The sequence below is a fragment of the Pseudorca crassidens genome, chromosome 5 (genome assembly GCF_039906515.1).
Source record: "Pseudorca crassidens isolate mPseCra1 chromosome 5, mPseCra1.hap1, whole genome shotgun sequence".
NCBI lineage: Eukaryota > Metazoa > Chordata > Mammalia > Artiodactyla > Delphinidae > Pseudorca > Pseudorca crassidens.
Window position 1 is genome coordinate 140,699,367 of NC_090300.1, and position 576,716 is coordinate 141,276,082.

At 44.0% G+C, this 576,716-nt stretch overlaps 5 protein-coding genes and 3 long non-coding RNA genes across 23 annotated transcripts; 4 read left to right on the forward strand and 4 right to left on the reverse strand.

Moving 5' to 3' along the window:
- Nucleotides 1–62,034: 62,034 nt before the first annotated feature.
- On the reverse strand, nt 62,035–82,766 carry LOC137225441 (uncharacterized). The gene is made up of 3 exons (XR_010943845.1): nt 82,618–82,766; nt 63,518–63,626; nt 62,035–62,462 (listed from the first exon to the last, which is right to left on the reverse strand). It is a non-coding gene; the product is annotated as an uncharacterized lncRNA (long non-coding RNA).
- Nucleotides 82,767–82,848: 82 nt separating this feature from the next.
- On the forward strand, nt 82,849–131,115 carry SIM2 (SIM bHLH transcription factor 2). 2 transcript variants are annotated; one of them, XM_067739459.1, is made up of 11 exons: nt 82,849–83,640; nt 92,036–92,118; nt 95,077–95,166; nt 102,160–102,268; nt 105,590–105,675; nt 107,701–107,900; nt 112,407–112,513; nt 122,697–122,844; nt 124,177–124,345; nt 124,883–125,291; nt 127,312–131,115. In XM_067739459.1, exons 1-11 carry the CDS (start codon nt 83,466–83,468, stop codon nt 127,953–127,955), a joined length of 2,220 nt encoding a protein of 739 aa, XP_067595560.1. In that variant the 5' UTR covers nt 82,849–83,465; the 3' UTR covers nt 127,956–131,115. The 2 variants fall into 2 exon arrangements, with proteins under 2 accessions (XP_067595560.1, XP_067595561.1); XM_067739460.1 differs by having other exon boundaries at nt 127,519–131,114.
- Nucleotides 131,116–131,325: 210 nt separating this feature from the next.
- HLCS (holocarboxylase synthetase) lies at nt 131,326–329,493 on the reverse strand. The gene is made up of 11 exons (XM_067739458.1): nt 329,221–329,493; nt 324,858–324,995; nt 310,313–310,475; nt 307,783–308,729; nt 302,398–302,580; nt 272,103–272,374; nt 146,434–146,501; nt 144,797–144,957; nt 138,982–139,096; nt 136,609–136,822; nt 131,326–134,510 (listed from the first exon to the last, which is right to left on the reverse strand). The coding sequence occupies exons 1-11, from the start codon at nt 329,413–329,415 to the stop codon at nt 134,339–134,341; spliced, it is 2,628 nt and encodes an 875-aa protein (XP_067595559.1). The 5' UTR covers nt 329,416–329,493; the 3' UTR covers nt 131,326–134,338.
- On the forward strand, nt 214,942–236,925 carry LOC137225444 (uncharacterized). 2 transcript variants are annotated; one of them, XR_010943847.1, is made up of 3 exons: nt 214,942–215,068; nt 215,269–215,459; nt 235,479–236,925. It is a non-coding gene; the product is annotated as an uncharacterized lncRNA (long non-coding RNA). The 2 variants fall into 2 exon arrangements; XR_010943846.1 differs by lacking the exon at nt 235,479–236,925 and adding an exon at nt 216,325–218,479.
- A 41,267-nt stretch (nt 329,494–370,760) lies between the features above and the next one.
- On the reverse strand, nt 370,761–372,260 carry LOC137224588 (uncharacterized). Its single transcript, XR_010943390.1, has 2 exons — nt 371,667–372,260; nt 370,761–371,292 (listed from the first exon to the last, which is right to left on the reverse strand). It is a non-coding gene; the product is annotated as an uncharacterized lncRNA (long non-coding RNA).
- Nucleotides 372,261–372,382: 122 nt separating this feature from the next.
- RIPPLY3 (ripply transcriptional repressor 3) lies at nt 372,383–382,645 on the forward strand. The gene is made up of 4 exons (XM_067737305.1): nt 372,383–372,552; nt 373,381–373,447; nt 378,044–378,111; nt 381,541–382,645. The coding sequence occupies exons 1-4, from the start codon at nt 372,449–372,451 to the stop codon at nt 381,848–381,850; spliced, it is 549 nt and encodes a 182-aa protein (XP_067593406.1). The 5' UTR covers nt 372,383–372,448; the 3' UTR covers nt 381,851–382,645.
- A 28,331-nt stretch (nt 382,646–410,976) lies between these two features.
- On the reverse strand, nt 410,977–424,890 carry PIGP (phosphatidylinositol glycan anchor biosynthesis class P). Of its 3 annotated transcripts, none has more exons than XM_067739477.1 (5): nt 424,644–424,890; nt 424,119–424,222; nt 418,304–418,376; nt 416,208–416,326; nt 410,977–414,051 (listed from the first exon to the last, which is right to left on the reverse strand). In XM_067739477.1, the coding sequence occupies exons 2-5, from the start codon at nt 424,198–424,200 to the stop codon at nt 413,921–413,923; spliced, it is 405 nt and encodes a 134-aa protein (XP_067595578.1). In that variant the 5' UTR covers nt 424,201–424,222; nt 424,644–424,890; the 3' UTR covers nt 410,977–413,920. The 3 variants fall into 3 exon arrangements, with proteins under 3 accessions (XP_067595578.1, XP_067595576.1, XP_067595577.1); XM_067739475.1 differs by having other exon boundaries at nt 424,703–424,860; XM_067739476.1 differs by having other exon boundaries at nt 424,752–424,775.
- Nucleotides 424,891–424,974: 84 nt separating this feature from the next.
- On the forward strand, nt 424,975–566,051 carry TTC3 (tetratricopeptide repeat domain 3). 12 transcript variants are annotated; one of them, XM_067739463.1, is made up of 47 exons: nt 424,995–425,100; nt 428,073–428,198; nt 436,392–436,546; nt 437,294–437,336; nt 437,660–437,810; nt 438,281–438,368; nt 439,610–439,663; nt 440,775–440,895; nt 442,922–443,007; nt 444,064–444,158; nt 445,275–445,337; nt 457,736–457,790; nt 466,842–467,004; nt 467,954–467,999; nt 468,813–468,933; nt 469,703–469,766; nt 471,949–472,009; nt 475,018–475,102; nt 489,247–489,381; nt 490,025–490,105; nt 492,763–492,875; nt 495,295–495,415; nt 497,591–497,713; nt 498,477–498,578; nt 500,436–500,528; nt 501,188–501,252; nt 502,242–502,378; nt 503,927–504,253; nt 506,392–506,643; nt 509,364–509,410; nt 510,392–510,448; nt 511,458–511,531; nt 519,051–519,215; nt 524,367–525,414; nt 526,332–526,397; nt 531,379–531,528; nt 544,432–544,571; nt 546,076–546,144; nt 547,112–547,208; nt 548,910–549,010; nt 553,371–553,461; nt 553,869–553,970; nt 556,329–556,666; nt 559,095–559,221; nt 559,400–559,534; nt 563,290–563,382; nt 564,530–566,051. In XM_067739463.1, exons 2-47 carry the CDS (start codon nt 428,153–428,155, stop codon nt 564,602–564,604), a joined length of 6,021 nt encoding a protein of 2,006 aa, XP_067595564.1. In that variant the 5' UTR covers nt 424,995–425,100; nt 428,073–428,152; the 3' UTR covers nt 564,605–566,051. The 12 variants fall into 12 exon arrangements, with proteins under 12 accessions (XP_067595573.1, XP_067595564.1, XP_067595569.1 ...); XM_067739465.1 differs by lacking the exon at nt 424,995–425,100 and adding an exon at nt 425,109–425,209; XM_067739468.1 differs by lacking the exon at nt 428,073–428,198.
- Nucleotides 566,052–576,716: the final 10,665 nt, after the last annotated feature.

Consider the following 576,716-nt stretch of genomic DNA (forward strand, 5'->3'; position numbering starts at 1 on the left):
TAGCTCTGGTACCCAGACCCTCCCCCCACCAAAAAAAAAGTTAATTTTAAAATAGAATAAGAATGATGCTGTTTATTGCATCTCTGGTCCACTTGGGTTCCTTGGCCACCTCCTCTACCCTGGCCAGGGGGCCTTGCCAGGTGTGGTGGTGAAGAGCAGCGCCCCCTGGCTCGTAGGGTGTGTCGTATCTCTGGTTTTAAGACACTGCCTGGGCCCCAACACAGTTCCCGTAAAAAGGGTATTGTAAAAATTTTGGAAACATTTGAGTTTACTGATTTATTGCTAAATGAGTTAAATAGCCCATCTAGAAGAGCAGCCAGTAGTCTCAGCAGGGATGTGTAGGTGTCAAGGGGATCTCAGAGCCATGAGGACTGAGGGAAGGAACTTGGAGACTCCAGGCCTGGGTTCCATCATAAAGTGAGGAAAGATCTCTGGCCTCGTGGAACTGTGAAGAGTCACCAGGCAGTGCATTAAAGCCCCTTAGTAAATCGGCTTGTTCTCAGTAAAAGAAGCTAACGCCAGCACGTCCTGTGAAGACCCCAGGGGAAGAGCCAGGCCATGCCCCTGCCTCCACCCCACCACTGTCTCCTGCCTCCTTGGTACCCTGGCTCTCCTGCTGGTATGGCCAACGGGCTGCCCACTCTTCACGTCTCGTCCCTCCCCAGGCCTGGGGGACAAACGCCCTGCTCCTCTGTTCCCCCATAACCAACACTCCACCTTCCACCCACCCCCCTTGCCAATAGCACCCAGGATTGTTTCTCTTGGGGAATCACCCTCACCTTTGCAGTGACCCTGACTGCTGATCAAAGTGCCCTCCCTAGACCGAGAGCTGGGCACAGGATGGGTGGGAGCTGGCCCGTGGGAGTCTCTCTCTGGGAACCTGAATTGTGAGCAGCGGGGCTCCAAGGTGGAAATGGTTCCCTTCCTCTGTCCCTCCCCTTCCACCCCACAAGGTTCTGGGCCCTTTCCGACCTACGTGCGTCCGACCTTTCCTCCGACGATGCCCCCCTTCCTAGTGAGGAAGGCCCCCATAGCCGTCCTGAGGTAGCCCACAGGTTGCCTTCTTGGGGTGCCCGCTCTAACCCTGCAGGTAGAGGCACCGCTGCCCACGAAGCCCTCGCCAACCTGCACTGCATCCTGTTCGAGTGCACGTCTGCTTCCCACCTCGTTCCCCGCGCTGGGAGGCCTGAGACTGCGTTTCAGTGACCTTCGCACCCAGCCTCTAGGACATTGTCTGGCCTGTGGGCCCTAAAAACTGCTTTGAATGTGGAGGATTTACTGAGGTGGCCCATCCTCTCTGCTCAATATTCTGTAACAACCTAACTGGGAAAAGAATTTGAAAAAGAATAGATACACATCTATGCATAATTGAATCACTTTGTCGTACACCGGAAACTAACACAACAATGTTAATCAACTCCACTCCAATATAAAGTAGAAAGTGAAAAAAAAATTAAAAGAAGAAAAAGAAAAGAAACAATAATGAGGTGGTGTATCCGCTCACAGGAGGGTTACAGAGAAACCCCACCGAGACCCCAAAGCCGGGCAAGCGTGGCTTCCACAGCCGGGAGGAAACCCTCTCTGTGTGGTTATGACAGAGACAGCTGATCCCACGGAGTGGACACCCTGCTCTTGCTGCATCTGGAAGCTGGTAGGGATGAGCGCTAGGGACCCAACATCCCTGGAAAGAAGCATCTCCTGGGGGTGTGCAGGGACCAGCTGCTCACAGCACAGAGCCAGGCCTTAGAGGAAGCGGTGATCCTGGGTGTCTGTCCCACAGACGTGTGCCGTCACCCTAGCACCATGGGGTCCAGGGACTTGACCCCTAGACGCAGAGCTGCCTCCCAGCCCACTGCCCTGCAGAATACCTGCCCTTGGGGTCCCACCTTGGCCTCCCCAGAGGTGGGAGGAGCCGCTGCCAGGCCCTCCCACACCCCACATCCAGGGGCCTGCAGAGCCCAGGCCCATCTCCAGATGATTTCGGCAGAAACAGTCCCAACCAAGTGGTGCTTAAGAGGCAGCGGGGCTTTTTAACCTAATTACTCCGGATCCCTCGTGTCTGCCTCGATCACATTGTCCTGATAAATGCCCGACTCCCCACTTCTCTCATGGGATAAATGTGGTGTGACGCTGAGGACGGGCGGCCCCAACTTTCCACACGCTGGGCCTTTGTGGAGGAGGGTTTTGTTCACGGCCATTAAAGTGAACAGAACACAGGCAGGAGGTACGAGGGCGCCGGTGGACAGCAGGAGGCTCCTAGGGGTGGGAAGCCGGCGGGTGTAAGCTGAGCGCGGCCTGGCCCCCTGTGGGACCCCTGCCATCCGGCCCAAACCCCACTCGCTTGGTCACTGGTGTTTGCAAACCTGGATGCTGTGCAGAAGCCCTTCGGCGGTCCCCTGCCTGAGGCCACGTCGGGACCTCGGCCTCCTCCACACTCCCTCCCCCTACCTCTCCATTTCGTCTCCCACCAGCCCCCCAGATGGACGGGGTGCCCCGTCCCAACTCAGGACACTGAACTACCACCTCAGCCCCTTTGCCTAGGCCAGTGTGTCCGCATCCCCGCCCTGACCCCTCTTGTCCTAGGGTCCTCACACGCCCTCGCCAGCTCCATGCGGGCCCCTCTGGGGATGCTTGCCTGGCCCCCTCCAGACCCCCATAGCATCACCTCCAGCCCACTGGGCTGCCCTGTGTTGCCCTCTTTTCTGTCTCCTGGCCCCAGCCAGCCTGGGAGCCCCAAGCCTTCCTGGTCCCGGCACCCAGAGAGCTCATAATGGGGCAACAGATGCCTTCCCATGCTGTTCACCCCACTGATTGGCTCCCTTTAGAGAGCAGGCTCAGGCCTTCCACACTCCCCTCTCTAACCTGCGACACTGCTGCGCCTCTGACGTGTGCGGGGCTCCCAAAGCCAGCCTAGCAGAGGCTTCAGCAATGAACTTGAGCCCCAGCCTGACCATGTCTGATTCCTGTGTACCAACAGTCCCATGGACACTTACCTCAGGAGATCATTCCCAAAATCAAACGCAAACAAAATGGGTTGGGACTTACGGGGACGTTCTTCATCAAACACGTTGGAGGACTTGCAAAATGACCTCTCCTTTTCCCCCCAGTCACCCAAAACTGAGCTGATTGGGCATCCTGACCAATCACTTACCTTAACCTCTCCCAAATGTGCATCCCCAGCCCTAGTATGGGAGCAGTGAGCTTCGATGAACCTTGTAACTTCTGGGTTATAACTTCTATGTTCCCCTAAATCTGTGGTTCTCAACCGAGCACGGGTGATCTCTCCCCTCAGGGGACCATATCTGGAAATATCTGTGGTTGTCACAATCCGGGGGGAGGAGTGCTACTGGCTTTTAGCGGGTGGAGGCCAGGGGCGCTGCTAAGCCCCCTACAGTGCACAGGACAGCCTCCCACTAAGAATGATCGAGTCCCAAATGCCAAGAGTGCCGAGGGTGGACGCCCTGCGAGGGTTCCATGACGCATGTAGGCGTGGATCACGGCGTGCCTCTTTGAGCTGATCCATCCGTTTGATTTGAGCTCCAGGGTGACAACTTCTGCTCTTCCTTTTTGTCCAGGGAAGCTCCCAAGATCATCCGAGGCATGAGGAATGGAGAACGAGAGGAAACTTCTAACCTGGAGAGGAAACAAAAGGTGCACGACACCATAATTGCAAACGCATTGGGGTGCAGGAGGCCCAGAGCGTCTCTGGGAGCCTCCCTTTGAAATTCAGAGCACGCATTCAAGCCAGCTCACAGGAAGGCTCTGGACGAGAGGTCGATGAGAGAGATGTAAAGAGAGCACTTTTGTTTCGAAGCTTACAGGGAAGGGTGGGGAATTCTTTTAACGGAGCCAAACCACACACACCTCTATTGGGCCGTGAAGATGTGCACATCAACAAGACAAAATAATGCACGTGATTCAGCTTTTCATGTGCACGGCACACATGGCTTACCAAACGAAATGTGAAGGCTTATTTGTTTAGTGGAAATTCTCAAAGAACGGCTCTGCCTGTTGCAGCAAGTAAAATGCAAAGTTTAATTGTGCAGGAGTTTTTCAACACAGGATTTCTCTGTTGGACAATATTTGAACAGAGGGCATGTAGGGCGGCACCTATGACAGCAAGAGGCCTGAGCGGTTTCCAGCCTGAGAGCCGGATCCCGAGGTCTCCCAGTGTTGGCCAATGCGTTTGTACGACTTGGAGAACTCAGAGGTCCTTCCTGCCTTGTGCATCGCTGAGACTCCACTGGCCTTATTTTTGCTGACGCTTTCCCCTGCACTCCACTGATTGTATCAGTTAGGATTGTTTTAGTTGCAAGTAATGGCCAACCCACCTGAGAGTGGCCCAAGCAATAAAGACAATTGATTATGTCACATCACAAGAAGCGAGAAGTAGAAAATGCCACGGTTGTTCTCACGTGGCTCAGGCATGTCATTGAGGACTCTTTTTCTGCTTAGTTTTTCTCAGTAAGTTAGTTTTTCATCCTTAAATGCAACACCTCGTGGTCCTAAGATGCCTCTGCAGCTGCAGGCACAACATTTCGAACAAGGAAGAAAAGGTGGTCGACTGCCAGGGTGACCAGCCATCCCCCTTTGTCCAGGACTAAAGGGGAGTTTCCCTGGTAGTTCCCAAGCAGACTGGGACAAGTTGGTCAAGACCTGGACCTCTTTCATCACGGAAGGACATCTCCTCCAGAAGCCCCAGCACACTGCCCTTGTGTCTTAGGTCACACACTCACCGCTAGGTCAATGACTGGAAAGAGGCCTGGGATCCCTGTCACGATTCACCCCCTTCCTCTGGGCTTGCCCGTCACTTGGACAGAGTTGGTATTCTGTTGGCCAGGAAGAAAGCAAGGGCCAAACACCTGCCAGAGTTCTCCTGAAAAAATGAAAATTTCCAATTAACTGTATCTTACCATCTGAGCAAATTCTGACAGACTACTCATTCATTCATTGATTCATTCACTGAACAAGTGTGGGTTGGGCCCTACGACCTGCAAGCCCAAGCTGGGGTGGGTTCGGGTGGGGAGGAGGGAGCCTACATCTATCTGATAGGATTGTTGTTTGTTTGTTTTTTAATAAGTTTATTTATTTTATTTATTTATTTTGGGCTGTGTTGGGTCTTTGTTGCTGCGTGTGGGCTTTCTCTAGTTGTAGCCAGCGGGGGCTACTCTTCGTTATGGTGCACGGGCTTCTCATTGCAGTGGCTTTTCTTGTTGCAGAGCACGGGCTCTAGGCAGGTGAGCTTCAGTAGCTTTGGCACACGGGCTCAGTAGTTGTGGCTTGCGGGCTCAGTAGTTGTGGCTAGCAGGCTTAGTTGCTCCACAGCATGTGGGATCTTCCCGGACCAGGGATCGAACTTGTGTCCCCTGCATTGGCAGGTGGATTCTTAACCACTGAGCCACCAGGGAAGTCCCAGGATTGTTGTAAGGATTAAATTACTTAACACAAATAAAGTTCATAGAGATAGGTTGGCACATAAGAAGTACTCAATAAATGTTAGCTATTACTGCTTGTGGTAGTTTTAAAACAGGGCTGCAAAACTTTTTCACTCCTCCCTTTGCAGGGGCAGGGCGGGCAGAGGAGAGAAAGTCCACATCCCCCATGCTCGAATCTGGGCAGGCTCTCTGACTGCCTTGACCACTAGGAGACAGGAAGAGTGTGACTTCCAAGGCTGAGTCATGAAAGGCCGTGCCCGTTCCTTGTTCACCGGGAACACTCACTCTTGGAAGCCTGAGCCACCAAATAAGATGACCCACCCTGAGACAGGCCTTGTGGAGGCACTCTGGTCCACAGTCCAGCTGAGTGAAGCCTTCCAGTTCTCCCTGCCAAGGTGCCAGACATCACAGTTCCTCCAGACCAGCCCATCTGCCAGCTGAGTGCCACTAAGCACCTCCCTCCCTCAACACCACGTGCAACAGAAGAATCGCCCAGCCAAGCCCCGCCTGAATTCATGACTAACAAAATTGGGCGCTAAAATACAACAGTGATCTTTTTTTTTTTTTCGTTTGCGGTATGCAGGCCTCTCACTGTTGTGGCCTCTCCCGCTGCGGAGCACAGGCTCCGGATGCGCAGGCTCAGCGGCCATGGCTCACGGGCCCAGCCGCTCTGTGGCATGTGGGATCTTCCCGGACCAGGGCACGAACCCGTGTCCCCTGCATCGGCAGGTGGACTCTCAACCACTGCGCCACCAGGGAAGCCCAACAGTGATCATTTTAAGCCTCCTGGGGTTGGGGTAGTTTGTTACACAGCAGTAGACACTGGAATGTGACTAGAATAATTACTTCTATTATTAGTTACTATTACTACTGTTATCAGTGTCAATATTAAAAGACTGATAAGGCAGGTATGACTGTGCTTTCCTAGCAGAGGAGGAAATAAAAGGACAGAGTTAAAAGGGTTTGACCAGGTGAGTTGTGAACACAACTAGTCTTCTGGGTTGGTCATCCCTCCCAATGTCCGGCCTGGGACTCTCTGATGAGTCTTACACTAACTGTTTCCGGCTGGTAAACTGCCCTGTAGGAAGCTACAGAAACATTCCTATTACCTGGTTCTTCAGGACTCAACCCCCAGGAAAATTACTCATCCTGTGTGATCTGACCCCGAAGAATGAATTAAACTCTGTACATAGTAAACACTACCACACCAATGGTCATCATCAAACGACCATTTGCTTTTGCTGCAAAAATGCAAGACAAACGAACGAGCACAACCCCCCACACACGCTTTTTGAATTAAAATTATATAAAATCTAAACTCCTATTCCCCCTGAATATAGCAGAGGAGCCTTGGTGAATCCAATGTCTGTAGTGTACCAGCCAAGGAGGAAAAACTCTGATGACCCGATAAGTCTTTCTAACTGTCAAAGTGAAGGAAAGGACGCAGAGCTTTTAATCAATATTTATGTAACACTCACCAAAAGCTGTACTTGCTGAGGTAAAATATAACCTTTCTCTCTTTAAACACCTTTTACTTGTTATTTGAATAGGAAGTTATTCTTTCAGAATTAGCTACATCTGTCAACCCAGCATTCCTGGCTGCCACACGTAAAGTTCTTACCATATCCCACCTTCTCAATAACTTTCTCTTTAGCTTAGATTTTATTTATTTTTGACAACTCCCTGGGGTTTCCTGACAGGAGAAATCTTTAAGACTGGGGTAATATGGTTTTTACATTCAGAGCTACGTTATTTTTTTATTAGTGTTTTCAAGTCAGAATAAGAGAGTGGGACAAATCCACCGCAAATGCAGTGAGTTTATTATTAATGGTCCCACCGACCAACATTTATTTTAAACCTTAATGTTTCAACTTTCTTGTCTCCTTTGTCAGTTTAAGAGGTGCCCGGCATGTTCTCAAATGTGTTTTTGTTCAATCGGCATAGGTTATAGCTCTTTGGCAGGAAAGCACGGGTTAAGTAGATGAAAATTCATCAGAGTCTATCTGTGCAAAACTCCATGCCCTTACTCCCACCGTTTCGTTATGTTGCCATCAATTGATCAGAATGAAACTGTCTTCTTTCTGCCATTGATCATGGTTTATAATCCCTTATCAAAGATGGGTTTTTGAGCTTTAGTCCTTGGCTGAAAAACACAAAGATTATCTCCTTCTGCCTTTTGTCTTGTGTCTAATCCAATCCCTGTGGCTCTCCCGTCTGCCACGGATGCCCCTCCCTGTTATATTTTAACCCCATCATTCAAGTGCCACAGAATTATTAGTTAGGTTAGCCTTGGAGACTCTCCAATTTTTCCCCTAAAGCAATGGCAGGGTGGAGATTTTCCTTCCTCTCCTGGGGCAAACCTTACAGAGAGGGTCACCTTCTTTCTCTGGGGGAAGGTGGTCCTAAAAGAGGAGAATACTTTGTTTACAAGAGAAAGGGTTTACCAAGTCTGGCCTCAGAAGCTCTGATGTCTACATACCTCTGGCATTCCCCTTGGGGTCTTCTGGATGTCAGCTGGTCTAAGCAGAAACCAGAGAGGTAGAAGCAGAGCTCTTGAAAGACTGAAAGCAAATGGATTGGGTGAGGTCTTAAACCTGCTTTATTTTTTTTTTGGCTGCACTGTGCCACATGCAGGATCTTAGTTCCCCAACCAGGATCGAACCCATGCCCCCTGCATGGGGAGTGCTGTGTCTTAACCACTGGACCACCAGGGAAGTCTCTGCTTTTTCTTTAAAAAAAAAAAAAAATGCAAACCACTCTTTGCCTGAAAAAAGCTGCAACCATTTCTAGGTTCTCGGTTGAACACCTATGGCAGCCCGGGTCCTAACTAGCAGGCTCACTGTGATATATTCCAGACTTAACTTTAAAATATATATTATTTATTGTGCCCTGCCTTGTTCCAGAAAGGGTTTAAGGCAGCTAACTGAAATATATAATCATGAAAAGCCGATTCAACTTCTTATTTGGCTAAAGACATTATGATGTAAACGGAAAAAAGTTTTGAAATCCTCTTTTTCATTTTAAAGAGAGTTATTCAAGATGATTACCTTATTTTACAACACACAGACGTTTCTAGTAATTGAATACAGTTAAGTATCTGTCCAAAAATTTCCTTTGGACCTTGTAAATTACAGCTAATATATAGTGTTTTCATTTCTTGTGAACCACCAGGAAATCCGATGTCATCGTATAGATCATGCAGAAGAAATGTTTTGCACAGGCAAAGTTGGACAATCAGCAAGTTTGGATCACCTCTGAGGTCAGTGCCTTTGCCTGTAGCGCGGAGGGTCTTCTGCCTTGACCCCTCCCAGGGGCCTTCCACTTTTTATTGGAACACGAGGGAAGGGGGCAGGGCACAACCTCTGAAAGAATGACATAGCCCGAGGACATGACATAAACCGATTAAAACCAAATGGGTCCAAGATGGCGGACAAGTCGACTTCCCCTAGACCTTGAGCCTCAGTATATGCTCACTGTAACACATCAGCAAGCTAAATGACACACCCACAGGCACCACGACAGTTCCAAGGATCCGTAAGGATCAAAAAGTGGGCGGTGGCCCAATTCCTGGACATCCCCGCCCCTTCCCGAAATAGCTGGAATACTCCTCCCCCTCATTAGCCTATGAAATTACCCGCTCCTATAAAAACTGACCACCCCCCCATCCGCTGGTGCCTATCTCACTTTCTGCAATGGCCCACACTCTCTCTGTGTTTCTCTCTAAATAGATCCACTTCTTACCTATTACTTTGTCTCTCACTGAATTCTTTCTGCAATGAGACATCAAGAACCTGAGTTTCATTTACGTCCTGAAACCAGGTGTGTGATCTCAGTTGGAAGACTGTGGGTTTTGGCCGGGTTCGAGTTCCAGCCTTGTGGGGTCAAGTCCCAACCTGGGTTTTGGCTGGGTTCGAGTTCTGGCACTTGGGGTCAAGTCCCAGTCTGAGGTGCCGGTTTCATTATTTCACTTCCTTCAACATTGAGGCACATCGCTTTCAATTTTTTCCTTCCACAAGCCACTTAAAAACGATGTTCCTGTGATTTACTCAATATTCAAGTGTCATTCTTTTATATCAGTTTTATAAATAAACTCTTGCCTGTATCCATAGCAGAGCTGAGTTTGCATATTCTCTGGCCAGGCTTTGGTGGGGCTCCATGGCCTTCGGTGGCCATGAGGTCAATTCCCCTCTACTGGCTATTGCCGCCATTTCCTGAATGGATGGACAGATTCTGGAGAAAGAAGGAGAGGAGAAATGCTATGGCATCGGGGTGGAAACAGGCACCCGCATGGCCCCTCCATCCTGCCTGTGTTCAGGTGTGGGCGGGGACAACATCTGGATTACATGGTCCCCTTTAACTGCCTCATGGTTGAGAAGATACACTGCCAACCAGCCCTCTGGCTGACTTATTCCTGAACTGGCAACACCAGGTAGACCAGGTTTAGGGAAGCGGCGACTTGGGGGAGAGGAAGCTCATTCCCTGGGTGGGTGTCAGGCCCATTGGTGCTAAGAGTGGAAGGGGGCCTTAGAAGCTGGTTTCCACTGGGAGCTGAGGGGTGGAGTTAGGGCTGAGGAGGGAGTGGGCGTGTCCACCTGCACCTACACCCGGGCCATCCCAATGCTGCTGGAGCCTGGACTCTGGCGACTATAGCATCTGAGGTTGAGGGGCTTTTATTATTATTTTTGTTTGTTTAATAACAGGGCGGTCGAGTGGTTAAGACTCTGCGCTTCCACTGCAGGGGGCACAGGTTCAATCCCTGGTCAGGGAACTAAGGTCCCACATGTTGCACGGTGTGGCCAAAAAATTAAAAAAAAAAAAGACATAACAGTAAAACAAGGAACCAAACAGAAAGAGGGAATGAAATCACAGGGGACACCTTCTTTTTAAAAGTCCCTCCCCATGTTTTGAGCTCTGCGGGGCAGGACAGGTGCTGAGGGACTTTCACACACAGGATCTCCCTGTGGAGGGGACTCTGTCACCCATGGTTTACAGATGAGGAAGTCAAGACCCAGAGAAGCCGGGATATTCCAAAGATGTGTTTGTTTTAATCAGGTGTGGTAAGACACGAAAACGCAGAAATGATGATCACGGAGGAAGGAGTTTATACTCACAGCTCCCCAGAAACAGGAAGCACGGAGTGCCTTGCCGGGCCACCCGGGGAAGCAGGGGGGTCGGTCAGGGGCAGAGGGCAGGGGAAGGAGAGCTCGGTCCACAGCCTTTACTGGCGTTTTCGTGAGAAGGAAAGGCTGGGCAGAGGAAACAGTTTAGGACTGGTAAGTTTGAATAATTACCGCAGGCTCTGGGCCATAGGGTTGTCTGGTTGTCTGTCCTTGGTTGTCTGGTTCCTGGCCCCGGGGTGATTTAGGGCAGGGAGAATATTGACGTGACATGTGACAGTTAAACACAGGAGATTGCCGAGATGTGGGCTCTGGATTGGTTGGCTTGTATATCAAAGGCACATTTGCAGGGGAGCCTTGCTATCTAAGAATTAGCCACCCCTGGGAGGGGCGGTCTCTCCAGGTTCAAGATCCCAAATGCCAGAGCATTAAGAATACAGAAAATAAGAAAATATAGTCAATATATAGGATTTAAGTTAAAACACAGGTGCAGCTAATAAGGGACAGAGGCAGGGTTCAGACCCAGGCTGCCCAAGTCCAAGTCCTTCATACGATTCAACCCTGTGAGAGGTTTCTCACCTCCTCCCGCCCTCAGCCGGTTAATGGGAGTCATTTAATGCACGTGTCCTGCTCTTAGGAGCCTGTTTTTGTTCAGGAGTCAAAGACAGAGAGAAAACTCAAATATAAGACTAGAAAACCTCCCCCCCTCCCCGGCCCCCCTGTGCCGGGAAAGTCGCCCCAGCGGATCAAATGGTATTTTAAATGCTTTAGGACAATTTACGTTTTTAAGGAGGCTTATGATTCGTTTTTTTCTATAAATTAACAACACTTTTCCTGCTTTCCTTCCTTCTTGAGACCCTCCTTTTTCATGCATCTTTGGGCTGGGGAGTCACGTTTGCTCAGAAGAACATGTCTATTGGCCAATATTTCTGTGCATACCTGGGGAGTTTCTGTGGCAGCAGTGGCTGTCGGAGCTTGAGTTTCCAGAGGGTTCCTGCTCGTTGGAGAACCACCACGCTGGGTGTCCTCTGTGCCACCGTCCACGTGCAGGCCCACTGTCTCCACGATTGACACACAGGTGCACAGAGGTCTGTGGAAGAAGCAGGGAACAAATGAGACGTGAATTGAGAGAAAGAAATTAATGTGGTAGATTTAGAACGGCCCCGCCCGATAGAAGTGTCAGTCACACCACAGATGTAATTTAAAATTTTCCCGGGCTTCCCTGGTGGCGCAGTGGTTGAGAGTCTGCCTGCCAATGCAGGGGACACGGGTTCAAGCCCTGGTCCGGGAAGATCCCACATGCCGCGGAGCAACTGGGCCCGTGAGCCACAACTACTGAGCCTGCGCGTCTGGAGCCTGTGCTCCGCAGCAAGAGAGGCCGCAACAGTGAGAGGCCCGCGCACCGCGATGAAGAGCGGCCCCTGCTTGCCACAACTAGAGAAAGCCCTCGCACAGAAACGAAGACCCAACACAGCCATAAATAAATAAATAAATTTATAAAAAAAAAAAAAATTTCCAGTAGCCACATTAAAAAGATAAAAGGAAACAGGTGGAAAAAATTTAGAACTCTGTTCTATTTAAACCTGATATATCTGAAGCATTATCATTTCAACTTGTAATCATATTAATATTATACAACAATTATTGAGATATTTGACATTACTTTTTTTCTTTTTAAGTCTTTAAATCGGTGTGTATTTTATACTTAGAGCACCTCTCAGTTCACACTAGCCACATTTCACATGCTAAGATTTCACATGTCATGTGGCTGATGGCTGCTACCCTGGATGTAGAACAACAAATACCAGGACATTTGGTCTCTTGGTTACTATGAGCAGGAAAGGGAAGGGTTGTCGTCCATCTGGGTACAAAGAACTTACGGGAGAAAGTTGGCCTGAGTCTGAGCAGTTGAACAAAAATGAGACACAAGAGCAAAATGTCTTAAAAAGGAAAAAAGAACAGGATGAGAAGCACAGAGAAGACATAAGATGCAGAAGCGCTTCGATCATTACGTTTGTCCGCTGCATGAGCACATGCCAAGCTCCTAGGATGGTCACACGTGAAGTTCTCACAGCCACCCTGGGGGAACTGTGATGGTCTCTTTGTCATCCGAGGAAACTGAGGCCCACAGCCCAGGTACTGCTCACAGCCTGGGAGTCGCGATCCCAGAAATCAAACCCGTATTTGTGTGACTGCGATGCTGCTCCCAAACTTTCAGTAACATGCCCTGGGGACCCATTGTGTTTGCACCAAGGTGGAAAATTTTCTACTGAAAAGATTTATGAGTAAGTTACCATGGATCCAAAAGTAACTCCCCCTGTAGGGTTTTCACCCCAATATCGACTGGAAAAATGAGGCGGGATAACCTCATAGTAACAAGAGGCCAGGAAGCCAAGATGTCACTCCTAGGTAACCGTGGCCAATTCTTTAGGAAAAAGGCTTTTTTTTTTTTTTTTTCAGAATGGAACTATCTTATTGTTTTATTTTTAAGGAAGTGCATGTTCATTATAAAATGACAAAAGAGCCTCAGTAAATCCTCTCCCTGCTCTGTCGGTACTTGTGCACAGTTGGAACCGAGAATCCACACAATGTGCACTGTTGGGTACCTGCCTTTTCACTTGGCTTTGGCCCTCAGGTGTCTTTCCATGGCGACGCCTTCCCAGGTAGCTCATCCTTTTTTAGGGCTGTAGCGTGCTCCACCAACACATGGACCCTGATTCAACACTTCCTGCGACAAGTTTGCAGGTTGTTTCCAATGTCGTGACACGCAGACAACCCCGTTTGGGAAATGGTCATGTATCGTCCCGTGTCTTGAAGTATTTCCTCAGGATGGGTTTACAGGGCAGGGTTTAAAAGAAGGGTGTCATTGCGCAGGTCATTCTGGGCCACGCCCTTTGCGAGTAAAGCGTCCACATCACAGTAACAATACAACCTGCATTCTTGGCTTATCCAGGCCCACCATGTGGGACCCCCAAACCTCCTTGAAGTGTCCCCCCTAAATTCTAAGGAGCAGGACACGGGCCTCTAGGCCACCCTACAGCTTTCTTCTGCTCACTTTCCCCGCACCCATCTTGTGAGATGTCAGCAACCCAGTTCTCCGCGCTGAGGGCCCGCCTCCCACCTCTGGCGCTGCAGGTCTCCAAGCTGATGGGGGAAGAGCAAAGTCCTTCCCCAGCTCTGCCACCTACAGGCCAAGCTCGGCACTGCCTTGGCTCCTGCTGTCTCTGTCCACAGACCCCAGAGCTAGGCAGGCCTGGAAGATTCCAGAACCCACATGCAGGGACAGTATTAGTATGCTCAGCCAGACTGGAAGATCTGCTGGCGCTTACCTGTGGATGGGTTCTTTCCAAGGGAGCGCTCAGGCCTCCAGACCACTAGACTCCTGACTCAGGCACTGACAGGCTTCAGAAATGCCCAAAGCCAGCAACATCCTAGACTCAGCAGGCCCGGGTTCTTGCTGCGTCCCCACCACAGACTGTTGACCCTCTGTCCCTTGGGAGCGACAAAAGACCACATGGAGATTTTGTGGGGAGGAGTAACATGGGCATCGCCATGTGTCCGAGGCTGACAAGGATGGGGAGAATTGAGAGTACAACTCAGGGCTAGGGTCAGATGCATTTAAGAACGTTGGAGTGTCAGGGCTGGAGGGGACCTGAGCTGGTGTATCGGTCAGCATTACTGCAGTAACAAACATCTCTAAATTCTCTGTGGCTACAACAGCAAAGACGTCTTTCTCACTACATTATCGGGTCCACTGCTGTGGCCCTGGTCTGCCCATCTTCTCATCCCAGGACACAGGCTCAAGAAACAGCCTCTTCTGGCTCTCAAGGCAGAGGAAGAGAGCAGGAGAGTGGGCAGACACTCCCACAGTGCCTCCTAGAAAGAGGGTGTGCTCACACGTGGCTTAAGTCCATGGATTCACGTTCCATTGGCCAAAAGATACCCCATGGCTAAGCCCAAAGTAACGGGGCAGGGACGTCTAATCCTTTAACAAGGGAGGGGAGAGTGATTCACTGTGAACGCCAACTCTAAGTACGGCAGACAGCACATCCCTAACTCTGTTACACACCTGAGGAAACTGAGGCACCGGAGGGGAAAGTGGCTTGCCCAAGTCCACACACCAGGTAGCAGCAGAGCCAGGGCTAGCACCGAATCTCTGGCAATCACCCAGTGGTCTTAATCCTACCCTCAGAGTTTCCCAAAATATGTTCCAAGAGATATTAACGAGGGTCTTTATTGTAAGACATCTCAGAGCCTTTAACACGCCATTGAGATTTATGACTCTGCCAATTAGGGAAGTGGATTCTAGCTTTTTCTGACTTTTTTGACCCCAGAACCCACAGAACCAGCTGAGGAGCAGTTTGGAGAGGTGGCCCTACTGGGGACACATTGCGAAACACAGCAGCACCGCGCCAGCTAATCAAATGGACCCTAATTCACCATCAGGAACTTGAAACTTAAAGTTTTGCATTGCTATAAGGAACGTTTTGAAAACACATAACCTTCCTATAAATTCTTCACAGCTTAGAAACAGACACAGCTTTCACTTTTAGAAAGTTCACATAACTTTGTGAGGCCATCATTAATTTTGATGATTTTTTTCCACTTTCCTTTCTTTTTTCAGTTGTAGCCAAAAATGTAATAAATGTAATGAAACTGATCTTCATAAAGTCTTTGGTGGATGAATCATAGGTCTCTGGAAAATGTGTTTGTCTATCTACTACAAGTCTTCTTTTTTTTTTCTTTGATAAAGACAACAAATGTTATGTATCATTTCTCAACCATAAAAATATGTTTTAACAAAATGAAAACGTGTGCTTTGGTGTGATAATGGCAACACATGTCATTCTCAAGACATCCCAAGTGGTCATAAAGGGCCTCCAGTTGGGACCATGGAGCTATTCTGAAAAAGGCACAGCAATTAGATCATCTCAGATCATTAGGGTATTTTTTTTCCGTGATGAATCTTTTGATCAGCAACATATGTGAAATTAAAATCAGCTTTATACGGTTTTGTCAAAGCCTTCACAAAGTAAAATCCTATTCAAATAGCTCAAAAATAAAACTGTGAAATACACTGCAGTCACCCTTTGAAAGAGTTCTCTGACATACTCAAATAGATGGTAACCCAGGCTGGGAGGGTCAGCTCCTTTTTCCAAGACTCTCAGGCAGGCAGCCCCACAGATCACAAACTCCTGGTTTCGAAGAGGCCTGAAAGCCACCAACCAGCTCACCCAGGGCCTGGGTCCTCTCTGATATGTCCCTCCAGGTCACAGCACAGGACCCAGGACAGACTCCTTCCTTGGGATAGATTGGGAGGTATAGAACTGTTCTTTATGTGCAACCACAACACACTTCCCTACAATTTCCATCCCTTGGGGAAGGAGAAAATGAGTCTCATTCCTCTGTTCCATGACCATCCCTTCAAATATGTCAAGACGATCATCTTCCTCCCAATCTTCTCTTCTCCGTGTCAAACACCTGCAGTTCCCTGGCTGCTCCTGGTGCAAATATCTCTAAGGGCCTTCAGCTGCTGGAGATGGACATTGGCCTAAAGGAGCCCCATGCTTCTAGGACACCAGACAGGGCAGAGACAACCTGGGCTGCTGTACCCCAGGAAGTGGGGATAAGGGGGGACAGGTGGCATCAGAGCCACATGGGACTGGAGGACCACGTCATCTTCATCTCAATGTCTCACTGTGACTGTGACCCCACACTGCCACGATGTGGCCTTTCTACCCAGGACCAAACATTGACTATGTAGGGATGTTTGTTCCTGCAGCAACACTGACTAATACACCACCAGCATATGTATGTATGTATGTGTATATATATATATATATATATATATACACATACACATATATACCACTTAGATAACATTCATAGATTTGCAGAATATTTCTATTACCATTCCAGGATGAAGTCATTTGTCATTTTTATTTGTGGCCTGCACCAAATCTAAGATTTCAGGTTGTTTTCCGATAGTATTGAAAATATATTTTAAATAATCTAAATCTTTTAGGTGTGGTGTCAAAAGAAAAGTCCAGCCAAATTTTTTGTTCTATCAGATCACGGTCTTCTTCAAATAATACAGGGGTTTCTTTTCTCCTCAGTGCTCCCTTCACATCCCAGACACACTGCTTCTATGACAGTTGTGAGAAAAAGTAAAAATCGTTTGGAGAAGAGAGTTCAGTCAGGCCTCCATCTCTGTCTGGGCCTGCTTGGGGAACCTGTGGGTTTCATTCTGTGAGCCCAGAGGCCTGGCATCCCCACGTCCACACCTGAGCGAGCTGGAGGCCTCCGCTAACCGCTGGGGTCCATCCACCTTCTGGCCTCACTGCGGACAGTGAGCCATTGTTTTTCTGAAGGAGAAAATGACATTTAATGAGGGCACACAGCCCCTCAGCCCTCTGTGCCAGCAGTCTCATCCTGGAGAACACAGGGTGACAAAATGCAACTGTGCCGGGCAGGCCCCTGGAGCCCACACGCCTCATGCCACGGCTCCCCCACCGTCCCCACTCCTGCAGGCGTCACCTCGGGTCCCTGGGTGCACCGTCCTCCTGAAACTGGACTCCGTGGGACAGGACTGCAGGGTGAATTGCGGCAACAAGCGTAAGCCCCCTGCTTTTCCTCCCTGCTGGGGGGGAAGCAGCCAGAGTCAATCAGCTACTTAACTGACAAAACGATGAAATGCCTTACGGGTGATTATCAGGGTCTCAGCAACTGCTTTGTCAGAGGAACCCTGAACGCGCCAAGGTGACGCCCAGGGAGCCATCGTCACCGCCCCTGCTCAGCACATCCATTCTGCTTCCATAACAGTAAGTGTAACAGGGAAAAACCCTTTGTGTTGTATTACAAGGTAATCTTGTAATAGAATTACAAGATTAAAGGGATGTTGCCTATAAACCTAAATTATACATAGTGGCCCATTTCTGGGAACCCTGCCTCCCAGGTAATGAGCATCAAGCTAAAATAACTGTGTTCAGCTCACAGGAAACACCCTGACCAGGCCCACCTGTGAATGACTGCAGGGAGGAAGAAATTAACACATCCCTTCCAGAGGTTGATGGGAACCAGGAAGTGTTTGACTTTACTCCCCGCCTTTTAGTATAAAAGGAGCCTGGATTCTAACTCAGGCAAGATGGTTCTTTGGGGCGTGAGTCCACCGTCTTCTCGGTCTGCTGGCTTTCCGAATAGAGTCATTATGCCTTGCCCCGGCAAGTCATCTCTCGATTATTGGCCTGTTGTGCGGTGAGCAGAAGCTTAGACTCCGTGACACAAGGGGTTCATAAACCACCAACCTGGGCTCAGTGCTGATCTTTCTGAAGGGCAGTAAGAAAATACTTGCTACCTGAGATCTTTCTGCAGGTCAGTGAAGGCAGCAGGTTCGCATGTGGGTTGCATCAGCCTCAGAGGTGAGCCTGGCTTTCTGACACAGGCGTATGCAGAAGGGTGAGTTTCATCACAACTACAACTCTCACTGGTGCTTATAGGCAATGAAGACTCAGCACCTCCAGCGCATAAGAACAGGCTAGTTGCTGTGTTCCTATGTCCCTAAGTGAAGGTTGCCCCAAAGACAACGCGGGGAGGCGATCACCCTGCCAGCATCCACTTGGACCAGCTGTGAGGAAGACTTTGAAGCGTCAACACACGTGTGTGTGGGGAGGGGCTGAAGCTGTGCTCCCCAGGAACGCTTTGTGCAACTCAGGACTTCTGCCATCTGCTAGGCCTCGCCCGGCGATGGTCTCCAGTCCTAAACGGACTTACGTCCCATCGCTTCATGACAGTTGCATACGAGGAGAGCGCCTATCTGGACTCCATAACTTTGGCCCTTGACGAATTGCTTCAGTATGTTCGTGTTTATGGTTATGCCCTTAGATTTCATTGAGGTCATTACAATAAGCAGCTGGATGAGAATTGCTTCTCCATTGGGGCTGAAATCATTGTCAAGGGTGGGGCTCATTTTGTCACCCAGTGAACCCGACAGAAGGTCCATGGAAAGATTTAAAATTTTTTAGAATATAATGCCATAGGGGAAAAACCTCTTAAAAGATTGCTGACTCCCCTTTTTCTAAAATGAATATTATGCAACCTAGTGGCTGCTAGGAAGTTCAGAGCCAAACTCAAGGATAAGTCTCAGAATTATCTGGGCTCTGCCTACTGTATCTGCTTCCTTCTCCTTTGCAAGGTCTTGGGTTTGTTGCTGTTGTTACATTAACATTGCCATATATATTATTTGGCTTTGTGTATAGCAGCTTCCAAGGTTTTTGGAAGGAGATAGAGTATAAATAAATAACGCCCCTAATTAAACTCAAAAGCTTTTGCGCAGCAAAGGAAACCATAGACAAAATGAAAAGACAAGCCATAGATTGGGAGAAAATATTTGCAGATGATGCAATCGACAAGGGCATAATTTCCAAAATATACAAACAGCTCATGTGGCTCAATATCCAAAAAACAAACAATCCAATCAAATAATGGGCAGAAGACCTAAATGGACATTTTTCCAAAGAAGATACACAGATGGCCAAGAGGCACATGAAAAGATGCTCAACATTTCTAATCATTAGAGAAATGCAAATCAAAACTACAATGAGATATCACCTCACACCAGTCAGAATGGCCATCATCAAAAAATTTACAAACAAAAAATGCTGGAGAGGGTGTGGAGAAAAGGGAACCCTGCTAGACTGTTGGTGGGAATGTAAATTCGTATAGCCACTATGGAGAACAGTATGGAGGGTCCTTAAGAAACTAAAAATAGGGGTTTCCCTGGTGGCGCAGTGGTTGGGAGTCCGCCTGCCGATGCAGGGGACTCGGGTTCGTGCCCTAGTCCAGGAGGATCCCACGTGCCGTGAAGCAGCTGGGCCTGTGAGCCGTGGCCGCTGAGCCTGCGCGTCCGGAGCCTGTGCTCTGCAATGGGAGAGGCCACAACAGTGAGAGGCCCGTGTACTGCAAAAAAAAAAAAAGAAAAAAAAAGAAAACAAAAATAACCTTAAAATAGAGCTACCATATGATCCAGCAATCCCACTCCTGGGCATATACCAGGAGAAAACCGTAATTCAAAAATATACATACACCCCAATGTTCATTGCAGCACTATTTGCAATAGCCAGAACATGGAAACAACCTAAATGTCCATCAACAGAAGAATGGATGAAGAAGATGTGGCATTTATATATACAATGGAATATTACTCAGCCATAAAAAGGAACGAAATAGTGCAATTCACAGAGACGTGGATAGACCTAGAGACTGTCATACAGAGTGAAGTAAGTCAAAAAGAGAAAAACAAATATCATAAAATATCGCTTATATGCAGAATCTTTAAAAAATGATACAAATGAACTTATTTACAAGGCAGAAACAGACTCAGACTTAGAGAATGGACTTATGGTTACCAGGGGGGAAGCAGGGGGAGGGATAGGTTGGGAGTTTGGGATTGACATGTACACACTGCTATATTTAAAATAGATAACCAACAAGGACCTACTGTATAGCACAGGGAACTCTGCTCATTATTCTGTAATAACCTAAATGGAAAAAGAATTTGAAAAAGAACAGATACATGTATATGTATAACTGAATCACTTTGCTGTACACCTGAAACTGACACAACATTGTTAATCAACTATGCTCTGATATAAAATAAAAATCTTTTAAAAAGGAAAAAAATAATGGTAGATATTGCTAGCTCCGTAAACAAGTTTAGCTCTGTTCGTGTGCAGGAATCACCTGCATTTTCAGGTCTGGAGACACTTCCACAGCACCGTGGGCAGACCCCACTGATTAAAGTCTCTAAGACATTTGCAAATCCTAGAAGTGTGGGGAAAAGGAATCCCTGTTAGCTTAATGCAGAAACTGATTCTGTGACTGGAGGGCAAACACCAACAAGTCTTTTGAAAATGGCATTTCCCCACCCAATCCTGGGAAATGATGGGACAGGCTGCCGTACTTTCTATAAGCGACATTTTCTGTAAGAGAGTACCCTCACTTCACCCCTCACCAGAATATTCCTTTTTAAAAAATTCCTAGTTAGAAACTCTACGTTGTCACTGATTGAAGAAAAACAGTTTTTCAAAAAAAGGAAGTAGACTCACTGATACAGAGAACAAATTAGTAGTTACCAGTGGGGAGAGGGAAGGGAGGAGGGGGAATAGAGGGGTAAGGGGAAAAAGTGTTATTATGTGTGTGGAACTTTTGAAAATTGTAAAGAGTCTTTCATTCAATTAAAAAAAACTATAAAAAATGACTAAATAAACAAACAAAAAAAACCCGTTTCTAGACGATAACTAGCACACTAAAGCATAAGACTTAAAAAGGTGATTAAAGCATTATGGTTTGGGCTTCCCTGGTGGCGCAGTGGTTAAGAATCCGCCTGCCAATGCAGGGGACACGGGTTCAAGCCCTGGTCTGGGAAGATCCCACATGCTGCGGAGCAGCTGAGCCCGTACGCCACAACTACTGATCCTGTGCTCTAGAGCCCGTGTGCTACAGCTACTGAAGCCCATGTGCCTAGAGCCCGTGCTCTGCAACAAGAGAAGCCATCGCAATGAGAAGCCTGTGCACTGCAATGAAGAGTGGCCCCTGCTCACCGCAACTAGAGAAAGCCCGTATACAGCAACAAAAGACCCAACACAGCCTAAATAAATAAATAATAAGATAAATAAATTAAAAAAAAAAACATTATGGTTTTCCCTATTTTCCATGACACCACCTAATAACTAACCTATTGTCAATCACACACAGGATCTGGGGAGGAGCTTTACCCCACCCCCAACTGAACATTCTTCCACTTAAAGACATGAAGAGGCAGAAATGACCCAGTTCTGCATGGTGTTAAATTACCCTTGGTGTCCTGTTAGATAACCAAGGGCTCTAAGCTGCTCTGCCTTTTTCTTTTTCTTTTTGAGACTGCAACAGCACAAGCTTTCTTCAGTGGTTAAAGAATGGAGAAGTCTGCTCTGCCTTTAATAGCTCTAAGACAGTGGAAATGTTACCTTTCTTCTCGGCCTCCATTTTCTTATCTTTGAAACCAGAGACATGTCTTGGACAATGTTAATGTCTTCTCTTACTCTGAGCCTTTTTTTTTTTTTTTTCTTTTTGACTGCGCCAGGCGGCATGTGGGATCTTTTCTCCCCAGCCAGAGATCGAACCCGTGTCCCTTGAAGTGGAAGCGCGGAGACCGAACCAGTGGGCAGCCAAGGAAGCGTCCTGGGGGAACCAACCATTCCTCCAACGGCCAGCTCGCGCCTTTCTAAGGGGAGTCTTCAAAATGTCCACCAGGGGGCGCCTGATTCACTGCAAACAGTGGCCCGGGGGTCAGGACAAACTGTGGGCAGGTGGGGTGACCCCAGTTTTCCCATCCAGTCCTGGAAGGATTCCTGGCATCCAAGGATGGGAGGTCCTCCTAGGGGTTAGGATAGAATGGCACCATCTCCTCTACCAACCTGTTTTGCAATTTATCCCCACCTCTGAGCAGCTGGTCTGGACGATGCTATGTTTCTGAAATGTCTGGCATTTGGTAGTTTGGGGCCAGCTGCCTATGTGGGAAACCTTTCAGTTCATTCACTTATGCTCCACCAGAAGCCAAGAATCTGGAAGCTGGTTGAAGTTGAAAAAAAGGTCTGTCTCTTGCCCTCAACCCCTGGTTGCTGAGAAGTGGGCTCAAGGCCAGCATGACAGCTGTGATTTAGAGGCGGTGGTCAAGGAGGGTCCTGGGTGATGGGAAGGGGGCCAGGGGCCAGAGGAGTGGGGAGAGGTGTGCCCATGCTATTCTTCCAAGATGTCCTGAATGCATCTCCTCTCATGGGGGCCATAGTCAACCATGGAAAAAATATGCTGTTTCGGCCACTCTATTTGTGGCTGGAATCTCACACCACATGGGAATTCTCTGGGTATAATTACACTCAGACACCAGATTCCACGTGCTTCCACCGAAGTTTCTTGGATTCCTGGGGGTGCTATTTCTAAGGCTTTTGAAGAACTTCCCCAGCTCTGTAGAATATGTTTGTTATGGATTGTTTTTCCCTCAAAAACATATGTTAAAATTTTAACCATCAGTACCCGTGAATGTGAAGTTATTTGGAAATCATTGGAGTCATTGCAGGTATAATTGGTTATGTTCAGAGGAGGTCATTAGGGTGGGCCCTTAATCCAATACGACTGGTGTCCTTATAAGAAGAGGATATTAGGACATAGACACAGACACAGAGAGAAGGCCATGTGATGACAGAGGCAGAGGTTGGAGTGATGCTCTACAAGCCAAGGACCACCCAGGAGTGCCGGCGACACCAGCAGCTGGAAGAGGCAGGAAGGATTCTCCTCTACAGGTTTCAGGTGCTGACACTGTGATTTTCAACTTCTGGCCTCCAAACTGTAAGAGAATAAATTCTGTTGTTCGAGTCCCCCAGTTGGCGGCACATTGTGACAGCAACCCCGGGGAAACTAGTCCAATATTGAAAGTGAAATGAGGGTGGAAGTGTTTGCATACAACATGATGGAACACCCAGGTCACCACAATTTTGGAAAACAATTCAGTCAATGTTTTGTTTTCCTTCCTCAATCAGTGTTGCTTTGCTCTTGCTAACACTGAACATGAGGCAGCCTTGCCAATTATCTCCAAATTTGCTCCATGGAATAACTGTTTCTCAGTCACCTCCTGCCCTTCTAACATCTCCAAACTTTTTTCTCCGCTCTTTCTCTGGTACTTCCAAACAAAGACTGAAACCGATTGTTAACTTTTATATATTTTTTTCTCTTCTTTCACTCTCAGAAATGTCAGTCTATGGTCACTGTGGGTTGAGTGGTGGCCCTACCAAAATTCACATCCACTTGGAACCTCAGACTGTGACCTTATTTTGAATAAGGGTCTTGGCAGATGTCATTAAGGTAAGGATCTCAAGATGAAATCATCCTGGATGATGGTGAGCCCTAAATCCAATGACACGTGTCCCTGGAAGAGTCAGAAAGGGAAAAGACACAAGGAGAGACCCAGAGAAGGCCGTGTGTAGATGGAGGTGAAATTTGGAGTGACGCTGCCACTAGCCAAGGAGTGCCAGGGGCCACCAAGAGCTGGAACTGGCAAGGAAGTCTTCTCCCCTGGAGCCTTTAGAAGGAGTGTGGCTTGCCGACACCTTAATTTCAGACCTCTGGTCTCCACAGCTGTGAGGGAATAAATTTCTGTTGTTTTAAGGCACGCAGTTTGTGGCCAACGGTGCAGCTGCCCCAGGAAACTGATACGATGTAAAAGGTCTACATGTGCTGCTCCAAGGTTGACCGCTGTCCCTTCCTAAAATACTCTTCAGACTTGGCTGCTGAGGCTCTATCCCAGCTTTCTTCCTTCACTCACTAAACAAGTATTTGCTAAGCACCTACTCTGTGCCGGGGACACTGCTAGGCCCAGGGCTTTGGCTGCAGTGACAGACAGTCCCTGCCCCAGGGAGCTTATGATCTTCTACTAGCTTGTCTCTCCTCCTTCCTTCCTCGTCCCACTAAATAGCTGTGGGCTCTCCCACTGCTCCCTCTGCCCCTTGAAGCTTCTGTCACAGGAGCAACCCCCAAGTCCACAACTCTGTCCTTTTCCTGTCTCCTCTCTTTCAGACCTGCCTTCTCTGGTTGCTCCATGATTCCTCCTGGGGCCTCCTGCCGAGGCAAAGGCCTTCCTCCCTCCAAGCACCTCTATTCCCATCAATATAACCCTGTTCCCCCTAGAGCGCCCCCATGTGGCACATAGGTGCCTTGATGATTCCCTCTGACTGGGCCACGCCCAGGTCCAGCCCCAGGCCTCTTCCACCTTCTTCCCTCTCCCTTCTGGCTGCCCCAGCCCACCTCTCATCACCCAGATCCGTGTCACTCACGCAGACTAGTGGTCTGAAAACCTCACTTTCACAGGCACGCCTCATGTCAGAAACCCCTGACGGCACTGGACTGACCCCAGAATAATGTCTGGCTCCTTGGCAGGGCAGCTGTCCTTATGGGGAGCCCAGCACACGCGCCCCTGCAGGCATCCTGTGCTTCTGCCAGCCTGGACCACTCACATCCTTCAACACACCCAGCCCTGTCCTTCTCCTTCCCTCCTTCCCCAGTGCCCTCAAGCTTCCCTAATCCAACCCTTCCAATCACTGGCCCAGCGTCAAGCTCACCTCCACAGAGAACGTGTTCTCCCCTTCTCTGGAATGCTGACGGGTCCTGGAGCAGGCTATGACCTGTCATCTGTGCAGCATCCTGTCTCCCGCCTCCCTGTTCTTGGAACCTGAACCTGGTGGGAGCCACCCTAGGGCACCATGGCAGCACCACTGCCCACCCCTCCCAACCGCCACTACAGGAGTGGGCCCAGCAACCAGCTTCATGGTGGACCAGAGTCCCACCAAGAACATGGAAGTAGGATGGTAGATTTCAGCTCTTGGGGCACATTTTTTCCTCCTTCAAGTGAAACATGAATCTCTTTAAGAAATATTGAATAGAAGGAAATAAGGTGACAAGTTCACTGTGATGATGAGTACTGTCCCCAGAACACACATGCCCCTCCCCCATCACCTCTGCTGTCAAAGACCCCCACGTCCCCTGCTATGAGTTGAATTTCATATGTTGAAGTCCTAACCCCCTGGACCTCAGAATGTGACCATATTTGGCCAATAGAGTCATTGCAGATGTAATTAATTAAGATGAGGTCAGACTGGAGTAGGGTGGCCCTTAATCCAAAATGACTGGTGTCTTTATAAAAAGGGGAAATTGGACACAGACATGCAGAGAGGGAAGCTGATATGAAGACATAGGGAGAGGACCACCGTCTACAAGCCAAGGAGAGAGGCCTCAGAAGACACCAACCCTGCCGACACCTTGACTTCAGACTTCTAGTCTCCAGAACTGCAAGACGTTTCTGTTATTGAAGCCACACCCAGTTCATGACACTGTGTAACGGAGGGACACTTACCAAGTGCCCTCAGACATCTCCCAATCCTCTGTCCTAAAGAACTGCATTTGCCCCCAGTACCCTCAACTAGAGACATGCTTAATTCCTAAAGGGCAGTTACACAGCTCCACTGGTGGCTAATGACTCTGCTTTTCATGGTGGGTTGGGGGAGGCGGGTGTGGAAGAGCCCTGTACCCCCTTCCTTCCCCTCCCCCTTTTCTTCTTGGATCCCTTGGGGGTTTCTCCATTCAGCCAACGCTAAGGGAAGGCCTGCCATACGCAGCCACAGTGCTGGCAACTGGACCACATGTCGCACCCTGATGCGAAGGGGACGTCAGGGCACCTTCTGAAGCTCACCATGGCGTCTACATGTCTGCTGGTCAGTGAGCGAGGGCCCTTTGGACCCTGAGTTCAGCCCTGGAGTAGCAGTTGTCCATGAGAACACGGATCTTCTTAGATGCACAGCATTCTGTACAAATATTCTAATTTTATTCTGTTCTTCAAAGGAAAAGAGGAGACCCCTTCTCTTGGGAAATTCTAACCCACTGAGGCAAAAAATGAGAACCATTTTCCCCAAAGGGCTGGTGGGAGGCTCCTGGGCCCCAGCAGCAGTGGGCAGCTCTTGGTCTTGATATGTGAGACCAAGCAGGGCATGCAGCTGGGCAGGGCAGGCTGGGACGGCTGAGCCCTGTGCCCCGGGAAGGGCAGGGGGTGAGGGGCAGGCGAGACTCAGGGTGGGAGAGAGTGCCAGCCTGGGAGCAGAGCCAGGGAGGGAGGGAGTCCAGACCAGCAGGAAGAGGCCAGCCCACCACTGTGCAGGACTGGGGAGTCTGGCAGGGACCCAGGAGGAGAATAGGGTCCGGGATCTAGAGAGGTAGGCAGGTGGGCTGGGAGACGGCCATGGCTGGCCACAGGCCGACAGTTCAGGCAGGAAACGTCAGGCCCAGGCAGAGGGGGCGTGATGGTGCGCAAGGCCGGGTCTCCCACGGATAGACTGGGAAGCTCACCAGCCTAGGGGCAGCTGCCCTGAGAGCAAGACCTCAACTAGCATCCTGGCCCAGATGGTGGAAAGGAACTGTGTCTCTGAAGGAAAAGGAAGGCGCAAGTTTTCAGAAGGGGACTGGCGGAGGAGCAACTTGAGAAGTCAGGCTCCTGAACGTAGGGCAAGCGCTCCCGCCTGAAGTCAGGACCCAAATAGGATGGGGGGGAGGGGCGGGGGATTGGGGGTGGGGGAGGGGAGGTACACAGAGCAGGGAGAAAGGAGGGCTGGGGATGACGCCAGTCCGAGAGCCACGCTTTTGGAAACCAAGGATCCTGATGGTCTTTGCATTGTCCCCAAAGCCACGGACCTGCCCCAGACACTTCCATGACTTAACACCAGCTCTCTGACTGCCTTTTCTACCTGGACAATAAACTTTTGAGAGCCACTGGGTTTAGAAAACACTCTTACTGCCTACGGATCTCAGGCTGGAGGCTTGGTCAGCAGCCAACCCCCAGCCAATACAGGGCCCGCCTGGAGGGTAGGCGGCCCAGATCAGGAAAAAGTCTTATTTGGTCTGCACCAGAGCTCCTGGGAGAGATGAAAAGGCGTGGTGGTGGAGCAGGGGACGTTGCAAGCTGACCTGCGTTGATGTTTGAGTTGAGAAAACTCATTAACCGGAAGACTAACGTTTAGCTTTCTGCTGCTGTTGATAAGAGCAAGGTGCTTAGGAATGTTGTCCCTTTTACCATTTCCTGACCTGGAATAAGAATAGCTTCTTTTTTCCATCAATAGATAGACAAATATGGGGTTTTATCCTTTAGTGAGTTTGATCAACCTACAAAGAGTTCATCTTGCCCTGTAATCCAAAAAAAAAAAAAAGCCGTGTTGTGACATTTAAAAGGAAAAGGCATTGGCAGGAATCATCTGCTGTTTTGCAACGTCTCCCTTCTCTTTCCCCTCCCCACCACCCACTATTCCATTTTGGAGAAGCGCCGGCAGGGGTGACGTCTCTGGATTAGAAATTCCGCGGCTCCGTAGTCTCAAAAGACAGAGCTAACATGGGTGAGTACGAATGACTGATGCTTAGTGAGTCTGAGAACCAGAAACTTACAAGAGAAATGACCTCTTCTCTTGGAACTGATCGTCTGAGGAATCGGGCAGCCAGGCCGACGGCAGTCGTGCTGCACCTCTCCCCGCGACGTGAAGGCTGCCCCTCCACGATGACAAACACGCAGAGAATCCAAGACCCCTGACGCGCCCCTGTCCGCCAGCTTACCCAAGACGAGGGGTCCACGTTGGTGCAGTCACCTGGTCCTGCAGGCAAGGAGACAGACAAAGGCAATGAGAGCGTTCTGGTAGGAATTATCTGAATAGGAACGGCATGGGTGCTCGGGGTGGCTGGTGTTGTTTTCTCCCCAAGAAGGGCGGAAGCTGATGCGTGGGAGAGAAGATCCAGGGACCTGAAATCTTTGTCCCAGAAGCTAACCCCGGCCTGAGCCTGTGAGGGAAGCACTGCATCGTAATCTCAGGCTATTCTTGGCCCTTCATCTCTGGGACCCCTGAACCCCACCTGTGTGGATGGAAGGGGCTGACTTCCTGGCCCAGTTTAGGGGCCCCAACTCTCGGCAGAAATTTCCAGGTGGCGTCCTGGAAGGAGCAAGCCAGGCTGCTGGGCCTGAGTGGTTGCCGGTCTCAGCAGGGGTGCCTGATGGCCGAGAGTGCTGTGTGACCCTGCCCTGCACCTGCTGGAACACAGCCTGTGGGGAGGTGGGCGTGGGGAAGAAGGGAAGGGGAAGCAGGTCTTCCTGGTGCCACTCCCGGAGCCGGTAGAGATGTCAGCCACGTGGCCTCTGAGTGCCGGGGCGCCGGCCCGCCGCGAGCACCCCGTCAGGAGAACAAGGTCCCCACCAGCCGTTGGCTCATCGACCCGCACCCCAAGCCTCCGTGGAGCCGCAGGGGGCCCGTCTCGCCCCACCTTACACCCTCACATCCCACCTGCCCTCCCTGGCCCAGGTTGGCCCAGGGGAGAATCGAGGAACCGGTGTTGGACACATAGCGGCCCCCAGGCTACTTCCTGGGAAGGAGGCCTGGGACAGGTGACTGAATCTCTCCAACTTCATCTTCTCCTGCACAGCAAAGAATACCAGAGCCGCTTCTGTTACCGTAAAGATCAAACAACTGAAGCCTGTGACAGCCCTTCTCAGAGCGGGGAACAAATAGGCTTCCCTCTTCGAAGGCAGAAGGGGTGTCTTGGCTTCACTGCTTCTCAAATCTGGGTCCTCCAGGCTTGCCCTCGGAATAGGAAAGAGGGCAGTGATTAAGGAATTAGGAACGTCCACTGTAAGGTCAATTCCCCTTTTATCGTTGTAGCTTCTGTAACAAATCTGAGTGTCCCCACCGGCAGGTGGGTGTTTTGGGCAGGCCAGAGCAAAGGTAACCGACAGGGTTTGTTACCAATTAGAACCAAGTAAAATCAATTTTAATGTAATTTTAAATTAAAATTTTAAATTTTAAAATAAGTTTCAAATGTAGGGCTTCCCTGGTGGCGCAGTGGTTGAGAGGCCGCCTGCCGATGCAGGGGACACGGGTTCGTGCCCCGGTCCGGGAAGATCCCACATGCCGCGGAGCGGCTGGGCCCGTGAGCCATGGCCGCTGAGCCTGCGCATCCGGAGCCTGTGCTCCGCAATGGGAGAGGCCGTAACAGTGAGAGGCCCGCGTACCACAAAAATAATAATAATAAGTTTCAAATGTTAAAACTCACCAGCCCAAGGCTACCTGGGGCATACTTGTAGTCACAGTTAGGTGTATTAGCTTGGAAAGGAGAACAGTGCGGAAACCGCAGAGCATCTCAAATGGGGGTGATCAGGAACTAACGCAGACCCTTCCATAGGCTCATCATAGGGTGATTTGTAATCAAGGCAAGTGGCCGGAACGACGTCTTATCTTTAGAACAGGTGAAGAACACATGAGTCCCAGCAGAGTTACCTGAGGTCAGCTTGTCTGTAGTCTTGTTGAGAACATAGGTCTGAACAAGCTTGGTTTGTCTCCCGTGTCATGGTTTAATAGGTTTATTGTTTGGGGATATAGCGCAGTTTTGTAAGCGGTGGCTTCTGTTTCCATTCTGTTTTCTCTCACAGCCTAACTACCAGTAGGTTCATTTTTTAGTTTATCATACATAATTTTCAGAATGCTGTCACATCAAAATGATAGTGCTTTATCTTGATTTACCAACTTTAGATCACAATCTTATAACATAGCTATGAGAGATGAGTGATTTAGCTTACTATACTAATCCCCAACACCTCCACCTTCTCCACATTTTTGTTAATTTTATTTTACTCTTAGTTCTTCCACTGGTTATATTCATAACTCTCAACTAGTAGTCCTCACCAGGGGCAATCCCCTTAGGTGTGTGTTGGGGGGTGCGTGTATTTGGCGATGCCTGGAAACAGTGTTAGGCTGTTACAACTTGGGGGTGAGGTTGACATCTAGGTAGAGGCTAACGATGTTGCTAAACATCTTACAATGCACAGGACAAACCCCAAAACAGATTTCTCCAGCCCAAACCATAACAGTGCCGAGGTTGAGAAACCCTGCTTTAAACAATACATTCAAACCTCTGGTCCATCAACCCTAGACACTACTGGACTTTGCTTCATCCTCTGTGATGAAGACATGTGGCCTGTCTCCTCCATTCCATCTCTTCCCTCTCTTTCAGCCATGCCAAGGTTTGATCATCCACATTCTACTTAGAGTGAAAACTGAGAATTTGGTCCAAAGGTTGGTTCTTAAATACAAAACCCAACAAACAGTGTTTACAACACCATGACTATGTAAATATTGATCTCTGAACCATGTGATGTGATTCAACCTGTGAAGCAGGAAATACCGTGCTTTGCCCCCAGCTTGGGCCCCTCCAAGGAGACAGAGCCAGGTGTCAGAGTCAACTGGTTTCTTTCTTCTTACACCTCGTCACCAGCTCCAGTCATGCCCCACTTTAGTTTCCTTCATGTTTGGACCATGACATCCTTGTGCAGTTTCTTGGGTTTGATGGAGTTTAAACATTTGTTCACAAAAGAAGCATATTCTTTCAGCCCATCATAAGATCACCCAGCTTTCTTTTTTTTTTTTTTTTTGTGGTACGCGGGCCTCCCACTGTTGTGGCCTCTCCCGTTGCGGAGCACAGGCTCCGGACGCGCAGGCTCAGTGGCCATGGCTCACGGGCCCAGCCACTCCGCGGCATGTGGGCTCTTCCCGGACCGGGGCACGAACCCGTGTCCCCCGCATCGGCAGGCGGACTCTCAACTGCGCCACCAGGGAAGCCCTCACCCAGCTTTCTTAATCACACTCTTTGTTCAGAGAATCTAGTTCCACCTTAAAGCTGTGCTCCCTGAAGTCTGTTCTTCTCTTCCTAATTTGGAATGCCTGCTTCCTACATGCACTGAGTGGCTCGCATCCTGACACCTATTTTCTGTTTTCTCCTGGGTTAGGTTCACTTGTGCCTGCAGCCTTCCCTTCCCTTCACTGGATTCTTTCTAGCTCCAAGAGGTGGTACATTCTGTTGGTGAAGTGCTGGACTCTCGGTTCAACTTCAGGCCCACCACATAGTAACTGCACGACCCTGGATCAGTTCCCTCATCCTCCTATACTTCAGTTTCCAGTGTATAAAATGGGATTATAATGATAAATATAGTGACTTAACTCCAGGTAACTGTGAGGATAAAATTAGTTCCTGCATATCAAGTGTTTAAAACCATGCTTGGTATTTTGTAAGCCCTTGATAACTGCTGGCTGTTATTGTCATTATTTTACTAGAGTATATCCTTAAGTAATTTTTCCAGACAGATTACATGGAAGGTAAAACTTTCTGAGTCTTTTCATGTATGAAATGTCTTTATTTTGCCTTCTCAGTTGATTGACAAGTTGCTAGATATAAAGTTCTATGTTTGAAATCACTTTCCTTCAGAACTTTGAAGGCATTGTCTTACTGTTTTCTAATATTCAGTGTTGTTGATGAGAAATTCAATGAAAATGTGATTCTTGACCCTTTGTATATAACCCTTCTTTGCATCTGTGAGTTTTTAAGGTCTTCTCTTTATGTTTGGTGTTCGGAAATTTTACAAGGACCTGTCTAGGTATGAAATTTGACCTATTCAACGTGCCCAATATTTGTTGAACACTTTAGTTGAGCTTTTGTTTCTCTTCAGCTCTGATAGGTTTATTTTAAGCTCTGGTAATTTCCTTCTATTATTTTTTCTGAATATTTCCTCCTTTCAATTTTCTTCTTCTGTATTTTTGGAACTGCTGTCTGATAAAATACTGGACTTACTGAATTGATCCTTTATGTCATCTACATTTTCTTTCTTATTTCCATTTTTTTATTCTGGAAGATTGCCTTTACTCTTTCTTCTAAGTCTTTTATTACAGGTTTTATTTTGATAATAATATTTTTAATTTTCAAGAACTCTTCTTTATTCTCTAAGTGCTCCTTTTCAAAGCAACTATTCTCATTTTATAAATGCAATATCTTCTCAAACTTCTCCAAGATTCTTATTGCAGGTTGGATAGAAATTTTGTTTTGAGTTCTTACCTGTGGACTAGTTTATTGATTCTTTCTCTGGCATCAGTTATTTTGTTTATCATTTTGGTCCTCCTGCTCGGGGTTAGTTTTCCTTTGAATGTATGGTTGCCATTCATATTTATACATCAAAAGACAGGGTTGGTTAGTACAGGTCGCTATTTTCTGTTATCGTGTAGGCCGGACCAACTGCCTGGATGGGCTAGCTGGGAATTGTGGAGAATTTGTCCTCAATCCTCTCATATCCATCACCTCTCCCTCTCCCCTTCTCCCCACATAGACCACTCACTCTTTCCCTCTACTGGATTCTTCTCTCCCTGGTCCCCAACCCCCAGCCACTAGTCCATCCAACGACTGCAACAAGTCAACACCTACAGTGTGAGCCAGCCTAAAATAGCTCTGCAAAGCCTTTGGCAGCATTGGATCACTTCCCAAGGACACCGCCTTAGTGCCAGGTTATCTCATTTCCCAGGTGCCCAGTAGATACATGTTGCTCGTCCAAAGTTAGTACCAGCATTTTGTGGACAAGGTGTTAGAAGCCCTGAAGTTAATGCACCCAAGCAGCTCAAAGTAGCCTGTACAGTCTGCTGGTGTCTGCACATCCCATATCTGGATGTGGCATAACCTAACTGTCCAGTATAAGGAGTCCATTTGGTACAGTGGTCCCTGGAGAACCTTTAGGGCACTGCCGGGCTGCCCACAGAGATCGAAGTGGATCCTGGGTATTGAGATTTAAGGCATTAGTATGGAAGACTCATAGTCCTAGATTCATGCCTGAAGCAGAAATGCTATTTTCATTTCTTTCTGCCTTTGTATATAACGGGATCAAAACAAACTGAGGGCTGGAGATAGACAGAACTATTCCTAGGAACAAGAAAGCTATTTCCAGCAGCCAACACATTCCTGTGATTAACATGAAAGATAGTTGGACACATTTTCCACTCTGAGGGGGCTGCAGTGGGGACAGAGTACAGGTCAGTTACTATCAACGAACTAATTTACTGTCAACTTGACTGTAGAATTATATTCAAGCTAAACTATAAGAAGCAAAAGAAAGAATGCTGTTCAAGAAGGATTTTCCAAAGAAAGAGTAAAAAAAAAAAAATCCATTGGTTTCAATGGCAGTGGTAAAACGAGAACGTTTTGAACTCTGTGTAACCAAGGAATTCAAAGTTGATCTGCATGTCTTGTCCCGGTTGACTAGTTCTCCAGCTAAACTAGCAAACACCAGAGAAAGAGCCATAGCTGTGCCTTCCTTAGTTCTTTGCTCTGAGTAAAAATACAAACACCTGTATTCAACTCCCAACCCCCTTTACTGACTAATTCATGGGATCCAGTTGACCACCACTGATAAGTTTTCCCGTTCATTTTTTTAAAAATAGGTTCAATTTAATTATTCTGGATTAAATATGTTTGGCTCTCAGTTTCTCCTAGAAATTCAAAGTTGAAGAATCCTTTTGTTTCTCTTAATGAGCTACTATAATAGTAATAATAAACTAACACTACCGTATTACTTTCCTAGGGCTTCTATAACAAAGTACCGCAAACTGGGTGGCTTAAAACAACAGAAATTCATTCTCTCCCAGTTCTATGGGCCAGAAATCCAAAATTAAAGTGTAGGCGGGATTGGCTCTTTCTTGGGGGCTCAGAAAGAAAACGTCTGCTCCATGCCTCTGTCCTAATTTGCGGTGGTTGCTGGCAATCCTTGGAGTTCCTTGCTTGTAGCTGCATAATTCTCATCTCGGCCTCAGTTGTCACATGACTGTCTTCCCTCCGTACGTCTGTGCCTTCACATGGTGGTGTCTGCTGTATGTATCTCTGTGTTCATTCTTCTCTTCTTATAACTTACATCTTAATTACATCTGCAAAGACCCTATTTTCTTTTCTTTTTAAAAAAATATTTATTTACTTATTATTTATTTGTTTTTGGCTGTGCCGCGTCTTAGTTGCGGCACATGGGCTCTTCATTACGGCATGTGGGATCTTTTTAGTTGTGGCATGTGGGATCTTTAGCTGTGGCATGTGGACTCTTAGTTGCTGCATGCGTGTGGAATCTAGTTCCCGACCAGGGATCAAACCCGGGCCCCCTACACTGGGAGCACAGAGTCTTACCCACTGGACCACCAGGGAAGTCCCAAGACCCTATTTTCAAATAAGGTCACATTCCCAGGTACTTGAACATATCTTTTGAAGGGGACCCAACCCACAACAACTGCCTACCTAGTCCCACAAACATTGGTCTGGTTACATCACAGAAGGTGGGGATCCAGGGCTATCAGACAAAACGTCCTAGATCCTGATCCCAAGTTCTCAGCCTGTGACTATGCACACTGTTTCTAACAATGACATTAAAGGATCCTAAAGGTTGGTTATGTTGAAATCTGCCAAAGACCTCTAACCTTGAGACCCAGAAAACCCCAAGAATCTAAGCTCTTAGTCCTGGTCCCCAAATCAGCCCATCTTCTGCGTCACAAGGGTGTGTGGAGACTGCCCTGATGGTCTCCTGGCCACGGGTCCAGCCGGTGCAACCTTCCTCTGCAGCCTACAGAGCCGTCAGGGCATATCGCGCTGCTCTAAGCATCTAACACACGGCAGGATGTGGCTTTGCATGGTAGTTTGAAATGATCAAGAAAATATATATTTACCAAAATATGAGCTGAACTAGGATGCCCAGATGCTGAGTGTCAACATACCGTGGATCAGTGCTTAACAGCTGGGGCCGTCGGTTTCACAGGGCTGATTCAAATAACGTTTCCAACTGTACAGGCCATGCAGGAAAAAGTGGCACACGGATTGGCTTATAGGAAAACATATAAATGGAGGGGGAAAGAAAAAAACAACCCCAGGGGGGACAAAAAAGAAAAAGGCTAAAAGGAAAAATAAATGTACACGTGTACCTCTTAAGTCTCACAACTCAGCAGGGATTTGTAACTCAGGAAAACCCTAAAGTGAAACACAAATTAAAAAGTGACTAAGAGCCATAATCCACATTTCTAAATAGGTTGTCGTTTCCAGTAATGAAAAAAGAATAAGACTGTAAATATACACTATCTCTCTCCATCGTTATAGCTTCTTTCATTTCTTTCTTAAAATATTACAAAGCAAACAAATCCTGCATTCTAATCCATTATAAACCAGTTCCATGTCTAATCAACTTGAAGCCAAAGCCATATGGGTTGTGCAAACATTAAAAAAAAAAGAAAAAAAGTAATTCTAAGATAGGCAAAACAGGAAATTGGAGGTTGATGATGATGAAACTGATATCCAAATGGTAATCTGAGCGCTCAAGTCACTAAACCCTTCCTGCACCATAAACAGAGTTTCTTGGGGTGTGTTTCACTTTCTTTCCCTTGAGATTTGGTGGTAGGTTACACCAGTTAGTGCAAATCATCATCTTTCTCTTTATTACCCTCATCTCGGCAGAATGTGCCGGGGCTGCAGGATTCGAGCGCACCAGGCGTTTGCATCTGCTCTGCCGAATGCTGTGTGGTCCACCCTTCAGCCAAAGAAAGTGCAGACAGATCCGCCACGGTTTCCCGGTGTCTACGAAAGCCAGTCGGCCTGTCTAGACCAGGCTTCTCAACCTCAGAGCTCGTCACACTTTGGGCCCAATTCTTTGTCATGGGTGGACTGTCCTGGGCCTTGTCTGGCCTCTACCCACTAGATACCAGTAGCAACCCCTTCAGTTGTGATGATCAAAAATATCTCCATATAGGGCTTCCCTGGTGGTGCAGTGGTTGAGAGTCTGCCTGCCGTTGCAGGGGACACGGGTTCGTGCCCCCATCCGGGAAGATCCCACATGCCGCGGGGCGGCTGGGCCCGTGAGCCATGGCTGCTGAGCCTGCGCGTCCGGAGCCTGTGCTCCGCAACGGGAGAGGCCGCAGCCGTGAGAGGCCCACAGAACACACACAAAAAATCTCCCTATATTGCCAGGTGTCCCTGGGAGGGAGGGGCAAACCGCCTGCCCCTGAGAACCACTTATTTAAAGGAACCTTTGCTGGAAAGAGCTTGAATCATGCATTTCAGAAAGTGTTACTTCATTAGACTTCACAGAGGGAATTAATCGTGATGCTTTGGACTTGAACGTCACCTTCTCCATAAGACCTCCCCTGACCGCCCTATTTACACTCACCTACTATTTCTGTTACTTACTTACCATGTTGTTTGTTTAACCGTCTTTCTCCCTGCTATAATACATGCAATTCCGGGCACATAATGGGTTCTCAAAAAACAATCGTTCAATAAATGAAGAATGAAGGCCAAATGCCACACGGTGTAAACAGTGAAGAGACGCATTCTCCACGTAACCAAAGTGCTGGGTGAGGCATAACCAGGGTTCGCTGGGTCAGTAGGCCCAGCCACAGACCCCGGGGTCTGCCTTTCCTGCTCTGCGTCTCACGAAACACATGAATGCCTGGCGGGAACTCAGTCTGTGAGGCACCCATGGCATCCCCGCCAGGAGCATCATTCGTCACTCTGGGACAAGCTACGTTTGTTTTTCCACTTTGGCTTTGGCACTGCAGAGAGTGGGGCTTATCACAGGACACCTTGATGGGCTCACTGTTGCCCTTACAGGGAAGGGCCTGTCAGGGGTCCCAGAGGGCAACGTGGGGCTCCTCGTGCCCCAGCGAGGCTGCTGAATGCATCCCATCAGGATGTCCCTTCCCCGCCCCAGCTAGTCAGGCGGACAGTGCTCACCTCTCGCCATCCCCACGCGCGAGCCGACGTGAAGGGCTTACAGAAAACCCCCATCCTGCCAGAACCACGAAAATACTGATACAGCCAAGGAGTGAATGTCAGCATTTACTGAGCACCTACTGTGTGCCAGCCCCCGTGCTAGGAGCCAAGCAAACACAGCCCTGCCCTCCCGACAGGAGGCAGGTGGGAATCAGATTTATTTGGGGGGTTTTGATAGCTTCAGAGTCCTGGTCACAGAGAAAAACTCAAGCAAGGTTTTAAACTGCATACGTGTGAGTGAGAACAAGAGAGAAAAAGAGGGAACACGCGTGAGAGAATTGCTCCTGACACGCCCAGTAGGAACATTTAAAAAACAAACCTCCTTCACTGATTTCCCCAACAATCATCCCAAACACTTCATCAGGGAGAGAGAACAACTCCTTTTCCTCGTGAGAGTCGGTACAGTATTGTTTCTCAATGTTTCAAACCCATAAACAAACACCCCCATTTATAAAATCCCATTTCACTCAAGAATCATCTATCTTCATCTCAAACGCACATTTATGCTTCTTGGTCAAAAAAAGAAAAAACGCTAAAGAGACTTTAGTGACCATTCCATGAAATCTGAGAGGACAGGGAAGCCTCAACTTTCATACTTTATCTGATTGGAAGGGGTTCAGGCGTGGGTATTATCTGAGAGCGTTTACAAAGCACGGGAGTGAGGGTGCCTGGGAGGAGGGGGGTTCTGCAGGAAATTCTGAGCAGGACACTGAAAAGTTGAGGGAAATCCTGCATTGTCACAGCGACATAGGTTTAAGAACAGCCTTACAAGTAGCCCAAAGTGAGGGACCTTCCTTTCCAATGAGAGAGACTCCATTTTAAAAAAATTTTTATTTTATATTGGAGTATAGTTGATTAACAATGTTGTGTTAGGGAAGCAACCTAAGTGTCCATCGACAGATGAGTGGATAAAGAAGATGTGGCACATATGTACAATGGCATATTAGCCATAAAAAGAAACGAAATTGAGTTATTTGTAGTGAGGTGGATGGACCTAGAGTCTGTCATACAGAGTGAAGTAAGTCAGAAAGAAAAAAGCAAATACTGAATGCTAACACGAATATATGGAATCTAAAAAAAAAAATGGTTATGAAGAACCTAGGGGCAGGACAGGAATAAAGACGCAGGCATAGAGAATGGCCTTGAGGACACGGGGATGGATAAGGGGAAGCTGCGATGAAGTGAGAGAGTGGCATGGACATATATACACTACCAAACGTAAAATAGACAGCTAGTGGGAAGCATCCGCATAGCACAAGGAGATCAGCTCAGTGCTTTGTGACCACCTAGAGGGGTGGGAGGGAGACGCAAGAGGGAAGAGATATGGGGATATGTGTGTATGTATAGCTGATTCACTTTGTTATACAGCAGAAACTAACACACCATTGTAAAGCAATTATACTCCAATAAAGACATTTAAAAAAAGAAAGAAAGAAAAGGACACTGATACTTTCAGAAATTAAAAAAGCAAAATAGAACAAGAAATCAATGTTGTATTAGTTTCAGGTGTACAGCTAAGTGATTCAGTTATACATATACATGTATCTGTTCTTTTTCAAATTCTTTTCCCATTTAGATTATAAGAGAATATTGAGCAGTTCTCTGGGCTATACAGTATTTCCTTGTTGGTTATCTATTTTAAATACAGCAGTGTGTACATGTCAATCCCAAACTCACAATCTATCCCTCCCCATCATCCTTCCCCCCTGGTAACCATAATTTCATTCTCTAAGCCTGTGAGTCTGTTTCTGTTTTGTAAATAAGTTCATTTGTATCATTGCTTTTAGATTCTGCATATAAGAGATATATGGTATTTGTCTTTCTCTTTCTGACTTACTTCATTTAGTATGGTAATGTCCAGGTCCATCCACATTGCTGCAAATGGCATCATTTCATTCTCTTTAATGGCTGAGTAATATTCCATTGTAGATATGAGAGACTCCATTTATGTAATGCCACACCAGCGAGAGAGTTCCCCAAATCATTTCGTTTAGGACCCCACCTCAAGAACACTAACTGAATTACCTTTGCCCTAACCTGCCAAGACCCCAGCCTCCAATTTATTTCTCTGCTCACTATTTGCGTAACTTTGAGGGGTCAAAACTCCATTTCCAGCAGTGATGCAGGTTCCAAACACCTGCAGCCCAAGCCTCACCTGAGCACAGCTTTTCGCTTGTTCCTGACCCGCCCTTCGTGTGCCGCTGCAGACGTTTCTTGGCGATCTTACTCTGCCCTGTTGCGGTTGCAGGGAGGAGGTGGCAGGGAATTTCACAGTGCCATTGCATTTCTTCTCTGCCAGGGAGCCACCTTTTGCCGTGTGCATAAAATCGGGCTTAAGCCAGTGCCAACAAGACTTACCTGGTCACAGATAACCAAGGGAAAAGACTCAAAGTGACTTCTTAAAAAAAGAACCCCCAGGCTTCCCTGGTGGCGCAAGTGGTTGAGAGTCCGCCTGCCGATGCAGGGGACACGGGTTCGTGCCCTGGTCTGGGAAGATCCCACGTGCCGCGGAGCGGCTGGGCCCGTGAGCCATGGCCGCTGAGCCTGCGCGTCCGGAGCCTGTGCTCCGCAACGGGAGAGGCCACAGCGGTGAGAGGCCCGCGTACCGCAAAAAAAAAAAAAAAAAAAAAAAAGAACCCCCACATGCTCAGTGAACGTCCAGTGGAATATTACCCAGCCATGGAAAGGAATGGTGCATGCTGGTACCCGCTGCCGCGCCATGAACCTTGAAGATATGCTGAGTCAGAGAAGCCAGATGCAGAAGACCACATATGGTATGATGGCGTTTATACGAATTATCCAGAGCAGGCCAATCTATAGAGACAGAAAGCGGGTCAGGGGAGCTGGGGAGAGAGCAGGAACGGGATGCAAGTGCTTCATCAGTGTCCTTTCGGGGTAAGGAAACTGTTTCGGAACTAGATACGGGTGTGGTTGCACAACACTGTCTATATGCTAAATGCCACTGAGTTTTTCATTTTAAAATGGTTAATTTTCTGTTATGTGCATTTTCCCTCAATAAACATACATACACTCATTACCGCCGACCTGAAAAGAGGCTATGATTTTAACCTTTTGATGTCACCTGGATGTCTTCTGTAAGTCGTACATGTGTCTTAATAATGAAACTCCTTCCGTTATATACACAAGACACATTCTTGGATTTTGATAATATTTTTTAAAAAAGAGGAGTAACATCTGGTGTAGGGGCTGAGAGCTGGTGTACCTGCAATGGAGTCATACACTGACAAGTCTTGATAAGAATAATTTGCTCGAGGGGATAAAGGAGCACAATTCCGGAACATGTGGATCTCTCCTCTCTAGGAGAAGCATCAGCTCAGAAATGGGGGTTTTTAGGAAGGAACATATATTTTGGGGAGCTCCCGCCCAGCCTGTGGTCCCAATGCACTGATGTCTCTTTAGTAGCATGTGGTCGTAATGACAGACTTTGCCGATTGCTTTCCACATCTGCGTTAGGGGTTGGGTGACATGAGTTTCTTGTTTTGGTGCTTGACGAGTGACATGGGGTGTCAGATGTCACAAAGCATTAAATAAAACCTCAAAGAGATGGATATTGGTACCATGTTTATTTGGAAGTGCCAGTGGCTGCTTAATTGCAATTTTGTAGAAACAAACTATAGGCTGAGAGTTATTTTATCAGTCAGGTTTTTTGTTTCTGCCATTTCCAGGGTGAGCCTCGAGTACCAAGGCCAGTCCTCTGAGGCTGGAGTCATTTCCCATGCAGCCTGGGGGCTGATGGCATTTGAGGAGCTAATCACAGGTCCTGCCTGGGGACCTTGCCTTGTCTCACTGCTGTCGCAGGGCTCCTGCCCTAACTCATGCCAAAGAAGCTCACGGCTCACACCCCTGTGTCCAATGAGGGTCCACCACCCTCATCTACCGTCAATTATTCCAAAGTTGACTTACCCAGTTTGGGACTAATTCTGGGCTCTTTTTTTTTTTTTGCGGTACGCGGGCCTCTCACTGTTGTGGCCTCTCCCGTTGCGGAGCACAGGCTCCGGACGCGCAGGCTCAGCGGCCATGGCTCACGGGCCCAGCCGCTCCGCGGCATGTGGGATCTTCCCAGACAGGGCCACGAACCTGCGTCCCCTGCATCGGCAGGCAGCCTCTCAACCACTGCACCACCAGGGAAGCCCTAATTCTGGGCTCTTGATTCCTTCCCCTCCCCTTCCTCTACTCCTGTCTGGCTGATAGCACCTCTGCCAGAGAACTCAGGCAAGTCAGCCAAAGGGAGAGAAAATCAAAAGCCCTTTCTGCTGCTTTCCCTCCAGGAACAGGAGAACATTTGAATGGGGAGGGAGGCTACCTAATTGGCAGGGCCCAGTGCAAAATGAAAATGCAGGGACCCTTATTAAAAACTTGTCGAGGGACTTCCCTGGTGGTCCAGTGGTTAAGAATCCGCCTTCCACTGCAGGGGATGCAGGTTTGATCCCTGGTCAGGGAACTAAGATCCCACATGCTGCGGGGCAACTAAGCCCGTGCGCTCTAGAGTCCATATGCCACAACTAGAGAGAAGCCTATGAGCCGCAACTAAGACCCAGCGCAGCCAAATAAATAAAAAAATTTAAAAATAAATATTGTTTAAAAAATCGTTGAGAATTTCAAGATGGCGCTAGAAGAGCTTTAAAGCAAGCACAGGCCCTTCTAAGCACGGGGGCCCTTGGGATTGCACAGGTCTAGGCCTCTGATGCTGATGAGGCAGTGCGGGTGGCAGGAAGGTTGATATACAAGAAACTCTAAATATCCAATCTTCATCCTGAGTTAAGGGGTCCCAAGTTCTAGGAACAGTACCTAAAACTGGGTGGATTCATCTTCTGTGTTCCAAGCCCAGACTTCCATCCCCCCAAATGGTGAGAGAAGGCAGGTTAGGGGAGGAGCTGGTGAGCTGAGATTGGAATATACTGAGCATGAGGGGATGGTGGGACATCCCAGTGGAGAAGTCAGCTGTGGGAAACAGAACAGCCCCTAACCTGGAGTCACCCAGCAGCCCCACTGCCCATCCTCCTGGCACAGCAAGTCCAACAGAGATCATCTCCCCCATTCTCTGCTGAATAAAATTCCCAAGGGACACCAATGGACCCAGCTTCTGACACATGCCCATCCCTGAACCAATCACTGTGGCCAGGGGACCGGGTACTCTGACTGGTCAGGTCTGGGTCATGTGCTCCACCCATGTGGCCAGGAGAGGGTGAGACAGCTTGATTGACAGCTCCATCAGAAACTGCAGGGAATAGGGGATGGTTCCCAAAGGCAAAGTATATGCTGCAACCAGAAGGGCAGTGGAAAAGCGTGTTGCATGCACAGAAAGTAAATCAAAGTGATCTGCAGCAACTCAAACTAAGTCATGCAAAAAAGGAAACATAACTGCATGAAAAACTGGGAATCGTAGACTAGAGCTAGGTTCAGAGAGTCCAGAAACCCGCACGTATCACCAGATCTCCCATCTATCTATTTGGTTAGCTACTGATCCAGCCAGCCAGCCAGCCAGCTACCCACCCGTACATCTGTCTTTCTCACGGTCCGGCTTCTATCTATTCATTTTTAAGGCCCAAGTCTCTAAAGCCAGACTATTGAGGTTCAAGTCCAGATTTCATAACCTATAGTTATGTGGCCTTGGGGCAATTTACTTAAACTCTCTGTGCCTCAGTTTCTCCATCTGCAAAATGGGGATAATAAACTATCTCATAAGACTGATGTGAAGATTGAGTTATTCTTGTAAAGCACTCAGAACAGCACCTGGCCCATAGTAATTGTTCCATAAATGTCAGTTCTCACTATTATCACTGTAGGTGGGCTCTTTGTATGTGGCCGGGGTGGGTGGGGTGGGGAACACCATAGGCAGCTCCAGCCCTATGCTATTGCACCTGAGCAAACCTAAAGGACGGAGAGTCATTCTTCCCAGCATCCATGCATAAAACCTCAGGAAAGGACACTCAGGTGCCCTGGCCTGAGTCACATGCCCATGTCTGGGGTACTCACTGTGGCCAGGGGTGGGATACTAGGATTGACCAAGCAGGCATCACGTGTCCACAGCTGTGCCTAGGAGGAGGGTATGTGATTGGCAGTCTACCCAGAACCCAGACAAGGGGCTGGATTTTACCAGGAGGCAGGGAGAAAGCATGCTGTGTAGACTAAAGCCACAGATGTTCTCTACACTCGTAAACTTTCTGGGGGGACTTCAGCACCTCTTATAAAATTTGTATCTTGAAAGAGTTATATATGACTATCATCTTTTCTGGTCAGAAAGAACATTCAGAAACATCTACAGGGTGGACTGTGGTGGGCTATTATTTGAGGTCTGCCCTCCAGGTTCCAGAACCTTCTGTGTACCCTGCACAGATTGCATGATCCCCAGCTCCTGGTACGACACTTGGCACACGATGAGCCCGTCTTGCTGACTCTGCTGCCAGCCCACGCTCACGATGGCTCCTCTCGTGTCCCAGAGTTCTTATGAGCTTGTCTTCATCTGGGATTTCTTCTGAGGGGATTCTTTGTTGCCTGGTTTGTGGAAGCAATTTTAGGTAAGTTCTCAGATTAAGAATCACTCACCAGGGACTTCCCTGGCAGTCCAGTGGTTAAGCCTCCTCCTTTCCACTGCAGGGGGCGTGGGTTCGATCCCTGGTCGGGGAACTAAGATCCCGCATGCTGCATGGCGTAACCAAAAAAAGAATAACTTTTTTTCCCCACTTAGAACCTTGGATGTGAAAAAAAAAAAAAAAAAAAAACCTCTTGGCTTCTGGGTCCTCCATTCACAGAGGGTGTTGTTGCCTTTGGAGGGTCTTAATGCAGGGGGTCTGAGACGCAGGTCCCCGGCCCTTAAGTGGGCGTTAAAACCAAGTGCTAAGACCTAATTGTGGTGAGACTCCACCCTGGAAGCTCCAGTTGCATGACAGATGGCTCCATTTCCTCTGGCTTCTAGTTTCCTCTGTGTTTCTAGCACTGGGATTTCCCCTTTCTATCACCTATGACTTTTTAATTGATTTAGTTATCCAGCTTTTACAGGCATTTGTATCCAGATCTGTTCCATGTCAACTTGGTCCACCGTGTAGCCAAAGCCAGAAGTGCATCCTAGACACTCAGTAGGACCATTGTCAAAATTCTGAATAACAGAGAAATTCACCAATGACCTGTCATCTCAGAGGAAGCGAAGAGCCATGGTTAGGTTGCCTACCAGCCCTATTGTTCTCCAACTAGTTGAAAGATAATATGGAAAACATTACAGGTGCCGCCCATCTTTTCCTTTCCTATTTGGCTTATGAGTTGGCCCTCATCAACTAAGAGAGAAAACAGCCCAGTATCACTGTCGTTAGCAACAATACAGATTGCCATCCTAGACAGCATTTATTCACCACGCACCAGACTGTAGTAAGTGCTTATACACATTATCTCATTGGATGTTCATTATAATTCTGTAAGGTAGCAGCAGTATTATCGGTCACGCTTGACAAATGCTGAACCTGTGTGATCCAGAGAAGTAAATTCACAGCTAATGAACAGGCGCGCTGGGATTGAACTCAGGTCATTCACGCTTCAAAGTCTGCCTGTTTTCAGGGAAGAGAAATTAAAGCAAAATGGCAAAGTGGATAGAAAATGCTGGATCTCTTTTGATTTAAATGTCCTTGGTGTTCACAGGCACCGTGTCGTGAGATCACAGCACTCTGGCTCATTTACTTCAGTCCTTCCCCATCGTACCTCTACCTCCTCCTTCTAGGAGGACACGTGAAAAAATCAGGTTGGCAAAGAACAAGGATGACCTAAAGTCATTACAGTTTTTGGGTGCTTTTCCTGGCTTACCCTCATCCCTACCTTACCCCCACTTACCAACTGCTTTTCCCTGCTCTAGATTCGAGTTGCGGAAGCTCACAACTTCCCGTGCTCTGGTTCAGGAGTCACATGGCTCATCACTGGAACGATCACAGGGTGATGAATATCAGAAGTGCCCTCTCATTTCTTCTAGTCTCCCACCCCTCCCCCAAGCCCGAGTCTAGCACAAGAGCAAACCCTGGGGTCCGTGTCTGTACCAGGAGGTAAGCTGCATCTTGTGATGTGCCTTCACTCCAAGTTCACACACGAGGGGGCCTCTTCCTCTTAGCACAAACACAGAACTATCAATAAGTTTGCCTTCCTGAGACCACAGTCCCAGGGAGAGGCCAGTGTCAGAATCGGATTCCACTACCCACCAGCAGTAGTATAAAGCCAGCAGTCTAGAGCCCAATCAGATCAAGGGAGACCTCAAGAGCACCTGTCCAAGAAATTTTAGGGAATCGGATGAATGAGGGGAGAGGGTACTCGAAAGAGTCTTCATACCAAAGCATTCAGCACACCAGACGGGAACCATCTGCGCACACATCCTTCTGCTGGCCTCTGTCACCCCCTCCTTCCTCCTCAGAGCTGCCCAGGCTTCTCTTTTCCAATAACTTGCCCCTTTCCTAGGTTTGTTTTCCCCTCCAAAGCTTTATCCCTCCCTTATTCGATGTCCCAGATCTGGATCTACAAGAAAGATGTGCAGACATTTCTTCTCTACCTTACCCTCAGCATCACCATTCCACATTGCACCTCCCCTCCGTCCCCGCCAACACACAGACACCTGACAGTTGACAAAGGCAGACATCTTTGTGTGTCATCTAGTGGAGGCCAATGGCACTTGAAAAGGTTATTGCTCTTGCAGTAAACTGTGTAACCCTGGGACAGTCACCTTGTGAGCTTCTTTATTCATGAGTCCTCACTCTTCTTCCCAGGATTGATGGGTGACACTTCCTCATTCTGAGCCTTTCTTATATATATTTACAGTAGTTTCTGAAGTACATCCTTAATCAAAGGGGCCATGACTTGTTGACACATCTTTGGAATATTACTGAGTAACTCATTAAAATGTTAATAGCTTCTGTCCGGATGTATTGATCGTGATGTCAACTATTCTTGGAATAATAAATAAAGATGAGTCTTTAAATTTTATCCTTCAACCATGCTGAGCAATAAGTGAGCCAAGGACTACCTGAGGGGAAGTCAGTCACCTTGCAGGCCTCCAGGTGACCCGGGATCAAATAAAGAGGGATCTTCAATAGCTAGTGGGAAGCAGCCGCATAGCACAGGGAGATCAGCTTGGAGCTTTGTGACCACCCGGAGGGATGGGATACGCGGATATAAGTATACGTATAGCTGATTCACTGTGTTATACAGCAGAAACTAACACAACAATGTAAAGCAATTATACTCCAATAAAGATGTTTTAAAAAATAAATAAAAAGGCTCAAACCCAAATACAGCGTAGGGGAAAATACCCAAAATCTGTGGACGACGGTTTTTCCCCAGGAAAAACCAGGACGATTTTGGACCAACAACCTGACAAATACCTCCCGGCTTCCCCAAGTGTTCTTAGCGATGGAGGCGTGAGCAGCTCCAGATTGAGAGGAGCCCATGTTCCAAGAGCCATTTTCAGTTTCCCAAGACTGAAGTCCAGGGTGGGCATCCTCTGGTGCCCTGGCCAACTGCCCATTGCTCTCTGGCTTCTGCCTCACTAACCTTTCTACATTTCTGATCCTTGAACACGCCATATTCATACCGCATCGGCCTTCCGCCCTTGCTGTTCCTTCTGCCCGGGAAGGCGCTTCTGGCCTCAGATGTTCATGAGGCTGTGGGAAGCTGGATCCTTCCTGCCAGTCAGTTCTCACCCCACCCAACTGAAACCCTCCCTAACGTGACCCTGCTTGATTTTAAATGCCACATCCCTCTCTGAAGTCATCCTTGTTCTTTGTCAACTTGATTTTTTCATGTCTCCTCCCAGGAGGATGGGTAGGGACCGTGTCTCTCTTATCCCTCACTGCAGCCCCAGCATTTGGTCCAGGCTGGGCACACAGTAAGCACTCAGTAAATATTGGCTGAATAAATGAAGAGACCGCTAAAACATGGAAGGGATCCTGGGATGCCCAGAGGGCATGAAGCTGAAAGCGGCTCAACTAAAAAAAGCAGGAGAGAGACTGGAAAGGGGCCGACATGGAAAAATCCGCAGGAAATGCTCTACTCAGAGCATGGGGAGGAGTAAGGGATTTGGTTGGGATGCACATCAAAAACTCGAATTACTACTTGGAACTCAATTCAAGAGGGAAAATCGTTCACATGGCTCCATGACTCAAGGCCTGAGCGCCATGGTTTAAGGACCTGCTTGAGCCTTAAGTCAATGTTTCCAGAACAAACACCCACAACCAGAAGTGGCCAGGGCCGCTGACACATCACACCCCTCTCTCGGGCCGGGGCAAGTTCTGTTAGGGACATTATTATCATTCCTGACAATCCGCCATCCCAGCCCTGGCCTCTCTGATACCCAATCAATGGGCCCATTCAGATGGAGCCCCGTTTTGCATATTATTCTTAATAAACATTCATGGTGCGAGCTAGAATGGCCCTTTCAAGGCTGCTGCTTTGAATGCGTGTTAGCAACAGAGTGCCTTTGTGTACTTACATGTAAAAATACACTGGCCACCCTGTTGATATGCGGCATATATATTTATAAATATTTATCAGCGAGCCATGGCTGACATTTTCAAAATGCTGCATTTGAACTAGACCTCGGTTTTTTTCTGTCTCCCAAGCTGAGAGGCCAGACGAGGTTAATTAATCCAATTTTGCCTAATAATGTGCGTCGTAATGATCTCCATGCCCTGGTTTTATTTGTCAAGGGGGAGCGGGCTGCAAGGAAGGGGCTCTGTGATTCTGGAAGGAGGGGTGTCCCGACTCCAGGCTTGAACTCCAGCCAACCTGGGGCGATGGGGACGTGCCCAGATCACCTTCTGGGGAAGCGGGAAAGAGAAGAAGCAAGTCGCAAATAAAATCCAGGGCTCTGGACGCGGGTTATCCTCAGGGCAAGGGATAAAATGGCGTCATGAGTTTCTCTTCCGATTCTATCCCCCTCTCCTGCCCAAGTCCCCGGGAAATTCCAACGATTCAGAAACGACATTCCAAATGCGCTCGGATGGACTGGAGTTCCTTGCTGTTCGTCATGTGGTTGATATGAGAACACTTGCGCCCCTGTCTAGGACAAAACAAGTATTGGATTTGATAAGGATTGACCAAGAGAAATACCTGTTTTTAAGAAGGGAGGGTGGGGGATGGGGTGCATGCTGCGAACGCTTTGACCTCCTGCCCTGGGTTGGTTCACAAAGCACCGTGCAACCGAAGACCCCTCTGCAAACCTGATATCTCTCCATTAGCCCCCAAAGGGCCTCCTGCTCTGTGCATTTCGATCCCTATTCAGATTCGTCTTCTAACTCTTGAAGCTGGGAGGCATCTAGGGCAGGACAATATTTCGAAAGGAGGTCTTCAAAGCATATCTAAACTCCCTGAACCCCTGCTCACCTCTGCTCCACTCCAGTTTGGGGCTCAGCTTTGTCTGGCCTTATGGGTGCCTCTGTCTTCCCTGCAATGACTCTTGTTGTCTTAGGAAACCCTGTTTGTCTGCCCCCGCTCTCCATCCCCGTGTGGCCTCCCAGGTCGCAGAACAGACCTCACAGACGACAGCTCCAAGTTCACCCTGTGCCATCAGCTCTGGTTTGTCCCTGTCCAGCTCTGTTCCGCCAGCAGGCTAACACCACACCACACCACCCTCCACCCCGTACTCACCTCCATCAAGCAAAGCTGGGCTACCAGATCTCAACACGACAGTCCCATTTAATGCTGATTCAACGAAACCTAAGAACAGTGATCTACTTTAAAAAAACAAAACGTCAAGCACAGGCCAGCACCAATTTAGATGTTAAACCATCTATTCTTTGGATCCCCTGTGTGCCACGGAGGTTCACTGCTCGTGGGGCTTGAGTCCCAGACGCCTTACTCAACACACCCTCGCAAATGGCTTAACTGTCCACTGGGCGTTTACTGCACCCATGTTCTCTTCCTTACACCACACAGCCAACAAAACGGCAATGGACTTGAAGTCAGAAACTTGGAAAACATTCCCAGCTTTGCTACCTGAAAGCTGTGTGACCATGACCTTGGGCATGTTACCTAACTTGTGTGAAATAGAGGTTATAACCTTATTCCACAGGACCATGGTGAGTTCAGAATAAGACAATTCAAGAAAGCACCCAGCATGTGGCCACGCCACAGTAAGTAAGTTCAACAGCAAATCTCTGTTGAATCAGTGACAGAGGAAGCGACGTCTAGAAATGCGTTTATTTCTGCTACTTAAAATCAGGTTCAGTAACACCTGGAGAGCGCTAGCCGCTAAACCTTCAAACTCATAAAGCTCATAAGCATTTGTAAACTTGTGAATGTCACCGGCATTTTTGAAACAAAGGTCCCCTCTCCCCTGGGTACCATGAATCTTTATTTGTGGCCTTAGGTGTATATCTTATGCCAGGGTGGAATCCCCCTGATGGCGTGTGTAGTTATGCCCCTGGTGTGATCCATCCTGGTGGGCCCTGAGCCGAGGAGGCATTAATAACTGTTTATTAAGCAGCATGTGGATGGGCATGTGTGTTAGACGCACCTAATGTACCCGTCGGGCTCTCTCAGCTCACCGTTCTCTTCCTCTCCCACACCTCCCATACCCCACCAGCCCACCCCCTCACCCCGCCTGCTCGCTCAGCCCCAGAGGCGGACCAGCTTCCTCGGGCCCTCGAGGTTCTACTGCCTGAGGCCAACCAGCTCCACGCCCCCCGGAGTCTCTGGCTCCTCCTGACTCTTATGGACTCAGCAAAAAAGGATGAAATGCACACCCCAGGGCCTGGGCTCTGACTTCTGTCTGGCTGGGAAGGAGCTGATGTGCCAGTTGATCGTACAGGGGAGTTAACTCCCCAAAGGAGTTAACACGGACCAAGCCGAAGCAGGAGATTGGAAGACGCCAGATCGATGGTAGATGCCTTCTCTCTCTCTCTCCCTGTGGTGGACTACTCTTAGACACAGTGACAGCCCACAGAGCTGAAAGGCACATCTGCTGACCAGCTAGTTCTGTCTTCACGGTTCGAGGCCTTGCTTCTCACCCTCCTTGCCTTGGAGTCCCCTTCCCTCACTCACTGCCCTGAGATTGTACCTCCCAAATAAAGAGTTAGTACTGAATCTCTGTTTTAGGCTGGGTTTTCTAGGGAACCTGGACCAAGACTGGTTATTTTAAAGATGCACAAGTTGAAGAACAGGGGAAACGTCTCCTGAATTGAGGCTGTGAAAGAGAGGCCAAGATTGTTCATTAGTCCATTCAGCTGATTTCATTCAACTGCCTGGTTAACATGGTACTATGGACTGAATGTCTGTGTCCCGCCCGCCCCCCCCCCCCCCCCGTCCCAAACTCATATGCTGAAAGTCTAACCCCCAACGTGATGGTATTTGGAAGTAGGACTTCAGGGAGGTAATCAGGTCATGTGGGTGGAGCTATCCTGAATAGGATTAGTGCCTTTTTTTTTTTTTTGGCCGCATTGGGTCTTTCTTGCTGCGCATGGGCTTTCTCTAGTTGCGGCAAGAGGGGGCTACTCTTCATTGTGCTGCACGGGCTTCTCATTTCGGTGGCTTCTCCTGTTGCGGAGCCAGGGTTCTAGGTGCACAGGCTTCAGTAGTTGTGGTTCACGGGCTCTAGAGTGCAGGCTCAGTAGTTGTGGCGCACGGGCTTAGTTGCTCCATGGCATGTGGGATCCTCCCAGACCAGGGCTCGAACCCGTGTCCCCTGCATTGGCAGGCGGATTCTTAACCACTGCGCCACCAGGGAAGCCCTATAACACTATTAGTTTTTATTAGGTTGTTTCTTAAAGTCTGGCGGTGCTTCTTCAGCACTGTCTCCTGCTGGATCCCTCCTGCAGTGCAGATACTAAGTGAGGCCAGTGACAGAGCAAGATTTTGGAGAAGTACCTGATTTTTTTAGTGCCCTTTTAAGAAGAGTCACAAGAGAGCTTGCTTTCGCTCTCTTTCTGCCTCATGAGGACGCAGCCAGGAGGGAGCATTCTACAGTCCAGGAAATGGGCTCTCACCAGGAACCCAACCGGCCAGCACTTCTGGCCTCCAGAACTGTGAGAGATAAATTGCTGTTGTTTAAGCCACCCAGTCTCTGGCATTTTGTCATAACAGCCCAAGCTGATTAAGACACGTGGTCACGCCAGTTACACCTGGGAGTCCAGGTCCTCAGAAAAGCAGGGGCACCAGGCTGCGGGCCCCACACACCAGCTCACCTCTCTGGGCTCTGTGCAGTCCCAGTGGGAGAGTCCAGAAAGCCCTGCTCCCAGCTGCCCCTTTGTCCAGGGCTGAATCTTCTTTAGCTGCCCAGACCCAGCCAAGAACCTCAATCAAGGGCAAAGCATTCGAACATTTTCTCTTCCTTGCCTTGTGCTGTTTTAAAATAATTCATACAGATGTGGTCACATGGAAAAGAGTTTTGCTCTCATGCAATGATGAAAATATGGTCAAAACAAGGTAGGTGAGTCAGATGGACAGGCAGAAGGCCTGCCCTCTGGGCACACCTGCTCTCTCTCTGAAGTAGGCTGATCCGCAGTAGGGGTTTCATCTTACTTCTGTCCCTGGAAGAATTCATGAGGGCACAAGCCCGGCTGTGCTCCCTCTTGGCCAGGCCCCGCTCATCGTCCCACAAAAAGAGGGAAGAGCGTGGCTCCTTTTAGAAGATCCCAGTTGAGGGCTCTCATAAGTAAATTATCAATTAAATCCAGGAGCCAAGAGATCCTTCCTTTAATAATAAAAACAGAACCATATACCTTAGATGTAGCATGACGCCATTTTCAAAATTCCTTTCCAGGTATTGTGCAGTTTGATTGTAACTGCAAAAGCCACAAACCTGTGTAGCAGCCTTGCACTGGGTTGGATCATATGACCGGTTTTGTAAGCCAAAAATGATTGAATATCAGTTTCATACAGTTCAATGTATTTGACAGCCAAGGTCCAAATTCTGAAAGAGAAAGCAACAGAAGTAAGCAAGAGGCCTTGAGAAGGTAAGTGCTAGAAGAAGAGATGCAGGAAGAGAGGAAAAGGAAGAGAAATGGGCATTAAGTTAAATGGTACCAACAATGACCTCTTTTCTTAGTAATAAGAGTTCAGTGTGGTTTTGAGGTTTGAAATTTGATCTGTATTCTTTCAACCAAAGAATCTTATTCCTACAATTAACACATTTAAAAGTAGGTATTTAACAAGTACTTGATGACTGATGAATGGACACAAAGGTCAACATAGGGAAGAGGGCTACCAGCACCCCAAAATGAAAGGACTGAGAGTAAAAACATGGATTGTTTGTCTAAGCACTCGTGGAGCTTAAGCAATCGTGGTTTCTAATGTGGAATAATTTGTCAGGTGACCTTGAATGAGACTGTTAACCCTCTTTTTGTTGCAATGAGAAAGGGGGATAATACTTATTCCATACAGGGCAGTGCTGAAGGGGGTAAACATGATTGATCACTGCGAGTTTGGGGAAGGAAGACGGTGTAATAAATACTAATTATGATGACCATTCCTGGCTTCTAAGAAAAATGCCTTTTAAAAAAAGGAAGGAAGGAAAGAAAAATTCCACCCAAAGAGGGTCTCATGGGGCAGTCATAGGGTGTCATGGCCTTACGCTCTTCTGAATAAATCCAAAGGGGAAAAGGCTTGGTTACAGGTCACAACAGCCACAGCAGGCAAAGGAAGTATTCTTTAAAAATAAATTCTTTTTACATAAATTAATTTCGTGTTTTGATTGTCAAATTAGCACAGTTTTAGATGAATATATCGGAGCCAAAACTTTCTCGTAAGCACACGTCTTCATTTTCGTAAATGCTAAATACAAACATTTAAAATGTAAAGGTCATGAATTAGCCTCCTACAGTAACTCAGCTTTACATGGTGGTGGATATTTCCTCAGCATCCCTGGGCCCCTCATAGATGGCTGTGTTCTGGAGTGAATTTCTCCATGCAGCCGTGGCTTCCGATCCTATGTCCTGCAACATCCCATAGTGCACTCTCGAAACAAATGGGAACAATGCCTGTATTTTCAAGACGAATTTTGCAGCCCTTTAGCCTTTCCCCTCTCAGTTCTCTGTTTCCTCCCTGTTTCTCCCCAACACGCACAGGGTTTACAGTGCTTCCAGCCCAAACAACACGCTCCACAGGGAAGGGGGCTGATTGGTTTAGTTTGCGGGCAGCCCCGTAAGGGGTGGTAATTGACACTTTAACGTATGACATGTTGCATTCCTTCATCTCGAAGCCGTAATTGAATACACATGAACCCCCCCTGCACTGGTGACCCCGGAGTGTGCCACACACCTGGAAGTAGTGAGGTTCAATTAATGTGTCACCGTCACTAACAGCGGCTACCAGTGAGAGCCGCCAGCAGCCGGGGAACAAAGCCGGGAGCAACGCGGGGTAAACCCTAGGGGCGCGGGTCCCCAGCAGAGCTGCCCTGGACCCGCTCTTAAAATCTAGTTTTCCCAGGAAAACGATTTGCTTTTAATTACTCCAATTAATTTTACCTAATGGCTTTGCTCATCGCTCACTCAAGGAGTTATTTTTGTGCCAAAATACCCCAACAGTCAACTGAAAGGAAATGACAATAGCCCAAATAAATTTCCATGATAACACTTTTTAATAAAGAAACAGATGAGAAATTGAATATGATCTGAAAGGCGGGACTCGAGCTGCGGAAATGCAGAATTAGTATGACGAATTCCACCCCCTCATTCTTTGAGTATTCGCGCAGCGCTTACGGTGGCCCAGGGACCCTGCAGACACTAGTGCAAAAGGGTCCCTGCCTTCCCGGAGCCCATGGACTCGGGGGGAGTCAGAACGGTTATGTGGACCAGGGCCAGGAGGCAGAGGAGGGGCGATTCCGGGCGAGCCGAGCCTTAGCGGCGACCGCCCCGCACCCCGCCTGGCTTCCCCGGCTGCAGACTCGGGAGCTGCCTCTGAGCTCCAGGAGGAGCCCGAGTTCACCGGGGAGGGGGGAAGGGAGAGAAGAGTTTTTCGGGCAGAGACCCGCGTGTGCAGACGCGGGGAGGCCAGAGAGAAAGTGAAAGAACCTGGGGTGGGTAGGAAAGAAGGGGGCCAAGCTGGGGGCGCGGGTGGAGGGCTTTGGAGGAAGAAGATGAAAGGGAGAACCCAGCAGAGAACAGCCACCTCCCAGTCTTCCGGAGGACGGGAGTTTGGGCTTCGGTGTCAGTCTAGTTACTTTTTCCAGAGCCAATAGCCTTTCTCTTCCTTAAATACACACACACACACACACAAACACACACACGCACGCAGAGTGGGGGAAGCACTTGCATATTAGAATTTTAAAAAGGGGCAGGACTACAATTTTGGTATATTGTTGGAGGAAAGAAAGGAAAAGTATATTGCATTTTATATTTGAGAAATTTCATTTCATTTACGTTAATTAAATTAATTGTTAATTAATTGCAGCGATTTCTAAGAGTGGAAGTAACACCAAGGCTGGAGGGCAACCCTGTTCCACAGAAGGCGCTGACTGGTTCTCCCTGACCACGCCCAGTCCTCGTGGGCCCTGGCCACGCCCCCGCCTCATTCTTTCCCACCAAGTATGCAGCTCTGTCACTTTGCCGACTGGCTGTGGGCTGCAGAGATTGCTTTGGTTCTCCGGGCCCCTGTGAAGCTACAGGGGTGTGACCTAGGTAAGTGTGCACCTTAGCACTTTGATTGGCCTCCAGGACCCCCACTGCTCCCTCCGTGACCCACTCCTGGCCCTTAAGCCCCTTAGGAAGAAAGCCTCCTCCATCTAGGAGCCAGCCTGGGTTTTCCTAGACATGGAGGTATTGTAGATGGGCTTCTGGGTGAACCCCAGGGCTGGAACGCACACGTGATTATCTCTGCATTCTCCTCACATCCCACTAAAATGGCAGATAAGGCAGAAAAACTAAGGAATGTCTCCCAAGGACAGAAAGGTCAGGAGAAGAAGCATTAGAAGAGAAGAAGAGTTTTGTGAGGTGCAAAGTGAGTGGGCAAATGGTATCTGACTTAGCAGCAGGGAGAAAGATGCACCCTACCTGCTGGAGGGAGGTGGCGGGAGGGCCCTCATAAGAAACAAAGCGATTCCTGCAGAGCCATGGACAGGCTCCAGAATCGGGAGCAGCAGTTATTTCTGAAGGCGAGGGTAACACGTCATGCTGAAAACCCGAGGACTGGTTGGAAGACCGCGCAGGAGTGGGGGGATCCACAAGTCCCTTCCTCCAGTGCACGTTTGGGGTTCTGCACCTGAATGGCGTGCTATGCACCCTCTCTCAGAATCTCTGCTCCCTGCCCACCCCTTCAGGAGACTAGAAGTTTCCTCTCTGACCCATCAAACCAGAGAGACTCAGAGCACTGGACCCAGCTGAGGCCTAGGCAAGTGGGAAACACGATCCCTGAACGGGGGCGTAGGGGTTATCCCACCCCACCTACTGGCATTTGCAAAGTGTGGTGTAGCCTTGGAGGGGAAGGCGTTCCTAAACTCGCAGTGTGGAATTCATAGTTTGGTCCCTTTCAAAACTGGCGAGCCCTGGTTTTCTCACCGGATCCCCATGTGTTAACATGCACGAGCACTTTCTAGCCTCTGGGGGCGGGAGGAGTTTTGTGCAGGGGTTTGCAGGAGAGAAGAACAGGAGAAGGGTGAGGAGAGTGGAGGACCCAGCAGAGAACTACCTCTCCCAGTCTTCTGAGCTGGTTTGCGTCCCAGTGGAGAGGCGTGTTGACACTGTGAGATTCTGAGCCTGGGTTGTGTGCCTTCAACGCCCCACTGTGTTGTTAGTTGAGGTATTTGCTGCCCTCGCTGAGGAAGGATTACACCTCCTCACCCCATGGTCACTGGGCGTGACCAGTGAAATGTGAGTGATGGGTGACGCTTCTGAGCTGAAGCTTTAAGAGCCATTGCTCTGTGAGGCCATTTGCTTCTCCCCTTCTGCCACAGAACCAGCTTGTCCTGGAGGAAGCTGGGCCCTGGATCTTCAGCCTGGGTCCCAGGATGAGGGCGACATGGGGCAGAGTGAAAACAGTGTGCACAAGCAGTAAACCTTTATTGTTGGAAGCATCTACCATTTTAGGGGGTGTCTGTTACCACAACATACCAGTAGCAAAAGCTGATGGCTACAGCCCCGGTGACGCTGCAGCTACGCTTAGCAGAGGAGGCATCTTCTGTCACCTGCAGGAAATGAGCACCCTCGCTGGTTCCTTGGAGACAGCGGTTGGGGCCACACAAAGAGGGCACCCTTGGCCCAGACACGCACCTTCACAGAAGGCACCAGCAGGGGCGACGTGAAGAAGCACCTCCATCTGGTGGACTGTGGGCTGCAGACGGCACGGGGAGGCCGGGGTGCGGGGGACACAGAATGGTACCTCCTTCGGGGAAACCCAGCCATAGCCCGGGACTCTGCATGGCCTGGGCATCCTGTGTAGGGAGGTGGGCGCCATGAATGACCCGGTAGGAATTGGGTCTCTGTGCCAGGTATTAAGCTTTTCCTCTCAGCTCTACTCCTCCCTTTACGCTGTGCTTTTTGATGCGAGCACAGGGCTCTGTGGATTCCGTTTCTGCTTCACTGTGGGGCTCTATCAGGCTCTGCCAATGGGCGACCCCAAGGCTGCTAGAAGGACTGGGGACTCGCTCCTTCCTGCTGGCTGTTCCTGATGGTGCTACGTCAGCACACGCCCTTCAGTCCTGCTGAAGCAGTTGGTTCCTGCCTCTTCCATGCTCCCAGGACCAGGTTCGTCGTACCCAGTCCCGGGGTCAGCACGAACAAACGAGGACCCTCCTCAGGGCTCTGAGCCCTTAATCCATTGTCCTTCCTCCCAGCTTCTATTCTGATAACCCTCCCTGTCCTGTTTTCCTGACTGGATTCTGCCTGGTACGGTAATGCTGCCCCCACCTGTGGCATCACTGGGGGAGAAAACAAATACCTGGGAAGCAAGGATAACCAACCCGAAGGAGAGTCTTTGGTCTCTATGAGCCAGAGGACTGACCCAGTGTGTAGTGGTTGGACACCTGCTGAGTGCCCTAGTTGTACTGGGTGCTGCGCAAGACACAGGCTGTCTAAACTATGGTCCTGCCACCAAAGAGTATAGCTGGGAAGAAGGGCTCTCTAAGGCCACACACAGATCCAGAGAAGGGACAGGTTCTGAAGGCTAGAACGGTCAAAAGGTCACCAAGGCTTCTAGTCAGCAACTTCTAATCAGCAACTCCTACTTAAATCAGCAACTCCAGGGGCTTCCCTGGTGGCGCAGTGGTTAAGAATCCGCCTGCCAATGCAGGGGACATGGGTTCAATCCCTGGGCTGGGAAGGTCCCACATGCTGGGGAGCAACTAAGCCCGTGCGCCACAACTACTGAGCCTGTGCTCTAGAGCCTGTGAGCCACAACTACTGAGCCCTCATGCCACAACTACTGAAGCCCGCGCGCCTAGAGCCCATGCTCCGCAACAAGAGAAGCCACAGCAGTGAGAGGCCGGCGCACTGCAGTGAGGAGTGGGCCCCGCTCACCGCATCTAGAGAGGGCCCACGTGCAGTGGCAAAGACCCAACGCAGCCAAAAATAAAAACAAAAAAAACCCCCCAGCAACTCCAGGCATCTTCAGGGTAGACAGAGGTGCCAAGTGTAATCTACTCAATTTCCTGATGGAGAGATAGAGTTTACAGGGAGTTTATCCCTTTTCCAAGATCACAGAGCAAATGACAGATGGCCAGGGATTGTGTCATATCTCCAGGAATGGCCACATTTTTTTGCACAGGGCTACCAGAAAGGCTAAAATTTAAAGGACTGACAGTATCAAGTGTTGCCAAAGATCGGAGAAACTAGGACCCTCACATCACTAGTGGGAAACGTAAAGTGTTACAACCACGTTAGAAAATGTGTGGCGGCATCTACCCAAGCTAAACCTGCACGGTCTGTGTCCCGGCAATTCCCCTCCTGGACATACACCCAGAGGAAGCAAGTGCTTGGGTGCAGCAACCTACGTGCACAAGAAGGTTCACGGCAGCTTTATTCACAATAGCCTGAGGCAGAAAACCACCAAATGTCCACGAGTTGAAATGAATTTTTAAATTATCTGATAGTCATACAATGGAATATAACAGTAGTAAAAAACAGCAAAGTATATCTACAGGCAGAAAGATTTCACAGACATAATGTCGGACAAAAGAAGCCACGCCCCAGAAAGTACATACTGTGGGATTCCATTTATATGAAGTTCAAAGACAGGCAAAGCGGGTCTACAGCAAGAAAAGAAGTTACTTTTTAGCTTGCTGTTGATAGTGGGGTGGGTGGGCGAGCCTGCTGGGGCGTGAGAAATGCTCAGCAGTTGGATCTGAGTGGTATTTACAGAGGGATATACAACTAGAGACGGTTGGCGAGTCGTTTGCTTAGTGTTTGCGTACTCGACTGTATGCAATTTAAACCTCAGTAAAAAGGGTGGTGGGGGGGAGATTTGCTCAGATATCTCCTGTCTGGTTTGGGCTCTTCTGAGGCAGATCCTGAGACTAGGTTTGGAGGCACATGGTTTATTATTCTGGAGGTCAAAGAGCACTTGTGAGATCATGGAAAATATGTATACTGGTCCCTGACCCCCATTCCTGGCTCAGAGCTCCTGAAACCCTTGTCATTTCCTGGGTGACAGGACGGTCGTTTGTTCTGACGGGTGATTCTGGGTGGGCTCCTGGATGGGGGCTGGTCACAGAAAGAACAAACCATGGTTAGAAGCTTGGGATTTTCAGCCCCTCCCCCCAGTCTCTTGAGAAGGGAGAAGGGCTGTACATGGGGTTAGCGATCGATCATGCCCATGTGATGAAGCCTCCATAAAAATCCCCAAATCCCAAAAGCACAGGCTTCGAGAGCTTCCGGGTTGGTGAACGCATGGAGGTTGTCGCAGAGCGCATGGCAACCCTCCACCCTTCCCACCTACCCTCCTCGCTTCACCTGGCTGGTCATCTGTATCCTTTATCATACTCTTTAACAAACTGGTAAATGTAAGTAAGTGTTTCCCTGAGTTCTGTGAGCCACTCTAGCAAATTAATCAGACGTGAGGAGGGGGGTTGTGGGAACTCTGATCTGTAGCCAAATCAGACAGAGGTTGTAGGTAACCTGGGGACCTACCCCTGGCAATTGGCCTCTGAAGTAACATGGGAGCAGTCTTGTGGGACTAAGCCCTCGGCCTGTGGAATGTGATGTTATCTCTGGGCAGAGAGTGTTAGAATTAAGTTGTAGACACCCAGCTGGTACAGCAGAGAATTGCTTGGTGGTGTGGAAACTACCCCTCCCCACACACACACACACACACACACACACACACACACACACACACTTTGTAATTGGGTCTTAAAATCATTTTAGCACTGGTAGGAAGTGAAAGAGTTACAAGGAAAGATAAAAGGTGAACTGTGGAACCAGCTCTCATGGTTGGTAACTGGGCTTAATTCCTCAAGGAAACTTGGGGAAACTTGCAGAACACACACCTCAGAATTATCCCACCTAAGGGGTGAGGGAGCTGGGGTATTTATACACCTACTCTGGAGAGTCAGAGGATGTGGGCAACCAGGAACAGGTGCAAATGTCCTGGCACTTCTGACCAGAAGGCTGGTGGGGCCGGTGAGCCCTCAGGCAACTGAAAGTCAGCCAGAGCACAGAGAGGGACACAGATGGGGGACTGACGGCATCTATCACACACTCATGTGATAACAAGTCACGGTGATAGTGCCCATTGGTTAAGAGAATTTACCATGACAAAAAAAATGACCTGTGAATTCCCGAAAGGTCTTGAAATAGATGTGTATTTAATTCCACATCTGCACACATTTGAAAGCCAGAGGTACTAATGTGTTTGTGAGAAGCATCATTCATGTCGATTCTCAGCGTCTCTGGCCCCCGGAAGTCAGTGTATCAACCACTAGTGCTCTTTCTGTTGTGAAATGAGCCAGCTGCCCCCCCCCAGGCCAAAGCTGTTAGGGCCGGGGGTGGGGGGCATTTTGATGGCTTGATCACCTGAAGATCAAGTGACGTTTTGGTATTATCAAAGTCTGAATTAAATGGGTACCCAATACAATTAACGATAGATTGAGGAGGAGGAAAGGGGCCCATTATACATTCACTGTCATCCTCTTTGGTACAGAACTGCTGACCACAGGTCCTGACAGAGCCATCTCTGCAAAGACCGTGGCCATCAACCTTGCCCACAGCTGCCATCATGCAGGGCTTTTCATGTGGCCACGTGGATTACCCCACGCTCCCTGCCACTGTGCTGTCTCTAAGGCACTGTGAAAACCCGAATCTTCAGCCTGTGGGATTTCCTCTGGCCTCCCTGGTCCTCAGACCCAGCCAACAACCTGCCTGCAGTCGGGACAGAGCTGCTCCAAGGGGCTGTGATGCAGGCTTGTGCAGTGAGTATAGATCCCCACTGACACTGGCTTGGTTTGTGTTTGCAGATGCAGGGCAGGGCACAGATTTTCCTTTTACTGTAACTTCACTTAGCTCTCACGCCCTCAGTTCTGTTAGTGGCAGGATATATTAATCTTGCCAAGTCAAGTTGAAGTCCAGGTAGTCGCCATTTAAAATGAAGTCACTTTGAAGTACTTCTTCAGATAATTCAGGTTCTCAGGTCAATTCCACACTTAAGTCTTAGGTGATTCCAGGAGCTTCTGCTCCCTGTCTGTCCACTCTGGTCATTCCTTTTCCTGGTGTTTTGATGACCCAGCAACAACTCCACCCCTGTCTGTCTGGGTCTGGTTTCCAATCCATCCAATCTGGTTTCCAATCCTGTGGCCTCTGTCTACAAGGCCGCCTCCCCTCAGGGACCTGGTGCCCGGCACTGTGCAAACCTCCTTCCCAGGCACCGAAATACTCACTCCTCACCCATTCCCCACTGGGCTGCAGAGGGGGACGTCCAGGGCTCCGTCCAGGGCTGGGGACACGGTCATCTTCTCCCTTGCCCACCTCCACATCCTAGAGGCTTCAGTGTTTTGTCTTCACAAAGAGGCCATTCCTCATGTCTGGTTTTGTGGACCAAACATGAGACCACAGGAGGGGTCCCACAGCTTGACTGTATGCACGAGGGTTACCTACATGCATGACCTCGATCCACCCCTCATCCAGCAAAATTCAATTTGACAACCGCCTAAGGTCTCTTCTCCCTAATGAGTCTTTTCTTCCACTTGTCATGCCTAAAGAGAACAGCGTCCCTGGTGCCTGTTTTGTCTGTTAAAGACTCTTTTTCTCCTTCCCGACTCTGTATCCCTGTGCTGTAAACCTAAAGGGAATTTCTCTTGACGATGTCTAATCAAATGCCGAAATAGGAGAGATTAGCTTGAACCCCCGGGGAGAGCGGGGCTGGATGTGCATTTAGACAGGATGGGAGAGGATATCTATGCAGACAAAGGGATGAGAGGAACACACAAAAGGCCAAGCAGTCACGGTGACAAGCAGGGGAGCAGAAGAAACAATGAACCGAGTGGGAGATTGATGGCAAACGGAATCACAGGCACTGGGGACCTAGGCAGGGTGTGTGTAAGCCTTTAGGTCCCCCCCATTTCTGGAAGTCCATAAAGCAAGAAGACACTGGTGCTGGCCACCAGCCCAGAGCCTCCGTGATACCTGACTCAGTTTACGTGGTCCCCTGATCGACCCATCCCTGCCAGCCTCCTGTCCACAGTCCTAGCTGGAATGGCTCCAGAGTGGTCTCGTGCCACTCCCACCGTCACCAAGCTCCTCTTAGCCTCCCCCAGGGGTGAGACCCTATCACAGCCTCCATTGTGCCTCCCAAGGTAGGAATTGCCATAGCTCCGGGACCCAGGTCTGGCCTGACCCAACCCACGAAGGTTCTAGCAAGTGCTAGGAGCTACAGTCTAGAAGGATAGGGCGATCTTTGCCAGGAGAGAACAGCAGATAATTGCTTGCCCTTCCTGGCCCCTCCCACCACCACCACCCCCCCACCCAGCCCGTTCCAAGTAGAATGGTTACATACGGCCTCTCCTGAGGTGTCTCCCAGGGCCACGCAGCCGTATCCCCTAAGAAACTGTGACCGTTTGCCTGTGTTTCCTTCCCTCCCTTTCGGCTTCACTCCCCTTTCTCCCTCACTCTTCCTTGGGATTGCACTACCACTCCCCACCCCAAAAAAGTATTAGCACACAAGCTTTGCTGCAGGCCCCGTTTTCTAGGGCTCCCAGACAAGCCTTGCCCCAGCAGGTGGGCACCCCGCAGCAGAGCAGTGAGGGGCTGCACACGGGGGTGTAAACTACAGTCTTATCCATTTCCTGGAATGGGTGTTTGAGGCATAGTCAGTTATATCTGTTTCCTAGGACTGCTGTAACAAATTACCACAAACTGGATGGCTTAAAATAACCAAAATTTATTCTCTCACAGTTCTGGAGGCCAGAGTCTGAGATCAAGGTACTGGCAGGGCTGCACTCCGTCCCCAGGCTCTGGGGGAGAAGCCTTCCTTTCCTCTTCTAGCTTCTGGTAGCTGCTGGCACTCCTCCGCGCTCCTTGGCTTGTGGCTGCATCCCTCCATCTTTGCATCACGTCTCCTCTGTGCATCTGCCGAATCTCCATCTGCATCCCTGCTGTAAAGGACACGTGTGATGGTGTTCAGGGCCTGCCTGGATAATCCAGGATGATCGCCTCATCTCAGGATCCCCAACTTATCACATCCGCAAAGTCCTTTTTCCAAACAAGGTCTCATTCACAGGTTCCAGGGATTAGGCTGTTGACATATCTTGAGGGGGCGGGCACTTTCCAATCGACATACCATCCTCACTTTCCTGGTTGGAATATGCAAGAGAGAATATGTAGAGAATACGTAGAGAGAAAGAAAAAAAAATCAAGTGAAATGCTAACTTTACCACCAAACAGTTCTAGGGAGAGAGAAGCATAAGCAGGAAAAAAGTGCTAATGTTTCCATTTCTGGTGCCGACTGGGGCACAGGAGAGATCCCACTTTCAATCTTCATGTCAACACGTGTTATTTCTTCCTCGAGAGAAACAAAGCTGAATAACCCAGCATCGCCGAGTGGAACAGCTCACAAGTGGAAGAGCCGGGGTTGGCTGCGTGCCCCTGGCCCGTGGCAATGGGACGCGCCCACCCAGCCCCTCTCTGGTCTCTCGCCAGCTCTTTTTGGCTCCTTTGAGCCCCAAAGCCCCCAGCCCAGCCATAGCTGGAGTGGAACTGTCAGTGGCCCCATTTAAAACCCATCTGTGAAAGGCTCATAAATCACACCCTCGGAAAACTCACTCCTCATTATAACTCAGCAGAGCACAACTCTGCTCAGAGACTGAAATAAATGTGAGTGTGTAGTAGGTCGGCTGTTTTTTCAGTTGGTTGTTTTTTCTGTGTAGGAGGATTTTGCATCATATTCTTTCAGCTGTTCATGTTAATAAGGCCAGGAATAATTACAGGCCTTTCTCCAAATGTAGCAGTCTCTATTGTCAGATTAAGCAAGTGGCCAATGAACACTTTTAGCGTGATTTCAGGGGAGCCAGCAAGGCTTAGAACCCCAATACCTCTTCCCTCTGACCTTGCAGAACAACTAGGTCAATGTCGCAAATGCTACAATTAGAGCTTCCTTCCTTTGGACCTGCCCATGGTCAAAACACGAATATCGCTGGAAGGGGCCACACTTTTAAGCAGTGTTCACGTATACATTTATCCTAGCATTCTCTCAGAGCAAGGGTTATGGTGGGAATGCAGGATAATCCATTGGAGGGGACAGGGAGACACGATTAAGGGGAAGGTGAATAATCACATGCAGGGTTGAATCCTGGAGAAGGTCCCTTGTGCTTGTCATTTTACAGTTGAACTGAATGTATTAAGTGCCTACCTTGTGTCCAGGGATGCGATCTTCCTTATAGGTGATCTCATTTAATCCTCACATCCACCTGTGGGGTAGGCACCAAAGCTCCTCCATTTATAAGTCAGTTTGTTCCCACCTAGAGTGACACCAAACAAGTTCCCAAAGTGTATATGTCTGTGTCAAGTTAAGTTTCACAAAAGAACTGTCTCCAGACCCTGAGAAACTAGTGCTTTGGGGCTGGCTTGCTTCACAACAAGATCTCAGACACGACGTATTTCTGGAGACGGAAGAGATCTCCAGAGCTGCCACAAAACAGACAGACAGGCTTCCCTGGTGGCGCAGCGGTTGAGAGTCCGCCTGCCGATGCAGGGGACGCGGGGTCGTGCCCCGGTCCGGGAAGATCCCACATGCCGCGGAGCGGCTGGGCCCGTGAGCCATGGCCGCTGAGCCTGCGCGTCCGGAGCCTGTGCTCCGCGACGGGAGAGGCCATAACAGTGAGAGGCCCGCGTACCGCAAAAAAAAAAAAAAAAAAAAATAGACAGACAGACATGTAGACAAAGGAAAACTGAGTCTGAGAGCGGGCAGGGAGGAAAGGAAGGGGGTGGGGTTCTCCGGGTTTCTTTGACCAGAGGCTGAGCAGGAATCACCAAGAACTAGGACAGGAGTGGTCAGGAGCTGGCTGAGAGGCCAGGAGGGAGACAGGGCTGCAGTAACCAGGTATCTGCATGGCAGGAATTGGCCTGAACCTATGGCAACAGGGAGGCGGTAGGGCTGTCCTGAGGTAGAATCCCGTAGGGGGACCGAAATCTGAGATACTTACTCTAAGAAAAAATCTTTGAAGGATTCTGGGGTGAACTGTATGGAAAAGAGGGGCTTTAGCATCTATGGGTAAAAGGAGGTGTAGACCCTCTTCGGAGGAGAGGCTTCTCAAGTTAGTTTGCAGGAATCCCACAAATTAAAATCAAGCACTACCTCACGAACAAAAATCAACAAATACTTGGGAAGGCAAGTCACTATGAACAAAAGCCAAAAGAAACAAGAAACAGCAGCTGTAGACCCCCAAGGACTACAGATGTTTCTACTGTAGCAATAGCCTGCAGAACTGTGAAGTGTAAAACATCTAAAGAATGGATACACTTATAATGTATGAACAAACAACAGGAAAACATTAGGCATCAATTGGTAGAATCAGGGAGAAAAACAAATCGAACTTTTAAAAATTAATAACAAAACTGTTGGGGGAAAACGCAATGGATATAAATACTGAAGAGGTCACCCTTTTATGTATTATTCACCAGTGGAGGGAGTTCTCATTTAAATTTGCATCTAGTACTTTGTCAGTCACTTTTTTATATTCTTTGCAAAATTCACACAGATTATTGATTTTTTTTTTGCGGTACGTGGGCCTCTCACTGTTGTGGCCTCTCCCATCGCGGAGCGCAGGCTCAGCGGCCATGGGTCACGGGCCCAGCCGCTCCGCGGCATGTGGGATCCTCCCAGACTGGGGCACGAACCCGTGTCCCCTGCATCAGCAGGTGGACTCCTAACCACTGCGCCACCAGGGAAGCCCTATTGATTATTTTTAACAAAACAAATGTTTCTGTACCAATGGAAAAAAAACCTCAATGTTTAAGTTAAACAGTAGATTACACTGTTAAAGAGAGAATTCATGAACTGGAAAATATATCTGAATAACTTATCCAGAATACAGCAGAGAGAAAAAGAGAAAGATATGAAAAAGTATAAAAGTTACAGAAAAAGAACAAGAAGATCTAGCAAAGTGCTTGGCAAACTATGGCCTGTGTGTCAAATTCATCCAGCCACCTGTTTTTGTAAATAAAGTTTTATTGGAACCACCACATTCATTTGATTGTGTATTGCCTATGGCTTTTTTTACAATACGATAGAGCTGAGTAGTTGTGACAGAGACTAAATGGCCTCCAAAGCCTAAAATATTTACTCACTGGCTTTTTACAGACAAAAAAAAATTACCCCTGGACTAGTACATACATGACTGGGAACCCAGGAGGAAAATTTGGAGAGAAAGGAAGAAAGGTAATATTTTAAAAGAGAATGACTAAATTTTCCAGAACTATTTAAAACATGTAGCCACATCGCCAGAGAGTACAACATATTCCAAGCAGGATAAATAAAAAGAGTCGTGCTTGCATTACAGGTTGAATTTTGTCCCTCAAAGAGATACATCCAAGTCCTAACCCCAGTACCTGTGAATATGACCTTATTTGGAAATAGGGTCTTTGCAAACGTAATCAAGTTAAGAATTTTTTCTTAAGGCCATGCCACACAGCATGTGGGATCTTCGTTTCCCGACCAGGGATTGAACCTTAGCTCCCTGCATAGGAAACGTGGAGTCTTAACCACTGAGTGCCAGGGAAGTCCCAAGGTAAGGATCTTGAGTGAGATCATCCTGAATTTGAGATGGACCCTAACTTCAATTGTTAGTGTCTTACAAAGAAAAAGGAGAAAGAGAGAGAGAGAAAGGGGAAAGATATTAGTGGTACAGACACAGGGAAGAAGGCCATGTCAAGACAGAGGCAGAGATTGGAGGGATGCAGCCACAAGCCAAGGAATGCCTGGAGCCACCTGAAGCTGGAAGGGGCAAGGAAGGATCCTTCTCTAGAGCCTTTGGAGGGAGTGCAGCCCTGCTGACACCTTTATTTTGGATTCTGTCCTCCAGACCTGTGAGAGAATACATTTCTGTTGTTTCAAGCCACCAAGTTTGTGGTAATTTGTTACAGCAGTCCCAGGCAAGTAACACAGATTTTGTTTCGTGTGGTGGAATAAAGATGATTCCAAATTTTTCTGCATTCTCCATTCTCCATACTAAGTGATGTTATTTATCTCCCCTCCTCTGGAATCTGGGTTGGCCCGTGGTTGTTTTAACCAATAGAATATGGCAGGAGTGATGCTGTGCCAGGTCCAGGCTAAGACTTCAGAAGCCCTGGCAGATTCTGCTTTTATGCTTTTGGGAGCCTTGATCTGCCTCGTGAGATATGCAGCTACCTGCTGAAAAGAGCCCATGGAGAAACCAGAGCAGAGAGAGGGGAGCCCTGGGACTCGATGGAGAAAGAAAGAAAGGCCCCGCTATCCAGCATTCCAGCCAGCCCAGCTGTCTAGATGTCCCTGCCATCCAACACTCTGGAGCTGGCTTCCGGCTTTGCCTCCCTCCTGTCCCCTTCCAGAGCCTGGTTCTCAGGACGAGAGCCCTTCGTGCCTTCTCAATCCCGAGGCACTCCACCAGAGGTAGTCTTGCCCAGGGCTTCTTGTCACAGGTGGATGAGCTATCTTGGATGTCCCAGCCCAGTTGAGCCCCAAGAGGACTGCAGCCCCAGGCAGCAGAAGAACCACCCAGCCGATCCCAGTCAACTCACAGAATCACGGGCCAACGAGGCATTGACAAATTTGAGTAAGAGATGTCCTTACAGATACAGGCGTTGCAGGCAAAACCTGGTAAAGATGAATGGTCGGTTCTTGGTTCCTATTCTCAGTAGATGAGCTGATAATAATAAACTATTCAGACATGAATGAGTAGGAAGTTCACAGGCAAAGTTAACTCTTGGGTCTTAGTAGCATATGACTCTAGTTTTGTTAACCATACACAAGGAGTGTATTATTATTATTATTCACCTCTTTTTATACCTATGTAGATAAAACTACTAATTAAATAAAGCAAAACATCAAATGAATAAATATTGAATTAAAAAATCATTAAAACAAACTCATGTGGTTAAATATGTGCCTCAGGACCAGAAATGTGACCACCAGGTGGAACTGGAGAAGCCAAGTGGCATCTCATTTTGGGTAATCACGCACATCTCATCCCATAGAGAGGAAAAAACACATCGTACCTGAGACAAACAGACAAAACAGGGTCAGAAAAATGAGGGAAACCTTGAGCCCTTCCTGTAAGTCACTAGCTCCCTAGCAAAAACAACTTTATCCCGGACTTTGGCAATGCTGCTGTTTGGAGATTTATCAGGACCTTGGTGGATATGACAATCGTGTGATGAATTTGCTGTTTCCTGCCATGCACAGACTAACTGTAATCTCAGTAACCTTGGTCATTTTGTGGATTTTTTTTTCCTTTAGATACCTTTTGTATTTTTATTTGATGATCTAGTCCTTCTAGCCCCTGGAGGCTCTTTACAGATCTTTTTAAAGTATGCTTCTTTTCGAAATGCTTTTGTCTCCAAATCTTCCATTTATAGAGGCCCTGAACTCAGAGACAACAGGCAGAGTAGAAGGTGGGAGCAGGACCCTGGATGGAAAGTAGGAGAATTAAGTGAACCTCTATATGCTGAGCAGCCAAGTTCTCCCACTCAGTTCCCAGAACACTGGAATGAGGGGTTTTTTCCCCAGGAAAGAAATGGGAGGATTTAACCAAAAAGAAACTAAATGGCTCCAGTTAAAAACCTTATAGATACTCATAGTTGGGGACCCCAGTGAAAAAACCAGAGAGCCTCTCAATCACCCCACAGGGAAGCCCAGATGCCCACATGTCCTTCCAAACTGCTTAGAGCTTCCAATCAGACCCATTCTCTGACCTGTGGACAGACCGAGATCTTTCCCTTGTCTTTGTTTGCTTGTTTGCTTTGCTTTCTGTTCTTGTTCCATGATCTGTTTCATATTAGACACCACCCTCTAACATCATGTTACAGACTTTTTTTCCCTAGCATTCTAACATGACCTGGCCTCTAACATGATAGGTAGAAAACAAACAACTGAAAAAAAAGACATATGTGGGCAGTAGAACCAGAGCAGCAAATAGTATAGCCCCCAATTCCGAGAACTTCAGCAAGTGACCTTATTTGGATATGTAATTAGTTGTTATCTTGAGATAAAATTATCCTGACTCAGAGTGGGCCCTCAATTCAATGACTGGCACCCTTATAGGAAGAGACAAGGACACAGAGACACACGGGAAGACCATATGACAACAGAGCCAGAGATTGGAGTGATGCAGCCACAAATCCAGGAATGCTTGGGGTCACCAGAAGATAGAAGAGGCATGGAAGGGTCCTTCCCTAGAGACTTCCAAGGGAGCATGGCCCTGATGACACCTTGATTCCTGACCTCCAGAACGATGGGAGAATAAGTTTCTGTTGTTTTTAAGCCACCAAGTTTGCGGTAATTTGTTATGGCAATGCTAGGAAACTAATACAAGCCATGCTGCTAGAGATGCAAAAGTTAGAATCCAAGGCCTGCCAGAGAGGAGGAGCCTTGAGGATTCAAATGCATTTGACTGGGATCTCAGGACTATACCCTTAGAGAAAGGGAAATCAGATTGAGTCTGAACACCAGACTAAATCTCAAGGGTGAACAACGCAGAAACATGCATATGAAGCATGTGGAACTTAGTGTAAAAATCTAACACAGGTATAACTGGAATGCAGACAAGATGATGGAGGGGACAAAAAGAAGTGATATCTGAAGATTTACTAGCTGAGAATTTTCCAAAATGACAAAAGATATTAAACCACAGAGTCAAGCAGGATAAATACAAAGAAAATTGTTTCTAGGCAAATCAGTAAAACTAATGGAAACCAAAGACAAAAAAAAATCTTAAAAGCAGTTACAGAAAAGAAAAAATACATGACATTCAAAGGAGTAACAATGAGACCAACAACTGACTTTTCAACAGGAACAATAGAAGCTAGAAGACAATGAAATAGGAAGGAAACTGCTCAATCTGCAGGAACAGGAGTATCTATTAAAAACCTGCAGCAGGGCTTCCCTGGTGGCGCAGTGGTTGAGAGTCCGCCTGCCGATGCAGGGGACGCAGGTTCGTGCCCCGGTCCGGGAAGATCCCACATGCTGCGGAGTGGCTGGGCCCGTGAGCCATGGCCGCAGAGCCTGCGCGTCCGGAGCCTGTGCTCCGCAACAGGAGAGGCCACAACAGTGAGAAGCCCATGTACCGCAAAAAAAAAAAAAAAAAAAAAAAAACCTGCAGCAAACATGATATTTAATGCTGAAATCAAGTTTTCCTCTTGAGACCAGAAATGAGGAAAGGATGTCTGTTCTAACGACTTCTCCAAATTGCATTGAAGGTCTAGTCCGAACCATAAGGCAATAAACAAATAAACTAAAAGATACGGTGATTGTGAAGCAAGAAATAAAACTGTGATTATTTGCAGACAACACGGCATGTTCTTCGGACAACCTGGTAGAAAAGCCCTCTCATCCATCCCTGTTGCAGGTGTAGAGTGTGTCCTGGAGCAGAGATTATAATTCTTTGGGGCTGCCCACAGGCTGTGGGAAGGAGATATCCCTGGCTTGACTTAGCTGCCTCTGGCCAGGTCAGACTGTATCAGTGTTGGGGCAGGCGGGAGGGAGAACCAGCAGCTGGTGGGCTGCATGCAGGCGCACTAAGCCCCACAATGGGGCCCTTGGACACCTGTGAAGGTCTGTGCTCACCTTGAAAGCATCCTCACGACTGGGGTGCGGGGAGTGACATTAAATAGCAATACAAAAACATGATGACAGGTTGAGAGAGAGACCACAGAAAAAAGAAAAGTTTTCTATGTTAATACCTTCAATGTCACTTTTTTTTCTGTTTTTGAAGAAACCTCACATTTTCATTTTACCTTGTGCCCTGCAAATTATGTAGATGGCCTCGCTTCCCTTTATACCTCAAGGCACAGCTTAGACCAGGTAAAGTCTCAGTGATAACAGAGGAGGAGGGGAGAGGAGGTGCTGAGGGAAACACATGTGAGACTGTCTTCTTGAGGAGGTCAGAAGATCACAGAACTGGCTGACTCCCCTTTGTAGCTCCTGGCTTTCGTCTATAATGAACTCCTGAGACCATGCACTGAGGTCAAACCTGAGAGGTTGGAATAGCAGATGTACCCTTGGAGAAAAATTCTTATAACATCCTAACTTACACTTTCTCCTTTAGATATATTTTAAAATTTGTAAATAGTTTGGTATTGGGGTGGGATGAACTGGGAAATTGGGATTGACATATATACACTACTATGTATAAAACAGATAACTAATGAGAACCTACTGTATAGCACAGGGAACTCTACTCAGTGCTCTGACCTAAATGGGAAGAAAATCCAAAAAAGAGGGGATATATGTATAAGTATGGCTGATTCACTTTGCTGTACAGCAGAAACTAACACAACAGTGTAAAGCAACTATACTCTAATTTTAAAAATATTTTAATAATTAAATAAATAAAAATAGTTTGGTATTTGTAAATAATTTGGTCTCTTTCTAAAAGATAAGAACCTTTTTTTAAAAAGGTTATCTACAATATCATTATCATACCCTAAAAAAAGAACACAACCTTCTGAAGCTGTACTATGGGCCAGCAGGGACCACCACCAGGCAACAGTTCAGAAAGGTCCTTCATCAGCTAATGCACCTGAGGCCAGTGTGATGGGTTATGTACAGTATGTGAGCAGACAATACACAAAATCAAATGCATGCATCTGTGCTCAGCTAGAGAGTCCTTCTGTCCCCAGTGACCTCAGGGCAGCTGCAAATGGCGGCTGAGATATTATCCCTCCGGAAGCACAGGCGTCGCCTCTCTACATAGAACGTCCTCATTTCCTACCGGGACTCAAGGAGGAAAATTGGGTAGACATGGAGACCCCTGCAGATATTCACTTCCTTAGTCCAAGTAATTGACATTCAACCTATGTATCTTTCAACTCAGTATATCTAGGGACATGCAAGCATTTTGTTTGTTTTATGGTCATTGCTATAGCCTTTTGGCATTTGACACTGTGAGTTGAACTCATGTTTAATGCATGAACTCGGGGAAAATTGATAGATAGGATAGATTGCTAATATGTTTAAGGAATCGCTTACACTCGCTTACACTCAAAATCGGCTACACTCAAAACAGCAGAAACTCTCTCCAAATAAATGTGCAAGTAGCAAGTCTTCTACAAACTGAATAACTCAGCAAGTACTCGACCTGAAAGGAAAGCTCTCGGAGCAACTACTCTTGGCTTTAGCTCATGTTCCTACTGACCCATTAAGTTATACAAGGGCATCGGTCACTGAAAGCTAAAATTAACACTTACGGGTCTTGCCAGAGAGCTCTGATACCTCCAGTGGGAACTTTCCATGTGCTTGTGACAGACCAGCATCCACTGGTGTTGCCATGGGGAAAAAATAAGAATTGAATTTCCTGCCTTGGTTTTTCCAGCAACTGCCAGGTGGGCAGTCTGCTTGGCCTTTGGTGATAACTCTGCTTGGTAACACTGACTCAACAAATATTTATTGGCCATCCACTACATGCCCAGTATGATGCTGGGTGCTGGGGGTAAAGAGGTACACAGGACGGACAAAGCATGCACCCCAGATCCAGAAGATCTGGGCCCCTAGACCAGCCTCAGTACTCATTAGCCATGTGGTTTGGGGCCAAGTCTCAAAAATCAAGTCGATTCTAGGCACTGGAAGAGTTCCTAGTGAAAGCAACACTCCACACCAAGTGAGTAAGAGCTGGATTAAATCCCAGCTCTGTCCCTTACCAGCTGTGTGGCATGAGCCTGTGGTCATTTAGAAATGGCCAGAAAGGAAGAAGCAGCAGTTGGGAGTGGGTGAGTGAAAGGGAGATCTGAGGGAAACTGCTTGGTTACCATTTCTTCTTTTCTTTAATCGGAGTGTAACTTTCACATAGTTAAATATTATAACTTACACAAGTCTTAAGTATGGGGCTTGATGAATTTTCCCCATGAATCTCATGTAACCACAACCCAGATCAAGATACAGAACGTTTCCAACACCCAGTAGAAGTGAAAATACCAAAACCCAAATCTCAGGACCTCTGATACGTTACCACAATCAGTGCTACCAGCCACAGAGCTGATTTCTGACTAGTGGGGATGAGCTCATAGTCTCATTTTTCTGGTGACCAAGAACATTACTTATAAACTAGTCTGCTGGACGTGGGCGTACAGATGAAGCCCGTAAATATGACTTAGAAGAGAGTTTTAACGTGTACTAAGCTAACTGGCTGATCCAAGGATGAAATCTACACTCTTGCCCTCTCCTTACTGTCAAACTCAAATGTACTAGTTACCCAGGCCAGATTTTCCTTGTTATAAAATGTATTAAATGTGTATCATAAACTTGTTGCAAGGCAAAAATAAAAGTTGGAGGCATATTATTCACTACAGCCAAAAGGTGGAAACAACTCAAATGACCATCAACGAATGAATGGATAAAGAAACTGCGGTATATCCATACAATGGAATATTATTCAGCCGTAAAAAGGAATGAAGTCCCAATACATCCCACACCATGGATGAGCTGTGAGAACGTCATGCTAAGTGAAAGAAGCCGGACACATAAGACCACATACCATATGATTCTACTCATATGAACGTCCAGAGTAGGGAAATCCAGAGACAAAGTATATTAGTGACTGCTTAGGACTGGTGATAGGAGTTGGAGGACAGGGAGTTAACAGCTAATGGGGCTCCTTTTTGAGGTGATGAAAATGTTCTAAAACTGACTGTGAGGATGATTGCACATATCTCTGGACACACTAAAGACCACTGAATTGTACACTTCAAATGGGTGAATTGTATGGTACATGATTATAGTTAAAATTCACAACCTCCTTAGGAGGTAGCTTCTATCCCCAATGTACAGATCACAGAACTCAGGGTTAAAGAGAAGCCAAACTAGATTTGACACCACATCTTGCCCTCTTAACCACTGTGCAAATACTCATTTAAAAAAGGCATTTTTCACATTAGAAATGATTTCCATAGGACAGCGTTTCTCATCTCTCAGTTGATGAGAAATAGAATTACTAGCTCAAAAGCTGTGAACATTTCTAAGAACCTTGATGCACATTAGAAGGCCAGATTCTCAGTCAACGTCATCATCAGGATGGAGAATGCCTCCATGGCAGGGACTCACTTTTATCATGCGAATGCCTGGCTCTGCGCCTGGCGCACTGTGGCCACCCAGGGATATCTCCTGAATGAGTAACAGCATGTGTGCGAGCAGGAGAGTGGGAGGGCTCCCCAGCGCAAAGAACTGCACTCCTTTTGATACATGATGTACAAGCTCCTAAGTGAGGCCAGCTCTAGACTACACATGAATAATGAGCGCCTGGAACACGCAGCCCTCCATCTGTCTGCTTTAGCCACCTGCACACGCCAGGTGACTCACCACACAGTCCCCTGATTTAGTTGACTGCGAGGAGGTCAAAAATGACTTAATAAGTTACACCACGGCGCATCTGGGTGACCACACACGGGGTTGGAAATTGCATCTATTCTTTTAGGTAGTAGTTCAGTGGGAGCATTTTTTAGCAAGTGCAACTGTTTCTGTTTGGATTAGTTAATAACTTCCCTAGTAAATACTGATTCTCCATGTAAATATTAGCAACTGACATACATAGTCACAGTTCACCAATGCCCAAAATAAGTTAGACTGTAAACCCAATGCCTCTGGAAGCTGCGTTAACCAGTGCAGGCCACTAAGTTGCCTTGACAAGCCCGGCCCTGCTTCTCCACCAGGAAACAGTTGTACCTATATCACAACCAGCTAAAGAGGTTTGCACTGCAAAAACCTTGGGATCTCAATGAACTGCTTTTTCCTGCAGAGCAGTTTGGTGGCAAGAGGGTCTGTCTTGAGAATTTCACCACTCAGGTGCCAAACAACCTCATCTGACCTGTAATCAGGTGGGTCTATGTTCCAATGGGTTCATTCTTTCAGACTCTATCACATGGGGTTTTCCCCAGTCTTTACTGCCCCTTAAAAAAAACCCAAACCCTTCGGTTATAAAAGATACTCCTTTTAGTGTTACCTTACCCACCTCTTGTACTATACTATTCAGGGGTCTTTAAACGGATGGAATTATAACTTGTATTATCAATATAGGAAATACCTGGAGGAAATGCAGATGCCCTTTGTCCCACATTCCACAGGCTGCTCTCCTGTCTATGAAACTATATCAGGTCCTCCTGGCACAGTCAGAGGAAGGCTGAGAGGCGGTCTTACCCAACCAGACCTTAATGATTTTATTTATTCCACATGGCCTAAAAACATGTTTGAACATAACTTGCCATAATTTTTCTGGTGATTTCTATGAGTCACTTTTTAATTATGAATTATGGTTTTTAGAGACACTCCTGAGAAATTTTACCCTGGGTTCCCTTGACAACCATCTCATAAAGTATCTAAAGTGAAGCTGCTTCCACAACCAATGCAGAAAATCAACTTTAAAGCATAGATTCCTAAAAGATCCATTAGTCATCTTTGCTGAGAGTGAATCAGATTCACACATGCAGAGGGTCGCTGAGAAATTCAGATCCACCCACATAACTAGCAAAATACATTTACTGTCAAATCAGGTTCAAAGGATTTTTGTACAAATATAAATCTTCTAACTTCACTTGGAGCATTTTTTCTTTTCTCCTAGCTGGGCATTTTCTCTGTGTGTCTAAATTATTGCCTTTCTACCCTCGGCTGAAAGTTTCCAGCTTTTACAGGATCTGCTATGTCCACCGCAGGAAGGATCTTTGCCTGCTGGATCAATTCAGGCCACTCAGAGATTCAAGTGTTTGTGCACGATAATGAGCACAAATTTCCATTTCTGGGATTTACTTAGGAAAATCCAACTGCTGGATCTCAAACAATCAGGTAAGGTCCAAGTACTCTTAAATGACAGTTGGGCGGGGTAAGCCTGGAAATTCTAGCACTTTCTACAGGTGCAGCTTCCCCGGCTTCCACCTTCCTTTCTTTGGCAGAGTTGACAGCTTCTGCAAAAATAACGATGTAGACATCAAGCTAAACAGAAATATAAATAGGTCAATTAGCTTTCAAAGGAGCACGCTTTATGTTGCTTAAACAGGGAGGTATTTTCTGGTCAATTACTTTAAGTAGACATCAATAAACACTAAAACTATTTGTGCTTGGGGAGCCATGGAGCTGGGCTTTTCCCTCCCTGGCCCCCAACGGTCCAGGGAGTAAAACAGACTCACACAGGCGCTTTCCAGTGCTCACTACCGTGTTTAAAGTGTTCAACAAGTGTTTGAGGCTCTCGCTTTCCGTCCAGACCGTGCTGAGAGCCCCAAAAGACGTGGCACCTGGCGCCTGTTGCCTCGCCAGGTCACCGGGCCACTCCCCTCCGACGGCGTTCACCACCGCCCATTTCTTTCCCCTCGCCGTCTTGCTATTTATTCAAAAGTTAGATTTCGCAATAAACTCTTCCAAGTATCCACCTTCCCCCGCCCCCCACGCCCTGCTCAGGGCCCGGCAATCGGTAGGAACGCTTCAAAATGAAATGCAAGATTCAAACTAAGTCTCACAACACCATAATAAAGCGGTTTAATGAGCTTTGATCTTGGGAACGGCGTAGCATTTGCACAACTCCATGAAGCCACGCGCACACTCACACCCTGACCACCCCTCCCGTAAAACGGAAAGCGAAGACAAAGTGCCCCTGAACGTGAAAATCTGCCCGGCCCCCGAAGGCTCACCCCGCCTGGTTCAAAAGCGTCTGGGAGAGAAGTACAGAGAATTCCGTAGTCAGATTAAATAATGTCTTTGTCTACACCCGCTGGGCGAAAAGAACGTTGGTGCTATAACCAAGATTATTTTGTTTCCGCTCTCTAAAAAATGAAGACGGTGCTGGAGTTGGGGCCAAAAATATTCATAAGCCACACGGTTTGAATCCACCCTGTAGTTTATCAGCTAACCGATACTTTTGCCAGGGAAAATATTCTTGAATTGAGGAAAAGTGTTAAATTTAAAATTCTCCTTTTATACGAAAACGTGCTCTACCCCGTACCTCCTCTTCCAGGGTATTTGCTCTGGCACCTAAAAGGAATTTTGTCTTGGGGCAGTTAAGAGGGGGAGAAGAACGGCGGAGGGGAGCTGGACCTTCTTCCTCGATCTGGGAACCGCGCCGGATCTCCCTCCAAGAAAGCTGAGCCGCCAGCGTGAGAACTCGACTCCAGATTCGGTCTAAGAGCGCGCGAGCTGGGGACGGCTCAGGGATCTTTGGCGACGCCAAGATGAAAGTACGGGCCTCTTAATTTCCACCAGACTTCCCTTCATCCACATACACCAGCTCTCACCCACTCCCCAGACCTCACGCGGACCCCGGGTCCCTCTGGTCCCTACTTCCCACGTGGAAAAAATCTGGGGGGAGGAGCGGAGACGAGGCCGAGCGTGTACAGGGAGCACGGGAGACCGGCTAGCACCAGACGAGGTCCGCACGGCCCCACTCACGCAAGTGAGCGTGCCGCACACCTCCCAGCGCGCACACCCGCGTCCGCTCCAGCTCCCCGCCCGCCTGGCTACGTGAGGACCGAGGCCCTCTCCAGTGTACACTGCGCCCCACCCGTGAACGCTGCGCGCACGCGTGCTCTCGAGTTCCCCACTCCCTCGTGCACTGCGCCGGCTCCGTGCGCACCGAGGCCCCTGACCCCTCCGTGTTTACTGAGCCTCTCCAGTGGCCGTGCGCGTTGCGCCCCCTTCCGCCAACCTGCCCAGGCCGCGTTTCTAACCACGCGGGCGATCCCGAGACTCTGAGAGCGCAAAAGGCGGGAACCACACCGCGAAGTCTGTCGGAAACAATCTCCTTCTGGGCCCTCACCCAGCGCGGGGAGTAGGAGTCCCGAGTCTCTTCTGCGGAATTGAGAAGACCTCTGGCGACGGGGAAGCCTGAAGCTTGGCCCGTGTCCCCGAGTGGGACCCGCAGGTTCCAAAGCGGGATTTCGTCCCAGGACAGGGAGAGCCGGCGAGGGGGCCCCGCCACCGCCTGCGTGCCATGCCGGATGGGGTGCGGTCCCCCTACCGGCGTGGCCCCCTGCCGCTCTGAAATCTGGCTTTGGCGCGCCCGAAACCTCTGACGCGGGACGGCCCTCTGCTGTGGGCGTCTCCTCCTTCTCCACGGATGGAAGAGGATACACACCTCTCAGGAAACCCGCCTTCCATGCCAGCCCTTAAAACTAAAGAGAAAAATAAAACTGCGCGAAGCAGGAAGATGCTCACGCCCCGGGTTGGGACGGCTGCGCGCGCTCAGGCCAGGCTGGAGGGAGCCAATCCAGCCGGCCCGCCTGCCCGCTGGCCTTTCTGTAACTTTCTCTACTAAACCGCGAATGAATTAGCGTACCTCTTCCTACAGATTTGTTTAGATTAGGGAGGTTTCCCTCAATGTTCGCTTTGCTTTGCGAACATTATATTAATAATTATATTAATTAAATAAAACGAGTTTGTGTCTTTAAAGCATTGTAACAGCCCTATATTATAGTCAGCCTTACATGAAGGGTTGGCTATTACTATTATTACCTGCTAGAAAAAGAAAATTAAGCCTATCATGTTTGTGCTTTCTTTGATGTGCAGAAATATGTGTCTCTGGTGGGTAGTTTTTTTTTTAAGGAAAAGTTTTGGTTGATGTTTTTTGAAAGGCGGTTTCAGCGCCGTCGTTAATGAACTAATTAGTTTTCGGATTTCAAGGCGGTATGTCATTGATATAACCACTGAGGAATTTCAGCGCACACCAGACTGCAAAGACTCCTCCAGCTCAAGGGTTTCCAGACATGACCGCGGGCTCGCTGGAGGCGAAAAGCGAGGTTTTGCCGGGGAGCGGATGGGCTGCCTCTCCCCGAACCAGGACTTTGAGGCGACGTTTCTGTTAAGCCGGAGCGAGAGCACTCTGGGAGCGGGCTGCGGAGGCTTCGTGCCGCCGGGTCGTAGAAAGGGCGCAGGAGGTCGGCGCAGGACACTCGGCTCCCCTCTCCTACGGCCCGGATCCCTGGCTGGTCCCTGAGCGCCGCCCCTGGGCGCCGGGCGCTGCGTGCGCTCCAACAGAATAGAATCCTCGCTCTCTCCGGAGGACGCCGGATGTGTGTGCAACGGGGAGGGGTGCCAAAGTCCCGGGCACCTTCTCAGAGACGGGGGAGAAAGCGGGGCTGGGGCTGGGAGACAGCGAAGGAGTGCAGAGGAAAGGGCTGCCCTCTCACCACCGCCCCCCCGCCCCCCAGGTAAAATTAGAAGAAACGTGTGGCCGTTTCCCCAAACCTGGCGCGGCTTCAGTGGCTCCCTGTGGCCCTCGCTGGGGACTGTGCTAATCACTATAATTAATTACCAGTGACACTGATTTTGATCCGTAAATGCATCGCCTTGAGTGAGGGAGAGAAGTACGCAGTAGCTACTCTGTCCCTCGGATAGGAGGCACTGCCCCGGCGGGCCCCCTCAAGCCCGCAATCCCAGAACCCGAAGTCGTCCCGGACAACCAAGTCCGAGAAGGACTGCGCTCTTTCCGGAATCCCAGGGAGCAGAGTCAGCCTCGAGCAGGCCGGGATAGGCGACTGGGAGGTGGGAATGATCCCCCACTGGATGGTGCCTCCTTCCCTCCCCTCCCTGCCCCCCCCCCCCGCAGAGCCACTTGGGGCACCCTGCCGAGGACTGAACACACAAGCACCAAGGGACCCCAGGACCCTGTGCAGGAGGGCGGATCTGCCCTAGTTACTGTGATGTAATCAAATAATCAGAGAGAAGCCGACCAACCTAAAAGCGAACACTTTCTCCTAAGGGGTAACTTCCAGTGAAACAACTTATTAAAAGCAAAACAAAACAAAAAGAAATAAACTTCTCTCCCTCTACTACTTAGGAACGTGTGAGCAGAGCGAGTTACTGTCTCGACCTCTCAAGGAACGAATCATTGCGAAATGGCTCTGGATATCTGTAATTACTTTTATACAATGGGTAGTAATGTTGTAACTGTTGTCCGAGCCTTTCTGGGAGTAGCAATGACCCCAGAAAAAGTTGATGATATCTCCACGGGTCTTACACAAGGAAAGGAGTGAAAAATCGAAGTAACTTTTCAGATAGCTCAGACCAAACGCGCCTCCCAGCCTTGAAATAGTCACATTTGTGATACTGAACCCAAGCGGGATTTTCTGAAGTAACCACATCATGCTAATTGCCTGTGTAGACAAGAGTTTATAAATCGAATAGGTTCACATGTCCATAGTCCTGGGTTTCCTGCTGTCTCGGCTTGTTTGGGCGGTTGAAGTTCTCCTTAAACAGCACTTCAGAGTTTCCAACCCCTTCCCCCAAATCTAGTGCTAGGCCTGGGAGAAGTCTTCCCCTCCCCACCTCCTTAGGGACAAAGTCTCTGATCCCCTTCTGCCACCGCAGCAGCCCATCCCTAGTGGAACATCTGCGCGTTTTCCCCTTGATCTCACGCGAAAGTCGGTTTCCGCGGAGGATGGGCCTCAGGTAGGCGCCGGGTGCGGCCCCGGGGAAAAACAGTTGCGGAGCATCTGAAGCGGAAAATCCAAGCAGATGTGGGGCGGCCGGGCCCCGCCCCTTTCCTCTTAGCGCCTCAATTTCTTCCAGATCAGCTTCCTAATGGAAAATTTCTAAGAGGTGGGGGGTATGCGGAGGCGTGCTCGTGCGCCTCGGGGTGCGCCTAGGCGCTGGGAAGCAGGACAGACTGGGGCTGGTGGCGTCCCGCAAGCGCTGCAAAAGCTTATTGGACTCATGGTCCGACCCCTCTTTCCACCTGCCCTCTTCCTGCCCCCGGCCTCTCGTCATTATAGATTCTGCCAACTCCTTCCGGGCCAGTAGGAGAACCGCCGTTTCTGGGTGATGCCCGGGACTGAGGGGTCTTTCGTTGCCCTATGCTTCTCCCCTGCGGGCCCGTCTCCGTGCTCTGCGCGAAGCGCTCGACTTTCGACTCAAAGTATAGACTAGGAGGTACTCGCTGCACCAGGAGCCTGGAGCAAGGACTACGCAGTAGGTGTCCCAACCGGCGGCCACCGGCTTCTGATCACTCCAATTAGCACGCGTTTAGTGCTTTTTCCAATTTACACAGAGCTTCTATCCTGTGGGTGTCCTAAGGGCCTCAGGCTTTCCCTTCGGCAGGGAGAGCCCTAGGATGACCCCATCCAAGCTCAGGGGTTCTTCCTTCGCCATTCCACGCAGACATCACTATTCTTCCCAACTGGGGAAACCTCGAAGTTCGCGCCGAAGTACTTTGTGTTCTTTCGGTGGTGCTGTGCGGGAGCCCAGGCCCATCTCCGCGCGCTGTGTGTGTGTGTTGAATGAATGTGTTGGGGGGAAGGTGATAAAAGGCCCGCTTGGGCATTTGCTGGAGCACACTGTGGGCCCTAAAGTGCCCCACAGCCAAACATCTGTGAATCTTCCAACGCTCCGTTATGCTACGTCTCACACCACGCGATTCGAACATGTCTCGCAGATGCAACAGCGGCTGCCACTGCTGAAAAGCGGGTATCGAGATCTCAAGTACAATTTCCCGTGAAATCCGGGAACTTTGGTTTAAGGAACGTTTCTGTTCCTGTTACTTGTCGAGTTTCTCCCACTTGCACTTAACCATGTTTCTGCGATCTGGGTAATCCCTTTCAAGCCCAGGAGGAATTCTCCCGGGTCCATAATTGAGGATCGGAAATCGTGGGGGTGAGGGAAGCCTTAAATCCTCCCGAAGCCAGGAAGGTGCCGGAGCGCACACGGGGGCGGCCTGAGCAAGCGGCGGCGGGGCCCAGCCGGCAATCCCTTCCCCCCTGGAGCTCCTTCTCCCGGAAGCCGGGAGACCACGGCTGTCCCCGCAGCGGGGTGCAGGACTCCGGGCGGGGAAGCGGGCCGGGAGCCTTGCGTTTGGCCACTACGTACCCGAGCCGCTCGCGTGCCCCACCCCCGACCCTCTGCGCTCACGGCTGGAAAAAGGAAAGCGCTCCTGGATCCGAAACCCCAAGGAAAAGCGCTGGTTCCTACATGCGCCCGGCATTTGGTGGGGAGGCACCAACTCCGAAGCTCGCGCGGCTCGGTGGTTTCGAGCAAGGCCACGGCTGTGGGTTCCGCAGGGCGCCGGGGCAGGTGAGGCCGAGCCCGGGTCTGCGCACGATGTCCTGCCCACCGAGGGAACTACGACGCCTCCAACGCCATCGAACTTCTGACCTTCAAAGAGGTCCCTGGAAAGGGGTCAGGAGCGCCTGCTGCCGACGAGGTCGCTGTAGGCCCTGCCCTCCAGACGCGGGGGAGGGAGGCGAGCACCAAGTCATTGTAACGGCAGTGAGCGCGCGGAGCCGCAGGCTCCTCCCGGGCCGGGGGAGAGAGAAGGCACCTAGAACGGAGATCCTAGCGCTGGGCCCCAAGGCTCCGGCGTCTCCCCTCCCGAGCTGACCTCCAGATCAGGCCCCCACAGCCTACAGCCTCGGCACACGTCCGAGGGACCCCAGGACCCCGCGCCCTGCGTCCACTGCGGCTGCCCTCTGACCCCGCCTCCAGGAAGCTGGGGTCCTCCCAGTGCATGCGTCCACACTGCGTCCGGAGGGTTCGGGCTTCTAGAAGGGAAGGGATGGGGGCTACCTCGTGGCCGGGGTAGCTAGGAGGATCCTCCGGGGTTGCAGGCACCGACAGTGAGGTGGGGTATACAAGAGGACTCGAGGTCCAGTGTGGCCCTGAGGGAAGGCGCCGGGACGCCCCACGGACGGCCGCAGTCTCCGACTGCGCCTCCCTGCGCCAGCTGCCTCCTGCCCCCATCACCCTGGCCACCACGAACGCTTGTCCGATGACCCTCGCTCGGTGCTCCTCGCCCTGAAGCACCCGCCCCAGCCGGCTTCCCTGAAATTCCTGCCGCACTGGATCGGGCTGCAGGGACGGGTACTATTGGGCCCTGTTCCCGCCGCTGCCCAGGGCAAGGCCTCACCGGTAGGTTCGGCTCCCCCGCCCCTCTCTCCGTCCGATCCGCGCGTCCCCGCGGCCTCCAACCCCTCCGGGGAAGGCGCCAATCTCCTTTCGCTCTCCTGTTTACAGGAGAGAAAGGGCATAAGGGTCACTTCCGAGCCCTACTCGCGCCGCTTCCTGGGGAGGGGGGTGGTCCTTCCCCTCTGGCCTCCCCACCGCCACCACTTTCGGCTCTCGGACCTGCAAACTGGGGAGAGCGAGGGCTCGGGGCCCGCGCGGGCTCGGAGGACTCAGTCCTCCGCAGGGCACTCAGGCAGCGCCCGCGCAGTACCTGCGCCGGAGCCACAGACGAGGTCTCCGTACCGCTTCCTCCCTAGCTTCCTCCTCAGCCCCACCCCGCCGCTCCTCCTAGCGCCCAGGTCCCGCGACCCGCCCGCCAGAGCCGGTCCCCGCCGCGCGCCCTGTGCACTCACCGCGATTTCCTCCAGGCCGGGAGCGCGCGGGTCTCGCCCGGGAGAGTCCCTGGAGGCAGCGACAGGGAGGCGCGCCTGTGACTCCGGGGCCGCGGTGGGGTCGGTAGGCGAGGTTGGCCGCCCCCGCCCCCGCCGCGGTCCCTCCCCCCCTTCCTGCCCCCCCTCCTCCCCGGGACGCGGCGGCCGAGTGCTCCGCCCGAAGGCGGGTCCGCCATAAACAAACGCGGCTCGGTTGCACGTGGACCGCTGAGCTTCTGCGCCTCGCGACAGATCGCGGGCTCCGGGCGCCGCATCACCAGGCACAGGGAACCGCCAGGGAGGGCAGGAGAGCGCACCCGGGCCGGCCCCAGCCGCGTCCGCTCCCCTCCCGCTCCATGGCTCCGCAGCCGCAGCCGCCCGTGCCGTCCTCCAGCCTGGAGGGGCCTCACGGCAGCGGGTACGAACACCCGGCCAAGGACTAAACAGCACCGCCGCCTCCTCGCCGGCCACTCTCCACCCCTAAGGAAAGCCGAGGCAGGGGAGACAAGAGGGAGGAAGGAAGAGCGAGCCAAAGCGAGCGGGAAGCCAGGGCTCGGGTCGCCGCGGGACAGTCCGGCCCGGAGGAGGCTGCGCCCGGGGCGGTGGCGGGAGGAGCGCGGGGCGGCGTCCCCGGGTTGCGCCGAGCTCCCGGCCCACGGCTGCAGAAAGGCGTCTTGGTGCCCCTGGTCGGCCTCACGCACCTGCCCGCGGCCGGCGCCCCACTCACCTGGTCTGCGGGGCCCCCTTCCCCGTCGCCGCCGCTGCAGCCAGAGCGGAGCTCCGCGGGCCTGGAGCACGGCCGGGTCTAATATGCCCGGAGCCGAGGCGCGATGAAGGAGAAGTCGAAGAATGCGGCCAAGACCAGGAGGGAGAAGGAAAATGGCGAGTTTTATGAGCTGGCCAAGCTGCTCCCGCTGCCATCGGCCATCACCTCGCAGCTGGACAAGGCGTCCATCATCCGACTCACCACGAGCTACCTGAAGATGCGCGCTGTCTTTCCCGAAGGTGAGGCCGCAGGTGGGCGGCCGGGAGCGCTAGGGGGCCCAAGCGGGGGGCCAGAGCTGGCCCGGAGGGGCTGCCTGAGCCTTCCGGCTGGTGCCAAAACATCTTGGGGAGGTCGCTCCGGGAACTTCGTCTCCTCCTGGAGAGAGGGGCCAGGGCCCTGGTGCCAGAGACACCAGGCCATCTTCTGGCCCAGGGCTGGGGGGTAGGGGGGGCGAACCAGGGATCGTTCCATGAGCGTACTAGTCCAATCTGGTCTTTCTTCTTTCCTTCCTTCCTTTCTTCCTTTCTTTAACTCCCCCTTTTATTTTTTTCCTTCTTACTTTCTTTCCGTGGAGGGGAAGCACAGTGCACCCGGGCCGGAGGTGAAGGGTGCTTGCTGGTCCCTGGGAGAGAGTGGAGTACACCAGGAGGCCCAGGCCCTGCAGGCCCCAGCTCCCAGCAGAACACTTGCAGGGACTTGGGCCTCAGACTCAGGCCTCTCAGGTGGTCTCTTCTCTGCTCGCCGTTCTTGGGGCTGGGACTCTGGAGGTCCAGGTGGGAGAGACTCACCTCGAACAGGTGAGCCGAGATGGGGCAGGAGAGAAAGGGAGGCGGTTAATTCGGAAATGGCAGGCGGGCCTGAGCATAGTCTTCTTTTCTAGATTGGATTATAAGCCCGGAGGGGCAGGAGCCATGGTGGGCAAGGGTCGCCAGGACCCACGGGCCCAGCAGGCTCTCAGCGGTCAGAAGTGGTGGCGCACTGGGTGGGCATTCCCTGCCAGCACACGGCCCGTGGGTGACAGTAGCTGCCAGGCGGGCACCTCTGAGCAGCAGGGCTGGAGGAGGCCCGATCACCACAGCATCCCTTTTGGTGTCCCGGTGGTTCTGAACCGACCACCTTCCAATGTCTCTGTCCCCAGCCATGTTGGCCGCGGCCTGGCGGAAGGGATTAGGGTGCTTGTCTGAGACCCTCTGCTCCAGCACCTGATGGGTACCCCCCAACCTGAAGGCCGAGGAGCCACTAGAGCTGTGGCAGCCTCTGGAGCATCAGAAGCCGGTGCATGCCTAGGGAGACCACTTTAGCCACAGGGCACGGGGAGGGTCGCTGCAGAGCCGCGACAGGTGTCTCTCCAGCGCAGGGCGCCTCCATTAAGGCAGCTCCAGGCCCGGCAATCGACCTAAAGTCAGTAAACTCGCCCTCTTTGCGGTGGGCGCCCCTAAGCCTGTTATTTGTAATCGTCTCTGGGTCATAAACTGCCCTGTACACCACCTCCCGGCTGGAGCTCCTGGGGCCCGGCCCCCAGCGTGACCTCCAGCTCGGCAGCGTGCTGGCTGGGGAGCTGAGCGCCACTGGCCAGGGAGCTGAGGGGGCCAGAAGCGGTGGCCTGTCCTCGCCGGAGCCTTCCAGCTGCGCTGTGCGGCCAGGCGGGCACTTTCCTCCCTGGAGCAGGAGCCTGTGACCCGGCTGCCACAGCCCAGAGCTCTTAAAAGGGAAAGTTCTTTTCCTTTCCCAGCCCGATCAACCGAGGGGCCCCCCTCCCCGCTCCTGCCCGTCCCGCTGGGAGCCGCGGCCCAGCGGACGCTATTTGTCGGCCCTCCAGCGACGTAGAGATGATTCCTCCCCTGCTGAAGTTTTCAGTGAAAATTAAAGGAGAATTGGGTTTCCCAAGAGCCGAGTCTCCTTCCAACCCTGGGAGGAGGGATGGTAACGGGTTTGCTCGGGTGAACCGTTTCTTAATCCACATACTGCAAAGCAGGTGTGGAGCCCAGACAGGACATAAGCCTTCTCTCCTGTCCCCCTCCCACCCCACTGGAAATACAAATTACAAAGACATGATCAGAAGATTAAATGATTTCAAGTGAGCCAGAAATTGAGGCCTGGAGAAAGGGGCTGATTGCTAGCCACTTGTTGTTTGGGGCTTTCCAGGAAAGCGGCTAAAAACTGGAAAGCGGTGTGTATCTGCTCCTGCAAACATTAAACTGGGTCTGTAGGTTCCAGTGCTGCGAAGCAAGGCTGCAGGCCTTGGGACCCCGAATTGCTTGGCCCTGAGCAGGTTGCAGGGGTGCGCTGGCTGTGGTCTGGCCCTTGAGCACCGGGCCCCTGTGCTTTGTTCCTAGTGGTCTAGTTGAGGGGCGGCCTGGGCGTCTCCTGGGCGTGACCATCGAGACTGGAACTCCAGGAGGGGTCGGGGAGAGCTATGTGGCCCTAGAGTTTTGGAAATAGTCCCGAACCTAAGGGGGTCCCGATTCCTCCAAAATGGGGAGCAGGCGGTGATCTAGACCGCAGCGCTTCCTGCAGCGCTGAAGCTGGGAGCAGGGGCGCTCGCCTGCACGGTGGGCCAGCAGCCTCCGGACGCCTCCCTGCGCTCGGAGGCCTGGGGCCTGCAGACCTTCCCCCTCCAGTCAGTCTGCGACTGGAGAGAAGAGGAGCTGGGTGCCTGGGGCAGAGGAAAAGAAGCGTTTAGAAAGACCTCAATTACGCAAAACGACTCGTGCGCCCCTCCCGTGGCTCTGAAAGACGAAGGGTGGGAGCGCGGAAGCAGCATCCGAAACTGATTTAAGCTGTTCTCGGGAGACTGCGCCAGGGAGGCGGTGCGGGAGGCGGTGCGGGAGGCGGACGGGGCCTGGCGGAGCCGCGAGGGTCCGGACGCGGGCGTCAGGGAGGCTTTAGCGGCCAGCCCGGTCCTGCGCCGCGGCGGGAACTCCTGGACCTGCTCCGGCTCCCGGCAACGAACGGAAAGATACCGAGCGGACCCGATGTGCCCAGCGCGGCCTCGCTGTGTGATAGCCAAGCCGGATCCCTGGGTGAAGAAGAATCTAGAAGCCAAGTTAGGACTTTGGGAGTTAGAAAACGAAGAGCACAGTCCGAGGGACCACAGAAATCGCCAGACTAACCCTCAGTATTTGAGGAAATTGAGACCTGAGAGGGGCGGGCCTTTCCCAAGGTCCCTGCGAGGGCAGGGCTGGCGGGAAGGCCGCTGTGTCGCCTGTGCTTCTGTGCGCAGGAGAGGCCGCTGGCCTCGGCTCCTTTCATCCCGAGACCCCCAGGCAGGAGGAGAGAAAGAGGAGCTCGGAGAAGCCCCAGGGCAGGGGCAGAGAGGCGACTGGAGCCAGGTGGACACTCCGCGGAGAGGCCAGTCCGCAAGCTTGGGGGTGCTGGCAAGCCAGACAGCCGGTTCAAGGCTCAGCTCTGTCAAGCTGCCCCGCTGGGCCTCGGTCTCCTTGTCTGTAAAATGGGCCCATTAGCAACTCCATCGCTGCGCAGGGTTCCCGGGATAGGGTATGAGGAAGCAGGCGGGCGCAGGTGGAAATCTACCGTGTTCTTACTCCAGTCAGTCATTCCTGTGAAGCTCGCTGCCTTCCTTGGGCCAGATGCGACCTTAACGGTGGCGCGCCCCACTCGGTGGACCTCCGGGACTCACTGCCTGGAGTTGGAAGCTGAGCTGTTTTCCGGGTTCCCACCGTTTTCTCCCCTTTAACTGCGAACTGAGAAGTGGAAGGTAGAAGGGCAGGGAAGAGGGCAGGAGAGCAAGGCTGGCTCCGGCAGTGGACTCGGAATTGAAAGCTTAGTGAGTTAATGTGGTTGGGAAGGCCTGCTACTCACAGGGCTCAGGGAAACGCTGGGGCCCAGGGTCTCCCTGCCCTCTTTGCAGCGTGGCCTTCACTTCTGGAGAGGGGGCACTGTGGAAACACAGAAGCACGCGGGGTGGGAGAAGTCTGCTGCTCTCTGGCCGTAGCTGCATGGTGAGCACGCTGGGCAGGATGCAGGGCAAGCTCCCCATCTGGTGATCCACGCCGGGCCCCAGGAGGTGCGAGTCAGAGCTGCGGGAGCTCCCCGGCCAATCACCAGGGTCAGGCCTCTTCCTAGGAGCTGGGGTTCCTGTGCCCAGCTGTGGGGCAGAGGGTGGCCTCCCCTCCGGGCACTTGTACCGAAAGGGCTCGAGGAGGGACTGGCTGCAGGTCCCAGCTCAGGAGTGGAGCTGGAAGCTGAGGCCAATCGTGGGAAGAGAACAGAGCCCCTCTTCCCGCTTCCCACCAAGATCCCAGACAGGTGTGGGCGAGAGAGAGGCAGGAACTGCAACACTCACCACAACTTTTTACTGCAAAGAAGTGAACATGTCACACGCACAGTAAATGGGGTTGGAGGCCTGAATTATTCCAGTGGCTGGATTTGTCTGGGTTTACATTCAGGCAGAGTCCTTCCCACTCAATGCGCGTGCGCGCGCGCGCGCGCACACACACACACACACACACACACACACACACACACACACACACACACACACACACACACACACACACACACACACACACACACACACACACACACACACACACACACACACACACACACCCCTGAGTGCCACGGGGAGGTGCGGGGGTCAGGGCGGTCCTAGAAATTGTTGTCGGGAATGGAAACGCTTTGATTTAGAGGGTTTGGTGAGGAGAAACTCGCCCTAACCCGACATGGAGTCACAGATCCGAGGCCTTTCCCTGCCGCAGCCCGAAATAATGTAGTTTGTTTTTTTTAAGTAGACTTATTTTTTAGAATAAAGTGGGTTTTTACAACCTTCTCCCCGTCTCTACTTGGAAGCCTGCCAGGCTGTGCGCCGGGTCCGGGAGGGAAAGTTCACAGAGGCGGAGCGGGAAGCTCGGCAGTGGCGATGGGAACTCCAGAACTGCGGGGGCCCTGGAGGTGGGAGCGAGGATGTAGAGAGCGGCCGCCGCAGATTCAGCTCCCGGAGGCCAGCGCCCAAGACCGGCTCGGGGCGCTCCGGGGCGCGGACTGAAGCCTGGCCGGCGCGGCGCTGGCCACGCGCGCTCCTGAGCGCGGACTTGGCCGAGGCACCCTCCCATCCTGCAAGGTCTAAGCATCAGGCGACCAAGTCTCCGGGCGCTTGCGTCGTCCGTGGTCTGTGCATGTACGACACTGGCCCGTGGCCAGGCAGGCCGGGCTGGAATCCCCTCCCTTCCCCCACCCAGAGCCAAACCCTGTCGGGGCATCTCTACCTACCACCCCCTTCACACACCCTCTGGGCCGCTGTGCAGCTGTGGGTTTCTAAAAGGGTGCAAGGGCCGGACTTTTCAGGGACCCAGTGACCGCGAACCATTCCAAAAGCCAGAAGAGGACTGAATTGCCACCATTTTAGATACCCGAGGTTGCCCTCGGGGAAGTGTGAGAACCGCTGTCCATCCTGGAAGTTCTTAGCCGAGTCTAGACCCTTCTCTGGGGCAGGACCCATTGGTCACTGGCCACAGTAAGTCCTGCTCACGGGTCCAGAGGAAGGAGCGAACCTAACTGCCTCCTTCAGGTCTCAACTCATGTGTCACCCTCACCTGAGAGGGTGACCTTATCTCACAGTGAGGGAACCCCTGCACACTGTCCCCTTTACTGGGAAATCAGATCGTTTGTGTGATTTGGTTTATGGTCTGTGACCTGCACCTGGCTGAGGACCTGGTACAGCAGGCACCCAAGAGCTGTTTGTTGATTGACTGACTGAGCACCCAGAGAGGAGGGACCATATTTAGATAGCTTCTGTGGTGGGCAGGGCCTGACGGGGTTTAAACCAAACAGCCCGCTCGCTGAGTGTGGGTACAAGTGCAAGCACCCACGAACCCTTGGAGGCAGAGGGGAAAAGGGGACACTTGGCTCCCTTTCCCTCTGACCTAGTGGCTGACCCCCCTCCCCAGTGACCTGGCCAGCTGGATTCCCAGTAGCAGGGAGTGCCCATCTGATTCCCCTATTGACACATGTAGGGCAAGCAGGACCCCAAACCCTGGCCGGAAACTACAGGCCAGGGTTGGAACCTCCCCTGTCTTGCTCCCCTGCAGTCACTGGGATGGGGTGGGGTGGGGATTTCCCAGAATCAGGCCAAACAGACCACCAATGGCTGATAACCTTGGAGGAGCTTAGCGCAGTCTCTTCTTACACTCCTGCCCTCATTTTTCTAACAAATAAAGCCCTTTGTGAGGTCCAGATACGGGCCACAGGCCTAGTGCCTCACTTTTTCAGGAGTATGTATGGCTTTATAGTAACAAGATGATTTTTTTGTTACAAACCTTCCCTTATTTAGTCTCTGCATTCAGCCCAAAGTAGATTTTTATGGGCCCAGGGGAAAAGTCTCGCCCATAGAGGTTTCTAATGGAAGAGCTGGCAGCACTATCACCCTGTGAGGTGGCGTGGGGCTAGGGATGCTTAAGGAGAGCCTCCCCACCATCTGCTCCCCCTTGTGTCAGGTCCAAATCCCCGCTGGCAAAGCGGAGGCATCAAGAAATAAAACGAAAAATTATAATGATGTAAGAGAACAGGCTTTGAATCATACGGAAAAATTGTCCTGTGCGGCCAATGCACTTTTTGCATGTGAGGCCAGAGCTTTCGACAAGGCTTTTGGGAGATCCAGGCAGGGGAGTTTGGTTTGGGGGTCATTCCCGAAGAAGGTGCAGATTGCCCCAGGCCCTGTCAGGAGCCAAGGCTGGAGGCGGCGCTCACTGTCAACAGGGAGCCTGGCAAAGATGGCTTGGCCCAAAGCAGGGGACGGGCCCAGGAGCAGGGTAACGGGCAGTTACAGGGGCGCCTTTGTCCCTTTTCGGACACCAGAATTCCTGGGCCCTTATTATGTTTTTTCTTCATTCAGGGCCCGGAGGCTTCTAACTTTTGGTTCTTTCCATTTCTGGTTAAATGGAGTCAACGCCACCACCAGTAGGCCGGCCTCTTGGGCTGGGGAGGAAGGACCTACCGTGAGAGCCAGTGGCCCTATAATATGGTCACTGTGGTCATCCTTGGGAGTGAGAGTGAGGTGGGCAGTGATTTCCTGGGGTTAAAGAGACACCTCCGTTCCCGTGCTGGAATCTGGGGGGTGCGGGGCTGCGATCATATTTGGGAGATCAGAATATGTGGAAATTAGCCACTTCCTCATGGGGAGACCAGGATAAACCTCTAATTCTAGAGCCCAGGAGAAGAATGAAAGGCCATCCCTTTCTTAGTTGCGTAATAGAAATTGCCGAAAGAAGGGTCTCCAATGTCTCTGCGGGGGCCCTGGGCCTGGAGGTGCATTTTCCGCCTGCTAGGATCGAGGGTTCCAGAAGCCGCGATGCCCCGGGCGCCCCAAGGACAGTGGGGAGACCCAGTGTGCCTGCGCGACCCTCTCCGGAAACCCACTCGCTGCCGCCTGCTTGGAGGGGCTTTTCGGTCTTGGGAATGGGCCTCGGATTCGCTCTGGTCCCTGGTCGCAAACTCCCGGAGCAGCGGGCAGGGGGCCGGTCAGACCTGCAATTCTGGTGGGAGGGGAGACGGACGCGCCCGCGCGACCCACAGCTCACCCGCAGGGTCGCAGCCCTGGTGGGAGGCGCGCGAGGGGCCTAGAGCCTGGGGGGCGTTCTTCGCAGGGGATGGGGGGCGCGTTGCTAGCACAGCGGTCCCCGGTCTTTGCAGCCTCGCGCCCGGCCCGCGGCGCTCGCTGGAGGGTTTCGGGCCAGGCCGCCAGCAGGACGCCTGGGAGCGGCTGGGGTTCTCCCAGCAGGCGTTTAGCGCCGCAAACTCACCCGGGCGTGCAGGCAAAGCCTGGGTTCTCCGGGGACACAGCAGCTGAGCCGAGGGCGCAGGAGAGAGATGTTCTGTCGAGCTGGGCTGCCTTGGCCCTGGTGCGCCTTCTGTAACACCTGTGGCCTTCGGGGAGGTGGTGGGGGAGCAACGGAGGCCTTGGAGGGACAGTTAAGCGGAGGGGCTGCGAGACCCCAATTATGTGCCAACAAACACCTCCCAGTTACCGTCTAGTATACACACGGCTCTCCCCGCCTTCGGCCCGTACCCCACCCGCCGCTGGCGACTTAGGAGTTCGCCTTCTGGAAGCCCCCAGGTAACCCCTTCCCAGGCTGTAGCTCTTGGATTAGAAGAGTGTGGGCGCTCCTGGGGCCCCTGTGAGGGCTGGAGAGTCCGGGGCGGGGGAGGGGAGAGATTACAGGGGGTTGAAAAAGTTTGGGTTTTTTGGTTTGTTTTGTCGTTTTAATGCCGGAAAAGCTGCCTCCAGGACGGCGAGGGCTTTACGTTCGGGCCTCTCTGTCTGGGAAAGTGCATGGCTGCCGGCGGCGCAGGAAAGGGAGAGAGGAAGGACCCTTGGGGGAATATTTACTGGTCAAATCGATATCCCCGTTTGGCTACTAGGATGGCGGATTTCACAGCAGATTAGATTACTTTGTGGCATTTCAAATAAAACGGCAATTTCAGAGCCGTGAGCACGTGGGCGACCCACGAGAGCTGTGGGCCTGGCCGGCTTGGACCCAAGGCCTCGGCGGGAATTTCTCCTCTGGCCTTTTACTTTTTAATCAAAGGCAAAGGGGCGACGGCTGGCGGGGCGCCGGGTGCCCAGGCATCTGGCTGAGCGCTGCTGTTTACCGGTTTGCCTTATTCCCCGTCCAGGTTTAGGAGACGCGTGGGGACAGACGAGCCGCGCGGGGCCCCTGGACAGCGTCGCCAAGGAGCTGGGATCGCACCTGCTGCAGGTAGTAGGACCGCCGCGGGGTGAAAAGCGCCGCCGCCACCAACGGCCCTGGCCCGCCCGGGTAGGGGCTCCCTTCCGACCCCACCGTCCCAGTCTCCAGGGGTCCCTCCTCAAGGAGCCCCGGGCGGATCCACAGGCCGCCCCCAGGCTGCAGAGGTCTCCCGAGGCAGCGATCGGACTTCGGGCCAATTCCCCCCAACTCCCCTCGGAGGGCCAGGACTGCGGGTGGATTCCGCTCAACCAGCCCCCCATCAACCCCACACCTGGCACCCTCTTCCCCGCCCCAGCCCCAGGACTCTCTAGCCCCCGAGACCTAGGCCGAAGCGCGCCCCTGGGTGTGGTTCAGTCCTCTCCAACCTTACTTCCTTCGGCAAACTTTTATGGAGCTCTTGCTCTGTGCCAGACGCTGTGCCAGGCGCCGGAGCCAGAGAAGGAGGGATCCGGCTGCTCTGAGCCAGAGGGAGGCAGAGCCTAAAGCGTCTGACAATTGTGTGTGTCTGGAGAGGTTGCAATAGAGAGACAGCATCAACAATTATTAGCAGTTGACATTTACTGAGAGTTTGCTACCGGCCAGCTGTTCTAAATCTTACTATATCATCTCTCTTCACCAGCCACCTGGAGTGTGTCCTATTTTTAACTGCATTTTTTTCAGAGCAAGAAGTTGAGGCACAGAAAGGTTAAGCAACATGCCTGAGGTTCCACAGCCAGTGGTGGAGCCTTGTTCAACTCAAGTGGTCCAGCTCACAACATGGTGCGACCTCCGGGGTCACCTGGCTCACGGAGGAAGTCCTTGCTTGGTTGTGTCAGCCGCTTAGCGCCCCAGCCCGGAGCCATTCAGTCCGCGGTTACTAAACCGCCCCTGACCTCGGATTTCCTTCGCGGTGTCTGGGGCTCGGGTGGGGTAACCGTAAGCACGACCGGCCACTTCCAAGTCCGCGGCTGGCGCTAGGTGGGCACAGAAACGCCTCGTGTCTCGGAATCTTTCAAATGCCCTTTACAGAGCCTCATCAACGACCCGATTCATTCCCCCTCCCGTCATTTGTCTCTGCCACCGAAAAATGCCTACCGAGAGCTATTTTGCATTTCCTCCTTCTATTTTGTGTTTTCTTTATAAGGGGGGAAAAAAAAGTTGGCTACGGAACTCTGTGTCTTGGGTCAGCGAGTCGGCTCCGCGCTTCGCAAAAGCAGATCTTTTCAAAACTCTTTTGCGTGATTTATTTTTTTAAATGCATGAGCTGGGGAAGAGAAGATCCCGGGATGTATTTGAAACCCGAGGCTTTTACAACATAAAGCTAGTGGTGTGGGAGCCGGCCGGGAAATGGTGCTCTTGGAGCCCTTCCCGCGCGCCCTTTGCTCTGCCCGCAAGCTCGGGTCCAGCTCCGTGCGCAGTATTTTAAGTGTTTGATGTTCCTACATATTATAAGTGACACTAATATCAGAGACAACTAAGTGCCAGGGAGTTCCAGTGAAAACCTGGCGGCAAAGTCAACGCCCCCAAGTTTCTCCACTGTACGTTTATTTAATTCCGGAGTGTGTCTGTGGAGGGGCGGCTTTGCAGTTAATACACTCGCAAGCGCATTAGGTCGTTTGCAGCTATGAAAGCATAACCAACATTTTCCATTATGAGTATTATTTTTTAAGCTACCGCTGGCAACCTTCAGAATTCAGTTTTGATAACTTTTTCTCTCTTACTCATATGGCTGGCTGGCTGATACTATTTCATTAACTGTATCTCTTTAATTATTTCGGAGTTAAGCAAGAATGCAAAATGTGCCAAAACGTGGATAACTTCAGAAATTGCTGAATAGTTTATATCTTTGAGAAGGAGTTGAGTTGGGGAAATATTTTGTAGCCGAGTTGGAAACATGAAAGTCGGGCTTATAATCAAGATGTTGATTCCAACCTCAGCCCAGGGAAAGCTAATGATAGCTTAGTTGGCAAAGAAGATTTTGCAGCAAAACTGTATTTGAGACGCAGAATGTAAGGCTATCTTTCAGGTTTCACTTCTACATTCTTTTTAGGCCCCCCTCCAAAGAGGGGGCGGATTTAGAAAAACCAAAGGTAATCTGGTTTCAATTACATGCTGTAAAAATAGAATTTGTGGCCAGAAATTAATTTGGAATATTTTTTTATGGGGGCAATGTTGTGGGTTGTATGGGCCTTTCACCAACTTTATTGCTTTTCTTTGGTTCTGGATCTAAAATACGAATGAGTAAATAAAATGCAGTTTCCTTTTTTCAAAAATAATTTAGTCTTTTTATCCTTGCCACACATAAATATGATCATTACCCTTTATTTGACTTAATTACCTCTTATAATTTTACTTTTTTTTTTGAGGGCTAGCCAAGTTAGGCAAAATCAGAATATCATTTAGGTAGCTTTAATTTTTCAGAAATTGATACTTTTTCTCCTGGAATTTTGCAAAGGTTGTTTGATCTCTTATAATTAATTTTGTAGACATAGTCTGTTAAAAATAACGAGGTATTTTATTTTCTGGGGAGTGGTAGTGTTCGGAATTTATTATTCACATGGTACTTAGGGATAACTAGAAAATTGTGGCGAATAAAGCCTATGTTCTAGTGGTATGACATGAAATGGTCTATACAGTGGTAGATTTTCCGCTAAGTACCATAGAACTCCGGATTTGTGCTAAGTGCTAAAATAACCCCAACAATAAAGCTACTACGTTTAAACTGAGCATGATAGGACTTCTCGAATGTTTTGCGTGATTTTTGTGATGTAGATGTAAGACTGTTTTTAAAGTCCTTTAAAAGCATTTGAGAGCCTGGCTGGGGAACTAAACCTATAGTCCTTCTCTTGGCCCCGGGGCGCCGTTTCTGCATTTGGCAATATGCGTTGATTGAATACTTTATACATTTCTCCATCCCAGTGCCCGTACGATGATCAGATTGAACTCTGCCGTCTGCTGTCTCTCACCCTGGTGCTCTTTCTTTTGCAGACTTTGGATGGCTTTGTGTTCGTGGTGGCGTCTGACGGCAAAATCATGTATATTTCGGAAACAGCTTCTGTACATTTAGGCTTGTCCCAGGTGCGTATTGACTAATTTTATGTGCAACCAAAGTAATAAGTTAAGCGTTGGCGGATCTTGACAGCCTTACCCAACTTGAAAATGAGTCCGTCCTAGTGTCTACTTTTGTGCCTGAACGTAATCCAAAATCGTCTTTTTCGGCCGGCCCGCGGGGCTTTTCTTCTCCGTGTTATGTTTCACTTTTCTACTTTCTTTTTCCTTTGGGGCTAATGCCTCGTAATGTCTTTGCAACAGTCAGCCTTGTCCAATAGCCTGGACTCCGCTTATACAGTAAAGTTCTCTGCTGCTAACAAGAGCTTCACAAAGGGAGGTTTTTCAGTCCACGCTTGACGGTCTGCACGTGGTATTGTGAGTTGCTATGAAAGAGAGGCAAGCTGATGTAGAACATGGATTTTATGCGGAATGTGCTTTGGGGAGAGAGAAAAGGGTGGGGGCAGATTTATGAGTGTTCACATGGAATTCAGGGTAATTTTTCCTGAGTTTTTCCAGTTCAGTGGTCGTTTCAGTAAAGCATTTTATATGCTTGTGATAGAAACTCATAAAACTCAGTTTACTACTGTTTTGCACAGCAAGGTCCTGGTTTCTTCAGAACATTTAAATATTACCTATTTTTCTGAAACTGTCTTCTAAAAGGGGTTCATTCCCTAGAGGAGAGAGGTGCACTGTTTTCTCTATCCTGTCAAGCCAAGGGTTTGGTAGAGGACTTGGCTCCTTGTCTGGGCTGTGGCCAGTCCGGATGGTGGGAGAGTCTACTGATGGTTGCCATTCACGTTTCGGATTTCACAAGCATGGATCATGATTCTAAGAGTCACATTGTTTTATACATATAGGGGCTAAATGTTTCTTTACATTGTGAATTATCAGAGTGCTTTTTTTCATTACAACTGAAGACACACTAGAATTAATTAGATCCAGGAAATGGGCTCCCAGGAGGCACATGAATAATCTGTGCTGCACCAGCCTCCCCCTGTAGTTAAGCCAAAATAAAACATGCCAATTAAAGTGGCTTGGGCTTTCTCATTGAGAAACAAAATTATCAGTTTGGAAACCTGCATCTGGTGTATTCCTCTTCTTTTTCTGCCAAGATGTTTTTAAACTTTCCATTTGTTTACAACCTTCTTTTCCGATGGATGTATATCCTTATTCATGTCCAAGTGGGTTTCCGCGCCTGTGTGTTTTCTTCTGCAAAGTCTTCTAAAACGAATCACATATTAAAATTGTTTGGCGTTTTCTGTTCTCTTCCTCTTCTCTTCTTTTATGATACCGGGTCTCCCAGATGAGATTTATTAAGGCTTGTCTCTTTCACCTATGTGACTCATGGGATTAGTGTACTTGTAGAATGGGACATACTATTGGAAATATGAAACTTTCTCTTTTTATATTTTCCAAAATTATTATTCTCTGAATTTCCACCTCATTATTCCCTGAATATTTAGAATTATTTAAGGCCCTTTACTTAGACCCAGCCTGGTTTCTACTCCTGACTTGATTTGTGGCTGAGTGCCCTTGATCAGATTCCTTAACTTTTTAAATTGTAACTTACAAAACCTTTGATAAGTCTTATAATAATGTCACAAACAAGACAAAACATTTCACATACTTTAAAAATGGCTGGTCAAAAAAGAAAATGACTGGTCAAACATACTTTAAAATTGATAGAGCCACCTTTATTGAATATTAAATTTAGATCTGAGCTCCCTAGCAGTCAAAGCAAAAAGGGAAATGCATTTTGTTGTATGGTTTTCATTGTCTGATACGGGCAGGCAATTGACCTCTCTGCACCATAACTTAAATAAGAAAATAATGCCCGCTCTACTACTCTTTTAGCATCATAGTGAGAAACATACCAAGGGCCCATGTGATTTATAAACTATAGGGAGCTCCACAAAACCAGGCATTGTAAGTTTCATTAGAACTGTACTTCAAATAGCACAAAAGTCGCTTCAAATAGCATCCTTTGGTGGGCACATATTAGGGATAATTAGTCATGGGGAATGTTCTGGCACATCATAAGGCACTGTGCACATATCAGGACCTTCCAGTTCATTCTGTCAGGCTGCTCAGTCTGGCATTCTACGTCTCTCTTTCGCTCTCTGTCATTTTTCTCTTTTCACATGGGAAATAAAAATGATTGTTTTTGAACACAATAATTAAGAATGACCAAAACATTGGATAGGTAACAAATATATCTCCTGTTCATGATAAACACCACGAAAGGAAATTTTTTTCTTTGGATTTTTGAATTTTATTTAATTTATTTTTTTATACAGCAGGTTCTTATTAGTTACCTATTTTATACATATTAGTGTATACATGTCAATCCCAATCTCCCAATTCATCCCACCACCACCACCACAGCTTTCCCCCCTTGGTGTCCATACATTTGTCCTCTACATCTGTGTCTCACTTTCTGCCCTGCAAACCGGTTCATCTGTACCATTTTTCTAGGTTCCACATATATGCATTAATATACGATATTTGTTTTTCTCTTTCTGACTTATTTCACTCTGTGTGACAGTCTCTAGATCCATCCACGTCTCTACAAATGACCAAGAAAGGAAATTTAAGCAGAATTGGAATTTAAATTATATTTCCTTTTGGTCCTAATGCAGACGTAAAACTTTGTATATCATAATTTTGTATTTTCCAAAAAAATTGTAAAGATGCTTTTTGTCTGTATGTTGCCAGGAGAAGTGTCAATTTAAAATAAGTCAAACTGCCTGTCCGTGTAGGACGGCTAATTTTTTTCCGATCTCCTGGCGGGACTATCTCACTATCAGTCTTCAGCTACAAAAACGCTTTCACGCTGATGTCTGGGGAGTGTTTCATGGTGAACTGTTTAAATAAGCAACAACAAACTTTCCCCTCAAATCTGCCTCCTCTTCCCAGTTAACTCTGCAGAAGGAAACCTAGGCAGAATCACAATGTGTATTTTTTTCTGTCTTCTTAAATAGTAAAATAAGGTATTGAAAAGAATGTCAAATACCCAACTTCTGTTTAAAAAAATTTTTTTGCACCTTTTAGATTATTTTTACTAGTAGTAGTATAAGTCAGACAAACATATCAAACATGAAAACTTTAATTAAAATAGGCTTCAAGATTTTTTTTAATCACCGGAGATAAAAGTGTTAATAAAATTTTACCCACTAGTCAGAGTAACCTTTTAAACAGGTTTTCTGATGAATAAGGGCAGTAATAGCTTATATTTACGTAAGGCCCTTCTGTGTTCCAAGAACTTGCAATTATTCTCTATAACAATATCTCTAGGTAACGACATTTTTCACATTAATTCGGGGTTAAACTCTATGTTAGCAGCTCCTAGGGAACATAAGCTCCTAGATTTGCCATAATTGTGTGATAATTCATAGCAAACTGGTGGTTTTTTTTTTTTAATCTGCACTATCTAAATAACTTTCTGAACTATTTCAGAATATAAAAACGATTCTTTATGTGTTATAAGCCCATCCCAATTCAGGGCCTTTTATTGAACTTTTTTAAAAGCATGTATTGGAATAAGAAGTCTACTTCATATGGCAGAGTTTATTAATTCATTTTTGCTTTTAAATTAGTAAATGCAGCAATCCTGGCTGTGAGACTTTGGTACCAAAAAATGACAGGGAGAACCACAAAATGCTAATTGTCTCCTCAGCCCATAGTGCAAGTTGGGAAAAGAGTCAGCCATCTGCTTGAAAATTCTATTTGGTGTGTGCGCACATTCATAATACAAAATAATCCGTATAGACACACATCTACTTGGAAGACGTAGAGTTGGGGAAGCACTTTTTATCCACCAAGTTTATTAAATGATTTAGTTTCATGGTTTTTTGGTTAACGTCATTAACTTATATTTGAAGAAGGAAAAAAGTCCTGCATACCTGTTGTGTGTTTCTTCAAACATTTTAAAGTATCCTTGTGGTTTAAATTTCCTTACGGAAGTCGCATATGGTATGTAACATCTAGGTAACTAGTATACATTCTCACATAATATAGATATGTATGAAATAGCTGTTCGCGAGATACATAAAGGAAAATGTAATATTTGAGAGTGTGGCCGGAAGCACAACTGTAAAAATAACCACGGTATTGTTTGGGGCCATAAGACCTAATCCTTTCACTTTTGAAATAAAGAGAAAGAACCGGCGTTTAATGTTTGTTGACATAACTTGAACCCTGAAACCCAAACCATCTTTTTTTAAAATGGTTAATTTACCATAGTCAGCAAAACACCCAAAGCAGAGGAATGTGTGTTTCCAGAGTACTGGGTGAGTTTCCCCTTCTGACCCAGAATATATCCATTTAGTGCTGTATTTATCATATGTAGTTTTCTTGGCAGGAAGAAAAGCTATTCAGCAAAACATAAAAAAGCTCTTAGTAGGAAAGCAATTCATTTTGTAGTTAGCTGGGTTTTACAGATACTAAAATATCACATTGAAGGTCTCTTTTAATAAGGTTGTTGTATGAGAGCTGGGGAGTTTTATAGCAACAACCATAATTTTTTTTTTTTTTTTTGGTGAGGTAGTCACATTTCTTTCAACATTCAAAAGCACGAATAGATATGTCAATACAGGAAACACCATGTCAACCGTAATTTTAAGTCAAGGTCAGTGCTGTTTTATCATTCCAAAATTTGTCTTTAAAAACGTTTCCGTTACTTGAAGACTACTTTACTTGCTAGACAGCCTTAGAGGTTTATCACTAACCCGAGTATTCAGAAAATCAAGCCTTTTAATTCATGGACCTTCACTCTTCTCACTCTCCAAAGGCATGTGATGAGAATGGGATCTTTGGAAACAGATAAAGCTACTTCGGGATTAAAAGGCAAATCGGATCCCTGTGAGCCCAGATGCAAGTCTTTTCGCGAATGTACGAAGGTGTTTCTCTAAAAAGACATCAATTACTTTTTTCTCAAAGAGAACTTGGAGCAAACCAGAATTGTCATTTTTCTCTAAAAACCTGGGTAAGGGAGAAATGATAGGCCAACACGCACAAAAATTCTATTTTTTATTTTTTCGTTTTTAAAGTAAACCATTGAAATTGTGAATCAACTTAAACAATAGCTCCCTTATTTATTAGCCTCTATTCTCCCCACCGGACAGCATCTCTAGGGCTGCCCTCAGGAAAAAGGAGATTGTCCGGTCCCCAATGGCTGACATAAGTGTTGCTGATTGATTTAAACTTTTTAAGGATTAACAGGACTGACTTGAAAGAAGGATATTTCGTTTTTATTCTTTTATTTTTAATGAAATCCTGTAGTAACTTTTTCCGTAGACAGATATCCATTTGGGTCCTTAGCAAAGCGGCAGGCTGGGGAGGTAGAGAGGGAACGTTTCTGCAAGAGGATTCTCTCTGTTGCTCTGTATAATATTGGGAAAAACATTCCATGAATAATGCAGAAAATAGAACGGTGAAACCTGTTTTAGGGACAAGATTACTTAGCAGGCCAGAAACATAACTTGTTCTGAATTGAAAGGCAACTCACACATCTTAACACATTGGGAGAAGTGGCTGGGCAGAGTGGGACTAACTTCACCTCTCTGCGGCCCCCTGGTCCCGAGTAAAGAGATTATGGCCTTGACGCTGATTTGGAACGGTGGCTCCTGGGAGAACCTCGCCATTAAACGGCCTGGCTGGGGCTGCCCTGCTGTGTGAGATGGCACCGTCGGGGCTGCCCCTTTACCGAGGATTGAGTCTCTGTTCCGATTGAGAGCAGCCAAAAAAACAGGCGACAAGACACACTTAAAAATAACGAGGGGGTGATTGGGACAAGCCTGGCTTTGCTCTCTGATCTCGCCCTGTCCCCTGGGGGCAGGGCTGAGAAAGTCCCCAGACCCACCCAAGGCTCTGTGCTACGCCAAGGCAGTTCCTCACGCTCTCAGCATCTTCCTGAACTGGGCTGTGGGGCTCCCACTGGCTGCAGTAGGAGTACCATCACTGCCCCCACCTCCAGTACTCTAGGTGCGCTGACGCTGACTCACTGCCATTGTCTGCACTGTTGATCTCTGAAAAAGGATTCCCCCCCCCCCCCACTGCTCAGAAGACTGCACCGTTGGTGGTAGTTTCTGGAACATTCTATGCCACTGCCCATCTTCCGATGGGTGAGGGGCCCAGGTCCTAAGAATCTCTGTCATCCCCTATCATGACACTTGTGTTTGGGAGAACAATCAAAAATTCTCAAGGTTAGGACCTGAGTCTCCGGGGACCTCTGTGGAACGATCGTTAACTATGGTGCTTTCCTGGAAACGCCCATGCCTGCAAAGCAGGGTCCAGTCCAACAAGGACATGGCCTCTAGGCCTGCGTGCTGTCCTCTGTGGGGTGTGTCTGGAAGTAGGTGGTGTCCGAATGTCGGGGGAGCAGCCCCAAGGTCACGTGGCTCTCTGGAGTGACCCACAGCCTCCCAGAGGTCACTCAGCCACCCAGCCGCACCCAGGGGCGCGAGCCGTGGGGTTAGCACAGGCACCCTGGACCAGGAAGGCCACAGACAGGTTTCTGCCCACGTGAAAGGCCCAGCAGGGTCCGAAGGAAAGGACCTTGCTGGGGGCGGGTCTTCCTCGAGCACAGGGTGCCCCCGAGGCTCCCGTGCTCAGCCTCCGTGGGCACGAGCTGTCGCAGGGACCCTGCTCTGGACATGGCCACTGGCCTCCTGGCCACCAGTCCCCACAGGCAGCAGGTGAAGGATGGGGCTGGCTCCGGTCTGATTTAAGCCGCCTCCCGTGTGAAGGATGCTCCCCAGGCCAGGAGGGTCCCCCGGTCCACAGTGCACCTTTTCCATACTTCACTCCTGCTCAGGACGCCCCCCTGGCCTTGTTGGGAGACAGCTGGGCGCTGACTGAGAAAAGGCAAACATTTCTGTGTGAGGGTAAGGTGTGGGTTGTGCACAGAGATCAAGGTCCTGTCTCTCCCTGGCAGGTGCGTACCTATAATACACCTTCACCTCTCCGCCTCCCCGAAGTCCTAGAGAAGATTCCTGACCCCTCCCTTCCTTTCCGCGGCAGGTGGAGCTCACGGGCAACAGCATTTATGAGTACATCCATCCTTCCGACCACGATGAGATGACTGCTGTCCTGACAGCCCACCAGCCTCTTCACCATCACCTGCTCCAAGGTATTTCCTCCAGACGAAAAGAAACCAGAATGAACGCCGGACGATGCTCTTTGCTGTGACCCTAGGGCTTAGTTTCCCATGATGCCCAGCCAGGTCTCTCCAGCAAACATGCAGGGTCCACCAAGTGGGGATTTGTTTTTCTGCTTCTGTCCTTTAAAGCAACTACTGATACCCTTTCACGTGCCAGAGACTGTGAGAGGCGCACGGTAGGAGACAGAGAAAAGTGGTCCAAGGCTTCCACCCCAAGGTGCTCTTGGTTTAGAATGCCAGTGACACAGGTCTAGACCTGGGCCTCTTAACCAGAGCGTCCGAGGATAAAACTCAGGGCGGGGGGCATGAAATTGCACGGGGAAAATGACATCTTTCTTCCCTCTAGGTGAAATCTAGCACTTCCTTTGCTTGTAGATTGTAGACAGTAAGCCATCTTCCTATCACAAGTACCTGTGGCTTTGCCTACAACAAGATTCACAGATATTTTCATGTCACCTTATGGTTGTTTCAGGTATTTAAACATATCGGTTACGCTCACCACTACTTTGAAATTTCAGGAGCTGAGAGTCTGCCAGGATCTTGTTATTTAATGTGTTAATGAGGTAGCACATGTATAACCACAGCACCGCTTGTTGGAATATTTTGATGTTTTTCAATACAGCTGATCCCCTTTGTAATCTCATATACTTTATGCTCTCAGAAACGTTACTCTGGGAGGGGATCTGCAGGTTTTGTGCCACAGCACGAGTCAGTTAAGAAGCCTTGGTCTAGACGGACGAGGCAGGTCTGTCTTGCTGACCTGGCTGCATTTGGCGACAGGAGTTTTCTCTTGACAGTCTCAACATTTAGCGCGTATTAGCGTGGTCTCCACTGTTTTAAGCACCTGTTAGAACAGTTGTGGCATGGCTGTTTAGTAAGGGTGTGGAACATGTCTCCACACAAATGACTTCTTAATTTACAATTGCCATGTGTGCTAGGAAGACACAGAAGAACTTATTCCAGGGGCCCTGGCCTTGTGACTCCCTCTGATGGCCCAGTGAGACCAACCAGTATGCTGACCAAAGGGTCTCTTGTATGCTTTGGACTATGGTATCCCAACTCGGCCAAAATCCCCTAGTGAGACAAAAATGCCAAAGAAGAAGTGTCAAAAGTGATGAGACTGGGGTAGCCAGCCACAGAAAACAAAAAATGGGTTCCATTCTTATTGCCTCCTCCTGAGGTGGGTCATTCTGAGGCTAGGAGGAGAGAACACATATAGCACACTCAGTTTTAAAACCCCTTGCAGGGCTTCCTTGGTGGTGCTGTGGTTGAGAGTCCGCCTGCCGATGCAGGGGACACGGGTTCGTGCCCTAGTTCAGGAAGATCCCACATGCCGCAAAAAAAAAAAAAAAAAAACCTTGCAGATCCAGCTCTGTGGCCCCCGTGTTCTAGCCCCAGGAATAGTCACCATGTGTCTACCAAGGAGGGAGACTGGTATGTTGCTTTCTGAAATGAGATGGGGGCTTAGTTGTAGCTATGGCCTGTGGTGCTTAAGTCCTTGGAAATGGTCCGGCTGCGTAAATGAACAGGAATACGACTCGGAAGAAATAATTTCCAACAAAATAAGGGCTAGGAGAGCACATGGCTTCCGAATCTAATGCTTTCACTTTGGGGTTGTTTAAAGTCGGACAAAGACAGCTGGAATCTTAGAGAATTCCTCAGAACATTGCGTGCGTGCGTGTGTGTGTGTGTGTGTGTGTGTGTGTGTAATTGAAGTATAGTTGATTCACAATGTTCTATTAGTTTCAGGTGTTCAGCAAAGTGATTCGGTTTTATATATATTCTTTGTCAGATTTTTTTCCACTATAGGCTTTTACAAGATACTGAATGTGTTGTTATTGTTTTGAAAAGTTACAGTGTGTTAATTGCACGGGAGTGGGCTTTCTGCCAGTGGCTCCGGTTTCATTTTACCCTTCCGCGTCGTAGCCTTTAAAAAGTGTCTAGAAAATGACAGCAAATGGGAGTATCGGGAGACCCGTCCAGTTTCCTGCAGGGTCCACGTCTAAGGTGGGCCAACAGTACAGGAGGAGAAGGTCTGGGAGACGTGGGGTCTCCCACTGACTCATTTCCACAGCCAACCGAGCGTTCAGGCTCTGAGGGTCACAGCACCTGGTTTTCACCTCATCTGCAGAGTTGGTTTTCTGTGTCTGAACTGGCCTCCTTGTTGTATGGTAATTGTGTGAGAAGTGGGCCCTCCCCAGAACTGGGCAGTTAATTACTGGGTGATGGATTTTACACCTGAGTGTGCTCTTCTGGAAATGGGGTAGACAGGCCACCACGTTAGAGGGAAGCCTTCTGCCTCCAGACCCCAGCTGTGCAGAGAAATTGTGGGTAAATATGGCAGCCCCTCCAACTAGGAGAGGGGGGCCTCTGAGGTGATGCCCTTATCTACACTGGGCAGTGCCCTCGGGGAGGGGCGGAGGGCCTTGCTTCCATTCCTAGCGGTAACCTTTCTTTAAAAATTAATTTATTAACCACCACCAAAGAGCTGTTTATTTAGAGTGGAATGACCTCGCTCTCACCCTGGGGCGAGGACAGTCTGCCATCCGTGCCCAGAGAGCTGGTGTCCGCTCACTAAAGCAGAGGGTGTTTCCTTGGGGGACGTTTGCGCTTGCAGTAGTGAGGTCGGAGATTCGTGTGTGAGGCCTGCAACAGGAATGAAGGAAAGGCTTTGGGCCAGAGAAAGGGGCGGAGGGGGTGGGCGTCCATCCAGGGCTGTAACTGAGGGTGAAAGCTTTTATCTGGCCCAGTGGGTCTGCTGGGTCCTTTGCCCCATCCCACGATGCGGGGCAGTCTCGGTGCCCATGGCCGTGGGCGCACTGGCACAAGGGGCCCTGGGGCCGGCTCCCTCTGCCGGGGAAAGGCCTGCACTTCTGACTCTCAGTCAGTCAGAGGGGGGACATCAGATGCTTCTGGGCTTCCCAGCAGGCTCGGCACCCGCCCAGGGCTGGCCAAGGCGATGCTCCTGGCACCAGGCCTCTCTGTGGCCACCATCAGGGGACCACGGCAGGTTGAGCAGGGCTGGGTTGCTGGGCACGGATCCTCACCTTGGCCCCAGGTTGGCGTTTAGCAAGGTCTTGCTGTGGCCATGTTTCGGGCTACCCCTTTCTGGAGCACGTGGAAGCTGCGCCGGGTCCTGGCCACCGGCCTCTCTGGGTGCGGTTCTGGGTGGACTGGGCCAAGGCCTCTGGCTGCCTGATCTGGTCCAGAGGGTTTATTGGGAGTGTTGGGATAAAGTCAGGGGAAGCATCGTGGGACAGTTTGCCAATCTAACCTCATGCCTGCTTTCAGAGTATGAGATCGAGAGGTCGTTCTTTCTTCGAATGAAGTGTGTCTTGGCGAAGAGAAACGCCGGCCTGACCTGCAGCGGATACAAGGTACCGGGAGCCAAGGGCTTGCAGGCGGGAAGGGGCAGCGGTGGGTCGGTGGGTCTTCGCTGTGCTTTGCTTCACGTTCAGGAACGTCTGCAGACAGGAAGGCACCACTGCCTAATGTAGAACTTTCTAGGGACGCTACTCACGGCAAGTGTGAGAGCTGGAATCTTACAGGGATATTCCAGGCAGGCTGGATTTCGTTGTCCGGGGCCAGGAATCAATGGGGCTAAGGGTAGAATTTGACCTTGGCACCTTCAGGTTCTACATTGCACGCAGGGCAGTACTGCTGGAGCAACTGCGCCTCGACTTCCTCCTGCCTCAGAAGAGAGAGGGTCACCAGCCCACCACTCTGGGGCTAGAGGTGGACGGGAGCCTTTTTGCAGGAGAATTTGCATAAAAGGAGGGAGAGGTGGGGTGAAGAGAGAGGGGAGGGTCCTGTGCCTTCGCCCTTTGTCCTGTCTTTCTGGAATGCCCCTCCCCCCTCCTACCCATCTCAGGGTCCGCCTTCCCTCAGCCTCTCATCAGCCCTGCTCCTTTGAGCCTCAATGCCAGCTCTTCCCTTTGACCATTACCTCACTCTGTTTCATAGATTGGGAGATACTTTTCTTATTTGCTGTCCCAGACCCTAAACCTCAGAGGTGGAAGCCTCCAGCACCACCCTGCACCCTGTAGATATTCTTCTGGAGACTTGGGTCCTGAGATGTTTCTGACACTTACTAACCATCCAACTGTCTGATCTTAAGTAAAACACATCACCTACCTTGTCCTCAGTTTCCTCATCAGTAAAATGGGAGAACAGACTCCAAAGATTCTAAGATTTGTTCCAGCCCTAAAGACTGTGAGTGTATTCAGGAATCCTGAGGAAAGTTTTTGAAAAGAGGATTTAAGATGTTAGCTGTTCATCACTGCTGTTATGATGATCATGATTCTTTCAAAGATTTTACTGGGCTTCCCTGGTGGCGCAGTGGTTGGGAGTCCGCCTGCCTATGCAGGGGACACAGGTTCGTGCCCCGGTCCGGGAAGATCCCACATGCCGCGGAGCGGCTGGGCCCGTGAGCCATGGCCGCTGAGCCTGCACGTCCGGAGCCTGTGCTCCGCAACGGGAGAGGCCACAACAGTGAGAGGCCCGCGTACTGCAAAAAAAAAAAAAAAAAAAAAAATTTACTGACTGTAACTGGTGTAAATGCTTCAATATTGAAGCTTAGGGCTGTACAAATGTTTCCATTTGATATTTGGAACACTATACATTTTCTCCTATATGGTTCTTGGCTATAACAATTAGAAGTGTTTCTATATAGCCACGCTGGATTTTTGTTTATTACAAGTGGATAAAATCTTGAATTATAAATAAAGTAAATAAAATAAGCATATGTTCAAAATGAGGACTTTTTTTTAAGGGACTTCCCTGGCGGTCCAGTGGTTAGGACTCCACACTCCCACTGCAGGGGGCACGGGTTCGATCCCTGGTCGGGGAACTAAGATCCCGCATGCCTCACAGCCGGGGAAAAAAAAAAAAAATGAGGACTTTTTTGATTGTACTGAAAGAACTCTTCATTTACTGGAGTGATACAGCTTGTCAAACTATTTAAATGTCAAGTTAGCAATTGCGAAATTCAATCTCATTGGGAGATGAGCTTTATAGTTACTGAAGTGAACATTATGGAACAAGTGCTCAGCTCCCCAAAATGCCATTGTTGTGCCCTCTAATTGCAATGGCCGTGAGTTAATTACGCATAAATGCATCACACAGCAGAGAGTCTTCACTTGTGGAGTTACTGGGATAGTCAGTTGCATAAGATAACTCTTATATTTTATGATGATATTGTTTCCTAAGAAAGAAGCATAGTTCATTTCTTCCGAGCAGTGAATCAGATGTCTGTCAGCATGTTCGCTGCACGGCTCAGTAGAGGCTGGGCTGGGGGAATATTCCAACCTGTTCCAGAAAAGAAGCAGGCCCAGAGCCAGGAGCGGTGGGTACCAGTCTGACCTCTGGGGCACCACCCGCTGACCCTGCCTGTGCTTTCCCAGGTCATACACTGCAGCGGCTACTTGAAGATCAGGCAGTATATGCTGGACATGTCCCTGTACGACTCATGCTACCAGATCGTGGGGCTGGTGGCCGTGGGCCAGTCACTGCCGCCCAGCGCCATCACTGAGATCAAGCTGCACAGCAACATGTTCATGTTCAGGGCCAGCCTCGACCTGAAGCTGATATTCCTGGATTCCAGGTGAGTTTGGCACCTGCTGCTGCAGAGTTCCGGAAGATTCTGATGGTGGAAACTGGCCCCTGAAAGCTACACTATTAAACCAACATGTAGCAAGCAATAAGCTGTACTAAGAATATGAATTAGAAAGAGATTTAGTGAAAGAATTAGTATCGACCTTAATCATCCAGGAGTGGCTGGCCTCTCCAGCTTATAGGTACTTGTTTTATTTGTTTATATTTTCATCGTCTCACTGGAGTTTGAACTGGAAATATGTGTTGTGGGCAAAAGTTAGCCTTTTGAAGATCCATGAGGTCAGGATTCTGCCTTGTGTCTCCGTCAAGTTGGTAGGACTTTAAAACAAACAGAAAGTCTCCACTCTGAGCGGTGTGTGTTACTGCGAGGGCTTCCAGCTCCAGCTGGCGGGAAGCCGAGCTCTGCGGTCCCTGCAGGGCTGAGGCAGCGAGCAGAGAGGGGGCCTTCTCTGGGGGGAAGGCTGGACCCACAGGTGCCCGTCGGCAGCTGGGCTGGGAGGGCACCTCCGGCTGACGGGGAGGGCGAGGCTGCAGCGTCCCCAGAACTGTCTCCCACTTGGCGAGGCCCAGCAATTTGAGAATCTCCTCTCAGAGAGAGGAGGGAGGGTGGACGAGGCAGAGGCACTGACCTGTTGTTTCACTGGGCCTGGGGAGGCGTCTGTGCGTCCCCCGAGGCAGGCTGCGGGCCTGCGGGGCCTCCCTGGGCTTCCATTTCCTTTGCCCGTTTGGCTACTCACAAGGATGTTAGGAAAGATGAAGCTACGTAGTAGATGGGAAGCATTTGTAAAAGTGAAAAGCCTGATATACCTGCAAGGTGAGTCGTTGTGCCTCTTGGCCTTTAAGATTCCTCAACTGTACAGACAGAAACGAGTGTTCAGAGACCCAACTCCTGACTTTTGGTGTGTGTAGCTGAGCTTTCTGGGAGACAAGTTTTACACACACACACACACACACACACACACATTTTCCTGTATATCCTGAAGCTAGGATGTATTGATTTTTTTTCACTTTTTTAAAATTGTGGTAAAATATACATGACGTAAAATTGATCCTTTTACCCATTTATGGAATAAAAATAAACTTACCTGGTTACGGATAAGAGGTGAAGACACTAGCCTAGCTCATCGTGAATGCATCTCAGAACCATTCAGAGGTAGAGAAATGACAAGGGTTGGCCTTACAGGGTCATCATCACGCTCCCAGAAACTCCAAGCAGAGAGAAAATACAACCCCTTGGGGGAAAGATGCCGGCAGCTCTTGGGAGGGCCAGACGCTGGCAAGGGCTGTTTTCTTGCAGTAAAGACAGAGGCACCTGCAGGGAGGAGCTGGGAGGCTGGGAGCTGCTCCAGAGCCGGGCGTGGGGTAGGCCTTGCAGCACGCAGGGACAGAGAAGCTCTCTCCAGACTTAGGAGCCACTTCGAAAAGTGGACGGCAAGGGCTTCTTCCCTGGTGGCGCAGTGGTTGAGAGTCCGCCTGCCGATGCAGGGGACACCGTTTCGTGCCCCGGTCCGGGAAGATCCCACATGCCGCGGAGCGGCTGGGCCCATGCGCCATGGCCGCTGAGCCTGCGCGTCCGGAGCCTGTGCACCGCAGCGTGAGGGGTCGCAGCGGTGAGAGGCCCGCGTACCGCAAAAAAAAAAAAAAAAAAAGGTGGACTGCAAGAAAATCTGCCTGTCCATGTTCATTATTTTAGAAATTTGGGAGGATACGATGGGTTTCTCCCTTGTTTTATCTCCCAGTTTTTCTTTGACCATCCTGGGAAAAGCCTCTGAGGCTTGGTGAATCCTCTAGAAGAGGAAAGAGGGGCGTCTCCCCAGAGGAGAGATTTCAGGTCTCCTCGAGTTGTTTAATCCACACAGCTTTGAAACGTGAGGGGCAAATCTGGGAGCTTTATGGAGGAGGTTATGTGAGTTTAGCTCAGAGGCCAGCTTGCTCCTGAAGGGAGCCTCTGCTTCTGGGTGTAAGGGCTGTACCCCCGAGGTGAGTAGTAAAGCAAGGTGGCCGTCTCGAGGAGGACTTCCTGTCTCTACAGAAGCCCGTGAAGTTCTACTAAGTACCAGGAAGCTTTTAGCAAAGCCTTGAGGTCTTTTCTGAACCCCCATCGTCTAGGAGGCCCTGAAGAATTCTTCACACTCTGGTCTGCAGTCGGTTGCAACTCGATGGTCTTTGAAAGGCCACTGGGCTGGGGGACAGAACTGGCCCAGTGCCAGAGGGTCAGTAGAAAGGCCTGGCAGGGTGATGTCAACTCCCACATCCAAACCCCAGAAGCCACAGCAAGGGGTTGGCCTGAAGCCCAGCAGCCCCGAAGTCACAGGGGCCAGGGTGGGCGTCCTGGCAGGAGGGCCCAGCTGGTGCCCCCCCGCCAGCATAATCCCAGACAAAACTGAACTCGGCGTAACCTGAAATCTGGTTCATGGGGGTTTTGTGGTATTTCACTTTGAAACTGTAGCTGGTGCTTTTGCTAAGGATGGGTGAACCCGGCGATGTTTGGGGTTTGGCAAATCCCTCTGACAGGTCTTCAGACACTAGAAGGTTGGAAAAAAACAAGAGGGCAGCCTGCCAAACCCTTCCCTTCCCCTTTAATTTTTAAAGCCAGTGTGTACTTTGATGAGAAACTTAATACATGTGTTTCTGATTCATTTACACATTCGGGGCCGTTGTTCTGAAACTTTACGTCCAAAGGGTCTGGGAAGCCTCTTTCATCCCCACACCGTAGAGATGCCTGGTTTTCTTTTGGGGGGAAGCCAGACGTCTCAATTTTCCTGCCACACGGAGTTAGACTCCAGTGGGGCCTGAAGTTCTAGGTGGCCCTTGGACAGGTCCCCCGAGCCCTGAGAGGCTCTGGCCTGTGCAAATTCCCTTTCTACCCACCTCCAGCCCCAGCTCCTTCCTGCCCTGGAGGAACACCATGGAAATGTGTACACCAAATAGTGAGTGATTCCATGGAAATATGAGGCTCACAGAGATTTACGACCCAAAGCCTGTGCAGAGCTCCCCAGAAAGGGGAGCGGGTTAGGGAATGAAAGTGAGGTCAAGTTTCCCCATTTAATTTACAGCTAACATTTCAGATCTGGGCCAGCAGGGCCCCTAGGCCCTGTCACCCTCAGTCCCCACTGACTTCTCACCATGGCCTCACCTCCTTTGGAATCCCGTCTTGTCTCCACTTTCATCTGTTCTTGAATGTCTGTCACCAAGATGTTAGGGCCGCCTCCTCTGGGGGCGTGGCTCCCAGCACCGTTATCCGTGGCCTGGGAATAGGTACCACGGCCACATGCAATTTTCACCTACGGGTGGAGGGATCCAAATGCTAGCGATGATGGGTGCTGAGAGCCACTCTTCTTCAAAGAACTGAAGTGGGAAATGAATATGCCTGGGGCTTGATGAGAATAAAAAATGGGCAATGGTGAGTAAGCACAGGGAGAATGCTTCCATTTCCACAGCGAGCTCGATAAGCCTTGCCTTCAGTCACGACAGTTTGGGGTGTCATTATACTATTTTCTGGGGGAAAACAGTTCTCCACCGATAGGAGTCTTAAACGTCTCCAGCTACTCCCTAAATCTCATCTGCAGGAATCCCCCAATCATCATAGCATCATCCTGAGACCCACTGTGCCAGGGAACAGTGTCCAGTGTGGATGGAGGGTTACAGGTTCGCACACACAACAGGCAGGATGTGGAACCAACCCAAGTTTTCCTCATCAGGTGAAAGGATGAAAAAAATGCGGTATCTACATGAAACAGAATATTATGCAGCCATAAAAAAGGAATGCCATTCTGGTAGATGCCACAACATGGATGAACCTTGAAAACATGTTAAGTGAAAGAAGCCAGGCACAAAAGGTCAAATATTGCATCCCTCCACTCAGAGGAAATATCTAGAGGAGACAAATTACTAGAGATAGAACGTAGAAGAGAGGTTGCCAGGGACTTGGGGAGGGGGAAGTGGGGGGTTATTGTTTAATGGGTGCAGAGTTTCTGTTCGGGGTGATGAAAATGTTCTGGAAATGGAAGTGGTGATGGTCATACAAGTGAATTGTACACTTTAAAATGGTTAAAATGGTAAATTTTATGTCATGTATATTTTACCAGAATAATTTTTAAAACTTTCACACCGGACTTTCCCCCCCAAAAACCCCAAAGAGTGAGCTCTGTCTCACCTTGGTAGCTCCTCCCAGTATCAGTATCAAGTCCACTCTTAAGCATCCTCTGATAGGCTTCACCTTGAAAAGGTATTGACCGTTTTGAGCCATCCCAAAGCTTCCAGCCAGTGGCTTCAGAAGGACATTCCTGCTCATGACGAGTGCTGTGTCGTGCACTGGGCTGGAGCTCATAGACTTTCTTGTAAAAAAAAGATCATTCTCAGTTTCCAAAATCAACACTCTCTCCACCCACCCCCAAGCCTTTTAGCACTTGATTAGTTGGAAAAACCAATGTTAGTTTAAATGAAACGCAATCTGCAGGGCATTGTAATTCACGGAGCCACTGCCCTCCCCCAGGGTGACCGAGCTGACTGGGTACGAGCCACAGGACCTGATCGAGAAGACCCTGTACCATCACGTGCACGGCTGCGATGTCTTCCACCTGCGATATGCGCACCACCTCTGTGAGTACTGTGCTCACCCTGGCCAGGAGCCCTGGCAGCCTGGGAGGGAGCGCCGAGGACAGAGTGGGGGCAGCGTCCCTTGTGTGATGCCATGACTACCCATCATGTACCCACGAATCTTAAACATCAAGTCTGTCTCCAGGTAGCCCTTGCTTTCAGCACAGGCACTCACTGTCACTTCTCAACTGTCCAGTGAAACCCTGGCAGGTGTGGGATGATGTGGAAGTTGCTGGATTCTATTCAATAGATTATGGATTTGGAACCTAAATTTCTCTATGACGTCTGGATAGCAGTTGTGGATAACGACAACAGCAGTAGAAGAACTGATACTTACAGGGCCCTTACTAATGTCCGGCACTTGTTTGTTTAAGTGATTAAATCCATTACCAACCAAGTAAGGGAGGTTCTCATGTTCACGATCCTCCCTTTGTTGTTGAGGATGCCGAGGTTCAGGGAGGTTAAGCCACGTGCCTATGGTCACACAGCAAGGAGGTGACATAGCTGGGAGCTGAATCCAGTGAATTCGGCCTCCAACCGCTGTGCATCATTGGTTGGGAAGCTCAGGGAGACCACAGGTTTCTAGGATGGGAGAAGTCCACGTAGAAAGAGAAAACCAACAGTATTCCATTTGTCAACAGAGGAAGTTTGGGGAACATCTGGATGGGAGGGTGGAGGCGCTCGTCACTGAAATGGTGAAAGAAGTAACACTTTTCTTGTAGAACCAAATCGAGGCAGCAAATAACTGGGATGCAGTAGAATAGCTCATCTTCCCGCCGCCCAGCCCCACCATGCTAATGGCCAGTCCAGGGGTGCTTGTTAACGGGGTACGGGGGGCTGGGGGAGCCAGATCTTCTGCAATGTGGCCCGGGTGGCACGTCCTCCTCGCTGTGTGTTGACTAAGAGGCATCAGAGGACAAGATGCTGGTGTTGGTTGCAGCTGGGCGACGGGTCCCGGGGCTGCTCGCTTCTCGGCCACGCCATCTGCCTGGCCGTTTGGTGACAACTGGGACCCAGTTAGCCCGGCAGTTACTAGGGTATCGCTCTCCTCGCGAGTCACTAAGGGCAGAAACCTGTGACAACCAGGAGGTTGGCTGGGCAGACGCCATCAGGTTTTTTCTGCTCCTTGTAATTCACAACAGCATGGAAAAGCCCCCGTGCATGCAAATACGTGGAGTTGTGAGCAGCTTTTTATGTCTTTTTTAAAAAAATGGCCAAATCACGATCTCATGTAAACATCCCTGACCTTCTCGAAGCCCAGCTTGGTAGGAAGCGGCTGCCTATTGTTTACAAGGGCTCCATAGGGCACGTCGCTGATATGGGAGCTAGAAGTCTTCCTTGTGTAAACGGAACGGGGCAGGAAGTGTCAATTACAGAATTAGGTCTTCGGGAGACCTGAAAGGCAGGGCGGGCGGTAGAGGGGAGCCGCTGGGAACGTGTGCTCTGGAGTAAGGGGGGTGGAAGAGGCACCTGCTGGAGGCTGTGCACCACGGAACAGTCTAGAGGGAAGGACAGGCATGGGGGGGGGGGGGCGCGGGCAGGGGAGCAAATGGGAGGGTTCACAGCTCCACACCTCCCTGCCACTGTCAGGGTGTCCGAGGAAAAGCCCCAGCCCTGGGGGTCCCAGCCCCGTCCCCTGAAGCAGGAGCACGGTGAGCCTCTCTCTCCAGCACAGGAGTTGAAAGCAAACCCTTGAATTACACGAAGGGAGAGTTATTTTTCAAAGCAGGGCTGCACTGTGGGAAAATAGCCTGTAAACGCAGAGAAAGGAAGCTCACGGAACTAGTCTTTGTTTCAAATACCTTTGTTTCAAATACTTTTCATCTCTCGCATTGCATGGCTAACAGAGGAGCACAGGGTTTTTCAGGGGGAACAAATTCAACTTGTGTTTTGGAAATGTAATGAAGCCCATGGTGGTGGCCAGTGGGAGGCTGCCGTGTCCCCGACATGGACCAGATGCTTTTCGCATAGGAACCAGAGGGGCGCTGGGCCAGGTGGGCCAGGTGAGGCTGGGAGGAGGAGAGGCCTGTCTGTGGGTGGGACAGGCCATTGGGTGCTCAGGCCTTCAGTGGTCCTGACCACATGATGGGTCTTCAACTTGTCCACCAGGGGCCCCCGTCTTCCTGAGCTCATCCGACTTCCTAAACCTACCAGGGGGGTTTATTCGAGAGGTCTCCTGTGATTTACGTGATGAATTCGCCTCACTTCCTTTGGAATTGGGGCTTTCCAGACTTTGCGATTATCGCAAGGTCCCTGAGAGGGAAGGCGTACACGGGCTTCCAAGGGACACGCAGAAAAGGCAGAGGGTTTACACGCCAGAGGGAGCACGGCTTTGCCAGATGAGCTAGAACTGGTGAATCAAAGAAAACAGAAAACAGCAGTCTAGGCAATGATTGCTACTGTGCTGTGACTCTGACCTTCACCGTGGCCGAGAAACCACCGCGGGGGCAGCAGGTGCAGAGCACAGGGCAGCGAGGCCGGGGGATGGCGGCCGTGGCCTCGGATCCCACCCGTCTCCCCTCCACCAGCTTCCCTGCCCCGCCCCATGTCCATGAAAGCCGAGTGACAGCCGGAAACAGCTGGGGCCTCTACCCACGCGTCGGGTGGGAGTGGGTCTCCTGGAGCTCAGCCTCGGCTCCAGCCTTGGAACCGTCTCCAGACGTCCCTCAGGGCAGCCGACACGCTTCCCAGAACGTTACTTCGCCTCCAGAGCTGGATGAGGAAAGGGAAGACAGTCTGCAACCAGGGCAGGTGTTTGGAGGCGGGTCTTCAGGGCGTGCTGTTCGGGAGACTTTGAAATCTCTCTGTCCGGTGGTCCCTGCGGCCTCGCTCTCCTTCCCGGGCTTCCCGTTCCTGCCTCTCCCCGCCCAGGGCTGCTTGGCATATCTTTAATTTCCTTGAAACACAGGAGCTGAGTCTGAGGTTCAAGGGCAGTGGTTTATTTGGACAGTGGCTGAAGCAGGGGCAGCGAATGGGAAGAGGTGCGGAAGAGAGGGAGCCATCGAACGGGCGTGTCCGGCGGCTGCTGCCACAGGCCACCGGCCCCCAATCCGCCGGGGACCCTCGCAGGCCAGGCAGGACACCTGCCTCAGCTGTGGCACTGAGGAGAGAGGGAGTGGGGGTATTTATACACTCCAGGCATTGGCTGAGGCTGCTCTTCGGGTGTTGTACCCCTTATCTGCCAGGGGCTCGGCCAAAGAGCAGCCTCGGGGGGAAGTGGGGCCTCAGGGTGGAGGTGGGGCCTCAGGGTGGAGGTGGGGCCTCAGGGTGGAGATGGGGACTCAGGGTGGAGATGGGGACTCAGGGTGGAGGTGGGGACTCAGGGTGGAGGTGGGGACTCAGGGTGGAGATGGGGCCTCAGGATGGAGATGGGGCCTCAGGGTGGATGTGAGGCCTCAGGGTGGATGTGGGGACTCAGCGTGGAGATGGGGCCTCAGCGGGGAGGGGGGCCTGAAGCCAGGTTGGGGGGCCTGAGGCCAGGTGGGGGGAGCCTGGGCGGGAGGTGGGGCCTCTGGAAGTTTCTGGGGCGTCCATGGTGGGGGGAGGGGTGTGAGGTGGCCAGTCCCGAGTGAAGGTCCACCTCTTCACTGCGTGTCCTCAGCTTCGTCCCCTCCCTGGCTCTGTGAGGCACCGTCCCTCCACAGGCTGCCCCTCGCCTGTCCTTGCACACGCGGCTGTCCCCTCTCTGGGGGCCTGTTGCTCCCACTGTGCAGGGCCCCTGCTGGCTGGCCGGAGTGTCGTCCACACTGAAGCTCCCGCCCCGTGAGGGCTGAGGCGAGCCCCGCACCCTGTCCGGTTCTGTTTCCACCCCCGGCTCGGTGCCCAGGCGGGGCCGGCCTCTTGGTTGCGGGCAGTGCTTTCCCTCATGCTGCCCACGTGCTGTGCGGTCTGCCAGTCAGCGCAGGCTGCGGAACGAAACGCTGCAGACGGGGCTTAAGGTCAAGAGGTCAGCAGGGCTGGTTTCTTTGCTCTCCTTGCCGTGTAGACGCCCGGCCTGTGTCCTCACGTGCTCTCCCTTCCGTGTGTGTCTGGGTCGCATTCTCCTCTTCTTCTAAGGACACAGTCATACTGGGTCAGGGCCCACCCATGTGGCTGCATTTCACCTGATCACCTCTTTGAAGGCCCCGTCTCCAGACGCAGCCGTTTCCTGAGGTCCTGGGGTTGGGATGCGAACATGTGAATTTGAGGAGAGGACATAATTCAGCCTCGCCTGAGTGGTGGGCACGGTCCCGTCCCCACAGCTTAGCTGGACATCTCGGCTTGGGGAGGGCAGGTGAGGGGACCGAGAAGGTGGGACGCGTCCCTTCACAAGGTGACTTTTCGGTCCTGTCGCCGGCTGCTCTGGTGGCTCAGGGGCCCGGCCGAGCCTCCCGCCCTGCAGGCTCCCCTCGGGTCCCCACAGCGGCCCCTGGCGACTGGACCTCGAGTCCTTCAATCCTACCACAGCTGGAGCTGGCCTGGGGGCTGCCCCCGGGGCCTGGGCACCCACTCGGCGTCACTGCTTCCCCTCCATGTACCACAGCCTAAGGCGGCCACGGTGACCCACCCGCTGGGCCCCTCAGGTCTCCAAGGCCCCCAGGGAGCCTCCTGGTCCTGTGAAACGTACAGACCGACTGTCTTGGCAATTGATCAGGTAACTCGGCTCAGGAAGAAAACGAACAGTTGCCGACACCCAGGACCCCAGGAAGCTCACTGTCCGGTTTGCCCGGGCCACGCTTTCTCCACACCGGTGTCCGAAACCCAGGAGCCAGGCGAAGGGCTCTGCTAGAGGCCTTATTGGACGTAACAAGTGATGGTTCTGCAGGACCGTGGTCAGCCATATGGTTTCCACACATTCTTCAAAACATTATCTTAAGCGGCAGCCCGCGTCCACGAGGTCTGAAGAAATCTCAGCCCCGCAAGACAGGAAATCAACGCCTTCCAGAAAGTCAGCCGCGTGAACAGGAGCGGGGCTGGCCCTTGTGGTCTGGGGGAGCACAGGCTTCCAGGGCCCAGCTAGATGGGGGCTGGGATGGCCCCGGCACCTCCGCCTCTGGTCAGTGTGGTCCTGGGCATTCCCAGCTGAGCTCTCCAAGTGAGTCTGTGCCAGGGCTTTCCCCAGAACCTTCTGTGCGGAGATCCTCTAGGGGATCCTCTAGGGAATGTCTTGGACCCTCCCAGCTCGTTCCCGGCTCACTGCCTCCTGGTGGCTGAGGGGAGGCCCTAGCAGCCCTGTCCCGTGGCCTTGGGAAGGTCCTCCCAGCAGGGGCCTGCCTCCCTGCCTCCCTGCTCCCTTTGCAAAGCATTTGGGAGACTCTTGTATATGGGGGGCTTGACGTGCAGGTCCTCAGGGTGGGCAGGGGGCAGCCTGGTGCACAGGCGGGGCGGGGATCAATATCTGTAAACTTGAAGATGTGTCAGGGACACCAGGCAGGATTCTTGTGGACAACAGTGTTTTAGAAGAACCATGATGTCTGCATGGCTGTTCATCCGAAGTAGTTATGAATTTCACCTAGTTCTCTAGGTAGGACCCTGTCCAGAGTGGGCCAAGCCCAAATGCCAAAGAGAACACAGGCTGTGTCCAACTATGAAAACATTTCAATGTCACAGAAAGGCTTTGGAGCCTGAATATGTGGTCCACATATTTCAAGCAATAACTGTTACAACAAAATTATAGGATGGCTGGTGTAGACCCATGGAAAACGCACTTTAAATGACGTACAGGGGCCACAAACCCAAATGTTTATGGGGCCGGACATGTAACATGAATGTATGAGTGGGTGCAGATGGGGCAATATGGAGTGGTGGAGCTTGTGGCAAACTGGAGAACACATGACCCAGCCAAAGGCATTCTGGGTAACAGCAACACTATGCCACCAACAAAGCACATCTGTGGACACATGCAGTCCATGGGATGTCAGCTTGCAACCACTCTGTAGCACAACTGTGGAACAGGGACAAAGGTCTTCAAATAGAAAATACAGTTGAAAGAAGTTTCCAATCTACCGTGAGGAGTTTTGATTGACATCACAGGGAGGCTGGCTTCCGCCACTGGCCTCTCTTGCCTCTGGACTGGAAATGGATGATGGAGTTTAATTCATATGCAGATCCTTTCTAGATGCTCCCCTCTAAAAGAGTCTGGAGGTAGAAGCAGCTTTGTCTTCCTGACGAAGGTGCAGGGAGCCTGTGCATTAAGGGGGAGCCATGAGCAATGAAATGGGAAATAATCGATAATAGAAAGCACAGTGCGATCCACACGCTGTCCTGCTCCCTGGGAGCAGTTTGGACATTTATAGGTGTGGCTTGATGGGTCTGGCTGAACCCATCTTCTGTGGTCAGTGTCACTTTGCAGATGTTGCACAGTGCAGCCCCCTGGAAGTTCTTCCCCCCCGGGCTTTCCAGGTCTCAGTGACCAAACTCCCTCCAGCCCCAGGTGTAGAGCAGGGGCATGGGGGGCCAAGGACACCGAGACCCGCTCCCCAAAGGACCACGTGGCTTGTCTCCAGTCTCGCTGACTGTGCTCTCCCTGAGGCTCTGCTGGCAGAGACGAGAGCCAGGAAGAGCACGGGGACTGCACTTACATCTTCCCCACAGGGGTGGTTAGTTTCCTGTGGCGGCCGTAACCGAATACCACAAGCTGAGTGGCGTGAAACAGCAGCGGTGTACTGTCTCACAGTCCCGGAGGTCAGCGTGTCGGCAGGGTCATGCCTCCTATGGGGCTTCTGGGAGACGAGCCTTCCTGATTCCTCCAGCTTCTGGTGACTGCCAGTGGTCCTTGGCTTGTGGCCACAAACCCCGGTCTCTGCCTCCATCTCCTTCTGTGTGTCTGTGTCTTCTCCTTTTCTGTCTCTTATAGGGACACTTGTTATTAGAATGATAGCAACTTGAGATCCTTAATTACATCTACAAAGACCGTTTTCCCAAATATGGTCACATTTGCATGTTCTAGGGGTTAGAATCTAGAACATGTCTTTTGGGGGGACACCATTCAACCCACGACAGGCATTTTTGGTGTCCTTTTCAGCTCTTAAAATTCAAAACAGAAATGGATATTATGCTTGAGGCCAAAGTTTACTTTCCTTCCAGAGGCCAGCTCGTTGACGTGGCTATGCCTCCAGGAAAGATTCTGGAACCAGGAGGAATTCTGGAAGAACCAGGAAGGCCATCTATTTTTAGGATAGTGTATTTGTGGAAGTAGACGTTCCATTCCAGAGTGGCCTCGGTAAACTGTGACCACTGGCTCTCATCTGGATGTCCGAGATGCTGCATCCCAGAGGAGGTGCAAGGGCAGGGCCTCTGCATGCAGGAGCTGACAGCTTAGGGGACATCTCCTCCCTGCCCCCATGCACCGCTAACTACCGTAAGCAGGGCCTTGCTTCTTAGCACTCTGGCCTGGGATCCTTCAGACAGATTATTAAATACAACAGATGGGATGAGGAGCTAGAGCAAACCGAAGCATGTTGTGACTAAGTGTCTAGGATTTCACCTTGAATTGATATGCTCATTATTGCCATGGGTCACAGAGAAGCAAAAAGAAAAACCAAAAAATTAAAAAAAAACTACATCGGGCTTCCCTGGTGGCGCAGTGGTTGAGAGTCCGCCTGCCGATGCAGGGGACACGGGTTTGTGTCCCAGTCCGGGAAGATCCCACATGCCGCGGAGCAGCAGGGCCCGTGAGCCATGGCCGCTGAGCCTGCGCGTCCGGAGCCTGTGCTCCGCAACGGGAGAGGCCGCAACGGTGAGAGGCCCGCGTACCGCAAAACAAACAAACAAACAAAAAACTACATCTATGTTTGTTTGGGCTCTGTATCTAAAGCTTCATCGTAGAAGACTCAGGGAGGGTCAGCGCTAATAAAATCTCTGCAAATCCTGCCATTCGAATCCTCATATAAAATACTTGGGATAACTATTCCAATAGTCATTGCATTCAGCTTAAGATGACTATGGAGAGATTTTAGGAATATTGTAAGAAATAAGGGGAAGTATAAGAAAAAGGAAAAGTATAATGTCATAGTCCCAGGGGCCTTACAAACACTGCAAGGAATAGAGGTCCTTGAGATCAAAGCCAAAGAGATTAACAGGTGTTTCTGTTGAAGAAAGAATGACATCTCGGGAAAGCCACAGATGGGAACCTCAGTTTGATCATGTTGCCTCTCTTTGCGGGGCCATAAGCAAATTGGTTAACCGAGTCTCCCCTAAACATTGGCCCACACCCACCCCCATAAGTAGCTACACAGAAACTTCGAGAGGCCGCTGCCCCCTCCTCACACAATGGCCCCTGAGAAATGGGAGTCAGAGGACGTGGCTTGGGCCCCAGCCATGTCCTCGAGCTCTGTTTTCCTGGTGATGCCCGCCTGCCACGGGTGTGTGCAGGGGAGTAAATGAGGCAGTGTATGCGAAAATGGGCTGGAAATAGGAACCTTGTATTTCGTTGTTAAAAAAGCAGTCCTCACAAGGAAAAGAAGCACTGCAGAGGCGCTTTCCTACCAGCATGGGCTACACTCTTCAGCATGACCTTACTTCTGCCAGCTGAGTCCAGGGACATGCCGATGGTAAGCCTGGGAAGAAAACAGCAGGTCCTGCGCTGTTCCAGAGCCCGGCCTCGGCGTCTGGGCTGGACGGTGGTTACACGTTTGACCCTGGCTTCATCCCTAGGGGGTGTGGGGCCTCATAGACGTTGTATTTCCACTTCCCACCCCCAGACAGACTGCTTACCCATGTGAAAATTAACTAAAATTTCATTCTGATTATAAAACGAATACCCCCTCCTTGTTGGAAATTCAGAAAATCAAGAAAAGAAAATGAAAACTACCTGTAATTTCATCAGTCTGATAAACGAGAGCTAGTATGTCGAGTCCTTCGCGCAAGTCTGCCACTGTTCTAAATCTTCACACGAACGCTCTAACCCTCACAGCAACCGATGGTGTAGGGACTGTGATTATCTTCCTGTTATAGTTGGGGAAACCGAGGCACAGGGAGTTAGCAACTTGTCCAAGATCACATAGTTAGTTGGGCGTGTATATGTGTGTGTGTGTGTGCGCGCGCGCACACGCGCACACGTTTTCATATTAGGATTATACGTTATGCAGTTGAGTCTTGTCTTTCCTTCATTTAACGTTGTGTCATATGTATTCCCCGTCATATTACAAATTCTTATCAGTCATCGTGTTAGTGACTGCTTGGTATCCCATCACTTATATACCCTCTTCCTTATTATTAGACAGGTAAGTCTCTCCTTCCTTTTCTCCTGAATTAGAAGCAGGACTTCAGGGAATCTCTTTGCCCTTGAGTCTTTCTTTGCATTACTCATAGTTCCCATAGGAGTAACTCCTAGATATGAAATCGGTGTGTCAATGGGTATGAGCTGTGGATCCAGAAGGACCTCACCAATTCACCTTCCTCCCCACAGCACGCCCCCTGCTCTCCCGAAGGCCCTGAGGGGAATCAGTGCAGTTTAGGTGCCCCTGGAGGCTTTGGAAGTGGGCTGCCTAGAGGTCCAGAGTTTGTAGCCCTGCATAGAAGATGGGCCTACAGGTCCAGCTTTCAGAAATTACACAGCCAGGTAGAGGTCTCTCCTACGTGAGCATCATAGGAAATTCGTGGGCCCAGGGAGAACTAGGGTTAATGGGAAGAAGTATAAATGGCAATAGAGTAACAAACAGTTTCACTGTGAGTACACACATGTTCTGGGGAACAGCAAAAATCAGCAACAATGTGACACTCCGTTGAATGCACTTAACTTACTATTGGGTTTAAATAACTACATCACACACACACACCCTTCCTTCCACCTATTATGAGTTTGGGGGATTATAACGTAATTATGGCATTTTGGAAACTAAAAAACAAAACCAGTATTATCACTCTGCCAGGTGCCAATGTTGTCTGGGGACTAATTGCTTCTCCCAGTGAAAGCAGTGACAATTAAATTCGAGTTCTTCACAGGGGAGGGGAGAAGTTGCTCCGTGGACCCCGTGAAATCGTAGGCAAAAATCTTGCGTGTGTGCCCGTGCGTGTGAGCACGCACACGCACGTGTGCATCTTCCTGTGGAGAAATCCCACTCCCTTAGTCAAGTTCTCAAAGGTGTCCTTGACCCCAGAAAGGTCCAGAACCTGGGCTGTAGGTCAGCTGCGGGGCAGCCTCCTCCAAGGCGGGTGAAGGGCCGCCTAATCATTCCCCAGGGCTCATGTCACCTTGTGCTTGCAGTGCTGGTGAAGGGCCAGGTCACCACCAAGTACTACCGGTTGCTGTCCAAGCTTGGCGGCTGGGTGTGGGTGCAGAGCTGCGCCACCGTCGTGCACAACAGCCGCTCGTCCCGGCCCCACTGCATCGTGAGTGTCAATTATGTCCTCACGTAAGTCAGATGCATTTGTTTCTCTCCTTGCTCTCTCCTTCTCCCCCGGCCCTCATCAGATCGCTCCCAGAAGCACCATCTCTCTCTCCCTCTGTCTTTCTGGAACTGTTCATTTGTCTCCTGTTTTGTTTTACTGAACAATCTGGTTGTCTGGGAAGGGCTGAAGGATTCCTGTATCAGCACTGAGGGCCGGGTGTGCCCCGAGGCTGAGGATGGGATCGGACGGCCCCGGGTGAGGGGGGTGAGTGGGCAGAGGGCGGGCGGGCGATGCCCCCCATCTTGAACAGGATGGAAAGGGGGTGCATATCCTGGACCAGGAATACAAATTTATACTCTTTGGGGCCACAGACGTTTAGGTCGTCCTGCTGCTTCTGCCATTTGAGACAGGGGCTATCTCCCATTTTTTCCTTGTCTTCCTACGTAGCCTGTTGTAAATGATAGTGAATATTTAGCGCCTTTAAAACTCCAGAACGTTAAGTTAGGTCGCAGTTAAGACCAGTAGAAGCAACAGGACCTAAGTCTACCTGGGACCATATGTTCCTCTCCGCCCAACGTGGCTATTACGTGTTAAATCACTTTGCACCCAGCCCCACCCTGAACAGGGTCCTCTCTAATGCAGTGAGGTTTTAGGCTCTCCGTGCTTTCACAGAGTGAGTGCCAGGTTCCTGGGGGTTTGGGGCGGGGTGAGAGGTAGGTGGTGTTGTTTTTTAGGGCTAGAGTGATTTTAGCAAAACTGTACGGGAGAAAGCATTTTAGTCCCTTAATGATTCTACCTGAGCAAACAGGCCCACGTGGGCTAGGGCTAGGGCAACTTCCCCTCCTGAGAATCTGACGGTGCCGAGTTGGCTCTTTAGGGCAGGAATGGGCCCCTGGTATGGAAGTGGACAAGGCTGGAAGCCAGGCTCCTGGACCGCCAAGGGTCGCCACTCACACCTCCCTGGTGCTAAACAGGGAAGCAGCTGGGCCACAGACACTTACACTGATCAGTAGCATTTCTGTCCTTTCCTTTGTGCCCTGACACCCTGCCTAGTGGCGAATGGTGTCCGCAGGAAACGTGCGTGGGGCTCACGCGGTGGGAGAGAGCCATGCTGCGCTCCCTCTCTTCCTGCCGAAGAACACTGACATCACTCGGCATCTCCCGGGGGCTCTGAGCTCGAGGCTGTGGGGTGGCTTTTATAACGAGGGTGGGCCGTCCCTCGAACCCCAGCCCCATCCACTTAGTGGAAACGACACAGTGGAGCTTCTCGAATGAACTCGCCCTGGGGACAGTCCCGGAGCCCACCCTTCCTCACAGCCCGTGGACATGACCTGTCCCCCTCTTTTGTTCCTCAGGGACATCGAATACAAGGAACTGCAGTTGTCCCTGGACCAGGTGTCCACGTCCAAGTCCCAGGACTCCTGGAGGACCGCCTTGTCTACCTCACAAGAAACTAGGAAATTAGCTAAACCCAAAAACATGAAGATGAAGACAAAGCTGAGAACAAACCCTTACCCCCCACAGGTAACACACACCACCTGCAGGGGCTCGGGGCACCTGGGCACTCTGATCGCACTCAGGGCTCTCCCAGCCCGGGAGTTTCCCTGGGATGTCCCGCCCACAGGGTGGAGACGCGGCCTGGGGAAGGCAGGCAGAGCTACCATCCAGGGGGATGAGTCAGGTCTAGGAAACAGACTCCACTGGGGAGGCTGATCAGCTGCTAGAATCCATGTAAACGTGGCTCAGAACACTGGTGCCTCGTGTTTCCATAGCACTTGATTTTAATGGAAACCTTACCTGTCTCTTAAAGTCTTCTGCAAGCTCTCAAAAGGCGCGAGTGGCTGCATGTATCTGGTGTGTTGTCACTTGGGGTGAGGAGATCTCTTTCCACCCAGAGGGTGGGTCCCCGGGGTGCTGTCTCCTGGGCACCTGTCCCCGGTGGGACCGCGTGCTGGTGGCCGGGGTGGGCCCAGCCCTGGGATGGGGCGGGCACTGTAGGATTGGAGAGCGGTTGCCGCCGGCCCCTCGGTGAGCCCTTCATCCGTCTTCTTCGCTCGGCAGCAATACAGCTCGTTCCAAATGGACAAACTGGAATGCGGCCAGCTCGGAAGCTGGAGAGCCAGCCCCCCCATCCACACCCCAGTTCCCCCAGAACAGCAGCTCCATTCAGAAGGCGGCGACCTTCTGTACGCCCCGTCCTACAGCCTGCCCTTCTCCTACCATTACGGACACTTCCCTCTGGACTCTCACGTCTTCAGCAGCAAAAAGCCAATGTTGCCGGCCAAGTTCGGGCAGCCCCAAGGATCCCCGTGCGAGGTGGCACGCTTTCTGCTGAGCACGCTGCCGGCCAGCGGCGAGTGCCAGTGGCACTATGCCAACCCCCTAGTGCCGGGCAGCCAGTCTCCAGCTAAAAGCCTTTCCGAGCCGCCGGTGAACCCTGCTCGGCACAGCCTCGTGCCAAACTACGAAGGTGGGTCATGTTTGCACGAGGGAAGGGGGCAGGGCTGTGCACAGCGCTGTCGGTGGGTGGCAGATGGAAAAAGAACCCTCACACTGTGGGCAAACTTTCCCTTTTTTTCTGCTTCTAAGTGGGAATGGCTGTGCTTTCCTGCCCTCACTGAGAGCGCTTCACGAGGGTGGCCGAAAGCTGGGCAACTGAGCCGGTGTGCCTCGTGGGCACCAGGGACAGTATAAAGGGCAGAGGAAACTGGGTGTTCGGCCACCCTCCATAAAAATCCTGGCCCCGTTTGCTCCCCAAAAGGGAAGCAAACTGATTTTCCTATGTACTGAGAACCCCCAGCTATATTTATTTTATAAGATTACTTTCTACTCCACCCAGAAATGAACATGGAACACTATTGGTTTTCTTCCCATGCCAGTTTTCGAAGTGTGGGAAGCGGTGGTGGAAAATCACAGGCTCAGGGACAGAAACGCCACTCACCACCCCAGGGCAAATAGCAAAAACCGTCCAGGACTCAGTTTCTTCATCTGTAAGACAGGAACATAGGCCATGGCAATTGCCTACCGCAGGGCTCGGCACACAGCCAGCTCCTCTTGGCGGCAGGCAAGCAGAGGTCCTCTGTGGGGGTGCCACCAGCTGCCGCGGGCCCAGCAGACTCCTGCCTGCTCCTTGGGACAATCCCAGGCAGAGGGTAGAAGGTGGGGATTGAGGGTTAGCTCAGCGGGGTGTGTTCCTGTTTCACCCAGACCTAACTACTGCTCAGACTGTAGACGAGGTTTGTGCAAATGTCCTGCGGGGACCACTAAATCCCAGAGAAGAGTCACCTGCGTAAGGAGAGCTCCCTGGAGTCCCCCTCCCACCTTTCTCTCTTTGCAGGCAGCTGGGGCTCTCTGCTGCTCCTAGGGCTGCTTTGTGAACCTCTTGCTCTGTGCTGTGACCCAGTCTTTACAAGCCTGTGAGATAAATTTGGTCTCCATAGACAAGAAGAGGGCTAGATCCCGGGAGAAATCTAACCTTCTTGGAGATTAACAGGACATGTTTCTCAAAAGTAGCCAGTTTACAAAAGAACATACCAGCGGCAAGGGCAGTGCAGCTCTGCCTTTTGGCCTCAGGCAGTCCAGAGATTTGACTCCCCAGCACCCATCAGCACATAGGATCCCTCAGATAACCAAGGAAGGGCCAAGGGGAAAAAACAAAGCAAAGGGTTTTCATAACAGCTGAAAATACTATCCACTTGAGACTGAGTTGAAAAGATTGTTTGTGTGTGTGTGCGGGAGTTGACCAATGAGATAACACAGTATTTGATTTTTAAATTGCTATTTTGAAAGTGAAAGAGCTTAATAACGACTTCATTTGTCAGTCACTTGGTAAAAAACGGACCAAAGATGCCAACTGGGGGCAGTTGTGATCGACTTCCTAGACTTTTTGATATTAAAGGAACAGGAAGGATGTCTTAAGGTTAAAAAAAAAAAAAAAAGACTTCCCTGGTGGTCCAGAGGTTCAGACTCCACGGTCCCAATGCAGGGGACCTGGGTTCGATCCGAGGTCAGGGAACTAGATCCTGCATGCCACAACTAAGACCCCGTGCAACCAAATAAGTAAATAAATAAATATTTTTAAAAAAAAGAGAGGTGGGGGGAGCCAATTGATTGCAGACGTCTAATTAGTGACGATGGTCATTACTTTAATTATGACTAAAGGGAGCAGGGTGATAAGCGCTCCACCCTCCCCACTGAGGTGAAAGCAAGAAAGCGCACGGCAGCCTGGGGTCACCTAACACTAGGGCCGAGGAAGCCTCTGGACCAACGCTGTCCAATATGGTAGCCACCAGCCCCGTTCGGCCAGTGCAATGAGATGTGTTCGGAGTGTCTGCAGTGCATTTCAAAGACAGAAACAAAGAATACAATTTCTCCCCGATTTTTATATTAATTACACACTGAAATAATAGTCTAGCTATGCTGCATTAAATTAAGTATCTTACTAACACTAATTCCATCTGTCTCTCTTCACTTTTTCCTGTGGCTGCTAGAACACTGCAACTGGCATCCTGTGATTGGACCTCGCGGGCCCGGCACGCACGCGGGAAGGGGCGAGGGCGGCTCCGGGGCTCGAGCGCGCGGGCGGCAGGGGTGGCCCAGGGGTGGTGGCGGCCCCAGGGCCCCCCGGCTTGGTGTCGCTCTGGGCATGTCCCCCTCCTCCCCCGCGCGGGCGTCTAACGTGTCGCCTGTCCCCGCAGCGCCCGCCGCCGCCGCGCGCAGGTTCGGCGAGGATACCGCGCCACCGCTGCCGAGCTTCCCGAGCTGCGGGCACTACCGCGAGGAGCCGGCGCTGCGCCCGGCCAAGGCCGCCCGCCAGGCCGCCCGCGACGGGGCGCGGCTGGCGCTGGGCCGCGCGGCCCCCGAGTGCTGCGCGCCGCCGGCCCCCGAGCCGCCGGGCACGCCGGCGCAGCTGCCCTTCGTGCTGCTCAACTACCACCGCGTGCTGGCCCGCCGCGGGCCGCTGGGGGGCGCTGCGCCCGCCGCCCCCGCCCTCGCCGGCGGCCCCGGCGCCCCCGATGCGGGGGCCGGCGCGCTGCGACCCCGGGCCCCCGACCCCGCCACCGCCGCCTCGCCGCCCGGCGCGCCCCTGCCGCACTACCTGGGCGCCTCGGTCATCATTACGAACGGCAGGTGACCCGCCCCGGCCGGACCGCAGAGTCCTGGGGCCGCCCCGCCTCGCGCGGGGCTGCCCGCGGGGAGAAGCCATAGGCCAGCCTCTTTGGCTCCCATTTTACCAAGTCCAGCCGAGTCAAGAGGGACGAGATGTATATGCACGACTTAAATTAATTTATACAGAGACAACTATTTTACTAGAACTCCACCGCCGACTTTTGGATTTTTACCGTAGATGCCATAACCGTCCGTGTAGAGAGAACAGAGACACGGCGACGTTGGGGAGACGTGACCGCCCGACCTTTGTTCCGCAAGAGCCGGGTTTTCTGAAAGGGCGTAGCTGAGCGTCCCCGACCGCCCACGTGTGGCCTCAACTACTCCGTCTTTGGGGGGACTTGGTTTCCTCACCTTGAAATAAGGCTTGCGCGCCTTGCGTGTCCCCGATGTTCAGGAACAGTCCCTCTGGGGGCTTGGAGGAGGCGCCGCTCCTCAGATGCCTCCACTTTGCGGAGGAAACCCCACCCTGATGCAGTCAGGGGTGCCGGTGGGTGGCCGACCTGGAAGCTTCCTGTATCCAGAGTCCTTTTAGATTAAGTCAAGGCAGAATGCGATGATTTAAGTCCCATGAACGGACAACTCCGTTGTCTTTAAAAGTCATTCATGAGTCTAATTAAAAGCTGTTGTTTTAATTTAACCCTTTCCTTAATACAAACATCAAGCCCAGACAAGGGGGTGAACGTGGGTGCGCTTCATGAGTACGTTCACAAGCTCTTATTCCCTCCTACCCCATTAACTCTTGAGAACAGCACCTTCAGAAATATATGGAATAGGCATTAAATGCAAATATATATATATAGCCAGATATTTTATGAGAATGACATGTGGATGATTTCGGTGCCCAGTGGATTGGCTACCCCTGTCAAGTTTGATGACAAGGCAAAATCCCTCTGGCCCACACAGACCTGTAATTCCCTAGGCTCGTGTTTGCTACAAGTAGTGCTAATAAAGTTAGTTACATTGCATGTGCAATATGGAAGATTGTCAATGGACTGCGCCTTGTGGAAGAAAACATGCTAAAGGGATGTAATGAAAATGATGTACATGTTGTCTTCAGCGTTTTCTGCATTTTATACAGAGCAAGAAAACTCCATATGAACATGTCATGTGTATAACAGGTAAACAGAAATCTTTTTATAAAGAACCAGCAGGGACTTCCCTGGTGGCGCAGTGGCTAAGACTCCGTGCTCCCAATGCAGGGGGCCCGGGGTTCAATCTCTGGACAGGGAACTAGATCCCACATGCCACAACTAAGGAGCCCACATGCAGCAACTAAGACCCGGCACAAGCAAATAAATAAATGTTTTTTAGAAAAAAGCACCAGCAGTGTTTTTAAAATAAACTTCCATTAATTTTTGTTTTATTTTTATACTTTTGCTTCAAGATTTCACCATTTAAAAATTCTATCACGGTTCTGCAGTGGATCAACGCGTTGAACCACCCTTTTTTCAATCTGCTCCACACGATAAATGCTCCCTCGTTTTGCTTTTTCAAAAATGGTTTACTTTTAGGAAACTATGTCCACCTTTCTCAGTGGAAAGGTTGTTCACAAATGTCTTTAACTCACTGTTCTAGAATCAAAGTGCACCTACGTCAACTGTTCTTAAAATGTGAAAGGACCTGTTGCCCACCCAGCGTCACTATGAGGACCTGCCTCATTCCGTAGGTGTCAGTTGCCTTACGGTACAATTTGCAAATTTAGGAACATGTGTCTTGCAGTGAAGAGACAGGTTCAGAAGAATTATAGGCATACACCCCTACACAGCACTTAGCCATACCTCATGAGCAGCTTGTTGTGAGTGTGAGCACACATAAAATAAGCCTGGGGTATTATTTTTGTGCTGTCGAGACCCGTAATTAAACCATGATTCCAGGAAGGTGCAGGTTTGATGAGCAGGAGATTCACCTGACATTTTTCAATAAAGTACTGTAAAATGCTTTTGTGTCTACCTTGTCATTAACCATTGGGGGCTGTATAAATAAATACAAACCACGAAGGCTTTTGGAGCAGTTTAAGATCAAAGGTTACTGTTAGGAAAGAAGAGCGTTATAGATTTATAAATGAGAACATAAACAGGCTTAACGATGAGTGTATATGTACTTGAAAGATAAAATGTGTACTAGGAAAAACTTCCTTGCCTAAACAAACATCACAGTTTTCATAGCCTAGAACACGAAGGAAGATTCCTCTGCAAGCCGGCTTCCAGGCGGCCAGCAGCTCGGAGAAAAGTTAACAGAGCAGTTACTATGGCAACCTGATATGATTACCTCCATCTTTTAGTCTGCACATTTAAGCTGGGGATATCGTTTCCTGACTTCTGTGAGGCTCTGGAGAAGAGGAAGCATTTTAATAAATATGCATCTCTTTCACAAAAAAAGAAGAAAAAAATTGTAGTGGGTCCTAACATGTTGACAAAAATGCCAGATCAAATGGATTTGAGGAATCAGCCCAGTTCAAGACTGACTCGGCCCTCCCTCCACTGGGCCTCCCAGAGAAAGGAATTCCTTTATGTTCATTGAAGCCCTTTCTAGAAAAGCCATTCCACTCATACCTTTGTAGAGAAGTGAACAGGGTGTGAAGGGCTGCTCGGAGGAAATCTGCAAGAGCCTGTATTTTCTGCTCCCTTACCCCGACCCCTTTTGTCATTTTAAAGTCCGATGGGCCAGGCCTTCCTCCTTTGGATCCTAAGGGTGGGGGAGGTGTAATCCTTCAACGAATCCTGTTTCGAGTCTACTGTAATTTATTGTAACTGTGAGACAGTTAAGGTAGACTTTGGGGGCTGGTACAGATGAAAGAACACTTTAAAATAAATTCCATAAAATTACAGTAGCTTAAAATCTTAGTGAATAGTAGTCCTTGGGTTATCTAAGGTGCGTTACTCAAGTTCTTCCTAAACTTAAGTATGATAAATACGGTTAAAATCTTGGGGAAAAACTGTCGAGACAAAAGTCAAGCAGTTTCCACAAAAGAGAACAATTCGACAACAACAGAATCTGTTCTTATATTAAATTTGTTGTTATACTCAATTAATTTTCAAATTAAAAATTGACATTAGTAAATTTATTTCTCACCTCAGTTTTGTTTTCTTTTTTTAACTTTTCAGTTTGCTGACTTTCATTCTTTGGAGTAATATGATCTCTCTTTTGTATGATACATAATACATTTTTCAAAAATACATTTAAAAAGCCACCAGCTTCTTAATACGTAGAAATACATACATATTCCTATGTTAAACTATTTTTTAAATGTTTAAATATGAATAAAAACACTGTAACCAAAAGTAGTTGCTTAGTTTTACAAATGAAATGTGGTAAAAATAACAATGAGCCTGAACTATATAGAAAGTCTTAAAGTTTATTTTGATAGACTTACTTTTTACAGGAATTGGTTTAAATTAATTCCTTTTCAGAGATGATTCTTTGAAAAGCTAAAAATGCAGAGGTTTCACACTTTCTTTTATTTCAAATACGCATAGTAGTTACCCAGGAATACCGACTCTCCATTCTTTGTCTGTTACGAGCAAACAGATCTATGGACTGTAAGCCTAAAATGTCTCCTTTATGCACTCTGAAATGGTTGGGTGAGTCTGCTTCTCTCCTGGCTCCCAGACTCTCGGGTGAGAGGCGGCCATGCAGCCCCCGTGTGTGTGTAGGGGTAGGGGTGCGGTTGCACGCTACGCGGGTCTGGGCCTGCGCACCCACCCACAGCAGTCAGGGGGCTGCAGCAGCGAGCCCCACACCGGACACAAATCCTTTCGGCTTTGCCTCCACGCTGTAAACGCTGCCAGGATGAACAGCGCCGAGGAGCACTGCCGGGGGGGGGGGTGGGGGGGGGGGAGGCGGTGGTGTGCGTGTGTGCATGCGTGCGTGCGTGCCCCGGAAGCCCAAGTACTGCTGTGTCCTATTTTAGGGGGCACTTCCTCAAGAGTTCTTCTGAAATTTGCTACCAGCCCAGAAGGGATGACATCTTGCCCTTTACATAACCTGGTAGAGATGCTCAGCCTCTGAACTGGGGCACAATTCGATATCCTAAGAGCACACGCCAATCCTGAGTTTAGGTGCCGTGTTTTAAAGATTAAGAAGAAAATGCAAAGTTCCTGTTAAGACTTTAAAGCTCCTTGAGGTCATCGATTGCCGGGTGCATAAACGGCCCAAATTGATGAGTGCAGTACAGCAAGTTTCCCTAATGCTAACAGCTGTAAGGGAAATGCCTTTATTCAGCTGTTCTAGATGAAGCAGAATTTCAAAAGTCTTTGGTTCCTCTGAGGCAAAATCAGGTTTATGAAAAACGCAGCATCTGCTCCAAGTCTATGTTGTCTCCCTCAAGACAACTGGGTGTCGGCACAAGTAAGAACAGTCTTAAAAGCACAGAGGCAAAGTGATATGCCCGGAACATCTCCATCTGCTTTGACATGGCCACACTTCATTAGTTTTAATTTACCAAAAGGAAATTAAATGATAACATTTTTTTTTCCCCAAAGCAGACTGTCTAGAATAGGACTTCAGCTTAAAACAAATCATAGCATGTTTCTCATTAAATAACCCCCCAAAGAAATTCAAAAAGTAATGATGGCAGCTCTGAGAGATGACTTGCCTTATATTACAGAGTTTGAGAAATGAAACTTGCAACATTAGCCTGAGATCTTTCTTCTTGATGATATTTTGCAGATGCCCTCTCAAGGGTGAGACCATTTTGTAATTTTGGGGTGCTGTGGACTTTAAACTTTTATGTAGACTTGGGCATTTAGGAGAGAGTGGGTTTTTTTGTTTTTGTTTTTTTTAAAAGAATAATTCTAATTGAAGCCTTATTTGCAAAAATTACTTCTGAAGTTCTTTTCAAGTTACATTTCCAAAACACACATATTGGGTTAGTGGACTTAACTAAACGTGTTATTTGTTTCCTTCCTATGTGGCTGCCTGTGCCTGGCTACAGGTAGGCAGATTTTATACTGAAACCACAAGCTTCTGGAGTTAGCCTGATTGAGTAAAGCTGGATGAAGAGGGTGCTAGTGCACAATAAGGGGATTCTGTTCAAAGCTGAGAGCCTCATCAAGTTTTCTTGTCACTAATTTCAGTTGGGAATGGCAGGAAGAGAGAAAAGTGGACAAAAATTGGCCTTTTCAGGCTGCAAAGTAATGTGTATGATTCTCAAGTTCAACAGAGATAGGAGTTACATGGAAAAAGCATGGAATACATCTGGAAATAGCAAATGTATATCAAAAGGCTTCCTTTCTTTTGTTCTTCCATGCAGACTCTTAGGGCATCATATTTGGAACATCTTCTTTTAAAGTTTCTCTCTCTCTCTCTCACACACACACCCATCCTCTTAACTGATGGCATTCAGTAGCAATAACATTTTCTTTTTTGGCAATATGAAAAGGGGGCCAAAAAATGTGACTTGCAAATAAAATGCCACGTACTTCTATAGTGTGTGCACTGCACAGTTCCGCAGGATTTCGAAGCGAGCCTGAAGCTGGCTTACAAGCGCCACATCCTCCTTTGCGTGTGGAATGAGACTTCAAACCCAGCTGTTAGGCCCAAATCATCCACCTCGCATCCGCGCAATGCCTGATCAACGCTTTCAGGACCCTGAACTTGATCCCATCACTTCAGAATATGCAGTAAATTTAAACTTATGAAAGGAGAGCTCATTAGTTAATGTCAAAGTAATTAACTGATTTCCTCTACAAGGTCATCGCAAGCATACCAGCCTCTGTTCCGTTTAGACATTGTTATTGGACCACAAACCACAGGATGAGAGTAACACTAGAAATCTACCTTCTCTTTTCTTCACTAACAAAAAAATAAAATGATAACTAAGTGCCAATATATGTTCCTGTAGGAAAACACCTCCCTGGATGCTTGTAAACAGGGTTACCCTACCTCTAACTCACCAATGGTCTGGGCCCGAAAACCTTTTCAAAATCTGTTTTTAATAGTCTAGGGGTAGAGACCTCCACTACTGGGAAAACATTTGAATTATGCCATTGCTGTTTCCATGTAAAAACTACCCCCCTCCCCAATTAAGATGCATCCAATTCCAAGAGGGGAGAAGAATTTCACACCCTATGCCAGGGCTTATACCTGAATTAAATCTTCCACTTGTCAACCCTCCACCCCCAGCATCTTCAAACACCAAATAAAATGACAACAGAACAAAATTAAAGAATTAACAGGTTAAGTGGAGGGAGAAAACATTTGCCTACAACTCCGAATTCGTTTTCCAGATCATGGGCTAGGAAAGGTGGCAGAAATCGACGTGCAATGCTCCTGCGGCGGTTCTGCCCTTCCGCCCGTCCCAGCTCATCTCAGCTGTGGCCCGGGGCCCAGCAGACGCTCCAGACAGGACTACGGCTGTTTGGGGATTATGAGGTTTCCCAGCATGTCGAAGGAGTTGCCGTCTGGATGCACAGTCACCACTTCGCCGTTCTCCTGGTGAACCAGAAGGAACCCGGAATCATCTAGGCCCACTATCCACACCTTTGGTCCCTCAGCACTTCCCAGGCGGACCTGCTGAGCACTGAAAATGAAGAACAGCCCCCAGTCACCAGGGAAATGTAATGCTGCTGCTTGAGACAATTGTTCAGCAATTATCCATTATGCGAAAGGATTCGGGGGTGGGCTGGGATGGATATAGTTAAAATGAATCTGAGCCCGAGCTCTGACTTCCACTGGTCTCCCCTGAATTGTCCTGAAAACTACCTGCATAACCAGGGCGAAGGAAAGTCCACTAGGGAGTTAGGAATTGCTTCCCTTATAAACGACGTCACTCCTCATTCTGATCATCTGGAATGATTATTTGCACCACTTCCTCACCCTCTAGCTACTTTAGTTTTTATTTATTTATTGCTGCATTGGGTCTTTGTTGCTGTACACAGGCTTTCTCTGGTTGTGGCGAGCGGGGGCTACTCTTTGTTGCGGTGCGCAGGCTTTTCATAGTTGTGGCTTCTCTTGTTGCGGAGCACAGGCTCTAGGCGTGCGGGCTTCAGTAGTTGTGGCACACGGGCTCAGTAGTTGTGGCTCGCGGGCTCTAGAGTGCAGGCTCAGTAATTGTGGCACACGGGCTTAGCTGCTCTGCGGCATGTGGGATCTTCCCAGACCAGGGCTCGAACCCACGTCCCCTGCATTGGCAGGCGGATTCTTAACCACTGCACCACCAGGGAAGTCCCTCTAGCTACTTTAAAGAAACACTGTGCAACCCTCTAGGTTTTTTGGCTGAGACTGGCCACTTTCTGGCTGTGTTCAAAACTCTTTATCAAGTTGGGTAGCATCAATTATAAGTTAAACTCATTCTAATTTTACTTCTTTAGAACAGTTTCCAAATGCAACTGTTGAGTTACATCCTTGTTAGCAGTTTTAAAAGTACGGACTCTGTACCTCCCCAATTTTTATTTTGAAGAATTTCAAACCTACAGAAAAGGTGAAAAATAGTACAATGAACCTCATATTCCCCTTTCACTTATATTCACACCAACTGGTAACATTTCCCATGTTTGCTCTCTTTACACACACACACACTTACAGTTTTGTGGGGGTGGTTTTTGCTGATATTTACAAATAAGTTGCAGGCATTGTGACACTTTATACTTAAATACTTCAGCATGTATCTCCAAAGAATAAGAAGTATCTCCTACAAAACCAGAATATCATTATCACTCTCAAGAAATTTGATCTTGGGCTTCCCTGGTGGCGCAGTGGTTGAGGGTCCGCCTGCCGATGCAGGGGACACGGGTTCGTGCCCCGGTCCGGGAAGATCCCACATGCCGCGGAGCAGCTGGGCCCGTGAGCCATGGCCGCTGAGCCTGCGCGTCTGGAGCCTGTGCTCCACAACGGGAGAGACCACAACAGTGAGAGGCCCGCGTACCGCAAAAAAAAAAAAAAAAAAAAAAGAAAAAGAAATTTGGTCTTGATACAATAACATTATTTAATACACACTGCCTGTTCAAATGTCCCCATCGTCTCATTAATATTCTTTGTGGCTATTTCCTCCCTTCCAGGATCTGATTATGAATCACATATTGCATTTAACTGTCATGCCTCCTTAGTCTTCTCTAATCACAAAACTCCCACCTTCTCTGCGTTTTTAAGACACTGCCATTGTTGAAGGGTAGAGGCCTATTGGTATACATCAGTGCTTCTCAAATTGAAGTGCCTGAGAATCCCCTGGAGCCTTTGTTAAAACACAATGCTGGGCCCCAGCCTCAGTTTCTGATTTAGGAAGTCCAGGGTGGAAGTCAAGAATCTGCGTTTCTAACAAGTTCCCAGGTAAGGCTGCCACTGCTGCTGGGAGATCTCACTTTGAAGATGACTGTTATCAAGAATGTCCCACATTTTAGATCTGCCTGTTTCCTCACAATTAGATTCAGCTTAAACACGCTGGGCAGGAAAATCTCCAGTGATGTTGTGTCTTTCCCAGGGCATCCCACCAGGAGGCACAGGATGCCCGTTTGTCCCAATGACTGGAGATGCTAACTTGCTCAAGGTGGTATCCACCAGGTTTATCCATCAGTAAAGTAAAAGATAATGATCTAGACCAGTGTTTAGTTTCTCGTTTTAAGATATTAAACTACTGATTTAATAAAGGAATTTTAAAAGAATGAAGACAAGCCAGCACTGACCTGTGTAGCCAATATTTATAATAGAGAGGAAGAACGCCATTGGGCCCTTCGTCCTGAAATGTGTCGATCAGCTTCTCCAGCACAGTCACGCTTCTGGCGATGAGATAATCAGCTCTTAAGGGCTTTAGTTCGGCCCCGTGTTGCTTATTGTATTCTGTGATGAGATCGTTGATGCATATGGTAGGGTTGCTGTTAGTCACGTTAAATCCACAGCCTGGACAAAAACAAACAATTGAAAACACGAGTAGCTCAACCTACTGACGACATCACACGTTTCTCTGAACCACCTGGAAAAAGTTACAGTTTTTACTGTCAACTTCCTGCTTCCTTGTCCTCATTTTGAGTTTATTGTCTCTGGCCACTTAGAGAAAGACTTACGTCTTTAAGCCCATCTTCCTTTCTCACCCTTCCCTCACTATCCCCATCAAACCAGAACCATTCCAGATTACAAATTAGTTGGGCAAAAAAAGCAAGCCAGATTTGATTCAATTAAGCAGAAGCTACGAATGGGACAAAACAGAGTTGCTTCTGAAACGACCACCTCCTGTGGTCTAGCCAAGAACTGGAGCTCTGCACTGAGCCGGATGTAAAACAAAATCTCTTGTTTCTTTTTCTATTTAAATAATGGAACACATGCTTACACATAAAGAATTTTATTCAGGTCTTAAGAAGTAACCTCTGGATTCAGAGATTTCCAACCTTGGTCATGACTTAACCCTAAAACACATCTTTTAATGCTTTATCCTTGGAAGTCTTTGGTGCTAGGGTTACACTGTTGGCAAAAGGCCAACCCATGTTTAGTGGCTCTTTCACAAGCCCCTAAACCAAGGCTTCAGGAGAGTGAGTTTCTGGCTTATCTCTGCTGTTACTTAACACCACTGTTCTCTGCAGGAGAGGGGAGACTTTAGAAAAGCCGAACCTTGGTTTTCAGCAGGGCCCTGAACCAACCTCAAAGAGGTCTTCAATAAGGAATAAAATACTGCAAGAACTAGGCAGGAAGACTATCGTTTTTTTCAGGGCCTCTGGGAAAAAAATTCCCAAAATACTTGCCTCAGATAGAACAACGATATTTACAATAACTACTTTTTGGTAAATGTTCTGCGCCACTTTCAGTGTTAAGGGAAGGACTGACTGGCCTCAGATTTATTATTTTTTTAAATATACTGGCTATTAAAATACAAAGCAACGTAAAAAACAAGTAACTAGAGCAACAGGGGCAGAATCTGCAGTTGTTCATTTGTTCTTTCATTGGACAACATGCACAATAGCTGAAGCACCTGTGGCATATAAAGCATTCAATTACGTGTATATAGCGCTGAAAAAGCTCCCCTGTATTCAGAAATCCAAAGTGCTGGGAAAATAGCTACATGAACTACTGTCAACTTAGGCTGCGTCTTTCTAAAGACCAGCAAGCACCCCTGACGGCGACCTTGAATCTTTCTCCAAAAATGCCCCCCGTCCCCCTCCCCCACGTCCCAACGCCTTAAGAAAGCTATGGATTCTCCCCGCAGGAAAATGTTTCATTCCCCCCACACTGACAAAATCCCCTAGCTCCCTGAAGGAAACCCAGCACTGGGCCTCCTCAATATCTGTGGGCCCTATTAGGAATCTCTGCACCTAGCCCAGTTACTCATTTATAGATGGCAAACGGAGCTCGGAGGGTATGAAGAAGCTTGCCTAGAATAATATTGCCTGTTGGTAGCAGAGCTGGAAGCATACACCTTGTATTCTTTGGCTGGCGCTTCTAACACACAATCACATGTTTTCTCTCCATCACTGATTTCTGAACACCAATCAAACTCTCCTGGGCATTAGGGAGAAGCTGATGCTTGGATGACCAGGGGCCGAGGAACTTCTGAAGCCACTTCAGATCCATCTCCTTGCCTGATACGGACGTGCTGATGGGAAACAGGGATTCTTTACCCCACCCTGACCAGCCTGGAGTTTCTTCTGAGGTCAAAAAGAAGGCAACTTTTCCAGGGACTGGGAAGGTCAGATTAAGAATACAAGAAAGACTGCCAGGACACCCATCCTTGAAATTAGCTTTCTTTTCTTATTACCAAATAATACAGTAAATGTTTACTTTCACTGTTTCTAATTCATTGAGAAGCAGGAGTGTGGAGAGGTATAAGAAAACGCCTGTTTGATGAGATGCCAATTCGGTGGTTTCCATGGCCATAGATAGGAACACTAAACCCTTTGAAGGGCTTTCTACCAATCTGGCCTGTTGTGCACACATATTGTGTTCTATAACTCAAGACTCAAAGAAAAAGTAATCCCATATGATAATCCACTCCCCCCAATACAGCCATGTGTGAACCACTTTTATTTTTATTAATCTAAAAATTCTGGTTTAAGGCTTTAAAAACTTACCAATAAGTATATGAAATGTTTCTCCCATAAGTGTTGAGTTAACCAGAACTCCACCAAGCTTCATGAGGTCACTGTAATAAATATCGTTGGGCCACTTCACTCGTAAGTTGATATCCTAAAGGAAAATCTACATATTAATCAAGCAGTCAGAAGACACAAAGGGACCAGAAGAGGTCATCCAGCTAAAATAAAACAAAAGAAAAAAGATGAACAGAATACTCTTGAAACAAATGGAACAGGGAGTCTCATCCTCTCTTCTTTTTGAGACAGCTAATCACCGCTTTGGAACAATCCAGTATTAAAGTACCTGGTGGGGCTAGAGGGAAGGAGACCTAAAGAACACACTCAACAGGAATCCCAGCATTCTCCCCACCCCCATCACTGTTCATCAACAAAAACACTCTCCGAAGACGCCTACCTTGGGAGTTAAGTTCATTATCCCAATATCAACAACCACACCACAGAGTACCACTGTGTGCTGGGGACAGGGGGCAGGGAGAGAATAATACTCTCAGGGCTCTTTTCCCTTAAGGAGCTTCTGCTCAAGAGAGAGACGAATGGCCCTGGATTAACCAATGTCCTAAAAGTCAGGGAGAAATGTGCCAGCAGAATGCTCTGGAGATAGAGAGGAACACCTCGTTTTACTGAGTTATTAGAGAAGGTCTCCATGAACAGCCACCAGTCAACTCGGGAAAGAGAAATAGACTTGTCCAGTGGCCTGCTGCCTCTCCATCCTGAAGGATGTGGCCTGGGCAACCCTGCCTGTGCCTGGTCTCAGTGGAACGGGCCAAGGGCGGACACTGCCTTGAACTGGGCCACCCAGACCCCCACCTCCTGCCATGACTGTGAAGTTGGGGCACACAGACTGGGTGAGACCCAGTGGGCACCAGAACTGCCAGGGCTCCTGGGTCTGGGACTGGCAGGCAGGTGTGGGTAGAAGGAAGCCCATCTGGACACATGAGGCTGGAAGAGAGACACTCAGCAAAATAAAACCAAGAGACCAGAGAGTAGATAATGGCCTCAGTCCCAGAGGGCTGGCTCTTTCTTCACTGGGGGCAGGCACGGCACCAAGCCCCAACTTGGTGTTAGCCTGCACATCACTTATACCAAGCCCATGTGTTGCTACTAGTATCATCTCTATTTAACAAAGGGAGGGCTGAAGCTTAGAGACACTGCCTGGCTTGCCTGAGTCTGCGCCACCTGCAAGTGGCAGAGCTGGGATACAAACCCAGGGCTTTCTGACACCAACCCCTGGGAGCTTAACCCTATGCTATGCAGCCTGCCGCTTCCTAGCAATCCTCTTCCCTCCCTCCAGCAGGACTTCTTTTCACCTTGGCCAGTTAGAACATGTTTCTGTCCTTTAAAAGCTCATCTGCTCTATGATAGGGAAACCTCATATTACTTTTCTGACTGAAATAAGGTTCGGGGGGATGGGTGGAGGTGGGGTGGGAAGTCTGTCCCCCAGGGGACATCTGGCAATACTGGGAGGCATTTGTGCTTGTCACAGCTTGAAGGAATCCTACTTGCGTCTAGTGGGGAAAGGCTACTGATGCTGCGCCACCGCCCATAATGCCCAGGATGGGCCCACAACTGAGATGGAGGGGCCCAAACGTCAACAGTGCTGAGAGTGAGAAACGCTGGTCTAGAAAATCTGCACCTTGGAGACCATGGTCCTGGTCACTCTCCCAATTCCCCTTCTTTCTCCTCTCTTGCCTACCCACGTCCCACGGTGGCCAGCACAGTCCCAGCCGGAGCTCAGAAACAGCTCCTCCACTACAGGGGCCGCTGCTTACTTCTGTGCTGCCCCTGCTTTCGGGCTCCTGTTTCACTTCACATTTTCAGGTCTAGTTAGTTAATGATGCAACCTGTGAAATTCTGGGTTCTCAACCAGGTGAACAGGACATCTATTCCAAGATGAAGAGAAAGTTCAGGTGTTTATTTTTCATTGTCTCAACCTTTTATTCAGACAGCTACTACAGGCCTTCCAGGTATAAAGCACTACGCTAGGCTCTTTGAGGACCAAAATAAAACCAATCCTGTGTTCCAAGAGCTGGTTACTTTGTAGGAGTTAGAACCGGAGCACAAATAACCCTGCTTCAAGCAATCCAAGGGAGGTGCCCTAAAAGTGGCCTAGACATTTGAAAGCGCTGCATGGCATTGGAGGAGGGAGAGTTTGTAGCTAGCAGTTTCCAGGAAAGGCATTTGAGCCAGGACGCTCAGGGCAAATAGGACCTGGAGGTGCAGAGAAGAGAACAGGAGCAGGATACACGGGTGGGGGGAGGCTGCAGAAGTCCAGCAGGACCTCGAGGACAGAAGAGCAGCAGGAGCAAGGGCGGGCAACCCAGCACGGGCTCCGGAAGGGACGGCACACAGGCCACCGCACTGCCCCCGGTCCGACCAGGCTGGGTATGGTTCGTGTGCAGATGGTGACATCTGGCCGGGGACAAGAAGGGCAGGATGTAAGAGAGGCCAACCCAGCACAACGGGGGGCCTATTTCAACCACCCTGTAGCTGTAGTGTGTAAGCTAATTAGACTCGGTGAAAAATGAATATTCAGGACCTCCCTGGTGGCGCAGTGGTTCAGAATCTGCCTGCCAATGCAGGGGACATGCTTCGAGCCCTGGTCCGGGAAGATCCCACATACCACAGAGCAACTAAGCCCGTGCTCCACGGCCACTGAGCCTGCGCTCTAGAGCCCACGAGCCACAACTACCGAAGCCTGCGCACCTAGAGCCCGTGCTCCACAACAAGAGAAGCCACCGCAATGAGAAGCCCACGCACTGCAAGGAAGAGTAGCCCCCGCTTGCTGCAACTAGAGAAAGCCCACACGCAGCAATGAAGACCCAACGCAGCCCAAAATAAATAAATAGGGCTTCCCTGGTGGCGCAGTGGTTGAGAGTCCGCCTGCCGATGCAGGGGACATGGGTTCGTGCCCCGGTCCGGGAAGATCCCACATGCCGCGGAGCAGCTAGGCCCGTGAGCCATGGCCGCTGAGCCTGCGCGTCTGGAGCCTGTGCTCCGCAACGGGAGAGGCTGCAACAGTGAGAGGCCCATGTACCGCAATCAATCAATCAATCAATCAATAAATATTTGGTTAGCCAAAAAGTTCGTTCGTGTTTTTCTGTAAGCTGTTACAAACGAACTTTTTGGCCAACCCAATACTAAGAGAGTAGATCCTAAAAGTTCTCATCACAGGGGAAAAAAAATTTTTTTAATAACTATATGAGGTGATATATGTTAATAAAACCTCCTGTGGAGATCATCTTACAATATACGCATGTCAAGTCATTATGCTGCATACCTTCAACTTACACACTGCAGTATGTCATTTATATCTCAATAAGACTGAAAATAAAATAAGAACGAAGCCAATCCAAAACCATACAGATAAGAAGGTAGGGCTTCCCTGGTGGCGCAGTGGTTGAGAGTCTGCCTGCCGATGCAGGGGACACGGGTTCGTGCCCCGGTCCGGGAAGATCCCACATGCTGCAGAGTGGCTGGGCCCGTGAGCCATGGCCGCTGAGCCTGCGCGTCTGGAGCCTGTGCTCCGCAACGGGAGAGGCCACAACAGTGAGAGGCCCGCATACCGCAAAAAAAAAAAAAAAAAGAAGATAAGGCTGAGCTGGACAGCTGCAGAAATGGGATAGGAACTTTGGTGGGAGCTTCTTAAGGAGAATGGGGACACACCCCCGGGTCCATTGTTGAGGGCAAGCTTTCCACCTCCCCACCCGCTACCCCAGCACCTGGCAGAGCCTTCGCGCACAGTGGGCACTCAGAAAGTGCTTGCTAAGTTAACAAGTGAGGCTACGAGGTCAAAGTTAAAGCCATGAAAAAGCTAAACAGACTAATTTAAATTTTTACTTTATTTTCCTAAGACTAATTAACCTGTTGCTAGGGTTAAAAATATTTTCCCCACAACAGAATTTTATCTTCTCAACTGCTTAGTGCAAGGTGAAGTGTCCAGTTCAGGGGCTGCACGCTGGGCCTGTGAAGGCTGGTGACAATCTGAGGAGCCTAAGCCCATGAGACACAGCAAGGATGCTGAGCGCCCGGTAACAAATCTCACGCTTCGGCATAAGTGCCAATGACTTGACGTAATACGGGAAACATGTACCCTGGTCCCACATACCATGACTATGAGGACATGGCCACATCGGAGGAGCTTAGGGGGCAGTGGAGAGGACTGCTTCTCCATTGAAGCACTCATGACAGACCCCCTTTCAAAGTCATGATCTTAGCATCTTGCTTCATGAATTAATACAATAATTGTTTTTAGCCTGACGTTAAGAGCTGTATGTGGGGAGGGAGGCTGGGAAGGAACCCCCTTATTTTTATTTTATATGTTTAATTTTTTTTAGATGAATGAATCTTTTTTTTAAAAAATATTTATTTATTTTTGGCTGCGTTGGGTCTTCATTGCTGCGTGCAGGCTTTCTCTAGTTGCTGCGAGCGGGGGCTGCTCTTCCTTGCGGTGTGCAGTCTTCTCATTGCTGTGGCTTCTCTTGTTGTGGAGCACGGGCTTCAGCAGTTGTGGCTCACGGGCTCTAGAGCGCAGGCTCAGAAGTTGTGGCACATGGGCTTAGTTGCTCTGCGGCATGTGGGATCTTCCCCGACCAGGGCTCGAACCCACGTCCTCTGCATTGGCAGGTGGATTCTTAACCACTGTGCCACCAGGGAAGTCCCAAGAACACCCTTTTTATATCCATAAGAAATTCTTCCAGGAAAAGGAGGAGGAGGATACAGCAAGTCGAGGCTGGGGAATGGGAGAAAGGTTTCATGACTGTGTTAACTGCTCTCTTTTCCTTGTCTTCTTAATAACTGACACCAAAGCATTCAAAAGTACTGATGTAGCAGGTACATCTGTCCCTACAGCTGGGTGCAAATGGCCCTAAACGAACATGCACATTGAACTTGGGCAGCCACAGACAAGGGATAGCTTTGCTGAGCACAGGCTGTGGTAAATGAAGGTAGGAAATGAGAAGGTTTGTTTAGGCCTATAAAATAATCCTTTTCACCAGAAAGCACCACAGATAAATAGACCTATCCAGTCCAATGTGCTTCAATAAGAAAGAAAGAAAGGAAGGAAGGAAGGGAGGGAGGGAGGGAGGGAGGGAGGGAGGGAGGGAGGAAGGGAGGAGGGAAGGAAGGAGGGAGGGAAGGAAGGAAAGAGAGAAAGAGATAGGGAGGGAGGGAGGGAGGCAGAAAGGAATAAGAGGCTTGCCCTTACTAGGACATTTGACAAATCTGACAAAAGGACAGAAAGGGAATTCTGGAAAATAATCACAGCAAGCCTGAAGCAGCTATAAACCTTGCAGCAAGCCTGAAGCAGCTATAAACCTTGCAGCAAGCCTCAAGCAGCTATAAACCTTGCAGCAAGCCTGAAGCAGCTACAAACCTTGCAGCAAGCCTGAAGCAGCTATAAACCTTGCAGCAAGCCTGAAGCAGTTATAAACCTTGCAGCAAGCCTGAAGCAGCTACAAACCTTGCAGCAAGCCTGAAGCAGCTACAAACCTTGCAGCAAGCCTGAAGCAGCTATAAACCTTGCAGCAAGCCTGAAGCAGCTATAAACCTTGCAGCAAGCCTGAGGCAGCTATAAACCTTGCAGCAAGCCTGAGGCAGCTATAAACCTTGCAGCAAGCCTGAGGCAGCTATAAACCTGATGGTGCTTTTAAACCTCCAAGAGTACCCTGCTGCCAGCTTTGCAAAAGCAGGCTGAGGCTCCACATGAAGGAATCATTCAGACGCATACTACAAACACAGCTGAACTGAGATGTGCATGCATGGTGGGGATGTGACGGTGATGAACTGCACGTACCTGGTACCCAGGAATGGACCTTACCGCCTCCACGACAGCCAGAGACATCAGATGCTGGACAAACGGAATCCTCTGTCCCAGCTGGGATCTCAGCGGGATGGAGACGAGCAGGGTAGAAAGAGCGCACCCCACGGGGCTCAGCCAAGCATTCCTTCCCCGCCCTGGAACACAAGCGCCATCAGGAAACCGGCCATTCTGCACCATGAACAGACTCAGATGCACATAACGCCAGAAAAACTGCCGAGGCCTCAGGGCCACACACTAAAGGCCTGTCCCACCTGAATGACTGATGAACATGCTTGGTTATTCCGGGGTTAACTCAACACAGAGAAGCTTCTTAAAATCCGAAGCTCTGTTGCTGAACAAGTTTCCAATAATTAGCATAATGTCCTCCCTCTGTGAGCATATCATTTATACTTTGATGATAAAGTCTTACACAGTGTCTGAACATCACTCTCAGTTTAATTCCCACCATACGGCAATGCGCAGGTGAAAACAGAGACAGTGGGGAAACCGGACCGAATCTATACTGGTCCAGGAGAGGTCCTGGAAGCCATTTGCTAGAAGTGATCCCTACTGCGATGGTCCCATAACGCTGTGAATACATTAAAAACCACAGAATAGTACACTTTAAAGTAGGGGACTGTATGGTATGTGAATTATATCTTGCTGTTTTTTTTTTTTAAAGGAAGCTGAATTTGAAAAATGATCCCTGATATTAACTCTCTGAGTTATTTTTCTTAAAAACTACAAGTCAAGAAAATAACATAATCAAAACGAGAGGTATAATCAAACTTCTTCCATGTCTTTTTTTAAACCACCTTATTGAGCACCACAGCCTTGAATAAAATAAATTTTTTTCCTCTCTTTGAGTTATGTTCAAAAGACATGCTCAAGAGAAAGAAGTGAAAACAGTGGATTTCTTATTTCATTGCTTCTTCTGAGAAAGACATAAGAGCCTCTGAGAGTTAAAAGGACGTTTGGGTCGGCCTGCTGCCAGCTGGGGGTGGGGAGAGACAGGGGCCAATCGCTCCCCGTATGACCACTGAGCACGAATCTGCTTGCGGCTGGACCCCAGATGGATTCTGGGAGGATGTGGGCTCTTGCCTCCGAGAGTCAGCAGGTGTTGGAAGCTCTGGGCAGCCCTTGGCTTCTTTGTGGTCATTCTGTGAATATGCATTGATCGTTGATCGAGTGTCCACTCCGTGCAAATTCCAGTGCCAGCTGGCAGACGAAAGACCCCTCCATGTGACCCTTGGTATAGACACAGAAGGCACCTCACAGAGAACCTTCAGGAAAATAAACGTCTCTATAACATAGTTATTATTCACACACTGCAATGCCTAGAATGTGTCAGAGAGAAGAATTTACAAGACGTAGGTAAATGAACATTAAAACCATCACAAGCGGACGTCAATTAATTAAACATCTCAGTTTAAGAGAATGCTTTAATTCTTCTAAGGTTCAATCTTCTAATTGATTTTCCTCCCTCTTCTCCATTTTAGGGGTGTGTGAAAACAACTTCTGACTCGAGTCATGTCGATGATCAGCACATGCAATCAATTGGCTCTCTGGCCAGGAGAATCACAGATTTTAGAAAACAAAAACCACAGAAACAGTAACAAAAGATGACTGACCTTTGCCCTGCGTTTGGTGGACTGCGATGGCGATTAAACCCATTTCCTGTGGCATCTCAAACATCAACCTGCAAATGGTGGGAAAGACCAGTCAGCCAGAACAGTGACACGACATGAGAACCGAGAGCTGAAAGTGGGGGACACTGTTTGCACTCATTTGTGAATGTGTTAGTAAGGAAGAGCCATCTTACGGGTTTCAAGGGATACTGACCCCATTCCCAGCCTCTGTAGTGAGAATGATGGAAAAGGGACAAAGAAAACGCCATTTAATGTAAAAAAAGATGGTTGGGGGGGGCAGTGTGTGTGCACGTGTACCTGCCCAAGCTGTCATTAGGTTTATTCAAGACATTGTTAGATTACATTTCCTTGGAATATCCTATCAAATTCTTTCTTCCCCTGCTGATGTGGTGTCCCTTCTTCGAATGACAACTAGCAATTCCTGACATTTGTTTCTACTTACAGTGCGTTTCTGTCTGAACACTAGAACATAATCATAACAGAAGTTTCTGATTATTCAGAAAACTAATATGGTGGCAATAAAGCTGTTTAAAATACACACTATCCCCTGAGAACTAATTATGTTTTAACTATAGTAAATAAATCTACACCTTCTGAGAACTCAGGAGAACCTTGGATCCTTTTAGGCTTCAGTTCTGCTTTTAAAATGGTTTTATTTAAAAGAATACAAACTTCCCTTTGGGGGATAGTTAGAAAAGCGCACTATATCTCCACCAAAGGAGTTGACATTAACTTTTTTTTCTTTTCTCTTTTTCCCCAGAAAAGGAAAGGGGAAACAATCCCTCACTCTGAGAATTTCCTCCCAGGTCCATTCTACACATTTAACTCCACGTTAGGAAGGTTTTCCTGTGCCTTCCCAGGAGTTGCTGACCAGGTATTGAGCAGGCATAGTTCACCGTCGGGTTTATCAGACAAAGCGAAACATCAGGTTTGTCCACGGTCAGTGCCGCTGCAGAGGCCTCTTTGAAATACTTTTCTGGGGGAGTGAAGTGGCAAGGGCAGGAATGACAGCGAGGTGGTATTTTGCACAAACAAAGTTTCCACGAACGATTCCAGGGTTTCCACAGCACCCCCGTGCTGAGGAGAGGGACCACGCTCTGATAGCCCTTCATCCTCTCCTCCCGGCTTAGGGAATGGGGTGGAACTTTACACATGGTAAGAGACAGAAAATACTTAAAGGCCAAAACAACCAGGGGGTCTCTGCGCACGCACGCGGGCTGGCAGAGCCTCGCAGGGCGCAGGCAGGCCCGGTGGGGAGGAGCCAGAAGCCCCCTTGACTTGCTAAGAGCCTGGCCGCATCAGGCAGGGGCTGGGCTGGTCTGACAGCCACGGGGCATTCCCAGCGAGCAGCCAGCCCCCCTCTCTGGGTGCCAAGCCCACTTCCATCTCACATGAAATACAGCTCCAGAAGTATTTCTCTTGGACACCATGAATAACCCATTGAGATCGACTCTGCCTATACACCGTTGGGCTCCAAGAATAAAGCGTCCTTTTCTTGCGTTGGAGCGGCCGAAAACCCTAAGAAGGAATCTTTATCTGCGCAGGGAGGTAACATTGTCTCCCAGGAGCCTCTTGCTTCCCAGAGAGACCCAGCAGCCCTTCATCTGGGCTCCTACGGCGCGAGCTCTGGGGTGAGGACGTCTAACACATTTTTCTGTGGGACGGGGCGCGGGGGATGATTCTGCACGTGTGAGCAGATTGTGAAGGCTCTCTCCATGGCAGAAATCTAGGATGTTCTGTAAATGAACATGTAGACAGTAGAAGGTCATGTCTCTAGGAAGCGGTGGTGATGGTGGAATTAGGCGAGGGGAGGCGGGGAGGTTCAGAAACCAAGCACAGCCTTTTCTAGAACAAAGAGAAATGATGAAGGGAACATATGCACTAAACTGCTGGAGCGCTGGCAGCAGTTAACAGGGCAATTGATGAGAAGACTGAGCTTGTGCTGCTGAAGGCCAAGAGGAAATTCTGCGAGGAGGGAGACAATGCGGGGGGCGGGGGACTGGGGGTGGTGTAATGCTTAGTTTGAGGCCAGTGGAGGCCGCCAGATTTATTTGTGCTATCTAAGATAACTCTGGGGGCCAAACCACACGGCTCACGGTCAACAAAGAAGTATTTATGAACGTTTGCAAAATCTCAATTTTGCATCTCTGCAGATGAAGTCTCTAGGTTACTTCAGCAGAAAGGAGACACCATAAATGCATTTCCATCCCGAGTTGATGTCATTCTCACAAAAGGAAATAGAAAAAGGAGGGGGAAAAAAGAATAAAAAAAAAAAAGGAGGGGGTTACATAATGACTACCTCCCTGCCTCTGTGCTTTTTTTCCTTGTTGGCAAAGGCTGCTTAATAAATGGTTTCTGTGAGTGGCAGCAGAGGGCATGCACTGTATACCAACAGGGCACGCGAGGAAAGTGCTCTGTTTTTGTACACTTCCCTTTGGTCTGAAACATCCAGAGCTCCCAAGGCTCACCTGGCAAACAGAACAGCGTCCTGACCACTTTGTTACTAAGGACATCACAGTTCCTACTGGGTTCCCTGCCAACCGGAACGTCCTGAATTTCACGTTGTTGTTGGAATTAAGATTCAATAATTAAAACTAACCAAGGGACTTCCCTGGAGGTGCAGTGGTTAAGAATCTGCCTTCCAATGCAGGGCACACAGGTTCAAGCCCTGGTCTGGGTAGATCCCACATGCCGTGGAGCAACTAAGCCTGTGCGCCACAACCACTGAGCCTGCGCTCTAGAGCCCGCGAGCCACAACTACTGAGCCCATGTGCCACAACTACTGAAGCCCGTGCGCCTAGAGCCCGTGCTCCGCAACAAGAGAAGCCACCACAATAAGAAGCCCGTGCACTGTAAGGAAGAGTAGCCCCTGCTCGCCGCAACTAGAGAAAGCCCGCGCACAGCAAGAAAGACTCAGTGCAGCCCAAAAATAAATAAATAAATAAAGTTATTTTTTAAAAAAAACTAACCAAGAAGACAGGCCACTATGAGTTAGTAAAAATTCTGAATGAACAAAAGTTTAAATTCAGACCCAGTCAATCCACTTTGAGGATTCAAACCTAAGGAAATAGCCCACATTCACCACTGTGTTATAAAAGTAAAAAACTGGAAATTACATAAGAGTTCAGTAGGGAAATGGTTACGTAAATTACATTACATGAGGTCAGTGGAATAATTTGTAACCATTAAAAATGATAGTTATGAAGACTACGTAGCAACACGGAAGAAATGCTTTCAATAGAATGTTCAATTTAAAAAGGAGGATACGAAAACTACATATACTTTTATCCCAAATGTGTAAAATTCACAGAAAAAGGGAGGAAGGAAATTTGACAAAACAATAACTGTGGCTACATTAGGATGACTTTTTTCTTTATTTTTTTAAACTTTCTTTAAGATGACTGCTTACCTTTAATTTTAAAATACTTTTGAAAAATTTGGGGGAAAGAAGCATGGTTTTTATGTTTAAATATAATATTTGTAAACATTTCAATGAATAGGACTGAAAGATCTGCTTTAAAAATAAGATAATAACAGTCACCTTCAGCACACATTTTATTATAACCAATGAGCAAGACCTTATTTGACAAGTAATTAATGAGCAGAAACTCTTAAAGCCAGTCTGTTCATATGCAATGGGAGCCTTAAACGTTTTACACCTTCTGACTCAGTGACTATACTCCTAAGATTGAATTCTAAGGAGTATTCAGACAGGGAAACAAAATAATTCAGGGACACAACTATTCATCACAGCATTACACAGTGAAAAAAATCATAAATAGTACAAACTGTGCAAGACAGAGGAAAGAAAAAAAAATCATAGTATCCCCACATGAAAAAACATCATATAGCCATCAGTGATACAGGCAAATGTCCATTGAACACCACTAGATGACTTCAAGAGGGTAGAAAATCCTATATACAGCATGATTCCAATGATGCTTTAAAATATACTTTTAAAAATTGTTAGGAAATATACCAAAATATTAGCTGTGGTTACTTTAAGGAGTGTAATTATTGGAAAAATACAGCAAACTACAAAGCAGAAAAGTCATCCAAAGAAGTCCTTCTTCTCCTTAGACATGGATGTTCTTCTATACTTTTTCCCCTTAAAAAATACTACACACACACACGATATATTTTACAAAAAAAGTTCCTGATGACTGGAAAAATTGCTTAATTTGGAACTCTTAAAATAATGTAGATATTTAGTTATGGACACATTTTTATTATGTTGATAATAAAAAAGGCTTAAAAATAGCATCATGGTATGATCCCATCTATGTAAACTATGTATTCCTACGTGCATACATAGAAGAACACAGGACACCTATTAACAGTGGTTATCTCCAGAAAGTGGAAGCAGAATTATATGATGATTTAAATTTCTTCATTATGCTATTCTAAGGAATCTCTGGGTGGTAAGATTTCAAGTGTTTATTTTCTTTACACTTTTCTGAATTTTCCACTATTTCTATATTTGGAGTGCATTCATTTTAAAATCAGGAAAAATGCTATTAAAGAAAAGATTTATTAAAATCCAACTTTTCTTTAACCTACAGCTCACTAGCTGGTGAACAACCTCCTCCTTTCTGAGAGATCGCAGATCTGCAACGCAAGAGCAGCCCACTGTCTGAGCGTTACCAGGCTCACTGTACGAATCCTCCTGTAATGCACGAATGGCGATGCCTGTCCCTCACACTCATTCCCTGGTGGAGCATGTGGCTTGTGTGAGGTGGCAGGCTGAGTCCAGTTACCGTCCATGCACAGGCTCCCTCAGAGCTGGGGAGATGGCATGCAGAAGGCTGCCAGCATCCTTGGGGGTCTCCACCCTGGGAGCCCTGAGGAGCTTCATCAACTCACACTGGTGCCTGTGCTGTGCCCTGTCTTCTGCCCCCAGTCTTCTCAGTTGAGACTCTCCCTCTCCCACGCCTTCAGAAAGACATTCTCAGAGAATCCCCCACCCCTCCATGTTTTCTATGTGAAAAAAAGACCCAATACGGGGGGTAGGGATGAGGTGGAAGGAGAACAGGACCCAGGCAGTCACACACTGATGGCTAACAACTTATTTCTGATTTTGAAACCCTTTACTGGAAGATGAACTCTCACTATTCATAACTGTATTTACTTCTGTGTAGTTCAAAGGAAACTGTGTTAAACTTCATTTCAAAAACGATTTCTTTCAAATGTATTAGATTGTGAACACCAACTATTATATGTGGGCATCAGTTTTTAAAAAGTTAACAAGCTAAAATATAAAGATATTTTATTTTTTAAAGAGTCTTACTCTAACAGTACAATCAATTTTTTAAACAGTTGCCTTCTATTCAAGAATGCACAGGATTGTTTTTTGAAAGTAAATGAGTAGTGTTTTCTGCTCCCAAGAACACGCAGACTGGAGCAAGGAGGGTGGGAGGGCTCCGCCATGCATGGGGGTGTGGTCTAGGGTGGAAGGTGCTGGACCCCGACCAGTGACTTCTGAACGGAGAGCTAGCCATGTGGGGGGGCAAAGCTGAGATTGCTCCTGGCAGGAAAGGAAAGGTTCCAGAGGAACTTGAGAAACATTGCGGTGGAGATGACTCAGACAGGAAATGGGACAGATCTGAATTCAAACCCCGTTGTTGATATGAGCTAACACTGAGTAAGGGGCATGTCTCTCCCCCTCTTCAGTCACCTAGGAAATGGTCTCGCTCTCCGAAAGATTGAGCGTGAAGGAATACACAAGATGCTTTGACACAGGGTAGGGGCTTAAATGTATCACTTGCTCTTTGTTGTGTAGATCCCAGAAGGCCTTCAATTTCCTCTTCTTGGAGATAAAAAGGATGGTCAGAGAGAAGATGGGGAGAACAGTGGTGGAAAGTGTATGTTTCGGGACCCTTCACAAATTCTAGAGGAAACGCCTCTTCTCTGTACCTCTCGCCCGCCTCCCCCATCTCTCTTACCTACACACACACTAACGTGATCGGAACCTGGACTAAAAAGCTCTTAGATGAACACAACTGGGTTGCAGAATCCTCACTTCCAGTTCTAGGGTCTCTGAACCCACTCAGCAAAGCTATAAAGCGATGGTTGAACTAGCTATCTGGCTTTTTAAAAATAACACATTATTTAGGTTGTTGCTTACAAATACCTTTGGTCACTTATACACAGCAGCACAACAGTTTCACTAAATATATTCTTCCATTATCTTCTGGATGGGACACTTAGAACTACAGTGACCTGTCATCAATCCACCTTTTTGGAATGCTGTCAGATAAGTAAGCTTTAGATCACATTCCTTTGTGTTTTCTGTATAAGAGGATGTGCATTTCAGTCAGAGGCAAAGTGGGAATTTGGACTGCTCCAGAGTAGAACCATCACGCCCTTCCCCTGGGTGTTCCCCAGAAGCAGAGGCCCCACCCGTATTTCTGCTGAAGGATGTCTGTGGGTCAGATGCTCTGTTAGATTTCCATATCTCCTAGCATACCAATCATTCATAGATTTTCATCTAATCTTCCCCATTTCCAACATCATACAGAACAGCATCTACACCACTGCTAAATCATTTAACTGCTCACAGGGAGGGAGTCCTGTGGGTTCAGCTTCCAGAATGAGGCACCTTGCTAGTACATCAAGCATTTGTTGATGTTGGTCTGTATTATTCAAGATGAACACAAACCATTGTTTCTTACCCCTGACGCTGCACCATAAGTACTGGATGTCTGAGCGTCTCCTCCTACCTTAGGCCAGTGCTGTTGGCAGGACTCACAGCTAAACTTGTGTAGACTGAACTATGGCACCCACAGCTACCTCTGAGGCCAAGCCTGCAAGACAGTCCTGACCCTAGATCCTCGGCATAGTTAAACTTGCCACCAAAAATGGGAACTCAGGTCATGTCTAACCCCTCCACCAGGAGTCCCCAGATCACAGGATCTTCTCAACCCACTTCTCAGAGTCCATCATCTTCAACGGGGTGTGGAGGGGCTCCACCATGGAGCCATCACCATGGCTCATTTACCCCAACAGAGGGCCTTCTGTTTTGAAATGCAGCTGCCACTTCAGAAGATGGACACTGGCTCATCTTGACCATGTCTGTCTCCAAGCAGACATCTGGGAATCATTTTCCTGAAGGCACTGTAGATGTTTCAACTCGGTCACCTGGAATCAATGCCGATTTTCTGCACTTTACATGCATTATCTCATCTAAGCTTTACAAGTCAGATGAGGACACAGGCTTGGAAAGGCAAAACCACTTCTATAAATAGGCCACTGAGTCAGCAAATCAGGAATTCAAGTCCAGGTCTGGTTGGGTCTAAGACTGATGATATTTTGTTTTTCATTTTGTTTTTAACCTTTTACTTTGAAATAATATCAGACTTACAGAAAATTTGCAGGGATATAGTACAAAGAATTCCTACATGCCCTTCACCCAGCACCCAGATTCCCCAACTGTTAACTTTTTACCAAATGGGCTTCTCCGTATCTGTCTGCCTGTCCATAATTCTTTTTTCTGAACCATGTGAGAGTAAGCTGCAGTCATAATGTCTCTTTATCCCTATATACTTCAGTGTGTCTTTCCTAAAACTTAAGGGTATTATTTTACATAATCAGAGTACAATTATCAAAATCAGGAACTTACCATTGATACAACACGGCTATCTAATCTGGGGGTCAGCAAACTTTTTCCGTAAAGGCCAGATAGTAAATATTTTAGTCTTTTGTGAGCCCTATGGTTTCTGTTGCAACTATTCAACCCTGCTGTCTGAGCAAAAAAGCAACTGTAGACAATATGTAAATAAATAAATCTGGCTGCATTTCAACAAAACTTTATAGACACAGAAATTTGAATTTCATGTAATGCTCATGTGTCACAATACAGAATTTATTTTAATTAACAGACTTTCTTTTTTGAGTGGCTTTAGGTTTATAGAAAAACTGAGCAGGGAATTCCCTGGCAGTCCAGTGGTTAGGACTCCATGCTTCCACTGCAGGGGGCCATGGTTCGAGTCCTGTCGGGGAACTAAGTTCGCCCATGCCGTGCAGCGTGGCCAAAACAAACAAACAGCCCCCCCAAAAAAACCAGAAAAGGGGGCTTCCCTGGTGGTGCAGTGGTTGGGAGTCTGTCTGCCGATGCGAGGGACACGGGTTCGTGCCCCGGTCCGGGAGGATCCCGCGTGCCGCGGAGCGGCTGGGCCCGTGAGCCATGGCCGCTGAGCCTGCTCGTTCGGAGTCTGTGCTCCGCGATGGGAGAGGCCACGGCGGTGATAGGCCCGCGTACAGCAAAAAAAAAAAAAAAAAAAAAACCAGAAAAGGAAAACCCGAGCAGAATGTACAGGGTTCCCATATACTCCCTCAACGCCCACCCCATCCCAGTTTCTCTATAATTAACATCTTATATTAGTGTGGTACATTTGCTGTAACTGATATAATTGTATATTAATACATTGTTATTAACTAAAGTCCATAGTTTAATAGTAGGATTCACTCTTTGTATTGTACAGTTTCATGGTTTTTTGGACAAATGTATAATGACATCTATTCACCACTACAGTATCATATAAAATAGTTTCACTGCCGTAAAAAATCCCCTGTGCTCTACCTATTCATCCTTCTTTTCCTCCCCTCACCCCTGGCAGCCACTGATCTTTTTACTGTCTCTATAGTTTTGCCTTTCCCAAGATGTCATAGACATTTTACTTTAAAAAAACTTTTTCCGGGCTTCCCTGGTGGCACAGTGGTTGGGAGTCCGCCTGCCGATGCAGGGGACATGGGTTCGTGCCCCGGTCTGGGAGGATCCCACATGCCGCGGAGCGGCTGGGCCCGTGGGCCATGGCCGCTGAGCCTGCGTGTCTGGAGCCTGTGCTCCACAACGGGAGAGGCCACAGCGGTGAGAGGCCCGCATACCGCAAAAAAAAAAAAAAAAAAAAAAAACTTTTTCCAACCATTTAAAAATGTAAAAACAAAATTCTGCGTGCTTAGGTGGTACGAAAACTGGTAGCAGGCCATAGTTTGCCAGCGCATGATCTAATCCACGGAATTTGGTCAAGTTTCATCCATTGTCCCAACAAGGCCCTTCACAGTAACACACAATCTGCCTTCTGGTTGAGGATCTAATCCAGGACCATGTGTTGCATTTAGTTGCCATGTCTCCTTAGTCTCTTTAATCTGGTTCTGTTCTTCATTTTGTCTTTCATGACCTAGACATTTATTGAAGAGTGGAGGCAGTTATTTTATGAAATGTCCTTCAATTTATTTATGTATTTATTTATTGTTTAATATTTATGTATTTATTTATTTTGGCTGTGCCGGGTCTTAGTTGCGGCACGTGGGATCTTTTTTTTTAGTTGCAGCATGCGGACTTCTTAGCTGTGGCATGGGGGATCTAGTTCCCCAACCAGGGATTGAACCCGTGCCCACTGCATTGGGAGCGTGGAGTCTTGGCCACTGGACCACCAGGGAAGTCCCTGTCCTTCAATTTAGATGATCTGAAATCTCATGATTAGACTCAAATTAGCATTTTGGCAGAAACACACATTAGTGAGAGTGTATCCTTCTCAGTGCATGGTATCAGGAAGCACACAGTGTTGCCTTGTCCCAGTATTGGTGAGTTAACTTTGAGCCACTTGGGTAGGGTGGTGTGTGCTAGCTTTTCCACTGTAAAGTTATTGTTTTTCCACTGTAGTTAATTAAGTACTTCTGGGGAGATAAAATATATATCATGTTCCTCATGAAATTTCATCTACTAGTGTTAGCATCTGTGGAGGATTTTACTTGAATCAATTATTTATTTGATGGTTGCTGAAGAGTGGTTTTTCTGATTCCACCATTTCTTCCATGTGTACTTGTTGGGATGCTACTATAAGGGAGAGCCTTTTCTTCTCCCCACACTTACTTTTCTTTCTTCCTTTCTTTACAGCAGAATGGACTTGTGGAGCCTTATCTACCCAAGAGAATATTTAATTTCCTATCGTTATTTATTCTGATGCTCATATTATGCCAGATTTGGCAAGTAGAAGCTCCTTCAAGCTGGTGTCTGTCTCCTACTGACAAGTGCCTGTCATCTTTCAGCACTTCCTTACTTTTTTGGCCTAAGAAGAGGTTCCACAACCATCTTGAACTTTCTCAGAACCAGCCCCTGGAATTGGCCTTTTCTCCAAGGAGCTCTGGTTCCTTTTACTGGAGAATGGTATTTAAAAAACAAATCTGGGTGTTAGGAAAGAACAATAAAGTATGTGTGTTTCCTTCCTTCTTTCCATCTATCCATCCATCCATCCATCCATCTTAAAAACCATGAATTCACTGAAAACTCCCAGTTCCAATCCAACAGCACTAGGTCCACTTTATTCTCCCCCATTTTATATTTGTAACTTCCTTCTCCAATAATGAGGTCTGGCTCTCATTATCTCAAACATATTGACTTATTTGCTCAATACTCTGACATGCAAAAAGTGGTTTCACATTGCTGACCCATGCTACTGTGAAAAACAAACTTACTAACTAGGGTTCAATATTTATCTATAGTTTTTTTGTGTCTTTAGCCTAAGGCTATATAGTCAAATATTGTGTTTTAAAGTTTTTAGGGTTTGTTCTTTCTCTCTTACCTGAGTGTGGTTATGTTAGTCTTCTGAAATAAGGTGAGGTTTAACTGTACTTCCGTATTCCATTATAGGGTCGTGCTCCCCTCCCTCCTTGTTTCTTTAATCTTTAACTTGGTTCCAAGAGTCAAAACTGTACAGAGGGACTTCCCAATGACAGAGTGGTTAAGAATCTGCCTGCCAGGACTTCCCTGGCAGTCTAGTGGTTAAGTCTTCGCCTTCCAATGCAGGCAGTGCAGGTTCAATCCCTGGCCGGGTAGCTAAGATCCCACATGCCTCATGGCCAAAAAATAAAACAGAAGCAATATTGTAATAAATTCAATGAAGACTTTGAAAATCTTTAAAAGAAAAAGAATCCGCCTGCCAATGCAGGGACACGGGTTCAATCCCTGGTCCGCAAAGATCCCACATGCCGTGGAACAACTAAGCCTGTGCACCACAACTACTGAGCCTGCACTCTAGAGCCTGCGAGCCACAGCTACTGAGTCCACGCGCCACAACTACTGAAGCCCATGTGCCTAGAGCCAGGGCTCCACAATAAGAGAAGCCACCACAATGAGATGACCACGCACCGCAACAAAAAGTATCCCCTGCTCGCCGCAACTAGAGAAAAGCCCACACGCAGCAAGGAAGACCCAACGCAGCCAAAAATAAATAAATTTATTAAAAACAAAACTGTACAGAAAAGTAAACTCTGAGAAGTGTCACATTTCCCCCCACTTATCCCTTCTATCTAAGTCTCCCCATCAAACTCTTTTCTATAATTAACAACTGAACTAATCTCACTACTTTCTGGTTTATTCTTCCTGTGTTTCTTTCTGAACAAATGCATAGATACTTGCATATTTTCTCGTTTCTCTTGCTTCTTTACAGAAAGTTACCATTTTGTATTCTACTGTCTTCTGGGTTTTTTCATTTCATATAACCTGAAAACACTGTTTAGACATTCACAGAGCTGTTCCTTGTTCTTCTCTAAAGCTGCTGCATAGTGTCGCATTGATGGGTGGAGCATAGTTTATTCAACCACTCTCCTATGTGCATTTAGGTGGTTTCCAAAAATGACAGTATGTATAATGTATACCCTTGTTCACACGTATTTTTGTACTGTTGGCAATGTATCTTCATGGTAAATTCCTAGAAGTGCGATTCTGGGTCAGAGGATAAGTAACTGCATATTTAACTTCATGAGATACTACCATAGAGTGTAATATCACACTTTTTAGTTTTTGCCAATCTGATATGTAAGAGTGGTATTTCACTGTAGTTGTAATCTGCATTTCTCTTGTATGTGCAGTTTTCATTACACTTACACACACACACACACACACACGTATAGTGAATTACCTGTTTGTGTCTTTTGCCTATTTTTAAGAGTTTCTAATATATTAGGAAATATTAATGCTTTATCTGTGCCAATATTTTCTCCAAGTTAACTGTCTTTTGACTTTATTGATGGTGGTTTTTATCATACCACAATTTACTTTTTCTTTTTAAATAGTCAAATGTATTGATTTTTTTCTTTTACTGCCTCTTGTTTTTGTGTCTTCAGAGCCTTTCCCTATACCCAAGTTATGCAGGAACTCATTCACTTATTTCTAGTACTTAAAGGGCTTCACTTTTTAAATTTAGAACTCTGATCCGTTTGGAGCTTATTTTTGTATATGGTGAAAGGTATGGAACTGATGTTATCTTTTTTTCCCAAATGTCTCTCAAACTGTCCCAGGACCATTTGTTAAAAATTATACCTTTGCCCTAGGAACCTGAGATGCCACCTTTATTATATACTAAATTTCTGTACGTACTTGGGTCTATTTCTGTACTTCCTATTCCTTTCTGCTGCTCTCTCCATTTATTCATGTGCCAGTAAAGCACCGTTTTAATTACAGAGGCTTTGTAGTGTGTTTAAAATCTATCAAGCCTAGGGCCCCCTCATGGCTTTTCTTTTTCATTGTTTCCTGGATATTTTTTTTCATTGTTTTCTTGCATATATATTTTTTTTCCAAATGAATTTTAGCATCTACTTGTCTGCCTGCATTTAAAAGAAACAAACCAAAAAAAAAAAAACCCAAAAACATAAAGTATTTTTAGTAAAAGTGCATAATTTATAAATTATGTTGGAGAGAACTGACATCTTTGTGGTGTTGAGTTGTCCTATCTATGAGCAAGGAGTGTCTTACATTTGTTCAAGTATACTTTTTTCTGAAAACTTATGAAAATTTATATTCAGAGTAAGACGAAATGGGGTCCTTACTTTTATAAGAATGGAAATAGAGTTGACCAAAACTTTTAAAAATTAAATACCACCACACTTGTCCCAAAGTTTATTAATTACCTCTGCCTTGCATGTCTGAAGAGGTATTTTCCCTGCTCTACACACATTCAGTTTCAAATATGCTGGTCGTCCCTAACCAATTTTACATAAAATATCAATACTATAATAAGCAGTTTCCCTACCTACAGAGCCAAGTGGCTGCTGAAACATCTGGGCAGACAAAGCATTGTGAAGGTAATGAATTTCTTCCTCTAGAAAGGGAAGCTCCACCCTGCCACTCACTGGGCCCTGTTTTTCCACCCCGATACCATTGCCATTTCAAGGGTAATTATGAGGAATAATTCCCTACCCCTACCAGCTGGCCCCCAAACCATTGCTTCTTTCACCACCTTGCTACCCTAGATATCAGCCTTCCTCTTTCCCTCTCAGGCTCAGACGTCTCTCCAGTGGCTTCCCTGCGCCCCACCCGGCAGAGATCAAGCAACATGCCCGAGCTTGCTCTACCAGGAAGCTTAGCACCAGCTGAAATCGTCACTCAGTGGGACAAGGGGCCTCTTTCTTTAATGCGGGGCTTTGCTCCATGACATGCTGGGTTTACGGCCCTCATGAACTAAACCTGTTCAGAATCCAATTCTAGAACAGATTTTCCTTCAGATGGTTGTTTTCCAATCCTCCCTCCCCAATCCCATTTTCTGCCCAACTCTGTTGACCCCCTGAGGCCGGCTTCTGGTTGGGCTCCCTGCGAGCAGAACATTTTATACCCAGCTCCCTTATTGAATTCCACTATTGTTTCAGTTAGTTTTACCTTTGATTCTCTAAGATTTCCCAGGTGTGCCATCACATCAACTGCAAATAGAGATAGTTTTACTTCTTTCTCAATTTGTATGCCTCTAATGGACTTTTCTTATCTATCTGAATGGGCTAATAGTTCTAGGATGGTGTTAAACAGAAGCTGAGTATCCTGCCCTTGCTCCCAGCCTTCGGGAAATGCTCTTAGGATTTCCCCAATTAAGTAGGACACTAGCTCTGGGTCTCAGAGAATCACTCTCTCTCTCCCAACATTGGGCCTTGTTTTCTGCTCTCACAGATCCTCCAGGGGGCTCTGGGAAATACTATTTCCTCCCTTGCCCCTTCAGAACCAGGAGTGGCAAAGGATTCCCTCTGTGGCCAGTCTCTGGAGACACCCCACATGTAGGGTCTGTCGCCCTGCCCTCGCCTCCATAAGCTTTCCCTTCACCTCAGTTGGATGACCTCAGGCACCCACCATGTGCCCAGTGCAGTGGAAGTACAGTATTCTCAACCCTATTTCAACAGGACACTTGTGAGTGGAGAGGAGAATGAGCACAGAGGAAAAGGCAGCTTTTCCTGGGGTTTCCTGAAACATTTCTCTCCTCGTAGCTTTGTCTTCGTCCTGCCTCTTTAAAAAGAAAGTGCTTCCCATTTGTTAATTTTTGAGAGTTTTTACTGCCCTTTTATTTTGCTGGATGTTTTAGAATCAATCTTCTTTATATGTTTATATATTCTTTTCTATTTAAACTTTTTTTTTTTTTTTTTAATCTAAAAAACATAGGACCATACCGCTGAAGGTGTCAGGAAACATGCTCAAATAAGGACGGGCTGCAAAGCCTGCTCTGCCAACAAAATGCCAGTAAAATCTGAAACCCAGGCTCAGACCCACTGGTAAGGTTCCAAAATCTGAAACTTAAAGAACTTCTTTATTCCAGTAAATGAGCTTCCCTGTGAATACCATCAAAATCCTGTGCTTTAATGAGTGAGGGAATATCAGAGGAAGGGGTGGAGAAGGAAAGAATTTGGACGAGTATGAAATTTAATTTAAAAACTATTATGAGAAGTTTAATTTCCCCCTCCCCCAAGTAAATACATAAATCTTTCCCATGCATTTTGTTTCATTTTCCTTCAAAAAACCCCAAATGTTTTAAGGTATCCTGAACCATCAGAAACAAGGACAGAGTAAGTCCAGGGGGGTGGAGTTTTTAATAATAAATATATATATTTACTGTAATATACATATACATTTCCTATTTATTAAAATGCCATGTTAGATATATGGGAGATATATGCAAAGAAATCTTAAGTAAAGGTGCATTCTCACTGAAGGTTTGATCAAGCCGGGGAAAGGACAGTACGGATAATCAGCAATACAAGGCCACGTGTGCCACCTAAGTCGTAAGGACAGTAAGAGGTGTCAGGGTTAAGGGGGAAACAGCGCACTTCATGCAGGGAAGAGTGGCGGGGGAGGGGGAGAGGTCAAGGCAGAGCAAACCCGAATCGCATTTAAAGATGTGAACACGTGTGGAAAATAAGCTCGCCTTGGTTTGCCTAGGGCACTGTCACTTCCACTCCAAGTCCTGGTGTAGCTCAGCTTTGGATGCTCTTCTAAGAGCATCCCCCAGGGCCAGGTGGGATGAGGCACCACTCTAATCTTAACAGGAAACTGGCAATTAAGTGTGTATCTTTGGGGGAGTCCTGGGCCATTCCAACTCCAGCACAGCCACCATTCAGCGGGCACTTGGTCTGACCAGACTGAGGGACTGCTGGAGCAGGGATCCTCTGCCACAGCAGCGGGTCAGAGAAAACCCAATGGACATGCTTTGCTGGGGGCATCTCTGGGGGTCACCTACCTATGCCAAGCCCGCATCTCTTCGTAGATAAAACTGGACTCTACCCCTTAACCTCACAGGGCCTCGTGAGGAAGAAACAGGTCGCCCTGCACGGGCACCCTGAGCAGAGTGCCTGGCACACTGCCGGCGTCTAGTTAACTGACCCGGTGGAAGGGATGAATGGTTCCTGGGCGGTATCTCCTCTAGGACAGGAGGTAACTCTGGCACTCCAGATTAACACAGGGCACACTTCACCCTAGCTGGAGATGCTCTATCACAAGGACATTCTGGAAAAAGAGGAACCGTCTTGTGTCTGTCTCCATTCTACCTCCCGTGACGGTAAGGAAGATTAAAAGACCTGTGAAAACACCTGATAAAGCTATCAAGTGCTGAGTAATGCTGGTGGTTGTTATTGTCTCCTGGCTGATAAAGATCCGGACCACCTGTGCTGATGACCAGGCCAGAAGATGCCTCTGCTGTTGGCCCATCAACCAAATGGTTGTCAGGGCTCCTGATGCAACGTAGCGGCCTCGCGCTTGTTTCTTTTACTTGTTATTTCTCGGGTTGGCTGGAGTTTGGTCATAGGTTTATTTTCTGTTTCCATTCTGCTGGATTCACTCAACTCCCTCTAGTAAACATTTGGTGACCATTCCCCATAAAACCATGGCATATCCTAGAGATAGCAGTTTGTGTTCCAGAAGCTGTACTGTGAACGCATCCCCTTTGCACCCATACTAAACGCCCCATGGAGCGCCCAGCAGAATGCCTCTGAGGAACACACGCAGCCAGCAAATCTGAGGGGCACAGCTGATTACCCACCGTACCCGTGTGCTGGGTCCACGATGCAGCTGGGCCGGGCATGCGCGTGCGCAGAGCAAAGCAGCGCAGTACAGGGGACCAGAGTGAATTCTCCTGCGGAACGTGGGTACTGACACACCTTTCGACCCACTGCTCACGCGGTCCCAGTGAATGACCCTCAGCAAGCCAAGAACAGTGAACAGAACTTAACATTCTAATGAAATCGCGATTGCTGGCTGTGCTTTCACATAGTGAAACTACCTGGAACTTCTCTTACCGCTTTTTACGAGAAGCATTAAAACGCAAATGCAAAGAGGAAGATGAAAGTTCCTCCTGCAGACCCCGTCTGTAATGAGGCAGAGGAAGACTTGAGGGCGGGGTCTGGAAGAGAAGTTTATGCACTGCGTTACAGCCGGAGATCATTATAGAAAATGAGTGTGTTATTAAAGGTATCCTGAAGTTATAAAAACTCAGAGGATTTTTAGTGAGGATGAATAAGTTCTTTCGTAAAGATGAAGAATTCATAATACTCTGGAGCAAGGGGGAGCTCCGAGTGCAGTCACCCCATATCCTATAGCGTGGGGTGCAGTCATACGCAGGAGTTCTTTAATTGCTAGTAGTTAGATTTTGTTGTTTTCGTAGGGCACTGTGTGTGTGTGTGTGTGTGTAAGACGAGGAATATATTCTTTGATTAAGAAAGTTCTAGTGGGTATGAGAAAGTCCCTCCAGTTAGCAAATGAGTGCACTGATTATCCTATTAGAAAAAGGCAACAAAATAAACCATCTCCTGCAGCCACACAAGCCACCTGACATAATTTGTTTATGCTTCTTAAACAGTACACACCACCTCCTCAATTAGTTGTCACAAAGAGAATGAAATCTTTGAGTCTGACAACTGTAGTCTGGTGTGGTGGGAAAAAAGTTCTCTAATGCAGTTCTACTTTTTTCAAATGCATTCAATTAATTAAAGTATGCTAAAGAATGACTTTGGGCTTGAACTACTAAAGTAATTTAAATATTTTGCCTATAATTTTGCTTGTGCCCATCAACAAAGGAAATTCCAATTTTATCTCTGTTCAGATAATCATAAATTCTAAATTCAAGGAGGTTAAATTGTTTTCCTTTACCACGGTTAGAAGTATGTAGGATATTTAATTTATGAAAGCAATAATCAACTATATAGGTAGTTTGAAAACCAGAAATGAAAGCTTTAATCATTCATCCTAACACCTATTATCACTTTTCCATATTTTCTACTCCCTTCTCAGATGTATGTTTTTTTGTTTATTTTTTTGTAGTACGTGGGCCTCTCACTGCTGTGGCCTCTCCCGTTGCGGAGCACAGGCTCCGGACGCACAGGCTCAGCGGCCATGGCCCACGGGCCCAGCCGCTCCACTGCATGTGGGATCTTCCCGGACAGGGGCACAAACCTGCGTCCCCTGCATCGGCAGGCGGACTCTCAACCACTGCGCCACCAGGGAAGCCCTAGATGTATGTTTTAAAAGGTTTTAATCTACTAACTATAATTTATTTTAACCTGCTTTTTTAATTGATCTGGCCATTTCTCTATATTGTTAGTCTTTCTGTTGATGGATAGTATTCCAAGTGATTGTATACAACGTATTGAATTATAAATCTTCCAGAGTATAGATTTTCCCATATATCTGATTATTTCTAAGGGTAGATTACTGGAAGTAGGATTGTTGGGTCAAAGGATATGAACTTATGATTCCTGATAACTACTTCCAAATTGCTTTTCAAAAGGGTTTTCCAGTTTACACTCCCACCAAGATTTAAACAAGGTGTAGGAGTATCTGTACCTGTTTTATTATATCCTTCCCCATCTTGGAGATCATTTAAAAACATGTTTTTGGGGGCTTCCCTGGTGGCACAGTGGTTAAAGATTCTGCCTGCCAATGCAGGGGTCATGGGTTCGAGCCCTGGTCCGGGAAGATCCCACATGCCTCGGAGCAACTAAGCCTGTGCACCACAACTACTGAGCCTGCACTCTAGAAGAGCCCGTGAGCCACAACTACTGAAGCCCGCACGCCTAGAGCTCGTGCTGCGCACAAGAGAAGCCACCGCAATGAGAAGCCCACGTACCGCAAAAAGGAGTAGCCCCCGCTCGCCACAACTAGAGAAAGCCCGTGCGCAGCAACAAAGACCCAATGCAGCCATAAACAAACAAACCAACAAATAAAATAAAATGCAGTTAAAATAACATGTTTTGGTTTGGTTTTTGGCTAATTTAGTGGGTGAAAATGATACTCAATGAATTGTGAATTCATTCATCATTGTCCTATGATGTCCTCTTGGCTCCTATATTCTGAGTAAAGACAAAAATAATCACAGGGCTTCCCTGGTGGCACAGTGGTTGGGAATCCGCCTGCCGATGCAGGGGACACGGGTTCGTGCCCCGTTCTGGGAAGATCCCACATGCCGCGGAGCGGCTGGGCCCGTGAGCCATGGCCGCTGAGCCTGTGCCTCTGGAGCCTGTGCTCCGCAACGGTAGAGGCCACAACGGTGAGAGGCCCCCGTACCGCAAAAAAAAAAAAAAAAAAATCACAAAGACGTATTCTGTGTTTGGCTGCTTTTCTTCGAGTCTTATGTTTCTGTTCATCCACGGAGAAAGATCCAGAAGGCAGCAGGAATGCTCCGATCTGGTCTGTCAAGACTCAGACAAGCAAGGGGGGCTGTCTGCCCTGGAAGGAGGGTCAGGCGACGCTATATAACCCTTCTGGCAAACCATCAATTCAGTCTGCCTGCAGAGCCCTTGAGTTTCCAGAAGCACGAGATGGCAAATTCTGGTGTTCTCTCCATTAAAAAAAAAAAATCATGGAGGCAGCAGAATTTTAAGTCATTCCGTTTACCAGCGCTGCCGATCTGTGTTGATCTGGCACTGGTGTGGCTTCTGATTTTTTTAAAGGAAAGAATTCAGGTGTTGGATACTGTGCTTTGTAAACAGAATGAAATGAAGTAATAAATTAAGGTGTGCCTTAGTTCGAGCTTGCTTATGTTTACAGTGGGTTAAATATAACATCGAAAATCTTCTGGAACATGAATCATCATAGAAAAGATTTCACATTGGGAAAAAAGCAAGGTATGGGCTTGTCCAAAACAAAATCCATACACACCTTGCTGTGCCTTGGGTAACCCTAAAAAACACTTTTGATTATAAAAACTTCCAAACACACTTACAGCCGGCAAGGACGGTGTAAGGAGCCCACACTCCGCGCTATCAGCGTCAACAGTGCATTAAGCCTTTTAATTTTTACAAACGGGAACGCCACTCCCACTGTTCACCCAGCTCTCCTTGCCAGGAGTCCAGTCTTCCCAGCAGCCAGTGACTCTCAGCAAGGCAGCTTTTAGCCCCTGCAAGAAGCAGCACGTTCAGCTGCCAAATTCCTGCTGGGTCGGCCAAGAGGTAGGAACCAAAAATGAAAAAACATGAAGGATTTGTTTTCTAAAAGCAATACATCAAACATAAAAAGAGCTCCTTTGTATGAATTTTCAGTACGGGGAGCCACAGAGGAGAAAATCATTCTCCCTCACGGGAGGAAGCAGCTTGACCTCACCTGTGACTTTGCTCTTACAGTGTGGATTTTTCTCACCCCATTAAATGTAACCTATTCTACGTGGGTTTGTACCGTATGAAACAAATAGAGAGTGACGGGGAAACCGCCAATGGGCAGGCTGGGGCTGAGCCCCGCACCAGCGCCCTGGAAGGCGGGGCCCTCACTGTGCCACATAAGCAGGGGGCCACAGGGCCATGTGGAATGTGTCTGTTTCAGAGGGGCCTGTTTGCTAGAAGCACGAGGATTATGTTTCATGGCTTTAGAAACCTTGTGGGGAGGCCCCCCAAAAAACAATCTTTGCAAAGGGAAGAGGAAAAGGGAAAGAAAAGAGGGGGAAAGATAAGAAAAAAGAAAACCCAGGTTAGAATGTGGTGTCCTCTCACCACTTACAAAGGGCCAGTTAGGATGGATGGAGGAACAGGATATCTATGTAACCTCAAAGTATGTTCCCACAAATTCCCTATTGATTACTAGAGGGAGGACTTCCCTGGTGGTGCAGTGGTTAAGAATCCGCCTGCCCATGCAGGGGACACGGGTTCGAGCCCTGGTCCGGGAAGATCCCACATGCCGCGGAGCAACTAAGCCTGTGTGCCACAGCTACTGAGCCTGCGCTCTAGAGCTCGCAAGTCACAACTACTGAGCCTGTGTGCCAAACTACTGAAGCCCGCACGCCTAGAGCCCGTGCTCCGCAAAAAAAGAAGCCACCGCAGTGAGAAGCCCGCGCACCGCAACGAAGAGTAGCCCCTGCTGGCCGCAACTAGAGAAAGCCTGCACGCGGCAACAAAGACCCAACACAGCCAAAAAAAAAAAAGAAGCATCCCTCTAGTTATCTTTAAAAAAAAAGAAAGAAAGAAAGGGCCGGTTAGTATGGATGGAGCAGGTTTCTGCTGTGACCCCCGGAGGAAAAGCAGCAAGATAACACCAGTGTCCAGCCATGGAAAGGGCCAGCCATGGAAAGGAGTGCGCGCCTTAAAACCCAGGGGGCAGATGTGCTGCCTGTCGTCAAGGCACTCAGGACACTGCTGCACAGAACAGGAAAAGACAATCTCAGTACCAGGTCCCTAAATCCCTATCCCATTAACCAGGTGCCAGTAGTGAAACCTATAAAAGGATCCTGGTTAAATCACCTGGCAGCCACTCTGAAGGCTGCCAGTGCCAATCCCTGGGGACAGGCAGCCTTTTCTTTTGTTACACAGCAGGAGAACGAGCTCACTTTGGGGCCAGCTGCCACCTGCTCACAAACTGCTCATTGTAGTAGGGTCTGAGCAGAAGTACCAGGTGGAACCACAGGAAATCGCAAACATTCCACTGTTTTAGACCTGCAAAAATGGCACCTTCCTGTGATTCCAACGAAGGAGGAGGAGAATCATCACCAGCTGATTTCATTAGGTCAGCCCAGGTGAGCTCCTCCTGCTTTTGATTTTCTCAAGCCTCAGGACAGTGCTCCAATGTGGAGAACAGTACAACCCCACTTGCAGATGAGGCAACTGAAGTTACTCATCCAGAGTCACACAGCTAGTGAGAGGCTTGTCTGGTACCCACAACAAACAACTGCTCCCGAATAATGAAACCAACAGCCAATGTCTCATCTCAAAACCACAGAGCTATGAAGACCCGTGGTGCCTCTTGGAACTGCAGCCAAGGGCAGGAAAAGGAACATGGCAGAAGTGCTCTGGGAAGAGAAGCCTTCTCACAATGACTCAGACTGAAAATCCTATCTACACCCTAACTATAATGGTTATCCTTTTATTTCCTGTGAAGTCACATGCTGAACGACCCTGTAGTAACTGCATCTAAGACGATCCAGGACCTGCGTCCGCTTACCAATACTGGAAGCGGAGGGAAATGTGAAGTAATTCCTCTTCATTCCATCACTATTGAACTTTGCACTCACATATCTTTGTAGAAATATTCACAGTCGAACTTGAATCCCTAATATATTTTTATCTCTAATTAAATGACCTGTTCACAGGTTCAGTTGGTTTCTACAAAGAGAACCCTTGACTTTATTTGGGTAAATAAAAAGTTAAAAGTGTTGAGATCTTTAGTTTAAATTGCCCTTTTCCCCTAATTAAAAGCTATTGAACAGCAAAGGAAAACTATCAGCAAAAGAAAAAGACAACCTACTGAATGGGAGAAAATATTTGCAAGTGGTATGACGGGTAAGGGGGTAATATCCAAAATATATAAACAGCTCATACAACTCAACATCAACGAAATTTAAAAAAATTTTTTTTTAATTATCCTTTCTAATGTTCCATTCACTTCTGGATATTACCTTAGGAACAATTACCTCCTCTACGGCCCCTGCTTCTCACAAGCTGTAAGAACATCCAGAGGCTTACGCCCATCAGAGGGCTCACAAAAACACAGAATAACAGGGTGCACCCTCACTAGTGCAACAGTTTTACTCTGAGAAGCAAAAACGCTGAATAAGCAAATAGATAGGTTATTATTTCTATATTGAAACAAATACACACCAGAATTATGGAGTAGAAATCATGGAAAATTTGCAAAAATGTTAAAGATTAATTGGACTCCAAAGAAATATGCCCGTACTGAGAAAAGATACTGCTAGAACAAGATGGTCAGTTTCTGTCTTGTGTCCAACGTTTCCAGCCAAGAACCATGGGCAATTACTTAACTTCACTGAGCCTCAGGTACTTCGGCTATCAAATGGGGCTAATTGCTGCCTCATGCATAGGGTTGTTATGAGCGTCCACTAAGTCAGGATCTGCATGGACAGCTGCCTAGAAGCCCGTGACACCCTGGTATAAAAAGCGGCATGCGTCTCCACAGAACGTATTTTCAGACTCACCCTGGAGTCTGAGCTTCTGCTAAGGATGAGCTGGCGATGCAAACTCGGCCACACACCCCGGACTCCCTGGAGCAAGTTTCCCCAAGGGGTGATCTCCTTCAGCTCCTTGGATCGCATCATCCAGGATACATATAATTCAGTGAACACGTGCCATGTGCCAGGCCCTCATCTAGGCTCTAGGGTTGTTACAGGGAAAATGCTCTGTATTTGCTCCCAGGGAGCATTCTGGGGTGGGGAAGCAGGGCGCGGGGGCAAATTAACGGGTAAGTACAGAAACTGGCAATGTGGCAAAAAGAAAATGAAACAGAGTAACAGGGAAAGGAAGGGACAAGGATGGGGTGTTGGTTTTGTGCTGAATGGTCAAGGAAGATCCCTCTGGTCAGACGTTTGATCAGAGAGCAGAAGGAAGTAAGAGAGTATGCCACGGAGGTATCTAAGAGAGGAGTGTTCCAGGCAGGGGGGACAGTAAGGCCAAAGGTGCAGAGTGGGTTTGAGGAAAAACAGAGTGACCAAGGTGGCTAGGTACATTGGGGGGAGGGGGGGTTTGGGGGAGGAGGGTGAACAGGAATGTGAGCTGGAGGCAGATTTAGGGCTTTGTAGGTCTGGATTCTGGATTTTATACTGAATAAAAGAAGCAATTCTGAGGCATCCTAAGCAGAGGGATGATACGACCAGACTTCGCATTTTTAAAGGTGGTTCCATGGTGTTATATGGAAAACAGCCTGGGGGCAGTGGTCGGGTGAAACCAGCTAGGAGGCCCTGCAGTGATGCAGACGAGACTCCATGGTGCATGCACTGCGGGGGGGCAGTGGGGGTGGCAGTGTCAGAAGCTGGAGGAATGCATGCAGTCTAGATATTCTGAAAGCGGAACCAACAGGGTTCAGTGATGGACTGGGTTCCTGAAAGAAAGACAGGGGTCAAGGATGAGAAGATTTCTGGCCTGCACAACTAGAAAAAAAGAAATGTGCCATTTGCTAAAAGGAGGAAGCCAGGATCTGAACCGGTGGAGGGAGGAATCAGGTGCTGGGTTTGGATGTGGCGAGTGTGAGCTGCCTACCAGACAGCCCAGTGAATTGCAACAATAGGAAGAGGAAGAGGAAGGTCTGGGCGAGGTCCTCATTTGGAAACCATTATCATGGAGATGGTACTTAGAGCCATGGAAGGTCAGCTGGGGAAAGAGTCAGTCTAGGGAAGGGAAGACATCCAATTAAATTGACTTTGCTTCTCTGGCAAAGGCATCAGGTTAAGGATTTAGACACCCCTGATTTCTTTTTGAAAAACACAAAGCATGGTGACCATGGCATGTCATCACACCTGAGCTGCAAACAGGGGAAAAAAGATAGAATGCATCTCCTTCTATGCTAAGAGGCATGGACGGTGCTCAATGACAAACATCTGTATGCTCCTGAGCAGAGCGGGGGTGAAGGGACAAGGGAACACAGGGGTGCCCTCCTGAGCAGCTGATACCTTCAAACACACTTTTGACATATTCAAAATGGGAATAAATGATGACAATATGCACCTTCTAAAGTACTGACAACCTTTGACACAAACTACTGAAGTCGATTTCAGTTTCTATACCACACACATTCCCAAGCATACTGCAGGTACTTTCTAAACATCTGATGAATGAATGATATGTATATTTCTAACTGAAACTAGAAAATTTGGGACCATGGCTCCTTTACAGTTCAATAAATATCCAAAATTACTATTTCATGAGACACAGATATCCCAAGTGGTTCAAGCCCCTCCTTTCACAGAATGAGGTGCGCTGCCTGGGGTAGCAATAACTTGTGAGTGAGCCCTGGTTCCCTTCTGGAAGGAATGAGGGCATGGCACTGGCCATTCATTTCTCCCCCAGTGCCTGGGGTAATGCCCTGTGCAGAGCAAATACCTAATAAATCTAAATGAATGTCGAATGAATGAGTGAAATAAATATTCATTAAAAATTAACTGGACAGTTAATTCAGGTCACTCACTGGAAAAAAGAAAAACAGTGAAACTAGAGAAGTATCTTTTTAATTTAAAAGGTTAATTAAGGACAAGGTTTTAAAAAATATTTTGGTGGCTTAAGTAAACCAAGCACAACTGGGGTTCAAAACAGCTGCAATTCGTAACTCTGAAAACATTCCATTATGTTCCACAAATTAGAAGAAGAGGAAAAGCTGCCTGATTCGTTTCATGATTCTAGTATAATCTCAATTCTAAGTAAGTAAGAAAACAAAATAATAGGCCCTCTTCATTTATAAACATAGATGTGAAAATCCTAAATGAAATGCTGGCTAACTGAATTCAATGGTGCATCTTATGTATAATACATTACAATCAAGTAGTGTTCATCCCAGAAATGCAAGGATGGTTTAATGTCAGAAAAAATGTGTCAATGCAATGCATCACAAGTGGGCAAATGAGTAAAATAATGTGACTGTCTCAATAGATACAGAAGAGATAGATGATAAATGTCAGTAGATCTAGGTCAGTTCTCCAAATGACCTATTAGTCAGATGATCAATTTCCTGAATTTATAAAATTTTCTGATTCGCAAAGGCATGTTTCTTTTTACTATTTAAGATATTACCACAGCAATTTGATCACAATCTCTCTTAACACTATCCCTACATAATTTATGGCTGTGCCACTCAAAGGCAGTATTTTGTGCTATGTCTAAAATCTAATCTGGCATTAAAACAAACTAACAAACAAATCTTCTGCAACAGAATGGAGTAATAATGCCAGTAAACAGTATTGGTTCTATATACACAGTTCTTTTAATAGCATTTAAATCCATTTTATAAATATTAGTAGAATTATTTTCTCCTAGTTTTGCCTTACATTTTTATTTGTATAAACGGGGCAGGGGCATGAGGAAGACTAACTAATAATCAGTACGCTATATATTATCTAAGTTGTTTCTTGTGTAAAAAGCTCTATCTTAATACCTTTGCAAAAATGTAAGGATTTCCCATTTTAACACATTAAATGAGGTCTTAAATGCACCTGCACTCATTCCTGGCGTGCATTTCATCAGTTTTTCAAACCTAAACAGAGCCAGGGCCTGTCCACCACATGGACGAATGAAAAAGCAAAGGGAAAGCTGCTAACACAATGCAGTGGCATAGATCTTTGACAGGGCACACAAAATCTGAAGTCTCATCATATCCTTGTGCCTGCATTCTGAATTGTGTACGTTTACATTGTTTACTTAGCAATTCTTTATTGAGAATTTATAAACTTAACACTAGTTTCTAGGGACCAAGAAATACAACAGTAAATACAACAGGCTTAATTCTGGAAGGAGGCAGATACTAAACAAATATGCAAATAAATACATTATATATTAGGTAAGGGGGTTAGAGAAGGAGTAGTGGATGCGGTTTTATATTTTATAAAGGATGGCTAGGGAAGGCCTCTCTCAAAAGTTCATATGTGAGCAGAGACCCGAAGGAAGTGAGAGCAGGAAAGATATCTGGGAGAGGAACTGTCTAGACAGGGGAGGACCTGAAGTAGGGAATGTGCTTGCCATTTCGGAGGCCTGACACCCACATGTGCATGTATGTGTGGAAGAAAGGGGCAGGGGGGACACACAATCATGCAGGACTTCCAGGCAGGTAAGAACCATGACTTTTCATTTAGCATAATATTTCTGAGGGTCACTCATGTTGTTGCATGTACTAATATTCTGCACCTTTAACTTGCTGAGCAGTATTCCAGCAATTTGTTTATCAACTGACAAATTCATGAATATCTGGGTTGTTTCCCATTTGGAGCTATTATGAATAAAGCTTCTATGAACATCTGGATACAAGTCTTTGTGGGGACATATGTTTTCATTTGTCTGGGACAAATCCTCAGGAGTAATGTTGCTGGGTCGTATAGTGAGTGTATATTTAATTTCATAAGATATTGCCAGAATGTTTTCAGAAGTGGCTATATCATTTTGCATTCCCGCCAGCAATATACGAGAGTTCCAGTTTCTCTGCATCCCTGCCAACACGTGGTATCATGCGTAGCTAGGTTAGCCCTACTAATGGATGCGTAATGGTATATTTCATTGTAATTTAACTTGAATTTTCCTGAAGACTACTGATATTGGGCATCTTCTCATGTGCTTCCTGGCATTCATATATTTTCTTTGGCGAAGTGGCTTTTCAGATCTTCTGCCTTTAAAAAAGAAAAACTGGGTTGTCTTCTTAATACTGAGTTGTAAGGTTCCTTACATATTCTGGCTGCAAGTCCCTTGTCAGATATATGTTTTGTAAATATTTTCTCCCCGTCTGCGGCTTCCCTGTTTTCTCAACTGTGTCTTATAAAGAACAAAAGTTTTTTTTGATGAAACTAAGTCCATTTTAATCACATTTTTTCTTTTACAATTCATGCTTTTTATGAATTATTTAAGAAATCTTTCCCTACTCCAAAGTCATAAACTTTTTCTCCTACGGTTTCTTCTACAAGTTTAAGAGTTTTAGCTCTCATATTTAGGTCTATGATCCATTTTGAGTTAATTCTTCTGTACGGTATCAGGAAAAAGTTGAGATTTGTTTCTTTTTTCCATACAGATATCCAGTTGTTCAAGCATCACTTATTAAAATGATTACCTTTTCCCCACTGAATGACCTTGGCACCTTTATTAAAAATCAGTTGGCCAGGGCTTCCCTGGTGGCGCAGTGGTTGAGAGTCCGCCTGCCGATTCAGGACACACGGGTTCGTGCCCCGGTCCGGGAAGATCCCACATGCTGTGGAGTGGCTAGGCCCGAGAGCTGTGGCCACTGAGCCTGCGCGTCCGGAGCCCGTGCTCCGCAGTGGGAGAGGCCACAGCGGCGAGAGGCCCACGTACCGCAAAGGAAAAAAAAAAAATCAATTGGCCATATAAATGTGAGTCTATTTCTGGACTGTTCCATTAATCTATACCTCTACCCTTATACCACCAGACACTATCTCGATTACTGGGGCAAAGTAATTTTAAGATGTCTCTTGGAAATGTAAAAATTAGATATCTAAGTCTAATTTTAGTTTATTCATATATCCAGTCAGCAAATAAATGTGAGAATCTGAAGATCAGGGGAGGGATTGGAGATACAAATTTGCATCTGTTTAGAGATGATATTTAAAGCAGGGGACTGGGGGACATTCCTCAAGGTTTGTCTCCATTATCACACTTTGTACAGTCTCCCCAACCTCTCTGAGCTGTAAGCAGTTAGGTTCCTATCCCTAGCAGTGCCAACAGGGTCCAATACAACTCTAATTTGGAGCTGCCAGATTTCCAAGGACCAAAAAACTGAACCCTATGAATCAGAGTCCCAGATTCAGCCCAGAAGCTCAGGAAGTCACTCCAGTTTCCAAAGTCTCAGCTCTCAAATTTGGAAACATGGCAGTACAAGTAACTAGCTCAAATCACAGCGTTGCTTGTGAACAACTAATTACAATAAAATGAAAACATTTAGAAATAGCCTCATGAGGAAAGTACAGCCATCTTTCCTCCTACTGAAGGGTGTCTGAGTTTCATACAATTCATTTCCATACTTACTGATTGTGCTTAGTATCAGCTGCAGAGAACACATGCTAACAATTTCTGGACAGGTCATCTTGAGCCCAAATGACCCCACAGACTCTGAGGCCAGACTGACCCCATGACTACATCAACCGAGGATCACGGTGAGTGCCTAAAGGGCGAGCAAGACTCCATGCTGACGTGACAGAGGTCACCAGAGCAGAGGACTTCCTACTGGAAATAGATAACACAGACATGGAAATACTTGGAATACACTCCTGGCACATATAGCAGGTATATACATACCTAGCATAGAGCAGGTACTGCATAAATACTTGGTGAACAAACAGACACACACAAAACAATAGATATTTGTATAATAAACCGAGAAAATAGAGAATCTGTATCAAGTTTTCTGATAAAGTGAAAATTGACACTGCATATGGAACAGATGCAGTCGTAGAAAAACGATTACACGAGCGGCAGAATGCTCACTCCCTGCACGTACCATTCTCAGCGGTTCACAGAAATGACTCATTAATCTTAGGAGGTAGTATGATTATTAATACCGTTTTTACTGGAGAGCAAAGAGACAGAAAGGCACTACAATTATTTCCACTCTACAGATACGGAAACAAAGATCCACGTAAGTGGCAGGGCTGGGACCTGAACCCAAGGGATCTGGCTATGGGGTTCCCAGCCACAATGTCTGTCTTCAGAAAGCTTCCCTCACCTCAAGTATGAGACGGTACTCTGAAATTTCCTTTTCCATCATTTGTCATCTTAATACCACATAACTCACACAAATTCAGAACACAGCCCAGTTATAATGGAAGCCACCAAGAATGCTAAGTTCAGTGTTGGCTGCAATTTCTTTACTTTGGGGTGTGAATTCTGTCCATTACTTTTGGGAGTAGAGAATGGTGCTGAAGGAAAGAGTTAAGATTCAAAACTTGAAGTCAATTCATCATAAAGCATTTGTAGCTGCTGTGGCCATATCATCACTGGCAGCATTTGCCTCAGTGGAAATTTATATTATGGCTATTGTGCTTGGATGCTTCATTCAGATGGATGAGACAGGCAGGAAACGATATTTGGCTGGACATATTTACACAAGAAAATTTAGGAACACACTGGTAAGTCACTGCCAAACCATGAATGCCCCCTGAATACTTATTCTTGTTATGCACACCAGCCAAAACACACCCAGTTCACAGCAGAGATACATGTAATTTTTCAACCTGCAACAATCTTCTAGAAACTGATTTTAGTAGTGGCCTGCCCTATGACATCTTAGAAATCAGATTTCTGGTATGTAATTAGCTCCCAGCTCAATTCATCTGAGCCACATTCTATTATAACAGTGGGGAAGGGGGTATGACAATCTCGAAAAGGAAAAAACAAGCTTTACTCTCATAATTCAATCTTAAGTATGAAAATAATTTGAAAAAAAAAGCCTCATTTCAAGGCACATTTCTATCATGTCTGCATATGGTAAGTGCTTAATCAATGGCAGTTAATATTATTTTATTATCATTAATGTTTCTAGCAGGAATTCACCTCTCACTGAGTCTATTAACTTCCCTTGTTGGTCAAGATATGTACAAAAATTGGACTTCCCTGGTGGCACAGTGGTTAAGAATCCGCCTGCCAATGCAGGGGACACGGGTTTGAGTGCTGGTCCAGGAAGATCCCACAGGCCGCGGAGCAACTAAGCCCGTGCGCCACAACTACTGAGCCTGCGCTTTAGAGCCAGAGAGCCGCAACTACTGAGCCCACGTGCCACAACTACCGAAGCCTGCGCGCCTAGAGCCTGTGCTCTGCAAGAACAGAAGCCACCGCAATGAGAAACCCGTGCAATGAAGAGGAGTCCCCGCTTGCTGCAACTAGAGAGAGCCCGCGCACAGAGACGAAGACCCAATGTGCCGAAAATAAATAAATAAATAAATTTATATTTAAAAAAAAGATACATACAAAAATTTAGTAAAACTTAAGATATGGACTTGCTTCACTGTGAGCAATTATGTCCTATATTAAAAATAGCAAATAGGTTTTCATTTGTACTTTTCATACTAATATCATATATGATATAAATAGCCTTAAACAACAGAATGTTATATTTATAATACATATAACACAAGGTACATAAAAATACAATTATACGTTAACGGTAGCAAATAATATTCTCTTCCAAAATCGTGATTAATCCGGGTAGGCTAATATTAGCTTAAACAACTCCAAGTGCAATGGCACTAGTCAGACGGCTCTCCTCCAAGTGGGGACTCAGGGACAGGCCTCTTCCAACTTCTGACACCACCATTTTCCCACATGACGTCCAAAATCACAGTAGAAAGGGAGAATGGGAGATTCTTCTGGGCCAGGCCTGGAGGGAACATGCATACTTCATGTCCATCCCATCCACTGGCCACCCACACACCACCAACCAAGCTGCTAAAGAAGGTCTGTGTGCCCAAGAGGAAAATGAAACAGGGTTAGGAATCATGTAATATTTTCTCTGCCACAAATATTCTCTACATATGCAATTAACACTTGCCTTGTATTTTACTAATGTTTACATTACACTTGTGATGATGTCTTATTTACTCATCACTAGAAAAAAGCTGAAAAGTTGCCATTGTTATTGCCATTTTACAGATGAAGAAACTGAGGCTTGCAGAAGTCATTTAGTCTCCAAGCAGGTGAGGGATGCAGCTAACACACACATTCCTGCCCTGTGGATGCAAATGCACAAGTGCAAATCAAGCCCTTGCCACTATTCTTTGCATCATACTAAACTTTAAGAACAATGGAGTAGTGGTGGCCTCGAAGAATGAGTTTGGGAGTGTTCCTTTCATGCAAAAGAATTAAATTAGAACACTCCCTAACACCATACACAAAAACAAACCCAAAATGGATTAAAGACCTAAATGTAAGACCGGACACTATAAAACTCTTAGAGGAAAACATAGAAAGAACACTCTTTGACATAAATCACAGCAAGATCTTTTTTGACCCACCTCTTGGAGTAATTGAAATAAAAACAAATATAAACAAATGGGACCTAATGAAACTTAAAAGCTTTGCATAGCAAAGGAAACTATAAACAAGACGGAAAGACAACCCTCAGAATGGGAGAAAATATTTGCAAATGGATCAATGGACAAAGGATTAATCTCCAAAATATATAAACAGCTCATGCAGCTCAATATTTAAAATACAAACACCCCAATCAAAAAATGGGCAGAAGACCTAAATAGACATTTCTCCAAAGAGGACATACAGATGGCCAAGAAGCACATGAAAAGCTGCTCAACATCACTAATTATTAGAGAAATGCAAATCAAACTACAATGAGGTATCACCTCACAACAGTTAGAATGGGCATCATCAGAAAATCTACAAACAACAAATGCTGGAGAGGGTGTGGAGAAAAGGGAACCCTCTTGCACTGTTGGTGGGAATGTAAATTGATACAGCCACTATGGAGAACAGAATGGAGGTTCCTTAAAAAACTAAAAATAGAACTACCATATGATCCAGCAATCCCACTACTGGGCATACACCCAGAGAAGACCATAATTCAAAAAGACACATGCACCCCAATGTTCACTGCAGCACTATTTACAATAGCCAGGTCATGGAAGCAACCTAAGTGTCCATCAACAGATGAATGGATAAAGAAGATGTGGTATATATATATACAACGGAATATTAGCCATAAAAAGGAACAAAACTGGGTCATTTGTAGAGATGTGGATGGACCTAGAGTCTGTCATACAGAGTGCAGTAAGTCAGAAAGAGAAAAACAAATATCGTATATTAACGCATATATGTGTAATGTAGAAAAATGGTACAGATGAACCGGTTTGCAAGGCAGAAATAGAGACACAGGGGCTTCCCTGGTGGCGCAGTGGTTGAGAGTCCGCCTGCCGATGCAGGGGACACGGGTTTGTGCCCGGCTCCGGGAAGATCCCACATGCCGCGGAGTGGCTGGGCCCGTGAGCCATGGCCGCTGAGCCTGCGCATCCGGAGCCTGTGCTCCGCAACGGGAGAGGCCACAACAGCGAGAGGCCCGTGTACCGCAATAACAACAACAAAAAAAGAAATAGAGACACAGATGTAGAGAACAAACGTATGGACACCAAGCAGGGAAAGCAGGGGTAGGGGTGGTGGTGGTGGGATGAATTGCGGGATTGGGATTGATGTGTATACACTAATATGTATAAAACAGATAACCAATGAGAACCTGCTATATAAAAATAAAATTCAAAAAAACAAAAACAAAACAATGGAGTAACCGTGATAGAACAGATTTACAACAGAACTCGGTTACGTTTTCATTTTCACCTCACTGTAATTCAATATAATATAATCTCATGAAAGAGGTACCATCACTATACAATTCTTTTTTTCTTTTTTTGGGGGGGGGGTACACGGGCCTCTCACTGTTGTGGCCTCTCCCGTTGCGGAGCACAGGCTCCGGACGCGCAGGCTCAGCAGCCATGACTCACGGGCCCAGCCGCCCCGCGGCATGTGGGATCTTCCCGGACCGGGGCACGAACCCGTGTCCCCTGCATCGGCAGGCGGACTCTCAACCACTGCGCCACCAGGGAAGCCCTACAATTCTTAAAGGTGGAATCAGTAGAACAGTTTGAGCAGCAAACCACATTTGACTAGTAAGCAGTCATGTATTAGTTATTTCAGGGAGTGTTTGAAAAATAAAATGGGAATTAACATGGCAAAGAACCCAAAATGTGACCTCTAATTCTTATTTTGGAGATCCAGACACAGGTACAGATATGGGTAAGTATGATTAAATTGAAAATGAATGATGTGGAAAAAGAACAGAGTCAAGTTCCTAACACTATACCTTTAACTAACAGTGAATCCCGCACCTAACATTGGTTGCCATGGCGACAGCGAGCTGGATGGCACTTGAAGACAGGTCAGAACACACTGCTAGGCACTCAGCCCAAGGCACCCAGAGCTTGCCATAGGGGTAGCTATTTGGCACACCGTCTTCCAATGACAAGAGAGCCTTCTTGATGTAAGAGTTCAAAGCACAACCTTAGAGAACTAGATTCATACTTGTTGGCCAGAAGCCAGGCAGATGAACTGCCCACAGCTTCCTGTTCCATATTTTGTGTCTAGGATCAGTATTTCCATGTTCAGGATGGAACAGATTTTCCAAGCATTTAAAGTAATGCCTTCTCCTTTCACAACAAGGAAGAATGTGCAGTATTAAATCTGGATTCCAGAAACCCTGGCAAAGGGTGACCTTGTGTCCAGAAGTTTATTGCCAAGGTTCCAGTTTATGCCCACCAGGCCCAGAGCACGGTTCCAGATGCTGCAGCAGCTTTCAGCTCCAATGGGTTTTGGCTGCAGTAACTATCTGGTGACTGATCTACTCCACAATTTCTTTTCTCTTCATCAAAATAATTCGACACAAATCATTTCCACGTTTCCAAAGCAAAAGTAGGGAAAAAACAAAACAAAAACCCACAAGTTAAAAAAAAAAAAATCCGAGGTTAAAAAAAAAAAGCCCACAAACAGGGAAGGATCTGCTATTCAACATTCATTTCAGGAAAACATCAGGTGGAATTAGGCAATGTAATGGGCAATTTGGTCTCGACTTCCCCATCAGGAACAACGCCTGCACACACACATACACACACATCCACTCCCAGGCGATCCCCCGCACCAGACCATGGGCTTCTAGTGAGACTGAATTCCTGTCAGGAGGGCAGTTTCATTTTCGCTATACCAACATAATGCTTCATTACACCAAGACACAGCACTCTCCAATCTGCCAGGTAAATAAAGAACGCAGCTTAAAATGTACAGTAACATTTAAAATGCGAAGCATTTCCACCTTAAATGAATGTGTGTTCTACCAACCCCTTCCGGTGGCTGAGACTCCACTGGCCTTCCACGAGGCCCATTAGTTCCTCCTGGGCGGTCCCCCAGCTCAGTGCAATGCTCCCAGCAGGTGCTCTAACTGCCACTCATTTAAACACCCCGCAATACACTCTGCATCGCCAACAAGAGCACGGGGAGCTGCCTCCACTTTTGTTTTGTGGGCTATTTTATTTGATCACCAGAAAGAATTCCAAGCCGCTTGAGGTAAGTAAATCCAGTTACTCATTTGAGTCAGCAAAGACGCTAGGCTTGTCATAAGCCAACAGAAGCAAGGCTCGCTCGCCCACAAGTAATCAAGGGATCTACTCGAGGACTCGGAGGACCATCCCAAAATTACTGGCCATGAGCCACTGAAGTGATGAAATGAAACAGCCCACCTTCAGTTTCTTAAACCCTGACTGCAGGGTCTCATGACTAAATGAGAACTCACACTGAGCTAAGAAATCCTCCCCTGCTACACCTCCTCCCACACGGACCCCCTCTGTCTGAGATGGTCCTTAATGTGCATTAGAGTCTCTTGGCCAGATTTTAAAGAAGTACTTATGTTTATTTGCTACCAATTAAATGTGGCAATATTAAATAGAATTTTTAGGAAAATATATGCATCTACCAACATCACCAGGTTTTGGTATTCTCTATGTGACCATTAAAATAAATACCTACCTTGGTTAGAATGAAAGAGTCAACTAAAAGCAACCCAACCCTGACATTCAATAATATCACCTAAGATTTGAATAATATTTGACAGTTTACAAACTGTTTCTATATTTGATCTTCCTAAAAGCTTGGCCTGGGAGGTGGGTAGAACCACCTCCATTTCGCAGCTGACCAAACTACAATGAGGAGAGATGAAAACAGGCCTCAGAGCTAGTGAGGTATTCTGACTTTAACCACACCGATCTACCGCGACATCCACTGTGAGCCCTCAGCCATGCCAGAAACAGGGCAACAAGAGGTTGCTTTTAATACCAAAGAAAGTCAGCATGATGTCCAGCTTGGGAAATATGAAGGAGGGAAAGACAAACAGATGCTTCCAAATTTTAAAGGGAAAAAAAATCTCTCGGTTAACCTTCACTACTCCATCATAAATAAAAGCAATGTTTGGGTATCCCCTGGACCTGTGTCAGGCCTGGGTCTGTGCTGTCTTCCTCATCTCAGGCCACACAGACATCTGAGCCCAGCTGTGGGTTCTACGTTTATGGGAGGTCGCATGAAGGACATGATCACCTAAGCCCCGTGGCAGGTTAAGCAGCCTGATTGAACGTTGCTGCTAATTAAGGGCCCCTGTTGTCTGGCAGGACCACCGGGGTACCTTCTTCACTTGTTCATGACCACAGCACCTCACTCAGAAATTAACTCTTGATGAGTGCAGACAGGGGCCCAGCTGGTCCTCCCGAGTCCTCCCAAGTAGATAAATGAAGTGTAATAACAATGTTGCTGACTGCCAAGGGAAGAGGGGCTCTCCGTGACCTCTTGGTAAAATCCAGAGTATACTTTTACCGCGACTTAATTCTCTGCACTAGAGATATTTAGTGCAGCCAGGAATGGTGTGAATAGGCCGAAAGCCACAGGGAGAGCATTGAGAAGTTCATAATGGAACGTCTACTTTATTGAGTATGAGCTAAAACAATAGAGGCAACGTTTGAGAAACTAATTTTCAATTGGCAAATATTTTCCTGAGGTGAGAGGTGCTATTTTCCCCATAACTCTTCACAGGTCTAGGGACAATGGAGGCTTCTGTTATGGTGTGCAAACTGTACAATCATGCCGCTCAGGTTTAAAATATTAAACACTCATTTTCTAGCACTTATAGAGGAAGTCTTTCCCCAAAGCTCTGTTTAAAAAGAGGAAAATAGTGGTTATTATTGTCTGGACTTTCTAGACATAGCAACTAGATAGATATGTTCTGGTTCACACAGCAAAGCTGCAGCTCAGGTGGGACCAGAATCCAGGAGTCTCGCTCCTCAGTTTTGCACACTCTGGTCAGAGAATTCTCCACCATTTTATCTCAGGAGGTCAACTTGCAGCAGGTGGTGATGGAGAGAGGGCTTGGTCACAGCCTCACTGCACTGGCCCACAGAGAACAACTCTAAGTGTGGCTCCTGAAGGTGACAAACTCCTTGAGAAGTGACAAAGGGACAAAGAAAGCAGGCTGCAGACCATGACTCTGGAGCCTACATCACAATGAAGCCACACCTCTCTACGACTTTTGAAAGGCACAGGGGAGGTCTCCAAAGAAAAGGATTAAATGACTGCAATAGTCAGTTTATCATCTTTCGCTAACACATCGAAAAAGTGGTGACTGGGCTAGAAGCACAGGGAAAGTTGAAGAAATAGGCAGGAAAGGCATTTGATGCCCTGATGAAAAATTTTAAAAATAAAAGGGTGCTCGGGACTTCCCTGGTGGTCCAGTGGTAAAGAATCCACCTTCGTCTGTGGGGGACATACGTTCGACCCCTGGTCGGGGAGCTAAGGTCCCACATGCCGCAGGGCAAAAAAGCCCGCACGCCACAACTACTGAGCTCGTACGCCTCAACGAGAGAGCCCACGTGCCACAAACTATAGAGCCCAGGCGCTCTGGACCCCGCGTGCCACAACTAGAGAAGAGAAAACCTGCGAGAAACCCGAGCAGACTGTGCACCGTAATGAGAAGATCCCACATGCCTCAGCAAAGATTCCGTGTGCCACAACCAAGACCCAACGCAGACAAAAAAAATAAATAAATAAGGAAAATAAATAAATACAATAAATATTTTTAAAAAAAATAAAAGGGTGCTGCGGAGAAACTATAATAATTTCCCCAAGAACCAAAGGTGGAAGGAGGTGTGAAGTGGGAGGAGTCAGGAAAGATACTTAATTGCTTGAAAGAGTGTATTAGGTACCTATGGTTGCACAGCAAATAACCCAAGCTGAGCAGCTTAAGACAACACGCACTTATTGTCTCCTAGTTTCTGAGGGTCAGGAGTCTGGGAGTGGCTCAACTGACCGCTTTTAGCTCAATATCTCCCACAGGTTGCAAGCAAGGTGTCAGCTGCGGCTATGGTCATTTCAAGGCTTGACTGGGAGACGGTCCACTTCCAAGTTCACTCACATGGGTGCCAAGAGGCCTCAGCTTCCCATGGAAACGAACAATAGCTTCTTGCCACGTGAGCCTCGTCACAGGGCTCCTCACAGCACATCAGCTTGCTCCTCCCAGAGTGACGGCTCCAAAAGACAAAGAGGGTGAGAAAAAGCTAGCAGGACAGAAGTCACGGTCTTTTTTGAAACCTAAGCTCAGAAGTGACATTCCATTACTTCTGCCATATTCCATTTGTTAAAAGCGAGCCATCAGGTCCAGCCCATGCTCAAGCAGAGGGGCTTACGGAAGAGCATGAACACCCAAAGGCAGACAGTACTGGGATCACCCCAAGGCTGCTTACCAGAGAGATTCCTTACTCCTTGGATAAACCTAGAGATTAATTCTTCCATAGTTAGCCTCTTCAGACTATATAACCGGGCTATGCATCAGCACCGTCATCTTCACATTCATCATTTATTCTCATATAAGCGAGAAGGTCTTTATCTAAGGTGTGGAGTTTTAAACATAAGGAAAATGGAACACACATGCAGGACTGATGTTGCTTTTAGGCACAGCTGCCTGGAACTGGCTGCCCGGGACTGTCAGTGGCTCTTCCTTTCATGTGACCTGCCCACAGACTATGGTGGCTACCTGGGCTGAGCTCTGCACCCTTCAAGAGAGTATGTACCAAGAGACACATCCTCACGATAATAACCACTAACATTTGTTGAGAGTGTATGATGGCCAAGTACTGAGTCAAGACTTTATATCCATCATCACCTTTAACACTTACAATGAACCTTCTCTATAGCTGAGGAAGCAGGGATGTCAACCAGGAGGCATAATTTCCCATAGTTAGGGATCCACCAATCAGTGTGACTGGTTGATGATTAGCTCCTGGGGATTCCCTGTTGCATTAGGGTAGACAGACATTAAGAGACTGAATGGCTATACTATGTACATATCACATGACTAAATGCTTTTAAAAAATCAGTGAAAAGCTATTAGAAAAAAATTAAACTTAGTAAAGTACTATACAAAATGAGAATATTAAAAAACTAAGTGTTATTGTATGACTATGTACTAGCAATAGCTAAAATAGATTTTATGATAACCTATGCTCACTGTAAAAAATATAGGAAATGTAAGAAAGTAAGACTAAGACACGAAGTCACCTATGATTCTACCACCAAAAGGCATTTTGGTACATATCCTTTAACCTTTTTTCTATATTGTGTGGGAGTGTGAATATATCATCATATTTTTAAAAAACTGTCCTATGACAGCAGCTGAATGTACTGCTTTTTCCACTTAACAGAACACTGGGAGTGTTTTCCCCATATTAATAAATGTTTTCCTTTTTTATAAAATTTAATTAATTTATTAATTTATTTATTTATGGCTGCGTTGGGTCTTCGTTGCTGTTAGCGGGCTTTCTCTAGTTGCGGCGAGCGGGGGCTACTCTTCTGTTGCGGTGCACGGGCTTCTCATTGCGGAGCATGGGCTCTAGGCGCGCGGGCTCAGTAGTTGCGGCTCGCGGGCTCTAGAACACAGGCTCAGTAGTTGTGGCACACGGGCTTAGTTGCTCCGTGGCATGTAGGATCTTTCCAGACCAGGGCTCGAACCCGTATGCCCTGCATTGGCAGGCGGATTCTTAACCACTGCGCCACCAGGGAAGCCCCAAGATCTTGGTTTCTAAATAACATTCTATACCAAAAGGAACCAGAGTTCCTTATACAAATGTAAAATATAAAAATGGTCAATTCTAGAGCCAGGTACAAGGTGTGCGTGTGACATCTTGTTGGACCAGAGAATAAGAAAGCGCTCAAAGACAATGAGAGGATGCAGGAGTCTAAAGGACATGGAAATCTGTTTCGAAGGGATACCACTAGCCAAATCTGGGACAACATAGCAGAGGATAAGCACTGTAATTGATTAAAAAATAATAATTCATAAATCCATAGTGCTGGCTGAGAGAGAGCAAGGGAGAGGAAGAAAGAGAAGTCATTCAATTGTTGTTCTAGAGTGACTATGATATCAACTTCCTACTCTGAAAATGATTCTTTACAGAATAATGCCAACTAATAAACGCAGAAGGAAAAAGAGAAAAGAAAATTCACCATTTTGCAAACCTTAGAAAATTGATTCAGGCAAGAATCACTAAGGTTACTGGAGAACAGAATATTTATTGCCTGTTGCCAAAGTAATGCTCCATAGATTACTTACAGGAAAAGACTTTCATGATGGAAAGAGCAGGCAAGTGAGCAGCTCACCAAGGGATCAAACTTCACATCGCTACGAATGGTCAATACGATGTGAGGCGATATGAAGTACACAGTATCACTGATGAAGTGTTCTTGCCCCAAATGTTTAATCTGAATCAAATCAAGTTTTTAGACCTAACTTCCAATTTACAAGAAATCCAGGGGCTAGAGGGACAAAAATGTCACCATGAGAAAATAGTCAAATCCAGAATGTGGGACATTCTTTAAGAAAACTGGCCTGGTCTCTCCAAAACCCTGATGTAATTTTTAAGAGGATGAAAGAAACATGATAAACAAGTACAATGCACAACTGTGACTGCATCCTGGTTGGAAATAAGCAGCAACACAAGACAACTGAGGAGATTTGAATACAAAATGGAGAGTACTGAATTAATGTTTATAAGAAATATTGGCATTGTGCTTATGTAGGAGAAAATCTTTACTGGTAAGAGGTGCATGCTGAAGCCTTTAGGGATGACATGAAAAGATGTCTACAACTTACTTTCAAATGTTCCACCCAAAGGAAAAAAAACAAAGAAAAAAAGGACAAAACATAAACAATAGCTGAAACGAGATGTTGGATATACCGGTACTCACTGTACTGTTTCTTCAACTTTCCAGTGTATTTAAATTTTTTCATAATAAAAATTTGGAGAAAAATTCTAGTCCACTCTTTCACATGGTTGTGACTCTAAACCAGAGATTCAATTCAGCTGAAAGTGATTTTTGTGGTCAATCTTGTAACGGTATCTAGGTGACAAGCCAACCACTGGCACTGTGTACTCTGAAAGCAGCTTAGAGAAGAGTGATCGGTAGGTAATTCCTGTCCCTCAGTACAGTCAATAACTTCTTGACCCAAGACACTGGGAAAATAAAATGCAGCACCTCTGAGGAGGGAGGGATCACTGGATAAAAGTGAGGTTTCAATTCTGTTAATTCACAAATTCACAATATTCACCAATTGGCCTGCAATATGTCAGATGCTGGGTGAAACACTGGACATATACCCCAGCCCTCAAGGAAATACAGTGTAGTCAGAGAGAAGAAAACAGGCCAGGAAAAGTCAGTAGAATAAACAGGAGTCAAGGAGAGAACTCAAGAGCAAAACAAGAAGGGTCAGGGGAAGAGAAAGGAAGGAAGGGAGGGAGGGAGGAAGGGAGAGAGGGGGAGGGGGGGGAGAGAGAGAGAGAGAGAGAGAGAGAGAGGGAGAGAGGGAGAGAGAGAGGGGGAGAGAGAGAGAGAGAGAGAGAGAGAGAAAGAAAGAGAGAAAGAGAGAAAGAAAGAAAGAAAGAAAGAAAGAAAGAAAGAAAGAAAGAAAGAAAGAAAGAAAGAAAGAAAGAAAGAAAGAAAGAAAGAAAAAGAAAGAAAGAAAGAAAAAGAGAAAGAATGAATAAATAAATAAATAAAAGCACTGTGGTAGCCATGGGGAGGTACCACTCAGATCTCCTGCAAGAAAATCTAGTTGACTGACAGCTTCCTGCCACTGTCAGGATACAGTGCAGTTCCAGGCCCACATATTAGGTGCACAGTCTGTGTTTAGTAAACAAATAAATACATCTCCATTACCCATGCTCTCCCTGGTCCCCGCCAGCACTTCAGATAACTGTGCTGCTCACACAGGCCTCAGTTCGGATTATCTAGTGTGGCACAACAAACCACCTGCAAAGGTTAGTGACTTCAATAACCCCGTCATTTAATTTGCTCACAGATTTGCAATCTGGGCAGATGTGAGCAGTAGTGTCAGCTGGGGCAGCTCCACTGGGCATAGAGGAGCTACTGCCAAGATAGCGAGCGCACATGGCTGGCCGGTTGGTGCTGGCTGGGAGTTCACCTGAAGCTGACCCAAGAACTCGGCTCTTCTCCATACAGCTACCTGGGCTTTCTCACAGCATGATGACCAGGTTCAAGAGCAAGTGTTCTGAGAGACAAGAAGTGGAAGCCATCAATACGCTGAGGCCTGGGCCCAGAAACCAGTACCGTGTCACTTCTACCACACTCTACTGGCCCAAGCAGTCACAGAGCCTACCCAGACTCAAGGAGAAGACACATGGGCCCCACCTACACACGGAAGGCTCAATCCTGGCCACAATCTCTTATTTTGAAATAGGCTATTTAAGAACTGAAAGAGTATATTTACCTCAAACCAGAGTATATATACACACCCACACATCAATATCCACGATGTATGGCATTTCTCACCCAGAGTTTGGTAACAAATCATGGGCTCTCCTTACCAAGTCAGAGGCTTTGGAAAAGAATGTACATTGTCTTCCAGTGTAAGAGCAAACCTGACAAAAGTCTCCTTAACTATATTCAATGTTCATTCATTTAGTCAACATTTACTGAGCAATTACTATATGTTGTCTTAGCAGCTGCAGGGAATACAGAGCTAACCAAATATGGTCGTTATTTTCAAATTGGTCACAACCTAGCAGGGAGCTAAATACACATACAACTAACTCTGATGAGATGGAACTCATGGATGCCCATAGTGAGCAAAGCCCAAGGACCCATGTAGAGAACGGGAAGGAAAGGGAGATTGTGTTAACATCCCCCACATTCACCCAGAAGGTGCCTACTTATGCATGTCTTCATTTCTCTCTGTCATCTCCAGTGGGCTTCCAGCCCTATGCTCTACTCACATAGAATTCCAAAATCCAAACATTCAACATAAGATCCCTTTAAATTAGGCATCCCTGAGTTAACATAATTTGAAAAATTATATTTTATATTAATTTTAAACTATTAATTTTATGCAATATTTAAACAATTTTTAAATCTGTTGACTAAAACAACATATACATGCATGAAACATAAACTGTACACCCGTGTCTACACAACAGTAGCCCTGGCCTTTCCAAATTCCTCACCCTGGTCTTATCACCTTCCAATTACAGACCTGAAACCAGATCAAACTGTTAACATCTGAATGTGTGCCCCTAAATTACATGTGACTCAAATATCACAATGACTCCCAGCTAGAAATTGATATTCTTGTGATTCTGAGAAGGCCACTTACTACCAGGGAACTTTTGGTTGATTCCAGAAATCAAGATGGAGAATGATATCCTCAAGAATTATTATTATTACAATCATCAAGAGAAGTCAAAAAGCCTAAAAGATCTTACTCCTGAAGATGGTAAGTACTCTATTTTTGTGACTTCCCTTAATCGTATCTAAGAGCTCCATCAACTCATTCTGTCATTTAAAATGTTTAAAGGCTTTGTTGCATATTAAGGATGGCTAGAGATTCCTAAACACTCCTTCCATGGAGAGGTGAGGGGTCTATGTCACCTCCCCATGAACCTGGGGGGACTCTGTAAATATTATGACCAGTGGAATACAGTGGAACAATTTCCTGGCCCAAGCCTTTAGAGATTGGGGGCTCTCACTGCCTGTTTCTTGGGGCACTTTCTCTGGGAGTTTTGAGTTGCCATGTAAAAAGTCTGAGAGCCTTGAGACCGCCATTCTGGAGAGGTCAATAGTTCCACCTGAGCACAGCCTTCCAGCCCTCCCCACCAAGCTGACAGACATGTGAGTAAAGTCATTTTAGCCTCTTCAAACCAGCTCATCCACCAGTGAGTAACACCATGTGACCTCAGCAAATACCGCACAGAGCAGAATAACCCAGCTGAGGCTTGACCAAATTTCTAACCCAGAAAATTACAGAATATAATAAAAGTGTTGTTGTTATAAGCCATTAAGGTTTGGGGTGGTTATGAATTGCAGCAATAGATAACTGGAACAAATTTTAATTTTGAAACCAAAAAATTTGGTTAAATGTATACAAAAAAACATAAACGTAATCACATTTGGACTGTGAACTGAATATTCTTTTCACAGCTGACCCAGGTAGCGATGGGGCACAGATTGCTCCCATTTAAGACAGTTTGTGATAGACTCTAAAATAGTACACGTCATAGAGTATGTAATGTAACTGTCTTACATCTTAACAAATTATCTCTTAAATGCCATTCATAATGTTTTCTAGTTTTCACACTTCCAACTGCCAAACACCTAGTCCCTGACTTATGGGATTCTATCCAGGGAGAACACACTTTCACCCCTTTAATGATATAACTACCAAGCCCTTTAAATTTTTATTATCTAGTCAATCGCCATTCAAGCTAGTAGTGACCTGCTTATCTTGCAGGACAATGAATAGTATGCATCTCCTCATTTTTACAAATTGATCTTCAAAAACTAACCCACTGCAGGTCGGGTGAGACCAGAGAGGCAGAAACCTCTGCACTCAGTAGGCTGAAACAGTGCCTCAAGGGCTAAGGAGCAAGGAAGGCCCAAACATAGCATTGTTACTAAGCCAGCATACCATTCCCACTGCCTCTATAATGAACATATCATCTAGAATATTAGGAGAACCAGAGTCTCAGCTTTACAGTCTGGAAATTGGGAGATAACATGGTTTGACTCATAAAACTAAGTATGAAAATATTATCAATTTTGTAGTGGTCTTAGAGAAATGTAGTTCAAAAGTCAAGTAATTTACAGAGACCTCTTTCCCACTTATAACACCAATGAATCAAAATAGTAATAATTAATCTCTAAACTTTCAAAATGCTTGCTTTCAGTGTTCCCACATACTCCTGAACATGATGCCTGAAGAAGCCCAGCAGCATGAGATGGTTTGAGATAGCAGAAAAGGCATAAGACAAGGATTTGGGAGCCATGCAGCTAGTGTGGACTGGCTATTAACCAGGTGAGTAGAGAGAGAGAGATGACTACACACTGCTGAGTCTTGGTTTCTTAACCTGTAAAACCAGAGGGTTGAGGAAGAGCTTGTTAAGGCCCCTTCTTTCTCTGACACTCTGTGATTCTTTACTATTCTAGAAATGGCTGGGGCACCTAGAACATTGGACAGCTCCTTCCACCCTACTATGATCATTCTGCATAAGTAGAAAATTGCAAGGGACACAAACTAGCCTCACGAACACAAGGAAAGATGTCCTTCTACAAAGGACAAGGTGTTTGCATAGTCAGGTCAAGGTGAAAACTACTGAGTGCCTTTACAATCAACTCTGTATCTAAGATCTACTTAGTAGGTGTCTCCTGCCTCTAACCTTCTTAAAGTCTGCTCAAATTGGGAGGTAATGGGTTCTTAATGTATTTCATAGAGAGGGAAGAAAACACCTACCTTCTATGGTATTATTTACAATTTTTATAACACACAGTATGTTAACTAACAACATTTTAAAGTTCTATATCCTTTATATCATTCATGCTATACTTTATACTTTGATTTCTGATCAACTATTAGTTGCAGAATAAGGCTGCCTAATACTGAAATCTACCAAGTTATATCTTACAATTTTAAATTTTAAAATAAGTTTTAAAATTGTGATGTGAGGCTTCATAAGCTCCCACATGTAGCTCTCATTATTTTGACTCCAAATATTTGTTTAAATTGTTAAGAAATTTATTTCCTCAACAAACAAATACTATTTGTCAAATAAGTGAGTTTAAAATAAGTAATCATAGGGCTTCCCTGGTGATGCAGTGGTTGAGAGTCCGCCTGCCAATGCAGGGGACACGGGTTCATGCCCCGGTCCGGGAAGATCCCACATGCCACGGAGCGGCTAGGCCCGTGAGCCATGGCCGCTGAGCCTGCGCGTCCGGAGCCTGTGCTCCGCAACGGGAGAGGCCACAACAGTGAGAGGCCCGCGTACCGCAAAAAAAAAAAAAAAAAGAAAGAAAGTGAAAGTGAAAGACCATACAGAGTGAAAGACCAAAGACCATACAGAGTGAAAGACCATACAGAAAAGATGGAGAAAGAAAATCATTAAGATTTTCATTTGACTTTTCTTTCTCTCAAAAATAAAAACAAATCAAAAAAAAACGGGCTTCCTTGGTGGCACAGCGGTTGAGAATCTGCCTGCCAATGCAGGGGACACAGGTTCGAGCCCTGGTCTGGGAGGATCCCACATGCCGCAGAGCACAACTACTGAGCCACAACTACTGAGCCTGCGCGTCTGGAGCTTGTGCTCTGCAACAAGAGAGGCCGCGATAGTGAGAGGCCCGCGCACCGCAATAAAGAGTAGCCCCCGCTCGCCGCAACTGGAGAAAGCCCTCGCACAGAAACGAAGACCCAACACAGCTAAAAATAAATAAATAAGTTAATTAATTAGAAAAAAAATCAGATATACAAGGAGTCTTGAATTTCCATTTTCCGGCAAAATTATAATACATATATTTGCAAATACATAAACCTCATGGATAATTTTGTTGCAGCTAGGAATGTTCTTTTACCAGATTATAAATTTCATCAGCACTCCTCTGTACAACCTACTTTATGATACTAAGCAATGCAAACACACTGCCAAACAACCAATGTTTTATTATTCTAACTTCCATTTCTTCCATGACATAATTTCCTGTAATAATCTCATTCATGCCTGAGTTCCAAAGACATTTTTATTTATGATTTTCAGGTCAGTAATGCCAATAGCAGGAAGACCCATTCTGGAAAGGCTGAACTTACAGAATGAGTCCTGAAAGAATTCTACCACCACTGCTTATTTCCCAAGTAGGGATAATGTAAAAAAAGCAAATTTTAAAGACAATGGTTCTAATGCCATTTTTAGTTAAAAGCACTGGGAGATTTACAAAGATCAACTAATATGCCAATTTCTTTCAAATATTGCCAACACAATTACAAGTTGGAAAAATGTGTAATGAATGAGGCAGCTCATAATTTCCCTTAGAATGTGTATGTACAACTTATTAAGTGGCATAAAAAGCAAACTGAAACCTTAAATCTATGATTCATTGCTTTAGGGCATTCGAGTCAAACTCCATCATCTGGAAGTACCTAACAATAAGAATACATGCATTAGGTCACAAGCTGTTTTAGTAACACCTGCAATATCTTCACCTAACAAGGCGAATAAACAAGAACTTCACGTTCCTCATCGAACAGGAAAACTTAACGGTTTTAATAATACAATAATATATTTAAAATAAGCCCAAATTCAAACCCTGTATAAATGAAAATACTCACATGGAGGGCATTTTCTCTTCCAAATTTTGCTGTTCAGCTCTGCCAGCACCCTCACCTAAAGCCACCTAGTGGAAAAATGTGCCCCCAATTCTAGGCTGGTGTGGGTTTTTCCAGAGTATGACTTATTTTGACAGTCTTAGGAGGCTCAGAAAGAATAAGGTATTGTTTTCTTTGATGTCCCCTGTCCTCGTCCTCCCCAGCCCCCAACACGCTTCACACCCACAACCTAGGTCAGGGGAAGGATGCCGCTGAATTCTCACTCAAAATCTCAAATCCCATCCCTTTGAAAGTATTAGCCAGGTCAAAGGTAGGAAGGTGAATGGGTGACTCCCCAGGCTCCCACTCTAAAATCACTTGTTTAACTTGTATACTATCACTTTCCTCCCAAAAGGGTTATACTTTCATTTTCTTCCAACTAGGGTTGCCAGATTTTGCAAATAAAAATACAGAATGCCCAGCTAAATGTGAATTTCAGATAAACAACAGATAATTTATTAGTAAAGTATGTCCCAAATTTCACAGTAATACTTATATGAAAAATTTCTCTTATTTATCTGAAACTCAAATTTAACGACGTCCCCAGAAGCTAATACTGGTGTAAGGGATGGCCTGGCATTCGAGAGAGGCACCAGGACCTTAGCTGACCCCAGATGAGGGTCAGAACATGACTACATTCTCACGTGTCACAATGACGTTGCCAAAGGCAGGAAGGCCACAGCCGCCAGTAGTAATCTAAGCGCTCCCCGCTTAACGCTTTTTGTTTTATATCCACACATGTGAGAGAAATAGGTGGTAATATTTGCTTTTCCATGATTAGCAACCTTTTTCAAAAACTCTGACAATTATACTAATTACCGAAGCAAAGGCTCAGAGAAGTCAGCTGTTGCCACTGCTCAGATCCCAGTAAGACTTCCATTAGCAAAAATTAAAGCTGGCTTTCCTCTTTCCTGGCAATCATGCAGAGCAAACTCGTTTGTCTGCAATACACCATGACTGCTGTAGGAACTTTCCAGAGCAAAGAGTAAGCACTTGATACAGATAAAGATTAGATTAAAATGAAAGATTCAGCATTGGATAGAAGGATGCAACACATACCATATTATTTTCAAAATGAAAAGACTACTAACATGGAATCCTTTGATATAAAGGTAGATTATAAACACTGAACTTTCCTTTTTTACTAGCATTTAAAATTACTCTGCTCTTAGTATTTGTGTCTTTGCTCAGTCTGGACTTAATAGGGGTTTCTCTGCCCTTCCCTATAAAATTGAATCTTTTCTCCAAATGACCCTACATTTGTCTTAATTTGATTTTCTGGGTTTATAGTGTTTTCATCTAGAAACCACTGCTTGTACCATAGTTGTTATCAGTTCTCCAATATTTGTTTGACTAGGGCTCAAGATTTTTAAATTTTATAAAAGAAGAAGAATTTAAACCTCTTAATTCACAAACACTCACCTATTCTGCACCCACGGGGTATTTCTCTCCCTCACGCCACTCCACCTCCTTCCCCACCCGCTACACTGGGGCTTCTTGCATTTGACATCATACAATTCCCTGAATAAAGGAGACTGGAGTTTTGTTACCAATGAAACGAACTTTACATTAGAGACCTCCAAATTGTGGATTTGGTATAAGCTTCTTTGAAAAAGTACTACTCCATTATTGGGAATGTTTATGCCCAAAAAGAAGATTCTGTGTTCTATTGTGTCAGAAGCTTTCAAAGTGCAATTGTTCAATTTGCAAACTGCAATTGGTTAACCAAGCTAAACTTAATTAGTCCAACGATCCTACAGCCCACATCAAACCCAACTGTTTGATGTATTCTGCGAGGTGTCCAAGGCGCCTACAGCTGTCTAAGTGGCACAATGAAAAGGCAGCTAGGCTTACGTCTGGGAACTGAAATGAGCTGTTCTAAGTGGAGCTTTTCTTCCATTTTCTGAGGCTGCACTGCTCTGACCTTCTCCAAATCAATCCTTTGCGGATTAACATGTAAAGCAGTGTCGAATTAATTTCAGAAAGGGAATATGAGATCAGCCTAGGATCATACAAAACATCTAACTCCTAAATACACTAATGCTTCTAGCCATTCAATGAGAAGCTGTCAATAAAGGGAAAAAAGTCGGGGATGGGGGTAGCCAGAAGGATTTGAAGGTTGGAGTAATCTATCAGACTAGTTAGCACATTGCCTACTTCTGTGGCATGGCTAATGCATTCCTCTAGAAGTTAATCCTATTTCTAAAGACCCTCCCGCTAGGAGCACATAGGCCGTGATGAATGAGAACTAAAATGCATTAAAATTCTCAACAACTTCACCAAAAGGCACACTATTAGATTCTGAGTGTCTACAATAAGATGGTTCATTAAAAGTGCTGGTCTCAAAGAACTTGCTTTTGTCCCTACACATTAGGGAGAAAGGGTCCAGTGTGTCACTTGTGACACCTGCAGCCAAAATATTTTTACATTAGGTTGTCCAAGTAATCACATGGGAAACACATGAAATGGAAAGGGAAGGCCTTTTCCACGGGCTAGCTTAAATACCGTTATTATGCACCTACGCTCAGAGGAGGATATGTGCTTCCATGGCATTAGCCACACAACAGCATCATTAAACCCACTTTTAAAAAATCAGACGTGAAAGAGCACTTATTCAATTTCCCTTGAAGAAGCTGCAGTGTTTGAACACTTCTCTTTTTCTCCCATTGTATTTTGCTTGTACTCAATTAAGAGATAATTTAGCCATTTATCACGACGTAGTTGAGGCTGAGCATTTATAGAGGCATTTAGTACAGCTTTTCTAACAGGCAAAACTCTGTAACTATCTCTGTAAGATAGTTACTAGCAGTGGGCCTAATACTGACTAGAAATTACATCTTGATGACTTAGTTTTTAGTCCCTGTCAACATACATAGGAAAAGACTGGACTACCCTCAAGAATGACTACAACAAATTACAAAACAGTATCAGTTCTAACAACAGAAATGCCAAGAATTAAACACTTGAGACAGTACAGAACTGAAAGGAAGCAGCAGGTGAGGGGGCTCTGAAAGACAAAAGCACAGAGGAGGAAAGCACACCTAGAAATGGGAGGACTCCATGAGAAGCATTTGTTAAATGATTAACGAAAGAATGGAGTTGAACTTGGCTGTTGGGCTCAGGACATTTACGGCAACTCAATCGGCTTATGTTTTGCAAAAGTTCATCCTTGGCGTGACACACAAGGTTCAGTGGGCCAGGCCGGTGTGTGTGTGTGTGTGTGTGTGTGTGTGTGTGTGTGTGTGTGTGTGTGTGTGTGTGTGTGTGTGTGTGTGTGTGTGTGTATGTATGTGCGGGGGTAGGTGGGTAGGAGGGTGGGAAAAGCACAGATGGAGGTGTGATCACGTTCACTTTGTTTCTGTGCTTCACAACTTACATATGTGCTGCATTTATTCTATTGTGTGAATTAAATATTACACTGAAAAATTTGAAATTAATAGTCATTTCCTCTGACCTTTCATTTTCACATAAGCATCTATTACTTCTTCCTGATTTAATCAAACCTACTATAAATCATCTATCTGTCTAAACTATGTTGCATCTGAACATAATAATAATCATATTGTGATACTAATAGTACCATTTATGGAGAGCTTCAAATAAGCACCTGTTTTACATAAATTATCTCTAATCCTCACAATCCTTCAGGTAGGTGGCATCCTTGTTTTACAGAAGGAAACCTGAAACTCAGAAAGGGCAAGTTCACTGTTAAAGGTCACACAACTAGCAGGCACCAGAGAGGGAAGTGAACTGAGGTCTGTCAGACTCGAAAATCCAAGCTCTTTCCAATTCTCTACAAAGAAAAGAGCTGTCTATTGTAGAAAAACAAAATATGGGTAACAGAATTTTAAAAAATCACTAGTACTTCCACCACCTCACACGAGGATTTGAGTGAAACTAGACTGAATCCCTTACACCCCAAAATATCTGGCATCCGTCATGTACATTCCACTCAGGGAGGCACAATCCCCACGCAATAAAGGGTGAAACAAACCAAACGGTCACCTTACGGCATAAAGGACCGTGACGCAGGATGGAGTCCACCAGGTGTTGGTAGTTTTATTTCACAATGCTTTTACATCACCTTAGGAAGGTTGGCATTGTGAGGGGTGGGCTGGACGCTGCATCCTGTATAATGTTTCCTTCTGCAGATTTGCCTTTATTTCCATCTGCCTTTTGTGCACAGTAAGAGCTCATGAGCATTAGGAAGAACAGAGAAAACAACTGTATTTCAATGGTTTTGTTAAATCACTGCCAAGAAGACTTATAAATGTGAGTTGACTTAAATTGGTAGACACTCATGCATCCATTCATTCATTCATTCATTCATTCATCCAGTTAACTGGCATCCCCAGCTAAGATGAGCACTGTCACACTCACCAAAAAATAACGACAGAAAGAATTGGCCTGTGCCAACTCTGCAGAACCCTCCTCCCCAAATCTCATGTTCAGCATCTTTCTCTAGTGTGACCTTGCTGTCATGATTTTAAAACAAGGTTTCAGTATGTCTCTAGCCTGAATGTTCACACTGTCACCTCCTCGGCACCTCATTAATGTCTTACGTGATATTTAAACATTTGTTTAAAGGGGGAAAAAAAAACTTCAAGTATTTAATCTGAAGATTTAAGGCTTGTTGCTGAGTTTTCAGTACAAAAATAGTGATTATACTAAAACTGACATAAGTTTTAAGATACAAAGTCTAGAATTGTGGCCAAAATGAAAAAAGGAAAGAGAAAGGAGGAGAGAGGAAGAAGAGGAAGGGGAGAGGAGAGGTGGAGGCAGAAGATGGAGAAGGGAAACTGGCACCTGGGTGCAGGGTCCCACGAGAAGCACAAGAAGCATCAAGGGGCCTCCCTGATGAGCACAGAGCTGAAGCCAGCTGTCCTCACCTACCCATGTCCACCAGTGAGCAATGTCAAGCCATGTGCAAGTAATGTTAACTACTGCTGATGTCATCTTTCTTATAAGTATCATGTGGTGATCAAGGTTCAATCCTCATCTAATGGATGAAGCAACAGAGTGCACAAGGCACACCTGAATGATGGTTTTTTTAAAATCAATTTTTAGTTTTGGAATATTTTATATTTACATTGTTTTTTAACATATGGCAACCACAGTGGTTTTCTTTGTGATGGGCTTAGTGCAAGTGATGGCCACCAGCACTTCTACACATGGCCTCTCCAATCAAGCAATCAGCAACTTGTTTGGGGATATATAGATAAAGACTTGGATGTAGATACAATATCTAGATTCTACTATGAATTTTATCTCTTGTGGTATTACAAAAGTATGGTTATATAAGGCAATTATCCATGCCCAGAAAACGTGCAGAAAATAGAACAATAACAGGACAAGATCTAATTGTTTATGTTTAGTCATAGCAGGGTAATGAGTTTTTTAAAAAGATAACTTTTTTTTTTAACTACCAATAGAAATAGCACTTAATCCAGAGTAAGGTTAAAAGAAATGAAAACACCCAAGTTAACATATCACTTACTAGACTTACCTGTTCTATAGATCAGGACATAACCGCGTAGGTTTTCTTGACCTGTGTGTGAGCCTAGATTGCTCTGCCTTTTTTTTTTTTTTAAAAGCACTTCCAAGTACAATAATGACTAATAGCTTTTTAATCTAATCTGAGATTCCACTGATCGTAGTACACATGCCAATTTCAGAGGTGTTCAAATGTGTGTTTTAGAACTGATGAAACAGTAATCAAGTTAAGCCCAAGACAACCAAAACTGCGTCTCCTGTTATTTGGGTAATGATGCACAATGCCAGGCAGAGACTGAGAACTAGGTAAATATTTACTGGATCAATGGATGGTCTGGAAGGTAACACTCATCTGTTAACAAGAAATTACTTGCAGTTTGCTGACAAACCGCCCTCTCGCCCCTCTGTACTTGCCCATACCTGGGACGCCCCTCTCCCTCCTCCTTTGTTGTAAAGAAAAATCAGTTCAGTCATTTGGATACCCCTTCACTACGCACGATAACTTCCAGGTAAACTAGAAGCACTAATTTAACTTCCTTCAAGGATTCAAGACGACATACCGAATCCTTTCATGTACTGTGGGCTTGCAAATACGTGTATGTGTGAACTTCGCCTAGGATAAGACTAACAATAGTCCATTTACCAGCTTCAGATGTACAGGATGTGCATGTGCTCTTTCTCTGCATAGGGCAGGAAGATGGTACGTGCGCAGGTATGCACAGATGTGCTTCGGGGCAAGACACGTGCTATGTAATTTACTTTATAGGTCCCCTACTACCAGATTTACAGAGTCAGTATAAATTAGACCCAACTGGGTTTTTGTGTTTGCATTATCTAGACAAACACTTCTCTACATTTGAGCTATGAAGACCAGGCCTATTTAGCTACTCTCCCCTCCCATCCATAGGGCACAAAATTCAATCTGTTGTCTTCAGAAATTCTCTGTGTATCTAACACTATGACATCAAGAGAAACAAAAGAGCACTGACACCATGTTTGCTGGAACATCGACAAGGAGGATGCAGGACAATGGACAGAGCTGGTACTAACATATCATCAATTCTCAGCAGAAACAACAGGGACGATGTCAGGTTGTCAGAAATCCATAAACAGGCCACTAAACCTGCAGGCTCCCTGCCAACACAGGTGGAGAGAGAAATCTTCTTGGAAGTTATTGATGAAAGCCCACTAACAGGCTGTCAAAGAGGCATCTCAGGCAACAGCCCATGGACCGCTCACCCTCTGGCCTCCTCACCAGGCTTCCCTGCCATGCTATAGGATGCCATACAGTATGGTTAAAGCCACCTCTGTTATCTCATCCAGAATTTCTCCTTCTTCTAGGCTTTCTTGCACCATGCTATGTGGAGACTTCCTCCACAGGGGACACAGAACCAAAGGCAAAACCTAGGTAAAAGGTACAAACACAGCAAACGAGAATGAAGACACATGCACAACCCTCTTAGCCATGAAAGAAACAAATTAAAATAAAGGGTGACATATTTTCCTCCTATTCAAGGGGCCAGATTTAAATCACTGAAGACATGGTGGTTGAATGGTTACACATACACACACACACACACACACACACACACGTTGGTGGTGCTTTAAGTTAACACAACCTTTTAGGGAAGCGACACAGCAGTGATGAACAGCCAGTTGTGAACAAGTTTATGGTCTTTAACCTGGTGGCCGTGCTCTTAGAGTTTGTCCTAAAACTTCTTTTTGAAAGAAAGAAAAGATTTCACATAAAAATATTCAACGTAGCTTCAGAACCACAGGAATTTGAAACGAACCAAATATCCAATAGCACAGAGACCACTAGAGAAATCACACTTGGCAACTCTGCCAGCTATCTTAGCCACAGCTCTTCCAAGAAAGGAGCCTGAGGCGAGAGCTTCAGTGCAGATGGCTTATTTTAGAAAGTGAAGGTGAGTGCGAACTAGGGAGACTTCAGAGGAGCGCTCTAGAACATGCCTCAGACTGTGTGCCCAAGGGAGCGTTTACCCACTAGCTCCCATCCCTACTGGTCAAGGTGTGGCCAGTGGGAACTCTCTTCCCAGGCATGCCTGTATGAACGGCAGGTGGGCGCCAGCAGGCTCCCACGTTGCATGAGGTGGGGCAGCAGCAGGCACAAAGCAAGCTGTGGGAGATGTAGTCAGACTGTAGCTGCGTGAAGCTGGCCACGGAAGCAAGGGCCTGGGGAGAAGGTGGGCACTAGAGGAATCCAATACATCTTTGCTGTAATTTTTAAACTATAAAGGCGACATGCCAACACTGAAACACACTTCTAGTATAAAATTTGGTGGATGGGCTTCCCTGGTGGCGCAGTGGTTGAGAGTCCGCCTGCCAATGCAGGGGACGCCGTTTCGTGCCCCGGTCCGGGAAGATCCCACAGGCCGCGGAGCGGCTGGGCCCGTGAGCCATGGCTGCTGAGCCTGCGCGTCCGGAGCCTGTGCTCCGCAACGGGAGAGGCCACAACAGTGAGAAGCCCGCGTACCGCAAAAAAAAAAAAAAAAATTGGTGGAAAAAAAACCCCCAAATTCTTTCCACACTGAAATGAGAACACCATAAACTGATTTTTGCTTATGGACATGGCCTTTAAACTTTTGGAAAAATGAAAATAACTGATATATTAACTTAATGTGATAATGGAATTTTTGTCTTTTATGTTATTTTCATTACAATACAGTTTGTACAATAAGTATGAAACTTTAAAAATTTTAACCAGCCAGGATCTCTAAAGACTGGTCTAGCTCAATGATTCTGAAATTTTACTGATCCTGGAAAGCTTCCAAGATGACTATTTCTGATAATCACCCTATTGTTTTAAGGCTAAAAAAAAAATCATAATCATAAGTAATCAACCATGATAAAACTCTGAACACTGTACTGCCTAGATTTCAAGTTCCTTTAGTTTTGTATTAAAAGTAATGATAAAAAAAAAAAGTAACGACAGCCTTTGTGTCAACCAATTCTTGAGACTGGTTTAGTTCTCATGCACGTGTGCAGGTCTGTGTGTACGTGTACAAACATATGCATATATACAGTACTAAGTGACTTCTAAGGAGATGAGCTTCATTCATTTTCCAAATCAGTTTGACTTCTTGATTCAATTAAAATGCAGGTGGTGGTTCCGGTTCTACCAGTGTTGGTCTAGATCTTGTGGAGTCCGCAGGTCCCTCCCAGCCTCAGGATTCCATCACTCTACAAGCACAGCTAGTGTGAATGAGAGCGCTATCAGCAACCCTGACCGTCATCCACAGACGGCACGTGTAACCTCTACGATGCCACAGCACAGCCCTGGGGAAGTAGCTACCAGGGAACAAGTGGCAAGGTGGAATCAGCACGATTTCAAGGATAATAGATGCCAACTGATGAAATGTGACTTTAAACAATGAAGAGAGAACTAGAAATCTGGCAGGCTGCCAGCCCACAACCTCAGAGGGGACAGGGAACAAAGGGCAGAGATGGTGAGGGCCATCTTCTCTAAACAATTGAGGACTGGAAGTACCTGGAAGGGGGAGGATGTGTTCTCACCTGGCACAAGGAGTTAGAATAGAGTGATATAAAAATATTAGGAAAAATGAAAGAATCCCACCAACTTCCATTCTGTGAGCTATGATTTTAACGTAAGAGTGACGATGGGAAATCGATCAAAAACTATGACTTTGCATTACACTACACACTTTATGAAATAATTCTTGACAAGCTTACAAAAATTTCAGTTGTTTTAATCCAATATTTAAAATACATAATCACCTTTACTACTAATGATTTAAGTACTTTTTCCAATGAGTGAGCCTTTTTTTTTTTTTTAATTATTATTTTGGCCACGTAGACTGCCAGGGAAGTCCCTGATGAACCTTTTAATCTCCCTGCTCCATTCTTTTGTTATGTTCTAGGAGTTGATATTTCCCATAGGAGAGGCTGGGCACATGACAGAAAGAGCTTCTCTGATTATCACATAGTGAATTTTTCCTTCTTGATCTTTAACATTTGGTGTCTGTTTTTCTTCTTAATTCCTCTACTTTCCATTCTACTATGTTGCTGATGGGATGTTTTGTCCAAATAGCAATACATCAAAGGCATATGCCAAACACCAATTTTAACTTTTTAAGTGACAAACAAGTGGATCCCCATGCAAGTCTGTTTATAATTTGGCAGGAAAGTATTTACTAAAATATAACTAAAAAAATATAAAATGGAATGTAGTCCTTACTGACTGTGATACAAAGAGAACACCAGTGCTCATATGGAAAGTCTTCCCCTAGAAGAGGGGTCTCAGAAGCTGCAAAGGCTGTTTGGTGGGCTGATGAGGAAAGACCATTCCAGGAACATGATGACGCTGTTTCCAGGAGGACACAAAGGCAACGGCAAGCAGGCACATGAAAGAGTCATTAAGTGGTTGAGCCTGAGATGAAAGGAACAGCTGAGCTAAGTTCGCGAAGGAAAAAACACAGGAAGTGATAGATCTCCGGTGCCTACATGAAGAGTCTTTAAAAATAAAAAGTGGAGCTTGGATTTGGTCCAGAGCTGGCTGGAAGATCTCTGTGTCACTTCACAGAGGAACTACCTCAGAAGAAGAGTTGAGGATGAAAATGAGGGTTCTAGAGGCAATAGACCAACAGGAGGGGGCGAAGATGAACTTTGGGGCTAGAAGTGAGAAGCTGGAAGAGGAAGGAGGAGTTGATCATGACAAGTAGAGAAACAGCATTCCCAGGCTCCCTGAAGGTAAGGCTTCGCAGGAAACTGACATAAGTTGGCCAGTTAGATGCACTCACAAATTTGGAAGAAGGAAGAGAGGCAGAGACCCCCCTCCTGCTGCTGGGGCCACTGTGTGTCCAGTCCCCAGCCTGGTGGGAACAGGCAGATCGAGTATTCCAAGGCCCAAGATTCCTGGGTGCTGCAAGTAGGTGCAAAGGCAGTGGGGGCCTGACCTCTGGTCTCAGCCACTCCTAAAGTCAGCAGTTCCAGTGGCTCCCCTGACTCTTCCCCTTCCTTATCGGTGGGCCACTTCACGGGCTTTCCTAGGTCATCCTTGAAGTCAGCCCAGAGTCAGCATCTCCAGCCCTCTCATTGATCTCCCAAGTACCCAATTACCTACATTCATCCCTTTCTGCTCAAAAGACCTGGAATCAAACCCTGACTATCATGCCTACAGTGTGTCCTCCTTCATCTCCAACTCGTACTGAGTAAATCAGTAATGTTCTATTTTGTGACATTTTCCTGGATGGCTACATCAAGTTGTATGCCATGCCACACACTGTTGGTGAACTTCCACAACACCACAAATGAAATACATATCATTATTCCCATTTTACAATGAGGAGGCTTGTCCATCTTTACACAGTTAACAATAGAACTGGGAATCCATTCTGCTATACTGCTTCCCAGTAAAAGTTTTCATCGTGAATACAGGACAAATATTCAAATGAGAGAAAGGTAGGAAATGGAGACAATAGAGGGACCAGTGTAGGCTTAATAAGTACAACTATGATTTGGGTATGTTTACAGGCAAAAGGAATAAAGAAGAGCAGAAAAAGGATAGTCAAATGTGTGGATAAAGAGTTCTAACAGTAGAGCCAGTAGTGTAGACAAGCAGTAGGGAGGGCTGTGGGCAGAACGGATGGTGCACTAAGGACACCTCAGAGGGGAGAATACAGATGGCCGGTGGCAGGTTGGGAATGGAGGTGCCTCGTAGAATCCATGAGGAGCATATACTTGAAGTCTGTTTTGAGCATAAAAAAGGATGAGAGGCATAAACTTAAGAAAAGTACTAAAGGTCACCAAGAATTCTTCAATGAGTGTATTCAACTGGGAAATGCAAAATACTGTGTTGCTAGAAGGGAGAAGCGCATCATTCCGAAGGCAGAAAGAAACTCAGTGATGAGTAATCTTTTCACAGTTTTTCCATGTTCTGAGGATTGGAGAAAGGATTAAATTTTGTTGTATGTTCCTTCAGTAGGTGCAGAAGGAACTGAATAAAACCAGGAATCAGGATAGAACATATCAGCAAGGGGGTGGAACATTACTAGCAAGACTGAATTTCTTGAAAGAATGTTCATACTCGTATCTCCTAAGAGCTCAGCACTTGGTAGATGGGACTCAGAAGTTTGTGGAATGAATGAACGGCTATGCTTCACTACAGTAGGCAGGATCAACACCCTGGAAATATTAGAGAATGTGCAGGACAAAACTTACTCAAGGGGAGGACTTCTCTTTCCTTCATTCTTCCTTTTTTACAAAGGGGTAATGGCTTATTCAGCATTTTTTTTCTTTTTTTCTAATTATAACATATAACATAATACCATATTTTCACTAACAGCAAAAACAATTCACATTAGTAGGGCCTCTTCCATCCACCAGAGTTAATTTTTTAAGTGGATAAGCAATTAACCATGCCAAGCAGATTAAAACTGACCCCTAGCATAAAAGTTGTGATCAATAAAAAACAATCTGTAAATTTGATTGCATAAATCCTTTTTACTTAAGTCCACCATAAGCATAATTTTCAGGATCACTCCTTTACTCTCAACTACTGGAAAAGAAAATGTAATAAAATTATTGCTCTGGAACTTAAGTTTCCAGAAAAAGACAATAAGCCTATTTTAAAATTTTGAAACATTCATGGAAGACAAACGTGCGATTATCAGACCATACTGCTAATCACAGAAAATATGTGATTAAAAAGCCCCTTGGGTGTAGCCAAGCTCCGCAACTACTACAAAAAATGCTCTCAAAAATGCAGCATGCCTTATTTAACTGGTTCCAACAGCCCCTGACTGGTTTTTATGGTTTGGCAACTTTGTACATTCTCCTTTGGCTTCCTGCTATGAGGATCTAACTAACTCACCCATCATCCATTTCGTAGTTATGCATCTTTTGCCAGTTCTACTGAATGCCTGTGAAACTTCAGATAACACACCAACAACCACACTGACTGTTTTATCTTCCGGAAAGTATGTCGTGCTGCTCAGTTTGTGAGAGAAGCACATCAGCACTCAACTCTTCATTCCATTTCTCCTCTGCTTCTTCTCCCACCTCTGCCACCAATTACATTATCCAATCTAAGGACATTTCTACTCAGTTCAGCAGCAACTGTTGTATCTTCTATTGTCTATAGATTCATTCTAAAAGTTGATACATACCAACTTTTACTTAATGACACACGAATTACATTACTAACTGTAGAGATATTATTTATTACAGAGCCAAACAGTATGCTGGGATTACACTTCCTTCTCAGTGGGTTCACTGTGTCATTCAATGGAGAATATTACTAGTATTAAAATAAAGAAGAGGGCTTCCCTGGTGGTGCAGTGGTTGAGAGTCCGCCTGCCGATGCAGGGGACACGGGTTCGTGCCCCGGTCCGGGAAGATCCCACATGCCGCGGAGCTGATGGGCCCGTGAGCCATGGCCGCTGAGCCTGCGCATCCAGGGCCTGTGCTCTGCAACGGGAGAGGCCACAACAGTGAGAGGCCCCTGTACCACAAAATAAATAAAGAAGATACTCTTTTTTTCCTGCTCTAACAGATACAGTTATATAGTAGGTTGAATGGCAGCCTGTCCAAAAGACATGCCCATGTCCTAATCCCTGGAATCCTGCCTTCTTTGGAAAAGGTTCTTTGCAGATTTAATTAAAGATCTTAAGATGAGATCATCCGGGATTACCCAGGTGGGCCCTAAGTCCAAAGACAAGTGCCCTTATAAGAGAAGGAAGAAGAAAAGACACACACAGAGGAAGATAAAGGCAGAGACTGGAGTGATGAGGCCACAAGCCAAGGAAGTTGGCCACCACCAGAACCTGAAAGAGACAGTGTTCTCCCCCTGGAGGCTCCAGAAGGAACACCGCCTTGATGACACTTAGAGTTCAGACTTCTGGCCTCAAAAGCTATAAAAGCCATAGGAAACTAATATCTATGTCCAGGTTTTACTAAGCTCTTAATCACAGTACACATACTAGCAATTTCCTTTCTCTTCCAGAGATTTTCCTCCTGGAGTGCTCTGTCTCATTCCACTTGGAATGGGTTAATCTAGGCTTCCTTTCTAATTGTCTTCTCAGGACCTCCTTAGCTGCTTCAATAAATTGGACCCACTGTTTCCTGGATCTCATGTTTTCATCTTTCTTGGTTTCCTTTCTTATTTGGTCAAAGCGTATCCTCAAGTAACTTCCTAAGAAAAGACACTCATAAAGCTATCTTTCTGAGACTTTCAGTGTAATGTCCCCAAATCACTGATTATTTGGTGGAAACGACTGTAGACTTAAAATCATCCTCCCTCAGAAATACAGCACACTGCTCATTTTCTTTCCCTCGTAGATATCTGTATTCATCCCTCTCTTAAAGTTTTTAGAATACTCCCTTTATCCTTGGTTCCAAGAGAATTTCGCAAGGATATGTCTAGATATATCTACCTAAAATCCACTCTGCTTGGCTGTATGTAAGACCTTTCACCATCAAGAGTCATGGTATGATTTATCTGGAAAGTCCCTCCCCTCCCCCACCTCTATTTCTCTAGTCTCCCTTACCAGTTGCCAGGGCTATCTCAACTTCAAACATTGCCAGGGCAATGATGGAAATTTTCTATATATCTGCACTGCCCAATAGCTGTCAGATACATATGGCTACTGAGCAACTGAAATGGGATTAGTGTCACTAAGGAACTGAATATTTAATTTAATTTTTATTAATTTAAATTAAATGGCCACATGCAGCTAGGGAGGTCAGTTAGACCTTTAGGACTTCTCTTCTCCCATATTCCCCATACTTGTATATTTTTAGTCCTTAGCTAAAACATTTTCTTGACTATACCTTTATCTAGCCTCTTTATTAATTTTTTTAAAATTTGGCAATCATTATATATTTTCAATATTGTAACACTTTTTTTCCCCCCATGGCAACGCCACTCGGCTTGCAGGATCTCAGTTCCCCGACCAGATATAGAACCCGGGTCCCGGCAGTGAAAGCTCCGAGTCCTAACTACTTGACTGCCAGGGAATTCCCTGTAACTAATAGAATCTTATTCTTGTTTTAAGAAGGAAATATTCGTGACTGCAGATTCACATCCTAATTAGATGTTTTCAATTCTATTCATTTCCTTGAATTAGCTGTTTTTCCTTGGTAATCAGTTTTCCTGTTTATCTTGGCCTTTTTCATTGTAAGTTTTAATAACATTCTTGGTAATACCTGGCTTTCCATTCATATTCAAGTGGTAATATAAAGATTGATGAGTGTTGGGACACAATTCTCCAGGAATATTTTCACATTTTCGCACAATCCAGGCATTCACAGTGAAGAGCACTAGCCAATTTGATTAAAGGATGACGGACTAGAAAATATGCCTTGGTGTACAGCAGCTACACCTCAATAAAAAAATAATAAATAAATAAAGTAAAAAGGGAAAAAGAAAGTATGCCTTGGAAGCTAGAGGTGGTATGTACATTGCTCCAGAGAGATGCAGATGTATCTCCCTGGACCATCTGTTTTCGTAACGTTGAAATCGCAACCCCCAGTATCTTAGAATGCGACTGTATTTGGAGCCAAGGTTTTTACAGATGTGATTAAGTTAAAATAAGGTCATTAGGATGAGCCTTAATCCAGTATGACTGGTGTTCTTATAAGAAGAGGAAATCTGGACACACACATACAGAGGGAAGGCAACGGGAAGACAGGGAGAAGATGAGCATCTACAAGCCATAGGGAGAGGCCTTCCCTCATGGCTTTCAAAAGGAACCAGCCCTGCCCACACCTTGATCTCAGACTTCCAGGCTGCAAAACTGTCAGAAAATAAATTTCTGTTGTTTAAGCCACCTAGCCAGTGATACCTCGTTATGGTAGCCCTGGCAAACTAATACACAGGGTACCATCAGCCTCTTACTGCATCGTCCCACGGGGAGTGAGCACTATGAAGCTCTGCAAGTAACACGAGGTCTGTTCTCCGATTCAGAAATTTCATGTTTCTTGTCAAAATATGTCTATATCTATATATAGACATATGCTTCTTTGAGGTACCAGTACCACACTAACTGTGCTAGTTATCACCCAAAGTCACTCAATTTCTTTAAAGATAAATATTTTACTTGGGTAAAACTACCTAAGCATGTAACCGGGCCCTATGTTTTCAGCCCTCCGCGATAGATACATCCTAAGTTCAGAGCCTGTAAGGATTCTGCTCAGTCTCCCTCCATAACTTCAGAGCTCCATGTGTACCCTAGGCTGCACCAGCCATGATTCCTCCATCTGGTTTCCATCTTCCAGAAAATGGCTTAACTATCATCTGCTGATAACCATCTCTTACTTTCTTTGATGTTGTAGATATTTAACTTTTACTCTCATACAGTCATTTTAATGGGGGCTCAAGAAGGGAAAAGATGAACACGTGTGCAGACTGCCATCTTAAACTAGAGGTGCCAATAGTTTTTCTTGAATATTGTTTCCTGATATCGAATAAGAGACCCAGAGTTAACTACAATTAACATTCTCAAATAGCTAAATGAACACATGACAAGTTCTACAAAACTTCCCTTTCAAAACTTTTTACAAGCTCTATTGAAAATTTTTAAGGAAAATTGAAGAAATAGAAATCTTTGAGGACAGCCTAAGGGTAGGAAAGAAGTCAAAACTTTCAGCATATAGAAATAAAGTTCTGAGGTGGATGGACCTAGACTCTGTCATACAGAGTGAAGTAAGTCAGAAAGAGAAAAACAAACACCGTATGCTAACACATACATATGGAATCCAAAAAAAAGTGGTCATGAAGAACCTAGGGGCAGGACAGGAAAAAAGACACAGACCTACTAGTGAATGGACTTGAGGACACGGGGAGGGGGAAGGGTGAGCTGGGACAAAATGAGAGAGTGGCATGGACATATATACACTACCAAATGTAAGGTAGATAGCTAGTGGGAAGCAGCCGCATAGCACAGGGAGATCAGCTCAGTGTTTTGTGACCACCTAGAGGGGGTGGGATAGGGAGGGTGGGAGGGAAGGAGATGCAAGAGGGAAGAGATATGGGAACATATGTATATGTATAGCTGATTCACTTTGTTATAAAGCAGAAACTAACACTCCACTGTAAAGCAATTATACTCCAATAAAGATGTTTAAAAAAGAAGAAGAAGAAGAAATAAAGTTCTTTTATCAAAAGAACTACTTTGTCCGGAAACCGAAAAATGTTATAGTTAGGTATTGAATTTTTTGGATTCAGACGTTCTTAGTAGGCAGAAGGGAATATATATATATATATATATATATATATATATACACACACACACACACACACATATATATATTGTGTGTGTGTGTGGTACGCGGGCCTCTCTGCTGTGGCCCCTCCCGCTGCAGAGCACAGGCTCCGGACGCGCAGGCTCAGCGGCCGTGGCTCACGCGCCCAGTCGCTCCGCGGCACGTGGGATCTTCCCCGACCGGGGCGCAAACCCGTGTCCCCTGCGTCGGCAGGCGGACTCTCAACCACTGCGCCACCAGGGAAGCCCAGAAGGGAATATATTTTAAACTTTTATAAGATACAGTTTCTTACATTCTGTTCCAGAACTGGTCTCTGAATCATCAACTCTCAGGAATCTCACTAGGAATGCTCCCCCAATGACTTGCCCTCGTCTAACAGCATCAAGGTAATTGATTAGACATAAGACAAGCAGCCCAAGATACAGAATGCAGCCATGCTTTTACAGCTCAGATTTTCTGCCTTTCTACCACCACAGTGGAAGGGGGAAAAAATCCTGCAATTCCCTAAGAGATGTGTTCTTGCACATAAATTGGCATTTAGGCTCAATTAGATACTGAAGACCTGGTCCTTTAAAGCCATGCAAGGAAGTCCCAGGCAGACAGGTTACTGTTGCTACATATGCATCGGCCCCTCTCATCTATGTCCAATCTACTGCTTGGCAAGTGGCCGTCTGGCTTTTTTGCGCTCAGAGCTATAACCTAATGAAAGGGCAAAAGGTGAAAGAAATACCTGATAAGGAGGAAGAGGAAGGAAAGAAAAGAACACAAGGCTTTACCTTACCGTCTACTTGACTGGACTCCCAGCAGGCAGGCTATCATACGAGAGAATCCCAATGAAGGATCTAGCATAGAGCACACAACTGCGAAGCTCTTCTCCTTAACAGCGGACTCAGTTAATGTATGAAGAGAGTTGGTTAAACACGAAACAGCAAAGTAAGTGATGGCTAGAGCTCCCCAACCTCCCTTGCCGCCTAGACAAGGATTCCTGTGGCCACAGATAGATTAGTGCATGCCAGGCATAGTTCCGAGCACTTTACAGCCATTGCTCATTTCATACTCATAATATATTATCTTTGCTTTGCAGATAAGGAGAATGAGGCGCAGAGAGGTTAAGTAACTTGCCGAAACTCACACAGCTAGTAAGTTACACAGAGCCTCAAACCTAACACTGACAATTGTTCCCTAACTCCTTGTTCATTGTTTCCCAAAACATTACCTTTAAATTGTTTTCTCTCATTTAAGAAATGAAGATTATGCTAACTCAAGAGTCAACAGAATATGTCCTCAAAGGTAGGTAGGAAAAAAAACATGTTCCCTCAAAAGATAGCCCTCATGGAAGCATGAACCTTGAAAGGACTCTGAAGCATTACCAGATTTACAGCCACCTTCTTAGCACCCAATTTTTGGTTTCAATAGTTAGATGACTAAAGTAAGCAGAGGAGTTTGCTCTTTACTTTCCAGCTTCTGAAAGAGCAAAAAAAAGTGAACTTTCTCCCCTTGGACGATACCATGAGACACAGAGGGTACACAGAACCCTCCCAAAATAGGAAGCCTTTTGACAAGCCTTTTGAAACAAATTTATCTTAAAGTATTTGACTTGGACACTGATTCTATATGGAGATTTTAATACTCAGTAAAGGCAGGACACGATATGGAAATACCTACGGTAAAAAGAAGAGGATGGGGCGTTAGCCAAGCCAGAAGGATAAACCAGATAAAACAAAGGGAAAGATTCCAAAATAAGAAAGAAAGTGGTATAGGTGCCAAAGACTCCCACACCAAAATTACTGCAGCTTTACATAACTGAAATAATTGCATCTTGATAGTATTTGTAGTGATCAAAATTAGCCCACAAACTGTGGACTTAAGTTTTGAGAAGAGTCTCCTTCACATATCTGTCTAGAACGAAGAGAATTTGCTAGTATTTATCTTTGGACACATTGTGGCTCTTCATTAATACTCAGTAGTCACATAGTTTCTTCACATTGAGGTTATCTGGTTCCAAATGTAGAAGTGAGTTTTCTTCTCTAGTTGTGAGTGGGTGTATATGAGAGAAAAAAGACAGCAACTGAGCATGGGTGTGCCCAATTATGGGAGGCACCAAGAGTCAGAGAGTGACCCACTGCCAGAGTGACTGAGTGTGAGAGCAACCAAGTGCAAGCACGACCCATCACAAAACAGACCAAGCACGAGTGACTAACTGCGAGAATACGCAAGGGCGAGCGTGACCTATCGCGAGAATATCGTGAGCGAGGCTAAGCACAAGCATGACCCAGTATGTCCTAGGGCTTTGGGTGGTCCAGCAGATGGTGGCTATGTATAAAGAGACTCTTCCCGCAAATACTTCTAAGTTCTGAGTTCAACAATAAATTTTCAGGTTGAGAAACAAGAACAAGTTCTTTGAAAAAGAGTAATTATCCATCAGGAGTTGCCTGGGATCAAGGACCAGTGAAGCACCACCTTGTCCAGTGGAAGTCTTCTCAAGGAGACCACTATCCTCAATACCTGGATGAAGGTCTTCAGCCTCGGCTCACCCATCCTCAGTGCCCTGGCCTTACGGAACCCCACAGGGAACCCAAGGGCTGGGGAGGAGCCATTTCCAACAGAGCAGGCAATTGCTTCCAAGATTTAAAGCCAGGGGATTTCAAGACGTCTGACTCATATTATCAGTAAAGCAACTTACAGTTTTGTCTTTCCTAAAAATTGTGACAAAGACTTTAATTTCATATTATGTCAAGAGTTTTGTGGCGCCAAGAAGCTTTCCAGTACTGAACACTCCTATATGAATCCCCCAGAAACCAGACAGCAAAAGCAGCAATCACAGCTACCACCTTTTGGGTCAAAATTTTGATTAAAACCAACTGACAACGAAAACATATTTTATTAGCAGTAAGATCAAATCCAGAGCATATGTCAAAGCTGTAAAGTCATAATTTCTCTAGATTACAGCTGGAAGCAGTAATTTTATAACTCGGCCCCTCCCTAGCCCATAAATCCAAATATAGTTCAGACAGTCTCTCTGAACTACAGGGTGATATCCCACTCAAGGCGGGTGCTATCCTGCTCAGTGCAAGACCCTGGGGAGGTGCTCCTTTCTCTGGGGTCCCACTCCCCCAGCAGGGCTACGCCAGGGCTCCCTGCTCCCGCCTGTTTATGGACCTGGGCATGTCTCCCAGTCCAGGGCCGGGATCAGGTGTCACAGGAGTACTGTGCTCCTGCATGCCCTGCATCAGCTGTTAAAGGGCAGACATGCCCCTGGAGTGGTCTAATTAGCTGCTATAAGGATGTCATATTTTGCCAGCAATAATCAGTACCAAGTCATTTTTAGACATGAAAATAGCCCTTCAGAGGTGGCGCCCTCCTTCTGTGTGCTGCTCGTGCTTCAATCACTGCCACAAAGAGCTGATTCCCATTTATTTTTTAATCCAACCAGAAGTCACCTGGCTTATATTCATCTGCTAGCTGACCATGCCCACATCTAACTAGTCTTCTTACTCAGTAATGCCATGCAAATATGCCCGTGACCTCTTCCTGACTCCTAATCCCAGTGCCACTGTCTGAATTCTCATCCTTACTATGGTTTGCTTGGATTAGTGACACAGTCTCCAAAAAACCCTCAAGTCAATCCACCACTCCTCCTAGCCACTATCACAAGATTTTTCTGGAACACAGCCCTGCTCCAAGCTCAGAGGGGCTGACAGTTCTCCACAGGCAAGCCTTCTATCCAGGCAAATTAATCTGCTTCTCCCATTGCAAAACAGGATCAAGAACTATGCTCACCCTGAGGCTAAGATTACTATTTTGCTTACTAGTTCAGTGAAAATCCAGGTGCTAAAAAAAAAAAAGGAAAAAAAACCCTGCATTAAGTGTTAAGGAATGAGCTAAGTAAGCATTTTTTTCCTCAAGTAGTAGGAACTATACCAAAAATGTTTGTGGAATGGTGATAAACATACACAAACTGGATGGACCTTGAAGTTCTTAGCACTGGGATTGGCTATGCTTATTGTTCAGAAAGCTATTTATAAAGGTTTTGTGGGCTTCCCTGGTGGCGCAGTGGTTAAGAATCCACCTGCCAATGCAGGGGACACGGATTCAAGCCCTGGTCCGGGAAGATCCCACATGCCACGGAGCAACTAAGCCCGTGCGCCACAACTACTGAGCCTGCACTCTAGAGCTCACAAGCCACAACTACTGAGCCCACGTGCGACAACTACTGAAGCCTGCGTGCCTGGAGCCCGTGCTCCGCAACAAGAGAAGCCACAACAAAGAGAAGCCTGCACACTACAAGGAAGAGTAGCCCCCACTCGCCACAACTAGAGAAAGCCCGCGCGCAGCAACGAAGACCCAACACAGTCATAAAAAAAATAAATAAATAATAAAAAAATAAAAATACAAAGGTTTTGTGAAGACCTAAAGCATTACAAAAACTGTGCACTATGTTACACAAATTTTTATAATCTGAGGATCTTTTGTAAATAGAAACCTCTGGTACATAACTCAAAATCCACCCAAATACAAACTGTAACAAACTTTAGACATTTAAAAATACAACACAAAAGACAGCATCTTGGCCATGTCCACGTCAGGAAAAGTCCAAAAGGAATGAAAGAGGCTGAGGCTGAATTAAAAATCCCAGCAAAAACCCCCACAAAACTCTATTAATCAAGGGGGCATTAATGTTTAACTTATCTAGTGGCTGCTAGTATCACAACTCCTTACTCTCAAACACACAAAATTATCAGCAGAAATGGAATGATACTTGTTTTTCTTTAAAAAAAAATTTCTTTCCCAGTAATGTTACTCCATAGAAGAGCAAACATTAGTAAGATCCACAGCGGTCAAATGGGAAGAAATGAGCGGTAATTTTTACACGCTGGAAGAGTTGGTTTTTCATAAAAGTATAATTTTAGAGAAATGTGTGAGTCAGCTGCGATCAGGAACCTTGTGTCAAGCTTGATAATGAAAAAGCCCCTTTTGTCTTCATGGGCTCAGTACAGCCCAGCCCCTGTTAAAACCCTGACATGCTGTGCAGTTAACCAATCTCTTACACTGGGGGTGTGGGGTTGGGGTGAGGGAACAGCAAAAAAAAATAAATTGAAAACAAAATGAATACGTTTCCTGAAACAAAGCCAAAATCTGAATAATCCTTAGGTAATGACCATTTATGCAGCTGACAGTTTTCCAAGTTTTTCTTTCCACCCTTTTTAAGTAACATGGGGATCTGGTCCAATTTTAAAGCCAGAGATTACTCAGAACTATTTTTAGGTCATTTCATCCCATTTTTAGTTGACTTGTGTAACCTAGGCGGTAGGTTCATTTCAAAGCTGCAGTGGAAGACATGCCTGAGTTCTCCGCGCACCAGTGCCAGGATGCAAGCCTCCGCCCTCCCAGGAAACTGGCCAGTGATATTCCATCTCCCTTCCTGCTGTCAGCTTCTTGGTAACGCAAGTTTTCCTTCCTTTAGTAGTGGGTTAATCATGGTCCTCCCTCCCCGCAAATATATGTCCATGTCCTGATACCCAGACCTTGGGAATGTTTTCTTACTTGGAAAAAGGGTCTTTGGAGATGTAATTAAAGGTCTTGAGGTATGATTCCCAGGGCGGGCTCTAAATCCAATGATATATGTCCTTTTGAGACAGACGGAAGAAGATACAGACACAGAGGAGAAGGTCATGTGAAGACAAAGGCAGAGACTGGAACGATACCTCTACAAGCCACAGAACGCCAGGAACTACCAGAGGCTGGAAGATGCAAAGATCCTCCCTCAGAACCTCCAGAGGAAGCGTGGCCCTGCCGACACCCTGATGATGGACGTCTGGCCTCCAGAACTGTGAGAGAATAATTTTCTATTGTTTTAAGCCACCCAGTTTGTGGTCATTGGTTTCAGCAGCCACAAGAAACTAATACATTCCAGATACACAGATAAAGTATTTTTATTTCTAACATTACTTACTTAAACAGTAACGGGGACCAGCTTCACATCTTTAGAGCAATCTAAGCATTTCGTCTCTATAGTTATATTAAATAAGACTGAACACAGGCACTGCTTCACATATTCAATACTGTGCAAATACCCATAGTTGAAAAGACACAAGAGGTTGATGGACAGAATTAGCATGTTCACTTCAAGAAAAAGAAAAAAAAAAAAAAAGAAAGACATTTTTCAGTATTGCTTTAGTAAATATGGATTAAAAGGGAGAAAGCTTGTTTCAGTCAAAGGCAGATGGCTCTTTCAGAAATAAATCTGAAATTGCTGACCATCTTCCTTAGATTCACATGTTAGGAAGCAGGTTGGGAAGATGCCTGACTCTAAAATCTCTCTCACACACATTTTAATGGCTCATTATTTTGTGCGAATTTGCTTTTCTTCCTATATAGAAATACAACCACACTTCAGCTTTATTATAGAGTATAATTCTCAAAAGGACGTAAAAGAAAAACCAGACTCACAGATACAGAAAACAAACTAGTGGTTACCAAAGGGGAGAGGGGAAAATTAGGGGTATGGGATTAAGAGATACAAACTCCTACGTATAAAAAAGATAAGCAACAAAGATATATTGTATAGCACAGGAAACTGTAGCCATTATCTTGTAATAACTTAATGGAGTATAATCCGTAAAAACACTGAATCACTATGTTCCAACCTGAAACTAACACATTATAAATCAACTATACTTCAATTTTTTAAAAAGGGGGTAGAAGAGATAGGTAGCTGCTCTGCGAAGAAAGAACTGTAAGAGAACAGATGGCAGCGAGGGACCACTGAACGCCTAAGAGGACAAGACGTGCACGACAAGAAGAAGATCTTCAAAGACAATGCTCAAAATGTGGGCAAAGGAAATTAATAGACACATCACGGAAAAGACCTAAGTCAAAAGTTCACAGGAAGATGGTACAGTTCACTATTAATATTTCACGTGCATGTTTTTCAAATTTTCACAATGTTTTAAGATACAAGGAGACTCCTCATACCCAAATACTGGCCTGTAAGGATGTTCTGCAACGTAAGTGTGTCTTCCAACCTAACTACATTAACACAAGTAAACCTCAAAATGCTTACTAACTTGAATGATAAATTGTAAAAGTAACATTTATTCTACTGAATGCCAAGACTACTGAAGAGCAAAAGTGTTCTTTAGCTTATAAATGGTCCACTTGTAATTTGCTAGCACAACTTTAGAAGTGCTTTCAAGGGGGGGGGGAAAACACTCAAAATATAAACAAACTCTCATCTTCAATAAGACTCCATTACTATAAAAGGTTATGGATGGATCTTAAATAGCTCATAAACAGAGAAAGTATGCCTGGATTGATTTAAGAAACCTGTAAAGTCTTATAGATTTACTTACCCTAGTATAAATTTCATCACTAACCTTTACATAATCATAGAACTGAGGTAGGCACATTGTCCAACACTTAAATTTGGTTTAAGGTAATTACTAGTCCCAAATATAAAAATTACCTATCTCTAGAACAAGTGGGTAGATATTAAAAATAAATTCAGTCTACCTTTACTGTTGAATCAGTATTGCTTCCATAACTATTGATGAAAACTTGAAAAATACTCTCCATGGAAAAATATTCTAATATCAAAAAATTTTTCATCTGAATATTAGCATATTAAGATATAATTGATTAATATTGATAATTTCCTTATTTTTAGACTGCATACAGTGAAATTATGATATGCAGAAGTGATAAATGTCTCATATATTTTAAAACTAAAACTAAGTAGTGGGACTTCCCTGGTGGTCCAGTGGTTAAGAATCTGCCTTCCAATGCCGGGGACGCAGGTTCCATCCCTGGTCAGGGAACTAAGATCCCATGTGCTGCAGGGCAACTAAGCCCGCTTGCTGCAACTACTGAGCTTGTGCACCACAACTAGAGAGCCCACACGTCACAATTACTGAGCCTGCGCACCACAACGAAAGATCCCATGTGCCTCAACTAAGACCCGACGTAGCCGTAAATAAGTTAATTAATTTAATTAATTAATTAATTATGTTTTTTAAAAAAGTAATGACTTGTCATCATGGTAAAGATAGGAGGAGATTATAAAATAATGCTCCTAAATGATGAGAAAGAAATATAGGCTAAATTACAATATTGCTTCTAGATTAAATTTGTAATTTCATTTTTAAAAATCCATTAAGATTTTCATTTTCAGAGAGGGATGGGGAAGCAACAGAAAGATAAAACTGTTTAAGTAGGGTTAATTTTATAGTATGTGAATTATATCTCAGTAAAAAAGTGAGAAAGACTTGGGCACACACCACAAAAAAAGTCTGGGAGGCATTTATTTATAGCCCATCATACTGCCTTAAATTAAAGGTGTTTCTTAATTTGCCAAAAATATTTACACTCAGTTGGCTTATACTTAAATTTTAATGGACTGAATGCATCAATAAAGTGTATTCTGTTGGCTTTTGCTGTCATTGTTCCATCTACAAACAAAACAAACAAAAAATTAAGCCACTGTCCAAATATTAGGAACAATTTATAATGTGTGTAAAGATCTAGAGTTCATTAAAGTTTGATAATAAATAGTCTCAAACCATCAGTACATTATTTACTATTAGGATTATTTACAGTAACAGTAAAATGTTATGGAGGGGGATAAAGTTAATGGCCTCCATCACGTTATCTAGAAGTCATAGAATGCAGCTTCTTTGGAAATCAAGAGGATTTAGTCAGTGCCTAAATACAAAGGCAAGGGCTATACAATGTGGCAGCTAAGAACACAGGGCTCTGGTTTGGGGCCTATCTTTAGTAGACCCAAATCTACTACTGCCTTTAAGACCTTGCACAAATTACATCATCTTAGTTGCAGTCTTCTCATCTGTAAAGTGGGGATAATACAATTTATGGTTCTTGTGCACTAACCCACGTGAAAGCAACAGGCACAATGCCTGGCCCAGGGTGGGCAATTACAAATGTTAGTTGTGCCCCTTAGTTGCCTTGGCTCTGTTCCATAGCTACAGGTTAGGCTAGGCACCCTAGAAATGCTTGTTGTTGATAACACTGGGTCATCAAGTAAGAATGTGAGTGCCGTTCTTGAAAGTGTGCTGACCCCGAACTCTCATACATGGCTGGTTGGAAATCAGTTTGTCAGGCTGAGTAAAGCTCTACTCGGGTTGACATATGCGTACCTTACAACACAGCAAGTCAGCTCCTAGGAATATATTCTACAGAAATGATTACATATGTTCACCAAAAGAACCAGACTGTTGATAACAGCACTATTCATAAAAGCCCCAAACCAGAGACAACCTGAATGCTTATCAATACTAGAACAGACAAGCAAATTGTGGAGTATTCATCAGAGGGAGTATTAAGGATGAACAAACTAACCCATGCCGTGACGCGGATGGACACAAGAGTCCATCGTGTATGTTTCCATTTCTATCAAGTACAGTAACAGGCAAAACTGAGATGGTGCTAGAAGTCAGGATAGTGCCCCTCAGAGGAGGACAGTGACCAGAAGGGACCATAATAGGTGACTCTGGGGTACAAGATGGCTGTATTTCTTGATCTGGGTACATGCACTAGTTTAATCTGTAAAAATTCAAATGCTGCACCCTTAGGATATATACACTTTCCTGTACACATATTATACTTCACTAAAAATTTTTTTAAAAAATCGACCTCTACTGCTGACAAAAACAAAAAGTCTGCGCCCTGCCCAAGGCCATGTACCCAGGACAGCCCAACCACTCTAATCCCTGGCCCTGAAGGCCACAGACCTGTATCAGCCTAACCACTTGCCAAGAGGGTACATGGGTCAGATGCAACTCCCTCTCCCATCCATGATTTCTTCACTCAGCGCTAAGGCTGGCATTTCTCTGTTGCTTTTCACATGTTTGAAACTGGGTGCTTTTCCCTGGCATAGTTCTTCTCTTCTAGACTTTGGCTATCATCTATACGGGAGGAATCTTCAGGTAAAACACACACTTCAGGAAACAGCTGAAATGAACTTACTGACATCGAACTCTTTCCAGTAAACATATCTTACCTCAGGCAAGTCATTTAAAATAAGTGTCCACATTAAAGATACAATTTTAAAGAAATTAACCCTTAAAAGAATCATTTATTTGTAAGCAACTGAAATGAATGTTAGCAATTTATAGGATTTTCTAATTATCAGGTGTACATCATACCATATCAACCTTAGTAAAATTTATAAGGTATCTGAAATATTATTTTAAAAATAAAGCACATAAAAAAATTGTTCTCTGAAATTTTGTACATTCAATTTTAAGACATCAAAATGACTGTTTCTCTGGACCATTATACATGAGAAATAATTTCTTTTTAAAGTAAACATATCATCATAAAAGAATATTTCAGTCAGTGATACTCCCTCCCATCAGTGGAGCACAGGGGATTTTTTAAGGCAGTGAAACTATTCTGTAAGATACTGTGATGGTAGATACACGTCATGAGAGATTTGTCCAAACCCACAGAATGTACAACACAAAGAGTGAACCCTAAGGTAAATGATGCACTTGTAACTACAATAATGTATCAACAGATACAGGTTCATCAGCTGTAACAAACGCAGCACACCACAATACGAATCACAGGAGAACAAGACAGGCAGGAGAAGGAGAAGGAGTATTATGGGAACGCTGTACCTTCTACTCAATGTTTCTATAAACCTAAAGCTGCTCTAAGAATTGAAGGCTATTAATTTAAAAATAAAAATAAATAGATAATGCTCCTTCCCAGCTTTTAAGATTGCCACATTTCACTTTGCTGGTTTTGCAGGAAACACCCATTTGAGAACACAAAAGCAGCGGGAAAGGACCAAAGCTTTCATACATTTTCAAGGGTTTACAATTATTATATACTCAAACATTTTTCACCCATTACTAGTAACTATATAGACACAATTTTAAAAATTCATTATGGAGAATAACTATCTTAGTTTTGTTTTTTTGTTTTTTGTTTTAACTGGGCTGGCATACTGCTCTTCTGTGTAAGAAAATATAATACAAAGTGTATTCAAATAAAAGCAAGAATAAGGGTTGACTTTAATACCTCAGGGAGAAACCCGATCGATTGGGTCCATAAGGAAAGATGTATGCATTAGGTGCTCCCTAATTACGACTGCTTTGGTGGGCAGCAGCGTTGGTGAAACAGATGTTGCAGACCTATTAAAGAAGGGGTTTCAAACATCTGCTTACAATTTTAAGGCAATTGTAAATACAGCAGAGAAGGTCAATTGGGCCAATTAAGGCCGATGTGCAAATCCACCACTGCAGGTTTCTTTTCAAGCTTACATGGACTTGATTTTTTATGCTTCTATTTTCTTCAACCACAATTTTTTTTTTAAACACAGGAAATGGGTTTAATAACAACTTTTGCCCATTTTGATTGTGATTTTTTTTAAACTTGCAACAAACTTTCTGTTCAAGGCACTAACTGCACACCTCTTCTTTCATGATGACCCATTGGGTGTCCCCCCCTCCCCCTCCACGCCTGCTGCTTGGCTCCCTGCAAAGGGGGTCCACACTGCTGCAGGTTCCCAGGGAGGCAACCAATAACCAGAATGAACAAGGGCAAGCATCACCTCCAGAAGGGTCACTACTATGATCTGTGATTTAACAGTGGTCTGAGCGTCGCTGACATTGCAACCAGGAGAATTTGCTATTTCTACTGTAGGCATCTTCACCACCCTTAATTGTCCCTCGGGAAGAAAAGCTCACGCCAGTCAGAGATAATATGAGGAAGGCCGTCCCGGGAAATTCTAGGCAGTGCTTCAAAGACCAAGGCTGGTTTCCTGCTCAAAGGCTGGCACAGGGTGGAGTGAGACTCAGAGGGAGGTGCAAGGTCAGCGAACAGGCAGGGTTTCCACCCCAAACATTAACAGGTAATTTTTTTTTTTTTGCGGTACGCGGGCCTCTCACTGCTGTGGCCTCTCCCGCCGCAGAGCACAGGCTCCGGACGCGCAGGCTCAGCGGCCATGGTTCACGGGCCCAGCCGCTCCGCGGCATGCGGGATCCCCCCGGACCGGGGCACAAACCCCGCGTCCCCTGCATCGGCAGGCGGACTCTCAACCACTGCGCCACCAGGGAAGCCCGGTAATTTTTTTTTAACCTGAAAGCTTAATAGCTTGATTTTTAGGGTCACTAAGTAGATATAAATGTCCAAGAAGCCCCAAAATGGCCTGCTTTGATGGGAATAAGAAATAAACCTGACCTACCTTCTATCCCATGAGCTCAGAGAGATGGTAAATTTTTTGGTGGCCCACACCACTGTTTTATTCTCTTTATATAGAGAGAGAGAGACAGAGAGACCAAAAAAAGCAAGCTTAGGCAGACCTAGGTTCAAATTCAAATTCTGTACTTGCTAGCTGAGGGACCTCAAGGTTTGTTTCCTCATCTATAAAATGGGAATACTGCCACCTTCCAAAGCGTTAAATGTTGACACATAGTAGGCAGTCAGTAAATGCTGAGTTTCTGACCTTCTTCTGAGACCTGCAGGCTCTCCACCAAGACACTCCTAGGGGCTTTGAGCTGTGTTCCTAAGGAGGGGGTTCGGGGAGACACAGTTCTCTTGAGTTTCTATTTGTTTGTTTATTTGGGGGAAGGTCTATTCAGTTTTAGAGCTGTTGATGTTGTCCTTGCTTTGTTTTTAGTAAAACAAAAAAGAGAGTGGATAACGAAAGTATGCACTTAAGTTCTAAGAAAAGAAATCCTTTTGGGAGCAGGATGGAAGAAATAATACTAAGAACGAAGAAAATTCTGAAGGAAAGTCAATATAACACACAGAAATCTAAGTTAAGAAAGAACTCTTTCTTATGTTCTCTTTTTACTTTTCAACCTTGAGGCTCAGCTCACTCAGGTCTGAGCAAGAATAAAGAGTTCTGCTTGTCTAAACAACGGCTAAATCTGAAAGCAAACAGCTCAACTCATGTGGTTCTTCAGCAACATTCCTGTCAATAAACCCGTCTTTGCTCGACTGGTCCAACAATGCCAGATTTAGAGCTGTCCGCTCATCCCTCGTCCAGCACGCAAGGGGATTTTCAAAAGGCCATTATAAGAACAGCTCTCACAATCTTTGCAGCCTTTTCAAAAACACAAAAATCTAATTCATTTGGCTCACTGTTTCAACTATCCAGCTTAAACTAATTTTAAAATCTCCCTTTTGTAAATAGTGAGGTTGGGAACACCACCACTGCCACAATATAAAATGATTGTATTTTTCTCATTTGCAACAAATTACCATCGTTTTATGATTGAAAAACTTCAGGCAGAAACCTTAAGAAAAACTACCTGGGGTTCATAATATACAAACAGCACCAGATGCTGAAAATATTTTTAATATCAAAATAAAAGTTTGGAGGGCAAAATTTCCTTTTTCTAAAAACTCAAGGGTTTAGCATAGGACGTAGTATAAAAAGTGACAAATAAAGAAATAAGAGCTGGTATCATCGCAGCACACTGAAATCAGGATCTAGTACAAACTCATTTCTATGAATCATTTAAAAGGAATTTCATCGTGCTAACAACATCAGCACAGAAAGTTACAGTAAGCATTAACAGTAAATACCAATATCTATCTATAGATATATTTATACTTCCTTATGGTAAGTATAAACAGCATCTTATTCACTACCCTACTAATGGGTCTCAATTTGCTAGAATTGCATATTAAGCTAAGTAACTGATATCTAAAGTACCTCAATTTTTTAATGTCTCAAAAGTAATTTTTCTTTAAAATATTGCATATGGTAAATTGTAAAACCAAAATAACCCTTGGCTTGAAACTCCAAAGAATTGGAATATCACTGAGCTAGAAAGAAAAAACCAGCATAAAGAGAATCCTCTTCCTAATATTCCATATGCCTAAAGCACTGACACTCTAGTTCTTTCAGTAGGATTTGTTTTTTTTTTCCCTGTTGACAGCAGCGATACATATTCACAGAAGAAATTCTTTAAAATTCAGAAAAATCACGAGGTGGGGCTGGGGTGGGGTGGGAGTCCTCCTGTAATTCCATTCCCCACAGAGCACTGCCTTGAATATATTCTGGTAAACTTTTCTCGCCTTCTTTCAATGTACGCACAAAGCTGATTTCTTTACTTTTTTAAAACAAAAATTGGGTCATACTTGGGGTATTGTTTTTTCATCTGTTTTTATGGGGTTTATTGTTTTTAATAGATATACAAATAGTTCTAACAACTGTACAGTTAATCGAATGGATATAAAGTTTAACTTCCTATTATTAGGCACTGAAACGGTCTCTGTTTTTCTGTATTTCACACAGTGGAGCAGTGAACATGCAGATATACATATCTTTGTGTCCACTGTGTCTTCTTGGTTCAAATTCCTACAAACTGAATGATCATATCAAAACAGATGCACATTTTAAATCATGTGTCACACAGTTCACGCCAGAAAGGTTGTATTAATTCTGTGCCAACAGTGTGAGAATACCCTTTAACCCACACCTTTGCTCACAATTCAGGGTGCAAAAAATTATATATTTTCCCACTTTTATTAATAATGATATTCAGATGTTTTCCCACACTTTTACTGGTCACCTGACTGCTTCCATTGGGAATGGACTGCTCACTTCCTTTACCCATTTTTCAACGTAAAACTTTTTGTGTATTGAAAATATTAACCCTTTGCTTCCTATTTATTGTTCCAAATATTTTTTTCTCCATTGGTCACCTGACTATTTCACAGTGTTTCTTGACATACAGAAATTTATTACTCTACAGAAACCTATCTTTTCCTTTTAGCGTTTTTCCTTGGATTTTTAGGCTAGCAAGGCCTTTCCTAGGCCAAAAGCAAATAAACAATAGGTTTTACATATTGAACTAATATTGGGAGAGCACTGATTTTGATTGCAATGATTGAGAGGGCAAAACACAGTTAAGGAAAGAAAGAAGAAATCCCGAGGGAGTGAGAAAGAAGTGAGAAGGCTTCTAAAAATAACATTTGGCAGACATCGGCTAAATGCAAGTCTAATTTGCTTCTTAGTTAATGAAGGAGAAAATGGAGACGGTGAAGGAATAAAAGGTCCATTCTAGAATGGTAATAATAAAATCCCTTTTGAAGACAATAACAACATTCTTGTTATACGCGGAAATTTAACCCTAAAATAATAAAGCACATATTGATATAACAGCACGGTGAATAAATTCCATTTAAGCGATGTTATTCTAACAACGACCCAGAAAATGTTGGAACTATAAAGTAGTTTGTTATGTGCCCAGTTTGGGGAGGATAATACCCACTTAGAGAACCACAGGGTCTCAGTAACATACCTGGAAAAGACCTTTTTGTCTGAGACCAATTAATCAATAATTATGTGCCAATAGGCTAATGTGTACATTGTTTATAAAGAGATCATATAGGAACATATGTGCATGTTCACATAAGTTTTACTTATTTCAAAAAGTTTTAAAAATCTGTTAAATTTGGTTCATTTTTCTACTCATTAAACATAATCGGAATCTCATCAGGGTCCAACGGAAAAGAATGAGTTTGGCAGCTTTTGGCCAGGCCTCTGCACCTCCTTCCAGTGGGTGGAGATGGAACCCCTGGGGGCACCTGGGTGGGAGGAAGCCAGAGACTTGCCCAGACCAACAGGCTAGAAACCCTGCGCCCACGGGGAGTGGGGGGTGGGGGGTGCCCAGCAGCGTCTCCCCAGACTCTACCTGAGACTCCACCTGGCTCTGCCTGCCTTCACTCTCTAACTAGCTTTCCCAGCTCCATCCTCCAACCTTCTCCTTAATTCTTGAGTTACCCAACATCAGCCTCCAACACATTTCTTCTCTGCTCAAGTCACATAAGTCTTGACATGTAAAAAACTCAGTAGTTTCTGACACAAAGTAAAAATTAAAACTCAGGGAGAGATGGCTTTGATGCAAAATGTCCGTAGCCCTGAAGTTTGCTTACCCTATGAAAAAGCTACCTTGTTTCAGCTCTTTCTTTCCCAGTACATCTCACACGGTTTTACACCTAAATTTTGTTCCTTTCACTTTCTTCTCTTCATGCTCAACACCCATCCCTAAAATGGGCCTAGTGGGAGAGATGAGGTGGGGAGACTAGAGATGGGAAGAAAATGGGGAAGTTGGTCAATTTCCTACTACTTTTCAGAAAATATTTATATGGTGGCAGCAGCTCTCCAGTAGCATCACTGTTAGAGGCTTAACTTTTTTCTTCCTATAAATATATTAAAAAGTGAGCCAGATGTGGATTTGCACTTTAACATTCCTGTGTACATTTCAATACCTATGTATTCTCTCTCAGGGCAAGGAAGGGACTTGGAGAAAAGAGTGGGCAAAAGGATGATGCAGTGGTGACCCAGGTCAGCTCACCCCTCCGTGGGGCCTTCCCTTTAGCATTTAGCAGACTGGAGCACAGGTGGAGGCTCTGTGCTGCAGAAACTCTGCCCTAGCCGAGCAGTTGGGGAAAATAGAGGCGACTGCTCTCCATCATGAACCTCGGCACTCCTGACCCTCCCCAGGCTTGCAGGGGCGACCCAGGAAGCCCCCTCCCAGAGACTGAGCATGAACTCGGGAAGGTCCACGCTGCACAGGAGAGGGGACACATGCGCATGCCTCTCCTCAGCACCCTGAGCCTTTGGGTCCCGGGTCCTCCCAGCTCCCTTCCTCATGGAAGGGCACAGAAAAGGGGCAGATGCCCTTGGGGTGGGTTTTGTCTGTAGCCACCTCTGGAGATTTGGGGACTGGGGAACAGCAGGGCGCCACTGGTCAACAACTATGAAAGTCGTGGTTGAATGCTCGCCCTCAAATGTTCTTACTGTGTTTTCTATATCCCTTCACCCCCAACTCCAATGAGGAGTCCCCCAGCGTGGGGTGGTCAGATTCCCCAGGCTGGCCAGGAATCAGGGGAATGGGCAGAAGGTGACTTCTCAGGACACCCCTCCCAGCACATCCAGGTGTCGGCAGGTCCCCCACTGCTCTTTTCCCAGAGGGGATGCACGGGGACTGAGGGGTACAGTCCTATGGCCAGGGGCTGATGGGTGGGTGGGCTGGGAACCAGGTGCCCCGAAACTGGCTGTATTTTCTCTTAGCAAAAGCCTTTTCGTACCACACCTCACCCCCACCCTCCGTAAAAGAAAACCTGCTACGGAGTAAAGCAAGCTATTTCAACAATTAGGTTAAGAGCCTTCTACATTTCAGAAACATGTATGTGAAAAATTAAAAAGCAGAAAAGGTGAAACTAGATTCACCTCATTTTTTGGTATTGATTCCTAGGTGAATTCCGAACAGTTTTTGAAGCTAACAGTATATACTACAGCGCCAGCCCAGGAAACTTGTCAGCGCTCCTAAATGAAGATGCTCCTGGGGCTGTTCACCCTCACACAGCACTTTTTTATGAAGATCAGAGAATAATTCTATTTTCTCTAAGCGCTTCCATTTTTCATCTGCATAGTTGCAGATAGTTCAACAGAGCAGATTTGACTCTTTGCTGTTAGTCATTTTAAGGAAAAACTTTATAACTGGGACAAATAGGGTTAACAGAAAATTACCCATGAGTTCCTCTGGATTATCTGGGCTACAAGTCACATGGGATGGGGGGGTTCATCCCTTCTCTCAGCTTCCTCTGAATCCAGAGGACTCCTCTCCTGGTGGAAAGGGTCACCCCAGCCTCCTGTGCGCCTGAGACAACACCTGTAAATCGCCATAAACGCCGTCCTGCTGCTCGGTGGCAGGCTATCTGCTGTCCCACTGACAAGGACTTTCACTTGTCTTTACTCAGTAAGCAAGAGGGAAACAAGAGTCCTTCCCCAGGACATATACCCACTGCCTTCCAGCACGGTGCCAGGGACACCTCTCTAACAAGTACCAGACGGATGGGGGACCTGAACTTCAGCTGGTTAAGTTTCCCTCTACAACCTGTTTCTTAAGTCATCCCCTGTGGCCTTGAGACCCCATCCAAGTCCTGGTACACAACAAGTGCCTTCTACACAGGGGCCAACCTCAGTCACAGACATCTAAGTCTTTATTTTATGCATCATTTTTATTCATTCCTACCACTGCTTTCAATATTTTTCCCCAACCACTCTATCTCTACCATTGCTTCTCCTTTTGTCCCTCCCAATTTTAATTCAGAATCTGATAGATTCTACTGCATACACTGATAGCATACTTAAAAACTGCCTTAAATAACTTCTGGGACAGAGAAAGGCAGAAGAAAGGGAGGGAAAGAAAGGAAGAGAGGAAAAGCACGAATTCTCTAACTTTCAAATGCAAGCACAACTTTCTTAAACATTCTTTGGCTCTCTAGGACACAGTGCACACCATCGCTGCAAGATTCTCATGGTTAATGAGAATTGAAAATGTCCTAAAATACAGCCATCTTCTAACTAGGGCAAAACATCTTTCCAAGAGGGCATGTAAGCACGAACAGTTCTAAGAGAAAAAAATCCCCAGAGCTTCAACTTTCCATATGCGTTCTTTCCTAAGACACGTCTATTTCACAATGGGCTTGGAGGTCTGGGCACACACAAGCTCTATGTTTAAACCTCCCCTGAAATGCCTGCCTCCCTCCCAACATGACAAAACAAGAAATATCTCTTACCCTCCTTGGGTCTAACTGTAGCACAGCCCAGAATGTAAAAACCTTCCATAGTGGGGCTTCCCTGGTGGCGCAGTGGTTGAGAGTCCGCCTGCCGATGCAGGGGACACGGGTTCGTGCCCCGGTCCGGGAAGATCCCACATGCCGCGGAGCGGCTAGGCCCGTGAGCCATGGCCGCTGAGCCTGCACGTCCGGAGCCTGTGCTCCGCAACGGGAGAGGCCACAACAGTGAGAGGCCCGCGTACTGCCAAAAAAAGAAAAAAAAAAAGAAAAAACAAAAAACCTTCCATAGGGGTAACAAAGAGTAATGCCAAACACTGATGACAGTAAAAAAAAAAAAGGCCTCAGAGGTCTGCAGAAGCAGTGACGTCTTGGGATCGCTCGGATAACGCAACATCTCAGGACAGAAGTGGAACTTAAGCAGGATCTTGGGGCGTAGGGGAATGCAGGGTCGGGGTGGGCGCGGAGAATCAGACCAAGAGTAGTAGCCCTTTCTCCCCATGCGTGAAGAAGGTACCAGCTTCCTTCCTGTCTATGAGAATACGGCCAATAATTTGAACAGTTCAAGGAGGGAAAAGAAAGCTTCGTAAGAGATATTGCATCGATGAAGCCAATGTCACAAGGTAGACCCCAGAGAAGAGGTCATCTATGGGTGCAGGACTGCCCGCAGGGGACATCTCAGAACTTTTTTTTTTTTTGCTTGTCACAATGACTAGAGTTTAGCTCTCAGAGGGCCCAGAGCCTCATGCTGTCCTACAATGAGCAACTACTCTCCCACCCACTGAAACAAATTTTTAATGCCCCTCTGGTCACTCATGTAGATGTGAAACCTGTTCATAATTATCTGACATGAGAACCTAATTTTATTTTTACATAAAAACAAAAAGCACTTTCTGTACAGTTTTATTATTCCAAGGATGTTACCGCCATGTAAATCAACGGAGGATGGGTAAAGTACAAAGTACATAGCTGTTTCCCATTATCAAAAATCGTGTCATCCAAGGCAACAGCACTCATGCTGTCTGAATTATCCAATGCAACACATCTTTATTAGTCTATCCAGCAGCCAGCATATTCACGTACAGGTACAAACATCTAAATACTTCATATGGGGACTTCCCTGGCGGCCCCGTGGTTAAGACTTCGCCTTCCAATGCAGGGGGTGCAGGTTCGATCCCTGGTCTGGGAGCTAAGATCCCACATGCCTCGCAGCCAAAAAACCAAAACATAAAACAGAAGCAATATTGTAACAAATTCCATGAAGACTTTAAAAACGGTCCACATCAAAAAACAAATCTTAAAAAAAGAATTTGTAATGTAAATAAATAAATACTTCATGTTTTCCTGAACATTCAGATATGAACACATATTAAGATGCATAATATTTTGCCTTTCTTTTTATTTCTCCTTTTTATTATGCTTGGAATATTATATCGATTTCTTTAAACTACATCTGAAGCTTGCTTATATAGTCTATGAATTTAACTTCAAGAGGTTAAAGATGGCATTACAGGGCTTCCCTGGTGGCACAGTGGTTGAGAGTCCGTCTGCCGATGCAGGGGACGTGGGTTCGTGCCCCGGTCCGGGAGGATCCCACATGCCGTGGAGCGGCTGGGCCCGTGAGCCATGGCCGCTGAGCCTGCGCGTCCAGAGCCTGTGCTCCGCAACGGGAGAAGCCGCAGCAGTGAGAGGCCCGTGTACCGCAAAAAAAAAAAAAAAAAAAAGATGGCATTACAAAATATTTGTTATAAAAAGAGGTATGGACATGGCACAACATGAATGAACCTTTCACTTATACTAAGTGAGAGAAACCAGACAAAAGAAGGCCACATTATATGATTCCATTTATGTGAAATGTCCAGATTAGGCAAATCTAAAGAGGGAAAAAAGTAGATAGTGGTTGCTTAGGGCTAGAATAGGGGTTGGGGGGAGGGGGCAGGGGACACGGGGTGTCGGGGAGGAAGGAGTGCCTGCTAATGGGTGCAGGGTTTCTCTCTGGGGTGACGAAAATGCTGTACATTTGACTGTAGTGATGGTTGCACAAGTGTGAATATTCGAAAACCCACTGAATTAATTGTACACTTCAAGTGTTGAATTGTATAGGATGCAAATCGTATCTCAAAAAAAAGCTGTTTAAAGAAAAAAAGAGAAGTATGGGTCTAATCTGGTTGGAAACCACTACTCTATTCTGAGTTACTCACATGGAAGGAAAGGCAGGCCAGAACATCCTGGTGGGACTCCTGCAGTGTTAGACGGTGCTGTGAAGTGACAGAGCACTTCTGGCATCTAGGTTGTGGATGGCTTTAGTTATAAAAGACGTACAACTGGCAATAATCTTAGGTGAGACTTTCTAAAATAGAACTCTGTCTCAGATTACAAGTAAATACCATGGCTTCTACGGGTCAGAAAGACATAAATAACATACACTATACCAATAGTAGTCCTTTGAAACACTCCAGACCCAATTAACACACTGAAAAAGCATTAAAACATAACCCGCTCTAGGAAGTATATCATCAGGCACCGTAATACAGTCCCCAGGGCAACAAAAACAAAAACAGAAGGAAAAAAATACATGAATGCCCAAAGAGCACCCACCACCAATAATCACCTAGTTAAGAGAAAACCACATCTAGGGATCATGTTCCCTCACCTCTAGTTATGAGGTGGGTATGAGCCAGAGCATGAAATGGCTGATGTATTTTGAAATCAGAAAAGCAGTGCAAAGGAGCTCAGATTTACTAGGACGTGAACCCACACACGCACGCAGACACACACACGCACGCATGCAGACACACCCCATGCACTTTTTCCTGGTGGTGTCATACTTTGATTACCTTAAATTTATTAATTTATTAATATAGGCCATTTCCACTTTGCATGGTACCATGTTAACTGAAATTCATCCATGTGGGAACCGCGTCCTCACAAACCATGCCAAGTGAGGTCACTTGGCCATTTTATACATATTGTTGTATACACGTCAATCCCAATCTCCCAGTCCATCACACCACCGCCACCGCCGCCGCCACTTTCCCCCCTTGGTGTCCATATGTTAGTCCTCTACATCTGTGTCTCAATTTCTGCCCTGCAAACCGGTTCATCCGCACCATTTTTCTAGGTTCCACATATATGCGTTAATATACGATATTTGTTTTTCTCTTTCTGACTTACTTTACTCTGTATGACAGTCTCTAGATCGATCCATGTCTCTACAAATGACCCAGGTGACGTTTTTAAAAGTCTTCACACTAATATGGGACTTCACGTAAAGCCTCGTCCAGGATGGTTTACCTCTTGTTCCAAACTGCCATTTCATACCCCAGGCACACGAGCTATTCCAGTTCCACACTGGTGCTTCAGCGGTACTCCAGAATGGGACAATGAACAATCCTCGAGATATTTTCTCCTTCCCTTTCTTTAACCTTTCTTCCTGTCCCACCCAATCCCAAAGCTGGAGACTGGAAGACAGAAGGCAGAGGTGGGGCGGGAGAAATACAGAGAACTGCCATCTCCTTACTATGCCTTCTCATCGCACTAGCCCTGTTCCGCAGTAGCCTGCAATGATTCACGTTGTTTGTACTTTTATCTGTGTGTACTTGAGGGAGGCCAGCCAGCCTGGGTGAGGCCTTGGAAAAACAATGAGCCGTAGCGCCAAAGCCCCAGCATCAACCCTCCTTTGCTCGCCCACCCAGAACCTCCTGGGGCGCCCTGGCTTCTCAGAGCTCCCACCCCACACTGGCATCTCAGGGGCCCACCTTCTGGTTGCTTCATACAAGTTCAAGTTCCCCTAGTCAAAGTAGAGTGGGCCTATTTGTTTTTTTTTTAATTTAATTGAATTTTTTATTGAACTATAGTTGATTTACAATGTTGTGCCAGTCTCCACTGTACAGCAAAGTGACTCAGTTATACACATACATTTTTTTAAATATTCTTTTCCAATATGGTTTATCTCAGGATATTGAATATAGTTCCCTGTATATACTGCTATACAGTAGGACCTTGTTTATCCATTCTATATATAATACTTTGCATCTGCTAATCCCAAACTCTCATTCCTTCCCTCCCCCAGTCCACTCTCCCTTGGCAACCACAAGTCTGTTCTCTATGTCTGTGAGCCTGTTTCTGTTCCCTAGATAGGTTCATTTGTGCCATATTTTAGATTCCACATATAAGTGATATCATACGGTATTTGTCTTTTTCTTTCTGACTTACTTCACTTAATATGATAATCTCTAGTTGTATCCATGTTGTTGCAAATTGTATTATTTCATTCTTTTTTATGGCTGAGTAGTATTCCATTGTACATCAGGGTGGTCTTGTTTTTTCTGGAAATCCCAGTTCTTAGCTGGTTGTCATTTATTTTGGGGGCCTTGGTTTTTCTTAATTTATTAATTATTTTAAATATTTTCATTAAATAGCTAAAGTCATTAAAAGCTTACATAAAAATCTCACTCATTGCCCTTAAACTTATGAATTCTTATCTCATCAAAAGCATGGCTAAATCTCCACTTCCTGTCTTCTCCTTTTTCATGTTTTTATATTTAATTCTTTAATCCATCTGGAATTTTTGATACATCTCCAAAAGACCAAAAGTAACTACTGGCTAAGCATTACTTGAAATATAAAGTTGGAACTCTTTCCCTAACCACCAAGCCTCGTCTCTAAGTGGAACCACAACTGGCGAAAGTGAGGTTGGAAAGATCAGTCTCTAATGAAAAACAGAGGATTGAGGGGAAACAATCAAAACAGCCTTAAATGTGTCTTCTCAATGCATCCACTCTTTCAACAAACATTTATTTACTAAGCCCCTGCCTCGCCCAGGCTCAAGGGACACAGCAGTAAACAAGTTGCTGACTTTGTTAAGTTTGAGTTTCCACAAACAAAATCCAGGCCAGGAAGAGGTGTGGACAGAGGGTGTGTCACAATGGTAGGAGCCGACCCTGCCATGGGGACGTCCGCCATGGGGACATCCAAGCAGGGGTGCAAAGGAAGACCATGCACACGTGCAGGGCAGGGCCTTCCAGTGAAGGGACAGCATACAGAGCACACAACAAAGGTCTATAAAACATCCACTCTCCGAGTGAGCCTGCTCGAGATCTCCTCTCCGATGACCTTTCCCTGGCTCCGAACGCCTGCAGCAGGCTGTGATCTGCTGAAGTTCCCATGCGGTTTGTGGCTTTAACTTTATTGCCACTATATGGCAGGTTCCAGGTCAGAAGGAGCAGGGCAAGAATGCATGAGTGTCCTTGCTTTCATGCACACATGTGCCTTGTATGTAATACCTGTAGGGGGAGGGGCTTTCACTGAGCACCTGCTCTCTCCCTGGTATCGAATTTAGTTTTTGGATTTCATCTTATTCTGAGTAGGCATAATTATTCCTGATTTTTCAGATGAGGAAACTAAACAGAGAGGAGTCATATAACTTCCTCAGGGCCACTCAGGTAGCAACTGGTGAAGCAGGACTCAAGCCAGGTTCATCAGACTCCAAAGCCACGCCCTCCCGGAAGCCATGCTCCTTCCCCAAACTGGCCACCTAAGACAAAGTTTGAATCAATGAAGTGGGAAGGACGAGTCAGACCAATGTGCAGGGAAAGCTGCTGATGTCTCACTGTTAATTAGACCCCAAGTTCAAGTTTTATTTGGAGATATTCAAATTTTAATTGTAAGCTTTTTTTAATTGAGAAAAATACACAAAAATTAACATAAGCATTATCATGTAAGCCAAATACACTAAGTCAAATTACAACTTCAGCTTTATTTTACAAGGAAAAGAGGCTGAAGAAACAGGCAATAAATAAAAAGGAAAAATTATTTCTCTTAGAAATTCACCTGATACAGGGATTACTGCATTTTTCAAACCATGTCTAGTTTAGACATGGCACATCTGGTATGATAGATGCTGTGTGTGAATGGAAACAAGTGTAGAGTAATAAATGTTTCCCAGTGTTAAATAAACACCTCAGCGGTTCAGACTTTGCCCATTTCTCCACAGTAGGAGGCACTTATCTACTTTAACACTCTGCTACTTAGAGATTAGCACTCAATCAATTACCATCCACATGAGTTTATTTTTACAGAGAGCTTCAATAAAACGAGTGTGAAAATAAGTTAAACACATTCTATTCATTTTCTCAATTTTTCACCTCTCCCAATGGTGGATATGTTGACAGAAAAATTACTTCATTTTATTCCAACTGACATTTGTGGAATGCTAACCAGGTTCTGTGCTAAGGGCTCAGGGACAGGATATGACAAAGAGGAATGAAATGTGGTCTCCGGTCATTAAAAAGCACATATAACCTACCTTACAACACGGGCTATGTCCCTATAGCACAAATGAAGGCGAATATAGGGAAATTCTTGACCCACCAATCTCAACAACTCCCTCTTTCTGCCCCCAACTCAAAACCCTCTGCACTTTGCCCACATAATTTACCTGTGTTTGGTTAGAGCTGCTGTTCTATGTGGTTTGTCGAGCTACTCTCAGCTGCTTCCAGATGTGGAAATACCTTTTCATCAAGAGATGTTTATTACATTTTATTTTTAAACACTACCTGCCTACTTCTGACATGCATTTCTAAATTTCTGTACCACCTTTTTTAACAACAGCTTTATTGAGTTATGATCCAAATACCATAAGTTCACCCTTTTAAACTGTAAGATTCAGTCGTCTTAGTGTATTCACAGTTATACAACCAGCATCACTATCTAATTCCAGAACATCTTCATCACCCCAAAAAGAAGCCACTTACCCATTAGTAATCCCTCCCCAATTCCCCACCCCATTCCAGGCAACCACTCACTTACTCTGTATCTCTGTGGATTTGTCTGTTCTGGGCATTTCATATAAATGAAACCATACAATATGTGGTCTTTTGGGTCTGGCTTCTTCCACTTAGCATAACGTTTTCATGGTTCATCCATGTTGTACCACGTATCAGTACTTCATTCCTTTTCATGGCTTAATAATATTCCATTGTACAAATAGACCACATTTTTATCTATCCATTCATCCACTGATGCACACTTGGGTTGTTTGGCTACTGTGAATAGTGATGTGTGTGCACAAGTTTTTGTGTGGACATATGTTCCATTTCTCTTGGGTAGGTATCTGGGAGTAGGCTTGCTGAAGAGCATGGTAACTCCATGTCTAACCTTGTGAAGCTAACAGATTGTTTCCAAAGTGGCTGCAGCATTTTGCATTCCCACCATCAAGGTATGAGGGTTCTAATTTCTCTACATCCTCACCAACACTTCCCATCACCCACCTCTTTTGTTTTAGCTGTTCCAGTGGGGCTGACGTGGATCTCCCTGTGGGTACTACTCATCTTTAAAGCAGTCAGTTTCATCATGTCCTGCTGCAGCGGAGAAAGGAAGGAAGGTCTGTGCTGCTGGAGGGTGCAAGGGCTCCCTCCAAGCTCCAAAAGCTCATGCCCAGCCTCCTGACTCAATTACTTCCCCACCAAAGCAATACCGTCTCTGCTTGTATGAAGGAATAAAGACGTACATTTGTACAGTTAGGTACTTAAAATGATTTGAAATATTGGTTGTGATCTTCCTATGAAGTAAAGAACCAACTTTTTCTCCATGGTGCCTTCTGTGTAATACTTAAGCTGAGAATGGACAGTTTGCCTGGTATTGTCCTGGAGCTTCACATAGCTCATTTAACCTATACGACAACTGTAAATTAGGCATTCTTTTTCTAATCTACAATCAAGAAAACTGAAGCTCAGTGAAGTTAGATACTCCTGCACTCTGCCTAAGGAGTGAAGTCAGTCTGTCACAGCTGAGCAGCCAAACTCCAAGGAATGAATGAGCCACTGACACCTACTGCTAATTCCAGGGACCAGATGCAACTTTGCTGTTAAAGAGATGGAAACAGGGACATCCAGGAGTGAAAATGCAAGATGCACAGAGGGGTAATTCTCCAATCCTTTCTCAGCATCCAAAAAGCTCATCTTCTTTGGGATTTCCTTCAAAAAACTATAGAATGGAGGTTGGAAAGGGAGTGAGACTGTAAATGAAATAAGATTAGCCAGAATCTGGTAACTGTTGATGGTAACTGATAAATACCTGAGCATCCCCTGTAATATTCTGTCAACTTCTATATACATATCTGAGATTTTCTATACTAAAAAGTAAATTACAGTCTCAAACTATCTCCCTCAAAATATTTACTAATTACAAAAAGGGAAATACTAAGTTTACAGTGGAGAATCCTGGCAGACACTACCCTAGCCTAGGATTAACATCATGTAGCCCCCCCACCCCCGAGTCAAGGTTAATATCATGTACCCCCGAGATGGTGCAACAAGAAGAGCCTATCACCTCTGTGGTATTCATCCCCAAAACACACAAGCTCAATGTAATCATGAGAAAACATCAGACAGACTCAAAGTAAGGGACATTCTACAAAATACCTGACCAGTACTCTTCAAAAGTGTCAAGGTCGTAAAAGACAAGGATAGACAGAGGAATTGTCACAGCCTGGAAGGAAACATGACAAATAATTGCAAGGTGATATCCTGGACTGGATCTCAAACAGAAAAATGACATCTGTGAAAAGACTAGTAAAACCAAATAAGTCCTGCAAATTTGGTGAACAGTTGTGCAGGAAAGAGTTACCACAGTGGCCCTTGTGCTTACCCTTGGAAAGACCTGCTGCGAGGTGTTCCGTGACTAGCTTCTGGGAACTGGGTACTAGGAATATTCTCATCATTTCCTAACTGATGAGGGTGGCATACTGTGCCTACACTGTCTGTTCAAATAATATGGTGTATGCTGAACATCACTTTCCTTCTGGCAGTCTAAAATTTTGGCATGGGCTAGGCAGTGGGTGCCTACATGATCAGCCCCCAATAAAAACCCTGGGCACTGTGTCCTGAGTGAGCTTCCCTGGTAGGCAGCACTTGGTATCTGTTGCCACTGCTCATTGCTGGGGGAATTAAGTGTGTCCTGTGTGAACCCATGGGGAGAAGAGTCTCGGAAGCATCACCCAATTTCCTCCAGGCTTCACCCTGTGCCTTTTCCCTTTGCTGATTTTGCTTTGCATCCTTCTGTTGTAACAAGTCACAGCCGTGAGTACGACTACATGTCCTGTGGGTCCCCCTAATAAATCAGTGAATCTGAGGGTGGTCCTGGAAACCCCCAATACAATAATTGTACCAAAGTTAATTTCTTGCTTTTGATAAATGTACTGTGACTGTGTCAGATTTAACATAAGGAGAAGCTGGGTGGAAATTTTACAGAAATTCTATTTTTGCATAACCTGTAACTATCTAAAAAAAATTGGTTTAAAAGGTTAATTACTCCACAAGTAATTCACGTGGAAAATTTGGTACAAAATTTGGAAAAAACAGAGAAGCATAAAGAATAAAAATAAAATTCCTAAGAATTCTCCCTTCCCAAGAAAAACAATCAGTATAAAAATAACAACTCTTCTTTCCCCCTCACAGGTTTCTCACCCATCAGTCGCTTTCCCCAGAAGGCCATGGAGAAATAGTTTGGGGTAATACCATAGTAATGACTGTGGGGGAAGCGGGTTTTCGAAAAGTTACGTCAACTTAATGGGTCTCACAAGCTTCAGTGGTCACACTTCAACTGTGGATAATAACGCTGCCCCTTTACCAGTAAAACTTTCTGTCTGAAATTAATGATGGAAAAATGAAGTATAAACCAACAGAGCTCATAAAGATGCTACACCAGGCTTCCCTGGTGGCACAGTGGTTGAGAGTCCGCCTGCCGATGCAGGGGACACGGGTTCGTGCCCCGGTCTGGGAAGATCCCACATGCCGCGGAGCGGCTGGGCCCGTGAGCCATGGCTGCTGAGCCTGCGCGTCCGGAGCCTGTGTTCCGCAACGGGAGAGGCCACAACAGTGAGAAGTCCGCGTACCGCAAAAAAAAGGAAAAAAAGATGCTACATCATACTGGGATAGGCAGTAACATAAAACAAGACAACATATTTATAAAGAGGAGTTGATTCTTGTTGTGCCAGAAAATGAGCAATGGTTCAAGAAATGCTGTGGTCTGTCAAAAGGAGATGGGAATTACCCTGCAGGGGCTGCCACTGGGAAAATCTGGGATACTTTGAGCACAAAAATAAATAATGACATCTAGTATCAATACATTATAAACCATTGAATAAAACAAAAATCCACACATTTGTACTGACATAAATAAAGAATGAGAAAGGAAAGCTATTTCTTACACAGAATGTCAACAAATAAATGTTAAAGAAATGAGTTAGAAGCTCGCTATTTTGCCACCTGATTCATGCAAGAGTCATAATAAAACTATTGGGTGAAAGTCTGAAACTAGCCTCTAAGTATCTCCCCATAGATTACTTATTTGGTACGAAAGGAAAATGGTGATCTCTGTACCCCACCTTCACCAAGTGATAAATGTTAACCTTGCAGGTACAGGACAACTGGCATTCTGAGCCTCCTGATGCACTGCTCTGAGGACACAACATCCCACGTGCTAAGTTCCTGCCCCAAACTGCCTGAATCAAACCCAGTATTCCTCAAAATGGCAATGCCATCTATGGCGAAGGCAGGCTGGGGTAATGCTCCAGGTTAAAGGAGACTCCGGGGACATGACAAGTAAATGCAATTGGGCCATCTTGGAATAGGGGGAAATGACCACAGCGAACATGATCAGGACAACTGGCAACATGTAAATATCCATTGTTAGGTAATGGCATTATGCCAATGTTAAACTGGCTAAATTTTATAATTGTGCTGTAGTTACATAAGAGAAGGTCTTATTAGCGCTGAGGGCCATGGGGGCATGATGGCTGCAACTGAGTCAAATGGCTCAAAATATACACATACACGCAACATATGTGTGTATGTGTATGTTAATTTCTTCACTGAGTGAGAGAAAAAAACTAAATGTGGCAAATTGTTAGGTCAGTCTTTATATTCATCTTTATTTCAAAATCAAAGTTTAAAGGATTGCTCAACTATTGCAAAATGGAAATGGAAAATGGGAAGCAATGAAGTCCTCAAGAAGATTAGCCTGCCGCCCATGACAGCCTAACTGTAGAGTCATACTAACAGCAGTCCTCTGCACAGCAGCAAAAGCAAGACAGAGCACTGGGGGACGGACAGCCTGCCCAAGACCAGATGGAGCTGGGGTAGTATGTGAGAACACAGAGCCACGCAATGAAGAGTTAAAAGTGTCCAAGACAAAAGGGAGTAGGAGACATGAGGTTGCTGCCATGCGAACCCACACCAGATGTTAGAGAAGGCCCTGGTGGCCATCCAAGAGAAGGCGTGACCCACCTGCAGACCCTGACAGAGGAGGAGATGGGGCTGGGCAGGGATGCTGTTTCGCCAGGTCAGTGCAGAGGGCCCATATCTGGAGACTGAGAACTGCATCTCTGGATGGGCTCTGTGCCCTATGGTAGGAGGGTAGAAACTGGGGAGGCATAATAATTAATTGTAAGAAATGAAGCTTCTCTGGCTTCATTTTCTTCACTTGCACAAGAAGGGGGAGAGAGGAGGTGTGGGAAAGGCCCTTGGTACAAAGTGCTCAATAGATATCTTTCAGCTGGCTAACTCCTGCAAAACTAGGGAGTAAGCCAAAAAGGAGGATGCCAAGGCAACCGTGAAGAGGGAACACAACAAAAGAGACAGTATTGTCCCAGGATGGTGGCTAAGGGGACATTCCAAATGACAGTGGTGCTCCAGGCCTAGAAGATGGCTGCTGGAAAGGAAAACTAGAACCAAGTAATGCATTCAAGCATTTGGAAAATAACACTGATAAGTTGTTATGTGTGTACACACACTAGTTAGCAGGCTTTAGTATATTCTCAAAGCTGAACATTTTTATCAACTCCTCCCAAAATAACCCCCTACCCATCATCCATCAATCCCCATCTCCCCCAACTGCCACCCCCTGGCAACTACCAATCTTACTCTGTGTCTCTATAGATTAGCCTATTCCGGGCATTTCGTATAAACGAAATCATATAATACGCGGTCTTCTGTGACAGGCTTCTTTCACTTAGCACAATGTTTTCAAGGTTCACCGATGCTGGATCACGTATGAGTGCCTCATTTCTTTCTATGGCTGAATACTACTCCATTGTATGGACAGACCACATTTTGTTGATCCATTCATCTACTGGGCTGCTCTCTCCTTTTGGCTACCATGAGTAATGCTGCTACAAATATCCACGCACAAGTCTGTATGTGGACATATGTTTCACTTCTCTAGGGTTGATACCTAGAAGTAGAAATGATGGGTCATATAGTAACTCTATGTTTATTGAACCTTTTGAGAAAACTCCAGTCTTCCAAAGCTCTTGCACCACGTTACATTGCCATCAGCAGTATAAGAGGGCTCCAATTTCTCCGTATCTTCAACAACAATTATTACTGTCTTTTCCTTCACGGCCATCTTAATGTGTAGGAGGTAGTAATTTGTTGTGGTTTTGATTCACATTTCCCTGATGGCTGATGATGTTGGGCATCTTTTCATGTGCTTTATGAGCACATCTGTTTTCCCTCACAAAATGTTCTTTCCAATTTCACATTCTGCCCTACCAGTTCAGAAACGCTTGGCATCTGCTCCTCTCACCCTCTTGTTCCCTGTGGTGTGCCTGCCTGGGTGACCGTCCCATTCACCGATGTTGACTAGCCCTACAGAGCCTATAACTCAGCTTCCAGGCCTGGAAGGGGATGAAAGAACCTCTAAACAAGTACTTATAAGTGTGACAGACCAGAGAAGGAAGCACAGGAAAGGCCCGGTGGCTTGCCAAAGTGAAAGCCATTCAGTGATGGCTGAAATGGAGCCCCAAGGTCTCTGGACTATTCTTTCCACTAAGCCATGCCATGCCCCTAATTCAACACTTGCCATTTCTTACCTGCCACAAATTCCCCAAATCCCACATGAGCCAACAGTGTACTTGCAATCATAAATATGAGTGCTCACTCTTCTCCCATGCCCAGCATGGCATGGCACAAACAAAACAATAACCCTGCAGGCCTCTGGGGATGCACAGTCAGTGGGGAGACATGGCACACACAAGCACCAGACTGATGCAGGTAGAGAGCTACTGACTCTACCTGAAGACATGAATGAGGCGTCCAGAGGACAGAACTCGCCAAGACTGCCCAGTGGGAATGAATCAGATGGAAAATGGTGGGGAAAATACTCAGGCAGTGGGAGCAGCGCATTCAAAGTTCCACCTCATAGAAGGTGTGCGGTGAAACTGAAACAAAAAGGATCAGGGTCACAGGCAGACCCAAGGCTGGGAAAAAAAGGTTAGAGCCAAGTGGTTGTCTTCTCTGGCATGCTAAGGGCTGGGACTGTCTAGATTAGGAAATGTAAAACCTGTGAGCTTTTGAGATAAAAAGGGACGTGATCAGATGTGCACTTAAAGAGCTCACCCAAGTGACAGTGTCCCTGAACATCATACAGATAGATTTTTTTCCAGCAAGTTATGAAAATTGAGAACTACTATAAAACAACACTGAAACTTGCTCAAGATTCTCATTGTACTATTTCTTCTGAGGGAAGTTTTGCTGCTCAAGGCCCAAGAGACCATCTGAACCCCCTATGATGGGGTTAAAAAGTGTTACCATATCATGTGGAACTCTGCTGTGTGCCCCAAAGCAGTCATCTTCAAACCTAGGTCTTGCATACCGCCTAAACGAACTGCAAAAAAACTATGAAAGCCTTGCATGTTTCTAAGTTGACATATAAATTTGGATAGTTGCAAAGGATGGAATTTCTGGCTTGGGGCAGACATTGATATTTTAAATAAAACTATTACATTGCTCGGGCTTGCCTGGTGGCACAGTGGTTAAGAATCTGCCTGCCAACGCAGGGGACACGGGTTCGAGCCCTGGTCCCGGAAGATCCCACATGCCGCGGAGCAACGAAGCCCGTGCGCCACAACTAGTGAAGCCCGCGTGCCTAGAGCCTGTGCTCCACAACAAGAGAAGCCACTGCAATGAGAAGCCCACGCATGGCAACAAAGAGTAGCCCCTGCTCACCGCAACTAGAGAAAGCCCATGCACAGCAACGAAGACCCAACGCGGCCAAAAATAAATAAATAAAATAAATTAATTAAAAAAAAAACTATTACATTGCTCTTTTTAAAAATGTATTCAAAGGAATTGAAGTACCATATAAATGTGTTACCCACCATCATTAATTTTAAAAGTACCTGAATAAACTTCTTTAGTCAAAAAATTTCATTCCTTTTCTCCTTCAACAAAATGTCACTTCATCCCCAAAATTTCACCCTAACAATCATTTTGTTTGAAAGTCTTAACCTCCCTGATTTACTTGTTTACAAATTTTAAAAGTATGTAAAAACTGACATTTTTAATCGTTTTATTTCCTATGACCATAAGGCTCTAAGTACTAAAATGTTTCTCTTGTGGATTCATTTACAGTTAGAATTATCACTAGTAAAGAACTGACCAAAATACAACTGTTTCAAATTTTAATAAAAATATTACACATATAAACTTGAAATCCATTGGAAATATAGCTCTTAAAGAGATGAATAGGTCCTTTTTTTAAAATGGTATTCATAAATGAATATTACTTATTGTTAGAATGAGACAGGGGCCAATATCAATTCTATTCCTACTTTCCATTTTTTAGATGTAAACACTAGGAAACCTCATTCACATACATAAGTACAAGGCAATAGCAGGAGTTTTTATTACAGCACTGTCACTCAATTCTTTAAATTCCTTCCAACATATTTGTCAAAAATCACACCCTTATCTATCATCAAAAGGAATTTTTAATGATCCTTCAGCTGACAGATGTTAGGCCTTTCTTCAACTCAGTCTAAAGAATTGGAAACCACCTGACATGCAAAAGGAATTGCTACCCAGTGTCATTTGCTTTCTCACAACAATATTTCACACCATCCTTTTGTTTGCCACCCCAGAGGTTGCTCCGTCTCAGACAAGGCTCCATCCATAATAAGATTATGGATGGATGAAAAGGGCAATTATACAGGGCATTGTGGAGGGTGGGAGAATAAAACAGGCTTGATACCCCACCACAGGCATTTCCTCAGGCAAACAGTTTCAGGAAAGTGCCCCTATACAAGCTGAGGGTCTGAAAACTAAACCGTCCCCCACATGTACCCCAAAATGCAACCCCCAGTTTAAAGACCAGTGCTCCAAGGCACATACCTGCAGATTCCTGGGTCTTCCACTCTGCTTAAACCTTGAACTGGAAGCTTTGTCCCTATCAAAACCAAGAAAGGATAGGAAAGCAAGAATGAAGCAAAGGTGAGAAAGGATGTAAAATGTTAGAAAAAGAAAAAGGTTAATAGAGAAAAGATCTGCAAATTAGAACCCTGCAACGTGCCACACCAAGTCCATCAAATTAAGTTTATTTTTTCAACTAGCTTCTTCCCAGCTCTTGCTTCTCCCTGGAAGCATCCATAGAATCTCTTCTGCTTTTGCACTTGTTTTTTGCTGTTGCTGTTTTCAAAGCAAAGGGCTATCATTTCAACCCAAGCTTTTCCAAACAAACAGTAAAATGTGTTAGAAATTTTGAAACATTCCACCACCATTGATCCTTACTATTCCGATATGGTCTAATAACTCAAAATTATTCCCTGTCATATGCACTTTATATGACATCAGCTACCACACAAGTTTTTAGCACACAGGAAGCAGGTGGCCCCAGCGATCTCTCCTGTATCTCACATCTGGTATATTGTGCTCCATGTAAGGTGCTGAGTCCGATTTTTAATAAAAACATGGCCTAAGCTTGTAAACGTTCAAGTAAAATATACCTCTAAAACTGCTGTATTTAATTTCCAGTCATGAAAGTCTAAAATTATTGTAAAATAATACTCAAACTTTTTCATAGATCCGTTCAATGAAGCTTAAAACTACTTTCCTTTCAGAAAGGAAAAGCGCTTCATAACTAACAGCTTCTTGAATTCACATGTGCTGTCTTATTTTGTGAGCCTGAATTGTATAAATTTTATAACCTTTCAATCTGGACAAAATTAGTTTGCTTAGTAGTGCAAAGTAATAGTACATTGAAGTTTCTGGATAATGGCTGGGGGAAGGGAATGGTAAAGGGAAGGGCAGAAATGCTTAAGATTAAATCAATAACCCATGACTTGGATAAATTCATCTCTTTTCAAAAATGAAACTTATGATTTAAAAGGAGATACTGAGAAATAAATATACTAACACATAGATGATTATAAACATTGTCTTATAATTAAAGAAATAACCATTTCAACCACGTATTACACTTTATATGACATTGGTGTAAAAGTGTGTCTACCAAAATGGTACAGATTTTTCCAAGTTCAAACTTGTAATTGTGTATCTGACTAAATATAAGTTGTTGCATTAGCACTAGGTCTCCCCTTCTAGTCAATGAAAGGTGGAGTCCCTGTAATTTAGATGACTGTTTTCATGATTTGAGCAAATCCATAGCAGAAACATGGGGATCACATTCCTTCCATCATAAATTCCTCAAAAGCAATCTTGCACTAAAGCAGCTGGTTCTAAATCAAAAGGTAACTTTCATTTCCTATAAATAATTTCGTCTCATCTTTAACCATCATCTTCAACCACAGATTTTTAAATTGTTACTCAATTGGGTAACTAAGTAGAAATAAAGTAGTATTAGATGCTGGCTATAAAACAAAGCCAAGAACTTGAGTAGTTTTTTTTAAAAAGTGTTCTGCTCTAATGAATGTACTCAGTAATACACATTTCTCCAAAGAACTTACATTATAATGTTTCATTCTTCGTTTCTCTTTTTTTTTGGGGGGGGCGATGGTGGTGGTGGTTACTCTCCCTTACTGTCAAATTAAGATGCAAGAATCAGCCCCCCAGCCATTGTAGGGAAACAGGTTCTCTCAAACCCCAAGTGAAGTTGGGTATATCCGCTAGGTTGGCAGGTAGTTTAACAAAGGCTATCCAAACTAAAGACACATGCGTGATGACCCATTTCCCATAGAAGAGAAACACCGCGCATGTCCGCAGTGAGCAGTGTGCCACATAGGCATTTACAGCACTGATTCTAGGAGCAAACGGTGGAAACCAGTTAGCTATCCATTAAGAAGGAAATTGCTAAATAGAGTGGTATGCTCCTGCTGTGGGATATTATGCAGTTGTTAAAAGGAACGAACTATATCAATTTGCGGTAACAGGAAGTCCCCGAGATGCACAGCTGAATGACAGAAAAATGCAGTAGCAAAGACAGACAGCAGCCCACCCAGATCTGCTCTCCCCTTCTTGGCCATGTCATGCGTCGCCTCGCCCTCCTCCTCTTAGGTGGGCTGGCTGGGCGCATGCTTCTGACAACGTAAGGTGAGAGTGTACCACTGCACCCGCACCTGTTAAGGAGAAAATCTCTGGCCCACTCTTTCCACCCTGTTGTCCTCCTTGCCGGCTGGAATAGCAATGACCAGACTAACCTAGGAAGCGACATGTTAAAGATGCCAAGCCACTGTCAGCCTGGAACACTGCAGCCCAAAGACCTAGACTACTTATCCTGGACTGTCACATGATGTAGAACTGAATGCTTTTCTCTTAAAGCCAAATTATTATTTGGTCTCTTGCTATTTAGCAACTTAATCTTTTATCCCAATGTAGAAAAAAAGATACAGTAAGGTATCTTTAAATAATATTATATTTAAAAGTCCTAGAAAAAAACAAATCAACCTCCCAACAGTGATTACAGAGGTGGGAATGAGGAATGGGAGGGTGGAGGTAAAGGAGACAAATAGAACTGGGGTGAATGTTAATATTAGTTGTAATTTTTAATTTTATGAAAGCAAAAAATATTCACGTGTTACCTTGTATAACTGATAACAATCTATAGATGGTCCCCGACTTAGGATGGTTTGTTCAACTTACAATTGTTTTGACTTTACAATGGTGCAAAAGCAATATGCACTCAGTAGAAGCCACACTTCAGATTTTGAACTTTTACCCTTTCCCAGGCCAGCAATATGCAGTACAATATTCTCCTGTGATACTGGGAAGCAGCAATAAACCACAGCTCCCTGTCACCCACACGATCATGAAGGTAAACAGTCAAGACACGTAGAACCATTCTGTACCCAGACAACCATTCTTTTTTACACTATCAGTATTCAACAAATTACATGAGAAATTCAACACTTTATTATAAAATAGGCTTTGCGTTAGATGATTTTGCCCAGTGGTAGGCTAATGTAAGTTTTCTGAGCACAGTGAAGGTAGGCTAGGGTAAGCTAGGATGTTTGGTAGGTTAGGTGTATTAACTGCATTTTCGATTTAACGACACTTTCAGCTTACAGTGGGTTTATCAGGATGTATAACCCCATCATAAGTCGAGGTAGATCTGTATATGATTTTAAGTACCAATTCCAGTTTTCTTCTAAATTTTGCATTGAGCTCGTATTTTGATTCTAATTTAATTCCAGGAAATACATCCTTCCACAAAGTAGAAATAAATGACGACCAAAGTAAAAATTATAGTGGAGAAAAAGCATCAAGAAAACATTGTTTGGGACTTCCCTGGTGGCGCAGTGGATAAGACTGCACACGCCCAATGCAGGGGACCTGGGTTCGATCCCTGGTCAGGGAACTAGATTCCACAGCATGCCACAACTAGGAGTTTGCGTGCCGCAACTAAGAGTTCGCATCCCTCAAATAAGGAGACAGCGAGCCGCAACTAAGACCCCACACAACCAAATAAATAAATAAAAAACATTGTTTGCCTGCCACCCACACCTTCACAGGGATACAAAACAACTGGCTGGTGCAACCAGAGAACTTTGTCTTGAAGGAGTGTGTCCTGTACATGTGTCCTTCCCCCAGGCTACCACGTGAGCCTTGACAGTGTACCTCCACTTCAGGACCTCCAGAACCCAGGGGCAGTCCACCCCACAGGCCAGGAGAGCACTAGACTAGGCAGCAGTTGGGGTGAAGAACCAAGGGTGCCCCCTTCTGCCTCCTGAGAGTGGTGAGTTTTGGAGCAGTGCTTCCTCTCTCTGACCTGCAGTTTCTTCCCATGGAAAATCGAGAAACTGTATAGGTTGTACCTGAGCTCTAACTCCTTGGATTCAAGCCTCAGCTGGAATGTTCTAAGGGGAAAATTACAACTTTTTTTTTTTTAATGATCTGAGTCAATTTATTAAGGGAAAAATAATGAATTTTACATGAGTTTCTTTCAGCCATCTCATTATATGCCAGAAAAGAAATTTTCATTTTCAATCTTATTTCTTTCCTAAGGATTACCCACACTAACTGCATTTTGTATTTCCAAAATGTCCTTTGATTTAAAAAAAAGCAATATGAGAACATAAGACATGCTTAAGAAGTTTCATAAAACTCAGAGGAAACAAAATTCTACCTTCAATAATTCTCATATTTACCAGACTCACTTAGTCCTATGAAATTATCCAGCCGATGAGAACGTTGCTCTCTGATACACCATATCCTCATTTTGTGAATCCTTCACTTTAAACTTGCTGACATCCTTAATCTTGTGTTTATATCACCCGAGGAAAAACCACAGCTCTCAGAACTTCAGCAGTACCCCAGGGATCAAATCCAATGCCTTTATTTTTTCAAAAAAGGAGGGAGGTCACCCCAGCTAGGATCATTTTATGAACAATAAGGGAACTTAACTTCTGGGTTATCCCTAGACTGCTGTTTTGGAATCTTTGAGGAGTGCAACAAGAATAGGACAGCGGACAACCACCTTTAAAGAAAACCTGTGAACCCTATTCATGACATGTGCAAATTGCACAGAATCTGAAGAATAAAAGTTGTCTGCCACAATTTTAAAAGTAATTCCACAATGAAGCATGTGTGTTTTTCATTTAAGAGACGCCAGAAATTGATACTGAAAGACTGGGTCAGTGGCAAGATCTGGCGGCTTTTGTTTTCCTCGCCAGTACTGCAGTAAGGAGCACAGCCTCTGGCCACCACGGGCCGGCACTCAAAACCCGCGGCCGCCAGGAGCCAGCACCTGGATCGCTGAGCCTCCCTGGATGCACATCAGGGTCCTTATTACCACAGAGGGGTGCGGGGAAGGGTAAAAGCTAATATACAGAAAGTTCTTATCACTGGGCACCATACACAGACTTAGCAAATGCAATAGTTACTCTCCAATGGTTAGCAGCTATTAACTCATTATTTTTATTAGTTATCATTAGCGGTGATTTTCACCTATGAGCAAGCTTTCCCTTCCCATTTCTTAAAATATCTACCCAGATAATAATTAACTATTAATTTTAAAACTAGATTATCAGTAAGTAGAAAGAAACTGCATTACTACCTATGTTACCATTCCATCAGTTATTGGTAAATTTGGAGATATGAGGGTTTTTACCTCAGTTCCCATACGAGAGGTCACTGTTAAGGAATCATAGCTGAAAGTATCCCTAAAAATAAGCGGAAAATCTTAAAGAGGGGCTTAGGACAAAACATCACGTTGGGGAAAATATCTTAATGACTGGATAACAAGACGACTTTTCAATAAAATTATGAGCTAGAGATAAAGAAGACTAAAATCCAAACACTAAGAGAAGAAAGCTAACTCCTCACGGGCTCACTACGACGGTTTTAAACGAGCTGGGCAGAATGGTCTGGAAAATAGCATCTTAGGGAGAGAAACTGGCACCGACCCCGCCCACCCCACCCCTGCCTAGAGCCTTGGAGAGTATCTTTTGAGCAATTATGGAGTAAACTTACATCAGAATATACATTAATGAGAATATTTTAAATAATGAGAACACAGCTAATTATATCTTCCCTGTTTAACAGGAAGTCAAACACTTGACGGCAAGCCTGAGACTCCCAGCGTGCTCAGCAGGGAGCCGCCTATTCCGCACACACTCGGAATGGCCATGACAGCAGGCTGGATGATAGGAGGTGTGAGAAATGAAAACTTTATGTGCAGACAAATTAAGATTTTTAAAATATTTTCACTAGGGGCATAAATAGAAAGAAATTAAGACCACTGGGATTTCAGAAAATGAGAATACAGACTGTGATTTTTGTTTCACATTTTAGTACTGAGAATACCCAATACCAAAGGAGTAAATAATCCAGCTAGTCACAAAAAGTAACACTTCAATTTTAATTGCATACATTTCATATACCTTAAGCTATTTTGTTCAAGGGGGAAATTTTTGTGGATTTAAGTAGAAAAAAGAAGACAAAGAAAAATGTATGAATGTAGGAAAACATATATTTCCTTTTATGAGGCGGGCTTGACATACAATTGGGGATACCAAGAGGTTACATAAACCCAGTTTTTATGAATTTAAATTCATTTTAAATATACTATCATGGATGTTTTTAAAAATCTTCCGCAGTAATTTACTTATAAAAATATTGATAACAGCTCATGCAGCTGAATATCAAAAAAACAACCCAATCAAAAAATGGGCAAAAGGGACTGCGCTGGTGGTGCAGTGGTTAAGAATCCGCCTGCCAGTGCAGGGGACACGGATTCGAGCCCTGGTCCAGGAAGATCCCACATGCCGGGGAGCAAGTAAGCCCGAGCACCACAACTACTGAGCCTGTGCTCTAAAGTCCACGAGCCATACTGCTGAGCCAGCGTGCCAAAACTACTGAAGCTGCGCGCCTAGAGCCTGTGCTCTGCAACAAAGAGAAGCCACCACAATGAGAGCCTGAGCTCTGCAACAAAGAATAGCCCCCGCTCGGCAACGAAGCCCCAACCCAGACAAAAATAAACAAACAATAAATTTATTTTTTAAAAAAAGGGCAGAAGATCTGAACAGACATTTATCCAAAGAAGACATACAGATGGCCAAGAGGCACATGAAAAGATGTTCAACAACACTAATTATTAGAGAAATACACATCAAAACTACAATGAGTTCCCAACACATCTCCTATAGCCCATTAAAAAATTAAGAAAAAAAAAAAAACTGCAATGAGGTATCACCTCACACCAATCACAACAGCCATCATCAGAAACCTAAACGTCCAACCACAGATGAATGGATAAAGAAGATGTGGCACATATACACAATGGACTATTACTCAGCCATGAAAAGGAACGAAATTGGGTCATTTGTAGAGACGTGGATGGACCTAAAGTCTGTCATGCAGAGTGAAGTAAGCCAGAAAGAGTAAAACAAATATCGTATATTAACGCATATATGTGGAATCTAGAAAAATGGTACAAATGAACCTACTTCCAGGGCAGGAATAGAGACGCAGACATAGAGAACAGATATGTGGACACAGGAGGGAAGGGGAGGGTGGGACGAACTGGGAGATCAGGATTGACATATATACACTACCATGTGTAAAATAGCTAGCTAGTGGAAACATGCTATAAAGCACAGGAAGCTCAGCTTGGTGCTCTGCGATGACCTAGATGGGTGGGATGGGGGCGGGGGGGGGGGTCCAAGAGGGAGAGGATATAGGTATCCTGATTTACTTATCACATATAGCTGATTCACTTCATTGTATAGCAGAAAATAACACAATATTGTAAAGCAATTATACTCCAATAAAAAAAAAAATCTACCCTGGAGAGGGTGTGGAGAAAGGGGAACCCTCCTACACTGTTGCTGGGAATGTAAATTGGTACAGCAGCTATGGAGAACAGTATGGAGGTTCCTTAAAAAACTAAAAATAGAGCTACCATATGATCCAGCAATCCCACTCCTGGGCATATATCTGGAGAAAACCATAATTCGAAAGGATACATATACCCCAATTTCACTGCAGCACTATTTACAATAGCCAGGACATGGAAGCAACCTAAATGTCCATCGACGGAGGAATGGATAAAGAAGATGTGGTACATATATACAATGGAATATTACCCAGCTATTAAAAAGAATGAAATAATGCCATTTGCAGCAACATGGATGGACCTAGAAATTGTCATACTGAGTGAGGTAAGTCAGACAAAGAAGGAGAAATATCGTATGATATCACTTATATGCAGAATCTTTTTTAAAAAAAGGATACAAATGAGCTTATTTACAAAACAGACTCACAGATTTAGACGAGGAATTTATGGTTACCAGGGGAATGGGTGGGGGGGGGATAGTTAGGGAGTTTGGGATAGACATGTACACACTGCTATATTTAAAACGGATAACCAACCAGGACCTACTGTACAGCACAGGGAATCTGCTCAATATTATGTAAAAACCTAAATGGGAAAATAATTTGAAAAAGAATGGAGACATGTATAACTGAAATCACTTTGCTGTACACCTGAAACTAACACAACATTGTTAATCAACTATAGTCCAATATAAAATAAAAAGTTTAAAAAAAAACATGTCGTACATATATACCGTGGAATATTAATAATGCCATCTGCAGCAACATGGATGGACCTAGATATTGTCATACTGAGTGAAGAAAGTCAGACAGAGAAAGACAAATATCGTATGATATCGCTTATATGTGTAATCTAAAAAAATGGTACAAGTGAACCTATTTACAAAACAGAAATTGAGTCACAGATGTAGAAAACAAACTTATGGTTACCAAGAGGGAAGGGGGGGATGATAAATTGGGAGCCTAGATTGACACATACATGCTACTGTATATAAAAGATAACTAATAAGAACCTACTGTATAGCACAGGGAACTCTATTCTGTGCTCTGTAATGACCTATATGGGAATGGAATTTAGAAGAGAGTGGATATATTGGTATATATTGGTTGATTCACTTTACTGTAGAGCAGAAACTAACACGACATTGTAAATCGACTACACTGAAATTAAAAATTTGAAAAATACTGGTACATTATAGCAAGGATGAAATTTTAGAGTCAACGCTCATATACACATCAGCTAGATTCTACCATTAATATTCTATCCACCCACTTATTACTTTATGCATTTCAACATGAACTGCAGATATTCCCTGTTGATACTTAAGCCAGCATTGAACTAGAGCTCTATATTTTAGTTTTTACATAAAATTTACCTGGAGTGGTGTTTATTATAAGATCTGCTGGGGTTTGACAAATGTCTACACCTGTTTTACCCGTTTTGGTAAAATAAGAAACACTACCATCACTCACGGGGCTGCCCAGGGCTTTTCCCAGTTGATTTCCACCCCTACCCCGCCAGAGACAATCACTCTCCTGATTTCCTCCCACGAGGTATTAAACTTGCCTGTTCTAGAACTTCATAACACACAGACACACAGCAGGTACGATTTTGTGGAAGGGTTCCTTTACTACGCATAAAACTTCTGAAATTCGTCCAAGTTGATGCACGTATCAGTAGTCTGTTCTTTTTTGTTGTGTAGTGGTATTCAATTGTATGAATCTGCTACAGTGTATCCTATCCATTCATCTGTTGATGGACTTTTGGGTTGTTTCCAGATTTTTAGCTATTACAAATAAAGCTGCTATGAATAATGATGTACAAGTCTTTGTGTAGACACATATTTTCATTTAAGCAAATAACTAGGAGTAGGACTGTTGAGTCAGAAGGAAAAGTACATGTTTGCTTTTAGAAAACAAACTGACATACCGTTTCGTCAAAGTAGTCATACCATTTTACATTCTCACCAGTGATGTGATGTTTGGGAATTGTGAGTTATTCCACAGCCTTGCCATTATTTGGTGTGGTTAATCTTTTCATTCTTAGCTACTCTGGTGGGTATGCATATCTCGTGATTTTAATTTGCATTTTTCTGAAGACAGAAAATGTCGAGGATCTTTTCATGTGCTTATTTGGCTGCTGGCATTCTTATTTTGTGAAGTGTTGTTGAAATATTTTAATTGGGCTGTTTGTCATTTTATTATTGAGTTGCAGAAGTTCTTTATACATTACATATACCAGATTTTGTAAGATATATGTTTTGAAAATATTATCTCCCAGTGTGACTTGTCTATTCATTTTTAATCAGTATCTTCTGATGAGTAGAATATTTTCATTTTTGTGAAGACTAATTTGTCAATTTTTTTCTTCTATGGTTACTGCATTCTCTAACCAATGTTTGAAACCTCTGACCACTCCCAGGTCATGAAGATTTCTATTTTCCTTTACAAGCTTTATAATTTTTGCTTTGTATTAAGGTCTATGATCCATCTCAAGCCAATTTTCATGTATGATGTAAGGTAGGGATCAAGACTCATTTATTTTCCTATATGAGCTTATATCTAATTATGCCAGCACTGTTTCTTGAAAAGACTTTCCATTCTCCATTGGACTGCTTTGACATCTGTGTCAAAAATCAAACGGCCAGTTAAGGGCAGGTCTATTCCTGGGGTATTCTGTTCTACTGATCTATTCTTTTTATTAATGCCAATACCACCCAGCTTTGCTTATCACAGATTTACAGCAAATTTTAAAAGTCAGATAATGTGACTTCAACTTTGTTTTTTTTTCAATTTTTTGGCTGTGTTGGGTCTTCATTGCTTCTTGTGGACTTCCTCTAGTTGCAGCAAGCAGGGGCTACTCTTTGTTGCTGTGCATGGGCTTCTCACTACAGTGACTTCTCTTGTTGTGGAGCAGGGCTCTAGGCGCACGAACTTCAGTAGTTGTGGCACGTGGGTTCAGTAGTTGTAGCTCGTGGGCTCTAGAGCGCAGGCTCAGTAGTTGTGGCACACAGGCTTAGTTGTCCCACGGCATGTGGGATCTTCTCAGACCAGGGATTGAATCCATATCCCCTGCATTGACAGGCGGATTCTTAACCACTACACCACCAGGGAAGTCCTTCAACTTTGTTCTTGTTCAAAGTTATTTTCAATTGTAGAACTCTTATATGTAAATTTTATAAGGAGTTCATACATTTCTACTGATACTACTGCTGTGATTTTTCTTAAATTTGCACTGAATTCATAAATCAATTTAAAGCAAACTGAAACCTTAACAACTTCTGATACATGACCATGGTATCTTCATTTATTGAGATTTTCCTTAATCTCAAAATACTTTCTAATTTCTCTTGTGATTTCTTCCTTGACCCATAAATTATTTAGATGTGTGTTCTTTAATTTTGAAATATTTGTGATCTTCCTAGATACACTTTTTGTTACTAATTTCTAATTTAATTCTGTTGTGGATAGAGAATATACTCTATGTGATTTCACTTTATTTTTACAGAGGTTTGTTTTATGTCTCAGCACACAGTCTCCCTAGGTGAATATGAACCTGAAAAGAACATGCATTCAACTAGGTATAGTGTTCTATACATCAATTAGGTGCAAGTGGTGGATAGTGTTATTCAGATCCTTTTTGTCTTTCATGATTTTTGCTTAGCTGTTCCATCACCTGTTAAAAGTGATGTTAAATTTCTCAACTATGACTGTGGACTTGTCTATTTTTCTCTTTTAACTCCGTCAATTTTTGCTTCATGTATTTTGAAGCTCTTATTAGGTAAACACACACTGTTATGTCTAGTCAATGACTTGACCGTTTTATCATTATGAAAGATCCCTCTTTATAGTGCATGGTGAGAAAACTATAAGACACTGATGAAAGAATCAAAGGTGAACCAAACAGATGGAGAGATACACCATGTTCTTGGTTTGGAAGACTCCTTATTGTGAAAATGACTATACTACCCAAAGCAATTTACAGATTCAATGCAATCCCTATCAAACTACCAATGGCAATTTTTACAGAACTAGAACAAAAAATCTTAATATTTGTATGGAGACACAAAGGACCCCGAATGGCCAAAGCAATCTTGACGGGAAAAAAAAAAAAAAAAACGGAGCTGCAGGAATCAGGCTCCCTGACTTCAGACTATACTACAAAGCTACAGTAATCAAGACAATATGGTACTGGCACAAAAACAGATATATAGATCAATGGAACAGGATAGAAAGCCCAGAGATAAACCCATGACCTTTGGTCACCTCATCTATGACAAGGAAGAGAGGATATGCAATGGAGAAAAGACAGCCTCTTTCAATAAGTGGAACTGGGAAAACCGGACAGCTAATGTAAAAGAATGAAATTAGAACACTCCCAAACTCCATACACAAAAATAAACTCAAAATGGATTAAAAACCTAAATATAAGACCGGACACTATAAAACTCTTAGAGGAAAACATAGGAAGAATACTCTTTGACATAAATCACAGCAAGATCTTTTTTGACCCACCTCCTAGAGTAATGGAAATAAAAACAAAAATAAATAAATGGGACCTAATGAAACTTCAAAGCTTTTGCACAGCAAAGGAAACTATAAACAAGACAAAAAGACAACCCTCAGAATGGGAGAAAATATTTGCAAACGAATCAACGGACAAAGGATTAATCTCTAAAATATATAAACAGCTCATGCAGCTCAACATTTAAAAAACAAACACCCCAATCAAAAAATGGGCAGAAGACCTAAATAGACATTTCTCCAAAGAAGACATACAGATGGCCAAGAAGCACGTGAAAAGCTACTCAACATCACTAATTATTAGAGAAATGCAAATCAAAACTACCATGAGGTATCACCTCACACCGGTTAGAATGGGCATCATCAGAAAATCTACAAACAACAAATGCTGGAGAGAGCGTGGAGAAAAGGGAACCCTCTTGCACTGCTGATGGGAATGTAATTTGATACAGCCTCTATGGAGAACAGTATGGAGGTTCCTTAAAAAACTAAAAATAGAATTACCATATGACCCAGCAATCCCACGCCTGGGCATATACCCAGAGAAAACCATAATTCAAAAAGACACATGCACCCCAATGTTTATTGCAGCAGCACTATTTACAATAGCCAGGTCATGGAAGTAACCTAAATGCCCATCAACAGACAAATGGATAAAGAAGATGTGGTATATATATATGATGGAATATTACTCAGCCATAAAAAGGAACGAAATTCAGTCATTTGTAGAGACGTGGATGGACCTAGACTGTCATACAGAGTGAAGTAAGCCAGAAAGAGAAAAACAAAAATCATATATTAACACATATATGTGTAATCTAGAAAAATGGTACAGATGAACTGGTTTGCAAGGCAGAAAGAGAGACACAGATGTAGAGAATAAACATATGGACACCAAGGGGGGAAGGCGGTGGGGGGGGAGAAGGGGGAGAGATGAATTGGGAGATTGAGACTGACATACATACACTAATATGTATAAAACAGATAACTAATAAGAACCTGCTGTATAAAAAAAATTTAATTTAATTTTTTAAAAAAAGAAATATCCCTCTTTAGCTTTCCTAATTCTGTCTTGAAGTCTGTTTTATTGGAAATTAATGAAGTCACTCCAGCCTTCATAACCTTAGTGTTGGCATGCTATATCTTTTCCTATCCTTTTACTTTTAACCTGTCTTTATAATTAAAGTGTTTCTTAAAGAGAACATATACTCAGGTCTTGCTTTTTCCTTTAAAGTCCATTCTAACTTAGTCCATTACCATTTAATGATGGTCTACCATTTTGTACATTTTTGTTTTTTCCCTTCTATTTTTTTGTTTCTCTATTCCTTTTTCTTTCTTCTTTTTTGCTGCCGTCTTTTAGATTATTTGGATATTTTATCTATTGGCTTCTTAAATATAACTCTTTGCCATGTTTTTAGTGGTTATTCTAAAGATTAAAATATATGTGCTTAATTTATGTATCTGCCAAGTATATATTATGCCAGTGGTCCCCAACCTTTTTGGCACCAGGGACTGGTTTCGTGGAAGACAATTTTTGCATGGACAGGGGGCGGGGGTGGGGGATGGTTTGGGCAGTGATGTGAGCGATGGGGAGCAGCAGATGAAGCTTCGCTCGCTCGCCTGCTGCTCCCTTCCTCCTGTGCAGCCCAGTTCCTAAGACGGGATGGGGACCCCTGTATTATACTATTTCACGTTAGATGCAGTAATGTTGCAATTACATAGGTCCATTTACCACCCCTCCCTGTCCTTTATGCTAGACTTGTCATATTATGACATCAATATAACACAAGATTATGCAGGGTGATGTTATAATTTCTACTTTAAACAGTCATATATATTTTAAAGAAATTAAGTATAAAAAAGTATTTTAAATTTATTCAGATATTTGCCACTTCATTCCTTCCTGAAGGTACAACATTCCATTTGCTATATTTCCCTTCACTGTCTGGAACGCCCGCCCTTTGGCATTTCTTTCCAGCAGATCTTCACTATTACAAATTGTATTAGCATTCTTTTATCTGAAAATGTATTTTGCCTTCTTTGTTGAAGCATATTTTTGCTGGGTACAGAACTCTGGGTTGACAGGGTTTTTTTCCTTTGTGCCCTTTAAAAACATTGTTCCACTCTCTTCTGGTATCCATAATTTCTAAAGAGAAATCCATGAACACTCAAATTATTGTTCCTCTGAATGTAAAGTGTCATTTTCCTCAGATTGCTTTCAGTATGTTCCCTTTATCTTTGGCCTTTAGTGGTTTGTCTAATGATATAAATAGGTCTATTTTCATCATATTTATCCTCCTTGGGGTTTGCTGAACTTCCTGAACCTGTCAATTTATAATGTCTTTCACCAAATTGGGGGATCATTTAGCCATTATTTCCTCAAATATTTTTTTCTGCCCCATTCTGTCAGGTTCCTGAGGCTCAGCTTATTTTTTTTCAATCTTTTTCTCTCTTCTTCAAATTGGATAATTATTACTGTTTTATTTTCAAGTTCAGAGAAACTGAGAACACGGGGAATATATAATTAAATTTATTATGGCAATCTTTGATGGGTTATTGCAAACTAGACAAAACCTAAAAGAGACATGCCAGTCTAATTTTCAAAGGAAACTGTACTAATGAGAGATGACCTATATACCAGATGAAATTCAAGGAAATACGGAAATTAGTATTGTTGAGCACATATTACTACTATTGACACCAGTATAGTAAGGAACTACACTGGCATTTTCATATATACCATTTAATTTAATCCAGATCACAACTCATTCATACAGGTATTATTGCCCATATTTTAATAGTACAGAGGAACAACCAAGTTAAGTAAGTGGTCTCACTAGTAAGCTCAACAACTTGAACTTAGGACTCCTATTACAGCACTTTCCACCGTACATCTCATTTACAATTTTTCTTAGAAAATCACTAAGAATTAGACATGTCAGCCAGTCCGATTTCTTTTTTTAACACCATTAGTATATACGTAGATGTTAGAAGTATGGGGGATCTAGTATATTAGGATTTCAGCAGCATCTGTTGGAGGTATAGTATTTGGGGCTAAGACTTAAGGCTCTTGAGACAAATCTTTTAAATGCTGCTTCTGCCATTTAACACTTTTTGTGGCTCTGGCCAAGCCATTTAAATTCTCTAAGCAGTAGCTCCCTCATCTCTTAAAATGGAAACTATAACATATGTATCTCATAGGGTTTTGGTAAGGACTGAATAGGAAAAATGCACAGTACCTGCCATGTAGTAAATGCCATATTAATGTTAGGTATTATTACAACATCTCTGTGGACAAAGATGAAATAAATGTAAAATAATCATATAACATAATGAAATACTATAAATAACAAGAAATATTATTAGCCTCATCCTGTTCAATTTTCCAATTTTCTTCTAGAAAAGAAATATTGTAATGGAATCACTAAAGATTTATACAGAACTGTTGGCTCAAAAAGAAATATGCTTATTATTTATAATAGGAAAACACTGGAAATAACAGGAAAGCATTCATAGGAGATTGATTAAATAAATTACGGTCAAACTATATGCACTCAGTGAAAGACATGTTTTCAGCAAACCATTTGATTGAATGAGAAATGCCTATTTCATATACAATATAATCACGATTTTACATATGTGTGTAGGAGGATAAAAGACTAGTATGAAATACAGCAAAAGATTAATATGATCTCTTTTTCTAATGAATTTATTTATTTATCTCTACATTGGGTCTTCATTTTTGCGCATGGGCTTTCTCTAGTTGCAGCGAGCGGGGGCTACTCTTCATGGCAGTGCACGGGCTTCTCATTGCAATGGCTTCTCCTGTTGCGGAGCACAGGCTCCAGGCATGTGGGCTTCAGTAGTTGTGGCACGTGAGCTCAGTAGTTGTGACTCACAGGCTCTAGAGAGCAGGCTCAGTAGTTGTGGCACATAGGCTTAGTTGCTCCGCGGCATGTGGGATCTTCCCGGACCAGGGATTGAACCCATGTCCCCTGCATTGGCAGGCGGATTCTTAACCACTGCACCACCAGGGAAGTCCTAATATGATCTCTTATAGGTGGTGAGGTTATAGATAATTTTCATCTCCTTATTATAAGTTATTATATTTCTAAGTTTTCTATAATGAAAAAGAATTCTTTTATAGTTGAAAAATATTTTGAGAAAAATAAATTTGAGTAGTTTTATGCATCGTGACTGGCTTTCTATCAAGGTTTCTGGTCCTTCAAACCTAAAATTTTGATCTCCACCATGGAGATATAAAGAAATGTTTATTACTGAAGATGCTTAGAAAAAAAATGGCATGGAAATAAGGAAGACCATAATAGCTATCTATAAATATCTTAAACTATCTTAACTAATTAACAAATATCTTAACTATCATCTGGGAGAAATGTAAGTTTTCTCTATCTGGATCCATGGCCAGATTTCCTTTTTGTTTGTAATAAGATGGGTTTAAAAGGACCCTTCCTGGGAGACAGCACTATCCTATGATGACTGGAATGAGCTGCCTCAAGTTATAAGAGACCAACACATATTCATTAACTGAAATGAATGGCAGCAATCTGCTCACCATCAGGGTGCTCAGACATACCCGAAGAGGGCCTTCGGGCAGGAAGGAGAGACTGGCCTTTCAGGCACCTCCCAGATCTAAGAGTTTTGTGATACACTCTTGGTCTGATTTCGGGCTTAGTTGGTGTCAAATCTTCATTCTATCCCAATTATGACAATAATGGAAAATGTTTTTCTGTTTCGTGGCAGTTTTCCAGGTGCCACAGTAAAAAAGTGAAGCTGCCTATAATCTTACAAGGACCTGGAGGGAGTGCTCCAAGAAGATCTCTAAGGACCTTAAACACTTGGGAGGTACTTATGCTTTACATCAAAAAGAAGAGAAGAGAAGACAAGGCAAGGGAACAGAGGAACAAACAAAACGTGAACTAAGAACTACAGGGGGCATTTTAATTGAGCTTCTAAACAAAAACCAATTTCCTGTAAGACAAGCTCTACATACTACATTCACAAGCCTGGTTGGCAACATCCAGGTTTCTTGTATTACCTCCACAAATAACACAGAATGTCAAAAATCAAACTACATTTCATTTTGTTTAAATTCTAAAACGAGAAGGTGCCGTAACATATTTTCAGAAGTAGGATGGGCACTAAAGATTACAAATTTAAAACTCCAGGAAAGCTGGGAGAAAGCCACAGCTTGTATAAATCCTCCACCTCAGACCCCCCACCGTCGTTCAAGCAAAGGTGGCCCATACTTCCCTTCCAGGGCAGATTCTACACTCTCTCTATTAATGAGCCAAGCAAGCTTTCAAGAAACTTCAAAATCTAAAATGTTGGCCAAGACCTCATCCGGGACAACTACATACCTGTCCAACTCCTCCTCTGCCAGGCCCACCACTGCCGCTCCACCCACCGCACCTCCCCAAGCACACCTCAGGCTTTGGCGAACAGAGGGGCATTCATCACAGCTGAGTTCTTCACTCCATGGTGTCATCTGGCTCTTAGATTCTAGGTGTTTGAAATGGAAGCAATCCCAGCAGAGATTTTTCCTCTCAAATGCTGCTCATCTCTAATTGGAGACACTTGAATAACCACCTGGATGATCACCCCCCCCCCCGAAAGACAAAAGCTGCTTAGTTTAACAAGCGTATGGAACCCACCCAGGTTTCTCTGGGTTCCAGAAGGGAACCACAGTTACTCAGTCACCACAATTAGTAGTCTGGAGAAGTCTTGAAATTCTGAATGATGCTGAGTTTTATGAATAATACACATATACTTTGACGTGACACCTAACAACCAAAGAAACATGGTGTAATCCATTTGACTGTACGGTACTCCTACAGAAAGCATAAAGAACTTATCTCATGAGAGATAAACTTAAGTCCCCACTGCCTTAAATCCTTTGGGAATGAGGCAGGGTATAAGAAGACCAACCAGTCAGCCTGCCATTAAGATATAACTCCAGACACAGAGAACAAACGAATGGATACCAGGGGGAAGGGGGGGCAGGGGGATGAATTGGGAGATTGGGATTGACATATATACACTAGTGATACTATGTATAAAATAGATAACTAATGAGAACCTACTGTATCACACAAGGAACTCTACTCAATGCGCTGTGGTGACCTAAATGGGAAGGAAATCCAAAAAAGAGGGGATATGTGTATCCGTATAGCTAATTCACTTTGTTGTACAGTAGGAACTAACTCAACATTGTAAAGCAACTATACTCCAATAAAAATTAAAGAAATAAAAAATAAAGCATATGCCTATTAAGAAAAATAAAAGATATAACTCTCCCCAGTCAGCTGGGCCGTTCTAAGGACTTTGGCCAGTGGTCTTGACACCCATGCCCTGAGGAACCTAGGCTCCCCAGCCCCATTTGCACAGCAGGGTATTTCATTTGAAAGGGGCTTTATTGCTTTGAAAAGAAAATTAAGCCATGGATCTAGTACAACCCTCCCATTTTACAGAGGCCCAGAGAGGTTCAGTGCTCCACCCAACGTCACAAAGCTGGTGCGTCAAAATGACAGAGATAAAGTTACAGTCTAAGTTTCCAGGGTTGTTGACACTGCCACCCTACTGTGTAGTTTCATTTTTAAGTAAATTCTATATACTCATATTATCCAATTTTAAACTGTGAAAACTACATTAGCATCCAGGTGACCTCTGGAAAAAGGTAGGTGCAGACCTCACCATAATTCCTTCCCCTTCTCTTGTTTCCCCTACCCTTCCCACATCTCAAGGAAATACTTCCCTGCCAGGCAATGACTTCATCACTTTCCTTCTCACTAATTTGAATACTCTTGTGGCAGAGCCAAACAAAAAATGAAAATGATGAATGACTCCCTGTGCAATGCAGAAAAAATGTGGTGTTTGGGATCTCAACGTGATGGAATACCCCTCATGCAGAAACAGAACATGCTTCTACCCAAAACAAAAAAAGCAAAAACAAGGGTATTTCAGAGCTTCAAGTACGTCTGGCCAAATGGTAGGTGTGAAAAAGATTTTAAAGGAGCAGATGAACGCAAATCAACCCTCACCTCGAAAACAGGTAAGTGTTTTATTTGAAAGAAAAACAGAAGTTTTTCTAAGTAAATCACAAAGCAAAGTCAGGGGAGAAATGGTAATAGGGGAGCGGGATGCTGAAGAGGGGCAAAGAGATAGCTGCTTGATTGTCTAACACATTTACAGATTTTTACCAAGAGACATTTTTTAACCCAGAGCTCAGCCTCCATCTTCTCACCACATGTATACCAGTGAGCAGGCAGACTTGAATTATCTTGAACACTAAATTCTAATCATATTTAAATTTTTTTCCACATATAAATTAATGTTAATTCATAAACTGAGTTTTTGGGTTTTTTCTGTGTTTAGCAAAGTGTTTAATTTTTAACTGATATATATTTGAGACATAACACTGTGTAAAATCAAGGTGTACATGTTAATTTGACACATTTATATATTGTAGTATCACTGCCATTGTAGCAATTATTAGCACCTCTATCATGTTACCTAATTATCATTTCTTTTTAGCGATTGGAATAATTAGGTTCTGGTCTCTTGAAAGTTTAATGATTATAATACAATATTGTTGTCTACATCCACTATACTGTGCGTTAGATCTCTACTCGGTGCAAGTCTATATCCTTAAGAAACATCCACTCTATAGCCCCCCACCCTCCAGCTCCTGGTAACCACCACTTTACTCTCTGTTCTTATGAGTTTGGCTTTTTTAGATTCCACATATAAGTGATATCATACAGTACTTGTATTCCTCTGTCTGACTGACCTCACTTAGCATAATGTCCTCAAGGTCTAGCCATATTGTCATCTAACCAAGTTTTTAAAATGCTGTTTTCTTGTCGTACATTTCTTGCTGCGTTAGAACCTTGGAACATATTCTCAGTCTTCATTTTTGCTATTTCCAAACAGGTGGCCATCAGCAGTCTCCACATGGGAAAAGCACCCATCTTAGTCGGTAGGCAAAGGGGAGATTAAACCAGCACTTGCTGACCACCCACCCAGTCCATGTCAGAAGCTGTTCGACAGGCTTTACACTTCCCTATTCCCTTTGACCCCCGCGACATGAGTGGCACCCCTGAATAGGCATCACTACTGTTTATACATTTTAAGATGAGAAGTCATGAAATTCGTCCAGGCCAGTAGCCAAGGCCTGTGCTGCTGTCAGCAGCCCATGCTGGCCCGCCCAGTGTAAGGCATATTTCTAAGAAGCTCACTCTGGGTACCCCAACGTCATTTAAATGGCCCTGTGGCTAAGAAATAACTCCTTTGCACTCTACAACTGCAGCAGAAAACACCCCACTCATCAGAAGACTCAACTCCCTTCTAAACAATAGTTAATAGTCTTGACTTTCTCCCTAAGATAAATCTAGACTGAGGAAAAGAAACTTGCCTGTCACCATCTTTATTGACTGCCTTTTCTAGCCACAGACCTTGCTTTACCTTGCATTACCTTTTGTGGTCTTTTATTACTGTTTAACTATAACAGAGACATTTAGACTATATCAAATATAAAATCAAGCACTCCTGCAGAGTAATAAATATCAGAGATGTTTAAGGAAATTCAAGAGAATGAAACAATATCAAATCCATGCATTCTGACTGACACAAAGGTTTAGGGCTCTCGAGGAAGATATGGGTAATGCACAAGGCGTACCCATGGGACTGATAATTACATTCGAATTGCTGAAGTTTTGGCTCTTTTGAGCTGACACTTGTTACCTATGAAAATGATAAAGTATTAAGATCTAAATAAAGAGAAAGTTTGGTTAAAAAAAAAGAGAGAACTGGCTGCACATATTTTAAGGGAAACACAGAGACAGTCAACTATGTTTTCTCATCTTTCAAGAAAAGCTGGACTCAAACAAAACACTTTTCCCAAAACAATAACCAGTGATGAGCCATTGTGCTTCTACTATGATGAGAAAAAATTGTCAAAATCTTCAACAGAAGCTCAACCCCAAGAAAACGCACATCACGCTCTTGAGCCAAGCTGACACTGATTTGTTTCACGGGTGCTCACAGCACCGCCATTGCAAGAATGCATTGGTCAAAAAAGGTCAAAAAGAAAAACAGAATCGTATCTAAAGCTTAAATAATAAAGAGAGGTCAATAAATATGAGCTATGCTCTAAGAGCTTTGCAGATGTATTTCAGTACAGCCTCACCCTATCCTGGAGTGGAATGCAGGCTTCTGGAGGGAAGGTCCCACATCTACTGTATCCCCACTGGGTGCCAGGGCCTAGTGCAGAGTCCTGCACATAGCTGGTGCTGAAGAGAAATTAGCAGAGTGACTGAACTTGGAAAGAAAAGAAAATTAAAAAGCTGAGACTATTACCAGCTACTTCATACAGATAAGGAAATGGAAGCTTGAAAGGTTACTGATTTGCCCAAGGTTATTCATGCAGTAAAAGGTGGAACTGGGATTCCAACCCAGGGCAGCAATACTCCATCCTAAGCTCTAAGCCCCTAGGTCAAACCAAGATACTTCATCCTCAGTCATGTGAAATGAGTGAATGTGGGGAACTACGCAGTTTCTACAAATACCTCCCACAATGTATACCCTACCACAGGATCTGTTTTTTACCTAAAAGTCTGGTATACCCTTGAAAGATTAAGACAGTCACCCACCACTGAGAACATGCAAAAGACTGTGCTGGGAGTTTGGAGAATGGTTCCAGGGGAAGGGCTTCCACTGTGTTCCGGACCACAGGAGAACCAGAACGATGGCTGGGTGGCTTCTCCAAGTGCCCCTGAAGGGTTTCATCACTCGCACGGCATCAGCTTGATGGTCACATTCAGTCTCACTCTTCCGTACCGTAAAACTTGGGACCTTTCAGGTTGTTAAACGTTGTTCAACATTGAGAGAAAGAAGGTCCAATTCTAATGAAGATGCTATCTTAATAGAACACACTGTTAACCATCACAAAACGGCAAGCATCATAATGTTTGCCTTACTTAAAAAAAATTAGTTACAAAAATGTAAAAATAAACATCCTAGAACACTAAAAAGTAATATGGAGACATTTCAGGAAAATAATAGGCCATTTTATAATTCAATTCCAGGAGCTTGGCATGTGAAAGGTTAACTTATTCAGGTGTTGAATTGAGACCAAAAAAAAGCATTTGATAGAGAACTGGCCAGCATAACTCTTTAGTCATGACCACTAGAGTCAAAGGCTGGAGTTATATTCTAAACCTTAATTTAGAAGTAAGCATTAAAATGAAGGTTTCTTTAAAATTCTCCAATAATTTTCACTTTAAAAGTACCAAATTGGCCTATAAAAAGCTCACACTAATTATTCCAAAGCAATCAACTTCTTAAAACCCCTTTATTTCACAATTAGGCTAACATCCCATTAATTTGGGACACTTACCAATGTATTTATTCTTTGCTCATTACCTATGTGCACATTAAGAGTGCACCAATAACACAATACAGGCATTAATATGTAAAACATCAACAAAAGCCATCTGGAAAGCTAATGAATAATCAAGGGATTTCAAATTAAACTACAGAATTTTCCCTTAGAATCTCTAGGACAACACTGTCAAGTTCAATCTACTCACTCCGCCTCCAGAATCAATTTTTCAAACCTTATGACAGGTCTAATCGCTTCCACCTGTGTCTCCAGCTTGACTCTTGACTGGCATGCTACCAGCCAGGGTGGAAATGTAGACAAAGACCCCTATTAGGATCCGGCTGTTTCTCTACTGTGAGGTCACTCAGCCATTAAATTAGTTCCAGTCCAATTTCTGTCCTCTCAGGCCTCAACTTCTGGGGAGGAGGGTGCGAAGTAGAGCGAGTTAGGGGAGCAGAATCAGAAGGGAAGAAAGGCAGAAAGAGATGTTTGGGACTGACTAGACACGTATGCATAGAGGTGAAAACCTGGGACTGGCCCCAAATTGTGAAACAAAAATACCGTCTTTCTTAAATGATGCTGGCTATTCTCCCCAGTGCAATTTCCCCCTAATATATTTTTAATGACTTTATGGGATTGGTTTCCATTTCTTTCCCTTTGCTTGTAGAAAGTCAACTGTTTCCAAAGCAAGTTTTCCTCAACTAACATGAAGCTAGTTCACAAAACCATTTCAGCCCTCTAAAGGCACTGGAGGCTACTGAGAGCCAGAAAGGCTTGGCGGGGTATAGGATTCTGACTCCAGGATCATTTGATCAAAGGGCCTGGGGTGTGTCTAGCGCCCAGGTCTCACAGTTAAGAAAAGCAAGGCCCAGGAGGGTGAGACTGTCAAGGTTACATAGATGGTTGGTGATAAAGTCGTTAAGTTCCAGCATTTCCCTACCAGACTGTGAGCTTTAGGCATTAGGGACAATGCCTGACACAGTAACTGCTCCCAAAACTTCACTGATCAGTCTACTTCTCTCCCAGCATCGTGTTATCTGCTGCGCCTACTTCTCTCTTTCTGCCCGAACTACCAGGCTCAGACCAAGGGTGCAGAGATCTGTATGAACTCACTGTGCACTGGGATCTGCATCTTCCAATGCACTGTGAGGCAAGGACAGTACACTCCCCATCATTCTCTCTCCAGTGCCTAACACAGTGCCTGGCGTACGGCAGGCACTCCGTAAATGCTTATTCCATGTATGATGAAGGCAAACTTAAGCCTGAAAAATCAAAGGACTTAAAACAATGGTTAGAAGATAAACTTCCGTAATAAAGGAATCTAAGTTACTCTTTACAAATAAAAAGTAGCCCATCCGTGGCCAGTTTAGTCGGGACGTACAAGTATGCAAAGGGAATCAGTATAAACAAGTGTGTGTTCATCTGGCTCACCACACACTGTGGCTTCACACATAAGTCGTTTCCATACCCAACAGAGGCTTGGTGCAAGTCGTCAAAAAAGATACTATCAGGCTTCCCTGGTGGCGCAGTGGTTGAGAGTCCGCCTGCCAATGCAGGGGACGTGGGTTCGTGCCCCGGTCTGGGAAGACCCCACATGCCGCGGAGCAGCTGGGCCCGTAAGCCATGGCCGCTGAGCCTGCGCGTCCGGAGCCTGTGCTCCGCAACGGGAGAGGCCACAACAGTGAGAGGCCCGTATACCGAGAAAAAAAAAAGATACTATCAGTCAAATAAAAGACGATTCCACAACTGTCACAATGACTCAGTTACCCTAAACCCAGTGCTCCAAGGTCTAGCTTTCCCCCTTCCCGCCTTCCCCACAGATGAGGGCCAATCATCACTCATCAGGAGATTGAACAAGATGTGCAGCACTCCTGACCAAACCAGGGCAGAGGGGGCACCTGGAGGTGCTTGTCCAGGAGTGACGAGGGATGAGCAGTGGCCCATCCACACCCCCTTGTCTGGAAGGCCCCACCAACAACAGCTCACAGTTTCAAATGGCTTCCTGGGTCTGTAGCTATAGGACTGACCATGCAACACAGTAAAGTTCACTGGTCCAGACAGTGTACTAAACCCATACCCCTGGGTCTCTACCAACCAGCTGAGCTAACTGGTCAGAGGGAAACCTACCAGGAAATAACACAGGAGGAAAAAAAAGAAAGACCGCCTAAGTCAATCAAAACCAGCATTTCATCCAAAAGGTGTTACCCTGACAACAGAGTAGAAAATACATTTCATGGTCAGAAATATGTGTCAGAAAAAAGGACTGGGATGCGGGATACAGGGTAAAATTACCTCTTCCAACCAGACTTGGTTGGGTGGCACAGCCAAGTCAGACTATCGAGGAAACATCACTCATTCACATGGTTTTCGCTCTTTATTTTTGGAGGGGGAGTCCACAGTACCTTGACGTAATCGGCAAGCAACTCCCGTACTTCCCTCCGCCACTCCTCCCCACCAGAGCTCTTTCCCCTCCACAGAACCACTAATATAGCTTTAAAATTCACAGGGTGGGGCAGGAGGTGATGGTAGTGGTGGTTCACGGCTTCAAGACCAGCGCGCTCCCTCATCCAGAGATCAAATGAAAGCTTTCAGTGCCACCTCAGTGCCACAGGAGTTTAAGCTGGGTTTGTGGTCAAAGAAGAAAATATATCCTCCAGTAATCTGTTAAAAGAAAAATTTCCAAATCCTCCTGGATTTATAATAACACAAGAAAAATACCTGTAATGGCACTGAACAAGCAGTGAAATAAAACCAGAGTTACCTGTCAAATAATTATTTCCACCTATGATTTTAAATTTTGCAAGCATTGGGGCCATCATAATGTATATGCTACCTAAAGGCCTCCTGCTATTTTTTTAGGAGTCCAACACACAGAAAGTACATGCTTGTTTCAAAGACTTCTAAGCGTCCTCTACTACCTACCTCCTCTCCTCCTTGGTAACAGAACCCTAATATCCAGTGGATTCATGGGTGCCAAGCATAAAGACCACAGTTATTTCTCAGCCTTCTTTGTAGGTTAATATGGTCATGTGACTAGGTTCTAGCCCTGGGATAGAAACAAAAATATCATGAGCAACTTCTGAAAGAGTCCATAAAGAATGGGGGTGGGTTTCCCTGGTGGCAAAGTGGTTAAGAATCTGCCTGCCAATGCAGGGGACACGGGTTCGAGCCCTGGTCCGGGAAGATCCCACATGCGGCGGAGCAACTAAGCCCGTGCGCCACAACTACTGAGCCTGTGCTCTAGAGCCCACGAGCCACAACTACTGAGCCTGCGTGCCACAACTACTGAAGCCCGTGCCTAGAGCCCGTGCTCCACAACAAGAGAAGCCACTGCAGTGAGAAGCCAGCGCTCCACAACGAAGAGTAGCCTGCGCTGGCCACAACTAGAGAAAGCCCATGTGCAGCAACGAAGACCCAATGTGGCCAAAAATAAATAAATTTTTAAAAAATATTAAAAAAAAAAAGAATGGGGGCACACGCTACTATCCCCTCTCCTTCTGCTTACCGGCTACAATGAGAGGGAATATAAATGAGTGGGTCGCCTCTTGGACCACTTGCTGAGGGTGACAGAGCAACTCAACGGGTCCTGGACACTGTGAGCCACACTCGGCCCTAGGCTGTCCATCTCAGTCCATCTCATATACAGTAAAAAACTTCAATCCTATTTAAGCCACTTTAATTGGGGGGGATCACTGTCTCACACAGCTGAACCTAACCCCAACTGACCTAGAAATTGGTACCTGAATGGGATGTGCTAGGGCTTAGATCTTGTGCTCATCACAAGAAACAGGCCTAACAATGCAGAGGGGATCTGGGCGGGGGCAGCTGGCAAGGACATGGGTCTCACAGGTTCACCGCTAATGAACACTGTCATGCAGCAGCAAAGCATTCAATCGAGGCCTGGCCTTTGGTAGCTTGGGAGGTAGAGCACACGTCTGTTAGAAGCTGTATCATTATAGGGAAAAGCTCTGAAAATAAAATGTCAGTGTTTGTCAGAAACAGGAACAATTCCACATACAATAAACTCTGTTACCTAGCATTCTACACACTGGTGTGATGTATGAAATTAGTCGATACATATAAAGTACACAAAAGCAGTGTATGGTAGATAAAAGCTTTCAATACCTATTAACTACTATTATTGTTGTTATAACCACAACAATATACTGTTTCCATAAGAGTAGCTCATTTATAGGATCAAATATAACGTTAGCTGTAGAAATGTCTTCACTCTTCCTCTTAGAAAGTAATAATCAATATGTTTCATTTACCTATCTCATGACCCCTTTGTGGATAATTCTGGGAGCTTTTTGACACCAAGGTGACCTCTTCAAGTTCCTTGTAAAAAAGGCTACAGCCGCCCAGGAACCTCTCACCAGCCTCGCTGACTCAGTAGGCTGCAGTGAGTACCTTTCTCTTAGTGTTAGGAAGGAACCCACATGTGCAGTGGAAGAGGACATCTATGATAAGTCATGGTGAAAGGCGACTGCTTATTCAACATCTGCTCTGTGCGAAGCAGGGCTTCATCAGTAATCATCAAAGCCATTTTATCATCCACACTCTGGAGACTAGACAAGAAAAGAAACAAAGATTCCTAAATGCTCTTTGGAAAAGCTGAAATGTTTCTCTTTTGTAAAAATAACAAGCTTTAACCCTACAGGAGTTTCCCGACTCCACTATTGTCGAGCTCAAGCACACTTTTACAGACCCAAGTTGCTTAAGGTGGAATTCTCATTTTTCAAAAAAAGTTCAATATCAAAACTGAACTTACAGATATTCAAGCGTAATAAAACTTATTTACACGGCATTTCTTTTCCATCCTACAACACAGCCTCACCAGGGTATAAGGAAACCCAACCATATGATTACACAGGAGCCTCGGTCTACCCACCCTAGCAAGGCACTCACAGCCCTCTTGGTAATACACTGCCCAAACTCAACAGCGATAATCTCAAAGTTTCAAGATTTCCCCAACACAAAATATTCTTCACTGTTGTCCACAAAAACAGCCAAAATGGTCTGGAAGTGCCAACGTTTTTCCATCTGAATTTCACCCCCCAAAACCTTTTGTTAAATATTGTGTCTCATTTTTGATTTGGAAAATATGATTATAATGGGTCACCTTTTTGATATAATATAGTTCACTGCAGTAACAAATGATTATCACAGAATTTGTACAAGCAAGTAATAACTGCTCCATACAAATACAGGTGTTTTCTTCTCTACAGGGATTCAAGGGATTGGCAGGGGGAGGGGAGTAGAGGCAGGAGAGGATGGGAACACTGAAAAAAAAAAAAAAGTACCTATGACAACATGAAACAACTCGGGCAACAAGAACTGTTCATTACCATTGCTCACATTCCCCTTCTTACTTCACCTCCTCACTCTGCTAATTCCCCCATAATATTAATGCTTTTCCTACATCCTATACGTACACTAAAATTGCCATTTCCATGACTGTGAGTATGACAGTCATGAAATCCTAAAATGATCTCATCAGTTTATATCAACATACTAGCAAATCCAGAAATTATTGTTAAGAAGAAAAGCCAAAATACTTCCACACGTTCCATATGTTGAACTACGTATCTGTCTAATTGTGCAGTCCCGCAGGTGAAAGTGTCTAGAAACTAAATGGGGGGCTGGGGGGTGGAGTCTTACATTCCTTAAATATTAGTCCCATGTTGAAGGAAGATGCTTTTCTTAGTCACTCCCTCTATAACCCTCCTTTTTAAACTATCTATCTCAACATAAGAGTATTACCTAATACTGACTAATTTGGAGTTTAAAAATTCCTTTCATCTGTTTTCCATTTTTAAACCTTTAATCAAAGTCCATGAAACAGAAGGAATAAAAAGGAAAAGTTGCAATAAGAGTAAATCTTGAACATCCAAATGGGATTACAGAGTGCTTTAAAAATGCATTGGATAGGAACATACCAAAACAGGTTTTCAAAGTACAAAGCTCTAATTTATTTAATTTAACACAGCTTACATGTCATTCAAATTTGCTATTCTAATGCTCCTGCAAAACATCTTAAACTGGTTATAACATCTTAACACTGATTATAACAACACAAATGTAAAGCGGTAACATGAACACCCGTGCCACCTGCTAAACATCTTTTTTCCTAATGTTCTTTTTTCCAAAGACATTCTGAAAGGCCAGATTAAAGGAAGAGAGTCACAAGGCACAAAAATCCCCCATTCTTTAAAACACAAATCTTTGACCAAAGAACTTTAATTTCTTTTCCTACATTTTAACTCCTCTAGGACAGGGTACTCCCATCTTGCTAGCGCTTTATTAAGAGTTATCGTTCTAAATCTCTATCCCTCTCACCCAGCACTGGTTAGAGAGAACGAGCAACATAACTGGATTCCTCCAAGCAGGTAGAGAAGCCAGCCTGGCCAGAACTTACCCGTCCAGAAGACTCATTGTGGTGGTTGTCACTTCAGCAAACAGAATTACTTTTCCAAGTTTCTTTGTCTGCAAATTTTGTTGGTAGATCTCAAAGTTAAAATTTTCTGATGAGAAGGTCTCTATGTCAGTCACCACAGGTATAGCAGATGGGGTGATTTCTATTTCAGACGTGTAGGATGAAACGAATTTAAGGGAGAGCTTGCTGGATTTTATTACTCCTTCAGCATCCACATGTTTCCCCAGCCACTGCATAAGAGGATCCCGGATTTCCTGTGTCATAAAGAAAGAAATGGAAAGGTCATAATTTGGCATTATGTTAGATGATGGTAGCTTTTCCTTAAAATGCCATTTTGGTAATATAAGAACGTCCTAATTCATGACCAATAAAAGCTAGATTAACATAGTCTGAACATATAAACTATTAGACAATAGACAATAAGTAACTAAATATACCTATATTATAAAAATAAACTATTCAGAAACCAAGATCCAGGGAAATAAGTACATTTCTATCCTACACTAACTATATCCTAAATTCTCAAAAGTCCTCTCCAGTTCTAGAGTTCATTAGTGATTCTCTAGTCCTCTATGAATTTTACAGAAAATTTATAACTTTATATTTCCACCCTCAAGGAAATTCATTATCTCATCTGGGGAAATAAAAACCTAGGTGAAAAGTCACAGAAGACAAAGTACTAAGATACTAGAGAATTCGCTCTCAGCCTCTGCAGGACCTCCACCTCCTCTCATAGACAAGTTGACCATCCCCAGCCACTGACGGGTTACCAACAGTGAAAGGAACGGGGTACCCAAAGAGGCTTTTCTCTTTGCCTCCCCAAGCAGGGGAGGGCAGAACTACAGGAGATATTATCTAACCTAGTACAGAGCTCTCTACCCACCCTCCCAAGAGGCTGCAACTTCCTCTTGGACCCTGAAAGCCCCAGGGGCCTCCTCCTGGGGTGGAGCATCAGGGGGTTGGGGGGAGTCAGCATCCTGAGAGGCCAGCGCAAAACATACTAAAATCTGTCGGTCACAGTAAATGCTGATCTGGACTCCTGGGCCACCTTCATGCAAATGCCAGGGACTTCCAAAGAGGAGATGAGTCCTTCTGTTAATATCAGGGGTCTGTCCCAAAGCTCCACGTGCCTAAGAGAAGCAGCTTCAAAGATGAAATGTCATTTAGCTAAATTCTATTAATGAAGCTTTAAAACTCACTTCCAATTTGCAGAAAATACAGAGGTTAGAGGAACAAGTTAAATGGCTTCAAAGGAAGTGATGAGAAGAAACCCAGAGGGTGAGACATATTACAGCACAAGAATCTTCAAGTGTGTGTGTGTGTGTGCACGTACACACACGCACGTGCTGGCGCAGAGTGTCCAGGCAGTCCTGGGAGTCCACTTCTGCAGGCAGCAAGAAGGCAGAAGAGGATGACAGGGCAGTAAAAAGAGGACTGAGAAGTAACCAACAGCCTGTCTGGGGAGGGAGAGAAACTGTAGACCCCTAGGACAAAACACTGCCAAGGAATTTCCTCTAAAGGAAAAAGAAGAATGGGACAGTGGCTACAGGGAGGAATGAAGTCAAAACAGGTTTTGTTTGGTTATTAAACGAGAGAAATAACAGCATGATTTTTTTTTAATGACAATGTGAGTGGTCCTATGGAGAAAAGAAAACAGGTAAACAGGTTTTCCTTGAAAGCAGAGCCCTTTATCCACTGGGATGGACAGGATTCACATCACCTCTGGGGACACCAGCCCAGCTTCCCCACTGGATCGCAGCCCTCCTCACCCCTTGCTGGCTACACAGCCAGCCCTGGGAATTGATCTACACTGCCACCACCCTGCTCCAAAGCCACCCACAGTTGGGAGTCCTGGCGCTGGGTGCTGGTGATATCATCTTCTGATTCCTTCTATCTTCTCTATAAATAGGAAGAAAGAGGCTCAGCCAAGAGTGAAAAGGAGGAAGGAGGTGCTGGAGGTTTGAGAAAGGAGAGTGAGAAAATGCAGGAAGCAGGGAAGATCGTATGCGCAACCAGAAGCATTCAAGGTCCATCTAAGGTTAGTGCTTCTGAATTCAGAGTGAGCAGTCGGCATGATTTTCTTCTTTTCTGCAGCCACACACAGCTACATGCTATACGAGACAGGCACAGGGGTGATCCTGCTTGAACGAGCACCAGATAAGTCATTGGAGAGGTCAAGCTGAAGTGAGCCACCAGGAGTTACAGCACTAACTTTCCATCCTTGCACAAAGAACAAAGAAAAATTTTAAATGGAATATTCCCTGTTCACCATTAATTCTTTAATATACACTCTACTGGAGTAAGAATAAAAATGAATAAATTATAAAAGTAACCCCCTATTATGTGCTGAATGTTTGTATCCCAAAAATTCATATGTTGAAATTCTAATTAATCCCCAAGGTGATGGTATTTTGAAGTGGGGCCTTTGGGTATGATTAAGTCATGAGGGTGGAACCCTCATGAATGGGATAGTACCTTTAAAAAACCAATCCCAGGGGGCTTCCCTGGTGGCGCAGTGGTTGAGAGTCCGCCTGCCGATGCAGGGGACACGGGTTCGTGCCCCAGTCCGGGAGGATCCCACATGCCGCGGAGTGGCTGGGCCCGTGAGCCATGGCCGCTGAGCCTGCGCGTCCGGAGCCTGTGCTCCGCAACGAGAGAGGCCATAACAGTGAGAAGCCCGCGTACCGCAAAAAAAATAAATAAATAAAAATAAAATAAAATAAAAACCAATCCCAGGACTTCCCTGGTGGCGCAGTGGTTAAGAATCCGCCTGCCAATGCAGGGGACACACGTTCAAGCCCTGGCCCGGGAAGATCCCACATACCGCGGAACAACTAAACCCGTGTGCCACAACTACTGGGCCTGCGCTCTGGAGCCCGCGAGCCACAACTACTGAAGCCCGGGCACCTAGAGCCCGTGCTCCACAACAGTAGAAGCCATTGCAATGAGAAGCCCACACGCCGCAACGAAGAGTAGCCCCCGCTCACCGAAACTAGAGAAAGCCCGCATGCAGCAACGAAGACCCAATGCAGCCATAAAGAAATAAATTTATTTTTTTGAAAAAAAGGCAATCCCAGAGAGACCCTCTCCACCAAGTGAGGACATAGCAAAAAGATGTTTGCCTGCAACCTGGGAGAGGGCCCTCACCAGAGCAACCAGGCTGGCACACTGATCTCAGACCTCCAGCCACCAAAAGTATGAAAAATAAGTGTCTGTTGTTTATAAGCTGCCCAGTCTACGCTATCTTGTTTTAGCAGCCTGTATTGACTAAGACACCCCCAAACCTCAAACCTGGCCATTAGTTATAACCAACTTTGCTCCTTAAACTTTAGTCAATGCCCTTAAAGTATAAAGCGAACAAATCCAAATTTCCTTCATCACATTCCCCACAACAGCTGGATTTCACAAGGGCACTGCACAGGCTAAAAATACATCAGTGAATAGGTTAAATCATAAAAAAAGAGAGGGAAATAATCTGAACAATAAACACTTCTTAACTAACTTCAGTTTTCATTAACTCATTAACTGTTTCATTAACAGTTTTCATTAACATTAAAGCAAGAGTTAAACAGTTATTCAGCAGGCGTAGGCAATGTGAATCCCCCATTCAAAGTCTGTGAAAATCAAGATAAAACCAAAAAGAAACAGCTAGCACCAGGTAGACCTTTCAGACAGGAATAAAGCAGGGAATTTCCTATGGAGCAAATTATCCAACTGGCCATCTATATATCATTCATCTAATAAATTGTTTGTTTTTGAAAGCAACTCTTAGAGATGCACAAATATGCAAAATAAATTAAAATTGATGTAAGCAAGGTATATGAGGGTTTTTTTTTTAATACTTCTTTCATATAATCTTTCAGGACTTAATCAGAGCCAAGTAAGTTATTCAGAAAAAAGAGAATCTAAAAAGATATAAAACAAGGCATGGAACTTATTAGGAAATATAACTGTATACCGCCTATAATTCTCCTAAATATTTATATTCACAGTAGTCAAATGCAACTGTAAGCAGTCAAGTAAAACCGAGTACACATGGGTCGCCCATCCCCATTATCCCTAGACAGGAGAATAAAACTCTGGTCACAAGAAGTATCAAAATTACGACCTGTTTGATGCAAATCTGCCTGGTATGTCCTCTCAAATGGACTTAAGTTACAATGATGACTTCAGAGCTACAGAATTAGCTGCTATCATAAAAGTAAAAGGAATTAATTCATGATTCTTGGTTTTAACTCTACCAGTGACCACTAAGGCGGTGTAGAAATGCTATTGAAGAAAAAATTTGGAGCATATATATCAAGGTAAATGGGTTGGCATAAGTAGTATTACCAACCCCCTACTCCCAAGTCTACCTAACTCTATAAACACAACTATCGGAGCATGCAAAAATGTCACTGCTTTAGGGAAGATTTCTCCGACCCACAGCCTGTCCCAGTCTAAGTTAGGATTCTCTTTCATAAACTTAGTGACTTTATAGCACTTTTCAAATTGTAATTCCATGGTCTGTATAATCATTTACTCAATGTCCCACTGTCTTGCTAGAATGTAAGCTCCATAAAGACAGCAAATGCATGTTTCTGTCTGGCTCACACTGTATCCATGGCACCTGGTACCAAGTCTGGCAAATGCTGCATGCTTAATGAGCATTCATCATATAAATGCATATTAAATTCCTTACCAAACACATCCCACAAGTAAGAAACATAAATAGGTATAAAGAGGGAAAACCCAGAAAAGGCAATGCTAAGAGATGGCCTTGAAATGGATACACAGCATCAAAAAGAAATATGAAATCGTTGAAGTCAAATCAGTCCCGTTGAAAATAAAACAACTGCTATCAAATTCCACTCCAATGAAATTCATTAAAACCTTCTAATTAATGTTATTTTTTTAACATTTGAACTTCAAGAATTTAGTATTTACCTTTCTCTAAGATTTCAGGCTAATTAAATACAATTTAGGTGGAACCAAAAACAACATTTTATAGTCACATAAATGTTGGCCCCTTTGAACCAGCCACAGCACTAGGGAAACACTAGCTATTCTCAAGGAAAGTGAATGTGCCTTTGTTTCCTATTGGGACATGTTGCACACAACATGAAAACTCCAAGGAATCCACCAAAAAAGTACTAGAACTAGTACTTTTAGCAAGGTTGCAAAATACAAGGTCAATATACAAAAACTGGGTTTATTTCTAGCCATGAATATCTGGAGTCTGAATTTTTTTAAATACCATTTTCAATGGCATCAATAAGATCTGAAACATTTAGGAATAAATTAAAGAAAGTATGTGCCAGAACTGTACACTGAAAACTACAAACACTACTGAATTTAAAATTAAAGAAGTCCTAAATAACTGAAGAGATATACCATGTTCATGGATCAGAACACTCAATATTATTGATGTCAATTCTTCTCCAAATTGATCTATGGAATCGATGCAATTCCAATCAAAATCCTAGCAAGCTCCTTCTAAAACTTACATAGATATAGAATAGGCCTAGAATGACCAAAACAATTTGGGGAAGAAAAAAGTTGGAAGATTTACCTATCTGACTTCAAGATTTATTATAAAGCTGCAGGGATCAAGACAGTATGGTATTTCCTTACAGACAGACATATATTTCTAAAAACAGAACAGAGTCCAGAAATAGTGCCACACATATATGTTCAGTTGATTTTCAACATGGTAATTCACCTGAAAAAAATCATCTTTTCAATACATGGTGCTGAAACAATGGGACACACTATGCAAAAAACCAAAAAAAACCCCAAAACACCTTGACCCTTACATGTATACCAAAAGTAACTTGAAATGAATCACAGACCTAAATGTAAAACTATAAAACTTCTAAAATAAAATACAGGAGAAAAACTTTCTGATCTTAGGATAGGTAAATCTTTTCTCAGATACAACAAAAGAAGCGTGAACCATCAAATTAAAAAAAGTGATAGGGCTTCCCTGGTGGCGCAGTGGTTAAGAATCTGCCTGCCAATGCAGGGGACGCGGGTTCGAGCCCTGGTCTGGGAAGATACCACATGCCACGGAGCAACTGGGCCCGTGAGCCAAAACTACTGAGCCTGCGCGTTTGGAGCCTGTGCTCTGCAACAAGAGGCCGCGACAGTGAGAGGCCTGGGCACCACGATGAAGAGTGGCCCCCGCTCGCCACAACTAGAGAAAGTCCTCGCACAGAAATGAAGACCCAACACAGCCATAAATAAATAAATAAATAAATAAATTTATTTTTTTTTAAAAAAATGATAAGCTGGACATTATAAAAATTAAGAACTCTAAGAACTGCTGCTCTTCAAGGGTTAATGTTAAGGAAAATGAAAAGACAACAAACTGAGAGAAACCATTCTTAATACACATATCTGACAAAGGACTTGTATCCAGAATGAAGAAAAAAAAAACTCTTAAAACGTAATTATAAGAAAACAATTCAACTTAGAACATCAGCAAGAAGATTTGGCCAAATGAAAACATCAGATGGCCAATAAGCACATGAAAAGTGCTCAACATCATTTGTCACCAGGGAAATACAAATGAAAACACACCCGTTAGAATGGTTAAGTTTTTTAATTCTTTTTTTTAAATTAAATTTATTTTTTTATACAGCAGATTCTTATTAGTTATCTATTTTATACATATTGGTGTATATATGTCAATCCCAACCTCCCAATTCATCCCACCCCCACCCTCACCCCCTTCCCCACTTTCCCCCCATACATCCATACGTTTGTTCTCTACATCTGTGTCTCTATTTCTGCCTTGCAAACGGGTTCATCTGTACCATGTTTCTAGATTCCACATATATGCGTTAATATACGATATTAGTTTTTCTCTTTCTGGCTTACTTCACTCTGTATGAGTCTGTCATACAGAGTGAAGTAAGCCAGAAAGAGAAGAACAAATTTCTGAATTCTGACAATATCTAGTGTTGGCAAAGATGTGAAGTAGCTGGAGCTCTCATACATCACTGGTGGGAACATAAAATGGTGCAACGATTCTGGAAAAGTTTGGCAGTTTCTTATCAAATTAAACATCCACTTGCCACATGACCCAGAAATTCTATTCCTAGGTATTTAACCAAGAGAAAAGAAAACACACATCCAAACAAAGACTTACACACGAATGGTCGTACAAACTTTACTCATAATATCCAAAAAGTGCAAACAACCCAATGCCCATTAACAGGAGAATAGGTAAGTTATGGCATAGCTACACAATGGAACACTACTTGGCAATAAAAAAGGAATTAACTACCCACATAGGCAACAACATGAATGAATCTCAAAAACACAAGGCTGATTAAAATAAATGTTTTTAAAATTTAATAAATAAAATAAAATTTAAAAAGACAGAAGAGTATGTACTGTATGATTCAATTTAGATGAAGTTCCAGAAAAGACCAACCTAATCTATAATGATAGAATGCAGATCAGTGATTGCCCAAGGATGAGCATGGGGGTGGGAGAGTGGATGAGGACTGAATGAGAAACAGAGTAAGAGAATTTTGTGTGATTCTGCAAATGGTCTCTATCTTGATAGCAACGACGGTTACTCCAGCGTATATGTTTATCAAACCCTACACATAATTAAGTGCATTTTCTTGAATATGTCATCCCAAAGTTGATTTTTTAAAGCAAATAGCAACAATCTTGTGCAACACTAAACAATGACTGAAGTCCAGGAGACTCTATATTCACTAATGTCCAAAAAGAACGCCAGTGTCCCTACTTCTGAAGAAATTAATGCTTAAATTTATATTTAGTGCAAATACACACACAAGTGGCTACTCCATGGTTAGTTAACATGTCATACGGGGAGTGTAGCAGATGTACAGAGATGTACAGTATGCTATGTCCAGTCACATTAGAGCCATTCCACCCCATCACTTGTCTTATCTGCTAAATTTTATCCATCTAAACAAGATTCAATGGGTGAAACATAGCCATACCTCTGATTCAGCATTGGATTCAAAATATTTATTGCCAACTCTGTTTGTGTTTTGGTGCTCCTTTTCCCAAGAAACATCAAATAATTGATCATAACTTTTAAAGGTTTTCTATCTCAGAGACACATTTGCCTCATTGTAAATAATCAGATGAGTGGCGCTTCAGTCATATCATTATAAGTTGCTAGGCAACATTATAAGTTTACAAGTGGGTAAATCAGAAAATGAATCTACAAAGACATAGAATACAAGCTCTTTTTATGGGTGTTTTCATTCTCAGTTAAATATGAGAGGAAACAGAAGTAGAAGAATTTATATGAAAATTTATACCAAAAAAAAAAGTTCTTACTACTGGTATTTTACAAACAAAATATTCACAACCAATTTCACATTCACTCAGTGTCTTCAAGGAAGTGATGAGGGCACATAGCACAGCAGATCTTTACAATCAAAAGATGACACTCCTGAAAGAGCAGGACTGTTTTTGGTCCTGACCTCATTTAAGGCTGGGACTGTTCATGCGGCAGCCTTCAGGGTGAACTTTTATTCTGAGCACCAGAACCAAGCAGAGCAGAGCCTCAGGCAGGGTCTGAGATGAGTGTGTTATGATTGGGTCCCCATGCAGACACTTCTCTTCTCAGTTCCAATGGATCCACTGAAGTCTGATCAACCCTTGCCTAACTTGTCCAGATTCCTCCTTGGATGGTACTGCACCCCAGCCTGGATTCCCAAGGCCCCTGCCTTCCTGCTTCCCCAGATATGCTCAGCCACTGATCCCAAGCACTCTCACCCCGGAATGGATGGACCTAGAGGGGCTTCTAGGTTCAGTGACGACACACTGCTAAAAGCAGTCCATCCCCACAAATATCCAGGTCAACTGTCACCAACAGACACCCAAGGGCCAAAATGAACCCAGAGAAACGTTCTACTTGGCCCACCCATTTTGAACTAGTTGCTAACACTTAAAAATCAGGATATTTCACATCCTGCTTCTTTTGAAGAAACAGAAACTCCTTCCCACATGGCAATAACTGGCTGGGCCAAGAAGCACTACCCTCACTATATGGGGACAGACTCTCCAGCTGGACTCTTGTGTACCACCTCTCTGCTCCTAGGCATCTGGCATTGAGACCACCCACGCTGGCCCCCCCCGCCCCCCCCACCCCCGTATCAAGTCTGGCACCAAGCCAGCAAGATCTCCCATGGGGCCCTTGATGATGCTTCTTTCCAGTTAGGTCCATATTAATTCATCAGAGTGAGTCTGGTGATGCTGACTCTCAAAAATACAAGGGGTTCGGGCTTCCCCGGTGGCACAGTGGTTGAGAGTCCGCCTGCCGATGCAGGGGACACGGGTTCATGCCCTGGTCCGGGAAGATCCCACATGCCGCGGAGCGGCTGGGCCCGTGAGCCATGGCCGCTGAGCCTGCGCGTCCGGAGCCTGCGCTCCACAACGGGAGAGGCCACAACAGTGAGAGGCCCGCGTACCGCAAAAAAAAAAAAAAAAAAAAAAAAAAAAAAAAAAAATACAAGGGGTTCAATTTGGCAGTTCCTCAAAAAAGTGAATTAACATATAACCCAGCGATTCCCTGGTATATACCCAAAAGAGCTGAAAACAGGAACAGATACTTGAACACCAATGTTCAGAACAACACTGTTCACAATAGCCAAGAGCTGGAAATAACCCATGTCAGTCGACAGATGAATGGTTAAACAAAATGTGGTATATATACACAATGGAATATTATTCAAGCATAAAAAGAAATAAAGTTCTGAAAGATGCTATGACAAAAATGAACCTTGAAAACATTATGCCAAGTGAAAGAAGCCAGACTCAAAAGGACAAATATTGTATGATTCCACTTACGTGAAATATCTAGAATAAGTAAATTCACAGAAACAGAAAGTAGAATAGAGGTTACCAGGAGCTGATGAGAGAGAGAATGAGAAGTTATTGATTAACGGGTATAGAGTTTCCGTTCGGGGTGATGAAAAAGTTTTGGAAATAGATAGTGGTGTGGTTGCACAACACTGTGAATGAAATTAATTTCACTTTAAAAAAAGAGGCTCAAAATCTCAAGCTGTTTTCTCCCCAGAGGCTCCCTGCTCTCTCTGCAATCAGTCCACTAGCCCCCTGCCGAATCACCCTGCATACATAGAGGAAGTGGAGGGGCAGCCGGCACATTAACCAGGGGGCCTGACTACGCTTTTCCCAGGATACCTCCGACTTACCTGCGAATCACCAAGGGAAGCTACTAAGGTGACTTCTCACAACAAGACTTTTCCCAAGTGACTTTCCACCTAGACGGACAAATAGCTGGCAATGTCTCTTTTTAAATGATTTTAAGTTGTTTCCATCAGGCACTAGGCTACATCCACGGTATGAAAGCTACCATTTATTGCACACTCACTCCATGTGGAACACTCGTGCTTTAGACCAGGACCCCATCCCTCACACAGCAATTCCACAGAACTATCGTCACCATCTACAGAAGAAGAAACGGAACAAGACAGCGTTAATGATGCCCAAACCACACAGACAGTAAGTTGCAGAGCTGGAATTTGAACCCACGAACCCAAATCTGTCTGGGTCCCAAATCCTTGCTCTAATTCCTATCCCATGGTCCTCAGCAAGAGAAGCTAACCCAAAATGCAGCAACAGAGGAAAAGCCTGTTTACTGTTATCAAAATGCCTAAGGCAACACAAAGAAAGATATAAACTCAATATATAATACGCAACTATGAAATAGTGATAAAAATAGATCCACACGGCTTGGAGCTGGGGTGGGGGTGCAGAAAGAGAGGTAGTGGGCAAAGTTTCTCAACTTTGGTAAGAGAAACTTAAATCTGAAGCTGGGGTCTACTACCGTCAACTGTGTTCTACTTAGGCAAGCCCAGACGAAGACATTTTTCACAAATAAGTGATTTTTTATCATTTTAAGTGAGTTACCGTTCACCTCTCTCCGGTTTCAGCCAGAAAGAGATGGCATATTCAAGACTTCAATGGGGGCTTCCCTGGTGGCGCAGTGGTTGAGAGTCGGCCTGTCGATGCAGGGGACACGGGTTCGTGCCCCGGTCCGGGAGGACCCCGCATGCCGCGGAGCGGCTGGGCCCGTGAGCCATGGCCGCTGAGCCTGCGCGTCCAGAGCCTGTGCTCCGCAACGGGAGAGGCCACAACAGTAAGAGGCCTGCGTACCGCAAAAAAAAAAAAAAAAGACTTCAACGGAAGGGCTACTTAAGGAACTGTGAGCAGAGTTAAGAAAATTAATGAGCAGGGATGGGGAAGCACCTGGACCAGCAACAAGCCTAGAGGAGCAAGAGGACAGAGCTACCCACAGCGGGTGTAAGCAGAGAGGGCGGAGAGGAAATTCGTCCACCTCTCTCACCTCCTGCCAGCGTAACCAGAGCCTGGGAAGCGGCAGAGAATAAGGGCACAGGGTAAAGTGGACAGTGCCCGACACAACTGCTCAGAGAGGACACAAGGGGAAGGGAGGGTCCCGCTCTGATGTGACTGCCTCTCACATCTCTGCCCTGGGGCACAACCTATGCCCAGCAACAAGATGAACTTCCACACATCCTGATCTTTCATAGTGATCAGACCAAACTTGGAATGGTAACTCCGCAACTCCAAAGGATTTATGGCAAAAGGCATCCGATATCTAAACCCCAGGAATGGGAGGATCCCCGCCCACCCCCCACCCCCAGCTGAACTTGTCAGTCATTTCCAGTCCCCAATGCCTGGGACACAATAGGCACTCAATAAATGTCTGTTAAACTGTATTCCTTTTATTATGTAAAGGTTTCCCTCAGGCTCCAGCTTTGATTTACTGCATTTTTTGTTACCTGCTAACTAGCGAAGACCACAAAAGGCTGGGGTGGACCCGTAAAACAGAGGTAATCCGCTGGGCCAAATGGGCTCATTTTAGAGATGAAATCTATTCTGAAAGGGCGGAGACCAAAAGTAGAGCCATGGCCGGCTCTAAAAGAAAGGGAGGCATTCCGGGTCGGAGCTCAACCACCGCTCCTACTCGAGAGGCGCTAACTTACACTGACGGGGCCTGTGGGTTTGGGTTCAACATCCGTAGAAGTCTCCAGGGCCTTCATTAAGCCTGCCCGTGTAAAACGCCCGCCATTTGTCGGAGGTCAACACAAACAGGCTCCTGCCGGAGCGAGGAGCGTAGGCTGCGGAGCCAAGAAAGCTCTGGGTGGCGAGCGCAGCGCTCCAGTGGGAGCGCTTGCGGGGCAGCCCGGTGCGCCTCGCCCTGAGGGGGCACGCCCTGACTGGCGCACACTCACGCAGGCACGCAAGCACACGCACGCACGCAAGCACGCATGCGCACGCACAGATGTGACCGTCCGCCATGCTGAGCCAGCAGCAGGCTTGGAGCGCTCAGCTTTTTGTCTTCAGGAGGCCCCACCCATCCTAAACTAAGTACCTGTGTCATCCGCAGCTTGGCCTTGGCCTCTCTGGAGCGTGGGAGCAGGAGACGCCAGCACAGAATCTGGTCAACAGCTCTGCTCCCAACTAGCGGGGAGGCCCTACCAGTTCCTCATTTTTAAAAAAGAGAAAACTGGGACTTCCCTGGTGGCGCAGTGGTTAAGAATCCGCCTGCCAACGCAGGGCACAAGGGTTCAAGCCCAGGTCCAGGAAGATCCCACGTGCCGCGGAGCAGCTAAGCCCGGGCACCACAACTACAGAGCCTGCGCTCTAGAACCCACGAGCCACAACTACTGAAGCCCGTGCGCCTACAGCCCGTGCTCCACAACAATAGAAGCCATTGCAATGAGAAGCCCGTGCACTGCAAGGAAGAGTAGCCCCTGCTCGCCACAACTAGAAAACGCCCGCGCAAAGCAACAAAGACCCAACGCAGCCAAAAATAAATTAATTAAATTAAAAAATAAATAAATAAAATCCGAGAAAACTGCAAATCCCCCTTTCAGCTTTAACATTCAAGATTCGGTGCTTCATCCCAAATGCTAAAATGCTCAGTTAAAACTGTAACCTCATCTCTAGGATTCCAAAATTAAGATATACATGTTACCTGCAAAGAGAGAGGTGGCCAGTACGAGGATTCAGGGAAGGCAGAAAGCTTTCCAATAGTCTAGAGCAGCGACGGTGTCCCCTTGACCTGTCCTACAAGGAGAGGGCAGCTCTGCAAAACTATTCCAACTTCTTTATGAAGCTCCATCTTGTCACTTTTCCTCGGGTACATCAACAGCTGATTCTTTTAAAATGTCTAACATGATGTTTACGAAACCCCGTTATAAAGGGTGACAGCTAGATAAAGGGTGACAGCTAGATTGGACTGGGCAGCCAGTCGAAGCCCCGTGGGCTGTTTACTACTGGCCTGTCCCCTGAGGCCCCTCGGGTCTCCCAGACAGAGGAATGGAGGAAGCGTTTCACAATACTTGAGTGGGAAATGCCAAAATGTTTTTAAGTTTTCGAACAAAACACACTTACTAAACGCCTACTATAGGCAAAATACTGGAAAAGGGATACAAGTATTAACAACATATGTTCCTTGCCTTCAGATGATCTTGTATTACAGTTTAATGGGGTAGGCAGATATTCACATAATACAACAGCATTTGTACACTATTTTACAAAAAAAAAAAATTATTATTATTTTTTTTTTGCAGTATGCGAGCCTCTCACTGTTGTGGCCTCTCCCGCTGTGGAGCACAGGCTCCGGACGCGCAGGCCCAGCGGCCATGGCCCACGGGCCCAGCTGCTCCGCGGCATGTGGGATCCTCCCGGACCGGGGCACGAACCCGTGTCCCCGGCATCGGCAGGCAGACTCCCAACCACCGCGCCACCAGGGAAACCCTTAAAAAAAAAAATTTTTTTTTAACCTTAATATAAAAGTAATCAGTCAGATCTAAGGTTCCAAGTCACAATACTTGGGTTGGAAAACTGAAAGAAAAATTGTAAATCCTATATACATAACATGGTCATCAGTGGAATTTTCCTAGATCAGGGTTGGTAGAATTCCTTTGTTGGGCATAAAAGATCAACTAGTTGTCCTCATAGCATGTGGCTCTAAGATGTTTTATGTTCTAAAATTTAGGACTTTTAAGATATATTCTAAGAATTTTGTACATGCTGGCCCATGTGAAGATGGAATGTGCCCACAGCCCAGTAGGGTGACAACCAGCTATCCAGAACCATTACAAACCAGTAGGCTACTGGTTTTACTTCAAATAAAGAAAACGAGCCCAGGGCCAAGTGGAAACTAGTGCCACTCTCTTGCCAACTCCTAGAAACAAAAATGTGGAAGACTCATACTCTCATAAATAACTTACAGTAAGTTCTGTGCTTTACTTGAAGACAGTAGCATACACATCTTTTGAAAAAAACAAACCCTCTTTATCAAATTGTGGTAAAACGTTAACCAGTGGTGAATCCAGGTGAAGGCTACATGGGAGTTGTGTGCTATTCTTTCACCCTTGCTTAGGTTTTAATTTTTTTTAATAAAAAGTTGAGGAGAAACGAAGGGATTTGCTCCAGAAGCTCTCTAAGGCCTCTGCCAGCTCCAACATTCACTGGATATTTTTGTTCTGCTGTTAATCCTGGAATCATCAAAGATGCAGCCTTTGTTTAAAAAAAAGAAAAGAAAAACCAAATGACTACTACCAAGAATACCTTCTAGCATTCACATCTTAGTTGAATCAGCACAACCCTTCATGCTGCCTGCACTAGGGTAACGAAGGTCATTTCAGGCAAGAACACCACCCTCAAAAACCCGATTTTAATTGTCACAGGCCATGCCTCCAGAGGCCCCGATCTCGAACAGTCCAAACGCAGGACATTCTTCCCTGAGCACAAACCCCAGTGCGTTTCATGGAGTTTTTCAGTATACGTGGAATCAGTGTATTAATAACAGCTTATTGGCACTGAATGAAAAACACACAAATCTTAATCTTAGGTCTTGAATCGGGTCCAGGTTCTACGTAATAGCTGGCTGGAAGGGATACAGCCATAAGCAGGCTTGGTAACTGGAGGCTGTGTAGTGAGACCTGAGTTTTGAAACCAGGATTGGTAGCTTAACAAAATTTACTGGTTGTAGAAAAAGTAAACTTGCCTCTAGGGAGGTGAGCTCAGCCACACCATTCTGACAGCAGCCCCTGGTGGCCAGTTGAGTAAAAAGTGTTGGCTCTGAGGCGGAAAGTTCCGACCTTGCCTTAATGAAGGTTGCTGCAAGCAGACAGGCCATTCTAGGTAACAACTGGGCGGTGATTAGGGAAGCAGCAAAAATCCAAACTAAGGTGCGCCTTTAAGTCACATAAATTGCCAAATCCTTAGGGTACCAGTCACTTGCATTAAGAATAACAACAACAGGGCTTCCCTGGTGGCGCAGTGGTTGAGAGTCTGCCTGCTAGTGCAGGGGACACGGGTTCGAGCCCTGGTCTGGGAGGATCCCACATGCTGCAGAGCAACTAGGCCCGTGAGCCACAATTACTGAGCCTGCACGTCTGGAGCCTGTGCTCTGCAACAAGAGAGGCCGAGATGGTGGGAGGCCCGCACACCACGATGAAGAGTGGCCCCCGCTTGCCGCAACTAGAGAAAACCCTCGCACAGAAACGAAGACCCAACACAGCAAAAAATAAATAAATAAATTCCTACCCCCAACATCTTAAAAAAAAAAAGAATAACAACAACAAAAAGAAGTAGTCTTTTGAAAGGAGGATAAATATGAAATTTTATTTTAAAAGGCCAAGATAATAACATGAAGCAGATAATACTTACCTTGGTTTGAAAGTTACCTCACTCCTTAATTATGTAGGAAATCTTTAAATATTCCAGGAGCATGGATTCCTACACAACATAAAGCATGTCCTGTCTACTTCCCTACACAGCACCACCCAGTACACTCATTTCCACATACCCAATGCTGGGAATTCCTACTGTAATATCAGGAATTGCTCATATGGCAGAAACTTCTAGAAGAGGCTGCTATATTCATTCAGGGAATAAAATAGTCAAGATAGTAAGTGAAGCCTCATTTCCAGTGCCACAGATTCACACCACTTCACTGGCTATAAATAGAAGAATGTTCAGAGGCTGACAGTTGGCTTCAAAGGCAGACAGCCATAGGAAGTAGAAGCCGCAAGCTTCAAGCCGACTTTTTCGTAAGGTGCACTCCGTCCTCAGCCAGGAGAGAACAATCTGGAAACAATCTGCTGGGCAGCTGCTCTCATCAACAAACTGTTTATTGTAAGAAAGTGGCTGGGTCAAAGGCTAAACATCAACCCGAACCGAAAGCATACGAGCAAAAATCAATACCGTCCCTGCTAAAGAAACCCGGGACGTCACAGAAAAGACAAGGCAAGAAACTCAGGTTTAGTCCTGAAAGGGCAGCAAACTCGTATCTCATAAGGGCTGTTTTGCATGTTATTACGAATGGTTATTTGCCACTATTTTCGGAACAGGAGCTAAAATATGGCCTTCAAAACATACAGAAATCAACTTTCAGATCACTTCCCCCAAAAAGTTACAACAGTTTATATCTAGTTGCTTCCTTCTTGCATTTGTTTTGTAAAAGAACCAACAGGCTTAGACACAATGCATGGATAATATAACACACCTTTAAATGTCTATTTAGTAACTGGAACACTGACTAAGAGATTATATGAAGGAAATTGTTTTATTTTAGGTGTAACAGTGAAATCCCACTGCTTATATTTTTAAACAGAGTTCTTATCTCAGAGACACATACTGAAATATTTACAGATGAGAGATCTGATCTGGGATTTGCTTCAGAATAATACAGGAGGAGGCATGGGTAGGAACAGATAAAATGAGATTGACCAGAATGGAAAACTGTGAAGCAGACTGATGAATTCATATGGGGTTCGTTACATTATTTTGTTTACTTTTGTATATTTGAATTTTTCTACAAAATATTTTCTTTTACTTGTATGCACGGTTCAACAGTTGCTACGAAAGAAAAAAATGTTTTCTTAAATATAAGGAAAGTATTAACCTACCAGTACAAATTCATTAATTCTCCATAAGGGTATACATACACCACGGTACTACTAAGTCTCCAGCATGGCTGTTTTCGAGCAATGCCTGAAATAAAGCTGTTAAATTCATTCTGAGTTGACACTGGAGAAATAGAAAGAGATGTTTAGTGTGTCCCCACTGAGTTCATGACCCACCAAGCCAGAATCTGACCAAAACGGTACCACTAGATGGCATTCCACAGTTTAACTGCATTATGGAGTATAAGGACATATATGAACTAGTAAGAAAACCCAACTGACATAAATAACGGGGACCATATTTTGAAAACAGCCAATTTAGCACACAGACTTTGAAAACACAACTTGTTTGTAAATTTGAGGCTCCTATATATTGCATTGTTAGTTCTTAAACTAACAGGAAAATTAATTTGAGAGTCTCAAATACATAAAATAAAGCAGAAGGCAAAACATTCTTTCACTGTGCTTAAATTAACTATGAAAAAGTATCTATCAATGACTTCAGATTGTTCTAGTATAAAGATGAAATGGTAATAATCACAAATTCTTACAAAAGAATGCATTCAAAGGAACTGCTTTAAAAGTTTTTAAAAAAGTTTTTTTTCATATCCAATTGCTTCGCTGGGACCAGCATAAATACTACAGAGCCCCAGAAAGGATGTGAAAGGTCATTTCATCTACCCTCCCCAGACAGAATAGAGGGGGTTTGGTAATGAGAATTCGGTGTCCTTTAAAAAGCCATCTTCTGTGACAAACTCACTTGGCCAGTCTGAGACACCAGACCTAATCCCATCACCAAGAAGGGAAAATACAAAGAGGAGACTCTTCGAAAGTACGGACCTTTGACATTTAAAGCATTTTACGGGCTGAAAAGCCACAGAAAAACTTAAATCATCGCATATCTCAAAGTTGTCTCTGGAAGGCAACAATCTAGAGTAATAATCTAGGCAATTCTGGGCAGAGAGAGCCTGGACATTCCCCACTCACCACCCCCCCACCTCCACAAAAATGAACCATCATTTTTAAATGTATGAAACCACAATTTGATGTTTTCTTTTAAAAGATGTATTTCCGGGCTTCCTTAGTGGCGCAGTGGTTGCGAGTCCGCCTGCCGATGCAGGGGACACGGGTTCGTGCCCTGGTCTGGGAGGATCCCACATGCCGCAGAGCGGCTGCGCCCGTGAGCCATGGCCGCTGAGCCTGCGCGTCCGGAGCCTGTGCTCCGCAACGGGAGAGGCCACAACAGTGAGAGGCCCGCTTACCACAAAAAAAAAAAAAAAAAAGATGTATTTCCTTATTTACTGAGATTAAAAACAGGAAGGGGCATTAGTGGTGCTACCGTTCCGTTACTCCCTAGTAAATGCTGTATGTAGGATTCATTTTTTCCTCAAAGACCAGAAAACAAATTGTCAAACACTTTCCTATGGCAAAGAAAAGCAAACCTTTACAAGTATTCTTAGAAGAAAATTCACTTTTAATTTTAATTTTTCAAACTTTTACTTTGCCTGCAGAAGTCAAGTAGATTTAAACTAACAGTTTTTACAGTTCAGGGCTCAGGAAAGACTCGTGGTAAGTGATCCTGACTAATGGCTTGGCAACGTGTCCATTCAGAACTGGGCAATCCTGCTGACTGGTGATGGTGGATGGCACTCCTCCTTTGAAAGAGATTCTATTGGGAAACCGAATTTAAATCTTGGAGGTGCAGGAGCTGACTAACACAATCCTTCTCTTTGCCCATCACCCCTACCTCTCCACGCTTGGACATACACACAGGAGACACAACAAAATGATGTTGTAAATCTCCATGTGTCAATGGGAAAGAACATTTCATTTTTAGCAGAAATGTCTATGTATTATAACCTAAGTCTTCTCTCAACCGCGGGGGTAAATGGGGAAAACACCTCTCCGTCAAGAAAGGTCCTAATTCAGCAATCTTAAAGCGTTTTCTCTTAAAGGTTCAGTGAAAGTAATTCACTATGCTTAAAATTGTAAAGACTTGAATGCCACTAGAAAATCAGTTAACATGAATATTCTAATGACTAAATTATTTTCATTTAAAGCCATGTTCCTCAATTGATCTAATGGGGTTTGATCTCTAGAATTCTCTATGAGGGATAGTATCTCCAACAATTAATAAGAACAAAATTATAGTCTACATGCCAGTATTTCTTCCAATGATTATATTATTAAATATAGTATTAATAAAACAAAGGCTGAAAACACTTTAGGAAAGAAAAATACAAAGCAAGCAGAGTGATCGTGCAGAACTGAAAGTCTTAGAAACATACAAGACCTAGAAAGCTGTGGGTGACACAGCAGTGCCTGGAAAGATGCAGCTACTCACAAGCAGCCACTGAGGGACCGAAACAGGACCACAACCAAGTAAGCGATCAGCATTCCCTCCTTATCGCCAAGAGAAAGTGACTGATGGACAGACAGACTAACCTTGGCCGAGCTTTCCTGTTGCCAACTTGGCCAAAGAAAGGTCGCCCTGTACTGACCCGGCCTCCCTGCTGAGATTCGACACAGGAACACCGCGACGCTGAACCCTTCCCGCTCGGGCAGGGGAAACGGAGGATTAAACACCATTTGGGTCCACAAACTGCATGTCAGTTTTGAAATCCTGAAATACTATAAACATTTTCTCAAACGTTTTCCGCACAACCCTCGGAGCAACATTCTCAGATTATGAGCATGAACGGAAACAAAACGAGTTCCCCGGCTATAATTCACATCCCAGAAAACTGAACTAGAACATTTATCAAACAGGATTCAGGCCTCAGAACCCCACATTCCTGCGCTGACTGCCAGCTCAGCAGCTGGGAGAGCCACAAACCGATGGCTCTGCTGTGACCACGGGCCGCCTTGCCGCCGTGCCCATTTCATCCCGGCCTTGGCTCGGACCCTGATCACAAGGGGCCTTTGACTGTGCCCCCAAACCCGGTACCAGTGTGGGCTTATTCCCCGGGATGTAGTTTTTAGACCTGGGAGACCAAAATCTGTTCTAAAGAATGTTGCAAGCCTTCCTAGAGACAGCTTCAATCGACTTCCCCAGGAGGTAACGCCATAATCCATACCCCCTCACACATGGCAGCCATTAGGGAGCTGGTATAGAAGACAAAAAGGATTTGGTCTGGGAGGATTTTTTATTCCAAAAGAGCCTGTTTCCCATCCACAAATCTGTGACTGCATAAGCAGTGGATATAAATAGTCTGAGGAAATAAAACCACCCTCTCTCAACAGGGTACTTCCTATCCCCAGAAGGAAACTGCAGAGAAGATGCTCCCTCCAAGGCGCTACCCCTTCCCCAGGTCAGTCAGCAAGAGCTGCAGCACAGAGAAAACCCAAACCGGGACAACGCCAATTAAAAGCAGAAAGCAACCAAATTTGTATCTGTCTGCATTTCCCCCAGTGCATTAACAGTCTCTGCCTTGATTGTAGCCAGAGCATTCACCGCAGAGCCACTTTGAAACTTTCTCGTGCAACCAAGATTCAAGTAAAAATACAGCACGTACAGTAGCTGAAAAGCCTCTCCCCACCCACAAAAAAAAAAAAAAAAAAAAAAAAACAGAATAAAATGAAGGCAGCAAAGGAAAACATTCCAAGTATTATTTCTTTTGCATTTCAACATCAAACTCATCATGTCACCTTTGCCATAGGTATTATGTTTGATAACAGGAAGTCGGTTAAAATGAAGCAAAAATTTCTAGTTTAGGTGAAGGGCAAAGGAAGAAAGAAAGGCGAGAAAGAGGCATATGAAAGACCCTTAAAAGCCTTCATAGCTATAAAAGCTTTTAAATGTTTGCTTTAATCTGCCATCTGCTCTTTAGCTGGTGCCGTATTGTAAAACAGCTGCCCCCGACACCGCGTCAGCCACAAGTCAAAATCTATTCAGGACTGAAGGAACCATTTTCTCCCAACAAGAATTGCTCAGACAGTCTATTAGAGAGACAGATCAGTAAACATCTGGTCTGATGATCCGTAATGCTCTATTAGAATGAACAAAATTTGATAGACTCATAAAGATGGCAGTGATTGGGCTTCTGAGACACGATACACGGAAAGCCTCACAAAGTACATTCACGCCGGTGTTGAAGTATGAGGAAAAGAAGAGGTAAAGCCTTAACTCAGGAACACCCTGGTTTTTGTTAAGAAAGAATTGATGGCTTAATGGAATCCTTTAGAAAACTACAGTCATCTCTCGGTATCCATGGGGGCTCAGTTCCAGGACCCCCCAGGATACTAAAATCTATGTATACTCAAGTCCCTTATATAAAATGGTGTAGTCCAGTAGCTGTACCTGCAAGTTCTGAATCCATCCATGGTTGGTTGAATCCACAGATGAGTAACTCGTGGATACTGAGGCTGATGCTATTAGAAGAATAATGAGGTCTGTGGAGAATAGCCATGTCATGCCAATGGCTAAAGCGAGGCAAGTCCAAAGTCTCTTTTTTTTAACATCTTTATTGGAGTATAATTGCTTTACAATGGTGTGTTAGTTTCTGCTTTATAACAAAGTGAATCAGCTATACATATACATATGTTCCCATATCTCTTCCCTCTTGCATCCCCCTCCCTCCCGCCATCCCTATCCCACCCCTCTAGGTGGTCACAAACCACATAGCTGATCTCCCTGTGCTATGCGGCTACTTCCCACTAGCTATCTATTTTACGTTTGGTAGTGTATATATGTCCATGTCACTCTCTCAGCCCTTACCATAGTGCCTATCCTATTCTATAAATATGTGTTGAACAGTGTGGAGGTATAGGAAGAGATACTCATTTCTGTAGAGACACAGTCTGTTAACCTCTATTTTTTTTCTCTGTCAATTCTTTTATTGACTTTTTTTTTTAGCTCTACAGAGGTATAATTGACATACAGAAAATTGTACACATTTAATGTATAGGCATACCTTGGAGATAGTGTAGGTTTTGTTCTAGACCACTGAAATAAAGTAAATACTGCCATAAAAAAAAAACTTGATTGCTTTTACTTATTTAACTTTGATTTTTCTGTCTCATCTTTTGGTGTCTACCAAGAAGAAAACAATAACAAATCATTTAATAATGCCCCAGCCCTTTCTACTGGGAAATACAACCAGACAGACTTTCTCATATATTGTTTTGAATAATGTGAATCCCCAGTGATTTGTTTTCTCTGAATAGTGTGTTTAAAAGAAGAAAATAACAAACAATGACCTTTGAAAGATGATTTTATTGAGTGGTGGGTGGGAATTGCCAAGAGGAGAAAGGGCATACGTTTGGAAAATCTGTATATTTTAATAAATGACGATGTCAGTTACTGCCTCATATTCTTGCTAAAGAAAAAGACTCTGTTACTTGAAAAACAAAAACTGGATCAGAGCCTACACCCCACAGACAATAATACTGATGGCTGTATGTAAGTAAGAAAGAAAGTAAATATTCCCTCTTCCTGGGCAAAAAAAAAAAAAAAAAAAAAAAAAAGCTATTCAGGGCACACCTGGAATTCTGGGTTTCTCTCTAATTTGGATCTCTAAAAACTATGTTTTAAGCTGTATTCTAGAGGAACACTAGAAGTTTCTGCCTCGCTGTACATTCAAGATTCAGAACGAGGATTAAAGGTGGAGGGAGGGGAGATTCCGTGCCAAATAACTATGCCAAAACAAAGGAAAGCAAAGATTTTTTTTCTTAATTGGAGAAGTCTAATTGACTCAGAAAAATACAGGAGACCCTTCACTGCTCCACAATCCAGTTTGCTCCTCTGAGGGGCAAGGACCCCCTCCCTACCCTCCCCGCACTGGCAGGACCACTTGAGATTCAGATGAGATCCTGACACCTGGGAAGGCCCTTGGTTAACTATAGAGCATGTGAGCAAGATGAGAAATCGTCTCTTGTTTTCCAGAAACTTCCACAGCAAGGTCTCACACTTAGCAGGCGCTTGGATGTTTGCTAAATGAAGTGGTCGGCTAGAGAAGGAAGGGTAAGTATCATGTGGTATGACTTCGTCTAAGTTTCTTCATAAAGCAACCAACATCGAAAAAGTAATTCCCTAGGGGGAAGGGACAATCCAGTTTTCGACACATTTGCAGATATCAAAACTATCCTTATCAACAATACCTGTTTGGTTAGTTATCTATTTTATACATATCAGTGTATACATGTCAGTCCCAGTCTCCCAGTTCATCCCACCACCACCCGCCCCCCGCCTTCTAATAAGAACCTGTATATAAAAAAAAATAAAATAAAATAAAATTCAAAAAAGAAAATCCTCCCTGGAAACAAACAAACAAACAAAAAACCTGTTTGGGCAGGGAGGGAAAAGTTTCACAACAAATAATTCGGGGTTGACTCAAAATGAAATGTTGCACCAGGTTTGTTTTTAAGTATACATGATCCGCCCCACAGTTCCACACCACCAAAATCACACACACGCACAACGTGGTGATTTCTGCCCAGTTTCTTTAATAACAAACCCAGTTGTCACTTCTTATTATGGTTCCATCTTGACCCCGAGGCAAAGGAACCACACACCCTCTGGCAGGATTCCCTGCCTATGTCCTGCTGGCTTCGGATGCTCAGGTCGCCTCCATGCCACTAGCTACGAGCTGTGAGGAACGCCCAAAAGAATCCCAGCTTTACTGCTTCAGAAAGAAGCCCGTGTCCCCCAGACCCAAGCGGCGATACCCCAGGATAAGAGGGAAGGCCCAGTCCGTCCGTCCCACCCCCCGCCCCCCCCCCCCCCCCCCCGCGGCCCCAGCAGAGGGCTGTGCACAGCGGCCCCTCCTCCTGCCCCAGGGGCGTGGAAAGGGACCCGCTGGCAGTGGGTGGGGTGGAGGGATGCCTCGGCTCTGTCCCAGCCTGTCCAAATCCACCAGCTGCCCCTCTCGGCACAAACCCCTGTGACCAGCCTCCTTCTTTCTGCCATTTCCCTGGCTGAGATAAAAATAGCAACAGAGCCCAGAGAAACGGAAACAAGAGGGTGAGTTTCTGGACCAACTGGACTTTAGGTTCTGCCAGGGAAAGAACTGTGGCTTTTCTATAAAATCAGCGTCGCTCACAAACACGCCGGTGTCCCCCGCAGGAAAGGTGTGTCCTTCCTAACTTACGGTCACCACCGATGGTGGGAGGGAGTAGTGGCCGCCCAGCAGTCCCGCTCCACAGACCCTGGGGCCCCTGAGTGGCTCTTGAGTCTCTGGCTCTAGTCACACCTCCGGAAAGGAAGTTATCTGTTTGAAAGCCCTCACCCCGGAGATGTCAGCATACATACATGGTCTCCTTTGACAAACGGTTCAAAATAGTTCGATAGTCAAGAAAGTGCTACATCCAAGCAGGGGTGGGGACGCTAGAATTAGGAACAACCACCAGTAGGCACCTTCCAGCTGCGGGAGCGAATGGACGGCTGAGGCCCTGAGACGCACACAGGCCGACCTGAGGGCTCAAAAGTAAACCTAATAGTCATAGCCAGAGTAAAGCCATTTACTAACAAAGCCAACCCTTTTAGAATAATTAATATAGGTGTCAAATATTAAATACAATATCAATATCTACACGAGGGTCCTTGCCTTTTAACATTCAAGTTTTGACCATTTATGGGATGCCTTCAAAGTCCAATGACATACAGTGATTTGTTTTTTAATTTTTAATAACTGGTTTTGCTCATTATAAAATTAATACATGTTCATAACAGAGTATTTGGAAAGTACAAAGAAATGTTTAAAATTTAATAAAATCACCATTAAGTCTCCAAGATTTAATGCTATCTTGTTGCTACAAAATAGCAACAAGATTTTATGGTTAGGCAAATCAACAAAGGCTACACACACTTCCTTGTGTAAGTTATGCACTTAGCATCCAACTTTTGACGAGACGGATGGACCTGTCCATGGCATCAGAAGGTTTAAAGTGATGCCTCCTGACATCAAACGGGACGCCTGTGAGTGACTGCAGTTTGCTCCCAAATGAATACACTTAGAAGAAAACTGCAGGGGTGAGGTTACATTTCTCAGAGAGCTCATTTCATAAAAAACAAACAAACAAACATAAATTTGGGGCTTCCCCGGTGGCGCAGTGGTTGAGAGTCCGCCTGCCGATGCAGGGGACATGGGTTCGTGCCCCAGTCCGGGAGGATCCCACGTGCCGCGGAGCGGCTGGGCCCGTGAGCCATGGCCGCTGAGCCTGCGCGTCCGGAGCCTGTGCTCCGCAATGGGAGAGGCCACAGCAGTGAGAGGCCCGCGTACCGCAAAAAAAAAACAACAAAAAACATGAATTTGTAAAAGAGCTTAGAAGAAAAATACTGTCACTGTTTTAGTATCTCTTTTCGTAAATGAGGCTGATGTGTCACCATAGACTGCTGACATTTTGCTGAAACTTGAGCCTGCATCTCACCAAAGGAAACCCAGACCACAGTGGAATAGATAGGAAATCAGATATTCAGAGCTTGTTGAAATATATCCCCCATATATACTGTATTTCCTTCCAGTCTTTTTTCTGTGGACATATGTGTGTGGTGTATGTGTGCTCGTGCATTTTATGGTTTACAACATATCATAATTTTGTGGAAGCCTGAATTTCAATCCTGCCCCTGGGAGATTCGATTAAATGGGAAGACCTCGGTCAGAGAAGTCCAGCTGGGCCACCCAGCATCTGCACCTCAGTGGAGCCTTGTTTCCCCATGGTGTCATGCATGGTGACACTTATGAAGTCACATGTGACTGGATTTTATAGCGAAATCACATGCTACTGTGGTGCCTGGGTGTCAACGAAGGTCTCAGAAACACACCTCCAGCAAATGCCAAGGGCTGACTGTACTTTGGGTGAATGTTGTTTTTTCTACTTGGATCACATGCTATCTTTTTTCCATTTATATCACTGTAATATGGAAGCACACAGATGCCTCATAAATCTTCTGTGCTATTTGGTATAAAGAGCGAGTCTCCAGGCACCAAACTGTATAAACACAGCTGGTATGCAGTAAAACTATTTAGATAACTAGTGTGTTTATTTTGTTCTTCCACAGTCTATCCTATAATAGTACCTAGTACACAGTAAATGTTTAATGAAAGATGAATATTATTAACTGTGACTATGAAATAATTTCTACAGGCCCAGAAAAAGCGCCACCGATATAATGGAAAATTACTAAATTATACTATGCAAAACTGATGTAGAGAGAAAAAAAAAGCAAATATCTGAAGAGCCACTTTATAGTTCTAGGATATAGTTCTGCATGCTCACCGGGCAGCCTGGCTCAGCAGCGACACCGTGTGGTGAGAGATCTCTGATCCCCAATAGCACAGAGTATTTTACAGGAAGCAAGAAGCAGAGAGCCAGGGAGGTGGATGGACCTAGAATCTGTCACACAGATGAAGTAAGTCAGAAAGAGAAAAACAAATACCATATGCTAACGCATATATATGGAATTTAAAAAAAAAAGGTTCTGAAGAACCTAGGGGCAGGACAGGAATAAAGACGCAGACGTAGAGAATGGACTTGAGGACGCGAGGTGGCGGGTGGGGGGGAGGGTAAGCTGGGATGAAATGAGAGTGGCATGGACATATATACACTACCAAATGTCAAATAGATAGCTAGTGGGAAGCAGCCTCATAGCACAGGGAGATCAGCTCGGTGCTTTGTGACCACCTAGAGGGGTGGGATAGGGTGGGAGGGAGGGAGACGCAAGAGGGAGGAGATATGGGGATATATGTGTATGAATAGCTGATTCACTTTGTTATACAGCAGAAACTAACACACCATTGTAATTATACTCCAATAAAGATGTGAGAAAAAGAAAGAAAGAAAAAGAACAGCCAGCACAGGCATCTAACCCAAAAGGCAGGTGAGAAACCTAAAGACGGGCCGTATGTAACAGGTGACGGGATGCCAGGATCCTCTCCGTGTAACTTAATTCCATGGGGAGCAAGGAGATCGATTAAGAAGGCTCAGAATAGAAAGTACGATCCCATTCCATTCCCAATCTGGCATCCGTATCTATAATACTCAGCCACCAGCACAATGACGGGAAGGTGTTCCGAAATGTCTCGGTATCAGAAAGACGAGGAGGCCTCGCCCAGCTGCCTCCAGAAAGACCAGCACAGTTGGTGAGTAGCCACCTTTACACTTGCACAATAAGCATTCAGAGCACTTGTATTCCAGGAAAACACACTTCTAAAACCCTGAATTCTTACACTTCCTTCTACAGCAGATTCAGGGTCTTCTAAGAGGAGCTAATAAACATTAAGAAGTAAGGATACACAGGGGCTTCCCTGGTGGCGCAGTGGTTGAGAGTCCGCCTGCCGATGCAGGGGACACGGGTTCGTGCCCTGGTCCGGGAAGACTCCACATGCCGCGGAGCGGCTGGGCCCGTGAGCCATGGCCGCTGAGCCTGCACGTCCGGAGCCTGTGCTCCACAACAGGAAAGGCCACAGCAGTGAGAGGCCCACGTACCGCAAAAAAAAAAAAAAAGAAATAAGGATATATATATGTAACAATCATACTTTCATTCATGCACTCAGTTCCTTGGGCTCCCAAAGTAAAGCAGAATTCAGAGAGAAGCAGTTGGGAGGGAAAACAGTCCACAGGATAGATACCTAAGATCAACCAGACCAAGTGGAGGGCCCGCAATGAGACGTGAACATCGCTCAAAATGACACTTTTCCAAAGTGTTTATACAATAAAGGGCTTGGTCGGCTTGGGGTCTGTGTGGCGTGTTTATGTATGTGTATATAGAATAAATATTTGCTTTAGTATTGTTCAAGCTTTGCATTCCCATGGTTTGTGAATGGGGGTTACGAATGAATGGGAGAAAATGTATCCTCCCACCCCCAGGCAGTTTAAAGAGCCAGAAGGACAAAAATATGAAGCATCTACTGTGTATTGTAACACACACAGACACACAATACAAAGCCTTAGCTATTTCAGGTTATGCCCATTCTAAAGGAGATGGGAAAACCTAGAATTCCAAACCTCTGCTCACAGGACAATAACAAGAGAGCAGGTCACTCTTTCCTCTCCATTGCGACGTCCGAGAGTCAGGAGGCCCAAGTCCCAAGACCAGCATGATGACAAGAACTCACGGGAAAGGTCAGGGAGCACTGCCAGGGGCGAGCCTGGGTCTAGCTCGCTCCCTGACCTCAGAGCAGGCAGGCACCCCTCACAAGTCCAGCCTCAGCCCTCCACGCTCAGGAAAGGAGGGAGAGAGAAGGTCTAGGAGAGTGACAGCCACCTCCCCTAGGGACCAGAAACCCTCACCCTAAAGGCTCTGCCCCATCCTTCCAAGGTGGGTGGGGTGGTCTATAAATGGGTCCTCTTTAAGTGTTGAAGCTCTGAGGACTGGCTTTATTTTGATACTTTTTAATAAATCGCAGAACAGAGCTGTTGCTTCTCCTTCTATTAACACATAAAACAGAGATAAATGATGTGGAGCTTTGAGGCCTGAGATGAAGGTGCAAACGAAAGTCATACCATCAATCCCCAAGAACACCCATTAAGAAGAGGGCAGGGCTTCGCTCGTGGCGCAGTGGTTAAGAATCCGCCTGCCAATGCAGGGGACATGGGTTCAAGCCCTGGTCCGGGAAGATCCCACATGCCGCAGAGCAACTAAGCCCGTGTGCCACAACTACTGAGCCTGTGCTCTAGAGTCCACGAGCCACAGCTACTGAGCCCACGTGCCACGACTACTGAAACCCGTGCGCCTAGAGCCCGTGCTCCACAACGAGAGAAGCCACCGCAATGAGAAGCCTGCACACAGCAACGAAGAGTAGCCCCCGCTCGCCGCAACCAGAGAAAAGCCCACGCGCAGCAACGAAGACCCAACACAGCCAAAGATAAAATAAGTAAAATAAAATAAATAAATTTACAAAAAAAAAAAAAAATTACTTAGTCGTTTTAGACCAGGCACCAGGCCATTATTAGGCACATTATACACTTTTAACTTATTCAATCTCCCAACAACACCAATAACATAATAATAATAATTGCACTAAGGTGTTTAATGGGGTTTTTTGTTTGTTTGTGGCTGTGTTGGGTCTTTGTTGCCGCGCACTGACTTTCTCTAGTTGCGGTGAGCGGGGGATACTCTTTGTTGCGGTGCATGGCCTTCTCATTGCAGTAGCTTCTCCTGTTGCAGAGCACGGGCTCTAGGCGCACGGGCTTCAGTAGTTGTGGCTCACGGGCTCCAGAGCGCAGGCTCAGTAGTTGTGGCACACGGGCTTAGTTGCTTTGTGGCATGTGGGATCTTCCTGGACTAGGGATTGAACCCGTGTCCCCTGCATTGGCAGGCAGATTCTTAGCCACTGCGCCACCAGGGAAGTCCCTGGACTAAGGTTTAAATAATACAATTTACACAGAACTTCCATATATACAATTTCATCTAGTCCTCAAATAATTCTGTAAGGTTTCCAAATCCTAAATGCTCTCAGATTCTATATGTCTTCCCCCAAGTGAGCACATCCCACCCAGAGAACTCATAGCTCTAGTCTCTTCTGAAAAGTAAGTTTGCTAAGGGACAGAGAATAACCCAAAAGAGAATTCCTCCTCTTTTAAAACGGTTCGGAGAGAGGGTATAATTTGTTCTTTTCCAGGTAAAGCAGGGAAGTTTGGTGCTTAGAGTCACCTGGACTATTAGGTATTTGCCGAAACTATACAGTTACATCACTAAACTCACAAATTTCCCCATTTAGGGGAGACAGAGATAGTCCCACAAAATAATTTACCACAATCAACAAGAAATTGACAGCTTGGCAAAGCAAAAAGATTGAGAAGACACACCTGGAGAATGTGGCAACCTGCCCAACCAGGTAGCAGCCACAGACATCAAATGCAGACAAAAGGCCAGGAAAATTCCTGAATACATAGGATCCCAACTCCATGACATTTTCCCTTTACACAAAAGTAAAAGATATCAACTGAAATCCAGAGCCCCTTCTGCCACAAGATGGCAGACTTCAGCACAAAAGAAACAAAAGTTGTGATTTCCCCGTCCAAAGATTCCCTGAGGAAGGTCCAAATCAAAACAAAGGCTTTTAATCCCAACTGAATAAACTGCGGTTTCCAAATACACTCTTGACACATAGAAGAGTGACCTTTTCCCCCCTCAAGTGGAATGGGCCACATAACTTTAAGACACAACTCCCTCTAAACTCCAATGTTCTTCTCTCCCTCCCTTACATAAAACACCAAAGAAATTAGTTATACTTGGACAACTTTAAGACGGTTTCAAAACCTGAAGTCAAAATAGAAATGGAAAATCAAAACAGAAAACAAAATTGAAACCCACTGCAAGGCAACGACTGAGGGAAGGGTCACCGTTTGGAAGAAGGGCACCTGAGGAGGTCCCTTCCCAGCCGAGCACTCACCTCAGCTGCCGACAGCAAGTAAAGAGGCGTTAAGGCAGGAACGTGTTTTGCATCACAGCTTAGGCCAAGCGTCGTCAGGATCTCCTTAAGGACTTCGTATCTTCTAAAATTGCTTGATTTGAGCAGGTTAAAATCCTCTTGTGTTTGCACTACTGGAGAGCTGGGAGGTAGTTCCAGGTGCACCTGAGGGAAAAAGACACCACGATGTAAATCAGAGGCACTTAGCGACGTAAAGAAAAGCAGTGGCTTTACTACTTGTTCTGAAAACTTGAACATGAATCCTAATTGTCAACAGTATATAAACCTGGAACCTGAATATTTGGGAGGGAACAACAAGCAATAAAAAGATTCGAGGGGGGCTTCCCTGGTGGCACAGTGGTTGAGAGTCCACCTGCCGATGCAGGGGACGCGGGTTCGTGCCCCGGTCCGGGAAGATCCCACATGCTGCGGAGCGGCTGGGCCCGTGAGCCGTAGCCGCTGAGCCTGCGCGTCCGGAGCCTGTGCTCCGCAACGGGAGAGGCCACAGCAGTGAGAGGCCTGCGTACCGCAAAAAAAAAAAAGATTCGAGGGAGCCCATTAAAATCGTGGCTGAAAAGATCTGGTGGAAATGACCCCGGATAGTAACTTTCCAGGTCCCGAATTTTATCACTAATCAGTCATGGGACCTTGGGCAAGTCACTTAACTCGGTTAAACGATGACAAACGTTTAGGAACATTGTTGTGCTGAGGACCCAAGTACAGTTGCCGCTGAACTGGGGGAGGCACAGTGGGTCATGCTCGAAGCTTCTATTCCACCTACTGGTCATAACTCCTGGGGACAGGAGTGGCCTTAGTCACCGCTTTAAGAGTGTTTGCAGGAATACACATAGAGGAATGGGGTTTGGCGGATTCGAGAAAGGGCTGCCCCACCTCCCTCCTTCCCCTGATAAGACTTGGAATTTCATGTATTTAGTTCAGGCTTTGTTGTACAGTTAAAATTAAAGTAGTTCTGGGACTTCCCTGGCAGTCCAGTGGTCAAGACTCCACACTTCCACTGCAGGGGGCGTGGGTTCGATCCCTGGTCAGGGAACTGAGATCCCAACATACCAGAACTTCTAGCTGACTCAAACTAGAACCTTCCTATCAATGGTCTGTGTTTTGGTATGAAGGAAGGTACTAGAACTTTTGGCTCTGTTGAGATGAGATTTTAACTGGGCATTAGCGCCTGGAGGATACCAGAATACTCAGTACTCAGAAGGGCAAACTGACCATGTTTTATTTTACTTTGCTTTTGCCAGGGGTCAGCTGTGGGATTCCACTGCCTGCAGAGCACCCGGCTGACATTATAAGAACATTATAATAAAATGAAAAGTATAGTGCTAGGGGCTTCCCCGGTGGTGCAGTGGTTAGGAATCCACCTGCCAATGCAGGGGACAGGGGCTTGAGCCCTGGTCCGGGAAGATCCCACATGCCGCGGAGCAACTAAACCCGTGCGCTACAACTACTGAGCCTGCACTGTAGAGCCCGTGAGCCACAACTACTGAAGCCCGCGCACCTAGAGCCCGTGCTCCACAACAAGAGAAGCCACCGCGATGAGAAGCCCACACACTGCAACGAAGAGTAGCCCCCGCTCGACACAACTAAAGAAAAGCCCGCGCGCAGCACCAAAGACCTAATGCAGCCAACAATAAATAAATTAATTATTTATTTTAAAAAAGTATAGTGTCAGCCTTCAGGCAACTTAAAGTCTCTCAATTCCCACTCAAGTCTTAACCAAAACAAAAATACTGCCCAAATATACCATCTAAAACAATCCAATTGTTGAAAGTTGAAGCCAATCTGAAAAGTTTGCAGAGGACTGTCCAGCAGAGTCCCCACATTCCAGCGGGCCAGCTGAGGGCTGCCTGCTTCACCCACAACCGAGCCTGTTGCCCACGAGCAGCAGGGGAGTCTGTCCTCTAAACAGCCCTAGGAAAGGAAGGAGGCATAAAAGCGAACTCCTTTAAGGTATATGAATCCTACTGTGTGTCCTTCTACCGTGCATTCTTACCCAAAACGTGTGCCTCTCATCTCCAGGGGTCAAAGCCAGTGCTGGGACGGACGGTCAGCATGGCAACGGGTCACGTTTAATTCACCTGAGCACGTGACTGTCCGGAGATTACCTCTTACGTGTGGCAGAAATCAAAAGAGCCAAGTTCTGTCCCCACCTGGGCCCAAGGAGGGGGGCGAGTGTGGTTAATGGCCAATGTACTCCCTGGGCTGAGTGAATACACCCAGGGTAGGGTGCTACAGAAGTCCCTGTCACAAGTGAGAGATGCCGAGGATGAAAAGGAGAGCTCCCTCTACGAGCAGGCCTCCGGATTCCAGGAGGTGAGAGAAAGCACAGCTGTCGACATTGTGGGCGAAGTGTGATCGTCGGTTTCAAGGTTAGGTGCTTCTACGACAGCAGCGAGAAGAGAGGCCGTCTGGCTCTGCACCTCAAAACGGCCACCAGGGCTTGCCTGGTGGCGCAGTGGTTGAGAATCTGCCTCCTAATGCAGGGGACACGGGTTCGAGCCCTGGTCTGGGAGGATCCCACATGCCGCGGAGCAACTAGGCCCGTGAGCCACAACTACTGAGCCTGCGCGTCTGGAGCCTGTGCTCCGCAACAAGAGAGGCCCACACACCGCGATGAAGAGTGGCCCCCGCTTGCCACAACTAGAGGAAGCCCTCGCACAGAAATGAAGACCCAACACAGCAAAAATAAATAAATAAAATGAATAAACTCCTACCCCCAACATCTTCTTAAAAAAAAAAACGGCCACCAGCGCATGTGTGTGCCACACCCACCCTCCTGGTCCTCTGGCTGTGACGCTGTTACCATAGTGATGGGCCCATTTCTGTAACCTGGCTTCGTCTAAAATTAAGGCATTTAGACAAGCCCCAAAGCCAAAACTAAAAACGTCTCCAGTCACAGACAGGATGGTGCGTGCTACTGGCATCTAGCAGGCAGTGCTGCTAAAACGACCCCACAACAAAGGAGGAACCGGTCCGAAATCTCAACAGTGCCATGGTTGAGAAACTCTGCCATAAAAGTAGAACCACTTCTGCTATGTGCTAAGCTAATAAGAACACAAAATATTTCAAATCCATTTCACAGGCTCTATTTGCACAACTTCATGCCAAACTCCTGGTCCATTTGATACATCGAATGTCAGCATTAACCCACAGCCTTAAGCTTTCCCTGCAAATCTGATCAGCAGAAAAGTCCATCAAAATTTCCTTTTTCTGTACGACGACGAATGCCTTGCCTAAGGTCTCCGTGTCAGCTCCCTGGCTGTGAGACCACCACCTACTGAGCAGCTGTGGTTTGTTTTGTCCTTGAAGTCCTCCTCTTACTGGGTTACATCACTGCCCCATTTATTACAAAAATGAAGACTATGAAATCGAACAGGGAAAGAGGAAACTAACCAGCCTGTGCTAATATTTATTGGTTGATCTCGGCAGCAAGGTATGGTAGTGACACAAGCCTGAGGAGAAAACAGTGACCGTGTCACACAGAGACTGGAAGTCATTTAAAATCAAAAATGACATTCTAATCCCCTGCATCTGATTTCTGAAGCTGCATCATGTTGCCTTTTATCCTAGGGCAATGCATGCATATCAAATTTTATGACAGTAACGGGGTCAATTTAAATGGCACAGCAAGCAGATTTGCTATGTAACTCGGAGAAATGGATCGCCCACAGTGCCGAATCAATTTTCTAGTACAAGTCTGTGCACAGGGGTGGTCAAATTCACTGCTGAAAGCTGAAATGAGGCTCTAGGAAGTCAGGTTTTTAAGTGGATTTTCTGAGTTACTATAGTTACCATATTTGCAGACAAAAAGATAAGAGGAACTTCATTAGGCCTCCAAAAACTAATTCATGTAGTTTGCAGCCCACATGAAACCTGCTTGTGCTGTACATCTTCATCTGCGATGAACATGCATTGTACATGTTCATCTGCGAACACGTTCATGCCGCCTTAAAGAATGTTTGGTCAGAAAACCCAAGAGACTTAATTTCTAGGAGGGCTGGAGAGACGCACAGCATATGAAATGAAACCATACCAAAAAAAAAAAAAAGGAAATAATTCGCTAACTCAATAAAAAGATCCTTATAACAAAACAAAATCTGTTAACACTCATCCTGGGAACCATTCTGGGCAAACTATCTACATCAACTTAGTCTTCTCATCAGATCATCAGGGACTTCCCTGGCGGTCCAGTGGTTAAGACTCCGCACTTCCATTGCAGGGGGCGCAGGTTTGATCCCTGGTCAGGGAACTAAGATCCCACATGCCGTGCAGTGCAGCCAAAAAGTAAAAAATAATCATAAGATCATCAAATGCTTAAGGATGAGTGTTCATCTAAACTCTAACAAAAACCTGCCTGGGGACTTCCCTGGTGGTCCAGTGGTTAAGACTCCGCACTCCCAATTCAGGGGGCCCAGGTTCAACCCCTGGTCAGGGAACTATATCCCGCATGCCACCACTGAAAGATCCTGCATGCCACAACTAAGACCCAGAGCAGCTAAATAAGTAAATGTTCAAAAAGGAAAAAAAAAACTTTTGCCCAAAGGCATTAAAAGATTTGCAGTAAATGATCAAGAATTCTGAAGTAGTCTATCCTGCTACCATTTGCTTAAACAAACAGAAAGCTCAAAAGAAAAAAGAATGCGGGGTGGGGGTGGGGGGAGAGAGAAACAGCAGATGAACCAAAGGAGCCCCCTTAGCACGGGAAGGGAAGTAAAATTTTCCTTTTATCTGTTTCCATTTTTTCTTACCTACGTATTCATTTGCTATAAATCGAAATCACTTCAATATTCTCTTATTTGAAACTGTTCTCAACACTTAGATTTTAAGACTGACAAATCATAAAGGAACTGAGGACCTGAAGGTGTTTTCCACACTCACTATCCCAGCAGTTGGTGCGCAGTCACAGAAACCGCTGACAATGTTTTAATGCGATAGTTACTACTGTTTGCAATTACCACCCCAAGGCACTCAATTCCCTTCATTAAATAACAGTTCGATTATATTAACTGAAGTGTGCTTTGAGGCAAGAGAGTGGGGACTGATGGATTTTAGAAGGAGTATTACCAGTGTATAGATCAAGACAAGAAACAAGTTTTGGCTAATTCTTGGTTAACCAGCCATCTTTAATTAGCCATAATACCTTCTGCCTCGTTCCTCCATCACAAGTATTTTGGTGAAACAGGATATCCACAGGAAAGCCTGCTACTCACCATCAGCAGAAATTCCCAGCCAAAAGTCAGAAGTACCCCCCCCAGCACACAGACTCTCCAACCTTGCAAAGTCCGTCCTTCGAGAGCGTATCCAATCAAAGAGACCCAAAGATCCTGACATGGATGCCGGCCTGCGTACCTGGCAAAGAACAGCTTCTCCTCCATGTGTTCCGAAAGGCACTTGCACAATCAGCCTGTCCTCGTCCTTGTTGTCCAGGTGGCCCTGGAGCTTGCCCAGGCTGAGCGGCTCCCCAGGGCCTCCCTCGTAAATGCAGCCGCTACTCAGGACGCTGAGCCTCACCTGGCTCCAGTCCGCCTTGCAGAAAACCAAGCTCTGGACTGTGTCCTGCAGTGCGGCCTTCCTGGTCACCTGGAAGCCAGCAAGCGTGAAGGGCGATGACAGGCCCAGGACCTTCCCTCCCTGAGAAAGATAGGCCATGAACCTCCGGGACAGGTCCTCAGGGACGGACTCCCTCGTGGCAATGACCACCAACAGGCAGTTGTCTGGCCATGGGTCCCTGAGAGCACTTTCCAGCGGCAGGTGGTAGAGAGTGTAACAGTTGGTGTCCACGCAGTCGGCCAGAGCTGACCGGACTTGCTGGAGCCGGTCCAGGGCGTCCTGGGAGTCGGACCCCACGTAGAGAAGGATGTTGGGTGCCTTTCCCGTGAGGTTGACCCTCCTCTGTTCTCTCTTGGGGCAGAGGTCATACGCGATACCCTCCAAACCACTGCTGTAGTCGTAGGGAAGATCTGGAATGTCCTCTGCAGAAGCAAACTTGACGGATTCGATGGTGCTGTTCTCAAGCTCCAGACACTCGTGGCAGCTAGAAAGATGGAGGTGACAGTGCTCGACGGAGCCCACGCCTCTGTCGCTCTCCCCGGCAGGCTCGCCCCCAGGGGCACCGCCTTGCCCCTGCGTGGGTGCGGAACCCAGAACCTGGTGGTCCTCTCTGCCAACGTGCTCCATAGCCTCCAGCTCAGGCTTGCCCTCAACAGAAGGTTCCGGCTGGGGCTCTAGGAGCTGGGCTGGCGTGTCTGAGGCCTGGTCCTTAAGTTCCTTCAGAGCAGAGTCGTGCAAGTGGACAGCTAAAGAGAACAGAGAAGACAAGCCATCAACCCTCCGCTTTGTCACGCAGCTCAGCTCAGAACCTCAGGGCGCTCTCTGCGCTGCACGACCTACATTCCAGCGCAGCCCTCATTCCTCCCACCCCCACCTCTGAGGCCTCCTTTGGGAACCACGTAGCTGCTCCCACCTGCTAGGGGAGTGCCCCTGACAATCCCGAGTAAACTCGCACGTTTCCACACCTTTCCCGTACAGACCGGAACACCTCAGACCCCCTTATTGTCTGGTGAAGAAAGTGAGATTCGGAGAGGTGATTTTGTCCACTTGCTCATAGATTCAATTTTGTGGCTATCAATCTCCTATAGGATAATGAAACTCAAAAACAAGGCACATAGCTAGAGTCAATCCACGCACGCCCCAGGAAAAAGCCACTCTCAGGACACTTCATTGGATCAACCGGGGAGAAGGATCTTGCCAGTATCTTGACCCAGGTATGGAATATAAGTTTACAATCACTGATTCAAAAAACATTAACTGAGCACTTGCTAAACATCTGGCATGGTATTAGGCACATGCACATGGCCAATGGGGAAATGAAGTGATTTTCGCAAATTTCCAGAGCTGGTGACACTCATTGGCTCAAGATACAAAAGAAAACTTCCTTGTAAGTCAATTATACTTCAATAAAATAAAACTTTAAAAGTATATGTGTACATCGGCTTCCCTGGGGTGCAGTGGTTGGGAGTCCACCTGTCAGTGCAGGGGACATGGGTTTGAGCCCTGGTCCGGGAGGATCCCACATGCCACGGAGCAACTAAGCCCATGAGCCACAACTACTGAGCCTGCACTCTAGAGCCCACGAGCCACAACTACTGAGCCTGCGTGCCACAACCGCTGGGGCCCATGTGCCTGAACCCCATGCTCCGCAATGGTGGGGGGACCACCACAGTGAGGGGCCCGTGCACCGCAGTGGGGAGTGGCCTCTGCTCTCCGCAACTGGAGAAAGCCTGTGAGCAGCAACGAAGACCCAACGCCGCCGGGAGTGAAATTAATTCATTAATTAATTAATTAAAATTATATATGTGTATACATAGACATAAAAAAGACTTACATGGACATGGAAATCCTACTTTTAAGCCTAATTCAGGAAGAAAATTTTGCGTGTTTCCTGAAAAAAGATGTGTCCCAAAATGATGTAGTATATATGTTTTAAGTTAAAAAAACTGTTAGATTTAGAACTTCATAGTAACACTGGCTATGCCTTCCATTCAGTTGAACTATGGTCTAGAAACCAGTTATACTGTATTAGAGTGTGTGAAATAAATATTATATGGGTTCTAAATTTGCATGCCATTTCAGGAACAATGCAATTATGGGAAATCCTTGTTTAAGAATTTGAAAAGCACTAATGATATAGTCAGGGATAAGCACCTCAAAAAAAATAACTGACACACGTATGAATGTTATACTATTATGGTTCTATCCAAACTGCTGGCTGAATTAAGCTGCGGATAAGCATTGCCCTTAAGTCATACCAAACAGCAGTCCTTAAGCTTGTAACTAATGGCATACTGCTATGATGAAAACATTTCCTAAGATGACTTACAAACGATCTTTTGGGGTATCAGTCCATTAGCCACCTGGAGTCTATCTTCAAGGAACGCCACTCCCAGCTTGCTGAAGTCATCCACACTTGCTCTGGCGATTAACTGATAAGGATCCCCAGGTCTGCAAGCTAACGGCAAGCAACAATCCGACCACTTCACAATCTGAGAAGAAGTGGGTGAGGGAGGAGGAAGAAAGGCAGGATGAGATTTTTCTTCTCTAAAATAACCAGATACTTTACTTTTCCCTTCAACTCCCACCACTATATTACAGTCAAACAATGAATTACTGGATAGTACATTTTAACATCAAAGATGTCCTGGTTCAAACATTCTCATTTCTACCTAACAGCACTAGATGTACTCTCTCATTTAAAAGTAATTAAAGTCTTAACTGCTTTTCAAGGGACTAAAAGGGGAAAGGGCCATTCCCTACATACTGGAAAGACATAAACTTGCCCTTCACTAACAGGATATAGGAGAGAACAAGCCTGCAATATCCAATGATTCATGGATATTCATTCACCCTTAGATCAGCTTTTCTCAAAGTGGGGTCCAAGACCCACTGCAACAGAACTCCCCGGGAGCAGATGAAAACTTCATGTTTCTGGGCACTACTCTCTGTCTGGTGCTTCAGACTCTCTGGAGTTGCAGCCCAGGAATCAGAAGTTTAAACATGCTTCCCATTGATTCCTGAATGTGAGAGCAACTGTCTCCAGAGAGCTCTGACCTGTCGCAGTTCACATTTCCACCACAAGGGGGACAGGGAAAATGAGAGTAGACAAAGCCAGTCCTTTAAGCCAGCGGTCCCCAAACTTCTTGGCACCAGGGACCAGTTTCGTGGAAGACAATTTTTCCACGGACCGGAGTAGGGGGGATGGTTTCGGGATGACTGAAGCACATTACAGTTATTGTGCACTTTATTTCTATTATTATTACACGGTAATATACAATGAGATAATTATACAACTCACCCTAATGCTGACAGGAGGCGGAGCTCAGGCAGTAATGCAAGTGGCGGGGAGCGGCTATAAATACAGATGAAGCTTCACTCGCCCATCCACCGCTCGCTCACCTCCTGCTGTGTGGCCTGGTTCCTAACAGGCAATGGACCAGTACCGGTCAGTGGTCCAAGGGTTGGGGGCCCCTGCTTTAAGCCTTCCAGTGTTTATGAAAAAATTTGAGACTGGGACAAGAAGGGGAGCCCCTTGGGGTTGGGAGCCTGGCTCTGGAGCCCTAGATCTGGGTCTGGGTCAAACTCTGCTAATCGTCTCAGAACCTCTCAAGTCTCAGCTTCTTCATTTCATAAAACAGGAATAATGATAGTACGCATCATTGTATAGGTTTGTTATGTTAATGAAATTAAAAGAGTTTATGTAATGCCCCCAGTAGAAAGCTTGGGACAGAAAAAGTGTTTAATTAATGGAAACTGCTATTATTAAAATGTGCCTTTAAAAGCAATATTGAATATAGTGGTCCTTTTCCAAGATGCCATGAATAATTTCCCTACTTCCCAAAATCTTCTCAGGGATGTCCTGCCCCAAATTTCATGATCAGAGATATATACTTTTGAATTCCATTTTTTATATTGTTAGGTTAGGTTTTTAGAACTAACTCTTGCTGAAAACAATTTTAAAATGCTGGATATGGACTTCCCTGGTGGTCCAGTGGTTAAGAATCTGCCTTCCAATGCAGGGGATGCAGAATCAATCCCTGGTCGGGGAACCAAGATCCCACGTGTCACAGGGCAACTAAGCCCTTGTGCTGCAACTACTGAGTCCGTGCCACAACTACAGAGCCCAAGTGCCACAACTAAGACCCGACTCAGCAATAAATAAATAAATAAGTAAATGCTGGATAAATAAAGAAAACATCATTTCAAAAGCACGGGACAATTGACTACATAATGAAGAACTTCCGGGCCAAATGCCAGGGTAAATCCTGAACCTACAGAGGTAAGGGGAATTCCCACAAGCCAAGGAACTTTGGCCCTGAGGTTACTTCTTATCCAGGAAACCTGGGATTTAAAAGTCAGGGCCGGGCTTCCCTGGTGGCGCAGTGGTTGAGAGTCCGCCTGCCAATGCAGGGGATACAGGTTCGTGCCCCGGTCCGGGAGGATCCCACATGCTGCGGAGCGGCTGGGCCCGTGAGCCATGGCCGCTGAGCTTGCACGTCCGGAGCCTGTGCTCCGCAACGGGACAGGCCACAACAGTGAGAGGCCCGCGTACCAAAAAAAAAAACACTGCTAAAAGTCAGGGCCCATAAATAAATAAATAAATAAAAGTCAGGGTAACTGGCATCAAGATAAACATATAGATCAATGGAATAGAACTGAGAGTATAGAAATAAACATATACATTGGCAGATGACTGATTTTGGACAAGGTTCCCAAGACAACTCAAAGGGAAAGAATCATCTTTTCAACAACTATGCTGGTACAACCAGATATCCACATGCAGAAGAATGAAGATGTACCCCTATCTCACACCATGTATTACCAGGTACAAAATTAACTGAAAATGGATCAAATCCTCAATGTAAGAGCTAAAACTACAAAATTCTTCGAAGAAAACATAGATGTAAATCGTCACGACCTTGGATCAGGCACTGGTTTCTCAGATAAGACACCAAAAGTACAAGCAACAAAAGAAAAAAATAAATAAATTGGACTTCATCAAAATTTTTGAGTGGGACTTCCCTGGTGACGCGGTGGTTAAGAATCCTCCTACCAGGGGCTTCCCTGGTGGCGCCGTGGTTGAGAGTCCACCTGCCGATGCAGGGGACGCCGTTTTGTACCCCGGTCCGGGAAGATCCCACATGCCGCGAAGCGGCTGGGCCCGTGAGCCATGGCCGCTGAGCCTGCGCGTCCGGAGCCTGTGCTCCGCAACGGGAGAGGCCACAACAGTGAGAGGCCCGTGTACCGCAAAAAAAAAAAAAAAAAAAAGAATCCTCCTGCCAACGCAGGGGACACGGGTTAGAGCTCTGGTCCAGGAAGATCCCACATGCCACAGAGCAACTAAGCCCATGCGCCACAACTACTGAGCCTACGCTCTAGAGCCCAAGAGCCACAACTACTGAAGCCCATGTGCCTAGAGCCCGTGCTCCGCAATAAGAGAAGCCACCACAATGAGAAGACTGTGCACCACAACAAAGAGTAGCCCCCGCTCGTCGCAACTAGAGAAAGCCCACGGGCAGCAAGAAAGACCCAACACAGCCAAAAATAAATTAATTAAATAAATAAATTTATTTTTTAAAAAAATTTGTGCTTCAAAGAACACTTGCAAGAAAGTGAAAAGACAACCCACAAAATGGGAGAAAATATTTGCAAATCATGTATCTGATAAGAGATTTGTATCCACAATATATAAAGAATTCCCACAACTCAACAATAAAAAGACAAATACCCAATTTAAAAATGGGCAACAGATCTGACTGGACATTTCCCCAAAGAAAATATACAAGTGGCAATAGCACTTGAAAAGATGCTCAACACCATTCGTTATTAGAGAAATGCAAATCAAAACTACAATGAGATGGACTCCCCTGGTGGCGCAATGGTTAAAAATCCGACTGCCAATGCAGGGGACACGGGTTCGAGGCCTGGTCCGGGAAGATCTCACGTGCCGTGGAACAATTAAGCCCGTGTGCCACAACTACTGAGCCTGCACTCTAGAGCCCGCAAGCCACAACTACTGAGCCCGTGTGCCACAACTACTAAAGCCCGCACGCCTAGAGCCCGAGCTCCACAAGAGAAGCCACCGCAATGAGAAGCCCATGCACTGCAACGAAGAGTAGCCCCGGCTCGTCGCAACTAGAGAAAGCCCGCGTGCAGCAACGAAGACCCAACGCAGCCAAAAATAAATTAAAAAAAAAAAATCACTACAATGAGATACTTCATCCTCAACTAGGATGGCTAAAATCAAAAAGATGGACAATAGGGAATTTCCTGGTGGTCCAGTGGTTAGGACTCCACGCTTTCACTGCCAATCGGGTTCAGTCCCTGTCAGGGAACTAATATCTCACATGCCATGAAGCGTGACCAAAAAAAAAAGAAAGATGGACAATAACAAATGTTGAGGATGTTGAGAAATCAGAACCCCAGTACACTGCTGGTAGAAATGTAACAGGGTGCACCCTCCTTGGAAGAGTTCATCAGTTCCTCAAAAAGCTAAACAGAGTTTCCAAAGAACCCAGAAATTCCACTCCTAGGTATATACCTAAGAGAACTAAAAATATACATCTACACACAACACAAGTACACAAGTGTTCATAGCAGCATTATTCATAATAGCCAATGAGTAGAAATACCCCAAATGTCCATCAACAGATAAATGGATAAATAAAATGTATATATCCATACAATGGGATATTATTCAGCCATGAAAGGGAATGAAGAACTGATACATGTTACAATGTAGATGAATCTTGAATACATTATGCTAAGTCTAGGAAGCCAATCACTAAAGGTCACATATTATATGATTCTATTTGTATGAAATATTCAAATCAGACAAATCTGTAGAGTTGGAAAGTAGATTAGTGGCTCCCAGGGACAGGACCACTGGAGAGTGACTGCAAATAGGTACACAATTTTTTTTTCGGGGGGGTGATAAAAATGTTCCAGAATTAGATGGTGGTGATGACTGCACAACTACTGAATTGTAATTATACACTTTAAAAGGATGAAATTCATGGTATGTGAATTGTATCTCAATTTTAAAAAGAAAAAGAGAAGAGTCTGGAGTCCTCCAAGGTTCAACACTACCCCACAGAATCATTATGCCTTAGTATTTCATTTTTCTCCTTAAAGAGAATTCAAACTGAATTTAACTTTTCTCCTTAGGCAAACAATAATTTTTAAAGTTGAGAAACAGCGTCTTCGAGGGAAAAGTAATAAATGCAAGCCTTTATGGTCAAAAGGTCGAAACGCACTAATCAGTCTAGCCTGTTTCGAGAAAGAGAAAGCTCTACACGTAGCTTTCCCTCCCTTTTACCACCTACTTCTCCCACCTCCTCCCAGACATCCAGCCAGAGTGAGGAGGATTCACCTGGAGGGGCCAGCCTGACCAACGCTTCCGTAGGACTCTGCATTTCAAATAGGACACCTTTGATCCAGGGTGAAGAGTTGAAGTCTACAATTCAGACAAATATTTAGTTGATTCCCAGCTTTGAGAATGCAGGAAGGATGTCAGCTCAGGAGGATGAGAAGATGAAGTATCGCCTTGGCAAGAGCTGACTTTTCAGATGAGGGTGAATGGGAAACATGAAAAGGAGCGATGCAACCTCCTGCATGAGGCTAAAAGCATCTTTGTTCTCAGCGCTATCGCTGGCAGAGAATAAGGACAAATACTCAGCCAGGGGAGATACAGCCCAGAATTTAGTTGTGCAGACGTTGATGTAGCACCCTGCTGCAGCGGGCACTGGCGTGGAGCTGTGCCTCAAAGTAAGCACTTCCTGTAAAAGGAGCCAACAATGAAATCCTCACACCCAGGAGAGACGCAGGAGATAAAGCAAGGGGGGAAGGACAGGAAGCAGCCAGAGAACAATATATACACACGTCCCTGATCAAGTTTCTCAACTAGGCCGGCTGTTTCCTCACCTCAGTGCATTTCCTTTTTCTAGGAACGTGGTCCGTGAACCACAGACCATGCAAACTCCTCCAAGCAGCACTGCGGCCCCGATCAAAGCAAAGCCGCAGTGTCACCGGGACTCATCCAGGGTGTCTGCCATCCGCCCGGTGGCTAAAAGCAAACAGGCCACTTCCCATATGCACTTCCAACTGGAGACAAAGGGACAGAGGAAGAAAGGGGAAGTCAAGCAAAAGGCTTACTCCCCAAGATCAAAGGCAAAGAAGCCCTGGTCATCCCTAAACAAGGGGATGTCCTCTTCTCCTGTGCAGCCTGCAGAAAGCCCTTCCATGACCCGAGCTTGGGACTTGAGGCTGCAGTGACTACACTGATGTGTCCACTCCACTCAACTCACCACACACGTGCACCAGGAAGGGGATCCAGGGACCAACGGAATGGGGTTAAACTCTCTACAACAAATTGCCCTTCCCAAGGCTGCCTGCAGCAGGTGCGGAGCTGAAGTTCTGCAGCTAATCGGGCAATGGGAATCCCAACAACCAGTTAGGTGATGGTTAATCTATGTGCCAATTCAGCTAGGCCACGGTACCTGGACATTTGGCCAAACATCAGTCCAGAGGTGACTGTGAAGATATTTTTTAGATGTGGTTCACATTTAAAATGAGTCAGCTTTGAGTAGATTATCCTCTGTAATGTGGATGAGCCGCATCTAATCAGTGGAAGGCCTTACAAGGAAAAGACTGAGGTTCCCAGGGGAAGAGGGGATTCTGCCTCTAGACTGCCTTCAGACTCAAACTGCAACATCTATCTCCCCTGAGTTTCCAGCCTCCGGCCTGCCCTGCAGATTTGACACCACAATCACGTGAGCCAATTCCTTAAAATAATCTCTTTCTTTCTGTTTCTCTCCCCTGCCACTTCCTCCCTCTCTCTCCCTATATATGTACACATATATGTATATGTATGATGCATGCACGTGCACACGCACGCACACGCACGCACACACACACACACACCCTATTCTGTTTCTCAAGAGAACCCAGATAAATACAAGGTACAATCAGTTACCCTGAATAAGATCAATGTCACAGCATCGACACTGCTCATTTTCTGGCTCTTTGTTTCTCCTCTTACAAATCAGTGTAATTACATGCTAGGTTTTTAAACATCTAGTAATGAATTGAATGAAGGAGGGCTAGACACTCAGAGATGTGAAGAATCTGAAACCAGGGGAGTAAGGGGAAGAGGTTATTTCTTACTTTCAGTTATTCTCAATGCCTTTTGGGTTTGAAAACAGAAAGGATACAGGAGTACTACAAAATTCATTTTCACTCTATTATTTAAAAAGGTACTATGCCCAAAAAAAAAAAAAAAGATACTATGCCCCATGGTGCTCTTAAGAGAAGGGTGTTGGAAAATCAAGTGACAGTGTAAGGGATATGACAAGTCCACAGCAAGCAAGAGCTGAAATAATAAAGTGACCCAGGTGAGACTTAAGGTGGTTCTGCAAAACCGCAACTGACCAGAAACTCAAGAAAAAGGGTGGTCTAGGTGTTCTAATTTTCTGAATAAATGAGAGCTAATCAGAAAATAATAGAAATACCCTTGTTGTCATAACCTTTTTCTATTATGTGTGTTCTTCTTCTTCTTTTTTTTAACTTTTTTCTTTTTGGCCACGCAGCTCACAGGGTCTTAGTTCCCAGACCAGGGATCGAACCCATGCCCACTGCAATGAAAGCACAGAGTCTTAACCACTGGACTGCCAGGGAAGTCCCTATCATGTGTGTTCTTTAGATGCTCCATAAGCACCTGAGACCCAACGTGTACAGGGTACTGCACTAGCATCCCCAATTGTTCACTTTATATCCCTGCCCCACTGATGTTGGTAACCCGAGGAAGAGGAGAAGTTTTAACAGACATACCAAGTGTTCTGGTTATCCACTGCCGGTAACAAACCACCCCAACATTTAGTGGCTTACACTCATCATTTATTTTGCTCACAAATCTCAATTTGGGCAGAGCTTAACGAGGACGGCTCAACTCTGCTCCACATGGCATCAGCGAGGATGGTTCAACTGGGCCTGGACGATCCACCTCCAAGGTGGCTTCCTCACACAGCTGGCAAGCTGGAGCCGCCTGCCAGCTGGGAACTCAACTAGGACGGTCCACTGAGGGCCTCAGTTCTTCTTCATGGGAACCTTGCCACAGGGCACCTTGAGCTTCCTTACAGCATGGGAGCTAGGTTCCAAGAACCCAGGTGGAAGCTGCAAGGTTTCTTATGATCTAGCCTTGGAGGCCCCAGAATGTCTCTTCTACCACATCCTATTAGATAAACAAATCACCAAGGTCAGCCTAGATTCAAGAGAGGGGTATAAGACTCCACCTCTCAATAAGAGAAAGGAATTTGCAGCCATCTTAAATCTACTACACTGAGTTTCAGCCAGCTGTCTCACTCCTCCACTCTGTGTGAGACAGACATGCTCTTTTGGTCTGGTCCCTGCAAGGGAAAGATGTGTGGAGCAGAGCCTAGAGAAGTCGCAGCTTGAAACAGCAGCAGCAAACCTGCTCAGCCTACGTGTGACATGAGCAAAAACAAAGGTTTGTTGTTAGAAGCCACTGAAATTCTGAGGTCACCTGTTATTTCAGCAAAGCTGACTAAAACAAGGTGCAAAACTGCATTCTTTACAGGGGTCCCTCCACCAGCCCCTCCTGCCGTATTCCCTGTCTCCAGGAATGACCCACCATCCACCCCCAAATCCCTCATCATCTCATAAAAAGTTCCTACATTTGGCCCCGTCTCCCCTTCCTATTACCAATACTCTGTGAGGCTCGTCTCCGTTCCCACATGGAGTACAACATGTTCCAGGTTTGCCTCCCTCCAATCCAGTCTCCAGTCTGCCTGAATTGTGATCTTTCTAACGTACAAATCTGCTAATTCTGCTAAAAAAAAATTTTTTTAAAGGGAAAAGAAAACCAAAAAAGAATAATAGTTTTTTTAAAAAAGAAAAGAAAAAAGTTTTAGCCTACTGTCCATAGGATAAAGTCCAAATTCCTAATTAGTGCAAAGAAAACTTTTACAATCTGTGTATCCTGTGTATTTGCCATACTATTAAAGAACATTCAGTTTTGCTACACAAAAAACAAGAACAACAAACAGCATGAAGGTCATAGATATATTAAGTCAGTAACTTTTAAGACGTGCTAAAGATAGGGGAGACAAAAGGAACGTATGTGTGTTGAACATCGATAAAAGGGACAGAACAAAAGACAGTATTCCTCCTAAGCAGAAAGTCATGGATGGACCAAGTAAATCTTAAATATTAGTAAGACACAAATCATGCCACCTCCAGATTGACAGTTATGTCATCCCTAAATCAGCCACCCATTAGGGTCCCATGCATATTCTGCCTAGAAAAACAGGTAAAATGCACAGCTTCTAGCAGGTCACTAGCAAGCCACAGCTCTTCCAGGCGTACATGCCCCAAATCTCTCTAACAGAACAAGTGTGTGCCGGCCACAGGCATCCTCCATCTGCCAAGTCCCCTGTTTAACCTCAGCTCTGGTCCTTGTAACCACACCCTCGGCGGGGAAGGCAGATGCAGCAGAGAGAGACAGGATGTGTGAACACTGCCTAGCTCAGGGGTGCAGTACCGCAAAAAAAAAAAAAATTAAAAAAAACTCAGATATTACTTCCCTCCCCTGGAACATCCTTCCTGACGCCACCACATCTGGATAGACTCACCATCACCCCCATACTTGCTTTCCCAGAGCACTTTTCACAATGAACTTTTTTTTTTTTTTTTTTTTTTTGCGGCACGCGGGCCTCTCACTGTTGTGGCCTCTCCCATTGCAGAGCACAGGCTCCGGACGCGCAGGCTCAGCGGCCATGGTTCACGGGCCTAGCCGCTCCGCGGCATGTGGGATCTTCCGCGACCGGGGCACGAACCCGTGTCCCCTGCATCAGCAGGCGGACTCTCAACCACTGCGCCACCAGGGAAGCCCCACAATGAACTTTAATTGTTCCTTTCCTTAGCTGTCTTCTCCCTGACACTGTGAGCTCCTTAAGATGACCGTGACTGTCGTCTCTAAAGGCATCTTTCATCTCCATACGACATACCGCCAGCCCTAGTACACAATCTGGCACATAATAGGCACTCAGTAAACCTTGGATGGAGGAATGAATGAAGGCCTTGATAGAACAATAGGAACATGAGTGAACTTTCTGCAATAAGAGAACTGTGTAAGTTCTTTGGGTCAGAGATTCTTACAGAACAGGACTGCTAATGTAAGCACAGAAGATACTGAAAATTGAGCTGAATCTGCCACAACCCATTGGTATCTATTATGGCACTTAACAAAATAATTAGAACACAGTCTACTGTGCAATAAATATCTGTTAGTGAAAGAATGACTAAGTGAAAATAGGAATATGTGAATGCTACATTTTTTAAACTTAATTCCTGAGATTCATTCATTTGCTGTTGGGGGTGTGCAGAAAAACCACAGATGCAAGCCATCTGAGATATCCAAAGTTTCAAAAGATGTCATTTTCTGACATCTGTAAGAACGGTATTGCATCTGTAAGCATGGTATTGTACAATCCTAAAAATGGGAAAGAATGTAAGGTCTCAACAAGTTCAAAAGTCTTTCCTCCATAATGTATTTGCTGTTAAATATCTTAGGATCCTGTCAAATTCAAATCACTTTAGAGTTAGGTGAAAAATACATAGAGTCATAAGAGCCCCCAAGCTGCAAAATCCCATCAAACAATCAACCTGAATGGTAACAGCAGACCGAGAAGACAGAGACCTGTGAAATCAACTCCTTTTTAAGATCTGAAGCCCAGGGACTTCCCTGGGGCGCAGTGGTTAAGAATCTGCCTGCCAATGCAGGGGACGCGGGTTCGTGCCCTGGTCCGGGAAGATCCCACATGCCGCCGAGCAACTAAGCCCGTGCGCCACAACTACTGAGCCTGTGCTCTAGAGCTCACGAGTCACAACTACTGAGCCCACGTGCCACAGCTACTGAAGCCCGCGGACCTAGAGACCGTGCTCCGCAACAGGAGAAGCCACCGCAACGAGAAGCCCGCGCACTGCAATGAAGAGTAGCCCCCGCTCTCCGCAACTAGAGAAAGCCCTCGCGCAGCAACGAAGACCCAGTGCAGCCAGAAATAAATAAATAAAAATAAATTTATTTTTTAAAAAAAGATCTGAAGCCCCGTTTACAAAATGGAGCTCTGTGTAATAGCCAGAGTGGTCCAACATATGGCTCTAGACATCTCCAGCTCCTGGCTGCAAGACCCACCAAACCCTCTGATCACAAAAAAGATGAGTTAACTGGATAGTACCCTTGCTGGGTAGGCATCATTTTACCCCCAGAAAGTTAAGAACTAAGTAACCGCCATTAAGCGAGATCTTAATTAAATTACCCTTAGAAGGTAAATTAAATAACTGTGACAGAAATGCTAATTATCTGCCAATATCTAGCCTTTTTTTCTCCCTTGTAATAACAGAACTCCAGGTTTCTACCGAATCCATGGCTGTCTAGCTATGGACTGCATTTCTCAGCCTCCCCTGCAGCTAAGTGATGGGAGCAGAAGTGACAAGTGAAAGTTCTAGATCACAGTTTTAAAGAGGAACCTGGTTGGTCCCTACCGTCCTTCTTCGTCCCCCATTCTGAGGGCTGGGATGTGGATGAGGTTGGCAGTGGGGGGGCGAGGGGTAGCAGGAACCAGCCTCCATCAAGAGAGAGAAGAAGGATGGCAGAGGGGAGACAACAGAGCAACAAGACAGAAGGGAGCTGGGTCCCTGGATGGCCTTCCAGAGCAAGACCACGCCTTCAGAGATGAGTAAACTTCTTCTTTGAACCACTGTGGGCTGGGTATCATTTGTTACAACAGCTTAGACTGTACGTTACATAATACAGTAACTGTGCTGCTTAAGATGCTGTGTGTGGACTTCCCTGGCAGTTCAGCGGTTAAGACTCCGTGCTTCCACCGAAGGATTCGATCCCCGGTCGGGGAACTAAGATCCCACAAGCCACAAAGCATGGCCAAAACAATAAATAAATAAATAAAATATTTTAAATGCTATGTGTATAAAGATATACACTAAGTAACAACAATTTAGGAAATTAAGAGCACAGCAGTCATATTTTTGTGTTAAAAAGGAATCCATGCATATTTAATATTTTATGTAATTGCAATATTTTAGAAGTTCTGGCCCTCATTTTAAATTGAAATCTTACTAAATATATATAGCATTAGAATATATAAGAAAACTTCAAGGGCTTCCCTGGTGGCACAGTGGTTGAGAATCCGCCCGCCAATGCAGGGGACATGGGTTCGAGCCCTGGTCCAGAAAGATCCCACATGCCGCAGAGCAGCTAAGCCTGTGTGCCACAACTACTGAAGCCCGTACGCCTAGGGCCCATGCTCCGCAACAGAAGCCACCGCAATGAGAAACCCGCGCACGGCAACGAAGAGTAGCCCCCGCTCGCCACAACTAGAGAAAGCCCACACACAGCAACAAAGACCCAACGCAGCCAAAAATAAATAAATTTTTTTAAAAAAAGAAAACTTCAACCTTTAATCTGATAACTTCAGTTTTCTTATCTTTAAAAATGACAATAATGGACTTTCCTGGCAGTCCAGTGGTTAAGACTCCACGATTCCACTGAAGGGGGCATGGGTTCGATCTCTGGCTGGGGAACTAAGATCCCACATGCCACACACCACAGCCAAAAAAAAAAACAAATTACAATAATATCTTGTAGAATTGTAAGCATTACAGGTAATACATATACATGCCAAGCAGGGGCTCAATAAATTTTATCATTATTATCATAAGTATATATAAGGCTTAATAAAACAGTAGGAACCTGCAGGAGAAAACATAATGTCATAGCATAGTAGGCTACTCTCAGGCTACCTGCCAAATCCTATGCCCCCTCCCGAGCCCCAAACAAAGGAGAGTTTCCTGCTCTCCTTTACTTCACCTATCTCCTAACTCTCATTTCTATCCACCTTGAGTTGTAGTCAATTATTTCCAGTCTTATTCCTCTCTTCCTTTTTGTTCATCCAAATCCAATGTCTTTTTTTTTTTTTAATATTTATTTAATTTATTTTTGGCTGCGTCGGGTCTTAGTTGTGGTACTCAGGATCTTCGCTGAGGCACACAGGCTTCTCTAGTTGTGGTGAGCGGTTTTTCTATTTCTAGTTGTGTTGCACAGGCTCCAGGGCGCGAGGACTCTGTAGCTGTGATGCCTGGGCTCCAGCTGAGGCAGGCGAGCTCCGTAGTTGTGGCACGCGAGCTCAGTAGTTGCGGCGCGCGGGCACAGTTGCCCCGGGGCATGTGGGATCTCAGTTCCCTGACCAGGGGTTGAACCCTCGTCCCCTGCACTGTAAGGCGGATTCTTTACCAATGGACTACCAGGGAAGTCCCCAATGTAATTTCTTAAAGACAGTGTTTGTGAGATGGAGGTCCAGTGACTATGGCTTTCTGTCATCAGCAAAACCCCTCCTGGATTATCCACGCGGCAGGCAGGGAACATACGGTGGGTGAGTGAAGGCAGAAAGGACTCGTCACAGACACCCAAGCAGAAGCAGCACCCAAGGCGGATTAGGGTCAGATTTCCATGAACCTGAGAGGTGCTGGCTTTGGTCAGAAGGCATCCATGGAGAGCTTACGCCAGAGTACAAGCCCACTGGATGTGTGTCTAGAAAGATAACTGGCCATCCAGAGGAAACCGCACGGAAGGCACCCAAGATGGGATGACATCTTCACAGTTTCAACAAAAAGATAATGAAGAAGAGAATGGAATGAGGAGGGACGGAAGTGAAGGAGTAAAGCGGAGACACCTGGGGAGTGGAATGAGTAGAACTCCTAACCGAATGGCAGGAAGGATGCAGGAGGGGGTGAAAGGAAGCACAGTTTGGGGTGTTCACCTGAGATTTTCTTTTTTTCCAGCAGAGGAATATAAACAACCAGTGTGGGACACATTACTGAGTTTGAAGTGCTTTCAGAATACTTGGGGTGAAATCTCCAGGAAGTATGCGGCAATATAAATCATCTGATTTTGGAAGCAATAAGTTGTGGGGCGGGACCCTGTGACCTGGGGAGAGACTTGATTAGCGCTGCGCAATAACATACCTCAAGCCACAAAACAACTTAAAACACAGGCAGCTTTTTTCTTTTTCTTTTTTGGCTGCACCGCATTGCATGCAGGATCTTAGTTCACCAACCAGGGATCACACCCGTGCCCCCTGCAGTGTAGAGTGGAAGCACAGGGTCTTAACCACTGGACTGCCAGGGAAGTCCCAAAACACAGGTAGGTTTAAATCTAGCAGCCACATTAAAAAGATAAAAAGAGGGCTTCCCTGGTGGTGCGGTGGTTGAGAGTCCGCCTGCCGACGCAGGGGACGCGCGTTCATGCCCCGGTCCGGGAGGGTCCCGCATGCCGCGGAGCGGCTGGGCCTGTGCGTCCGGGGCCTGTGCTCCACGGTGGGAGAGGCCACAGCGGTGAGAGGCCCGTGTACCGCAAAAAAAAAAAAAAAAAAAGTTAAAAAGAAACAGGTGAAAGTAATTTTACATATATATATATGTGTATATATATATGTGTGTATATATATATGTGTGTGTGTGTGTGTGTGTGTGTATATATATATATATATATATATATATATATATATATATATATATATATATAAAATTTCCCCCCAACCCCCCAGCCATGCTACACAGCCTTCGGGATCTTAGTTCCCTGACCAGGGAGTAAACTTGGGCCCAGCAGTGAGAGAATGAGAGTGCCGAATCCTAACCACTGGGAATTCCCTACTAATATATTTTTATTTAACCCAAAATATCAGAAAAGAAAGGGAATCAATCACAAAGGCCAGGAAAGAGCACTCATAAAAATACCAAATTAGTTTTGATTATGGTACACAAATGAAAAACACGGTACTCACAGTTTCCGAAGACGACGATGGTCTCTGTAAAGTGTCACCTTGCACCCAAATGCTCTCTGTCACAAATGCTATGTGTTCTGCTTCAAGTATAAAAGGAGAAACCAGAAACAGGGCCCATTTGTTCAAGTCATCAATGGACTGGATAGAGGGAAAGAAACACAAAAAGGAAGGATTCAATATGACTTCAAACCACAACTGCTATTTATATCAACATCCAGGACAGCCCCGCCTCTGCAATTCCAGGTGGCATCTAAATAAATAAGGTCATTGGACGCTTTCCTATAGACCATATTAACCCTGCATTTTTTTGTTTAACTGTGACTGTTTAAACAGCTGCAACATCCCTCGATGTCTCATGACAGTTTTAACATCTCTAGACATTTCTTATCAAGCAATTAATTCTGAAACTTATTCCCACCATTCCTTACTGCTGAGAGCATGTAGGAACCTTGCAAATTACAACTTGGCAGCACATTTAAAGATGAGGCAGCTCAGGGACTTCCCTGGCGGTCCAGTGGTTAGGACTCCGTGCTTCCACTGCAGAGGGCACGGGTTTGATCCCTGGTCGGGGAACTAAGATCCCACATGCTGCTCAGCATGGCCAAAAAGAAAGGAAAAGATGAGGTGGCTCAGAAGTGCATGATGGTCAGCAGAAGCCTGTTCCTGACAGATGCCCGAAGGGCTATTCCTCCTTTTCCTCCAGCCATTACAGCATCAAGATTGGTTAGCAGGGACTTCCCTGGTGGTGCAGTGGTTAAGAATCCACCTGCCAATGCAGGGGACACGGGTTCGAGCCCTGGTCCTGAAGATTCCACATGCCGCGGGGCAACTACGCCCGTGCGCCACAACTACTGAGCGTGAGCTCTAGAGCCCACGAGCCACAACTACTGAGCCCACATGCCACAACCACTGAAGCCCGCGCACCTAGAACCCGTGCTCCACAACAAGAGAAGCCTCCACAATGAGAAGCCCGTGCACAGCAACTGAGTAGCTCCCGCTCACCACAACTAGAGGAAGCCCTCGCGTAGCAACGAAGACCCAACGCAACCAAAAATAATTTAATTTTTTTTTAATTAAAAAAAAAGATTGGTTAGCAGATTGGATGTGTCCATTAGTCTCTGCTCTTCTCCTGAAATTTCTCTAAAAGGACTGTACGTTAATCTACACTAAAAACAAGGCACATCCTTAGCAGAAAAAGCTGAAATTTAAGGCTGCCCCTCCGGGGCGGGGGGCTTTATCATCACCCCGCCCCCGCAAAAAAAAAAGGCATTTGGGTCAAGCTCCACAGTTGCTTATCAGTTCAAATCTGCCCTTGCTGGGAAGAACGGAAAGTATTTTCACCAGGCCTAGCAACCTGGCACAAAGCAGAAGCTTAATAAATATCTGTTGAATCAATTAATGAATGAAAATGAGGGAGAAAAAAACTCCTCCTATGGGTAAACATAATTATCAATATAATAGTTAAAAACAAAAGACAGACTGTCCACTTTACTCATAGAAAATGTGTATAGTAAACAAAAAGCTTAAAATTTCTGGTTTGTATAAACTCTCTTTGGTGATACTTACCAGTTCTTGGGGGACCTTCAATTATATAAACATACACTTTCAGTACTTATGCATATGATTTTAAGTATATAAGGTATGGAGACAGCAAGGGCAGAAGATTCAGTTCTGTAAAGTTACTCCAGCCCAGGTAGACCGACAATAGGTATGTACTGAACCAAATCACCAGCCCCACGATATCTGCAATCTTAAGTAACAGTAGCTAATCACAAATAGTCAAACTTTCCAATTGTAGGCCTTGAACATCAGAGCTTAAACTCAACAACCACTACTTCATTCGTTGAAATACTGAGTAACTATTACAGGTCAAGCTGCTTAGCTAAACAGACCCAGTTCCTAGGGAGAAAAGGATAAAAACCGGACATAATGGAAAAGAATATATATATATATATATATATATATATATATATATATATAAACTGAACCACTCTGCTATACAGCAGAAATTAGCACAACATTGTAAATCAACTACACTTCAATTTAAAAAATGAAAAAAAAAGTCACAATAAAAAAATAAAAACTGGAAATATGAAGTGCAATTTAAAGTCTATGAGCATACAGAGCTGGCTGGTCACATCTAGTCTGGAAACTCAGGGACATCTCTGTGAGACAGTGATTTCTGGGCAAAGCTCTAAGGAGGACAGCAAGTTACAAAAACCCCAAAAGCCCAAAGCGGGTTTGGCCCAGGTGTCCCTACACCCTGCTGGAGCAGTCAGCAAGGGCTGAGAGCATTAGTTACAGTTATCAAAGCTAACAGAAGCCCAATAAAGTCATGGAGATGTGCAAAAGTAAAACTGTCTCCCAAGAGAATTAAAGACATTTGCATCTCATTATTTTTTGGATGTTCATTATTTCTACTCTAATCTAAATCTCTTAGAGGTGTTTTTTTTTTAATAAATTGATTGATTGATTGATTGATTGGCTGCGTTGGGTCTTCATTGCGCACGCGGGCTTTCTCTGGTTGCAGCCAGCTGGAGGCTACTCTTCCTTGAGCTGTGTGGGCTTCTCATCAGGGTGGCCTCTCCTGTTGTAGAGCATGGGCTCTAGGCGTGGGGACTTTGGTAGTTGTGGCTTGCGGGCTCTAAAGCACAGGTTCAGTAGTTGTGGCGCATGGGCTTAGTTGCTCCGTGGCATGTGGGATCTTCCCCGATCAGGGATCGAACCCGTGTTCCCTGCATTGGCAGGCAGATTCTTAACCACTGCCCCACCAGGAAACTCCCTAGAGGTTATTTTTTAAGTAAATGAATCCAGTTTGGAAACCACTACTATAAAAAAATCCACCCCTCAATTATTCCTCATTTTATCTTTCTCAGTCAGGGTTCCTTACAAGAATTAAGCCCTCCTTCCCTCAGGAGTCCATTGTATGTAATGAATGAACACCTAGGCGATATTACATATGCACTCTCTTAGAACTTATCATATTCTGTGTTATATAGTATACCAACAAGGATGGGCATTTTTTTTAAATAAATAAATATATTTATTTATTTATTTTTGGCTGCGTTGGGTCTTTGTTGCTGCCCGCGGGCTTTTGCAGACTTTTTCTAGTTGCGCCGAGCGGGGGCTACACTTCGTCGCAGTGCGCGGGCTTCTCATTGCGGTGGCTTCTCTTGTTGTGGAGCACGGGCTCTAGGCGCGCAGGCTTCAGTAGTTGTGGCGCGCGGGCTTAGTTGCTCCTCAGCATGCGGGGTCCTCCCGGACTGGGGCTCGCACCTGTGTCCCCTGCATTGTCAGGCAGATTCTTAACCACTGCGTCACCAGGGAAGTCCCAGATGGGTATTTTTGATTTGTAGCATCAAAGTATAATCCCATGTCTAAGCATAACCTCAACAAAATATTCAAACCTGAGATAAGATTTTAATTCCCACATGGTGTATGGTTTCACACACAAAGAAAATCTCATTTTAATGCTATGAGTGATCGAACTTTCCAGAAGGAAGAGGAAAGGACAAGAAACCCATCAAAAGCAAAACACTTTTAAATGTTAATGACAAAGTGGGTGAAGTCAATGGAAATTTGCACAGAACTGCACTGTGAAGCCCATTTCTGATAGCTGAGTGGAAAGAACTATTGTTCCCATCCACAGAAAGAGAGCTGAGGTTTTGCAGTGATCAAACGACAGCCCCAGGTCACACTGTGGGTGACAGAGCCGGTTGAACTTACAGCCTTACAGCCACCAGGCTAAGTATTGGGCCAAAAGACAAGATTGTGTGCAAACCGAAACTAAAAAGATTCAGAGATAATCAGTAGGTGCCCGACTGGTAAATGACGCAGCTGACAGGAGCGGGGGACAGGGCAGTTTTTGTCACCTCGGGAACACCTGACAGAAAGCTGAGGATTTGCTGTCTTTCTCTGAAATCAGGTTCAACCAAACTCCAGCCCACAGGGTAGGCGGGAGAGGATGTCAGGAAAGAGGCTCTAGGTGGGCACTGCTCAGGTGCTAATCGACTCCGCACAGGCACACAGGCACAAGCCTACTTTGCACCGCCAAGAGCCAGGCGACCATACGCTCGCGCCGGCACCCCGTGGAGAGGAGACCAGATCGCCTGTCACAGTTTCGGTCTCATCCAGGCTTCCATGGGCATCGCGTGCAGTGTAGCCCCGGAGCCTGCCGCTCCCCAGACCCCACGCTCGCGACCTCCCGGCGGCGCAGAGGGTGCCCCCAGGCTGCACAGCCCATGGCGGAGCGCGGGGTCCCGGGGGCGCTTCCGGCACCGGGCAGACCCCGAGGCCGCGCCCCCGCCCCGCCCCGCCCGGCCCCGCCTTCCGCGCCCCCCGGCGCCCGCGCTCGCCCGCCCACCTGGCTCTCGCCGACGCAGAAGACGCGGCCGCCGCGGCTCAGGCACACGCGGGCGCCCCGGGGCTGCGCAGTCGCGCGGCAGAAGGTGAAGGAGCAGCGCGAGGCCCGCAGCTGCTGCACCGTGGTGCGCACTAGCGCGGCGGGCCCGTGCCCCCAGCGCGCCCACAGGTACAGGTAGCACAGCGTGATGAGCATGGCCGGCCGGCCGGCGGCGGAGCGCGAGCCCGGGACGCTCGCACCACCGGCCGGCCCGCCAGAGCGCTCGGCCCCGCCCTCCCGCCGGCCGGAAGAGGCTGCGCCGCCGGGGAGAGGCCGCGCCGGCTGGAGAAGGCCGCGGGGTGGCGGGGGAGGGGGACGTTTGTATGGAGGGAGATGGGAGGCCTGGACTGGAGGGAGGGGTGTGGGGAAGGGAGGTGATGGAGGGAGAAGAGAGGCCGTGCCCGGGGAGGTGAGTGGGAGGGCATCAGGGGAGGCCACTCAGGGTGGAGGGTGGAGGTAACGGGATGGAGGGAGAAGGCGGGCGGTGAGGTAGGTTGGGGACCTGGGGGGTAAGCCCGGTAGCCCGCTTAAGCCAGAGTCTGGCCTCCTTTGCTTGAGGGGTGGGAGGCGAAATGAGGAAGGGGCTGTGTATGTGTTTATAACGTCAGCAGCCGACATTAACCAGCCAGCACCGTACCAGGAGCCAAAGTGTGCTGATACACACAACTGCTGCCCAGTCCAAGTGGGAAGATGAGGTGAGGCTGTTTTTATTAGGTTATACCAGGCCTTCATGCAAAAAGGACTTTAAGATAAATGACATAAATTCATACAGTGCAATAATAAGTTTATTTCTGGACTCTTAAAGTAAGGACAGGAAACAAGCTGAAGACAGAGGAGCACTGAAAAGGCGGCCTGGTGCTCTTGAATACGCGGGTCACCAGTTTCACTGTGATATCCTAAGATCAGTAGAGAAAGTGAAACAGGATTCAGTGTTCTTGTCCCCTGAGAGAGGCATCATGATTCCTCATGCTGACAGAGGTTTCTCCCCGGAACCTCATTTTTTTTTAAAGGCAGTAGGTAAAGAACAGGGTCCTCAACAGCTCTGATGCAGAGCAGAGGTTTTCCCTAGGTTGCTTCCTGTTCCCTAGGTTGCATTCGATGTAAGTGGATGGCATATTGCAGTAAAAGCAGTCAGGGAGGCCACTCCCAAGTCTTTCTTAATCCCAGGGCTGATTTTTAAGTACCCTGACCATTTATTCATCTGCTTTAAAACAGCAGTATAGGAAGCCCACTTTCAGACCCTCAGGCTTCCTCTCAGAGGACATAGAAAATTCTTCTCGTTGCATATAGCAACAATACATTTAAAAAGAGAGAGAAACCAAAAGGAAATAACTGGACTCAAAAACAAGATAAGCATCAAGTGGACCAAAAATTGTAAAAAGACAGGAAGCGATGAGCAGGGCTGAAGCCACATCCTACATGTGCCTACAGGGCAGCGGCAGTTGGGAAGTAGATGCTGGCGCAGTATCAAGACCTAAAATCGTGTCACTGGAGGAACAAATGAGCAAAAGTCTCATCTGAGGAGGGACTCCTCCCATCCACGATTACACAGGGCTAAGCAGTCAGGAATTTAGAAAATGAAAAGGCTTAACAGAGTGATTAACCCTAATGTTCTGCTAGAAGAGCACTTCACATAGCCTTCTTGGAGTTTGCTAAATTATGGCTCTAAGGACCAGCCTCTCCCCCCGCCCAGCTAGGAACGGAGAGGTCATCTCTTCTACCTGAAGGAGACAAGCATCCCTAGTTTTTCCAACTTCCTTAAGATCTTTGCACCCTCTGCTTCCCACAGGCACCATAACTCCATCTGGCCAGATGGGAACTTTCCAGGTTTGCCCTTAGATGCTTCAGGATGTCATGGTCTCAGAAAACATCATGGGAAAACGTGAGGATCAACCAGTTCTCGGTTACAAAGGGTGGGGACCATAGTGGGTCAGTATGAACTGAGAAGGGGGTAAGGTCCCTTCCGGACCCTTGGATTGAGGAACACTGATACCATTTACGCCCAGGAAGGAATACAGTAAGGCTGGTAGAAGGGGAGGAATAAGAGAAGTCACACAGTAGGCCCTGTTTATGATCCCACATAAAATGATGTGAAAAGGCTCAGGGATGGAGCTTAGGTTCATCATCCCCAGATAGCAAAGGGGAAAGATGTAAAAATAAGACATCAGGGGATCTTACTGTATATGTCCCTGATTCACATCCTGTAGTCCCTCACTACTCAAAATTTGGTCCTTGGATGTATTGGGATCACCTGGGGACTTGCTAGAAATGCAGGATCCCATGCCCCACCCCAGAACCACCAAGTCAGTATCTGCACTTTAACAAAATCCCCAGGTGATTCACAGTTCAAGAAGCAGTGCTAAAGTCACCTCTGTCATTCCCTGCATCTGGGTTGCTCTAGACTCGTAACAAGCCTCTTCCAAACTGTTGCAGAGAAAAAGACCAGAGTAGGAATTTAAAAGCAAGACTCTGTGATTCATAGGAACGTCACTACAGGAAGGAAGGCACTGCTTGACAGCCAAGTGACTGAAGACCACCTCAGTGGTAATCCATCAGAATGATTAGCTTTCTCTAAGAACAGCCTTCCCTGGGACTTAACTGGTGGTCCAGTGGTTAGGACTCCACATTTCTACTGCAGGGGGCACGAGTTCGATCCCAGGTCGGGGAACTAGATCAGGCATGTTATGCAGCACCACCAAAAAAAAAAAAAAAAAAGAACAACTACTTTCCCATAATCGGTCTCTAGTCTCCAGCCCTTAGGAGACATGCCCTGGAAATGATGGTTTGGGGACAGGGCAGAGTGTAAGCCAAAAGAATATTACTCCTCTAGGGAAAGCTGTCCTGCCCCCATTAAATAGATGACTGCTCCTCCCCAGGGGAAGCCTGTTATACTGACATCAGCTCTGTCTGAACTTGGAAAGCATTCAGAACGCTAATAAGTCAAATGACCAGAGCTGGGAAGGATAGTTTGTTTTTGAAATAACCCGAGTCTAGTAGGAAACTTGAGTAGACACTGAAATTTAAATAGCCGAACTGTAGGGACTTCCCTGGTGGTCCAGTGGGCAAGACTCCTTGATCCCAATGCAGGGGGGCCCAGGTTTGATCCCAGCTCACAGAACTAGATCCGGCATATGTGCCGCAACTATGAGCCCGCATGCCGCAACTAAAGGTCCCGAGTGCCACAACTAAGACCCGGTGCAGCCAAAATAAATAAGTAGCTGAACTGTAAACAGTTCACTTTTAGCAGTTAAAGTACATAGTCTCTATTTTGTAGGTAAAAGAAAACTGTTCCCTCCACAACAGTGTTGGACTGCTAAAAACAAATGATATTCAGAGATCCCCAGAGTCTCAAGAATGGCCATCTATTTGAAAAGTTGGCCTCCAAAAAAATAAATAGATATTTAATGTTTTTTTCCCCCGCCATGCCCCGGGACTTGTGGGATATTAGTTCCCCAACGAGGGATTGAACCTGAGCCCTCAGCAGTGAAAAAACAGAGTCTTAACCACTGGACCACCAGGGAATTCCCCAGATATTTAATTTAAAACATGAGGTTTCGTTGGTAAAAAGTATAAAATGTGAAGAGCTTTTCTTTGAATATTTGACTGTCTGGAAAATGTCAGTATGATTATCTGCATACACATATGCAGTTAAAAATCAAGTGAATTAAACTTTTTAAACCAATAGTCCTTTTTATTATGGGTTTACACTCAAAAAGGAAAATGCAGTTTGGGACTGATAGAAATAAGCTACTAGCCAAAGAACAGATCAGAGGCTTGGGCCAGGATCAGGGCCTCAAAGGGAAACAATTTTTATTTAAATCTTGCTGATTAGCAAATGCCCAGGCCCTGTAAAGGTAGGGATCAAACCAACCACCACCACCACTACCCTTGGTCAATTTTGTACCAAATAATCCAGCATGCCACAACTACTGAAGCCCACACACCTAGAGCCCAAGCTCTGCAACAAGAGAAGCCACCGCAATGAGAAGCCCGCGCACCGCAACGAAGAGCAGACCCCGCTCGCCACAACTAGAGAAAGCCTGCGCACAGCAGCGAAGACCCAATGCAGCCAAAAATAAATAAGTAAATAAATTTATTTTTTAAAAAAACCATTTAGCAGATAAACATGAAAAGGTGCTCAATCTCAAAGGCATCTGCAAATTAAAACCTTAACGGGAATTGGTATATGCCCAACAGACTGGCAGAGATTCCCTTCTTAATCCCTAAAACCGTGGCTTCTCCCCTCATTGCTCAAAGATCTAACCATTCTCAGTTTTCATCCCTCCCATTTTTCCGCACCATTTGCCTCCCTGGCTAATGGTGTCTCAGTCTCTACCAGTCAGGGAAATAGAAACCGAGAGCTGGCTACAGACACTCTGAAGGTGCTGACACACCAAACACGGACAGGGAGGCGACGGAGAGAACAGAAATGGCAGAAAACTGCTACCCGCCTGCAGGAAGGTGGGGCGACCTCAGCCCAGGAGGCAGGGCTCCCGCCTGCAGGAAGGTGGGGTGACCTCAGCCCAGGAGGCAGGGCTGCCTGGGGGAAGCCAGATGGAGCCACAGGGAAAAAGCAGCTGCTGCCGGAGCTGGAGAGAAGGGCAAGTTCCACCGGCTTCTCCATTCCTCTGGCTTCTGCTGTCCCGTGGCTGAACCTCTCTGGAAGCCACACAGCAAGGAGCATCAAAGAACCTTGGGAATCACTGGAGAGAGGGGACTCCTTGCAGAAGGTGGGAGGGGATCTGAGAGAAAACAGGCAAGTAGCCAGCCCCCATCCTTTCGGAAACCCTTTCCTGGAGCTTTTTCAGAATTCACTGGGTGGGGATGGGGGAGTGGGGAGGGACCAGTCATTTTCTGTTTGTAACTACGTTATGTATGGGCTGATTTGTAGGGACCCCCATACCCCGACGACAAAAATGCTTACATTGAGGTCATGAACCTTAGTACCTCAGAATGTGACTCTTTTGGGAGATAGGGCCTTTAAAGTGATGATTCAAGTAAGACGAGGTCATATGGGTGGGCCCTGGTCCAGCATGACTAGAATCCTTTAAGAGATTAGGACACAGAGGGAAGACCATGTGAAGGTACAGTGAGAAAAAGGCCATCCACAGGCCAAGGAGGGAGTGCTCAGAAGAAACCAACTCTGTGAACACCTTGACCTTGGACTTCTGGCCTCCAGACTGTGAGGAAATCAATTTCTGTTGTTTAAGCCAGTCCGTGGTACTTTGTTACAGCAGCCAGAGCTGACTCATACATCCTAGTTCTCAGTAACTCTTCTCTCTCTCTTACCCTTCTTTGAACCATCGGGCACAGGTGAGTCTTTGCCCCCAACTTCTGGCCTCACCTACGTTCTCTTCCTGGGTGGTCCCATTTGCCCTCTTGGTTTCAGTGGCCACCACTCTGGCCACAATGCTCAGATCCTCTGGCCTCTCCCAGGCTCCAGTGCCACAATTATTGCTTCTGCATATCTCTATTTGGATGGTCTCTTGGTATCTCAGGAGCAACAGGAATAAAACCAAATGTATTTTTCTCCCACAAATTCCCTCTTCATCTTGATTTCTCTACCTCTGTTAATGACATCACATTCTCCTTTTCACCTGGACCTAGAACTTAGTCATCTTGGAGTCCCTACTCCTCTCCATTCCTGCATCCTGTTTATTTCTCTTTCAGTTGATGGTACCACCACACACTGTCTCAGGAGTCTCCAGTCCAGGCCCCCATTCTGCTCCATGGGAACAAGAACATGATAGCCTCCTCGCTAATTCCCTGCAGGCCCTCTTGTTTCCCACTGCCCTGCTTACACCAGCACTCCTCCATTTGACTTTCTCAAGTGCAGCCCCAGTCCCATCACTCCCCTTCTCAAACCCTTCAGTGCCCGCCCCTCACCACCAGCAAGTGCAGGGGCTCCTGCCTGGTACTCAGGACCCCCCTTAGTGCCATCCATTCCCTTATTTCACATCTGCGCACCCAGCACTGCTTGCCACTGTGCATGTGCCTCCATTTAACCCTCTCTGTATGGGCGCTGCTGTCCCCGTCTTGCAGAGGAGGAAATTGAATTTTAGAGCAATTAAGTGACTTGCTTAAGGTCTCACAACTACTGGATATTCGGGAAGCTGGGGGCTGAATTTATGACTTTCTGGCTGCAAAGTCTTACTTGATAAACTGGGCAGACTGGGAGCAAAGAATGCCATATGCACAGTGATCAATAAACAGAAATGAGACTCAAGATCCAGGAGGGAACGGGTGGCAGAAGGTTCAGGGTGTGCCATTGGGAGCCCTGAAGACCGCCATTGGTACCCAGATCATATAGGCTGGAACTGTCCAGAGTTTAGACACACCCACAAAGCTGCTGTGGGATTTCATCAGGAGCACCAGGGCAAACAGCTGGCTCTGGAAACACACAAAGCATATGCCAGTAGACACGGGGGGCTTCTGATACAGTTTCTGCACGACAGCTGAATGTCACTAATTCATTACTGTTTTAAGTAAAGGAAAATCCAGAGTTAAAAACTTGAGTCTAAATGCAGTGTGGTAAGTAAGTAAATAAATAAAGGCAATGTGGTATCCTGAATTGGATCCTGGGACAGCAAAAGGACTGTAGTGGAACAACTGGTGAAATCTGAAGTCTGTAGTTTAGTTAATAGTATTGTACTAATAATGTTAATGTTGTGAGGTTTCTGTTTTGTTTTTTGGTGGCTTTTTTAAATTGAACTATAGTTGATGTACAGTGTTGTACCAGTCTCTGCTGTACAGCAAAGTGACTCAGTTACACACATATATACATTCTTTTTTATATTCTTTTCCATAATGGTTTATCCCAGGAGATTGAGCACGGTTCCCTGTAGGAACAGTAGCACCTTGTTTATCCTGTGTGTTTTGATAAATCCATGGTTGTATAAGATACCAACACTGGAGGAAGCTAGGTAAAAGAACTCTGTACTATTTTTGCAACCTGTTTGTAAGTCCAAAAGTATTTCAAAATAAGTTGTGAAAATTAAACGGTGACCTTCCACAGAATTTCAATGGCATTTTTTCCCTTGTCCCTAACTGGTTATGTGGTCTTTTTTTTTTTTTTTTTTTTAATATTTATTTGGCTGCCCTGGGCCTTAGCTGAGGCATGTGGGATTTAGTTCCCTGACCTGGGATCCAACCAGGGTTCCCTGCATTGGGAGTGTGGAGTCTTAACCACTGGGCCACCAGGGAAGTCCCTAGCCATGTGGTCTTAATTAAGCACTTCATTTCATCTCTCTGGACCCCAGTTTTTCAACTATTTTAAAAAGTAGGAGGGACACAAACCAGATCATCTCTAACTTCCCCTTCAGGCTCTGAAATTCTCAGATCCTAAGACATTTACACCATGATTCAGTTTGCAAGGATTTGATTTGCAGTGACCTCATTCACCTCCATATGCCCAGTATTCAGCACTGCGGTATAGCACAGTAGGTGCTGCATAAAAGTTTCTTGAATCTAAACTGGCTCATACCTCTAGTATCTGTAACGTGAAGTAGAACTGTTAACTCTTTTACCCAGTTGGCCACTACAGAGCGAAGTACTCACAAAATTTTCTCCGCAGAAAGCAAATTTATCTTCATCCAGCAGAGGGGAGTGGTCCTTTACATCCTAGGCACGTAAAGGTTTTCCTCATTGGGGAGGGGAGTCACCGTCTGTGAGCAATTACCTGCCCATCAGATAGGACCTGCAGTTAGGGTGATTAGTACCTTAAGTTTCCAGAAGACCAGAAAACGCCACACACACATTCACAAGCAAATGAAGTCTAAACCACCTCAGCAGATGGGAGAATGAACAGCAAACAGTTGAAACCCCATCCTTAGAGGAGAGTTTGTCTTCCTAGCAACCTGTCCCATTTTCTGAACAAAGATCTCTCTTGTAAAGGGCCAGTTGGGGGATTACCTGACGGTCCAGTGGTTAGGACTCCACGCTTTCACTGTGCAGGTTCAATCCCTGGTGGGGGGAACTAAAATCCCATAAGCCTTGAGGCGCGGCCAAAAAAATTTTTTTAATAAATAAAATAAAGGGCCAGTTACTAAGGTCAAAGGAATGAATGGGGAAGATGACTAACACGTTTACAATTAAAATGAGAATCATCATTAGCAGCGCATCCCCGCAGCAGCCTAGGGCTGAGCCTGTGTGAGCATCCCAGACAGGGCATATCTGAGCCCTGAGAAGGGGGCAAGGAAGAACAAAGGGACAAGCAGAGGGACATCAAGGGAGAACTAGGAAAGTAAAGGAACTGAAGGATCAAAAACTAAAAGGGTCCTAAACCAGAGGGCCCTGTGAGTGTGCGTGTCACCCAGCAAAGCACAGGTGAAAAAGACTGATTCAAAAAGCAGACTCAGCCTGAAATGGTGGATACTGCAGTAACACCAAGGACAGATACGTCCTCTCCTTGTGGCTGAAAGCTCCACAGAAAGGGACTGATGAGTCACATAATAATTTTCTCTTTGCTCTCAGCCAGCCTGAACATTTTCCCCTAGGAGCTGAAACTTCGGTGACTAGAGAAAACCAAACAGTGGGAAAAAAAAGTCATACCTATTATAAACCTTCGCCTACTGGAAATTTCATGGGTCTGGAAAGGGAAGTTCCATGGAAAGAATCAATGGGAAAGTGGGAGCGTTCATACAACCCCTTACATTCCCAGCCTGGGCTTTGCTTCCTTGTTTTCACTGAATTTATGATTCCATAGAAGCACCACTATCCAGTCTCCATAGAGGCGAAGCTGCACTGCCCCTTGTTGATGTCCCTTGCTTTGCAGTCAACCTTTGATTTTTAAAAGGCCTTTATGCAGACCCTGCTTCTTAGCCCCCAAAGCTAAAAGTTTATAATAAAATAACAGTAAATCTGGTGGAATAAAAAGAGAAATTCAGACTGTAGAAAAGGAAGAAGCATCTCAGTAACCACAGGGCTGCTATGTTCTGTGTTTATAAAATGCTTGTAAAGCCCTGAACAGAGAAAGAGCCGTTTCCTGGAGAAGCCAAGAGCAGATGATGCAGCCGCACTGGGACAGCTTTAAGCAGCCCGCTGTGAACAAGATTCCAGCTCCGGAAAGCTGAGTGCATCCAGCCCCCATCAGGCATCTTGAAAATGAAAAGAGCAAAAGCAGAAGAGCAAGCCGTGATTAAACTACTCCTTTCTATAAATAACTCCCTCTAAGGGCATAAACAGCATGATCAAGGCAGGAAACCCGAGCCCTTTCTCGGGGAACCCACCCACCAGCGTGCCCCTCGGCCCGCGGCGCCCCAGCCCTTTACCTGGCAGGAGGGAGCCCAGGGAGCACGTGCCTGTGGGCCGAGCCCGGGACCCCGCGGCTGCTCTCCAGGCCTCCGGGCCCCAGCACCTGCGCCCTGCGGTGCAGCGCGGCCGACGGAGTGGGAGGCCGCCGCCGAAATGTACCCGAGGAGGGCAGAGGCTTCAACACCAAGGACAGAGCAGGTGGCAGCGGGGACGTGGGAAGCAGACGGTGGGAAAGGCCGGGTCGGGATACCCCCCTCGGTGGGGCCCCGCTGCCGTGGCACAACCCCAAATGCTGACCGCTCCCCAGCCCGCTCCGGCCACCGCTGGCCACCCTGGCGTGGGCTTCTGTCTGCTCCAGAGCACCCTTCCCGCTGCTCTCCTCTACTGGGCGGCCTGGAACACTGCGCCTCGCCTTCCCCAACATCCTCCTACCTGAACAACTGAAACATTAGGTCTTGCCTTAAATGTCAAAATGTCACCTCCTGGGGGTGGCGGAAGGCCCCCTTCCACACTGCCCTGTAACCACGCTCACCCACCTTGCACTGCTGATGCAAAGGGTCTGCCTCGCCCTGGAGACTGGAAACCCTGGGGGGCAGGGACCGGATCTGGCTGGATTCCCAGCTCTTAGTGAAGGTGGCTGAAGGTTTTGCGCAATGAGTGAGAGAGAAAAGTAGCCAAATTGGACTACTCTCGATAGGATGTTTTCTGAAGAAGGGGCAGAGGATGGGGCTTAAATTGTTGACTCAGAGGATTTCTCTTCCCGGTGTTACTCCTTCCTTCATTACAAGAGTGACTGAGAGCTGGATTTAACTCTTCCTTTTCCTTTACTAAGTAAAAGCAACACCGGATTTCCACTGCTGCCCTAGGGATGAGGGACTCTGCCATTTGAACCCTGAATCCTTCACTTCCAACACAGCAATTTCAAGCAAGGACTTAAGGTTTCCTCTGCTGGGGAATAGGGAATTCATGATTCTGTGGTGGAGCACAGACTGACGCATGGTATCAATTAGAATACTCCCCCAAAAGGGAAAAAATCGTCTCTGACCTCCAGGAAGTGCTTATGGATGGTCCACGGAATAACTCCAGCTCAGAGAAAAACCTCAATCTAAAAATCTCCATCACTGTTGATAAATAAGAGGGCTGAAATTCAGGGGTAATCAGAATCAACATCTTCAAATTACATGATTTTTGACAGCTACGAAATATTCCACGTTTGGGTGTCCATGATTTGTGTAGCCATTCTTACGTTGTTGGGACTGTTTTAGAACAGTCCTGTACAAAACTTGAAAGCCACCTCTCTGGTAATTGTTTAGGATATATTCCTGTGATCCTATAAGTAACTTTATTGGGTCAGAGGATATGAACCTTTCTAAGACTATTGAAATATAAAGCCAAACTTCTTACCTCAAATGCTGTATAATTTTATCTTCTAATAAAAGACTGAGGGCTTATTTTAGCGCACGCTTTGTCAATATCAAGTGCTCTAACAGAAGTTTTTTTAAATCTTTGCTATTTTGATTAATGAAAAATTGTATCTCTTTAAAAGATTAGTTTTTCTTTCCTTTTGAATTACTAGAAAAACCTTTTTTTTTTTTTTTTTTTTTGCAGTACGCGAGGCTCTCACTGCTGTGGCCTCTCCCGTTGCGGAGCACAGGCTCCGGACGTGCAGGCTCAGTGGCCATGGCTCACGGGCCTAGCTGCTCCGCGGCATGTGGGATCCTCCCGGACCGGGGCACGAACGCGTGTCCCCTGCATCGGCAGGAGGACTCTCAACCGCTGCGCCACCAGGGAAGCCCGAAAAACCCTTTTATGTTAGTTTTGTTTGAAGTATAGTTGACTTATAATATATTTGTTTCAGGTGTACAACATAGCAATTCAATATTTTTAATAGATTATACTCCACCTAAAGTTATTACAAAATGATGGCTATATTTCGCTGTGCTGTACAACACATCCTTCTTGCTTATTTATTTTATAGTTTGTATCTCCTACCCCTATCCTGCCCCCCGTTTCCTCTCCCCACTAGTAAACCACTAGTTTATTCTCTATGAGTCTATGTTTTGTTATATACACTTGTTTGTTTTATTAGAAAAACTTGTTTTTTCCATTGTTTTACTGGTCATTGGATTTCTTTTTTTTTTAAACATCTTTATTGGAGTAATTATAATTGCTTTACAATGGTGTGTTAGTTTCTGCTGTATAACAAAGTGAATCAGTTATACATATACGTATATCCCCATATCTCTTCCCTCTTGCGTCTCCCTCCCTCCCACCCTCCCTATCCCACCCCTCCAGGTGATCACAAAGCACCAAGCTTATCTCCCTGTGCTACGCAGCTGCTTCAAGCTATCTATTTTACATTTGGCAGTGTATATATAAGTCCATACCACTCTCACTTCATCCCAACTTACCCTTCCCCCTCCCGGTGTCCTCAAGTCCATTCTCTACATCTGCGTCTGTATTCTTGTCCTGCCCCTAGGTTCTTCATAACCATTGTTTTTTGTTTCTTTGTTTGTTTTTTGCGGTACACGGGCCTCTCACTGTTGTGGCCTCTCCCGTTGCGGAGCACAGGCTCCGGACGCGCAGGCTCAGCGGCCATGGCTCACGGGCCCAGCCGCTCCGCATGTGGGATCTTCCCGGACCGGGGCACGAACCCGTGTCCCCTGCATCGGCAGGTGGACTCTCAACCACTGTGCCACCAGAGAAGCCCATAACCATTGTTTTTTAGGTTCCATATATATGTGTTAGCATACGGTATTTGTTTTTCTCTGGTCATTGGATTTCTGTATGAATTATCTGCTCATATCCATTGCCATTTTTTCTTTTGTTTTGTTATTGAAATATAGTTGACATACAATATTATGTTAGCTTCAGGTGTACTACATATGATTTGATATTTGCATACATTATGAAATGATCCCAGAATAAGTCTAGTAACCATCTATCCTCATAGAAAGTTATTGCAAAATTACTGACCATATTTCTTATGCTGTATATTACGTCCCATTGGCTTACTTATTTCATAACCGGAGGTTTGTACCTCTTAATCCCCTTTACCTGTTTTGCCCCACCCCCCCATTTGTTCGCTGTATCCATGAGTCTTTTCTCATTTTGTTTTGTTTTTTAGATTCCACATATATGAGATCATTCGGTATTTGTCTTTCTTTGTCTGACTTACTTCACTTAGTGTAATACCTTCTAGCTCCATCCATGTTGTCCCAAATGGCAAGATTTCTCTTTTTAATGCCTGTAATATTCCATTGTGTGTATGTATGTATATATATATATATATATATATATATATATATATATACCATATCTTCTTTATCCATTCATCTAATGATGGACACTTAGGTTGCTTCCATATATTGGCTGTTGTAAATAGTACTGCAATGAACATTGGCATGCATATATCTTTTCAAATTAGTGTATTTGTTTCCCTCAGGTAAATACTCCAGTGGAATCGCTGGATCATACAGTAGTTCTATTTTTAGTTTTTTGAGACACCTCCATGCTGTTTTCCATAGTAGCTGCAACAATTTTCATCCCCACCAACAGTGTAGAGTACGAGTTCCCTTTTCTCCACATCTCCACTAATGCTTACTTATTGTCTTTTTTATGATAGCCTTTCTGACAGGTATGAGGTGATATCTCACTGTGGTTTTGATTTATAATTCCCTGATGATTAGTGATGTAGAACATCTTTTCATATGTCTGTTGGCCATCTGCATGTCTTCTTTGGACAAAAGTCTATTCAAGTCCTCTGCCCATGTTTGAATCAGGTTGTTTGTTTTTGTTTTGGCTGAGGAGCAGGTGGGAACTTAGTTCCCTGACTGGGCCCCCTGCATTGGGAGCACAGAGTCTTAACCACTGGACCGCCAGGGAAGTCCTTGGTTGTTCGTTTTTTCTATGTTGAGTTCTATGAGCTGTGTACCTATGTTGGATATTAACTCCTAATCAGACATATTGCTTGCAAATATCTTCCCCCATTCTGTAGGCTACTTTCTTGTTTTGTTGATAAGTTTCCTTCATTGTGCTAAAGTCCATTGCCATTTTTCAGTTTTGGTGTGTTTCTTGTTGATTTTATGGGTTCTTTATATATTAAGGACATTAACTCTAGCCTGGCAAATACTTGTGGCATTTTTTTTTTCTTTTTTAGCTGTGTTGGGTCTTTTTTTTTTGGCTGTGTTGGGTCTTTTTTTCTTGGCTGTGTGTGGGTTTTCTCTAGTTGCAGCGAGCAGGGGCTACTCTTCGTTGTGGTGCGCAGACTTCTCATTATGCTGGCTTCTGTTGTTGTGGAGCACAGGCTCTAGGCATGTGGGCTTCAGTAGTTGTGGCACATGGGCTCAGTAGTTGTGGCTCACGGGCTCTAGAGCGCAGGCTCAGTAGTTGTGGCACATGGGCTTAGTTGCTCCATAGCATGTGGGATCTTCCCAGACCAGGGCTTGAACCTGTGTCCTCTGCATTAGCAGGCAGATTCTTAACCACTGCACCACCAGGGAAGTCCCACTTGTGGCATATATTTAACCCAGTTTGTCATTTGCCTTTTAATTTTGTTTAAGATGATTTTTAATGTACCATTTTTACATTTTAATTAAACAAAACCAATTTTTTCATGACTTTTTCCATTGTTTTTATGTTTAGAGAGTCCTCCCTAATTTCCCAACCTATAAATATTCCCTAGTACTTATAATTTTTAAATGGTTACATTTCGGATTAGACCATCATCTTGAAGGCCTCTTCCAATTATAAAATTATAAGTTTCCTGATTTTATCTACATTGCTATTTTCAAATTCGACATACAAAAACAGTAGATACCAGTGATGTTTTAAATTTTAATCTGTTATTCAACACATTCAATAGAATTTCTGTAACATATGTAAGGTACAAAGTCTAGTAATAAGATGAACGTTGTGTACCTACCCCTCAACGTAAGAACTAGAATGTTGCCAAATGTGCTTGATAGCTTATTGAACTCGCATTCATATAAAATCCTAAAAACTTTCTTTTTTCTAAAACTCACGAATCCTAATTCTATCTATACTTCTGCTGCTGCTATTTGAAACCAGTGTCAACATGTTGATGCCTGTTAAAGTGTATCCTGTTGACTGCACCCCTTGGATCCAGCCAGCTGGGATCTGCCATCCTAACTATTAAGCTACCCTCCTAGATTTACATCCCCCATGAAAGGCAGCATCTCACCTGGAGAAGCTTGGAAATCAAATCAAGTGATAAACTCTTTGATAAATACTCCATCCTGGATATCCCTCTTGAACACTTTACAGTGCATATTTAAAAAAGAAAAGAAAGGAAGGGAGAAAGGGAGAAAGGAAAAAAACGAGAATAATGCCAATAACTCTGTACTTCTTGTCTACCCCATCCCCCTGCCTCCCTTTCCTCAATTTTACATTTTTAATTCCCATGCTTTAAAAAATAAAAATACAGGGACTTCCCTGGGGGTCCAGTGGTTAAGACTCCATGCTTCCACTGCAGGGGGTGTGGGTTCAATCCCTGGTCGGGGAACTAAGTTCCTAAATGCCACTTGGAGCAGCCAAAAAATAAAAATGTCTTAACACAAGTGAATACATCCCTACACGTACATTGTGGGGTTTTTAGCTTTATAAAAATAATATTATTCAAAAAGTAAACTTCTGAGCCTTGCATTTTTTCCGATTATTGTTTCTACGATTCACACATAGAATTGTGTGTATTCGTTTTCACTTCGATATAATATCCTGCTATATGACTGTACCATAATTTGGTTAGCCATTGTCCTATTGATGGACACTGGGTTATTTCCAGCTTGTTCACTCTGACCAACAATGCTGCTCTGAGCATCCCCTTACTTGTCTGCAGGGCCCATGGGCACGCGTTTCTCTGGGAACAGACCTAGGACAGGAATTACTGGATTGAGTTAATGTTCAGTGTTAAAGGATAATACTAAACTGTTTTCCAAAGTAGTTATAGCAATTTACATTCCCATTACCAGTGGTTTTTGTTTCAACTCAGTATCTTTTAGGCCAAATGCTCTTTCTTTTTATTTTAGATTTATACTGATTTTCACAACTGTCTTGGAGAATCATGAGGTTCTTGAACACAAAACAGCACATTGTGGTTCTTGATCAGCAGAATCCCCCAGAAACAATTGAGTCAGCTAATCACAAATCCCTTATTGTCCAATGTCTAAATTTAGGCCATGGTGGCTTGGATTAGACCCATGGGTCCCAGGACAACGGCAGGGGTGTTACTAACTAAAAAGTCTTTTGTAAGCACGGTGTGGGGAGTTTTCCAGCAATGGGAGAGAGTCCTTTGCATGAGCAGCTGCTTTCAGAATCTCCTGCTATTTGTAGCTCTGTGTTCTCTCCTCCCATTTTACATACAACCTTCTATTTAAATCAGCCACTCTTGGAATCTTAAATTACTACTCTCTACTTAAAGGCCATCCAAACATTTACACTCTTTGATTTGGTATTCATAATTCTGAGCATTTATCCTAAAAATGGTAACAAAAGAAGAAAGAGGGCTTCCCTAGTGGTGCGGTGGTTAAGAGCCTGCCTGCCAACACAGGGGACATGGGTTAGAGCCCTGGTCTGGGAAGATCCCACATGCCGCCGAACAACTAAGCCCGTGCACCACAACTACTGAGCCTGCGCTCTAGAGCCCGCGAGCCACAACTACTGAGCCTACGTGACACAACCATGAAGCCCACGCGCCTAGAGCCTGTGCTCCGCAACAAGAGAAGCCACCACAATGAGAAGCCCGCGCACCACAACAAAGAGCAGCCCCCGCTCGCTGCAACTAGAGAAAGCCCACGTGCAGCAACAAAGACCCAATGCAGCCAAAAATAAATAAATAAAAATAAAATTTAAAATAAAGAAGAAATTATATTTGTAAAGATGTTAATAGCAACATTGTAAGAGTGATTTTTTAAATTGGAAAACTGTTAATGTTCAACAATAGGGAACATATAGTGCAAATTGTGGAATATGTACTCAGTGGTACAAAGCATAACAGAGACTTTTTTTCATCCCTGAACCATTTGAGATTAAGTTGCAGAAATCATGACTCTGCACTCCTAAGTACTTCAGGGATTATTTCCCAAGAACGGGAAGGCTCTCTTAGGTAACCACACTGCAGTGATCGAATTCAGAAAATTTAACATTGATCCAATGCTAATATGTACAACTGAGTCCATATTCACATTTGGCCAATTGTCCCAATAACATCCTTTATGCAATATTATTTTTCCCAATTCAAAGTCACACCTTTCACATAGTTGTCATGTCTCTTTATTCATCTCTAATCTGGAACAGTCCCTTAGTCTTCGTCTTTCGTGACTTCGACATTTTTTAAGAGTCAGGACCATTATTTTGTAGCCTGTCTCTCAATTTAAGTTTGCTGGATGTAATGCATTGTTGGCACATGACGTCATTCTGCATCATGCTGATTTTGGTCATGTGGTTAAGGTGGTATCCACCAGATTTTCCCACTATAAAGCTTCCGTTTTTACCTTTATAATTAATAAATAATCTATGGAGTGATCCTTTGAGACTGTGTAATATCTTATTCCCCAACAAGCTTCCACCAGTGGTTTCAGTATCCTACCTGGATCAGCTACTGTTATAATAGTTGCAATGAGGTGACTTTTCTAACTCTTTGTTTCTTCAGCATTTATTAGTTGACATATTACGGTAAAGAACTGTCTCTTTTACCTCTATTTGTTTATAAGTTTATTTGCTTTTTAGTATCCCTCTGGATTCATGGTTTCTTTTTGTTCTAATTTTATTTTTTATTAATTTTTATTGGAGTATAGTTGCTTTACAATGTTGTGTTAGTTTCTGCTATACAGCAAAGTGAATCAGCTATACATATACATATATCCCCTTTTTTGGATCTCCTTCCCATTTGGGCCACCACAGAACATTGAGTAGAGCTCCCTGTGCTATACAGTAGGTTCTCATTAGTTTTCTATTTTATACATAGTAGTGTATATATGTCAATCCCATCTCCCAATTCATCCCCCCCCTTCCCCTTTGGTATCCATACATTTGTTCTCTATGTCTGTGTCTCTATATCTGCTTTGCAAAAAAGATCATCTATACCATTTTTCTAGATTCCACATACATGTGTTAATACACATGGATTCTTTTTTTTTAATGTGAGAATTCATTATTGTCATTACTCATTTTGATGCTCAAATTGTTACAAATTTGGCCGCTGGAAGCGTTGTCGAGCTGGCCCCTGGGTGCTCATCATTGTTTGACGTCCCCATCATTCTTTGAGCACCTCCTTGCTTTCAGTTGGCACCACAAGCTATTCCTGGCTCATCTTTCACTTGCCCTGCCCCTCCTGAGTGAGCTATTTCTCCAAGCAACTCTGGAGAATGGGATTTAGAAACCAAAATATGAACACTGGGAATGTTCAGGGCTACTGGGGTGGCCCTCCCAAGGTGCTTTCAGCAGACAGATCTAGGAAATAGAGTCCAATCCACAGAGCTCTTCCTTGCGTTCCCTCCCTCCAGATTTGTATCACCCTTCTCCCACAGTGAGAATCTTCACTCCCAACAATACCATGATAGTTACTAACTTGCTTAATCCCACAGTACACAGAAAGTAGTTTCAGAATTGCCAGGACAGACTCGTACCAACTAAGTGAAGTTCGAAATTTCTTTGTAGTTTTATTTGCTAGTTTACACACAGAAAGCATATAGTCAAGAGTTCTGTTCAACATAGACACAGAAAACAAACTTATGGTTACCAAAGGGGAAAGTGGGGGGAGGGATAAACTGGGAGTTTAGGATTAACATATACACACTATATATAAAACAGACAAACAACAAGAACCTACTGTATAGCACACGGAACTATATTCACTATCTTGTAATAATCTCTAATGGAAAGAATCTGAAAAACAAGGGACTTCCCTGGTGGTCCAGTGGGTAAGACTCCACGCTTACAATGCAGGGGGCCCTGGTCAGGGAACTAGATCCCACATGCATGCTGCAACTATGCAACTAAAGATCCCGCATGCTGCAACGAAGATCCTGGGTGCCACAACTAAGACCCAGCGCAGCCTAAATAAATAAATAAATAAATATTTTTAAAAAATAAAACAACGGACTTCCCTGGTGGCGCAGTGGTTGAGAGTCCGCCTGCCGATGCAGGGGACACGGGTTCGTGCCCCGGTCCGGGAAGATCCCACATGCCGCGGAGCGGCTGGGCCCGTGAGCCGTGGCCACTGAGCCTGCGCGTCCGGAGCCTGTGCTCCGCAACAGAAGAGGCCACAACAGTGAGAGGCCCAAGGCCCGCGTACCGCAAAAAAAAAAAAAAAAAAAACTGTTCAAAAGTAATTTGGGTTTACTTTTCTTCCCTATGGTTAATTTACTATGCAGTTTAGTTCATTTGTTTACTTCTTTTTATATTCAATTTTAGGTTTCTTTTCCCCCATCTTTGTTGAATTAAATTTTATTTTTTTAATATTAAAACATTCACATCTCTAAAAGTCAAAACTACCAAAAAAGAAAAAAAAAAGTATGCTTGAATAATTGTCGTTTCTCCTAGCCTTTCACCCCATTCCTACCCATTCACTGTAAGTAACCAATTTATTAGTTTCTGGTTTACTCTTCCCCATGGGTTTGTTTGGGTTTTTTTTTTCTTTGCAAAAATAGAAAAATACTTCAGTATTTTACTATTTCCCCTTCTTTTACACAGAAAAAGGCATAATATTTGTATCCTCTTGTATTTACCTTTTTCACTTTTCAACATATCCTAGAATCACTCCATATCCGTTCATGGAAGATCTTCCTTGATCTTTTTTACAACTGCATAGTACTCCATTGTGTCAATGTACCAGGGTTTATTCAACCAATTGCTGATGTATTGTCACTGAGGCTGTTTCCAAAATTTTGTCATTGCACACAGTGCTGTGATACGTAGCCTTGTACATATATATACTTTTATGTGGATGTAGGTGTTTCTTCAGCTAAGTTCCTACCTGTGAAATTGCTAGGTCAAGGGTAAATGCACTCTAAGTTTTGTTAGGTATTTCCAAATTCCCCTTTATCGGAGTTGAACCATCTTGCATTCTCACCAGCAATATAGCAGAATGCCTGTTTTCCCACAGTCTGTCCTGTTGCTTTGGCTGTTTGCAAGTTGGGTAGGTTAGAAGTGATATCTCAGAGTAAGGAGCATTTCCCTCATTAGGAGAGTAATTAAACATCTTTTCATTTGTTTAAGGGATGTTATTTTATGGCCTCACAAATATTTTTTTGCAGAATGCCCATTCTTGTCTCTTGCCTTTTTAAAAATTGGATTTTGGTCTTTGGTTCCCTCAATCTTTGAGTTATTTACATGTTTGGGATATTAACCCTTTACCTGTGACATATGTTGCCAGGCTTTTACTTTATATATGGTATGAGTCTGTTGGTTGGTTTTGATACAGATAGAGTAGAATAATTAAATAGTTTAGAAATCCCACTAGGGGATTAAAGACAAAAAGGGAATTTTAAGGCAGTTTGGGAGACTGCTGTAAGCTAATGACCACAAGAAAAGAATCCAGTAACCTAGCAACAATCTAGACTACCCTGAAGGGAGACCAGGCACATTCAAGTGCCAGGCACACTCAAGCCACAAGTCTTGTGCTAGTTAAAACACAAGACAATAGATATGGGGTCCAAATCCTGTTACATGAAGTCAGGGAGTTTATGGCCCTTGAAGAATAGCATTTATACATGTAGCCAAGACAGGAATATCAGTGAAAGGGCAAAGAAATTAGGTGAAAGAGGACATTATACAACACCTGAGATGAATTACCATATTTTAGTATTTGTCACCACCCTTTTGCTAACATACATATGATTTAAATAGTGCCGTGAGAGTCCCAGTTATACCATATAGGGGTCAAGGCAGGAACTAATGATGTAAGCCTTGACATCTACGCAAAAATGAGAAAAAGATGGTCTTGTCTCCTCCCCACTTTTTCGTTGATTATAAAAATGTAGCCCTCTGGACTTCCCTGGTGGTCCAGTGGCTAAGACTCCACTCCCAGTGCAGGGGGCCCGGGGTTCGAGCCCTGGTCGGGGAACTAGATCCCACATGTGTGCCGCAGCTAAGAGTTCGCATAATGCAACTAAGACCTGGCAAAGCCAAATACATAAAATAATTTTTTTTTTTTTTTAATGTAGCCCTCTTTGTTCTCAGGGCTGCGACCCATTGCCGGCCCGCCGGTATCTCTCACAAGCTCCTATGCTAATAAACTCACTCTTTGCCCATCGCTTTGCCTCAAGCTTAATTCTTTCTGCAACGAGACAAAAGAACGTGAGCTTCAGTAAGTCCTGACACCAGGTGAGTGGTTTCCATTAAATGACAGTGGGTTCTAGTCCCTCCTAAGCCAGGGATTGTGGGTTGGAGTCCCAACCTGAGTTTTGGCTGGGTTAGAGGCCCGTCTGAGGAGTGCGGTTTCAGCTTGGCTACACGGTTTTTGTTCTTCAATGTACTCTAACGTAGCAATGTCTGGTTTTTTTCTTCCTTGCATCTGGATACTGGGTCATTAGAAAGCCACTGCCCACACCCAGGTTACATAAGAATTTGCCCACGTTTTCTGACTGCTAGCTGGCCTGTCCTAATACTCGCATTTGGGATACTGAGCCTGGGACGGGTCCAGGAGCCCGGCGGGGCCGTGGGCGGGGCCGTGGGCGGGGCCCGGAGCCCGGCGGGGCCGGGGGCGGGTCCAGGAGCCCGGCGGGGCCGGGGGCGGGGGCTGGAATGAAGGCACGAAGGCGGCCTCGGCCGCGCATGCGCACTGACTAGGGAGGGCCGAACCCGCCGGGGTCCAGAGGGGAGGCGCGTGAGTGCGTCGGCGCTGTTGGTCCTCTTAGTATCCCTTCCCGGCCTTTCCGGAAACCCCACCCCCTCTCGCTGGTTGGAGCCGGTCGGCCGGCCTTCTGCGGTGCAAAGCAGCGGCCGTGACCAACGACACGGCCATCCGCGGTTCGGCGCTCAGCGTGTCCCATCCGACCCCGACCCCCGCCCTGGCCCACGCGGCGGCCCGAATACTTCTGAGGGAAGGCCGGCCGGCTCCTCCGCCCGGCGGTCGTCCTTGTGTCCCCGCCCCGCGCTGCGCCCCCTCGTGGCCGCCCGACCACAGCGCGGGCTGGGGCCACAGGAAAGGCTTGCAAACACCCGGGTTTCGGCGGCGCCCGGACCCTTCTCTAGCGTTAGACGCTGGGACCACACTCAGGGGAGACAGAAGGCCCACCGAGGTTTCTCTTCCATGAGTCTTCTCTCCCCACCACGTGCCCCTTGTGGACCTTTTATTTTTCTAACCCTCCTTCCTGCAGCCCTCCAGTCTCTCACCCACTTATTCCAGCTTTATAAATCCTTATCTCAAGATGCTCAGCAAAAATACAGGCCCTCCGCTTGCCTTCCCTAGTCTCACCCCGTACACACACCAAATACATGGTGTCCTTTCCAGCACCAACAACCAGTTCTCCAATTCTCTCCCTCCACTTCAGACGCCAGCCACGAATGGTACGGTACCCAGGCTACCCGCATTTCTAAAGCCCGGCCGACTGCAAACGCAAGGTTTCCCACCACCGAACCCCTCAGGTTCGATAATTCCCTAGAACACAGAGAACTCAGCAAAGCGCTGTACTTACTGTTACCGGTTTGCGATGCACAGAAGGAGGTGGGGGACACAGAGGTTCCGCGCACTCCCCCGGGGGCCACCCTGACAGCACTGCCCTCTGAACCCCTTTGTTTCAAGGTTTTTTGGGAGGTTTCTTTACGCGGGTCAGGGGAAAGGGCCAAACCTCTTCACACGCTTGGCTCCTCTGGCTACCAGCCCCCATCCTAAGCCAGCTAGAGGTTCACCAATTATCACCTCATTAGCATAAATTCAGATTCCATTGAAAGGGCCTCATTTTGAATAACAAAGACGCTCTTATTACTCAGGGAATTCCCAGGACTTTAGGAGATCAGTACCAGGAATTGAGGGCAAAGACCAAATATATTTTTTATTGTACCGCACTCCCGCAAACCCTTAACCCCTGTTAATCATAAGGAAAACGTTAGCCAAATTCTAATTGTCGAGGTCATCCGTAAGAAGCAGAATCTGAGAACTTCATAGCCAAGAGGACGGAAATGGTTAAATTTAATGTGGTATCTAGATGGAATCCTGGAATAGAGAAAGGACATTAGAGAAAACAGGAAATCTAAATACAGTATGGACTATAGCTTTAAAAAATGTATCAATATGGTTTTATTAATTGCAACAAACATACCATACTTATGTAAGATATTAGTAATGAGAAACTGGTGTATACAAATAATGAATCATTATGTAATACACCTGAAACTAATATAACATTAACCATCAATTGTACCTCAATAGAAAATAATAATAGGAAACTGGTTAAAGGAACACTCTGCACTATCTTGCAAATTTCCTGTAAATCTAAAACTATTCTAAATATATAGTTTATTTTCAAAAACAAACTTTAGAGAAAAAGGCCCTTTGGGACTTTCCTGGCTGTCCAATGGTTAAGAGTCCATGCTTCCAATGCAAGGGGTAGGGGTTCGATCCCTGATCGGGGAAATAAGAACCCGTGTGCCACTCGGTGCGGCCTAAATAAATAAATATATAAATAAAAATAAGAAAAAAAGGCCCTTCAATTTTTAAGACCTACCTGTTTAAAAGGCATAGAGAGAGAACTTTTAAGTGACCACTTTGTTGTTACCTATTGATACATAGTCACCTGTATGCTGACAGTTGAGGAAAGACTGTGATATTGAGGTGCCACAGTGATACACATGTATCAGACACAAAGGGAGCGTGAGAAAAAACTCCACCTGCCACAGCTGCAAAGGAAGTGTTGTTACCTGGTCCCCCACCCCCTCAACCAGAGCAAGCAAATACAAGAGAGTCAGAGTGAGGAGAGAGGGATTGGGGTGAGATTTCTGTGCAGAGAACCCTGGCCTTGCTGTGAGGTTTCATCTCCATCCCCCAGGAGAAGCCCAGAAAGCTTGCTAATGTGTGTCCCTTCAGTTGGGGAACCCAATGGATGGACATCTGACATCGTCTGGGAAATCCAGAGAAGAGACCGACTGCTTTGGTGGCAAAGCTAGGAGCTCGTTGCTGCCTCCCTGTAGGGTACTTTGAATCAGATGGGGGCAACGGGGGAGGGAAGGAGGACCTAGCCCTGGATCACTGACGGTCCTGTCCAAAACGGCTACCTGGGACAGAGGGAGGAATGCTGCTGGGTTTCTGGGGCTGAAGAAGTGGCATTAAACTCCCCAAATCGAGTTGCATTGGCCAGAATCAGGAGATTAGCAGCCAAGATGTCTCCAAGATGGAAATCTCCAAAGTAACCCTAAAAATATCCTTGAGTAGGAAAGTACAGCAATAGCAGGCCCTGAGAGCGCAGAGCTGGTCAGACCTCTCCCATCCTCCTGCAGTTCCCACGCGGGCTGGCTGGAGAGTGAGCCCACGGCAGGGGATGGGGATGAATGGGCAAGGGGGGCAGCAGAGAGCAGACCCCCTTCCTGCAGGCAGGCAGCTGCCAGCTCTGAGGGTAGCTGGCCTTGGCGTGGAGCTTGAAGGACTGATTATGAACCCAGAACTGGACATACAAGTTTCTGAATTGAGAGTGAGCTTGTGACTTAAAGTGACCCTAACATTGTCTCCCCAAAACAGAAAAGTTTTGGGCCCTTGTTATGGGTTGAATTGTGTGTCCCCTTCCGCCCCCCTGCAAAGAAAGCTATGAAGTCCTAATCCCCGGTACCTTAGAATGTGACCTTATTTGGAACTGGGGTCTTTGCAGATGTAATTAGTTAAGATGTGATCATACAGGAATATGGTGGGCCTCTAATCCAATATGACTGCGGTCTTTATACGAAGGCCATGTGAAGACAGAGACACACAGGGAAACACCATGTGATGATGAAGACAGAGGTTGGAGTGATGCAGCAAACCAGCAAAGCTAGGAAGAGGCAAGGAAGGATTCCCCTACAGGTTTCAGAGGGACCGTGGCACTGCCCATACCTTGATTTTGGACATCTAACCTCCAGAATTGTGCGATAGGAAAATCCAGTTTGTGGTACTATGTTACAGAAGCCCTGGGATATTAATACACCAACTGAAACCGAGTGCGGCCCTGTGGGGCTACTAGGCACTGAAACCCAGTGGGGCCCAGGCACGGAGGCCTCCTTTGGTCCGCCATTTCTTACAGGCAAGACTCCAGCCTCCATGACCTTCCCTGAGTTCCAAAGGGTGCATTCGAACAGTTGCTAATCAAAGGAGGGGCAGCCAAGGGGCAGCAGCCGCCTAGGCAAGATTCAAGGGACCAGAGAAGCTCATCAAGAGAGGAGACCGCCTGAGGCCCTGCTCACACCCTCATCTTGTCAGCAGCCCCACCTTTGAACCCTTATCATAGAACCCTTCACCCAATCCTCTGGGGTTGGGACACAGTTTTTCAAGGCAGAAGGCCAGTGTGTTCCCCTTTGCCTGGCAAAGCAATAAAGCTCTCCTTTTCTACTTCACCCAAAAGCCTGTCTCCGGGATTTACCAGCGTACAGAGAGGCCGAACTTTCGGTAATCCTCTGGAGCAGGTGAATGTAATTTTCACAGGATGCATTTTAGAGAGATGGGAGAAGAGAAAGTCAGGTTCATAATGTCCCATGGATCATGCATACAATATGCCAGTTATTCCAACAGTCCTGTGGAGTAAATCTCTCCAAGGAACCAAGGGAGTGTGACAAGCCCTGGCACAGAGGCCTAGGTGGTACCAAAGGAAAGGGGACCTAGCATAATGGTGAACAACTCAGGCACCTCTTCTAGGAGTTTACCCTGCAGATATAGTCATATATGTGTAAAATGGTGAATGGTGTATGTATGTATAAGGTTATTCATTGAGGTATTGTTTGTAATAGCAGAAGGTTGGTAAACCACCTAATTGTCAGGGTAGAGACAGTTACATAAACGTTGGTACTCCACACACTGGAACACTGCACATCTCCTTAAAAAAAAAAAAACAAGGATAAAGAAGCTCTCTGTGCATTGACATAGAAATAGAAACATCTGGAATATAGTAATCTACGTTTTGTGTAAAAAGCAGGCATCTGATAAGAAAATATAACTGTACTTGCCTGTATTTGCACAAAGAACCCAAAGCCTGCAACAGAGCTTTATAAAGAGTGGGGACAGAGGGACTTCCCTGGTTGCTCAGTGGTTAAGGCTCCGCACTCCCATTGCAGGGGGCCTGGGTTCAATCTCTGGTCAGGCAACTAGATCCCACGTGCATGATGCAAGTAAGAGTTTGCATGCCACAACTAAGGAGCCGGTGAGTCGCAACTAAGGAGCCCACCTGCCACAACTGACCCAGCGCAACCAAATACATAATTAAATTAAATTAAATTAAAAAACAAACAGGGTAGGGACAGAGATGGAGTGGATGGGAACCAGGGTAGGAAGGGGACTTTTCACTCTGTCACTTCTTATGCTGGGTTATTTTTGAGCCATGTGAACATGGAATCCACTAATAAAATGAAAATTTAAATGAATAAGGAGAACATGCAGACAACAGGTTTCCCAGAGTGAGGAGTAAACTGGATGTATTGAATAGCCAGCGACTACCAAAATCCTAGAATGCTCAGCTAGGAGGCTAGGAATTGGTCAGAGAATCATCAGAAGTTCTGAACCAGAACATAACATCAGGAAAAATCTTCTCAAGGTAATGTACAGAAACCATCAGAGGGAGGAGAGGCCCACATGGGGAAGGGGTGGCACCTCCAGGTACAAAATGATGAGGGCTGGGACCACGAGTGGCAATGGGACTGGAGATAGAGGTTTTCAAGAAAGATCTAAAGTGAAAAATTCCAGCCGATCTTGTCACATACCAAGTACTGCTAGAAATAAATGGGTCATAGTCGCAGAAGTTTTTTTTTCATGGCTGCACCATGTGGCATGTGGGATCTTAGTTCCTGGACCAGGGATCGAACCTGCACAGGAGTTATTTTTGCCATAAGAATATACTTACTCTAATTGTTTTTGACATATATTTCAGCCTCCTAAAGTATATGCCAGCTAGTTTGCGGTTTTTTTCTCTATGTTTCTCTAGGTTCTCTAGGTTTACCTTTTTTGAGATGTTTCCTCAAGGTAGAAAATCTGACAATATTTTCTGTTGTGTTCTGTGAAAATCTTTGGCTCTATGTATAGTAAATATTCCAACTTAACATTAATAAAAACATACATGTTCAGATGGGGTTTTTTGTTTTGTTTTATTTTTTTAGACTCTACTACAAGGCAGATGGGATCTTAGTTCCCCAACCAGGGACCGAACCCATGCCCCTGCACTGGAAGCATGGAGTCCAAACCACTGGACTGCCAGGGAATTCCTCAGGTATATTTTTTTAATATTTATTTATTTTATTTGGTTGTGCCGGGTCTTAGTTTCAGCAGGCGGGCTCCTTAGTTGCGGCTCCCCTGGCTCCTTAGTTGCAGCACATGGGCTCCTTAGTTATAGCACAGAATGCCTGTGGGATCTAGTTCCCTGCATTGGGAGCATGGAGTCTAATCCGCTGAGCCACCAGGGAAGTCCCCCCTCAGGTGTATTTTCAATACACCTCATTGCCCCTTGGATTATTATTCTATTCATACATTCTTTATTGAGAATAATTTCATCTGTTATGAGACATGGTATGGCAAAGATCTCTAGTTGTCTCTTAGCATCCATTCTCTTCTTCATCCATAATAGCAGAATTTTTAGCGTCCAGAATAACGACTGTACATCCCAGCCACCCTTACAGTTAAGTGTGGCCATGTGACCAAATTCACAATAGGATGTGAGCAGAAGCCATGTGTGCAACATTTGGGTCTTATCCTAAAAGGTAGGGTGAGTGCCTTTCCCCTCCCTCTCTCCATCCTGCTACTTGAAACTCAGGCATAGTGAGGAGGCACCTGAGATCATGAAGATGGTGGCAACATCTGGGGAAGGTGGAGTAACAATTCAGACAGAGCCTGAACCCTGCACCAGCTCGTTGAGCTGGGCTGCGTACCAGCTCCAGACCATCTCCCTCCACACTGTTACATGCAAAATAAACTCCTATCTTGTGTAAGTAACTAACATTTGGAGTCTCTCAAGCGCAGTCAAATTTATATCCATCCCAATGCACAGAGTTTTCTGGTTTCTGGGAATACAGAGTAAAGAATTAAGTTCCACTCTGTTGGGAAGATAAATGCTTTAAAAATTAACACTATTTGTTCATTTAAAAAGCATTTATTGGGACTTCCCTGGTGGCTCACATGTGGCGGAGCAACTAAGCCTGTGTGGCACAACTACTGGGCCTGCGCTCTAGAGCCCGCGAGCCACAACTACTGAGCCTGCGTGCCACAACTACTGAAGCCCGCGCACCTAGAGCCCATGCTCCACAACAAGAGAAGCCACCACAATGAGAAGCCCGCGCGCTGCAACCAAGAGTAGCCCCTACTCGCCACAGCTAGAGAAAGCCCATGCGCAGCAACGAAGACCAAACACAGCCAAAAATAAATAAATTTATTTTAAAAAACCAAAAAATAAAAGCATTTTCTGGATGGACCTAGAGATTCTCATACTGAGTCAAGTATGTCAAACAGAGAAAAACAAATACCATATGATATCGCTTATATGTGGAATCTAAAAAAATGGTACTAATGAACTTATTTACAAAATAGAAATAAAGTCACAGATGTAGAAAACAAACTTATGGTTACCAGGGAGGAGAGGGGAGTGAAGGATAAATTGGAAGATTGGGATTGACATATACACACTACTATGTATAAAACAAATTCGTTAATAAGGACCTACTGTATAGCACAGGGAACTCTTCTCAATACTGTGTAATGACCTATATAGAATTTTTAAAAGAGTGGAAACAGGTATATGTATAACTGATTCACCTTGCTGTACAGCAGAAACTAACATAACATTTTAAATCAACTATACTCCAATAAAAATTTTTAAAATGAATAAATAAAAGTCATTTATTGAGTGTCAGTGATGTACCAGGCACTTGATCTAGAAGCAAGGGTAAAATAAGGCCACGGGCAGGAAATGAGCAAAGTCATTTATCAGGAACGTAGGGGAGAGGCAGATGCACGATGGTTCAGGACAAACGGCCCCAGAGGAGACTGGGACAAGGAGAGATGCAAAAGCTCTGTATTTCTTTGCTAGGTCTGCCAATAACAAAGCAACACAGACCAAATGACTTCAACAACAGGAATTTATTTCCTCCGGTTCTGGAGGCCACAGTTTCAAGATCAAGATATCAGCAGGACTGGTTTCTTCTGAGGGCCTCTTTCCTTGGCTTGTAGATGTCTGGTCATTTTCTCCCTGTGTCCTCACATGGTCTTCCCTCTCTGTGGGTCTGTGTTCTAATCTCTTCTTTGTTTTTTTAAACATCTTTATTGGAGTATAATTGCTTTACAATGGTGTGTTAGTTTCTGCTTTACAATGAAGTGAATCAGCTATACATGTACTAATCGCTTCTTATAAGGACATCAGTCATATCAGATAAAGGCCCACCCATATGACCTCATTTGGCCTTAATTACTTCTTTGAAAACCCTATCACCAATTACGGTTATGTTCTGAGGTACTGGAAGCTACAACTTCAACATATGAATATGGAGGGGGTACAATTCAGCCCAGAAAACCCCCCCTTTTATGGGGTGCTAGTTGCACAGCATAGAGCCATGCCCACATCCCATGCAGATGGGACAAAAAGTGGCCATCACCGTGGGCTCAGGTGAACTCTGGAGGCTCTCAGGCATCGTGTGTGAAGTCCCCATCCTGGAGAGCCAGCCCAGGTCCAGCCGGCATGTAGCTGGTTTCACTGGAATCCTGGTGGCTAAAGACAGGTCAGGTCAGCGGGAGACTCAGTCCAGGGGTGAAGGTATCACATGATTCTAGTTACAGTTCCTCTGTGTGTGGGTTTTCCCCACGCCACCAAGCGATTCTCAGACACCAGCTGGATGTCCTACAATCCAACTCAATTCTGATACCATCTACCTGGAGACAGCATCAGGTCCCACAAGTTAAGGGCTCAGTCCTGCAAGGCTGTCCCATGCCCCCAACCCAACTTCAGCAGCCGGTCCCAAGCCTAGGCTGTCACTTGTGCTTCCGACTGACCAGCCACATATCAGAGGTTCCAACACCCTCCTCCTTGGATTCTATTAATTTGTTAAAGCAGCTCACAGAACTCAGAGAAAAATTTTCTTCCTAGATCACCGATTTATTGTAAAAGAATATAACTCAGGAACAGCCAGATGGAAGAGATGCCTAGGACAAGGTCTGGGGCAAGGGCCTAGAGGTTCTGTCCCCAATCCCTACGTGTTCACCAACCTGGAAGCTCTCTGAACCCCGCCCTCTTGGGTATTTATGGAGACTTCGTTATATTTATTTTTTTTATAAATTTATTTATTTGTTTTTGGCTGCGTTGGGTCTTCGTTGCTGCGTGCGGGCTTTCTCTAGTTGTGGTGAGCGGAGGCTACTCTTTGTTGTGGTGCGCGGGCTTCTCATTGTCCTGGCTTCTCTTGTTGCAGAGCACGGGCTCTAGGCGCGCAGGCTTCAGTAGTTGTGGCACGTGGGCTCAGTAGTCGTGGCTTGCGGGCTTTGTTGTTCCGCGGCATGTGGGATCTTCCCCAACCAGGGCTCGAACCCGTGTCCCTTGCACTGGCAGGCAGATTCTTAACCACTGCGCCACCAGGGAAGCCCCAGAGACTTCTTTATATTTAAATCATGCTTGAATAAATCACTGGCCACTGGAGATTGGTCCCACCTCCAGGCTCTCTCCCCTCCCCCAGGAGACTAACCCTGTCACCAACCACATGATTGGTTCCCCTGGCAACGAGCCCCCATCCTATGGTGCTTTCCAAAACTCACTTCATTAACATAAACTCAGGTGTGGTTGAAAGGGGTTTGTTATGAATATTAAGACACTTTTTCACTCTTATCACTAAGGAAATTCCAAGGGTTTTAGGAGCTCTGTGCCAGAAATGGGCAAAGACCAGATACATATTTGATCACAATATCACAAAGTATAATAGTGTCCATGGGAAAGAGGGAAAGAGTAAAGCAGAGGTGCCAAGTTAGTCAGTTCATGGGACCAGGGCTGAAGTCCAGGGCAGAGGCAGGGCCAGAACTGGCAGTGGGGGTGAAACTGTGCCCCTCAGGTTGGGACTTGAACCTGGCCAGAACCCAGACTGGGACTCGAACCCACTGTCTTTTGTTTTATTTTATTTATTTATTTTTTTGACCACATCACACAGCACACGAGATCTTAGTTCCCCGACCAGGGATCTAACCCATACCGGCTGCAGTGGAAGCATGGCGTCTTAACCACTGGACCACCAGGGGAGTCCCCCCACTGTCTTTTAATTGAGATCACACACCTGGTCTCAGGACTTAATGAAGCTCAGGTTCTTTATGTTTCCTTGCAGAAAGAATTCAGTGAGAGACAAAGTGATAGGTAAGAAATGGATTTATTTTTTTAAAAAAAGGGTGGGGGCAATTCCCTGGTGGTCCAGTGGTTAGGACTCTGTGCTTTCACTGCAGGGGGCCTGGGTTCGATCCCTGGTTGGAGAACTGAGATCCTGCAAGCGGAGTGGCCAAAAAAAAAAAAGTAGTGGATTTATTTAGAGAGATATACATTCCATAGACAGAATTTAATCCGTCTCAGAAGGCGAGAGTGGCCCCAGGGCATGGGGTTGTCACAGAAAGTGAGAGTGGCCAACGGAGAAACACACTCCACAGAGTGAGGACCATCTCAGAAGGCGAGAAACCCTGAAATAGGGGGTGGCTGGCTTTTGTGGGCTGGGTAATTTCATAGGCCAATGAGTGGAAGGATTATGCCAGCTATTTTGGAGAAGGGGCGGGGATTTCCAGGAACTGGGCCACCGCCCACTTTTTAGCCTGTGCTAATGTATTATTACAATGAGCATATAATGAGGCCCAAGGTCCGCTGAAGTCGAATCTTCCGCCATCTTCGGCCTAATTGGTTCTAACCAGATTATGTCGTATCCAATGGTCATGTCATTCTTTTAAAGGTTGTGCCCTGTCCCCTTCCCTCCTGTTTTAAGGACATCAGAAAGGACTGGGGCAGGGACGAGTGTATTCCTCCAGGCTGCATCCACGCCAATGGATATATCAGCTTTCAGGTAGAATCAGCGCATATCGTGGAATTGTATGATAATCTCAGGGTCATGTCCTGCAGGACAGAGCCCCATCTGCATGTGCCCCATGGGCAGGCCGCACCAGTCCTTAGGGAGGTCCTCTCCCTGATCATGTGCCCAGTCTTTTGCTGAGCTGGGACGTAGTGGACTGGTGCCTGTGTTAGGCGTGAGCCTGACACACCTACGTGAACTGACCAGCGGGGACCACTCAGAAGGTTGCAAACCCTTAGTTTAAAAGGCTACACCCAACTTCACAGTTGCTTCCTGCTCTTCATCAGAGGGAATGGACAGTGAGATGAGCAAGTTTACTCGTCTTTATTTCAAAGGTTTGAAAAAAACTGCCTTTCCAGGGACTTCCCTCAGGGCGCAGTGGATAAGACTCCGCCCTCCCAATGCAGGGGCCACGGGTTCCATCCCTGGTCAGGGAACTCGATCCCACATGCATGCCACAACTAAGGAGCCGGCAAGCTGCAACTAAGAAGCGAGGCTGCCACGACTAAGACCCAGTGCAACCAAATAAATAAATAAAAGTAAATATTAAAAAAACAAAACAAAACTGCATTTCCAGGAGTCATAGATGCCGAGGGTTGTCCTGCTTTCTCCTCCTCATAGTTTCTGTTTTCTCCTCTCTTAGCTCCATTAAAATATGTGTACATCAAAAAGTGTTTTCACTCTCAACACCATAGAAACCTAGAGGGCCAGAGGAAACAAGGAGGGTCTGAATTCAACTTATCAGAGTAGAAGCAGAACTTCAGCGTGACCCAGAGCCTGGATGGTCGCTTTTGAGGATGAGTCTTGCTGCCACCATCCAGTCACCTCCCCAACACAATTATCCTTCCTGTGGACAGGCCCCTGGACTGCCAAGTGAGATCAGTTCTAACAGGTGACAGCGGGAGCCCTGTCTTCTGTGTGGCATGTTGCTAAGCCCTTGTTAAAAAGAAAACCACAGGACCAAAATGGTGTCACTGTCACTGGTGCTGAAAGCCCATGATACCAAACCCAGATTTAAAACCTGGCCTAATTGCAGTTCTGACCTTCCCCAGAAATTTGATCTTAACCAACCAGTTTGGAATTTTCTGGTCAACACCAAGTCATTTGGGGCCTCTCTCTTCCCCAGAGGAAGAAGAAGTGATCTGCATGATAAAACCGTTGCTTTGGGACTTCCTGGAGGTCCAGTGGTTAAGACTCCAGGCTTCCGCTGCAGGGGATGCAGGTTCAATCCTTGGTGCGGGAACTAAGAAGTCTTGGGGTGCGACCAAAAAAAACCCTTGCCTTTCCCTTTCCCCAAAACAAAAGTCCTGGACTGAAAAGAATCCTTTCTTTTCTTTTGCTAATAGCTCCCCTGCCCCGCCCTTCTTATAAAAACCTTCAGTTTCTGTACTATCCCATGGAGTACCTGCCCTTCTAGCTGCCAGACAGGACACTGCCTAATAAGTGAAACGCCTAGTAAAGCCAATTAGATCTTCAGAGTGACTTGGTTGGATGTTTTTAACACTCCAGTCTCTGGAGAGAGCCCTCCTGGGTTCATGTCTAAGCCCTGATTTTCTGGGTTACCTTGAAGAAATGATTTAAAATTGTATTGTTCACTAAATTTCTTTTCAAATTTGAATATAAACGTCCTAACGTAGGCACAGAACTTGTCTATCTTGTTGGCTGCCGAAACCCCAGCACTAGAAAGAGTGTTCCACACATAGTAAGTGTTACAGAAGTATTGAAGGAGTCAGTAGAAGAGGTAATAGAGATATGAAAAGATATGGATGTGAACATCAAACTTTGTTCTTCTGAAAAAAGAAAAATGATTTAACTTCTCTGCGATTTGGTTTCCTCCCCTGTAAAATATGGATATTACTACTCTCTCCCTTATACATCTGAGTGAATTAATATCCGTAAACCGCAGCGCCAGGCACATAATTAACGCTCAGTAATCGTTAGCTGAAGTTATGATTGCTATTAGCTACTCTTAGGGCAGTAGGCACACCATTTCCTGAGCTTCTGTCTCGCTCCTGAAACGGAGAGGGACGAGGAATTGACACCACAGGTCACTTCTAGCTCAAGATCTGGGGTCTGGCTTCCCTGGTATTGCTTGCCATAACTATATCTGTATCTATATCTATATCTGTTTCTGCATCTATCTATATCTTTTTTTTTTCCACACAGCACTGCAAAGGAGCAGGCAATATGTAACTGTGCGTTTCTTCGTCCTCCTATAGACACAATGAAAAGAGTGAACCTTAGATACAACGATGGAGGATGTATTGGGGAATTCCCTGGCGGTCCAGTGGTTAGGACTCAGCCCTTTCACTGCAGGGGGCACAGGTTCAATCCCTCGTCCTCAGGGAACTAAGATCTGCCAAGCAAGTAAGCTGTGCAGCACGGCAAAAAAAAATATTTCAAAAAGATAGATGGAGGATGTATTCATTTCCTGGGGCTGCCTTAACAAATTACCACAAACTGGATGGCCTAAAATAACAGAAATGTATTCTCTCACAGTCCTGGAAGGCAGAAGTCTGAAATCAAGGCGTCTGCACGTTTCTTCCTCCTGGAGGCTCTCAGGAAGAATCCCTTGAATGCCTCTCTCCCAGCTTCGGATGGCTGCCACAATCCTCAGCGTTCTTTGCCTTGTAGATGTATAATTCCAACCTCTGCCTCTGTCTTCACATCTTCTCTCTGTGTCTCTACTTCCAATCTCCTTCTGCCTCTGCCTCTGTCTTCACATCTTCTCTCTGTGTCTCTACTTCACATCTCCTTCTGCCTTCCTCTGTTTTTTAAAGATTCTTTTTTTTTTTTTTTGATGTGGACAATTTTTAAAGTCTTTATTGAATTTGTTACAATATTGCTTCTGATTTATGTTTTGGGGTTTTTTTGTGGCTGCGAGGCATGTGGGATCTTAGCTCCCTGACCAGGGATCGAACCCGCATCCCCTGCATTGGAAGGCGAGGTCTTAACCACTGGACTGCCAGAGAAGTCCCTCCCTCTGCCTTTCTCTTACAAGGACACCTGTCCTTGGATTTACGGTTTGCTCTAAACCTAATTTCATCTGCGAAGTTCCTTTTTCTAAGTAAGGTCACACTCACAGGTTCTGGGGGTTAGGACTTGGACATAACTTTTGGGGCCACTATTCAATCCTCCCTAGGCAGAATAACACCCTGTTTCCTTTGGGGACAGCCTGAAGTAAGATCCTGTTACTTATCATCGGCCACATGTGGATAAAACATTGCTTTCTATGTTCTCTCATTTTGGGCGTTAGGTCAACATACATAATTAAATTGGGCCACTGCTATGTACATGTACTTCTTCATTTTCTTCTGAAGCTAACCATAGTTACAGCTACACACTCTCCAACACCTACTATGTGTCAGATGTCTTTGTAGACACCAGGACACAGTAGTGAACAAAAACAGAGAGAAGCCTTGCCTTCATGGAGCTGAACTCCTACTGGGAGAGGCAGAAAATAAATAATATAAATAGATTTTTAAAATAGTATGTTAATATCGAAAAAAAACACTAATTCTAGAGGATACAAACACCCCAATGTTCGTAGCAGCATAACTTACAACTGCCAAGGTATGGAAGCAACCTGTGTCCATCAACAGATGAATGGATAAAGAAGATATGGTATATATATACAATGGAATACTACTCAGCCATAAAAAAGAACAAAATTTTGCCAATTGCAGCAACATGGATGGACTTGGAGGGCATTATGCTAAGTGAAATAAGCGAGACAGAGAAAGACAAATACTGTGTGATGTCATTTATATGTGGAATCTAAAAAAATACAACAAACCAGTGAATAAAACAAAAAAGAAGCAGACTCACAGATATAGAAAAAACTAATGGTTACCAGTGGGGAGAGGAAATGGGGGAGGGGCAATATACGGGTAGAGGAGAAAAAAGGGTTATTATGGGATTATATGAAATCATGTGTGTGAAACTTTTGAAAATTGTAAAGCACTGTAGAATTTTTTTAAAAAGAAGCTAGAGACTTCCCTGGTGGTGCAATGGTTAAGAATCTGCCTGCCAATGTAGGGGACACGGGTTCGAGCCCTGGTCTGGGAAGATCCCACATGCCACAGAGCAACTAAGCCCAGAAGCCACAACTACTGAGCCCAAGTGCCACAACTACTGAAGCCCGCACACCTAGAGCCCATGCTCCGCAACAAGAGGAGCCACCGCAACGAAGAGTAGCCCTCCTCGCTGCAACTAGAGAAAACCTGTGTGCAGCAACGAAGACCCAATGGAGCCAAAAATAAAAAGGTTAATTAATTAATTAATTATTTTTAAAAAGAAGCTAAAAATAGTATGTTAAATGTGGTAGGTACTACGGATAAAAATAAAGCAGGAAAGGAAGGAGGATAGGCAATGCTGAGGGATGTATGTGTGTGAGAGAGAGAGAGAGAGAGAGGTACTTTAAACAAGTGTCCAGGGAAAGCATCATCCTCACGGGACACTTGAGTAAAGACTTGAAGAAGACGAGAGGCAGGTTCACCCGAAAGGTGAGTGTTTCTGGGATGTTCCTGGTACATTAACAGTCCAGAGGCCAGGGGCTTTAGGGGGAAGGATGGAGGAGAGAGCAGTAGATGAGATCTGAGAAGTAAAGGGTGTCAGGGGAGATCAGGCAGGGTCTCGTAGCCATTGCTATGGTCTGGCTTTAACACAGGTAGTATCTGGAGATGGTTCCAGTGTCCAAATGTCAGTTATCACATGGTAGAGCTAGGGACATCCACAGTCATAGAGGGAAGCTTGGTTACAGAACTTTTCCCCCATTCACACTTTGAACACAAGATTCATGTTAAATTTTTTTTTCAAGAGCAAACTCAAGCCTTAAAATAAGAACTCAAAACCAAGTATATGTCATCTAGCAATCTCACTTCTGAGTATATACCCAAAAGAATTGAAGCAGGGATTCATGAATGCTGTTCATAGCAGTATTATTCACAATAGCCAAAAGACAGAAACAACTGAGGTATTTACTGACAGATGAATGGGTAAACAAAAGTGATGTGTCCATACAATAGAATATTATCCAGCCTTGAAAAGGAAGGATATTCTGACACTTGCTACAACATAGACGAACCTTGAAGACTGTTAAAAAACAAAATTCAACAGAGTAAATTTTAAAGATCTAATTGGTTTTATTCTCAGGCAGCAACCACTCAAGCAGATACAAAGGAGCTCTGAGGAGTTGTACAAATTGAAAGACTTTTTTTTTTCCAAATGAAAGACTTTTACCGGCAGAAGGGAGCAGGAACAAGGAAGTTAATGGGGCAAAAAGCAGATTGGTTTTGGCAAGGTCACTTCCCTTTAGGGGATGGCAGGATCTATCAGGCATATTATCTCACTAGTGCTGAGCAGGTGACTCCTGATTGACTAGTTTAAGATTCCATTTCTGAAGGAGGCCAAACTGTAATTCAGTCTTGATTTTGGGGTGAGGAAGGGGGGTTGATTAATTGGGATAGACATATACACACTACTATATATAAAATAGATAACTAATAAGGACCTGCTGTTTAGCACAGGGAAACCCTACTCGACACTCTGTAATAACCTATATGAGAAAAGACTCTAAGAAAGAGTGGATATATGTTTATGTATAACCAACTCACTTTGCTGTACAGCAGAAACTAACACAACATTGTAAATCAACTATACTCCAATAAAAATTTTTTTAAAAAATAAAAATAACCCCCCCCCCAAAAAAGTCTCGATTTGGCAACATGGGGCTTAGCATAACTGACTCCATTTGGGGTCTGTTATCTTGTTTTTAACAGGATTTTATGCTAAGTGAAATAAGGCAGTCACAAAAGGACAAATATTGCATGATTCCACTTATATGAGGTACCTAGAATAATCAACTCATAGAAAAACTAGAATAAAAGTTACCAGGGACGAGGGAGGGGGAAATGGAGTTATTATATAATACGTAGAGTTTGTTTGGGTTGCTGAAGAGGTTCCGGACACAGATGATAGTGATGACTGCACAACAATGTGAATGTGCTTGATGTCACTGAACTGTATACTTAAAAATGGTTAAAATGGTCAACTTTAGTTATTTGTATCTTGCCACAATTTCAAAAAAATTAAAATTAAAATTAATTTAACCCCCCCTCAAAATACTAAATATATTACTTATTCCCAATGCAACAAATACATGTATTTTAGTCTCCAAAAAATCTTTTAGAAAACAACAACATCAACAGCAATAACTACATCTTGTAACTCCTAAATCACTTTCAGAGGTACAGAGTGCTTTGTGGAGTGGATAACAGGAAATAGGTTCTGCCTAAACAGAAGGAAAGGAAATGGTCATTTCCCCGCCTGTCTTCAGCACTGTTTATGTAAAAATATTCTGCCCTCTTAGATGTTTTGACTTTTGGTATCCTCCTCCTAGACAAGCCGGAAACCCTGAGGGTTAATATCTTTACTCTTTGTTTTTAAGCAACAGCTGAAAGTCAGCACATGAAAAAGAATTTTTAATTAAAGAGAGCAGAGCAAGAAACAGAACCTCAATTTTATTTATTTCCCACACCACCTCTCAGGCAGGAATTTACATACTTGAAGTTATACAATTTTTCCCAGTTTCTAAACCATGGTCCTAATTAAGTTTAAGATTTCTATACCCTTCACCAAATACTTCGTCTATCATAAAAATCTTCCTTGGATCCAAAAAAGTTTAAGAAATTGTTATAGGGGACTTCCCTGGTGGTGCCGTGGTTAAGACTCCGCCTGCCAATGCAGGGGACACGGGTTCGAGCCCTGGTCCGGGAAGATCCCACATGTCGCAGAGCAACTAAGCCCGTGCACCACAACTACTGAGCCTGCGCTCTAGAGTCCGTGAGCCACAACTACTGAGCCCATGTGCCACAACTACTGAAGCCCGTGCACCTAGAGCCTGTGCTCCGCAACAAGAGAAGCCACCGCAATGAGAAGCCCGCGCACCGTAACGAAGAGCTCGCTGCCACTAGAGAAAGCCTGCATGCTGCAACGAAGACCCAACGCAGCCAAAAATAAATAAATTTATTTAAAAAGAAAAGAAATTGTTATAACATACTTGGTGGCACAAAGCCCTTTGAATTCCCAACTACCTCAACAGCACTTTATTTCTTTTTCTGTATTTTAATTTCTTTACCTGCAGAAAAAAGAAATTTAAAAAATCCCCAAACCTTTATTCTATATTACCAATGAATTTATCTTTCATTACATATATTTTCATAAAAAACATGCATAGGGCTTCCCTGGTGGCGCAGTGGTTGAGAGTCCGCCTGCCGATGCAGGGGACACGGGTTCGTGCCCCGGTCCGGGAAGATCCCACGTGCCACTGAGCGGCTGGGCCCGTGAGCCATGGCCGCTGAGCCTGCGCGTCCGGAGCCTGTGCTCCGCAACGGGAGAGGCCACAACAGTGAGAGGCCCGCGTACCGCAAAAAAAAAAATAAAAATAAAAAATGCATAATTTAAAATCTGTGGTTTATAGAGTCACACTCCACCTCCTATAGGATTGAATATCTACATAAACTTTTCTATTTTATTTTTTTATTGTAGTTGATTTGCAATGTTATTTTAGTTTCAGGTGTACAGCAAAGTGATTCAGTTTTATATATATATATATTCTTTTTCAGATTCTTTTCCCTTATAGGTTATTACAAAATACTGAGTATAGTTCCCTGTGCTATATAGTAAGTCCTTGTTGGTTATCTATTTTATATATGTGTATGTGTGTGTTAATTCCAAACTCGTAATTTATCCCTTCCCTTCCCCCTTTCTCCCTTGGTAACCATAAGTTTGCTTTCTATGTCTTTGAGTCTATTTCTGTTTTGTATATAAGTTCATTTGTATCTTTTTTTTAGACTGAATATAAGCGATATCATATGATACTTGTCTTTCTCTGTCTGGTTTACCTCACTTAGTATGATAATGTCTAGGTCCATCCATGTTGCTGCAAACGGCATTCTTTCATTCTTTTTTATGGCTGAATAATATTCCACTATATATATGTAACTACATCTTTTCCATTCATCTGTCAATGGACATTGAGGTTGCTTCCATATCTTGGCTGCTGTAAATAGAGCTGCAATGAACATTGGATGCATGTATCTTTTCGAATTATGGTTTTCTCAGGTTTACACAAAGTTTTTTTTTAATAAGTTTATTTATTTATTTAGTATTTTTGGCTGCATTGGGACTTCATCGCTGCACGTGGGGGCTTCTATGCTGCAGTGAAGCTACTGCAGCTCATGTGTGTAGAGCCCATGCTCTGCAACAAGAGAAGCCACTGCAATGAGAAGCCCATGCGCCACAGTGAAGAGTAGCTCCCACTCGCTGCAGCTAGAGAAAGCCTGCAGGCCACAACGAAGATCCAGTGCAGCCAAAAATTTAAAAATAAATAAGTAAATAAATTTTAAAAAGAATACTTGCCTATTCTGCCCATTTATTCAGTATTTATTGATATCAGTATGAACTCAATAATATTTATTGTATACTTTGGGTTATAACCTAATACTGCTTTCTTTTGCTGTTCAAATTGTTCCAGCTGTGGCCATTGTGGTCTTACATGTGTTTGGCAGAAAGAAAACCAAAACAAAGCAAAAAGACAAAACTGAGTGGGGGTGGGGATAAATTAGTAGTTTAAGATTAAAAGATACACACTACTGTATAGAAAATAGATAAACAACAAGGACCTACTGTATAGCAGAGGTAACTATATTCCATATCTTGTAATAACTTATGATGGAAAAGAATCTGAAAAAGAATATATGTATGTATAACTGAATCACTTCTCTGTATACCTGAGACTAACACAACATTGTAAATCAACTATACTTCAATTAAAAAAATTATAATAACTGAGTACCTACTGTGTGCAGATGCTGTCTTGAGTCCTTTCTGACCTTTAAATGTATTTTTTTGGCATTTGGTTTCCAAAGCCCATGTACCCAGCAGGACCAAGAGTACTGGCTCTCTAACCAGATGGTGACTTTGCACTAGTTATCTAATCTCTCTCAACCCCCGTTTCTTAATCTGTAAAATGGGAATAATGCTTGTTTGCAGGGTTGGGGTGAAGATTAAATGTATAACTTATAAAATTAATACATGATCCACAAAGGACAAATGATTCCTATTATACAAGCCTGGAATAGTCAAAGCCATAGAGACAGAAAATAGAATGGTGGTCACCAGGGGCTGCTGAAGGGAGGAATGGGAAGTTAGTGTTTAATAGGTACAGAGTTTCAGTTCAGGATGATGAAAAATTTCTGGAGATGGATGGTGGTGATGGTTGCAAACAATGTGAGTCTACCTAGTGCCACCGAATTATATTTGAAAATGCTTAAAATGGTAAATTGGGCCTCTCAGTGTTGTGGCCTCTCTCGTTGCGGAGCACAGGCTCAGCGGCCATGGCTCTCGGGCCTAACCGCTCCGCGGCATGCGGGATCTTCCCGGACCGGGGCATGAACCCGTGTCCCCTGCATCAGCAGGCAGGCTCTCAACGACTGCGCCACCAGGGAAGCCCCAATTTTGTTCTCTTAACATCACAAGTATTTTCCCATGCTGTTCAAGTCAGAAAATGTTTTTATTAGCTGCCTGATATTCCACTATCATCTATTTAATCATTGTCATATTTTGAGACTTTTCAACATCATAAAAAACACTATAATGAACACCTTTCTGTAATTAAATACGTCTTCATCCCCATCTTGAATACATCTTTAATATAGACACAGAAGTAGAGTTACTGGGCCAAACAGGAGAATATTTTTAAGGCATGTGATGTAAGTTGTCATACCTTTCTGAAAGTACCCCAGTTGCATTGCCGACTCTCGTTTGAAGGCACCCGCACCGGTTGCCAATTGTCCCTTTATAAAATCCTTTCTCTGTTGGTAGATTAAATATGGTATCTTATTGTTGCAATGTTGTCTGTTAATGTTCTTTGCCTCCCCTCCCCCATGCCCTTATACTCAGTGTCTTTTAAAATCATTGTGTGAAATTTTAGTTTTAAAATTAATTCCTCCCTTCGCCTATAGTAAGGTTTCATTATTGTCATAACCTGTTGCTCTTTTTTGTTTTAGCATCTTTATTGGAGTCTAATTGCTTTACAATGGTGTGTTAGTTTCTGCTTTATAACAGTGAATCAGCTATACATATACATATATCTCCATACCTCCTCCCTCTTGGGTCTCCCTCCCACCCTCCTTTTTTTTTTTACACAATTTAAAATTTTTTATTTATTTATTTATTTAATTTATTTTTTTGGCTGCGTTGGGTCTTCGTTGCTGCGCGCGGGCTTTCTCTAGTTGCGACGAGCGGGGTCTCCTCTTCATTGCAGTGCACGGGCTTCTCATGGCTGTGGCTTCTCTTGTTGCGGAGCTCCGGTTCCAGGCTCACAGGTTTCGGTAATTTTGGCGCACGGGCTTCAGTAGCTGTGGCCCGCGGGATCTACAGCGCAGGCTCAGTAGCTGTCGCGCTCGGGCTTAGTTGCTCCGCGGCATGTGGGATCTTCTCGGGCCAGGGCTTGAAGCCGTGTCTCCTGCATTGGCAGGCGGATTCTTAACCATTGCGCCACCAGGGAAGCCATAACCTGTTGCTCTTAAACGGGAAAAAAAAAATGTGGAAACATTTTAATGTCTGAAGTTCTTTAATTTTTTAAAAAACTCCATTACCGTAAGTCACATAAAGTAAGCTCGCGTTCTTCGACGCGGCGTCAGTGGGGCACTGGGCAGCAGATCGTACGTAAGCGAGGGGCCCGAGTCCAGGCCGGCCGCCTTCAGGGTTCTGCCACCGGGCTCTGCTAATGAAACAGCACTCCTCCCACCCTGCCCCGGCGCTGGAGACCAAGACAGCTGCGCCCCCGCGAGCCCTGCAGCCCGGCCAGGTATTCCCAGGGCACGCGCGCCATCCCGGCTCATCCAAGGCGCTTTCTGTGCCGGCCCCGGGGCTAACCAGAGGAAAATCGCACCCACCCTCGGAGAAAGCGACATCCTTTTACAAGGCCTCCTCCGCTGGGAAGGGTGCTCTCATCTGGAGAGCTCTCTCCGCCACCTTCCACCGCCTGGATGCGTTGCTGCAGCCCCAAAGCCGCTTTGGGCATCGCGGTCGGGGCTTCCGGGCGCCCACGGTTCAGCACCGCAGGCAGGGCGGGTCCACAGGCTTCAGTAACCGCCCCCCAAACCCCGCGGCCGCTTTAAAAGTCGTGGACGTGAGATTTCCCGCAAATCTGGAGACCTAGATGCAGGAATAAGTAACCCGAGGGACGCGGAGACCCCAGAGGGGCGGGAAGAACCCAGGGATCCCTCCTCTCCAGCACCGGGCGCGGGAGGCCCCTGGGCGAGGGAGCGCCCCCGACTCCACCGCCCAAGACCCCTGCCCCCTGTGCCCTCCTCTCCAAGGCTTTCTGTGTCACTTCCCGCCGTCCCCTCCCCGAGCTTCCTCGCCCCCGCTCCTGGCGATTATGCCTGGATTTCCTTTGTTCCCTCCACACCCTTGACCAGGGCTTCCCAATTCCCCTTCTTGACCTCGTCCCCTCCCCCCCGCGGCGCTCCCTCCTGGAGCTTTGCTTGTCCCCTCCCGGAGCTTCTCCGGTGCCCTCCCTACCCTCTCCCGGGTTTCCCGTGTCCCCTCCCCGCCCCGCCCCCGTTTTTAAACCTGGCGCCGAGAGCGCGGGTAGGTGAGCGCCCTCGCCTGAGCGGTTAAAGGCGCGGGCGGTCGCGGGCGCCGCTGGAGGGGCGCGGGCTCCGAGGGCACCATGAGACCCGAGGCAGCGGCTGGAGCCCGGGAGGCGCGGGGACGCGTCTGTCACTGCCCCGGGGACGGTCCACGGGGACCACCACCGCCGCGCGGGCCCGAGAGGTGAGGGTGTCCCCACGGCGCGTCGGTGCGGGGAGCGCAGGCAGGATGCTCCGGCCGCGCTGAGCCCCCGAAGTCAGGCGGAGCCCTGGAGCCCGACGCGACGCAGAGAAAGTTCCTTAGCCAGAGTCAGGGACGCAGAATCTTCTCGGCTCCAAAGCACAGTTCTGAAGTGCGGAGGCCCAGGAGGTGCCCGGCAATGGGTCAAAGCTTCGGTTTCTAGATCTGAAACCCACCGGGCTGGGATCGGTGAAGTCTTCGGGGCCCCCTCAGTGAACCCTGCAGGGGGTCGCGTCACGTTGACTGTCACACTCTTGGTGACATTCTTTGTTTGCCCTGTGCGTGGGACTCAGCGTTCGCTGTCACGGGCACCAGCCTTTTTTAAGGTAGTGAAGTTAAAATCAAATTAGCAGGGGAGTTGTGGAAGGGGCTGGGTGGCCAGGCAGCCAGAGAGGAGAAACACATTCCCGCTTTTTGCATCGTAAAACTCTGTAGACTCATCTCTGTGCAGTCAGAAATTAATGAGCAACAAAGTAGCCAGCTACCGCGGGGAGTCTGAATGGAAGAATCCTGCCAGGCTGGGAAGAGAAATTCCTCAAATAATGATGTGTATCATATTTGGGATTTCTCAAAAAGCCCAGTGAAGGCAGAGAACTGAGAATGTGGCAGGAGAAAAAAACGCAAATGGCACAGACTGAGAACTTGAGAGAACATTCTGGTGTGTCCAGTGACTCTTAGGCAGACATTAGAAATTATAAGAATGTTAACTCTTATGATCTAACTTTAAAAGCAGAAAATGCTGGGGTTCACTCTTGGTCCGTGTCCTTCCAGCCAAACACCATGGAGACCTTGGATCCTGACCCCCCAGGATGCTGACCCCACCGGAACTGGAAGCGAGGTAAGGTTAAGTGTGGGCACTGTAGGTATCAACGAGTTCAGCCAGGAAGTGGCACCATCCCTAAAACAAAGGGACCATGAAAGGCCTCCTCGGCCAGTCCCTCCCTTGGTCATCTAATGCAGAGGTGCCTTGGGGTCTGGGGGTAGGAGCCTGGCCAGCTAGGTGTTGATCATATCTGAGTCATATGCAGATTGGCTCTTGCTTTCTTCTCCTTTCTTGAAAAGCAAAGCCACTATGGCAGAACTGTTTCAAGGGCATTATAAGAGATTTCTTCCATGGTGGGTTTTTTCTTCTTCTTTTATTTATTTATTTTTATTTATTGGCCGCACCTCGGGGCTTGAGGGATCTCAGTTCCCTGACCAGGAATTGAACCCCTCCCATGCCACGGTGGTGAAAGTGGCGAGTCTTAACCACTGGGCCACCAGTGGAATTCCCCCATGTTGGGTTTTTTCCTGCTAACCGGCAGGTAGAAGAGAGAAGTCTGTCTCTGTCCCCCTCATCTTAGAGAAAAGCTGAGTGTGCCATTAGCCCTGGGCTGGTGCCACAGAGCAAATACGGGCAGAGCCCTGTCTCGGGTGCCCGGAAGGTGTGGTTAAAAGTCCCCACCCGCCGCCTGGCCCTTTCTGAAGCTCTCTGGGCCCTGTCTGCAAGCACTCCTGGGGTAAGTCATGTTGTCTGAGCAAACACACTCCAGCTGAGGGCTTTGTGGGTGAAGATTAATCACCACCACTACTCTTTTGTCTCCTGTATTGGTAACGAAATTGTTTTATACTTACTGGAGTAATGACTTACTTTCATAGAATTTACCTGTCCTTTGTTATATTTTAAAATATAAATTGATGACTTTTAAAATGCTGGAGTTAATTGGGCTGGGAAGGACCATTAGGTTACACCTGTGGCATTGTGCAGTTATTTTTAGTATGATAAGAAACTCAGGTTCAGACCTTTCATGCATTTTGAAATTGACTCTTTTATTAAATTAGTCTGAATAATGAGAGTTTTAATTCGGTTACTATTATTTAAAGAGTGAAGCAAATCAAATTATATTAAATTAACAAGGAATATTATTTTTTAGCGCAAATTATTGTTACATACAATATCTAAATAATGGGAAGTAATTCCTTCTTTTGCATTCAAACTTAAGTTCTTAAACATAAGATTTAAAAGGTGTTTGGGAGAAAAAATTATCCAATTTTCTTTTAAATGAAGTGTTTGTATAGCCTCTCCCTTTGCAAGAATGAAAATACAGCACACTTTCTAATGTAAGGTAGTCTTTTTTTTTTTCCTATTATTATAAGAAGGCCATTTGTGAGAAAAATGAAGATTACTCGCAGAAAAATGTTAAGCTATGACAACTTTCTGTTGATCATCAGCGAGGCACAACGGATCAAGCAGTTGCGTTCATGGATTTGTTGGGGGGCCGGGGTGGAGAGTGGGTGTTCATGGGGGCTGTAGAGCTCGCTGCCCGGCTCCCCCCTTGGCCAGCTCTTTGCAGACCCCGATCTGCCGGGCAGAGCGGTCAGCTGCGGACGACTGCAGACCCGAAGTATCGCGCTCGGTTCCCCGGAGCCCCAGCCTGGGGAGGGCAGCCCGGCGCGGGGAGGGACGGCTTCTTGCTCAGCAGCGCCCTCTGTCGACAAAGCAGGAGAACTCCTCGGCTCCTGAGCTCTGTTGTGTATTTCTTGAGAAATGTCATTGGTCGGGAATGGTGTGGGTGAGGGGTGAGGGATCACTGCCTAGTGACCTGTACCACAACTGCAGGCGAGCAGATCACAGTTAGAATACTATAGGGCTTCCCTGGTGGCGCAGTGGTTGAGGGTCCGCCTGCCGTTGCAGGGGACACGGGTTCATGCCCCGGTCCGGGAAGATCCCACATGCCGCGGAGCGGCTGGGCCCGTGAGCCATGGCCGCTGAGCCTGCGCATCGGGAGCCTGTGCTCCGCAACGGGAGAGGCCACAACAACGTGCCACAAAAAAAAAAAGAAAAAAGAAAAAAAAAAGAATACAATCTAAATTCGAGGGAAAGTCTCAAGACCCTGTGTCCTGAGCAGTAGGGTCACCCTCGCTCATTTGGTTCCCCTGGTACCACCGCTTAGGAGCTGTCTCCCTCCCGTGCCTGGGAAAAAATGAATGACGGCCCAAGCCTGCAAGGGAGATGATTTCTAGGGCATGTAAGGAACTGTGTTCTCCTGCGCGTCCTTCCATCTTCCAGGCTTCCTGCATCGTAGCTTTTTTTTTTTTTAATTTAATTTAATTTTTTTATACAGCAGGTTCTTATTACTCATGAAGTTTATACACATCAGTGTATAGATGTCAATCCCAATCTCCCAATTCATCCAACCACCACCCCCGCCCCCCTGTATCGTAGCCTTACCAGAGTCAGAGGCATGTGTGGAGAGAACACAGAGAGATCCTCACAAAAGTCTCTCTTGTATTTCTTCTTTCGCACAAACACCCCCCCCCCTTTTTTTTTTTTTCTTGGTAGAGACACTTGGAAACATGTATTCTGAGAGAATCAGAAGGTTTCGGTACAAATGCCATAAAAATGTGATGTGATACACATATCACATGTGAGCCCCGCTGTGGCTAAACAATTACCCCCCTACCTCCCCCCCCACCCCCAATGTTCGGCGGCTGCTCACTGTTCCCGGGACCCTGTCAGGAGCTTCTGTGGAGATCATGCATTGTTGGACGGCGGGGTGTTCTTGTTTGACGTCCTTTAGCTAAAGCACAGTTACGTTCTTCAACAGCTCCCTGTCAGTGTGTCCTGAGGCCCCTCCCCCCCTCCCCCAAGGAAAGCTGTCACCTCTCTGGGTGCAAAGGGAAGGTGCTGTCTGTGGCATTTTGGTTTCGTAGCTGTTCAGCCGTGTCGCACATCCCTTTAACGCAGTGTGTACCTTGTATACATTTTTGTTACCCTGAATTATCAGAGTGTGAATATTTAGACGTTTAAGTCATCAGAAAAGGACGTTTAAGGGGAGGATATTTGAGGTGTGAAGTTTTAAAATCTGTGTATGTTTGTGGGGTAAAGTTTACAGAGTTTATAAAAGTGTGCTATGTGTTTCCCAGAGTCTGGTTAGAATTAATCACTTAAAGGAAGCTATTACTCCATACTAGCCACCACTGCCTTTAGGCGTCCACCAAGGCTTGCATTGTCTATTATATCCTCTCGCATCACAGAGTGTAAAATTGCCACTGACAGCCCAGGATTGCTTATGGTGGTAGAGTGAGTCTGAGCAGTTAGAGATACCTTATAATTATGAACAGAGCTTAATACAGATGTGATTTCTTGGAGACACAAAGAGTGAACTTCATTATGGAAAAGATTTTGTTCCAAAGACCGTCATTCTTTCCCTTAGCTTACCATAGCATATTATAAAAATAAGCCTGGTAAAATTTCAAGGAGGCTTATGGTTTGAGGTCTTACATTCAGATTTTTAATCCAGTTTTTTTTTGTGTGTGTATGGTGTAAGATAGGGGCCCAGTTTCATTCTTTTGCATGTGGCTGTTCAATTTTCTCAAGACCATTTTTTGAAGAGACTGTCCTTTCCCCATTGTATATTTTTGTCTCCCTTGTCATAAATTAATTGACGATATATATGCATAAGTTTATTTCTGGGCTCACTATTCTGTTCCATTGATCTATGTGTCTGTATTTAGGCCAATACCATACTGTTTTGATTCCTATAGCTTTGTAATATAGTTTGAAATCAAGAAGTGCAATGCCTCAGGCTTCTCCTTCTTTCTCAAGATTGCTTTGGCTATTCAGGGCCCCCAGCACATGGTCTCCACCCTTTTGGATGCTACCAAATGTCCTTGGAATCTGTCTTTCCTTTCCCTTCTGGTTGGTGTTACTTGAGTTCAAACCACCTCTTGTCAGGTGCCTCCAAGCCCTTAGCTCACCAGTCTATGCTATGCACTGCTCCCAGCAGCCACCATGATCCTTAAGATACAGATCTGATGGTTGAATTCCCAGCTCAGAGTCAGTAATGGTCTTGAATCCTGTCTCCAGAATGAAACTTAGACTCAGTAGTGGGTATTCAAGTTGTTCAGTGTCTGGACTTAGCTTCCTTTAGAGCCCTTTTACCAATGCAGTCTCTCATTCATTCCACGCTGGGCTCCACCTTTCCACGCTGTGCTCTCTATTTTCCCGCCCCTCAGAATTTGATGCTCTGCTCCACTAGGAATAGGCCCAGAACTGCATACCCAAGTGCCACTGATGTCTCTGCCAAGGCCCCCATGAACGCTTTCCTGATCCTCTTCCTTGTTTAGAATAGTTAGCATCTAACTGTATGGTGCTTTGTAATGTAGTTATTTGCCTCTATGTGTGTCTTTCCTCATTAGATTTAAAATGCATGAACTGGGGGACTGTGTCCGACTCATCCTTCCACCTTGGGATCCCTCACAGGGCCCGGGATATCATGACAACAGTGAGAGGGAGAGGAGCTTATCAAATACTGTTAAGGTGTTTAAACTATCTCTAAAATTGGAACTGACACAAGTGCAGGCTACTTAGATTTTATTTTTAAAAACTTCAGGATGCTGCTTTCAGAGGCTTCTTGACTGTGTCTGTGTTTGTATGTGTCTGTCTTTATAGCTTGAGCCTGGGTGTGACCAACAAACCTTTGGATCGAAGGGGGCCTTTGGGTTTCAGCATCCTGTAAGGTAATATCTGACTTCACTGTAAGAAATGTATTGTTTCCTTTTTTTAAATTATTATTTTTATTTTTATGTAACATTTCTAAAGGTTTACAAGATATGATTTTAAAATGGATGTATTTTATGGTTCTTATGTTAATTGATACAAACATAGCAAAATACCTATGTGTATAAATTATTTGGCCAGTATCCACTCACTTCATACCTTTAAGAAAGAGAATATAAGCTCATTTGCAATCATAATAACTAACTAGTTAATAACATAAAGCAAGCTAAAATAATTTTTAAAGAATGTTGACCTGAAAAAGTGTAATGATTCTCAGTGTAGGCGTTCCTATGTGGGACAAATTAATGTGTGAATTACAATACAGTTTAAAAGTACACATGCGGGGCTTCCCTGGTGGTGCAGTGGTTGAGAGGCCACCTGCCGATGCAGGGGACACGGGTTCGTGCCCCGGTCCGGGAGGATCCCACATGCCGCGGAGCGGTTGGGCCCGTGAGCCATGGCCACTGAGCCTGCGTGTCCGGAGACTGTGCTCCACAACGGGAGAGGCCACAACACTGAGAAGCCCGCACACCGCAAAAAAAAAAAAAAAAAAAAGTACACATGCGTATAATTATCCTCTAAAGATAATTTATAATTTTTGAAGATAAATCTATGACATTTCAGAATAATGTTTTTCAGTCCATAATCTTGAAAAAACGATTAAGGCTACCTTCCACATAAGGCGCCCTCTGCCGGACTATATTATTTCCTTTAAATATAAGCATTAATACACTTCAGTGTCTTCAAGTGTATACATTTTCAAAAAATGGAAAATAATTCAGTATATTCTCCAACATTATTTAGTTATGATTATCCTTCAAGGATATTTTGTTGGATTTCTAGAATCTATTCATTCATTCAGTGTTTCATTTGCAAGTTGGAATTGGCCTCTTTTCTTTATACTTGTTTATACCTCTTTTTTATACCATATTCTGCCTTGTGTTAAATGTAATTGCATATGAATTATATACGCATATCAGCTTATTTACTTAGATATTTAGGTATATTTCTATTTTTCTCCCAGGATATAAGTTAATGTACTGCCTAGTGCAAAGTAGACCCCCTAAATGTAGATGTGAAGTAAATGAGGGACTGGATGGATACTGTACCACGGTTGGATCTTCTGGCCTCTGAGTAGTTCTTTCATGGTCCTGGTCTTGGCGGTGATCAGGACCCTCACTGCTGTATCCCTCTTTTTTGTTTGTTTCTTGGCCACGCCGCTTGGTTCCCTGACCAGGGATTGAAATTGTATCCCCTGCACTGGAAGTGCGGAATCCTAACCACTGGACCACCAGGGAATTCCCTATATCCCTCTTACATTTCATGCATTTTGGGCAAGTGGTTCATGCACTGGACTTTTATCTGTTTCTCTATGTCTGTTTCTCTCCTATCTCTCTCAGCCTGTCTCCTTCCAGGTGTCATTTCCTTCACCAAAATAAACCTAGCCTACGCTGTCACCTCTCATCAGAGTATTTTTCCCCTGGTTGTCCTGGAAGACTAGAAGCTTTAATAAGACTCAAGGATACTAATTGCCAGAGATGAAAATTAGAGCCCCTCAAACTGATCAAAGGGTGATTTTTGGAAAAAGGAAGTTTTCCTAGTGTTTCACATCTGTGGTCTTCAATCCTCATGAAATCACTGGGGAAGCTTTACAAATGCAGGAGGGAGGTGGGGCGGGGCGATTCCCCTGGGGGTGCTGGGGAAAAGCGCGGGTATCTGTATTTTTACAGGCTTCCCAGGTGACCCCAGTGTGGGCTGGGGTTGGGAGCCACCCCCTCCTTCATGCCCCATGAGCCTTCACCTTCACACCTGCCCCTGGGCCTGCCTCACAGACTCTGCTGTGCCCTGACTTTTGATTCATTGAAAATGCAGTGACTGGTGATGTGTGATCTGCATCTGTGTAACCGTGCGTTGCGGGCTGAATACATAACTTTATCTTTATTACAAAATTTTATCTTTTTATACACAAAAATGGGGGGAATGATATAGTGAACCCCCATGCGCATCACCAGCCTCAATAATTATCAGTGTTCTCAGGATCTGATCGTGCTTATCATCTCTCCCAAAGATTTGTTGTTAGAATAGTTTAAAGCAAATCCCAGACATCCTACACACTCACTTGTAAATACCTCAGCATGACACCTAATTTTTAACAGGCCAACCACTAAACTATGCTGTCCTGGATTTACATAGATGTGCATTCTCTCTGTTGCAGAGTTTCTCAGTCTCGGCACTACTGACACTTTGGACTGGCTAATTTTAAAAAATTGAGATATAGTTGACTGGGGTGGATAATTCTTTGTTGTGGGGCTGTCCTGGGCCTTGTGAGGTGTTTAGCAGCATCCCTGGCTTCTACACACTAAATGACAGTAGCTGCCCTTCAGTTGGGATAACTAAAGTTGACTCCAAACATTGCTGAAGGTCCCCTGGGGGTTGAGAACCATCAACTATTGGAAATCTTAGAAAGTTAAAAATCGCCCTACATTATTTATAGTAAGGTGTTTTCTCTCCCTTTTCTCCTCCGTCCAAAAAGGGGGGAATTGAAATCAGCTTTGCAAACAAGCAATGATCGATAGGTAATCCCTCTCAGTTCCTTTATGAGACCACAGGGGAAAATGCAAACGATTAGTAAGTCAAAGCTACAAGAAGAGATTATGGGGACAGTGGGACATTTAAAATACTTTCCATGTATAACTGGAATCCTAAATTCACAAAACCTGGATGTAGAGGTTCCAAATTCTATATATTCCTTTTCTTCCTTCTTTCCTTCCCTTCCCTCCCCCCGCCCCCCTGCTCTCTTTCTCCCTCTCCCTCTCTCTCTTCTAGAAAAATTGCCAGGGTTGCCATTTTCTATTCTGCCAAAGTGAGGGATGCACCCCTACAGGCGACATTTACTATGGCAACATTCAGAAAGATTAGCCACTTCTCTAGACCAGGGTTTCAGGGTCAAGTTTCCTCCAAAGTCATGACATTCCCTCTGTTGGGGGGGGGGGTCGGAGGGGAGTGAGGCATCCCCTGAATAGGACATATATTATCCAGGATGAATCAGGTCCTTTGTTCGATCAGAGAGAGCCTCTTAACTTTGGAACTCAATGTTTTACTACCCTTTTACCTTTGTGGAAGCACACCCTTCTCCCTGTGTTGGTCTAAATTGATCTGCTCACCCAGATTACAGCTCAATTCCGACCTAGTGTGGGGTTCACTACCAGGTCCCCCCATCTGCCCACAGTTTTGTGTTCTGGTGACTTAAAAAACCCCACTGTGCACAGTGAAGGCAAAATCAGGAGGGAAGATTGGGGCTTAGCTGCTTCTAGGGAAAAGGATCCTCTAGATGCAGTTTAAGACTGTTTTCAGGTTGATTAATGATGTATTTGTTTCTTAAATATTAGACTTTATTTACCCATTTCTAAGCGTCAAGAGTATCTGCAGAGTTCCGGGGAGAAGGTGCTGGCCAGCTTCCCCGTGCAAGCCACCATTCACTTCTACAACGATGAGTCCAATTCAGACGAGGAGCATGAACAAGAGGTCCCGCCCTCCGACCTGCAGCGCCAGGAGGCGCAGGACAGCCCGGGAGGAAAGGGCAGAGACCGGCTGACAAACCCAGGATGGCGCCCCGGAGGCTGCGGTGGCCTCGGTGGTAAGGGTCCGCTCCCCTACCCTGACTCTCTGGAGGATGCTGCGTGCCCCTCATCCAAGTAGTCTGTCTCTCCTGCACCAGACCCACCTCACACGTGCCCTGGGGACAACCCTTGGGGACAGCCGCGCCAGGACACCTTGCGTTTCAACACACTTTGCATGTACGAGGACTTGACTTTCTTTGGCCAGCACCCCGCTCGTGGCGAGGGCTCAGCTTGTACTCATCCCTTCTCCTAGTGATTCTCTGTGCCTCATTTGTACCTTTGAGAAAGGATTCTAGGTCCAAGAGGTTTGCATCCACATGGATTGCTATCAGGAGGGGCCAACTTTCAGAGCACGTTCGGCAATGTCACTGTGCTGATCAAACGACAAATTATTCCATATCGATTAATAACCCACCCTCGCCTCTCACTTAACCTGAGACCCTTTATTTGGATTTTTCCACTTTTGTAAAAATGATCCAGATATTGTCCGAGCCCAATGTGGTTGCTTAGTGACATTCTGAAAAAAAAGTTCATTTATAAAAAACAAACACACTGAATAATTTCCATAAAAGTAACAAAAATAAAAAGATAAGGATCTGTGGGGGGAACCATTCTGGATAAAAACATATATGATGCTTGTCTAAGCACTGTGTGTATGGATAGAGAGACGAGCTTTAACTCTTAGCTGGGGACCACTTTGGGCTTATTACTTGACTAGAGTAACACTGTTTTCAATCAAAGTACCAAATGTAATATCATTTTCAGCTTTTTATATTTTGATGACCAAATGAGTGTATTTGTCAAGGTTTTTTACTTAACTATTTTGCATGTTGTTGTCTTCCCAGTTTCTACTTGAAATAAATATTTTGAGAGACAAAAATCGTTTGATAATCATCTTTTTTGTTTGACATTTTAGATTCAATTAGTGCCTCCTTTAAAGTTTTTAAAAGTTTGTTAGGATTTTTCTATACTTAACTCTTTATATTTCTGTTTTTTTAAGAATGTAGAAAAAGTATAAAAATGAAAGCAAAATGGCCTATAAGCTCAATGCTCTGAAAAATCCATTGATATTAAAAAATAGGAGGGGAACTTCCCTGGTGGTCCAGGGGTTAAGAATCCACCTTCCAATGCAGGGGGCCCAGGTTGGATCCTTGGTCAGGGAACTACAGTCCCACATGCCCTGGGGCAACTAAGCCCAGGAGCCACAACTACTGAGCCCAAGCACTGCAACGAAAGATCCTGCGTGCTGCAACTAACACCTGGCACAGCCAAAAATAAATAAATAAATATTTTTTTAAAAAATAGGAGAGAATTCCCTGGCGGTCCAGTGGTTAGGAGTCAGCGCTTTCACTGCCAAGGGCATGGATTCAATTCCTGATTGGGGAACTAAGAGCCCACAAGCTGCGCACCATGGCCAGAAAATAAAATAAAATAAAATAAAAAATAGGAGTAATACATGCAAATATTCCAACAACCCAAACATTATAGAAAAGTATTGATATGTGTTGCAAAGTAGCCCTCTCCTGTCTTCCCCTTTCTCTGTCCAAAGGTAGCCGATATCAATATATTTTTTAAAATATTTATTTACTATTTTTTAAAAAATAAATTTATTTATTATTTATTTTTGGCTGTGTTGGGTCTTTGTTGCTGCACACGGGCTTTCTCTAGTTGCGGCGAGTGGGGGCTACTCTTCGTTGCAGTGTGTGGGCTCCTCATTGCTGTGGCTTCTCTTGTTGTGGAGCACAGGCTCTAGGCGTGCAGGCTTCAGTAGTTGTGGCACGTGGGCTTCAGTAGTTGTGGCGCACGAGCTTAGTTGCTCTGCGGCATGTGGGACCTTCCCGGACCGGGGCTCGAACCCGTGTCCCCTGCATCGGCAGGTGGATTCTTAACCACTGTGCCACCAGGGAAGTCCCTAAAAATATTTACTTATTTGGTCGTGTCGGGTCTTAGTTGTGGCATGTGGGATCTAGTTCCCTGACCAGGGATCAAAGTCGGGCCCCCATGTATTGGGAGCGCGGAGTCTTATCTCCTGCACCACCAGGGAAGTCCCTCAATTATTTTTATTATTATTATTGCTCTATCCCTTAAAAAATACTTTTTAGAATTTTTTCTTTTAACATTTTTTTCTTTAAAAGTTTTTTCAGATGTAGAAAACAAACTTATGGGGACTTCCCTGGTGGCGCAGTGGTTAAGAATCTGCCTACCAGTGCAGGGGACACAGGTTAGAGCTCTGGTCCAGGAAGATCCCACATGCCGTGGAGCAGCTAAGCCCGTGCGCCACAACTACTGAGCCCGACTACCTAGAGCCTGTGCTCTGCAACAAGAGAAGCCACTGCAGTGAGAAGCCCGTGCACCACAACAAAGAGGAGCCCCTGCTCGCCGCAACTAGAGAAAGCCAGCTCGCAGCAACGAAGACCCAATGCAGCCAAAAATTAAAAAAAAAAACCCAAACTCCAAACTTATGGTTACCAAATGAGTAAAGGCAGAGAGATAAATTAGGGGGTTGGGATTAACATATTCACACTACTATATATAAAATAGATAACCAACAAGGACCTACTGTATGGGTCAGGGAACTCTACTCAATATTTTGTAATAACCTATAAGGGAAAAGAATCTAAAAAAGAATGTATGTATGTATATATATATATATATAAAATCATTTGCTGTGCACCTGAAAATAACACATTGTAAATCACTATAGTTCAACTAAAAAAGAAAGAGAGAAAGAGAAAGAAAGGAAGGAAGGAAGGAAAGAAGGAAGGAAGGAGGGAGGGAAGTTATTTGTTCTTCATCCAGGTGTCCATGACTTGGACAGTAGGAGATGTCATCCATTTGACACATTACAGTGAACTTAAAGGAAAGGGATTGATCAATAAGTTTATTTGCATATAATTAACTGAGTAAAATTCCCATTTGAGCAAAAAAATTCTTTGTTTTTCTTTTAAAAATGTTTTTATTGTTTAGTTGTATTCTTTCATTTATTGTTCAAAGTACCTTTTTCCAAACTTAAAAGCAACTCTTACTGGGCCTGTTTCAGAAAGGATTTAAGATGGCCTCCTCTTTTGCTGGATTTTTAACAAAAACGCTAGAAGCCTTACTCTCCCTTCCTGTGATGCTTGGGATGGACCTTAAGTCATCGCATTTGGCTTTGTTTTGTTTTCTTAATAAATCAGTTCTAATGGGAAAAAAGATCTGGCCCAGTCACCAGTTTACCATGAAGAAACCAAACCTTGCCCGCACGCTGATGGCACCAGAATTTTAAATGTGCTGCGTGGTAGACTTTCCTTAAATTACTTAGAATGTGGCCAGCTTAATGCAAATAAGGAAAATGAGACCTTTTAGGCACGGTGGTGACGGCATCACAGGTCCTGTGAGAGAGGCATTTGTGACGTGGGAGACGGTGCACGAGGGGCTCCTGTGTTCTTGCTGGTGACTGTGGTGACGTGGGTCCGCTGTGTAAGGGCTCAAACCTGAGCGAGCTCCACATTTTTGATCACGTATCCCTATCATTGAAAAAATATTGAGGCAGGGGAGATAAATTAGGAGTTTGGGATTAACATATACACATTGCTATATATAAAATAGGTAAACAACAAGGACCTACTGTATAGCACTATACTCAATATCTTTTTTTTAATATGTGTATTTCTATATTTATTTACTTTTGGCTGCGTTGGGTCTTGCTGCACTGGCTTTCTCTCTAGTTGTGGCAAGCGGGGGCTACTCTTTTTTGTTGTTGGGGGCAGGAGTTTCTTAATTAATTTATTTATTTTTGCTGCGTTGGGTCTTCGTTTCTGTGCAAGGGCTTTCTCTAGTTGTGGCAAGCGGGGGCCACTCTTCATCGCGGTGCGCGGGCCTCTCACTATCGCGGTCTCTCTTGTTGCGGAGCACAGGCTCCAGACACGCAAGCTCAGTAGTTGTGGCTCACGGGCCTAGTTGCTCCACGGCATGTGGGATCCTCCCAGACCAGGGCTCGAACCCGTGTCCCCTGCATTAGCAGGCAGATTCTCAACCACTGCACCACCAGGGAAGCCCCGGGGGCTACTCTTCGTTGTGGTGTGTGGGCTTCTCATTGCGGTGGCTTCTCTTGCTGCGGAGCACGGGCTCTAGGCACGTGGGCTTCAGTAGTTGTAGCACATGGGTTCAGTAGTTGTGGCTTGCAGACTCTAGAGCTCAGGCTCAGTAGTTGTGGCGCATGGGCTTAGTCGCTCTACAGCATGTGGGATCTTCCTGGACCAGGGCTCGAACCGGTGTCCCCTGCATTAGCAGGCGGATTCTTAACCACTGCGCCACCAGGGAAGACCCTATACTCAGTATCTTGTAATAACCTATAATGGAAAAGAATCTGCAAAAGAAATATATATCTATATCTATGTATCTATATCTGAATCACTTTGCTCTACACCTGAAACTAACACATTGTAAGTTAACTGTACTTCAATGAAAAAGTTAAAATATACAAAATATAAGAACAAGGACTAAAAGCAAAAACAAAAAAACTTGAGCCTGCACCTGAACATGTATTCACTTATAAACTCTACCTTATGTTGAGTCATTTGAAATTGCTGATGTTCCATTGTTCTGACCTACAAAAATAGCAATTTCATATGATCACATACTATCCGACTAATAGTTTTACACATTGTTAAGATATACACACTACATATTTTAAAGGATAATACACATATCAAATAATCATTGTAAACATAATTTTAATTAATTTTAAGTATTTTTACTCTCATGTATTTATTATATATTAAATATAATTTAATATTTAATTTATCTCACAGAGAAGCATAGAGTCACATGAAAGAGACACATCATGCACTTAATAAATCACAGTATTTGTTTTCAGTCCCATCCGCCTATTTTGCAGAAGATTTTGTTGCAGTTTGATGAGTAAATTTCCATGATCCTTTTTGTCAATTTGTTGTTTTTTGAACCAACAGATGTTGCATTTCGTATTTTTATTTGGCTACATAATATATTTATGTTTTAGCCACTTCTGGGAAGATTTTAAAACATTTTATTTATTTATTTTTAGAAGTTTATTTACTTATTTATTTGTTTTTGGCTGTGTTGGGTCTTCGTTGCTGCGCGCGGGCTTTCTCTAGTTGCGGCCATTGGGGGCAACTCTTTGTTTCGGTGCGCGGGCTTCTCATTGCGGTGGCTTCTCTTGTGGAGCATGGGCTCTAGACACGCGGGCTTCAGTAGTTGTGGCATGCAGGTTCAGTAGTTGTGGCTCGCTGGCTCTAGAGCACAGGCTCAGTAGTTGTGGCACAAGGGCTTAGTTGCTCCGTGGCATGTGGGATCTTCCTGGACCAGAGCTCGAACCCGTGTCCCCTGCATTGGCAGGTAGATTCTTAACGATTGTGCCACCAGGGAAGTCGTAAAACATTTTAAATGTTTTTGTTTTTTTGTCTGAAGGCATACAGACTTGGTGGGGTTTTTTAAAAGCAACATCAATTTCAGCAGAAAACTCACCTAACGGTAGAAACAATTCCAAACACCTATTTTCACAAGGCTCTTCTTCACAGCATGAGTTTCTTTTGATTTAACCCTTTTTCACTCATTTTTAAGAATATCATCTGTGAGGACTTCCCTGGTGGTCCAGTGGTTAATTAAGACTCTGCACTTCCAATGCATGGGGCGCGGGTTCCATCCCATCCCTGGTCCAGGAACTAACATTCCACATGCTGCCTGGTGAGGCCAAAAAAAACACAATCTCTGCATCAAAGAAACAACTCTTTTTTTGTGTTTGTCTTGTTAAAATATTTGCTAACTGGCATATTTCTAACAATCAGTTAGCCTACAAAAAGGTCAGAAAAACGTAAAAATCTTTTCAGTTTGACAGTCCAGTGCTTTGCCAAAAAGATAGCTGCTAACTTCTGTTTAGTTTGAAATACTGTTGGGGTCACTCCTCATATGATGACAAAGGCTTGCAAAAGTTCCCTATTTGAAAGTTCTTGTTTTTATAAAATTAACTGCACTGTCTAACCTTTCTGGAGTCAGGAGGCTACCACTGGCTTATGTACATCTTAAAGCAAACCAGAGGAGAGAGAGAAGATTGCTCTACAAAAGTCTTTATTTTCCTTTCACACGGGCCTGATCAGGGAATTTCTCTTTTTTTATTACTTTTTTTTGGCCACGCCCTGCGGCTTATGGGATCTTAGTTCCCCGACCAGGGATGGAACCTGGGCCATGGCAGTGAAAGCTCCAAATCCTAACCACTGGACCACCAGGAAATTCCCAGGGAATTTCCCTTTAAGAACCTGAATGTCTGGCAACACTTGCCTGAGTTCCCATGTGGAACCAATCAGCTGGTGTTGAGTCACAACTGCCCCAGTTGAACAACCTTGTCCTCTTCAATTCTCCACAGTCTCCACTGTTCCCTATTGGACACACTCTCGTTTTCCATTTATTATTTACAAAAAAAAAAAAAATCCCTATGATTGCTTTTTTGTTTGATTTTTGGCTTTGTTGGGTCTTCGTTGCCGCGCGTGGGCTTTTTCTAGTTGAGGTGAGCAGGGTCTACTCTTCATTGCGGTGCACAGGCTTCTCATTGCGGTGGCTTCTCTTGTTGCAGAGCAGGGGGCTCTCGGAGAGCGGGCTTCAGTAGTTGTGGCACATGGGCTCAGCAGCTGTGGCTCGGGGGTTTTTGTTTGAGCAGTTTATTTTTATCACCTTTTTTCCTGTGATAGGAAGATGATATATCTAAATAAGAGAAAAAGTACCTTGTACAGAAATATCAGAGGGAGAATTTTCTACTTTCCTGCAGGGCATGAGTCATGTCTGCATGACTCATTTCTGAAGAATTACTTGTGAAAGACCAATGCATAAATAGGTGATTTTTCATGATGATTATGAAAATGATGGATGTTTATAAAAATAATTTGGCTGAGAGGTTGCTGGGCAAGTCTAAAATACAGTATTATTTTAATATTCTATTATATCATTATATGGTAATCCTTACAAGCAGATTTTATTTTATAGTTTTAGATATTTCAAAAAGATGCTCAATGTCATTAGTCATTACAGAAATGCAGATTAAAACCACAATGAGATACTGTCATGTACCTATTAGAAGGATTAAAATTTTTTAAAAATTGAACTATAGTTGATTTACAATATCATGCTAGTTTTAGGTGTACAGCAAAGTGATTCAGTTATCTCTCTCTCTCTATATATGTATGTATTCTTTTTCAGATTCTTTTCCATTATACATATTATAAGATATTGAATATAGTTCCCTGCATTGTCCAGTAGGTCTTTGTTGGTTATCTATTTTATATATAGTAGTTTGTATTTGTTAATCCCATACTCCTAATTTTTCCCATCCCCCCTTCCCCTTTGATAACCGTAAATTTGTTTTCTATGTCTGAGTCTGTTTCTGTTTCGTAAATAAGTTCATTTGTATTATTTTTTAGATTCCACATATGAGTGTATCATATAATACTTGTCTTTCTCTGTTTTACTTCACTTAGTATGATAATCTCTAGGTCCATCCATGTTGCTGCAAATGGCAATATGTCATTCTTTCTTATGGCTGAGTAATATTCCATTGTATGTATATATACCACACCTTCTTTATCCATTCCTCCCTTGATGGACACTTAGGTTGCTTCCATTGCTTAGCTTTTTTTTTTTTCATTGCTTATCTTTTTACAATAGCTTTACGATAGCTATTTTTACAATAGCTTCTTAGCTATTGTAAATAGTGCTGCTGTGAACACTGAGGTGCACGTATCTTTTCAAATTAGACTTTTCATCTTTTCTGGATATATGCCCAGGAGTGGAATTGCTGGATCATGTGGTAACTCTATTTTTAGTTTTTTAAGGAACCTGCATACTATTCTCCATAGTGGCTGCACCAATTTACATTCCCATCAACAGTGTAGGACGGTTTCCTTTCCTCCACACCCTCTCCAGCATTTATTATTTGTAGACTTCGATGATGTTCAAGAATGGTTACAATTTTTAAAAGACAGATAATAACAAATGTTGCCAGGGATGTGGAGAAACTGGAACCCTCATACGTCCCTGGGGGGAATGTAAAATAGCTAACAGTTTGGAAAACAGTTTAGCGGTTTCATTAAAAAGTTAAACATAACTTTACCATACAACCCAGGAATTCCCCTCCTAGGAATCTGCCCAGGAGAAATGAAAACTTCTGTCCACTCAAAGCCTTGTACATGAATGTTCATAGCAGCTTTAGTCCTAATAATTCCAAACTGGAAACAATCCAAATATCTATCAGCTGGTGAATGGGTAAATAAAATGTGAGATATCCATGTAATGGGATATTATTCAGCCATAAAAGGAGTGCAGTGAAGTTTTAATACATGCTAAAACATGAATGGACCTTGAAAACATCATGCTAAGTGAAAGAAACAAGATACAACAGATTACACCGTATGATTCCGTTTATATAAGAAAATGCAAATTTATAGTAACAGAAAGCAGAATTGGTTGCTTAGTGCTGGCAGCGGGAACATGGATTAACTATAAATGGGCACAAGGAACTTTTAGAAGTGGTAGAAATGTTCTGAAACTGGAGGATGATGATTGTTTCACGTTTCTAAAAATTCACTAAAATCATTGAATTGTTCAGTGCCAATGCGTGACTCTATAGTATATAAATTACACCCCAATAAATTTGTTTAAAAAAGCTTAAACTCATCTATTATAACAGTATTTGTATCTTCTTTGGCCACTGAACCACTAAAGGAATAATACAATCTTTTTGTGGCATGACAGAATTTACATTTTAAAAAGTAAAAAAAAGAAAAGTTCTGAAGAAATCCTTTGGTTTCTTCTTTGGCACTCTTAGTTTTTGATGCTTCTGGGTTTATCAAGGTTCCTGTCTTCTGCACACTTGCAGTGACCTCTGAGCCATCCATCACATAAAGGTAAAGAGGTCTCAGGTGTGCTTTTAGGATGATGACTTCAATTCCAAAGTAAGACATGACGGGAAGACTTACTGCTGAGATCCAGGTCATCATCAGGCTAGATATTTCTAAAAGTCTCTTAAATTACTTTAAACACCCAGATTATGTTATTGAATAACGTAGTCTGGCCAGTACCCAGATTTAAGTGAGGTGTAAAACTTCAGTTATCAATAATACCAAAGAATAACGGTCACAACTGACAAAATTTGGGGTCTCTCCAGGTACATCAAACAGTACACCTGTGAATTCAGAAGTTTTACATAGTTTTCTACAACACTATGCTGGTCCCTAGCAATAGTTGCAGCTACCATGTGGATCATTAAAGATATTTTTAAATGTTTATTTAAAAATACATTTCTGGGGCTTCCCTGGTGGCGCAGTGGTTGAGAGTCCACCTGCCGATGCAGGGGACGCCGTTTCGTGCCCCGGTCCGGGAAGATCCCACATGCCGCAGAGCGGCTGGGCCCGTGAGCCATGGCCGCTGAGCCTGCGCATCCGGAGCCTGTGCTCCGCAACGGGAGAGGCCACAAGTGAGAGGCCCGCGTACTGCAAAAAAAACCCCCAAAAACAAAACATTTCTGGGCTTCCCTGGCGGTGCAGTGGTTAAGAATCCGCCTGCCAATGCAGGGGACACGGGTTCAAACCCTGGTCCGGGAAGATCCCACATGCCGCAGAGCAACTAAGCCCATGTGCCACAACTACTGAGCCTGCGCTCTAGAGCCCGCGAGCCACAGCTACTGAGCCCGTGTGCCACAGCTACTGAAGCCTGTGTGCCTAGAGCCCGTGCTCGGCAACAAGAGAAGGGACTGCAATGAGAAGCCCGTGCACGACAACGAAGACCCAACGCAGCCAAAAATAAATAAATAAATAATACATTTCTAATCAACATATACTGTATACAGAAAAGTGAGCAAATAATAAGTGCTTGATGAATTTTAAAAGACAGCACACCCTTAAAACTCCAGCCAAGTTAAGCACTAGAAGATTACCACCACCCCAGCGGTCCCTGTTATGCCCCCTTCCAGCTACCACGCTCACTCTCTACCCCAAAGGTAACCACTAGTCGGATTTCAAATACCATGGATTCGTTTTGCCTACTTTTGAACTTTATACAAATGGAATCATACAGTATGTGCTCATTTGTGTCTGGTTTCTTTTACTCCACCTAAGAGTCACCAATTGTTCTACGGTATTCTATTGCAGGAATATATCACTACTTATTTAGCCATTCTATTGTCGATAGACTTTTGTATTGCTTCCAGTTTGCGGCTATTATGAACAAGGCAGCTAGGTACCTTTCTGTGTATGCCTTTTGTATATGAGTGTGTACATTTCTGATGCGTAGATATTTAGGAATGGTCCCTGGGTCATAGGGTATGTGTAGAGTTAGTTTGAGTATAAATCATTTTATTTTGCTAAAATCTTGAAAGCCACTTGAAGTGATTTAAGAGTAAACATTCCTAAACGCAGAAATTTCCTAAATATAAACACACATTCATTCTTCTTCAGAATTGACCTGAGCAAACACTCTCATAGGCAGGACAATTGAATATCAGTCACGAAGTTACTGGAGTGTGATCTCTCACAAACATAACTTCTGAAGACACCGTCTCCTGTGGGTTTCGGCCCTTGGGAAATGAGCCCAGTGTGAACTTCCTGGCATTCCTGCAGGCTCCCGGGTGAGATCCGGATGAGCATGGTTTGTATCTTGTCTTAGCTTTGATCTGGAAGAAAAGCATTAAGTTTGTTCAATTTCCTCCTGTGGTCTGAAAATCAATTTATTTTTCATGGTTTTAAAAAGCCCAGGGTGGGAACTCCCTGGCAGTCCAGTGGTTAGGGCTCCACGCTTCCACTGCAGGGGGCACGGGTTTGATCCCTAGTCAGGGAACTAAGATCCCACATACTGCACTTGGAGGCCAAATACATAAATAAATAAAAATTAAAATAATAAAAATAAATAAAATGTCCAAGGTAATTATTAGCACACGATGCTGGGCTGAGTCTTTCAGTTTTTAGTGGGCACTCTGTTATTTTCTGGAGCTCCGTGGCTCTGTCTCCCAGGGGGGCTCTCTAGGCTCTTGCCCATTACCAGTTCTTCTGGGGCGGCTGTAAGTTCATAGGAACTGGCCCCCATCATAGCCCACCCCTGACCTCCCACCTTGATACCTGAAGTCAAGCCAGCACCTGATTCAGCCCATGGCGCTGTCACTGGGCTGTTTCCACGGCCCAGGTAAGTCTTAGAAACCCAGAGGATCTGCCCGCAGTGAACAGAACTTCCCAGCGAATATCCACATCAGTTTCACTTCCTGTTCTCTGGACTGGGTGTCCACTGGGTTTGGAGAAAACTTTCTATGAAAACAAAGGACCCTCTGGCTTGCCGCCTGCCCTTGACGGGTTCACCAGAATTCCCGCACCTTGAGGTTTTCTACACCCTAATGGATTGGGATGTAGGAATGTCTCAGTTTTGTTTTCTTTCAGCCTCTCTTTTTATTTGCATTCTGTCTGTTGTTGCTTCATCTTTCTGAGTCTCTGAGGTACTTTGTTAGTACACAGAGGAGTGGCCTCTTGAATAGTGTCCATTACGTCTTTGTGTTCAGATGGTGAGTGGTGACTATGTTTTTTGTTTCTTTTCTACCAGACCTTAATGTCCCGAAGAGAGTGGCTGTGGCCCTAGCTTTCAGCATTAAGGGAAGTGACCCTATGCTCTTAACTATCTGCTTTTTTTTGGCTTTAAAAATTACCACAATTTTTGACCTTCTCATTTGCCAGAAATTGTATTCTCCAAGCTCAGATGGGCTTCCTGAATTCGGTCACACTTTTCTTTTAAAATATTTATTTATTTATTGTTTACTTTGGGCTTGTGCCGAGTCTTTAGTTGTGGCACGCAGGATCTTCGTTGTGTCATGCGGGATCTTTAGTTGTGGCATGCGGGCTTCTTAGTTGCAGCATGCATGTGGGATCTAGTTCTCCGACCAGGGATTGAACCTGGGCCCCCCGCATTGGGAGTGCGGAGTCTTACCCACTGGACCACCAGGGAAGTCCCTCGGTCACACTTCTCACGTTTTGATAAACTGTGGCCGTGTTCTAAAATTCTACTAGGACATGTTTTGTGAAGAACTGACTTGTCAAATGGCAAATTTTCAATACACAGTGATATAGGACAACTAATCACCTACTTGCTTAGGTTTATGAAATGGAAAAAATTATTTTGGATCCCATATTTTGGGATAACTTAACATTTGAAAAGTATTATTTATTGCATAAGAGGCAATGCACTGAATACAGATTCACTCAACATTAGAAGGCTAGTTCAGCAACACACAAAGAAGGGGTTTTATCAACCCAAGCAACCAGCACTTCTCAGTTTTGTTTGGAATGACCTAAATGTGGATGACTCAGACAGCTTTTTTTTTAAAACGAATTTTCATCAATCCATTCATTTTTTTTTAAAGCAGCTTTACTGAGATAGAATTCACATACCCTAAATCCACTGATTTAAAATGTATAATTCAGTGGTTTTTAGTATATTCACAGATAAGTGCAACCAGCACCACAATTTTTTTCTCTCTTTTTAAAAAATAATTAATTTATTTATTTTTGGCTGCGTTGGGTCTTCGTTGCTGCACGCACTTTCTCTAGTTGCAGCGAGCGGGGGCTACTCTTCAATGCAGCACACTGGCTTCTCATTGCGGTGGCTTCTCTTGTTGTGGAGCACAGGCTCTAAGCGTGCGGGGTTCAGTAGCTGTGACTCGCGGGCTCTAGAGCGCAGGCTCAATAGCTGTGGCGCCGGGCTTAGTTGCTCCGCAGCATGTGGGATCTTCCCAGACCAGGGCTCGAACCCGTATCCCCTACATTGGCAGGTGGATTCTTAACCACTGCACCACCAGGGAAGTCCCTCTCTCGCTCTCTTTTATATATATATATATATATATATATATATATATATATATATATATATATATATGTAGGCTGCTGCTGCACAGCATGTGGGATCTTAGTTCCCCCATCGAACCTGCGCGCCGTGCAGTGGAAGCACAGAGTCTTAACCACTGGACCTCGAGGGAAGTCCCACCACAGTCAATTTTAGAACATTTCATCATCTCAAAAAGAAACGCTGTACTCTTTAGCTGTCAACCCCTTATTCCCCAACCCCAGCCCTAAGCAACCACAAATCTACTTTTGGTCTCTATAGATTTCCCTATTCTATACTTGCATATGAATGGAATTGTGTAACATTTGGACTTCTGTGACTGGCTTCTTTCACTCAGCATAATGTTTTAAAGATTCATCCAAGCTGTAAAATACATCACTACTTCATCCCTTTTTATGGCTGAATAATATTCCATTGTATGGATAGAGCACATTTTGTTTATCCATTTGTTTGTCCATGGACATTTGGGTTGTTTCTCTAGATAGCTGTTTTTTTTTTAATTGACTTATAAATGTTGTGTTAGTTTCAGATGTACAGCAAAATGATTCAGTTATACATACATATATATGTGTGTGTGTGTGTGTGTGTGTATATATATATATATATATATATATATATATATTCCCTTTCAGATTCTTTCCATTATAGGTTATTACAAAATATTGAGTATAGTTCTCTGTGCTACACAGTAGGTCCTTGATGGTTATCAATTTTATATATAGCAAAGTGTATGTTGTTAATTCCAAACCCCTAATTTATTCCTTCCCCTCCCCTTTTTCTCTTTGGTAACCATAAGTTTGTTTTCTATGTCTGTGGGTCTATTTCTGTTTTGTAAATAAGTTCAATTTTTTTCCTTTTTTTTTACATTCCGCATATAAGTGATATCACATGATATTTGTCTTTCTCTGGCTTATTTCACTCAGTATGATCATCTCTAGGTCCATCCATGCTGCTGCAAATGGCAGTACTTCATTCTTTTTTATGGCCGAGTAATATTCCATTGTATATATGGACACATCTTCTTTATTCATTCATCTGTCGATGGACATTTAGGTTGCTTCCATGTCTTGGCTACTGTAAATAGTACTGCCATGAATCTAGATAGCTTCTTAAAGTTCATCCTAGCCTTGTAATCTTGTTTTCCATAAACATGAGACAGTCCTTTCCAAAAGTGGCATAGATTCTATGAGAGAACTGTAAACAGGGTCTACGATTGGATGCTTATTTGGTTTTTGCCAGAGAAAAGCATTCTAGTCCCACACTGGATGCTCCATGTGTATCGCTTTTCTAATTACTGAATCCAGATAGAAGCAGATGGCATTTGTTCCCATATTCAAATGAATTGCTAAAACCACTACCCTTTTTCTCTCTTCTACTTGCTCTTCGCTAGCTCTTTTTTTTTTTTTTTTTTTGCAGTACGCGGGCCTCTCACTGCCGTGGCCTCTCCCGTTGCGGAGCACAGGCTCCGGACGCGCAGGCTCAGTGGCCATGGCTCACGGGCCCAGCCGCTCCGCGGCATGTGGGATCTTCCCAGACCGGGGCACGAACCCATGTCCCCTGCATCGGCAGGCGGACTCTCAACCACTGCGCCACCAGGGAAGCCCCTTTGCTAGCTCTTTTAAATAAAAATAAAATAGGAGATGCAGGGAAGATTTCCTTAATCAAACATGACAATGAGCACAATTATTTTCTGCACACAGGGGAAGGACACAAAGCTCGTTCTAAGATTGTTTCATGTGTCAATTTTTGTTTTTTTTTTAATAGTTCATTACTTTTCATTGTCAAATATTATTCATGGTATACATGCAACATAGTTTGCTTAAGCTTTCACCCACCAAAGAACATTTAGGTTATTTCTACATTTTGGCTATTACAAATAGAACTGCTATAAACTATAATGTCTAGAGTTTTGTGTGAGCATAAGTTTCATTTTTTCTGGGACAAATGTCCAGAGGTGTGATAGCTCTGAGGTGTGATAGTTGTTATATGGTAAGTGTAAGTTTAATATCTTTTCCAGAGTGGTGGTACATTTACAGTACTACCGACAGTACATGAAATACCCAGTTTCTCTGCATTCTTGTCAGCATTTGGTGTTATCACTATTTTTAATTTTAGCTCTTTTATTTACGTGTATGCCTGTGTCAGTTATATTAATTCTCCAAAGTACTTTTTTCTTTTTTTTGCGGTACGCGGGCCTCTCACTGTTGTGGCCTCTCCCGTTGCGGAGCACAGGTTCCGGACGCGCAGGTTCAGCGGCCATGGCTCACGGGCCCAGCCGCCTCGCAGCATGTGGGATCTTCCCGGACCGGGGCACGAACCCGTGTCCCCTGCATCGGCAGGCGGACTCTCAACCACTGCGCCACCAGGGAAGCCCCCGCAAAGTACTTTTGAGTATGGTCTGACCTTCGCCAAGCACCTCAGTAAAGCTGTCACAATGGTCTTTTTTGTCTTTATTTCACACATTCAGCACAATATTTAAAATGTGACAAGAAGTTAACGTGAACTACAGTAAAAGTAACATGAAAAGTTTCAAAATGACTTCTAAATAGTCAAGGCCCCAGGAATCAGGGCTGTGTGTTCTCTTTATCACAATCTGCCCCGCTTGTTATTTGGAGCGCAATCCCTTCATAATCCAGGTCCGAAGGAAAGAAAACATTGTTCTGATTCGTCAAAGAAGTACCTTGCCTTAATTCTATTGGTAGAATTATACCAATAGAATACAATAGTTTTTTGCTTTTGCAACTTCTCCAGAAAGGACCGAAGTTTAACTGCCATTTTGACATCAATGTGTGTAGAACTCCTTTTAATGCTTTCTTTCTTCCTATAACAGACACTTCGGGGGGGGATAGTCAAGCTCACACTTACTTCCCTCTACTTTGGGGACCATCCCCCAGTTCACAAGAGAAGCCACCTAGGAACATGGCTGAGCCTAGAACACAAGCATTTAGGGCTGCGGGTGGACACGTCTGGTGACGGGGACTGGGGGTTAGGGAAGGAGGCTCTGCAGAGAGACACAGAATGAACCAGATGTGCTTGGAAGGAAAAGGTGAGCGGCTGAGTCCTGTTGCATGGCTAGTTCTTGCTTCCATTGCCTTCCTGATACCCAGCTGCATTCCTTTCCCGAGCGGCATGAGAAACTCTTGTGTCTTCAGTAACGACGATAATATATAACTATAATTATGTAACGCTTGTTGGACCCTTACCATGTGCCAGGCGATGTTCCAAGTGTTTTCACTCATTTCATTCTCACAAGGGCCCTGTGATGTAGCGATCATTACTATCCCCTTTTGACAGCTCCGTAAGCCGAGATGTAAGCAATTAACTTGTCCAACTCTCACAGGGGACACTTGGGGGCCAGCATCCGAGTCTAGGGCTCTGCTGGCAGCGTGCAGGAGAGGTGGCCCTGCCAGAGGATGCTGAGGGAGAAGCAGGACCCCGCAGCCGTGAATTAGCCTGAGGGAGGTCCCTCAGGTGGAACAGAGCGTGTCCTCTCACCTCCAGGTGAACTAGTGTCTCCCCAGGTAGGGCTGTAGCATCACTGTTCCTCCCACTGCCACCCGCCATCCTGACATCAGTGGGGAGGAAAGGGAAGATCCGGGTTACAGCTGCTCCCACGTCAGACCCGGGCGAGGGCTACTGGCAGGGGGAATGGGGTCCCTTCCCCTGGCATTCCTGGGGGCAGGCCTCAGAAGGAGCCACAGCTGAGGCTCGGGCAGCTGTCCCGTTGCCCCAGGCGGCTCTGGGTGGTGACACTGGGCATTCTCTCCTCTCTGGGCTCTGAGTGTGGTTGATTCTTCCCGAGTGGGCAGCTCATCACACCGGGCGGGGGTGGTTGGATGTTGAGTGTTGGGCTGCCAGGGACATCAGGGGGAGAAAAACAACTCAGTAACCTGCTTAAAACCAACACGGACTTACACTCCCTACATTACACTGCTGTGTTTACAGTCCAGCTGTAGACCATGGACAGCCCACCCCGGGGACCCCTTCTGCCAGAGAAGAACACCCCCTCCCCCGCCCCATCCTTTGCTCTTCCGCACCAGCTCTCCTGGTCACGGTCCACTTTCCCTCTGCTCCTGAGGACGCAGCCATTTTCTCTCTTCGTAGGTCCATCCCCTTTCTGGTCTCTGAGGCGTTGGATCAGCTCCACACCCAGAACCGGTTGAGAAAGAAGTCTGTCTCCTTAGCATCTCACTGCTTTCTGTCCTGGACCCAATTACACTTGGTGGAACCTCGTGAAATGGCCGGTATTTGACCGTTTTTGACTTACAGAAACGGCACTGTCACATAGGCCCACCTAAATAGGCCTTTTTTCTGTGAAACATCTTACTGTTAATCGCGATCGGAAAACAAGCAGAAAGAGACATCCATGAAAGTATTGGACACATAACAGACTCCCTAGTGATTGTACAGGAGAGTCTTCCTGGCCGGGTCTGCCTTTCCCAGGGCCCTTCGTTATAATGAGCTTTAAGGATGTCTCCCAAGGTTTCCACCCACTCTGATTGGATGTTGGACCAGACAGCTCTGCTCAGATGGTAGCCGGGGCCAGGCCCAGCCTCGGAGAATTCCCAGTGCCTTCCCAGCCTGCGTCCTCACGGCTCTGCTTCCCCCCCTTCTCTCTCCTGCCTGCTGTGCTTTCATCCTGCGGCTACCTCGTGGTCCTGCCTCAGCCCCTCCCGCTGCACCAGGAGAAAGAGTGCTTCCTGCCTGACCTTGCCATCACCTCCTCCTGCTGTCCTGAGGCCCCTGGGTCCGGTCCCCTCCCCTTAGCCCATTCTTCTCTGTCCTGTGTGTTTTGCCCACAACATTTCTCCTGGCTGATAAGTCCAGAAAAAGTTCCGTTGCCTTATCTGCACCGTGGGTTTATATCTGAGCCTGCTCTCTCTTGGTCACACATCCCTGAACAGCAGAGGCCAACCTTTGGAAGCCCACCTAAGTTGGACTTTGCTGCCCCAGGCCCCTTCCTGCCCCCAGCCCTTCAGATTCTTTCTCTGTTTCAGGCCTGAGTCTCTGCTGGCCTCTCCCTGGGACCCTGTGTCTAGGCTGCATGTCGCTGAAGTACCACTCACTAGCAGAGGGCTGACGACTGCCGGCCCATCCCACCTAAGTTGGGCCCCCAGAGTCTGTCTGAGTCTCCCCTCGGGGAGCTCCCCACTCCTACCCAGGTCAGTGGACCTTGAACAGAATTTCCACGCTGGATCCTCAAAAGGGATCTCGTCAGAGATCAGAGGGGCCACCAGGCAGAGTGGTGAGGGCAGGCTAAGCGGAGTTGTTTTGGGATAAACCATGGCTGCCGCATGGGCAAAGGCCGCTGCCGGAGCCTCTCTTGACCTCCATGGGCCTGGGCAGTGAGAGTACTCCCGGGTCACCCCTGGGCCCGTGCTGGTCCACCATGATGCATGCAGACTTCACCACCTGCACCCAGCCCCTCGGCCAACAGCGACCAGCCTGCCAAACCACCCAGTGGACACCTCTTTGCTACACACCCTCCTTTATTTATTTTTTTGAGTTTTCATCTTTTTAAAAAACTATTTATTTATTTGCCTGTGTTGGGTCTTAGTTGTGGCATGCAGGATCTTTCGCTGCAGTGCTTGGGCTCTTTGTTGCAGCACGCGGGCTTCTCTCTAATTGTGGCGCGCGGGCTCAATAGTTGCCCCGTGGCACGTGGGATCTTAGTTCCCCGACCAGGGATCAAACCTGTGTCCCCTGCATTGGAAGGCAGATTCTTAACCACTGGACCACCAGGGAAGTCCCACACCCTCCTTTATTATTAGTGACTGGTCGTTGGTTCAACCACTCTAGTCATTCAATAAAAAAGGATTGAACACCTATTATGTACCAGGTACCCTTCTACACCTTAGAGACATGTGGTGAAAAGACAGATGAGGTCCTTTCCCCACTTCGAGCTCACAGTTTAGTGGGGACAAACCAGTGATTCTCTCAGTGGGGTCTGTGGACATAAGGCCGGGCCACAGCCTGTGTGTTACTAGGCTCAGACAAGGTAGCACTGAAGTTGACAGAAGTTTTTAGAAATTTCTCTAGCGCTTTGACTGAGTAATTTTATGTTTGCTGAGTCTAGTTTACAAACAAAACAAAACAAAAGGAGGCCCCTTGTTTATCTTTTTTTCCATTTTGTTTTTTTAGAAAAATTCATCCTACATTCCAGAAACTTGGAGAGGCATTGCTCTAAACTATAAATTGCAATTCATGCCATGAAGAACATGAAGGAGAATAATGGGGAAAACTTGTCTAAGGAGGGTAGTGTTTGATGGGACCTGAAGGGTGAGGAGGAACCATCCAGGCACAGAGCTGGGAAGGACCTTTCCGGGCAAGGGAACAGTCTGTGCAAAGGCCCTGAGGTGAGCAAGAATCAGGAGGTTTGAAACAGTAGGACCTTGTTGCTTATCCATTCTATATATAATAGTTTGCATCCGCTAACCCCAAATTCCCACTCCATCCCTCCCCGCCCCCCTCCCCCTTGGCAACCACAGGTCTGTTCTCTCTTCATAGAAGTTTGCTTTTTTTTTTTTGTGGTACGCGGGCCTCTCACTGTTGTGGCCTCTCCCGTTGCGGAACACAGGCTCTGGACGCGCAGGCTCAGCGGCCATGGCTCACGGGCCCAGCCGCTCCGCGGCATGTGGGATCTTCCCGGACCGGGGCACGAACCCGTGTCCCCTGCATCGGCAGGCAGACTCTCAACCACTGCGCCACCAGGGAAGCCCTGCTTATTTTTTTTTTTGAAGTTTGCTTATTAAATAAGTCTAAGTAAATTCCTGTCAGCTATCCAAGCCACACTTTGTAATTTCTTTGAATTTATTTCATTATTCTGAAAATGATCATGGGAGACCCATTATCACTTTCTTAAATAAAGCTTAAAATGCACAATAAATAAATGAATAGGCTATCAATACATGATGTTGACCAGTGGACAGTCACACTTTGCTGGTGGGAGTTTAAATTGAGGCTGCCTCCCCAGCTATTTGGCAATACATGGGGAACAAGAGCTTTTAAGAAACTTTAGATCCCTTACCTTTTCATAAATATTTCCGAAGGATAGAATCAGAGATAAGGGCAAATATGTTTATACACAGATATTGGTTATAATAATATTTATAAAAATGAAAACTTAGACTCATCCTAAAAGTCAATAATAGGGAATTTGTAAAATAAATTATGGTGCCTCACACGACACAATATTATGCAGTTGTTAAATGCTCACAGTGTTATTTGAAAAATGAAGCAAAATTATATTTACAGCATGATCTTTTTTTTGTTAAACACACACATACACATATCCTTAGAAGGGCTTATACAGACTGTTAAGAGTAATTATTTTGGGGTGATGGATTATGGGTGATTTTTTTGTTTGTTTTTTTCTGTAGTTTTAAAATTCTCTCCAATGCATATGTATTGCTTTGAAAATAAGTGATACTTATTAAAAACAACAATGAAAATATTTGACATCAGTCATTAGACGCCACTCCATATTCATTACTTACATAGATTAAAAATTCTATAATCATGAGATAACCTTAGCCAAAATCTTGAAGACTTTTAATCAAGGGTATTTCTGACATAGTCTGTTGATCCATAGAATGTGTGGTTGATGGGCTCTTCTGTACCTTTCTATCATGTAAGTTATTTGGCTCATAGCATTTTCATGATTAATCCAACATGAAAAATCTGATTCAGCCCAATGCACTAACTACCACTAATCTTATTGGTGACAAGAAACTCCTGATAAGGACGGGTCAGAGAGGTGAAAATGAGGGCAAGTTTGGGGATTTAACTTCACTGGGGCCATTTTCTTTGAGGGATTGGATATCTGATCTGATTTCGTTTACTTCAGATCTTTGAACAAATCATTACACAGGGATGTTGGGGAAGGGAAGGAGTTAAGTCTGGAAGCAGTGCTTGATTTAGGATTTGTTTTGGAATCACTTAACTACTGGACTGTTGACAACAATAAACAGTTTCTAAATACCTAGAGGAATGAAAGTGGATTGTCTTCCAGTAAGAAGGCGGCAGGCGAAACTTGGCTATTTCTCTATATTCATTGAGATGAATGTTTGAGCAAAAAAAAAAAACCCTCAAAGCAAAACAAGACATAAAAGTTACCTTTTAAACTGGCCACGCATCTGTACCTGGTATGTGGCCCTCTCTGACTTCTAAGATGACCTATGAAAGATATTTATTTTGTAAAATAAAGTTCAAAAAGGCAAAGATATCATCGACTTAGACCAAACATTCAATAACTTCTGCAAATGGATTGTCAATAAGCATTGACATACATTCCTCATTTTGGCCAGGAAGGGGTAGAGTTATTCTCAAGGTTAAGTAAAGGTCACCGCTCTCTGCCAACTGCCACTCAGTGGTGATGGAAAAGCAAAGGCTGGAGTTGGGTGCCTGGAAATTTCACTTAAGAAACAAATGGCCCCAGTCTGTTCACTCAGGTCATTTCTGTTAGTTTTCCCATAATTGTACTAGATCAGTAGTCAAGTGAAACGACAGATTCATCACTGATAGAATCTCTGTCCTGGGCTGACAATTCTTTAATTTGTGTACCTGCATGGTCAGAGGCCATTATTTCTAATTGCCTTTTCATCCTTTCATCTATCTTTCACACACATTAAATTTAATCTTCACATTCAATGATAACTGGGAATTTGGTCTGAAGTAGCTACCAGACCAGGTTCATAAACTTTAGTAACTTCAGAAAAAAAAAATCTTTAAAAGCTCATCAAAGTTTGAAACAATGGCTTTCTAATAATTTAAGGTTGTTACAAGATCTCCACATTGATCATTCTAAATATTTAGGTCTTAAATGACTTGACTCCTTAAAATATGAAAAGAAGTTTGCATCTCTCTCGTTGCAGCTTCAAAACAATTTAATATATAACACTTCTGATGATTCCAGATAGGAGCCTTTGAGCTCTTTCCTTTTCATTTAACGACTCTATACTCCTCTGTGGTAGGAACTGGGAACCCAAGGTGAATCAGACAAGTCTCCGAGAAGAAAAATTAACACAACAAAGTACGTGTATGGAACAGTGTGTCTAGCACAGGGGACAGACATCCAGAGAGAGATGGAAGCAGATCTGGATGTGGCTGGGAGCAGCAGTGAGAAATGTGGACCAGGCTCTGTGAATTCTAGGGCTTTCCCCCACTCCACATGATTCAACCCTCAAGATTATTCTGAGGCAGTTCTGTCCATCTAACAGGTGAGAAAACTGAGGTTTAGGAAGTGAACTCTCCAAGGCCCCCCACACCAAGTAGGAGGTGAAGCCAGGACTTGAGAACTGGTGTCCAGATGGGCTCTGATCCAAAGCTCAAATTCTGGGACTTCCCTGGTGGCATAGCGGTTAAGAATCCGCCTGCCAATGCAGGGGACACGGGTTTGAGCCCTGGTCTGTGAAGATCCCACATGCCGCGGAGCAACTAAGCCCATGCGCCACAACTACTGAGCCTGAGCTCTAGAGCCTGCGAGCCACAACTACTGAAGTCCATGCCTAGAACCCATGCTCCGCAAGGAGAAGCCACCGCAATGGGAAGCCGCCTGCACGGCAGTGAAGGGTAGCCCCGGCTCACCACAAAGAGAGAAAGCCCGCATGTAGCAACGAGGACTTAATGCACCAAAAATAAATAAATAAATGAATTAATTTAAAAAAAATTAAGAAAACAAAAACAAATCTCAAATTCTTAACCACGCAGGCTCTGTTCCCAAGGAGAGGAGCAAGGTCAGAAAGGCCCCCCGATGAGTGAGGTAGTCCAGCCAAGCAGAGGCAACATAGGAGCAGGTGAGGGCCAGGGGAGAGGGAGCAGGCCAGGAGACAGCAGAGTGATTACTTATGTGTGAGCATGTTGGTCTCTCTCTGTTTCACAATAGGGATTTATTATCAAACACAGCCTGACTATGGCATTGGGTGCCCCCAGGATTGGGGTATTCAGCGGCACAACCTTGCCGTGGAGGACACAGGGTTTCCTTCCTTGTGCTGTGTCATCCTTAGCCTGTTGGCTTTCATCCTCAGGCTTGAGGAAATACTGCTTTTTTATTGGTTTTTTGAGATACATTTAAGTCATACTTTAATATGTAATGATTGGAACAGGGTGAACAGCGGCCCCCAAAGATATCAGGTCCTAATCCCTAGAATCTTTAAATGTCACCCTATAAGGAAAAAGAGTCTTTGAAGATGTGATTAAGTTAAGGATCATGACATGGGGAGATGATCCTTGGTTATCCAGGTGGGCCCTAAATCCAATCACAAGTGTCCTTACAAGAGGCAGGCCGAGGGAGATGTGATCGATAGAGAAGAGAAGGCCAAGTGTCTTAGTCTGTTCAGGCTGCTATGACAGGGTACCGTAGACTGGGTGGCTTAAACAAAAAACATTTATTTCTCATGGATCTGGAGGCTGGCAAGTCCAAGATCAAAGCAATGGCACATTTGGTGTCTGTTGAGATTTCTCTTCCTGATTTATAGACAGCTGTCTTGCTGCTTTCCTCACATGGTAGAAGGGTGAGAAAGCTCTCTGGGGTCTCTTTTATAAGGGCACTAATCCCATGCATGAGGGCTCCACCCCCATGACCTCATCATCTCCCCAAGGCCCCATCTCCTAATACTGTCACATTGAGGGTTATTTCAACATATGAATTTTGGGGGAAACAAATATTCATTCCATAACACCATGTGATCATTGATTCATAGATTGGAGTCACAAGCCCAGGAATGCTGGCAGCCAGCAGAACTGGACAAGGCAAGATTCAGATTCTCCTGTAGAGCTTCAGGAGGGAGCTCCACCCTGCTGACACCTTGATTTTAGCCCAAGAGAACTGAGTTCAGACCTTCAGAACTGTGAGAAAATACATTTCTGTTGATTTATGACACTAAGCTTGAGGTGATTTCTTATGGCAGCCACTACACAATAATGATAAGAATTGGTGGAGATGAAGCCCAAGTCAGGGCAGTGATCAACATGAGGAAAAGCAAGAGATAGAATCACGAATATTATTATAAAAGGGCCTACTGTGTGCCAAGCATGGTTTTAAGTATGTTATATACTTTGTGTTTCCCTAGAGCCTATGAAATTGGTGTTGTTTTATAGTCGCAGAAACTGAGGCTCAGAGAGGTCAAGTAACACACCCAAGGTCACTCTGGCTGGAAATAGTAGAGCTGGGACTTGAACTCAGGGCTGATTGGTGCCAAAGCACATAGTTTTTTACTTTGCTTCTTGGAAGTTGGCCATTTGAATGTATATTTAGTCCCTGTTTGTATATAATGTTGAACTTTATTAGTATTCGAATTTACAAATTAAAACTACATATCATTCCTTTATTTTCTGTATTAACAAAAGTGGGACAAGCAGTGATCTCTGAGCCATGTTTGGGCATCTTGCTAATTTTTGCAGACCATCACAGGTGGAGGACTCCTTTGGTGCGGGTGGCACGCCCGTGTGTGTCTGGGGAGGGTAGTGTGGAGGGAAGACGGAGGTTTTTGTGCAGATAGAAGAGATTTTATAGCCTGGAGACCATCCCTAACCAGGCTTTTCGTTTCAAAGGCCCAGCATCTCTCCACATGTGGTCCATGGTTTAGTCCCATCAGACTCTCCAAGGATGCCTGTTAAATGTGCAGATTCCAAGGACTTCCAGACTCTCTAGAGCCGGGAACCGGCATTTTAGCAGCCCCTTAAGTTTTCTTGGCCCCTTCAAAGGGGAGAATAGACATCCACGCCCATTCTGGCAATTACCAGACTACCCCAGTAGGTAAAGATGACGTCTCTGTGTCTAGACCCTGAAGGGAAATGTATGGGCCGGTTCAGGTGTGGCTCTGATTGGACAACCCAAAATAACAGTGGCTAAAACAAGACGGAGGGAAATCTGCGCACATCCAAGTCCAGAGGTAGGCCATCCAGGGCTAGTGTGGTGTCAGGGTTTGAGCTCTTTCTGCCCTTTTGTTCTGCTGCTGTGTGGCTTCTATTCCTTGGGTCACTTCACAGTCCAAGGGGACACCTCAATTTCCAGTCATTAATTCCACACGCTGGGCAGCGGGAATGAGGAGGGATGAAGAAGAGATGCTCCTCCTTTGGAAGGCAGTTTACGGAAGTTACACACCTTCCTTCGCCTTCCATCCAGGGCACTGCCCAGAAAAAACTGAGGCCGCACCGCCTTGCTGTGAGGGAGAAGGAGCTTTATTCTAGGTTACCACGTGGAAACCATTTCAAAGGGAGCTGGGGGTTGTAGAAACTCCTGCCACAGGGTGGGTGCCCAACCCCAGCGGTGATGCCTGGGCGTGTTGAGAGGGGGCGAGGTGAGTTGTCCTGCAGCACAGAGAAACATCAGAGGTGATTTATTATGGGAATTGGCTCCAATGATTACAGAGGCTGAGACGTGCCATAATCCACCGTCCGTAAGCTGGAGAACCAGGAAAGCAGGTGATATGATTTAGTCTGAGTCCAAAGGCTTGAGAGCCAGGAGCTCTGACGTCCAAGGGCAGGAGAAGATGGACATTCCAGTTCAAGGAGAGAGAGAGAGAATTCGCCCTTCCTCTGCCCTTTTGTTCTATATGGGCCCTCAATGGATTGGATGATGCCTGCTTACACTGGGGAGGGCAGATCTTCTCAGTCTTCTGATCAAATGCTAATCTTTTCCAGGAACACCCTCATAGACACACCGAGAAATAATGTTTCACCGTTTGTCTGGGCATCCTTTAGCCTGGTCAAGTTGACACAAAAAATTAACCATCACACCAGTATAAGGGTAGTACCCAATGTTAGTGGGGTACAGGGAATGTGTACATTGATAGAATCTTTTTGGAGATCAGTCTGGAATCATATGAAGTGTCTTAAAAATGTTCAAACGTACCAAGGGGGAAAGGGTGGGGTGGGATGAATTGTGAGATTGGGATTGACATATATGCACTATTTTTTGAAACCAGTTTTTCTTGTTTTATTTATGTATTTATTATTTATTTATTTGGTTTTCTGGGTCTTAGTTGTGGCAGGTGGGCTCCTTAGTTGTGGTTCGTGGGCTCCTTAGTTGCGGCGTGCATGTGGGATCTAGTTCCCCGACCAGGGATTGAACCCCGGGCCCCCTGCTTTGGGAGCTCAGAGTCTTAACCACTGCGCCACCAGGGAAATCCTGACATATATACACTAATGATACTATGTATAAAATAGATAACTAATGAGAACCTACTGTATGGTGCAGGAAACTCTACTCAATGCTCTGTGCTGACCTAAATGGGAAGGAAATCCAAAAAAGAGGGGATATAAGTATAGTTGGTTCACTTTGCTGTACAGTAGAAACTAACACAATATTGTAAAGCAACTATACTCCAATAAAATTTTTTTTAAAAAGTTCAAGCCCTTTGACCCTGTAATAATTCCAATGTAAGGAACCTAGCCCAGGGACACAATTCTACAAAGATGTTTGCTGTACTGATTATTTAAAATAGGGCAAAACAGGAGACAACCTAAGTGGCCAGTGCTGGGGAACCATGGTCTTTCTCCTCATTTCTATCTCAGTGGCTGAAACACTGAGATAGAACACTGAGTGTCCTTCCTGGGGAAGTCCTGGGGAAGAGGTTTCTGCCATTCTCTCTACCCCTTACTCCTTACCCTCATGGGACAGGTGCAATTTAGCCCATGGGTGGAAACGGGCAAAGGTGACTGCTCTCGAGCTGTCTGCCCTCTGCCCGGACCTCCCAGTTTGCAGCCCAGCACACTCCCTCGTGCACGCAGCTGGTGAGCCTCCAGATCGGCAGGCCCAGACCCCCTCATATCAGTTTTCGGGAAGAAAGCCTGCTTTGAACTTCAGGTTTATCACGTGAATATATACTGTATCTTAATTCCTGTCGGGTGCTTCTCCTTCACAGAAGGGTGGTGAGGGATGATTGTGCCTCCCGCATGCCACCCTAGGAGCATCACTTGAGAACAGTGAGAACAGGCGGTGCTGGAAGCCGAAATGTCAGAGGGTAGGAGGGGCCCCTTGAAGCCAAGCAGCAGCTGATGCGGGCTGACTCACAGCTGCCTCTGACATGCGAGGCTGCGGGAACAGCCTTACTAACTCGAGTGGCGATGTGTGAGTCACCGTGAGGCTGGCATCATCCAGCCCTGGCCGCGTGACCCTCTGTGACTGTGACCTACACAAGCAGAGCCTGCGTACTCTGGATTTGCAGAAGTAGCTGGAGACAGGTACTGAATTATTGGAAAGGGTTTTTCCTCTGTTTCATGGGAAACAGAGATAATAAATGTTGGCCCACAAATGCCCTTGTTCAGGAATTACAACTGCATTTTCTATAATGCCATCATCTCTGACTCCATGGCTCCTTTGGTCCCTGAGGTTTCCATCACATCTCTGGCACACTGAGACTTTTGTGGTTATGAGGCATGGCGGGGGAGAGAACATTTAGTCCTGGTCAGGAGTCCATACAGGTGACCCGAGACACCGGCTGTCCCTTTCTCCATGGTCCCATTTGGTGGCTATCTCCAAGTTCTGTTCTTTGAAAAATGAAATTTTGTTGCCTTTTGACTTAGACGATCCTGATGAGAAGAGGTGGGATAAGTAAATTTCTGCCCATTCCCAGGTAGTACTGATTAATGGGGCCACAGTTAACCCAACTAGGTTTTACACTGAGTGACTGAGCATCTTGACAACTGCCCAGCCTGACCTGTAAGCTGGGAAGACAAATCAAGAACCACTCCTTTTCCGCTGCCCTTTCCCCACATTCCACGCAGCTGCACTGCAGTTACTGACTAGTAGGGGCCTGTACTGTTCAATGTATCAGGTTCTGGGATAACTGCTGTAGCAGTTGATTTGGTTGGGTTTTCTAAGGCACAGGGCTGATAATATGATAGTGTGTGTCCTACCGACTCTTTGAAAAAGTGCGATATACGAGACATTTTTGATTGAATCCATTTGCTTAAGGAGTGACACCTGTTCTGATGGATGCCTAGGGAGCAGCTTCTTGAGAAAATCCAGGCACTTGATTGAGAACCTTCTGGCTAAAAGAGGGCAGGTCAAGAAATGAGGAAATTATACTCCAATAAAGATGTTAAAAAAAAAAAAAAGAAAAAGAAATGAGGGAGCAGACTCCCCTGGTGGCGCAGTGGTTAAGAATCTGCCTGCCAATGCAGGGGGGCATGGGTTCGAGCCCTGGTCCTGGAAGATCCCACATGCCGCGGAGCAACTAAGCCCGTGCGCCACAGCTACTGAGCCTGCGCTCTAGAGCCCACAAGCCACAACTACTGAAGCCCGTGCTCCTAGAGCCCGTGCTCCACAAGAGAAGCCACCGCAATGAGAATCCCGTGCACCGCAAGGAAGAGTAGCCCCCGCTCACCCCAACTGGAGAAAGGCCATGTGCAGCAACGAAGACCCAACGCAGCCAGAAATAAAATATAAATAAATAAATTAAAAAAAGAAGTGAGCAGAAAAGAAAAAAAAAACAACTAGAAAACAAGAAATGAGGGAGGGCAGAATTTTGGATTTGAATTCTGTTGGCTTTTCATAGATAGTTTCATATTTGGACTTTTAATTCTCACTGAGAATCTAATTACTGGAGAATCTAATTGCAAGTTTTCTATCACTGACTTTTTTTTTTTTTTTTTTTTTTGCAGTACGCGGGCCTCTCACTGTTGTGGCCTCCCTTGTTGCGGAGCACAGGCTCCGGACGCGCAGGCTCAGCAGCCATGGCTCACAGGCCTAGCCGCTTTGCGACATGTGGGATCTTCCCGGACCGGGGCACGAACCCGTGTCCCCTGCATCGGCAGGTGGACTCTCAACCACTGTGCCACCAGGGAAGCCCTATCACTGACATTTTTTATTCGGAGTACTTTATGCTATTAGTTGGGCTCACTGCAAAACACAGTGTCTTTCAAGTGTTTTTCTTAAATGATGAGATGCAGCAGGGAAGTGCATCAGACATCATGGCTCTATAACCGAAGCAACATTTTTACAAAATACAAACCTGTCAGCCGGGGCTCCCCTCAAAGCAGAGCCTGTGACAAAGGCTTGTGTAGGCAGTTTATTTGAAAAGTGACACTAGGGAGGAGTGGGAAGCAAGGAAGCAAAACAAAGACAAGGAGCCAATACTGAGCTCACCACTGCCATGGTAACCACAGCTCAAGCTCCTAAGACCTGCCTGGAGCTCAGGAAAGGCAGCTCAGAACCAGTCCTTTGGGAGCTTAACGCCTGCCCGTGGTGTCCTATGGTGTCAACTCCCCCTGCTTCCAGGGTGCACTGGCAGGTGGCACCTGTGTGGATCTGGTCAAAGCAGCATCAGTGGCTGGAATAAGACGTGGGACAGAGAGGCTCTGAAGTGACCACAAAAGGTGTTCAATCAAGATATTTACCAAGTGCAGTGTGCTCCGCTATAATGTATTCGACTCTAGTACACACACACACTCTAGTTGAGGCCCACTAACCAGTGGTTCTCAAAGGGTAGTCTTTTCAGGGGGTCTCTGAGGTCAAAACCATCTTCATAATAATAGTAAGATGCTATTTGTCTTCTTCACACTCACTCTCTTGTGAGTATGCAGCGGGGTTTTCCAGAGGCTTTGTGGCATGTGGTACCAGAACAGAATGCAGATGCAGATATGAGAACCCAGCTGTCTTCCTTTAAGCCAGATGTTAAACAGATCTGCAAAAATGTTAAACAATTCTACTTGTCTCACTAAATTTGCTCTGGAAAATAGTTATTTTTCATAAAATGTTACTTAAATACAACAAAATGTGACAGGTTTATTATTTATAAACAAATATTTTTAAAATTTCTACTTTAATTTCTCTATATAATCCACATACACAGAAACTCTTTGGGTCTCTTACTCTTTATGAGTATAAAGCGGCAGGTGCACTAAATTGATCATGACCTTCAACGGAATTGCAGCCCCCAGTTTGGTGGGAAGAGGACAGCTCTGTTAACTGCCACTTTCTCTTCCAAAGTGAATGGCCATTGCCCTGGTTGACCACAGGGTCAGTTAAGTCCAATCAACGAAGGCAGAAGTTCTGACCCTGGCTGCCTGTCATAAGTGTCTGGGTGACATTAAAAATTACCCTGGCCTGGGCCCTGCTCCAGAACAATGAATCAAAATTTCTGGGGATGGGGCATAGTACTGTTCTTTACCTCATTATTGATGTATAACTTACATGAGGAGCACAAATCTTAATAACTATTTTTCTAAACATACGTGATTCCCAGGTAACTACCACCCAAATCAAGATGTAGGGCATTTTCAAATCACCAGCAGATTCTCTCATGCTGCCTCCTAGTTAATACCACTATTCTAATATATATCACCATAGGTTTAAAAATTATTTTCCTGATTTTGAACTTCATATAAATGGCATCATACAGTATATATATATATATATATATATACATATATATATGTGTGTGTGTGTACATATATATATATATATATTCCTTTATATCTGGCTTTTTATGCTCGACATTGTGAAATTCACTCACGTTGCTAGGTAGAGCAGTAATTTCATTCTTGTCTGCATGGCAGTGTCGTTTTCCATTGTATAAACAGGACACAATTTATTTATCATTCTACCCTTGACAGAGTTGGCTGGTCCCCTCAAACTGCTCTTCAGTGTGGTGACGTGCCCTTACCCTAAATTAATACAGGAACTGGGACTCATTAGGGAACAGAAACAGCAGATTCACGTTATCCATCTCATGCTTACTGGGCAGGGATATGGTTATTGAAATGGAAGTCCTCGTTTTCCCAACTCTTTAAAATTATTAGTTTTTCTTTTCTCTTTCCTTTTTTATTTTTAAATACAGAAAATATAGTTAAATTTGCATAAATTAAAATGTGTGGCTCCAAACCTGGGCAGAGATTTAAGTTATCAAAAGATAGGCGGCACTGAGTGCTAGATGAATTTAGATTTGGTCCCCCTGGCCAACTGTGAGTATACGCCTGCTAAGTTATGGGTGGCTTGTTTCTTTTAAGCATTTCTATCTAAGCTTCTTAATCTTACACGAGACATACCCAGATATTAATACGGCAGCGTTGCTCAAACTAATCTATAGTTAGTTACCAAATCCTCCAACCCCCTCAACTGCACTTCCCCAAATCTGTCTGATTCAGTAGAAGGTGCAATCATCTACTCAGTTCAGTAATTTAAATAAACCTAGGAATGACTCTTGATCACAACTCCTCTCAGTAGCCTGCCTACCCTGTACAATCAGATCCATCTACCCAGTCAGCTGTCTCCAACAAATGCTGCAAAGCTACGCGCTCCTCCGCAGCTCCACAGCTACCACTCTGCTCTACGCGGCCAGCATTTTCTCCCTGGACTAATGCAATCGTCTCCTGACCGGTCTCCCTACTTCCACACTCTTCCCTGTCCCCAATTCCCCCACCTGAACCTACCCTCCACCCACCGCCCAGTGGCTTTTATTTTATTTTTTTTGGCCGCACCCAGCGGCTTGTGGGATCTTAATTCCCCAACCAGGGAGTGAACCTGCAGTGAAAGCGCAGAGTCCTAACCACTGGACTGCCAGGGAACTCCCCCCAGGGGCTTTTAAAAAACACAGATCAGGCCGTGACACACTTTTCCTCAAAGCCTCCTAATGGCTCAGTATGTGAAGGGACTCAAACCCATCACACTGACAGATGAACTCAGACTTCTTACACTGGTCCTCACAGCCCTCACACCCTCCCGCAGCAAGCGCTAGGCCCCCTGCTGGCCTCCTGGCCTTAGGACACACCACGCTCCTTCCCTCCTTCCCACCCAAGGTCTCTGTCTTGCCTGCTCGGTACTGGAAGCTCCCTGCTGACCCTCTAATCTTTATGTGACGGCTCCTGTTTTTGCTAATCAAACCTCAACCCCAACTGCCTCCTCACAGCAGCTTTCGTCGACTGCCCCATCTAAAGCAGTCGTCCCTGAGACACAAATCTGATGGCAGAGACACACATTAAATGTGCCCTTCTCCTAAACCTAGGAGTTTGAATTCTGGGCTTCTAAGAACAAACAGTGGGAAGGACACAATTGCCCTTTGAAAATTACAACATGAATGCCTCTCTGGAGGGACACCTGCCACATGGTAATGTAGTATTTTATTTACTCTATTAGTAACTACTATTTGATAACATTTATAATATTAATAGAACTTAATCTAAGAGAAGTTCAACTTACATTTTTCTTTCTTTTTTTTAACATTTCAATACTGGATATTAATCAGAAAGACAGTCAAAATTACTACGGTCGAAATTCTTCCATCAAAAATTTGTAATAAATGTTTGGTATTAGTCTATGTACAATTCAGTTTTTGGTGTAAAGTTCTTTGGCTTTAAGAAAAAACATTTGGTTTACTTCACTAATAGGAATATCTCTTAATGCTGGGATGGCCTCTTCTTGGTATTTCTTCGGCTGTTGGTTTTTGGCATAGTTATCTGTAAGAAGAGGACAAAAGGCTCTGTTTACCCAAGCAATTTCTTCAACAATCTCTGTGGTTTGTGGAGACCCACCACATAGTTTACTAGCCTAACGTTTGGATAATGACAAATACCATGTTTAACATAATTAAAAGGCCCCTTAAATTCTCTCTTTAGAAGAAATGTCCCAATTACAATAAAAATCAGCCAAGTTACTTTTTGCATCCTCTAACTTGGGTAAGAAATTAATATTTCAGGGACCTCCCTAGTGGCGCTGTGGTAAGAATCCGCCTGTCAAAGCAGGGGACACGGGTTCGATCCCTGGTCCAGGAAGATCCCACATGCCGCAGAGCAACTAAGCCCACGCGCCACAACTACTGAGCCCATATGCTCTAGGGCCTGCGTGCCGCAACTACTGAGCCCGTGTGCTGCAACTACTGAAGCCCGCAAGCCTAGAGCCCGTGTTCTGCAACAAGAGAAGCCACTGCAATGAGAAGCCCCTGCACTGCAACAAAGAGTAGCCCTCGCTCGCCACAACTAGAGAAAGCCCACGTGCAGCAACAAAGACCCAATGCAGCCAAAAATAAATTTAAAAGAAATAATATTTCATTCAACTGTACAATGATGATTCAAGCCCCATTTGTACATTTCTCATAGGAACAGAATTATAGCAACACCTCAATCATTTGGTACAATCATTCATGCAAACTTAACAATTTCCCCTCTTGGTACAAATTGTCTATTTGCTGTAATTCCAGCCAAGTATGCAGGGAACACAGTAGGTTATCAGAAAAGCAATATCTAAAAGTTAAAAAATCATACCAGAACTTAAAAAATACTTTGCTTCCTAGAATCCAAGCAAGTTCAGGAATCTAATTTTTTTTTTTTTTTTTTTTTTAATTTTGGTTATGCCACACGGCTTGTGGGATCTCAGTTCCCCAACCAGGAGACTGAACCCAGGCCATAGCAGTGAAAGCCGGGAATCCTAACCATCAGGCCATCAGGGAACTCCCAGGAATCTACTTTAATCTTTAGACTTGAAATAAAAGAACTTAACAACAACTACAGAAAACATGCCGTGGCTCTTCTATCCACTTAATTGCGGTCAGGTGTACACAGTGATCCTGAGGATACACACCCCCAAATTCCTCCTCCCAGACAAGGTCTGTATGGACCTCTTTGTCATCCCTTGATCAACACAGCTTGTTTAGGATAAAAGAAGTTTCTCTCAGGCAAAGTTGCCAAGGAACATATTACATACTTGTGGTTTTTATGGGAAAATATACCTGTTAACTAGTGTAATAAACAGCATATTCATGACAGCTTATTTGTGCCATGTGAACACTTCCTCTGGTATAATCGTATTTATTTCTCCCAGTTTTTTTTACTATGCTGATGTGCGTCAATTACTACAGCCTGTTCTTTGTTGCTTTTTCTTTTTTAAAAATATTTATTTATTTATTTATTTCGCTGTTCTGGGTCTTAGTTGCAGCATGTGGGATCTTTTCAGTTATGGCATGTGGGTTCCTTTAGTGGCAGCATGCAGGTTCTTAATTGTGGCATGCGGGATCTAGTTCCCTGACCAGGGATTGAACCTGGGCCCCCTGCACTGGGAGTGCGGAGCCTTTTTTTTTTTTTTAATGATCTAGGTTTATTTTTTTTTATTATTATTTTTTGGGCTGTGTTGGGTCTTCATTGCTGCATGCGGGCTTTCTCTAATTGTGGTGAGCAGGGGCTACTCTTTGTTGCAGTGCACAGGCTTCTCATTGCAGTGGCTTCTCTTGTTGTGGAGCACGGGCTCTAGGTGCATGGGCTTCAGTAGTCACAGCATGTGGGGCTCAGTAGTTGCGGCACATGGGCCCCAGAGCACGTGGGCTTCAGTAGTTGCTGCACGTGGGGTCAGTAGTCGTGGCCCTTGGGCTCTAGAGTGCAGGCTCAGTAGCTGTGGTGCACAGGCTTAGTTGCTCCACAGCATGTGGGATCTTCCCGGACCAGGGATCGAACCCGTGTCCCCTGCATTGGCAGAAGGATTCTTAACCACTGCGCCACTGGGGAAGTCCCGGGAGCGCAGAGTCTTAACTACGGGACCACCAGGGAAGTCCCTGCTTTTCTTGACAAAAGTGTCAATACCCGACTCCTCCAACCCCCGGCACTTTCCTTTGATATAAATTTACCTGTGATTGTATGAATGGAGTTGAGTGGAGAGGTACTCATCATGTTTATCCCGAATAAGAGCACATAACCAATCACTGCAGTAATGAGGAGGTACACAGGCAGTGCAACTGCCCAGTATCTGCAGAAAAGAATATTAAAGTAGGTAACAGACTTCCTAAAAAGTTGCAGTTCTCTACAGTTCATCACCAAGTTAATACACTTTTAAACTTAATTTTAGCTTTGACTGAAATAATACATGTACCTAAAAGGCAGTCCAATAGTTCTATTGGCCTACAGTGAAGCTGCTATCCTGTACGCCTGTTTGAGCCCTGGTGTCTTTCTTCCCAGCAGGGAACACTTTCAGCACCTAAGCTGTTTCTTCTGGTGTTTACCTCCACCTTCCTACACAACATACTCCTATTACTATTTCTTGACTTTTTAAACTTCAGACATTTTCTCTGAACATCCTAATATGGAGATAAAGATGTATATATAAATGTTTGAAACTGAGCACTGTAACGTATTATTATTATGTCTTCTTGTACAATTTTTTTTTTCCTGGAAATTAATTACTACTTTTTGTCTGTTTGCTTGGTTTCCCATGTACCTATCAATACTCAGTCCTCAAATTCTCTGATAGAATCTAGTATGCCTCTTAATACAGTTAAACACATCAAATGCTCTACCTCACATGTTTTATTGGGTGCATTATTTAATAATTTCTTCCCTACTGTTTTCTCTTTCTGGAACTTCTAAGAGCTTTTTTGCTGTTATACTTTCCTCATCTTTTCTTTATTTTCTATTTTGCTATACTCTGTCCTACTTTCTGGAGATTACTTTTGGTGTTTCTTCTAAACCTTCAATTAAAATGTTAATTTTGGCTACCATATTTATAATTTCCAAATGCAGTCATTCTCTGAACATTCCCTATTTTATAGCATCCTGTTGTTTCATAGTTATAATTTTTTTTATCTCTGAGGATTTTATTTTAAAGTTTTCTTCTGCTCTTTGCATTGTCTCCATTTTCTTCAAGTTTCTTTTCTCTTTTCTTTTTTTGCTTTTTTCTCTTGTATTTCATTTTAGAGGCTTTCTTTTAATGTCTGATAAGTTGCCCATTCATATTTAAAGATGAAGTACTGGGAAGGCAGGGAGGCGGCTGGAGAGACATATAAAAGTAAAAATAAAGATGAACTACTAACAAGCTAATTGGAAGCACTGTGCATATGCGGGCTGGGATGGCCAACTGGAGACCCACACTATGGGAGACCTGGCCATTCCATTGGAGGATCTCTAATTATCAGAAATTAAAGACCCTTTCTCTTGAGCTGGTCAACTTCTTCAGGGAGGACCCTCCTATCTTGCTGGGAGGAGGCGGGTGGTATAAGCCTGCCAACCACAAGCCTGAGAGCCTAGTGAGGAAAGGTGCTTGGGAGGAATCTCACTATTCAGCAACGCAGATTTTCACTGATCCCTGTTTTCAGTAACGTGCCTAGTTAGACCTAGTGTCCACCCAGACTAGAGACTCTCACTCAGCCTTTCCAGAGCATAAACCTCCTGTCTTCTGCAGGGGAGGGTTGGTCTCCAGCTTTAAGGGCTGAGGAGGGGGATTTGAGGGTTGAATGCTCTTTAAACACTGTTTTCAGCCCAACCCAGAAATACCATGTTAAAGAGGTACCCGTACCTCCAATGTCTGGGCCTCTCTGTGTTGTGGGCACAGAGGCTCTGGCTGGCTTCCCTGCTTTAGCAATGTGGGAAAGTGGACATTCAGTTAGTCACCTCTCACCTATCTGCAATCCACTTCCCAAGATTTTACTGATACACCTCCGCTATCCCGTTATTTGCTCCTGTGGGTTTATAGCTTAACAATTATTTTTTTCTATGGGCTTATTTTAACAAGATTTTGGGAGGAAGTAGGGATAAAGATGTGCATTTAGTCCACCATCTTTAAATAGAAGCGTATAAATAATCGTCTTTAAAAAGCTTTAAATTTCTATATGGCTATTTATGGATCTTAAAAGAATAAATATAAGATTTGTATAAGTCTTAAGAAAAAACCTGATCCTTCAAAACAGCATTGATATACTCTTACTTTATTTAAGAAATACATTGAACTTACTTTTGAGGCCAATAGGTTAAGCCTAAGGAGTTTAGCCAAGACTCAGGAATAAAAGCCCACACAAGATACAGTACTGCAGAAGAGGGGAAAAAAAGGGAAAAAGGTCAGTAAGGCACGCATCCAATCTATCAAGGTTCAGATAAAACAACTAGAGAGAAGCTGACGCGCTGCAACGAAAGAGCCCACGTGCCACAACTAAGACCCGACGCAGCCAAAAATAAATTAAAAAATAACAAAACCAAACCATAAAATTTATGATCTTAACCATTTTAAGTGTAATGTTCAGTAGTGTCAGGTATATTTGTATTGCTGTGAAACAGGTTTCTAGAACTATTTCATCCTGTGAGTCTGAAACTCTATACCCATTAAACAACTCCTCTTAGTTATTTTAAAAAACATGTCTTAACTTCCACTACTCACACTGTATTTTAAGCAATTTAAGGGCAGAAATCATGCCTTAGTAATTGTTGTAATCCTTATAGCACCTAGCAATTTGCTTTATACGTAGTCGGTGTTCAACACTTCATCCCCACAGGGTTGAAAGTGCAGACATTTAGGGGCATAAAGGTGAATTTATCTACCCTTGTTCTGATCCACAACATGCCTTATCCCCTAGAGCACAATCTTATTTCCCTCAATTCGGGTCTCTGTGGCACCCTTTACTGTTGTCCCTCTATTATAACAGCCAACCTCTGAGCACTCACTGTGGCTAAGCACACTTCTGAGCACTTTACATGCATCATTTCATTTAATCCTCAAAACAATCCTAGTAGGTATTAAGCCACTTTAACAGAGGAGGAACTGGAGTCTCAGACATGTTACATCCTCTGTCCAAGGTAAGTGGCAGAGAGAAATTTCAAGCCTGTCTCAGTGATGATGAAGGATTAACATTTTTCTCAACAAGTATGTATTACGGAATTCTCTATGTCAGGAGTGTGCGATACAATGGTGAACCCGAAAGAGATGGCCTCTGCCCTCTCCGAGCTTAAAATTGAGCAAGGAATAGAGAAGAATAAATTGGTGTTTTCAATACACTCTGATAAGTGCTAACGAGCGAGTAACAAAAGAGGATATCGGAACACATAAGAAGGCCCTCAGCCCACAGTGGCGGTGATGTGAATGGTTAGGAAAGATTTCCTGGAGAAGTCATTAAACTGGGGCCTAAAGGATGAATAGGGGGTTAGCCAGATGAAAATGCTGGGCTTGCAGACGATAGGAAGGAAGGAAATATGAGAAAACAGTGTTCCCAGCAACCACCACAGAGAGAGCGCTGGGGATCTGAAGAGAGAGCTGGTGTGGTAGATGGCAGAGGGAAAAGCTGGCAAGGAACTGGCGTGGAGCTTGAGTTTTCAAGATTAATGAAATACAAACAGCACTTCCCTGGTGGTGCAGTGGTTAAGAATCCGCCTGCCAATGCAGGGGACATGGGTTCGAGCCCTGGTCCAGGAAGATCTCACATACTGCGGAGCAACTAAGCCCCTGCGCCACAAGCCTGCGCTCTAGAGCCCGGGAGCCACAACTACTGAGCCTGCGTGTCACAACTACTGGAGCCCACGTGCCTAGAGCCCATGCTCTGCAACGAGAGAAGCCACCGCAGTGAGAAGCCCGCGCACGGAAGAGTAGCCCCCGCTCGCCGCAACTAGAGAAAGCCCACGTGCAGCAACAAAGACCCAATGCAGCCAAAAATAAATAAATAAATTTATTAAAAAAAAAGAAATACAAACAGTGGGGAAACAAATGTGAATTCATAAATGGAAATGATTTGCTTAGTTTAATTAAGTGAATGAATATGTACTGTACATCTGCCATATGCCAGGCAATATGAGAAGGTCGAGGCTATAAAGATAAATGAGACATGGTCTCTATTCTCACAGTCATGTGGGAGAGAGAAACGAGTCAAATGTAGTGGCAGGAACTTCCCAGGCACTACCTTACTGGACCCTCCCCAGACCCCTGAGGTGTGTGCTAGTAATCCTTACTCACAGGTGAAAAAAACTGAGGCTCAGGGAATGTAAATAACTTGCCCAAGGTCTCACAGCTAAACGTTACTGAGCGGGAATGAGAACCTGGGCTTACAGGCAGCGGCCAGAGCACTGGAAACGACATGAAGCGGAGGCGACATATTTGGGGGAACCCCAGGCAGTGTGGAGTGGCTCGGGCATCAAGTACGAGGCAGGGAGAAACCAGCCGGAAAACTGAACTGGTCCCAGATCATGGAAGACCTTGGGTGAGGAACATGGACTTTACGCTCTGGGCAAGGGGAACAACTGGATATTTTGTTGGTAACTTTACAGTTACAGCAGACTACCAAGAGAAATAACCATCCAGGCTTAAACGAGAGGTTTTAATCAGGGAAGTCCACGTCTGGATCTCAAGTGCGTCACTGTGACGGCTGCATGTAGGATGAACCTGTGGAAGAAGTGAGACCCCGGCAGGCTCAGTGGCAGCAGCAGATGAATGAGTTGGCGGAGAAGGAAAAGTACAAGTGAAGACGACTCCCAGGTTTTCAGAGTGGGATCTAGTCATTCCAACCCTGAAGAAAGAGATACTGGAGCAGTCATTCTCCACACAGCGTCGAGAGATTTTCCAAAAAGACAAATCTGACCCTATCACTTGCCAGTTCAAATCCTTCGATGCCCTTAGAATAAAATCGAAAATCCTTCCTAGGGCTTGCAAGAACTTGAACGACCTGGCTCGGCCCGCCTCTCCAATGTCCAGCCCTCACGCACTATGCTCCAGCTCTGGACAGTGTCTCATTTCTGTGCTTCAAACAATCTTGCGGACGCAGGGTCACTGCAGTTACAGTGAGTGCTGTCTGCCTGGAACGATCTTCCTTTGGCTCTTCCAATGCAGATGGTTCCTTAGCCTGCTTTATGTCTTAGCTCAAACGTCACCTTAAGAGAGGCTTTCCCCAATCACTTGCTCTCCCAGCTGTGTCCCACCTACCACACCTTCATTACTCCCTGTCATTTCCCTTTATTTCCCTCAAAGCTATTACCACAATCTATAACTACTGTGATGGACGGAATATTTGTGTCCCCCCCCCACCAAATTAATATGTTGAAACCCTAATCCGCAATGTGATGGATTTGGAGGTGGGGCCTTTGGAAGGCAGTTAGGTATAGATGAGGTCACGAAGGAGGGGTCTCCATCATGGGATTAGTGTCCTTTCTTTCTCTACTACATGAGGATACGAGGATACGGTAAGGAGGTGGTTGTCTGCAAACCGTAGGAGGGCCCTCACCAAGAACCCAGCCATGCTGGCATCCTGATCTTGCACTTCCCCGTCTCCAGAGCTGTGAGAAATAAATGTCGACTGGTTAAGCTACCCAGTCTACAGTACTTTGTTATAGCAGCCTGAACAGATTAAGACAGTTAGCTTTTAAATCAGTAAATATTTCAATGTACAGAGAGACTCATGTAACCCCTGAGTACCCACCACCTAGTTTCATTATGACTGTTGGCTACTGGCCTCTGACCTCCTCTATCCTATTACTTTCTGCCTCACTGTCTCAGGTTTCAACCTTACTGACCTCCATCTGTTCCTTGAAACCACTGGCCTCCTCGGGCTTTTGCACTGGCTCTTCTCTGGGAGGCTCTTTCCCTGGATTGCCACATGGCTAACTCTCACTTTTCGTGTCTGTGCTTACAACTCATCCCTCAGTGAGGCACCACCTGACCGCTGTATTTAACGATGGCAACCTCCTCCCACTTCTATTCCTCCTTTCTGGCTTAATTTCTCCCCATGGCACACATTATCATCTGACATTCTGCATGTTTAATTATTTAATTTGTCCATTGGCAATCCCCCCCTAGCAGAATGAAAGCTGTGAAAGCAGGAAGTTGGGGGCTGTTTTGCTCTTCCCTTGCCTGTAATAGTGGCTGGCACATGGTAAGTACGCAAGAAAAATTTGCAGAATTAATTTCTGGTTGTGGGTACTATTGGATTTAAGTTTTAAAGTCATTGCTTTTATTTAAATACATAGTTTCTAACCCTTCAAATAACTCTATAGAACAGGGATTTACAAAAATGGTGTTGATGATAACGATAACAGCAGCAGCTAACACTGAATAAATACAGGTATCCCCACTTTCCGAAAGCTCGCTTTAAGCCATTGCGCTTTTATGAAAGACCTACGTTAGCTAACTGTCTTCGGTAACCAAAGGAAATCTGAAGAGGATTTTTGCTTTTACTTAAAAAGCATTCAGTGTTTGTTTTGCAGGGAGCCGTGATACCGGCAGTGCCCACCCAGAGCAGGGAGAGTGTGGCATGTCTGGGCTCCTTCCCCAGAGCTACACTCAGCATCTCAGCATCAAACCGCCATAGCTCTGAACTGTGTCGGTGAACATCTTGATCTCAACCGAGTATCTTTATCAAATTGAGTGCATTATCTCAATTTATCTTGTGCATTGCTTAGCAAGATGTGCCCTAAGGTAATCGTTTCTTTGCTTTACGCCATTTCTGCTTACGAAAGGTTTCATAGGAATGGTCTCTACTTTTGGATTGTGGGAGAAACCTGTACTTATTGCTCCTATGCATTCTTTTAAGTGCTCTGCATACATTACGGCAAGTAATCTTCACAACAGACATAAGAGGTAGCATAGTGAAGTCAACCCAGCGTGCCTGGGTTCAAATTCCAGCTTTATCATTTACTGGCTGTGTGACCTTGAGCACATTACTTAAGCCCCGTGTGCCTCTGTATTCTCATCTGCAAAATGAGGACAGTAATGACAATATCTATCTCACAGGACTGTCTTATGCTTCATAAGCATTTGATAAACATCACCATCCTTTCACAGATGAAGAATCTGAAGAACCAAAGAAATTAACTAAACAGTCCTCCACAAAGCTAATCTGTGGAGGAGTCAGGATTTGAACTCAAGTCGTAACTTCTTCGCTCCATAGACTCCCCTGGCCAACAGCTTGGTTGGCTATACTGATGTAGTTAGGGTTCAGAAGCATTACCACTCCATCTTTCTGGTTTCCACAAAATTCTAAAAAGCTGTGGGCACCCACTTTTCCCCCTAATTCTCAAATCCTTTTGGGGAGAGACATGGGGCCCACTGTGTGACTCTGGGAATATCGTGTCTCAGTAAACATCAGTTTCCTTATCTGTAAAATGGGACCTTATGGGGACTGATTGAGACCCAGGATGTAAAGTGCAGCTGACTTCTATAACCTGATGGCTGTCCCTCCCACAGGCTGCACTGGGGCCACACCAGATTACTCATTTCCAAACCCCACAATGCCTTCCCACTTCTTCCTCCTTATTGGTGAAGACCAAGTTCCTGGGAGAAAGCTCACTCTGACTCTCAGGGTTTTTTGTTTTTTTTCGGCCACGCTGCTGTGTGGCTCACAGGATCTCAGTTCCCTGACCAGGAATGGAGCTCTGGCAGTGAGAGCACAGAGTCCGAACCACTGGACCCCCAGGGAATTCCCTGACTTTCCAATTTGATTTCTTGTCTCGACACTGGCTGCCCATGGTCCTTATCACACTGATAGAGAATTGTAGATTTACTCCTCTGTCTTGTCCACAAAACCATGACCTCCTTAAAGGCAGGGACCAAGTTGCATTCACTTTGCAATCTTGACTGGTGCTGCATTTTAAAGATCTGTTGAGATTAAATCTTTCAGGCTCATGTCTGGCATGTAGAACACTCTTAACAGACAAGAGTTCCCTCCAGGTTTTCTCGAAAAGAGACAAAGGTAGAAAGAATCACAGTTCCTGTGTACACATTCTACAAACAAATGCAGTAATTTCCTGTCCTTGAACACCAGAGAAAGGCCCTGGCCATCCATCAGGAAAGTACTTACTGAAGCCAAATTGGGAGCTTAAGAAAAGGACAAAGCCATAAATCGCTCTTTCTGGCAATGGCGACGGTGAATTTTCCACCATTTTCCCTGTGTCTTTAGATAATCTGTGGGAAAGAAACACAATCATCTGTCAGTGACTCACACCACTGGTCTATTATAACCTCATCGCTTTGCTATGGGCACAGCCTCTCCGCAGTTTTTTTCCCAGCCTAAACCACTGCCAACGGGCAACCTGCACACAGACCTCTAACGCACACCTGCTTGCACACGTGCACACAAGCACCCATACCTCGCCTGTAGGCGCAACCAGCCCCCAAACCTCACATGCACACGCACACAAGCACACGCGCCACAGCGCGCACCTCCCGCAGTGTAAGGTGGGGGGAGGCAAGGAGGGAGCAGGGGAGGGACTGACGCCACTCCAGCTCTGCAGGTTTCGCCTCCGTGCGAAAAGGGAAGGGCAAGCAGGGACAGAAGGCCCGTGCGGCCTCCTCAGGCCTGGGCCTCGGCGCCCGGGACCCGGACCTGCCCCCTCGTGGAGTCTGTTTCTCATTCGAGCCCGGGGACTGGGGTTGGCCCTCGACCTTGGGTCTTCCATGCGCCCACTCCGGCCGCTCCCCACAGTTCGGCCACCTCCGTGCCGAGTCCTCTGCGCAGGCGCGGATCAGGGAACCGCAGGGGGGCGAGAGAAGGAAAACAGAGAAAGGCCGAGTCGCCAAGGCAACCCCTGCCCGGGCGCAGGCGCACTGCGACCCTCGTCCGACAGGAACGCGCGAGCGCGGGGGCGGGAGAGATCGGTCAGCTCTCCGCCGCTGGGGGCGGGGCTGCACGACGGCGCAAGTGCATTGCGGCCCACGTGACGCGTCTGCCGCCTGCTCCGCCGGCCGCTCCTGCCCGCCCGCTGGCTGACGTGGAGGGCCTGAGGCGGCGGCGGCGGCGGCGGCGGCGGCCCGCGTCCAAGGCTCGCGGGCTGCGGGCCCCGGTGAGTGCACACCTGGCGCGCGGCAGGGCTTCCGGATGCGTCACCTTGTCGCGCTGCAGCCGAGATGCCCGGGGAGAGGGGCCCTCCACACCCCCTCCGTGGGTGTGTGGTGAGTGTGGGTGTGTGCGCGTCGCCCCGCGTCGTTGGCCGTGGCGCCCGCGGTGTGTGTGCGCGGGTTGGGTGCCGGTGCAGAGCGGGAGTGTGTGGTCGCTTTTGTCGGCCTCAGTGGGTGTGTTTCCTTTGTCTGGTGTCCTCCTTCTTTAAGTGGGGCCCCCTCCGGGCTTCTGTGCGAAGGTGGGAGAAGCCCCTTTGTGTGCGCATCCCCCGGCCGCACGCGCACTCTCGCCCCAGTCGGTGCGCGGGTGACACCTTCGCTAGGCGGAGGGTCCGGCGGCCTGAGCGCGGGTGGGCACGGCCCCGTGTGTCCCCTCCCGGCTCCTTTGTGTCCGCGCTGGTTCTAACCGGCGACGGCGTGGGCACCCCGGCGGTGTGGGAGCCCCCGTTTGTGTCACTGCCTCTCTCCGGGAGTGCGCGTCCTCCGCGCGCGCGGCCGCGCCTCCTGTAGTCGAGACCCCCGCCTGCAGCATCGTCCGCCCGGCGGTGCGTCCTCGCGTGTCCCCGCGCGCGCGTTGCGCCTGGGTCCTGTCGAGTGCGTGATCAGGTCGTCGTTCGCGAGTGTTCGTGAACGTTCTTGCGCGCCCCTCCTCTGTCTTGTGTTCCCTACACCTGCGCCACCTGTTTTCGTGAGAATGGCTGCCGAGCGCGGGGAGGGGACGGGGAGGGAGAAATCAGTTCAGTGCTCCCCCGTCCCCTGCGCCTCTTCGGAGCATCCTTCCTCCCCCAGCGCTAATGGGAAGGGGGGACAGCAGCGGGTCTGGCCAGCTGCGCCGTAATATTTACGATGTCAGGTGTGGCCGGTCGAGCCAGCCTGTTTTGGGGGCGGAATAAGGGGGCCAAGGGCCAAAAATGGAGTCAAGGCATAGGTGAATGTTGGTTGATACCAGTGTGGCGTACTATTTTCAGAGGCGCCCTACACGCCCAAAGACCTTCGATTGCAGACTCCTTCCAAAATAATATGTACACGACACCTGGGCAAATACCTTTTAGCCGATCCTGGGCGTTCTTGATAATACTTAACGGTTCATATAGTGGTTTATGGCGTTCACGTCAATTAACTCTCTTGATTCTACCTGGCGTCATGGCGAGGGAAACAAGGTAGACATCTTACAGGTTTTACTCCCGCCTTGGGAGCAGTTTCCTCATAATTACAGCTCTAGCTAGGACATTCTGTATTGCAGGAAATTTGCTATTTATCCTATTAGAGACCCATTACCCATTAGAGACCCAGCTACTCCTCTTGCTCAAAGGTTCGTGCTCTGCGCTCAAGGGCTGCGTTTCGGTGTCTGTTTCTCGTTGTTCATTTGCTCAATTTTCTTACTCTAGCCTAATTTTCCGGTTTTTTCTTTTTTTTTTTAATTTCTGGAAGATTTCACACATAAAATACAGAGGGGTATCTAACCAATCCATGATTAAGATTTACAGATGTAATTATTTTGCCGAATTTACTTCAGATCCTCTTTTTAATTTAAAAGAACTAAAATTGCAAAATATGGAGGTGCTCTCAGTTCCTGCCCCTCCTTCCGTAGAGGTTGTCACCGTGTTTAGGTTTGTGTATATCATTCCCTTGCATATTTTATACTTTGATCACGGTGGATCCATAAACAATATATAGTGTTGTGTGTTTTAAACTTTAATGGTATTAAACAATGTGTCTTTTTGCAACTTGCGTTTTTCGATCAGCATCACATTTTAGACTTACATATGAATAAATTGGATAATTGTGTTTGGTTCATTCATTTTAATTGCTGGTATAGAATTCCATTGTATGAATATACCATAATTTACTTATCCTTTTACCTGTTGATGGGCTTTGTTTCTGGTTTTTGACTCTAAAAAAACAATCCTGCAATAAACATCTTTGTACTTGTCTGCTTTGTGCACACGTTTGGAAGTTTCTCGAGAAAATACACCTAGTAGTGGATTTGCTCTATACTAGGAAATATGCATCTTCAACGTAACTAAATATCACAGAAGCTCTCAAAGTGGTTGCACTAATTTTCACTCTCACTGGTATTGAGTGAGGACACCCATTTGTCACACCCTTGCTAACACTGTATGTTACCTGACTTTTACATTTTTGCCTTCTCTTTACTGACCAGCTTCCTTATAACTTTAGCTTGCAGCTAAATTTGCTTGCACCCACCTTGGCTTCTGCTCTAGCCCTGTGTCAGCCTATGGGTTCATCTCTCACAGTTAACTAGCTCAGTCTTTATCTCATTTGGTTCTCATAAGATTAATTCCAGTAAACATTTATTTTGTACCTAATGTATCAGTTCCAATGGTTGATGTAAGATAATTCCATGGTATGTTAGATGTACCTCTCTAATAGCAGGTGAGGTGATTTAATTAAATACTTTTTTGCATATGATGAACGGTTTTTTAAAAATCTTCTTTCCTCTAATGTATTATTTGATACCTTCAAAATATGTAACATATACGCAAGTTGTGAAGCAAAACAATAAAATGAACACCTATCAACCCACCACTCAATCCAAGAATCAAAATGATCAATCCAGGAATCAAAATGACCAATATTGAATGTGCTCACCTCCAGAGTGACTACTATCCTAAATTGTGTGTGTCATTCCTTGTTTTTTTAAAAATAATTTTATCAGATATGTATACATCCCTCAACAATGTATTGTGTGGTTTATATTGTTTTTGAATTTAAAAAAAGGAATACTGGATACAGCTTTCTGGGTCTTGCTTATTTCACTCAATGTTATGTTTCTAAGAGTCACTGATATTCAGTATAGATATGCCATTAATTTTCACAGCTGTGTAATATTCTGTGGGTGAATATAACACAGTGTATGTGTTCTTCTGTTGATGAACATTTTGGTTGTTTCTAGGTTTTGCTATTTTGAAGATTCTTGTACATATCTTCTGGTACATAGTTGCAAGAATTTCTCTACTTTTCACACTGGGGTATATGACCTCTGGGGAAGTAAGATTTTCTGAGGAGTACTTGGGCACAGGTAATATTAATGAATCAATTTGTGATCATTAAATTCCATGTGTACCCTTTCGTAAAACTGGTAATGCCGAAGCCTGTGACAGAAACTTCCTCCTGGTTCTACTTTCCCACCTTCCCTCTCACAGTAGCACTTCTGCCTTAAATTAGGAATGCATAGCGCTCACCCATATGGAATCTTACCAGGGTAGTGTCCCAGTTGAAAAACTCTCCATGGAAAACAAAAGGCTAATCTAAAATACATGCAGCTATAGTGTTAGGAAACACCTCTTTTAATCCAGACACTTCCCATCTCCTCAAGAGCTGCATTTCCAATAAAATGTAACTTTTATGTTTAATTATCATTATATATACTAGTTATTTTTTGATCAACTTTATGCTGTAATAATTATGACATTTTAAACCAATGATATGTCTGTTTTAAAATGTCACTGTGATACTCCAGAAATTCATCCTTTGCAATTTTTAAACTTGGGGCTGAAATTTTTTAGATGTCATTTTAAAGTGTGAAGAATATGTAATTTTTAAAGCGTTGTGGTTTGTGAGTAAAAAAATATCGGAATACCACTATGGTAAGCTATTTGCTAGAAGTGGAATTGCTGGGTTATGGGGTGTGAATGTTCAACTTTACAAAATGATACCAAATTGTTTTCTGAAGTGGTTGTACCAGCTTATACTTTGGCAAGCAGTTTTGTCAATTTATATACTTTGATTAGCAGTGTGTAAGAGTTATAGTTGATCTATATTCTCTGCAACACTTATTACTTTTAGACTTCTTAATATTTATCAATCAGATGGGTATGAAATGATGTGCATTGTGGTTTTAATTTGTATTTCTTGATTGTTAATGAGTTTGAGCATCTTTTCATTTGTCTGTGAACCATCTGTCCTTTTTGTTCACAAAAAAAATACCTCGTCATATCTTTTACCCATTTTTCTGTTGGGGTGTCTTTTAAAACAAACTGGTAACATCGATCCTTTATTGAGTATACATGTTGTAAATTTCTTCTAGTTCATGGTCTGTCTTTTTGCACTTCATGGTGTATTTTGCTGAACAGAAGTTCTTAATTTTAATGTAATCTAATTGGAAACTTTCCCTGCCCTGGGATTATAAAGTCATTCTCTTGTGTTTCTCTTTAGAAGTTTTTAAATGACGCCTTTCACATTTAAGTTCATAATCCATCTGGTACTGATTTTTGTATATGGTGTGAGGTAATGATCCACATTCATTTTTTCCCCCCATGTGGCTACAATTGACCTCACTCCGTGTATTGAATTGGCCCTCTGTTCACTAGTGATCTGCTGAACAACAACAAAAAGTTTGGTAGCATTTATCTGTGAGATCATTTGGATCTAATTTTTTGTGTGTAGAGGACTGTAAATTGTTGATAATTAGCAATTGAATAGTAATAGGACTTCAGGTTTTCCATTTCTTTTAGTCAGTTTTGGTAAATTTTATTTATTTATTTATTTTTTGCGGTACGCGGGCCTCTCACTGCTGTGGCCTCTCCCGTTGCGGAGCACAGGCTCCGGACGCGCAGGCTCAGTGGCCATGGCTCACGGGCCCAGCCGCTCCGCGGCATGTGGAATCTTCCCGGACTGGGGCATGAACCCGCGTCCCCTGCATCAGCAGGCGGACTCTCAACCACTGTGCCACCAGGGAAGCCCTATTTATTTACTTTTAAAAATTTATTGGCATCAGGTTCATGGTATTGTCTTAATTCTCTTTAATCTCTTTTACTTGTAGTTATGTTCCTTTTTCTCATTTTGAATATTATTTGTGTGCGACTTTTATTTTTTAAATTTTGCCAGAAGTTTGTCTATTTTATTAATCTTGCCATGGGATGAATTTTTGGCCTCATTTGTTCTATTATATTTTTGTTTTTTAGTTCATTGATTTTTGTCTCCTTTATGATTTCCTTCCTTTTCCTTCTTTGAGTTTATTGTTTATTATTTTTCTAACTTAAATTGCATGATTAACTTACTAATTTTCAGTCATTCCTGTTTCCTACTACAAGCATGTAAAGCTATACGCTTCCTCACAGTTCATTTTTGCTTTATGTAACATGGTTTAATTTATGGTATTTTCATTAACTTTTAAATTTAAGTATTATTAAAATTCCTATTTTGATTTCTTCTCTGACTTACGTGTTTTAATGTTTTCTTTAAAATATGCTTTAAAATTTCCAAATGTTTCTTCATTAACATTTTTCCTTTTCGTTCATTTCTTAATTGTGTTGTCAGAGAATGTATTGTATATTTTATCTTTCTAAAAACATTTGTTTGCCCTTGCTTTATGGCCTTGTACATAGGGAATTGTGATAACTATTCTGTGTGTACTTGTGAAGAGTATGTATTCTCTAGTTGTTATGTATGTGTTAGATCAGGCTTGTAAATTGTGTTGTTCAGACTGTCTATATTAATTTTCAGTTGTTTGACCTATCATGAGAGAGATGTAGTCTTCCACTGTTACCTTCTAACAGACTTCCTGTAGTTCTAACAGTTTTTCTTTTTATGTATTTTGAGACTATTTGATTAGATACATGCAAGCTAAACATTGTTTTCCTAGTGGGTTGAACCTTTTCTGTTATGTTGTGGTTCTCTCCATGCTTAATTTTGATTTTTGTCTTAGGGTCTGTTTGGTCTATCCCACCTTTCTTTTGGTGGTAATTTACCTGGAATAACCTTTTTCTTCATTTTCATGTCACTTTTCTTATGTCCTTAGATTTTTAGGTATCTCTTATGAAGAATATATTACTAGATTTTTCTTTTAATCCAGTCAGGTAATTTATGATTTTTAATTGGTACTTTTAGAAGTTAGTTCAGGTCTCTTGGTGGTCAACTCATTTTTTTATCTAAAATTATTTTTATTTTACCCTTGTTCTTGAGGATAATTTTGATGGGTATACAGTTCTAGGTTGATGCTTTATTTTCTGCTTATATGGTAAATATATTATTCTACATGCAAAGTTGTCTGCTGCCAGTTTTATTTATGATAATTTGAAGAAAATATTATTTTTCTTCTGGCTGCATTGGATTTTCTGTCTTTGGTTTACATCTTCACTTCTAAGTCTAGATGATTATTACTTTTTATTTATCCTATTTTGGATACATGTGTTTCCTGATTCAGAATTTTGTCTTCATGAGGTCTAGCAGATTCTGAGCCTTGTGTCCTTTAAATACTTTCTCTCTGATTTTATCTATTTTCTCCTTCCGGAAATTTAACTGGATATATATGTATTAGACTGTTTCCAGATCACTTTTCATCTTTCACATTTTTCATTTCCTTGTATCTTTGCCAGCACTTAAATTGCTGGGTAATTTCATCAGGCATATGTTCTTGTTCGTCAGTTTTCTCTTCACCTGTGCCTGATCATCTGTTTGACCCATGTGTTTTATTTTCCTTTACTTTCAACAATTATATTTCTAGTTTCTTAAAGTATCACTCGGTTCTTTTTTAGCTGTACCCAGTCATTTTTTTTAGTCTCATGTTGCTTGCTCATTTTTTTGAATCTGTATTCTGTAGCCTGGCAGTCCCAATGTTTGATGTCCTCAGGGGTCTAAATTTATTGCTTGTTTTTTCTGTTGCCTTTCTTATGGTGGATTGTTACCTCCTGTGCTTAGAGATTTTCAGTGATGAACTCTTGATTGATTGATCTTTCTCTGTGGGGATTTTGAGAGTCTGATTTGGGGGTACTTTCCTTCTGATAGGATTTGTGTTAGCTTTGGCTGGGAGCTTTACGTGGGACCAGCCTTTCAGTTTTCTCACTTTGCTTCTGGCCCATGATCCCACTATTGCTCTTGGCATTATGATTTATCATTGTTGACTGTCAGGTTTAGTTTCTAGCTAGAGGTTTGTTGCTTTGGGGGGGAAAGGGTGGTTTTAAATGTTGGCTATTTCTATGAGCTCAGCAAAATTTTAAAAATCTAGCATCCACTTTGTTTTGCAGTCATGGAGTGCCCCATTAGTTCATCATCATTGATGGGCTCAGAAGTCCTTTACATTAGTATTTAATTTTTGTAGTATATTCATTTTAGTATGTGTTAGGAAAAAAAATTCTCTCCTACCAAACTTAAGATTTCTTGGTGGTAACAAACTTTCCATTAAAACAAGTTTACGTCTAAGTTAAAATTTGAGTTAGTCTAAATAAAAATATTAAATAGGTAACAGTACAGTTGACAAGTGGGTTTGGCAAAGTTTTCTACTTTGGGGTATGCAAATTAAAAATTTGGGAAGCACTGAGATACGGAATCAAGATGAGTAGGGCACAGTGTGTCCTCTGGACATAGTGAACCTACAGAGAGAAACCTGTAATGACCAAACAGTATAAAAATTGCTGTCAAAAAGATATGAGCAGGGTGCTCGGGGCTTACAGAGAAGCGGTGCAAAAATAAACTTGGTGGTAGTGAGAAGTTCAGGAAATGCTTCCTGGAATCGAGTGTTAAGGATTGGTAGGCATTGTGGTTGCAGAATAAGGTTTGTTTAGAAGTGCCAGGCAGCTGAGTATGACTGGCTTCTACGTTGCATGTCATGGAGTGACTAGAGAAATGCAGGAACAGGATCACAAAAGGCCTTCTGTGCTATAGTAAGGAGTTTGGACTTTATCCTGAAGATGATGAGAAGCTTCTCAATTATTTTAAGCAGTGAAGTGTTATGATCGGAGTTTTAGGGGATGCCAAGATTGAAGGCAAGTCAGCAGTTAGGAGACTGCTTGTTTAAGTAGTTCAGAGGAGAAAAGGTGGAGCTGCAACCAAGGCATTGGCAGTGGGCACGAAGAGGTGTATGTGTGCTAATTTTGGACTCCTTAGAGGAGTCGAAAGGACAGGACTTCATGGTCAGGTTGGTTAGGAATGTTGAAGGAGACTGGGGGAGTGTAGACTGACCTCCAGATTTCTGGTTTGGGTAACCAGGTGGCATGTAGAGCAATTAACTGGTAACATACAGAAAGAGGAAAGAACTTGGTTTCATTTGTTCTTGAGGAAAAAGATAAGTTTGTTTTTGAACTTACTGAATCTGAGAGGCTTGCGGGACATCTTGGTTAAGACCCAGTAGCAGTCGATAGGGAGGGTCTAGAAGTCATGAGGTGCAACCCAGCCTGGAGAGATTTGAGAGTCTTCAGCATTTGGACATGTCAGCTGTGGTTTGCTACAGTGAGTATGAAGTAATTTAAAGTAGTACACAGATAAAAAAAATAGGAATTTAACGTGTCTGAAAAACGTAAGCTGTATTTCAAACCTATAATATCATGGATATTATCACTTAGACCAAGTGAGCCCCAAAAGAAGAGAATATTAAGTAAAACACATGGGATCTGTGGAAATGGCAAAAATTGTGGTGAAGCTATGCAAATGATGGAAGTTCAGAAAGTGCTGTTTTAAGGCATGGGTATGGTGGATAAGGTCACCCAAGGAGAGAGTAAGCGTGAGAAGAAAAGAGAGTTGACATTTGGGTGGCGGGGAATGGAGAAGAAGAGCCATGGAGACTGAGGAAGAGCAGCCAGAAGAATAGGAGGAGAACCAGGAGAAGATGGTCTTTGGAGTCCAAATGAAGAGTTCTGAGAAGGAGGAAGTGGTCAACAGCGTCAAGTAAGTCTTAAGCTGAAAAGTGCTCTTTGGAATTAGCAATTAAGGGAGACCATTTAGTTAGAGGCATCCAAATAGCGGATTAAAAAAACATTCATCTAATATGTTAATGATAGCTGATATTTGTAACGTTTCCTATACACTGTGTGCTATTAAAAGCACTTTAAATGTGTTAATGGATTAATCAGATAGGTAGGATTGCTGTCCTCATTTGATTAAGTGAGGAAACTGAAGCCTACAGAGGTTAAGTAACTTGTCCAAGATCACACACTCAGGAAATAGAGCCAGGATTCAAGCCCAGGCAGTCTGGTTCCAGAGTCTATGCTCTTAACCACTATGCCGCATCGCCTCTCTGGTTAAAACAAAACAGAAAATAAAAATAACACCAATGTCGTAATTACGGTGCAGTTGGTGTAGGGCCTGGTATCAGTGAGATATGCCAGGCTGTGACTGACCAGCATGGTGTCACAGTGGCTCAGTCTGCCAGGTATGAGCATGTTAATTGTATTGTAACTGATGCCATGATGGTGATGTGTGGGCTGTGACAGACCGTTCTTGGCTCTTTCTGTATTTATATACAAAAAACATTTGCAAGACAAATGAGTTTAAAAGTGTATATATTTCCCAGAATAGCATATGTCCCATATTATGTGCCATACTTCGGGTGCTAAAATGTCTTCATATTTTTTCCAGTCATCGTTTACTTTTGGAGTTAAATTCTCTAAACTCTGGAAGTATTGTTCATCCAGGACAGGTCAGGTTCCGGACATTGTAGATATCCAGTCTACTGGAAAAGGTCGCCAACGGCTTTATTGAAGCAGCTTCCCTTAAATGGTGGAAGTGGAAACCCTATATTAGGAAAGTGAAAATAAACGAGAATGGAGGATTTGAATGGCAGAAAAGGAAGAATTCTTGATGAGGTTGAAGAATGTGGTAGGAGATAGGGGAGACGTAAGTCGTAATGATTCCTGGGTGTGGTTGGAGAGGAGCTAATCAGAGTTAAAGATTTAAAAACTGGTTTAGACCTGGGCAGTGGTCCAAGGTGTGGCCTTGTGAAGGAAGAGCCTAGGTGAGGTGGGCCGCAGATTTCATTTTAGTTGAGAAGGTGGTTGCACTGCAAGGCTAGAGTCCTGAAGGGTTGTCCACATGGACGTTGGTGTGGCTGGAATGATGATTGGAGGAAAGAGGCGAACACTGTGAACTAGGTGCCTGTGTTCTTAAACATGACAACAGCCAGGAGGCAGCTAGACGGCAGTGACAACGAAACGTAGATCCAGTGAAATACAGTGTTTGAGAGGAAACTGTGGAATCAGAAGACCTAGGTTTGAATCCTGCCTAGCTTGGTGACCTTGAGCAGATTACTTAGTTTTGCTATGCATGTTTTCCATCTGTACAGTGACTGTGATAATAATTGGGCCTGCAAAGAATTGCTGTGAGGATCAGTGAGATGGTACGTGTAAAACGCCTGGTACAACATAGGACAAATGGTACCGGCAGTTTGCTAGGAAGGTGGTCATTGGTCTTCACTTCTGATATTGTGAGGTTGTTGGACAGCAAATTGGGCATAAGAGGAAGGATTACTTAAGGAAACAGATGTGTTTTCCAAGGACTCATGGTGGTCTTGCTTGGGAAAAAAGAAACTTGGTTTATCATAACAGTAGTGGGATAATAGTGATGAAGTGAACAGGTATAAAAAACGGTGTTAATGGTGGTGCTGGTGATGATAGGAAAAGAAAGCCACTACTTGGGCAAGAGTTACAAGTAATAAAATGCTGCATTTTCCAGTGATATTTAGGTTTCGTAGCTATTCACTGATAGCTATACATTTTTGTTATTGAACTTTCTTCAGGGGACTTACACTTCAGTCTGAAACTCTAGCCCTAATTCCCCGTCCCCCCACTGAAGTACTTGTTTTAAGAGCATGGTCGCTGATAATGTAAGGGGCGTTGCCGTGCTGCTGTAGCTGTTGTGAGAGCGTTAGGAGCAGCGATTGCTGGGAGGATGGCAGGTCTGGATGCGGCTGTGAGGGGTTAGGAGGCTACGTACTCTCCCTGTACCACTTCAGCTCTGCCCCTTTGCCCGAGACAGACACACACACTGAGGCATGGATAGGAGAATATGAACAGCTGAGAGGAAACCGTTTTCTCAGTGCAGTCAGGGTTTAGTTCCAGCCAGGAGGTTGAGAATGTGGCAGAGTTTCTGTATGATGAAACAGCATATTTCACAGAGGCAGTAAAAGCAGTTGGGGTAAAAGGGCAGCAGTGGAAGGATGTCTTTTGTTCATTCATCTAGGCACATACAAAGATGAATAAGATGCCCTTACTTATCTTCCATCTAAAGGAGACATGTAAACAGTTAAATTCAGGGTAGAGATGGTGATTCTTTGAACCTGACAAAAGGAAGAAATAGATTAAACTGATACTCAAGGAGAGTCAAGGGGAAAGACTAGCAAATGAGGTTGAGAATCTTCCAGAGCTCAGTGTTCTCATTGGAGTTATTTCCTTGGGGCATAAGTTCCAGGTATTTTTCAGATATACTATAGAAGCTAGGAAAACTGCTTGTCATATCATCTCAAATGATTTGATTATGGATTTGGGTTTTGTTGTGTCCTTAGGAGGGTGCACCATGGACGATTTTGCCCTGGGAAATGTCACTGTAGCAGATTATGCCTTGTTAGAAGAGTGCCCTTATGTAGATGATTGTGTCTTTGCCTCCGAATTTATGTCCAATGATTATGTTCGTGTGACTCAACTTTACTGTGACGGGGTGGTAAGTAGATTTCTTAACTTTTTTTTTTTTTAACACCGCGTGGCATGCGGGATCTTAGTTTTCTGACCAGGGGATCACACCCATGCCCTCTGCAGTGGAAGTGCAGTCTTAACTACTGGACTGCCAGGGAAGTCCCCTTCACTTTTTGTTTTTAACATTGTGTATTCTTAAAGGTTTATTTTTTTAAAAAATTGAGGTATAATTGACATATGACATTAGTTTCAAATGTACAACATAAGGATTCAATATATGTATATATCATGAGATCAGCACAATAAGTTTAGTTAACGTCCATCACCATACATAGTTATACATTTTTTTTTCCTTCTTAGGAGAACCTTTACGATTTACTTCTTGAAGGTTTTGTGGTATAGAGCTGTCTGAGTAAAGATATTTTTGTGCTACACACAAAGAGATTTGATAGGGAGATATGTATGGCTTTTGAAGAGGTCATTTCAGACGGAGAAGTAAACAGTGCCTCAACAAGGAGAATGTGCAGTGCTGGTGAAAGCTTGTTTTCTGACTGGAGCTGAGACTAAAGGCTCTCAGGGAAAGCCATAGAAACAGACTTGGGGAAACACTGAAAAAGGCCAAAAGACTCATTGGTTGAAGATGTTGTATTCAAAGTGTAAAAGTAAACGTACTTTAAGTTTTTAGTTTAGTATTGATAACCCTTACATTAAAAATCAAGAACTGTTACTTTTGCATTTACCAGATACAAGTCAAAAGAATTTTTTTCTTTTTCAGGGTAGACAGTATAAAGATTATACCCAAAGTGAGGGAAACTTAGGTGAGTACTTTGGTATTTTAATTTTAATTTGTTGAAACAGCTATCAAGGGAGGTTCATGCATTCACATCAACATAACAGACTTACACATCTTTACAAAGTTTATTCTTTATTATCCTTTTTAACTAGAAATTAAAAAACCTTTCCTTGTTAAAATGGAGTTTTAGCTAACACTTAGATATTCTTAACATCTGACAGGTTAAAATATTTCATCCATTCATTTCTTACCTTTCCATATCCATTTTTGTCTTTTCCCTTGACAGTGTTGATTCATTCCAAAATGAGGCACAAAATATTAATTTAAAACTTTTTCTTTTTAATTAAGAGTTTGATATCTGCACTATGTGGTGTAGTAAACCTATTTCTATCCTGCAAGATTACTGTGATGCCATTAAAATACACGTCTTCTGGCCACTTCTGTTTCAACGTCCACACAGTTCTGTAATATCACGGTTGCATCCCTGTGTGGAGGCGAAGTAAGTTACTGCTTGTTAACCCATTTTGTATGAACAGTGGTGAGTGTGTTGCCCAGTACTGAGGAATGCCAAGTGCAACGGGAGGCTTATGTCTCATTCTTGTATACTGTTCAACTCTACTTTTGTTTAATAGAGTGGAAAAGTTAATACTTGGGATTTGGATATAAAAGAATAATCGTGGTAACATTATAATGAATGAAACTCTGAAGAGCGTTAGATGGTAGATTTGAAGCTGAATAAGGAAAAATTAATATGCTTGTTTATAAATACCAGTATTATAGTACAGAAGAAAGAAAAAAGTGTAGTATTTTGTCTACCTAATAAACAACTTATTATTACCTAGAGTGAAGTAAGAGAACTTAATTTTATTCAAATAGTTTAAATTGAGGTATAACATATAGTTAAGTGTAAGATTCAATGAATTTTATATATGAGACCCTAATCTTTTAAAAAATAAATTTGTCTTTAAGCAGTTCTCATGCTTCTGAGATAAGTTTGAAGAAATTACAACATCTTGAGTTGATGGAAGATATTGTGGATTTGGCAAAGAAAGCTGCGGTAAGTGATAGAATGTGTTCCCCTCCCGCATTTCAAGGATATAGATATTTATATGGTATTAGGCCCATGTTACTAATTTATTTATATGGTATTAGGCCCATGTTACTAATTTATGACTAATGGGTAATGGTTAACCTGAGCTTATTCTGCTATCCATGAGTTTGTGCTGTGTGTTTGGGAGATCAGGTAGATGGCTTTTTTCGTGGTTCTGACATGACATGATGAGAACCAGGCGTGCTCCTTGCTGTTAACAAATAGACATTAGAATTTGTCACAGATGGAAGTGTGCACCTAGTTCACAGAAACCTTTGCCGCAGATTCTGAAAGTGATGGGTCCTATCTTGTAACGTAAAATCATGCCACTGTTAGCACCACCACAAATATTTTTTCTTTGGGGTAAACTTTATCATGTCAGGTTTGAGGAGGTATCCCTATACTACACTGAGGGTTTTTTTTCCCCTTGAAAGCTGTTTAATAATTTTTCTCATTTCAGTTGGTTATGGAGCCAAGTGTTTTTCTTGGTAATTCTGATTGCAAACTTAAATTTATAAAGGGCATTCTGATATTTATTTCCTGCAGATTAATCCTTTGCAGCAACTTATATCAGCCAGTGTAATTTTTAAAAAATTTTATTTATTTATTTTTGGCTGCTTTGGGTCTTCGTTGCTGTGCGCGGGCTTTCTCTGGTTGTGGAGAGCGGGGGCTACTCTTCGTTGCGGTGCGTGGGGCTTCTCATTGCAGTGGTTTCTCTTGTTGCGGAGCACGGGCTCAGTGGTTGTGGCGCACAGGCTTCAGCAGTTATGGCTCGCGGGCTCCAGAGCGCAGGCTCAGCAGTTGTGGTGCACAGACTCAGCAGCTCCGCGGCATCCTCCCTGACCAGGGTTTGAACCTGTGTCCCCTGCATTGGCAGGTGGACTCCCAACCACTGCGCCACCAGGGAAGCCCAGCCAATGTAATTTTATAAAAAAGTTTAGGTGTAATGAACCATACATCTGAAAGTTTAAAATCCGTACATATAAAAGTTAAACTAAATCATTTTATTATTAGAACCCTGTGTAAGACGATTTCTGACTTGTTTTAGGGTCCTTAAGAGGTAAATTGGGCATGAAAGTGCCGTAGAAAGTGGACTGCTACGTACATAGAGTAGTATTCCTAAAATGTAGAATTTTTTTTCCCACTAGAAAATTAAAGTATGATTGGCCGAATAAGGAAGAAAATGTTTTGTCTTTTCTGTTTTGCAGAATGATTCATTCTTTATTGGAGGCTTATTGAGAATTGGTTATAAAATAGAAAATGTAAGTGTTAACATGGGAATACGATACAACCACTTTGAATAAGTGGCAGTTTTCTCACTTCTCATTGCCGCCTGTATCAATACTAGGCCCACCGAGTCAACATTTTATAGGTAGCATTTAGTAGTACTGATTTCTATATTTTGCCTAAGCAATCTCCTTGTTTGGGGGGTTTGCATTATTATCATTTTCCCCCATATATGTAGTGTAATTTTGAGCCTCTTTTACAAGTTGATTGCTTTTTCTCTTTTAGATTATTTACCTGGCATATGTTCTCTCACAAATGAAGTTATTAGGCCCCTGGTATGAACATATTTTGATACACAATTACTAGATGATCTCCAGATACATTGTAGGATCTTAGCTCCCCGACCAGGGATTGAACCCGGGCCCTCAGCAGTAAGAGCGCAGAGTCCTAACCACTGGACTGCCAGGAAATTCCCAATAAACCAATTTTTAATGCTACTGGTGACATAAACATGTACATGTTTCCCTTAAACCTGACACCAGCGTTGATGACTTCATTATTTAATTTCTGAAATCTTTTCCGACACGAGAAGTATGAATTACACTTCTGTGAACTCTCGACCCTTCATGAAGGTCATTGCACTGAGTGCTCGTTTGCCCAACCATGCCCTCCTCTTGTTGCCTATATGCTTATTCTTCTCTTTGCCACAGACCATTTAAAGTACATAGTCCCTTTCGTGAACCTTAATAGATACCGTTAATCTTAAGGTAAGGATGGAAGTCCCAGTTTAGATGAAATCTGAGACCCCTATTCACCTTGTGTTACTGTACTCTCCTGCTACCTAGGGCAGCCTCTGGCCAGGTTGTAGACCTCAACTTCCAGGTCTTTAATCATTGCAGCAGCATCCTGGGCTCTGAGGGTGGCCTGAGGTTACCTGAAGATATAACATATGTGAGTCTGTGGTCTCTGTTAACTTGTGTGTTGGGGTCTAGCTATTCTAGGCTTCATGCTATAGTAATGAAAACATGAGGTTGTACAAGTTTTGTAATAAGAGTCTGAAATACTATATAAGATAAATTTATAATGCCACATGTAAACTTATAATTAATACACAGATCACATTTTTCATCCCTCTTTTTGAAACAGAAAATCTTGGCAATGGAAGAAGCTTTGAATTGGGTGAAATACACAGGCGATGTAACAATTTTACCTAGGTTAGGAGCAGTTGACAATTGTTGGCCTATGTTAAGTATTTTCTTTACTGAATGTAAGTATAAATGCTTTAAATTGTTACTTGACTCAGTTTTATAAAGGTATTATTTTGGAAAATAGAATGTGTAGCTGTGATTTCTTATCTTAGGATTTTAAAAAACGCTTTTCTCTTATGAGTAAAAGCCTGAATAAGAGAACTTTAACCCTGTAGTTAATTTTATTCTGTATTTCCTGTCTTGATGATATCTGTGATGTTAATACCTTTTAAACATCCTAGCAAATGTATGCCATAAATTATTAATATATAAAACCCAAAGAGACCACATTGGGGCTTATGTATTCTCATTCATAAGAGAAGTAACTGAGATAAGATTATAATTTTCATTTCGCTGATGAATTTGTTATTCTTATATATGATGAAGCTGCCTTATATATTTTTTACCTTGTGAAATATTTTTCTCTAAAATATTTGAGTGTTAGTAGTGTTTTTATAGGGATCTTGAAACAGGAAGTATTTGGCTCTTTAGTTGATAATGACTGATAATTTGCCATTTCCATTTGCCATTTTGAGTAGAGGGCACATTTTATACTCTTGACCTGAGTGTTAGAGAGAAATTAATCTTAAATATGAAGACAGGTTTTTCTTTTTTTTTTTAAAATAAATTTATTTACTTATTTTTGGCTGCGTTGGGTTAGTTGTGGGGAGAGGGGCTACTCTTTGTTGTGGTGTGCAGGCTTCTCATTATGGTGGCTTCTCTTGTTGCAGAGCATGGGCTCTCGGCATGCGGGCTTCCGTAGTTGTGGCACATGGGCTCAGTAGTTGTGGCGCATGGGCTTAGTTGCTCCGTAGCATGTGGGATCTTCTTGGACCAGGGCTCGAACCTGTGTCCCGTGCATTGGCAGGTGGATTCTTAAGCACTGTGCCACCAGGAAAGCCCCAAGACAGGTTTTCCTGATGTTTATTGGACGGTGGGCTGTGTTACGTTGATAGAGGTTGTTCTCTTCGTTGTTTTGGAAGCCTTTAATTATAGCCTAGATTTTATGGTGGAAGTAAAGGACCAGTATCATGTACTGGACACCCATTTGGGCTCGTTTCTAACTCTTTCTCTGTTCTCTCTTTTTATAATAGTTCTGCCAGGTTGATGCTGTGATCCTATTTTAGAAATGAGCAAACTTTGAAAGGTTAAGTGATATTTCTTTAGTCTATTAAGTAGTCGAACCTAGATGAGAAGTCAGGTCTCTCTGATCTCAAAGTTCGGGTTTTTGTTCTATAATCTTAATCTGTGCCTTTAGTATTAGTTTACTTTATTTGGTCACCTTCCAAAATTCTTTCTTCAGTCTTAAATTTTAGGTACTGCTTTTGCCTTGGAAGTGAATATGTTTGGCTAGAAGTGTAACTATAGTTTTGTTGCAATAAAATTATTATTTACCACTTAAAATCTTTTTTATAGAACAGCTTAAAATACAGAAAATGATGTCTGGTAAATTTTTAACATAAATTTTGGTTATTACCTACTGCATTTTAATTAGTTTATTAAATTTTTATGAGAATAATGTTTCAAAAAATGTCAAATTTTAACATTCATGAGAGTCAAAATGTTGAATTAAGACATTTTAAATTCTTCATTTTTTTTTATATTAAACACATTTTAGAAAGTAGTTTCTCAGGTTTTTGTTTTCAGAAATTTTAGTTAAACTTCGTGCCAGGTACACCATAGCTCAATAACATTTGTTGAATTGACTTGAGTAATTATGAGGCCTATTTGGAATGTGTTATGACAGAGCACTGTTAACTACAATTAGAACTAGAGTAGTAATAAACAAGATTTTTAAATGCTAGAAATAAAACAGATTAGATTCTTAGCACGCAATGAATCTAATGTTTTCTGAAACATTTTATCAGCTGTTTATTAAAAATATATTGTTGATACATGTAAAAGATTATAAGAAACATTATTTAGAAAGTATATCTTGAACTTTACAGACTCAACCTACGTAGCCTAAGAATTAGAACATTAACAATAGCAATTTGTTTTTTTTAAACAAATGTTCTCTCACTCTCTCCTAAAAATAAAATTTAGACAAGTATCACATTACTAAAGTTGTAACAGAAAACTGCAATTTGCTTGAAGAATTTAAAACTCAAAGTTGTGCGGAGTGTCTAGAGGTGAGAATAAATATTTACTTGTAAGTATATTTTAAGATTTGCTTGTTAGAACTTTTATTAACACTCAGAGGAAAGTTCAGTAAAACTGCTGTCAATACACAAGGAACTACTATAAAATTTGATAACACGTTTGAGGGAAATTTTTAATAAATTTTGATTGGAATATTTTTTTTGGAAGAGGAAGCCATCTTGATCAGAATTTTCTAATGTTATAGATTTTAAGAGTTAATTGAAAATCGAAATTTGATTTTTTTTAAATTAAAAGGCTTTTAATTAGTTGAGGGAATATGATTTTTCTTTGCCACCAGCTTTATTGACATGTAATTCACATGCCATGCAATTCACTCATAGGAAATATGATTTTAACTTAATTTTTAAAAAGGGATTTAGGAAAATATTTAATATTCTACTTAATTCTCTAGCTAAAGTCATTGATATAATCCAGTAAATAATAATTTGTTTATTTTGAAAATTTGAAGGTTTGAGTTGAAAAGTTTTAGTTATATCTGTAGCATCTTTGATTTCAGTTTTTGTTGTTGTTTTTTTTTGTTTTTATTTCATCCTTGCTGTAGGTCACATGATTTTTTGGGGGGGCAGTTAGTCTAATCAACAGTGCCTATATGTTATTGATTTATATATTATTTTTTAAGCACTCAGGTTTGTTGAATAACATCACATTTTCTAACCTAAAATTAAAATTCTACTTGGATCTTATTTCTTTTCTGCATATGCAGGCATGTCAAGGTCTGTTTAAAAGTGGGCCTGCAAATACGGTACACAAGGGGTAAATTGTTAGTGTTATTCATAATGTCATGGCTTTGTTTACTTTTTAATATCCCTTTATCAAAGTTAGCGTTGAGTCATTAGAGACAGACAGGTTTCTTTAAATGTATATTCTAAAATGTTGGGTATTGAATTCTCATTTTCTACCTAAGTAATCCCCCAGGTTACTTCTGATATCTGAGATAGAAACCCAGAACCATTTTTCTTAAATATTGGGGTTACTGATTCTCTTTGCATTTAATTGATGGGTCTTCTTTTACCTTGATTTCTCAGCAAGGAGAACTAATGAAAATGAAAGGAAATGAAGAGTTTTCCAAAGAAAGATTTGATATAGCTATTATCTATTACACCAGAGCCATTGAATGTAGGTAAGAGCAAAATAGAACAATGAGACCCTTTTTATGTGGCAGATCAAGTTAGAATGCTAGTCATTAGAAAGAAACACAAGATGAGGAATTGGAGAATATCATCAGTTTGCTATGCAGAATATATTTTCTCACCCGTAGGTATTAGAAGCATGAGATGACCTGAGTAGATGAACTTACTAATCAAGTTGTATAACTCAAGTGAATCAGACGAAATTGGGAATTTGCTTCTACCCTGCCCCACTTTGTTCCCAAGCTTTCCAGTACAGGGTCATCTGTTCTTTCTTGCTCTTGTTTTCCCTTCCACTAATTCCTTCCAAATTATTAACTGATAACAAAGGGTTAGTTACTAGTACTTAAGATGTCACCCATTCAGGGATTTGTGCTTTCTATGAGGGAATTTTTAAAGGGTAATAGTTGGAATTGTTGAGAGAATGCATGTGTTCTCTCTACCTCATCTTCTGTTTGCTCAGCTGCTAGAATTTTGTAGCATTCCTGCAAGTGTGCCTCACCTGGCTCTTACTGACATCTTAGCTGGCCCATCTAATACTGTAGCAGCCTTAGGAGGGTGCGCTGTAGACAGCTACTCTCTTTCCTGTCTTACCCATCTCCACGGGGAATGAGTGAATCCAGGTAGCACACCACATCTGAAAGCCTGCTGCTCTGTTCTTCTAGGAAGCGGTAGAGGAACAGTAAGATAAAACCAAAAAGGACAAAACTCGAAATGAAGCTATTTAAATTACGGTTGTAATTTACAGGCTTCCTTTATTTGAGTTCTTTGTGAAGGTGGTACAGTTCTGACTTACATAAGTATTCTGTTCTGTACAGTTATAGCATACTTGTAGTTTGCTAGTTTTTTAATATGTCTCATTTGATCCTTGCAGCAGCCCTATGAGCTAGGCAGAAAAAGTAGAACTTTTTAATCTTCATTTTGAATACAGGGAAGTTTAAGTTGGTTTGAACAAGTTGCTCAGGAAGTGAAGGAACAAGAGCTATATTCTTTGTGCTCTGCCACACAGATGTGAAGTTTTTGAAAATTATTTCATGCCTTACGATTTCTGTGTTATGTTTGTTTTGTATGTAATGTTCTTTACTGACGAAACATTATTTCTTTTAAAGACCTGAAAATCACCTTCTTTATGGTAACCGAGCTCTTTGTTTTCTTCGCACTGGACAATTTAGGTAAGTTGGTTAGAGTGCCTAATCACTGAATTGTTAGGCTAAATACTGATCTTTGAGAAGTATTTCTGTTTTGCAGTTTCGCAAGAAAATTCTTCAGTAGTTCTTCGGCAGAAATAGTTAAATGCTTAGAAGAGAGCTCTTTTAGGCTTTATATATAAAAACAACGACAGAAACAGCTATTCTGATTGAGTGGATAACATGCTATGCATTATTTTAAGCACTGCGTATAGGTTATTTAATTCTCACAACACATTTAATAGATAATTATTCTCCACATTTTACATTTGGGCAAACTCATACCATTAGTAATTAGTAATTGTGAATTTGGTTCTACCCTGCCCCATTTTTTTTCAAGCTATGATGCAGTGATGCCAAGATTTGAACACAGATCTTATCTGATGATGTCAAAGTCTGTGTTTATAACACCTATAATATATTACCTTCTTCTGCTCTATTAGCTAATCTGTATAGTTCTGGAAGAATTTTTGCTGTATTTGTTTCCTCTGTCTTGTTATGAAAAAATTAAATAAATATCCTTCATAAGTGAAGGAAAAGAAATTTAATGGTTTAACTCTGGGAGTGAAATCATAATTAATTCTTAGTTCCTCATGTTCAACTAAGCTTTTATTTATTAGTTGAGAAAGATTGTTGATACTGTACCATGATTTTATTGTCTCAGTTTAAAATTTTTAGGACTTAAATATTAAGCATTAATGTTGAGCAGTGTAGATGACAGTTACATTTAACTGTGTCCTACCTTATTGCAGGAAGGGTTTCGGGTTGCTTCAGGAATACATCCACTCAGTAGAAAAATATTCAAAACAAACAAAACAAACAAAAAAACCAAGTTAGAGCCTGGGATCCTTAGAATAAGGCTGCATAGGCATAAGGTCCTGCTTAGTGATTGGCTATAATTCATATTTGCATCTGACCTCTCTGTTGCCCAAAATAAAAAGAGAATACCCGACAAGTTACATAATTCTCACTGACCCTGAAGAAAGAGGACACCAGTTGCTCAGGTGAAACTGTTTTGCTGGTGTTTCGTTCTGGAAGAAGTTTCTTATATGGCTAATATGAACTGAGTGGTGGAGTAGAGAAGAACCTCAGCAACATTCCTGTTCAAAGGAAAAAACTCCCTGAGAGTGCAGTTTGGGGTTTCATAAATAATTTTTTTCATTAAGTTTTCTCACGAATGCAGAGAATATGATATCAGTTGTTGCTCAGGGAAAGCACTTACGTTGGGAGGTGGGAGTGGGGACTATAGTATATTCCAAGTATGAACCTTTAAAAATAACCTGTATGTTTTTCTTTTATTATAAACAGAACACTTTCTCATGGTAGAAAATTTGGAAAATACAAGAGTTTAAAAAGAAGAAAATAAAATCACCACCTCGGAGAATACCGCTGTATTAACGTTATGCAGCTTTTAGGTGGCTTAAGCCGTGGATAAACCGAGGCTATCTAGTCTAGAGGAATGGATGGGCTTGACACAGTCTTCCGTCTATACCACTGTCCTCAACTGGTTCTAACAAGAAATGAGCTGCAAATGTCTTTAGATTATTGCCTCTGGCTAGGTCCAGAATTGCAGATATCCTGCGCTGTTTAAAGGTCAATCTGTATACTTTCAAGATGAATAGGTTGGGCAACTTGGCTAGCCTCTTGTGAAAATCGAGGCGCCTATCTGAAACCTTGATTGGGTGGAAGGTCATCCCCTCTGCCTAGGGGATCGCTGGGAGCTGAGAGGCAAACCAGGGGTTTCTGCCCTCTTTCGTGAGTGTTGAATGCTAGACACTCAAGCAGGATCCTGCTAAAACTCTGCTGTGAAGGAGGTGCATCAAAGTAGAAGTATAGAAGCCAGGTAGCCCGGTGAGGTCAAGGTCAAGAGCAGGGTTGTGCATCCATCCTTGTACCTCTTTCCTGCCGGTCTAGGTGTGTGATTCAACACCAGTGAAGTTTTCTTTAGAGGCAGGTCAGCAGCATTTCCTTATTAGGCCATCACCAATATGTGCTGGATGCTTATTTAATGTCAGAAGCATTATGCCACATTGGTTTTACTGTTGTTCCCACCTCATTCATTGTTTATATGACTTGCTCAGTAATGTAGGGATAATGTTTTCTGAACCTGCAATACACATAACTCCTGACCAAGTGAGTAGTTGATATGACTTCAGAAAAGAACATGTTGCCAGTGATTCAGACGTGCCATTGACTCAGGAGGACCCATGCCATTTAGCTGGGTTACCAAGATTGAGATGTTTTGAAGCTCTCACATCTGAGGGTTGGTAGGTCCGTTATGGGAATCAGGCTGAGCAGCTGCAGGAACAGCTGAGGGTGAAGCATCCGACCTCCCTGGCACTGTTCTGAGCATTCTGCATGTATTAACTCATAAAACCCTCACAATCCCGTGAGGTAGGTGCTGCTCTATCGTTATAGACGAGGAACCTGAGACCTGGGGAGGTCAAGCAGTGTCCTCAGACACTAGGTGGGTGTGATGGAGCCAGAATTTGAACCCAGGCAGCCTGGATGCAGAGTCTCTACTATTAATCACCGTAAGGTGATGATAGAATCAAACGGCAATGTGAACGTTGAAAAAAATGAAAATAATGGTCTAAATAGTCAATAAACATGATTGTCCTTACAGGATGTGCAGATTAAAAACTGTGAGTCTCTCTTTCGTACCCATCAGATTGGCAAAAATTTAAAAACCTCATAACACCAAGTGTTTGAGAGGATGTGGAACAAAGGAAACTTTCATACTCGGCTGGAGAAAAGTGTAAATTGGTGCAATCACTGTGGAGAGCCCTTTGGCAAGGTGAAGATGTGCATACTCTGCCGCCCGCTTCTGGGCTACCCAAGAAGATGTGTACGAGCCTTCATTAGAGCGTTGTTTTTAAGAGTAAAGAAATGGAAACAACCTAAAAGTCCATCAGTAGGGGAATGGATAAAATGAATTATGGTATATTCATACAATGGAATTCTGTGCAGCAGTTAAAATGAATGCAATGTTGAGTGAAAAAGCAAGTTGCAGAATGATTTGTACGGTATGATGCCATTTATATGATGTTTTAAAATGTGCAAAATGATATGCATATCCATAATTAATACGTAGTATGTATTTGCAATGTTTTTAAAGTGCATGGGCATGTTAAACACCCGGGGAGTGGCTATCTCTGGGGAGGGAGGGAGGGAGGGAGGGAGGGAAGAGGATTGCAGCTGGGAAAGATGGTTCACAGTGGGTGTCAGCTGTAACAGACCTCTGCAAAAAGATCTGAAGTAAATATGGCAAAATGTTAAGGTCTTGCTAAGCTGGTACATGGGTGTTGATTATCTTAATGTTATTCTCTGTACTTTTATGTATATTTGATAAAAAAGTAACACAAAGTGTAATTTAAAATGCACATAAGATGAAAAAAGGAAAAAACACCAAACATTAAGGATAAAATAAGTGGAAAGTAATCTTGAAAGGAGAGAAATAGAAGTATTTTAAGACCAATGGTTGGGAACCTGAGGTGAAGTATGTGTGGGGAAAATGCTTCACTTAGAAATGGTCAGAGAGTGGTGGAGGTTTTAATGCCGAATAGCCCCACTTGTAATAGCCTATACTTGTAAGTCTGGCCACCCTTGGGTGGGTATAGGGGAGGCCCGGAGTCAGAAAGAACCCTTACCACTCTCCAGAGGTGTGCACCTCCAGGTCAGCAGATGTTGCCCTGGGGAAGCACATGGAATGGGGTTGGGCTTGGGGGTGGTGGTGGAAATATGCTGCCTCCTGCCACTGCTTCTCCCTACTGAATCCTTCAAGCTGAGGAATGCGTGCAGTGTATCCCAGAATGCCTGGCTGGGGTGACGTGTCCTTTTTATTCTGATCTTCTGCATTTTAGAGTGATGGTTTTTAATTGAAGTAATTAGAAATTTTCAGATTAGAGGGGAATCTAGAAAAAGCAATCAGGCATCTATAGCGTCTATAGTTACAATGATTTCGCAAGGTATATGATTAGACTTACTGTTTAATTCATTCTTGTGGGACTCATACGTGAAAATTTGAATTGTTTGGTGGGATGGGATAAATTGTGTAATGGGAAATGTAATTTGAAAAAGGGAGCGCCTTGGATTTTTTAAAAAAATTTACTTTGGAAAATGATGGAATTTATTTATTTATTTATTTATTTTTGGCTGCATTGGGTCTTCATTGCTGCACGCGGGCCCTGCCTTGTTGCGATGAGCGGGGGCACTCCTCGTTGCGGTGCGCGGGCCTCCCATTGCAGTGGCCTCTCCCGCCGCGGAGCATGGCCTCCAGGCATGCAGGCCCCAGCAGTTGTGGCACTCAGGCTCAGGAGCTATGGTGCACGGGCTTAGTTGCTCCGTGGCATGTGGGATCCTCCTGGACCAGGGCTGGAACCTGTGTCCCCTGATTCAGCAGGCAGACTCTCAACCACTGTGCCACCAGGGAAGCCTCAAATGATGGAATTTTAAAACTTGATATTTAACTATCTATATCTATATAGATAGTTAAATATATATCTCTATATAAAGTCCATATCTATATGATAATACCTATTAGCTCCCAACTTGTGATTAATAGCAGGTGGATAGACTTTAAATGATGTGTGTGTGTGTGTGTGTGTGTTTCTGAATTTCTCTGAGGCCCAAGGTGTGAATCAAGTCAATTGTATGTTTCTGTGAGAATGTCAAAAATCTTAGTGTATGTGGGGAGCTTTAGTGTACGTGTTGGTTGGTGAATTATTCCTCACTCTTTTCTCTTACTTGTGCTGTCTCTTTATTTTGCTTAAAAGCTGCTGAATTTGCTTTCTTTTTTTTGCGGTACGCGGGCCTCTCACTGTTGTGGCCTCTCCCGTTGCGGAGCACAGGCTCCGGACGCGCAGGCTCGGTGGCCATGGCTCATGGGCCCAGCCGCTCCGTGGCATGTGGGATCTTCCCAGGCCAGGGCACGAACCCATGTCCCCTGCATCGGCAGGCAGACTCTCAACCACTGCGCCACCAGGGAAGCCCGCTGAATTTCCTTTTGAAGGAAAGAGTTATTTTTTCAGTCTTCTTTGGGGTCCATCCCCTTTTTAAAAAGCAGTAACAAATGCACATCATAAAAAGTTGAGTACTAAAGGATAAGCTGAAAACTCTTGCCCAGCTGAGACCCCTGCCCTAATTCCTTTCTTTTAGATCCTTGTGTATCCATGATACTGATATTTCATGACTATACTAGCACTTATTACATTGAACCAAATGAAGTTGCTTTTATAAATCAGAATAAGGCATTTTGTTTGGTTCAGTCTAAGGTATATGTCCTTTTTTTTTTTTTAACATGGGTAAGAGCATATTATACACCCTGTTGTACGTCTTGATGCTTTTAATGTTTAAATCTTGGAGTTGTTGCATATCGGTGAATATGGAGATCTACCCTAGTTTTTATTCATGGCTGCATAGTATTTTCCTCAGTGAAATAGTTTGTATTAGAATATAGCTTATTTCCAGTTTTAAAAATTATATACAGGAATATCCTTTTACTTACATTCTACACTCAGATGCAAGTGTATATATATATATATATATATATGTAGGATAAATTCCTGATAAAAATTTATTTTACTTGGATGAAAGAGCGTATGTAATTTTAATTCCAGACACTAACTTTTGATTTAAAATGTATGTGTTTATTCAGTCAGTGGTTCATAGTCACTGCATATTTGACAGTAACTGACATTATATCTGAATCCTGCTTTTGTTGTTTCATTGTAAGATGGAGAACCTTGGGGAGTAATATTGTTACTTCTTTGTGGTCTGCTCAGGCCCTGAAAGTGATGATTTACAATAGGGGGAGAAATAATTCTTTTGTGGTATTCAAAGTTCTTACATGCTTATATGTTGTGGTTTGAGAGAGTCAGTTAATGGCATCTCCTTCCCCTCCCAAGTCCAGAATTAGCTAAGAGATGGACGCAGAAGACAATTGGTGATGCAGTCTCGCCTCCATTACTAATACAGTTGTTGGAGAACCGGGTCTTAAGTCTGATAGCCAAGTGACTTCTTATTAGTTCACCCATGTCACAGACAGAACCAGGTAACAGGGGCCCTTGTGAACTTTAAGCTTGGAGGAGAAGGGAATCTGGTGTTATGTTGCTGTTTAAGATAAGGTCCCAAAAAAAGAAAAAGAAGAGGCTAAGCCCCATATGATTGATGCCTCTCCCCCACCATTAGATAAGTTATTATTCCCTCGGGGAAAAGTTAGGTTTAGGGAGAGGAGAGAGCTCACTAGTGATTAATCTAGCAAATCCACGTGGAAACTAGAGGAGGGGGAAATAAGTGTTTTTTCATAACATAATTTAGGGCAAAATGTAACATATTGTATGTGAGGAACTAGATAGGGGTGGAGACTGGAGAAATACACTTTCCCATGTAACATGTAATAAATTGGAGCATCTATGCTAGAGCTCTGTTTCTTACCCTCTGTCCAGTACACTTACTACTGGGTTGCATCTCTGGGGTTTTCCTGTTTTCACAGATGTATTGTGCAGGGTATTGCTGCTGCTAAAGTCAGGCCTGCCCTCCAGAGTGTTTGGACCCTGGGCTGCAGTGACTTGGATGAGCAGTAACACGATGTAATTTACTCCGCCCACTTTGCTTTCATAGACGAATGTGGTCAAATGCTAGTAAATACGAAAATGTTAATATACATTTATATATTAATAAATATACTTAAAACGTGATTATAATTATAATAGCAATATAGTATTATGTATTATAGGTATTATAGTATTGTTTATTATAATAAATAACATTAAACACTGGTATGTTAGAAATGAGCAAAAACAGACATAGTCCCTGTGTTCTAGACAATGGACCAGCAGTGTGGGAAGGAGCACGTTGCATTCCAAGTTTGGTTCATGTTCTGCCGAAGCGAGCACAGCATGTTGCGTTCATGGAATTACTAGTGTGTCTGAATACAGAGAAGGAGGGGGAGAGGTTGTCAGGGGCTAGACCAAGGAGGGTTTTGTAGGCTACAGTCCAAGTTCTGATTGAATTAATTGGGCACTGGGCTTTTAGAAGCCCCCCAGGTAGTACTAATGTGCAGCCAGGTTTGAGACCCGCTAGTCTAGAGAGGGCAGGGTCGAGATTAGAAGAGGAAGTAGGACCGAGCTTTGAGGGACACAAACAGTGGCCAATTAGAGAAGGATGAACCTGCACGGGAGACTTTTACGAGGTGGCCAGAGAGGTAGGAGGAAAGTAAGTGTGGGATCATGGAAGCAAGTGAAAGAGTAGCTAGCGCTGCCTGTTGCTGAGAAGCCATTTGGAATTTGGATTTAGTTCTATGGATCTCTTTTACCATAGGGAGAGCAGTCAGTGGGAAGCTTGGAACAGACGCTGGGGCTGGAGTGGGTTGAGAAATGAGGGTGAGGAAACGGAGCCAGCTAGCATAGGCAGCCGTTAAAGGTGTTCTGGGAGAGAGGCAGTGAGGAACAGAAGAGGTTTGCCATTGCATTAAGATGTTTTTTGGCTGCACATAGCAGAAGTCTCTTATTCAGCTGGTTTAAATGGTGACGAAAACTTACCTTATTCAAGAGTTCCAGAAGAAGGTGATTCTAAGGTTGTGTGTTTATGTCATCAAAGACCTAGGTTTTTTTTTTTCCAGCCCCACTGTATGACTTGGACCTCAAACTGCCCCCTCAGGATGGTGGGATGGCTACTGTAATTCAGATACCACACTGGACGTTACAGTCTCCAGCAGAAGGATGACTGTTGTAATCTTCAAAACTAAAACCTTAGTACATACACTGAGAAATGTACAGTTCATAAGTGTATAGGTTGAATTTTCAGAAACCAAACGACCATAACTAGCACCCAGATCACAACCCCAGTAACCCAGAAGTCACCCTTGTTCCTCCTTCTGTCACTACCCACTTCCTCCCCCCAGGATAACTCCTGTCCTGACTTCTGACACCATAGGTTAGTTTTGCCTGCTTTTGTGCAATATAAACAGAATCACGTGGTATGTGCTCTTTTATGTCTGGTTTTCAGCATTGTGTTTGAGATCCATATTGTTGCATGTAGTTGTAAAGTGTTCATCTATTGCATGAATATACCACACTTTATCCATTCTCTTGTTGATGGGCATTTGGGTAGTTTCTAGTACTTGACTTAGCGTCATTGTGAACACACGTCTTCATTTCTGTTAAGTATATGATGAAGGAGTGGCACTGCTGGGACAGGAGGGTGTGCTTATGTTCAGCTGTAGCACACTGAACATAAGCACACCCGTGGTTGTATCGTTTTACACTCCTGCCAGCAGCATATGAGAGTTTTAGTTCCACATCCTCACTAACACTTCTTATTTTGTGTCATTTCATTTTGACATTCTGCTGGGTGTGTAGTGATACAGTGCTGTGATTTTAATTTGCATTTCCTTAAGTTGATTTAGGAGATTTAAGTTGAACATTTTTCACGTGCTTATTGACCGTTCAGATATTCTCTTTTGTGAAGTGCCTGTTTGAATCTTCAGTCTTTTGCTATTTTTTTTTTCTTTTGAGTTGAATGTCTTATTCATCAGTAGGAGGTTTTTTCAAAAAAATTCTGGATATGAGTCATTGGTCAAATATACGTACTACAAACGCCTTCCGACACTCTGTGGCTTGCCTTTTTGCTCTTTATGTTTTCTTTTCGCAAGTGGAAGTAGTAATTTTAACATAGTACAATTTATCAATTTTTTCCTTTGTGGTAAGCACTTTCTGTGTTCTGATTATAATATTTGCCTACTCTACAAAATGTTCTTTGTTCTTCTAAAAGCTTGATTTTTTAACTTTGGTATTTAAATCTATTGTTCATTTGGAGTTGGTTTTTGTATTTTGTATGAGGTAGGGTTCAAGGTTCATATGAATGTCCAGTTGACCCAGCCCCATTTTTTTTCCTTCTTTTTCTTTTTTCTTGGGCCCAAGACCGCCCCCCACGCCAGGGCCAGCCTTGGTGGGGCTGCTATCCCAGGGCAAGCGAGCAGGGCTCCCACTGCAGCCCTGCCTCTGAGGGACCAGGCCAGAATAGGGCCCTCCCCACACCCCGACTCCCACACCAGGCTCCTCGGAGAGCCTGTGAGTGGGGATCAGTCCACTTCTCACCTCTCTGCAATCCTGGCGTTGCCTGCAGCTGATTCTGCTTCCCAGAATCCCCTACTATGAGCTCCCACCACAGTGAACCCACCTCCTTAAACCTGCCCGTCCGTTGCTTCTTGAGCTGCTTTTCTGGAGCCCCCTCCCCTGGGTCTGGTCCTCTCCCCCAGTACTGCCTCTGGCCCTGAGGCTTCCAAAGCCAGCTCTGATGAGACAGCCTTGTTTCTCTTTGCTGCCCCGAATCCGTCAGCATTGCCCTTGGAGACCGACAGGCCTCTGCCCTCGCCTCCAGCCCTCGCCGGTCCTCAGGCCCCCAACCCAGGAACCCTTCCCATCCCTACGCCCTCCTCTCTTTACCTCTGTGGCCTCCGCTTTCACCCCTCCCCTCTGCTTGCTTGCTCCGCTTTCGGCCCCAGACCCTGTGCACTGTCTGTCCCCTCTACCTGGGACGCTCTTCCCTGGCATCACAGGGCTCCCTCCCTCCCTTCATTTGAGTTTCAGCACAAATACCACCTCCTTCTAGAAGCCTGCCCTGACCCTTCTTCCTGAAAATTCACTCTCTCCACCTCAGTAGTCTTCACGTGGCTTAGAAATCACTTAGTTATTCCCATATTGTCTTGTCTCCCCATTAGAATGTCAGTCCCAAGAGAGCAGGGCCGTGTCCAGCTTGTCCACATTGTGTCCATAACACAGTGCCCGGCATGTAGTAGATGCACAAGAAATGGGTGGATGGATGGAAGAGGGGGAGGGGGAGGGGGAGGAGGAAGCCTTTTTAGCTTCTCCACTTGCTCGCAGCCCCCCACCCTCTTCATGCTGCTGCCTCTGCTCTGCCTCAGGCATGTAGATGTGGAGGACACATTTATTCATTCATCCATTCACTCATTCTTTGAACGTATAACCAGTGAGCATCTCTACATAGCAGGCTCTGCACTAGTTGTAGGGGTACCGAAGAGACCCCCTTCAGCCGACCCAGCCCCATTGTTTAAGACTATGTTTTCCCCATGCACTACAGTGTCACCTTTGTCTTATAAATCAGGTGACTGTGTGTAAGGATCTGTTTCTGATTTCTATATCCTATTCTGTTAGTTAGATCATCTATCTTTAGATAGCTTTTTATTTTTTATTAAAAGAAAAGTATATTTGGCCTTTTAGTAGGTATGGCTATCTGGTAGGGTAAGTTACCTAGTTTTGTTCTTCTTTGTAATCTTTTTATTTATTTATTTTTTTGTAATCTCTTTTTAAGAGTGATAAGTCCCTTCAGGTCTGGGTCACTTGACTACCCCTAAACCTGTCAATGGAAAGGAGAGTAGGATTGCCATGATTGGTTTAAACTAATAAGGAATTATTATCTCTAAATCTTGTAGTAGTGAGGTAGAGCCTCACGATGGAAGTCTAGTAATCAGGTAGAGGAGGGGATAGCTGCTGGGTAGATTACCAACAGTGTTTGCTTAGGGTTTAAGATTTATTTTTTATTTGCTTTTTAAAGATGAGAGAGATCTGAGCATATTAAAAGTTGATAGGAAGTTGCACGACAACGTGAATGTACTTAATGCCACTGAACTTTACATTTGAAATGGTTCAAATGGTAAATTGTATGTTATGTACATTTCACCACAATAAAAAAAATCGATGGGGTAGATTCTTGAGAAGGAATGGGTAATTTTACAGGTGAGAGAAGGGATAATTGATATGGTAAGGATGGGTAGTTATATGGCACAAGTGGAGAAATTGCCCATATAAGGAAGAAGAAGACTTTTTTTTTTGCGGTACGCGGGCCTCTCACTGCTGTGGCCTCTCCCGTTGTGGAGCACAGGCTCCGGACGCGCAGGCTCAGCGGCCATGGCTCACGGGCCCAGCCGCTCCGCGGCATGTGGGATCTTCCCGGACCGGGGCACGAACCCGTGTCCCCTGCATTGGCAAGCGGACTCTCAACCACTGCACCACCAAGGAAGCCCAGAAGAAGACACTTATTGTGAAAGAGAAAAGGCAGGGCCAGATGTGGGTTTGTCTTTAAGTTTGGTTGTAGAAAATTGAGAGAGTTCTCTTTGATGTCTCCAGTTTACTCATTGAAATAGAAGCAGAGCTCATCTGCTGAGAGAAAGGGGAGTTGGAAGTTTGAGGAAAGGACGTAAGATTTGAAAGGATCATTTTACAAAGTTAGAGAATGATTTGGTCTGAAATAATTGGTTAACAATGTTGAAGGCCCCTTTGGGTTGTTGGAATCCTGAGTAGTAGTGCTACTTGTGTGCTCTGCTGTGTAATTTTCTCCAGCAGTACTTGGCTCCCTAGATGTAGTCATGGAGAAAGCAGGAAGCAGAGTTGATCCAGTGTTGGGTTTTGCCATAGAGCAAGATGTAAACATAGGGACAAAGAAGTATAAAGAAGTTGTATGCATGGGAATATGCAATGATGAACCAATGAATCTTAAGCTAGATAAATAAGGAAGTTAAAAAAAAAAAGAGAAAGTGGGTAAGTCAATGCGCTGGGCACCCTGAGGAGATATTAGGAATAGTTGGACAAGTAAGATAGAAGGAGCTAGGTTATGGGGGAAAGAGTGGGATGCCTGAATTAGTGATTTTGGGCTTTGAACAGTTTTGAGTGGTGATAAAGTTCCCTGGGAGGGCGGTGGTGGGTGGCTGAGCTGGGGTAGAGGAGGAGGTCATTGAATGTAAGGAAGCCAGGAAACTGAGGCTAGGTGTTAGACCTTAGTACTTGACGGTTTACAAAGCACTGTGCTTTAGCATAGTATCTGAAAACAGGAAGAACACAGTTATTAGCCTCATTTTACAGAGGAGAAAGTGGCCCCAGAGAGGTTAATAACTTCTTAACAGCCCCAGTGAGAATTAGTGATGGAGTTGGACTTAATCCCCATCTCACATCCCAACTTTGATGCTTTGTCCACTATAGCTTAGCCGATGTGTTGTGTAAAAAGATCTGGAAGTTTTATTTTCCGAGATCAGAAGTCTTGCTGACTTGCAAAAATAGTACCAAAAAAAACCGTACAAAGAATAACAAGAAGTTAGGCATAGGTAAGATGTAAATAGTTGTGTGCAGGAAGTACTCTGGAATATTAAAAGTAGCTGTTCCTGGGTAATTGTGGTTGTGACTCTGGGTGACTTTTTCCCTTTGTTTTACTTTTCTGTATTTTCCAAATTTCCTATAATGGACATATATTATGTGGATTAAAAAAATTAAAAACTAGATTATATATGGAAAATTATAGTCTAAATAGATATACAATATATAATGCCTTTAGTTTGAATATTTCTTCCTTTTTTTTTTTTTTTTTTTTAGAAATGCACTTGGTGATGGAAAGAGAGCTATTATTCTGAAGAACAATTGGACGAAGGTAGGTTTCTTTCTTATTTACGTTGGACAAATAGTGCCGTACAACTTTGAAAAATCTGTTTACAGAATGTAAATCTGTATGTAAAAATGCTGGATAAAATTAGGCAGAGCTCAGGAATGTGGCAGGGGAATCTTCATTTCCATGATCAGAGAGGAGATGCAGCCCAGCAGTAAGGGCCACATGTGTCTGAGGAGGACAGCAGTCCCTAGGGGCTGTGAGCATCCCTTGTGGTTGAGGTAACAGCATCCACAAGTTCTGGATGGATTAAGGACCTGGCTGTGGAAAATGAGACTTAAAACCCAGAAGGAGCTGTAGGAGACTAGCTTTATAGCCTTGAGCTGGGAAAGGATTTCTTAAATAATGTACATGCACAGGTCAGTGAAGGAAAAAACTCTGATGAATTTGACTATCTCAAACTTAAAAATTTTTGTATGTCAGGACACCATGAAGGAAATAATTTGGGAGGAGATAGTTTGTCATATATAGAACATATATAACTGATAGGATTTATATTCAGAATATGCAAAGAACAAAGATAAATAAGAAACCCAGTAGAAAACAGGCCAATGAAATAAACAAGCATTTCAGAGATGAGGAAACCTGAATGGGCGATAGAAAAAGGTATATTCTGTTTCCTAGTAATTAAAACTGTAAAGAGATAGAAACCTAATAGAGAGAGCCTAATAGCCTCCAAGCAGACCCACATGTACACCCACAAGTGAAAAACAATGTGATGTTGAGTCCTTCAGATGAGCAAAAGTTAGAGCTCGATAGTCCTGAGTATCAGTAGTGTGTTTATTAACAGGAACTCTCGATAAACCAGTGGGGTGTGAATTTGTCACAGCCCACTTGGAGAGCACTACGATGTGCGTATGCCGTGATTGATTCCAAGGGTGTGTAGCCCACAAGCGTTCTTGCATATGTGCACCTGGTGAGATGGACAAGATTGGTCACTGTGGTATTGTTTTAATGGCACAGAACTGCAGATAACCTAAGTATACGTTAACAAAGCAGTGGATGAGGATGGTTCTTTCGCTTGATCGAAGTTATGACTGGGATCTATCTGACCAGCCTCCTGTCTTTAACACCCGTTATTTCTCCCACCTCACTCCTGCTGCTCTCTCCCTCGTTCACTCTGTTGGCCCGTTGGCCTCCTCACTGTTCTTACACATGCCAGGTCCACTCCCAGTCTGTACTTGCTCTTCCCTCTGCCTAGAATTAGAGTGCCTTTCCCCAGAGCCTGAGCTAGCTCTCTTATTTCCTTTCATTGTTCACTGAAAGTTCTCTTCTCAGTGAAACCTTCCCTGAGCACATCACTAAAATGCAAACCCCGCCCCTTCCTAGACATTTGCTATTTTTCTTTGCTTTACTTTTTTTTCCTCTTAGCGTTTATCATTATTGAACATATGATATATGTTATTTAAGTTGTGTTGCTTTTTGTATGTGCTCCAGTACATTGTGAGCTCCCTGAGGACAGGTTTTTTGGTGGGTTGGTTCACTTCTGAATCTGGACTGCCTGACGGGCTGCCTGGCACATAGCAAGCACTCATAGTCAGTATTTGTTGATTTAATAAATGAGTTGAATGAATGGGTTGAAATGAGTTAACTGGCTTACCAATATTTATAGATTTTAAAAAGTGTTTACATATTTGTTTATAAGCCAGAGTGAATAGAATCATAGGATTTCAGAGCCCCCAAATTGTGATTCAGATGGCCTAGGAGTGTATTAGAGTCTGGGGATTATAAAATTCTCCAGGTGGACTTCTGCCTCCAAATATTGGAGTCACTTTTAAATGCCTCAGTTATAGATGAAGAAATTGAGTCCCAGAAGGGGTAAAGTGACTTTTACAAGGTGTCATTGCAAGTGAAAGACAAAATAGAATTGAGAATCCAGCACTGGATATGCTTCTGTTTGAAGGTGGTGAGCTTGTTGCCATTTTCATTGTGAGTTGCTCTTGTACTTGAAACATAATCTCTGCTGATCATTGGGCAGGTGCCGTATAAATTAATTTATGGAACGAATGGATGATAGAGTTCATAATACTGAAACCTAGACCATGATACTGGTTTTCCAGGGATAACTTTTGCTATTTCAATCTATTATCAACTTAGAAAAAGTATACTAAAACTTTCTTTTTTTGTTTTTTTAAATGGCTTTGTTTTATCCCAGTTATTAAATAATAATTCAGCAGGGTATAATATTCTTTGCAGATGTTTGAGTCTACATTCTTTTGACTTTTTTTGCCACTGTTGACAAGTCTGCTATTTTTCCTTTGTAAGTAATCTTTTCTTTTCCTGGGTGTTTTAAAGATCTTCTCACTGTCTTTAACGTTTGGCCATTTCATCACAATGTGTCTGAGGAATTTTCTCTAAATTCATTGTAATTGGGATAGCTTGGCTTCTAAAATCCGAGGATTCATGTCTTTCAGCATTTCTGGAAAATTTTCACCCTTAATCATTTGAATATTGCCTCCTTCCCAGTTTATTCTTTCGAAACGTCCATTAGATATGCACAGTACATATGCTATCTTTCATATATCTTAAATTCAAAACTTTCTTCATTACATTGAGGACTTTATGTAAAATGTTTATTCCTGGCTTAACTTATCAAACATAAAATATTCACTCTTTTTTTTTTAAGACTTTATTTTCTTTAGAGCAGTTTTAGGTTCACAGCAAAATTAAGAGGAAGGTCCAGAGATTTCCTGTAAATTCCCTGCCCCCATGCTTGCATAGTCTCCCCCATTATCAGCATCCCCCAACAGGGCTATACATTTGTGAAAACTGATGAACCTACGTGGACGCATCATAATCACCCAAAGTCCATAGTTTGTCTTAGGGTTCACTCCCTAAGTGTTCCATGTTTTATGGGTTTGGATAAATGTATAATGACATGTATTCCACCATTATGGTTCATATAGAGTATTTTCACTGCCCTGACATCCTCTGATCCATCCTTCCCCCCAAACTCCTGGCAACCGTTGATCTTTTTACTGTCTCCATAGTTTTACCTTTTCCAGAATGTCCTATAGTTGGAATCATACAATGTATAGCCTTCTCAGATTGGCTTCTTTCACTTAGTAATATGCAGTTAAGGTTCCTGCATGTCTTTTCATGGCTTGATAGCTATTTCTTTTTAGCTCTGAAAAATATTACATTGTCTGGATATACTACAGTTTATTTATACATTCACCTACTGAAGGACATCTTGATTGTTTCCAGAGTTTGGCAATTACGAATAAAGCTGCTATAAACAGCTATGTGCAGGTTTTTGTGTGGACATACATTTTCAACTCCTTTGGGTAAATACCAAGGAGTGCGGTTGCTGGATCATATGATCAGAATATGTTTAGTTTTTTAGGAAACCGCCAAACCTTCCAAAGTGGCTACACCATTTGCACTTCCACCAGCAATGAATGAGAGTTCATGTTGCTCCACATCCTGCCAACATTTGGCGTGGTCAGTGTCCTGAATTTTGGCTGTTCTTTTTTTAAAAAATTTATTTATTTATTTATTTTTGGCTGTGTTGGGTCTTCATTGCTGCGTGAGGGCTTTTCTCTAGTTGCGGCGAGCGGGGGCTACTCTTTGTTGCAGTGCATGGGCTTCTCATTGTGGTGGCTTCTCGTTGCAGAGCACAGGCCCTAGGCGCATGGGCTTCAGTAGTTGTGGCACACGGGCTCAGTAGTTGTGGCTCACGGGTCTAGAGTACAGGCTCAGTAGTTGTGGTGCACGGGCTTAGTTGCTCCGCGGCATGTGGGATCTTCAGGACCAGGACTCGAACCCGTGTCCCCTGCATTGGCAGGCGGATTCTTAACCACTGCGCCACCAGGGAAGCCCTTGGCTGTTCTAATAGATGTGTAGTGGTATCTTATTGTTTTAATTTGCATTTCCCAGATGACATAAGATGTGGAGCATCTTTTCATGTGCTTATTTGCCACTGTGTATCTTTTTTTTTCTTTCTTTTTAAATTAAAAAAATTTTTTTTGCCCGCATTGGGTCTTCGTTGCTGCGTGTGGGCTTTCTCTAGTTGTGACAAGTGGGGGCTGCACTTCGTTGTGGTGCATGGGCTTCTCCTTGCGGTGGCTTCTCTTGTTGCGGAGCCTGGCACGCAGGCTCAGTAGTTGTGGCACGCGAGGCATGTGGGATCTTGCTGGACCAGGGATCAAACCCGTGTACCCTGCATTGGCAGGTGGATTCTTATCCACTGCGCCACCAGGGAAGTTCTGTGTATCTTCTTTGATGAGGTGTCTGTTAAGGTCTTTGGTTCATTTTTTAATTGGTTGTTTTCTTAGTGTTGAGTTTTAAGAGTTCTTTGTATATTTTGGATAACAGTCCTTTATCAGGTGTATCTTTTGCAAATATTTTCTCCTGGACTGGGGCTTACCTTCTCATTTTCTTGACATTTCTTTCACAGAGCATAAGTTTTAATTTTAATTAAGTACAGCTTATCAATGATTTCTTTCATGGATCATGCCTTTGGTGTATTTAAAAAGTCATCACCATACTCAAGATCATCTAGGTTTTCCTCTATGCTATCCTCTAGGAGTTTTAGGTCTGTGATCTATTTTGAGTTAATTTTTGTCGAGGGCTTTAGGTCTGGATTCATTTTTTAAATTAGTTAATTAATTAATTTTCATTTTTGGCTGTGTTGGGTCTTCGTTGTGGCATGCGGGCTCTTCGTTGCGGCGTGTGGGCTTCTCTCTAGTTGTGGTGTGTGGGTTTTCTCTCTCTAGTTGAGGCGCACAAGCTCAGCAGTTGCGGCATGCAGGCTTAGTTGCCCTGCGGCATGTGGGGTCTTAGTTCCTCAACCAGGGATCAAACCCGTCCGCTGCATTGGAAGGCGGATTCCTTACCACTGGACCACCAAGGTAGTCCCTGGATTCGTTTTTTTGCATGTAGATGTCCAGTTCCAGTATCATTTGTTGAAAAGACTGTCTTTGCTCCATTGTATGGCCTTTGTCCTTTGTCAAAGATCAGTTGACTATATTTATGTGGGTTCACTCATTTTTTTAAATTGAGATTTTTTTGATGGTTGCAAAAGTATTTGTGTAGATGAAAAACACAACTCTTAGTAAGTATTCAGAAAATTTGGTAACTATATATTGAGCTCATTTATCATTTTATTTTACCAGAAAGGAATGCTCATTGAAGGATATTTTAAACTTCAAAAACAAAAGTAGACTGTGCAAGATGCATTCTTTACTTTTATTTATTTTTTAATTTTTAAATAGACATTTTAAAATAAATAAATAAATAAATTAATTTGCCTGCGTTGGGTCTTAGTTGTGGCACATGGGATCTTTAGTTCTGGCTTGCGGGATCTAGTTCCCTGACCAGGGATCTAACCTGGGCCCCCTGCATTGGGAGTGCAGAGTCTTAACCACTGGACCACCAGCGAAGTCCCCGTTCTTTTATGAGTTCTTTCATGAATCTGAGTCTATTGAGTCATTCCTCTAGGATATAAGCCTGTATAGGAAGATACTCTGTAGATTTCTGTGTGAGGGTAGACCATTTTTTCTTCCTTCTTTCCAGGTAGAGAAGACTGGTACAATGTCAGCTATCATAGACATACTTTAATTTTTTAAATGATTTATTTTTTATTTTCATTATTTTTTTTATTGAGGTATACTGATTTACAATGTTATATAAGTTCTACACGTACTTTTAGGCTTAAGAGAGGGTGAGTCATTGTATCCCAAAGAGTGAGAATTTTTACAGTATAGTCAACAGATATTTGTTGACATTTCCAAGTGCATTATCTTTTGATGTTATACAGGATACAAACCTCACAAATGTCCTCAAGAACTTTTTAATATTGAGGAGTATATTAGAATTCTTTTGTTTGGGAGTGACAAAACCTAACTCATAAGTAGAAGAGGGAATTTATTGGTTCATGTAATTGAAAAGTCCAGGGGGTCAGCTTCAGGCATGGTCAGATCCAGATCTGTACACATTTTTCTTTCTGTTTCTCAGTGGTGCTTCCCTGTTAGAATCGTTTTTAATCTTTTTTCTCTTTTTGCTCTGTCTGTTTCATTTTACCTAGATTCTATTGCTCTGTCCTCACATTGACTGGTCTTTTTCTTCTGCTATGTCTAATCTGCCTTTATTTCCATCTAATTTTTTTTTCATCTAAATGCTATAGCAGTCACCTCTAGAATTGCAGATTGAGTATTTCTTATATATTTCATGTCTTTTCTTAATATGTTCAGTTTTTCCCTTAGCTTCTGGAACATATGAAATATATTTATAACTGTTTTAATGTCCTTGTCTACTAATTCTATCATCTGTGTCATTTCTGGATTGTTTTCAACTGATTGATTTTTTTTCCTCTTCATTATAGATCACATTTTCCGTCTTTGCATACCTAGTAGTTTTTGATTGGTTGCCAGAGATTGTGAATTTTACCTTGTTTGGTACTAATATTTTTGTATTTCTGTAAATACTTTTGAGTTTCGTTTTGGGATGCATTAAAGTTACTTGGAAACAGATTCTTTGGAGTGTTGTTTTAAGCTTTGTTGGGTGATATCATAGTGGTATTTGGTCTAGGGCTAATTTTTTCTGCACAGCTGAGGCAACTCTTTTGAGTACTTAATACTCCATGAATTAGGATGTTTCCCGCATTGGTCAGTGGGAACAGGAATTATTCCTTGCCCTGTGTCAGTGCTGACTACTGTTCCCTTTTAGTCTTTCAAGTGGTTCTTTCCCTGGCTCTGGTAATTGCCCCGCATGCATGTACTGATTGATACTCAGCTGAAGACTCAAGGGAGACCCTCTGAAGATCTCTGGAGTTCTCTGTCCAGCTGTCTCCTCTCTGGTCCTCTGCCCTGTGAACTTGAGCTGCCTTGGCTTTCCTGGACTCCTGGCTCTGTCTTCACTGAGACTGTGGTCTCTCCCTGGGTTCCTTCTCCGTGTGCTATGGCTTAGAATCTCTCCTTAAGTAAGCTGGAGCAATCATAGGGCTTTCTGTGTTTCTCATCTCTCAGGGATCACTCTCTTTTGTTGCCCGATGTCCAGTGTCTTGCAAACCTTCGTTTCATGTATTTTGTCCTCGTTTGTTTTAAGCAAGAGGGTATATCCAATCCCTGTTACTCTGTCTTGACCACAAGTGGTAATTAGAGCATAGGCTCTCTCGGCTTCATTTTGTAAAAGTGATGTCCTAATAACTGATATCCTAGTAACTGTTTATTCTAGTGGAGAGAGAGCCTCTGTTAGCATTTATGTAGTATGACTGTGGAATGCCTCAGACCGATCCTGGTTGAGCCATGTACCCACCTGTGGATCAATTACTGTGACCTGGGGAGTGGTGCATTTGGATTGACCAGTCTCCTGGGTCACAGCTATGCTTCTACCCTGCCAGCCATTGTTGAGCCGGGGGCACTAGTGGGGTCATTACTGTGTGGAGTAGGACATGGTGGCACACAAGAGGAGGGGATGCTAGTCAGATGAACTGTATATGTGATAGAGAATGAGATAATGTCAGAGAAGAGCAAAACTTTCTATGTAATTGGGTTCAAGAAACTTTCTGAGATACCTTTAATTTAAGCTTCATTCAGACAACTTCAGCAGAGAGACCTGAATAAACTCCTTTCTCAACTGATAGAAGTTACACTGGGTTTTACAGAGTTTAGGGAAAAGGACCCAGTAAAAGATGAGAAAGGTGAGTGGAAAAGAGCAAGAAATGAAGCGTTTTTTACAAATTTAGCAGGTAAGGTTTATAATCTCTCATAATTTCCTATGCTGTGATTATTTTTTAATGCAGTTATTTAAACTTTGAAGTTGATATATGCTTAGTGGATAGAACTTTGGTCCTGTAGCGTATCTGTGAGAACTCTTTATCTTATGCCTTTGGAGGAAAAGCAGAGTTTAACCAAATGCAGTCTGAATTGGGATCATTGATCTGAGCCTAAGGAGCCTGGCTAAGAAATGCCCTGGAACAGGTTGGGTTGGTGCACCACAGTAGCATTATATATGCTCTGAACCTGCATAAACAGAGGTCCTTTGGTTGTTTCTGGCTTCTTTTAGTGAAAGTCGCATCTTTCTTAAACGGATCACTTATTTCTGATTTCATATTTTCTCGTAGAATCAGAATGTTCTTTGTAAAATGTGTAGTAAAGAGGAAAGAGCTCTGGACCTGGAGTCCTAAGATACAAGTTCTTTGGTTTGTCTCTAAATAAATGTGACATTAGGCCAGTTTCTAGCCTCTCTCACTTGTAAATCACTTCTTAAATGGAGATACTGTGCCTAAAATGGGAGTTTGGTTTGGGAGTAGCTACAGGAGGGGTTGGCTGAGTTAGCCCCAGGTTTGGTAATATTAGCTTTCTAGATTAAAATGTTCATGCTTGATATAGAAGATTTCCCAAAATGCATAAATGGGACCAGCCAGAACTATGGTTCTGTAGCAATAAAACAAGCAACCTGATCATTGGAATTGAGTAAATCAGTGGTTTTCAGATCTTTTCTTAAAGCCAAGAACTCTATACTTAGAGGTAAAATAATTAAAAGCTGATTAAGAAAGATGGAATTAATAGCTGCACCCCTTATCTGTGCCCATGCTCTTCAGCAGGGCTGGAAAACTACTGTACAGGCTGATTGTTCCTCCCAGCTCTAAAACTCTTTTGACTTCAGAAGTGTAGGCAGTGTAATGACTAAGAGACTATTACTGCCTAAAAGTATTTTGAAAAAAATTAAGTTATTTATAATGCATCATTTTTATACTTAATTTGGCATAAGAATAATGTATTTCTTTCTTACGTACAGTAAAGGTTGAATTATTTTCTTTGGGGGAGGTACAAAAATCTCTTAAGCAGAGACACTGATCTCTAGTCAGTTGTTAAAAATTATTATGAATACTATTCGTAGCTTCTCATTTAACTCATTTAGGTGACTTTATTTCCTGAGAGGTATTAACATTTTTATTTATTTTATTGATAGGATCCTAATGTAACATTTTAAGTAACTAATCAGTTTTCAAGCAAAATATTTTTTCCTTATCTAGTTTCTTGAACTTAAGCATATTTTTGAGAAAAATTTGAATTTATCTTTTTGGAACAGGGTCATTATCGTTATTGTGCTGCTCTTTCTATGCTGGGGGAATATGACTGGGCCCTGCAAGCAAACATAAAAGCTCAAAAACTCTGTAAAAATGACCCTGAGGGAATCAAGGATCTAATTCAGCAGCATGTAAAGTTACAAAAACAAATAGAAGACCTGCAAGGTATTTCACCTAAGATTCTTTTGGTAACGCTCGAATTCCCTTTAAAACTTTTGAAGGTGGGTTTCTTGGATTAATGGAGGACCATAAATCAATTCTCAGATGATTTGTACTTCCTTTACGTTATTTCGGTTAACTCAGTTAAGTTTTTCATTTCTATTCATGTAGAATTTTGTTAGTATTGTATTCCAATAGGTAATAATAAATGATTTGTACTTTTTATTTGGAACAGCAACAAATTATTATTTATTCTTCTGTAGAAAAATATACTTTCTTGAAATTTTGAATGAAGTAAAGCCTTTTGAAACAAAGTTTAAGATTTTTTTCTCCATTATTATACTTATTTCCTAAAGAAAAGGCCCTTCAATAGAGTTGTTTGATGTTTTTGCACCAAGTTCGTGGCTAATTCTGTAGCATGCTGAATGTATGTATATACATAGGTACATCATAAATTAGTGTGCAGGCTGGGAATTCCAGATTTTCATTTTACCCTTGTTTTCTCTCCTAAGTCGTTTTGCTTTCCCTGTACCTGAATGCTTTCACTCTATGCTTTCAGCATATAGATCTTTCCTGTTATTTCTTCTTTGGGTAGTTAGTGTCTTATGAAGCTGAGCTGAGCAGTCCTATTTCACTAACAGATGTTATCATCCAACAGAACATGATTATAAGATTGTGAGCTCCTTGAAGACAGGTACTGTCTCTGATTGAGATTATATATTGCTGCATCTAGTCAATGATCACATGATAATGAGATGTCAAATAAGGTTTGTGTAACATTTTGTTGATATCATTCTAAAACTAAAAACATCTAGAAGTGTAAAATTGTTTAGGTTTATTTTTCAGTTCCCTAAATTTGATATTCTTACTGTCAGCTTAAAAGAGATGTGAAAATCTTTTAAAGTATGTGTTGCCAGTCCGCTGATTACTATGTGTGTGTGATTCATTTTTGTAGGTCGAACACCAACTAGGAATCCAATTAAAGCCTTCTATGAAAGCAGGTGAGTTAATATCAGATCAGTAGCTGTTACTCGGAATGGTTTTGCTCTGTGAGTTTCAGAATTGCTGTTGGATGCTTTAGTAGATAATAGCAACCACAATAAAGTTGGAGATGGAAGAATGAGAAGAGGTTTTTAAAGTGTTTGTAAGATCAGGCGACCTGTGATTTGCCTGATTGGTTTTGCTTACTGTTTGGCTGAACTCTTTGCATATGTATATATCGGAGATCCATGGCCTAAGCCTATGGGAGAAGAGGCGTGAAATGTTAATTGGATGTTACTGCGCTTGAACGGCACCAGTTTAGCCACGAGGTTCCTGGCAGCAGAGAGCGGGGCTCAGTCTGTGCCTTTTACCCCTCACCTCTGTCCTGGAAACATCTGCTTCCAGCCTCCTGATACCTTTCAAAGGCTAAGACACTTCTGTTAGAAATAGGCAGCAGGTAGACTTGAGTGTGCTCATAAGGAAACAGATAGCAGCCAGGAGTCTACGTTTTTCACTTGGCAGTTAAAATAGATTAAGCTTTTCCCACATGCTTAAATGCCTAAGATGTTAAAGCTGTTAAATTTATAACAGCTGTTAAATTAGAAACCAGAATACATTTCTTGAACTGTTCGTAATCTATTTGGAGTTTTTAATACCAAATTTAAAGTAATATTTATTTATGAAACCCAATCTCACAGGTAGAGATTCTTTTTGAAACAATATTACCTTGCTTTCAAGGTAAAAAGGCTATACTTGCTGAAACCTCTTTGTTTGAAGGATAACTTTTTAAAAATAATTTTTTTAAAACGATTGTTTCTTTTATTACCACTCAGGGCCTACATACCTAGTTTATCAGCACCTGCATTTAGTACTTCACTTAACTTTGTGGAGACTGAAAAAAATTCCAGAAAACCTAACCACGAAATGGCAAACGGTGGTAATCAGAATCCAAAGGTAAGCTCAGTTAAAAACTAAAATTAGAATTATTTCAAGTATAGGTAGTCTTACATTTTTACAAATATTTTTGTGATAATGGAAACCAGTATGCACCTCTGAGCCTATAGCCTGGCTCTGTGATCAGTGTCCCAGATGACCTGTGTCTGAGTTTTCCTGAATTGTAGTGTACTCAAAGCTCAGCAGGTATCACCAAGTTCACATTTATATTTCTTTCCAGGGTTTGAGGGGAAAAAAGGGAATTGGTGTTTTCGGGTTAGATATGTAGTACGCATTGAAGGGAACTTTCCCAACCCGCTGTAAAGTCCTTCTGTTGTTAATAATGAAAGTCTCAAAGAAGCTGTATTCAGTTAGGGAGAGGAGAATAAGGAAAGATGTGATAGTATTAATTCAGTATTTATTGTTCAGTAGTTATCAGTTTGTTTTTTTTGTTTTTTTTGTTTTGTTTTTTTTGTTTTGTTTTTTTTGCGGTACGCGAGCCTCTCACTGTTGTGGCCTCTCCTGTTGCGGAGCACAGGCTCCGGACGCGCTCCGCGGCATGTGGGATCTTCTCAGACCGGGGCACGAACCCGTGTCCCCTGCATCGGCAGGCGGACTCCCAACCACTGCGCCACCGGGGAAGCCCCTATCAGTTTGTTTATTCATTTGGTAAAGCTGAGTATTTTAGGCACTTGGATAAATTCTTTGCTACTCAGTTTTATTATTTAGCTATTGAATTTTTCATGGCTGTGTTTTTTTGAAAGTGTCACTAATTTTATTTTCTTGGTAGGTGGCAGATGAAGCTTTGAAGGTAGATGATTGTGACTGTCATCCTGAATTTCTGCCACCATCAAGTGAGTCTTTTTCCCATATGTAAATTGTTGCTGAATTAGCGTAGTGTTGCCTCAACTTCCGTGCCCTAAAATTCTCACAAGCCTTATATTTGCTATCATTCTCCTTTTACTTTACAATGCTTCTGTGTCGAGAAAATATTGAATGTTTATTTGTAATCAATGCTCAGTCTTTTCATATTGTTTAATAAATTTAATTTTGGAAAACCAAATAAAGGAATGGAGAAGAAAAATGGCGCTCTTCGTGGTCTGCTACCTAATTTCCACTAGGCCAGTGTTTCTCAACTTTTATTTCATCATCTACCCCCTGTTCCCAGAGCCTTTTTAGACACTTTTTTCCCCTAATTACCCTCCCCTTGTGAAACTTTAATATCACAGATACTGTTTATCTGTTTATGTACTGTATGTACATGTGTGCTTTATATATAAAAACGGATTTTTTTCATCTTCCAATAACCAGTTCTGACTTTCTTGTGGGTGATGTCACCCCTGTTGAGAATGGATGCTTTAGCCTAATACTAGTTTATTTAAATTGTATGTGCTTAGTGCACATGTTTATGCATCTAGAAAATACGCAGACACACAGCCAGACCTTGTCTACTTGGCATCTTTGGGAAATGAAGGGTTCCAGAGAAGTGGACACGCATGCCTCGTTTATTTCTCAGTCTCCGTTTATACTCCCAGCTTTTGAGAGAAATCGTTCTAAGTGGGTTATTCTTCTCTGCCTTGTAAAACAGAGTTTGAGAGAATTCAGCAACTCAAAGTTGTTGTTACACACAGGTTACTTATCTCAAGCTTTCATGTGCTCCTTTCAGAGTTATTGTGGTGAGATTGTTGGCCTTCTAGTTAGTGATCCTGTTGCTCTCTTTTCCTTCCACCTGTTTTTTGGTTCATTTGTTTATTTTTTTCAGTGTTTTTACTTCTGGCAGCCATTTCTGTCTTTTACTTCCTGCAGCTCTATCTTCTCTTAGGCTCCAGTGCTGCGTATCCAACCACTTAACTACTGGTTAGCACTTCAGCACAGTTACAAAGGGGGGAAACGCAGGTGTTTGTCTTACCTGATTGTCTTACCTGATGTGACTTTATAGCATGTGAAAAGTCTTTGAGAATAAAACTGTTTTTTTGAAAACAGCTTTTAATTTATTTGTATTTCTTAGACCATTATTATCAGATAGCACATTTAAATAATTTAAATACCATCCATACTTCCGCATCTATATTCAGTCAAAGAAATTGAGGTCCCAGGGTTAGATTAAATAATTTTGCCCTAGGTCACACAGTAGAAATCAAATTAGAACTCTTCTTTCTTTCTAGAAGCCTCTTTTGTTTTCTGAGGCCATCAGAGCTCAGGCTCTCATCCCCTCCCTAATACATAGGCTCTGACTTGCCTCTGCTATCTCTCCCAAAGCTTCCATCAGAGACACCCAGTCCCTATTGCTGTGCTCTCTTCTACACAACTTTGCACGTGTGACTCCCCTGCCCCAAAGTGTACAGTGGCTCTCTCCTCCTTTCAGTGGGATAAAGGCTGAGCTCGCAGAGCTGGGGAGTCAGAAGCCCTGGGCCTGTAAACACTCATACCAACCTGCCTGGCTTGCAGCCCCTTTCAGCCTATCCTTACTTAACTCGCCCAGTCACACAGGTTTACGTAGTGTTTCTTAAAATAAAACTTCATTTGACCCATTCTTTGCAAATCCTACTTGTTCCTTAAAACTAAATACAAATGCTGCATCCCCACTAAGGTGTTTCCCAGCCACTCCAGCTTAAGTGATTTTTCCCTTCTAGGAGTTACAAGAGCAGTTACTATGGAATTAACATTTCAGTAACAATGCATCTTCTTTTCTTCTTAATGGGGATTGTTATTTAATTGGTGAAGTGACTGTCTTTTCTTCCCATCTGATTGTAAACTACCTGAGAACAGGAACTACACCTGTATCTCTTCTATATCTACTATAGGACTAAATGATAATCATCATTATAATTTATCTTTATAATAATTTTATAGCATACATAGAGAAACATCATCAGTAGCTTCTTTTTTTTGGCTTACCTGTTTATAGTTAGACTCACATACAGTGTTGCCTCCTTTGCTTTCTTATTCCAATTTACATTTTTAAAAAATGTTTTACTTTCAAGCTTGTAGATTTTTATGTACAGATTTCAGGAACAAATACTTTTGTATTCACAGGTCAGCCTCCAAAATATAAAGGAAAACAAAAATCCCGAAACAATGAATTGGAGAAGTTCAGGTATGTTTATTAATGTAAGGGTTTTTTGTTTGTTTGTTTTGTTTCGTTTCTGTAATGCCCTCCTCCCAAGAAAAAAGAAAAAAGAAAATTAAATCTCTTTCTAGTAGTAGCTGCCTTTACACATGTGTACTATGATAAGTAGTAAAAAATCCCTTTCAAATAGCACAGCATGTCTTTATTAGGAGAGGGTCATTTTTGACTAAAGGAGTATTAATCCTGGATGTTAATACTGATTTCTGAAAGTCATATAATACAAGATATATCAGTATTAATTTCTTAAAATTCCAAAATACAGGCTCATAAGAGGAAAAAAGATTCAGATAAGTATAAAGTGAAAACTTAGTCTCCTTCCCTGTTTGCTTTATTTCCCCTCTCTCTGACTCCCTTCTCTAGTGCTTTGCTTTAGAAACTTGCTGTTAGCAATTTCTTGGCCGTCTGGGAACTTAACTTTGCATACACTGGTGTGGCTATCTGTATATTCATAGGCAAGGATTTACTAATGAACCGACCACTTACAAAATTCGTTCTACCAAACATCCCCCCCTAATTAGCAGTAGGAACTCTTGCCACCAATCTTTAGAGTTAACCCCCATTAGCTACAAAGATATAAATTGATTGCAAAGTGAAATTGTAAATCTTATAACAGATACAGAAATTCATGAAATCAATGAAAGTGGTGCTGGAGAAACTGCAAAGCCATTTTTGCCACAGTTCCACTAGTTTTCAGTTTTCTCTTCATTTCTTAAGGCTGATTCCTTGATAGGTGCTTAAAGGAGAATGATTTGAATATCAAAGCACTAAGATAAATTAGTAAAGCCCTATTTTTAAAAAATGACCGTTTTTTGATGGTGCCTCAAAAGTTAAATACAAAGCAAGGCCATAGTGCCTTTTGTTGTTCTGTTATTTGTTAGAAAAGTCCTGAGTCTTCCTCCTTGCCCCCCTTCCCTCATCATAACAGGAAGCCAAAACCCAATACATGCTCATTCTTTGAATGCACAGTTATAACTTTAACCTGTTGTGTTAAAGATAAATTTATTTTCCTGATATTTTGTTTCTGTTTTCAAACTGAATGCTCTTCTTGATTATGTCTACTTCATGAGGTTATTTAACAGTTAAATGGGACAACCACATAAAATACTTAGAGCAACAGAACATGGTAAATGCTCAATACACTTGAACTATCATTATTATTATTATTATTTTTTTTTTTTTTTTTTGCGGTATGCGGGCCTCTCACTGTTGTGGCTTCTCCCGTTGCGGAGCACAGGCTCCGGACGCGCAGCCTCAGCAACCATGGCTCACGGGCCCAGCCTCTCTGTGGCATGTGGGATCTTCCCGGACCGGGGCACGAACCCGTGTCCCCTGCATCGGCAGGCGGACTCTCAACCACTGCGCCACCAGGGAAGCCCTGAACTATCATTATTGTTAACACTATAGTTTTCATTGTTGTTGGAACTGTTCTGGCCTACAGCTTGCTTTTATCTCTTTCAAAATGCCTTGACTACCTTTCCATATCAGACCATGGAGATCTACATCCTTCATTTTCATGGCTGCAGGATATTTCCTAGTATAGATGTGTGTGAAGGAGAAATTTCTAGAGTGGAACTGCTGTCAAAGGGGATGTGTAATTTTAACTTTGATAGATACTGCCAAATTCTCCTTTCAAAAAATGAGCAGTGTTCACACTCCTACTAAGCTGTGAGAGGGTGTGGTATAGTAAAGATATTTATATATTCGGTCTATGTCCCCAGTTCCTGGCACAGGGCTCCTAGGACCCTTGGAATTTCCTGAATGATGAGAGAGTCTTTCGTTATTTATAATGAGCCCCTTCCTCTCTACTTGAGTTTATACTAATAAAGTGACCCAAGGTTGGGTCCCTACCTTCAGGATTGAGGCTGGTCACCAGAAAAATAAAGTGTGTGGTTGGTTGGAACTTTACAGCCCCACCCCTGATCTTTGGGGAGAAGAAGGGAACAAGAAATGGAGTTTAGTCACCAGTGTCCAGTAATTAAATCATTGATGCCTGTGTAATGAAACGCCAGTAAGAACCTCTAAACATAGGGGCCCAGGGAGCTTCTGGTTGGTGGCTACATCGAGATGCTGGGGAGATGGTGCACTCTGGGACTGTGTGAAAGCTCTGAGGCACCCCCTTCCCCTACACCTTCCCATGCATCTTTTCCACTGAGCTGCTCCTGACTTACATCCTTTACAGTAAACTGGTAATGGTAAGTAAAGCGCTTTCCTGAGTTCTGTGAGTTGTCCTAGGGAATAGTTGAACCCAAGGGGTAGTCACGGGAAGCCCTGAATTTGTAGTCGGCAGGGCAGAAGTATGGGTAGCCTGGGTACCCCATTGTGGCTGAAGTGAGGGCAGTCTTGTGGGACTGAGCCTTTAACCTGTGGGGCCTGAGTTCTTAACTCCAGAGTTGGTGTCAGAATTGAATTGTTGGACACTCAGTTGGTGTTGGAGAATCGGTGTGGAAAAATGACAGGTATGTGGTGTCAGAAACCCTCACATATGGTGTCAGAAAACACCACCTGGAGTACCTGAATCTTCCTTACCCTCACCAGCATTAGGGGTCAGACTTTCTGAAAAGGTTATATCTTATTAACAGATTTTCATATGAGATGGATCATCTTTGCAGTGTTTTGGGACACATTTCTTGTTTTATGACTTTGTTGTTACTCATGACTTTAGATTTGTAATAACTTTAGGTAATCAGTGTAAGTCCACCAATTTCTTTCTTTCGTTTTTTTTTAAAGCTGTTCTTTTATAACATCTGAATAATCAGTTCATCTGGTCCCCTTTCCCCAGTAAATTTATAGGGATTTTTATTGGATTTAGAAATTAATTTGGAGAGAATTGGCATCTTGGTAATGTTTCTATTTAGGAACTTGTGACTCCCTATTTACTAAGTTTAAAATGACCTTCAGTAAATATTTTTTTATTTATATAATAAGCAGGATTGTTTTATTTTAAAATAATTCAAAACAGTGCTTTTCTCTTTTAGTTCTGGTTCACAAGGGAGTTTACCAGTAGATTTGAAAAACATCTTGGAGAAACAGTTTTCTAAATCCTCCAGAGCTGCACACCAGGTAAAGGCAAAGGCTTTTCTAATGGAAAAGCAAACTCTTTGAACATAACATTTTTCACATGAATTAAGTCTAATTGTGTACATCTCTAAAGTTTTTTTTAATAATTTTAGTTATGAACATAAAATTTAATAGATGATTGCTAAGAAACCAAACCGTCACTAATTTAGGTTTTAACTTGGTAAGTGTGTGAACCAGCGATTTAACTAATGGTTAATACTGAATACAAAATTGTTTGTTTCCCATAGATTTAAATGGAAGAAGCAAGTCTTCCCAAAGTGTTAACTTTTAAGTTAAATATTTTAAGAAGGTTTAAATCATTTTAAAAGGTTTAAGCACCTGCGGTTTTATTACATCTACTATAGAACCATTAAAGAGCAGACTTTTTATTCTTTGAATGATTTATCATATAACTTTCTATATAAAACTCTGTAGTATTTGGTAAGTAATGAAAAATGTACATTAAGGGGGAAGAGATGAATAGGCATAGCACAGAGGATTTTTAGGGCTGTGAAAATCCTCTGTATGATAGTATAAGTGATAGATAGATACAGTCATTATACATTTGTCCAAACCTATGGAATGTACAACACAAAGAGTGAACCATAGGGTTCATAGGTAAACTATGGACTTTGGGTGATTATGATGTGTCAGTGTAGGTTAATCCTTGGTTAAATAAAAAAAAAAAGCACCCCACCCCATGTATGTATATTGGGTTGGCCAAAAGTTTCGTTTTTTTTTAATTAATTTATTTTTTTGGCTGCGTTGGGTCTTCGTTGCTGCGTGTGGGCTTTCTCTATTTGCGGCCAGCGGGGGCTGCTCTTCGTTGTGGTGCTCAGGCTTCTCATTGCAGTGGCTTCTGTTGCTGGGGAGCATGGGCTCTAGGCTTGCAGGCTTCAGTAGTTGAGGCTCATGAGCTCAGTAGTTGTGGCTCACGGGCTCTAGAGCGCAGGCTCAGTAGTTGTGGCGCATTGACTTAGTTTCGCGGCATGTGGGATTTTCCTGGACCAGGGCTCGAACCCAGGTCCCCTGCATTGGCAGGCGGCTTCTTAACCACTACACCACCAGGGAAGTCCCTCATTTGGTTTTTTATGTAAGATGGCTCTAGTAGCACTTAGTTGTCTTTAACTCCATTCGAAACAGTTTTGATTGTATGTGACAGCTGTCATATCAGTGTGCATTTAAAAAAAACTTTTCAAAATTGGTGAATTTTTGTGTAATCGTTTTAATATTGAAGATGGAAGAGAACAATATTTTCAACATATTACACTTTATTATTTCAAGAAAGGTAAAAACGCAACTAAAACGCAAAAAAGATTTGTGTAGTGTATGGCGAAGGTGCTGTGACTGATTGAACATGTCAAAAGTGGTTTGCGAAGTTTCATGCTGGAGGTTTCTCGTTGGATGATGCTCCATGGTTGGGTAGACCAGTTGAAGTTGATAGCCATCAAATTGAGACATTAATTGAGAACAGTCAGCGTTATACCACATGGGAGATAGTCGATATACTGAAAATATCCAGATCAAGCGTTGAAAATCATTTGCACTGGCTTGGTTATTTTCATCTCTTTGATGTTTGGATTCCACATAAGTTAAGCAAAAAACACCTTCTTGACCATATTTCCGCATATGATTTTCTACTAAAACGTAATGAAAACATTCTGTTTTTAAAACAAATTGTGATTGGCAATGAAAAGTGGATGCTATACAGTAATGTGGAATGGAAGAGATCATGGGGCAAGCGAAATGAACCACCACCAACCACACCAAAGGCTGGTCTTCCTCCCAAGAAGGTGGTGATGTGCATATGGTGGAATTGGAAGGTAGTCCTCTATTATGAGCTCCTTCTGGAAAACCAAACGATTAATTCCAACAAGTACTGCTCCCAGTTAGACCAACTGAAAGCAGCACTCCATGAAAAGTGTCCAGAATTAGTCAACAGGAAGTGCGTAATCTTCCATCAAGATAACGCAAGACCGCATGTTTCTTTGATGACCAGGCAAAAACTGTTAGCTTGGCTGGGAAGTTTTGATTCATCTGCCATATACACCAGATATTGCACTTTTGGATTTCCATTTACTTTGGTCTTTACAAATTTCTCTTAATGGAAAAAATTTCAAATCCCTGGAAGACTGTAAAAGGCACCTGGAACAGTTCTTTGCTCAAAAAGATAAAAAGTTTTGGGAAGATGGAATTATGAAGTTGCCTGAAAAATGGCAGAAGGTAGTGGAATAAAGTGGTGAATGTGTTGTTCAATAAAATTTGTGGTGAAAATGAAAAATGTCTTTTATTTTTACTTAAAAACTGAAGGAACTTTTTTTTTTTTTTGCCGTACGTGGGCCTCTCACTGTTGTGTCTCCTGCTGTGGTGCACAGGCTCTGGACGCACAGGCTCAGCGGCCATGGCTCACGGGCCCAGCCACTCCGCAGCATGCGGAATCTTCCCAGACCGGGGCACAAACCTGTGTCCCCTGCCTCGGCAGGCGGACTCTCAACCACTGCGCCACCAGGGAAGCCCCCTGAAGGAACTTTTTTGCCAACCCAATATACCATCCTGAGGAGTGATTTTGATGATGGGGGAAGCTATTCATGTAAGGGGCAAAGGAGTATATGGAAATCTCTGTACTTCCCTCTCAATAAAAAAATGCAAGGGGTACAACTTTGATATTACTTTGAAGGAAATTTATCAAGCTAAATGTATGTATTAAAGGAATAAAGACTTTTAGATTAGTGATGCATTCATTCCAAGAGCAGGGAAAAAAAAACCCAAAGAAAATAGAAGGAAATTACAAAGTAGAAAATAGTGAAGGAGATTGGTTCAAGGTAGTGGAGTAGAAGGACGTGCTCTCACTCCCTCTTGCGAGAACACCGGAATCACAACTAACTGCTGAACAATCATTGATGGGAAGACACTGAAACTCACCAAAAAAGATATCCCACATCCAAAGACAAAGGAGAAGCGACAGTGAGATGGTAGGAAGGGTGCCATCACAATAAAATCAAATCCCACAACTGCTTGGGTGGGTGACTCACAGACTGGAGAACACTAATACCACAGAAGTCCACCACCTGGAGCCCCACATCAAGCTTCCCAACCTGGGGGTCCGGCGACGGGAGGAGGAATTCCTAGAGAATCAGACTTTGAAGCCTAGTGGGATTTGATTACAGGACTTCGACAGGACTGGGGGAAACAGAGATCCACTCTTGGAGGGCACACACAAAGTAGTGTGCGCATCGGGACCCGGGGGAAGGAGCAGTGACCCCATAGGAGACTGAACCAGACCTACCTGCTGGTGTTGGAGGGTCTCCTGCAGAGGCGGGGGGTGGCTGTGGCTCACCGTGGGGACAAGGACACTGGCAGCAGAAGTTCTGGGAAGTACTCCTTGGCGTGAGCCCTCCCAGAGTCCTCCATTAGCCCCACCAAAGAGCCTGGGTAGGCTCCAGTGTTGTGTCACCTCAGGCCAAACAACCAACAGGGAGGAAACCCAGCCCCACCCATCAGAAGACAAGAGGATTAAAGTTTTACTGAGCTCTGCCCACCAGAGCAACACTCAGCTCTACCCACCACCAGTCCCTCCCATCAGGAAACTTGCACAAGCCTCTTAGATAGCCTTATCCAAGAAAGGGCAGACAGCAGAAGCAAGAACTACAATCCTGCAGCCTGTGGAAGAACAACCACATTCACAGAAAGACAGACAAGATGAAAAGGCAGAGGGCTACGTACCAGATGAAGAAACAAGATAAAACCCCAGGAAAATAAATAAATGAAGTGGAGACAGGCAACCTTCCAGAAAAAGAATTCAGAATAATGATAGTGAAGATGATCCAGAATCTCGGAAAAAGAATGGAGGCAAAGATTGAGAAGATGCAAGAAATGTTTAACAAAGACTTAGAAGAAGAATTAAAGAACAAACAAACAGAGATGAACAATACGATAACTGAAATGAAAACTACACTAGAAGGAATCAGTAGCAGAATAACTGAGGCAGAAGAACAGATAAGTGACCTGGAAGACAGAATGGTGTAATTCACTGCTGTGGAACAGAATAAAGAAAAAAGAATGAGAAGAAATGAAGACATCCTAAGAGACCTCTGGGACAACATTAAGCGCAACAACATTCGCATTATAGGGGTTCCAGAAGAAGAAGAGAGAGAGAAAGGACCACAGAAAATATTTGAAGAGACTATAGTCGAAAACTTTCCGAACATGGGAAAGGAAATAGCCACCCAAGTCCAGGAAGTGCAGAGAGTCCCATACAGGTTAAAGCCAAGGAGAAACACACCAAGATACATAGTAATCAAACTGGCAAAAATTAAAGACAAAGAAAAATTATTGAAAGCAGCAAGGGAAAAATGACAAATATCATACAAGGGAACTCTCATAAGGTTAACAGCTGATTTCTCAGCAGAAATTCTACAAGCCACAAGGGAGTGGCATGACACATTTAAAGTGATGAAAGGGAAGAACCTACAACCAAGATTACTCTACCCGGCAAGGATCTCATTCTGATTCAATGGAGAAATCAAAAGCTTTCCAGACAAGCAAAAGCTGAGAGAATTCAGCACCACCACACAAGCTCTACAACAAATGCTAAAGGAACTTCTCTAAGTGGGAAACACAAGAGAAGAAAAGGACCTACAAAAACAAACCCAAAACAATTAAGAAAATGGTAATAGGAACATACATATCGAGAATTACCTTAAACATGAATGGATTAAATGCTCCAACCAAAAGACACAGGCTTGCTGAATGGACTCAAAAAGAAGACCCATATATATGCTGTCTACAGGAGACCTACTTCAGACCTAGGGACACATACAGCCTGAAAGTGAGGGGATGGAAAAAGATATTCCATGCAAATGGGAATAAAACAAAGCTGGAGTAGCAATACTCATATCAGATAAAATAGACTTCAAAATAAAGAATGTTACAAGAGACAAGGAAGGACACTACATAATGATCAAGGGATCAATCCAAGAAGAAGATATAACAATTATAAATATATATGCACCCAACATAGGTACACCACAATACATGAGGCAACTGCCAACAGCTATAAAAGAGGAAATCGACAGTAACACAATAATAGTGGGGGACTTTAACACCTCACTTACACCAATGGACAGATCATCCAAACAAAAGATTAGTAAGGAAACACAAGCTTTAAATTACACAGTAGACCAGAGAGACTTAATTGATATTTATAACACATTCCATCCAAAAACAGCAGATTACACTTTCTTCTCAAGTGCGCATGGAACATTCTCCAGGATAGATCTTGGGTCACAAATCAAGCCTCATTAAATTTAAGGAAACTGAAATCATATCAAGCATCTTTTCTGACCACAACACTCTGAGATTAGAAATCAGTTACAGGGAAAATAAAAGTAAAAAGCACAAGCACATGGAGGCTAAACACTATGTTACTAAATAACCAAGAGATCACTGAAGAAATCAAAGACGAAATCAAAAAATACTTAGAGATAAATGACAATGAAAACACGATGATCCAAAACCTATGGGATGCAGCAAAAGCAGTTCTAAGAGGCAAGTTTATAGCAATACAATCCTACCTTAAGAAACAGGAAACATCTCAAATAAACAACCTAACCTTGCACCTAAAGCAATTAGAAAAAGAAGAACAAAAAAACCCCAAAGTTAGCAGAAGGATTGAAATCATAAAGATCAGATCAGAAATAAATAACAAAGAAATGAACGAAACAATAGCAATGATCAGTAAAACTAAAAGCTGGTTCTTTGAGAAGATAAACCAAATTGATAAACCATTAGCCAGACTCATCAAGAAAAAAAGGGAGAAGACTCAAATCAATAGAATTAGAAATGAAAAAGAAGTAACAACTGACACTGCAGAAATACAAAGGATCATGAGAGATTACTACAAGCAACTCTATGCCAATAAAATGGACAACCTGGAAGAAATGGACAAATTCTTAGAAATGCACAACTTGCCGAGACTGAACCAGGAAGAAATAGAAAATATAAACAGACCAATCACAAGCACTGAAATTGAGACTGTGATTAAAAATCTTCCAACAAACAAAAGCCCAGGACCAGATGGCTTCACAGGTGAATTCTATCAAACATTTAGAGAAGAGCCAATACCTATCCTTCTCAAACTCTTCTAAAATATAACAGAAGGAGGAACACTCCCAAACTCATTCTACAAGGCCACCATCACCCTGATACCAAAACCAGACAAAGATGTCACAAAGAAAGAAAACTACAGGCCAATATCACTGATGAACATAGATGCAAAAATGCTCAACAAAATACTAGGAAACAGAATCCAACAGCACATTAAAAGGATCATACACTGTGATCAAGTTTGGTTTATTCCAGGAATGCAAGGATTCTTCAATATATGCAAATCAATCAAGGTGATACACCATATTAACAAATTGAAGGAGAAAAACCATATGATCATCTCAATAGATGCAGAGAAAGCTTTTGACAAAATTCAACACCCATTTATGATAAAAACCCTACAGAAAGTAGGCATAGAGGGAACTTTCCTCAACATAATAAAGGCCACATATGACAAACCCACAGCCAACATAGTCCTCAATGGTGAAAAACTGAAACCGTTTCCACTAAGATCAGGAACAAGACAAGGTTGCCCACTCTCACCACTATTATTCAACATAGTTTTGGAAGTTTTAGCCACAGTAATCAGAGAAGAAAAAGAAATAAAAGGAATCTAAATTGGAAAAGAAGAAGTAAAGCTGTCACTGTTTGCAGATGGCATGATACTATACATAGAGAATCCTAAAGATGGTACCAGAAAACTACTAGAGCTAATCAATGAATTTGGTGAAGTAGCAGGATACAAAATTAATGCACAGAAAACTCTGACATTCCTATACACTAATAATGAAAAATCTGAAAGTGAAATTAAGAAAACACTCTCATTTACCATTGCAACAAAAAGAATAAAATATCTAGGAATAAACCTACCTAAGGAGACAAAAGACCTGTATGCAGAAAATTATAAGACACTGATGAAAGAAATTACAGATGATACAAATAGATGGAGAGATATACCATGTTCTTGGATTGGAAGAATCGACATTGTGAAAGTGACTCTACTATCCAAAGCAATCTATAGATTCAATGTAATCCCTGTCAAACTACCACTGGCATTTTTCACAGAACTAGAACAAAAAATTTCACAATTTGTATGGAAACACAAAAGACCCTGAATAGCCAAAGCAATCTTGAGAATGAATAATGGAGCTGGAGGAATCAGGCTCCCTGACTTCAGACTATACTACAAAACTACAGCAATCAAGACAATATGGTACTGGCACAAAGACAAATATAGATCAATGGAACAGGATAGAAAACCCAGAGATAAACCCACGCACATATGGTCACCTTATCTTTGATAAAGGAGGCAAGAATATAGAAAAGACAGCATCTTTAATAAGTGGTGCTGGGAGAACTGGACAGGTACATTTAAAAGTATGAAATTAGAACACTCCCTAATACCATACACAAAAATAAACTCAAAATGGATTAAAGACCTAAATGTAAGGCCGGACACTATCAAACTCTTAGAGGAAAACATAGGCAGAACACTCTATGACATAAATCAATAAAAACAAAAATAAACAAATGGGACCTAATGAAAGTTAAAAGCTTTTGCACAGCAAAGGAAACCATAAACAAGACCAAAAGACAAGCCTCATAATGGGAGAAAATATTTGCAAATGAAGTAACTGACAAAGGATTAATCTCCAAAATTTACCACCAACTCATGCAGCTCAATAACAAAAAACAAACAACCCAATCCAAAAATGGGCAGAAGAGCTAAATAGACATTTCTCCAAAGAAGATATACAGATTGCTAGCAAACACATGAAAGAATGCTCAACATCATTAATCATTAGAGAAATGCAAATCAGAACTGCAGTGAGATATCGTCTCATACTGGTCAGAATGGCCATCATCAAAAATTCTAGAAACAATAAATGCTGGAGAGGGTGTGGAGAAAAGGGAACACTCTTGCACTGTTGGTGGGAATGCAAATTGATACAGCCACTATGGAGAACAGTATGGAGATTCCTTAAAAAACTAAAAATAGAATTACCATATGACCCAGCAATCCCACTACTGGGCATATACCCTGAGAAAACCATAATTCAAAAAGACATATGCACCCCAATGTTCATTGCAGCCCTATTTACAATAGCCAGGACATGGAAGCAGCCAAAGTGTCCATTAACTGATGAATGGATAAAGAAGATGTGGCACATATATACAATCGGATCTTACTCAGCCATAAAAAGAAAGGAAGTTGAGTTACTTTTAGTGAGGTGGATGGACCCAGAGTCTGTCATACAGAGTGAAGTAAGTCAGAAAGAGAAAAACAAATACCATATGCTAACACATATATATGGAATCTAAGAAAAAAAAAAAGGTCATGAAGAACCTAGGGGTAAGACGGGAATAAAGACACAGACCTACTAGAGAATGGACTTGAGGATATGGGGATGGGGAAGGGTAAGCTGTGACAAAGTGAGAGAGTGGCATGAACATATATACACTACCAAACGTAAAATAGATAGCTAGTGGGAAGGAGCCACATAGCACAGGGAGAGAAGCTTGGTGTTTTTTGACCACCTAGAGGGGTGGGATAGGGAAGGTGGGAGGGAGGGAGACTCAAGAGGGAAGAGCTATGGGAACATACGTGTATGTATAACTGATTCACTTTGTTAGCAGAAACTAACACACCATTGTAAAGTAATTATACTCCAATAAAGATGTTAAAAAAAAAAGATCAGAGCAGAAATAAATCAAATGGAAACAACGAAAACAGTAGCAAAGATCAATAAAACTAAAAGATGGTTCTTTGAGAAGATAAACAAAATTGATAAACCGTTAGCCAGACTCATCAAGAAAAAGAGGGAGAGGACTCAAATCATTAAAATTAGAAATGAAAAAGGAGAAGTTACAACAGACACCGCAGAAATGCAAAGCGTTCTAAGAGACTACTACAACCAACTTCATGCCAATAAAACGGACAACCTGGAAGAAATGGACCAATATTTAGAAAAGCATCACCTTCCAACACTGAACCAGGAAGAAATAGAAAATATGGACAGACCAATCACAAGTAATGAAATTGAAACTGTGATTAAAAATCTTTCAACAAACAAAAGACCAGGAGCAGATGGCTTCACAGGTGAATTCTATCAAACATTTAGAGAACAGCTAACACCCACCCTTCTCAAACTCTTCCAAAAAATTGCAGAGGAAGGAACACTCCCATACTCATTCTATGAGGCCACCATCTCCCTGATATGAAAACCAGACAAAGATACTACAAAAAAAGAGAATTACAGACCAAGAGCACTGATGAATATAGATGCAAAAATCCTCAACAAAATACTAGCAAACAGAATCCAACAACACATTAAAAGGATCATACACCATGATCAAGTAGGATTTATCCCAGAGATGGAAGGATTTTTCAGTATATGCAAATCAATCAATGTGATACACCATATTAACAAACTGAAGAAGAAAAACCATATGATCACCTCAATAGATGCAGAGAAAGCTTTTGACAAAATTCAACACCCATTTATGATAAAAACTCTCCTGAAAGTGGGCATAGAGAGAACCTACCTCAACATAATAAAGGCCATATATGACAAACCCACAGCAAACACCACTCACAATGGTGAAAAACTGAAAGCATTTCCTCTAAGATAGGAACAAGACAAGGATGTCCACTCTCGCCACTGTTATTCAACATAGTTTTGGAAGTCCTAGCCATGGCAATCAGAGAAGAAAAAAAATAAAAGGAATACAAATTGGAAAAGAAGAAGTAAAGCTCACTGTTTGCAGATGGCATGATACTATAAATAGAGAATCCTAAAGATGCCACCAGAAAACTATTAGAGCTAATCAATGAATTTGGTAAAGTTGCAGGATACAAAATTAATGCACAGAAATCTCTTGCATTCCTATACACTAATGATGAACAATCTGAAAGAGAAATTAAGGAAATACTCCCATTTACCAGTGCAACAAAAAGAATAAAATACCTAGGAATAAACCTACCTGGGGAGACAGAAGACCTGTATGCAGAAAACTGTAAGACGCTGATGAAATAAATATGATACAAACAGATGGAGAGATATACCATGTTCTTGGACTGGAAGAATCAGTATTGTGAAAACGACTACACTACCCAAAGCAATCCGCAGATTCAATGCAATCCCTATCAAATTACCAATGGCATTTTTTACAGAACTAGAACAAAAAATCTTAAAATTTGTATGGAGACACAAAAGGCCCCGAATAGCCAAAGCAGTCTTGAGCGAAAAAATCGGAGCTGGAGGAACCAGTCTCCCTGACTTTAGACCAAACTACAAAGTTACAGTAATTAAGACAATATCGTACTGGCACAAAAACAGAAATGTAGATCAATGGAACACGATGGAAAGCCCAGAGATAAACCCATGCACCTATGGTTAACTAATGTATGACAAAAGAGGCAAGGATATACAGTGCAGAAAAGACAGTCTCTTCAATAAGTGGTTCTGGGAGAACTGGTCAGCTACCTGTAAAAGAATGAAATTAGAACACTCCCTAACACCATACACAAAAATAAACTCAAAATGGATTAGAGACATACATGTAAGACCGGATACTATAAAACTCTTAGAGGAAAACATAGGAAGAACACTCTATGACATAAATCACAGCAAGATCTTTTTTGATCCACCTCCTAGAGTATTGGAAAAAAAAAAAATAAACAAATGGGACTTAATGAAACTTAAAAGTTTTTGCACAGCAAAGCAAAGTACAAACAAGACGAAAAGACAACCCTCAGAATGGGAGAAAACATTTACAAACAAATCAGTGGACAAAGGAGTAATCTCCAAAATATGTAAATGGCTCATGCAGCTCCATTTTAAAAAAACAAACAACCCAATCCAAAAATGAGCAGAAGACCTGAATCGACATTTCTCCAGAGAAGACGTATATAGATGGCCAAGAAGCACATGAAAAGCTGCTCAACATCACTAATTTTTAGAGAAATGCAAGTCAAAACTACAATGAGGTATCACCTCACACCAGTTAGAATGGGCATCATCAGAAAATCTACAAACAGCAAATGCTGGAGAGGGTGTGGAGAAAAGGGAACCCTCTTGCACCATTGGTGGGAATGTAAATTGGTACAGCCACTATGGAGAAACAGTATGGAGGTTCCTTAAAAAACTAAAAATAGAATTACCATATGACCCAGCCATCCTACTACTGGGCATATATATACCCTGAGAAAACCATAATTCAAAAAGACACATGCACCCCAATGTTCATTGCAGCACTATTTACAATAGCCAGGACATGGAAGCAACCTAAATGCCCGTCGTCAGTTGGGTGGATAAAGAAGATGTCGTACATATATACAATGCAATATTACTCAGCCATGAAAAGGAAGGAAATTGGGTCATTTGTAGAAACGTGGATGGATCTAGAGATTGTCATACAGAGTGAAGTAAGTCAGAAAGAGAAAAACAAATATCGTATATTAATGCATATTTGTGGAACCTAGAAAAATGATACAGATGAACCAGTTTGCAGGGCAGAAATTGAGACACAGATGTAGAGAACAAACGTATGTACACCAAGCGGGGAAAGTGGCGGGGATGGGGGTGGTGTGATGAATTGGGAGATTGGGATTGACATATATACGCTAATATGTATAAAATGGATAACTAATTAGAACCTGCTATATAAAAAAATATAATAAAATTCCGAAAAAAAAGAAAATAATGAAAATGGAACAACTTGTAAAGAAGAATCCACAAAGCTAAAAGTTGATTCTTTAACAATATAAATAAAATTTACATATCAGTATGGAAACTGATTAAGAAAGGAAGAAAAGAAGACACAATAAAACAATTTCAAGAATGAAAAAGGAAACTTCCCTGGTGGGCCAGTCACTAAGACTCTGGGCTCCCAATGCAGGGGGCCCGGGTTCAGTCCCTGGTCAGGGAACTAGATCCCACATGCCGCAACTAAGACCCAGCGCTGCCAAATAAATAAATACTTTTAAAAAAAGAATGAAAAAGGATACATTACTACAGACGCTTCAGTATTACAAATACTATATCAAAATACTATTATGACCAACATTATACCACGAAATTTGAAAACGTATGTAGATGAAATGAACAAATTCCTAGAACAATCCAGCTTATAAAAACTGACTCAAGAAGAAATAGAAACCTGTACAGAATCCAGAATTTATAGAACCATGGCTAATCACTCTTCCAGTCATTGAATACCTGTAGACTGTGTATTGTCAGTGAAAGATTGTTTCTTTTGGTTAAATGTGGTTCATGTGAGTCTGCTCTGACACTTCAGTGCTTTATGTAAACACAGTTCTATTTCTTCTAAAATAAAATGTTGGATTTAAATTTTACCCCCCCCCAAATGTATATTAACATGAAACACAACACTCATTTTAATATCTGGGTCATTTTAAGCTTCTGTTAACTATGTTAGGTATATATGACAGATAGCTTATTAAGGACTCTTGGAATGAAGCATGTTAAGCATTTTTAATCAGTTTCCTAATCGGTTTCAACAGCTTTCTAATTAGTTGCATAAAAGCATTTTTAGTATTTCTAACAGTTGGTGATTTTAAAATTGTCATTTTATATTGATTTTACTGATTCTAAAAACTGTGATGGGCTTACATTGTAACGACAGCCTGTAAAGACAAAAGAGTATTTAAATAAAAATGATGGTTATTTTTGAGCCTTGATTTGTTCATTTAACACACTTTACTTTAGGCCCCTGCATACGCTGAAGACTGGCATTGCCATTCAGCCCGTTCTCATGCAGCTTTCAGTACAGACCATTTATTTGTACTGTTTTGAGAGAAATAATTTCCAATGGAAACATGAGGCAAATGGATTTGTTTTCTAGAATGAAAGAGATTAGAATGGAATCAGTACATCCAAGGCTGAATAATAAATAATAAACTAGTGTGTGTGGGGATAGCACATCGTCTTCTATAACTGTTAAAATTCTTATCTTAACATTAATATGGCGATCGTTGAACTTTTTAAATACTGTATAGCAAATACCAAGTTTACCTGAGAGCTGCTCTTTTCCATGTGTTTTCTGGGGGGAAAGTTCTCCTAAACTTTGATTCATTGGATGAAAAGCACTAGGCAGCTTTTATGTGTGACCAGACTGCTTTTCCCTCTGCGTTTTGTGCAGTGGGGTCTCCTTTTGGATCCTTATCATGAGGAACAGTGAGGAATGTCACGCAAATATTTGCATTTTCTGCTCCCTTGAACGGTGTACACATGTATGGCAAGGTGTGGGGAGATCTGGCTTAGCCTCCAGGCTTGTCTCTCCAGTCTTTATGGAACTTTTGTGGCCTATAGCTATTGCCATGTAACTAAAATCTGAATGCAAATTATAATGTATGTGCTCACGTATATTCAAATTGTAAAGTTTTTTTCTCGCTTTATTTCAGGGTACATTATAGCAGCTGTTTTCCTTATTCTCTTCTCTTCGCATGTAACCTAGTAATATCTCTCCCGATAATATTATCTAGTTATATTCAGGTACATGTTAGGCAGGAGTAGAGCTACAGATTGAAATAACCATTTCTTGCTGAGAATTTAGGTTTGTTCCAGGGCATGAGGGCAGTTGTTAAAATCTGGTAGTGACCAGGAAATTGATTGCTTGTTCTTATTTGTCTAATTGTTCAAGTCTCAGCCAAACAATTTACTTATTTAAATGATGGCTGATGTTCTCCATTTGAGCTGTTAAGACGTTCAAATACTGTCTGGTTAGCCTGGAAAAGTGAGTACAGCTTAGCACCGTGTAGTGTAAAGTGAACCCCCCTTCTTTGTCATGGGCAGCACTAGAAGTGTTGGGATCAAGATGGGGAAGCAGTACCTTTTAATTTCCACTTTAATCGTGCTGTGCTGAGAAAGGAGTATAATCCATACGGGGTAGCTTTGGGTATTTACATATTTTATGATCAGTTATAAAGTATAACTGCCCAATGATGACCGTTGGCATCTTAAGTTTTAGACTAAGCATGTGTAGCTCTGGTTTACTGAAAAAGAATTTCTTTTTTGCAGGATTTTGCTAATATAATGAAAATGCTGAGAAGCTTAATCCAGGATGGTTACACGGCTTTGTTGGAGCAGCGCTGCCGCAGTGCTGCCCAGGCCTTCACAGAGTTGCTCAATGGTTTAGATCCTCAAAAAATAAAGGTGAGCTTGCCTCCTGGTAACTTGTTTACCAGTGCTAATGCGTTTCAGATGAATGTAGAAGGGAACCAACACTTTGACTTCATTGTACTAATGTATCGTCTTGCTGAGATCAGGTGAATTTACTCCAGGTTGTGAGAAGCAGATAATGCTCTGATTCAGCCTTTATGGTTGCAGTCGGTATAGAAGCCAGGTTTAGACTCTCTCCTTGCACTATAGCTGGTGTTCATTAGAACTCTTGGCTTTTTATCTCATTAGAGCACTAAGTCGAGAATTTGGACTCACTTTAGTCACATCTTTTCATCCACAAAGAAAGTATTAGCTGGGTAAATATGCAAGGTTGTAAGAGAGCAAATACCTTAGTCTGTTACTCATTCCATTAATATGCAAAAGAATATGACATCAGTTATTCTGTTATGAACCATGCCTTCAAGGAACTCTGAGACAGTGATTCTGTGTTTTAGATACTTGATAGCAAGATAACTGCATATCTTTGCAAAATGTATTTTCTAATTTTGTTTGGTCTTTGTCCCACAGTGATTAGTAAGATATTTTTATACTCTTACTGTTGCGGCTAACAAGTTAGCATGATGCAAATTGGGCAGAATTATGTTCAGATGTTTAACTGGAGCATTTTTATTGACAGCAACTGAACCTGGCCATGATTAACTACGTCTTAGTAGTCTATGGACTTGCCATTTCACTCCTTGGAATAGGACAACCTGAGGTAAGATTTGTAACAGAGATAATAAACAATTAAAATATGTCATTAATTTTAGAGGGTATGTTAAAATAGTTTTTCCACTTCAGCGTATTTCCTTCTGGGTACTTTTTTTTGCTTTTCCAGTTTTATTGAGATGCAATGGACAGTATAAGTTTAAGGTGTACAGCATAATGATTTGACTTATGTATATCATTAAATGATTATCACAGTAGTTTAATGAGCACTGCCTGTGTACTTTCTTGATAATTTTTTCTGAAATAACTAAATTTAATTTAGTTTGTGATTCTTTTTGAAAAGAAAATTTAGTTTGTGTTTCCGTTAGAAAAAAGTTATGCCAGACTACCAGTGGGAATCTACCTTTTATTTGTATAAAAAGTAAAGGACCTGGTATATCATGATAAATTTTGGAAACATGTTGAGGTAAAAAGGCAAGTTGGAGAATGTAGTAACATCGTGATACCACTTATGTGCAAATTGGAAAACTTACAGGACAATAGTATATATTGTTTATGGCTATCTGTGAATCTTGAAAAAGTAAAAAAAAACATGGACTAGCCCTACATCAAATTTAATATAATGGTTTCATTTAGTGATAGAAGAAAGGAATGGGACTTGGAAGGTTAAAAAAGGAGAGTTCAACTTTGTGTCATGCCTTTTTATTTTTTAAATCATAAAAAGAATGCTAATGTTAATAGCTCTTAGTTCTGGATAGTAAGTACCTGGGTGTTTTATCTTCTAGAGTTCAGGCTTCCCATAACCACATGCAATCAGTGTATGGGTGTCAGCACACATGGTTTCCATTACTCATGGTCTTTCAGTGCTCTCCTGGAAAGCTTACTCACCTGCACTGCTCAGCATTATACTTTGCTTTCCATGGCTTCGAGTTTTTGATAAAGGTTGAAATGGCTCTAGAATTACCTCAGGAATAATATATCCTTTCTACCAACTTGGGCCCCAAGCTTCCTAGGCTAGATGAGGCTTAACCCTAATTGCTCCCTAATAAGGATCAGGTTGTTTTATGTTCCACTGTCTGAGTGGTCCACAGAGCGTGAGGTTCATTTTCCTTGTGACATGCTGTTGGTCATTTTTTAAAATTTATTTGTTTTTATTTTTGGCTGTATTGGGTCTTCGGTGCCGTGCGCGGGCTTTCTCTAGTTGTGGTGAGCAGGGGCTACTCTTCGTTGCAGTGCGCGGGATTCTCATTGTCGTGGCTTCTCTTGTTGCGGAGCACGGGCTCTAGGCGCACGGGCTTCAGTAGTTGTGGCACGTGGGCTCAGTAGTTGTGGCTCGCTGTCTCTAGAGCACAGGCTCAGTAGTTGTGGTGTATGGGCTTAGTTGCTCTGTGGCATGTGGGATCTTCCCGGACCAGGGTTCAAACCCGTGTCCCCTGTGTTGGCAGGCGGATTCTTAACCACTGACCACCAGGGAAGCCCCTTTCTTGTTCTTTTTTTTTTTAATTTTTTTTTTTTTTGGCGGTACGCGGGCCTCTCACTGTTGTGGCCTCTCCTGTTGCGGAGCACAGGCTCCGGACGTGCAGGTTCAGCGTTCATGGCTCATGGGCCCAGCCGCTCCGCGACATGTGGGATCTTCCCGGACCGTGGCACAAACCCGTGTCCCCTGCATCGGCAGGCGGACTCTCAACCACTGCGCCACCGGGGAAGCCCCCCTTTCTTGTTCTTGATGTGACAGATAAATGTCTTTCATTAGGGAATCTCTAACTCTATTTTCTAGTAGATTGTTGGAGACAGGACTGTATGATCTCCATTCTTCTATTCTTGGCAGAGTAAGCTTCTTACCATGTTTGCCTTACCGGAACTGACGAAATAGTTTATTACATTTTTTATTTACTTTGATTTACTTTTGATTAAAAAAAAAAACTAAATAGGTACGATAGAACTTGGACATTTAAGAGAATTTCATCATTCAGAGTGTCCCCAGAAGGAAGTTATATTCACTCCAGAACAGTCCTTGCTGAAACATTTTTGGCATGCCTCCTTCGGAGCTGGCCTCAAAGCTGCTTCTTAACTCCATTTTGTAGTGACATTTCCTTTTTCACCCACAGTGGAGTGGCCAGTATTGCTTTGAGCTAAGTGTCTTTTGGATTTTTTCCAAAACAATATTCATTCAAAGCCCAGAGGCTTCCACTGTTGAGAATATTCAAAAGAATGTACTCTGAGCTCTGTAAAGTTTACTAAAGAGCTGCTTTTAAGGCAGAGCATTCGTCTTATGTCACAAAACATCGTGGCAACATCATTGGAATTCCTGTGATCCCAAGGGGGCAGCACTTACTAGGATGTATGTTATGGCGTGTTTGCATCCAAATCAGTCTCTTTTACCCTGAATGCACACCTTTTAGGGTTAGCCAGCACACGCTGTGACCTCTGTGTGTTAGGAAATGCTCATCTGGTTGGTTGTCTGATTTCAGTGCCAGCTTTTCATTCTGGAGCTGGATCATTTTGGTTGTGTCTCTTGAGTATCCATATGGTCAAAATTTATGTAATTATTAAGAAAATGAAGTACAGAATGTATAATTTTGCCATAGAAATTTTAGGATATACGGTTGTTTTTAATATTACACAAAAGGAATCAACTTTCAGGTAAAATCGGTTCCAGTATTTCTCTTTTTGTGTAAGTGATCACTGTTCTCATTGCTATTGAAGGAATTATCTGAAGCTGAAAACCAGTTTAAGAGGATGATTGAACACTACCCCAATGAGGGACTTGATTGCTTGGCTTACTGTGGAATTGGAAAAGTGTACTTGAAAAAAAACAGGTTAGTAGAAGCCACACTACTTTATGCCCTAGGCTGGTTACTCATTTCAAATCTAATGTGATGATGATCCTTTTTCTGGAGTTACTTTGGTATCTTCTCTGTGGCACACTATGATAATTGTGTTTACTTTAAGGACTGGCATTTGGATATTAATTATTAAAGTAAGGTCAGTCACTTCAGTTCCCAGTGCTTTCTAATTTTGAATGTAATAGGAAAATCAATAATAGAGTAACTTGGACTTCCCTGGTGGCACAGTGGTTAAGAATCGGCCTGCCAATGCAGGGGATCCCTGGTCCAGGAAGATCCCACATGCCGTGGAGCAACTAAGCCCGTGTGCAACAACTACTGAAGCCTGTGCACCTAGAGCCCATGCTCTGCAACAAGAGAAGCCACCGCAGTGAGAAGCCCGTGCGCTGCAACGAAGAGTAGCCCCCACTCGCCGCAACTAGAGAAAGCCCATGTGCAGCAACGTTGACCCAAAAATAAATAAAAAATAAATTAAAAAAATAATAGAGTAATTTGACACAAAGGATTTTATGTTTTATCTTTTAGTATATGTCATTTATAAGTGGCGACTGAATTGGTATAAATTAATGCTTTACAAGTGTGATTATATAATATTTTGGTTAAATACCCATTTCCCCCAAAAAACTTGTATGAGGATTTTTTTTTAAAATTATTATTTATTGGCTGTGTTGGGTCTTCATTGCTGCGTGTGGGCTTTCTCTAGTTGTGGGGAGCAGGTGCTACTCTTCGTTGTGCTGTGTGGGCTTTTCAGAGCGCAGGCTCAGTAGTTGTGGTGCATGGGCTTAGTTGCTCCGCGGCATGTGGGATCCTCCGGGACCAGGGCTCAAACCTGTGTCCCCTGCATTGGCAGGCGGGTTCTTAACTACTGCGCCACCAGGGAAGTCGCTAATACGAAATTTATATATGTTCAAGGACATTATGAGTTAGAAACAAAAATCTCTCCTCTGAACCTATAGTTGAATTACAGCCAATATAGTGGTAGGTATGTTAGATTACTTTTATAAAGAAATAATTGTTGACTGATTGAATATCATTCATAACTTTTAATTATCCTTAAATTTGCATCTAACTGTTTAGAGGAAGTTTTATCAGACCATTGGCATTCTTGGGAACCCAATCTCAGGGGGTGCCTAGAACCTTCTTTAAAGATCTTTAAAGATTAAAGAAAGTTCTTTTACTTCCTGAAGCTACTGTCTGACCAGGTCACCTCTTTTAAGGATCAGGGGTAGTGAGGATTTAGCAGTCACCTCTAGGGTAATAAATGAAATTAATTCCAGCTTAGCATAAGTTGTTTGGGACACACCTGTTTAATGCAGTGGCCGCATGCGGATATCACAAGATCTGGGAACGTAACATAAATGTGTAGGAGGTTGTAGTAAATGAAGACGTGTTTGCCATTTTGAAAGGCACTTAAATTTTTTTAAAATTTATTTTATTCAAGTATAGTTGATTTACAATGTTGTGGAAACCCATTTAACTTTTAATTTCACAATAATATGGTTTGTGGTTCAGTGTCCAGTACGCTGGTTTTTTGCTGTTGCAGTGTGCAGTGTCTGGTTGAAAGTCCTGCTGTTTAATAACTGTCTTATGGTGGATGCTGGTCTAGCTTTTCTGCAGGTGAAGTTTTCTGTACCCAAAGGCAAAAATGACTTCTTTAATTGGGAAATCATTTCAAGATTGGAGAAAGCAGAGAACCCTCTATTTTCTAGTCTGAAGAGAAGAATAAAGACTGGGATAACCTTATGATCCAGTATTCTAGTATTCTTTTGTTGAACGGACTGTGGGACTCTATTGAGATTAATATTTAAACCATAAATTGGAAATGAAAGATTTCATATTTATAGTTAAAATAGTTTACATACACATTTGTTCTGTTAAAATAATTCACTGCTTTATAGTTGAAGATGTCCAGAATATACGATTTCTTTAAAAATTTTTCAGCAAATCGGTTTTACTATAGATGTTCTAAATGAGTCAAGTGAAAAAAATTTCCCTATTTATGATTAATTAGTTGAAGTGGAGCTTTGCTGTTGCTCTACAAGAATCTAATTAGATTAGTAAATGAAATAAAAATGGAACAACCATAATTTATTCAGTTTTCTGTTTTACTTGTTGAAAACTTAAAAAAAAATTACAACTTTAAAAGGACTAGTGTGCACCTACCATAATAAAGCCAGTGTCCAGGTAGATTAGTGTTTAATTTATATTATCTTTGTAGCAAACAGTGATAATGTCTTGGTTTTTTAAAGAACATATGGGTTACATTGAATATTTCTGTGTAGTGATTTGTCAAATGTACTCTTACCTAGTAAGCTTGAATCTCTGTGCCTTGTTGTGGGGAATGAAAATTCATGTCACATCTTTAATACCTTCTTCATAATTATGACTTTAGATTTCTAGAAGCTCTTAATCATTTCGAGAAAGCAAGAACCTTGATCTGTCGTCTTCCTGGAGTGTTAACTTGGCCCACAAGTAATGTGGTTATTGAAGAGACTCAGCCAGGGAAAATAAAGGTAACCGTTTATTTCTCTAGAGAGCATCTTACTAACCATAAAAGCTCATCTGTGCTTCTGCGCTCTGACTCAGGTAGCAGAAGACAGGTAGGAGTACTCTGTCCTCCGCTCCTCCATGTGCGTTTCCCCTTGAAAGACTGGTGAGAATCACCAACGTTTATTGAATGTTTCCTGTGTGCCAGTCATACACCTTCCATTTATCATTACCTTTAACCCGTACAGCAACCCTATGTGATGAGCACTATGATTATTTGCATTTTACAGATGAGGAAGATTACATTTAGAGAGGTTAAGTGTTGAGCTCAAGGTTAAACAGCTAGGAAATGGTGGAGCTGGGACTTGAATCCAGGCATCCTGACCAGAATGTGCACTGATAAGCAGCATGGCGTACTGGTTGTACTTAGAGAAAGGTATAGCGTTGTTTTTTCATCATGGTTATTAATGGTACTTGAAGACTCTGAAAATATAAACTTAGTCTCATATCCAGAAGCGTAGGATTCTTTGCCAGTTCTAGAAAGACTAAAGTGTGTGAATTGACTAGGATAGGCCTTTACTTGTGATGAACCCTGGTATTTACTCAGAACTTGCTTTTGGCTGAAGCTTTTAAAAGCACAGGAATCAACTCTTACAACTCAGTAATAAAAAGACACTCTAATTAGAAGTAGCCAAAAGATCTGGATAGGTGTTTCTGCTAGCAAGTTGTATAAATAGACAATAAGCATGTAAAATGTGTTCAACAGTTAGCCATCAGAGAAATGCAAATTAAAATGAGATACTACTTCATACTCACTAGGGTGGCTGTAATCAAGAAGGCAGACAATAACAAGTGTTAGCAAGGATCTGGAGAAATCAGAACATCCATACATTGCTGTAAAGTGTAAAATGATGAAGCTGCTTTGGAAAACAGTCTGGCAGTTCCTCATAGGTTAAAGACAGAGTTACCATATGACCTAGCAGTTTCACTCCTAGGTATGTACAGAGACAGGAAAACATGTTCTCGCAAAAACTTGTACATGAATGTTCATAGCAGTATTATTCACAATAGTCAAAAAGTAGAAACAGCTCAAAGTGTCCGTCAACTGCTGAATGGTTAAATAAAATGTGGTATATCCATATAATTGAATATCAGTGACAGAAACCAGACATGAAAGGCCACATACTGTATGATTCTGTTTATCTGAAATCTCCAGAATAGGAAAATCTATATGTGAAGACAGGTAGTAGATTAGTGGGCTAGGGGGTTGAGGAAGGTTGGGGAGGGATTGCTAATGGGTATGGGGTTTCTTGCTGCATGGTGAAATGTTCTAATTTTAGGTTATCGTGATAGTTATACAACTCCGAATATACTAAAAAAACCACGGAACTGTACACTTTAAATGTGTAAATTGTATGGTATATGAATTATATCTCAACAAAGCTGGTATAAAAAATAAAACTAAACGTAGGGATTGTTGGATTTTCCTCTCTTTCTACTGGATTGGAGTGGAGGCACAGGAGCTACTGATAACGGACAGCCAGCACTGGAAGCGTGGCATGAGTCTCGGGGGCTTCGGGGGCAGTGGTGTAATTCTCCAGGTGATGAACAGGCACAGGGGGCAGGGGTTCAGGGAGGTAGATGGATGACAGTGGTGGGGTCCTAGGTGAGATGACATCGGGAAGGAGAACAGTAGAGCCCTAAGGGTTATCCTACCTCATTTGACTCCCTGTGAATGCTTGAAGGAGATTTCTAAAAGGTATGTAGTGTAAAATGAGGCCTGATGATTATAACACAGGATAAGATTTTGATTCAGGGTCTGAAATTTTGAAAATTTGTTGATTAGCCCTTTTTTTCCCATCTTTGTCTCTTGGCATGTCTCTGTATCAGCCTCTCTCTAGAAGGAACAACTTTTTTTTTTTTTTTTTTTTTTGCGTTATGCGGGCCTCTCACTGTTGTGCCTCTTCCCGGACCGGGGCACAAACCCGTGTCCCCTGCATCGGCAGGCAGACTCTCAACCACTGCGCCACCAGGGAAGCTAGAAGGAAAAACTTTAAAAGTTGTATGTAGTTCTTGGCTAAAAGGCATTTGGTCCTTTCTGTGCTGAAAATATTTTGATGGCAAGAGGTTATTGAAATCACAAACATTTTATTGTTGGATTAGTGTTGTAGTCGTATCATTTTTGTTTATTTTTGTTTTAGATGCTGTTAGAGAAATTTATTGAAGAATGCAGGTTCCCTCCAGTGCCGGATGCCATTTGTTGCTATCAGAAGTGCCGTGGATATTCCAAAATCCAGATATACATAACTGATCCAGACTTTAAGGTACTAATGAGTGTGTACTAGGTCCTTAACTTGCTGAATTGTGCCTTAAAATGGATTCAGAACAAATTCTGTAACTGGAGACACTTGAGTACTGTGACTTGTCAGCAGTTTTATGTCCTCTTGTCCTCCCCATCCCCTGGACTTAAGTCTACATCATCTCACATGGGGGCCCAGAGCCACTGAAATAAACACTGAGGGCAGGGACGGTGACCTGAGAAGGCAGGTTAGCTGATTCCATTTCCCCTTTCTAGCCTATTTTTAGGAGCCCAGGGAACAAAGGGAGGCTAGTACCCCTGATTTGTTGCAATTCCAATTTCTTGTAAAATTTGAGTCCAAGAATCTGAAGGCCATTCTGATCATTGAATTAACTCCTAGAGACCTAAGTCTGAGACCAAGTCTGGCAATGAACTGAGTGAGTAAGACCCTGGGCTTTAGCTTATTCAGGAAGATAGAAGCTGCTCGCTGTCCCTGGTTAGTAGATCAGATGAGATAAAGTTTATAAAATATTTGGTATTGTAAAGGATGACGCAGCTGTAAATTGTGGAAATGAATATGTCAGTTAAGCTCAGTGTTTCCAGCACTAGGCAGTCTGGGGTACGGAAGTCTTACACTCCCCCAGGAGGAAATGTGGCATCTAGCTATGTCTGCCAGGTGAGTGCAGACAGCTCTCCATCTTAATATGTGTTGTGAGTGAGTGAGAGAGAGAGAGAATGTGTGTGTAGACATCTTTCAAAAGTGAGTTAAAAATTGTTTTAAACCGTAGGGTTTTATACGAATCAGCTGTTGCCAGTACTGTAAAATAGAATTCCACATGAACTGTTGGAAGAAGTTAAAAACAACAACATTTAATGATAAAATTGACAAGGTAAGGCTAACAAGATTATCTGGATTTTTCAGTATGCTTATTGTATGTTGATTTTTTTCCCCTAAAAATCTTTAGGAAAAGTCTTAAGAGGATATGAATTCCTCCCTGTGCATGAGACATAATTAGAAAATATTAAATTAAAAATTTAATGATAAAGTTAGAAAATCAGTTTTTGTTTTATAACGTATTTATTTTATTTTTGGCTGCATCGGGTCTTCGTTGCTGCACGTGGGCTTTTCTCTAGTTGGGGCGAGTGGAGGCTACTCTTCGTTGTGGTGCATGGGCTTCTCACTGCAGTGGCTTCTCTCGTTGCGGAGCACAGGCTCTAGGCGTGCGGGCTTCAGTAGTTGTGGCTCTTGGGCTCTAGAGCGCAGGCTCAGTAGTTGTGGCGCACGGGCTTAGTTGCTCTGCAGCATGTGGGATCTTCCCAGACCAGGGCTCAAACCCATGTTCCCTGCATTGGCAGGCGGATTCGTAACCACTGCGCCACCAGGGAAGCCCAGTTTTTGTTTTTATTTTATGCAAGTGTAAAGGGCAGTAACCATAGAGGCTTTTAATAAATTGTTGAACCTCTTTTACATTGGAAATATTATGATCAAAAATAAAAGTTTAGGGCTCTCAGTGGTTGAGAGTCCGCCTGCCAATGCAGGGGACACGGGTTCGTGCCCCGGTCCGGGAAGATCCCACATGCCGCGGAGCGGCTGGGCCCGTGAGCCATGGCCGCTGAGCCTGCGCGTCCGGAGCCTGTGCTCCGCAACGGGAGAGGCCACAACAGTGAGAGGCCCGCGTACCGCAAAAAATTAAAAAAAAAAAAAAAAAAGTTTAAATGTCTGATTTTAATGTTATGATGTAGAATTGGGGCTTCAAATTTTATAATTTCTAAAAAAATTTGATGAGATAATTTGTACTGAGGAATCAACTTAAATTTTGTACTGCCACATCTAATTGGGGTTTTCTCTTAATTAACAAGATAATGATGTTAATTCCGTTAGCCAGATATACTTTGAGAGCAGTCACAGTTTAATAATCTTGTTTGCATTGATAGAATTTGTTTCTGATCCATATAAGCTATGGACTTAAAGAAAGAAAACCTTTTTCTACGCTGCTAAGCCTCAGGTAAACCCCTATCCTTACTGAGGAAAAAAACTAAGGTGGTTGTGCTAGGTGAACGTTAGCAATGGAATTATTGAAGTTTAGTAGAAATAAATTCTCACATTTTACACATTTTCATGTCGTTAACTAGAGGTGTAATGATGTGACCAAATAGCTGCCGTCATTGAGTCACTTCTGCTATGTCTTTGTCCTTAATTGAGCTCCTCTAGCTGTGCCCTCGCCCTCAGTGGTCTTACATTCCCATGGGTTGAAATACCCTCTGTAAATTCGCTTTCACTAGGATGTGTTGAAGTAACTCAAATATCTTATGACTTACAGTAAGAAAGGCTCGTTCCTTGCTTGCGTCACTTGTCCTGAAGTTTTGCATTCGTTGTCCAGGGTTGGGCTGTGGCAGCTCCAGTCTGTGTGGCTGTGTTCTTTGTTTCTGAATTGAGGCTGAGGAGTGACTGGAACACGTTCTTATGGCTGAGGGAAAAGAGCAATGGCCAGTCCATTCAGTGTTTCTTAAAGCTTTTGCATGGACGTAGCGTACATCATGTCAGCTCACCTTACGCAAACAAAGCAAGTCCCGTGGTCACCCCTACAGCTGGGGGCTCTGGAAGTCAGATGGCAACGAGCAGGGACTTTACGGCACGTCCCTGAAGGAGGTTTTAGATCACGTTTTGACTGTTCCTGATGGTTAAAAGGGAATACGTGTATAGATTTATGCTGAGATGGAGCACTTTTTTTTTTCTAATCAAATAGGATTTTCTGCAAGGAATTTGTCTTACTCCTGACTGTGAAGGAATCATTTCAAAGATTATCATCTTCAGCAGTGGTGGTCAAGTTAAATGTGAAGTAAGTATTTAATAAAGGGGAAGTCTCCTTAAATTAATAAACAAAATCCTGATACCTTTTAAAATATGATTTAAATTTATGGAAGTTGTACTATTTGGATCTTGTGTTTTCCAGGAAAGAAGCGGTTACTTAATATAAGAAATTATAGGAAGTAATAGGATGTGAGAATGCTTCTGTGCATTGAAGGATTCTCATATTCTTTTATCTCCTAAAAGGAGGAGGAGGTCTTTTACATTTTAGTTTTACTGTTTTTACTCTTTTTAATAACCTTATTTTGTTAATTCCCAGTAAACGTTTGGGTGTTGGCGAGGTAGGGGATCTTAGGGAGGGAGGAGAGTGTCTGGAGGGATTACCTCTAGCCTCACTGTATGGGAGTTGGCAGGAGTGGGTTGTGGTAATGACATCTGTAGTTTACTTGATCTTCTGCTTACTCTTAATTTTTTTTTTAAGCTTCCTAAATTGTGTCTACTCTCTTGTTCCTCTTTTCAGTAAATTGTTTTGCTAAAGTTTTCTGGGCTTTTGTTTGGGTCAGAACATCATCACTGTTCCCTATCGAATTGAACATTGTGTGTGCTTCTGAAATGCTTGTTACTTGTGGTTTTGTGCTTTATGTCATGGGAGCATGAGACAAATTTTGGATGTGTCTGTTTTATTTAAAGTTTGAACACAAAGTCATTAAAGAAAAGGTTCCTCCAAGACCTATTCTGAAACAGAAATGTTCTAGGTAAGATTTTTAATAATCAGTAGCTTAATAATGTCTATTAGAATATAATTCTGTTAAATGCAGATTTCTAAATTATGCTGTTTTTAAAATTGGCTCTGCACACATATCCAGATAAGTGGTTCTTAAGTGAATTTTATGGGTATTCATAACTTTCAAGGGAACTAGCCTAGAATGGTTAAATGCTAAAAACTTGAATAAAAAGCATTATTTAATAGTTGAATTTATAAGTAAAATTATGAAATTGAGCTATGAAATGACATGTTCAATAGATTTGGCATTTGGATAAAAATTATATACTTAGTTCTCTGTTGTTGAAACTTTAATTCCAAAAGCATCTTTCCTTTTACTCTCTTCAGCAAACATTTTGAACCAGTGACTGTTTCTCACCCTGAAATATTCAGTGAACTCTCAAAATTATTCATTTCTATATCTTCTTGTTCAGATCAAATAATTCCAATCCTTTTTTCTTTTCTTTTTGGTTCTGCTTCTTGCTTTCCATTTTAAGAAGTGATTTTTTTTCATCATTGGTGACCAGGAAAGAGCAGAAGAAAGGATGAACAGAATTATTTGTTGAGGAGAACTTGTTGTAACCATATTGACCAAATTCTGGTGTTGTAGGCCATTATTGGGTTGTGAAAATAATATTTTACTGTGGAAATGAGTATTTACATGTATTACCTTGCAGAGTCATTTTTACTATTCTTGTTTACCCTAAGCAGTAACTCAAATACATGGAAATAACATCTGCATGATCTGTACATGCCATCCTTAATTAGAAGTCACTCAGTCATTGAGGTTCTTGTTTTCAGGAAACAAGTACACTTGTTTTGACTGAACTGACCACGTCTCAAAAGTTTTTGATATTGAACAGAAGATATAGGCCAAGTTTTAACTAAAAAAGGAAACTTGTAACTTACACTAGGCAAAGGAAAATAGTTAATTGAGTTTATAACAAAGGTGAGTTATGACTAATTGTAAATACTTATCAGCCTAGAGAAGTTAAGGCTGAAAGAAGACAAAAAATTGAAGCGGAAGATCCAAAAAAAGGAAGCAAAAAAATTAGCACAAGAAAGATTGGAAGAGGACTTAAGGGAAAGTAATCCACCTAAAATTGAAGAGCAGAAAGGTATGCTGGGAGTCCAAGTCATGATAATAATAATATATTCTTGCTTAAAAGTATAAATATAAATATTCATCTTGCTGGGCCTTATGTTAATTGTTATTGAATTGAAATTTAGATTTCCGTTGGCATTTTGATTTTATCACCATCTTCTGATTTACACTGAGGTGGGGAGGGGGTTGGTGTAAGGAACATTGAATTTAGAAGCAATATACAGGGATTGAAAACGCTACCCTGCCACTAACTCAGGGCAAACTGACACTCTGTCCATTTCCTTATCTCCAAAGTGCATGTGAGAATAATATCTGAAATTCCTATTGTATGTTTGACAGTGGTTTGTAAACCCTGCTACACAGATTTAAGTTCTGAAACGTTGAACTGTAAATTAGCCACTGATGATCTGAAATATGCTGAGTTCAAATAAAGAAGCAGTTCATACTAGGTGCCAGAGAGATTACCTAATCCAGCCTTCTGTTTTACACCTGTCTTGTCAGCATTCCCTGATCAACATGGGAGCGGTCTCAGTAATTTACTGTTTCTGTGGACATATTTACTTTCAGGTTTGGGGCGGGGGTTGAGTTTTTTTTTTTTTCTTTTTAATTGAGGTATAGTTTCAGGTGTACAACATAATGATTTGAAATTTGTATATATTGCAAAATGATTACCACAGGTAAGTTCAGTTAACATCCATCACCATACATACAGAATTTTTTTTTTTCACGAGAACTTTCAAGATCTACATGCAAATACGCAAAACAGTATTATTAACTATAGTCACCATACTGTACGTTATAGCCCCAGGCATGCTTTCAGTTTTGAGTTGAAGTACATTGTTCTCATTTTCTACTATGATGGCTCTTCCCAAAATGAAATATTTCCTCTTGTTGTCTTTATTTTTCATCTAGTATTCCATTAATGTTTCACAAATCAATCACAGTTATCTTTCCTACCGAAAAAATTTTTAGTGAACATTATTATTTTATATATATATGTTTTTTGTATTTAATTTATTGTCTTAGCTTCAAGAGGCTAAATGGCCATTTTTAGGGGGAAATGCCTGGGTGGGAAGATGAACTTCTGAGATATTTCCCAGCTTGGAATCAATGATTCCACAGGTCTATGATTTAGGATTCAACAATAAGATGAATAACATACAGTAACTACCAAATGTTAATTGTATTTATACCTGAAGAAATGATCCCTTCAACTCCAGGAAAAAACCCTTTGCATTGATGCATGAAGCATATTTACTGAATATAAAGTTTGGGGAGTTGATGAGGCTCAGTTAGGATTTTTAGATGAGTGGTACAAGTGAAGGAAATAAGGTATTTGATATGTTCGATTTAATGTCAACTTTCATACCTTTTAAAGGTGTTAAATATTTTATTTATATTCCTAATTTAAAATTTCTTAGGCTATTTAAAGCAACATAAAGAATACATCTGAGTCATGTTTTATATTGCTGTGTAATGTTACGTTAATTTTTTCTGAGTTTATATTTTTGCAAATTGTTCCTCTTTCTCCTTTTTACTGACCACTGTTATTTATCCGTAGAAACTGTAGACAGTGTTCAGAGTTGCCAGTTCCTTGATGACAGAATTCTGCAGTGCATAAAGCAGTATGCTGACAAGATTAAGTCCGGGATACTGAATACTTCCAAGCTTCTCAAAGAGTTGCTTTCTTGGAAGGTTTTAACCACAGAAGACTACACAACCTGTTTTTCTAGCAGAAATTTTCTGAATGAAGCAGTGGACTATGTCATTTGTCATTTGGTTCAAGAAAAGAATAGAGTAAAGACAAGGGTTTTTCTGCATGTTTTGAGTGAACTTAAAGAAGTGGAACCAAAATTAGCCACCTGGATCCAAAAACTTAATAGCTTTGGTACGTCACTTAATTCTAGAGATGCAGTTTCATAGGAAGGATGAACGTAGGCCTCTGAATCCTTTCTCATTTTCCTATCATCATTTATGATTTTTTAAAATGTAGAACCACAAGTTTGTATGGTTAAAAATGCTATTTCCCCCAACTCACAATTTTTAGGTTACTTTATGGATGGGTTACAATATGCTTTTGTATAAGGTAGAAACACAGGAAAGTTCAGTCAGTAAGAAAATCCAGTCCTATGTTATGCAGAACTATTTGTCCTTGTGTAAAGTACGTGAATACTGGGTACAGCCATGGGTAGATAGCACCCCCTGGAGTCAGCTGCTGGGGAGTGCCCTCTGGGATCGTGCAGTTTAGTAGTCACATTCCTTAGTGAAGAATTTCCAGGAAAGAGTGGATGGAACTAATTGCTTAGGATCACCTGGGGCAAATCTGTATCTAAGGATTAAGAGAGAAATACCCTGGGGTTGACTTTCAGTGTTGTGAATCACAGGGTCATAACATTCTGGTCCTCTGCCCTGATTTTCCTAATGCGGTTGAGGAAGAACCCCCCAAGCAGGCTCTTTGACCAAAGCCACCTAAGGACTGCAGAAGGCAGCTGCAGAGAGAGTTGTTGACTAAACTAGATGGTGATCTCTTCTGGTACCAGGGCCTTGTTTGTCCTGGTGACCAGGTTGGCTGCTGCCTAGTGCTGTGGATGATTCACTTGGCACCTGCTGGGTAAAAAGCCTAGTGGGAGCCACAGCAGGGCAGGCCCTTTCAGCAGCGGTCTATAGAGAGAGCCTGCCTGACCTGCCTTAGAGACACGGAGCTGATAGAATTCCAGGGTTTCAGAGAATATATTGATATGTTTCTGTCAGTAGAGACGAAGTAAGATGGCAGCAAACTTGGTGTAGTTGATAACTAAATGGTGCTGTGTTGAGCATACATCTCCATGGGTTTCTGGCCCCGGACAATTTCACCTAAGTGATGATTGCTATTAGTGTCTACTGACAATCAGACAAGTAAATTATAAAGTTATGTCTTACTTTAACCTGCTATATTTAACAAAGAGCTTAGTTTAAATGCAGTGGGAGCGGGGGTTAACGTTTCAGTACTAGGTGTGATCTGCTCCCTTCCCCTTAACGAGCACATGCTTTGATGTGAGCCATAGATGGAGCTGTGAATGTGGTATTTCTTCATTGCTGATTCCCTTGAACCTGGTATGAGTATTTTATGTGATCCCTGATTCTGGTGTTTAAATACACTAATTTTTCATGTAACATGACTTCTGCAAAGCTAACTGTTTCATCTGGAAGAAACAGCTGTCCAGGGTAATTTTAACTTGGCAATCTCTGCTTCATTTGCGGACTGAGAACCTGTGGTCCGTCCTGTGTTAGAGGCGTGTCGGGGGAGAGAACAGAGCCAATCCTTGCTTTTTGGCGGCTGTGTTAGTAGGTAGCAGGTGTTCACCTTTCAGTAGTGGCGTGTGAGGTTGCAGCCACCCCTTTTTCTGAGTTGGAGAAGGGAGGGATAAAAGCGGGAATAGTGACCACCTCGCATCTTGCGAGGAGGGTAAGGAGCCGTGATATTTTGGGGGATAAGGTGTAGTTCTTGGGTGTTGGGTGAGGAGTTCGCCCATTTTCTGTTTTATAGGCACTTGGCAAGTTCTGTATATTATTGGTATTTTGTTCTTATGGAGCATATGCAGAAAAGCATTGTAAAACCTTGTCAGCTTAATAATTGGAATGCAAATTCCAATTTGGAATTAAACTAATTGGAATGCAAATCATTGCGAAGTAGTGAAAAAGGTATTGTAATATTTTTAAAGGAATTTAATGCCTTTAAAAATGCCTTTTAAAGGCATTTAATTCATTTTATCTCCTAGGTCTGATAAAAATAACTATATTAATAGAAACCTTTGGCCTACCTTGTTCAACTCATAGATAAGAATTATTATAGTTAACATATTAATGTGAAATGGTGTTTCTAAAATGCATAATAGCTTGAACAAGTTCGTTCTCAATTATTTGAATGTTTTCACTGAAAATGTAAGCAAACTGTAGTAGAACTGCTTTCAGAGATGTGAAACTGAATGTGATTTTACAGCAAATAATTTCCCCCTTCTTCTGACTTGGGTTTTGTTTTTATTATAGGCTTAGATGCCACAGGACCTTTTTTTTCTCGTTATGGGGCCGCTCTCAAGGAGCTTGATTTTAGCATCATGACTTTTCTCTGGAATGAGAAATATGGTCATAAACTAGGCTCTATAGAAGGAAAGCAGCTTGATTATTTCTGTGAGCCAGCGTCACTGAAGGAAGCGCGATGTTTAATATGGCTGCTGGAAGAACACAGAGACAAGTTCCCAGCACTGCAGAATGCTTTGGATGAATTCTTTGATATAATGGGTATGTGGACTTGCAGTTTATATCTAATCTTAGGAAAAATCTCCCAAGGATCTAGCTTACTTAAATACTTAAAGAAAATAATGAAAATTATTATGGTACAACTGGCTTATTTGGGGAAATTAGTGTTAAGAATAGTGATTTTTTTTTAAAATGTCATAAAGCCTTCTTACTCTGTGGAGTTAAGTGTTGTAGAGATATTCAGATGGATACATTACACAGACTGTACACCATACTATTCTCATCGTAGGTATTTTCACAGTGTCATGGCAGAGATTGTATATCAAAGGGATGGCGTTTCTTAGGAAATGGCTTGATTTGTAGCATTCAAGAAAACGTTGGCCTGCAGAAGTAGGTGATGCTTGCAGAATCTAGAACAGATAGAATATGTATTGTAGTGGGAAGAGCCTAGAGCTGGGAGTCAAGAAAAGTAGGCTGTGGCCCAGCTACTTTCCTAACTCAATTAATTAGAAACTTTCTTTTACCACTGCTTCAAGGCCCTGTGCTAGGTGTTAACAAGGAATTCAGAAATGCTTACGCTAGTCTCTGCCCTCAAGGACCTTACGTTTCAGAAAAGGCAGTAAAATGAATATACAGATAACTGTAATATGGGAGAAGAGAGGACCAGAAAAAGTGCTGAGGGGTTCTCCTTGGGGAGGAGGAAAGCCTTGGTGCAGGGGTAGAGTCCAAGTCCAGCTTTGAACATGGAGGTGGAATTTGACAGGTTGACATCCAGAATTAGAGACAGGGTGGAGGGGACTTGAGGGGGCTGCTTGGATAATGGCATGGAGTCCAGTTTGGCAGAATAGGTTAACTAGTAGTTAATTCTTTAACTTCTCTTGAATGTTAGTTTCTTCATCATTAAAATGAGGAATTGGAGCCAGTGATCTGTGTGATTCTGTTTTGTTCAGAATTTTAATATTCTTAGATTCTAGATTAATTTAAATTTCTTGTCTTTGGTACTGCATGTATCTCTTAGGATAACGCCTCACCGCTGCCCCCACCTTTTCCCTTAGCATCAGAAGTCTGCTTATATATTGTCAGGAGTTAGACTTTCAAATTTTGTGCCATTTGTTTTAAAGGGTACATGAAAAGGTCTGGCCTTGTACAAAAATGTTATGCATTATGAAGTTCAAATGCAGTATAAGGAATCGAAAAGCTTACTTTTGTTGTGGTTCTCAAATATAGGTGACTTTATTTTCCTAGGACACTGCTTCATGACTGGAGGTGACATGCTTCTTGATAGCCTGAATTTATTGCCATCAGTTTGCTGCTGCTGGTAATAAAACGCTGTTCTGGGACTGAGCTTACAAAACTCAATGCATGTTTGGATCACACAAGATAACTAAAAAGGACCCAACCCTCTCATGTGTTTTCCCTGATTCTTGTGTTCTATACCTAAAATATACAGTCCATCCAGTTGTGACTATTTCTCTGCTTTTAGTCATAGGGTTGGAAGCCACCAGCCAAATGACCAGCCAACAGATTTTCAAGTTCACTACTTGTGCCTCTCACCCTCATCCCAGACATTTTCAATTTTGTCTCCTTTCATTTAAAGGAATGACTGTATTTCTTAAAACTTCAAAATCCACTGATCTTGTAAATAAGAGTACTCAATAATATCACCAATGCCGTGATAATTGGGAGACCCAAACTCTCCTGGATCCTGCATGCGTATTTCCCTGTTGGAATTTCTGTGTAGATGGCCAAGAGACCCATTAAGAGCAATATGGCTTAAGCCACTTGTATCTCTAGAGACCTGTTTTCCCTGGTTATCTCAGATAATAACGTTTTAATATTGTTTTTAAGCAGGAAAACTCTGAAACTGGTCTCCACCCTTCCTCTTGCCTGTTACCCCATGTCTAGTTTGTTGCCAATTCAAATAAGCTTTATTTTTGATCTGCCCTTCCGTGTCTACCTCCGCTTCCCTAGGCCAGGATCTTAATAATCTTTCCATGATTGCAGTAGCCTCCAAACTGGTCTCCATGCTTCTGACCCTCCTACTCCAAATCTTTCTCTTATGTTGCTGTTAGTGACTCTTCTAGAACATCTGTCTGATCCTATAAGTATTTTGTTTGGGAAGCACTTGCTTCATTTTGCCTACAAATTGAATTCACATTGTCTGTCTGGGTTCATTAGCACTCACCCCATCTGCCCTCTGAATATACACCCCACTTCCTACTGTGTCCAAACCTGCATTGTGCTTTCCTTGCTCACATCCCACCCCTCTGCTTGTTCATTTCAAGTCTAACTTGTTCAAGTCCCGTCCTCCCCACATCCCTCCCTGACCCCTGACTCAGGCCACTCCCCTTGAAGACTTTATTACTCTGTCAGCTTGTTTCCACTGTATTTGCTGTGGCATTTAGCACACTGAGCTATGGGTGTTTGCCTCTTTGTGTAGCTTGCAGAACATGAGGTTATCGATGGCAGGGACTTCTCTATACATTTCTGTATTCCCTGCACCTAGCGTAGAGTTCGGTGCCTAGAAAGCAGTCAAATTATGCTGAATTGGATTGAAATTTTGTGGTTCTTTGTAGTTGGTTTTCCGATGAGTTAGCCATTTTGCTCTTGGTTTCTAAGCTAAACTTATGTCAAAGCCAAATAAGGAGTAGAACATAGTGGATGTTAGTAGTATCTGGGGTGGTTTTCTTTAAGGCTTTAGTGTATCCTATGGCAATATAAACATTTTGTTTCCTCACAAAACCATCTGTATCTTCTTACAGACAGCCGCTGCACTGTATTAAGGAAACAGGACAGTGGTGATATGCCAGTAAGTTATTTGATCACTTTCAATGTTACTTTCTAATTCATGTCAGCCAAAGGAAGAGAGGAGGATCCAGGCCAGTGTTGGTTTACATCACAAGAGGCGCTCCAGAACCAAATCTTGAGGACTTCTGGATAACGTGTACGATTTCCTTAGAAAGTTAATCCCAATCTTCCTCTTGGAATTGGAACAACAGTCAGCACACTCTGAAGTTTAAATTAGACAATGTCCATAAGTTTTCACAACTAATAAATGTTAATCATAGATATAGGAAAGGAGTTCTTGAGTCATCTGCTGGCATAAAAATGAAACGTTATCTGTAATGATTAAAATTGCAATGTTTTGTTCTGTAAGGAAAACAAATGGACTTTGCTTTGAGTGGCTTACAATTGAGCTTAAGTTAAAATAATTCCAGAGTTGTCTTCCTTAGTAGTTTGTGGCAGTTTTCAGTCAGAAAGATACTTGTTTACTGATTTTTAGGATCAAGTCATCTATACTTGAAACTTTGTCTTAGCCTACTCTGTTAGACACTGTCTGGCTAACTGTAGAAACACAGCTGACATAGCCCATGGGAAGTAAATGCTTCTTCTGAATTCATTGTTTGTGCCCTGGTGTCTGGCCAGCTGTAGAATGTTGAGTTTGGTTTAGTAAAAGGAAAATCATTAAAATATGATCAGCATATAACTGGAATTACGTAATAAGTCTGATTAATTCCTTGAAATGACATAAACCTTGTTTAAAATGGGTACAACATGTTAGGTTGGAACAATTTAATTTTAGTTATAGCATTAGGCATCATTTAACTTCTTCTTATTTTCTATTATAAATCAAAACACTAGGGCTTAACACACTATAGTGTTAATTTTTGTTAAACATTTCATGTACTTCAGCTTAGGACTAGTCTGTGAAAATCAGTATGGTATCTTTATAATATATGGCAGCTTCATAATGCTGTTATATGAATGTTCAATAATTTTTATGTTTTAGTTTAATTCTACCAAGATAAAAAACAAAGGCAAGAAAAAGAAGCCAAAAGATTCAAAGGTATGGAGTATTTTCTGTATTGATTCTTGTCCAAAACAATTAATTGAATATATAAATAAATACAAATAAGAATTAACCAATTCTTGGGATATTTTGAAGTATTTTGTAGAGAAAGAATTTCTAGGCTTTTGTCTAAAGATGTTTTGGCAGTCTTCTACATATTGAGGAAGTTTAAGGTTCATGTCATATATAAGTAATTCTTGAAAGAGACTCTTTATTGTCCTTTTTATTTTCTAGATATTTCCTAGTGAAATCATTGTCATAATGTAGGACTTTGTATGGCTGGTCATAGAGCAATGTGACCAAGGCCGCTTTGGCATCAGGCAGACCTGGGTTCTTATCTTGGTTCTACCAATTGTTATTATTTTTATTATCTGTGCGACCTTGGGCAAGTTATTTGACTTCCGTGTGCCTTACTTAGTGTCATTATCTGTATGACAAGACGTGATACCTATTATTAATAACTAATAGAATTATTATCTAAAACATTCAAAATAAAGATACTGAATACTAATCATCATGACAGAATCTCAGAATTGAAAGGCTCCCTTCCTTCCTCTCACCTAAAGCTCTGCTTCAGGCACATGAGATAACTAGGGCATTATTTTTAAATCTTACGGTGGGTTCTTCGTGGCTCTCATGTATTTGGGGGATCAAATAGGGGGCAGGGGTTGAAAAAGTGAACAAATATTAGGGGAGGATGAGAGCAGCTTATAAGTTCCAATAAAACTTTTTATCTTTGACTATATGTCTTTAGTTTATCTAAAATGAGAGTTTAAACAGTGATAATTAAAAAAATTTTAGAGCGTTAGAAGCTACCTAAATGTTAATTTGGGCCTATTTTTGGCTGTTGAAAGTTTTATTCCTGTATGTTCCTGTTCACAAGAAAATTTAGATCAGTCATATATATTGGCAGTTTGTATGCATATTTATTTATGTAAGCATTCATCAGTTTTAGTGGTAATTTTAAGGTGGAAAATCCTTGTCATTTTTCTGTCTTTTAAACCAGCCTATGTTAGTTGGGTCTGGAACCACTGCAGTCGCACCAAATAATGAGACTGTCACTTCAGGTGAAGACCATAAGTAAGTACAGTCTGAAAATTTTTGCTTTATTTGAACTTAAAAGTGGTATTAATGTACTTTAAACTTGTGTTTTATTTTCCTAACTTCTCTAAAGATGTGCATCTATTAATGACAACCTGATGTGACCCCTCATGGTTGAATTTATAGTGTGGCCTGTCAGTGTTAAGAATTCATATGAACTGCGTTAAAATCACAGGGCTGATGACCTTCATTTGATAAGTTTGAGAACCTACTCTGTGCAAGATACTGTGGGAAGATCCTAGAAAATATTCTTTAAAATGTTCAGTGAAGAGAATGTCCTGTTGATAATTACTAGGAAGATGTTTTGGAGGCTATAAATGATGTTGTGGTTTAACCTTAGATGTTAGTGATTTCCAGTGGTAGCTGGTTGTTGAAACTGAGTTTTCAAGAGACAAATAGACAAAAGAAATAAAACTAGTGAGAAGCAGTGACCTTTTTATATCATATTCCTATATGGACCAAAAACCCACAAAATTTTTTTCCCTCACATTTCTTTTTTTTTTAAATTAAATTAAATTAATTTATTTTTAAGTTATATTATTACTATCCACTTTTTTTTGAATTTTATGTTACTTATTTTTTTATACAGCAGGTTCTTATTAGTTACCCATTTTATACATATTAGTGTATACATGTCAATCCCAATCTCCCAATTCATCACACCACCACCACCCTGCCACTTTACCCCCTTGGTGTCCATACTTGTTTGTTCTCTACATCTGTGTCTCAGTTTCTGCCCTGCAAACCGGTTCATCTGTACCATTTTTCTAGGTTCCACATATATGCATTAATATACGATATTTGTTTTTCTCTTTCCGACTTACTTCACTCTGTATGACAGTCTCTGGATCCATCCACGTCTCTACAAATGACCCAAGTTTGCTCGTTTTTATGGCTGAGTAATATTCCATTGTATATACGTGCAGCATCTTCGTTATCCATTTATCTGTCGATGGGCATTTAGGTTGCTTCCATGACCTGGCTATTGTAAATAGTGCTGCAGTGAACATTGGGGTGCATGTGTCTTTTTGAATTATGGTTTTCTCTGGGCATATGCCCAGTAGTGGGATTGCTGGGTCGTATGGTAGTTCTATTTTTAGTTTTTTAAGGAACCTCCATACTGTTCTCCATAGTGGCTGTACCAATTTACATTCCCACCAACAGTGCAAGAGGGTTCCCTTTTCTCCACACCCTCTCCAGCATTTGCTGTTTGTAGATTTTTTGATGATGCCCATTCTTACTGGTGTGAGGTGATAACCTCATTGTAGTTTTGATTTGCATTTCTCTAATAATTAGTGTTGTTGAGCAGCTTTGCATTTGCTTCTTGGCCGTCTGTATGTCTTCTTCGGAGACCTGTCTATTTAGGTCTTCTGCCAATTTTTGGATTGGGTTGTTTGTTTTTTTAATATTGAGCTGTATGAGCTGTTCATGTACTTTGGAGATTAATCCTTTGTCCATTGATTCGTTTGCCAGTACTTTCTCCCATTCTGAGGATTGTCTTTTCGTCTTGTTTGTAGTTTCCTTTGCTTTGCAAAGGCTTTTAAGTTTCATTGGGTCCCATTTGTTTATTTTTGTTTTTCTTTCCGTTACTCTAGGAGGTGGATCAAAAAAGATCTTGCTGTGATTTACATCAGAGTGTTCTTCCTATGTTTTCCTCTAAGAGTTTTATAGTGTCCAGTCTTATATTTAGGTCTCGAACCCATTTTGAGTTTATTTTTGTGTATGGTGTTAGGGAGTGTTCTAATTTCATTCTTTTACATGTAGCTGGCCAGTTTTCCCAGCACCACTTATTGAAGAGACTGTCTTTTCTGCAGTGTATATCCTTGCCTCCTTTGTCATGGATTAGTTAACCATAGGTGCATGGGTTTATCTTTGGGCTTTCTATCCTGTTCCATTGATCTATATGTCTGTTTTTGTGCCAGTACCATATTGTCTTGATTACTGTAGCTTTGTACTGTAGTCTGAAGTCAGGAAGTCTGATTCCTCCAGCTCCTTTTTTTTCCCTCAAGACTGCTTTGGCTATTCGGGGCCTTTTGTGTCTCCATACAAATTTTAAGATTTTTTGTTCTAGTTCTGTAAAAAATGCCATTGGTAATTTGATAGGGATTGCATTGAATCTGCAGATTGCTTTGGGTAGTGTAGTCATTTTCACAATACTGATTCTTCCAGTCTAAGAACATGGTATATCTCTCCATCTGTTTGTATCATCTTTAATTTCTTTCATCAGTGTCTTATAGTTTTCTGCATACAGGTCTTTTGTCTCCCTAGGTAGGTTTATTCCTAGGTATTTTATTCTTTTTGTTGCAGTGGCAAATGGGAGTCTTTCCTTAATTTCTCTTTCAGATTTTTCATCATTAGTGTATTGGAATGCAAGAGATTTCTGTGCATTAATTTTGTATCCTGCAACTTTACCAAATTCATTGATTAGCTCTAGTAGTTTTCTGGTGGCATCTTTAGGATTCTCTATTTATAGTATCATGCCATCTGCAAACAGTGAGCTTTACTTCTTCTTTTCCAATTTGTATTCCTTTTATTTCTTTTTCTTCTCTGATTGCCCTGGCTAGGACTTCCAAAACTATGTTGAATAATCATGGCGAGAGTGGACATCCTTGTCTTTTTCCTGATCTTAGAGGAAATGCTTTCAGTTTTTCACCATTGAGAATGGTGTTTGCTGTGGGTTTGTCATATATGGCCTTTATGATGTTGAGGTAGGTTCCCTCTATGCCTGCTTTCTGGAGAGTTTTTATCATAAATGGGTGTTAAATTTTGTCAGAAGTTTTTTATGTGTCTATTGAGGTGATCATATGGTTTTTCTTCTTCAGTTTGTTAATATGGTGTATCACATTGATTGATTTGCATATATTGAAGAATCCTTGCATCTCTGGGATAATCCCACTTGATCATGGTGTATGATCCTTTTAATATGTTGTTGGATTCTGTTTGCTAGTATTCTGTTGAGGATTTTTGCATCTGTATTCATGAGGGATATTGGTCTGTAATTTTCTTTTTTTGTAGTATCTTTGGTTTTCTTATCAGGGTGATGGTGGCCTCATGGAATGAGTTTGGGAGTGTTCCTTCCTCTGCAATTTTTGGAAGAGTTAGAGAAGGGTGGGTGTTAGCTGTTCTCTAAATGTTTGATAGAATTCACCTGTGAAGCCATCTGGTCCTGGTCTTTTGTTTGTTGGAAGATTTTTAATCACAGTTTCAATTTCATTACTTGTGATTGGTCTGTCCATATTTTCTATTTCTTCCTGGTTCAGTCTTGGAAGGTGATACCTTTCTTAGAATTGCTCCATTTCTTCCAGGTTGTCCATTTTATTGGCATGGAGTTGCTTGTAGTAGTCTGTTTGGATGCTTTGTACTTCTGTGGTGTCCGTTGTAACTTCTCCTTTTTCATTTCTAATTTTAATGATTTGAGTCCTCTGCCTCTTTTTCTTGATGAGTCTGGCTAATGGTTTATCAATTTTGTTTATCTTCTCAAAGAACCATCTTTTAGTTTTATTGATCTTTGCTATTGTTTTCTTTGTTTCTATTTCATTTATTTCTGCTCTGATCTTTATGATTTCTTATACTAACTTTGGGGTTTGTTTGTTCTTCTTTCTCTAGTTCTTTTAGGTGTAAGGTTAGATTGTTTATTTGAGATATTTGTTGTTTCTTGAGTTAGGATTGTGTTGCTGTAGACTTCCCTCTTAGAACTGCTTTTGCTGCCTCTCATTGGTTTTGGATCATCGTGTTTTCGTTGTCATTTGTCTCTAGGTATTTTCTGATTTCCTCTTTCATTTCTCCAGTGATCTCTTGGTTACTTATTAACATATTGTTTAGCCTCCATGTGTTTGTGTTTTTTACATTTTTTTCCCCTGTAATTGATTTGTAATCTCATAGCATTGTGGTCAGAAAAGATGCTTGATATGATTTCAGTTTTCTTAAATTTACTGAGGCTTGATTTGTGACCCAAGGTGTGTTCTATCCTGGAGAATGTTCCGTGTGCACTTGAGAAGAAAATGTAATCTGTTTTTGGATGAAGTGTCCTATAAATATCAATTATCAATTAAATCTCTCTGGTCTGTTGTGTCATTTAAAGCTTGTGTTTCCTTATTAATCTTCTGTTTGGATGATCTGTCCATTGCTGTAAGTGAGGTGTTAAAGTCCCCCACTATTATTGTGTTACAGTCGATTTCCTCTTTTATAGTTGTTAGCAGTTGCCTCATGTATTGAGGTGCTCCTATGTTGGGTGCGTATATATTTATAATTGTTATATCTTCTTCTTGGATTGATCCCTTGATCATTATGTAGTGTCCTTCCTTGTCTCTTGTAACATTCTTTATTTTAAAGTCTATTTTATCTGATGAGTATTGTTACTCCAGCTTTCTTTTGATTTCCATTTGCATGGAATATCTTTTTCCATCCCCACTTTCAGTCTGTATGTGTCCCTAGGTCTGAAGTGGGTCTCTTGTAGACAGCATGTAATATGGGTCTTCTTTTTGAGTCCATTCAGCAAGCCTGTGTCTTTTGGTTGGAGCATTTAATCCATTCACGTTTAAGGTAATTCTCGATATGTATGTTCCTATTACCATTTTCTTAATTGGTATGGGTTTGTTTTTGTAGGTCCTTTTCTTCTCTTGTGTTTCCCACTTAGAGAAGTTCCTTTAGCATTTGTTGTAGAGCTGGTTTGGTGGATTCTCTTAGCTTTTGCTTGTCTGTAAAGCTTTTGATTTCTCCGTGGAATCTGAATGAGATCCTTGCTGGGTAGAATAGTCTTGGTTGTAGGTTCTTCCCTTTCATCATTTTTAATATACCATGCCACTCCCTTCTGGCTTGTAGAGTTTTGGCTGAGAAATCAGCTGTTAACCTTATTGGGAGTTCCCTTGTATGTTATTTGTCGTTTTTCCCTTGGTGCTCTCAAGAATTTTTCTTTGTCTTTAATTTTTGTCAATTTGATTACTATGTGTCTCGGCGTGTTTCTTCTTGGGTTTATCCTGCCTGGGACTCTCTGTCTTCCTGGACTTGGGTGGCTATTTCCTTTCCCATGTTAGGGATGTTTTCAACTGTAATCTCTTCAGATATTTTCTCAGGTGCTTTCTCTCTCTTCTCCTTCTGGAACCCCTATAATGTGAATGTTGTTGCATTTAATGTTGTCCCAGAGGTCTCTTAGGCTGTCTTCATTTCTTTTCATTCATTCTTCTTTATTCTGTTCCGTGGCAGTTAATTCCACCATTCTGTCTTCCAGGTCACTTATCCATTGTTCTGCCTCAGTTATTCCGCTGTTGATTCCTTCTAGTGTATTTTTCATTTCAGTTATTGTATTGTTCATTTCTGTTTGTTTGTCCTTTAATTCCTCTAGGTGTTTGTTCTTTAATTCTTCTGGGTCTTTGTTAAACATTTCTTGCATCTTCTCAATCTTGCCTCCATTCTTTTTCTGAGGTCGTGGATCATCTTCACTGTCGTTATTCTGAATTCCTTTTCTGGAAGGTCGCCTGTCTCCACTTCATTTAGCTGTTTTCTGGGGTTTTATCTTGTTCCTTCATCTGGCACATAGCCCTCTGCCTTTTCATCTTGTCTATCTTTCTGTGAATGTGGTTTTTGTTCCACAGGCTGCAGGGTTGTAGTTCTTGCTTCTGCTGTCTGCCCTCTGGTGGATGAGGCTATCTAAGAGGCTTGTGCTAGCTTCCTGATGGGAGGGACTGGTGATGGGTAGAGCCGGGTGTTGCTCTGGTGGGCAGAGCTCGGCAAAACTTTAATCTGCCTGTCTGGTGATGGGTGGAGCTGGCTTCCCTTCCTGTTAGTTTTTTGGCCTGAGGCGATGCAACACTGGAGCCTACCCGGGCTCTTTGGTGGGGCTAATGACAGACTCTGGGAGGGCTCATGCCAAGGAGTACTTCCCAGAACTTCTGCTGCCAGTGTCCTTGTCCCCATGGTGAGCCACAGCCACCCCCGGCTTCTGCAGGAGACCCTCCAACACCAGCAGGTAGGTCTGGTTCAGTCTCCTATGGGTCAGTTCTCCTTCCCCTGGGTCCCGATGCGCACAGTACTTTGTGTGTGCCCTCCAAGAGTGGAGTTTCTGTTTCCCTGAGTCCTGTCGAAGTCCTATAATCAAATCCTGCCAGCCTCAAAGTCTGATTCTCTAGGAATTCCTCCTCCTATTGCCAGACCCCCAGGATGGGAAGCCTGACGTGGGGCTCAGAACCTTCAGTCCAGTGGGTGGACTTCTGTGGTATAAGTGTTCTCCAGTTTGTGAGTCACCCACCCAGCAGTTATGGGATTTGATTATATTGTGATTGCGCCCCTCCTACTGTCTCCTTGTGGCTTCTCCTTTGTCTTTGGATGTGGGGTATCTTTTTTGGTGAGTTCCAGTGTCTTACTCTCGATTATTGTTCAGCAGTTAGTTGTGATTCTGGTGCTCTTGCAAGAGGGAGTGAGCGCACGTTCCTCTACTCCGCCATCTTGAACCAATCTCTCTCTTCCCCCACGTTTCTTTTTTTTTTTTTTTTCTTTTTGCGGTACTCGGGCCTCTCACTGTTGTGGCCTCTCCTGTTGCGGAGCACAGGCTCCGGACGCGCAGGCTCGGCGGCCATGGCTCACGGGCCCAGCCGCTCCGCAGCATGCAGGATCTTCCCGAACCGGGGCACAAACCCGTGTCTCCTGCATCGGCAGGCGGACTCTCTACCACTGTGCCACCAGGGAAGCCCCCCCACGTTTCTTAACTGAGTTGTAGTAACAGTTGGCTTTGTACATTTCCATGGATTCTTTGAATGGAGGGATTGTTTTAAGTTAAAATAATAGTAGCCTATATTTTGATAGCACTTATGTACCAGGCACTATTTTAAGAGCTTTTTATGTGTAACTCATTTAATCCGCTCTTTTTTCTAGGAGATAAGTAGTAGTATTATATTCAGTTTACAGATAAGGAAGCTCAGGCACAGTGTAGTTGAGTGTCCAAGGACACAAAGCTTGTACATAGCAGAGCCAGAATGTAAATCAGCAGTCTGGTGTAGAGCCCACACTCAAACTATGATATCTTTTTAGAGTGTTAGAATCTTATACTGTTTTTTTAAAAAATCTTTTTATTTAAGTACCTTTTACCAGTCTCAATCTCACCTTAACTTAAATTGATAGCAGTTATAATAAACTCTGTCATTTTTCTCTTTAACAGGTTACAATTAGTGCAACATTGATTTTTTTTAAAACCAGAATTTAAAAAGTATTTCCTCTTGGTAGCAAGAGTAAGTAATTAAAAGTACTTAGGTATCTTGTACCTTACCTAGTAGTCAGATATCTTGTACCTTGTTCAGTAGTCACGTATCTCGTACGTTACTCAGTAGTCAGGTATCTCTTGACTGTAATTGTGGAAAGGTAACTGTTCTGCATTAAATTCTCTGGTAGTGTTTTTTTGCATCCTGAAGTTGAGTAATATGTTGCTATCTTTATTTCAATTTAAATGTTACTCTGGGCCACCTGAAAGTTAATTACTCACAAAATTGTGGTTTTTTTTTTTAATCAGCAAACGCAATTCAAATTCTGCGGGCCCATTTGTAGTGCCTGACCATCTTCGTCACGATGTAGAAGAATTTGAAGCTCTGTATGGACAGCACAGTAATGAATATGTTGTCCGTAATAAGAAGCTGTGGGACATTAACCCAAAACAAAAATGTTCAACTCTATATGAGTAAGTAGTTTAACATTCCTACAACTATTATACTGAGGCTGCCAGTTGAAGATCTTAAGTTGTTTACTTTGTGTCCCTTTATGTTTATTAAAGGAATCACTGATTGGCTCACAAACTCTGGGGAAGAAGAGTGTTTTTATGGCTTCTGTCATGTATTACACAGAGTTAATTGAAGATTTTTAACTATTACATTTAGAATCCTAATGATTATTAGTTTTGTCAGTTTGAGCTGCTAATGTAGATTCTATTTCCAAAACTGTCCTGGTATGTCCTGATAGGAATGATAAACAGTTTCCAGCCATAATCTTTTATCATGAATTCCAAAGTATATACATTTGACAAGGAATAGTGTAATTATTTGATCTCATTGTCCTTATGTTGATGATGCAGTTGTTTGGCATCTCCTAAGTTTAGTGACAATTAATGTAGCTTGGTGAAGTACTGCCCTTTAATGGGGAAGGGATACCAGGATCTGGTTATTACTTCTGCTGAGATAGTTGTCCAGTTGTGATGGTATAGAACACATATAGAACCCTGTATCTCTTTATTGAATTGAAAACTTGACTTCTAGACATTTATCTAAGTAAAGAGAAACAGACTTTTCCTTTAAAGAAACTTTGGGCTCAATTACTTTTGGATTGAAAATATGAATGTGAAATTAACACTAGGGGACTTCCCTGGCGGTCCATGATTCAGCACATCTACTGCAGGGGGCATGGGTTCGATCCCTGGTCGGGGAACTAAGATCCTGTATGCCACAGGACATGGCCAAAAAAAAAGAAAAGAGAAATTAACACTAAAGTCAAGTCTTTGTGGGGTGGATACAGTAGTGGAGAAAAGAGTTCAGAAAAATCTAGGAAACGTTTGCCTTTTTTTTTTTAGCTTGGCATTAATAAGTTGTGCATGATGCCTTCCTTAGGAAAAGAAGTTGAGGGGCAAAGATCTGCAACAGAAAATTAATTTGAAAGCAAACTCCTGTCTCAGAAAAGAGGGGATATATGTATACATATAGCTGATTCACTTTGTTGTACAGTAGAAACTAACACAACATTGTAAAGCAACTATACTCCAATAAAAATTAATTTAAAAAAATGAACTCCTGGAAAACCCATCACTCATCTATAATTTGGTTATTGTTACTTCTCTTTTTCTCAGTTGCATTGTTCCTATTCAGTCTTGTTATATCCTCTTGGATCCCTTTTCGTAGTTTTTCTTCAGAGTTGAAGTGCTGAGCAAATCAAACTCTCAGAGAACTGGATGACAACCTGGAATCAGCTATAAAACTACACCAGTATTTCTTAAAACATGCTGGACTTTGCTTCAGGCATCCAAAACTGAAGCTAAACTGTAGTTTCCAGGAGCTTGCTTCTTAAAGAATTTATTACCACTATAAGTGGGAAGAAATTTAATAACTTTATGAGAACCCAATAGGCTGATTTGTTTGTGTATTTTGAGATAGAATTTATATCTTATAATAGGAGAAAGTCAAGAAGTTACAGGAATTCATACCTCAAAACATAATTCTTTCCTTGAATTTTCAAAAGTAAACATGTAATGATTGGCTTAAGAATGATTTTTTTAGTGGCCAATGGGTAAGAGAAAGAAAAATAAAATTATTGTATATGAAAAGAGTGTAGAGTAGAAACATATTAGATAAGAAGTCAAGAATACTATGATAACTGCTGTTAACTTTTTCTTGATGTAAGTATTTCAGTTTAAAGTAGGGGGTTGGACTGATTTTTTTTTCAGTGACCTCCACCTTATTCTAACATTTTATGATACACATAGTTGAATCATAATAAATTTCAGTAGGTGGCATTCTACATTCAGTTTTTCCTAACACCTCTTTAGTAGTGTTAATTAGTCAAGATTTATTAACCACTTAAGGTTAAGCACTGGGGAAGATTTCAGAAAAAGTAGAAAATGTAGTTCTATCACGCAGCTTACAAGTAGCAGGAGCGCAAAATTGATCATTGGTTGAATCACTGTATTGCAAATAAAAATGACTTTGTGCAATAAGAATCGGGTTTTTTCTCCCTATCAGTCTTTGCCTACCAAAAAGAAAATGTGGTTCTTGCTTACTTGTCATGCTCTCTTCCAGGAAAGAGGGAACTGGGTCCTCATCTTTTAATCTATTTCTTTAAAAAAAAAGGAATCATGAGCATGTAGAAAACAGTGATTTTTCAAAGGGGCACAACCAGAATAGTAGGATGGGAATGCTTTTGGAAATATTTTTCCCATTCCTATCCCTTGCCCCTGTTCTGACAGTGACATGCACTAGCACGTGACAGTCCATTAAGGACCATTTAAGACACTAATGATCATCACTGAATTATGAAAATATACATACACATATTTGCAAATGGGAAAATAATTTGAAAATCATATATTTGATAAGGGGCTAATATCCAAAATGTATGAAGTACTGATACAACTCGATAGCAAAAGAACCAAACAGTCCAATTAAAAAATGGGCAGAAGACCTGAATAGCCATTTTCCCAAAGAAGACATACAGATGGCCAACAGGTACATGAAAAGATGTTCTGCATCATTAATCATTAGGGAAATGCAAATCAAAAACACAATAATGTAATAACCTACAATGGAAAGTAACCTGAAAAAAAATATATAAATGAATCACTTTGCTGTAAAACCTGAAACTAACACAATATTTTAAGTCAACTGTACTTCAGTTTAAAAATAAACACATAATAAGCTATCATCTCCATCTCATACCTGTTAGAATAGCTTTTATCAAAAAGACTAGAAATAAGTGTTGGCAAGGATGTGGAGAAAAGGGAACCCTTGTTCACTGTTGATGGGAAGGTAAATTGGTATAGTCACTATGGAAAACAGTATGGAGGTTCCTTAAAATATGAAAACATGTACATGTATGTAATATAGCAACTATTGTTATCTGTGGTAAAATTAACTTTATTATTATTTTTATCACTTCCGTCAAGCACAGCATGGCCAGTCTGCCTCAGGTTCTGAAGTGCAAGAACACTATCCCTATTAGAGCCTGGATTATGAAGAAATCATATTTGTGCTATCTTGGGCCCCATGTTTATCTACAGAAACTATTTTTCAAGGCTAGAAAAGCATATAAATAGAGTTAAAGTTCATTTTGTGTTGCATTTCAAATAACAATCACTATAAAAATTTTATTCACAATGTGGTTATAATGCTATTTTTCTTTGTTGAATTAAATTTTGTTCTGTTTGAATGTATGAAAAATTCATTGCTATTTAGCCAGTGGAAAAAACATGGAGGCTCTATTTCTTCAAAAAAAAAAAGGTGTGTATCCTTTCAGACTTTTTATTTTTTTGGCCGCACCGTGCGGCATGCAGGATCTTAGTTCCCCGACCAGGGCTCAAACCCATGCCCCTTGCAGTGGAAGTGTGGAGTCTCAACCACTGGACCAGGGAAGTCCCCAGACTTTTAAAATGTTTATATGTATGAAATATATGCTTTGGACTTTATAAGCTGTTATTTAACTCTACACTCAGCTTTGTCATTTGCCCTTTTCACCTAAAAATGCATGGTGAGCATTTTTTTGTATCCTTAAGTATTCTTCAGGAATCTGACTTTTATTAGTTACTCAATAATCATCACCATATCTATATCATCATTCATGTTGCAAACTCTTGAAAAGCTCTCTGCTAAATTACTGGTAATGGTTTTCTTTCCTTTGGTCTCTGTTCTTTAGTGATCCCATTTTGGATTTAAGTATTTTAATGCAGGTAGAAAAGCTTTATTTTTAAATGATTCTCTATAGTATTCATCACGGAGAGCAAAAAGTAAATACACATAACACCACTGATGAATTATCTGCTGTTGCTTGTGGCGGCTAAACACCAACTGGAAAGGTCTCTCTTGGGACAGATTGTGGGGTCAGTGTTATTTATATCAATTGGCCAGAACCCTCAGCAAGGGTTATTGTTCCTGAGGCTACAGTGATTTGCTTCTTTTTACCTTATTACCCTCCCTCAACAGTTTCTGCTTTTAGAGATTTCTCATTAAAAATGAAGTTTGATTAGAATCTTAAGGCAAACGCATATTTAACCTGTTACCTTGCAAAACAACATGTATGTAGGGGAGTTTCTATTGCAGAGCTTATTCTAAGGGGAAAATGTTTATCAAAAAACACTTTAAAAGAGACTGACGGCTTTTAAGTATTTAGATCAGCAGTGCAGGCAAAGAGAAGTGGCTTTTGGTCTTTATGTTTCAGTGTAGCAGTTGCTTTGAATAGGGGTTAATCACTTGTAATTGTCCTGTGCATTTATGTGCAGCAGCATCTGCACATAAAGTGGTTTTCTTTTGCTTCAAAGAAGTACTGTTTTTACCTTCCTCCTGAATAAGTTATCTTCCTGGTTAGCTTTAATTTACTAAGAATGTTCCTTTGGAGGTTTTTGCTCTTGAAAAAGCCTTCTTAGTGTACTTGGTATGTGTCTTTCTTGCTAGTTGTGCCACTGTTACAGACTGAATACCAAATTCAAATGGGAGAGGAAGCCTCTTTGAGCCTGGCACAAGAATGGCAAAAGAACATGGCCCCAGAACTGGAGTGAACAAACCCAGTCCACAGATGGAGGCAGGTTAAGGGATTGGCCCCATTACTGTGGATCTGATCCTGCACTGTGGTGGTTTATTGATCAGACCTGATTGATTTCAGTAATTCTGAATCATTGTATATTCCTAAACAGAGAAATGTTAATAGATTTACTATATGTAAATTCCAATAGGATTTTTTTGAAATTTGATTTCCTTTTTTCATTTGATGTTCTTGTTATTGATAGCCTTGTTATTTTTCTTGAATAAGTTTCTTTGATTTTCATTGTTTTTTAAAATATAGTGAATAATTATGTAACTGAAACTTATAAAAATAACTTTTTAATCTCCTTTAGCTTTTTTCCCCAAAATTTTTTAAAGGATTATTTTCTGAGGGGTAAACAAAATTTTATTTATAGTATCATTGATTACAGTTAGCCTTTCTCAGATTTAATATGAGTGTAACATATTTGTTGGGGAGATGTCAAGATCAGTTAGAAGTGAAGTAGTATTTTGCTTTGGGAGAAATTTTGGGAAATATTTTTTTCAGATAAACATGTACAAGTACTTCCTTATAATAACTTATGTAAATTTTTTCCAAGTTATTTCTCTCAGTTGTTAGAGGAACATGGTCCCTTGGACATGAGTAACAAGATGTTTTCTGAAGAATATGAGTTTTTCCCAGAAGAAACTCGACAGATACTAGAAAAAGCGGGTGGTTTGAAATCTTTTCTCCTGGGATGTCCTCGTTTTGTTGTGATTGACAACTGTATTGCATTGAAGAAAGTTGCGTTACGGCTTAAGAAAAAGAGAAAGAAGAAAAACATTAAGACAAAAGTAGAAGAAATTTCGAAAACAGGAGAGTATTTACGAGTTAAACTACCGCTGAATCCAACTGCTAGGGAATTTAAACCAGATGTGAAATCCAAACCAGTGTCTGACTTATCTTCAGCACCAGCTTCTGAGGATGTGAAGCCCCACCTTACACCTGCTAATTCTCCCCAGTCACCTTGTGAAGCTGTGAAGCCGAAACTAATTTCCGATAATTCTTCCAAATCAGTTTCTGAGGATGAGAAGCCCAAAGGGGTGTCTTCTGATTCTCCCAAACCAGTCTCCGAGGAGACAAGTCACAAACATGTCTCCTCTAATTCTCCCAAACCAGTTACAGAGGATGTGAAACCAACCTATTGGACTCAACCCCAGTTGGTCACAGGATACTGTACGTATCTTCCCTTTCGGGGATTTGACATTACCCAGACACCACCAGCGTTTATAAATGTGTTACCGACTTTGCCCCAGTATAGCATTTATGCACCTCTGGCCAGAGTTTCTTCTGAATATCAGCTGCAAAGATCAATACCAGTGGTGCCGTCTTTTGTAGCCAGTGACATAACAGAAGTGCGTTTTGAGGGCCATCATTTCAGTGCTGAGAATGCCCCTGGTAACCAGATTGCCTCTGAAACACAAATCCTTCAGGAATCTTTGGAAATACCAGTAAAGTCACAGTGCATCACGGATGGTGCTGATACAGCCCAAAGTGAGTCTAACAGAAATGATGACCACTGTGGAAATTCTGCCAAGCAGGAAGTAAATCCAGAAAGCACCGATGAAGTAACAGATATTCCACATACACAAATGGTTGCTGTACAGGTAAGACTGAAAATAGAAAGCCTTCTTAATACTAAAGTTAAATTTTCCTCATTTTTCATTGCCATTATATTTACTAAAATTCTTTAAAATGATGGACTTTATGAACCCTTTTGTAGGGCGTGACAGGTAATGCCAGAAGGAATTTTTGGGTTTGGTAAATAACATCCTTCCTATCCAAGTTTTGCACCAGTTGAGAAATAAGATAGTGGAACCAGCAGATGGAGCCAAAACATCACCTTGATAATTAATAAAAGTATGGCAGGAAGATGTGGCTGTTTCTGTAGAGAGTGCATGTCCTAAGAGTGAAGCCCATGACATACCAGCTTCCCCACCTAGTTACAGCAGTGCTGGACTAGAAGGCCTCCTAACTTGGGTGCCTGCCCCTAAGACATAGTGCATGGAGAAGGAAGGGGAGAACATGCTTTCTGCATGGGCAGCTCCCAAGAAAAAGAAAAAAGGAAGAGTCTGGGCTACACGTGCCCAGTTCTCCTACCAAACCAGGGGAGGAGTGAGGGAGTTAAAAGACACAACCAGATGGAGAGAAACAAGAGAGATGTGAATAAAAGTTCCTTCCTGACAAGCATGAGAATAAGCTAAGGTTTCTCTGTAGTTAACTTCATCAGGCATGAATTCATTAAATCCTTATTGGTTATCCTCCTACTCATTAAGTTTTTTGCTTTCTAGAAAACTTTGAAGAATTATGTTAACAGTAATGAACCCAAATCATTTTCACTTTTACTAATTATAAATGATCACTTTTTCCTGTTACAAATATTTGTAGAAAGCATAGAACATTATCTAAAGTGGCCAAAAAAACCTTGAAAAAGTTATGGGCACGTTTCAAAATGTTATTACATGATGGATTTATTTTACTAGTGCAGTTGAGATAGACTGAATGTATTTGTTTTGCCCCAAAGGTGTCTCGGAATATAATGCATCAAGAAGTCAATACTGAGCCGTATGATCCTTTTGAGGCACAACAGGTGAGTCAAAATCATATTAAACTGTTTAAAGCTTTAATTTTCTTTACTTTTAACTAGATGGGAATGACGAACTTAGAACTATTTTGAAGCCAGTTATTCCATACAAAACATAGAATAAGCTTTAGAACATACCAAAAAATTATTGTTTTGTTTTTATTGTTTGAATTTGGGAAGGGGAGGCAGAGGAAAAGGTAAGTTTTTTCTAGCTTACTGATTGTGAAGTATAACAGCTTTATTGTTTTAACTGGTATAATGAGCCTGTATTAATTTATAAATAAAAGCTTATTCACATGAATAATACAGAAATTATTATAAAAACTTTCACCACTTGAAGAATGATTCAATTAGAAAATCTATTAATATAATTACTGTGTTAACATATCTTAAGAGAAAAGTCATTTGATTGACTCCATAGTTGCTGATAGGGTATTGGAAAAAATTCAAGTTTTTTTCTTGACTAAAACTCATAATCAAATGGGAATAGATGAATACTTTTCAACATGCTTGTATCTTTCTTAAGCCAAATGCGTCATCTTGCTTAAAGGTTATATATCATCATTAATATTTATTATTATCCTGGAGATATATTAGCTGAAAAAATCAGATAAGAGAAAAAAATAAGATTTTAAAGGTGGAGGTATAAGTATCATTATTTACAGAGGCTAAGACTGTGTCCCTGGAACATCCAAAGTGATCAACCGAAAACCCAGTACCAAAATGTAAGATAATTCAGAAGGTTGATTGGATAAAATTCCTTTCCATATATAAGCAACCCATTGCAAATTATATTAAAAGAAAAGATTACATTTTCAATAGCATCAAAAAGATAAAATATGTAAACCTGTGAAAAAAGACTTTAAAATGCTACTGAGACACACAGAAGACTTAATGAGAAAATGTTCAGTGTACTTGAATAGGATGACCTATTATTAAAGAGATTGGTTCTCTCTAAAGATTTTACTTTAACACAGTCTCAAAACAAACATGAACAGAGTGTATTAGTTATCTATTGCTGCATAACAAGCTACCTCACAATTTCTATGAGTCAGGAATGGAGGAGCAGTTTAGCTGGGTCATTCCAGATATTTCTTATGAGCTGCAGTCAAGGTGTTGACCTTGGCTCAAGCATCTGCAGGAATAACTGGGACTGGAGGTGCTACCTCCAGGATGGCTCATTCACACGCCTAGCAAGTTGGTGCTGGCTGTTGGCAGGAGGCATGAGTTCCTTGCCTGTGGACCTCCACCTAGGGCTGCTTGAGTGTCCTCCTGAGGCCTGGCTTTCCCCAGAGTGGGTGATCCAAGGCAGAAGTAACAGTGGCTTTCATGACCTACTTTAGGAAGTCACAGTGTATCGCTTCTCCTGTATTTGTCTTGGTCACATAGACCAACCCACCAACCCTGATACGTTGTAGGCGAGGATTATACAATGGCATGAATACCAAAAGGCAAGGATCTTGGGGGCCACCTTGGTGGCTGGCTACTGCATAGAATTTATTTGAAACTGGACAGATTGATTCTAAACTTCATATGGAAAAACAAACATCAAGAATGCCCATGGAAAAGAAACTATAAGAAGGGGAGTTGTGCAGGTAGGTATCAAAACATAATATAAATCTATACTAGCACATAAATAGACCATTAGACTAAGAATCCAGTAGAACAAAATATAGAAATTTAAGGTCTAATAAAAATGCTAGCTGTTGGTGAGCAAAAAGTAGATTATTAAATATGTGGTGTTAGGAGACGTGCGTTGCCATCTAGAAAAAATTAACTTGGATCCCTACCTCATTCCATATACCAGAATAAATTCCAGGCAGATAAAATATTTAAATATTAAAAACTGGACCTAGAAGAGTACCTAGAAGAAAAGGAAAATTTTTAAAATAAGATTAATGAACAGCAGGACAGAAAAGTATTTGTGTATATGTGTTTACACACACATGTACATGCACATAACATATATATATGTATGAACAAATATATACAGCATCAAAACACAAATGACCAACTAGGAAAATTATTTGCAGCATAGGACAGAGAACTAATTTCCTTGCTTAGCATATGAAGTTGCTGTAAATCAATAAGGAAAAAATTAATATTCTGACACAAAAATGGGAATGGATGGGAATAGACAATCTGCAATAAAAGAAATAAGGATAATTTTTAAACATATAAAATGGTGCCCAACCCCAATGGAAGTAAGAAAAACAATCATTTATACATTATTGAAAGAATATAAAAATGTAAATTTTGGGGGAAGGCAATTTGGAATTTATCTGTGTTCATATATGTGTACAGAGACCAGTGAACAGGATATTTGTATATTTGTTTTATCTGTATTTATGTCAACAAAAAATTGAATACAACGTGAATATCCATCGATATTCACTAGTTAAGTGAATTATGGTACATCCATATAATGAATATTACTCTGTCATTTAAAAATGAAGCAATTCTATGATCACTGGTTAGGAGTGATTTATAATATCAGGTGTGTAATTAATTAGGAATAAGTAAGGTTAGAACTTCATCTTGCCTGCTACTATTTTTACAAATAGCTTTACAGTTTTAGCCAATTATAAAATATAATATAGAGCCCTTAAATTTTTTAATGAACAATACTGAAAATTATGAAAGAGAAATTGAAAATTATCTACATTCCCATCACCCGTGTTAGAATTTGATGTGCAGCCTTCCAGGTTTTATTTTAACATTGGCATTTAAGTTAGCAGTGCTTTTTATTTTATTTTATTTATTTATTTATTTTAGCAATGCTTTTTAAAAGATGGTATCATACCATATATGTTACATTTGAAATTTTCAGTCTTAATATATTGTGGACTTTTTTCCATGTCAGTAAATACCAATTTTTCACCAGCATTTTTAATGCATACTTGGTATTCCATTATATGAATTCATAGATTATTTGACTAGATTTCTTTTGTCGAACATTTAGATTATGTTAGCTTTTCATGCTTACAGTGCTGTGGTGAACATTGTTGTCTGAATATGAGTGTATACCAAGTAGAATGAGTGGTATTGAGTTCTTACACTACTTAGCTTTAACCAGGTACGCTGTGTTGTTTGAGTCAGTGTTTTTACCCTCATATAAATATTCTCATCAGTATTGGGATAATTCACGAATGCTTTCTTAAATTAGCTCTTAGTTTCAAGACCTTGACATTAGCATAGTTGATTGCTGGTTTCTCAACCAGTGAGACTTAAAATTATCCCCAGCACGGCTGCTTTCTTCTGGGACTTTGAGAAGTTGCCTGTCTTCTCTAAACCTTGGTTTCCTGATCTTTAAAAACTGAAAATAACATACCTCTTAACACAGTTGTGGTGAAATTTAAGTATCATAACATAGAGATGGCATATAACTTGCTGCCTGTCTCTGTTAGCAATTTGGGGCATATGAATTAATTCATAATACTGAGTTGCATTGTGATCCTTTTGCTGAATTGAGACTGAAAACAGAAATAACTAAGATCTAAAACTGTAAAGGCTTGCTTGTGGGTCATAGTAAGGTTCACCATTTAGTTGATTATTTAAATACGGGCTGTATTCGTAGAGCTGAACTTTCAGTCTGGATGACAAAAACTGAGACTCTTCACAGCAAATTGGCACGTATGGTCACCTTGGCCACAGTGCATGGTTCTCTGATAATTTACAGAATTTCAAAACCTTGATTCCGTGCTTTTTTACACTTGGAAGATGCTAAGATGCTGGGAGAGGTGCAGGAGATGGGGAAGATGGACCAAGTTTGTGCCACTGGGTTAGATTTACAAAGCCTGGCTGCCAAGGCCCCTCGTATCTTGGTAGAGCAGTTACCTGCAGCTGGGAGGAGTTGCCAGCATCAAACAGGTGCTTCTTTCAGACACAAATGTGTGATTGTTGCCAGTCTTAGCAGTATGAAAGGCTTTAAAAAAATACATAAATGCTACTCATTGTTTGCCAACATTTCACATTGCAGTATGACTTCTGTTTGCTTTTTTTTGTTTTTGTTTTTGTTTTGTTTTGTTTTTGCGGTACGCGGGCCTCTCACTGTGTGGCCTCTCCCGTTGCGGAGCACAGGCTCCGGATGCACAGGCTCAGCGGCCATGGCTTACGGGCCCAGCCGCTCCACGGCATGTGGGATCTTCCTGGACCGGGGCACGAACCCGTGTCCCCTGCATCGGCAGGTGGACTCTCAACCACTGCGCCACCAGGGAAGCCCTGTTTGCTTTTTTTTTAAGCTGTCTGGGAGACAGTTACATAAATGTAAATAATTTATTGATACTATTTTAACTCGTCTTTTAAAAATAGCAGCAACTATCCATTTGAAACACTATAAAAGTAGGGCCAAAATTAATATGTCCTGTTCATATCTAAAATATGCATAAATTTGCAGTTTTTAAAGCTGGTAAGTAGTTCTTGATGTTAATTGTGGAGGATGACATTCACATCAAACTGTTAATTTAATATTGGACTCTTCTAAAACAAATATTCAGAGCTAATTATGGTACATATTGAGAAGTTTCCTTGTGAGTTCCAGTAATATGAATAATTTTTTTTTAAAAAAAAGAGCTGGCTTGGCACTTCTCTGATGGTCCAGTGGTTGGGAGTCTGTCTTCCATTGTGGGGGACACGGGTTTGACCCCTGGTTGGGGAACTGGGGTCCCACATGCCGCGGGGCAGCTAGGCCCACACACTGCAACTACTGAGCCCGTGCGCTGCAACAAAAAAAGACACCACATGCCGCAACAAAGATCCCACATGTCACAACTAAGACCCAATGTAGCCAAAGAAATAAATAAATAAAGAGCTGGCTTTGATAAACAGTGTAATGGGTTTTTAATTCTTGAATTATTGTGACATTTCCCTTGTAAATTTTCATCTGCCATATATTCTCCTTTGTTTATTTTAAGAGACAGTTCAGAACAAGATCAGAAATAGGCTTTTAAAACTACTTTTAATAGATAATTTTGTATTATACTTTTAGGGGAGTATTTCACAGATTGAAAAGGAGTACCAGGTTTTACAAGAGCAGCTTAAGGAAGCATGTGAAAATTATGAGCAGAGAAATATCAAGGGCTCAGAAGAAACCAAGGATTTGGAAGAAAAGTTGAAAAGGCACCTAGAAGAAAACAAGGTAATCCTATCTGAAACCCTCTTTAATAGCATGCGGTATCATTAGGAGAATTGTGCTCGTGTAGCCTCAGTTAGCTGGGCTACTGCATTGTTGGCTAAACAAAAGGAATCTTTCTCGTTGCCTATTTCAGATTTCTTTATGACATATTAAAGTAACAGTATTTTTTTTGCAGTGTTTTAGAAGCTCTACAAGTTGCAGTCTAAGAAAAGGGCTGTGAATCTGAATTTTCATATATCATAATTCAGTTTGTTTGCTTAACTAAAACTATTTTCTGAGGGAACCCTCTTGTCCTGCTGGTGGGAATGTAAATTGATACAGCCACTATGGAGAACAGTATGGAGGTGCCTTAAAAAACTAAAAATAGAACTGCCATATGACCCAGCAATCCCACTATTGGGCATATACCCTGAGAAAACCATAATTCAAAAAGAATCATGTACCACAATGTTCATTGCAGCTCTATTTACAATAGGCAACCTAAGTGTCCATCGACAGATGAATGGACAAAGAAGATGTGTCACATATATACAATGGAATATTACTCAGCCATAAAAAGAAATGAAATTGAGTTATTTGTAGTGAGGTGGATGGACAGTCTGTCATACAGAGTGAAGTAAGTCAGAAAGAGAAAAACAAATACCGTATGCTAACACATATATATGGAATAAAAAAAAATGGTTCTGAAGAACGTAGGGGCAGGACAGGAATAAAGACACAGACATAGAGAATGGACTTGAGGACATGGGGAGGGGGAAGGGTAAGCTGGGATGAAGTAAGAGTGTGGCATGGACTTACGTATACACTACCAAATGTAAAATAGATAGCTAGTGGGAAGCAGCCGCATAGCACAGGGAGATCAGCTCGGTGCTTTGTGGCCACCTAGAGGGGTGAGATAGGGAGGATGGGACGGAGACTCAAGAGGGAGGAGGTATGGGTATATATATGTATAGCTGATTCACTTTGTTGTAAAGCAGAAACTAACATACCATTGTAAAGCAATTACACTCCAATAAAGATGTTAAAATAAATAAATAAATACCAAAAAAACCCCAAAAGTATTTTCTGGTGACTAAGCTCCAAGTTAAATTACTATTGTTTAAATTTTTTTATCATTGTGTTCTGAATTCATGGCATTTTTTTTTTTGGCTGCGTTGGGTCTTCGTTGCTGCACTTGGGCTTTCTCTAGTTGCGGTGAGTGGAGGCTACTCTTCGTTGAGGTGCTCAGGCTTCTCATTGTGGTGGCTTCTCTTGCAGTGGAGAATGGGCTCTAGGCGTGCAGGCTTCAGTAGCTGTGGCTTGCAGTCTCTAGAGTGCAGGCTCAGTAGTCGTGGCGTACAGGCTTAGTTGCTCTGCAGCATGTGGGATCTTCCCAGACCAGGGATCGAACCTGCGTCCCCAGCATTGGGAGGCGGATTCTTAACCATTGCCACCAGGCAAGTCCCTAAATTCTTGTTTATAGTGAGACAAGTTGTGTAGCAATAGTGGTTCAGAGTGTGAGGCCTGGAGTCAGACTGACTGGATTCAGATCCAGGCTTAGTTCTATACTAGTTCTGATCTTGGTCAAGATATTTAGCATCTCTGTGCTTTAGTTTCTTATCTGGAAAGTTTGGGTAACAATAGCTCCCATTTGCCCGGTTAGATTAATACTTGTAAAGTACAGTTATCCCTCAGTATCTGCAGGGGATTGGTTCCAGGACCCATTCAGACATACCCAAATCCACAGATTCTCAAGTCCCTTGTATACAGTGCTGCAATATGGTTAGCCCTCTGTATCCGAGAGTTCCACATCTGAGGATACAGAAGGCCAATGGTACTTAACGTTGCCTGGTGCATAGTAAGAGCTCTCTAAGTGTTGCCTGCCACTATTATTACTACTACTATCATCATCATCTTAATCCTACTACTCAGGAAATATAAAAATAAGACATGGAGCGTTGGCATACTAGAACTGTAAAGTCACCCAGAGTATCTTGGTTGAGTCTCCTGATCTTGAATTCCATTAGTTAAGATTGACCTTCAGTTACATGTGACTGGTTCTTGGAGTAATACTGATTCATGGCAAGGCCCAATTGAATTAGTGGGAGAATGGAATTATAGATGTGAGGAAATCATGGTACATTTGTTTTTTAAGCTAAGGTCTTTTTTTAAAAATTGAAATATAGCTGATTTGCAATATTAGTTTCAGGTGTACAACATGGTGACTTGATATTTTTATTAGATTATACGCCACTTAAAGTTATTACACAATAATGCCTATATTTCCCTGTGCTGTACAATATATGCTTGTTGCTTATTTATTTTATACATAGTACTTTGTGTCTCTTAACCCCCTACCCCTATCATGCCCTTCCGCCCTTCCCTCTCCCCACTGGTAGCCACTAATTTGTTCTATCTGTGAGTCTGGTTTGTTACATTCATTCGTTTGTTTTATACTTTAGATTCTACAAATAAGCAATAAAATAGAGACTTGTCTTTCTCTGTCTGACCTATTTCACTTAGCAGAATACCCTCCAGGTCCATCCATGCTCTTCCAAATGACAGAACTTCATTCTTTTTTATGGCTGAGTAATATTCCATTGTGTGTATATACCACATCTCTTTATCCATTCATCTGTTGATGGACACTTAGGTTGCTTCCATATCTTAGCTATTGTAAATAGTGCTGCTGTGAACATTGGGGTGCTTATATCTTTTTGAATTAGTGTTTTTATGTTCTTTGGATATATACCCAGGAGTGGAATTGCTGGATCATGTGGTAGCTCTCTTTTTAGTTTTCTGAAGAACCTCCATTCTGTTTTCCATAGTGGCTGCACCAATTTACATTCCCACCAACAGTGTACAAGGGTTCCCTTTTCTCCACATCTTTGCCAGCATTTATTGTGCTCTTTTTAAATTTTTTTTTGGCTGCATTGGGTCTTGGTGGCTGCAAGTGGGCTTTCTCTAGTTGTGCCGAGCGGGGGCTACTCTTCGTTGCGGTGCGTGGGCTTCTCATTGAGGTGGCTTCTCTTGTTGCAGAGCACAGGCTCTAGGCGTGCGGGCTTCAGTAGTTGTGGCACACAGGCCCTAGAGAGTGCGGGCTTCAGTAGTTGCAGCGCACAGGCTCTAGGATGCGCGGGCTTCAGTAGTTGTGGTGCACAGGCTTAGTTGCTCCACGGCATGTGAGATCTTCCCGGACCAGGGATCAAACCTGTGTCCCCTGAATTGGCAGGTGGATTCTTAACCACTGTGCCACCAGGGAAGTCCTGTTGTGTTCTTTTTGATGACAGCCATTCTGACAGGTGTGAGGTGATGTCTCATTGTAGTTTTGAGTTGTATTTCTCTCATGATGAGTGATGTTGAGCATCTTTTCAGTACCTGTTGGCCATCTTAATGTTTTCTTCGGAAAAATATCTTTTCAGGTCTTCTGCCCATTTTATAATCAGCTTGTAAAAACTGAGGTCTTTTGTACAGAGGTAACAAAGGGCTGTTAGTCCATTTAAGAAAGGAAGAATTTGTTCCAGATGTCTGAGTCAATAGCTGACGTCACATATTAAGTAGAGGAAAATGAGCTGTGGGACCTTAATCAATAAACTCATTTATTGAGATTTAAGTATGCCCAGAAGAAAAGGGTTGGTATGTAAAGGTTACTGTTATAACATTCCTTAGGACATGTTTTTACTTGGGATGAGACTGGGGAGATTTGAAGAATGAGAAGAATTGGAAGGAAGCAGCCTTTCTGCTCAGTTGCCCAGATGAATGAAGTCTTCTTGATTGCGAAGAGGGAAAAATGAGCAAAAGTAAAGCCCTGCACAGTGGCTCACAGAACACTAATTTGGATAAGCTACTTGGGGGGCTTAACAAAATAACATATTTCTGTAAACTTTGTATTGCCTCAGGAAAATTCAGTTTTCAGTTTTAATAAATCCGTGCGGGAATGCCTGTGTTCACCCGATTAAGTGCTGAGGGCAGATTTGCAGACTCAGCCACTTAATTTTAGGTGGGCATCTGGTGAGTGAGGTTTCTTTCTTTCTGGCAGAGGCTTGTCCAGCTTTATAAACTGCTGGTCTGACTGGGTCCTGTATTTGTGCAGCTCATCAAGGCTTCTTTGTACACTTGACCAAGAAATGTACAGTAAATGAGCGCGCAGGGAGGAGGGCTGTGAGAGCAGCAGCTTTGGCTGGTGGGCTTGGGCTTCTGACCTGCTTTTTAACTTGGCTAAGGCTCTGGGTCAGGTTCCACGTGGTTGTATTTAAGAGTAGTCAGTCCATTTTTTAAAAAGAGCCATTATTTAGTCCCTCAAATTACAGGCCAGTTAGGTTATTAGACTTTCCATGTAAAATGTATACCTGTTTCCTAGCAGGATAAATTGCTTGTCTGAGATCCTTAGGTTGTTGTCTGCACAAGAGCAGATGAGGTTTAGTTGTGGCCACTTCTTTATTAATCATGACTATACTCAGAATTCACTTGTGGAAAATCTTTTATAAACGTAAAAAGGAGTTTCCACTTTTGTTGATCTTTCCCTTGGCCTTTGACTCTCTTAGATCACTGAGGTTATGAGCTAATACTTAAAAGTTTCTTGATCCCACATTTGGATATATTAAATACAACAACCCTTCCCCCTTATAGAGAAGAGAGAGGCAAGCAGTAGCAAATCACGTTTAAGAACTCAGGCAAGCAGAGCAACTAAGCCCGTGTGCCGCAACTACTGAGCCTGTGCTGTAGAGCCCACGAGCCACAACTACTGAGCCTGTGCTCTAGAGCCCACAAGCCACAACTACTGAGCCCACGTGCCACAACTACTGAAGCCTGCGTGCCTAGAGCCCGTGCTCTGCAACAAGAGAAGCCCCGCAATGAGAAGCCCGTACACGGCAGCTAAGAGTAGCCCCTGCTCGCTGCAATTAGAGAAAGCCCATGCACAACAACGAAGACCCAACGCAGCCAAAAATAAAAAAACAAAAAAAAACTTGGGCAATAAGAGTCAGACTGCCTGGCTAGTGACCCCAGCACCACCACTTAATAGCTTTGTGACCTAAAATAATTTACTCAATCTCTTTGACCCTCAGTTTCCTCATTAATAATGTAATCTCTACTTCATAGTTTTGTGAGGACTCACAGAGGTGGTTGGAAAGGGGTGGGGAATGGCCAGAGATAAGTATAGAAGGAGGAAGAATTGTCCCACCCAGAATGCTGTCATGCCCTCTTTGAGAAAAATCACTTATTTACAAAGTACTTGAAAAGCGCTGAGCGTTTACAAAGCATCAGTAAGAATCTGGGCCAGCTATTGCATATAGCTGATGGAGTTTGATTATCATGAGCTAGGGATGGGCCTATTCTCTATTCCCTGCCAGAGGAAAATAGCAATTCTAAAGCCAGAGTCTCCTATTGCTTTTAATGTACGTCTCACCTGCAACCAGCAGGTTATAACTGGTTGCCATATTGCTCAAGGGCATATGTTCTTTCTTGTTTTATTAAGGTAAAATTCACCTTTAACCACTATAAAGTATACAGTTCAGTGGTTTTCAGTATATTCATCATGTTGTGTAATCATTACCACCATCCAATCCAGAACCGTTTGCAACACTCCAAAAAGAAGCCCTGTACCCATTAAGCAGTCACTCCCCATCTCTCCTAGGTCACATGTTCTTCAGGTGCTTTAATGGGGTTTGCTTATAGCTAAGATGGGGATTTAGTTGACATTGACTCTTAAAACACAGTCAAAATAATTTTGGCCCAGAATAATTTATGGAGTAGAATTTGGAACTTTGTCCTGTTTCAACAGAATCTTGGGCCCCTGCTTGCCAGAACTTCCTCAGCTCACGTCTTCATAGAGGTGGGGTTCTCCTGTTCAGTTGTTGCCCTTGCCAAGTTCAGCCTTTTTAAATTCTTTTTTTTAAGATTTTTTTTTTATGTGGGCCATTTTTAAAGTCTTTATTGAATTTGTTACAATATCTCTTCTGTTTTTTTGGGTTTTTTGGCCACGAGGCATGTGGGATCTTAGCTCCCCAACCAGGGATCAAACCTGCAACCCCTGCATTGGAAGGTGAAGTCTTAACCACTGGACCGCCAGGGAGGTCCCCAGCCTTTTTTTTTTTTTTTTTTTAAACATTTATTTAGTTAGTTATTTGTTTATTTGGTTGTGCTGGGTCTTAGTTGTGGCAGGCGGGCTCCTTAGTTGCACCAGCATTTTTTTTAATCTAACATTTATGGAGCTCATGTTATGTGCCATACTGAGTTGTAAATATTTTACATGTATTATTTTATTTAATCTCAAAACAATCCTAGCGTACTGGTGTTACAGTATAGTATATAATATTCTCTCCATTTTACTGATAAGGAAAAAGGGGGCCGGACTTGCTAATGCATCTTGCTCCAAGTCCCACCAGTACTAAGCAGGAGAACAGGTGGTGAGTGTCGGGCTCCAAATACCTTGCTTTTGTCCTCCCTTAAGAGAATGTCCGTTCCACAACCAGTTGAAAAACGTTTCTCAGCATTTCATGAGCAGCCTGTCAGTTAATCGACACCATAATAATGCCGAGTAACAACCACCCACAAAAACCTCAGTGATGTATAACAATGAATATTAAATGTGTGAGTCTGTGGGTTAGCTGATCCCGATGGGGCTTGGCTAGACTGTTTCACCTTTGGGTCAGCTAGGGCTGTGCTGTTCTTGGCTGTGCTAGAATGGCCTCAGCGGGGACAACAGGGGCAACTAGATCTGCTCCATGTGTCTTTCATCTTCCAGTAAGTACAAGGGCAGGTGAGGACAGTCACTGCTAATATCACATCAGGCAAAGCAAGTCACATAGCCAGCCCAGATGCCAGGGGTGGGGAAGAGACTGCCTCTTTAGTGAAGGGAACGCCAAGGTCCCATGAGAAAGGGTGTAGATATGGGGAGGGGTGAAGGATGGGGCTGTGAATGCCATCCCTCTGCCACAGTAGGTTAGCACCAGTAATTCACTAATGCTCAGTAATTACCAAGAGCTTAAGAGACCATCTGTGATTGGTACGGTACCTAACTCCATCTTCTGCCTTCTTCCTTACGTAATGGATAGTGCTTGTCATGTGATTTGCTCACTTCTGGACCTTTTCCCAGCACTGTTCCTTCTGCTTCAAGTGGCCTTCTTCCTCCCGAAGCCTGGCTCACTCCTCCTCACTGTTTGGGTCCAACTCGGGCATCATGTTGTTGAGGAAGCAGTCACTGACGACAGCTCAGGCTTGGTTAAACGCCCTTATTAATGCAGTGGTGATAATGAGTGCCTCACACTATATTATACAGTAATTATCATTTTGTTAATATCATTGAGATAGAATTCACATACCATAAAATTCACCCATTTAAAGTATATAGTCAGTGTTTTTACTATATGCACGCTGTTGTAACCATCACCACAATCTTAAGTTTAGAACATTTTTATCGCCCCAAAACGAAATCTCATAACCACTACCAGTCACTCCGTGTTCTCCTCCCTCCCTCCCCCAGCTGTAGGCAAGCACTAATTTACTCTATGGTTTTGCCTGTTCTGGGCATTTTATATAAATGGAGTCATATTATATGTGGTCTTTTGTGAGTGCCTTCTTTCACCTAGCTTAATGTTTTCAGGGTCCATGCATGTACATTCATCCGAGTAACATGTATCAGCACTTCATTCCTTTTTACTGCTGAATAATATTCCTTTGTATGCTGTATCACATTTTATTTACCCATTCATCAGTTGATGGACATTTGGATTCTTTCCAGTTTGGGGCTGTTATGAATAATATTGCTATGAACATCTGAGTACAAGTTTTTCTGTGGACATATGTTTTCATTTCTTTTGGGTATATACCTAGGAGTGGAATTGCTGGGTCGTGTGCTAACCCCATATTTAAGAATTCGAGAAAGTTCCATACTGTTCCAAAACAGCTGCACCATCTTACATTCCCACCAGCAGTGTATGAGGGATCCAATCTCTCCATGGTCTCACTAATGCTTATTATCATCTGTCTTTTTGATTTTAGCTGTTCTGATGGGTGTAAAGTGGTTTCTCATTGTGGTTTTGATTTGCATTTCCCTAAAAGGTTAATGATGTTGAGCATCTTATATGTGCTTAATGTCCATTTTTATATCTTTGGAAAATTTGGAGAAATGTCTGTTTTAATCCTTTGCCCATTTATTAATTTCATTATTTGTTTTTAAATTATTGAATTAAGAGTTTTCATATATATGTATTCTAGGTACAAGTTGCTTATCAAATATATGATTTAGAAATATTTTCTCCCATCTTCCATATTTGCAACTTTATTTCTTCTATCTCCTGTTCCATGGGTTGTCTTTTCACTTTCTTGATGGTATCATTTGCAGCACACAAGTTTTAAATTGCAGTGTAGTCCGCTTTCTCTATTTTTTCTTTTGTTGCTTATGCTTTTGATGTCACAGCTGAGAAACCACTGTCAAATCCAAGATCACCAAGCACCAGGATTTACTCCTGTATTCTAGAGTTTTATAGTTTTAGCTCTCTCCACTTAGGCCTATGATCCATTTTGAGTTAATTTTTGTGTATGGTGTAGTAATTATCTTTTATGCACATTTCCCCCACCAAACTGTGATCTCCCTGAAAGTGACGACTGTTTCTTAGCCATCTTTGGATCTCAGTGTACAGACTAGGAGCTCCGCCGATGTTATCAAACAGTTGTACCTGGGCCCCTGAAGAACTGGGTTTAGTGAATTGTGTCTTCATATTCTGTCAGCCTACATGAAAGGCCATCAGGCCTGGACGTTGTGTGAAGATCGTTGCTTTATTTACTGCTAGTATGTAGTGGAGGATATCACCCATTCTTTCATTTGACAAATATTTATTGGATGCTTCTTAAGTGCCAGGTGCTGTGCTGATCTTCCAGGACTTTTATGTAGCGTCCTCTTTATGAGGCCCTGAGAAGTAATTTCTCTCCACTTTTACTATCTGCGTGTCTTCGTGCAGTGGGCTTGTTTTTATTGGACTTCGACTGCCAGAAAGTTTTAATACTGTTTCTGAAGAATGGTTAGGACCTCATGCCATGTGTTTTTATATTACTCTGGCTCTGTTTTTATATTATCATTCTTATCTTTTTATTCTGTTTTCTTTACTTAGCCTTCTTTTTTATTTTGTATTTTTAAAATTATATATATTACTGAAGGCACTTCAAATATTTATTTTAAAACATAGTTGAGGTTTAAAAAAAGAGGTATAAAAACCAAATGTTCTCTAATTGAGAAAAAGACTTTCAGAGGTGTTTATAATTATGTCAGTGAACTGTGTAAATACAGGATGCAGTTGTATACAGCCTGTTGTTTCTCCTATTCTAATGTTTCAAAGAAAGGCATTCAGATTATTCTTTTTCATGTAGTCGGAGACAAGCTCGTGATAGCTGCCCTAGGCCAGCTATGTCATTAAAGGGTGGTGAGTACAAATGGCAGATGAACTCATGTAGCATTTTTCATGGCTGAGCTGTAGGGGTGTGTGTGTGTGTGTTTATAATACTTTGTGCCTTTTGATACCTGAACTGCTTGAGGTACTTGTTGCCAAGTAGGTTCTTATGTCCCAGTATAACCTTGAGGTTGTACATCATCTCCCAGCCAAAGGGCTGAATCCTAGGTGAAATCATTGGCTTAGAATAGAGGCAAGAAACAAGTTTGGCTTGGCCATCAGCAGCAAGGCGTGCATATGGACATTGGTCATGGTAGTAGAATACAGGATCTGGTAAGCCTAGTAGGCATGGTGGTCACCTCTGTCACAGTAATGACTCAGCACATTCAGGATCAGCAAGATTGCAGCAAGGAAAATGAGTTGAACCGTCCCCGTGACGGAGGGAATGTCACTAAGCTGTTGAACCTCTGCTGCCTTAGAACAGTTGGCCTGCACATCTCAAGGCCACTGAGGTCAACCCTACTCCTGCAGCGGGACTTTAAAGTCATTAAGGACCCGGACTGGTTAGCAAACCTGCTTCCCAGGAACATCCGAAACCTTGGTGTCGAAAGCTGATGAGGGAGAAATGTCCTTGTAAGTTGATGCCTCTTTTGACTAGACAGCCGTATTTCACGGGGAGTCTGTGTAACTTGGCTTCAGGGTACACTGTCTTTTCTGAAGGAGGAGGCTCCAAGTTTCTGTAGCTGAACCCATGTCTCAGTGACCTGGTCACATTCTCAGCCTAAGCAGGAAATTCAGGCTACAGGGAACCTGGTCAGAGGTGGAAAATGAAAGGCTCCCTAAGCAGAAATGAAGTTGGGACTTCATTAAGCAGTCGTCGTTACTAGTAGAATTTCAAACTGGAAAAGAGTAAAGTTGAAACGTGCTTCTTTTAGTCTCTTGTAAATATTGCTCCATTCTGATTCACATAGTAATGTTAGAAATATTAGTCTAGAGCGTGTTCATTTATAAGTGGCTGGCATCTTACAAGCATATGCACCGCCTGTATATCTGCTGGCACTGAAGAGATGGCACCTCGAAAAATGACATAAAACTTTTAGAGAATTTGTAGGTTCAGAAGAAGTTTCAAAAGGCAACACCTGTGTAAGAAAGCGGACCAAGCAGGCTGTCTCAACTGGTGTTGTACCTAGCCGTCCAGAGCATCAAGATAACAGCTTTTCATTTCTCCTTGTCATATTGCCTGAAATTCTGGCAGGTGTTGCAAACCAAAAGCCTCTGTGACCAGGCAGAGATAACACATTTATATTTTGAAAAGCAAACGAAAAGTACTGGGCTTGCCAAATAAAACATGTGTGCAGACTCCCTGTAGCTTAGAGGATCATTTAGGCTGAAGAGTGAAGCGTGGATACTTCCAGGCCGGTTGAAGTGGTTTGTCTGAGCGCCGTGCTGCAGTCAGGCGCCCTCGGGGTGAGGGATGGCAAGGGAAGGGGAGGAAGGACGTTCTGGAAGTATGCCTGGGAGTTGGCAGGCCCTCGGCTGGGGGTGGGCTTAAGTCAGGGGTCCAGAGAAACTTGAGGGTGTTGAGGGAGGAAGGGCCCCCAGAGGGCGGAACCCGCTGCCAAAAGGAAGACGGGAGGCTGCTGAAGACAGACGAGAGTCTTTTTCAAAACCGTCTCAGAGGGGAGTCTTAGCTTTCCTCCTCGTCTTTCTAGCACCGCATGTCCCTGCTCCCAGAACCCCGGTTGAGACTATTTCTTCTACAGTCAAATAGACTCTTCATGGTCTGGAAACTTGCCTTCTTTAACACTGTAGACCTCGTTTTCTTCAGCTAACCACTGTAACTGTGAGCTTCTTGGAAGAGAAGTGTTGGCTATTTAACTGATGTTTCTAACATGGCTTTTTATGGGGAAATGCATTCCAAGTTACAGCTAATTAATTGGTGAATGGACTTTTGGTTGGTAGTATATTAATGGGGTTGGAGTTTGCCCTGTTGGGAAAGGTTCTTTGGGGAGCAGAACACACCTGTCTTGATGGTGTGCTAACCCACTCTAGAATAGCCTGTTAGAAGATGTGTAAATCAGCAAAACTTGGAAATACGTTATTCCTTTCTGTGTGGCTATGTTGGAAGACTGTTTGAATTCAGAATTTTATTCCTTTGATTTGTAGTCTTTGTCAAACACTTATAAATTTCTACTCTGTTCCATCAAAATGATGCAGGGTCAAAATTATTAAGTTCTTCTATATATTTTATTGTTTACTCATAAATTTATTTAAACATACATATCTAGGTTAATTTCCCTCTTTCCTGTACATCTTCCGTATTCTCCTTTTTTGTTAATGGAATTTTGTTTAGTTATTCATCCAAGGTAGAAACTTATCTTTAACTCTGTCACCTTCTGCTTTACCATATATCCAGTCAGACACATGGTCTTATCCATTCTAGTCTTCTAAAGTTTCCTTTATTTTTTTTTATCATCCCTACAGCTACCACTGTCATCCTCATTGTCTCTCACCTGGGCTGTTGCAGTGAGATTTTTTTAATTTAATTTTTATTTTTTGGCTGTGTTGGGTCTTTGTTGCTGTGTGCAGGCTTTCTCTAGTTGTGGCGAAGGGGGGCTACTCTTCGTTGCGATGCGCGGGCTTCTCATCGCGGTGGCTTCTCTTGTTGCGGAGCGTGGGCTCTAGGCACGTGGGCTTCAGCAGTTGTGGCACGCGGGTTTAGTTGCTCCGGGGCATCTCAGAAAATGAGGGCAATTTTTTTTTCAGTTTTATGTGTATACACGTGCATACATATACATGTATATACATATGCTGTAGATAATTATTAAAATGTATTTGCTATTGTGGGTCACAATAAGAAAGTGTCAGAGAAAGTCAAGAAAATGTGAAAGTCACTGTTCTCGTCCTTCATGCACCCTCTTATCTCTGGTCTACCTCTTTGTCTTTCAGTTATTTTTCTAAAATAGGAATCTCATCATCTCACAACCCTGCTTAAGAGCCTTCACTGGCTTCCCGTTTTCAGCAGGATAAAGTCCAGACTCCCTAGCATGGCTTACAAGGCCCTTGATCATTTTAACCCAAGGTGCCTCAGTTGCCATTCTCCGTGCCCTGACTTCTGAACACCCACCTCGTCCTCCAGCCATGTAGCACCTCTTGCTTTTTTGCACAGACAGGCCTTACTCTTTTAACCTTCTGCTTCACCAGTTGCCACTACTTGGAATCCATTCTCCATGTGACAGACCCATTTTTTAAGACAGAGATCAGATATCACTGATTTTGAGAAGCCCTTCCCAAGTACCAGATAGTCTGTCATGTCTCTCTCCATCCTTGTTTAAGGGCTGAGGCTGTGTATTGTGCGACTTTATGTCCAGCCTCGGCCAGGGTAGCACATACAGCCAGCTCCTGAGTGTGTGTTCTGTGGAACTGGAGTTATTGGTTAAGCTAGCACACCACCACAATTATAGTCTTTCAAGTTCTTTTTTTTTTTTTTTTTTTAAGTATATCTTCCCATTTATTTAGGTACTTTCTAAAATGTTTTTAGATCTCAAAGACAGAATTAGATTGGTTCCTCGAAGATTTGGAAAAGGAAATTAAAAAATGGGAACAGGAGAAAAAAGAAATCCAAGAGAGACTAAAGGCACTGAAGAAGAAGATGAAAAAGGTTTTAAATGCCAGTGAAATGTAAGTAACACTTGAAAGTCAGTGATTTTTACTTATTTATTTATTATTGGGGTATATTTGGGTTGTTTTTCGTTTTTGATATTCAATTTCAAGCTATATCAAGTAAAGTGAAAATTTTAGGTATTTTCATTTCATTTTAAAGAACATCCGTTGGGGAATTATTGCACCTAAAACTTTTTATAAACCTACCATGTTTGCAGATAAATTACATAAAGGTAAGACTGCAAATCAACAAAGAACCAACTTCCAGTCTGAGCACCACCTCTTACTGTGAACATTACCTTTAACCCCTCTTCCTTATTGTAAAATGAGGGGGCTTGTCTAGATCTAAGGTTCTTTCCAGCACTAAGATTCTGTGATGATCATTTTATTTATTACTTCCATCCTGAATCTTTAAATTATTAAAATTTGGTTCTGTAATATGAAGGATTTGGTAATACATTCAGGCAGTTGTCAGATGGACCAGGTTTGTTTTAAGATTCTCTGTGATCCATTCCTAACCCCTCTTTCCCTAAACAGTGATATGTCATATGATTCCTCACCTTAATTGTTATCTACTGTTGAACGAAACACCAGAAACTCAGCGGCTTAAATTAATTTTTATTTGATCCTGCTCTTGCAGTCTGGGCTGTTTGGCCGGACCATTCTTCTGCTGGTCTTGTCAGTGGTTCCTCTTGTGGCTGGCTCAGCTGGGATGCTGGGGTGACTTGGCCTCTTTCTTCCTATGCAGTTTCAGGCCTTCTCTCTCTCCATGTGGCTTCTTCTATCTATTTGATCTCTCCATGTGGTCTCCATCATGGTAGCCAGACCGCTTATGTGGTGGCTAAGAGCTTCCAAGAGTGCAGAAGTGGAAGCTGCCCACCCTTCTGAAGGTTCAGACCCAGAACTGTCAGAGCATCACTTCTTTTTTTTTTTTTTTTTGTGGTATGTGGGTCTCTCACTGTTGTGGCCTCTCCCATTGCGGAGCACAGACTCCGGACGCGCAGGCTCAGTGACCGTGGCTCACGGGCCTAGCCGCTCCACAGCATGTGGGATCTTCCCGGACCGGGGCACGAACCTGTGTCTCCTGCATCGGCAGGCGGACTCTCAACCACTGCGCCACCAGGGAAGCCCCGAGGTTCTGTTTTAAAGAATAGAAGGCTGTTTTCATTTTGAGAGAGAACCACTGTTAAACTGATGATGATCCAACACCTTACTCCTCTGTCTCGTGTTGAAGCCCCTGGAGGTGCTCCTGACAGAGGACTGAGACAGGGGATCTTTGCTGCAGACGTGCGACTTAGAGTGAAGAAAAAAGGTGATCTGCCCTGCAGGTGTAGAAGGAAATTTTCCCAAAAGGAAAATGGTCCAAATTCTTTGCCTATTTAGAAGATATTAGAAATGAAACAAAAATAAATGTAAAGAATTCAAGAAATGTTTGCATGGATATAGGAATTTACTGTGTGAGATCGTGTTTTTAAAAACCTTTGAAAATTAATTAAAATTTGGTGATTATACTTACTTGTAGGTATACCCAGGAAAACGCTGGAAAGGAAAAGGAACGTGAATTACTTCTGGACCAGTCCTTTGAAATCAGGCAAATTAAGCTTAAATTTATTTTAACATCTTATTATACTTTTAATACCAGAGGCACAGTCTGCACTTATTGAGACATCCAAATATATTTTTACTTGTCTGTTTCTTTTAAATGATTATGTTTCTCTTTTTTAAAATTTCTCTTTCTATTTTATTATTTAGATTAATATTTAAATAAATTTATTCTTTAAATATTTTTATTTTATGATGTTTCTCCTTTTGTTTCACATTGTCGGTGTAAAAAATGTGCTGAATTTATCATTGTTGATTAGTCTTCTTTTCCCTTGAATTAACCTGAAACTAAAAATGTGTTTGAAAAAATTTTGTGTTACTTGAAATAACAGTCTCAACTATATTATGGTAGTTTCTTGCTCTACAATTTTAAAGATTTATTAAAGAATTTTTGTTATGAACCTATAAAAAGTTTCCTTTTAACCTTTATTAATAGAAATGTTTGTACATACTGGTAACCAGTGTATTCAGTAGTAAGCAGTTGTATTCTGCTTTTCTTATTTAATATTGTTTCATACACATATTTCCATTTACGTCATAGTCCATGCCGGGTTTTTGTTTGTTTTTTTTTTAAGCTGTTATAATCGTAATGCCATGAACAGCTTTGTGCATATCACTTTTTTCCTTTGGGTTATTACCTTGTAATATGGGTCAAAATAGAATTTCTGACTCAGTAGCCAGATTAGACTTAACCTAACCGCATAAAAATGGTGAACCAGTTTCTCAGCAGTCCCACCAATACTCACTTTTAATTTCACATCTTCCTTCGATCATTTGTAAAGTGCAAAGAGCACATGTGAGTCTTGCATTATGTAGTCAAATATTAGGCAAGAAGTTTCTCTAGAAGATGTGTAAGTCTTTTTGTGGCATGACTTAAAAGTTAACCTGGCTTCAGCCTTTGTGATCTCACTGATTAAGTTTTTTTCAATAAGTTTTTTTTTCTTTAATATTTGCAGTAATACATTTATGAATGAGAAAATGAAAATAGAAGAGTGTATAAAGAAAGAGAAAGAGCATTATGAAGAGAGTCTTCAAAGGGCTGTGGATGCAGAGGTGAGTCCAGGACACTTGGTGACTGACAGATATGGCAGGATATCATTTGTTTACTTTGTGTTTAATTACACATGAGGCACGACAGCATTGCTGGGAAGTGTGGAGGCTGAGGGATATCCTTTCACCCATAATCCTACCTCCCTGGAACAACCACTCTCTTCTTGCCTGTAGCTTTAAAATTTTTTACCTTCATGCTAGCTGTACTCGTAGTGTACACCACATTTTTATAACCTGCTTATTTAACATAATTCAATCATTTTCCATGCTCTACACTGTTAATGCCTTCATCATATTTAGTCAAGTGATGCACCATGAAGTAGCCAACCATAAAATCTATTTGCCAATGCTAGAAAGGGAACTTGAAAATAATCCATTTATTAAGAATATACTCTCCTCCCCACAGAAGAATATATACCAATGTCAGTATACTATTTGAGAAACTACTGAGACAATAATAATAATAATGACTTCTGGCTGTATTTTATTTAGTTCCTGAAATATGGTTGTCTTTGTTTTTCTCATTGAGAAGTAAATGTTATTTATTTGGGTATGTGTCTGTGATTATTCTAGGAAGGTAAGGAAAAGCTTAGCTTATGCAGTCTGTAAACATGAGTCTTCCAGTGAAATATCAGCTATGCAGCTGCTTTTATAAAGAAAGGAAGGAAAAATAGTCCAAGTACTTCTACTTTACCGATACTATGCCTGCATCTCTGTTCCCAAGTCATTCAGTTCCCATTTATCACCATTTGGCAAGCAGGTTTGCCTGGTGGGCCCTGTCAAGGTTACTGACACCTGGATTAAAACAAGGCAGGTCTACATTTCCTGCAGTGACTTTTACAAAAATGGCCAGTTGGCTTGTGCGGGGAGCCACAGCAGAGAGTCTAAAGTTTTAAAAACATGCCCTAGAACCTTTTAATGCCCTTGCTGATAACAGCTTCTCTGAGGCTTTTATTTTATTTTAATGCAGCTATTCTGTATTTATTTATTATTGAAGTATAGTTGATTTACCACATGTGTTAATTTCTGCTGTACAACAAAGTGATTCAGTTATACATATGTGTGTGTGTGTATATATATATATATATATATATATATACACACACACACACACATTCTTCTGTATATTCTTTTCCATTATGGTTTATCACAGGATATTGAATATAGTTCCCTGTGCTATACAGTAAGACCGTGTTGTTTATCCATTCTATATATAGTAGTTTGCATCTGCTAACCCCAAACTCCCACCACACACACACACCCACTTCCCTCTCCCTTGGCAACCACAAGTCTGTTTCTGAGGCCTTTAAATTCGGTAGGGTTCAGCCTTGGGGTGGTTCTGCAGGGTCCTGGCCCTCTGCTCACCATGAACAGGACCATAGATTATGCACACCAGGTATATACATGTAGGTAACCTAGCTCTGTGCTTGTATATGGCTTAAGCAGTAAGCCATGTGGAAAGTTTCATATCTGAGAAAAGTATAATTTTAGGTATATAATTTTACTGTCATCTTGTTATTCTATTTTCAAATCCAAAAGTTTTAATTCATGTTCACCTTAGAGAAATTATAACATAATTAAGTTCTGGTGATTCTGATCATATGTCATTTAAGGAGAAACCTGAAAGTGGTTTAGAATGTTTGTTTTACCAACCTTAAAATAGTTTTAGTTTTAAAATACTTACATTCTTTAATCTAATGGTAGGTATCTGTGCTCGAAAACTGGAAGGAGACGGAAGTATATAAGTTACAGAACATGGAGTCACAAGCCGAAGGATTTCTTAAGAACCTGAAGCTAATGAGCAGGTATTGTGATGTCGCAGGTGTCTTTCCAGAAGTGTCATTGGGTAAAAAAAGGTTAGGGCTGATTTAAGAAAAAAATTACATTAGGACTAGTTTATTTTTAATAGTTAATAGATATTCAATTATAGAAGAATCAAAACATGTAAACAAAAAGGATAAAAATTATCCTAATTCTTAATTGAGCTATAACTAGTTAATATTTTGCAGCAAATCCATTAAGTATTTGAAAAAAAATTATATATAGTTTTCACTAAGTAGTATACAGGAATCCTCCTTTCATATCAATAATTATGCTTCTCCAACCTAATTTTATTTATTTATTTTTATTTTTTTATTTTTTTTGTGGTACGCGGGCCTCTCACTGTTGTGGCCTCTCCCGTTGCGGAGCACAGGCTCCGGACGCGCAGGCTCAGCGGCCATGGCTCACGGGCCCAGCCGCTCCGCGGCATGTGGGATCTTCCTGGACTGGGGCAGGAACCCGTGTCCCCTGCATCGGCATGTGGACTCTAAACCACTGCGCCACCAGGGAAGCCCCCTCCAACCTAATTTTAAAAGGTTAAATAGTAATCCAGTGTACAAACATGTCATGATTTATTAAACACCACTATAGTGGGAGAGTTGGGTTGTTTGCACATTTTGTTAATAAAAGCTGCACTGTAGCAAGTATCCTTATAGCTAAAGTTTTATCCTTATAGCTAAATTATTAATCATTTCCATGCAATAAATAAATTTCTGGAATGAAGATCACATTTTTAAGGCTTTTTAAACAATTGCCTTCCATAAGAATAGTCACTTAACAGTCTTAATGGGAGAGTATGGGCATGTCACTTCAAAAGATATTTATATCTGGTCATTTTTTTTCAACCCTCTGTAATCTTTACCTGCTTTTCTTTCTTTTGCTTTGTTTTTGGAATAAGGTTTACCTGGGAATCCTAGAGGGTCTCCTTCAGTCTAGCATTTAGCACTTTTCAGTATAGATTTTTGCACATGGGATTACTTTTCATCTGGTCCTTTTATCATATTCCACACACAGGTTTTTGTTTTTGTTTTTTTAAACATCTTTATTGGAGTATAATTGTTTTATAGTGTTGTGTTAGTTTCTGCTGTATAACAGAGTGAATCAGCTATACAAATACATATATCCCCATATCCCCTCCCTCTTGCATCTCCCTCCCACCCTCCCTTTTCCACCCCTCTAGGTGGTCACAAAGCACCAAGCTGATCTCCCTGTGCTATGCAGCTGCTTCCCCCTAGCTGTCTGTTTTACATTTGGTAGTATATATATGTCCATGCCATTCTCTCACTTTGTCCCAGCTTACCCTCCCCCTCCCCATGCCCTCAAGTCCATTCTCTACGTCTGCATCTTTATTCCTGTCCTGCCCCTAGGTTCAATAGAACCATTTTTTTTAGATTCCATATATATGTGTTAGCATACGGTATTTGTCTTTCTTTTTCTGACTCACTTCACTCTGTATGACAGACTCTGGGTCCATCCACCTCAGTACAAATAACTCAATTTTGTTTTCTTTTTATGGCTAATATTCCATTGTATATATGTACCACATCTTCTTTACCCATTCATCTGTTGATGGACACTTAGGTTGCTTCCATGTCCTGGCTATTGTAAATAGTGCTGCGATGAACATTGTGGTACGTGTCTCTTTTTGAATTATGGTTTTCTCAGGGTATATGCCCAGTAGTAGGATTGCTGGGTCATATGGTAGTTCTATTTTTAGTTTTTTAAGGCACATCCATACTGTTCTCCGTAGTGGCTGTATCAATTTACATTCCCACCAACAGTGCAAGAGGGTTCCCTTTTCTCCACACCCTCTCCAGCATTTACTGTTTGTAGATTATTTGATGATGGCCATTCTGACTGGTGTGAGGTGATACCTCATCGTAGTTTTGATGTGCATTTCTCTAATGATCAGTGCTGCTGAGCATCCTTCGTTGTGTCTGTTGGCAGTCTGTATGTCTTCTTTGGAGAAATGTCTATTTAGGTCTTCCGCCCACTTTTGGATTGGGTTTGGTTTTTGTTTTGTTTTTATAAATTTATTAGTTTTTATTTTTTGGCTGTGTCAGGTCTTCGTTGCTATGCGCGGGCTTTCTCTAGTTGCGGTGAGCGGGGGCTACTCTTGGTTGTGGTGCGCGGGCTTCTCATTGTCGTGGCTTCTCTTGTTGCGGAGCACGGGCTCTAAAGCACGTGGGCATTGTGGCATATGGGCTCAGTATTTGTGGCTCGTGGGCTCTAGAGTGCAGGCTCAGGAGTTGTGGCGCACGGGCTTTGTTGCTCTGTGGCATGTGGGATCTTCTGGACCAGGGATTGAACCTGTGTCCCCTGCATTGGCTGGCAGATTCTTAACCACTGCACCACCAGGGAAAGCCCGGGTCGTTTGTTTTTCTGATATTGAGCTGCATGAGCTGCTTGTACATTTTGCAGATTAATCCTTTGTCATTGCTTCCTTTGCAAATATTTTCTCCCATTCTCAGGGTTGTCTTTTCATCTTGTTTATGGTTTCCTTTGCTGTGCAAAACACTTCCTAACACCATACATGAAAATAAGTTCAAAATGGATTAAAGACCTAAATGTAAGGCCAGACACTATAAAACTCTTAGAGGAAAACATAGGCAGAGCACTGTGTAACATAAATCACAGCAAGATCCTTTTAGACACACCTCCTAGAGAAATGGAAATAAAGACAAAAATAAACAAATTCAAAACACACAGGTTTTGAATTCTTAATTCCTAGTGCTTTTTGATTTAAATTTCAAACCCTCAGTGTTAAACCAGAGATTCTGTGGGTTATGGAAAAACAGTTTTATTGTATAGTTCTTTATTCCTTCATGTTTCAAGATTAAGTTTTTTTCAGAAAGGTGAGAAAACCTTTCTGATTAAAGGTAAATTGAGGAGGCTTCCTGGTGGCGCAGTGGTTGAGAGTCCGCCTGCCGATGCAGGGGACACGGGTTCGTGCCCCGGTCCGGGAACATCCCACATGCCGCAGAGCGGCTGGGCCCCGTGAGCCATGGCCGCTGAGCCTGCGCGTCCGGAGCCTGTGCTCCGCAATGGGAGAGGCCACAAGAGGGAGAGGCCCACTTACCGCAAAAAAAAAAAAAAGAAAAGGTAAATTGATACGCTGATTCAGATTACAGGACTAGTACAGCTGAGGCTGAGACCACGTGGTGTTCAGTTGCCAGTATGCAGCACAGCTGTGGGCTGTGCGTTGTGGTGCATCTGGGAAACAAAGATATCTCAGGCCTCATTTTATCTAATGGTATTGACTCCTTATTAAGCCTCACAGTACATGGCGTTTTTTCTTAGGGCTTCTGTGCTAATTCTGCTCATTCCACCAAGGATAGCAGAAGAGGAAAGCCATAAAAGCAATGTTGTGGTTTTTCTTTAAGACGTATACTGAGAACTGACACCATCGCAGATTGGTAGTGTTCCTGATCTTCTCAATTGGGAGTAGAAAGCTTATCTGTCACTTTCAGTGGAGCAGATTCATGAGGTGCTGAGAAGTTTAACATAGCCTGTTAGACACCCACCCTTTATTTTACAAAAAGATGGGGATGAGGGTTTTATTGGGATGTTTCCAGGCTGCCTTTTTTTTGGTTTGTTTTTCAATACAAAGATAGCCTTTGATGTTAAATATGAAGATGCCAACTGCAGAGTGTCTGATCTTCAAATTGTTAGACCTTCGCGGTCTCCTAGGAGTTTCGACTCGCCCAGGAAACAACAAGAGTCGGAAGCCGATGCAAAACGCAAGAGGTTTATTGAAGGCCGGTGCACCGGGGTTCCTTGGTCCTCACGCAGGAGGTCGAAGAAGGAACCCCTTTTGGGCGCGAATATGTCAGTTTTATAGGTTCCCACTTCCCCGTATGTAAATTATAGATTTGGTTGTGTTTTCCTGCTGATTGGTCCCGGCTTAGGCTCGGACCAGAGAGGGAACTTGTCCCCAGCTTCCCGATTGGTCTTTGACAGACACCTTTTTTACATTTTGTTTATCTCCCTCCTTCTCGGAAGGGGGCCGGACATCCTGGAAATTCACCCATTGTCTAAGAAGCCCCTATTGTCTGGAGAGTTCTTAATCATTAGCTGGAACAATGTCCCTCGAGTCCCACAAAATTCAGGAGAATATTTGCTCTCTGCCTACCAGTTTTGGGATTTGGATTAGATCAACGGTTAAAGTTTCCTAAAGTGTAGTGACTGTAAGATATACAGTTCTTTAAAAATAGTTGTTTTATTGTGTGTGATCATGTTTCTCTTGTGTTTAAATGTTTATTTTCATTTGTACTTTAGTGCTTTCAATTTAAAAAAATTTTTAAGTGGACATTAGCAGTTTTATAAATTTTTCTACTTTCTCAGTGATTCTGCAGCGTATCCTGTCATGGAATCTGACATACATTCATGGGAATCATTTCTTTCTAATGTTAGAGAAGAAATTGAGAAAGCAAAGGTAAGTTATAAGGTATTTTATAATTCTGTCAAAATCTATGTGATGGTTAAAATTCTAAGGAGGTCATGTCATATTGAAACTATTTCTTTTTTGAGCTGTTAAAGACAATATTTATTTTTTGTTGTAATTAAGAATTTTTCATGAACGAAATGCTATCTTCTTAACTCTCTTTAAACTCAGCCCTTGATTGTTAAGATAGAAAAGTTATGTTTGATAAGGCTGTAGAGCATTCTGATTAATAAGGACTTATTTTGAACTTCTTTCCTTGCAATTCAGTTATATTTCTTGGAAAACGGTTGAGCATTTGTTATGTATATATAGTAAGGGGGAAAAAAGTATTAATTGACAGCTGTGGTTTTCTCTTGGAATTCGTTAGAAAAACTTAACATTTTTCCTTCTACCTACAGTCTCAGTTTGAAGAACAAATTCAAGCAATTAAAAATGGTTCTCGGCTCAGTGAACTTTCTAAAGTGCAGATTTCTGAGCTTTCGTTTCCTCCCTGTAACACAGTAAGTCTATTACATCTTTTTTTTTTTTTTTGAAGGAAAGAGAACAGAAAAGGAGTGAAGCACAATTTCTTTCTTAACTGGCCAAAAGCAGTTTGTTGTTATTGTTTTGGGAGTGGGCATGAGATGGCTTAACAATTGCCTTAATGTTTTCATTAAGTACTAGGTTAAGCCCTGTGAGGGCTGCCCTTATTTGCCCCTCACCCTGTGACCCTTCCTGTCAATGCATTCAGCGTCTTAGGTTGTAGGCTCTGGAGCTGCAGTCAGAAGCCTCATCTTGAGCGTCCTTTTTTCCCCAATACCTTGCACACTAAGCGTTCATACTTATCGTGGATTCATCTGCAAAAAAAAAAAAAATGGTGTAAAACGTTAAAAAGCTTAGCCACCTTGGACTGATTAAATTTTCTATTGAGCACCGGTTTTTTTTCTCTCCATAGAAAAAGTTTTTTCTCTCCATTGAACTGAGTAAGAAAGAGTTTTATTTAGAATTAAAGATCACTTATTTATAGCGTTTCCAAGTTCTTATAGCAGATACGGAAGGGGGAAAAGCATTAGATATCAACAGAATATTTTACCATTAATTTTTAACTCGAGCTTATGTAATTTTAAAATTTAAGATTCCTTGAGAACTCTCAGTGTGCCAGGAGCTTGAGTAATAAGTACCCCTAAAAACGATTTACTTTGTGTGTCATTTCTCTGCTGTTCATTCATTGGGTATTTAGTGGTCAAGATTAGATGTGGTCTGTGCCCTCAAAGTGCATATGGGTTTGGGAAAGAGAGACTTTAAGCCTATAATTATAAGCAAAGTGTGCCAAGATTTTTCACAGGAACATAGAATGCCATGGCAGCATAAATTAGGAGGAACTAATCTAACCCAGAGGCCTGGGCCTCGGCAGAAGCTCCGCTGTTGGAAGTCTCAGTGAGTCAGAGATCTGGAATAGGAATTAACCAGGCAAAAGGAGTAAAAGGGGGTGTGTGTTTGAGGAGGGGTGTGTGGTGTGATGTTTGCAGGGTCAAAAAGAGAATACACTCAAAAAAAAAAAAAAGAATACACTCCTTTCATAGCAGTAAAAGGAGTCCACGATGACAAAGGGGGCTATAGGGAGAAAGATTATAATCTCGTGCCCACGGGCCGGAACAAAGGGAGCCTTATTAAGGTGTTCAGCAGTGTGGACTTCTCCTCAGGTCACTAAGAAGCCAGTATAAATTTCCAGTTAGGGAACGACATCAACATTGTACTCGACGATCAGCTTGACTGCAGTGTGGAGATGTGGTGGGAGAGGGAGCTGAGTGAGCGATTTCCAGTCAACCAGCTACAGCTCACTGCCCCCAGCCGTGTCCCAGGTCAGAGAGGCAGCGGGGCTGCAGGGAAGAGAACAGATTTGAGGGGTGTGCAGGAGGTCAGATGAAAGAGTGGTGCTGGGGCTTCCCTGGTGGCGCAGTGGTTGAGAGTCCACCTGCCGATGCAGGAGACACGGGTTCGTGCCCCGGTCCGGGAGGATCCCACATGCCGCGGAGCGGCTGGGCCCGTGAGCCATGGCCGCTGAGCCTGCACGTCCGGAGCCTGTGCTCCGCAACGGGAGAGGCCACAACAGTGAGAGGCCCGCGTACCGCAAAAAAAAAAAAATGGTGCTGCTTGTGAGATTGTAAGGCCAACAGTCTTGAGGATGACTCTGGGTTTCTGTCAGTGAAGTGGCATCGGAGGAAGAGCAGGATGAGGAGACCGCCCTGAGGCTGGCGTTGAAGACGTAGGGCTTGAGTGGCCTTGGAATCAGTCACCCACGTGGATCTGCCCATTAGGAAGTTTGGATGTGCAGATTTGGATCTCAGGAAGATATTCTAGACTCGAATCTTTTTAAAAGTGGGCATTATGGATTTCCCTGGCGGTCCAGTGGTTAGGACTCTGCGCTTCCACTGCAGGGGGCGTGGGTTCGATCCCTGGTCGGGGGACTGAGATACTACATGCTGCACTGCGCGGCCAAAAAAAAAAAGTGGGCATTATCCTCAGTGAGCACACAGTCACCGAGGGACAAGAGGGCGTAGCACAGGTGGGGTGGAGGCTGCACCTCTGACAACATGAGGGGCAGCAGCACTTCAGGTGTGCACGGCGGCAGGGCTGCGGGGAGAGCTGAGCCAGGGGCCCAGCGGATGGGACAGAAGCCAGCAGTGTGGGGCCATGAAGAGCTCATTTTGAGAAAGAGAAGGTGGCCAGCAATTTTTAAGAACAAAACATTTAATTCGTTGTAATTCAAATACTGTGCACTTGAGCAGCCAGGTTTTATTATAGTTGTGCTTAATTGTTAGTCTTTGTTCACGGATATCACTCTTAGTGATCCAGCCACTGTGGTGTGTTCCTTGTAGATTCATCCTAAGTTACTTCCTGAGTCTTCAGACCATGATGATCAAGGCCCCTCCACTTCCACAAGTCACAGGACTGGAGACCGAACAGCAGTTCCCGAGGAATCAAGTCTGGTCTCTGCTACTGATGGCCCAGTGGAGTCGCCCTCCTGTGAGCCAGAAGCCGGCCGGCTGCCAGAGTGTGAGAGCGCCGGCCAGGCAGCTCGGTCAGAGCCAAGCCCGGTGGCTGATCAGAAGTTACCTGGTGCTCCAGGACGTGCCACCCGCTCAAGCCAGTCTCCAAAGAAACCGTTCAATAGTATTATTGAGCACCTATCAGTGGTGTTCCCCTGTTACAGCAGGTACGAATCCAAAATGTCTGCAACTCTGTTAAGTGCTTTATTGAACTGAGGTTTCCTGATTAGATAACATTACAGCCAATTAGGGGCTGAAGTGGAAAGAACTGCATAATTGTTTTACTCAGAAAGACAAGCGCTGCACTTTTTCCTTTTGTAAACATAGAAGTGAGCAGTTTCAAACCAATAGATTGAAAACATTGAACACTGGTTAATCAGTACTCATCAGAACCCTTGGCAGTTTGCTAAGATTTAGATGAACTCAGTAACTCTCCAACACTAGTTATGGAATCACTAAATGAAGTGCAAAACATTAGTTTTACATTATTTCAGGGAAAAAAATCCCACATATAGCAAAGAAGGCAACAGCAACTTACACCTTACTGGACAGCACCTCCGATTCGTTAGAAGTGTGAGGCTGACAAGGCTAGTTGTAATCTGCTAGTGAGTCAGGTGTGTGCGCATGTTACAAAGGGGTCCTTACGAGGGTGAGGAGAGCTGCCTTTTTGGCGGGCGGTGGGGGGGGGGTATAGTTGATTTACAGTGTTGTATTAGTTTCAGGTGTACAGCAAAGTGAATCAGTTGTACCTTTACGTATATCCACTCATTTTTAGATTCTTTTCCCATGTAGGTCATTACAGAGTATTGAGTAGAGTTCCCTGTGCTATACAGTAGGTCCTTATTAGTTATCTCTTTTGTATATAGTAGTGTGTATGTGTCACTCCCAGTCTCCCCATTCATCCCCTCCCACCCCCCCAGAAACCATAGATTTGTTTTTTATGTCTGTGACTATTTCTGTTTGGTAAATAAGTTCATTTGTACCATTTTTTTAGATTCCACGTATAAGCAATATCATATATTTGTCTTTCTCTGTCTGACTTACTTCACTCAGTGTGACAGTCTCTAGGTCCATCCATGTTGCTGCAGATGGGCAGAGCTGCTTTTAACTAAGTCAGCCAGAGTTGTCATTCAGGCACTTCAGCAGTGCTTCTGCATCAGCCTCTGACCTCACTCCAGATTGGTGCGAGGGGACAGAGGTACTCCTGGTCTCAGCCTGGAGAGAAGGTGAAGTGGAGGGAATGTCTCTGGGATACAGCTCAGAAGAGAGGAATCCACATCCAGAATTGACCCTCCGCACCTCCCTTGTTATTTCTGTCTTTGACACGATATTAGTCACAGTCTTTGAGATTATACTTTTGAAACACAGTAGTTAATTATGATTGGCCAAATTTGATGTTCTGCATTTGTCAGTGGAGCCCTGCCCATTTGGAAATAAGTATATCTTGTCTGCACATGGGCATGTTTAGCCCTGCCTAAGTTTGATAAACATTGTAAGTTCTCTCAATAGCAATTACCATGCAAATTAGTAAAAATAGTCAAGTTGTAATTACCAAAAGTACGTTACAAATAAAATTGTTTGTAATCCTGACTAAATCTGGCAGAATATAAACCACCAAATAGATATGCATCCTGATTTTCTGCGTGTTAAAGCATATGAGGTATTAGTGCTACAGATACCAAGTTCCTATTGGTTAACGATATAAATCACATCCACTGCTACCTATGAAAAATTCAGGCTTTGAAAACTTTGTTGTTGGTTAGATTTTTTTTTTTTTCCAGTATGCGGGCCTCTCACTGTTGTGGCCTCTCCCGTTGCGGAGCACAGGCTCCGGATGCGCAGGCTCAGCAGCCATGGCTCATGGGCCCAGCTGCTCCGCGGCATGTGGTATCTTCCCGGACCCGGGGCATGAACCCGTGTCCCCTGCATCGGCAGGCGGACTCTCAACCACTGCTCCACCAGGGAAGCCCTGTTGGTTAGTTTTTTTTTTTTTTTGCGGTATGCGGGCCTCTCACTGTTGTGGCCTCTCCCGTTGCGGCGCACAGGCTCCGGACGCGCAGGCCCAGCGGCCATGGCTCACGATCCCCCCGGACCAGGGCACGAACCCACGTCCCCTGCATCGGCAGGCAGACCCTCAACCACTGCGACACCAGGGAAGCCCTGGTTAGATTTTTAAAGGGAAGAAGTCAACAAAACTAGTTTGTTCTTAGATAGAATGAGATTTTATTGATTTCAAGTCAGATCCAATGGCGTCTGATCATTCATTGATTTTGCTTAAAGCTACAGTATATCCAGGCTATAAGAAGTCAGGTTTCTAAGTAGAGATGGAGATCTCAAATGGATCTATCAGATACACTGTTACTTTGAAAGTCTATTAAAACAAATATTTAGAAATAATATTGGAATTTTCATAGTGCTTTGAAAGATTGATTTTGCTGCTCTCTGTATACAGTTACTGTTGTTGTTTACAAATGAATTATTTGTGTGTATTTGATTTTGTTTCTTTTTGCTGTTGGGTTAATATTGGCCCGTAATATTTCTTTGCAGCAGAAAACTTTAACTTTCTCTTGACATTATTCCCACTTTCTCTTTCAGCACCGAGCTTGCTGGTTTTATTAAAAAAGTAAGAAACAAAAACAAGAACTCGCTCTCTGGATTGAGTATTGACGAAATTGTCCAAAGAGTGACAGAACACATTCTAGATGAAGAGAAAAAGAAAAAGGTCAGTTTTTCATTTAGATTCAATAAAATGTTCCACTTTATTCTTATTTATTTATAAAATAAGAGAATTGTGGGGGAAAATGCTTCCAACCCCAAAATGGAGAGCAATTCAGTAGATAGAAGAGGGTCAAGTTTTTGGGTCACTGAACTTGCTTCCCTGCCCCATGATCTTGCTGCAGCCAAATCCAGGAAAGGACAGGAGGCCGTCCGAGCCCAGCTCTGCTGCTTCTGTGACCAGGGCCACCCAGGGCCCGCCCTCCGTGCTTGTTGGATCATCACCCGAAAGCCAGGGGCAGAAGACAGACGACGTCCCTGTGAGTGTTGCATGTATGACCATAGAGTCAGTTCTCTTCTTCTGATGAAGAATAAGAAGGAAACAGAACTATCAATCCATGATTTAGCCCCATTTTTCTAGATTGAATTTATTTGATCTTGAAATTGGAAACCAAGTTTAGATGTACTTGAGTGTTTCATTAGGAGAGCCAGTGAATGGCGAGGTTGTCTCTCCACTTCCACGGGTAGCTCGGGGCCCCTGCATGTAGTGACAAGAAGAGCTGTGACCACATTGTGGGAACTGGGCCTGTGGATGGTCAGGTAAATTCACTTTTTGTATCAAGTGTGAATAGTTGGAAAACTTGATTTTTGGATAATTTTCTTCTACGTGTGACCATGGGCTTTGGAATAACACAGACTTGGTTCCATCACTTAATAACACTGTAAGCTCGAATCATATCTGCTTGTTCGGGTCGTCGTGGGGATGAAGTGCTGAAGTAGAATAGGCAGAGTCAAGTGCTGTGCTCGGGAAGGGCTGGTTGCTTCCCTCCTCTCTCCCCTCAAGGGGCGCGGGGGGCACACAGGAATGAGCCCATTAAATTAATTTGCCTTTAATTTGATAATACTGATTTAGATTGTTTGTTGTCCTTTCAGACAATGAGAATGTTACAGTGACACAGAACTTTTTATAAAATACTGTTACATCTGTGATGTCAGTCGACAGGGCATTATAACTGTCTGTATGAATGAGGAATCCGAGGCACAGGTGGCTCGCGCATCTTGCCAGCGTTCCTTCCTTCGATTTGACCGCAGCGTCCTCAGCGCACTGACCAGCTCGTGCTGGGGACTGTGCGTTAGGGACCGGCTGAACGTGTGGCTGGAAGAGAGATGGCCGTCTGGCGGCTCACAGCCGTGGGCTTCAGATTGAATTCTGGTGCGGAGCACATATCCCTTTTTTATGGATTTATTTATTTATTTTTGGCTGTGTTGGGTCTTCATTTCTGTGCGAGGGCTGTCTCCAGTTGCGGCGAGCGGGGGCCCCTGTTCATCGCGGTTCGCGGGCCTCTCACTGTCGCGGCCTCTCTCGTTGCGGGGCACAGGCTCCAGACACGCAGGCTCAGTAGTTGTGGCTCACGGGCCTAGTTGCTCCGCGGCATGTGGGATCTTCCCAGACCAGGGCTTGAACCCGTGTCCCCTGCATTGGCAGGCGGATTCTTAACCACTGCGCCACCAGGGAAGCCCCCACATTTCCCTTTTTTGTCCAGCTACAGTATCACTGTTCAGGTGAAATTGAAATTAGAAGAGTTGCAGGCCCCATAGCGCAGTCAGCAGTGCAAGACTGCACAAAGAGCGCTGGTTTGCTGACTTGAGCTAAGCAGTGAATCTTTTTTGTGAACTCGTTTTTATGCCTCCCATACATTTTCACTTTCTGCTACCCTTTGGAGACTTTCTGCATCACATACACTCAGGTCCCAGAGGGTCTCACCCCAAAGGGAAAGCTTATGATCATGCAGAGCATTCCTGCAAGGCCTGGCTGGAGTCCCCTCCCTCTCTCAGGGGTGTTCCTGCTGGTCATGTGCTCTGTGGTCGAACAACCAGGTCAACTTCTTGGCATTCTCATTGATGTGTGAGTGTGTGTGTGAACTCCTTTGTGTGCGTGTGTGTGTGTGTGCACGCGTGCATCTGTGTGCTTGTTGGCCATCCCAAGATAGACCATAATCACCTTTTGGGAAGAGATTGCTTTCTACTTCGTGGTTGATGTTGATAGTAATAAAGGTGTAAAAGCTGACTTATAAGGATAATATGTATTGGAACCGGGACTTAATTTGCTAATCATAGGTAGTTTTTTAAAGATTAAAAGTAATTTGCTTTGTTTTTTTTTTTAAATTAATGTAAAATTTTACTTTTGGCTGTGTTGGGTCTTCGTTGCTGTGCGCGGGCTTTCTCTAAGTTGCGGCGAGCAGGGGCTACTCTTTCTTGTGGTGCGCGGGCTTCTCATTGCGGTGGTTTCTCTTGTTGCGTAGCATGGGCTCTAGACGTGTGGGCTTCAGTAGTTGTGGCACGTGGGCTCAGTAGTTGCGGCTCACGGGCCCTAGAGTGTGTGGGCTTCAGTAGTTGTTGCTCGCGGGCTCTAGAGCACAGGCTCAGTAGTTGTGATGCACAGGCTTAGTTGCTCCACGTCATGTGGGATCTTCCTGGACCAGGGCTCGAACCCATGCCTCCTGCATTGGCAGGCAGATACTTAACCACTGCGCCACCAGGGAAGTCCCTGCTTTGTATTTTTAAATTATAAAAGTTTTGTGGTTCATAATAGAAAATCAAAATAAAAAGAGCATATGAAGAACCCCAAAACCCACCCTCTAAGGGTAACCAGTACTATCATATCGGTATCTATTTTTCTAAACGCTTTTGTATCTGTGTGTATACTGAATTTAGTCAACTGTGCATATATTTGTGTGTGTGTGTGTGTTTTTCAATTAGAAATATATTGTGCCCACTTTTCCATACTAGGAAATAGTCAAGTTAACCGTGGGTTTTTCTGAACTTTGCAGAGACCTTAACCTGCCCTTTCCCCAGGGCTGACACCTCCACCTTTCCTCCCAGACCCTTCCCTGGGGGCCCGCACAGAGGAGTGAGAGCACATCTGACCCATTGCTGCAGCGGCAACAGTGCCATGGGAAAGACAGAAAACCCCGTGCAGCAGTTCAAGGTGTCATAGCCTTCAGGCACTGCCCCCAGCTGTACTCCCTGACCTTAACCCACTGCCCGGGCTGCATTCATTCACTTTCTTGACAGTTTATGGAGTCTCAGTTTGGGGCCAGGTTCCTTGCCAGCTGCTAAGAACACAGATAAGCAAGGCCATTTCCTGCCTTCAGGGTGCTCAGAGTTAAGGTGGGGAGTGAGGGTCGAAGTTAATGATGCATGTGGGGTGAGTGCTGTGAGCCATAGGGAGAGCTTCACGCCTGGTGTTCTAGGCTGGCACTCTGCTTTCACACAGAGCACGCTGTCTGTGCTCACCAGACTGGGAGCGGCTAGGGCCGGAAGCCCTCCCATTCATCTCCGTGTCGCTGTGCCCCGCACAGTCCCTGACCATGGATGTTTGCTGAATGAGGCGTCAGTTCGTTTTGTTTTGATTTATACAAGTAATCCACATTCATGGAAACTTCAGAAAAATAGCAAAGAAAAAAGTTAAATCTCTCAACCAAAAGTAGCCAGTAACCACTGTTAACATTTTATATCTTTCCAGACTCTTTTCTAGGCATCTCTGTATATACACATTCTCCCTATTTTTAAAACATTGAATTATATAATCATATGATACATACTGTTCTGTAGCCTACTTTTATTCAGAGAGTTTTTGTGACTAACTTGCCACGTCACGGATTATGGAATTTGTCATGATTTTAATCAGCCCCATGATAATCCGTAGTGTAGAGATGTCATAATTTATTACTGTCTCCAACTGTTAGATAATTAGATGAACAATTACTTTGTAATATTCAGCTAGTACCATACTTTATTTAGGTATGGGTTGGGGTAAGTAGGTATTTGTAGTATTTTAGCTGGGAATGAGTTAACCACATAAAACATTTTTTTCTCTGAGAAAATTAAAACTTTATTTTTTCCTAAGAAATGTTATTAGAAAATAAGTTGTTCCCTCAGTCTCCTTAACTATAATTGAGAATAATTTTCCACCTTAGCTGTGAAAGTTCTGGAAGGCCACTTGTAAGAAGAACTCCTGTAGTAAGGAGAAATTTAGTTATTCTTTACTATTGAGATGCATTTGTTTCCACAGGTGTCCGGTGCAAATTCCTGTGAAATATGCCTAGAAGTTTTCAAATCCAAAAATGTACGTGTGCTGAAATGTGGGCACAAATTTCACAAAGGGGTAAGGATTCTCCTTGGCCATCCTCATGTCATGCATTTCGACTATGGAGTATTTTGAAAATAAAAAGGGACTTTGTTTTCTAGGCTTCAGTACTTGCATTTTCAAAGCACTTTCTAAACCTCCTCCTGTCTGTGATGATTGTCTCCCTCCCAAAGATTGATGCTGCAGGAAGGGGAGCAGATTCCTGGGCCCTGCAGCGTGCACTGTGCACACTGTCCTCTGTGTCATGAGTGCAAAGGAACAGTTGGCCCCATCAGTTGCTGAAAGTCAGAGCAGTACTGGTTCCTTAGAAGCCAGTTTTTTATACGCACCCGTTTCTTATATGCGTGGTCAGACAGGTACACAGTGCAGCAGTTTGTCAATTTACTGCAGCAGGTGAAGTAAGTTTAACATTTTGGAGGAGAAAAACTAAACTAAACCGGGTCCACTGTGCCTGATCCTGGGAGATTCTGGCCTCTGCCCTTCCAGGATTTGTGGTGACTGTTTTGGTGATTTGGGTGCTGTGAGCATTTGTCCTGCACCCCTGCTGCTGGTTTAGAGCAGATCAGGTCTCTGCCCTGTCAGTGTAGGAATCCCTGAGAAAAGGGGTACACACAGTACACTCACTAGAAAGAGTCCAGACAGCGTGCAGTCTCCCGCACGGCCTGCCTTCTCCCTCCTTCCCGGGTAGGGGCATCCTGTCTGGGCTCTCGAACTTACACACACACTCGGCTCTATAGCGGCGGCAGGCCAGCTGGGAGCACGCTGGGTAGACAGGCTCCAGCGAGGCTGTGTGGCGTGCAGGCTGGTGGGATGGGCAAGGAACAAGACCAGGCAGACAGGGTGAGTCCAAGGGCCAGCCTCTAGAAGTCAGGGCGGCTGAAGCACGAGACTGGAGCAGGGTGTGGGGGGATGGGAGGGCAAGGCCATGCCCCAAGGTCAGGCCCTGAGTGTTCAAGGTCACATTCTGAGGTGGGTTTCTTTGTTCCTGGAGCTTGGTCCAGACTCCTACCCGGAGCAGGCTCTGGTGTCCCTGGGTGTTGGGTGGCTCCAGGCCCTACCAAATGTCACAGTGAAGTTAGCCGTGTCTGCTGAGGCGAGTGGTACAGGAGGGCTGAGGTTCCATGTGCTCCTAAAGGCACTGGCTAATTGTCTTTTCTCATTTCAGTGCATCAAGCAATGGCTTAAGGAGCAGAGCACTTGCCCAGCCTGCCTGGCTCGTGATCTCCTGTCAGAAGAGTAACCTGCCCTTCTGGAAGAGGCCCACCCCACTGTTCTAGGTAGTTACAATTCACTAAAGAGTATATACTGTTTGTTGAGTTGGAAGAATAACAATATACTACCTTTGATATAAAAAGCAACATGTGAAGATTCTTTGCACTGTGCTTCACAGTGCTCATAAATGGAAATCTTTAATACAGCTGACAGTAAGTAAGTTCCCAACTCTGACTAGCCACTTAATAATCGCCAAATGGTGTCTGATAAAGTTATGTGTGACCACATCCTTACATTGCTGGGGCTGCTTGCAGAGGTGCTCTCTGAGATGGAAGGAAAACATGGTGAGTGCCTCAAAGCAGGACTTAAATTATAAGTATCCTTGATCTTTTAAAGTGCCCCACGTTAAAGTTTTTTGAGATCAGTATTCCTAAACAAATGCCTACGTTTTTCCTTAAAGATTCTGCATTTTAAAAAACGGGCTTAAGCAAACCACATTTGACTAGGTTGTAGTTGATGTTAAAATATTGGCTGATTCAGACCAAAAGGTTCATTCAGATCTCCTCTTCATGTGATTTTGATTTTTCATTTCATTATTTTATTTCTCCCCAGTAGATTTATAAGTGCTTGTTTTTCATATTTTAAAGACATAATGATTTTTGAAAATCACACAATAAACTTATTAACATCAGCCAAGACTTTTTTTAACCCCTAAAACTGAGGCTCCGTATCCATTACCCCAGCCCCACATTGGGAACTTACTCTGAATACTCCTCTGTTCTCATCAGTGATGTCGTCCCTCTTTATGAGTTAGACAACAAGTGTTTGGGTGTCTCTGTCTAGCACACAGTGGGCACTTTCCTTATCCTACCACCAAAAAGAGACACTTGTGTAATTAGACAGTCCCGAGGAGTCCCTGTTACAATTGTTCAGTGTTTGACATTGTGTAAAGTAATGCATGCTCTCTTGTACTGTGGCCTGAGAACAAAACTGTAACTGCATTAGAAACTTAAAAAATTAGTTCTCTGTAGTGACTTCATAGGCAGTAGTAGTAAATACAGAAACATGAATTCTGGACACATTCCATTTCTCTCAAACAGGAAGGGTCAAAAAATGTTTTTTCCGTGTGTTCTTTGTTACCCGCTAGAAGCTCACAGTCGCAAGTTCATGAGCTGATTTGGTCGCTTCCCTCTGCCTTGGTTCCCTGTGAGTTCTGATGTCTTAGTGACTTAGTGCATAGAAGCTTCCTCCATATTTCGAAGCAGGTCCCTAAAACATTGTCTGCATGTTCAGAATAACTGAGGACTTGTAGATATGAAGATACACAGGGCCCAGTTTGTAGCAGCAGGTACAAAGGGAAAGAAGAGCAGCTGGAGAGAAAGAGAACGTGTTTTGTACATAACTTCAAACAAATACTTGTGAACCTGCCTTACACGTGTCCTGTAAGTGTCGAAATAAAAAGCATTCTAAAATAACATCAGTTTACTGTCGTGTTATCTGTTCTTTGTCAAATAATTTAAAGTATTCTACTTGAAAATTCAAGACATATATTACGCTGACATTTTAAAAGGTGACTTCATTTGGAAAGAAGAGCCATGGTACGTCTGAGGAGTCTAACCAAGAGGTCTTAGGACATTTTAGAGCCTGGATCAAAGATATCCTCTGTGCCTAAATAGAGGTTGCTAAACTCAAGTTCACAAGATTGGCTGTTGAAATTTGTGAATGGAAAGTTTATACAGAGATGGTAGAGTTTACTGTTTAGGATAGAATAAGAGGTTTTTCATGTGAATACACGTGAAAATGTTAGAGTTAATCCAATTGCATGTCTCAGTATTGACTTTTTTGAGGTACTTGTGGATGGTTAGCAGACGTTTGGTCCACACCAAAATGTCCTTGATATTTGGTCCTGTCCAAAAGCATTTGGCAGGGACCAAATATGCTTATGGATGTTTTAGATTGGGCCAGATTTCAAGGACCTTTTGGTCCTTGTGGATTCATGAGAAGGGTTTCCCTTTTAGAGGACCTTCTGGTATGCTGAGCGCTAAGAGATGATTGAAAAAAGCCAATATTATCAGTCTGTGTCTTTAATCCGGTAGCATTTAATTGAAAATAGTGTATAACTTAAAACAATGACTGTTCCTAAGAGTTTGGATTATTTTCCCTGCTGAAAAGTTTAATCTATGCTATAAATAATGCATAATCCAATATAAAATTGAAATGGTACCCCAGCATTGCAAAACGTTACTACACTTTTAAGGTAATTTCAAAGACCGTAGAGTGGAAACAGGTGGGAAAAGTGATCACACCACAAAACTGAAGCAACGAAATTATTTTAGGTAGTTTTTCAATCAGATGTCACTCTCTGGAAAAATGGATTAAAGGAAACAAGTAAAAGAGATAATAGCAAGGTGGCAGTTTCTTTCATCAACATACGAGGTACTTGCTGATGAGGCTGATAAAGGGAAGACAGTGAAGTAGATGGGAAGGCTTGTCTGAATGAGGACCAAAACCATCTCCAGTATGACTCTTCGTGAAAGGAATAGGAAATACATTTCAGGTGTTTTAACTTTAATCGAACTTGATTAATAAACATTAATCATCAAACTTTATTAAAAAATAATTGTAAGAAGAATGGATCATCGGTTGTATCTAATCCCTTTTTCTCCTCTTCACCCTGATATGATCTACTTAGAGGACACGTCCACCTTCAAGTAGCCATATACCTTCAGTGCTTTGCTGAGAAGGGTGGGCAACCCTGGACAACAGTGAAAACAAATGTGTACTGAGTATCTACTGTGCGCTAGGCCCTGGGCTCGACATCCTGATACGGCAGTGAAGGAGAGACGAGGACTGTGAAATTTGTCTTCCGGTTACAGACAGTAAACAAATTTAGAATGTAATTTCAGGTGCTGAGAAGGGCTTTAAAAAAGTATCAAGGAAGGTGTATAGATTACTAATAAAATTCCTGTAAAGTGCTTAGCATAGTGCCTCGCACATAAACCTGTGATAAAGGGGAGCCAGTGATTGTTACTAAGGTCAGGGCCTGGAAATTGCACAGGGAGAGAGCTTGGTGGTCTGGTGTAAGAAAAGCTTTGTTAGATTAGGAGAGCTCCTCAGTGTAGCCTAGACTGTGGAACGTAGTCAGGTAGAGAACAGAGCGAGAAGAGATCAGAGCACCTCGAAGTCGTTTTGAAAAATAACAGCTTTGTTCCTGAAATCTCCCTGTTGACTTTGATGACATCGTGATTCTGTAGCAAAGGATAATTTCACCTGTGACTTTTCCAAATCACCTGGATGAGCAGTTTTGAGGTAGCTTTCTGTTCAGTTTGGTTTTAGGACCAGAGTTCTATGCCTGGCTCGGCTGGGGGTTTGTACTGGAGCATGGGAGAGGCCTGGGCAGGCTCATCCCAGTAGAGGAGACATGTAATCCCAGCTCCCCGGTTTGCGGGGAGAACTGCTATTACCATCACCTCCAGTTTATATTGTCTCTTCCTATTTACCCTTTAAAGGTGAAAGAAAAAAAGATAAAATATTCAGCCAAAATCCAGAAATTAAACAGCATTAGTAAACAAGAAAATCCTAATGAGACAACCATCAATAATCAGAAAAACGTTTTCAGCTGTATTAAGAACACTAATTTTGGGCATACATATGGGAAAAAAATGAAGCTTGACCTCAAACCATATATAAACATCAATTCCAAATGGATGGATTCCAATGGATTCCAGTGGTCCTAAATATGAAAAGTAAAATAATAAGGCTTCTGCAGAAAACACAGTCTTCTTGGCCTTGGCAAAGATTTATTAGGACATGAAAAGCACGAACCATGAAGATAAAAATCTGATAACTTGTATCATTACAATTAAGAACTCTATCAAGTCAAGCTGTGAAGTGGAGGAAATTTTTAATATTTCCAACAAAGGCTTCGGAATATATTTAAAAATGTTAAGAAGAAGAAAAGAAAATGATGTTAAGAAAAAGGTGATATATTTAGAAATGAGCTAGAGATTTGAATAGGCTCTTCACAAATATCCAGATGGTTAATAGGCATTTTGATAGCCAGATTTGTTCAGTATCCATCATCAGAAAAATGCAAATTAAAACCAGTGACCTAGATGCCCACCAGGATGACTAACATAAAAAAAAGACTGACAGCTAATACTGTAGTACCCTATGACAGAGTCCCACCCCAAGGCATGCACTCAGCAGAAAGGCATGCCGTAGTACAAGTATTTTAATACTCTCTTCATTCATAATAGCCTCAAACTAGAAGCCATCCAGATGTCCCTCAACATAGAATGGACAAGTCATGGCCTATTCACGTGATGGAATACTCGGCAATGAAATGAAGGAACTACTCCTACACAAAACTGCACAGATGATTCTCACAAACAGTACTGAGCCAGAGTGGTGAAACAAAACAGAATTCCCTTTACGCGAGTTTTGAGAACTGGAAACTGGTCGGAGAGGTCAGCATCCTTACCTGTGAGGTGATGCTGCTAACAGGGAAAGGGCATTGGAAATGGTCTGCAGTCTTCAGGTGAGCAGTGCTGACCGGAGTCGTTCAGAAAATTCATGGAGCTGTACATTAAAAATGCGTGCACTTTTCTGTGGTTTTCAGTAAAACTGAACAGCAAGTGTAAAAAACAAGACAACGCTGATACACCTGGGCCCCAGAGGCATAGTGAGTGTGTGGTCCCTGGCGAAGCTCGTGGGAAGCTGGTCCCGCGCCTGTGTGCACGGCCCTCACGGCTGTTAGATTACATTCCCACCAGAGGCCCGGAGTGACCTGAACGCCCCACCGTGGAAGAGGTGCCCCCTCCTTGGGTTGCCGGCTCCTGCAGCCTCCCTTAGGGACCTCAGCCCGCCAGCGGGCCTTCGGGAAGTTGCTCCGTAGGGTGGTGAGGAAGTGAGCCTGATGCCAGATTCGTTATTGCTGCTGAGTTGAGAGGAAAAAAGCCAGACCACACCTTGCTGGGCAGGTGGTGCCAGTCATCTTGCAGTTGCCTGGTGCTAGCGTGGAGGACCGTCCCCTTTGCAAGATCCGGTGCTGGCATCCTTGGCGTGGGTGAGGTCTGGGGTGCTGGAGTCTGCTCTAACTGGCCCCAGTAACAAGAGCCAGTTGTTAGGTTTTCAGGACTTTTGTGATCTGGCTGTTAAACTACTCTTAAGAGTTGAATTACATAAATTTACAATTAATTATATAGAGGGCTTCCCCGGTGGCGCAGTGGTTGAGAGTCCGCCTGCTGATGCAGGGGACGCGGCTTCGTGCCCCGGTCCGGGAAGATCCCACGTGCCCGTGGCCGCTGAGCCTGCGCGTCCAGAGCCTGTGCTGCACAATGGGAGAGGCTGCAACAGTGAGAGGCCCGCGTACCGCCAAAAAAAAAAAAAAAAAATTATGTAGTAAACAAAAGCAATTCCTAATTACTACAGTTTATTCTTCATGCTTTTGCTGGTTACTGACGTATATAGTGTCTGTAAGGTGGAAATACTACGTAATGGGATTCTGTGCATCTCTTCCCAACTCTGTTCAATGGTGTCACATAGATACCTTAGAAATTACATAGGTGTCACATAGACAGCTTGAAATTGGCTATGGTTGTGAGTATTTACACCACAGAAATTGGCAAATGCTACATATAAGGCCCCCGCCCACCTCAAAGAATTTGTGAAAGCAGGAGTCTTGTCTGTATGAGAAAAAGCCTGTCTGATGGCACTGAAGTTGCCCTTTGTGTCTTTCTCATTTCACACTTGACCTGGTGATTAGGGGACTTTAACACGTAAGCCTTCTGAGGTGATTCAGGCTAAATGAGTCCCTCCCCACGGCTCCATTTGGTGGGGGTCTTCACGCTCACTGCCATGGCTGCTTCCTGCTTCCCCCCACCGTGGCCCCATCCTGGATCTGTCATCCTGGGATGAAGACGCTGCTCACCGCAGTGCCCGGGACGTGCTGGACCAGAGTCAGAGGCCCAAAGTCCGTCGCCGAGTCAGCCTCTCCCACAGCAGCTTTGCTCCCCCATCTCACCTGGCCCTTCTGCAGGTCCTCCTCTGCTGAAAACCACGGAAGGCCCCCTTCTTGCCTCTGGCGACGCCCTGCCTCGAGAGCTTGCAGGTAAATCCAGAGCAGGTGTGCTTCAGGAGGGTCAAACAAGAAACAACCACGAGGACAACTCCAAGCCAGAGGCAGCTGACTCATCTGCCCTCCCTTGAAATTGGGCCAGCCCTCGGCATGCCACAAGAGCCTTCACAACAGAGCAGTTAGTATTTAGTACCCGGCCCTCTGTGGCAGGACACTTCAAAGGGAAAGCCTTGCTCTTTCTAACATGTATTTTCGTGTCAAACAGAGGTGTCGTTGTTTTCAGCAAATACCTTGGGATTCGAGTGAATAAATACCATTCTGTTTTTGTAACTTTTCTCTCTCTGCTTTTCAGAAGTTATGTATAAAGGCATTTTGCCTAATTCCTTGAGCGCTCTGTTTCAGCTATTATTTATTTGGTGTGATAGAAAGGTCTTACTTTAGATCTCCCTGCTGCCAGTTCCAAGAAACCTGCCACCAGCTCCGAGCTTCGTGTCCTGAAGTGCCGCCCCGTCCTAGCGGGGTGAGCCAACCACCTCCCAAAAAAGAAAGCAATTGAGCAGATCGACATTACGCTTCCTGACGCGCTCTGCTGTCCCAGTGCCAGCAGGGCTCAGGCTTTTACTGGGGCCTCATTGGAGGCCACATTGCTTTTGCTTCCAGTTTCAAAACAACCACAGCCTCTAAATTGGCCAGACCTTTGACAGCTGAGGCCTAGCACTTGCTACACCCCTTCCCTGTGAGGGACGTGGCCATCAAACATGTTTCCTGGGCCCGTATGAGACACCTGAGCCTGCGTCTCCTTGTCCCCACTGTGGACCTCTCCTAGGGGACAGGGGCCTTGTCACCCCTTCCCTTCTCCCGGGGAGCCTCCGTTCATCCCTGCTGTGCTCTCTGGGGGTGAGTCACGTGGCCCTGACATTTCAATGGGCTGTCCATTCATTCATGCATCAAATCTCTTCATGCAGGCACCGTTCTAGGTGCTGGAGATGCGACAGGGAGCAGAAGCGATGAGAGGCCCAGCCTCAGGCCCTTGACGTTCCAGTAGGGGAGGCCGGCGTCAACTGTGATGGTAGGTAGGTATTTGGTATGTCTCTGGTAATCTGGAGAAAAATGCAGCCAGAAAGCAGTGTGTATGGGAGGGGAAGGGTCACGCTTCTAAACAATGGCCGGGGATAACGTCAGCCCTGAAGGTGTTGGCGAGGAGCTCGGAGGACAGGGAAGGGAGGGTGTCCAGGCAGACAGAAGGCAGGAACAGCCTGCAGGGAGGGACCTGCTGGTGTGTAAGGAGAGCAGTAGGCCAGTGTTTCCCCTTGCTCTGGTGGACTGTGCAGAGGTAGGAGGTTCCCGGGTCAGGGACAGGGCACCCGGGGCAGGGGTTGGGTCTTGGGCCTTAGACCAGCCGACGTGGAGGCATTTCAGCATCTGGCGGGCAGTGCGGCCTGCAGGTGACCCCTTCTTTAGTTCTGCATGTGGACGTAGAGTCACAGAGGACTGGCTCCAGGCCAGGCAGGGGGCATTTCTGATAACCTCTTCAACTGCATTCCGTCAGCCTCCTAACTGAACCTTTGCTTCCAACCTGGGCGCCCCAGCCCCTTTCCCATCCCTCTCCAGTCCCTGGAAATTCTGGCCCCAATCAGGCCCCTAGGAGCTGCCTTCAGCGGATCTGCCTTACAGGGCTCTGGGGACACCGGTGGGTCCACGTATCCAGGCCTGAGCCCCTTCGTTCACTGCCACCCTCCACCGCCCGTTCATCAGCCTCTTCCCCGCTTCCCCTCCCACACCGGGACCTAACGTAGCCCCTGGCCTGCAGCAGCCGGCCCCCTTCCAGTGCTCCCACCGCGGGCTGGCACCGGAACCTCCCCTCTCTTCCTGCCACACTGCCTGCATCCCTTCAGTGGTGTGGCTGGCAAATTATTTCACCTCTTGGAGCTTCAGTTTCCACATGCATATAATGAGGATCAACGAGTGTACTCGTACAGAGCTAGCTGCTCAATAAACACTTAGAAAAACATCCCAGTTCAGGGTCAGAGCCACGACTGCAAACTGGCCTTGGCGACCTCCGCCAAGGATGGTACCTCCAGCCCCCATCCAACCTTCCTCACATCCCCGAGACACAGCCTCTTACCCTCACTGTCTCCCAACATGCTTTTCATGACTGTTTTCTCAAGTGTAGTAGAATGTTCTGGCTACTGCACGGAGTGATTACACACATCGCAGCACTTAATTTCTCCCAAGTACCCTGCAGAGCAGAGCTAACTCTTACCCCTGTTTTACAGGTGAGGAAACAAAGCCAAAAGGTTACATAACTTCCCCAAGGTCACGTAGCTGGAAAGTGTCGAGTCAGGATTTGCCCCTGCTGGGCTGACTTGCATCTCTAGCTATTTATCTGCTGCCCACTTCTTCCCCTGCAGCCAAAAGAGCTCAGGTTCCCAGGCCGCAGCAGAACTTCTCCAACCACATATTCTGAAAGCCCTCAATATTTTACCGCTAAGAATGTAGGTTTTCCATAGATGCCCTTGATCAGATTGAGCAAGTTCTTTTATATTCCTAATTGGCTGAGAGTTTAAGTCAGAAACTAATGTTGGATTTGTCAGATGCCTCTTCTGTGTACATGTGGATGGTCATACAGTTTTCCTTTTTCAGTCTGTTAATATGGTAAATTATATTGACTTTAAAATGTTAAGGCAATCGTACTTTCCTGGGATAAATCCCATTTAACCATCCTTTTTCGTATTGTTGAATTTGATTTTCTAATTTGTTTTAGAACTTTTGCGTCTATGTGCATGAGGAATATTAGTCTATATTACCTTTTCTTGTAATATCTTTCCTCTGGCTTTGATAACAGGGTTATTTTTGGCCTCATACGGTGAGTTTAGAAGTATTCCTCCTTTCTGATTTTCTAAAAGAGTTTGTGTAGAATTGGTAGTGTCTTTCATAAATGTTGGGTAGAATTTGTCATTAAACCATCTGGACCTGGATTGTTGTGTTTTCATTTTGATTCAGTTCAAAATACTTTTAAATTTTCTTTTTGACCCATTGGGTTGTTTTAAAAGTATGTTATTTCGTTTCCAAATGTTTTGGGTTTTTCATGTATCTTTTTGTTATTTCTAATTTATTAATTTTGTTATTTCCATGAGTCAGGGAGCATACTTCGTATGATTTGAATCCTTTTAAAATTATTGAGTTGGTTTATGGCCCACGATATAGCGCCAGAACTTGGCAAACATTCCATGTGCACTTAAAAAGAATGTGTATTCTGCTGTTGGTAGGTCAAGTGTTCTATAAATGTCAATCAACCAGTGAAATTAGTGGATAGTGTTGTTCAAGCCTTCTATATACTGTCTGATTTTCTGTCCATTTGTTCTCCCAATTAGAGTGTGAAACTTCTGACTGTAATTGTGGATTTCTCTCTTCTTGGAGTTCTGACAGATTTTACTTTGTGTGTTTTGAAGCTGTGTTGTTAGGTACGTAAATATTTAGTACATGTCCTCTTGATGAATTGACTCCTTATCATTATGAAATGGCCGTTTTTTTATTTCCAGTAATATTCTTCGGTCTGAGATCTACCTTGTCTGATATTAACATAGTTACTCCAGTTTTCTTTTGGTTAGTGTTGGAACAGTATATCTTTTCCCATTCCTTTACTTTTAACCTAATTGTCTTTATATTTAAACTAGGTATTTTGTAAGCAGCATATAGTTAGGTATTACATTTTTAGCCAACCTGACAATTTATGCCTTTTAATTAGGGTGTCTGGACATTTACATTTGATGTAATTGTTGGTATTGTTGGGTTTAAATCCACCATCTTGCTATTTTCCTATTTGTAGTATCTTTTCATTCCCACTTTCCTCTTTTTGCCATATTTTTGAGTAATTGTGTATTAAACTTTTTGGTTTATTATCTATTTGATTTTAGTTGTTGATTTATGATTTATAATATGCATTTTTAACTTCCTTCAAATATTGATAATATTGTGCCAGTTTTCTTATGAGAAGCTTACTACAGTATTCTTCCATTTCCCCCTCCTGGCCTTTGTGTTATTGTTGCTGTACATTTTAAACCCTTTAAGTTAAATTATAAACTCTATAATACATTGCAATTGTTTTTGTTATAAACAGTCAACTGCCTCTTTTCTAACAACTTTATTAAGATACAATTTACATACTATACAATTCACACATTTAAAGTGTATAATGACATCGTTTTCAGTATACGCAGAGTTGTGTAACAATCGCCACAATCAATTTTAGAATATCTTCATCACCCCAAAGTGAAACTTTGTATCTTTTAACAGTCACTCCCATTTCCTCCATCCTCCTAAATTCTAGATGACTGCTAATTTACTGTCGTCTCTATAGATTTGTCTGTTCTGGACATTTGATATAAATGGAATCATAGAATATATGGCCTTTTGTGATTGCTTTCTTTCACTTAGCATAATGTTTTCAGAGTTCATCTGTTTTATAGCACGTATCAGTACTTCGTTTCTTTTTCATTGCTGAATACTATTCCATTGTATGAATACACCACATTTTATTTATCCATTCTTCAGTTGAGGGACATTTTGTCTGCTTCCACTTTTTGACTTTTATGAATAATGCTGGAATGAACATTCACATTCAAGGTTTTATATGGACATATGTTTTTATTTCTCTTGGGTATGTACCTAGCAGTGGACATGCTGGGTCACACAGGAACTCTACATTTAACTCTTTGAGAGACCGCCAGACTGTTTTCCAGAGTGGCTGGCTGCACCGTTGTACGTCCCCACCAGCAATATATGAGTGTTCCAACTTCTTCACATTCTCATTGGTACTTGCTTTTCCTCATCTTTTTGATTACAGCCATCCTAACGGGTTTGAAATGCCATCTCATGTAGTTTCGATTTGTATTGTTTTAATAGCTAAGGCTATGCATCTCAATGACTTCTTCCCCCCTCCCAGCTTTATATTGCAAAGTGATTACCATAATAAGGTTAGTCAGTACAGCCATCACCTCACATAGTTACATGTGTGTGTTGGGAGGGGGTAAGAACTTCAAAGTTCTAGCAGCGGTCTCTTAAGGAGATTTTTTAAATAGGGGGAAAACTCTCTTTTATATTTATGTATGTAGTATTTCTAGTATTCTTTCTTCCTTTATGTAGATACAGGTTTCATCCTGATACTACTTCTGCCTGGAGGACTTCCTTTAACATTTTTTTGTGAATCAGGTCCTGCAGTGGTGAATCCATTCAGCTTTTAAATATCTGAAAAACTCTTTATTTCACGTTTTTGTGAAATATATCTTTGGTGAATATACAGGTCTGTGTTGATAGCTTTTTGTTTTCAGTTCTCTAAATATATTTGCTTCACTGTCTTTGGGCTCACTTTGTTCCCAGTGTGACGTCTCATGTCATTCTTACCTTTGCTTCTCCGTATGTAACGTACCTTTTTTCTAAGATTTTCTCTTTATCAGTGGTGTTAAGCATTTTGATTATGATGTGCCTTTGATTTAGTTTTCTTCATGATTCTTATGTTTATGGTTCATTGAATTTCTTGGATTTGTGGGTTTATGATTTTCAACAAATTTAGAAAATTCTCAGCCATTATTATTTTTTTAATTTAGAAATATTTATTTATTTTGGCTGCGCTGGTCTTTGTTGCGGCATGCAGACTTCTTAGTTGTGGCATGCATGTGGGATCTAGTTCCCCAACCAGGAATCAAACCCGGGCCCCCTTTATTGGGAGTGTGGAGTCTTATCCCCTGGACCACAAGGGAAGTCCCTCTAAGCCATTATTATTATTATTTTTTAAGAAGGATATTTATTTATTTTTTTATTTAATTTTTTTTGTGGTACGCGGGCCTCTCACTGCTGCGGCCTCTCCCGTTGCGGAGCACAGGCTCCGGACGCGCAGGCTCAGCGGCCATGGCTCACGGGCCTAGCTGCTCCGCGGCATGTGGGATCTTCCCGGACCGGGGCACGAACCCGTGTCCCCTGCATCGGCAGGCGGACTCTCAACCACTGCGCCACCAGGGAAGCCCTCAGCCATTATTTAGTCAAATCTTTTTCTTGTTCTTCT

Excerpts from the sequence above, each read along its gene's own strand:
- SIM2 (XM_067739459.1), top strand. The coding sequence starts at position 83,466 with ATGAAGGAGAAGTCGAAGAATGCGGCCAAGACCAGGAGGGAGAAGGAA. Across the intron at positions 92,119-95,076 it reads TGGGATCGCACCTGCTGCAG|ACTTTGGATGGCTTTGTGTT; the intron begins GTAGTAGGACCG and ends TTTCTTTTGCAG. Across the intron at positions 112,514-122,696 it reads GCGATATGCGCACCACCTCT|TGCTGGTGAAGGGCCAGGTC; the intron begins GTGAGTACTGTG and ends TTGTGCTTGCAG.
- HLCS (XM_067739458.1), bottom strand. The coding sequence starts at position 329,415 with ATGCTCATCACGCTGTGCTACCTGTACCTGTGGGCGCGCTGGGGGCAC. Across the intron at positions 272,375-302,397 it reads ACTTGCTGTCGGCAGCTGAG|GAAATCCGGGATCCTCTTAT; the intron begins GTGAGTGCTCGG and ends TTTATGACACAG. Across the intron at positions 144,958-146,433 it reads CCACCAAACGCAGGGCAAAG|GGCGGGGAAGGAATGCTTGG; the intron begins GTCAGTCATCTT and ends CTTGTGTTCCAG.
- RIPPLY3 (XM_067737305.1), top strand. The coding sequence starts at position 372,449 with ATGAGACCCGAGGCAGCGGCTGGAGCCCGGGAGGCGCGGGGACGCGTC. Across the intron at positions 373,448-378,043 it reads CCACCGGAACTGGAAGCGAG|CTTGAGCCTGGGTGTGACCA; the intron begins GTAAGGTTAAGT and ends CTGTCTTTATAG. Across the intron at positions 378,112-381,540 it reads GGGTTTCAGCATCCTGTAAG|ACTTTATTTACCCATTTCTA; the intron begins GTAATATCTGAC and ends CTTAAATATTAG.
- PIGP (XM_067739475.1), bottom strand. Across the intron at positions 416,327-418,303 it reads TTAACCTATTGGCCTCAAAA|ATACTGGGCAGTTGCACTGC; the intron begins GTAAGTTCAATG and ends TCTTTTCTGCAG. Across the intron at positions 414,052-416,207 it reads CTCCATTCATACAATCACAG|ATAACTATGCCAAAAACCAA; the intron begins GTAAATTTATAT and ends CTCTTCTTACAG.
- TTC3 (XM_067739463.1), top strand. The coding sequence starts at position 428,153 with ATGACCTCTGGGGAAGTAAGATTTTCTGAGGAGTACTTGGGCACAG. Across the intron at positions 437,337-437,659 it reads CCAAAGTGAGGGAAACTTAG|AGTTTGATATCTGCACTATG; the intron begins GTGAGTACTTTG and ends TTTTTAATTAAG. Across the intron at positions 438,369-439,609 it reads ATTTGGCAAAGAAAGCTGCG|AATGATTCATTCTTTATTGG; the intron begins GTAAGTGATAGA and ends TCTGTTTTGCAG.